The sequence below is a fragment of the Bactrocera oleae genome, chromosome 3 (genome assembly GCF_042242935.1).
Source record: "Bactrocera oleae isolate idBacOlea1 chromosome 3, idBacOlea1, whole genome shotgun sequence".
In the NCBI taxonomy this organism is placed as follows: Eukaryota; Metazoa; Arthropoda; class Insecta; order Diptera; family Tephritidae; genus Bactrocera; species Bactrocera oleae.
In genome coordinates, this window is record NC_091537.1 from 66,678,041 (window position 1) to 67,083,068 (window position 405,028).

At 33.3% G+C, this 405,028-nt stretch overlaps 5 protein-coding genes and 2 long non-coding RNA genes across 17 annotated transcripts; 4 read left to right on the forward strand and 3 right to left on the reverse strand.

Moving 5' to 3' along the window:
• The first annotated feature begins 13,548 nt into the window (after nucleotides 1–13,548).
• Nucleotides 13,549–27,031, forward strand: obst-E (obstructor-E). 2 transcript variants are annotated; one of them, XM_014230797.3, is made up of 2 exons: nucleotides 13,549–13,803; nucleotides 26,204–27,031. In XM_014230797.3, exons 1-2 carry the CDS (start codon nucleotides 13,749–13,751, stop codon nucleotides 26,872–26,874), a joined length of 726 nt encoding a protein of 241 aa, XP_014086272.1. In that variant the 5' UTR covers nucleotides 13,549–13,748; the 3' UTR covers nucleotides 26,875–27,031. The 2 variants fall into 2 exon arrangements, with proteins under 2 accessions (XP_014086272.1, XP_014086271.1); XM_014230796.3 differs by lacking the exon at nucleotides 26,204–27,031 and adding an exon at nucleotides 24,407–25,246 and having other exon boundaries at nucleotides 13,552–13,803.
• A 7,242-nt stretch (nucleotides 27,032–34,273) lies between these two features.
• Nucleotides 34,274–304,487, reverse strand: LOC106614858 (beta-1,4-glucuronyltransferase 1). 7 transcript variants are annotated; one of them, XM_036371024.2, is made up of 11 exons: nucleotides 304,129–304,487; nucleotides 298,853–299,534; nucleotides 269,620–269,663; nucleotides 187,634–187,687; nucleotides 96,428–96,547; nucleotides 54,169–54,234; nucleotides 40,867–41,178; nucleotides 40,322–40,794; nucleotides 39,830–40,258; nucleotides 39,460–39,769; nucleotides 34,274–39,170 (listed from the first exon to the last, which is right to left on the reverse strand). In XM_036371024.2, the coding sequence occupies exons 7-11, from the start codon at nucleotides 41,053–41,055 to the stop codon at nucleotides 38,973–38,975; spliced, it is 1,599 nt and encodes a 532-aa protein (XP_036226917.2). In that variant the 5' UTR covers nucleotides 41,056–41,178; nucleotides 54,169–54,234; nucleotides 96,428–96,547; nucleotides 187,634–187,687; nucleotides 269,620–269,663; nucleotides 298,853–299,534; nucleotides 304,129–304,487; the 3' UTR covers nucleotides 34,274–38,972. The 7 variants fall into 7 exon arrangements, with proteins under 7 accessions (XP_036226917.2, XP_036226916.2, XP_036226919.2 ...); XM_036371023.2 differs by lacking the exon at nucleotides 96,428–96,547; XM_036371026.2 differs by lacking the exons at nucleotides 96,428–96,547; nucleotides 187,634–187,687.
• On the reverse strand, nucleotides 41,329–42,919 carry PolD3 (DNA polymerase delta subunit 3). The gene has a single exon (XM_014230785.3). The coding sequence runs from the start codon at nucleotides 42,801–42,803 to the stop codon at nucleotides 41,409–41,411; it is 1,395 nt and encodes a 464-aa protein (XP_014086260.1). The 5' UTR covers nucleotides 42,804–42,919; the 3' UTR covers nucleotides 41,329–41,408.
• Nucleotides 44,813–47,949, forward strand: LOC138856274 (uncharacterized). The gene is made up of 3 exons (XR_011395439.1): nucleotides 44,813–45,511; nucleotides 45,585–47,161; nucleotides 47,307–47,949. It is a non-coding gene; the product is annotated as an uncharacterized lncRNA (long non-coding RNA).
• A 13,020-nt stretch (nucleotides 304,488–317,507) lies between the features above and the next one.
• Nucleotides 317,508–390,162, reverse strand: Hr39 (Nuclear hormone receptor FTZ-F1 beta). 4 transcript variants are annotated; one of them, XM_070106762.1, is made up of 8 exons: nucleotides 388,264–390,162; nucleotides 356,335–356,391; nucleotides 323,943–326,130; nucleotides 322,394–322,699; nucleotides 322,158–322,328; nucleotides 321,975–322,077; nucleotides 318,337–318,491; nucleotides 317,508–318,235 (listed from the first exon to the last, which is right to left on the reverse strand). In XM_070106762.1, exons 3-8 carry the CDS (start codon nucleotides 325,917–325,919, stop codon nucleotides 318,152–318,154), a joined length of 2,796 nt encoding a protein of 931 aa, XP_069962863.1. In that variant the 5' UTR covers nucleotides 325,920–326,130; nucleotides 356,335–356,391; nucleotides 388,264–390,162; the 3' UTR covers nucleotides 317,508–318,151. The 4 variants fall into 4 exon arrangements, with proteins under 4 accessions (XP_069962863.1, XP_014086261.2, XP_036226914.2 ...); XM_014230786.3 differs by lacking the exon at nucleotides 356,335–356,391 and having other exon boundaries at nucleotides 322,179–322,328; XM_036371021.2 differs by lacking the exon at nucleotides 356,335–356,391.
• LOC118682382 (uncharacterized) lies at nucleotides 380,607–382,342 on the forward strand. Its single transcript, XR_004978173.2, has 3 exons — nucleotides 380,607–380,911; nucleotides 380,969–381,543; nucleotides 381,607–382,342. It is a non-coding gene; the product is annotated as an uncharacterized lncRNA (long non-coding RNA).
• Nucleotides 390,163–390,774: 612 nt separating the features above from the next.
• On the forward strand, nucleotides 390,775–402,164 carry Rab9 (RAS oncogene family member Rab9). The gene is made up of 3 exons (XM_014230781.3): nucleotides 390,775–391,375; nucleotides 400,505–400,699; nucleotides 400,775–402,164. Exons 1-3 carry the CDS (start codon nucleotides 391,184–391,186, stop codon nucleotides 401,186–401,188), a joined length of 801 nt encoding a protein of 266 aa, XP_014086256.1. The 5' UTR covers nucleotides 390,775–391,183; the 3' UTR covers nucleotides 401,189–402,164.
• The last annotated feature ends 2,864 nt before the right edge of the window (nucleotides 402,165–405,028 follow it).

Consider the following 405,028-nt stretch of genomic DNA (forward strand, 5'->3'; position numbering starts at 1 on the left):
TCCTACCAGCTCAACTTGATGTCTAAAAGTGTGAGCTCCGAGGTAGGGAGCTCTCTAGACCTCTTGAGATCCACTTTAGGTCAAGGATCTTGCCACAGCGCAGGAACTATTTTAACAAAGTGCTACCAAAAATTTTTGACAAAAACCACTTCGGCAGAGTGCGAATGCCTGTTCAATGGTTTTATACTATTCAATGCTTTAAAAGCATACATATATTCTTTACTGAACTTTTCGTTTACCTTTCTCCCTCTAATTCTTTGACGAAATTATAAAGAACATTCATTGTTTTGATCGTACTTAAATTAATATGATCGAGAATGAACACGAACTCATTGCTAACGAAGGTGCCGAAATGCTCTCGCGACTTTGTAAATAAATAAATATTGTACACACAGGAGCGCCATCTTTTATATAGATATGGAAATAATTAATAATTTTGAAGAAGAAAAAACCTGTCGTTTATGTTTGACATGTTTTTTAATTTGGCTCCTTACAATTTTGTTGGACTATTTTTTGAATACAATGTCAATGAAGAATTTTTATTAACCACAGGTCTTTTTTCTGCGTCTTCCATCACTTTTTCGAGCATCTTAGGCTATAGTATTAAATTCACCACAATGGTTGTCCTTAATCTTGTTATTAATCCACGAGTTTCTGACATATACAAATAACCTCACAATAATAAATAAGGGAGAGCCAAATTAAGAGATCTGGATATCCAGTCAATGTTAAATCTTTTTGACATCGCACATCTAAGGATTATTTGGCCATATTCCAAATGGGGAAGACTATATTTGTCGAACATATTCATAATAATAATTACACTCTAGAAGAAAAAAATTAAAATCCACGTTAAAATTGTGCAAAGTGGTTCCACTGGAGTCAGAAACTTAAGTTCAACTATGATAGTTTAATGTACATCTGATTAGTTTAAACGGACCAGTCCGAGTAAATTCGATGCGCACTCTTCTATTAGTTCGTATGAGCATTGAAATCTTCATCTTTCGCAAGTAAAACTCTGATACATCCATTTAAGTTAATTAAACTTGGCACATAACTCCTTCAACCCTAAAAATATGCAAACAAAAACCTTCGAATCAAGTCTAGGAGTACATTTTTGGAACGTCCATATATTAAATCAGAACCAAACACATTTATAAGTGCAGCTATATGAGATAAAAATTTATAAATGCGAGAAACGAAACGAAAAAAGAAAAAAAATTAAACAAAAATTTTGGATAGCTATAAATGGCCAAAAAATCTAGAGATATAAGCAAAAATATTGCACGTAAACAATTTTTGGCTTGGGAAAAAATGCGCGGAGGGCAAAAGGTGGTGAGAAGCTACACTTTTTTATGTACTAAGAAATAAGTAGTCTATGCTACGCCTAAGTATTAAGACAATTAAAATTTAGACACACACGATTTTTGGCTTTTAAGGACTAAATTTATACAAAACAAAAACAAAATTACAAAAAACACACAGCAAAAGCTTTAAAGCTTTTCTAAACTTACACATACACACTAAGTATGGTTTATGATACTACTTACTAGAAAGTTAGAGATTGAATGCATAAGTTTCGGTAACAAAATTCAAAATTTTATTAAAATTAAAAATGATTTTGGAACAAATTTTTGGCTATAAAATTTAAAGGTAAACACAAAACAAACAAAAGTGAGCAATAGTGATAAATAATAGAGAAAGCAAGCAGCAACTTCTTGCGAATGGGCCAAATAGCGAAAACAAAAACAATGTAACTAAGAAGAGGAGTAATTGCGAAAGTGAGTGCAAACCGAAATTTGCCGATTAGTAGAAGAAAGTAGAGAGAAACACACACACAAGATAGGAGACAGTACAAGGCGATAGAGAGTGGCAGCTGAATGTGCGTGGGCGAGTAAAACGCAAATGTTGTTGTAATAATAATAATAATACTAAAATAATTAGCACAATAATGTATTGATTCATTTGGTTTCATTCATTTTATTACAATTATGAAACAAATGAGGAAACAAGCAATGAAAACCGTTGAAATGAGTAAAAGATCATGTATTTAAAGACTGAAACTCTGTTAAACAACACTTTTTTTTGTAATATTGTACCAAAGAATGAAGCACAAACGTAATCGCTATTGAAGAATTAGTATGAAAATAAAGAAGAAACAACAAAAACAATAAAAGTGTGTGCAAAGAACGCACTTAACAGCGATTTTGTTGAAAACCTAGATTTTTATTTTAATTTTTTAAATTAATAGTTGAATTTTTATAGCGAAATAACAATGTTTAACTGGTTTTCTGCACTTAAAAAAATTATTTTAATTTGAGAAAAATATTTTTTTTGCAAGCAAAGTCAATAGTAATTTCTGGCTTTACTGAACGATTAAACACAAAAGAAGCAAATAGCAGGAGCAAAAGAAAGTTATAAATTTTTTTTTTTAAATAAAGAGTTTAAAATATTTTTTTTTGTTTTGAAATAATATGTTAAAAATATTTTTTTAATGAAAAAGTATGAAACAAATATTTTCTAATAAAAAAATAAATTTTATATTTCTAATAATTTTTTTCAATATTTTGAGTTTTTAGATTTAAAAAACAGCTTATTTTTTTATATATAATATATTTCTTTTTATAATTTTTTTGAAGATTTTTTATTTGAATTGTTTTATTTATTTATTTGATTTCTTTGTAATAAATTTTATTTAAATTTTTAAAATAAAAAAAATTTAAATTAATTGGTTGTTTGAAAAAAAAAATTTTTTTGATAATTAAAAAAGAAATATAAAACACATTTTTAATAATATAAAATAAAATAATTATTTTTATCAGAAAAATTCCGTTTTATTTTTTTTTTATTGAAACAAAAAAGTTGTTATATATTTTTAATTATTAATTTTACCTATATTTCGAAGTCAACTTTTGTTTATTGAAAAAATATAAAATAACTTTGTTTAATAAAAAAAATATCACACATTTTTCTTTTGAGTTATGTAAAATAAAATATTTATTTTTACAAAAACTCTGTGTTATGTATTTTTATTGAAGAAAAATATTAAGCTTTTTATTTGAAAACAAAAAAAATATTTACTTCTATTTTATAACTTTATAATCTTTTTTAATATATTTAATATAATTTTTTTATGCTTGTCTTATTTATAATAAAAAAATATAAAATTTATTTGTTTAGAATAAAAAAATATATATATGTTTTTAAATAATATAATATAAAATAATTTGTATTTTTTTTTCTAAACAAAAATGTGTATATGTTTTTATACAAGAAAAAGATTTATACTGTTTAACTGAAAAAAAAAACATTGTTCTAATAAATTTCACAATTGTTCACATTATCGACTGAATAAAGACGCATTTGGGTGTTAAATTACGTTTGTTACGTTTTGTAAATTCTCTTAAAATATCTTGATGTTTTCCATAAACTCGATAATTATGACATGTTTTGTTTTATTCTTATGTAATCGTAACAATAATATAAATGATTTTCTTAACTTACATTTCAAATGTGTCATCAAAAATCATCTTGCTTTGTTTCCTATAACAAAACCGATAAAATTGGTTTCCGTGACACCCATAACTGATACAATTTCTGTTTCGAACGTCAAACTGGAACAAATTTAATTAAATTAATTAAAATTTTAAAAAATATATAAGAATTTTTATATATTTTTTTTTTATGTTTTTACTTGAAACTGCAACCACAAATAAGAGATAATTATTTAAAAACCAAATATGAGAAACAAACAATTTTAGCAAAAATGTGTAGATGTTAAACGAAAATGAAGTCGCCTTAGGAAATTACAAGATAAACAAAAAATTGAAGAAGATGAAGCATTAAAAGGTTTTAGAAACTAAAATTGGATTTTCAAAAACGGGAAAATTGCAAAACATAAAAAAATTGTGTAAAAAACTGAAAAAAGTGTCCAAACAAGCGAAAACAAAATATATTTGAAAGCAAACGATTCTTTTGAAACAAAAACAACAGCCATACAACCAGAACCCCCAGAAAATAGTGCAAACATACAAAATTTAAAACAAATACAGCAATATTTAAATTGAAAATTTTTTAAAACACAACCATAACAACAACAATGCTACTGAAAATGCAATAAAAACGAATGAAACAAAACTGCAAACTCTAAACAAAAACCACAACAAGAACAGAATAATAAAATATAAACATAATTTAATTTTTATAGCCAAAAAATTATTAAGTTTAAATTACTAATAAATTTAATTGTAAGTTATTAAAGCTAAGTTGCGCGCCAGCGAAATAATTTCGTGCGCATTTTTCACTTGAAAAGAAAATATTTATTCATGAAAACTATATATTTTTCTATATTGAAATATAAGGTAGAAAAAAAAATGATTCGAAAAAGTTATTGGCAACGATTGGCTATGATATATGGTGTTATTTCATTTACAAACTAACGAATTCGAGCTTAAAACTAATTAATTTCTTGCTACAAGCGAAAAAACAGCGCGTCGAAAGCGAAAAAGAAATTGAGTAAAACAAAAACAACAAAATTAAAATGAAAGAGCTAGAAATTTGCGTATATATAATAGTATAAAATAATAATAAAATTAAAAAAGAAAAAATGGGCATTGCACATGCAAGCATTTGCTATATGTAAATAGTTAAAAATGCACACCCACACACATGCATGCACACATAAGCATACAAAAATGCACATAAATATTTAAGAAGTGCAAAGAAAAGTGTTAGGCTAATAGGTGATTTCTTTTATGATCGCTTGAAAGCAGTCAAAGTCTACCTACAACTACACACTCCCGCGTGAATCCCTGCGAAACACGAAAACACACACACATACACATGCACACACTCAACCAAAACTCAAAACTTAGTATATTTAATCCTCTTTTCCCATACCCATATCAATTGCAATATATATGTATGTGTGGGTAATAAGATAATGTTGCAAGGCAGCACAGCAGTAGCAGCAAAAACAACAAATGAAGTACACAATTATAACGTAATTAAAAAAATATAAAAAACAAAGCGAACGTAAAATAAAAGTAAAATGCAGTATAATGCATGACCGAGCAGAATTATTGAATGCAAATGATGATGATGATTGTAAAATTAATTAATATTAAATAATTATTCGATAAAATTATGAATAATAAATTATGATATTAAAAACACACACACACGAAGCGAATGTGTCTTTTCATTCTTAAGTACTTAGAGGACTTCAGATTTCATTTTGATGTTAAAAAACAACACCATCTTCAATATTTCTCAAATACATTTCATTTGAAACCAAAATTAAATTTTTGAAAAGATGCCAAGCTTTTTCAAAAAGAATACAGCTGGTGCTATTCATATTGTTACGCTTTTCTTAACTTATTGGTTTTTTATTTACAATTATATTAAACTAGAAGACCCCGGCCACCGCTTGCTGTAGCTAAGGTATAATTAAATTATATTGAGTAAGCAGTTTAATTTAGTAAAATGTTATTATTAAAACTAATTTCAGCATTTTTTTCTGTCCATATAGCTGGATTACCGAGCCAGTTATGATTTAAATACTTATTTTGTGCGACTGGGAAAATACGGCAATTAATTAATTTTGTCCCTGTACAATAGTGCTGAAATTGGCTGAAAGTTTAGGGCATTTCGTATTTGGTTGCTTAGTATATGAAATCTAACTTCTATTCTGAAATCTAACTCATAGTATACATATTTTATTATTATTAAATACTTACATTAAAATGAAGTCATCACTGGTATTATTAATATTACCGTCAAAGTCGGTACATTTATTTGTAACGAGTAATTTTCAACAATTACTAAATTAGTGCGATAGAATTTGATAAGAGAACGTTACGCGCATTTTTTAAAATATGCAAAATTAAATGTATTTTTTCAAGCTTTCTGAGACATTTTCTTAATATTTTTTACCGTAAGAACCTTCTACAGAGTATTAGAAAACTAAAAAAAAACAGCCAAATTGGTCTAGCCGTTCTCAAGTTATGGCGTGACAACGGGAAACGGATTTCATTTTTATATATATAGATTAAAATAAAATAATCGAGGAGGTGGCAAACCTTCTCAAAAATATTTTTAAATGTAAGCTTTCTTAAACTTCTTTAGTGTATATCAACATATCGCTATATTACTAGTTTTATTAACAATTTTATTTGTTTTAAATTTTTGAAAAGATGGCAATCTTTTTCAAAAACATATACAGCTGTGAAATTCTTGAAACTTTGCTATCCATATTGTCACGCTTTTCTTAATTTATTGGTTTTTTATTTAAAATTTTATTGAATTAAATATAAGAGGAGATGGCCATCTTTCCTGATAAATATCTCCAAGTTTAAGCTTACTTAAACCTCTTTACTTTGATACCCATATTGCAATAATCAGTTTTCCTTAACAATTTCATTTAGTTGAAATGTTTGAGGTGATGACAACCTTTGTTGTATAAATTCATGTTGTTAATATTTTGCTACCAATTTTATTGAATCGAAATAGTAGAGAGGGAGGCAACCCTTTTAAAATGTTGATACATTTTTTGTAACAATAAGTTTTCTCAACAACTTTACTTAGTTGACATTTTTGCAGAAGTGACAACCCTGCTCAAATATGTTCAACCCTTCTTTAAACTGATTGAGTTAGATATCTATATTGTAGTGGATTAAATTATTATAGGTAGGGCAACCCTTCTCGAAAATTTCAAAGCAACTATTCTGCAAAACAATATTAAATATTTATTTATTGTTCTAATTATGCAATTGTATATCCATATATTTGTGCTTTTTAACATGCAATTTTCAAGTAATTAGCAACATTACATAACATTGAAGAATTAAAAAAACTATACATGTAGTATTTACATAGGGCATTTGCTTTACCCTTCTTTGAGAAGGTATCACTTCGCAGAGTCTGGGACATGAAGTCGGAAAGCATATGCTTCAGAATTTAATTCTAATCTAATCCAATTTACTTCTCTGTAACACAACTGCGACGCTTAACTTCATTTATGATAACAGAGGTACTACTACAAGTATATTGAAATCATATGAGACGTGTGTCTGCGAAGTTTCTTCACAATGTGTGTAATTGTAATTCAAAGATCCTAGCACCGCTCAGCTGATAGTTAAGTTAATATAAAAAATCTCAAAAGAGGCAAGATTCGTAAAAGGTTGTATTGCTGGTAAAACTCGAGTCGATTTGTTTTTTTGTATCCGACTCTGTGATGTTCAACTTTAAAGTCAATGTTTTCGTAATTTAGGCCGTTGAGCGCATTTTGTTGCCCCTATTTTATTCCACTAGTATAAAGAAACGAGTTCCGAATTTGTAAAACCAGTATGCGTAAATCAGGCAATAAATTAAATATATAAGATATAAATGTAATACTCCCAATCACATACTGCAAAATTCTCAAGTTTTTGTCCGTATATTTGGGCTACCCCATCTCAATATAATAGTTTTTCTTTGAGGCCTAATGAAGCTAATTCTAAGCACTTAATCGAAAGCCCATCCCCTCGCTCTAGCGCTAGTTATTTCAAAATTGTTAAAAATATCTAAGATAACTTAAAATTTCATATTGTTTAATGTTTATTGACAAAATCCTCTTTTAATATTCAATTGCCATAGAGGACACACTGTTTATACCGACTATTAAAACATTTCGATACCATCTGTGTTTTTTTCTTTAAAATTAGTGCTGGCTACCTGCAACCTTACATAGAGTAATGTCTTAAGTTGAGAATAGACCTGGAGGCCAAACTCGAAAAAAACGGAGTATGTGGAAGCTATTCGAAGCCCCATTCATGCATTGTTGTCATTGTTTTCGTGGTTTGTGACATATATATAATGGATAATAATGGATTTCTTTTTACTTGACTTTGTAGGTATACACGTGCATATTTACCGTTAGATCGAAGTACAAATCATATTGATTCAATACTTCTCAACTTGACTATTAAAACATATTGCTACAACTTATTCTATATGCTTTCATCCTAAGGTATCAATGTATTGCTTCATAGAAGTGATATTGTAAATTTTCATTTAGCAAAAATTCGAAATAAAAATACATGCCTATTTAAAAAAAAAATATTTTAATATACCTGAATAAAGTGAATCATTCAATTAGCATATCGCTAATTTATTGACATACATATCTTATTCTATGAAATGATAATGTATACATTTCAAAAATATCTATGAAACATTTTGAAAAATTATCATAAAGACAAAATGCAGCACATTATTCACTAAATAAAGTGATAAGATATATGTATTAGTAGAAGTACCAGTTGTTATACCCTGAACAGGGTATTTTAAGTTTGCCACGTAGTTTGTAACACCCAGAAGGAAACGTCGGAGACCCTATAAAATATATATATAAATGATCAGCATGACGAGCTGAGTTGGTTTATCAATGTCCGTCTGTCTGTCCGTCTGTCTGTATATATACAAACTAGTCCCTCAGTTTTTAAGCTATCGATCTGAAATTTTGCTCCTGTCCTTTTCTCACTAAGAAGCTACTCCTTTATCGGCTATAGCTGCCTTCATAGAAAACTCTTTCATTTGAAGAGGTATATTCATGAAATTAGGCACGAGTTATTGTTTAAGCCAACAATGTATTCTCAGAAGAAATTGTTCAGATCAGATCACTATATATATCATATAGCTGTCATACCAATTGAACGATCGGAATCAAGTTCTTGTAAGGAACCTTTGTATTTGTGAAGGGTATTATAGCTTCGGTGCAACCGAAGTTAACGTTTTTTCTTGTTTTTAAGTGACATTTAATGAAATAACAAATCCAGTTAATTTGTTATTCAAATATTGTCGCAGACGCAAATGCTGGAAATCTTGTTCGCGCTGAGGTGTCTGTCAGTGACAGCCCATGAGCAAGCACGTCTTACCGGTTCACAAGATCTGCAGATTAGTGTTTTTTTTATTTATTCAGTAAATTATTTGATGATGGCTCTAAACTTCTTGATGTTGTGAACTTAATTTAAGAAACAACAGTATGTTGCCGCCACAATTTTCCGCGAAATAATGCTTACGCATAATAACATTAAATGGATTCATATGTGTCGCGTTGTATGCTGGGGTTCGTTAACAGCAGCGCTGCTATTGGAAGCTGAAGTTGTTGTTGTTGGCTGGCGTTGGACAGGTTAAGTCTTCAGTATAATGCAGCTTACTGAGCGTCGCGTGCGCATTTCAATGGCTGACCTTGACACCTTAATGCTGCTGCAGAAACATGCATATTTTGGTTAGCAAACGACCAAAGTGAAGAGGATAAATAATACATTAGCATACAAAATAAATCAAACTTTTTGATAAAAAATTTTTTTTTTGTATTAAATTAAAAACTAGTTTGTCCAAGTCTATGTTCAAGTAATCAATAATTCCCACATCAAATTCACCCTCTACTGTCGAAGCACAAAAACTATATTAAAAGAATGAAGGAAGTGATAATTTTGGTAACTCAACAATATGATGCTGCTACTACTCAGCATGCAAAATTTTATAATATATCAAAATTTATATGTATAAAATTAGACGGCTCTAATGACTTGAAGTATTTTTGATAAGAGAAAATTGTCCACTTATTTGGTACCATATTAACTTTTACCAGGACTCAGGCAAGCTGAGTATATAAAAGGATGCAAACAGAGACACGCTGAATTCCCTCGTTCTTCAACTACTGTGTCGCAGAGTCTACTCCTGATGTCTTTTTATCTGCTCACATACCGAGATGGATCTGTGGACGGGACGCATTCACAGGAGAAGAGACGCAAAAATTTTAATTATTTTGGTCAGATGGGTTGAAACTCAGAGGGAAGGTTGAAGGGGTTTAAAAAAGAAACTTTCCGTCAAGATTTGTTTAAGGCTACCGGATCACTACAGACATATTCCTGCGAAGTGCAGCCTTTTTCAGGGAGGTGAGCATTCACTCCGACAGCAGAGCGGTAATGCAAACTTTGAGCTCGCTAATTATGCGCTGAAAGTTAGTCAAGGAGTATCTGTTTTCACTATTATTAGTATCGAGTTTTTATACTCTCGCAACCTGTTGCTACAGAGTATAATAGTTTTGTTCACCTAACGGTTGTTTGTATCACCTAAAACTAATTGAGTTAAATATTGGGTTAAATATATATAAATGATCAGGATATAGAGACGAGTTGAAATCCGGGTGACTGTCTGTCCGTCCGTCCGTCCGTCCGTGTAAGCTCTAACTTGAGTAAAAATTGAGATATCTTTATGAAACTTGGTAGACATGTTTCTTGGAACCGTGAGACGGTTGGTATTGCAGATGGGCGTAATCGGACCTCTGCCACGCCCACAAAACGCCATTAATCAAAAACAAATAAATTGCCATAACTAAGCTCCGCAATAAGATACAAGACTGTTATTTGGTACACAGGATCACATTAGGGAGGGGCATCCTCAGTTAAAATTGTTTTTTAAAGTGGGCGTGGTCACGCCCCTAATAGGTTTAATGTGCATATCTCCTAAACCGGTAATACTATAATAACAAAATTCACTGGAAGCAAATATTTTTAGCACTTCTATTGACGGTGTGAAAACAGTTGAAATCGGGTGGCAACTCCGCCCACTCCCCATATAATGGTACTGTTAAAAACTACTAAAAGCGCGATAAATCAAGCACTAAACACTCCAGAGACATTAAATTTTACCTCTGGGATGGTATGAGATGACTTTATAGGAACCGCGTTCAAAATTAAACAGTGGGCGTGGCACATCCCACTTTTAGGTGAAAACCAATATCTTGAGATCTGCTCAACCGATTTCAACCAAATTCGGTACATAGCATTATTCTCATATCTCTATGTTATAGTGCGAAAATGGGCGAAATCAAACTACAACCACGCCTATTTCCTATATAACACCATTTTCAATTCCATCTGATTCTTTAACTTTCTACTATGCATATCAAGCAACAATGACTATATAGGGGTAAAACTTTGCGTGAATAATACGTTTAAAGTATGCAACCTTGTGACCAAAAATTGTCTAAATGGAACCAAAACTGTTCAAGCCCCTAAGTACTAAATATGTGGACCCCAGTGCCTATAGTTGACCTTCTACCGAGAATATCAGTCAATCCACAAAGAAATCTCAAACGAGTATACCATTTGACTTTGCGAGAGTATAAAATATTCGGTTACATCCGAACTTAGCCCTTCCTTACTTGATTTATTATCAGACTCGTTTGGGTGCTTAAACATAGCGGAATCGCTGAAAAGTCGATAAACTTGCAAGAGGGACACACTAGGATAACTTTCATCAGATTAAAAACGATCAGAGTCTCCGTTCTCCTCTTGCGTTCTAACGCTGAACTTATGAGCCTCGCGTGAGCTCAGCAGGATATCGTATAAATTCCTACTGTAATTTGTTCTATAGACATTCAAGCGGTTAAGTTAAAAATCTTAACGGACGCAAATCGTCAAAATTGAATGAAAGAATCTCACCAGCTTTTGCGAGACAGGTTGGATTATCTCGGCAGTCACATTTGTGGCGAACCAGGAGAGCTAGCCGAAACTGATATTAGCCGACTCAACAAATTTGTGCCAGGCTCAAAGCGATTTGTACATTTAGGAAATTTATGTACCGCAAGAGACGACTGACTAAATGGGCTCTTGTTGCCAGTATATGACAGAAACGACCTTTTAACCTAATCTAACATTACTGATTAGAATTATATTATATATGCCAAACTGGTTCGTATATATCCAGTATATGGTTAACCAAAGAATGAAATTACTCGGTATACAAGTATGAGGCCTTGATAAAGAAAGGAACTGGTTTTGTTAATTTTGGTGGCGATTGGAATGATGCCAAGAAAAGTATATTTTAATTAGGAAAAGTCAATCAGAGGCTTAAAACTCAATATAAATATAATATAATAGTATATAGGGTAAATCGAAAGGTTTTGACCAATTTCATTAATATTTGGTTTTAAACTACATTACACTCGGTAAACGTACCTACTAAATGCCAAGAAAGTAACTCATATACCTACTGATAGTAATATGCGGTATATAGTCAACAAGAAAGTCAAAACACATTGTCGGTATATTTCGTATATTGCTACAAGGAGAAGGAGGGATCAGACTTCTTCCAGTTTTTGGCTCCATATTCTGAACGATAATTATGGTTTTCGATTTAAAAGATAAGTTAAGCGGAAAAACGTATGTATATTCAACTTAGCCCAGCATAAATCTGTTTCAAATGTTTGTGAAAGAAAGTTGCCACTATTTAGGGGTTCCATTTTGATTAAGTTTTGTCAGGATTAATGATTAGATAAGTTATTATCAATATATAATTATGCTAAACTATGTATTCTACTCTGAAGAAATAAGAAAAAGATACAAGGAAAATTACGGCTTCAAAATGGTGTTCTATGATAATTGCCGTCGTCATTTTTTCTCGGAGCAAGTTCGCAGGATGAATGTCACTGAAGTGCAAAAGCTGCACTTGTTACTCGCCCCGTTAGCTTTTTCATGCCAAATATTTTATGCACAATATGACCCACGCGGTTTGTTTAGATGTCTCTTGTATCAGCTCTCACACTTACCGTTAATCGACGGTCTGAAAGAGCCGTCCATAATATACTACACTATAGTTAATTTCTTTAGCGGTAGTAGCGTCATCTTGCAGAGAGGCTAAGTACTTTTCAAACCTTCGTACGTCTCTGGTGTTATTCTTTAAAGAGTTCCTTAATTTTATGAATTGTATGGAATATATATGGAAGTAGCCGTAACAATTAACCGATGTCTAAGGATTTGACGTTACTAGATTGAAAACATTTTTTGGCTCACTATTTATAAAGATATCATTATAAAAAACATTTTTATTCATATAAACTTTTGCCTTTTGAACAGACTTGTAAAAAAGACGATTGACTTCCAACTTGGTTCAACAATCGCATAATTTCGCATGTTTTGGTATAGCATATATAATGCTTAGATAATTTTTTTACAAACAACCCTTATTTGAACGTAAATTAAATATAAACCCTGAGCAACACGTGGTGAGAGTATAAAAATTTTCATTAAAAAAGCACACTTTGTAAACTTAATAAAAATCTTAAAGTGCGCTGAAAAAATCGCTAAAGAAGATATGCGTTAAAGCTATGTATATTTTCTCCCTTCAGTCAGTTTTGCTTTCATCGCTGTCGACGTTATTGTAAGCTTTAAAGCACAAGCGCTGCTCGGCGCTCTGCAGCATCCATAACTCACCCACTAAATTACAAGCTGCTGTTAAGCTTACGTACGCACATACACAGCACTGTACAGACAAATTTATATATATGTTGGTATCTACATATGTATGTATTTTTCGTACCGGTCGGTCACATCTTTTTGTCAACTTAACAGGTCCAAAACCCAAAGCATGGCTATTAAATTTTTCGCAAACTGGATACTGTTGTTTTTGTTGCTTTTCTTGAGTTGTCTTTTGTCACAACAGCAAAATTTAATAACAACTGTGTCAAGTGACTGACTTCAGCTAGAAGCTCCTCGTACTTACTACATACCTTTTAGGCGGAGCTTCTATCCGTCGCAGCTCGTCACCTCAACATTCAGTCTTAAACGAAAGCTTACACGTTGTAGTGCGTTTTTTTGCAAAGCACGCTTTGGTGAAAAATAAAACTTATTAAAAAATTTTAAAGGACTTTTCTCAAAGGATACTCCTTATAAACTATAATAAATAAAAAATTAGTGAAAATGATTAAGATTTTATTGAGTGCAACATTGTGTGTGACCATGTTTGGCTCATTGGGTTAGTATATAATCATAGTCAATCATAATTTAATAAAAAAAGATCTTAGTTTTTAGTTGTAAATTAATAATATATTTGGTTTCAGTTTCTAATAACAAGTGTTCAAAAGACTTAAGACACAAACTTCCTCGCGTGTATTTTTGAGATAAATTAAAAAATTAACAGATATTTAAACAATGAAATCAAGACATATTTTAAGAAATAAATACATAAAAATATTTAAATATGGTAGAAAAAAATTTTAGGAGAAATTTACAAAAATAAAGACTATAATATAGATAGATAAATATTTTCTTATCAAAGTTTTTTTGTTATTTGAAAAAATTCTATGAATATTTTAGTAAATATAATTGAAATTATCAAATAATTGTGAAGAAATTACTTAAAGCTCAACTGATGCTAAATTTTTCAGTGCCACGTCTAAATATATTACTCTGAAAGATCCAGGTACTATTGTTATGCCTTAAAGGGTTAGATGGAGTTCCTCGAGCAAAAAACGGCATATTTTCAATAATTTTGTTTCATATAAAAAATAAAAATTTTAGTCAAACTTTTTATTATTCCAAGGATACATATTTTACTCAGATTTTATGAAATTTTAAAGAGCAAATATTCAAAACTCGGCCATTACGACATCATTTCCGTCAGTACGGAAAAAGGAGGTGCAGCAAAACTTCTTAATAAAGAATATAAACTTCGTATTGGACGAAAAGGAAAATTGTATTTCTGACAGCCGTGTTTACAAAAAAATACAAATTTTGGGGTAAATATCGCGACATTTCTTTTTTTTTAAATAGTTGTAATTGAATAAAAAAATCATTGCTACAAGACCTTGTAAATTATAACTCGAAGAGCTGTGTAAAATTACATTACATCGGTGGAGTAGTTCGCAGGAAATTGACAACCGACTTTGAAAACTCAGTTACGAGAAAAACGGGCTTAAAGTTTTAAGTGACTATACATATAGCTGCCCTCATGTGTGCAACTTTTCAAGGCTTTAACTCCTAAACCATTACTCGGATCAACTTAATCATTTAGGACGATATTCTAGAGATAATATAGAATTCAATAAGATAATAAAAAAAAATTTTTGATGCCGTGTAACCCATGTAACCCTTACATTATCTTATTGATAAAGATTAAAAAATAAGAAAAACCGTTAACTTCGGTTGCACCGAAGCTATAATACCTTTCACAAATACAAAGGTCTCTACAAGAACTTGATTTCGATCTAATTTCTTTAAGATACCTCGTCAAATAAAAAAGTTTTCCATGCAAGCACTTGATTCCGATTGTTCAGTTGGTATGGCAGCTTTATGCTATAGTGGTCCGATATCGCCCGTTCCGACAAATAAGCAGCTAAATGGCTAATTCATACATCATTTATGTATATATTCTATAGGGTTTCCGACGTTTCCTTTTTTGGTATTAAAAACTTCGTGGCAGCCTTTATATACCCTGTTCAGGGTATAAAAACGAAAATAAGCTAAAAAAACTTAAGATCATTATATCGGATCAGATATTCTTTTTTAAAATATGCCTAAATTGTAAGCTTGCTGGATAATTTCCTTATTTTCTCAGTTTATCTGTTGCTATGTCAGAAACCACCGTAATATCTTGAACGTAACTTTTCTAATTATAGAATCCACATGCACGCAAGCTACACAATTTTTTTATAAATTCATTTCTTCACATTAATTGCCAAATTACTTCAAAATAGAACAAATACCGGAATTTCGCCATTTGAAAACACCCAGAAATATTTCACATCGCCTGATTGGCATATTAATTGCAAATAATTGAAGCAGCTGGAATAACAGGTAAAAGTGATACTATATCTATAAGCAGGTGTATTATGTTCGCGGAATATGTGTAATTAATGCAAACCCTAAGCAGTACAGATAGAGATATCGCTTATAATCAGCCCAATTTTATATTCAATTGTAGGGAATAACTTTTTTTTAAAAGAATTTTGCATTTGAATTTGTGTAAGAGTTGTGGCAATATTTTCTTGGATGTTTGTTTATTTATGCTCATTGTTTGGTAGGCATTTCAAGTACACCTATATATACATAAGTATGTACAATATATACTTAACTTATAGTGCTGATCATTTTTTTTGGCTGTAATTTATTACAATTTTCAATCACGTTGCACACAAACAAATACAAGGCGTTGGCTAACATTGATTGAGGTGATTGAGCGGCATTTGAAATTCAATATGTACTTATGTATGTATGTAAGAAAGTATATGTACACATATGTAGGGAGTGAATATATGTACAGTTGTTTATATGAAGCTTCCATTAACTTAAAAAATGGCATAACTGAATTTAAAAATTGTATCTTCTATTATTTAGTTTACATTTAATTTGAGTAACTGCTTGCTCATAACATTTACGATATTTAGATCATAAAATTAAAATTTTTGTTAGCAATTTTTGAGATTCTCAGACTTAAAAAGATTTTGGTGGATGCTTAAACATGTATATCTTAAAGTTTTTATAATAATATTTCAAACAAATTTTTGATATAAATAATTATTTCCACTTGCAGCAAAAAAAATTTTTTTGTTAAATTTTTAAGAGGCAATTAATTTAATAAATAAATAAAAATAATAACCATTCACAGAATTTAATGTATCCTAAAAATTAATAACGCATTTTGAAAATGTTTGGATTCGCTTTCGAGGATGACCTCAGAAAAATGTGTTTGGCGATAAGGAATATTTTTCTGCTTAAAGTTATCTTAGATCGAAAACCGAAAAAAAATATTAATACTATAGATGTATTCAATTAATAATCGAAATTTTGGTTTTTGACAAAAAAGGCGAATTTTGTGAAATATAATATTTCTACTTCATAGTGGCCAAAAAAGGGTTTCGAAAAAATAAATTTAAATTTTTCAAATACGCTCATATATCCGAAACTATTTGACAGTACAACTTCGCATTTTTAGAGAAGAATCTCAAATATATTTACAATCGAAATATGCAAATTCGATTTTTTTGAAATTTACATGTGGATATAATCTTGAAACCTAGAACTACTATTACTTATACTCGTAAGACTAAAGTCGGTAAATTTTTACAACGAAACGATTTATTTATGGCATATAGAAATTTTTCAAAAAATAATGAAAACAAGCTTTTAATTAAAAAACATTATTTTCTCCACTCCTTAGCTAGGATTCAAGTTTACCAGAGCAAATTAAAGCCTTAGGGTTTTTATTGAGATATTTTAACTTTTTTGTATTTAAAATAGCCTTATTTTAGCTGAATTATACATATAGTTCAACTTATTTCTCATTTTTTTCTTGAAAAATGTAGGTTTTCCGGGCTCTCTCCATATAACTCATAACTCTATATTATCCAGTCTTGAATGCTAGAAATATTTTTAGGGCTCAAATATTGACGTTATTTTTACTTTTTGCGATAAATCTATGTTGAAACTCATGAACTAATAATAAATTTTCATCTGTGGTCGCCTCGCCTCTTTCAAAAATGCTGATGGTTTAATTTATACAGGCCGTTAAAAATTTTCCATTGAATATTTTTTAATAATGCTAAATTTTTGCACAATTTTTTCCTGCTGTAGTAAGACCTGCGTCATTCGAATAATCTTTTTAAGCCCAAATATGTACTTTACAATATCAAATGTTTGATAGACCTAAATACAATGAATGTAATGTAAAAGATGTACTGTAAATAATAGTCAACCAGAGGCTATATATTATATCACCCACTTCGAAACCCAACAAACCAACTGAGACTTTGTTGGGTGCACTGTGATGAGAATTTATGTAATGCATCTATTGTGAATGGTGAATATTTCCAAAGTGCGTTAAAAATTTGTTCAAAAAATATTTTTTACCATACCAAATATTCGATGAAAATTGTTACGCGATTTCTACTATTTTTGGAGCATGTATCACTCGAATAAGTTTTGTGAAATATAAAATGCATTTTGAAATATAAATGCATGATTTGATATTTTTACTCAGTTAAATGTTCACAGACAGTATATTTTGTTTCCTAGACTTACTTCCAGTGAAAAAGATTAACGCATAAGTACACCTTTTAGAGAAACAATTCCTTCCGGCTTTTCCTTTCTGTCAAGCAAATCAAAATATCTTCAAATTAGTACACGAATACTTACTTCATAAAAGCACAAACATAACGATGGTCCCCCAATTGATTACTAGAAGACTAAACTTTTATCAACATTTCAGTCTCCATTATTAGTATCGTACTGCTCTTGAGAATAATTAATATCTAAACATCTTTTGTTTGCACAAATGAATATTATCACTTCCCAGTTATGCCATTTATAAGGTTAACTTGTTATACAAATACTACACAAATTCGATTCGAGAATAAATATTCTCGTATAATTACTTTAACAAACATTAGACCTCACATTGTCATCTACCAGCAATCAGCAGTTAGGCGTGCCGAACCGGCTACCTAATTGAAATATGTGGCATCTCAACCGACAATATTGATTTGCCATAAATAACTAATTATCTATAGGTTATCTTCTGGCATTCACACATTTATCACCAACTCATCTCGCTTCTAATTTGCTAAATTGCGAATTTCCGAGCTATCAGATGCGTTAGAAACAGGAAAAAAGTAAAAAGCGCTAACTGTTATTGCAATGCAAAAAATTGTTGTTGTTGGTTTTTTGCAAACAAGTTCGTTGCTTAATTCTTTGCATTTGTCTTCAACAAGATTTGTTGTCTGTATATATTTGAAGGTGATGGATTTTATATAAATAAAAATAGTTTTATTAATAAATATATAACAATGCAGCCAGTCGCTAGAGGCTGCTGGTGGCTTAAGTTAATGCTTAATGTATTTGTTTTATAGGTGTGTTTGTTTACTTGTTTGCCGCATCTACATTTTTGTGGTTATCTTTCGTTGTTTCACAAGGTCGCTGTTGTAGTAGCTTAGTAAGTGACGCTGTGATGACGTACAGTGGTACAAGAGTGGTTAAAAAGCGTAGGAGAAAAATTTCATTATTATAAATTGTATGTTCTTCCTTTTTTTCTGATAAAATAAATATACTTGGAAAAAAATCTTGAACAATTTGTCTAGAAGGAATATGTAATCCAAATCATAAGAAACATAATTTTTGGAATCAATTCATAAAAATCAGTTATAAAATTACATATAATTGTATTAAAAACTAAATTTATTTTTGCTGAAATTTATCAAATACATCACCCCTCCAATAATTGGAAACACTCACCAAATTTAATATTAGTCCTGCCATAAGTTCTCTTACAAGTTCAGAACGTTATAAAAATTAAACCATAACACATTTTTTAACAAAATTTATTTTAATAAGTAAGACATATAGTAAATGAGCGATATACAAAATTGTATCCAACATTGTCGCTTTTTGCTTTCGCATAAGCCCTCAAACGATTTGGCCATTGATCAACAGCAGCACGCACGGTTTCTATTGGTATTGACGACATCTGCTGCTATGAAACCAGGAATACACCATTTAAGTCCCTACTACGTGGTTTTTACCTTGTGTGCTGGAGTAAAATCTGGAATGCAAGATCCAATGCTCTCCATCGAAAAGAGTATTGGTTAACTGCCTTACCACGCATTTTAAAAGAAGCTGCTGGTACACTTTTCCCCAGTTTTAATCCCTTTTTCACATCAGTGAAGAGGTGTTACGCCTTTACAAGAACCTTACCACCAAACCATTACAGCAGCTGTATGGTGACCACGTTGAACACTCAGAATAATATTTTTGGTGTCTTTGAAATTTTTTGCGTAGGGTTTGTCGTTTTTTTTATTGAAATCTTCTTCAACAGTAAACATTTTTTCATTTGTAAAAAGGATACTTTCATGGCCGTTGACCGCGTGCGACTGAAGAACCCGCTTGCATCCGTTGAGCCTAATTATATATATTATATATTAAGGATTTTAAAAAACATTATTAATACTAATATTATTTTAGGCTGAATAATTTTATCTTAGCAGTCTACTTAGATATATTATTTCTACTGTAACACAATATTTCAAAATTGTTCTAAGCCTATCTTCAATTTTTAACTTTCTAAACTCCATTATTTTGCACTACATAAGCTTAATATATTATATTACGAAATTCGTTATCAAATCTACATTCTATATTTTATGAAATTCATATGTCCACATCACTGTGTGCTACCTTAAAGTTTTTGAACCCCATATGTATGGTATGGTGTATGGTATGTACACATTTATGCTAATAGCAGTTACATAATTCAGCCACGCTTAAGCATTCCACAGTTGACAGCATCATCGCTGCTCCGCCCTCTTTACCTTCGATTGTTGCTCATCTGCAGTTTATTTATTTATTTTGAATATCAATTTTATTGCTTGGCTTCAGCTTTTAATGACTTCGCTTGCTTATATGCGCAAATATGTACAAAAGTGGGTTTATATGTATGCGTGAATGTATGTTACGTATGCATATACCTATTTATATATTTATTAACATGCTTGCTTGCGAATAGTTATCACTCTGTCTAGATGTCTGCTGTTGAAACTCGTTTGGTCTTAAACACTTTTACTTTCAACGCAGCGAAGAATGCTGCTGAACTTTTTGATTTTTGTTGTTGTTTATTATTTGGATTTATTTTTTTGACTTTTTGTTCTTTTGAAAACATGTATTGATTTTACCGCTATTTCGAGGAGTACTGGTTCTGCGATTATACATTATAATGAGTGGTCTATTAGTCATACGTTTTGTTAACGATCAACAAGTAGTTTGTATAAGACCTGTTAATACCTAGTTAAAATTATATAACTGCTATCTTTGTGTAATACAAACAAGTTTTGTTTTACTAATTATTAAAAGCTTATATGACAAATTACTCTCAAGAAACAAATATTAAATTGAAAAACTTAAGGCTTAAGATAATTTATGATTAAATTGAAGAAGAATGTTTACATCAAGGAAAGAACCACAACACAATTACGCATGCGTCAATGAACATTGTAGCGCCAGGTTGCAACGCAAGTTTGAATCCTGACTATCTAATGCTTTATGAAACGAGAAACGAAGTCAGCTGGTATTTAAATGTGATATATAGAGAACGTTTTTTCACCAAATAGCTGAGCATTCTTTTAGCACTTGCTTGCAAACAAAAATCAACACTTACGTAATATAATAAAACAAACCCCGGCCGTCCAAGTAATGAAAATATTTAAGAACTGATGACAGATTTTAAAATTTTTGTGTTTTTTTTTATTTAAAAAAATCAAACACAAAAATTGTAAAATCATTTTAACAGAATTTTTAAAAAAACTAGCACCAAAAATATTTTAATCAAAAAAATTTTCATAATTAAACACCATTTTTTTGCAATAAATCTTCTTTACTTACCTTACTTGTCTTTCTCAATTTATTTATTAAAAGTTCAAAATTTTATTGAGCGCACTGTGTTCACTCATAGCAAAGCATCAAAAATAAATTACACAAAAACAACTAACACTGTCAATTTTCTGAGGGTGTGTATGCGCATACACTTGTTTGCCCACATATTTATTCTGTTATCTATCTGCGTGCATAATAGTATTCACATTTATGAATGCAAACTTCAAAACGTTATTTTGACTAAACAAAGTGCGGGCAATTAGGTCAAAATATTACCGGTACTTTGTTGAGCACTTTGTAGTCAAAATAATATATAATATGATTTAAGAAAAGCGCTTTGATATTATCAACCGAATCGTAATAAACTGCAAAAATAAAAAACAAGATTATTAACTTCAGCTGCACTGAAGTTATCATACTAAAAATATATATATCTTGATTTTTATCGGCCAGTTTGTATGACAGCTTTATGCTATAGTGGTCCGATATCGAGCAGATTCTTGAAAGAGTAGTTCGCGTATAAACAAACAGACGAACATGAGTAAATCCACTCAGCTCGTTACGATGGTCATTTACCATATATATACATATATGTCCTTTAGGGTCTTCAACGTTTCTTTCAGGGTTTTGTAAACTTCGTGAGACATTTTATATACCTTGATTAGAGCATAACAAAATAATCTCTCTTTCGTATGTTTTCCTGAAAATCCCTCATTTCTTACCTAATAATATGAATACCTTATATCAGAAGGTGTCAAAATCATTTATATGCCAAACAAATGTTAATCGAGCTTCCTTACTGTGCTCTCAGCATAAAAAAAGATGTTTCAGTGAAAACAATAACAATGCCTTCCAGTAGTTAGGAAATATTGCCATTTCGTACCATTTTACTTTCAGCCGATATCATAATCACTTCAATCTTAATTAAAGTTATTTTAAACAGCAGTAAAAAAAAAACATTACCTGGAGTCGGTTTGTGCGAATCAAGATAGTCCCTATTCTTGACGACCCCTTCTAGACGATTTTCGTTACCGTTCTGGGGTTAATTCGATCGATATTATATATATATTATAGCTGTCTGATTTTCTTTATTTTCCTTGTCACTGTGTATGTATTGTATTAGAGGTCAGTTCTGCATAATTACGTGCTTTTAGCTTTTTAATTAAAGGCAGAATGACAGAAAATAATAATCTGAAAAATCGGTTGCATAGGAGATATGTGATATAGTTGGCCAATTCCGACAAACGATAAATAGAATATAAAAATGCACCTATGTATTAAAACTCATTCGGATATCTCAAAAACTGACGAAGAAATTTTTCTTATCATTGAAAAATAAACTTCCCCTTAAAAATCCCTGGCTAGAAACCGGTTTTAATCCCATAGTATCTTATAGATAACAATAGTTATTATATATATTTCAAGTTTCGAATCCAAATGCTAAATTATTTGCTGAACTTCTTGACTTATTTCGTGGTGCTCACTTCTAACTACTGAACTTCGAATATATTTTTAAAAATATAAATTTTCAATAAATTTTTAAATACAAGGTGCAATTCAAAAGTTTCAGGACTTTTATTAAAAACGAATATTATTATTTTTTTTTTTTTTGAAAAATCTATTGGTCGCCTTCAAAATAATCTCCTTCCGCCTGAATACAACGTTTTGCACGTTCAAGAAGGTTATCGAATGACTTTTTTAGGTCATTTGTCGGTATAGCGTTGAGGATGGCGATCGTCGCCTTTTGGATGGCATCAAAGTCAGCATAGCGGTTTCCTTTCATCGGCAAATGCATTTTTCCGAAAAAGTAGAAGTCGCACGGTGCCATATCAGGTGAATACGGGAAGTGGTTGATTGTTAAAATGTGATTTTTGGTCAAATAATCGGCCACAAGCGTCGATCGATGAGACGGCACATTATCGTGCAACTAACGCCAACTTCCATCTTCGCGATATTCGGGCCGAACACGTCGAATACGGCGCACCAAACGCTTCAAAACTCCAAGGTGGAATACCGCATTAACGTTTTGACCGGGTAGAACAAAATCTTTGTGGACAATACCCTTGGAATCATAAAAACAAATCAGCATTGTCTTCACTTTTGACTTCTCCAGGCGCGATTTTTTGGGTTTCGACTCATTTCTCATTTATGTCCTCACGACCACTTTGAAAACGTTTAAACCACTCGTGAATACGGCTACGGGATAGACAATCATCACCATAAACTTGTTTCATCATTTGATGAGTTTTGGTAAAAGTTTTACCAAGTTGAAAACCAAACTTAATGTTGGCTCCTTGTTCGATGCTCATTTTCCGACCGACACTACAAATGTAATGTCATATGTAGCGCGATATCTCAGCTGTTATACAAGTCAGCTGTTATATAAATTTTATACGACAACACTTAAGAATACACAATTGAGGGATAACAATTTCAGACAGGCGCCACTAGAAGCCGCGTTGTTTAAAAAGTCCTGGAACTTTTGAAAAGTACCTTGTATATAGGCTCCCTGTATAGTATTTTCTTTATCATTATACAATTAGAAGTAATTTTAATTTGTATATAGTACTTCAAGGACTTTGCCGAAATTTGGAAAAATATTTCAGACTGTTAGACTATAAAGTGAGAGTCTTATTTTCTATTTATCTCTCAGATTTTGAGATATCGATCTCCTCAAGAAGCTGCTCATATGTCGGAAGCATCAATTTCGGAGCTCTATAGCATATAGCTGCCAAACAAACTGAACCTTCATAATCAAGTTCTTGTATGGAAAACTTTTTTAATTGACGAGATGTCTTCATAAAATTTAGCATGAATTATTTATTGTCCAAAGCATCGGTATGATCTCTGAAGATCCGACCGATATAGCATATAGTTGTAATACTGCTGACCTATCAAAATCAAGTCTTATGTGGAAACTTTTTATTTATGAAGGTTGAAGCTATTGTATTTATAAACCTGAAATATTATGAATTTAACTCATATGTATACAAGTATATTACGTTTTTATTTATAAATATTCAGGATTTTATGCGAAAACTTTATTTTTAGTTCATCATTCATTTTAAAAGTTTTGGTGTGCGAAAAAAATATTTAAAAAATGTTAAGTCTTCATCATTCTACTTCCCTTCATTCTCCACCCTGTCTAGGTAAGCAAATTCAATAAAAATTTTGTATTAATATCGACCTTTTTATGCTCTTCTCTCTCTCTCACTTTGCAGCTTACGCTCAATGTCAACAACCGAACGGCACACAAGTCGTCTCAGGCTCTTGTGACGCTTATATCGAATGCAAGAATGGTATCGCTGAGGAGAAACTCTGTCCCGACGGTCTGCTGTACAATGAAAAATCTTCCGGTTACCCCTGTGGCTATCCCATCGATGTAGAATGCTCACAAGGCCAAGCTCGTATACAGCCTGCTCAACCAACCGACGACTGTCCACATCAATTTGGGTACTATAGCATGGGTGATGCACGAAATTGTGGTAAATTCAAGAACTGCGCTTCCGGTCGTGGTTTCGTTTTCGACTGTCCCGACGGTTTGGCTTGGAACAAGGAAACCTATAAATGTGATTGGCCCGATCAAGTGCCCGACTGTGATGCCGAAGCTTTCTTGGGCTTCAAGTGTCCACCACCAAACCCATCGCCCAGAGGTCAATTCATTGGCGAACCCGAACAAGAATATGAATTCTATCCATCGAGCGAGAACTGCCAAGTATATTTCATTTGTATCGAGGGTCGTCCCCGTCGCATTGCTTGTGACGAAGCAAGCGCTTTCAATCCGGAAACACAAACTTGTGATGACATCGACAATGTGCCTTCTTGCAGCCCAGATATTAAACAGCGCGGTCAGGAGATTAAGAATGCGCGTCTTTCAGCTCAGTCGGCGGCATCAGCAAAGAGACGAATCTAAAGAGAAATACTGAGAAAATTCTTATTTTATTACTATTTTTTTCTCATTATTTGTAATACTCTAGTCCCTAGTGAAAAATGCGTTGAATCAGTTTGGCTATATTTGTGTGTATATTTTTTGAATAAAATCGAATCGGAAAAAAAATTAAGTATTTAATTTTCATGAGTTTACATGGAGTACGAGTGCATGAAGATAAGATCGTTCTACAGAAATAAGTTCTCTCTAAAGTATCTATATTTAAACCTAACCTTCTAGTATAAGTAAGAAGCTTTACGATTTATAGAGAAATTCTGCATTCGATCTTATAAGCCTGTAGGATATCTGAGCACCCAAGTGTTTAAGCCTTGATCCGGAAAACGCGGGACAATCAAGAAGGAAGTGTTGAGATGATTTCATCTCATCTTCTTCCATACAGCTTCTTCAGCTGGCATTCGGTAGGATTCTCAACATTACAGCGTGGACGAGGATAGGGCAATGGCCTGTTAGGACCCCCACAACTAGGGAGAGGAAAAGAGCTCACTGGATCTCTTCTAATCGATTTTTGGCCAATGCTGACTAAGCTCCGGCAAAGCCCAGCTATCTAGTAGTGGAACACACGAGAAGAGTAGTGCACTGATCTGTTCCCATTCTACTGATAGCGGCGCTAGGGTGCCTTTTCTTTCCAGCTCATCAGCTTTGCAGTAACTGCTGTGGCCTGGCCATATTAGTCTAATCACAAGGTAACTCAATGCCATTAATAACGAGGTTGGGCATTCCTTAGCCTTGAACGCACGGTGAGATCGCCGCCCTGCTATCAGAGTGAGACCTTTTTAGATATCTCAAAAGTGTTTCAAAACCCTAAATTAGGTTAGGATTTCCACCAATCTCAAACGTTATCTCTGCTTACAACTAATTCCGATCCTATGTACCCTGAGTCGGTTGAAACCAAAAAAGAAAAAGCGCTGAAGCTTAAGCTCATAAGTCATTTTTAGACGGTACTTCTGAAAATATGTTAATATATATATATTTTTTTTTTTTAAGTTATTCAAAATACCTTTGTATAAAAAATCCATTCATGTAACGAACCCAATTTACCTAACCGCACTTCTTTTCCTTTAAAATATAGCTCACTCTGCCGCCCGCTCATGCCCCGAACCGAACGGTCGCTTCGCCGATGATACACAATGTGACGCCTATCTGGAATGCAAAGACGGCGTTGGTGAGGAGAAACTCTGTCCTGATGGTCTGCTCTTCAATCAACGCGGCAAAACAACTGGCGACTGCACCTACTTACCATTCACAACGTGTAAAGATCGTTTACGCCTGCAGCCAGCTAACGGTACCGCTGAATGTGAACGCCAATTCGGCTTCTATTCATCCGGTGATCCAAAGAATTGCGGTGTCTACAAGAATTGTGCGCATGGCGAGGCAACACTGACAAAATGCCCCGAAGGTTTGGCATTTAATGTGGAGTCGTATCAGTGTGACTGGCCCGATCTAGTTGCCGAATGTAATGCTGAAGCTTTCCTCGACTTCACATGCCCACCACCAGAGACAGTCGATGGTGTAGAGAAGGAAGTCGACACCAGTCCCGAGGGTGAGCTACGCTATTTCCGTCATCCCAAGACATGCAAGAAATATTTCGTTTGTGTCAATGGTCATCCACGTCTATACAATTGTGGTAAATATTTGGCTTTCAATGTGGAAACGAAATTGTGCGACTTCTACACCCATGTGCCGGAGTGCTATGCGCTTTTGAAGGAGAAGAAATTGGCAGCTGCCGCCAAGCAGTTTTAAAGTGTGGCAACTATATGCTTTGTGGTTGTATAAAAAGCCAAGTTTTGCCCTTTTTTTTATTTCAACTTGAAATAGCTTTAAAGGTTACTTACAACATGTATTTTATATCTAACAAATGATAAATTAAATAATTAAATATTGTAAATAAACACGTAAATATTTATCGACATTTATTTATTGTTTTGTGGCTTCAAACGTTTTTGAGGGTTATCGCACCAAAGAAGGTAGAAGTTCACTTACGTTCTCTGGGTGGGCGCCCAGCTCAGAGCGTAAGTAAGAAATAATGACGCCTAAAAGTATGCAACGGAATGCAAGTGAGATTGGCGGGTAGCTGCGTAGTGGAAGCGGTGCCGCCTAAAAGTAGTTATATAGAAATGCAATATTTAATTAAGAATGCACTGCTGCGGTGCATATTGTGTGGCATAGATACCATGAAATAAAATCAATTTTCATACTTTTTTTTATTTTGTTTTCCTTCATTTTTGTATCATTTATTTATTTAATATTAATTATTAATATTTTTTCGCTTTAAGTCAATTGCATACGGTTCGCTAAATTGTTAGATTTTATAGTTTACTTGATTTCTAAATTGTGTGTATGTTTGTTGTAAGTATATCGCTCACATACGGTAATTAAATTATTTGTTTATTCAATTCATACAGCATACAATTGCAATTATCATTTAAAAGTCACTAAACTTAAATAATAAATTGGCAGAAATACATTACTTTTTACAGTTAAAATAAACTAAGAAGAAATATTTTATATTATAATTGGCATTTAAAAAGAAACTATGTATATATGTACTATATACTTATGTTTACGTATGGAAGTAGTTAGGTAAATAGTTGTTGTTGTTATGTATTAATGCTAACTAAATGTCGTACATATATAAATAGTTGTTATAACAACGCTATAACTTGGTGTATGTGAAGTTACTAATTTAAATTGCTGAAAATTATATATACATACATACATACATGTTCACATATATTGTTGTTGTTATTGTTTTTTTGAAATAGTTTTAGCGCGAATACTTTGAATGCAGCTTCTTTTAGTTTTTCAGCACTAAAAAACTCTTATACAACTTGCCATTCTAGTTTTAAGCGTAACAATATAATTTTGTTTCCTTTACAAGTACACAACGCATTTGAAAATGTAAGGTGAATAGTGAAATTAATAGCTTTTACACATAATAATACAAATTTTAAGATTAAAAATCAAAAAAAATTGTTTATAAAACAAAAAAGTTTTTAGAAAAAATTATAGGTTAAAAAAATATGGTATTATGTAATTATGCACTAAAATAATAATTAATATGTATTTATTATATTTTCTTTCATTTAGTTGTTTTTTTTTAACTTTATTTATTTTAATATTATTTCATTTTTTCATGTTTATTTTTGTATTATTTTATGATTTAAAAAATGTATATTCTTCGAAAAGCTCGAACCTTTTTAATTTTTAACACGCTTTTATTAGCTTGGGTTGTATGTATGTAATGAAATCTTAGAGCTCAATTTTGACCGGTTTCCAGAAGTCTGATCAAGTTGAAACTTTGCAGACTGTCAAGGACCGATGACAATGCATGTGATTCCCATTACTTTAAAGGTGGGCGTAACCTCGCACCTAAATGGTTTAATGGTTCCAAACCGCTAAAACTTACTCAACCAAATTTGATGAGAAGAAGTCCGTTTAGCCCTTTTTCATACGCTGTGAAAATGTTATGTTAAAATACACAAAAAGTGCGACAACTGACGAAATAAATGCGCCATAAGCAAACAAGATGGTAGGGAAGAGCTTTGTAGGAAGAAGTTTAAAAATTCCTTTAAAGCGTGTTTTTTTAGTTTTTTAAACTATAATTTGTTTATTTTACATTTTTCGCTCAAATTATTAAAAATGCAATATTCTTCATAAATAGTAAATTATTTAAATATTTTAGAATTTTTTATTATTTTCTAAATCTCAGGCAATGAAAAGTTTTCCAATTTTTTTTAACTCTCGGGCTCTGCAAAATGTGAAATTTATAGAAATTACCCGAATAATATTTATTTATACATACAGGCCAATATGCATATGGTAAATGCAAGGCTGATGACGCACTATCAGATAGTGATAGAGAACGGCTACGATTTAATCATCATAAGCAAACAATACAAAAAAAAAAGAGGTAAGAGGAGATAGCAGCTCATCCGCCGCTATATGGCTACCCCCAGGAAGCAAAGTCGACGTTATACGTAAAGGGGACAGCAACGGTTTCGTCTAGGGCAAATGTGACCTTTTCACAATAATTAGGTGCTACTTGACGCCAAGAGATAGGAGAAATGAATTCCAAGAAAAGCTCAACAACATTGAAAATATAGCTAGGTCTATGGATCATAGAGTGAGGTATATCAAACACGCTGCGCGGCTTGATCTAATAGTGCTCAATACAGGAAGCGCTACCACGTTTGGAAAACCGGAATGCGAGGAAACCCCACCAGACATCACCCTATCATCATAACGCATAACAGGTTTGAAAAAGAAATGCAGAAAAAATTATCAAGAAATTTAAAAATGTTAAAAAAAAACTTACAATAAAAGAAAGACTATTTTTTTAAGTTAAAGTTAATTTGAACTCGTATATAAAATAAAAAGAAAATACGAAAAAATATAATCAAAAATAGAAGAAAATATTGAAATTAAAAAATTATGTTGAAATTAAAAAAAATTAAGCATAAAAATAGCATAGTTTTATAAATTATAGTTAATTTAAAATATTAGAATTTCATAAGCTTTGTTTCCATTGTTATGTATAAGTTTCGGAGTTGAAGAAAATTTTATAACGAACTGTATATTCAAATTAGCAGCAATTAAAAACTTTTTTTTTTTTGTTAAATGTTATTTGTTAATTTTTTTGGAAAATATTTTTTATCATTTTTATTCATTTATTTTTTTATGTGTATTCACTTTTTGATTTATTTATTTATTTATTTTATTTATTATCATTATTAATTTATTTTATAATTTATTTATAACTTATACTTATTATTTATTTATTTTTTTTTCTAACATAAATTTATTTATATTTATCTCTCAAATGAAGTTAGTTAGTTAGTTTTACAATGTTAGGCATTTTATTTAAATTAAATAACTATTGAAATAAAAAAAGAAAAAAATTTAAAAAAACACCAAAAAATTAAAAATGGCCAAAAACAAAACTAATTGGCATAGAAAAATTATTGAGCAGCAGGTTAAAGAATTATTTTTTTTCGTATATTTGAGTATTTTTTTTAAAAACAGCTTAATACATTTTCCGCAATATGAATTCCTCAAAATCAGCTGGTAATTTCTTTAAAAAATTCATATTTTTCAATATAATTTTATTCTGCACGCATCTAGTCTATAAATGAGGCCGTCTGAACATCTACCCGTCACTTCAATTCCACATTATATGTTTTCATTTTAATTTATTTTTGTTCAGTTTATACATTTGTGTATATTCAATTTGAATGCTATTATATAATTCCTCGAATAATTTGAAATTTCCATTCCTCTAAGGCACTTTAATCAATTACAATTTTTGCTTCGATTTGACTGCATTTAAAATGTGTTTTATATGTCGCAATTCAGGCATTGAATTTTTAAAATTTCTATGCCAGCATTTAAAAGGTGCTTTTTTTATGCATTTCGTCTTATTTTTAAATTTGTTTTACTTTACTTAAATAAAATATTTAAATTTTTTAATTTAAAATAGTCATTTCAATATGCACTATTTTATAAATTTTCCACCCATTTACGCTTGGCACCAGCCACTTTTTTGCAATTAAATTATTTTTAGTTTTCTTTTAGTACTTTTACATGCATACAAATTTGTATTTATATTATGTTGATTATGTATTGTTCGCCTATTGGTTGTAATACACTCCTGAGGTGTACAACTTTTGTTCAAATTTTATGTAATTTTTTAATTTTTAGCTATGGAAGCAGCTCAACTGCCTTTTCTAAAGTCTATTTGTATTTATTATTAATATTATTAATTTTTATTTTTTTCTATTTTCTATTATAAAATTTGTTTTCACTAGCAAATAACTATCAAACTTTTTCTTATAACAATCGACAGCATTTTAATTGAAACAAAATGTTTTATCTTTAAAAACAGGGACTTTTTTGGGTCTACGCATTATTTTTCCAATATGTATTACGTTTTGCACTATTTATTTTGTTTATTTTTTTCAGATGTGAACATTAAATAGTTTTCCTTTTTTAGGAATTCCTGCTGTTTCTGTATACAGTTTTTGATGCAAAATATTTTGGTTTTTGACTCATTAATTATAATTTAGAGGTTTTCGTTTTTTAAATTTTTTTTGGTTTTTGTCTTTTTCATTGAATTATGTTTATTTATTATTTATTTCTATCTTTTTTAATTTTATTATATCTTAGGTTGTATGTTGCTATTTTTTAAAAATATTTTTAGATTATTTAATTCATTCTATTTTTTTATATATTATTTTTATTTATATTAAATTTTTCGATACACAAAATATTTTATTTGAATATTTCAATTTTAGAATATTTACTTCGAAGTCCGTTTCTTTATTTATTACTTTATTTTAAATTTTTCTTGTTTTTACTTTTAATTTTACTTTTTTAAATTTTTTAAGACTTTTTTTATTTAACATTATTGCGGTTAATTTTTATTTTCATTTAAGAGTATATTCATTTTATGAGACCATTTATTAGCATTTTAATTTTTATAATTTTTTTTATTTCTTAATTTTGTTTTCAAGCATAAATTTATTTACTTCTATTTCGCAAACTATTTACGTTTTATTTTTAGATTTTATTTAATTTTGTTGTATTATATTAATTTTAATTTAATTTAAAATTAAATAATTTAATGGTTTTAATATATTTATATTTTTTTAATTTTTTAATGTTTTCTTTTTTATTATAGAGAAGCTTTTTTGGTTTTATTTAATTTTTCATTTAGTTATCATATAAATACTTTCATTCAAACTAAAAACTTTTTATATATTAATTTTTGGATTATTTTCTCTGATATCAATAACAAAATTTTACTCATAATGTTTAATTGTTTATTTTTATTTATAGAATTTTTTTGTTTCTTTTTTTCATAGTAGCACTTTTTTAATTATTCGTAAATTTTCATTATTATTATTTCTTTTTTATTATAATTTGTATTGTATTATATTGTTTCAAATATTTATAACTTTTAGTTATTTTATTTATTTAAATTTAAAAAAATATTTTTTTCATTACTTTAAAAAAAAAAAAATTTCTGATCGTAGCTTATTTAATTATTTATATTTTTTTATTATTTTAATAAATTGTCATTGGATTTTGTTTATTGAAAAAAAAATATATATATAGGTACTTCTTTAATTTTTACTGAATTTATTCTTGTGCGTTACTTGTTTTCTATTTATAGAATTTTTTGGCTTCATTAAATTTTTCTTATACTTTTTTAAACTCTCGCAACATGATGCACAGAGTATAATAGTTTTGTTCACCCAACGGTTGTTTGTATCACCTTAAACAAATTAAGATAGACATGGACTTATGAATATGTATATAAATGATCAGGATGAAGAGACGAGTTAAAATCCGGGTGATTGTCTGTCCATCCGTCCGTCCGTCTGTGCAAGCTGTTACTTGAGTAAATATTGAGATATCTTGATGAAACTTGGTACATATATTTCTAGGCACCCAAGAAGGAGATGAGAGTAATCAGACCACTGCCACGCCCATAAAACGCCATTAAACGAAAACCTATGAAGTGTCATAACTCAGCACTAAATTAAGATACAAAACTATAATTTGATACAGGGGATCACATTACTGAGAGGCACATGTGGGCTTAATATTTTTTTAAGTGGTCGTGGCCTCGCCCTCTTAATAGTCAAATGTACAAATCTTTTAATTTACTGAAGCTAAGTTTGGTTAACTGTCTGAGAAGAAGTAATTTTAGCATTTCTCCATACACTGTGAAAATGAGTAAAATCAGATAACCAGGACCAACTAGACTTACTAAAAGTGCGATAACTTACTAATTAAATGAGCCAGAAGCATTACATTTCACAACAAAGAAAGATTTTATGGTAGCTGGTGTAAAAATTGCACAACGAGCATGGCACCGCCCACTTTTAATCAAATGTGGTGTGTGAGGTTACCCAATTAATACTATTGTACACTATGGAAATGGGCGAAATCGGTTGACAACCACGCTTGCTTTCTATATAAAAAAATTTTAAATTCTTACTGATTTTCTCATATAGTGTATCTTTGAGTCTGTGAATGTAAATAATAAATGCAATACTTCCGCTTTTAATTAAAATACGAAAATCCCGTGTATCACTTTACTTTGCGAGAGTGAAAATGGTTCGGTTGCATCCGAGCATAGACTTTCCTTACTTGTTAAGTATATTAATTTTTTTTAATTGAATTAAAAAATATTTTAAATTTATTTAATTAAATTCTTTTAATTTGATTAATTTATGTATTTTTCAAATTTAATTATATTTTATTTTTAGTTTTCTGCAATTTTTTATTTATTTATTTCCATATTTAGTCTGTAATTATTTATTTTGTTTACTACATTTGGTTTCATATTAGTTCATAAACAAATATTTAATAATTTTTATCTCTTTAATTACATAATATTGTTATATTCTGTCTTCGTTATATCCATTTTTTGTTAGTATTAATTTTTTATATATTTTATGGTATTTTTTTTATTTATTTTGATTTTTACATTTAAACATATTTATTTATTTTTACAGTTTTGTTCTTCATAATATTTTTCAATTTTAACAAAAATTTTTGTTTGTGTAATTATGTTTTTCCAACTTATATTTTACTTTTCTTAACATTTTATTTTTATTTATTTTATGTTCTTTTCACTTAATTTTTTCTTTTATTACTTTATTTGATTATTTTATTTATTTATAAATTAACATATATAAATTTTTATATTATATAATACAATACTTTTTTATTTTACAACATTATTGCTTTTGTTATCATAGTTTTTTCAATTTATATATTTGTTGTGTTATCTTCATTTATTTTATATATTTTTTCCTTCTTTTTTTTTGTTTAACTATTTATTATTATCTTCATACATTTTTTACTAAAGTAAATATTTTACTTTTTTCATATTTTTCATTTCAATACTTTTTTACCATTTATTTATTTTTGTTATCATAATTTTTTATATGTATACATTTTTTGTTTTAACTTTTTATCTGTACTTATTTCATATATTTTTCATTTACAATTTGTTTTCTTTATTATTTTTATATCATATTATTTTATAATTTTTTTCATATTCCTTATATCAACATATTTTTGGTATCATATTTTTTCGTTTTTGTTTTAAGATTATTATCTTTATTTATTTTTATATCGTTTATACTTAAATTTTTTTATTATTTTTATTTAATTTATTTTTGTTTATATACGAGGTGTGTTCAAAGGAATAGGTGAATTTTTTGAAAGTACTTATTTATTTATAAATATCTATCCCCTTCAAAGTAATCCCCTCGGATATAATACACCCATGCCGACGTTTTTTCCAATCCTCGACGCACTTCTGAAATGCGCTTTTAGGTATGGGCATCAGCTCTTTTCTTCGATTCTGACTTGATCTCATCAATTGTGGCAAAACGATTTCCGTTCATTGATTTCTTTAGTTTTCGGAATAAGAAAAAGTCGAACGGAGGAGTAATGACCCGATTGCGAAAACCCGGATCCTTGTTGACGTCATTCAACAACTCCTGAGCGATACTAATGCGACATTGCTTTTGCTCAAAATTTAGCAATTTCGAAACAAACTTCGCTGCCACACGTTTCTTGCCCAAAACTGAATGCTAAACTTCATCAACATCTTCTCCATTTTTTTGCAAAATTTTATACATATTTCTTTATCCATTTCTTTCAAAATTCAAAAATCAAAAAACACAAAAGCTGACTAACCTTTTCTGTTGTCAAAAACAAACTACTAATCGAAAAAGGCTTCTAATGCAAGCACATGATAAACATATGTGTCCCATTATAACAAAAACAAACTATCCATAATATAATGTACATAGCCCGCGAAAAATCTAAATTCACCTTTTCCTTTGAACATACCTCGTATTTATGTAGATTTATTTTATTAATATTTTTACTATAGTATTTTGTTATATTTTTTATATTTAATTGATTAAGTTATTTTTCATGTATCAACATTTTTAATTTCAGCTTAATTTATTTTTTTTTTTTTGTTTTTTATATTTCAGAATTTTTAATTATAAGTAATTTATTGATTTTTTTTTTCAGTGTCAAACTTAGTACTTTTAGTAATATTTATTAATGAATTTAATATATGTATGTAATAATGTACATATATTTCACAGAATAGTAAACTCATGTCTTATTGATGGCAGGAAGTTGGCGATTTGTTACGGAAGCGAGAACTTAAATAAGAAACTATAAACCTTCAGTTTTGTATAGGAAAAAGTAGACTATAAACTTACTTATGAAACATAGGTATAGTTAAGAAAATATAGGATATGTTGTTTAAGCAATGGAAATGTTATTCAAATGTACTTCCACAATTGTAACTTAAAAAAATTTTGATTTTTTCCCAAAAATTTCTTAATAAATTTAAGTCAACAAAATTTGGTAAAAAAATTGTGATTTTTTTCAAAAATTTTTGGCTAGGTTTAATTTTTTAAAAATAGTAAAATCGCAAAATTTTAATTTTTAAATTTTGTTTTTAATATCCAAATTTTAATGCATAATTAATAATTACTAATATTAAATATACTTTCAATTGCATAGCTTCTAAATTCTTTTTTCTTTAAAAAAATGGATATATTATATCGATTAATTTTTATTCAGCAAATATTATAAAATACCATGGCTTTCTGGCGACACACACACACTAAGTGTGCACTGGTCTCAAATATCTGTAGTTTTCCCTATTTGTTGTAGCGTAGTTTATAGTTGAAGAAGTCTTTTACGCTACTGAAATATTAAATACTTTATTTTTAATAATTTTTATCATAAAAATGCATTTTTTTTCAATAGCAAACTAAATACTCAAAGTGGTTTCTCTTAAGTATATACATGCCGTAGTATTGTTAGTGCGTTAATAATACATACATAAGTAGTTTTTTATTTTTGTTTTTACAGCAAATTTAATTTTTTTGAAGGAGTTTTTAATTGGCATTTTTTTAAATATTTTTTTTTTTTGTATTAGTTTTAAATTATGATATATTTCACTGTTGCTATTGTTGTGTTTTTAATCAACTTGTCTTCTATGCCTACTTAACTAGTCTGCGAGCTAGTTTTATGTGCATTACTTATACAAATACTTAAATTACTCACTTTGTATTGAAGTGTTACAAATTTATATTATTATTATTTTTATTTTTTTTATCAGTATTGCAGTTTTGCTTCATATAACTTAGTGACTATGCGTTTGCAAAAAAAGTTTGAATGTATTTGTAATTATTTTCTTTACTTTGTATTGTTTTTATGCACTTTTTAATTACTAAAGTTCAAATATCACGGTTCTTACGCTTACAAAAGGCTATTATACTAATTTATTACATTTTTCACATTTACCCACGTAGTAAAATGCTTGAAATAAAAGTTGAAAACTAAAATTTACATTTGAATAAAATTATTATGTAACTGTGGCATAAAAATTGGGTGTAGTGTCAATGTTTGTGTCAGTAGAGAAAAATAAAATTACAAAATGACGAATTTATATATTAATTGGCAGACATTTGTTGCAGTTAGTGAAGAGTTTATGATGGAAATTAAGTGGAAGTCTGTTTAACGCATTTTGTTTTTTTAAATTTTGACTTTTGAAAAATTCTAAAAAATTCAAATATTCTTTTACCGAAATTTATTAATTACTTAGTGCATTTTCTAATGACTGGTATTAAAACTGCTATATTATAGCAAGCGATTATACCGTTATCTTTGATTTGGATTCAAGTGGCTGAATTTTATTTGGTGGAAACAAACAAAAGTTTTTAGTGTGATGGAACAAACAAAAAACCGGTGTAAAAATTGGTATAATTTAGCAAGTTGTTATACCACTTTAAAATGATAGCAGTTGGCTTCGTTTCGTCAAAAGAAAACAGAGAGTGGCGAATAGAACAAGCAAATGTTATAAACAGCATAAGCAGGCACAAGCAAGTTGGGTTAGAATAACTTAAGGTTATTTACCACGTATTTTTTCTAATGACTGCCGACTTTAATTTCCCAGAAACTAATATATTATAGCAAGCTGTTCTACCGAGTCGAGTCTAAGTAACCGGACCGGGCCCGGATTTTTATCTGGCCAAGGACTGTCAATTCGGCGCCATTCCTCGAAATTACCTTAGAAATGTTTTCTGCCGCTACAACAACAACAAACTGTAATATTAATGTGGATTCAGCAGGCTGCGTTTGCCAAACAAATTTGATAGTGGCGAAACGGACGAACGAGTTCGCTACGTTTTGGCAAAAAAATTTGAGAGCAGTGAATCGAAAACAAAACTGGCTTAATTCTGCGATATCAGTTTACTGCGTTTTGCCAAAAAAATTTCAAATGGTGAAACGAACAAAAACTGGTATAAAAATTGTAAATGGCATAAGCAAACAGGGCTAGAAAATTGTAGGTTATTCCACGCTTCTTTGCGGTTACGACAACTCCCTTTGTATTAAATTCAACTGTGTAATTTTTAATTCTTTTGCATTCATTTTTTTTTTTTTGCTCACAAATGAATTCAAATCAAACGAATTAAACAAAATTGCGAAACGAAGACGGATGATATAGCATTTTAGCACTTTTAAGTGGTTTTAATTAATACAAATTATTTTTATTTTCTGTTTGGAACAAAAGCGTATAGAATTTCCCTTTAAGTGGCTGAATAAAAAATTTAAACAAAAAGTTTTAGAAATATTTTTAAAAATAGTTTGCTTATAATTGCTAGATGAACTACAAAGAAATAGCCATTTAAAACACAAAAGTATTAGTAAAGGAATTAAAATGGACTAAAAGCAAATTTATTAAATCAACTATTTAATTATTTACCTTATTTTATTTAACACAAAAACAAAGTAGAGAAATTTTTGCGAAAATACAAAAGTATATATGTACATACGAAAAGTTATGTAAACGCGTGTGGTACTTTGTATACACTTTAAGTGTTTAACAAATTTCATTTTTGGCGCTTAAAAGTATGCTTCAAATTATTTTGTGTGTGACTATTACGCGTTTCAAATTTCAACGCGTATTTTTTTTGCTGTATATATTCGTTAAACTTACTACTAATTAATTAACAATACAAAAATATCTAAGTTTTTCACTAATCTTATTGTTTTAACGCATTTTTGTTTTTTTTATCTTCAAATCACTTATTACAAATTTCCAAAACACATTTTGAATATATGTAAGGCGTTTTTTTTCAAAGAAAACAATTTTTCTACCTTTCACATTTTACAATATTTGGTTCAATTTGTAAACAAAAAAAAAATTCGAACTTTCATGTTTTATAATTTTTTTTCAATTGACTCACAAAAAAATATATTTCGAACTTTCCCATTATACACAATTTTATTTTAATTTACTCACAAAAAACAAATTTCGAACTTTCACATTTTACAATATTTTTTTTTTTTATAATAATATCATTCGTTTATAGTATACTTTTAATTTTGTGACAATTTTTAATTAATACCTACATTTACGTTACAAAAATATTTTTGAGATTATTCTTTGCATATTTAAACAAAAAAATAAAAATGAAATTAAAATCAAAATAAACTACTAAAAAATCATTTACAGTGCGTGTTGGCTCAAATCGACGATATTAGTTAGTATTTACTAAACATAATTGCAACTATGCATTGCTGGCAAATAATTTATTATATCAATATACATATATATTTTACATACATATATACTTCTTTCAACAGCATATCGTTAATGTTTCGCTGTAGCTGTGCGCTACGTCTTAAAAAAGTAGTATTTTGAATTGTAGTAGTAGTCTTTTAATTCCATGCTTATTATAGCTTAAAAAAGTTTTTCAACTTTTTTGCCAATTTATTAGTTACTATACAACGCAGCCTTGACGTACACCATACATTATCTTCAATTCCGGATAGATGATTTTACGTATAAGTTGATTCGTCTTGCCCGCCAACATAGCGCGACGATTATCTTTTTGCAGCACTTTAATGCCCGGTTTGTGCACGAGGAAAGCATTGTCGAGTATGTGGAACTCGTAGTCTAAAACGCAGAGCGCATAACCCTGTAAAAAAATAGAAAATTAAATTAAGTTAAATTTTTTTTAATTATGTGTTTATCTATTTTTTTTAATTTTTGTTTTATTTTTTAAATTTTTTTTTTATGTTTGTTTTATTTTATTTTTTTTTAATATTTTTTTCCATTTTTTATAATTTAAAATTTTGTTTGTTTCAAGTTTTTTTTAAATACTTTTGAATTATTTTTCAATTTCTTAAATTTATTTTTTTTAAATTACTAAAAAAAAACTAATTAAAATTTTTTTTATTGACTACATTTGCTACACTCAAACTCACCTGCGTCATTTTATCACTTTTGCCCTCCCAGCTCAATCGCTCGTCATAGTGCGGATCGGCATGTGTGCCAATATAGATAGGCTCCCAATGCCTGAAATAGCCCGTACGCTTGCCAATGTGGAAAACGCTCAGCTCATCGGTTTCATTGGCGGCCATCCACTCCTTAGACTGTGGCACGCCGTGACAACTGGCGCACACGCGCTTATGGAAGGGTATCGCTTTGCCGGTGCGTAAATATTCTTGCAACTCCGTTTTGTCGCGTGGCACAGTTGCATTGGCTTCCACTTCGAAGATGGAGAGCGGAAATACCCTAAAAACAATGCAAATTATAGAAATAAAGTACTATGGTAAAATATTTAGTTGCTTGTACCTCGGCGCTTTGCGTTGCAGATACGCGTCGTTGCGCGCAATCATCTCGAGGAATTTCCTTACCAACCCGGGATTTGGATACAATTCAATATCTGAGGCTAATATGAAATGTGTTAAGGCAGCATCGCGCGCTATATTACGACCCACATTCACCGGATATAATAATTTTTTTTGTGACTTATATAAATGGCCGGAACTGACATTGAAATAGGGTGGCGGCAGCGTGCAATTGTAGGGCGTTTTCAGCACTTCCGATTGCTTCGCCACCTGTTTAGGTATGTGTTTCGTGCTAAAGTAAAGATGGAATGTGGTAAATGTGCGCACCAATGGACTTTCCGGTAGGCATTCACGCAGGTACTTAATGGCGTCAATGGTCGGTTGGTAATCAGTGCCCGGTGTGTGCATCGCAATGCTAACGGGAGCATTCCAACTACATAAAAAAAATGAAAATAATGATTGATTGCAATACAAGTCACATTTAAGTTGTACTCACCGCTCCAGTAGCGGTATGAGATTATCTAAAAATGTGTAATCCGCATGCGTTGTATAAGTGATCGATTCGGAGCACTTGAGCGGACCATGATCGGCGCGAACGTAATTCTTGAGTACCCAGAAATCGCCACGTTGCAAGACCTCTGGCTTGAAGTCGCGATTATAGCAATTTAAGAGTGTTTCTAGCCGTATTTCTGGATCTTTTTCTTCAGCGACAGCCGGTTCGCCATCGTTTACAGAATTATTTGTGTATACAGCGGCTTCGCCTACGTTAGCAACACCACCAATATTCCCCGCCACAACGCTACCGCCTTGATTTTGAGTGGGCGCTGCTGCTGCTGCGTCAACAGCTGTAGCAGGCGCCGCCGCCGCAGCACTACCGGAATCGTTGGGTGATAGTGGTGGTAGTGATAGATCGTTTGATGCAGGTGGCGGTGGCGGGGGCGGTTGTATTTTGTCACCTATCAATTGTGCCTACAATTATATTAAATTTATACATTTCTGCATATCTACATACATCTATTAGGCTTTATATGAGTTACTTACGCTATTCGCTGTATCCACACCGTGTTCCTGTATGAAGAAAGTGTTGCTGCCATTAAAACCGGTGCCATTGCCAATCATAACATGACTGCATATGTAGAGTATGACCAGGATGTTGATCAATATACTGCAACGTAGCAGCCAATTGCGGCGTGTGAACATTTTTTGACCTAAAGGCTCGAAGCGCACCATTTTTGTGTGTGTTTAGTGCGGCAGTGGAGGACTAGTAGTTACGCGTTTCGTGTAGGAAGGCAGCAAGAGTGTACAGCTTGCCAGCATATATGTAATATAAAGTATTGCTATAAGAAAGTACACCTGTAAAATTTAAAATATACTATGTTAACACTTTTAAATTAATATTAAACAGCTAATATTTATGGGGTGAAATTATCGATTGCCGATAGACAAACAAGTTTGTGTTCTTCGTTTCATATTTTGGCACGGAATAATTATATAAAAAATAAATTTCATTTTGTAACAATATTTTATTCAATAGAGATAAAATTCTTATATATTAAATTTCATAATTCTGAGATTTTCAACAACTACTTCTTTTTAAAGAAATTCATGATGTTGCCCTGCTTCGTCTTGGCGGGTGGTGTTGGCTTAGATTTGCTTTCCTTCGGGCTTGTCTTCTTTGGTGTTCTTTGGCGTGCAGCTGCAGCTGATGGTTTCGCATGAGTTTTAGACTTAATTGTAATGACAAAACCATCCTCATCCAAGTATGTTTCTGATTTTGGCGGTGTAGCAGCTATCTCAGTCACTTCTTCTACATCGATTTTGCCTTGCTTTGGCTGTGGTTGCCCTTCTTCTGCCACTTCATTCTCTTCATCTTCATCCGAGTCTTCGATGCGCAAACGTTTTCGACTGCTTGTAGCTGATTCTGCCTTTTCGGCTTCTATCACTTTGCGTCGCAACTTATTGATCTCTTCTTCTTCGTCAGAGGATTCTACGTGCACCTCAACTGGTGCCTCTTCGTCCACTCGAATTTTACTGTCCTCCTTCTGCTCATCCTCATCTTTTTCGTCGAATAGTTGTGCTGAAGTATTGGCTTTTTCTGCTTCTTTTTTGATTTTTTCCTTGGCATCAGTTTGCTTTTTAAAGAAGTCATTCAATTTCTTGGGCGACTTTTGACGAATGACACCAGTAGCGGCTTTACCCGTATTTTCTGCAGTATTTTTACCTTTGGGCGCAAAAAAGTTACTAATACCTTTTTTACCACTAATTTCCGCGGCTGCTTTTTTGTCTTTTGGCGAAACTTCTTTCTGTTCGTATGTTTTCTGTGGTGACTTCTTGATAGCATCCAATTCGTTTTTTGTTTTATCTTGGGGTGATGTTTTAGCTGTTGCCGCTGCTTTAGTTTCAGATGTGCTCTCACCTTGTTTTTTAACATTTATGGAAGTGCTACTATCTGTAATGTTTCTTGGTTTATTTTTGGCAAAAGCGCTCGCAATTCCTTTCGGCTGTTTAAGATCTGCTTTACTTTCCACTCTAACGGGTGCGTTAATAGCCACCTTTGCAGCATTGCCATTCATTTGTTTAGGGACACTCATACGCATTTGTAAATCCTCTATTTTAATAGCGCACCATGTTACCGGTTTTAACTCGTCAGCAGGCGCTTTCGCGCCACCGGCTATCTCAACGGAGTAAAGTGCAGACTCGGCATCTTTAAATTTACTTAACCATTCATTTAGCTTTGCTTCACCTTTCACGATAGTAAATATCTCTTTATTGACTTCTTCCTTTTCAAGGCCATGGACAACAAACCGCTTTTCGTATTTGATACCTTTCTCCTCTTGTTGCTTTAAATATTTTGTCAGCGTACAGCTAATTTCAACAATTGGCATGTGATACTCATTTATTAAATCCGTTAGCAACACGCGTTTGTCGAAATTTATTACACAATCAGCTAGCGCTTCATCCAATTTAGAAGCACACATAATTTCGCTTTTGTTTATGAATATTTTCTTAAATTTTCGTTGATTTTCCTTCAGTAAAATTACAAACACGCATAACCGTATGAAATATAAGCAACACTCGTTCACAATGAATTTCACAATTACGCAGCTGTCAAATTGAATGTGTATTTTGCCACGTGTGGATTGCGTCAGCAAGATATGCAATGTGAATGCGGCGGTGTGGAATGTAATAATAATATTGCTTTTTTTTAAGTTGTTCAAATGTATTTAAGAGAGATATATTAATGATATAACAAGATTTTCACCTTTATGAATTATAATAAAAATATAGATACTTATATGCCAGATACTAATAAAGACTGATGGTGGTTTGATACTTTTGGTTGTTTAAATTCACATTTTATTCCACATATGCATATGTACATATATTGTTATGTATTAACAACGTTTTGTAAATTTTTGTAATTTTTCACGAATATTTTCAAAAAAATACAATAATAAAAATTAAGACCCGATAATATATTTATGAAATAGCACACCTATAAAAAAATTTAATTAAAAAAGTCTGAAATTATAGTTTTAAATATATAAAAAGTGTTTAAGAGACTGATACCATTTTTGTATTAAAAAAAACGGCTTTTATGCAGTACTTAAATTCCTACTAATTTTTTGTGTGAAAATATTATCGTGACTAAAAAATGTCTTGGGTGAAGAATATTTAGTTAAAAGTTATATTTACTTAATATCACGACTATTATTGCTATAATTGTGACTAAAAAAATTATTTTTTCATATATACATATACATAAATAAATAAATAAAAATTTTGAATTCCTCATAATCTGTTTTTCAAATAAAATTTTTTAAAAATATCGATATATATTTTAAACAAAATTTAAGTATTTGGCCAAATAAAGTTTTTTTCTTTAAAATGACAAAAACACTTTTCAACACGGTTGCAAATAATGCAATAAAAATACAATTTAATTAACATTTAAGTTAAGTTTTTGTTTAAATTTGCATTCCTGAAAATCTTAAAAAAAATAATTTACAAATTTCTACCCTAAACAACGGATTGGAAATTAAAAAATAAATTTCGGTCATAAATTTAAATGAAAATTTAATTAACAATACCGAATTGAAAGAAATTTAAATCCCCAGTTTATAACAAATATTACTTAAATTTTTTTCTACTTCTAAATACCGAATTGTTAAATTAAAATTGAATTTTTAATCTAAAAATCGAATTAAGCAGTAAAAATTTTAGCCTAAATACCAGATTGGAAAAAAAAAAAATGTCAATCCCAAGTTTATAAAATAAAAATTGAGTTTATGAATTTTAAATTTCATATTTCACACTTTCGTACTTCGTGTTCTACCATTTTGGTAATTTTTGTAAAAGGAAAACTTACAAAAAAATCTCAACAAAGTTTAACACTTTTTGTATATCTTTTATTTTTTATTTTTATTATTTCTTACTTAAATTTTTTAATTTTAAAATATTTTAACAGTTTTTATTTCTGATTTTTGGATCAAAAATTAAATTTCCAATTTCTAATTATGATCTAGGGATTAAAAATTACATTTTAATTTAGAGTTGATTTTTTTTATTTTTTCTCAATTTTTTTAGAAAAACAAGTTTTAAAAGTTTTATTAAAAAACTACATTTTTAATTAAATACTAAATTTTAAATTTAATTAAGTTTTAAATTTTTAATAAAATTTTACTTTAAAAAAAATTTTAAATGTTTTAAATTTTTTTAATTTTAATTAAATTCTAAATCTGTAATAAAATATTCAAATTTTATAAAACTTTAAATTTTTCAATCAAAAATATTATTCAATTATTAATTAATTTTTTTTTTTATAAAATTCGCAACCCCGCTTTTCAGCCTGCCTGTTAAATAATCCTAGATTTACGGTAATTGAAATTATTAACACATATTAATTTTTGTTTAATTTTTATTTGAAATATCATATCAAAAGTTTTCCCTTCTTACCCAAAAAGTCCATACCACAGAAAAGTACAAATACCGCATAACCTCAATTGGCAAATTGACTTTGCAGTTCCCGCTTTCGGCGATAATCATTGACATGTAAATATGTATGAAAGATTGAATTAAACAGATAATTACAATTCTCTCCAGAGCAAATTGATTTGCACACATAAATATAACCGCAGTATGTATGTGTGTGTTAATTTTTCGCGATTATTTCCAGGTAAACAAAGGGTGATTATATACCACATGTGTACATATGTATAAATAGCAGAACCAAAACCAAGAGGTAGAAATCAAAGAAAGTGTAAAACATGCAAAACACAAGTGGAAAGAATTCGGAAGATTTGAAACCGGCTACAAGAATCAGCAAGCAAATAAAGTTTCCAACAAAGAGCAATGGCATCAATTAGTCATATTTAAGCAGAAAAAACCAGCGCTGATTGCAGAGGTCACTAAAATAAAGAAATAAAAAAAATTAAACTGAAAAAATTTTGTTTAACAAAAATATATATATGTAGCTCTTCAACAGCATCTCATCACTTGCAAAAATCTAAAAAAAAAATCAAGAAAATAATATTTAACCCAAAAAGGTAAATTATACTGCGTATTCTTGAAAAATGCAAATAAACAAAAAGTGCAAATAAACACTTAAAACGCTGGCCGATTACAAGTAATTTGAATGCGTCACGGACAGTGACTCCCGTAAACTTAATTTTAACGAATAATAAAGGTACACACATACATTTAACCGTTTATATTATATTATATTCGCAAATGGCTCAATTTATTTGCCCTTTTTTCAGGGTCTTGTTTTCAGTTACAAAGTGTGAGGAGTTTAAAAAAACACGAATTTACAATTAAATTCATTGAGTTCGATGGCTTATTCGTTTTATTTATCGAGTTATCGATAATCTCGTTTGTCGGAACCGCCGATATTGGACTACTACAGCATGTAGCTGCCATACAAACTGATAGATCAAAATCAAGTTCTTGTATGAAAAAAATTTTTTTCTCGAAATTTGACATGGATTATTGTCCAAGACAAGGGTACAAGCTGCGAAGAACTACATCGGTCTATCTAATGCGTCCATTAATTACATAGTTGCTAAGGATTTCGTCCACTGAGAATGATAACTAGCCCTATTTGAGAAGACATCAGTCTAGAAATGCAATCGATTTCACGTAGTGTTTCGAAATGTCGACAGTAAACCTCCAAATGTCTTTCGGATAAGCTGATGAGGAGTAAAATCTATTAAAGGAACAACAACGGTATAACATAATGTTTAAAAAATACCTATTTAATCACCAAATAACACCAGCAACGTTGGAAAGCTTGTATCGTTTCTATGAGAGGATGCTTTCTTATCGTAGTTGGACCTAACCATCGAATTCACCTAAATATTTGGGCAGGCGAAAGTATTGTACAAAAAGGGGGCCACGAAAGCTCACAATCGATAGCAAAATTGCCTGATTTGCGCCATGAATTGCTTTTGCATCAACCGTATTCTCCGGATCTGGCACCAGTAACTTTTTTCAGTTCTTGGACCTCAAGCGAATACTTACTGGATAGATCATGTGAAAGTAATCATCAAGACTGTGGCTTATTTTAAAGCGAAATAAAAAGTGGATAACTAAATTATAAGTTGTACGAAGAAGTCGACAATATCGTTAAAATATCGATTATGCAAAACATTGTTTCGATTGCCCGGGAACTAAGCACTGCACAGAAACTGTTTGGATTCGTTAAGTACGAATAACCGAAAAAACCTCATAGTCCCACATGCGAATCGCAACAAAATCAATCCATTTCTTATGCGAATGGTTATTGATGATAAAAAGGGAGACATTTACGATAAATTCAAGTGTCGTGTTTGAATCGCTGTGAGTAGGAGCAAAAGGTGGTCAAGCCCAGATAAACGGTCAGGAAGGTTTTGATACATGGTTAGTGGAATTTGCGGCCAAATTCTTAATTCGGACTTGTACGGTCAACAAGTGGACCGTCTTAAGGAAGCAATCGCCTAAAAATGGAAAGCCAATATGAGAGGAATTGTGTTTCATCAAGACAACGCTAGTCCACACACATCGATAGTGACTCGCGAGACGCTCCGGGAGCTTGGCTGTTAGGTTCTTATACATCCACCTTATATCTGAACCTATCATCAAGTGATTACTACCTGTTCCTGTCCATTTGCCAAAGAGTGATTTGCTGGTGAAAAATTCGCCTCTAGAGAAGCTTGTGAAAATCGTTTGTTTCTAATTTTTTTTCAATAGAGAAGAGGGTTTCTACCATTCTTGGCATTATGAAATTCCACTCAAAATGGCAACAAGCTATCGAATAAAACGGTGAATATTTGATCTAAATCGGATCATTTTAACTATGGTATGTTAAACAAAGCCTTCAGTTTAATACAAACAAAAAAAAATGAAATTCTATTACTAAACTCTATATAATCGAAAATTTGGAACATACCTATATAACGAGTATCCAAGTAGAGATACTTTTTTCAATAGCCTTTTTTTGACAGATTACGGGTGTGTCGTGTCAAGCTGTAATATTATTTGGCATTTCTTAATGAAAAAACTTACGCCTGAACAACGTTTACAAATTGTTCAACTTTATTACGAAAATTCACATTCTGTAAAGAATGTGTTTCTCTCAATGGATTTATTGAGAAAACACTTCGGTGAGCAGATAATTTCACGTTTTGGGCAGGTCGATTGGCCACCAAGATCGTGTGATATCATATCGTTAGACTTTTTCCTGTGGGGATATGTAAAGTCCAGAGTCTATGTGCAATCCCGCTTCGATTTAGGCATTGTAGCAAAATATCACGCGTGTCATTCGCCAGTTACCAGTCGAAATGCTGGAACGAGTCATCGAAAATTGGACTCCACAGATGGACCATCTGAGCCGTAGAGGCGGCCAAAATTTGAAAGAGATAATCTTCAAAAAAATTTCTTTCGAATAATAATAAACATTCCTCATTAAATTTGAATTTTCTGTGTTTTTTAAATAACGAAAATATACGGAAAACCACTGCAGAGATTTCCATCTCCACCAGCACTTAGCAACTAAGTGCCAATTTTGCACAAAATGTTTGTAAGACCATATGCTTCAAATATCCCATATCCACTCATTTATGTATATATATACTCGCAATATATGCACGTTACTTTAATTTTTCTTTATTTCCAAAGTGCAAGTAGCAAAATAATTGGCACCCTACTTGTCTTTTACGAGTCTGCAAAAATGAAAAAGAAGCAACGAAGACAGCTTTTAATGTTCATTCAAGTTGTTGATCATACTGGTAAGCAAGGCACTTTAGTACTCTGAATTCCAAAATATTTTTAGTTTTATTATTCGTTTTATGTCAGCAAAGAAGAGTCACATGCCAGCAAACACATAGAGCTCATATAGAAGTATAGATACACAGCTGGTTTTTATTAAATTTACATAGTTCATAAGCAAAATATGCTCAACATATGTTTCTATATTGTGTGAGTAAAGTTTAAACCGAATTATAGAATTATGGGTTGTGACTGCAAACATAGTACGCTTCTTAAGAAAAAAAAGAATGTGGTGACTTTAAAATGTTATTACAACAAAACACTGGGAATCCTTAAATATTGTTCGACAAATTCTAAGGGGCTAATTCGTAATGGGAAATGTCGGGATAGTTAGTTTTTGATAAATAAGGGTCAGCCAAAATATTTAACGTCATTTCGACTTTTCTCAATTCCAAAAAAAAATAATAAAAAACGTTAACTTCTATTGCACCGAAGCTTTAGCACACAGGATATATATAATATATAGTAAATTGATTACATATTAATGGTTTATTTTGTTCGTTTCTTTAATCCGCCACTAGGCTACAAAACATATGCCTTTTAATAGAAATTTGTATTATACAAACGACCTAAACAGTCTTACATTAGACCTAAACAGTCTTAGTAGAAAATATAATCTAACGGCCACACATTTTAAGAATCTCGAACTATTAATTAATAAAAAGCACTCTTAGGCACGAACCTTTATGAATTTTTTGCATTCACATGACACATAACTCAATCTATAAAAACATTATATGTAAAGATTTCCCAGCTTTTAACGATTTAAGAATTTTCTTCGATTATTTTTTTACCGTTGTTTTTTTTAAGTATTGTCGCTTAGAAGTATAGCTACAATTTAATGGATTTATGATCTTCTTAATATAAAAATCCAGCTAAGCGTCCATTAATTGTCGATGCTGATGCGGTTAAACTGATTTTACCGTGCTTACAAATTAACCAATTAATTTAAGTAATTTAAGTTGATATTGAAAACAACTTCTATATCAAACACCAGAAATTTAATTAGAAAAATTATCGCAAAACGTTACTCAGCAGTAAAGAGAGTGAGAAAAACCAATGAAATCCTGTTGGACCTGGTGAAACACATACTAACTTATATAATATAAGATGTAAGTATGTTTGTGTGTATTATAACTTGAAAATTGCCAACGATATAAACATTGAATTAGCAACGCACATTCTTTTAATTATTTTTGATCTTCGCTAAAGAGTACGAGCATTACAAAACAACTAGACTATGATACCATAAAGTTGTGCAAAGTTGCAAGAAGCAACAGCAACAACTGATGGTAAATGGTAAGCGCTTCAACTAATTGACAAAAAAAAAAGAGAAGCACAAACCATTGGCTAAATGAAACTAGGGTGGGAGAAATCGTAGCACCACTTTAATGCAAATTTAATTTTAATTTTAAAAGTTTTAATTGCAACTGACAAGCTGGTGCATACAGTTCACCAGTGAGTAATCGACAGACCATGGCGGCGACTGATGAATAAAGAGTTCCAGGGATGAACGGCAGAAACTTCGGTTGTGGTATGGAAAGTTTGAGAGGCAGTTTGTTCCAAAAGTCGCCTACATATTTGTACCTGGTAACCAGCCAACGCTTTGCAACCAACGGAATACTATTCGCTAGTTTTTTCCTTATCACGAAAGATCTTTTATAAAAATCTTTGTCATGATTTTAATCGTTTGTATGGCAGCTGTACGCTATAGTGGTTCGTTCTGAACAATTTGTTCGGAAACTGTGGCGTTGCTTTTGCAATAAGAATCCAATCCGAATTTCGTGAAGATATCTCGTCTAATAAAAAAAGGACTTTAATTTAATCGTTCAGTTTGCATGGCAGCTATATAGAAAAGGACGTGTATAAAGTTTCAAATCGATATCTCAAAAACTGAAGGACTGGTTCGCGTATATAGAAAACTGGTACAGTTGACTTTCACAAGATTCTCTTGAGGAAAATTTTTCGCCAGCAAAATCATTCGCTATATATAACATATAAACCGATAGTTTTCACTTGGTGCCAAGTCCAGCCTTTAAGGTGGATGCATAAGAAGCTCCCAACCAAGCTTTCGGAGCTTTTAGCGAATCACTATCGATTTGATGAAAAACAGTTCTTATTCTATTTACCAAGCTGGCCCTTTCTAGGAGATTACTTTCATCATACGGTCTAATTGTTGTCAGTACAGATCTGTATTAAGTGTTTGACCGTAGGCAAGCGCTCACACCAGATGATTTAGGAAAAGCTTCCCGATCGTTAATCTTGGCTTGGTCGAAGTTTGCGCAGTGATTCGAACAGTTTTGTTGTGATTCAGACGTGATTCGCAGCTGAAAATTCGGTCTATGAGGATTTATGAATTATATTGTAGTATTCTTCGATTCGCCATTCCTGGTAATTTGATTTGAGTTCTGCTCTCTAAACATTTTCTCTGTCTAAATATTCTCGAATCTTAAAGGAACTCATCAAAATAATTTTTGATACAAGTTTTATTTCTACCTATATATAGTTTAAATTCTTGAACGCTACATTAAAAAGCAGACTACCAAAATAGCACCATCTTTATTGCGGTTAGTCTTCTCATATGGAAATATCAGTTTTTCAGCCTTCTGCCCGCTTTATTAGTAATTAATATATTGATCCATTCATTTATCTCACGTCTTCCTACCTCATCAGGCCAGGACCTAATCTCCTACATATGAATACAAATATAGCAAAAAGTGACATCCTCATCTTGAAAGACAATTTGAGTTCTTCTTTAAATTGGCAAATAATTGTTATTCCTTCCTTAAATATGCCAGAGGAAGACAGTCAATGAAATGTGAACTATCCACAAAAACCCAAAAATCATAAATTTAATTTCTAAGCTTTAAAACTATCCTGCCAAAATATCTTATATACCTTACAATTTACTTCAATGTAAGACATATGAGTTGTTCAAATAATGAAGCTTTCGTCGAAAGTAACACACAAATAAGCAGCACAAGCGGTTTGACCGCAACGCTATAAAAAATTATGAATGATGATGAATATTCGTCTTCGCTTTTTTGCCTGCAGTTTATTATAACTTTTTTTCATATCTAAAAGCCAGAGCGTGAGAGAAAGGAGGCATGCTGCAAGGGAAGCAAAAAACAGATTCGTGCCACATACAGAATTCAAGCTGCTTGTGGTGGTCATACGGCTTTAGAAGTGTGAAAGAAGTAGGACCACTGAAAATTACTAAACCGCAATGAAAACTTGAAAATGCAGGAAATTGGCTGGTGGTTGTTGGTTGGCGATTGTTGGGGCGATGAAGGGGTGGCTGGAAAGTTTAGTTGAGTGAGTTTGTAAAAAAAAACAATTTTAATACTTCCTAAGGGAGGCCTGTGCAGATGATATCTTAAATGAAAATAAATTGAGTGTTGCTGACGCAGAGCGTGAAATGCGTTATCGTCGTTAAATAAATTTGTATGTTAATTAGGGTTGTATTTTAAAATACCATAGCACGAAGCAAGATTCTGAGTGCAGTCGAGCGCTTTACAAGAAAGATTTTAAATGAAATTTGGTATATTCAATTTGTTGAGGTAATTTTTAACACTCAAAAATTAAACTGTTAACCTCTCAGCTCTTGATGTGTAGAACGAAATAATTACTAATTATCTTGCATAGGATGCTTTTGTGGAGGCCAAACATTGAGGAGAGAATGAGGAGGATATTGGTTAGCTACTACTGCTGCAGAGGATCAATTGAAAAGAGGTGGGGTTTCTTCACCAAAGGGGTGTTCTAGCTCAATGAAACAGTGGATAAACCAATAATGTTGTATGGGGTTGTTGCTGGTAGAGAGCGGACAAACCACACCCGAGCTGTCCTCATTTTCACCTGTGGTTCACTAAGGACAACACTAACAATGGCACTCAATGTCATTCTTATTAAACAAAGACATTCTGAAATCCTGTGATTTGTGGGTGAGGCAACGCCGCTCGAGAATAGGTGCAGTGCGCTTTTTCACGGGTGAATCGAAGCTTTGGGAAAGGTGGGAGGTGAAGTCTTCTCCAACAACTCTAGCTTCAAGCTTCCAGATAGTGCAGCTTCCTTCAGAGAGGTGTGCAATGCACACTGTGTTTTCACTCCGATAGCAGAGTGGCTTTACTGGCCATGAACTCGCTGACAGGGCGCTCAAGACTAGTAAATGAATATTTGACCTCTGTCTGTCAGTAGCATCAAGCTACTTCGTTATTCAACTTGTTTAGTGCCTAGTCACAGTGGAATCGTTGGAAAATGCAAATCGGATGAGCTCACTAAAGAGGGCGCTCTTAGCCCAATTTCATCAGATTGAGATTCGGTAGGCACATTCCCTACATTATTAACCGTTTGGCAGATGGAGGTTGAAACCGCTGGGTGGACATATCTTCGGCGATCCTGGCGTAGTGGCTGGGATTGATATGAACCGCCTTAACAAATTAATTGTGGGTTTAAAACGCTTCAAAACGTTTGCGATCTATAACTCTATATCTAGGAATTTTGGCAATCACAAAAGACCAGTGTGCCCAGCTGTCCAAGCACGATCCTAGGTTATCTTCGGTACGAGGATCAGTCCTATGACCTACCTAATTATACTTTGCAAGATCTACGGTAGAGCTTTCGGTGTGGACTATAATTTAAACACTTAGTATTTCTCAGAAAAAACTATATACGAGCATTATAGTCACTGTGATATGCAAAATCACATGATCCCTTAAGGAAATATTATCTAAGCTGAAGTATAACATCAGTTATAGTAACCTAGGCATTTTACTTAAAAGGGTACTGAAATGTCGAACACTTTAGACCATCCTTGAAGTGAGAACGAAGTAGTACAAATTAGATCTAAAGGCGTTAAAAACGTCCTTTTAAGCCCATTAGCAAGGAAATTTTTAAATCTTAACTAAATGCAATGGAGAGGGGCAAAATAGCTTTCCAATTTACTTGAGTATCACATGTCTCCAGGCACCCATGTTGCTAAACTTTAAATAGATGCCGTCCGAAGAGCTGTATGAACGCGGGTATTCATTTAGGGTTTCATTAACTTCCTTCTTTTTAATGCAGTCATGGCAGTTACATCACTAGTAGTATAAATCGTTTAAATTTGAGATACTTGAGAGAACTTATTAAAACCACTTATGCAAGCTAGCTTCTAACTCGCGCATTCTTATACCCTGAACAGAGTATATTAAGTTTGTCACGAAGATTGTAACACCTAAATGGAAACGTCAGAGATTCTATAAAATATATACATACATATACAAATGATCAGCATGACGAGCTAAATCGATTTAGCTATGTGCATCTGTCTGTCCGTCTCTATATAAGTAAACTAGTCACTAAGTTCTTGAGCTAACGACCTAAAATTTGACACACCTCCTTTCCTCACCAAAAAGCTGCACATTTGTCGGAACCGCCGATATCTGATTACTGTAGCATATAGCTGCTACAAAAACTGAACGCTCAAAATTAATTTCCTGTATCGAACACTTTTTTATTTGACAGGGTATCTTCACGAAACTCAGCATGTGTTAAAATCTCCAAAGAAATTGTCCACACTGACCGATCAATATGAGAAAAAAAAATCTTTTTATAAACTTTTATACTATTAAAAAGCACCTGTCGGGTCAAAATAGAGTATTTGGAAAAAATCTAGGCAAAACCTATGCTGTTGCAAAGTTCGATCAAAAGTTTATAGCAAAAATATCGAACTTTATTGCATTACAGCCATAATTTGAAACTATTAGTTCTAAATAAAAAGAGCTAAAAGTTCATAAGCTACTATTACACACATAAACATACATATACGGTTGTTGTATGTAGTAAGGAATGTCAATAATATGGAAGCCGCTAAAATCAGTCGCAGACGTTACTTAGCTAAAGTCTTTTTTGATTTTAAAGACACTACCAGCAAATCACTAGAAACGCGGTTTTGAACAAATGTGATTTAGTACTGAACACATAACGATCGAAAATTCCCCGTTTTCACTTTTGTTCGACACAATAAACAGTAACAATTACCTTAAATTAAATAACACTTACCTCATATAACTTGTACTTTGCGTTCATTCATGACCAGCTTTCATGTGTTGTAATTGTAAAAGCTTGCTGAAATAAAAAAATTAAAATTTTATAATACCGTAAGTCAATAAAAATTACTAATATTGGATAAATTGATGATTGCATAGAAAAGTTGAAATTGAAATCAGTTTTCTTCTTCTGTTGAATCAATAAGAATGACAATTGACGCATATTAAAAAGCAAAAACAACATTATTGTACATTATAATAATAATAAGCGCAGAAAAGTGTAATCAGATAAATATATAAAGAAATCACACATACACACATGTGCACTTAAGTGCTTTTTCGCGCGCTTTCATGGTTATGAAGACTTCCCGACTTATGATTATTGTGTATGCCAGCGAGTACTTGTGTGAGTACTTGAGGCATGGGATTGTCCCACTTTTTGTAGTGGGCAACCGCAAAGAAACGAAAGACGTACACACAAGGCGAAAACAGAAACAAAAAAGTAAAAAATCATGAAAAAAATATATAAAAACATAAAATACTCCTACAAGCACATATGTTAATAGGAAATAGCTCAGCGCTAAGGGAGATCTGGTCGCCTTTTAAGTCTATAAGTAGGAGAAGCCGAGAAAAGTATGGTGAAAAGTGGATAAAAAAAATAGTTTTGGCACTAACCATTAATAATGCTATAGCATTACCTTTGTGCTGCCAAACCGTTGTTGTTATGATAAGTGTTATGAGAGGCTTAGGAGGGAGTAAAAGTAAAATAAAAATCAAAAATAAATAAAAATAGGTGGAATAATAAATAACAGCGAATATTAATAATCATCTGTGTTGAAGAGCAGACACGTTTTAGATGGCTCACGTGTGCAAAATCTTATTAAAGTGTAAAATTATGCGGTTATGTATGGGCTATGTATGTAATGTGATAGCAATTAAAAAAAAAACATACATACATTAAACGTATTATTCACGCAAAGTTTTACCCCGATATAATCATTGTGGCTTGATATGCATAGTGGAAAGTGAAAGAATCAGATGGAATTGAAAATGGTGTTATATAAGAAATAGGCGTGGTTGTAGTCCGATTTAGCCCATTTTCGCAATATAACATAGAAATATGAAAAGAACGTTATGCACCGAATTTGGTTGAAATCGGTTAAGCAGATCCCAATATATGGGGTTTCACCTAAAAGTGGGCTGTGCCACGCCCACTGTCTAATTTTGAACGTACCAAAATACCATCCCAGAAATAAAATTTAATGTCTCTGGCGTGTTTAGTGCTTGATTTATCGCGCTTTTAGTAGTTTTTAACAGTACCGTTATATGAGGAGTGGGCGGAGTTGCCACCCGATCACTCATTTTCACACCGTAGATAGGGGGGCTAAAAACATTTGTTCTCAGTGAATTTTGTTATTATAGCTTTAGCGGTTTAGGAGATATGCACATTAAACCTATTAGAGGCGGGACCACGCCCACTTTAAAAAAAATTGTTAACTGCAGATGCCCCTCCCTAATGTGATCCTGTGCACCAAATAACAGTCTTGTATCTTATTGCGGAGCTTAGTTATGGCAATTTATTTGTTTTTGATTAATGGCGTTTTGTGGGCGTGGCAGTGGTCCGATTACGCCCATCTGCAATACCAACCGTCTCACGGTACCAAGAAACATGTCTACCAAGTTTCATAAAGATATCTCAATTTTTACTCAAGTTAGAGCTTGCACGGACGGACAGACAGTCACCCGGATTTCAACTCGTCTCTTCACCCTGATCATTTATATATATATAACCCTATATCTAACTCGATTAGTTTTAGGTGATACAAACAACCGTTAGGTGAACAAAACTATTATACTCTGTAGCAACAGGTTGCGCGAGTATAAAAATAATGTAATAAAATAAAATCTGGCAAGGTTCAAAAGCGTCATATAATATAAAAATTAAAAATATAAAATAGTAACAAATAAAATACGGCATGGCTAAATAACAAAAAACAGCAGCAATAAAAAAATTTCGTCAAACATTTATGAAAACATTTAAAAAATACATATAAATTAAAATCCGTCAAGGTTCAGAACTGACTAAATTAAAAAAACTAAAAACGTTACCACATTATATAACAAAAAATAAATAAAACATAAGAATCTTCGAAAAACATTAATCTCTCTCTATCAACAATATAACTTCTGCTTGCACTTTTACATTTTTTTGTTAAATTTAAAACTTTTAAGCTGTTGTAATTTTATAAAAAATAAAATAAAAAGCTTGCCTCAAAAATTTAAATACCCAATTCTAAATAATATATATACATATATATGAATGTATGTTTAATTATGTACATACATACAATAGCCGTTTTGAAAGAAAAATAATTGCACGTATTCCAATGTTCCATGACAACTGTTAACCCGATATAGTTTTATAGACAAATTTGGCGACTTATGTTCATTTAATTAAAATATTTAAAATAAATGAAATCTAAAGAATAATTTATGTGCTTTCAATAAAAAGAAAATTAAACAAATTTAATGAAAATTAATTATAAATTTTAAAAACGATATTTTGAGGAGCAAATGCATTTAAATTTTTTGAAAATAATTAATGAATGAACGTACTCGAGTGTGGCTACTACAGTAACTAAACGAAGTGTTTCAGGTTTAAAATACAAATCAGGTTTGAAATACAAGTTAAAGCTCAAGTTTTAACGGGGTTGCACTTTTTTTATAAAATTTCTAAATATTTAATTACTACCAGATATTTTAATTAAAACAACTGACTGAAGATTAAACAAAAATTTAATTACTAAAATACCTAATTTCTAAATAATAAAAAAAAATTATTAATTCACGATTAGCCGTTTTTTTTACAAGAATAAGCCCGTTTTGAAATGCAGGAAGTTTTTGTAAGTTTTGTTGGTAGTGAACTAATAAAACTAATTTTTATTTAAAATACGAAAGAGAGTGAGAGATTGATAAAGTGAGATCGAAAGAGAGATACAAGGATACTAATGCTCTGAATTTTAAAAGACAACGGCATCTAATGTTTGCTGGCTTCTTCGTTCATTAATTTATTGGTGCTCTTGAACTGAACGAGCTTTCAAAGCTCTCTTTTATACGATATCGTAAGCCAGTGTACGAGCAGAAAAAGTTAGTCCAAATAAGTGCACTAAAGCGTCATGATAACTCTTATAAGCATTAGAAAGAACACAATTAGGCGAAACTATGTCGATTACTTTAGATTTGAAGGTAGTTATTAAACCGTTTACATACCAAATTATAATCACAGATTAGTTCAATTAATTTTAATTTCAAACAAGGAAGATAATACCGGAAATTCAATTATTTTATCGATACTTGTATTATAAATATTATCAGATATATATATCAATATTGTTAAACTCCGATTCCGGTTTTTGTAGAAGAAACGTTAAAGTTGACTTAGTTATCTGCAGTATAGCTAGAAGTTAGCTTTATCATTTTTCACTTTTAATTAAATATTTTATTGGTTAAGATTTCTAATTCATAGATTTGTTAGCAAATTGCACGACTATCACTGAGTGAAATTCGCTTGAGAGATAAACATTTTAATTGAGCATGTAATTCTAAAATTTTGAAGCTTATTTGCACTACCCTTTAAACTTCACTTGCTCGCATTGCGTTGCGATTGAAACCGTGAAAAAGTTAATAAATTTCATATCTATCTATACGTAGTTGGATTATACACTGTCGTTATAACATAGTCGATGCGTAAGTGTTTACCTAATAATCAAAGACAAGAATAACAATAAATGACTAATCAACGGACAGTCGCGGGTGGGAATTAAATAAACAAAAAATTAAGCAGCAATTGTTGTCCGTCATTGAATTATTTTGTGTCTACAGTTGATTATAAGCACATACGCAATTATAAAAAAAAAACACAAGCAGTGACAATAGAAAAATAGGAAAACAATAATAAAAAACTTTAAAAATAAACAAAAGACACTTATTAAGTTTTGTTTTTGATCATTGTAGATTCGCAATTAAGTATAGGTGTATTTATAAGTGTGTCTATATACATATATAGGTAAGTAAATATATATATATAAATAAACCGCATTATATATCTCAATATTTATATATCTCATTCACTATTTTTGTTTGCAAATTATTTTGAAGTGCGCGACTTTAATCTTCAACGTGTGTGATTAAATTGCGCAGAAAAACGTGAATACCTTTTCTGAAACTCTAATGAAATACTTATGGAATCTACCAATTACCTTACTAATCTACCTTATGGAATCTACCACTTGCACACCAATTTAACATAAGCCGGAACTTAGTTCGGCTGTAGGGTCCGATGTAGCTATTTAGCCGCTCCGGGCAAATATTATTTTCGCCGCCCTTTACATACACAAAGCTATATAAGTCATGAGATAGTTTTGTTGGGGATGCTAAGTATACAAGTACCTACATAAAATACGTGATGTTGTTGGGATTATGCCTACCTATAATATTCACGTCAGTCTTTTGGGCCTTCTGAAGAAGTATACTATACGAAAGTTGATGAGTGTTTTTATGTTAGTAAGTATACATGTATGTCTTTATAAGGAATTTCACAGAAATTGATTTATTTTTTTATCGACATATTTATGTACCTTTAAACTTTATCATCATCATCAACCTATTGCGACTCACTGCTCCGTAAAAGAGGCCCTTTTCCCTTGTGCTATTTTTCCCTGTTTCGGGCTAATGCTGCCTATGTATCATGTTGTCCTCTTTAACAAAGGAACAATAAACAATATTTATCAAAATCGTTTCAGAAGGTAAAAAGATTAGGACCAAGCTGTTTAATGGTTAATTATGGCCAATCGGTTCTTATAATTTAAGTTAAGGTTCATACGTATAAAAAAACACAACAAAAGATTTGTTTTATAATTTAATACTGATAAAAAACAATTATGTTACTACAAAACAAATTAGTTATTTTTTAAAATAATGAAACCAAAATTAAATAGTTTTTTAGAGAATATTTAATCCTACCTCGTAATTATAGTAATTTTCTTCGCCCTTTTTGTTCTGCAAAATCTTTAATAACATCAGATAAATTTATACTGTCGCAAACCTTGTGCTCTATTGAAATCATAGCCCATCCAGATAATCTATTTTGTGTCATGGTGGATCGCAGATAATTTTTTATTATTATTAATTTAGAACAGCCTCTTTCATGACTTACAACTGTTACTGGTAAAGTTAAAAGGACTCTGAGCGCAATACTGATATTTGGACCAAATCTTAAATCTGTTACAAATTTAAAACATCTTGAGGAGATAAATTACTATTTAACAACATGCAAAGGACTGACAACTTCTCACAAAGTTTTAATGCATTTATATCGCTTGAGTTCTCATAAGTTAAAATAGCCTCGAGATTCTTACAATGTTTCAACAATTCATCTTTTGGGAGTTCTCTTAAGGCATATATAATATGTTATACAAAAAAGCAAAATGTTTACTGTGCTCAGAAATCTGGGAAAATCTTAATATAATAACATAAGTAAATTTTGCCGTCCCTTATTTTTTGCCGCTCTAGGCGAAAGTAAATGCGAAACCAACAACAAAGTAAACTCAATATTAGAAATTATATGAAGTGTCTATCTGATTATACTTGTACCAGTTGCTTATACGATTCGCTACACCCCAATTTCTGGCAGATCAAAGACTACTGCACACTCGCAAATTATACAAGTATACATGTAATAATTATTAGATATTTTTTAGACATTTTTTAAGATGTTTATGGAATACTCTTAGGCTCCTGCTAATACTGCTTTGAATTATTACAAAAGTGGCTATAATCGAACGCCCACGCCTACAATCCATTGTCTATCGCAACTCTTAATAAAGTTCATACCTAATTATTAAATATTATATCTAATTACTTATTGTGAAATTTCGATATTTTATACTTACATATATAAATAGTCTATATCTTAACAATTACATACTAAATTTTTAAATGAATACTTCAAATATTTTTTGAGTTACAACCTGTAAAGTGTAGCCGTTCCAATCTAAGAATCAGTTGGATTGCGTGCAATCAGTATTTTTTTATTTTCTTAAATTAAATATCTTAGAAATACTCTCCCAAAATTTAAAGTGAATTCAATAAATACTTTTCGAGTTATTCAATAATTAGCAAAGCGTTCTCGAGCGCTCTGAAACGTTCGTGTAAAACTTGAAATGCGTTCTTCTCATAACTGTTGTTTTTTGAATTGGTGACCAGCGCAGCTCGAAAACCACTTGGTAGATTTTAATGAAATTTATAAAGCCTTTTGAAAATATGACAAACTAGTGCCTGATCGAAAGATTTTGTTTTATTAATATCAAAGTTTTTAACGAAAGATTTTTTTTGTTGAATTACAACTATTTAAAAATCAAAAAAGTCGAGAAATTTTCACAAAAACTTGCATTTTTTTGTAAAAACGTTAGCCAAAAATACAATTTTCACTTTTTTTCCTTCGCCCAATAACTAGTTTATGGTCTTAATTAAAACATTTTTTTTACTTCTGATAATCCTGTAAAAAGATCTGCTGTCAACGCAGAGGCACCTTTTTTCCAAGGGACTGCCGGAAATGACGTTGTAATGGCCGAGTTTTGAATATTTTCCTTTAAAAAATCTTTGTAAAATATGTATCTTTGGTACAATGAAACGTTTGAATAAATAAAATATTTTATATGGTAAAAAAATTGGAGCTTTGGAGTTTGGAACCGGATCAACACAAACAGCGATTACATTTAAAATCATAAATTTTTTTTTTAATTTCTCTCAAATTTCTGTTCTGCCTTATTTAATGATTGTACTTTTATAAATTGAAATAATCTATTGGCTAAAAAAAATTATCTAATATTATCAATATACCCTAAACAGGGTATATTAAATTTGTCACGATGTTTGTAACACCGAAAAGGGGTTAAATTCCTAAAAAGTATATCTAAATATTTTAAAAATTATATATATATATATATATATAAGATCAACGTGACGAGTTGAGTCGATTTAGCCATGGGCGTCTGTTCGTCCGTCCGTCTATATACATATATGCGAACTAGTCCCTCAGTTTTTGAGATATCGATCTGAAATTTTGCACCCGTCCTTTTCTCATCAAGAAGCTGCTCATTTGTCGGAACGGTCACTATAGATATAGCTACCACACAAACTGAACGATCGGAATAAAGTGCTTGATTTGGCACGGGTTATTGGCTAAGACATCTGTGCAATCTCCAAAGAAATTGTTCAGATCGAGTGATTATAGCATATAGCTGCCATACAAACTGACCGATCAAAATCAAGCTCTGGAAAGGAATTTTTTGTATTTTTGAAGGGTATTAAAGCAACCGAAGTTAACGCTTTTTTTTGGTTTATTATAATTAAGTTGTGATGATTCAGATATGATATTTTTATTACAACTAATCTAATAAGAAATTAGGGTTCTGAATTTGACGAATAGATAGTAGCGAGAACACTGATATCGAATTGTTATATCTTGTAGCTCATGCAACAGATTTTTCAAAAATGAGGTTTTGCCTCCTCTAGTTAAAGAGTTAAGATTCTGAAATTTTATGAACATTTTCTTTTTAATGCATACTTAGCATCTGCTAAAAATAAATTATTTCGATGGATTATTATTATAGCTGTTATACAACCCATTGTTCAAAAAGGATATTTTGTGTTACAACTTCTCTAACTAAGCAGATAAGGTTCTGAATTTTTGTGAAATACTTACTTTTGATGAACAGATAGCAACTAGTGAAAACCATCAATATCGATTGATTTTGTCTTAAAGCTTCCATACAATCGATTGTTCAAGAACGATATTTTGTAGTAAAACTTTTCTAAATAAGAACATAAAATTATGGAACTTTGTGAATAGTTTACTTTTAATGCATACTTAGTATCCACTGAAAATCAGTTATATCGAATGATTATATCTTATAGCTGTCATACAAACAATTTTTAAAATATGAGTTTTTGATATACTTTTACTATTTATGATCAAAAAATATTATACTTGTATATATTAATAATCGGATGACTAAAGCATCCGCTGCTGATTATTCAGATATGGCTATATATGTTGCAATCTAACTAATCTACCTAGCGTTTACTATGTTTATAAACTTATCATTACCCAAAAATAAAGTTATTACTATTAGAATCGAAATTGATTTCATTGTGCTTTAAATTTGACATAGAAGCACTGCACTGAACAAAAATGTATGAGTAAGTTCACTGAACTGCTCAAAAAATACGTAACTACTTTCAAGCTTAATAACAATTACACGACACGATACAACACAAATGAATATGCTTTTTAAATGCAATTTGCATTATCGTTTTTATTGGTTTACTTTTTACCAACGCATTACAAGAATACAAAGATAAGTACAACTACAAATAATCTACTTGAAAAAACGCAGATATTTACCTAGAAATGTAACATTCTAGTAATGTGTTTATATGTGTATGTATGTGTTTGTGTATTGTAGTAATTCCAAATTTTAACTGTTAAACGTGAGGAACACATTAAAAACATACATATGTATATTACACTAGTTACAAATCTACAATACATAGATACAAAGTACATTATGCTAGTATATATGTACGTGAGGCGTCTCATTAAAAAGTAATTAAATACTCATAGAAGCAACGAATACTTCTCTGAGTAGAGTTATGCAGTTCGCAAAGTAGCGATAAGCAACCGCAGACAGACAGATTGACAGACATACTAAGCGCGTACATAACAGGCCTGACAATGTCGGTGCGAGACACACTTACGGCATAACCACTCATACCTAGACAAACACACATATATGAGTACAAAAGCGAGTATTTGCAATCAACAGCTGCTAACGTGTTGAAAGTCACTTAGAAATTGCTACAATGTACATATGTATCTATGTATGGCTACGCAGGTTTGTAGTAAACTAGTTTGGGAATGTCAGGAGGCACGTGTGGCGCCCTAGGTCACTTACCGATGACGGCGGTGGCAGAGCAAAGCTAAAAATAGATCAGAACTGTAGGTATGAATTAAAAATAATTGTGGTCGGCGATAAAATACCATTGATGATGATATATAGATATGAGTATGTACATATGTATAATTATAAGAAAATTACGGTAAAACTGGTGAGAAGTCAGGAAAGTTTGCTAGATATCTAGAAGACAATGAAGAATTAAAACACTCACTGGAAACAGTTCATACTCTATCTCATCAAATTTGACCGGACTGGTCCAAACTTTTTTTTTGCTCGTGTGAAGTTTGACCTCACACGCGTAGGTATGCCTGGACTCAAATTTGAAAATCGAGTTTGCTTGAAACTTTGTGTTTCTAATGAAACCATGGCTACGGAATTATTGAAAATGTTACAGAAGAGCTTTGGGCAGTCTACTTCATGACAAACACAAATATTTGAGTGGAACAAAGTATTCAGTGAATGTCGTGAAGTCATCGAAAGCTTGCCTCATACGAGTCGTCCATCCACTTATGTTAATAACAATATGCTAATATGGAAAAACTAAAAGAAAGAGTGCATGAAAATCAGCGTGTTGGCATCAGAGAGCTAGCAGAGAACCTCAATATCTCTTATAAATCGATTAAACACATTTTGGTTATTGTTTTGGGTGAGAAGCCTTTCAATGCCAGGCTCGTTCAAAAGACCTTCATATTTGGAAAAACGACCATAAAACTGGCGATGAAGCATGGGTTGATGAATATAACTTCAAAAATGTGCTCAAATCTAAAAAAACTGAAATTAGCTGAAGGCATTGAAGGCCATCCCAGCCCAAGCTTCTAACAAGTATATGGAAAATTGGATTAAGCGTTGACATGCTTGTATTGGCTCAGGAGCCTAGTTTGAAAGCGATAATATAAACTGACCGATCCTCTTGACGTGGTAGTTGCATTATAAAATTATATATTTTTTTTAACTTCCCGCTAAGAAAATTGAAAATTTTCTAAAAATCGGGAAGTTATTGGTTTTACCCCATTTTGCAAAAATCAAGTTCTCAACAGATCTCGGCGTTCTGAGGTTCGAGGAAGCTTTCCCGAACATTTCTACGATGATGTCCGTATGTATGCATGTATGTATGGAAGTATGTGTGTGTGTGTGGATGTATGTAAACCTCTTATAACTTTTAAACGGCTCAACCGATTTGAATAAACTAAACGGCATTACAAAGGGTTTCATTGCACTTGAATTTCGTTGGACCCAATCGGGCCAGTAGATTTCGAGAAATCTCAAAAATAAAAATTTTGAAAAATCGTTTTTTTTCGAATTTTTTCCAAACGACTTGGCCGATCGACACCAAAAACTAATCTTGAGAAAACACATCCGCAAACCGGGTCAAAATCAGGTGATTTACTTGCGAGATATCGAAAACGAAAGAAATTTGGGAAATAGTGTTATATTAAACTCCCATTAAACACAAGCAGTGAAAAATTTGAACGTTAACGTATGAAATTAGCGGGAAGTTGCAGGGTTGGCCCTTGAGGCCAACCGTTTTCCACATTTTTTTTATTCAAACACATGTTTAATGTAGCCTAATTCACTGAAAATTGCGACATAAAATAGGTGAGCAACACAATTTTATTCAAAAAGAATGGAAATGATAAAAGAGCAAACAAAGTAATATTATGAATGATTAAAAGAATCAATCACTGTCTGGTTCGATTATTTGAAAATCAGTTGATGAAGTGGACGGTGTTTCCGGAATTGTTGAAGACGTCTTTGGTCTGACATATTTCTCTTGTTAACTGATTTTTCGAAGAAGCTCAGGATGCGATTTTAAGTGAGTGAAAAATTCCAAACAAGAAAATTTCAAATTATTCTTCACAAATAAAATCGACGCGCCAAAATCTTCTACAAAATTCAATACATTCAAACCGAATGTACAATGTACCTTCTGACCAGAAAGTTTTCGGAAATTGTAAATAAAACGAAACATTTTTAGTATTCACCAATAATTAGCGATACACATATGCCACCTCTATTTCCAATCTCAATCGAGTCGAAACGGGTCCCACGGAGTGGTCGCTTGAGTTTTGGACACAAAAATAAGTCGCATTGAGCCAAATCCGATGAATACGGTGGTTGTTCGATGGTATTGAACGAGTTTTTGGTCTTAAAATCGTTTTCAACTACAGATTGGTGCGATTCTCATGACCAAATTATCGGTCAAAATCAAACGAGCTGCTTCAAGGCCAATATTTAGCTTACGTGCTATCCCTCTAACACTCGCATGCCGATTTTCGAGTACGATTTCCTTCACTTGTTTGATGTTATCGTCAGTGGTAGACGTCGAGAGATGACCGGAACGAGACTTTGTACCAGTCGAAGACTTGGGTCTTCGATATAGGTTCACCATAAGCATTTTATTACATTCGCCACGATTTCGGTTTTCCGGAATTTGGTTCCAAACACAAAATTTGATGAAAATTCTTTGTTCAATATTTTTTTCCATTGTAAAAATCGCGAAACTCTACTGAGGTCGACTGATTTCAACTGCTGCTGCAAACAAACTAGTTGACAGATCGCGCTCATTTTTGGCATAGTAATTAAAGGCTGTGCTACCAACTTAACAAAAAAACAAGTGCTGAAAAATATTCAGTGCGGGCAGTTTAAATGACAGCTTCCGGAAACTTTCTGGTCATAGAACATACAGGGTGGGCCATCTACATTGTTGTATTTTGTTCCAATTATTCAGAAAATTTTTATTTTCTTTCATTTTTAAGCCCGGGACGGCCGGGACGCTTAACTCGAAATCCGGGACTGGCCCGACCAAACCGGGACGTATGGTTAGCTAATTCTAGACTGACCCTTAAAGAATGAGTGGTCCAATGCGTATACGTAATTTTAATTATTTGTAGAATACGAATATAAGCTATTAAACTGTTCACTCCCTGAAGAGTGGCATATCTTCCTTTAAGTCAAAACTTCCAGAAGGTTGCAGCTGTCACTGCTTAAGTTGCAAATATTTAAAAAATAATAATGTTATTACCTTCTTAAATACTATCAACTTCCAACTCCCAATTTGTGGGTTAAAAATTCAAAGTACAATAGATAATAATAGAGACCTTCAAATGAACATAATTATTTCTGTTAATTTGCATGACTGAGGAAGCGCTGAGCCATAAGCTAATAGCTCGTTAATTTTAGTTTCAAATCTAAAAATAAAAGTAAAATAGCATAAAATAGATAAAAGTATAAAAAAGTAGACAGCAGAAAGCAATATATATATACTTAAACATATATGTATATTATATCTAAGAGCATATAAATAACAGCTAAATTTATGTTCGGTATGTATGTTATGTAAACTGCAAACGTTTGCATGGACAACCCATTTGGCCTCTTAGTGGTCTTGCGACATTTTCAGTGCCACTTTTGGCCTCACGGTCAATGCGAAAATCAGCAAATTACTGCGGTCAATGCGGCCATGCAATAAGTTCATTTTGATAATTGCATTGTGGGAGAGAGCGCACATAAAGTATACGCAATGTATATATAGCAATTATTAATATATGTATATGTATATTAGGGTGGAGGGATGTAAAATGTTTTTTTTTCAAAAATTTTCTTTTCTTTATAATCTACAAATTTTACCCTTAGGTTAAGCAAAAAAAAAAATTTTTTCGTTTCATCCTAATGTATATGTGTATATTAGGGATTTCGTTAATACGCAAGTTGCTTTTATGGCCTAAACAGGGTTGCCACGAAGTTTGTAACACCCAGTGAGTGATGTCGGAGACCCTATAAAATATGTGTACACCATATATAAACATATATGGTAAATGATCAGCGTGACAAGCTGAGTCGATTACTTTTTCCCTCAGTTTATCGGACATCGTTTAAAATTTTGCACACGCCCATTTCTCCCAAATTAGCTGCTCATTAACGGAACAGCCGATATCGGACCACTGTAGCATATAGCTGCCATACAAACTGAACGATCAAAGATAAGTTCTTGCATGAAAAATCGTTATTTGTGAAGGGTATTCTGGCAAAACCTGAAACTTCAGGGCGTGTTTCCAAAAAAAAAAAGAACGTGTGGCACTCGGGGACTGCCCCGGTAAAGCTATTGCATAGCATTTATTATCAACTTATGCAATTATAATTATTTATTTATTTTTTATGCAGTATTATTTAAGTTACACTTTTTTTTCTTTTATTGAATAAATGAGAAATTAATATTTTTTAAAATATTTTTATTAAGTAATAAGTGGAAGTTTATTACCATTGATACTCCGATTGAAATACCTAATTTCAATTATATTGTTCAAGTCAAACATGATACTGTTCCAAAAGGTTGGGTAGCTATTTACCAAAATAATAATAATGTTACTAATATTATGAATCCGAATATTGAATAATTTATTTTTTGGTAATTAAATTTTTATTAAATTCTACAATATATTTTTATTTGCCATAAACAAATCTTAAATATTATTATTTTTGAATCACCCTGCTCTGTCTCTTGAATTGATTTGTTCCGCTTGAGATATGCGAAAATACGTTTATAGTGTGCAAACATTTTTTACATAGTTTGTGATCATGTTAGATTTATTTCCGTTGCGGAATTTCTTGATTCTGTCGCCGCGCTTAAAGCGAGAAAAAACTATGCAATAGCTTAAAAAGCTTGGAAAATAACGGACACCCTAATATATGTATACATACATAGGTGCTTCTATCCTAAAAGCATTTGTTTGGCATTAGCACTTAAAGCCTAGGAACTTTGCTGAGCTTTTCAACACGTTGCTTAATTTTCTACTTCCACTCTCGTTGGGTGGCTTTCAGGCATAGAAAGAAACATACTTTCCAACATACATAAATGCATTTATATAAAATTATATATACACTCAATTTGCATGCTGGCAAATTTCTAGCTGGCATTTGCTTTCTTGCTTGTCTCTGTCGTGACCTTTACACTCTCGCTCTTTCATTTTGACAGTTAATTTGTTTTATTGACATTTTTCTCATAACTTGTCTTGCCTTTACTTCTTGCCTACTTATTATTTACTTTCACAATTCTGAATGCAAAATATATTTTATGGTCTTTGACAGTGTCGAATTGTGCGCTTGAGTTGTGTTGTGCAAATTTGTATGTATGTAACATAAGTATGTATTCCCATTACGATGAGTATTGCGGCAAACCGTTGACCGGCACAGGGGAATGTTAATTATTCAAAAGCAATTATAAGAGTGAGTATGAGCAGACAGCGCTGAGTGAACGAAGAAAGGCATATTTTTAGGTTACTCAAGACAAATACGAGCATTTGTTTGAATATTTGAATTGGCATAGAAATAAAAATTTACATTTCTAATAAAAAGGAAAATTAGAAGATTATAATTTTATGACAAATCAGAAAAGGAAAGAATATGAACTTTATTTGAAAGTTTTATCGATTTTTGTGGGACCAAAATTAAATGTAAAATATGTAATTAAAACAAAAATTTACAAAAAAAACTGTATAATAAAAATAAAAATGTTAAAAAACGTTTAGTATAGAAAAACCAAAATAATAAAAAAAAAGAATTATTAATTTTTCTTCTGAATCGCCTACGCAGCTTTTTCAAATCAAAAATTCGCTTGGAGACTTGTTTTAAAATTTTGCTGTCAACAACTAATCTATAATCTATAACCTAGAATCTATAATCTGTAATATATAATTTATAATTTATAATCCATAATCTATAATCTATAATCTATAATTCATAATCTATAATCTATGATCTATAATCTATGATCTATAATCTATAATCTATAATCCATAATCTATAATCTATAATCTATAATTTATAATCTATAATCTATAATCTGTAATCTATAATCTATAACAAGAATTTAGAACCTATAATATAGCATTAGTAATCTATGATCTAGAATATAGGTTTAGAATCTAGAAGCCTAGAATCTAGAAGCCTAGAATCTATAATATGGAAATTAGATCTTAGGATGTATAATGAGAAATTCAAAAGACAATCTATGAGCATGATTCTAAATACTTCTTTTGAAAGCTTCAATTATCTTAGTGGTCCTTGAGTATCTACATTTAAGGTTATATTATCCCTTTAATAATATTTCCCTTTAAAAATCGTATGAGAACAAGCCGATTGATAATTTTAATCAAGCCTTTTCGCTGGCCTCAATTAAATGTTAAGCAACAAATGAACGAATCTTCTAAGACAGAACTGGAGTTGTGAAGGAGTACCTAGTGTCAGGTTTCCAGATATACCTATATCCCAATAAGATTAAGCTACCGGCTCCTTTTAGATAACCTAAGGTAACCTTTGTAGGAAAGAGTTGCGCTTATTGTTTATAGTACATACATACCAACTAATAATAAACAATAAGCGCAACTCTTTCCTACAAACTTTAATTCACTTAATCCATTAAAAAATTTAAACCTATCTCACCCGCTGTTGATTCATTATTTAACTTTTTCCTTACTCTTTTGAGAAAAACAGCTTGAATGCAGCCCACTCACATATCCTAAAACTTCCAGCACCTGTTCCACTCACGCGTCAGCACAAATCATGCAGCTCTTAATTACGCCGCGGCTTACAAGTGTCCACTGGCAAAAGTTTAAATTAATCGTATTTTAATTTGAATTTAATTGGGTTTCATTTCCGCTCCGAATCGACTTTTTACCACTTCATTATGCTGCATTTTGTGTTTATGATGGTATAACATTCTGCCTCCCAACTCTACTCTCATAGACAGCGTGGAACCGTCGTGTTAAAAGGCGCACGTTTGTGGCTTTTAAATTTTATGCTCACCCATTTTGGTTTTTCTCACTTCGTATTGCCAGTGCGTCCACCATTTTATTTATGCGCTTGAAATACGCTATTGTTTTGGACTTCTATTGCATTGAAGGATTATTGTGCGTAATTATAAGCCAATTGAAAGTGCTGTTGTTGGTTCAACTCAAGGGTTTATAAGTATTAGAAGTGGCGCGTAGGTTTCGGCTTAAAATTTTTGCGAACTTGGCTCAAAACAATGATGGTTTATGTGCTTTAATGAATTTTATTCTTGAATCGGAGGCGAAAACCTTTTCATTAATCTTCTATTATTTATTTTGGATAAGTTGGTTTACTTCCGTGTAGTTGTATTTATTTATTTTCACGTAGCAATTTGCGTCCCTTAATATTAATGCTGCGAAAGATATTTTGGGTTATATCTTTTATTGAATCTTACTTGTTCGTAGAGAAAATCAGTATACAAGCTCGGGCTTTCAAAAATCACCACAGCTCTTGATTATAGTCGACTAGTAAAGATAAAACAGATTTTAAATTATTTTGATCTGCCTTTTGGCTCTCTAGAGATATCTTAAACCTTTTATCTGATTTAAAAAAAAAAAGTTATAATTCTTTCAAGCAATCTAGAATGCCACTCTAGAATCCTTCCCTTCCATTAAAGTACTTACTGTTTAGTGGTACAACTACTTAGATATCAGAATTAATGCTCGTACAAATATTTCTCAATAGGATAGTAGTTGCTACTGCGGTAGCAGCAAATGTACTGCTTCGAAAGGCAGGTGTGTATTCACTCCGATAGCAGAGCCGCAAGGCCTTCAGCACGCTGACAGTGTCAAAGCTAGTAATTAGCAATAGAATCAAGCTATTTCGATATTGGATGTGTTTGAATGAGCCGCTTGCGTTATAGCATTGGATCTACAGACCGCATCACGATAGTCATACCTTCTACGAACCAGGTAAATTGGCTGAAATTGATATTAGTTGCTTGAACAAATTTGTGGCAGGTTCAATTCGCTTTATCTTCGACGATCTTTATGATCCATACTTAGAATATCAGAAGTTAGTTGTAGTAGTGGGATCAATCGTGAATTCACTAATATCGTCCTGGTTACCTTAATTAACCTAAAGTATACCATATACTTATATACTCGACATATATATGTTACATATCTGAAATTACTACGAGCCGAAAAACATTGGAATAATATTAATATAAGTATTCTCATCTGGTTTCCAATCTCCAGGAGAAACTCACCTACCGGCTCTGTCCATGGATGTTATGTGCCATCGTTGGTGGTGCATGTAGTGCACCACTGATGTCAATGAAAGCCGTTCGTTTAACACATTATAGCTATGTACTTAATGGGCGCCCTCCACCAAACAAATATACTATCAAATATTATAGGCATAAACATGGTTTCGTAAAGCCAAAGGACTACATTTGATTAGAGACTTCACCGCTTCCCAATAGCTCCTTTAAAGTAATATAAGGCAGTCGATGCCTTCCTCTCCTCTTCGCCACGACAGCTCTGTCCTAAAAAAGGCTATATACATAGTATGAGAGTAAGTATAGTTTCCTTAGCTCTAATTACCGCCTCAGAATGCACATTGTTGAAGGCTCCCTCAATATCGAGGAAATTGTCCACCGTATATTCTTTCTGCATAAAAACTACCTACAGCCATGAAACCAACCTGTCTTTACAGTAGACATGTTGAGCCTCTAATTTTTGATTTATCGATATTTTGCCTCTGATTAGCAGGGTCGTATATCACGAACATACGAGTATAAAGAATTGTTAATTATTAACGAGTTTGAGTGTCAAAACTGTATAACTACAATCTTTATTGATAGAGAGTTGATTTTAGTGCTCTTTTGGTATTTTAGCAAGTTATCTCTGACATTTGCAGAAAACGATGTTTTTAGCTTTTTGAAGACTAGATGAAATTTTCTTCTTCTAGTAAAAATTCATTGCATTAAGATTTTTATTGCAAATTATTACCAATTTCGATGTTATTATATTGCTGAGCCAACTTCTTCAGAAGATCTTCAATATCTGCATTATTCAACTTCAGCCACTGCAGTCACTAGTAACACAAGCGTTGTAAAATTCAATTAGTTTGTGATAAAGAACAAGCGTTTTCTTGACATTTCGCAACAAAGCCATTAACACTTACCATTGCCATTATTTTCAGGCAACTGAAATGTCCTAAGGTGCAATCGAGTCAAACACTTGCAAAATAACTACATTTTCAGCTGTCAGTTATGCTAAACAAAACACTTCAATAAGCTACATAATTTGAGCAACGCTTCTAATATCAATTTCAACAGCCGCAACAACAGCTATAATAGTAACAACAAGAACAGCACAACAAACACAATGGCTAATGATGACCAATAAACGGGGAAAATTTGCACAAAGTGAAGGAACGCCATCAATGTGGCAACTATATAGCCATAGCCAAGTTGCAAACCCATGAAAACGCTCTGACGATTTCAAGTGACTGGAAGTCATTAACTTTCGTTGTTGTTGTTGGTGTTATTATTGCTGTTGTCGCTGATGCTGACTGACCATTAACATCAGAAAGCAGAAGCAACAGCACCAAACAAAGACGGAAAAGCAATATAAAGTGGAGAAAACAACAACAACAAAAAAGCAACAGTAACAAGAAAAAATGTTAACTTCAGTTGCACCGAAGCTATAATACCCTTAACAACTACAAAATATTCTATACAAGCAATTATTTTCGCCCGTTCAGTTCGTATGGCAGCTATATGTTATGGTGATCCGAGCTGAACGATTTCTTTCGAGATTGCACTTTTATTTTAGACAATACCGTTTGCTAAATTTCGGGAAGATATCTCATCAAGTGAAAAAGTTTTCTATAAAAGCATCTGATTCCGATCGTTCAGTTCGTATAGCAGCTATATACTATTGTGATCCGATATCGAGGGTTCCGACAAATGAGCAGCCTCTACGGGTAATAGGTTGTGAGCAAAATTTCAGATCGATATCTCAAAAACTGAGAGACTAGTTCGCGTATATACAGATTGAAGGACAGACATACGGACATGGCTAAATCGACTGAGCTCGTCATCCTGATCATTTATGTATATATTTTATGGGAAGATCCTTTCCTGCTGGGTGTTATAAACTTTGTGGAATACTTAAGATACCCTGTTCAGGGTATAGAAAGCGGAGAGACAACGATAACGAGAGTAACTCTGCAGTAGATATCAGCAGCAATTTTTGAAAATACAACTTCGACTTGCAAGTTGCAGTCAATTTTCTAGATTTTTATGATGCCACAAACATCAAATTTGTAGAATAAGAGAATAAAACTATGCACGGGAGTTGTTGGCTGTGTTGACGGTTGACGGATTGAATAATGTTGCTGATAGCAGCTGCGACGATTTGATGCTTATGATGGGTATGGAAATGGAAATGGAGCTGAAGATGTTGAAATAGAAAGATGATGGCTGTAATTGAGTAGACTGGGCAAAAAAGAAAAAAATACAACAAAGAAAAAGGAAAACAACAAAAAGTAGAAGCGCTGAGAAAACCGCGAGCTGGGAATGTGGTTTGCTGGCAAGAAATGAAGGGACTCGGTACGGATAATGTGAGTTCGTTGTTATTGTTGCATGTGGCATGTTTGGCGACTACAATTGACTTGCATGACCATAAAAATTATACCATAATGCTTTATACCGAAAACCGTTTTAAAAGCTAGCGGAACCAGTGGAGGAGAGCGTGGCTAAGTGGTTGATTGTAACTTATTGAATCCACTGTGCACGCATAAAAAGTTATAGGAAGATTCAGCGAAGCGTTTAAAAAAGAATTAAAATAATTTTTTTACCTATACGAGGGTCACTGTTGATGTTTTGGAGCTAAAGATAAAACACAGTTAAGTGTTAGTAAGATATAGCTAAAGAAGCTACAGCAACTTCTTGAGAAAAAAAAGACGTGTGCAAAATTTCAGATCGATATCTTAAAACTTGAAAGACTAGTTCACGTATTTACATACATGTAGACGGGTATGGCTAAATCAACTCGGCTCATCACGCTGATCATCTGGATTTTACAAACTTAGTGCCAAACTTAATATACCCTGCTCAGGATATAATGACGTTTAAGTGAAGTATTCTCTCGAATAATTTCGAATAGAAACCGGTTTAGTAGTAGTTTTGGAGTTATTGACAGAAAACTTGACAAAATTGCTTTATGATCCCTGTTATTGGCGTCTCCATTATTTAGGATCTGGATATAGTAGAACTTTTAGAGACTAAGAACATTATATGACACACCTGCCGGTAGTAAAACAAATTTATAGAGGATCATGGATCGGTCTAAAATCCATTATCATAACATATGAGTTCTACGTAGCCACAATATAATCGAATTTATACCCTACGAAAAACTATCACATTTTTAGCGCTCCGTAGTACGTAATGGGAATGACATCTTTTGAAAATATTAAGGAAAAAGGAAAAGTGATATATTTAAGGTTATAAGCAGTAAAAATACAGATGTTGAATTGAATTAATAATGGTTTCATCAGGATCTAATACTACCGAATATATATTATAATCGACTATATACTATGTATTGTAGTCTATACTTTAATTGTAGTATAAGAATAAGCTTTGAGTTTGACTTTTCTTAGCGTTATTGAAGTGGATACCCCTCACTACTTCCTACTCAGTTAACTCACTCAAGATTAAATCTCCAAACTCTTTAGCGATTTTCTTCCCAGCTTATCCAAAAAACGTTCGGGTGTCGTTATAAATCAGTTACAGAAATCGTACTTTTAAAAAGTTTCCTGATCGCTTCCTTTCCTCAACCTTGATTTATTCCTGTACTTAGGTTGATATAACCTTTTTTTGTATGTTCGTGTAGATTTCAAACTCCATATATCAATTAGTATGTGTTCAACAGTTGTTTATTTACGATGCGAAAGTTTCTTTTGGCGATTTTTACCAAAGAAAAAAAATTAACAACGAGTTTGCTTGAAATGTTGTGCTTCCAGTGGAATTACGGCTACGGAATCGTTGAAAATGTTGCAGGAGACACGACGAAGACACATTGAAATTTATAAAGAAACAGTGCTTAAAAAATCGTGGACTTGGCTTCATATAGATAGCGGAAGACGCCAACATCTCGTTTGGATCCCATCCCAGCTGAGGCTTATAATAAAGGTATAGCAAGTTGGATTAAACGTTGTCATGCTTGTATTAACCCAGTTTGAAGGCGATAGCAAAGATTTGTATTAAAACATGTAAAATTTTTGTTTACTTTTGTCAGTCCGGGGCAAATGATCAGAGTGTAGTCTAGATTGCCATGGACCTAAGTGCACATAAATCAACACTTGCAGTTTGTGTCTCTATGGGAGGCGGCTTGAATTTTAGTTAACCCACCTTATTCCAATTTACCTCGATCTACACTAAAACTATTTTCATCTAATCCTACATAACTTCGCAACAACAAAGCAAAGCTAACCTATGTTAGTAAGATATTTTCAAATTTGGTTTCAAAAATATCAGATTTGGAAATGAAAATGTCCACCAAACAACCAATCTTTAATCAGGATTACTAAAACTCCATAATCTATTCTAACCCTCGTATCAGGGAAACACAATCGTTTATACTTGTATGTAAATAAAATGCTCTCAATTGCCTACAATAAGAACAACTAGGCAGCGATTGTAGTAGATTTTTCAAATTAAAATTTCGCTAGAAACAAACAAATATAAATAGGCGAAATGAACTCGAAGTCGTAACACTAGTACTTCTTAGTGGCGAAATTGCTGAGAAGAAAGCAATGAACTGTGCATAAATATGTAGGAATGTATGCAGCAGTAGGAAGTTCTATAACGGCACTTGCAAATACTTATTATGTTTAATTAGACGAAAAGCAATTTTATAGGCAGATAAAGCTGATTTTTACTATCTTTTATGATTTTACGCTGCAGCTGCAATATCTTTTACGACTATCGCATTCGATACCGGTGCCGGCGGTGAGTTCGGCTGAAATGCAACGCTGCATAGCAGTTAAATTAATAGCTACTATTGATGCGGATGGAAATGGTGATTTTTATAGCGAGCACGAGTTCATTAAGAATTCCTAGGAAATATGTACAAAAATCTGCAAGATGAAATAGTTGAGTAAAACAGAAGAAGAGCTAAAAAAAATGTGAGAATTTATTGCGAAAGGAGTACCTAGAGTCGAATGCTGAAGGAGAGGTTGGGTTAATAAAAATAAGTGGCGCAGTACATATGGTAGGCAGATATTTAACATAAAAGAAGTATTAAATTTTTCAACTTATATGTAGCCAAAAAAAAATATATATACCAAATTTATAGGTTCTAATGAACATACAAAAGATTTAACATATAAAAGATTTTAAATATATGATTTTTTTACAAAATTGAAAAAACTAGATTTGAAGGATATTTTAGGGTCTTCAATATGTTTAGTAATTTTATACTCAGCGGCTCAAAGGTTATGGTATTTTTAATGAAAAAGTTTTTTATGCGTTAATTTAACGAGAAACTTGGAACGCTAACCGATACCTTTTAAAATGAAGTTTTAAATCCAGTCATGCCATGAGATGTGTTTTTTTTTTCTGTATACGAGTATACACCCTAATGTGGGTTGAATTTTTGGAATTTTGTTAACTTTGCATTTTTCAAAAAAATCGAAAATGGTCATCGGTGGGTGGCTGCATCTGGTCAAAAAAATATATCATAGAGTTTAAAACCATAAATGATATTTTTTTTGAAATATAAAACATAAACTTTTGAAAACTTTACGTTTATAAAAGTCAAAACACTGTCACAATTTGAATTTCTCTTCATCTGCTCAATATATTAATTATGTAAAAAATGAAGTTTTCTTAAAACGATTTATATTGTATTTAGAGTGGGTGGACTCAGAGTCAACTTTTGCCAAACTGAAGCTCAATATTTTAGTAGACACACGTTCTGTGAACCTAGATAAGGGATATTAGTCGCCTTTGAAAAATTTGGTGCGAGAATCATTAGAAAACAAAAATATACCAAAATGTTTTAGAGTCCTGCTGAATACTGTGTTTGTTGCAAACATCTTTCACTTGCCTCTAAGTTCAAAACTAGTTTTTACTGTCCAAATATTTTTTTGAACTTCGCTATCGGCGTTACGAACAGAGTACATCAGTTGACTGTTAGAAAAATTATATGATCTTTTTCATCTACTTTGCCTCGGGATTTTCAATAGAACAATTTTATTTAATTTAACTCTATTTTAACTTCTAAGATCTCTATCCGATTACCCAAACGATTTTGAATGTCTCTTTCACTTCCTCACCTGGTTAGCTCTTACCAAGCCTGCGTGTAAAAATAAAGATTATAATTTATTTACCCATTCATACAGCTTGACAAGAAGAATATCTCTGCTCTTATCGATTTGTCCGTGATTTAAGTAAGATTAAGTCTAAAAGTCTTTCATCCAATCAGGACGAGTATTTTGATATCTTCTTGCGCTCTAGCGCTGGACCAAATGACCTCCAGTGAACAGGGCCGCCGAGGGAAAAATCGGGCCCAGGGGTAAAAAAAAGTGTGGGCAACATTTCTACAGGAAGGATTCTAATACTTTATACATTTTATTAACTATCTTCCCACTCTCCACTACTTCAATGATTTTGAAGAATAAATCAAATACGACGTAATGTTTTCTGCTCTCATCATATTTGTATTAAACTTGCTTTCTTGTTGGTGTAGGGTTGGTAAAATTTGTTTTGTAAGGTTTTGAAAATCAATAATGTATAAATCAGACACAGACTTTCAGTCAAAAAAATTCTTTCATGTTGTATGGGAATATATGAATATAGTGATAGCAAAACTTGGCAGTTAAAAAGAAAACAAAAGCATCTTATTCAAACATTTATTTATCGATTTAATTAATGAAAAAACGTTTCTGTTCTATTGACTATTCCTCCAATCTTCAATTATTTAGAACTTAGAAATGACATTTGGCGGCAGCGAAAGCATCGATAAAAGTCCGGAAATCCAATTTCCTGGCTATTTCTATCTCTAAGTACAGTGTGTTAGTCTTGCAACCCTACCCTGTGACGAGCATGATCGATAAAATTTTTTCATCCTTGCCAAAGCACTAAACGAACGTTCACCACTTGAAACCGAAAGGGGTAAGGTTTAAAATATTCTTAAAGTGATACAAATGTTTGGAAAAAGTCTTCCTAATTTTCGAGCAATGATGGCATTCAATAAGTTACATGGAGTAAGACGTGTTTCAAAATTTGCATCGTAAAGGTTTCTGAAGTGAATAGCTTCATTGGGCAAGTTATCCGATACATCAACGGATTACTTTTTTGTAGAAATGTTTAAAGCAGCGTTGAGTTCATCTTCTTTCATATAATGGAACTGCCATAGAAGTGAGAACGATTCGTTTATGTCACTCACTGCGGCGAATATTCTATTCATTCCACAGATAACGCGGTCAACTAAGAAGTAGGAAGTGTTTCTCTTGAATTCAATTTCTTCTTTACAGCAATTTTCATCCATTTCTTCATATAGGTCGTTTCTATGTTTTTTTTCTTGCTGATGGTAACATTGTTGTTGCTCTAATTTCCAAAAAACTATTTCAATATTTCTAACCTCAGCGTTGATATTGGCATTAATCTCATGATGAATTAAGTTTTTTCATTGATTGATTGCAGAATTTTAAGCCTTATGGAGATCATTAAAACTCACTCAAATTCCCATCCCCCTCTCGTCCGGCCTGCCAATGAGCTGCACTAGCGGTGGTCAACGACCACAACTGTGTGGCTGCGGGTGAAACACATTTTAAGGAGTATCATAAAATGGTTACAGCTGTACAAGTGACATCCATTGCTACCTTTCGCACTTTAGGGTCAACCGTCAGTAATATTAGAATAGAATATTCTTAATTCCTCCTTTTTTATTACATATTTGAAAATATCTTCAATTCGCGGCGCTTTTCAGCGGGCTTTCCATTCCCAGAAAACATTTGCAACTACAGTAAATAAATTTGTATATACTATATATGTACATAAATGGTAAAAGTTATTTCATGTGGCTTATGCAGTACACATTTTGCATGATAACTAAACTGACCCAATTAACTTAATTAAATTATAGTGAAAAAATTTTGCAACAGGGTAGTAACAATATTGTTGTTGCTGTATACATATATATTATATATACCACATACTCTACTGTATATAGGTATAAAATATTTATAATGGGTGCTATAATAGAGACCAGAATTGTTAATTCGACCAGCATCGTACTACTTATAGGCAAGTATATATAATATTATATTTAATATAAGATATTGTATGTTGAAATGATTTTTCGATTAAAATTAGTACTCGTATCTCTGAAGTCATTTTACCAGAATAAATCCCCTTCAATTCCATCCTTGTGATATATTTAATATTCATTCCTGTATTTTCCTATACATACTTATATTATGTCTCAATCTTGTTAGTGGAAAAAAACCGGGCAAAGTATTCCTGTCGTCAAAAAGTAGTAAGTATACTCAAGCCTTTATTCGAAAATCTTTACTGATAATTTTAGAGTTGCAGACAATTTCGTTTATTTAACATCCATTAATATATACAATAACAATATTTCATTCAGACTTTTTGATCTGACAACCAGGTGCTACGATGGGCTGACTTTACTTTGTGATATGTGTGTCCGCTTTAAGTGGAAAATAGTACCAATAAATGAGACCAAATGAGAATTTTAAAATCCTGTCAGAGCTGGATCTCCGTTGTTTTCCTGCCTTCTAGCACTAGACCTATGGATCTCGTGTAAGCTTAGTAGGCGTTGGTCGAAGACCAGCTTAGCAAGGCTCATCTTGTCGCAGTCGTAAGAGTTTTTATTGAACACTGTCCAATAAGCATCCAGTCGGTAAGGTAGAAACATCGAAGTACTTTCTCCTCTATTATCCAGCTTTAGAAAGACCAACATATAGTTGAAACATATTGGCAGTCAAATTTTCGTCGAAGCAGGATAGATAGCCAAAACTAATATTAGCTGCCTCAACAAATTTATGGTAGGCTCAAAGTGATTTGTCGCATAATTAATATTCAGTTTTAGGTATCACAACGGATCGACGTTTTAAGATGCCCAAGTGAGATCCCTGTTGGCGCCCGTAACAGGATCGGTTTTTAACCTAACTTAACCTAATCGTTTAGAATTACTATCGGCTTCGTTCAGCTTCCACTCTGAAGTGTTCGCATGATTTCATATGAAATTATATGCTCTTAATTGTAGGGCTTATTTCTGGCATTTCCCTCTGACTTCGGCTTGGCTTTCATCATTTCCTCTTATAACGAGCTACGTACTAAATAATTAGGAGCGCTCTCTAGTAGGTTACATATGTTATGATACCTATGTGTAAGCGAAACTAAAATTAGTGAGAGATTAGAGAGTATAAAATTATGGCTCATTTGAAAACGAGAAAAATGTTTTCACTCTAATATTGTACCCACAACTTTTTAGTAACTCATTTATATGCACATACATATGTATGTGTATATTGTATACCAAAGTACATGCTGTCTGTCGCTGAGTGGCTGCATTTTACGCAGTTTTATCTACTTAACTTCAAAGTTTATATCAAATAAATTCACAAAAAGTGAAAATAAACAAGTAAGGAAGTTCTAAGTTCGGGTGTAACCGAACATTTTATACTCTGACACAAAAAAATACTTTTATCGAGAGTTTCACTTATTTGTTTTATCATATACATTTTAGTATTATATCTTACACATTGACCGATATTTTCGGTAAAAGGTCAACTATAGGCACTGGGGTCCACATATTCAGTACCAAGGGGCTTTAACAGTTTTGGTTCAATTTAGATAATTTTTGGTCACAAGATGGCATACTTTAAACGTATTATTCACGCAAAGTTTTACGCCGAAATAATTATTGTTGCTTGATTTGCATACTGGAAAGTGAAAAAATCAGATGGAATTTAAAATGGTGTTATATGGGAAATAGGCGTGTTTGTAGTCCGATTTGGCCCATTTCCGCACTATAACATAGAAATATGAGAAGAATGTTATGTATCGAAGTTGGTTCAAATCGGTTAAGCAGATCCCAAGATATGGGTTTTCACCTAAAAGTGGGCGGTGCCACGCCCACTGTCTAACTTTGAACGTGGTTCCTATAAAGTCATCTGATACCATCCCAGAGATAACATTTATTGTCTCTGACGTGTTTAGTGCTTGATTTATCGCGCTTTTAGTAGTTTTTAACAGTACCGTTATATGCGGAGGGGGCGGAGTATTCAGCCGATTTTCACACGGTCGATAGAGGTTTTCAAAACATTTGTCCTCAGTGAATGTTGTTACTAAAGCTTCAGCGGTTTAGGTATATACCCTTCTCTAATGTGATCCTGTGTACCAAATAACAGTTTTGTGGGCGTTTCAATAGTCCGATTACGCCCAACTGTAATACCAACCGTCTTACGGTACCAAGAAACATCTGTACCAAGTTTAATAAAGATATATCAATTTTTACTCACAGACAGTCACCCGGATTTCAACGCGTCTCCTCATCCTGATCATTTATATATATGTAACCCTATATCTAACTCGATTAGTTTTAGGTGATTCAAACAACTGTGAACTGGTGAACAAAACTATTACACTCTGTAGCAACAGGTTGCGAGAGTATAAAAAGAAATACTTATAAATTTGACATGAATGTCTGTCTGCGATGTCTGGCGTGTTGGTGCGGCTTTTCACGCTCCAAATGCGGCATACACTCGCTCGTACACTCACGAATATGTGGTACAATCGTGTGTTAGTATATATATGTGTGTGTATGTATGTATGTTATCGTTTCAGAAAGTGCGAACAGTTTTCTTTAATTAATTATATTATTTAATATAGTTATTGTTCGGAATACCACTAAAGTTAGTAATCTACTGAAGACACTTTCACAAAAAAAATATAATAAATGTAAACAAGAATAATAAACCTTAACTTCGGCTGTACCGCAGCTATAATATCCCTTACAGGTGCAGTTCTTATAGCTTAAAAGCGTATACAAAAAAATGTATCTTGATTTTGATCAGTCAGTTTGTATGGCAGCTTTACCATCAAAGTTTTTATTGTTTCTTACTCCCGTATTAGGTAACACAATTATTGAATAATTGTTCGTCTAATGCCCTAACTACTATATCAGCGATATATTGTATTGCATATAGCCACTGAGCTCAGTATACATTTTACATTTTTGTGGAACACTTTTTTAAAGTATTTGATTACATTGCTAAAAAATTAGGTTCAAGGTTATCTATCAGCTACTATCCTCGCGCTAGTAGCCATACATAATAGAAGTGTTACTATGGTAAATTGCAAAACTGGCATATCTGCAGATCTGAAAATTCTCAGAGAGATAATTTTTCCCATTCAAAAATTAAGAATACTTGTAACTGGCAACTTGGCGATATGCTACTACTTTATTAACTATACGTAGCCTTAAAAAAACATCAAACGAGCCATGGTATGAAATCAGAAACTTCTTTGATGGGCGTTGGGGATAAGTATTTCAATTAAAAAGTAAAATTTAAGTTTGGAATTTTCTCGAGAGAAAATATACCAAAACTCCAATTTTTATGCCTCCTGAACGCTCTTAATTACATCATAGCGCAAACGTACATTTATTGAAATAAAATGAATTAATTTAGCATTTTAACAAATTTACCCCGCATTATCTAAATTACAGCCGAAATTCAATGTTTGTTTTTTGTAATTTGCCTGCGTTTAAATTGAAATTTATTAGGCCGCTCTCGCGTTACCACATACACTTTGGAGCTTAATTGTGCGGAAAATTTGGCGCGTGTATGGTTTTTTGGGCTTTAGGCTTTGTATATTTCCCCCTGCGGTTTTTTAGTATTCCTTATTCCACTTTTCAGTTTAGGGTTTTTATTGCTATTGTTTGCTGACACTTGAAAGCCATTGCCCACCCAACTTTGCATGCATTCATTAAAGAGGTTGTTATTTTATAGGTAGGATTTTAAATAAATAATGTGAGGTTAAATTTTGATTTATTATTTAATGTTTACAAACCTACACTGAAATATTTATATATTTCCTTGTTGGAGAATTAGCAAAAGTTAATTCTGAAGTTCGAAATGTGCATCGGAGACTAAGTTAACAAGATAAAAAGTGTTCTTTGTAAAATCATTAACAGCGATAACAATCTGGAGGTCTAAGATCTGATATCAAACTACTGAGGGTAGTAAATTGAAAAATAGTTCCTTCAAAATTGAAAAAAGAAATAAAATGATATGACTTCTTCGTCAAGCTAATCCTAAAATATGGTGTTATAACATAAGGAGAACCTGCGTGAAGTTCCATATAAAAAATCTTGGCAAATCTTTAGGTCTTTCGGTGATGGATTTGACAAAAAGTCAGTTTTTATACTGGGTTAATAGTCTCCTTAGTTTTTGAGAACTCTCAGAGAAAAAAAATAAAATATTGATAAGAAGAAAGTAAAGTTAAGAAAATTAGTAGTTCTATTTTGGGAGCTCTCAGAGATAAAAAATAGTAATAAAAAAGGTTAAAACAACTAATTAAATTTGACTCTGACTGGTCCATTTAGAATCTTTTTTATGTTCGTGTAAAGTTTGATCTCCATACGTCGATTTTCGCCATATAAAAAATTTACCAATGATTTTGATTGAAATTTTGTGTTTCCAATTTAATCACGGCAACAGAATGGTTGAAAATGTTGCAGAAGTATTTTGAGGGGTTTACTATATCAAGAACACAAGTAAGAGTGACACTATGCGTTCAGTGAAGTTTGGGAAGTCATCGAAAAATTGCTACGGAGAGACAGCAGAGGATCTCAACAACTCTTATAAATCTTTCTGGAATTTTACTAAGCTGTGTATGATTTACTTGTAATATCATGTCACATGGAAAAGAAGGAGGTTAATATGCAATTTCTCATCTCTGGAAATTAATATAAATTATCGCAGCTAAAACTCATACCTCGACTTAGGTTAGGTTAGGTTAGGTTAGCGGGTCGATCCTAAGAAGGATCACACTTGGACAGCTTAAACGCCGGTCCGTTGTGGTACCCAAAACTCCTATGAGCCGGATCAATAGACCCTTACATGTCGACAAAGCGCTTTGTGCCTATGACAAACTTGTTGAGATGGCCAATATCTGTTTCGGCCAGATCTTCTGGACCGCCAAAAGTATGATTGCCGAGATGTTTCAATCTCAACCTAGCAAAAGCCGGACAATGGAGGAGAAAGTGCCGGGATGTTTCCACTTCACACTCCTCTATACAGCTTTGAAAACTGCCATCGGGTAGTATTCTAAGCCGCACCGCATGAGTTCCCATTGGACAGTGCCCAGTGAGAACTCCTACCATGGCGGCGAGGTGAACTTTGTTCAAGGCGAGAAGATCCCCCGACCTCCTGCGCTCCACTCTCGGCCAGAAGGATCGCGCAGTCGCGCAGGAGCTGGTCGCCGACCAGCGTCTGCTGAGCTCCTGCGAGGTCCATTGGTCCAGAGCGAGAATGCAAGACGTTAGTGGAGAACCAACTCGATCCCATTCCGATGTGAGCGGGGCAAGGGTACCCCCCCTGGCCAGCTCATCGGCCTTGCAATTCCCAGCGATTCCGCTGTGACCAGGCACCCAAACGAGCCTGATATTGAAGTAGCCTGATGCTAATTACACTCCTTGACTAGCTTTGAATGCACGGTTCGCGCACTCAGGGCTTGTATTGCCGCTCTGCTGTCGGAGTGAATGCTCACCTCTCTAAACGAAGCTCCACTACGTAACAGTACTTCTACCGCCACTTCGATCGCGGCCACTTCCGCCTGAAAAACGCTACAGTGGTCCGGTAGCCTGAAGCAAAGATTGACGGAGAGCTCTTTACAGAAAACCCCCCCTCCTACCTCGACTTAATTATTGCCATAATAATTTTCTATTTGAATTGTAATGAAAATTTCATCAAAAGAAAAACTCAAAAATAATTAGCTGCACAGAAATGTGGAGCACTTCTGTCCGTCTAAGTGATTGTAGTCTTCATCAGTGGTAAATTGAAAATATAAAATGTCCTCAGTGTCCTTGCAACAACAAATTTCGCGCATAACTGTACTCACAGATTAAGAAGTTATGCACATTAATTATCAGCAAGCAGAGTGTACTTGCTAAATATTAAAAAATTTTAACGAAATATAACAATAGCGTTGTTACAATAACAAATAAAAACATCAACGAGAAATAAAAATTACTAAACTAATCAAAATGAGAAAAAAGTTAAATTCAGCTACTCCGAAGCTAAAATATCCTTTGCAGGCGTATTTTGCAGCATAAAAGGGTATAAAATATTTCGGAGATTATTGCGTTGGCTTGGAAAATAATCCATGCCGAATTTCGTAAAGATATCTTGTCAAATAAAGGACTAAACGTTAACCGGTCATTTTGTATGGCAGCTATATGCTTTATTCATTCGATCTGAACAGTTTATTCGGAGACTGTACCATTGTCTTGGAAAATAACTTATGCCAAATTTCGTGAAGATATTTTTATACCCTGAACAGGGTATATTAAGTTTGCCCCGAAGTTTGTAACACCCAGAAAGAAACGTCGGAGACCCTATAAATATATATATAAATGATCAGCATTATGAGCTGAGTTGATTTAGCCATGTCCGTCCGTCTGTATATATACAAACTAGTCCCTCAGTTTTTGAGATATCGTCGGAACGACCGATATCGGACCACTATAGCTATACAAACTGAACAATCGAAATCAAGTGTTTGTATGGAAAACTCTTTCATTTGACGAGGTATCTTCACTAAATTTGGTACGTATCATTATTTAAGGCATTAACCCAATCACCGAAGAAATTGTATAGATCGGATGACTATGACATATAGCTGCCATATTAACTGAACGATATCTTCACGAAATTAGACACAAGTTCTTGCTTAAGGCAACAAATTATTCTCCGCAGAAATTGGTCAGATCAGATCCTTATATCATATAGCTGCCATACAAATTCAACGTTCGGAATCAAGTTCATGTAAGGGGCCTTTGTATTTGTGAAGGGTATTATAGCTTCGGTGCAACCGAAGTTAACGCTTTTTCTTGTTTTAAATAAAAAAGTTTCTATATAAGAACTTAATTTTGATCGATCAGTTTGTATGACAGCTATGGATGTATATGCGAACTAAACAATAAGTTCGGATATTATAGCGTTGTCTTGTCTAATAATGTCGTTAAATTTCGTGAATATTTCTTCTCAAATTAAAAAGTGGTCCATACAATTTTATTTTGATGGATCAGTTTGTATGGCACCTAAATTCTACAATGGTTCGATATTGGCAAATTCGACAAAAAGGCAGCTTTTTGAAAAGAAAAGAACGAGTGCAAAATTTCAGAGCCATATCTCACATACTGATGGACTAATTTGTGTATATACTTGTATATACAGACAGACGGGCAGACGTACTCCTACATAGTATGCTTTATAGCATATCCATGATTCCTTCCAGGTATATTAAACTTCGTGGCAAACTTAATATATCTTGTTCAGCGTATAATCAGACAGCCCGCAATAACAATAGCAACATAGGTATAACATTATAAATAACTGCAACGAATAAGCAATAAAAATAGTAGCTGCAACGAGAGTCAACGGAAATTAAACAAATAAGATAAAAAGCAGCAAAATAATAAAACAACAAAGAAAAAGCAAAATAGTAAATAAACTAAAAAAACATAAGCCCTAAAGCAGGTTGAAAAGCTAAAATTACTATGGAAGCGATGTTGATGGGCTTGTCATGACTTGTATTTTCGCAGTTATACAACGACAGACATGCGGCTACCGAAAATGTTGCACAACAATTGAAGGACGAATGACAGACAATATAGGAAGAAGACACAAAAACAAAAAAGAAAGGAAAAAAGCTTACAGTTTGACAAAAAAGTGCTGAAAGCGAGGAAATAAAAAGAGCACAACTGCATAGATGCTTGCCGCAAGACAAGTGAAGCAGACAAGCCACACACAACAAAAAAAAAAAAAAAAACACTTGCAAGCCAGACTATCCGCTTGAATGCGGCTCAGCTGCTTCGAGTTGCATTTCGGCCAACGCCAATGAGAGGAGATGAGAAGAGCAAATAAAAAACAACTTGAATAGAGAAATACTCATAACAATCTTAAACGCTAAAAACAAGCAGCTTAGCGGCGAGTTGCTTATTTATATACAGTATGTACAATAAGCATGTGCCTTAATATATAGTACAATATATAATATATATAGAAGTATTAAAGCCGTTTTCATAAGCATACGCTGCTGTAATAACACTGGCAACACTATGAATCTCACTATCAGCAGTGCTGAGAATATCATCAGCAATCACACTAGTAGTGACTCTGCATGCTGCTGCAGACAATTTTCTTAAATTCCGCAGTGCGCTTGATTGTTGCTTGCCGACGTATTCTTAGCTTTTTAGCTGATAGGATTTGCGCTGCTCCAAGAATGCTTGATTTTCTTGGCATAACTGTGGATCAGTTGTTGTTTTTTATGCTCAATATATATGGTGCAAAACCAATCGGAAGTTTGAAATTCGAATATTAGCTATATGGGAGCTTGGCGAAATCTTGACCCCATTTTACTCATTTTTGACACAGCGACATATTATTAGCAGAAAATATGTAATCACAATTCCTGCAAGTTATCTCACATCTTGAACAATATTTTCGATCAAAAAGTCAACCAAAGGCACGGAGACCTACATTTTGGATAACTGGGGGTTTGCAGAGTTATGTTTCTTAACTTGAGAATTCATACTTTAAAGGCAGTATTTTTGCAACGTTTTATTTTGTTATATTCAATGGTGCGTGATTTATAGGCGGTGCCCATTATCAAATTTTTGAGAGTTATATATTTTTAGTAGTTTTTAACAGAACCGTTTCACCATAACCCGGGTGGGCGTGGTTTTTATCCGATTTTCTCCATTTTCACACTGTGTGACAAGGTGCCGATGGAAATGTGTTGAGCAATTTTGGTTCATATCGCTTTAGTAGTTTGTGACACATGTGCATTACACATTATTTTGCTCTTCCATACTCTGATCCTCTGCAAGAAATTTGCAACATGATTTGTGATTTAGTTATGGCACTTAAACATTTTCTAATTAACGGCATTTTGTGGGCATGGTAAAAGGTCTGATTTCGCCCGTTTGAAATATCATAGATGTACAGATAGATATTCGGAATACAACTCGTCTCGACCCATCGATTAGTTTTAAAATACATATTTACATAAAAAGATGCCTTAAAATTTAAACTGAAAATTCTAAATTCAAAATTTACAAATTAGCAAACTTATAAAGCGGGTTTTTAAACATGTGGTTTTCAATAATAAATCAAACGCATTTAATTTAATATTATAGCCAAGAATTTAAGCTTTATTATAAAATTGTTGAATACTGTAGCTTTGATTCTAATAATATATAAATCTTAATTACCTACCGACCAAAAAATGTGCCACCTTAAATACAATGAGAATGTGGAGGTATGCAGTAATCGAAAGTCATTTGCAGATAAAAGCCAAAATGATTCGAGGAAATGTTCATTAATTTGAAAACGTTTTCAGAAGAGAATTAAGATGTAAAATGGAGCTCGAATAACAAGCAAAGGCAACTCATTAAAATACAGATATTTCTTTTTCAGAGCGAAAAGTCAAAGATGGGATATGCAAAAGAAGCGACCTCCACACCACACACTTACTCACACACACCCACCTTTCAAGCAATTACAGTAAAATTTTCAACAGAAGACCGACAGCGTTGACATTTCTCAATTTCACTTACTGGAAAGTGTTTGTGGCAAAGCAAGAGTATACCAAAAAAAAAATAAAGAAAAAAACTGTAACGGTATATGTGTATGAAAAAAGAATGGAAATATTTGCGCTGCGTTGAAGCCATCACTGTCTGCGCTGCGTAATGTCATGCGACACTCGGAATTGTTGTGATAGAACAAAACACCAACGAAAATATAAATGGCGAATAAATTTATCGAGTGAATTCGACTGACAGCGAGGCGTAAATAGCTTTACGATCACGCGAGGGATGTGGGAGAGTGCAGCCTGACATTACAGCTACAGTTATATGTGTGCGATAGTTGTTGCACAGACGCCATTAATATTTTGGGAGTACACAGTTATCAATATTTCACATCTGTCAATATGATATTCATACAAACAAGTGTGAAAGGATATTCGAAAATTTTAGTATATTTATGTTGATTATATGGGTGTAAAGAAAATATTATCAGTTATTTTGGTGGAATGACACACCTTTCGATGGTAAATCGTGTTTTATTGTTGGTGTTATATTCTTGATGTTGAGTATTTTATTGGATCTCATTGCAGTACCTGTAACGTAATTAATCATTTATATAAATGAAATGTACATATAACTTATCAATTAAAATTCATAACTCATATAAGTTATAATTCATAGTTCAAAAATCATAATACATAATTTAAAGTCCATAACTCATAATTCATAAATCAAAATTCATCATTCTTTATTTGTAATACATAATTCATAAATCAAAATTCATCATTTATAATTTATACATCATCCATATATATCATAATACATAATTCATAATTCACAATTCATAATTTATAATTTATAATTCATAATTCATAACTGACAATTCGTAATTTATAATTTATCATTCGTAATTCATAATTCATAATTCATAATTTTTAATTCATAATGTTCAATTTGGAATTTATAACTCAGATTTCTTAATTCATTTTAATTCGGAATTAAATATGTAATTGCTAGTCCAACATGCAAGGCATTCTGATTTTTGAAAATTTATATTTGAATCCCAAAAACGGAATTAATAAGTTTATTTAAAAATTCATAATTCATAGATCATGATTTACACTTCGAACTTCATAAATCTCAATTAGGAAGTTGAAATTTATAACTTATAATTCTTAGAATATAATAAAAATTTTATAAGTCAAAATATTTAATACATTGTTCAAAATTTATAATCCAAAAGTCATTACTCACAATTCATAACTCATATTTTATATTACTAATTCATTATTGAGCAAGTTGAGCTAATTCGTAATCAGATCTGCGAATTTTCTAATTTAAACATCTGCAATTAAAAAGTAGATTCTCAATTTTAATTCCAATTTTGGAGTTAAAATTAAATTTTAAAATTCACGCAAAATAAAGTTTAAAAATTTTAAATTTAATTTCAAGTCCAAGATGCTTGGGATTCTGATTTCTGAAAATTTATCTTTTAATCCCAAAATGAAATCAAAATTGAGATACATTTTTAAATTTAAAAATATATGTAAGTGACAATAAATTATTGAATGAAAATTGTTTTATTTTTCAATCGGTATTCGGGATTACAAATTTTAAAATTTGTTTTAGTTAAGATTTGCGAGAAAATCTTTATAATTGATTAATTCAAAATTTATTACAAATTTTTTTGTGAAGCATTATTTGCGACCTTTCACTTATTGTAAAAATTAAAAGTTTTAAGGGGCGATTCGGACTTAAAAGTACTTTTGAAGAAAATACTTTGTAATTAAGGCCTAGGCATAATACAATTATGAAAAACTTTTTAAGTATTTATGTCTAACTATGTAGAAGCTGGCCCAAAAATGGGACCTTCTTAGGTACATCATGTAGCACCTAAAATTTACTCAACAAACAATTCGCCATAAAACATATCTACAACGTTGAGGTCATTACTGCTTTCGTACAAATTGACTTAACCACAAACAAATAAAGAGCGGATGAAACTATAAACATAGATATGTATATGTAACTATGCGTGTGTGTGTGTGGCATAACAAATTGTTAACAATTTATGTTTGTTGTTATATTTAATTGTGGTTTGGCAGGAGTACGACAGCTGTGGTCAAATGAAAAAGGAAGTAGTACTTATATACATATAGGCATATAGGGAAACATAGCTAGATATATAAACAGTAAAGTATATGCTGTCATAATATATTATAATATACATATCTTTCTGTATATATTTTATGTTTGCTTGAGTCTGTGTTGCATTTAAATAAATTATATATGCTTGTGTTCAAGCGCCCGCACATGTTACAACGGTTAAATGATGCAAAAAAGTCAAATGTGTTAATTCAGCTGTAAACTACGACACCGAGCGCTCGCAATGCGTGTGTGTGAATTTAGTTATGGACGTGATATGTGTGTTTTGGTTGCGTATACGCCTGACTGAGTGCTTCATTGCAGCAAGTAACTTGGTGATCTTAGCGTTTGTGGATAAACATGCAGCGTCAGCATTTTAGAAAATAAATTTTTTTTTTACTTATATATACATATATTTAGGTTTAATAATATTTGCTGTCTGCCAAGTTTCATCACCATATATGGTGGTTACACAGACTGTTCTATGTTATCTTAAGAGCAAAACTGTTATATTTACGCCGCAACTCGCAACAAATAGAGTTAAGATAGATAAAGTATTAATATAACTTAATAAAGAAAATATTTTATATACTAGAATCAACAGAAAAACAAAAATATAGTTGCCAAATTTCTGGAACAACCAAAACTATTAAAATATATTATATATATAAATATAAATACATTAAATCGTATTAAAATAACTTCTTAAAAAAATACTTTTTGTACTAAGAACAATAAAGTTGCCATATTTCTGGAATAATTTTTAGTCGAGCAATACTGTTATAAAAATTATATACATAATTATATGTATCGACATTAAAGTAATAAAAAAACTTGCTAAAGAAAATATTATATTAGGTCAAGTAAAAGGTTCGTTAGGTTTTTTATTGATTTTTCAAAAGATGATAACTTTGTGTACATTTGTCCGATTTAAGTCGCCGTTTTGTTTGCAAGCTTGTTGCCAACTTTATTATATCCCTCTTGTAGAAGGCTGCGTCCCTATTGGCAAAAAATTCGGAGAGCCAATTTTCACAGGCCTCTCTTGAGGCCAACTTCTCACCATTAAGCGCGTTCGCCATGGAAAGGAAAAGATGGTAATCATTTGCTGCCAGGTCCGGACTATAAGGTGGGTGCATCGGGACCTCCCATCCGAGCTACTGAGTCTATCAAACGAAAAAGTGCGAATAAACACGTTTTCAGCGCCGTATAGTATGACATGATGCAAAACGTAACACTAGTACTATGGACAATAACGCCATCTCTTAGATAAAAACGGAACGAGCTTTTTACTTTTGAAAAACCAAAGTTGCCATCTTTTAAGTATACAAAAAAAAATTATTTTTGATGGTAAACCAAAATGATGTTATAAGTATAATAATAATTAAATGTATTTTTAATAGTTGACCTATGAATTTATATTGTAAAATTTCTAAAACTAGGGTTGGCAGCAGAAATTAAACAATCTAATATTAATAATAAATAGAACAAATAGAGGAAAGTGGAAAATTTTAAAGGTCAGAAAAGTTTCAAAAATGTTTATGATTAAATAAAAATTATGTTTATAAGATTAAGTAATTAAAATATATATTACAAATGTAAATAAAATATTTCTTCAGACTAGAACAAACTAAAAAGAATGATAAGAATGCTATATACAAAAATTATTTTAAAATTTTTAGTTCCTATTAATATTAATATAATATAAATATTTTTAAAGCCGAATACCGGATCGAAAATAAAAAATAATTTTGGTCCGAAGTTTAAAATTAAAGTAAGCCAAAATCACAAAATTCGCATTAATAATAATAATAATTGCATAGCTTCTATCGCGGGCTTTGAGCGTGGGGACTGAATCAAGAAATTCCGTAACGGAAATAAACCTAACACGATCACATAGTATGCGCAAAATGTTTGCATACTTGTAGGCGTATTTTCGCATGTCTCAAGCGTAACAAATCAATTAAAGTGCAGGTGATTAAAAATAATAATATTTAAATACAACTTTTTTAATGCCAAATAAAAATATAGAATTTAATAAAAATTTAATTAATAAAAAATAAATTATTCAATATTCGGAGGCATAATATGATAAAATTAATTATTACATTATTATTATTATTTAATAAATATATTACATTATTATTATTTTGGTAAATAGCTAGCCCACCTTTTGGAATAGCATCTTATTTGATTTTAACAATACAATTTGATATTAGGTATTTCAATTATTATCAATGGTAATCAATTTACACTTTTCTGGCTGGCGATTTCAACATCAACTTCGCTGATAAAATATCAGAGCAGTTGACAACTTTTCTTCGAAAAAATTGAATTTGAGAATGTATAATGATCCACAAGAATCCACAACAAAATATGTGACCACCATTGTCGCGGTATTTTTCAGATATTTAGACGATATCAAGTCTCAAGCTTATGTTTCTTATTTCAGTTACCATAAACATATAGTTTCAATGATAAAAATTCCTGAATAACCTACATGTATTGTAAGATAATAAAAATATTTTAAACAATATTAACTTCTCATTTATTCAATAAAAGAAAAAAATTGTTTTCTTATCGATCACCACGCTCAAAAAGCGTAACTTGAATTAATATAAGATGATAATATACCATGATAATATTTAAGTTTAATAAATTTTTTCAAAAATGCTTTCAAAGAAGTAGTAATTAAGAACAATTGTGATATAATTAAGTAAGGAAAGAATAAGTTCGTGCATAACCGAACATTTTATACTAATGCATCTTGCAAGGATTAAAGCCGGAGAAAAACCCTCAGTTGTTGGCAATATTAAAAAATGTAGCGAAAGGGTTCAACTTCAATATTCAACAAAATCGTAATGGATTATAATCAAATCATATTATAATATTAACTTATTTTGGTAATAGACTTCCCCTATATTTTATTTCGCATCAGCTAAAATTATATTATATTATATTAAAAACATCTTTAAATGAGATACATGTCAGGTCAACTCAACCGAAGAGGCCAAATTTACTAAATATTAATTGAGTTGATATGGAAAACGTCAACCATAAGATCAGAATTGATTAAACTAAGGATATGAAGTTCAGAAACATTCTATTCTAATTAAGCGCTAAACCACATAGTTTTTAAGAAAACTGACCGGTTTAATGTCAGGGGGAAAGGCGGAAATCATTATATGTGGTATATTGTTGACAGAGAAAGGGACGGGCTATTTGAATTAATATGGACATTGCTCAAGCATACTTGAGAACATATTTTCAACCAATTTTTTATACTCTCGCAACTTGTTGCTACAGAGTATAATAGTTTTGTTCACCTAACGGTTGTTTGTACCACCTAAAACTAATCGAGTTAGATATAGGGTTATATATATAATATATAAATTATCAGTATGAAGAGACGAGTTGAAATACGGGTGACTGTCTGTCCGTCCGTCCATCTGTCCGACCGTCTGTGTGTAATCGGACCACTGCCACGCCCACAAAACGCTATTAATCGAAAACAAATAAATTGCCATAACTAAGCTCCGCAATAAGATACAAGACTGTTATTTGGTATACAGAATCACAATAGGGAGGGGCATCTGCAGTTTAAATTTTTTAAAGTGAGCGTGGCCGCCCCCTAATAAGTTTAATGTGCATATCTCCTATACCACTCAAGCATGAATAATACGTTTAAAGTATGCCACCTTGTGACCAAAAATTATCTAAATTGAACCAAAACTGTTCAAGCCCTGGTACTTAATATATATTAAGTTAAGTTTGCCACGAAGTAAACGTCGGAGGCCCTATAAAATATATACGTAAATGATCAGCAGGATGAGCTGAGTTGATTTACCCATGTCCGTCTGTCTGTATATATACGAAAAAGTCCATCAGTTTTTAAGCTATCGATCTGAAATTTTGCACTTGTCCTTTCCTCACTAAGAAACTGCTCATTTGTGGGAACGGCGGATACCGGACCACTATAGCATATAGCTGCCATACGAACTGAACAATTGGAATCAAGTACTTGTATGGGAAACCTTTAGATTTTTATTGAGATAACCACATATTGGCGGATATATGCGGTATAAGGCATTAGGAAGTTCAGAAATCTCCACATAATTGATACCAAGGGGCTTGAACAGTCTTGGTTCGATTTAAAGAATTTTTAGTCGTAAGTTGGCACACTTCAAAGGCACTATTTGTGCTAAGTTTTATCTCTTTAGATTAATTGGTTCTTTACTTGTATATTGGAATGTAAAAATATATAGAATTTCATATTTTATTATAAGGGAAGTAGACGTGGTTGTAGTCTGATTTCCTCCATTTTCGCACTGTAATATAGAAAAATTAGAAGAATGTACGAAATTTGGTTGAAGTCGGTGTAGCAAGTCCCGAGATATGTCATTTCACCTAAAATTGTGCAGTGTCACGCACAGCGTCCAATTTTGAGACCTCCTCCTATAAAGCTTCCTAGTAACATTTTGGTTTTAAAAATTTTCAAACCGCAAGTGCCCTTCTCTAATGTGATTCATTGTGCCAAATTCGATTTCTGTATTTTAATTTACTGCTTAGTTATGGCACTTTATATAACAATACGTTTTCGACTATTGGCGTTTTGTGGGCGTGGCAGTGGTCCGTTTACGCCCATCTACGACCTCGTCCTTATCCGACATATGGAGTACCTACTATCAGTTTATATAACTGCCTATATTATTTTTTATTTAACAATTTTTGCAAACTTAGAAATTTCTAAGAGTACTTACGTTTAATATAGTACATTTAGTATCGCTTACCTGCAAAGAAAAAATAAAAAAACTTTATAAAATGTGTCTAAAATATAACAATATCAAAAATTTATTAAAAATTAATAAATAATATTGTATTGTAATATGTAAAAGTCTACCTAAACCAATGATACTTTCCTAGTTCTTTTCGCCACTTCTCTGCTGACTACTTTTGTGGCTATACGCTCTTCATCTAAAATATTCTTTTAATGTTTAAAATGCAACAACAAAGTTCCGAGTTGAATTAAATACAAAAACGTATGTGGGTAACTGTGGTGGTATAAATCGTTTGTAATTCTTCTTCTATTTGATATTGCTAATTTATTTAATTTATATGAGTTGATCGCTTAGTAGTTGATACAAAAACTAATAAATATGCGAAAAATATTAAAAATATTTTCAACCAAAAAAAGGAAAAAAAACCTCATATATATATAAAGTTACGGTATCAAATATATATTTTTTTATAAAATATAGTATATTCTAAAACAATTATATAATTATATAATATTATACGCTAAATTCAAGATATTTTATTTAATACTACCCTAGAAGATGGTTGCCAACATTTCGAATATATCAAGTATTTTAAAGCAATTTTTAATTATCATAATTTTCCAAATATTTCCCTTTTTTTTCTTTCCAAATTTCTAAGCAGAAACTACATAATTTTTTATTAAATATAAAAAAAGACTGACTTGGTTTCTTTTTATTCTGAAGTAAATAGTTTGTAACTGGTTCACCGTTCGTGCTATAACTGATAGTAATTGTACCGTAAGCCAATCGCATCAAAGAAGCAATCTCTGCGTTCAATAATACTAAGCAATGATGAAAGCAAACGATACTTTATATTTACTACAGTATACAATATAATTTTGAGCTACTATAGTATACGCAGATATAAATTGAAATGAGTAATACTCGTTACAAACTTTCATAACAAGTGATTAAGTGCTATGTACATGCCTCACACGAACTTGATGTTTCGCATTCTGTTCTGCTTATGTTGCTTGCGCAAAGTCGTCATTGTTTTTGGCAGCGTATTGCAGTACCACATATCCCTTTGCTTAGGTTGCTGTTAAATTTCAATAATTATATTTTTAATTAAAAAAAAATCAACGGCAAAGTCGAATATCCATGACACCAAGGTAATGTATTTGGTTAGATCAGAAGGAATGTGCTGTATTATGAACTTCTAAAACTGGGTGGGGAACACTACCGACAACAACTCATCTAATTGAAGCGAACGATTGCCGGAAAATGCACTGATTTTTTGACTAGACAGTGGCAATAATTTTTGTTCATGAAAACGGTCGATCGCATATTCCAAGATCGGTTCAAAACTATTTGGAAAACAGCGGACGGGGAGGTTTGTTTCACCCGCCTGAAACGTCAGACCTTGCCCCTTTTGACTACCATCTTGTTCGGTTGGAAGCATGTCCCCACTGGAATACGGTTTACATCACAGCAGGGTATCAAAAGTTGGCTTGGCTCATTCTTGGTTACTAAGCTGGCGAAGCCACAAATGTTATAGCTTCAAATGGTCTAATCTAAATAATACTATTGTACACGTTTATCTTAGGTAAACGTTAAAAAAAAAATCGCACGAGTATAGTTATAGATACCACATTAAAATCCGATTGAAAAATTACTCACCCTCCCTCTATATATGGTAAGTATTATACAATTCGTAAGAAATTTTCTGATAGTGGGTTTTTGCCAACATAGCGTTGAGGAGCACGTGTAAATTGATAACAAAGCGAAGACTGATTAAAAAAGTTGGAAAGCTCTTTATGAATAATCAAATGAATAAGAAAAGTACTTCTATTAAGAAGGAGTACTTCGCTCAAGAGTACACAAGTTAGGTTAGATTAGTTCGTAGGCTTGATCAAAAATCGGTGAATCTCACTTGGACAAATATTCGTCCTTTGTGTTACTCATAAACTTCTTAAAGTGGATCAACAGAACTTCACAGATCGACGAAGCTAGACGATAAGTTAAAAATTTAAAATTTTCTCGTTTATAAAACTGACATATTTGCACTTATGATACTTTCACTTAAAACAAATATTTATTAGAAGTTTTCTCATATGTGGATACAATATTTATTTACTTTTATATGCGAAAATATTATACGGAATATTTTTTAAATAAGTATATCTTAAATAAGAATATTGTACATATTCCAAATGATATTTATAGACCTTCTATGAACTTGCACTCTTTTAAAGGCACTGTTTTAAAATTTCTTACATATCAATAAAACATATTTTATTACATAAAGAGCACACATTTTTTTGAGTTAATTATTAATATATTATATTGACAAATAATTGTGTATTATATAGTTTTTATTATAAGTTGATTTTATTTTATTACGAATATTAGTACGAACAGTTAACCACAACTTCCGCGCTCACACTGCAAACTGAGGATCAGCGCTGCTGAGTTGATTAGTCACTCAGAAATCTGTTGAATAATCGGAAGTTGAGGTAGACTAGCGCGTAGTAAGATAAGACACATACATATGTTTAGTGCGATAGTGATAAGGTAAGAAGCTCGATAAATTATCATACTAAATGTTGTGTTGGACAATCAAAAAAGTTGAATACTCAAGAGGCAAAAAAACCAGAAACAAGAAAAAACGTTAAATTCGTTTGCACCGAAGCTTTAATATCCTTCACAAAATATTGAAGTGAAGATATCTCGTCAAATGAAAAATGTTTCCATAAATGCATTTTATTCCGATCTCTCAGTTTGTATAGCAGCTATATGCTTTAGTGAAATCGACCTTTGCCTTAGAAAATAACCCATGCCAAATTTCTTTAAGATAACTTGCTAAATGGAAAAGCTTTCCATACAAACACTTTTTTCCGATCGTTCAGCTATATGCTATAGTGATCCGATGTTGTATACAAACATACAGATGGACCTAGCTAAATCTACTCAGCTCGTTACGAAACTGAAGATCATTTATATATATATATATAAATACATGCACATTACAGTTTCCTTCTTGCTGTTAGAAACTTCATGGCAAACTTAACAGGGTATTCTGGGTATAAAAAATTATAATATAGTATCTCATAGACTTGCACTACATATATAACTTAACCATAAATATTTGATATTTTTGAATGTTTTTCGTGTTTATCTCCATTTTTAACTCTAAAAATTACTGTCAATAAATACAAAAAAAACACGACAAGGTATGAATTTGAGTATATCGCCTTATGGTATAGCATAGCGATTACAATTCAGACAAGATATGATTGATTGTTTGCTTTGTATGAGGTCTAGATAAGAATTAGAAATATCAACATCAACAAAATTTAAAATAAAGCTGACGATACTTCCGAAACATCGATATTGTAAAATAGCTGAAGAGAGCTGGATAAGAAATATGTGTGCAAAAGTTTCTTTGTATCGCAAACATTTTGGAGAGAGAAGAAATAAACATGCAACTGGTATAAATAGCTTGGCATAATCAAATATCACTCTAAATTAAATAAATTAAATAGTCTTGTTATTAAAGGAAAATTGAATAGAGCTAGATGGGAAATATATGTACACAAGCTGTCTTTGTTTTACCAAAACCTTGGATGAAACGAACAGACAATTGGTATAAATAGCATACACTCACACATTAAATATATCAAATTAGTATCGATATATACCTTATGAGATCTTTTCCAAACATTATTTGATAAAAGATGAACAGTAATCACGCCCAATTACAATTACATATAAATCACACAGGAATTTCTTTTCCATATCACCCTGAATAGGGAATGGCGGGACGACAGGGTTAGAACAGACGGCGTCAAATGTTAAAAATCTATATATCAAAAATGTTTTATTAAAAATTTATACCCATGAAAGAACCAATGTTGTGATGTGGAGCAAGTTTATTTCAAAAAATGCCTCTGAAGATGATATTTGTATTGATTGATGGTCGAGAATGTTTCTGTTCGATTCTGTTCTGAGCGCAATTAAATCCTTATAAAAGAAAATGAGTGAGCGCAAAAAAAAATGTTGGATCTTCAAAATCTCGTTTGAACCCAACCATACCGTGTCATAAAATAAAAAATTAAAATGAAATCTCACTGATTCTTCGAATACGTTTCTGAGTACAACCAACACTTGGAATATCATAAAACCAAGATGGTTGGTAGTCGTAGAAGGTTGGAAAGCTCTGCCAAGTCTTATCAAATTGCCTAACAAAAATAATAAATAAGTTGAAATTAATAGCATTTAAATGCAATCCAACAGCGGAGTAATCAGCTGTCTACACATTATATAATATATAACTAACAATCTTTCACTGATTAAAAATGCTTGGCTAAATGTGTGGATTCAGCTGTAAGCTATGACTCGGAGACCATTGATGTATGTGAGTATGTACGTGACATCTGAGATTTGGTTGCGTATACGCCCCGGCTGTATGAGTTGATGGAGAAAACAACTTCCTGATCTTAGCGCTTGTAAGTATGTAGGGCAGAGTAAGCTTTTTAAAAAGAAATTTTCTTTTCCACCAAGTAAAAATGCTTAAATTAGATAGTTTACTTATTTCGGTTTCTTAGCATATATTTAAGCGCTATGTTTGGGTAAAACCGAAAACCTTGAGTGCTATAAGGAAATTCGGTAATTATTTTGAATTATACGCATTTAATTTACTTTATATACTTTTACTGTCACGTCTAATTCAAGTCAATGAAGAAATTGTTTGCTGTCACACCATTTCTGACAGTCGGAAAATGATTGAGAACTGATGGAGTGCATAAGAAAGCTATTAATGTCCAAATTACAGCTTACATATATGTAAGAATTACTAAAAGCTAATATGTCATAAAATTATTTTATTACTTTGATTGATGGCAGACTTTTTGTTACATATGCTTCCTCAAACTAAATTATGTTAAATATATTAGCTGTGATAACTGTAGTTAAAGTAATTGTCTGGATTTTTTAAAAAACAAGAACAGGTGGAGGTGTCCTTGACTGCTTAGTTCTGCAATCTTCCACTAACAAAATAAATTCAACCAAATTCAAGATATTTTTGATACCATACTTTAAGCATGCTTTATATTATTTTGGAAAATTAAATGTTAGAATTATTTTATCCTGTTTTATTCATGAAATTTGTTTTAATTGAGTAAATAAGCTGTACTGAAGTGAACTATATTAATACATGGCCTATATTTAGGAACTTTACTACATAAGTAAAACACTTTAATTGCATCGAACTAGCGCACCAACCCATGATTACATTTTGTACCACCAAAACTTGTAATTTCACTTGCAATTTCTCTCAAAAATAACTCATGCGCACTTATCGATTAATCGTTATATAAATGTATATATTGATGCCTACATTTAGGCAAAAACTATAAAAACCATATTTATCGAGGACACAAATATAATTTATACTAAAATATGTTTTTGGAATTAACTACGTAACATGCATGTATGGTTAAGTTAGGGCAAAATTTAGAAAAAAAGAACACTTTTGAGTGAAAAATTTTCGCCAAAATTAAAAAACAATTAAATATTTAAGTCTTTCTAAAAAGTTTCAGCTACGGCAAATTATCGACTCGCCCTAAGTTACAATACAAAATATCAGAACATTAAAAGACATGGTTGAGTTCAGTAGGAACTAGCGCTATATCGTATACATCAAATGAATGTATCACGTTCTATTTATAAAAGGAATAGCTACTATAACAGAATGTTCAGTATGTTGAGATAAAAAAGCGACAACTTGTCACGGAAATTTTTATTAAAGATTGAAATAATATGTATTAGAACACCGTTTCCGTATTTTGCCTTGATAAGGTAAATTAGGCTCTATTTGTTTTCTGGTGGCTTATTGACTGCTTGTAGAAGAGCGAGTTTTACTAAGTTTATCCGAATTCTTACCAGATTTAAAATTCGGTATTATACTCTATACTTCTCTAAATCTTTTTAACCTATTGTTACAATATATTAAAATTCTGTATTTATTAGCATTTCAGAAACTTAATTGTCTCATAATACATTGTAAACATCTCCTTGCTTTACTCAGTTAACAATTTCAGAAACTTAATTGTCTCAAAATGACTTCAGATAGCTCCGTAATTTACTTAATTCACAATTTTAGAATCGTAAATCATCATGCATTTTACATAGCTCCTTAATTTATTCAATTAACAAGAAACTTTAATCATCAAAATGTATTTCAGACAGGTCTTTATTTTACTGAATTAATAATTTTTGAAACTTAGTTGTCTCAAAATGCATTTCGGATAGCTCCTAAATTTACTCAATTAACAATTTTAACTTTTATTTATTAAAACTAATTGAGTAAACAATGGCTTATAGCCCTTAATTCCAAATAAATTTAATATAAAAAAGCGTAAGTTAATTGTTTCAGTTAATCAGCTGATCCTTCCTATTGCTGAAAAGAGTAACGGAAAATGAAGAGTATTCGTTTATGAAAATATTTTCCAGAGAGCTGTGGGTTCAAAAATTGCCTCGAGCATAAGAAGAGCTTTATAATTCTTTAACAACGGTCTACTAATGATAATTAAACATTTTCTGTTATACTTAGACAAAAGTTGAGTCTTTCAGCCGATTGAAATGGCTTAAGACTTATTGGACTAACTATGGTATTTGTCGGTTAACATCAAAACGAGAGTCAGAAATAAAATAAGAAAATAGTGAATAGCAAATACGGAAAGTGTGACCAACATTGATTCAGGAATTTTTAAAAGCATTAGTCCAAGAAACTCTTAAGACCGGGGACTGACAATTGGCACACACCCACTTGAGATTTGTCTGATAAGTTGACATTGAGAGAAAAGGAGGATGCCTCCGCACTATATCAGGTAGTTAAGGATATTTCGAAACTACTACAACTACTGTATTGACAGGTTTAGAGCTATCAAGAAACCATTAGTCCTTCAAAAGTGAAGTTTTAACTGTTTTTTTGCCATATTTCAATAGCTCTCACTAGATTAAGAAAACAGTAGAAACACGTAAAGTATATTTTAGCTAGAAATACCATTTAAAGGCACTAAATAACACCACTATACGCCTCGACCTACACTGTCCACTAACTGCAATTACCACAACTCCGCAAATAAATACTAACTTACAAAATTAAGTCAAACACGAAAAATGGAGTATATATGTATTTGTGTGCAAGTAAATTGTAGTTAATTTGTCGTTATCGTGACTAACGTAATTAGTTTCTGCTCGGACTGATAGCTGACCATTATGTTAGGCCATTTCATGTTGCCGCTACGCCACTGCTAAACAGACAGTTATACGAGCGCCAGTGTCCATTACCAGAAGAAGCTTTGCTCACTTTACAAGCGTCCAGAGTAAATGACAGACATGCAAATGACAGCCGACACAGGCGACTTAAAAAGTCAGGTCAGGTTTATATAAGTTGTATTCATAGATTTCTCTTTTTGCCCTAGTTTATTTTGGGCCTGTGGTTGGTATGTACGTCTCGGAACAATATTAAATTGTTAATCCACTAAGTAGTACTAAATTATAATGTTACTTGATGGCACTCAAATTGTTAACGCAGTTCAGAAGTGATGCGAATAGGAACTGCTTTGGTTGGTGATGATTATGGATATATAGAATTATGATTTAACTGAGGCGTAAGGATTTAGTATACCATAGACAAAATATAGATAATGTATGATGATTATGTATAAATAGTTGGTTTGTAATGATTTTGAGCAATTAATCTTAGGTCTGTATATCTAAAAGCCCCTATCCAATATTCAAGTTTAAGATACAAAAATTTGCTTTGGGAAAGCTCGAAGAGCTCAAAAGCAGTGAAAAAAGCGAAATTTGAACGTTAACGTATGAAATTAGCGGGAAGTTGCAGGGATGGCCCTTAAGGCCAACCGTTTTCCACATTTCTTAATATGGCTTCAGTGGTATAGGAGATATGCACATTAAACCTATTAGGGGGTGGGACCAAGCCCACTTTAAAAAAAAAATTAAACTGCAGATGCCCCTCCCTAATGTGATCCCGTGTACCAAATAACAGTCTTGTATCTTATTGCGGAGTTTAGTTATGGAAATTTATTTGTTTTTGACTAATGGCGTTTTGTGGGCGTGGCAGTGGTCCGATTGCGCCCATCTGCAACACCAACCGTCTTACGGTATCAAGAAACATGTGTACCAAGTTTCATAAAGATATCTTAATTTTTACTCAAGTTACAGTTTGCACAGACGGACAGACGGATTTCAACTCGTCTCTTCTTCCTGATCATTTATATATATATATAACCCTATATCTAAGTCGATTAGTTTTAGGTGATACAAACAACCGTTAGGTGAACAAAACTATTATACTCTGTAGCAACAGGTTGCGAGAGTATAAAAAGTAAGAAAGGCTTAGTTCGGATGCAACCGAACATTTTATACTCTCGCATATTCAAATGGTATACTCGTTTGAGATTTCTTTATATATTTTAATAATTAGAGCGTTCGTTCTTGTGTTTTGTTGTATACGCTTATAATTTATTTTATATAGAATGAATTACAACTGTTTTGAGGAGAATGAAAAGAAATCGTTTTTGGACAATGAATAACAATTTTCGTTTATTATATCGATATTATTATACATGTTTAGCTAAAATATAATAAATATTAACAACTTTAAAAATTATATTATTATATTAATTTGTATGTAATATTTACAATATCAAACATAAATTTCTACAGAGATTCTTATACATATATCCAAATTATATTTCTTTTCCCTTATACTTATTTAATTTCTATCATATATTTATACAATAATGTCTTATATAATAACAAATTATACATATAATTTAAATTTTCTCAATTAGATTATTTACATATTTTTCTTAAAGTTGTCTTAAAAACTACTGTCAAAATTGCTATACCATTTCTTAGTATATATTTGGAAAAAAAAATGAAGAACTATTGCAATAAGTCTGAAAACTTTAGTTGGAAATAGAGACACAAATACTGTTGTGATAGCTGTGTACTGTTTTAAAAGTAATTGCATTAACATGGGAAGGATCCATGTTTGAAAATGCCCAATCAATTTGTGTACCGGCAGGTGTAGTTGAATTTTCTACACCAAGCAGGGAACTAAAGTTTTTTTCTTGGAACATATTTCCTATTTTATTCCCTGTAGACATTAAACAAATGTTGAAATCTCCAACAATTAGCACATTTTTATTGCATAACTCAGAAGTAAGGACAATTGAATGTCTGACAGAGAAAGCTGAATTTCTGTATAGAACTAGAATATTAATACTGAAAAATTTAAACAAAACCGCTTCTAAAACTTTGCGGCCTGAATAAATTTTCTTTACAGCCTTTGGTTTTATAGATCCAGGACACAGTGACATCCCTGGGAACTGCGTAGCAGATGAACTAGCCAGAACAGGCACCACCCTACAACTAGATCCTGGTAAGGTGGACATAAATATGCCTCTGGCTATGTGTAGATACCTAATCGACAAACATGTCATTAATATAGCCGAGTGTCAGTGGAATCAATCCCTGACCTGCTCAACCAGCAGGCAAACGTGGCAAGAATGGAATATGAACCGCACATGACGACTGTTAAAATTCAAGAGGAATGATATAAGAACTCTCGTAGGAGTACTAACAGGCCACTGTCTAATAGGCAGACATGCAAGTAGACTTGGCGCGCCATATAACGACTATTGTAGAAGCTGTCAGGAAGTAGAAGAGGAGGAGACCATTAAACATCTTCTATGCGATTGCGCAGCACTATATAGGAAAAGAATCGCAACCATCGGTCGTGGGTTTCTTGACGACGTCTCGGAGGTTGCACAGATAAAACTTGTCTCACTGATGAAGTTCATCAGAAGTACGGGGTGGTTCAGAGAGGAGCCAATAGAGTGAGGGGATCACAGTCCCAGTGGTATCACAATGGGCCTCCTAAAGGCCTAAGTGTGTCGAATGACAGCCACTTTACCTACCTACCTACCTACCTTGGTTCTATAGAGCTAGCAATACTATGCTTTGCATACATAATATTATAATGCCCCGTTTATTTCTGTTGCTTGCTTCCGTGCTATCTATCCTCAGCTCGTTAATTGGAATAAATCCTGGTATATCAAAATTTTGTGGGTCGAGTATGAACTACAACTTTATTATATGTGACACCCTGACTTTTATGAATAGTTATTCCTTCAGCCGGAATTGTCAATTAAAATTTATTCATTTCTTTTATATTGAAAAGATTTTAAAACATTTTCAATTGGTGTCCAAAAACTTTCTAGAGGATGAAGCTTTTTTGATCGTGCCATCAAACCAACAGAAGGGAAAAATTTAATCCACAGAATTGTTGGAAAGGAACATTGGAAATCAATATGCATAAGTTGTCCAGCTGACCCATTAACCAAGCCATCACACCTGTTTATATTCATTGTAATCATATATTTAGCGGATGTTTTTAGTGTCAATTCATAGGGCAGTCCTAGCTTCTGTTGGGATTCGACTGAGCTTAAGGGCATTGAAATTATTTGTCTCTTCATTGGACCAAAACAAATGTATGGCATCATCGGAAACTTCTTCGAAATTAATTAGTTTCGAGTTCATTGAGTGATATGTCCTCATTTGTCATAGTACCAGATGCCATATGATTTAATGCAATTGCAAAGACCTGATCCTCCCATTGACTCATTATTTCTGTTAATTTAAAGTATTTAAATAACTCCCACAAAGGGGAAATATTTCAAGTGCTGTATGCATCATTGGAATTAGGAGGGAATATCCACCTATCGATAAGTCTGGAATACAATGAATTGACTGTGTCATTGCTAAGTGAATGTAGGATCATTCCAACTATTCCGAATGCTGCTTTACCCGTAGGTGCGCAAAGAAGAACTTCTAAGGAACTTGGATTGGACCCAGGTGTAGAATTGTAACGATAGTTAAGAGATTGATTTAGTGGAGATATCAAATGATTTTTTCCTACACCTGCATCGCCGCCAATGAACTCATAAATAGGCGATTTGTTTTTAGCTGTTGCGTCAAATGTGTCAAATAGGTTCTTTGCTTAGTATTTAGACTTTGAACTAAGGAAAATAATTTCTCAACTGGAATTAAAGGGGGTAGTTTAATAAGTCTAATATTGTAATCAGATTCAGTGCCATTATCTGTTGAATTTTCACCATGCAAGTCCAGCAAATCTATATTGGAAGTGCCAACACTCTGCACTCATTTTCCACTATAGGTAGTTCATTTTGAGCACCTTCCTCTAAGTCTATTTCAGTATAAAAACTTTCTAGAACATTTTCAAGTTCTCTTTACTCAAAAACATCATATTTTCTTTGATTTTCCTCAATTAGAATACGATGTGTTATGCAAGTCTGCTCATTATCGTTTACAATGAGATCTTGCTGTTCATTCCGCAATGAACAGTAAATTATTACCATTTCGCGGAAATACTCAACTCTGGCCAAATCTGGGTTAAACCTTCTCTACCGAATAATACAAGGTTTGGTTCGTTTCTTAACAAAACCGCTACCGTCTTTAAGAGGCATGACATCCCCGGTTTCTGGTAAATTATCGTCTTTCCTCTCTTCTTCTTCATAATCACTGTCTTGTGCTCTTCTACTAGATTTAACATATTAATACATAGATGCAAAATCAGCTAAGCAAAGAGTTTCTAAATGATCGGATCTTTGAACATAACAGTCTAAAATACCGGCTACTAATATTTCAGTCGAACCTGAAGGAAGGTTCTGAAGTTCTGCTCTAGGTTTCACAATTCAAACACGTTCCTCAAGTCGAGAGGTATTTATAAATATTTCTGCATTACTTGCTTCCGAAAGATGGAGCCCAATGCAGCAATATACTGCTTTTTGTGCAGATATTTCTGTGCCTGATATAAATTTGTGACCTATATGTTTAAGTTTTTGCTTAACAGTATAATTTCCAGCATTTACCTCTGATATAGCTTTATTTAAGAGCCTAGAAATTCCCCTGTTAGACTTGTTAATATAGTTAATTATATATGAATTATATATATTATATTTATTGGATATCCATATTTGCTCTATGGAGTTCCAAAATCAGAAGATTATAAGCGTTTATAAAACGATCCTGTAATTTTCTTTTTACAAAAATTTTGGGTTTTGTTAAACTTGACCTAAGGGCTAACAAATAGTCATCAAAAGACATATTTATTCTACTATCAGTCAGGAAATGTTCAAAATCTCTTAAATTAGAAATGTCTTCTGTAGTCATATTTGAATTTAAAAGGTTTTGAATTTTGAAAAAGTTTTCCTTGTGTCTTTCTGAGGTTTGACTTGTTTCGGTAAGAAGTGACAGTATTTGCGTAGAAGGCATTGGTGGATATGGTATACCATAACGACAGAACTGTTGTCCTCTTATTTCCCTAGTACAAGACCGACTGTGGTTATGCTTTTGATAACCCAAATAATTAGTTACAGTTTACAGTTCATCTCATGACCTTCATATTAAAATGTGTCGCAAAACTGAAATAATAGATAATAGATTAACCGATGGGGTCGCAGTTTATCTATTACCACATAAAAAGGATCTTTAGCCCTTTTGATACTACACTACTAATATTTACCTCACACGATTTTTTCTAGAAAGATATTTTTGCTCTATACAAAGTGGACTTGTCCAGCACTCTAAGAAACTTTTTTACATTGTTGTCTGGTATATTTTGTTATAACTTCAACATGATAGCTGAGAAATTATACCTATTCACTGATTATTACCAAATGTTAGAAGAAATATATGTATATAGAAATCTATATCTATCTTGATTAGTTTTAGGTGATGCCCACAACCGTTTAGTGAACAGAACTATACTCTGTTGCAACATGTTGCGAAAGTATAAATATGCTGCGAAAAAATCCAACTTTCATTATTGGATTATTATTTGGTATCTTATTAACTTATGTTATTTATCATAGATTTATTTAGTGTCAATACTATTTTTTTCTCCGAAATGTTAACTTGAATAAAAAGCAGCTATTTAACTCAAACATGGTATATGTGATATAAACTGAACCAAAGGGGTTAGATTTAATATGTGGGGTATATGAGGTTGCTGTTGTACGAAAGGAGCGGAAATCAGTATACTACGGTTATAAGGATTAAACAAAGGTCTACACCAATTTCATTCATATGCCGCGATAAACCACATTATTTTTAAGAAAAACGGTCCATTTAATTTCATTAAATTATAAAATTAACGATATAAATTATACCATAAGTAGTACATGTATGCTGGGGGAATTCGTGGATCGATTTCACACATTTTCGGCATTAAACTGTTGTACTTCTAATATTTTACGTTTATATAAAGCCAAACGGAAGTTTGAATTTTTTACATAAAGTATGTTGGAGCTAGGGTCAATATATACCCGATGATGGGTACTAGGGCGGAACCAAGAATTTTATACCCTTGTAATTCGCAAAAATCAAAGGCCAGGAAATTCCTTCAGGTGCGGCCAAGTTGAGAAAGAATTAAACATCCATTATTAAATGAAATCGTGATTAAATTACAATCAAATTTGGTATCTTCTTGGCTTATATTAAAGGCCATAAACTTAGTCTCAGTTTTATTGCTATATTTTAGTTTGCGTCAGCGAAAATTATATTAAAAAAAAACAAAAAACATCTTGAAGTGAGATATACATAAGTATGAATGGGATATTAACTCGACCAAAGTGTGAGGTTTAGATCAAGGTATATACTATTTTTATTCTAACTCAGCGTCAAACTATAAATTAAAATATCACATTTTGATCAACCGGAACGGTTTAAAGTCAAGAGGAAAGACGGAAATCATATACTTGTATATATTGGGGATAGAGAAAGATATTAATTTTTACATTGCTCAGCTATACTCGAGCATAGAGAACATATTTTGAAGCAATTTTGTATATAAACAAGTAAGGAAGGGCTAAGTTCGGTTGTAACCGAACATTTTATACTCTCGCAAAGTCAAATGGTATACTCGTGTGAGATTTCTTTTTATTCAAGCAAAGTGTTACCCCGATACAATCATTGTTGCTTGATATAAATAGTGGAAAGTGAAAGAATCAGATGGAATTTAAAATGGTGTTATATGGGAAATAGGCGTGGTTGTAATCCGATTTCGCTCATTTTCACACTATAGCATAGAAATATAAGAAGAATATTATATACCGAATTTGTTTGAAATCGATTAAGCAGGTCCTAAGATATGTGTTTCCACCTAAATGTGGGGGCTGCCACGCCCATTGTCTAATTTCGAACGCAGTTCTTATAAAGTCAGCTCATACGATCCCTGTGTTAAAATTTAATGACTCTGGCGTGTTTAGTGCTTGATTTATCGCGCTTGTAGTAGTTTTTAACAGTACCGTTATATGGGGAGTGGGCGCGGCTGTCACCCGATCACTCATTTTCACATCGTAGATAGAGGTGCTAAAAATATTTGTTCTCAGTGAATTTTGTTATTGTAGCTTTAGCAGTTTAGGAGATATGCACATTAAACCTATTAGGGGCGGAACCACGCCAACTTTAAAAAAAGTTTTAAACGCAGATGCCCCTCCCTAATGCCATCCTGTGTGCCAAATACCAGCCTTGTATCTTATTGTGGAGCTAGTTATGACAATTTATTTGTTTTTGATTAATGGCGTTTTATGGGCGTGGCAGTGGTCCGAATTCGCCCATCTGCAATAACAACCGTCTTACGGTACCAAAAAACATGTGTATCAAGTTTCATAAAGATATCTCAATTTTTACTCAAGTTAGAGCTTGCACGGACGGACGGACGGACAGATAGACAGTCACCCGGATTTCAACTCGTCTCTTCATTCTGATCATATAACCCTATATCTAACTCAATTAGATTTAGGTGATACAAACAACCGTTAGTTGAACAAAACTATTAACTCTGTAGCAACATGTTGCGAGAGTATAAAAAGCATTAATTTCTGTATTCATGTTATTTGATTTAATTCACTTTCGCTTTAATGCCCTGAAAGTTTGTATTCCCCAAAAACCAAACTATATGCAATAGCTTTGCTCAATAAAATCCCGTAATGAAGCAAATAAAGCAAAGAAAATGTCGCTGGATAGTAAAGGGAAAAAATGAAATTTCCAAAAATACAGTATAGACTTCGTCGAATAACAAATCGGTAATCACCGCTTCTTAAAACCAAGGAGAAGATTTATGTCGTGATATTAAATAAATGAGTTAATTAATTCTCATATACTAATACTTTAAAACGCGAATATGAAAGCAGCTAGGTACTCGTGGTCTAACTTCGTAAGTGTAATAAAGGGGAGTTAGTAACATAATGAGGACCGACTAGTCGTCATTAAGTACCGAACTGGTATAGGTCCAAGCTATACCTATAACGTCAAAGTGCACTTAGAAATCCCAGCTATCTAATATACCATTTATTTCCCACTATAGGAAGCTACTTCCACCGTAAAACGGTTTCACGGACAATAATTATAACAGACTAGGTTCAAATATAAAAACACTTGAAAAACATGGCACTTTCCTCTCATAATTTTGACTCACTCTACAAAAATGTCAGTAATTTAATAAAACAAGTTAACAACAACAATTAATATGCAAAATTATCAGCCCAACAATATTCCAAATTTTACGACGTTTAAGACTTGGGCGACGCAAAACAAATAATAGTAAACGAAAAATACCCAAATGAGAATAATAACTCATTGTATTGTTATTGTTGTAGACTGCAATGAGCACGTCGCGACGCCAGGCAAGGCGTGAAGCGCCAAGCACAGGTTCGAGCGAAACTACTTACAAGTATGCATGAATTTGTGTCCCATGGTGACCGAACCCACATATGAAAATCGATTGTTTTTGACCTCAAATAGCAGAATTCGGCGCAAGTGAATGAGCAAAACTCAGAAAAGGAAAAGTAAAATAAAACCAAAAAAAAACCGTCTCGTTAAGCCACTGACGCCATTTAGGCACTACTAGGGCACTGCGGCGGACTGGCATACGCTGGTACTGTTTCAAACACGCAAGCAACGAAAGTGTAAAGCTAAAAGCAAAAACAAAACTCATTGTGATGTATGGAATATGAAAAGGTGCTTAAATGCAAAAACGCTAAACGTCGTAACCACAATGCAATAAAAATGCAGACGTCAAAACAAATGTCGAACGAATGAAAAACAGCTAATAAAAAATAAAAACACAACAACAAAGAAATGGGTGAAAAAAATTTCAGGAAAAAGTAACCAACTACGACATACAAAGCCAAGTGGTGGACAGGTGAGAAAGGCAACGAAAAAGTGTGTGGAAAAGCGAATTTGAGAAAATTCGATAGAACACTTTTAGGTGTATGAGTACGTTTTTTGTACATAATTTTTATATACTTTATTTCCATGTATATTGAAATATGTATCTACATATAAAATATATGTACTGTTTATACAAACATATACGCATTCACTGGTAAGCAAACAATAAGTAATTACATAATTTCACCCTACACAAGGTTTATTAAATTTGCCACGAAGTTTGTAACACGCGGAAAATAAGTTCGGAGACTTATAAAGTATATACATAAACGATAACGTGTCTGTATATATGCGAACTAGTTTCTCAGGTTTTGAGATATCGATCTGAAACTTCGCACACATCTTTTTATTTTCAAGAAGCTGCCGATATCAAGCCACTATAGCATATAGCCGCCATACAAACTGAAAAGTTTTATCATTTTACAATATATCTTCACGAAATTTGTCACAGATTATAGTTCAGGGTAACTCTATATAAAAACCAAGTCCTTGTATATATAGCTTTTTTATTTCACAAGATATCGGTATTCGAATTTTGTCAAGAAATATTTCTCAAGGCTGCGCTACAATCTTCGAAGAAATTGTTCAGATCGGACCACTATAGCATATAGCTGCCATACAAACTGACCGATCAAAATGAAGTCCTTGTATTGAAAACTTTTTATTTGATAAATTATCCTCACGAAAGTCGGCACAGATAATTGCCCACAGAAACGTTACAATATCCAAATAAATTGTTCAGATCGGAATACTATGGCATATAGCTTTCATACAAACTGACCAATCAAACTCAAGATAAGGCTCTCTTCATTCACTTTTATGCAATAAGAAATCTACCTGTGTAGGGTGGTTTAACCGAAGTTCACTTTTCTCTTGTTTTTATAATTTTCAGGTAGGTAGCCAGGTGGCTTGTTAATAACAGCGTGACGCGCGACTGAGCATATTAAAATCATTATAATCGATTGTGTGGCATAAGTGAATAATATAATATAAAATGCGTTGCGTAGCTGGTAAATGGCAGGACAAAATTATACACAGTCGTAATTTATAAGTATTTGTGACTACGTCGTATGCCATATTTGAGCGGGTTTTCTTTTATTTTTAGCTATGCAAATGCATTATTTACTGACATTTAAGCTGGCCTTTCCGCTAATAATAGCAGCAGCATAGCTTACAGGTGCATATTTACAATAATAAAAACTCTTTAGTGTGGTAGATAAAATGTTGAATTTTCAGTGAATTTTTGAAGAGCAGAGCTTTCGTCTACTTTTTTGAAAGCTTTCGGTGTCAAATAATTGCGATTTCCAAAAATATAGTGTAGTGATGATTTTATGATTTTGTGAAAGCTCTAAAGCTCTGTGAGCATCTGCTTTCGCTAATTTTCGAAAATAGCTGAGTTTCCGTCTACTTCTCTGAAAGCTTACGATATGAAATACTTTTAATTTCTAAAAATATATTGATCGAAAGCTTTGTTAGTAAGAGCTTTCACTTACTTTTAAGTATAAAATTTTGTGTAAACTTGAAAGCTGTATGATCAAGTCTTGTCATGAGCTTTAATCGTTGGAGTTTGGAAATTTTTTGTTAAAGCCAATCTAAAAATATTAATCCAAAGCTCTTGTAGAAAACGCAGTGCCTTGGGAAGCTTTTAGGCTTAAAATAAGCGTCCATTTTCAACGAAGCATAAATTAATGAAAGCTGAAAATAGTTTTCAACTATTTGTGTGAAAGCTCTTGGTTTCAAATAATTGTGATTTCCAAAAATATAGCGCAATAATCGACTTAAGAATTTTGTGAAAGCTCAAAAGCTCTGTCTGGAAGAGCTTTCAAGAAGTTAAACTATGAAATCGAAAGCTTTGTTAGCAAGTGCTGCTATAAGCTTGGATGATACGAATTTGGCCTCTTTTTGTGAAAGCTAATAAAACCATATTAATATGAAGCTCTTGCAGAAAATAATCAGTGGTTTAAAAAGCTTTTAAGCTCAGAAATTTGTTTAATTTTTTTACAAAGCATAAATAAGTATTGCTTAAAGAAGCTTTTCGGCTTTATTTATTTCTTATACATAGTAAATAAAGGTGTTTAAAGTATTAATATTACAAGCATTCGCAAAAGCCATAAAAATTAAACTAAGTTCTATACTTAAGGAGCCCTGGGGCTACTTTTAAAATATATACATAGTTAGACTCGATTTTTTGAAATATAGCAGCAATAAAGTTGAATAGCATGTTTCGTAACTTTTGTGAAAGCTCTTTGGTGTTGTAAGCTTTTATGAGCATTATTATTTTCATAGAGTTAATTTTTAGACAGAAATTAGTTTTAAGGATGATGTAATCAAACTTAAGATTCCTTAAAAATTACTTTTTTCTTATACTAGTTTTGGAATGAAAATATTATTGATAAAATTGACACTAATATACTCTCTTTTTTTTATTTAGTACCCATAAATCTATTGTGAAAGCTCCTGTAAGTCATTTTCAAACATACATATATACATTAAAACATATGAGATTCAAGCAAACTTTCATCAAAATTTCACAACTGTTCTTTTAGCTGTTTAGTAAAATAGTTCTGTTATTTTGAAAAGCTTTACCTTAAGCTTTAACATGTCCATTATTAAAATGAATAGTAAATGGCGAAGCTGATCAAAAAGTTGATGTATCAATTAAAGCACAAAATGTTGAACATACTTATATGTATATTCACTGTGAAAGCTTACATATGTATTGCAAACTCTTGTAAAGGAATCATATTACAAATGTACAAAAGCAGCTGTTGCTGAAAATACCATACATTTTCCTATATGATACAACCACCACATAGTATTGCTCAAATATGAATATATATATATATATATATTTCGTAAATTGTAAGCTTATCAAAATATATTGTGGTGCAAATGAAAAATGTCATATTTTATTAAAAGTAAATCACAATTGACATTTGTTTTCCATAAGTTGTACATATTGTATATTCATTTACTACCGTCATTTAATTTAAAAATAACGAAAGTTTTTACAACATTTATGTAAACATAAACAAAGGCGGATGAGCGCCATGAATATAGAGTTTGTTCCTTATAAACAGTAATTTGTATATGACATTTTAATGGCTGCATTCAACAATCAACATAAAAACCCAATCTTATCATACTTGTGGAGTATTTTAGTATATGATAATACCGTTTCATTACTGTGGTGGGTTGAGCTCATATACATACATAATGGTTTAAGAGGTGTCTACTGTCACGCATGTGTTGCCATATAACGGCATGTTAATTTCTTTATATAGTGATAAACATCACAGTAATGTGAGAGCTTTTATCCGTTATGTATGCTTTCATGAATTTCGATTTATTTATATAAATAGTATTATTTTATGGTGCATTGTATGAACTGTTCCCTATTTTTTTTAGCCGGTGAATATTTTATGTGACTTAGGTATTTTATGAAGATGAAGGTAAGAAGATTTACTGTAAATAAGTGGAATCTCTTTATTTAAAGAGTTAAAGAGAATTTCATAAACTCAGATATTGTAAGCAATCAAGTGCAGTCAAACTTGAGTAAATGAAGGTAAAACAATAATAGTGCCTCACGTTACGTAAATTTGACAATAGATAGTAACACTCAAATAAGAAGCCTTATTTCGAATATTTGCGTATTGGAAAAGCCGTGGGTCAAATATTCAAGCATATGAAGTCTTAAAAAGCTCACAAAAATTTTTTAAAAGTTCGCAAAGCTTAAGTTTCTTCTTGTTCAAGCACATGCCCTCAAAACCTTAAATCGTTTAAAAAGCTCTCATAGTTTAAAGAATAGTCTCTGGAGAACACGTTACGAAAATTTTTGGTTAGATAGTAAAATTTAAATTAGAACCTCTCTTTCAGTATTTGCAAATTGCAAAAGCGATAATTCAAGTGTTCAAGCATATGCTCTCAAAAAACTTATAAAGTTCACGAAAATTTAAAAAATCTCACAAAAAGTTTTAAAAGCTCTGAAAACTTAACTTTCTCCTTCAGTCGCTCTGGGCATTCTAGTACTAAATTAATTAGGAGTGCCCTATCAGGAGACAACATTGATAGATAACCTACTAGAAAATGTATAAATAAACAATGTGATAGATGTGAAGATAAATAAAGAGCCCAAGAATAATAAAAGGAGGTTTTCTTATTTAAAAGTTATTTTTTAAATTACAAGAAGTAAAAGAAGGTTTTACTGGGTCCATCATTAATTATCACCTGGTATTTTCTTTTTTTTACTTCCTGTCTGCTGAAAATTTGTTTAAATAAATCTACCAAGAGACAAATACTCTAACTGAGTAATGCAAATATGAAAATTTCAAGTTCCACACAAACGACTAAACTTAAATGATTGCCTGAGGCTTTAATAATTAGATGTCTGGGGTGGTGTAATAGTAATCAAAGCTAGTAGCAATAGGCTGATCAAAAAATAATTTTCAAAAATTCAACATAAATATTATATTTAATTACAACTAAGTCTCTCACCCATTCAGCGAAACTGAAATTATTGTCTGATTCTTCAATGGTTAGTTATCTTAAATCCGCTTTTTAGGGTGATGTTCGATCATCAGACATTTTGAAGTGGCATTTTAGGCGCCCGAAGAAACATTTTTTCTCAATAATTTCAACATTTTTTTAACCAATATTCACAGCTACGACTATACTGAACTATGAGTTTAAGTCGCCGATAGTTTACCGTATTTCACAACAAAATAGAACGAAGTAATAGAAAAAAGATAATCCGAAATATTCGCTTTTAAGACATAGTACTAGGCATATATATAGTTTTATTTATAAACTTACTTGTATACAGTATTTAGGGATAGATATATTGCTTTCAAAATTTACCTGCAAAGAGAAAAATATAAAGAGGATTTTAAAAATGTAATGAAAATATATAAACAACAAGCAAGATAAATGATATATACTACAGTCGGGTCTATCCCGACCAAAGATTGTCAACTAGGTAATTCTGCCGCTACAACAACAACAACATATATATTTAAAAAACTTTAAGGTTTGTAAATTTACGAGAAACCATTAAAATCCAATTAATATTTTGAACAATTTATTTATTGTTCTAGAATATATAACATTATTCGTACAATAGGTTAGAAAAAGTAAAAAACAATTTTAATTTTAAAATTTTAAATAAATAATAAATAGTGAGACAGTAAAATCAAATATACAATTATTCGCGCAGGCAAAAGGCTCTGAGAATTAATATAAAAGAAGTACATCCTCTCCACAAACCCTGCTTATTAAGATAACCACACAAATTTATGTACGCAATTTAAACACAACTCATCAAATCAACGGTATAACTAAATCAGTTTAGGTGCCTTACACGACATTGTGTCGCCAGCAAGGTGCAGAGCCAACAACCAACAGGCCTAGAGCAAGGGGCACAAAAGGGACGGGATTAATTTTTCCTCACTTGGGTTATTCATAAAATTCCAGGGTAAGTAAACAGTCAAGCATTGTGTACAGCTGTGCAATTAAGCACAGATGTGGCGAATAAAGACCAAGAGGGGAGGTACACAAAGGAAATATGCCTAAAAGCAGGCTGCAGAAAATTACGGACATACTTATGGCTAGCAATAGAAATTGAAGAAAGCAAGGATATTGAAGCGATGAATAACAAAAACAACATATGTTAACAAAACATGTTGAATCACACTGTTCTTGGGATTATAATTTAAACTTGTGAACTAACAGCAACAACAACAATAGTTATATATCATATATCATAGCTCATTCGCATTATTTCTTAACGTTTGTTTGTTGGTGCTTTTAATGTGTGCAACTATTGTTCGTTAACATAATCAGGCTGTAGTTAAGGTGATCTTTATTGTTTTAGTTAATCGTTTTTGCGGGTTACTGCTCTTGCAACCATATTAAAGCTACGCCTTAAGCGAGCACCTCTTAAAGTATAATAAATATAAAGAATAAATGGCGCTTAAAGTACAGACACCGAGACAATACACACATACAAATACATATGCAAAACTATAAAAACTATCTACATAATCTGTGTGCCTATAAGTATGTTTGATGTGAAAGAAATTTCTTATCAGAATGAAAAAGCTGAATTGGATGGACGTAGGCAAGAAATTGGCATGACTTATGCTTAAGGATAATGAGAACGTGTTCGTGGTATGACGGCGATTTCATGGGTTCATATCATTTTGCACCCATTAAAATAATCTGCAAATAGCACCAGCCAGAGGATGACGTCATGGCATAGCAGAGAAACGATAATAAGAGCCGGAATATACGGAATGATTGCCTTGAGCTTTTCTAGCACCTTTCTAGCTGCAAACTTTGCCGTAAGAAGTTAAAGGGTTACACCGATTTGTCAATATCAAAAAATAGATTTTTTAGATCGGAATTTTTAAGTTGAACATGCAAATAGTTTCGGGGACATAAGCATATTTATAAAAATAATTATTTTTTCTGTTAATTTATTGTAATCGGCTCCTAAAACTTTAAATGCGTTTTTCACGAAAGGCTTTCAGAGTCGGTGCAGAAAATTTGTATGAAAGAGCTGAACATCAACTTTAAATTTTCACACGACCTTCTTAGATACATTTGTCACGTAACGATCAATGGAATCTGATTTTTATACCCCGAACAGGGTATATTAAGTTTGCCACGAAGTTTATAACACCAAGAAGGAAACGTCGGAGACTAAATTTGGCATAGATTATTATTTAAGGCAATAGTGTAATCTCCGAAGAAATTGTACAGATCGGATGACTATAACATATAGCTGATATATTAACTGAACGATCGGAGTAAAGTGCCTGCATGGAAATTTTTATTTTACGAAGCATCTTTACGAAATTAGATCGGAATCAAGTTATTGTAAGGAAACTTTTGTATCTGTGAAGGGTATTATAGCTTCGGTGCAACCGAAGTTAACGTTTTTTCTTGTTTCTAATAATTTCGATTTTTCAAGAAACTTGGAAGTGAAAATTTTCTGTTTGTTAAAAATTATAATTTTGAGTGGCCTTTTAATCAATTCCCGTATTTTTCTAAAGTAATACAAAAGTTTTTTGGTTTTTGAATTTGAGATAATTTTAACCACAAAAATTATACCCACCGCCAGTCAAAATTTTACGGTGGTCTTTTTGGAGATCGGCTACAGGGTGACGGAAATTCAATATTTTTAAAATGAATTGCTTTAATAATCATTGGTACATTAAATTATGTATATGTTTATTTATTTTTTTATGCAATAAAATGTCTATTCAAAAAAAGAAGTTAACCCTTTATGAAAAGTACTGTCATTCCATCTTTTGATCATAGTAGTATAAACAGCTTTACAAGCAATATAAACTTGCAAGAACAAAAACCCAATGGTTTAGGAGTTCGTCAAATGTTACACTTCGAGTGCCAACGATTGCAAGAAGAGACAAGGTCAATGGAACGATAAGTCCGCAGATACGAGTTGTTGTTGATGATGGTGAAGTTGTGGAGAAAGCTGAAGACAGGTTCATTCCGAATACGAATTTAAATGATATATTTATGAAAAATCTTTTAAAATTTTTAGATCTATATATTAAATATCAACGTATCGTATCATACCATAAATAAATATCAAGTTGCTCCACGTTCCCTCTATCATTTAAGCAATCATAGCGCTACAACGGCATTGATGTCATCCATGATTTTTATACCCTGAACAGGGTATAATAGGTTTCTACGAAGTTTGTATCATCCAGAAGAAATCGCCGGGGACCCTATAAAGTATATATATAAATGATCACCGCGACTAGCTGAGTTGATTTTAGATGGATTATTGGCAGCCCTACAATTTATGAATAATTTACCACTATAGCATATAGCTACCATACAAACTGACCGATCAAAATCAAGATAAAGATCCGTTTATACCCTTTTATACTAAAAAAACGTACCTGTGAAGGGTATTTTAGTTTCGGTGCAGCCGAAGTTAAAGCCATTTCTTGTTTTCACTACTTACCTTTCTTAAAAAAAAATTCAGCTGAAATCTCTATTAAAACTTTTAAAAGGAAATATATAAAAACTTCTTAAGAAATATAACGTCAACTGCTGACGATTTACAGTGATTCGAAAAGACATATGTATATAACATATGTACATATATATTATATATTATTTTTACAAGCTTTATAAAGGGTGATCAATTTCGAGGTTCCCTACTTTAAAAAAAAATACACACAGAAAATTCACATTTTATGGGGAATGCTTATTATCATTCGAAAGAAAATTTTTTGGCATTTAGTTTTTAAAGATTTTCTCTTTCAATTGTTGGCCGCAGCTACGTCTCAGATGGTCCATCCGTTGAGTTTAATTTTCGTTGACTCGTCCGAGCAATCCGACTGGTAACTGGCGAATGACAAGGGTGATGTTTTGCTCCAAAGCCTGAATCGAAGCGGGGTTACTACATAGACTTTAGACTTTATCCTCACAGAAAAAAAGTCTAACGTTGTGATATCACACGATCTTGGTGGCTAATCGACCGGCCGAAAACGTGAAATTATCTTCTCACTGAAGTGTACTTGGATGACTCGTTATTTCTTAGCAGCAGTTACATATTATATGTACTCATGAGATAATGGTCTGTATGACCTTAATATGATGATTCCGATACTTTTATTGGTTTGGAACTTTACTTGAAGATTCTTAGAATTTTGAGAGATTAAGGTAAGGCTAAAGGTAAAAATCAGAGATGGCGTTCTTGCGAAGTAGATTAGAAAATATAATCTCCAATGTTTAGGAATAACATAAATGGTAACTGTGATAAGTTTGTTTGTTTTTTTCGTGTTGTTTTATTTTTATACTCTCGCAACCTGTTGCTACAGAGTATAATAGTTTTGTTCACCTAACGGTTGTTTGTATCACCTAAAACTAATCGAGTTAGATATAGGGTTATATATATATAAATGATCAGTATGAAGAGACGAGTTGAAATCCGGGTGACTGTCTGTCCGTCCGTCCGTCTGTCCGTCTGTCCGTCCGTGCAAGCTGTAACTTCAGTAAAAATTGAGATATCTTTATGAAACTTGGTAGACATGTTTCTTGGTACCGTGAGAAGGTTGGTACTGCAGATGGGAGTAATCGGACTACTGCCACGCCCACAAAACGCCAATAATCAAAAGCAAATAAATTGCCATAACTAAGCTCCGCATTAAGATACAAGACTGTTATTTATAAAAATTTGCTAACAGTGGGCGTAGTCCCGCCTCTAATAGGTTTAATGTGCATATCTCTTAAACCGCTAATGCTATAATAACAAAATTCACTGGAAGCAAATGTTTTTAGAATCTCTACCTACAGTGTGAAAATAGTTGAAATCAGGTGGCAACTCCGCCCACTCCCTATATAACGGTACTGTTAAAAACTACTAAAAGCGCGATAAATCAAGCACTAAACACGCCAGAGACACTAAATTTTATCTCTGGGATGGTATGAGATGTCTTTATAGGAACCGCGTTCAAAATTAGACAGTGGGCGTGGCATAGCCCACTTTTAGGTAAAAACCCATATTTTGGCATCTGCTTAACCGATTTCAACCAAATTCGGTGCATAACGTTCTTTTCATATTTCTATGTTATATTTCCCATATAACACCATTTCCAATTCCATCTGATTCTTTCACTTTAAACTATGCATATTCGGTTACATCCGAACTTAGCCCTTCCTTACTTGTTTTTATTAACTTTGTTTTTGATTACTTACTTAACAAGTATAAAACATAATAAGAATATAAATAAGTATTTAAATAAGTATTTATAGTCTCAAACTAGACAGAAAAATACTAGTTTACGTTTAGAATTTACGCACTGAAAATATAATATATTATTCCGAAAGAGTACATATGCTTACCAGTCATAAACAGATTCAAGCTCGTAAGCTTCCTTTTTAAATTCCAACTACTTAATATACAAATATAATAAATAATAATACGAGTTAGTAAAATTTACATAACTGTAATAACATTTACCTTCATTTCTCAGGTTTTGAAGCTAAACTAGTTCTGCTGGGCAATATTAAAACTAGTTTCCTCTCAACTAATATGAGTCCAGTAGTATGGCAAACATTTCATGTGGTATTATTCTGAATATATTATTTTTTAGGTGCTAAGCTTTACTAAAAGGTTGTAAACTTAACACGCCATAGTCGATATAAAAGGCCATCGGTTTGTCGGCAAATTAGTTCACAGCTACCATACTTCCAAGTACTATAGAATAAGTAGATCAGTATATATTCGTTAACATAAATTTAAAGTTTCTTGCGCTACTAATTTGACAAATTAACAGTGTGGGTGATGGTATTTATCGTTAGTTCAAGTTTTCCACAGCTAAAGGTGTCACTGAAGTACTTCAAAGTTAATACTAATCGTTTCTGATAATATAACAAGGCTGTGTCTATGCATTCGAAAATATGATTATTATCTTTAAAAATGCTATTTAGCACAAGGTTAGAAATATTTTGAAGAAATAAGATAGAACGTTTTTCAATACGTAATTAGACTACTTATTATTACTTTTCAAAAGTGACAAAGCCCGAACTATTAACTCGTCAAGAGGTTGTTAGGAAGATAAAGCACTAATAACTATGTTGGAAGGCTTTGTAATTTAATAATTAATGACTTAAAGACTCTTTTCGGTGGTTTTGAAAAATAGCCTCCCTCAAAATGACTACAGCTAGTATTGGCTGATAGTCAAATTAGAGGAATATCTAGTCTGTTAAAATGATCGTGATATTTATTATAAATATTTGGGAATCAATACTAAGTATTTTTGTTATCCGATAAACCGTTTGAATCTCATTATGTTTCCTATACCTCAATATAATCTTTTCAAAAATTCTAATGAAGCCCAGTTTGACCTCTAACATTTCAAAACAACACCAAAATTGTGAGGTAAAAATAAATTTGGTTAATTAAAAATGCGGTTGTCATCAGCTACTAGGAGTTCGAAAATTCTTAATTGAAAAAGATTGCATAAACGTTACATTTGAAAATATATGTATTTATGTTTGTTTGTTGTAAAATTTTTCGTACATTCTTTTCTGCCCAGCAGTTTCTCTTTTGTCAGAACCGCCGATATCGGATCGCTATAGCATATACCTGTCATATAAACTGAACTATGAAAAACTTTTTTATTTGAAAAGATATCTTCACGAAATTTCGCATGCATTATTTTGCCACTATAGTATATAGCTAACATACAACCTGATCGATAAGAAATGCGCCTGTGAAATGTATTATAGCTTCCGTGCAGCAGAAATTAACTTTTTTTTGCATTCTTGAAGTTTATAAATAAATTTTGTGAAGCGCTGTGCCTTTTGGAATGATTCTTTGGCAATATCATAGTCCTGACACCATTTCATATTGTGTAGATTCAAATTTATCTATCCTTACTTTGATTTTCACTGTCCGATATGCGTCACTATCCTCTTTATAACCTTCTGAAATACTTAAATGCGATATGTTCTATTCTCTTGACTCTTGTATAGAATTTTCCATTTGAAAACTATAAAAATATATTGTCAATAAAGATTTTATCAAACATTATTCCATCATCTGTACACTGTCAAATTTTAACTACACTAATAATAATTTGCTGATAACCACATAATTTAGAATTTCAAAAAATAAAGATGTAAGTTATTTTCCTAACTAATTACTATATTATTGTAGCAACAAATCATATCTACACAACCTAATTGACCCCACGCGTAATATTCAAAAACACATTTACTAAAAGAGAGACCAAAGTCATGAACCAAATGAAATTAAATTTTGTGAGGACCTTGACCTTAGCGCTAATCGACAGTAAATCGCAAATTAAATATGAAAAAGTATAATATATATAAACTATATATGTATATATACACGCTCAAAATTATATGGAAATGAGGATTTTTACATAATGCGAACGTGGACTGGTTATGGGTAAGTGTGGTCGAAAACAAGCAGTAGAAGTGGATAATAAAGACATGCGAGTGTACATAAATATGTATGTAAGGTATATGAGAAAATTAAGTAACAATAAAAAACAAAATAAAAAATGTATAAAAGGAAAATGCAATAAAAATAACATGTGAAGCAACTATTAAGCAAAAAAAAAAAATTCTATACAGAGATCTCCACTACAAAGCGCTCTTTTTCTTAACAAGAAGCCTCCTGCCTCCAGCCGGCAGTCACTTGTAGTACAAATAAATCAAAATGAAAGCAGCAAAATAAACCCACCCAAAACGAGTAAGTCAAAGAACACACCATTACCCATATAGATACACACACGCACACACAAATCAAAACACTTCAATCACTTTGCGATTTCTCAAAGAAGCAGACGTCCAAAAGGCGAAGCACGAATCTAAACAAATCACGAAAGTGAATAGCTTTGAAAGAGTGCTTTAAAAGGCGAGCCCTGAAGGGTCTCTAAAAGAGATACACACTACATGAGAACCAAAAAAAAAAAAAATACTAATGAAAAGAAGCACGAGTTTTTGCAAACATTTCACAAAGCTTTCGGTTCAACGAATTCTTTATGAAATTTGTTACCCATTAGACGGCAAACTTAAAAAAAAACTTTATTTCTTTTTTACTACAGAGAGGTGGACAGCTTCTGGCAATCGAATTGGCAGCTGTTGCTGAGTCACTGCTAGTGGCGGTTAAGTGTGAATATTAGGGTGTGTCAAAAAGTTGTATAGACAAGAACAGATAGTAATTACTTAGTGTTGTCCTGTCTTTATTATTCTTATATTTAGTATTATTGAGGACCCCCTTTCTAAAGGAAACTCTGCCTGTAAACTTTAACATAAATAGTTGCCAGGCATTCCTTACCTTATTTGATCAAAATGTCATCGAAGTTAGTAATTTTCTGACACCTTCATAGACAAGCAAGCTAATTACTTCTTTAGCTGAGATAAATTTGTGAGAGAGTCGACCAAACTTTTATTTAAGAGTTCTAACTTGGCTGGAAATAGTATTTTGAAACCTCAATATTGCTGGATTTTGAGGCTGGTGGTAGCAAAGTTCAACTCCAATCAAATTATAACTTAGCTTTGAGAGATCTATATAACATAGCCCACCTTATTCGATATAAATGTCACAAATGCTAAAGATTTCTCTGAAGCTTGGCTGTCAGGAAAGCTTCTTTTGAACTTTAACTGGGTTAATTTCAAGAGATTTATCTTTTCTTTAAGACCTTCTAGTTGACCTCAAAGACGTTATAGCGGTGATGTGACCATACTATAACCGGAATAAAAGCGTTTGTTGAGATATCGATACGAAATCTTACACACGTCCTTTTTTCTCCATATGTTGGAATTGCCGATGTCGGACCACTATTGAACACAGCTGGCATACAAAGAGACCGATCCAAATGAAGTTTGTGTATCGAAAACTTTGTTATTTTCCGAAATATTTTCACGAAATTTTGCACATATTATTTTCATCAGCAGCACTAAAATTTCCTAACAAATTGCTCAGATCGGACCGCTAAAGGATATAGCTACTTTACAAACAGGCCAATATAAATCAGGTTTTTGCATGGTAAACTTCTTTATTGAACAAAATATGTTTACAAAAATTGGCATAGACTATTGTCCGAGGCAATTCTTCAATAATTTAACAAATCGGTTCAGATCAGACCACGATAGCATATACCTGTCTTACTATAGCTTATATCTGTCATACAAACTGAACGATCAAAATCAACATAAATATTTTGTATATCCTTTTATGCTACAAGAAAAGCATCTGTGAGGGGTATTTTAGCTTTGGTGTAGGCGAAGTCTATGTTCTTTCTAGTCTTTTTCCACATTGTGGTGCACCCTAATGTAATCAAATTAATTTTGCGCAGGAAATAAATTTTAACTGCTAATCACTTTTCTATGTTTATTTAATCATTTTCATAGCTTTTGTTTTTAAAATAAATTTTTTTTTTAAAAAACATAATCTTAGCTTGCTTCTGGCTTCTTCGATTTTTCACATTTGACGGTGTTTCTGTGCTGCTACTCAACACTTTGTACAATTATCATGCAAATTAGTCAATTAAATCTTCAATGTCATAGATAACTTTACGGCGATGCTCGTTTTTGTTTGCTTACATTGTGGTTATTGTTGTTGTTGGCACTATGAAGCTTACATTCGTTTACGGTTTTGAAGTGCGTAAATAACAATGCAGCTGTTGTGCTGTCATTCTACGAATAAGCTATTTGTGGGTAATAAAATGCTCATTATATTTATTTGTCTAATTTTGCGCTAAACTTTATGGCTTCAATGAATTTGCTTTGACTATGCAAAGATGTTTATACCGGCAGGTATTTTATGGCAGACGTCTATTGCCTTTGAAGAAACTCACATTAAACAAAAATAAGTAAATAAATGTGAAAATGACATTAATCGTATAGCAGGTAGGTATTATCAGCAGAAAATTGTTAATATATGGCTTTGACCTCAAAAAATTAGATTCTTTACATTTATAAAATGAAAGTGTATCCCAATTGATTAATACTTTCACTATACTGACGTCAGTGCGTCGCTGACGTTGTTGACATATACCGTGGATGCTCTATCAAATTAGGTAGATAATTGATTATGTGTTTCTCATACTTCTTCCGTGTACACGATTATTATTTCACTCAAAATTTTCAATATTATTATTAATATCAATCTCTCTTTAAAGCTCCGTCATTGAGAAAAAACTTCTTAAGACTTTTGGCTAAGCCAAAAGGATAACTCTTTATGAGAAGATTTTTTATGAATACGCTCGATAACAGAGAAACATCTATCTTACGTTAGTCGGAAACTGGTACCAAATTGTAGGTACACCCGACCTCTAATAACTACACTATCGTAATGGTCGCCTATAATTAGCTCTAAACTTTGCTACAAATCGGATGATCGCAATTAATTATTATCGAATATCGTTATTATACATACAGATTTTCTTTCAAATGTAACGAAATTTTAATATATCGTCGGATTAGTTTGAAACCATGGTGATTGTCATCTATAATTGACTCTAGATCTTTATACAAAATCGATAAACGAAAGCAATTATCGAATGACAACAATTCGATAATCTAAAACAACTATCGCGTACCGATAAATTTTTCGTTTTCGTAGATGAATAAAATATTCGATATACGATCGATTCTGGGCACAATGCTCTATAACTGATAAATAAACAGTTAAATCTAGAATAGTGATTTCGATCAAGTCGGGACTTCAAAAAAAGAAGAAAAAATCGATATGAATACGCTTAAATTGAAAAAAATGCTTTATATATTCTCAACGGAGTATTTTAAATTTCAGCACCTCATTTATGTCATTGAGCTTGAAATAAATCGGTATTTCCTCACATTCAGACATTCCTACGTTATAAATATAGGTAATTTTCAACAAATTGGAATTTTTTTTTACATATTTTAGATTAATCGGTAATTCTAAAAAAAATTTCAAGAAATAAATCGACATTTTCACACATTTATCGTATTTTTTCCCAAAATATGCACTCTTTTTAATAAATGGGAAATTTTTCATTACTTATTTTCGACTAATCACTAATTCCAAATATATATCGATATTTCGAAATCGACTTTATAGTACACACAAATCCATTAAATTATCTATATATAGATAACGTGGCATTTTGGAAACATTCGAATGTTAATTCCTAAAAATATAGATTTTTCGATAAATTTATATATTATATTTATTTCTGTATATCCAACTATTGTCTAAATCTTAACATTGTCTAAACGTCCTATAAAAATCTTATCGTTTTAAAGAAACTAGTACTTTTTCTTTTTGCGTGCATATATATTTTTATATTCTCTTAAAACAGCAATTTATCGTTTTGTATTTACTCCAACCGATTGCTAATTATTATTTTTTAAGGTTTTTATTTGGCTCCCATTTGAGTCGCTCTGTAATAACTTATTCGCTTATCACGCTTCTTTTGGTTACGCCTGCCAAACGTTGACTTTGAATTGTACTCATCCCAGGTTAGGTGATTATGATTACTTTAAAGCGATTCTACACAAGTGGGTATTAATTATAGGCTTCGATTGTCAAACAATGAGTGATTGTTCTTTTTAAAAATTCAAAATATTTATTGTATACAATAATCTTAGTGAAAATATTAATAATAGACGTGCGTTCATTATGGAGATAAGATAAATATATATATATATACGGATATATATATCTAAATTTATATATAATTTTATTTTCAGATAGCTAAGAACTACTAATCAATTTTCCAATTTTGTATATTTTAATTATAATCCCTAGTTTTTTTTGGCAATAAAACAAAATTAATATGACAGCTTTTTGTTAGTATCGTATGAAAGAAAAGATTTTTGAGGGTTTCCGTTTGTAATCAATATTTATTTAGCGGAAACTTTTTAAACCATGAATTAAAAAGAAGTCTTAGAGAATAGTGTGATGTAACACAGTTGGGTCATGCTCGCATTAAATATAGCGCCATCTTGGTGAAAAATAAAACTGTTACAAAGGTGATAAAGTTGCCACATGTTTTAAATGTGTAAGTCATAATTTTGATGAAACAATGAAACGCTACAAAATAGAAGGATTTTCGAAAGCTTGAAATTGAAAATGCACGAATTATGGTAGTTAAAGACAAAAACTAAAATAGATTTTAAAACTTAAAGTTAGTTTCATCCTAATTAGTATAATACTTTCAACCGGAGTTGCCAATATGTAAACATTTATGTTTTATGAAGTAACTGAGTTAAAGTTAATGACTAACGAAAGAACATATTAATATAATACTATGAAAAAGTATCGCAATCAATTAAATATTGAAATGTCAATTAATAAATATTGTTTCATAAATAACCTAGAAGTAATTAAAACATTTTTAAATGGAAAATATTTCAAATAGTGCTGCCATGATCTCTTAATTACATTTTTCTATGATTTTAATATATATCATGTAGACATAATTTGAGAATACTGAACCCAGTATAAAACTTGAAAGTGCCTTAAATAAATAATGTTTTTGATAGCTTGTAGCTGATTTTTATACCCTTAACAGGGTATATTAAGTTTGCCACGATGTTTGTAACACCCATAAGGAAATGTCAGAGATCATATAAAGTGTATGCCGGTGTACTGATATAAAGTGAGCGTTAAGACACAAATACGTTCGTAGGGTACATTTGTTGTGAACGAATCTTAATTTTTTTGCTGGCATGACATCTGTCAAACATATACAGTCATTGAACAAACAACATCATATTGTGTTGACAATGTCAAATTTTGTACCGGAAAGTGATGACTGATGGAAACCATTAATTTTTTGTTTCCATTTGAAGAAAAGTGCTGCAGAGTCGCATTGAATGCTTGTCGAGGAATATCGTAATCATGGCCTATCAAAGATGGTTTCAACGGTTCACAAATAATGATTGAACGTGGAAGACCACCAAAAAGTTTAAAGACGCCGAACTGCAAGCAATATTGGATGAAGATAATCTTTTAAGTCAAAAACAAATAGCAGCCATGTTAAATGTTGCACAACAAACAATTTCAGACCGTCTGAAAGCTATGGGAAAGATTAAAAAGTGTGAAAAATGGGTTTCACATGAATTGAATGAAAGATAAATGAAAAACCGAAAAAACACTTGTGAAATTTTGATTCAAAGACACGAAAGAAAATCAGTTTTGCATCGAATTGTAACTGGCGTTGAAAAATAATTTTTTTTGGGAATCCTGAAGGGAGAAAATCATGGGACAACCATCAACATCGACCGCAAAAACAGATCGATTCAGTAAGAACGCAATGCTCTGTGTTTGGTGAGATCAGAAGGGTGTGGTATATCATGAACTTCTGCTATTAATCGCTACAGACAACATATGATCAACTTGAACATGCATTGATCGAAAAACGACCAGAATGCGCCAGAAGACACGGCAAAGTAATTTTGTTACACGGCAATGCACCTCCACACAAGGCAAAATCGGTTCAGAATACAATGAAAGTATTTGGCTGGAAGCTGCTACCCGCCGTATTCACCAGACTTCACCCTTCCGCTTATCATTTGTTTTCATCGACGGGCCACGCATTGGCTAAGCAGCACCTCGATTCCTACCCAGAAGTCGAACATTGGGTGTCTGATTGGTTTGCTTTAAAAGACGAACATTTTTATTGACATGTTATCCACAAATTGCAAGAAAAGTGGTCAAAAATGTGTAAAAAGCACTGGTCAATACTTTGAATAATTCTTTTTTACTTTCCCATTCAAAATTGGTATCGCATTTTCACAAACGCTCTTTTCTTAGAGGCACACAGTACATAAATGATCAGCGGGACGAGCTAAGTCGATTTAGCCATGTCCGTACGTCTGTCCGTCTGTATATATACGAACCAGTCAGTTTTTGAGGTATCGATTTGACATTTTTCACGACTTTTTCTCACTCAGAAGCTGCTCATTTCCTCACTATAGCTGCCATACAAACTGAACAATCAGAATAAAGTGCTTGTATTTAAAGCTTTTTTAATTGACGAGGTATTTTCTAATAGACTAATTTACAATTCATACTTTACATACCAAGTTATTTATACCTTTCATACATTACAACAAAAATTAGACGGCCTACCATTAATTGACTCATAGCATACAAAATCAGCCGTTGGAGAGTCTGCTAGCATTCACACACAAAGCAAATGAAGTAATTTTCAAACAACTAATTTATACAGCAACAAATTATGTGCATATGTATTGCTGTATGTATGTATGTAGGTATGTGGTCGTATAGCGTGCGTGCTGTTCACTAGCTTGTCAGCCGCTGCTTGTTTAACTACCCACCGGTTTCACCGGCCACTGTCCGTCCGTCCGTCCGGCTGACTTGACTTATACGTGTCTATTGATCTGTAAACGCTCTCGTTCACACAAATCTGTAGTAGTTTTCGTCTGAATTTCATTCGCTTTATTTATTTGTCTGGCTGGCTGGCTGTCAGTGTGGTGACTGCCACTTCGACTGTTCTGCATGTACACACTCGTTTATTCAAATACGAAGCGCTTTCTTAAACATTTCCCCCTCCCCAATGGATATACAAGTACGGTTTGGGATTTTTGTTTGTTTATTCTAATGCAAAAAGTCCGTGTTATCGCCTGCCTCTGTGTATGTATGTATGTATGTAAGTACCTGTTTCCTTTTCACACATTCCACTTTGCGCTCGCATTCGTTAAACAAATACAACAATTTAAAGAAAATTAAAGCAAAAGTGTGGCCCACAAACCAGTCATCAAAGTCAAAGGTGATTGCCCGCTTTTTGTACGCCAAATATACTCGTACATATGTATGTTGATCTTAAATGATCTTTAAAAAAGCTGCTGGGGAGTATTTCGCCGGGAGTGAAATGAAAACAAGTTGCATTAGATACAAAGAATACAAAGCAAAGAAGAACAAATGAATACAAGTGCGCAATTTGTTTCGATTAGCCGGCCATGTGTTCCCTAATAAGATGGCTTTATGTGAGCATAGTAAATCTGCAATAAGCCTCGCACATATGTAGTTTATGGATTCTTTTATCGGTCAGAGCAAAGCTTTTTTAGCAACGCTACTCGCTCTGCCAATACGCCGATAGTTTTTGTAATTTGCAAAGACTTGGCATACGTTTTTATGGTTGGTCGATTGAAAAGGGAGCACTTGGATCTATCTATGGCAGTTTAGAGGAAGTGTGTTCGTGGCTGCCCCCGAGTGGGCCAACTCTTCTGCCTTTTCATTTGCTTCTATTTCAGTATGACTGGTTACCCAGGTGATCTTTTTATAGTTATAGAATGTATTCGACCCCGTGAATCAGTAGTTCTTTCAAACGTTTCTCCAGAACTCTTTAACTGCAATCAATAGATTGTGATTAATATCCTACGCAGTTCAAGAGCTTAAACGATTGCCATGCATCTTAAAAGATTTTCAAAACCTACTCTACAAGGTGCAATTCAAAATTTGCAGGACTTTTATTAAAAAACGAATATTATTTGTTTTTTTTTTGAAAAATTTATTGGTCGCCTTCAAAATAGTCTTCTTCCGCCTGAATACAAGGTTTTGCACGTTCCAGAAGGTTATCGAATGACTTTTTTAGATCATTTGTCGGTATAGCGTTGAGGATGGCGGTCGTCGCCTTTTGGATGGCATCAACGTCAGCATAGCGGTTTCCTTTCATGGCTAAATGTAGTTTTCCGAAAGGGTACCATATCAGGTGAATCGGGGAGTGGTTGATTGTTAAAATTTGATTTTTGGTCAAATAATTGGCCACATGCGTCGATCGATGAGACAGCGCATTATGGTGCAACAAACGCCAACTTCCATCTTCGCGATATTCGGGCCGAATACGTGCTACCAAACGCTTCAAAACTCCAAGGTAGAATACCGCATTAACGTTTTGGCCGGGTGGGACAGCATTGCCTTCACTTTAGACTTCTCCAGGCGCGATTTTTTGGGTTTCGACTCATTTCTCATTTATGACCTCACGACCACTTTGAAAACGTTTAAACCACTCGTGAATACGGCTACGGGATAGACAATCATCGCCATAAACTTGTTTCATCATTTGATGAGTTTTGGTAAAAGTTTTACGAAGTTGAAAACAAAACTTAATGTTGGCTCTTGGTTCGATGCTCATTTTCGGACCGACACTACAAATGTAATGTCACATGTAGCGCGATATCTCAGCTGTTATACAAGTCAGCTGTTATATAAATTTTATACGACAACACTGAAGAATACAAAATTGAGGGATAACAATTTCAGACAGATGGCGCCCCTAGAAGCCGCGTTGTTTAAAAAGTCCTGTACCTTGTACAACCTTTCAATAGGCACGTGGAATGAATTAACGAATCCTACAATGTTTCTATTTTCACACTCAACTTTTTGAGCGGATCTTAGTTTTTGCTAAGAAAAAAATATGAATTTTTGCGGCATTACTACTTGCTGGTAGAAGCACTAGAAAATTATTGATTGGAAAATTATTCCGATTCTGAAATATGGATCTAGATAAGGCAAAGAGTTTCAGTAGTACTCTCTAGAGTAGATAGGAAGTAAGACCAGAGATGTACCATAATGCTGATAAATTATAAGTTCTGCGAAAAGGATGAACATATGAATACTCAAAAAATATAATTAAGTATAAATGGATGCAAATGCTCCACCCGGAAATGTTTTCTATGTAGTTCCGATCGGTGGTGGCAGACTTTAATGAATTTCTGGAGTAATGATGAAATTTAGATGCATTTCGTATTACCTGAAGTCAACAACAGCCGGTTACCGGAATTGACTAGACGATCTAACCATTTTTGGATCGGTAAATGGTAAGAGGTACTAAATGGGGTATTCTTGTCTAAAATGTGCAAAAATCGAAACATGTATTCAAAATTATCTCCCTAAAAGGATTTTTTCAAATTTTAAATATTTTCAAAGTTATCTGTCTAAGTTAGATTTTTCTGATGAGCATAAGAGTATAAATCGTCTACTTTAAGGACGCATGACTCTATGGAAATGATTTTTTTTTATGAATATATTTTGTGTACTCTTGAAATATATAGAAACAAATTATAAAAATATCAAAGATCAAAAATCCCCCAAAATTCGGGCCTCTAGATTAAAAAACCCATTAACGCTTAATGCAAGAGTCGCCTTGGAGCTCTCATTCTTCAATAGTAGGTTATGGCGTCAAGAAAGAAAAAATACATAACATTGAAGAAATAAATACACATACACATAAAAATTATTCTGACCCTACAAATAAAGCGGTAAATCAAAAATTTCCCATAACAATAATAATAATAAAATGCACAAATAAGGCATTTAATTGCGTCACAGTTCGCCAATCAAATTGCACTCGATGCATATCTGCAAAGCAATTTTTCACCAAAAATGTAACAAGGAAATTACAATGCAATAATTGGCACAATGCCAAAAGCGTACGAAATTGATTTTGGCAGTGTCATCATGCCAGCGCTGAAACATTTTGCCTGCGACATGGAAGTCATTGTGGAAGCAGGCAGCAACCAAAAATGTGAAACTGGCTGATGAGCAGTGAGTTAGAGAATTGCAATGAATTGGAGGAACAGGAGTTCTTACCAATGCTTAGTCGACCAGAAAGCAGCCTAGAAATGGGTATGCAAGGCAAGGCAAGGCAAGTCCAGGCAGCTCTAGTCAAGTTCAGCGAAACCAAGCTCTCCGGGTACGTTGACGAAGTTTCTTCTAATCACAAAACAGTAAAAAGGCGTTACGCTGCCACGCCATAGAAGCGACGCCAGCGAAGGTGGTGAACATGGCCAACTAGATAGCTCGCCTTTTTTGGCTTTTTGATGCGTGGAATGCGAGATGAGGCAGCGTAACAGCCATAGCTACAGCTGGAAAGAGTTAGAGAGAGCGTGTAGCACGCGGGGTCGCGTATGCAATGGACAGCGTCTAAGAAGCGGAAAAGAATTTGATATGCCAAATGTGCGCAAGCGCAACGAGCCAAACTAACTGTGGAGGCTGCAGAAAGCGAGCGCTGCGTGGCACGTTAGTAAACAAGTCTTGAAGGGGAGCACGTGATGGCCATACAGATGCTGCTGATGAAGCTGCTGATGATGTCGTGGCAACAAACACATAGTAGAACTGTAGAACTAAGTACGTTGATACTTTTGTATTTGGCCAAAAGATGAATGTGCACAATTCGTAGATAAATGCATGCGTTCTGTAACTGATAGCGTCAAGAAACAGGAAATAGTGTTGATATTTTTAGAATTGAATGCATTAACAGAAAATGAGCCGTCCTCACACACACACACACACTTACAGAGGTTGGAAGCGGTTTTTCACTTTGTAAACGAGTGTCCGCGCATCTATTTTTAGCGCCACAAAGCTAATGCTCGGTTGCAGCACGCTTGCGGTCATTTGAGCGGTTCGCCTGCAGCTCGTTGATATTTATTTATTTATGGTTTTTGTATGACCCCTAATAGTTGTAAAACCATGAAAACTACTGCTGGTGTAAATTGAAAAAATTATCAAGTACAAATGGAGTGGTGGTGTGTGGCACATTAAAATGCAGTCGGTGTGCGTAGAGCTGATGGCAAACAAGCAAGCATATACGGGTGTATTACGCTTCCAACTATATGAATAGACTATAGACTAAAAGTTACCAGTATTTTCAGACTGAATACGCACTGGTTCAAAAAGGAACAAATTCGTACCATTTTTATACATTTTTGATTATTCTTAAGATTCTTCAATGTTTAGACCAAAACACAAAAATGTAATCAACTATAATGCCAATCAAATTACAATAAACAGAAAATGTAATCAATTACAATTCTGATAAAATTATATGTATACAAAAAACATTAAGCAGCAAATGTAATAAATTACAATTGCAATCAATTACAAAACAATTGTTTCGACTATTTTGTTTGACCTTAATCTACGAGTGAAAATCAAAAACTAATTCCACTGGCTAACTACAAAATGTATTACAATATATTGGTCTCTGTTTATTGAAAACATAAAAATTTGGACTAGTTGTCACATTCGTGTCATAATTTGTCAATAAAAAATGCAAGTACCTATTATAAAATTAAATGCTGCGGTTCCATTATTATGTATGGCTTACTTATCTCAAATTTAATGAGTTTTGTAATCAAAATATCAAACATTATGGTAAATTATTTTTAGATCAAACTTGTCAGTTATATTCCTTATAAGTTCAGAGCCCAAATTGTCAACTTGATGTAATTTTGATTCTGTTTTCCTCCTAAGAGCCACAGTCAGGCTCGCGCTTCAGACTTGCTCTAAAATACATAGTTAACAACTAGTTCATTTTAACTTCATGATTACTATACATTGTCTATGAGTATTTTTATAAACACATTACACTCGTGTATAATATATTATATGGAATCCTCAGCTGCCTTATGTTATATCTCTTATTTAATTTAATTTAATATTTGTATGACCAAAAGCTAAAAAAAGGTACCACCCACTTGATATTCTATCGGATTTATGAAATATCACACTTAAAAAAATTCAAGCAAGCGAAGATAAAATTAGTGAATTCCTTGAAACTTTAGCGCTACGGTAAGAAGTGTTCCTTTAAAGCCGACAACAAAGCTAAGAAGTTTGTGTAAACATCATAGTGTATATCCTTCAATATGCTACCGCTCTTCATTCTCCATTTAGGATCAGTTGTAGTTTTATTGTGACCAAATGTTGCTAATGTACCTACTATATACGGTATATGTAATACGTATACATATGTATGGTACTACGTAAGTTCCAAAAACACAATAACAAATAAAAAATTGCTTATTCAGCGCCTAGTGGCACGTAGTACGTAGACTGAAACGGCCCAGCATGTGGCAATAAGGCGACGACAACAGCGACTTCACAACTTTGACGACGACTGTCAAGGTGGCGCCAATTGTATGAGTGCATGCGTGCTATGCCATCAACTGTGGTGGTGTTGTAGCCTGTTTGTGGCACGTTGTACAGTGATTTAGAGTAAAATAAAATTTAGAATTTTTAAATGAAAAAGTGGCATTTAAATCTTATTGGATGTGAGCGCAACGAAGGTTCTCCCAGCTGAAGTACCATAATTGTGCGATGCAAAGTAGTAGATTATAATACTTTAGAAGAGATAGTCCCAGGCCATAATGAACGAGCTAAGATTTGAAGGTTGCCGTTGTTTTTAAATTAAAGGTAAAAGGTGCTACTTTGCAACTCTCACGTGTAACCGATGCCTAAGCATGAGACGATTGATATTTGGTATTCGCAAATTAAAAGTTTATCTCGTTCTATATCAAGATCTTGTGGACTTTTTTCATTCCTTTTTCTGTGTACCTTTATCTGTAAATAACATATTAGAGCTCCTAGTCTTCAGTGACCTAGTTTCAAATCTCAATACCGAACGTTGAATCTTCATCAATTTTCTTATGTAACCTTGGAAAAATATATTTGATGAACACAGCTGGAATAACTGTCGGATAAAAGCTCGCGACAGTCGCTTCAAGTACCCAATTAATACTCGACTATAGAGGTGATATCAGATCTAGAGAACACTTTTATATAATGTATTTAAAAAATTAAAGCTACAATAAAAAAACTTTGAAACAAGTAAAAAAAAAGTTTGAAAATTAAATTTAACCTCCTCTGGAAGAAGGTTTTGACTTTCAGTTATTTCATTCGTAAGGTCTTCAACTCTTTCCTTTTCTGTGCATACTAAGTTCGTTCGTTCTAAGAAATTACATATTTTCTGAAGTTAACGGTACTTGAACAAAAGTTTTAAAGAGTGCAAACTGCTGCTTTTGCGACAAGGAGCCGGAAACTCCGGAGCACCTGATTCTAGATTCTATATATCCGAATTGGGATCACAACAACTCAATTGCGTTCAGCAGGATCCTGCAAATCATCAGAGTGCTGGAACTTGTGAGTTCGTTTAAAATATGGGAGGTCGCTATAGGCCTTAGGTCGCAGTGCAAACCCCAACTTATTTCTATTATATTCTAAAGTTATAAGGACTGGCTTAAGGACTCTTAGAAGGGAAATGCCATCTTGATGTCTAAAAATAAATTGAAATGGAAGATTATTTAGGGGCTTTTTATATGGAATAAATTACGAGATTGAAGGGATTCAACCCGCAGAAATAAAATTTTAAGCTAAAAAGTGTTCGAAATGTGCTTGTCTTGTAGAATATTATTTAACATACTGAAAACTCTTGAGACATTCGAATAAGCTATTTCGAAGATCCGAGAGTAAGTAAACTTTTGAATGGCTCAAAAAGACTGGGTACTTTAGAAAATACCTGAATATTCTTTCTTGGTTGTTTACGGTTGGTAAAAGCGGGCCTGTAGATATTGCGTGGAGCAGTTGCTTTAGGTAATGGTAAGGTGGTACTTGCCGGAAGGTCCGTATTTTCATACCTAGAAATAAAGCAAGTTTTAAAAGGGCTCTACAAGGTTAGGTAATTCAAAAATATTCAAGAAGATGGAAGGCAGGGAAAGTTTCGCTATACACTTGAAGTAGAGCCTTCGAAGCAGATATTGTGTGGAGCAGTTAGTTGAGTTAAAGTTGTAGTAAGTTTGTACTTGTCGGTAGGTGTGTATTTTCAAACCTAGGCAATTAAACAAGTTTTAAAATTTATATATAATACAAGGCTTAATACTTCAAAAACATTTCAGAAAAGACGCTATTAAATTTATTTACTGGAAGCATATAATCCTTGTTGCGCCGATAGGGTTGTGATGTCAACGTTTACTATCCCAAAGTCCCCCTTTGGGCAAGTCTAAACTTTCCACAGCTGTATTTCACTTCTCGGTCGAAGTCTTAACATACACCTACTTTAGATGATTAAAAATATATTTTACTTCCTATCGATCTTTAAACACTATGCTTACCGCCTTGCAACGACAAACAGCCACTAACTGGTTGTGGCTAGAACCAACAAATGAGAAAAAAATGCGCTGAAATAATAAAAACTAGGAATAATGCGTATTGCGAGCACGTCTTGCAGCCGCTGTTGCACAGCCTGTGATTTGCTATTTTAAAAAGTTTTACAATTTTTTTGTTGCGTTTTTTCGCAAGACTTTTGCAGTGAGTGCGCATAGTAAATAGTGTCGGTGCATAGCGCTGTAGAGTGACGTTGTCGTCGCCGAAAGCTGTTCTGCATGCTTAATGTTGATGGATTCCTGTTGTTGTTATTGATGTTTTATTTTTTTATTTTTTTACGACACGTAGTAAGTATGGCACATGTGTGCTTTAAGCGCTATGTATTTGTTGTTGTTTGCCATTATTTGCTGTTTATTAAAGTAGACTTAAACGTAGAGCAGGCCAACTTTGAAGAGTCTAAGAGTTGCTACAGAGTATAATAGTTTTGTTCACCTAACGGTTGTTTGTATCACCTAAAACTAATCGAGTTAGATATAGGGTTATATATATATAAATGATCAGGATGAAGAGACGAGTTGAAATCCGGGTGACTGTCTGTCCGTCCGTCCGTCTGTCCGTCCGTCTGTCCGTCCGTCCGTGCAAGCTCTAACTTGAGTAAAAATTGAGATATCTTTATGAAACTTGGTAGACATGTTTCATGGTACCGTGAGACGGTTGGTATTGCAGATGGGCGTAATCGGACCACTGCCACGCCCACAAAACGCCATTAATCAAAAACAAATAACTTGCCATAACTAAGCTCCGCAATAAGATACAAGACTGTTATTTGGTACACAGGATCACATTAGGGAGGGGCATCTGCAGTTAAAAATTTTTTTAAAAAAGTGGGCGTGGTCCCGCCTCTAATAGGTTTAATGTGCATATCTCCTAAACCGCTAATGCTATAATAACAAAATTCACTGGAAGCAAATATTTTTAGCACTTCTATTGACGGTGTGAAAATAGTTGAAATCGGGTGGCAACTCCGCCCACTCCCCATATAACGGTACTGTTAAAAACTACTAAAAGCGCGATAAATCAAGCACTAAACACGCCAGAGTCATTAAATTTTATCTCTGGGATGGTATGAGATGACTTTATAGGAACCGCGTTCAAAATTAGACAGTGGGCGTGGCACAGCCCACTTTTAGGTGAAAACCCATATCTTGAGATCTGCTTAACCGATTTCAACCAAATTCGGTGCATAACGTTCTTTTCATGTTTCTATGTCACAGTTCAAAAATGGGCGAAATCGGACTACAACCACGCCTACTTTCCATATAACACCATTTTAAATTCCATCTGATTATTTCACTTTCCACTATGCAAATCAGGCAACAATGACTGTATCGGGATAAAACTTTGCGTGAATAATGCGATTAAAGTATGCCACCTTGTGGCCAAAAATTGTCTAAATCGAACCAAAACTGTTTAAGCCCCTAAGTACTAAATATGTGGACCCCAGTGCCTATAGTTGACCTTCTACCGAAAATATCAGCCAATCCACAAAGAAATCTCAAACGAGTATACTATTTGACTTTGCGAGAGTATAAAATGTTCGGTTACATCCGAACTTAGCCCTTCCTTACTTGTTATTTTGAATTTTCTTTATTTTTATTGTTGTGCTTTTGTTAGCCACTTGTGGCATAAGCAATTAAGCAACCGCAAATACTGCCACCAGCAAGCAAATTAAAGCACACATTTAGATATAGCATATATGTATACATATTAGGGTGGGTAAAAAAAATATTTATTTTTGAGATATCGGTTTGAAATTTTCCATTTCTTCCCTAACAAGCTGCTCATTTGTCGGAACTGTCGATATCTGATCAGTATTTGTATATGCTATACTGAGTTTCCATACAAAGAGAACGATAAGTATCAAGTCCTTGTATGAAAAACTGTGATAAGATATCTTGTATTCGCAGAAATTGTTCCGATCAGATCACTTTAGCATATAGCTGCCATACAAATTGAATGATCGGAATCAAGTTCTTGTAGAGAGCCTTTGTATTTGTGAAGGGTATAATAGCTTCGGTGCAACCGAAGTTAACGTTTTTTCTGGTTTTAAACAGAGATCGGATACTGAGATATAAATTTCTCTTTTTAATAATAATGGAAAAAAATAGAAAACTGTGTGTATAGAAAAGTGGATGTCCTTTCCATTAATATTAACAGCTTATACTTAGCTAGATTTTTTGAGGTATCTATTAAACAATATATAACAATAAAAAGAGAAAAAAATAGACGATTTTTTGCACACAAAAATATTTATGTGTTTATATAGTCATATAAATATGTTTAATATATACGTATGTGTAATTGCACTTTTCTCGCCTCATGACCGCGGTACATTGCCACCAATCAGTAGTTGATATTGGCGCTGAAACATTAGCACCGCTCGAGTGGCGCTTTGTTGCCAGTCACTTGACGCTGTGCGCTTTATGCTGCGCGTTGCTAACGAGAGCTGATGTGCGTGCAGATAGATTGAAACTAAGCGATTATCAGATAGTTACCTTCTACATACGTACATATGTATCAATGTATCGTTGGCAATCTCTATATGAGCGTTTTTCAACTTGGCAAGACCACGAAAAGTGAGTAAAGGTAACTTAATGGCCACGGTAAGGAACGAAAAATGTAAAAAATTAGGTTTTTTGTAAATATTAACTAAAAACTTTTAATTTATGTGAAACGAAATTATGATTAAATTACCAAAAAAAAAGTCATCACCAGTTGTATATGGAGGCTGGATTAATTCCGATTTTAGCTATTTTCAGTACTAAACTATAGAATATCCGAAATTATACGTTCTCTTAATTTGAATAAGATATTTCATATATTGGCCGGTGTATACGGTATAAAGCTAGCCAGCAGTTAAAAAAAATTGTATATTGGGCATATGGGGCCTAGGGGTAGTATTGACTCGATTTTATAAATTTTTGGCATTACGTCATATATATTATTACCATAAAAATATGGTCTATAAGTTTCATTAAGATAACTCTCATATTAGCCGACATATATATATTTTATAAATATGATGTATATATCTCACGGAGTGAAATATATTATATTCGGCTGGCTTAAGTAATCTATATTTAGCATTACACATATAACTATGCATTAGAAAGATAAGTTTCATACTAAAAATCCTTTTCAGACAGTTTTGTTATTGTTTGACTCAATATTGTTTGAGGACGCATCAAAGAGTGACACCAGCAAAGAGATAATACGCCATATTTTACGGTTATCCTTCAATAAAGAGGAAACAAAGGCCAGAGGCAGAATATGTAAACAGTGTTTATGGTCCTGATACTGTGGAAGTCAATCAAGCGCAATTTGCAATTTGTCGATTTCGGATTTGGAAGCCCATTTTTCGATAGAATCAGTAAAATAATGAAAATTAACACATTCGACCCTGACGTAAGCATTGTTTCGATTGCACAGGACCAGCTAAAAATTGCACAAAAAACGTAGCTAGGATTAAAGATCAGTACGGCTTTGCTATGCCTTTATTGCTGTCAACAATTGGACCGTATAAAGGAAGTAATCGCCGAAAAGCAACCAGTTTTAGCTAAAAACAGAGAAATTGTGTTCCATAGAACAACGTCAGGTCATCAACATTAATAGTGACTCTCCAGAAGCTCCGGCAACTTGATTGGAAGGCTCTTATGCATACACCATATAGTCAGGTTCTGGCACCAAGCGATTACTACCTGTTCCTGTCTATGATGAATGATTTTGCTGATGAAAAATTCGCCTCAAGAGAATCTTGTGAAAATCGACTGTCCCAGTGTTGTGCCAATACGGACGAGGGTTTCTATGATTTTATATTTTCACTGCTTATCTGTTGTTGGTAACACTTGTAGTTATCCTACTTCTTTGACAAAATTACTATAATTAGGTATGAAAATCAAACGCAGGTACCTAAGGCATGCATTCAAACTCTCTTAGAAAGAGAAAAATTGTTCAAAGGCGATAAGATGTTTCAGGCGATTAACCGGACGCTTCCTTCATTTCAGTGATTTTAATAGGTGCTTAATGCGAAATAAACTTTTATAGTTAGTAAAATTGTTTACGCACGCACATATATACGCTTAATACATACACATATATATAGTTATGTATATCTAACATTTTCTTTAGTGGTTTAAATTAGAGTTCATAACGCCAAACATAAAAATATTAATATAATCTATAATCGTGCTTTAATAACACAGAGGTCAGAGTAAACAAGTGATCAGAAGCTCAAACGATCCTGCAAAATAAATAATGTACTTTTATGGAATTTAATATTACTTTACGTGAAAAGTGACTGGCATACAGGTAATGGGCTAGCCAAAATTTTTATTTTTGACAAAATGGCGGGTTTCCAAAACACAGTCGGCTTTTGTAAAAAATTTAGGCTTAAAAAATCGAAGTTGTTATAAAAAATCTGAAAATTTTCAAGTCGATCAGTCCAGCCGTTTCAAGAAATTTTCCTCACCGCCTCTGAAAACCGCGTTTCGATGAAAACGGGTTTTTATCTGAAAACACGACAAGATAATATAGCCTTAAATAGAAGTAGATAGATAAATACACAGATAGAGAGATAGCAAAGTAGATTGAAAGTGATAGATAAAATTCGTATAAAGCTAGATGGATAGGTGAACAGCAATACAAAGGTTACCAATAAGCATAAGAGTAAACAGTCTATTTGGCATTAATGCAGTAAAAAGATATCAGAAGATCAATGGCTCTCCGTTCTTTAATAGAGAAAACCTTAAGCAATGTTGAATACATTTTAATAATTTATAAAGAGTAACTACCAACTTTTAAACCTTGACACGGAAAATTCAATAAAGCTATATACCGCCGGCAAAATTTTATTTTACAGAAGTTACTAAAAAAGCGCTCTATGTAATTAAACAAAAAAATAAAATAGCAAGATTAATAATAAAAAAGTAATCATTTAACACCTTTGTATACATTTTTATTACATGAAAAACATCTTCAGGTATAAAAATTGAGAAAAAGCGCGTGCGCATGCTCCCTTGCAAAAACTACAAATCATTGATATTCACAGAAATAATTTGGAGAGGTGTAAACGACCTCATTTTCTCACATTCTGGCCTATCCAAATTTTTTATGATGGTGTGTAATCATCAAGTTCAGAAAAAAGTGCCTCGTAGTTATGTTTAATAAGAAAAAAACTAATATGGTTGTTTTTGCTAATGATTTCTATGAATATTGGCAGTTATATAATTTACCTTGAAAATAATAAAAATTAAGAAAGGACAGACTTGTCAGGTGATTAACGAAACGAGTAATATCAATATAGCAAAGTATGTGAAAAAGACTCGCATACATACAAAAGTAGACGTTAAGTATAAGTGCAGACAGCGCATGTGTGGAAGAGTCAAACAAATTTGCCATGACAAATCGAAGGTTTTGGTTCGACATTTAAAAAAAAAATGTATAAAAAACCGAAAATGAAAACAAAAGCAAAAAATAACAAACAAACACAAAATATTTACAACACAAATTAAGTTATTTAAAATTTGCTACGGAAATTGTGCTAATGTTAATATTAAAGTGCTAATTTAAAATTTTTCATTTACTGACTTAATTCTTTGGGGAGAATTTAGTGATTTTTTTTTCAAATTTTCTAATAATTTATCTGTCAAATTTGAAGCTTTAGAATATAGATTGGTAGTACTGTTTTGGTCAATATAATATTAAGGTATTTGACATACCTTCTTTTCAAACAACCGGCTTAAAAATACTTATTATCACATTTAACCTATTGCGATTGTGTACTCCAAGGTATTGATCGATATTTAATTTTATTATCTATTTAAAATCAATGTTAAACTTTATGAAACTCATATTTCGGGATCTCGATTTTTCTAATGGAGATACCTATAAGTTTCGGGATATAAACATTCTATAAGTCAAGGTCTAAAATAGAAAACTTATTGATTTATACAAAAATAAAAATTAAAAGCCCCTAAACCTTAAATAATGAGCACGTTTAACTACATTATTTTAATTAAATTTATTAATTGAATCATTCGATTTTTTTAAATTTAATCAAACCCAAGAGTTCTGGATCCAAAATATCGAAATCGGGATCCCGATATGTTTTAAGATACAAAGGTTATATATTTTTTTTTTCTAACAAATTTTATAAGCAAAATATGTATAAACAGTATATATACTAGTATATATATAAATATGTTAAAAATTCATAAACATTAAATAATGAGCACTGTTATGGTAAACAAATTTCTATACTAAATCGTTTTTTAGTTTAATTATTTATTTTTTTAAAAGCTATATTATACTCTTTGAAACTCGAGATTTTGTGATCCCGATTTTTGAAACCTGATTTTTCATCAACTTTTAGTTTTATTATGGGAAGGTTCTAAATAAGTGAAATATTTTTACAAGACAATAAATATACATATTTTAACCCTTTAGCGGTAACACCTCTCTTAGTTGGCTAAGCACTTATATTTCCTTCGGCAACTGATGATGATAGCGATATCGTAATGCTAATGGCCGAAGAAGCATTAGTTATTTCATTACTATCCAATATGTGGGAATCACGTATCTTCATATAATATAATATATACATACATATTTACATTTACTAAACAGCATCTAACGCCAGTTTAATTAAAAAGAAAAAAAAACTTTTATCTCGTTAGTTTTGTTTACTGTTCATGTACCTCAAGCAATCAATTAAAATTCTTCGATTTGTCATTATTATTGGCGCTTCAGGTAAAGTAATTAATTAAAAATGTTCAATTGAAGTTATATACCCGTATAAAATCAACGTAGCAACACTTCAAGCTGTAAAGCTGTAATTTTTTTGCTGTGAACTATTGTGTTGAATTTTGCAAAATTCTTAAACTTTAATTGATTTTTTAGTGATTTAATTCAATATTTAGTGATTTAACTCTGAGTTGAAAGCTAAGTATTAAATGTTCTTAAGTTTTGTGCATTATTAGAAAGTTTAAATTTTCGAATTTTTGGTGCCGAGTCAGCATTTTGTTTCATTTTGCTTATTTTATTCTATTTTCTCTCTTTATTTATCTCATTTACTTCTTTATTCACAGCTGTGTTGCGTGTAGCTTTTTATTTGTTCCAGTGCATCTAAATTTTGGTTTCGAACTTTGATAAAAAAAAAAAATTGCTATTATTTTTGCGTTTGTTCTTAATTGAATTTATTATTATTAATATTTTATTAACACACTAATTTATTCTACATCCATTAAATTTTATTTTACTTACTCTTTTATTTGATCTTCATACTTGTTGTTTATTATGTCTTGTAACTGTAATTGTAACATTAAAGGCGAGTCAGATCGCTATGTTTCACGCTCTCTTTGTGATGGGCTTGCCTATATTGAATGTGCTGGACTGACAGGTAGAATCTTAGATTCTATTATCGACTGTAAGGAATTGTGTTGGTCCTATTTAAATTGTAGATCTATTGAAATCGATCAATTTAAAATTTATAGGGAGACACGCAATGGCTTTAACGAAATCGGTCGAGATATTGTAACCCTCACTGAAAAATTTAGGCACTACGAAAAATTGTTCAAATCTTTTAAGTGCCTGAATGATTCTCATGAACCCTCCAAACCTGCTCTTAAGCGTAAACGTCCATCCGATGAAGTAACACTTAGTTCTTCTGTACAGAAAAGAATGTCTCCTCCCAATGACCTAATAAATCTCTCTTCTTCTTGCCCTCAAAGTGATAAGCCGTCAACTTCCAAAGAGATCAATTCCCCAAAAGCTCTATCTAATAGTAATAAGTGTCTCACAATTCCAGAGGCTCCCCCTAATCACTTAATTACATCTATTAAAAATTTGGTAGTTATTCCACCTAAAAAGTCTATATTTATTTCTAGACTTGCCAAAGATACCTTACATTTCGTCACGTTTAAAAATTGATGATACCAATATCCGCAAATTTAACTTCAATTATGATAGAAGTATATCATCGTTTAAAATAGACGTATCTCTTGAAACATTCAAAAAGATCTTAGATAGTTCATTCTGGCCACCTGGGCCTTTTGTACGCGAATTTAAGCTTAAACTTAGCAGTCAAACTGAGGAAAACATTGCTAAATTACCAAAAGCAACCACCGATATAAAAAACCGAGTGGTAAAAATTCGCTAAGCATTTATTATCAAAATGTTAGAGGTCTGAATACAAAATTAACCGACTTGTATTTAAACAGTTCCAATTTTAATTTCCATATAATTGGATTTACAGAAACATGGTTAAAATGTTATGTGATGATGTTGTATACACAGACTTTAGCAAAGATTTCGATAAAGTAAACCTCTCGATTCTCATACATAAACTTGATCTGCTGGGCTTTCAGCCAAGACTTATTCAATGGGTAGCTTCCTATCTTTATAATAGAACACAACGAGTGATATTTGAGGATACACCTTTAGATACAATTAATGTTTCTTCAGGTGTTCCGCAAGGTAGTCATCTTGGCCCGATTCTGTTCTTGTTGTTTATTAACGATATCTCTTCAGTAATAGAATTCTCAAAAATTTTATTATACGCTGACGACGTAAAGCTTTTTAAATCATACACTTCAACTGAGGAAAGGTGTCAGACCTAAACAATATGGTTGCATGGTGTGATAGAAATGATTTGCCATTGAATCTTTAAATTTTTAACTATGTTGATTTGGGAGTTAATATGGGCCCCAAGCTTAATTGTTGTCTTCATATTGACACCATGGTCTTGAAAGCAAAACCTGTCCTCAGTTTTGTTAAACGTTGGTCTAAAAAATTTAGAGATCCGTATATTACTAAAGTACTTTATACAACTTTGGTATAGGTCTAATATTGGAATATGGCTCTGTTGTATGGAACCCTAACTACCAAATCCATTCTGAAAAGTTAGAGTCTGTTCAAAATCAACTTTTACTTTTCGCCTTAGCGCATTTCCGATGGGATGCTAGGGTAAGTCTACCTCCATACACTAGTCGTTTAAAACTTATTAATCTACCTACACTTTCTAGTCGTAGGGAAATGCTTGGCATAATATTCTTAGTGAAAATCTTGAATGAAACAGTTTGCAGTTCTTTTCTCCTGTCTGAAATTAAATTTAATATCCCGATTCGCTTTTCGAGGCAGTTTAGACCTTTACTCTTAAAATCTTGTAGATCTTGAACTAAACGAGCCATTCCGCCGTATATGTCATGCCTTTAATTCTCATTCCAGCACATTTGACTTATCTGACTCACTTTTCAAAATTAAAAAGACTTTATTGTTTTCTTTTAATGAATGAAAATGTAACAATTTATTGTATTGTAACTATAAATTTAAGCTATTCAAATTTTTGTTTCTGTAGCTGAGCAGTTTTAAATCTCAACACTTAAAAAACTCTCTTGCCTTTTCTGACTCGGCTAATTCCTCACGTATGCGGATTGCGCCCCTCGCTTGGTTGGCAGAGAGGAGGGTAATCGTTGGGTGATTATTATTATTATATATACATAGAGATGAAAATATTTACTAAGCACTTCTGATATTACGACGAACAAAACGATAAAATTTAGTACTGGATGTGGATATTTGTACACTCATAGCATGCTCATAGAATTGAAAATAAATATGACTACAATAAAATAATGGTAAAAAAAGTTATAATATTTAGAAAAAATTATATAGATAAGAAAGGCAATGCCTTAAAGTCAAATTTAGCTGCAACGAGAAAAAACGTTAACTTCGGTTGCACCGAAGCAATAATACCCTTACCAAATACAAAAGGTTCCTTAGAAGAACTTGATTCCGATCGTTCAGCTTGTATAACAGCAATATGCCAATCGATCTGAACAATTATTTCGGAGATTCCATTAATACCATAGATAATAATCCGTTCCAAATTTCGTGAAGATATCTCGTCAAATGAAAAAGTTTTCCAGTTGTATGGTAGCTATATGCTATCGTGTTCCGATCTGAATAATTTCTTCAAAGATTACATTATTGCCTTTGACAATAACCCATGCCCAATTTTGTGAAGATACCTTGTCAAATTAAAGAATTTTTCATGCAAACACCTTATGCCGATCGTTCAGTTAATATGCCAGCTATATGATATAGTTATCCGATCTGTACAATTTCTTCGGAGATTGCTTTATTGCCTTAAATAAGGTTCCATGCAAAATTTCGTGAAGAATATTGATTGATATCTATTCAAATGAGAAAGTTTTCCATACAATAACTTTATTCCGATTGTTCAGTTTGTATGGCAGCTCTCAATATTCTTTGAGAGAAACGGGTCATAGACGAAAAACCTTGAATTCGAATTTAGCTATAAAAAGGAGTCTCAACTTTAGTTATTTATGTATATTACAGCATTATAGCTTCTAAATGATCATACAAATCGGTTAGTGTTTCGCCATAAACTGGAGATTATTCGCCGCTTTTAGTTTTTAGTTTTAAAAATCACCCACAAACACGGAGTTCGCAAAGAATTTCTTACAACTTGAATTCGATGTCACTTCTTTTTGTTGTTTATGTAGATGCAATACTGTTTTATAACAAAGCTTGGGCCGGAAAGTTCAAAAATTCAAAGAAGAGTTACACTCCTCGATGTACACTCGGCAGTTGTTCCCAGGCGAAAACCTTAAACTCTGGAGCACCTAACGATAAAAAAAACGAGGCATAGTCATAAACATAGTTTATAAATATCGTATCTGGAGGCAACCTAAAGAAATTTAGTATATACCTATATTACCTTCGGTCCCTAACTACAGTCAATAACCATGTGTTATAAAAAAAAACACAAAATCAGGAACAAAATAAAAAAAGTTACAGAATAGTAAAGGTTATATTACCCTTAGACCATGGTTTATCCTTAAAGCATTTAATTTCTATTTTCAAAAATAAATTAATGTTTTAAATTAATCAACGAAGGATCTTTTCTTAAAGCACAGGTTCAGATATTTAAGTGAGTATTCTAGTCTAGAAATTTGAAAAAATTTAAACTTTGTTTCCATATTTCGAACGTTTGTCTTCTAGTCTGTCTTCTAGTTGTTTTCATAATTTTAGCCGTTTAGTGTATTTATAACTTAGTCAGTTTAGTCTAGTAACAAAAATTAAAAATTTAAATTCTAAAATTTTTTTTAAAAGTTCGAGAAATTTTAAAAGCTATGAAAATTTTATGAAAAAAGTTTTTATTTTTATTTTTTTTGGTTCATACGAAAATGATATTTGTAAAGATCAAGAATCCGTCATTGTATTATTTTTCAGGTGAAAACAAGGGTAGAAATCCTATCGACGAGGATGCGACGTTTCCCCTTCTACTTCAATGACTCAAAAAAAAATTTTTTTTGTTTGTTTTAATATATAATATTTAGTGTACTCTTAAAGTATGAACAAATAAATTATAAAAAAAATCAGTGCTAAAAGTATCAATTGCTATTTATTACAAACTGTCCAAAACTGCTCGATATTCGGCCTCTAGTATGGTAAAAAACTTTCCAAATTGGTTAAAACTACATTAAAATATAACCATTTACTATGTAAATTTAAGTTGTTTTGCCAATTTGCTGTAGATATTAGTATATATTCAACTTTATGTGCTTGCTGTAAGTCTGTACGTGCGGAAATACGGTATACTACAAACTCCATATAATTTTCATAATTTATCCACCAAACCTTTTTCATTAAAAAAATAAAACCAAAACTTATTTATTTTGTGATCTACTTTATTTTCTTAGCTTTTTCTTATTCCTTTCGAAATATTTTACTTCTCTTTTTTGTGTACACGCACAATTTATGGCGCTGCGTGTGCGCCCAAGCATTTCACGATGGCCATGAAGTATTCACAAGAATATGGTCATTTCATGTGTAAAATCATTGGGGCTGCTAAGATAGAGTAGCCAAGCGGCAAATAACTGGAAGTTAGGGTATATGAAACCATATATTGTAAAATATATATTAGACATATGCGAAGAAAAAATAAGTAAATGAATGGAGTTAGTACTTTGCAGGAAAACGTAAACGTAGCGCCAAATTTTGTACCAACTTGTGGTGAGTCAAAAATAATTTGTGTCCACGGACCATTTGAGGTGTCTTCTCTCACTTGTTGTGACTGTGGTGTGGCACCTCAAAAGTTAAAACGATGAAAGACATGGGTGCAATGAAAGAAGAACAGGCGACATTCTTCTCAAAAATAGTTATGTTCTTACGTTAGATGGCGCTGTGTGTCGCTTATTTATCTATAAACAGTAGTTTTTATACCATGAACAGGATATATGTTATTATGAACAAATCAAAATCAAATTGTTGTATAAAAACATTTTTAATTTAACAAGATATCTTCACAAAATTTGGCATGAAATATTACCAAAGGTAAAGCTAGAATCTCCAAACAAAATCAAGTCCCCTTATGGAAAACTTTTTTACTTGATGAGATTCCTTCACGAAATTTGAGGTGATTATTCTCCAAGGCAACGGTACAATCTCCGGTTTGAGCGGAACACTATAGCATATAGCTGCCATGCAAACTACCGATCAAAATAAAGTTCTTGTATGGAAAAATGTGTTATTTGACGAAGTTATCTTCACGAAATTAGCAAGGTTTATTGCCTAAGGCAACGATCTGACCTCCGTAAAGTTTGTAAACATTTTCTTGGTCCACATTTGAGCTATGATCATAAAAATAAGAATCAACTGTCAGACATTTCTATTTTATTAATTGCATGAGCTAATTTTTTGCATTTTTCTCATTTTACTGAAACATTTTTTTAACTTCGTAAATGTTCGGAATTTAAGAAAATGGTTTCAGAAGTGAATAATTTAAATTTTAAAGAAATTCTCAAAGATAAATTCACCAATTGCTCAATTGAAAATCGAAGCTCCAATGGTGCTTAATATGCTAGCACCAACATAATTTCCTACAGGGTTTGTAAGCATCTCTGTAATACCATTAGTATTAAATATGTTCATTGTTATAGAAATTCAGCGCAAATTAGGAATGCCTCCAACGTCCAAATCAAGTGGCATGCTGCATTTTTTAGCACTAATAGAGGCATTAACAGGATACAAATGAAATAAATTAATGGCTTATACTTACTTCGGCACTTAAGAGTATGTGTTATCTGCCAGCGCGCAACTAGTTGCTCGAATTCGACTAAACTTGCAATTAAATTCATTATGTTGTGGCGCAAATTTGTGTTATTTGCTCAGCAATTGTAAATATTTCGAGATGCTATCAGGCAGGTGCGTGCGTAAGTATGTAATATAATAGTGTCAGTACACTAATTTGTTGACTCATATGTATGTGTGTGTGTACATATGTACGTATGCATGTTTACAATTCATTGCTAGTTTATTTGCTCACTGCTCGCTGTTGTCACTTCTTATGAATATGCATATTAAATATTGATTTGCGGCAAATGATAAAAGTTGTGTTTACAAGTTGCCGCGTTAGCTAAACAATTTATGCTAAAAATACGATATTTTGTAAGTATTTGCATAAATGTATGCTTGTTTTTTCTAAGTTTTGATATCTAATCAAAAGCTATTTAATTATTATAAATAAAAATAATTTGGAGGCCGCATTTTTTGTCAAATTTAAAATATTTCATATTTTAACAAATTTAATGTAATAAAAAATAAATACATTTTATATAAAAATTAAAGAGCTGGCATAACTATTTAAAAATTTAACTTTGCAACTGTAAATTCATCGAATTTCTTTCTATTTGATACCCATTTTGTAATATTAACGGTTTAATAATTAATTTGAAATAAATAAAAAATATGGCAACCACTAAGAAAATTTTAACTGTAGTTTTACTAAAATCACTTAAGTTTGATAATAAAATTATATTGTTTCCCTGTTTTTGTAAAACAAAACTTTTCAAACCGATGGTAACCTTTATTAAAAGTACCCACGACAAAAACCTTATTAAAGTATAAGTGATGCCTTTGTTGTAACTTTTTATTCATTTAATAATTTCATGGGAAAGAAATTAAACATTTATTTTTCATTTTAATTATACAAATCAAACACTCAATTGGCAACGCCGCTCAATTTTTTTCAGTTTTCAAGATTTTTAAATTTTTTTTTTTGAAAGCCATATTGCATAACTGTCTGTCATATTTTATTGAATATTGGATTGAAATAAAATTTGAAAGAGGTGGTATCCCTTCCCAAAAATAATATGATATTATGAAGTGTTGTTGAAGAATGTTACAGCTTTTAACTGTATTGTTGTGGTTCGATACTAATATTGCATAATTGTATAGTCTATCATATTTTACTAAATAAAATAAAATTTAAAAAATGTAGGAACCCTTTCGAAAAAATCAAAACTGTAAACTATCTTAAACTTCTTCATTTTTATTTTTGGCCTATTGACCTTTATAATTTTAAATGGAAAGAAATTAAAGTTTAAAAAAAATTAATTCATTTATTTTATTAATTAATAAAGACAAATTAATCTTAATTCAGAAAAAACAGCTGTTTTCAGAAAAATTCGTAAACCATATTGCGACGTTTTTATCCTATATATTTTTTTAAATTACAAGTTTTTAAGAGTTGGCGACTCTTCATAAAAATATAATATATCCACTGAATTTTTTTTTAATCAACTTACTTTTATACACATATTTTGATATTTAATTTGTTTTATAATTTTAATTGAAAAAAACGTGAATTGAACATTTTTTTCTTGATCATCTTTTTAAACATTTTATTAAAGAAGATTTTCAAACAAGTGATAACCCTAAACCTAAGCATATATTGTTTTTGTTGCTTTTAATTTGGTCAAGTTTATTTAAATACTGATTTTAATAGTTGGCGATCCTTTTTAAAAATATTTTCGACAGAAATCTTTTTTATATATGCTTACAAGTATTTGGATGTTTATTGTAAAATTTCATTATTTTAAATTGATTTCAACTTAATTTAATTTCACAAAATAAACAGTTGGCCTAAAAATTTTAAAAGCTGTCCGAAGAGGCTTACAGTTTGATGCCCATATTAATGAAATATTAAAATATTGATTCAGCAAAAGTGACGAAATATTGTTGCGGTACACATTATCTTTGCAGTCGTTCAATTTTACTACGGTACTTTAAAAACTTTAGCTTCGACAATTCAAACAAAAAGCTTAATTAATCGGCATGCCATCAACAGTAATTCATCATCAGCTCACACAATTTTTTGTTGTCTGACCTTCTTTAAACACACAGGTGTGCGCAGAGCATATCTATTGGAGGTTTTAAAAATAATTTTTTAGAAAAATACATATACGATACGTGTACAGCTAGATTTTACCCAAATCACTGTTTATTTAACGTGCGCGAGCATAAATTATCTAATATTTGTTTATGTTCATTTGCTTTGATCTTCTAATATCTACATACATATGTAGGGTTGTATAAGTATATACACATGATTTATATATGTCTACATATATGTACAGATTCGCACTGCGTAAATAAGCTTACTTACTATTTTTATGCATCGGTTATTTAGAAAAGCGAAGTAATGTGTACAAATGAGTTGTTTATTTATTTGCAGAAACATTAAGCGCGTTATTGGAATTTTCAATTTGCTGCCAATTTTTATACTCCCGCAACATGTTGCTACAGAGTATAATAGTTTTGTTCACCGCACGGTGGTTTGTATCACGTTAAACTAATCGAGTTAGATATAGGGTTATATATATTTTATATAAATGATCAGGATGAAGAGACGAGTTGAAATCCGAGTAACCGCCTATCCGTCCGTCCGTCTGTGCAAGCTGTAACCTGAGTAAAAATTAAGATATCTTTATGAAACTGAAACACGTTCGTACACGTTCAGAAGAAACACGTTTTTTTTATAAATTATTTTGAAGAAGTATTTTACTTATTAAACGTATAAAAAAATGTATATTTGCATAATTGAATGTTCTTTAATAATCGGCGATTCATTTTGAAAAAATTTCGATTCCCTTGTTTCCTCTTTTACAGACAGATTTTCGGACATGGCTAAAACAACTCAGCTCATCATGTTGATCATTTATGTGTCTTAAAAAATCTTATTTGTTATCAAAAATCTTATTCGTGTGAAAATTTCAAATCGCTCGGTTAAGTATTTCGAAGAAATTTTGCTCACCGACTCTAAAACCAGCGTTTCGAGAAAAATGCGTTCAAAGTTTCGGGAGCCGGTTACACTAAGTTTTAAAAATGTTACAAATACTCTTATACTTGTATCTCCGAAACTATTTGACGGAACAACTTCAAAGTTTCGAGAATATTTTGAAATATATTCGGTATACAAGTATGTACATATAAGTAAAAAAACGGTCTTTTGAAATTCACAAGTGGGTATAACATCTTAAGTGATATAACCTTATTACTATTCTGCCTCTGTTCTCTGTGATTATGCCAATTTCTTGCATTTATACCAGTTTTTGCTTTAATACCAATTTTTTATTCGATTTTCCACTTTTTTTTATTGACAATAGGGTACAAATACTTCTAAACAGTATATATGGTATATTTTTTTTCTAGTATAAATCTTTACTATTTCTGGAATAATAAAGAAATTTAATGTTAATTGGCCAAAAATTTGCTAACTTTTTTATAAATGTGTTATATACTGCATACTTCCTCAGATCATTGAACGAATTTCTATCTATAAATCGCTGATGAATCGCAACAAAATCGATCCAGTTCTAAAGTGGAGGGATATTGCAGATGAAAAGTTGATCACTTATGACAACGTCAAGCAAATCGAATCGAGATGAGCCGTTGTAACCGAGCTTGATTGAAAGATTCCTTTACATGCACCTTATAACCCGAATCTGGCTCCAAGTGCCTGTTCCTGTCTATGACAAATGAGTTTGCTGTGGAACCAAACTTACCTTGCCCAAAAAAGTATCCAGATTTATTCTGATGGCTTATAGGTCACTGAAACTTACCTGTGAAAGTGAAAAGAAAACAATATAAGTATATAATATATTATTGATAATTATTTATATAATATATTATAATTTTTTTTTTATAAATTTTAAAATTATTTTAAATACATTTTATAAGTAGATAAATATATGCTCGTTTAAAAATAAGTGGACAGATTAAGCACACACAAATGACGTTTTACAACGAGTTTTATTGCTAAAAGTACCGACTTGTACACACACACCAAAAAAAGCAAAGCATAAATGAAATCTGTCAACTTTGTTAAAATGCTCTCTAAGCGCACAATTTTCATCACATCTCAGCGTCTAAGCTACAAAGCTTCAAGCAGACGGCACACTTGAATGCATTGCAATGCCACTGTCACTACCAATGTCGCCTTGATGCAAAGCACACAGTACACATCACGTAGAGAAACACACACTGACGCACTTAACATATTATATATTACATATAACATATATAAAAAATAATATATAATATATATCTTGGAAAACTTTTTATGGCGCACACTAACTTAGTGCAACGACAACAAATGCGTGTTGCAAGTGCAACGAAAATAGTAAATGCAACAAACAGGAATGGGCATAGACCACATATGATTACAAAATTACACGGTTGTCACAGTTAGAAGAAGAGAAGAGGGGGAGAGAACTAAAGCTGCTCATGATCTGTAGGGGAAAACTAAAATTAACTACCTGGGATATAGTAGTTGTAGATTAAAGAATATTTCGAAAAGCAATAAGATAGTTAATTTGACAATAGTATTGAAAGCAAAAGGCTTATAGTCATACAAGTTGAAAAAGTTATAAGTACTTGTTTCCCAAAGAGACCACGCTACAATGCTAGGGCTTTAATAGGCTGCTGCGAAGAGTAAGATAGGTTAGGAAAACCTAAGAGGTTTGAAAGGATATATTCTGAAAATTCGGCTGTAAAGCAATAACAGATCTTAGGAAAACCAGAATATCAACTGAACAACTCAACTTAGATATATTTCTAGCAGCATCAACTTGATAATACCTTATTACCAAAATATTTTTTGTTTAAGATTGAGTCATATATATTTATCATATATCATATCTATATATATAAATATATATATATGTATATACTTGTACATATCATCTTATATGACAGATGGTATATTCATTCATATTCGGATCTTCGAAAAAAAAAATGTTTCTATTTTGAAAATATTGACCCCACTTTTCTGTTTTTTAAACGAAAATATTTAATATTAATATTGTACAAGTAAGGATGGGCTAAGTTCGGGTGTAATCGAACATTTTATACTCTTGCAACTTTCATCTCAAGACATTATTTGTGTAAGGTTTTATCTGAATATATTCATTGGTGCTTGATTTGTGTACTGGAACGCTATATAGGAAGTAGGCGTCGTTGTAGTCCGATCCCGCTCATTTTCATAATGTGACATATGATCGTCAGGATTATGTTATATGCCGAATTTGGTTACAACTGGCTCTTGAAACATACTGATAGGACATAGGATATCGTTGCCGGTCCGTATAGTCCTACATCAAGGAATGCTATGTCGAAGAATGATGATTAGACAGTTGTTTCGAGTTTCCTTCCTTAAGCCTTAGGGGTGGTAATTAGTTTTTGAAGATGAAGTGATTTCGATGTCTGTGTAAAATCTTTTAAGAGATGATTTTATGATTAAGACAAGGAATGATAGAGGTGAGATATACAGAAGAACTGATGTAGAATTCTCGGGATGCGAACCTGCATACATATATGTAAGTATATATTGAACAGATAGAGTACGATAAGGAATTATATCCACTTGTGAATTTAAACAAATCGATTTTTTTTCGATCGATTTTTTGGTCACTATTTTATTAACAATCAAAATTTTGACTAAGTCTTTTTTTCTGAAAATAACCCTTCAAGTGCATTGATCTTGAAATATAAACTTCTACCAAGAAAGAGGATCGCTTTCCACAGAATACCTCTTAGAAAGAAGTAAATTTTAGCAAAGCCTTTTAAATCATCACTTCAATCTAACTAACCTACAATGGACCAGGAAAACTTCCAAGGCTTAATCTACTACGTATTTATATATACGAAGTTTTGAACTAAATAATTGTATCGGTTATACTGTTAATTTTGCAAGAAATACACGGCAAAGGTGTGAGTAAGTAAGCAAGTAAATATGTGAGCTGAAGGCAGACAACCAACTCGTCTAAAGCAAAACAAGGGTGAGCGAGCGCAAGAAGCAAAAGGCGGGTCAGTAGGCAAGGCAACGCCATACAACAACAAGCGGCGCACTCAACGCGCTTGTGGTGCAACACTGCAAGCAGACAACATTTGCTATGCGATATTTTGCCAAAAGATACAATTACAAGGCAGCAAACGGTCTTCAGACGCATGTGTATGTGTGTAATTAAATGCGAGGAGACAGTTACAAAACTGGAAACTGACAGATGTTTATGTTTAGCAGTTAGTATATGAGTGTGTGCATTTAATGACTTTCTTAGTATGTGTGTGTATGTGTGTTGCATGAATGAGCCGACTGTATGAATGACGGAAGATGGAGCGGTGAAATGAATGAAGTAACAGTAAATTGTTGCTATTTATGTGCACCATATGTCAGTTTAGGTAAATTTCTAGAGCAATTACGTACACATACATACGTACGGACTATATATGGCAGAAAAGTATTTATTACTCGCTCGAGGGCGTGTAGTTGTCGGCAGAAGCTGCAGAGCAAGCTCTCCAAATTGAGCGTCGACACGCAGAAACTAGCGTAATATTTAAAGAAATGTGGCAGCATATAAATAACAAGAACAATAACAAGAGTAACAATAATAAAATCAAAACAAAACTAACAACACCAACAAGAACAAGAAATATAACAATAACAACAACAATAATAATATCAACAACAAAAACATTGAATAATATAATATAACAAAAACAACAACAATTCCAAGAAATCAAAGACAAAATTATATAGCAATGCCAATGGCAACCGAGAGCTGCCAGCACTGTGACAAACAACAACAGAAAAAATTTGCGGTTGCAAAGTGTAGTCGTGCAATAACAAACAACAAGAGAACAACAACAATAGCCGCAGCAACAATGCCTTGTAACTAGCTGACAATACATTGTGGTGAGGCAAGTGTTCATAAAATACATACAACAAATACCGTTAGACCAAATCATGGCTTGTAAAGCAGGTTGCTGTGAGCGTGTGTGTAGGGGTAAGCAAATGCTTGGACGATACAAATAAGGCGGTCGGTGGAAGAATATACACGCTTCGCTGGCAGATAAACTTGTTTAAAAATAAATTACATGTTACTTATACGACATGTCGTACCCAAGCGAGTAGTAAGTAGTTGAGGTTGTTACATTCTTGTTAATTGTGGATGACATATTCTGATTGTAGAAATAAATTTAGAATGATAAAATATTTATGGGCTTAAAACGTTATATTTGCCGGTTTTTTTATAAGAACCAAAGAAATTGTTTTTGATCTACATCTAATTGTATTAATTCAATTATATATTGAAGCATATAACTAGAGCAAATTATTATCCATGACTTCTAATTAACAACAAAACATTAAAATAAATGTTGTCTAGAAATTACATTTTATATATTTTCGTTAGCTGGCAACTCTACCCAAAAATGTATAAAAAACTAAGATTTTTTGCAAAAATTAAAAATTTTTATTTTTAGGCATAGTTGCCAACTCTACTACAAAACATCTATTAAGTAAACTGAAAATTCCCAGATCGTATTCTGAAAAGTTTACTTAAAGGTTTTGCTTAACAATTTTTTCATATTTCATGTATTTTTAGTTTTACTTCTGGTGATAGTTAGCAACTCTATTCTGTAATAAGTGTAAATAAAAAATCTAAACTAAATATTTCCAGAAAATTTTGCCGAAAGTCGTTCGTAAGGCACTCACTTTTCAAAGTTACTAATTCTAGCATTTCGTTAGTTGGCAACTGTACATCAAAATATATCTAAATAAAATAATCGCAGATCACTTTTTGAAGTTTTTTCTTAAAGGATTTTGTCTGGCGCTCATTTAAGAATATTTCTAGTTTTCCTTCTAGCAGTAGTTAGTAACTCTATTTAATAATATATGTAAATTTCAGATTTCCATTATATTTCTTGGAGAACAGAAACGTAACAGTTATACGGTCAGGAACTCTCCCAAACTCTTTTTTAAAATCACATATATGTTAAAGTTTTTAATTTCACTTTTCCGATTTCCAGAATACATTTGGAGGAGCATACATTTTTTACATATTTGGCTTTACATTTTTACGATAGTTGGCAACACAATTATGTTCCCAGTTTATTTTCTGAAATGCTGGCTCAACGTTTTTTGCCTGGTACTCATTTCATAATATCTTTAGTTTAATTAATAATGGTAGTTGGCCACTCTATTCAAATATATGTCTAAATTTCAGATTTTTCGTATACTTTTTGAAGGAATTTCTTAAACGCATACAATAGTAATCGATTTTTTAAATATCCGAAATATAAAAAGCTAAGTTAAAGGCTTCCAAAAAATGCATCCAAAAGCTTTAGTAAATCACAAAGATTTCCCGAATATTTTCTGCAAGTGGTAATAAGAAAACTTCAAACAATAAAAGAAAAATTTATTTTACTTTTTGACTGCAATTTTGACTTTCTGTAACTTCTATAACATCCTTAGATATTATACAACTTCATAGATCATAATTGTCTCTAACTGAATCGCTATGGCTGAAATCCTGTCTGGTATCAACAGATTGGGGCATTTTTTTTTAATTTTAAAGGTCCAAGCGCCTCTATTCTGCTTCTCTTAGACTTTTTTCAATATCTGTGTGTTAAGATCTCGTGGCTGATAATTTGTGAAGTTTAAAGTTACACTAATAAAATGATGTAGGATGCCGGCAGAACACTACTAAACTCCAATCGAAAAATAAGTTTTGATCTTATGACTTTTATGTAAACTTCTCAAACCTACTGTTAATTAGTTTCGCCAATAATAATTCTTAGCTACACTATTGATGTTCGAACTTTAAAGTCCCATAAAGAAATCCTACTGTTTGTTCTTTGGTAAAGAGCTTCGGTTCCTGTTGTTATATACCAATATCTCCATTTAGTGCATTGCCGATTGTTCGACTCATGACACTATCACTATAGTCACTATCCACGACGTTAGAGCAACATTATCATTCATCCCTATATGCTTTTAAAAATCATCAGATATGGCTTTTATATACATAGTTTTCGAGGTTATGTTTCGGACGATTACCGTTCTTCATCTTAAGTTGTCTCATGCAACTCACACGAATCGGCTATAATTATGGTATAAATGTTATGATTGACATTTCTTATTAAAGTCCTAGGTAAATTGAAAGCAGTGTTATAATATTATCAATCCTTAAGGGGTTATATGCACTTGCAAGTCAGAAAATCCGCGATTTTTGTAATATTTTTTAAAAGACATTTGATTTAATAAATAAACCAAAAAAATGTACATTTATAGAATTTTAATAATACTAACCCGCGATTCATTTCGAAAAATTTACGATTCCCTTGACCCTGTAGCCGATTTCCAGTAGCAGCTTCGAAGAAAGGTGTTCAGAAAGTGAGGTGAGATTTCTGCTTAGTATTATCTCAAATTCAAAAACCAAAACAATTTAGTGTTACCAATGATGAATACAGGTAATGATTGAAGGATAAGTGCAAAGTAGTTTTTTGTGAAAATATATGTACTTCAGCATGGCTTACAAAATCGAAAATGTTATCAAAAATCTTATTTTTTCGACCATTACCAGACAAATATATCTAGAAAGGGCGTATCATAATTTCAAATCGACCGGCCTAGCTGCTTCGGAGTCACTCCGAAAAACTCGAGAACACTCTTTTAAAGTTTTGGAAGCCGATTATTCTAATACAATTCCAAATTTTCGAAGAATATTAATTAATGTATGTGCATTAAATTGTTTGAAATTCACAAGTAGAAGTAACAAAACCAAGAACAACAACAGATAAGTTTAAAAAGTGTGAAGTGAGAAAACTAAAGAATATAAACACCAAGTCGACGATGTAAGTCCAGTAAATAAAAACTAAAACTAAATTATAGGCATAGGCTAATTTATGACTCCACTATATATTAGTACATATTTACATATGTACAGCTAGCTTACAACATGAGCGTCCACACAGAGTGCTGCCGCAAATAAGGAAATGGCCATGCAACTTTGCCAAACAAACATTTTACGCATATTTAATGTACCACCAACAACAACAGAAATAATAACAATAACCATTAAGGAAGTTCTAAGTTCGGGTGGAACCGAACATTTTAAAACTCTCGCAATTTGCAAAGATCTAAGCCCGGGAAATTACTTAAGGTGTTGGCAAAATTTTATATTAAAATAATCCAATTCATCCCATTTTTGACACAAAAACAAACTATTTTCGAGAGTTTCCTAAACAAATGAAATTTATTATGAAATTTCAACACATATTCAGTACCCAAGAGCTTGAACGATTTAGACAGATTTTGGTCACAGGGTGGCATACTTTAAACGTATTATTCACGCAAAGTTATACCCCGATACAATCATTGTTGCTGCTTTGCATAGTGGAAAGTGAAAGAATCAGATGGAATTTAAAATGGTTTTATATGCGAAATAGGCGTGGTTGTAATCCGATTTCGCCCGTTTTCGCACTATAACATAGAAATATGAGAAATCGGTTAAGCGCTGCACTGCCTAATTTTCAACGCGGTTCTTATTAAGTCATCTCATACTATCCCAGATATAAAATTTCATGTCTCTGGCGTGTTTAGTGCTTTTAGTAGTTTTTAACGCATTAAACCTATTATGGGAGGGACCGCGCCCACTTAAAAAAAAATGCCTCTCCCTAATGTGATACTGTATACCAAATAACAGTCTTGTATCTTATTGCGGAGCTTAGTTATGGCAAGTTATTTGTTTTTGATTAATGGCGTTTTGTGGGCGTGGCAGTGGTCCGATTACGCCCATCTGCAATACCAACCGTTTTACGGTACCAAGATATATGTGTAATAAGTGTCATTAAGATATCCAATTTTTACTGAGGTTACAGCTTGCACAGATGGACGGACGGACAGACAGTCACCCGGATATCAACTCGTCTCTTTATCCTGATCATTTATATACTTGTACATATAACCCTATATCTAACTAATTAGTTTTAGGTGAAACAAACAACCGTTTGGTGAACAAAACTATTATACTCTGTAGCAACATGTTGCGAGATTATAACAACCATAGCAATAAAAAACAATAACAACCAAGCAAACATGTCAAGAATACCAATATGTGCAGCAGCAATACAAATAACGACCGCCAAGTATTCCATGTATTTTCTAATTACAATTGCACGATGTTGCCACTGCCGCACACAGTTGCTACAGTTCTTTTGTGTGTAAGCAAACAACACTTCCTGCTGCACTTACCAACTATATTTGCACTATTTCAACTGCAAAATAAGAAACTTCGTTTAAATTGTTTTGTTTTTGCTTCCATTTTCCTTATTTTCTTTTATTTATTGACTCATTATTTGTCACACAAGTGTTGCAACAAAAACTCAAATGGCGAAACTTTATTTTAGATAATTATTTGTTGTTTTTATTGTATTTACAAGTATAATATCAGATTAACTATCATTTAAATTACAGTTGAGTCTTCTATGTCGTGCGAATACTATCAGTTAGAGGCACGAAACTGGAGCACGGTTCGGGCTTATGACATTAGAACCTTCAATATTTAAGGTCCGATTTGTATATTTCGAACAAGGTATACAAGTATTAAGTTTGTCATGATGTTTGTAACAGCCGGAAATTTTATAAATTATATATACAAATGATCAAGGAGACAAGCGAGTCGATTTAGCCAAATTCGTCAATCTATACCTCTGTATTTAAGCAAACAAGTCCGTGAGTTTTTGAGATATCAATCGCAAATTTCGCGCTTGTCTCTTCCTCCTCAAGAAGCGGCTCATTTGTCGGAATAGCTGATATTGAACCACTACAGGATATAGCTGCCATAAAAACGATCCAATTCAAGTCCTTGTACGGAAAACTTTTTTATTTGACAAGATATCTTCACGGAATTTGGTATGGATTATTGTCCAAAGCAGCGCTACAACAGAGTTTTATTAAATTGTCGGTAAAATCATTTGTGTCAGTTCGTACGAACTTTGGAAGACATTTAAAATGCGAACAACACGATTTGCAAGGCATTAGTCTCCAGTTGGTGATTAGCTCAACAGTTAGGACAAAAAATTACTTATTTGCTGACTTCGACATTAAGTCAACTTTGGAGTATACTGAGTACATATCCATTTAGAAAGGAGGAACCTAATATAATGATCCTGAGTTTCATATATAACAACTTTTCTGTACTATTTCGTTGATATATAAAACAGAACCGATGATCTCATTCTTCTCTGGTGAGACAGACTTCGAGGCATTTAATCTCTCACAAATTAAAAGAAAAAATCCCACCTTCACTACAATATCTCATAGGAGGTTTAGTGTTTTGTCGCCAACCATCGAAGATTAGAAAAACTTTTTGCGAAGTGTCCTTAAATAAATTAACACTATTCAACAAATCTGGAGGAAAAATTTGCGACTGATATGCTAAGAGGTCTGTGGGGGCATTTGAGGTGTCCTGATTACGAATCTGAGTTCAAAAATTTTCTATCACGTACAGCTCTTTTTGTCATTTTAGTATATGGTGGTAGGTTGACCCCTAAACCCCGTGACGACAACACAAAAAATCCTACGTGTTAGGAAATTTTTACTATCATCTTCATTCTTCAGTTTTAATTTATTATAAAAAATGATTCCTTCGATGGTTTTAAGGCGATCATTCCAGCCGTTTCGGAAAACTTTTCCCAATTGACTTTAAAAACAACATTTCGAGAAAAACGTGTCTAAAGTTTTGGGAGCTGAGCTGGGCTTTCATAAAATTTAGCCTTAAATAATCAGATTCAAATTAATCTTATATGTATGGTATATAGTAAAGATAAAAGTTTAAATCGTTAAAATCACTTTAATATCGAATTTTCGTCCTTGTCACGCACGCCATCTTGAAACCTGTAGAACCGGAACCGGATGCGTTTGATGATGCGACAACAACTATACGCTACAATGTAACATAATTCAACATTGTTCAAACACATTGTTTTATTTTCATATATTTTTTGCAATGTTTGCGCTTATTCCCATTGTTTATTTGCTATGGTCTACATTTTTAAAACGAGCTTTTTGATTATTTTATTTGCGCTGTGTACAAAAAGAACGCAAGAAATGTATTAAAAAAATAGTTGAACTGTTAATACACATACTTATGTAATAGTAATATAGCTTTATCTATGTACAGGTTGGTTGAAAAGTTGGTTGGTCTCACCAAGAAATAGCTCTACTAGCTCCAATTTTTATACCCTGAACAGGGTATATTAATTTTGCCACGAAGTTTGTAACACCCAGAAGGAAACGTCGGAGACCATATAAAGTATATATATAAATGATCACCGTGACGAGCTGAGTTGATTTAGCCATGTCCGTCTGTCTGTCCGTCCGTCTGTCCGTCTGCATATACGCGAACTAGTCCCTCAGTTTTTGAGATATTGATCTGAAATTTTGCACCTATCCTCTTCTAACAAAGAAACTGTTCATTTGTCGCAACGGCCGATATCGGACCACTATAGCATATAGCTGCCATACAAACTGAACAATCGGAATGAAGTGCTTGTATGGAAAACTCTTTCATTGACGAGCTATCTTCACGAAATTTGGCGTGTATTATTATTTAACGCAATAATCTAATCTCCGAAGAAATTGTATAGATCGGACGACTATAGCATATAGCTACCATTTTAACTGAACGATCGGAGTAAAGTGCTTGCATGGAAATTTTTTTTATTTGACGAGGTATCTTCACGAAATTAGGCACGAGTTATTGCTTAAGGCAACAAATTATTCTCCACAGAAATTGGTCAGATAGAATCACTATATCATATAGGTGCCATACAAATTGAACGTTCGGAATCAAGTTCTTGTAAGGGAAACTCTTTCATTTGACGAGGTATCTTCACGAAATTTGGCATGAATTATTATTTGAGGCAACAATGTAATCTCCGAAGCAACTATTCAGATCGGATGACTATAGCATATAGCTGCCATACAAAGTGAACAATCGGAATGAAGTGCTTGTAAGAGGCCTTTGTATTTGTGAAGGGTATTATAGCTTCGGCGCAACCGTCTTGTTTTTACTCAAGTTGGTAAATCTGTCGAGAGAACACATGCAAAGTTTCAAGTCATTCTGTTAAATTAAGTATCGCGCAGTGATTAGATTCTTTGTTTTAAGAGGTTTAAAGGCAAAGGAAATTTATAAATAATTGTTAGAAGTGTATAAGGAGTTCTTACCTTCAAAACGAACGGTTGAATTTTGAGCTGGTGAATTTAAACGTCCCTCAAAACGAACCGTTGAATTTTGAGCTGAAGACGATCCACGCGAAGGACGACAAAAAACCGCAACCACACAAGAAATCATTGAGCAAGTTTATAATATTGTTAGTCAAGATTTAAGTTAGACTAAGCGTGAAATTGCTTATGCTATACGCATCTCAGAAGAACGAGTACTTAATATTTTACATGTAGGATAACATATGAAAAAGCTGTTGGGAAAGTTGGAGCTGCTCACGTTAACAATTCAACAAAAACTGAATCGAAAAAAAATTTCTCAGCATAATTTGGAGCGTTTTAAGCAGAATAAAACCGATTTCTTGAGTCATTTTATAACTATAAGACTTGGATCTACCAATACGACCCTAAAATGAAACAATAACGTTTATAGTGGACTGAAGCTGGTTGATCAGTTCCAAAGCAGGACCTGGTTTGCAGCACAAAAAAATAAAATTTGATCAAGACAACGCATTGCTCACAAAGGTGTTTTAACAATAACAAAATTCAACGAAATAAAGTACGAATTGCTTGAGCATCTACCGTATTCACCAGATTTGGCTCCCAGCGACCACTACCTCTTCAGAAACCTGAAACAATTCCTTCGTGGAAAGCGTTTTTCGTCGAATGAAGAAGCTATTACAGCCGTAGACGGGTATTTCGCAGAGCTTCCGGAAAGTCATTATAAGGATGGTATATAATTATTGGAAGATCATTAAAATAAGTGTATTGTAGTTAAGGCAGATTATATTGAATAAAAAATATATTTCGTAACAAAAATAGTATTTTTACATTTCAAGCCCAGAAACTTTTCAACCAACCTGTATGTATATAAGTATATGGATATAGTATATCTTGAGGCATGTCGATGTCATATAATTTTATAATTTTCTTTTTGCACACAGTTGTAACAAATATTGTACAATCATGCTGGGATAGTATTTGTTTCTGCTAAAAAATCTTGGAGTCTATTGTAGACTAATATTTATTTATTAACACACATAAATGTATTAGGGTGCGCAAAAGAAACTAGCCTATCGAATGTATGGGTTAAATCGACCGATATACAAATAAAAAATATTCCTGCATGGCAGGCTTTTAAGCTTAAGGTGTAAGTAGGTGTCGGTGGGAACTCCATGTTTCTCAATTAAGTAACAAGAAAAAAATTGTTTTTATTAAAAATATCATAATATTTGAACCGTTTAAGATAACATTTTTTACATCGCAAATTCTTGTGGAGTTTAAAATTTCCTAAAATCTACCTTTGGTTTCACCCTCGCATACATAGAAGCATATCTACTCACAGTATATCCTGTTTTGCGGCAATACAGTTACAATAAATTTTTGTAATTGGATTTCGCAATTTAATTTATCTCGACTGTTGTGTAAAGTATTGATGTTACTCATTGCTTATATCCAGTCATTGTGTTAGTGGTAAAATGGACTTCTATGTACATATGGTCTTTACAGCTTTAATTTTTGGGAATTTTTTTGGGCTGCGAATATTGAGCTGCATATGACGAATTCAGTGATTATATATTATTTAATATAAATTATTACCTTTATTTATTGGTAGACCGCATCTTTTGGGTATTATAATCTGTTAAGTTACGGTTTTTCGATATTATGTTGGATTATCTTATGTTAAGTTAGGTTTATGTTATGTTATATTATTTTTAATTAACTTATGTTATGTTATGGTTTTGCTCTGCGCTTCATCGAAACAGTTAATATTTATAATTGGTGATGTTTTATTGTGATTTCTGTTATAGAATTTGTGTTAATTTTACATGAACCCTTTGTGCATACTGCCGGAGCAGGGTGAATTCGCGATATCGGTCACCCTTTGGAGATTTCCAATCTTGACATTTTGATCCAACTCTTAATTCAGGTGGGAGGTTTCCCGCGATAATTATAAGCACAAAGTAGAAGCTTAAGATGACCTACCGTCCTTTGATGACTAAACACATAGTAGTAGTAGACGTTCTCGAAGTCTGTGGATGATACCGTTGACTTACGGGGATCTCCTTTACTGCCATGTATATGATATGAGCTTACCTACAGATGTGTGGGTTAGTTATGCATTAAAGCATTTGTGGTATGCTTATTTAATAGCGCCTCAAGACCCGACATGTCGCTAGAGGGACCATATGCACTCAGGATTTTTGAAGAATTCAGTGCAACCCAATAACTTTTATAAGATTCTCTCCCTCTATCCGCTCAAAACTGTCCAGGACTGCTTATTGGTCATTCGCAGACAACCTTTATTGCTAAATACCTTTCACTATCCGCAACCTGTAATCCGGGAGGTCTTGTGGAGGAAGACTATTTTAATTATGTAAAATTTACATATTTCTACCGTACACATTTACATGTTTTATTTATGCGAGAACTTGTCTATATGGTTCCACACTGTTGATATATTTACTTATGTTAGCAGAATTGCATTCTTTCAACGATCAAAGTGTAATGAATATTACTGTAGGAAAGAGTATTCAAGAGTTCAAAATCTACAGACTAGAACATTCTTAACTTTTTAGTAATAATTATATAAACTAATAATAATAATTATATAACTAATCGCCATATACAAACAGTTTTTCGGTTAATATGGACAATTAACTCAGTCAGCATTATTTTTTTATGGATCCAGTTTTCAACAATTATATCTTCAAAGTTTGGATCGTTTTCAGATGAGTAAAAACACGTCAAGTGGACTCCCCATTTTCCACTTGATCATCGAATTTGAATGTGAGTATTTTTTCATAAAGTAGTCACCATGATAAGTAATCCCCGGACCAGTTTTTTTTAATTTGAATTTTAACAACAATTTTTTTTTATTGAAAATTTTTACTACTTTTAGTGAAAAATTTAGTAATTAGAAAACTATTGGTGATTTTTAATGAAATTTTCAGTAGTTATAGTTCAATACCTGTACTTTAGAAAATATGTATGAATTTAAATAATTTTTTTTTTTCATATTGTTAATTAACTTTTTATTAATAAATGAAAAATCTTATGACTTCTCCCTCAAAAAATTAAAAATTCTTTTCAGTATTTCGCAATAAACATTGAAGTAACGAAGTCCGCAAAAAAATTTGACTGATCGTGATTAGATTAAGCAAAAAAAAACTTTTATTACGGGCGGTCAGCGCTGCCAGTTTAGCGCGCTGCCGCGCGTATATACTGCGTTTACATGGGGACTCTTTTGCATGTTTCATTTGTATGTTGGGATGATGGTCTCACATTTTGCTTGCAATGAGTTTCCATGAATGTGGTAGAACAATATGCATAATACCCGCTTAATGGTTTCAAAGAAATACTTAAGACGGGAATTCCCTAATCCATCAGAATGTATTGAATACCCGCTACTAATATTTCAAGGCCAAATTTATAACTGGAATCTCCTATTCTTTAAGTATTAAAAATCCATGTTTTTACCCCATATATTTTTTATTCATTAAAAAACATCCTTGAATTAATTACAATTCTTGTTTTAAATAAAATAATAGTCGAACTAAATCATATGAGGTTTAAAGAAATAAATATAAAAGCATTTTAATATTATATGTGTCTATGTGAACAAAAAAGGAATATCTTGAGCCATTCGTTATTTCGTTGATAATTACTCATGACCCTCGTTAAGAAATGCTGCAATTCATTTAACAAAAAAAAATCATAAAAAGTCATTAAAAACTAACATTTTATTAACAAAAAACCGCGCTCATGATTTGAAAGATTTTATTGGGAGTTATATGTGCAATTCATGTGAACGGACTATTTATTCAGGCCGAAAGCCTGAAATTCTTGGTGAGTTATGAAATTATTTAAGAAACGAAGACAAAAGAAGTTTTCTTAATGATTTAAGACAAAAAAGGCCTGAATTATTGAGACATGATGTTCTTGCACGATCTCAAGCGCCATATTTTACTGACAAGAAAGAATCTGTTGAGGATGGAGAATTTATCGTTTGCCTTGATTTTTCTGAAAATTATACTTTTACTGTTTTAAATGCCATCCTATCTCATCATTGGAATACCAGTCAGGCTACAATTCACCCTTACGTTGTGTACTACAGAGAAAATGAAATATACTTGTATAGAGTACGTTGTAATTTCGGAAAAAGTTAGACACGACGCGAGCTGAGTTCACCCTTTTAATTTTAAATTGATAAAATTTCTAAAAAATAAGTTTGGAGCGGAAAAAATAAAAAAAAATTTCCCATTTTTCGGACGGAGCTGCTTCTCAGTACAAATATAAGTATAATTTTGTAAATTTAATTAATCATAAAAAAATTTCAACGTGTACGTGGAATGGAATCCTTTTGCTACTTCTGACGGGAAAGAAGCATGTGATGGTTTGGCAGGAAGTTTTAAAAGCAGGGTTTTCGTGCGAGTCTTTAACGGAAAAGCGAAAAGCACATAACCAATGCAACTTCATTGTTTCAATGGGGTAAGAATGCATTTAAAAAAATTAATTTTGGTTTTTACTCTCAAGAAGATCATGCCTTCCATGAGAAGAAGTTTAAACTACGTTATGACCGATGTGTACATATATATTATATATATTACAGAGCTCTTAATCACTCGAGTGAAAAGTTTTCGTCAAAGACATTAAAATCTTTACTAATAAAGTTAAAAAAAAGAAATAAAGCAATACGTATAAGTTATAAGAATTAATTAAAAAATTATTTAACTTCTTTGTTTTTTATTAATGAAAAAATATTTAATTTATTATCTTTCATTTGTTGAAATAAAGTTAATCATAAAATAACGATATTTTTAATTAAAATATGAAGTATTATTACTTATTTATAATTACTAAGTAACTCTAAAGATAAGTCACCGGCAGCGCTGACCGCCCGTCGTAAAAAATATTTTTTGTTTAATCTAACCGCGATCGGTTAAATTTTTTTGCGGATTGGGGAAGTCATTAAAATTTTCATTTGTTAACTTAAAAGATAATTAACAATATGAAAAAAATAATAATTTAAATTCACATTTTCTCAAAGCACAAGAACTGAAATATAACTTCTAAAAATTTCATTAAAAAATCACCAATAGTTTTCTAAATAGTAGTAAAAATTTGCACTTAAAAAAAATTGTTGTTAAAATTAAAATTTAAAAAAAACTGAGCGGGGGATTATTTGTTCATGGTGACTACTTTATGAAAAAATACTCACGTTCAAATTCGATGATCAAGTGGCAAATGGTGGGTCTACTTGATGTGTTTTTACTCAGATGCTAGAAACTCTACAAGGCATCTTAGTTTCCCGAGTTAAAAATTTCTTCTGAAAAATATAACCTCAAAGTTTGAGCCGATTTGGATACTCAGAAATGTATCTTAGGGCGATATGGATACATGGAGTTTAAATGTAGAATATTTTGTTCAAAGGTGCTACAAAGCTTTGTCTAGGTAATATAGGGCGAGAATCTGTTCTTTATTGTCAAATATTATGTTTAAAAGACTCGCCACGAACAGATATTCTTTGAGATCAAAAGTGATCAAAGGATTTAACAGACCTCCATAGGTTTATGAGTTGTTTCAGTATTACCGTCTGCTATGAGGAGATTATATGCTTTTAATGTACAATCTAGAACCAACTCTGGCTAAATTCAGTCCATTTCCAAAAAGGTCTTAGTAATAGACGAACAGTGTGACCTTCTCTGCCTTAATTAGAAGCAGGATTTCATTCGTGGTAGAAAATTTTAACTGGTGAAGAAAAATTTAAAGGCTTTCTTTTAGACAGCCCCAATTTCTCAGAAAAGCAATTTTTCATAAATTTATTATTATTTTTTCCAAGAACTACAGTGTAGAAATAGCGATTAAATTTATTTTCGCTTAAATTGTATTCTATTTCACTGAACACTTTATTTAAACCATTGTTTGTTTGCTTTTTATTTTTAATTTTTCAACTTATTTATCGTTCACTCTGAAACTTTAGAAGCGAAAAATTGTTATACTTGTATATACCATGTATTTTTAAGGTTATCTCTTCTTCATCTTTATTCCACGGTGTAAACTTCGCTAATTTGCATGAACGTGACATAAACAGAAATATCATATAATATTTTTGTTTCTTTCTATAATATCTAAGTACGGATGTTTGCAGAGTATTTGCCTGAAGGTAAACAGAATCATAAAACGTGCGAAAACTTCAGAATTTAGTAATAAATGCGCAAAAGGTGTGAAAACTGAGCAAAACAATAAACGGAAAGAAAAATTTTTGTTTACAAACAAACAAAATTCTAATTGCATTAGGGAAATGGTAAAGTAAAGTTTCCGGAAAGAAAGAAAATTTCGCGCCAAGAGGATGGTAGAGAAGACAGTAAGCGAAATTAATATTTTATGCGGAAAATTTCCATAAATACAATTATGTTGTTAGCTGTTAATTAGGGTAGGTAGGCAGGTAACATTGGTGTTACAGGCTAAAGCAAGCATTAACATTTATAAATCTCCTGGTACAAAAACCCACCTGTTCTTAAAATCATATTATACTCAATAAACACGATTTTTAACCATAGTGGTTTCGAGACAAGGTTGCTTATCTACATTTGTTTGTTCTAAACTCTCACAATCTGACACAGTATGCTTATCTAAAGATATCTCCATAAGAAGACCGTAATTCTCGCTTTTGAAGTTCTCAATAAGCATACAAATAAATGTTGGGGTCGGTCTGGCCGCTTATGGGCGATTGTTTCCTTCATGAGGACTAATTATTGATAGTAGTAGTTCGAGTTAAGAATTTTGCCGTAGGGGAGCAGCTTATAGTAATTAATTCCCTCCCAACCCCACCAAACAAATAACAAATTCTTCCTGACCGTCAATCCTGGCTAGAACATGGACGTTTTCGGTAGTTGTCTTAAGTGACCCCCTTTTCATCACTAGTAACCATCTGCTTCAGATATGATAAATTTTTTTACAATTCAACAGCCATTCGCCGCAGGAAATTTGGTCCGTGAGATTTTTTTTACGTCAACTCGTGTTATATCGAGTTTTTTTTGTATCCCGCACTATTTAAATGGTTTCAACCGGCTTCTGATAAGACTGGAGGATTTCCACGATTTTATAAATATTTTTGATGCGGATAATTAAAAATATTTATTTATGATTGCGGAATATTTTTTTTCGACAAATTAGGCAAAGGTCCTCAGGTCTATGGAACGGTAATGTCTAGTCCTTTAAATTAATTCGTAGACATGGCTAATTTATATAGTGGTCGACGACACACTCCAGTACGACTGCAATATCGTTTTGGCCTAGATCTTCTGAACTACTTGCTCTTAGCGAAATTCATCTTGCTGCAATAGTGTGGTTCTAACTGGACATTGTCTAATAGGCCATTATCCAGCGTTAGTAAGACTGAGGATGAAGTATCTCGGCAGAACCAGGAGACATAGAATTAACTGACGGATTGAAAGCATCTATGATCTATTATGTAAGAGTTTTTAGGTAACACAACGGACCGCCATTCTAAGCTGTCCAAGTGAGATTTCTGTTACGATCGACCTCTTAACCTATTCTAAACCTAATAAAAAAAAACATATATCGAAGTTTTTTTTTTACAAATATCCAATCTGAAAATATTTTCAGCTCAAAAGACTCTGTCCAACTTTCCGCAACCTTTAGGCAATTGGGCTTCGCAGCTTAAATCACATTTTAGTTTTAAACTGTTACTTTCTTCAGCCATGGAAACCACGTTGAAGACATGCTTTTCAATCTAAAATAATGCAGACAATTAAGTTTGTTCGATTTTGTAACCTTTTTCTCATACAAAGTGATTTACTATTTTCACTGTGGATTCCAAAAGCTGTGGCATTTCATAAGAAGCAAAAAAAAAGTTATCAAAATCCGGTAATAGTTTAAAATTTCGCCTCGCACTGGATTAGAACTCGCTGTTACGTTGCTAGGCAACATTAGTCTACAAACATAATCTTTAAATCAAAAAATACAGCATAGCAATGAGATATCTACACATTTTCTCATATAGCATTTATCGGTAGAATTTTGTTGTGCTTTTCACATGTATATTTTTTTGTCAAAGTGGAGAATAGAAACTACAGTTTCTGCAAAAAACAGTTTTAGCAAAACTAAAGTCAACAATATACCATACTTCAAAAGCTTTTGTACGTTTTCTTAATTTTTTTTGTTGAACAAATAAAATTTAGTTTTTAGATTTTAAAATAGAGTTTCTAAACCCTAATAATAATTGAAAGAATAATATTTACTAATCCTTATTAATCTATTTAATACATCTTTTATTAAGGTCGTTTTGCCTATTTTTGATAGAGAAAGAAACAACGTTCAAATTAGCTTTAAAAATATGATTTTTTTTGTGCTTTTTTAGTGTCCACTTATGTAATTTTTGTTATAAATTAATTATATAACTATATTTTAATTATTTTTATTTTATTTGCCATAGTTTTACATATTTCATTAGTTTTCTTACACCTTTCAATTTTATCATTTGTTATTGTTACCTTAGAGTCTCTTCTCACTAATCGCGCAGACACTTTGATGGATTGCTGCTAACTCCATTTGGATAACCTAATACACTAATTAATTACTTTCATTTGTTATTGCAAAGTTTGCAGATCGTTAAAATTGGAAAAGTTTATTTCAAAGTGAGCGGCAAAAAGTTTGCTCAATACTCTAGGAAAAATTTCTTTCTGTGGTAGTCGACTTTGTGTTAGCTTGTTGAACATTCCACATAAGTTAAAGAAAAGTTAAGAGCCTTTAACTGAGGTGTCCTGGTGTGGGAATATTTGTAACTAGCAATTTGTGGGTGCTAGAAATTAGGCTACAAAAGTGTGAAAAAAATGGCTAAAGAGACTAAAGGATATGTAAAAAAATGTCGGCTTCAGATAATTAATGAAGAGCTCCTATTTCTCTTAGCTGTTTGATGAAATTAATCTTTAAAACCCTTTTCTTGTAAGCGAGCGTCAAATAAGTACTCTTTAAACAACAAAATTTAAAATAAGAATAATAGTGCAGCTATTTTCTTCTTATAGAGCGTTGTTGGTTGAAAATAAGCGAATTCCAAATGAATAATACAACCAGTAAAATCTAAGGAATCGAAGGAATTTTCAAATTAATTTTGTCACTTAATGACAAAATCTAATATGAAGCATACAAATCCATCATCCATCTAGCATCATTACAACAACACGTCCACACTTCTTTGCGAGTGTGGCTTTTTCGAGCGCCTTCCACCAGACAACTACTCCGTAAAATATTATTGGCTTCATGAAAAACCAATAGTGCTGGTTCGATCTCCTATTTGGTTGTAGGGTCAGTGCTTTTGTTACGATTAGGCTAAAACCTTCTTCGATGTCTACGAAAGTAACTATATAAGATCAGAGGGCCTAAGTGCAGATACTAAACATTATAGCCCTCGTAAAGTTTGATTTTTATTAAAAAGAGATCTTATTGAAGGTAAAAATAGAGCTATTATTTTAAGTGTGAATTTTAATCTTAGCTTTCAATCTCGTAACGCTAGTTGCAATGCATGCCAAGTGGATTCTGCAAACCAACAAGTCCTCTATTTGAAATGTGGCTAGGGTCAGTACATCAATAAGGTTACCATTAATCCCCCCGCAAAACGACGATGTGTCGAGGACACAACAGATTTTATCCGGCCAAGAACTATCAATTCGACAACATTCCTCAAAATTATTGGTGAAATGTTTATACCGGATGTGGAAATTCCGAGTTTAAGCGTATAGTGAGGTACATTCATTGATATTTATTAAATCAATAATTATCCACATATTATGCACCGTGCATAACCGTTGTAACGTCACATTGACGCAAAGTGAAATCTCCTTGAAATATGCAACAGTTAAGTGTAAAAAAATGTATGAATAAAGCAAAGCTTAAAGAAAACACGCTGAGCGGTAAATGCGCTCACACATGGAGGAGGTCAATTCACAGCGTTGCAACTGTGAATGCAACAACTTATTTTGTATTTGTAAATTTTTTGTTTTTTTATTTCCATTTTTATACCCTGAACAGGGTATATTAAGTATCCCACGAAGATTGTAGTACCCAGAAGGACACGTCGGAGACCCTATAAAATATATATATATCTGATCAGCATGATAAGCTGAGTTGATTTAACCATGTCCGTCTGTCTGTCCGTATATATGCAAACTAGTCCCTCAGTTTTTAAGCTATCGATCTGAAATTTTCACCTGTCCTTTTCTCACTAAGAAGCTGTACATTTGTCAGAATGGTCGATATCGTCGGACCACCATAACATATAGCTGCCATACAAACTGAACAATCGGAATCAAGTAATCTCCAAAGAAATTGTTGAGGTATCTACAAAATTAGGCATGGATTATTGTCTGAGGCAAATTTGAAGGCAGTGTTCAGATCAGATTACTATATCATATAACTGAGATACAAATTGAACAATCGGAATAAAGTCCTTTGTATTTGTGAAGGGCATTACAGCTTCGGTGCAACCGAAGTTAACGTTTTTTTTTTTGTTTTTTTTTGTAATTTATAAATATGTACACATGTATATTTTTTATTTATTTTATGTTTTGTATAGGTTTTTATTATTCTTGCCACAACACATTATAAACGTATGTTTGCCTCATGTGCAGACGGGTGTCTGGGTGACTTTCTTTTTGTTACTATTGTTGCGAAAATGAGAATTTAATTTCTTTATTGAAAAAATGGTTGGGGGTGACAAGTACCTATATTTATATATGTAAGTACATACACACACATATAATATGAAACGGAAATATCAGCGAAAACTTGCCGCTGTAACGGTGATTCTTCGCGGTCATGTGGCACTTTTAAATATTATAACTTCACGCTGCTATTACAATGGCAATTTCCAGCAGCTCAGCTTTCAGCACAATCACATATAATCACACACATATATGTACATGTATGTATATCTGTATAGAAGAAATACGCGTATTTGCGCCCGCCATAAAAGCACTAGGAATAGCAGTGATAATAATAGGTATATGCAACATAAAAAGCAGTATAAAATTGCTCGACAATTACGGTATTTCAGTGCAAGGAACACAAACATACATATGTATCAGCTCGCTTTTACTAAAGCTTAAGCGTTGACCAGCAGACGAGCATCGCTCAAGCTGTGCTGCTGTGACTACATATTACCGTTGTTTCCATTTGAGCGCTTCGTTGCATACGCGTCGCATGCATCGCTGTCCACCAACGCCCTTCTGGCAACACCTTACGCTACGGGCATTTGTTGTCATTGTGATTTTTTACTGTAAAATTCATTTATTTTATTCGCTTCGAAAAATGCAACCCCCGGGGTTTATAAATACAGCATAGGTGCGGTGAGGCATTTGGAAGGCAGAACAATGCAAATATTAGGGTGATGCTAAAATTTAAAAATATTTATTTAAAGGATTTGAAAAAAAATCATGTACTGTAACATATTTGTGTTGAGGAAGTTGGAAAGCAGAAATTTGCAAATATTAGAATGGTTCTAAAACTGGGATTTGGACAGATTTCACTAAATTGTAACCATTTTTCTTTTACATACAAATATTATATATAATGTTAAAATATTTTGAGATTGTTTGGAAATGGTTAGGGTGTGTCAAAAAGTGTACAAGTTGGGATTTCAGCACAGAGGTGAAAGATTAATATAATTTTTAACATTCCTAATACACAAAACTTATATAAACATATGCGAAGACAAGCACATACAAATTTTAGTGGCGATTTTGGCAGTTAATGCCATAATAAAGTGGGCCACTATTTTTCCTACTTTACACCTCTCCATTCGGGAGAAAGATTTTTGATATGCTATATTTTTTAACGTTATTTCTGATTTGTAGAGGTAAATTGCCAATATTGTGAGAATAAGATTTTAAATTAATTTTCATTTTTAAGTTCCACCCTAATGTTGTTCTTAAATAACTTATATATGTACATATCTATATATGCGTGTGTAATGATTTTTATGCTGTGCTTTTAGCGAGCATAAAAATAATACATATGATAGCGAAGAACTAACAAAACAACAACAATAAGGATAATAGCTACAACAACAGTCGAAAGCATCATAAAAATTTGCAATGACTCAGAGAAAAATAACAAAAACACATTTTGCAAAAAACACAACAAAATGAAAAATTGCAACAGCAACAATTGACTGAGTTTATTTATAACGCAATGTTGCTCGTATATGTATGCACAACAACAACAAATGAAATTTAAAAACAATAGCACATGGCAGACCACTTGGTTGCACAATGATGCTGCTGATCGCCCTTGCTGTGCACCCTTGTAGTGGATGTTGTTGCTATTTGCAGTTGCAGGTTCAACACACATGCCCGCGGATTTACAGCCGTGTTCGAAATATTGGTAGTATTTAAAAACAAGTACGGAAGGGCTAAGTTCGGATGTAACCGAACATTTTATACTCTCGCAAAGTCAAATGGTAAACTCGTTTTAGATTTCTTTGTAGATCTTGTCGCCTTGATTTCACCCATTTTCACACTGTACTTAGAAGTGCTAAAAACATTTGCTTCCAGTGAATTTTGTTATTATAGCTTTAGCAGTTTAGGAGATATGTACATTAAACCTATTAGGGGCGGGCCCACGCCCACTTAAAAAAAACAAAATTATATATTATATATACATATATATTATAGTTACAGACATTTATTTGTTTTTGATTAATGGCGTTTTGTGGGCGTGGCAGTGGTCCGATTACGCCCATCTGCAATACCAACCGTCTTACGATATCAGGAAACATGTGTACCAAGTTTCATGAAGATATCTCAATTTTTACTCAAGTTACAGCTTGCACGGACGGACGGACGGACAGACAGTCACCCGGATTTCAACTCCTCTCTTCATCCTGATCATTTATATAAATATATAACTCTATATCTAACTCGATTAGTTTTAGGTGATACAAACAACCGTTAGATGAACAAAACTATTATACTCTGTAGCAACAAGTTGCGAGAGTATATAAATTTTGGTGTTTCGGTTTCCTAGCAAATTCTTGTAAGAAGCTTAAGCCTGTGCGCCTTGAAGTCCTTTGTAATTCGACGCTACCAATTATAAAGGTTAATCGTTAAGTGTTCTAAAGAATATTCAAAAGTTAGTAGTTGCTTTAGTCGACACATACCAAAAGGGACCCTTTACTTCTGAGGTGTATTCACTGTAGCACATATGAATCTATAACAAGATGAACGAGAGGATGTTCCGGTGCAGTTCATACCTAATTGACCAAGCCAAGGATTAGTATTTTGATCTGCGAATTAAATCAGCTCATCAAATATGACTCAGTTAGACTCGACTGACCAAATTTCACTAGTTCTGTTAAAGTGCGCGCGCAAACCGAATCGACAAACAATTTTTTTTTTCTCGAAGTTTTAACTAATAATGTTATAATGGTAATCCGCTCAGATTTAATCAGATTTGATGCAATTTCAACATCTTTTTTTAGTCAGATGACTCACGGTTTATGTGGAATGTTCTAACTTATAAGGCGGCTAGAACTGCCTTATGAGATAAAATATCATTTTAACTCGATGATTGAAGGCAAGAATGTAACGAATTTTGGCTCGGCGAATTCCTACATTATTTTAGATCCGATCAAGTAAATTTTTTAACAATTAGGTCTTTGGGTAATTAATTGAAACGTGGGTCTTTAGGTTTAGAATGTTTTTTAACAAAAATCGTCGTCCTTTATCAAGATATTGACGGAAAGAATGTTTTCGCAATGTGTTTTGAGAGGGAATGATGTACTATGAACTGCTCCCCTACGACCAAACTCTTACTTCGGACCTGTATTGTCAATTTTTGAACTACATAAAGGAAGCAATCGCCCAGAAGCGAACGGATTTGACTAATAGGAGAAAACTCGTGTTTCATCAGGATAACGTCAGTCCACAACATCGACAGTAACTCGCTAGAAGCTCTAGAAACTTGGTTCTTAGGTTCTTAAGTGTCTACGTTATATTTATTTCGAACTTGGAACCAAGTGATTACTACATGTTCCTGTCTATGGCGAATTATTTTGCTGATGAAAAATTCGCTTCAAGCCAAGCTGATGAAAGTTGACTACCACAGTTCTTTGCCAATAAGGACTTGAAATTACCTTCTAAATGGCAACAAGTTACCGAACAAAGTGTATATCTTACCCAAATTTGATCATTTTAACTATGCAAAATGGAATATTTAATTTAATGCGAAAATTATAGATTTCTTTTTACTAAATCATGTAATAGAAATTTCTAGGATGTCGTAGAAATTAAAATCTTCGATCAAGTGGAACTTTATCCAAATCTGCTTAAATTACGTGTTGTATAATATTTGGTCACGATATCGTTACTGCAATATTTCTCAGTTATTATTAATCGAAAATAAATTTTTTATAATAATTTTTAACACAACTGTACATTTAATAGCATTATTATGCATGCCCAGTAAGAAACTTAATTCAAATTTCAAAAGATTATTTGGAGGCTAAAATTTACGACTTCTTTTTGGTTTTTTGTTATTTAAATTTTTCTCGAAAAGAAAAATGTATGAAATATAATTATAGTATTGTATATTAAAAATTGTATACTAAAAAATAAAAATAATACTAAAGTAAAATACCAACAGAAAATTGAAATAATAAACGTTGAATTTTTTAGCAAAAACGGTTGCTGTAGGTTTTTGGGGTTTCTTCAGAATATTCTTCTCATCGCTTCATCGCTTTTGCTACAAAATTTAAGCGACCAAAAGTTTTTCTTAGTTTCGAGGTTAGGCAAAGCACGCATTTTGCAACTCATTCAATTTGCTGCAGGCTACATGCAAAGCGTAAATGCCGCCATTACACCGCAGCAATTCATTGCTGTGATATCTCAAAGTGTAGAAAAATGCATGCACCATTAAAATTACAACGCACTGAGCTTTAAAATTATATTATATATTTAAATAATGTGCGCTAAATTTTTATAATAAAACTGAGATTTATAGACTGCGTGTATTGTTTTTAAATTGTGTGTTTGTGCTTTGTGAATCATCTGAATTCGAATTTCGCAATTTAGTGTCCGAAAACTGTTTTTCAAAATACAGATAGTGTGCATATCATATAAGTATTATATAAAGTAGCTTAATATTATAGTCCATGGATATTTCTGGTCCATTTTGTTTAACTGGTGAGAAAATCTCAACAATTTTTTGGGTCTTAATAATCTTTTCAGCGCTGAGGAGATAATGCTACATCAAAAGGAAGCAAAAAGAGAAGAAACGGGTATTCCTGGTCTTATTTTTTTAGTACCAAAGGAAAAAGACCCATGACAAATTACTTTTAAAAATGAGAATACAGTTTTTTTTTAATGATTTTCAAAACTTATGCCTTAAAGTAAATAATGTATAGTTATTTATAGAAAATGTAAGGCTTAAAACTATGAGGTTACCAAAATGTTTTTCGACACGATCCATTAATGAAAAAAAAAATTTCCATGCGTAATTGAGACAAGATACCGGAGGTCTGCAAAGCAAATTCTTGCTCGATTCGCTACTCTGCAACACTTAGCGACTTGAAGAGACTAAGATATTGAATTCGCTTACTAACCATTAAGCTATCTCAAAGCGTAAGCAACAGATATTTGATCGGCTTCTGATTGCATTCTCTAGCAAGTGTCTATTTCACTTACGAATCGACTTCCGCTATGGTAATCTCTTCCAAGGTTACTTAAGCGGCTAGGATGATAGTGTGCAAAAAACTTATAATCCTAAAACCAAGAGTAAAGACAGCATTTTATATAATATATATGTACTCGTATATTATTTATCACCTACTTTTCTGTCGTTTTTGTAAGACTTGAACGTTTACAACATCATTACAAGTACTGCAATGGATTTATGACCTCTGAGAAACTATATAAGATAGAAGTCCTAAAGAAGTAAAAACAACCCAAAAACTGTGGGTCATATTTCAATTTCACAGGTCAACAGAAGTGTTTCGGAAAGTCTATCTAATTTATCACAAACATAAATATGGGAGTGGCACAAAGCATTCAGTGAAGGTCGTGAAGTAATCGAAAATGGCGTTTCTAAAATGAGCCTGAAAACATGTCAAAATCGGTAAAAATCAAGTTGATACTCAACGTTTACTTTTATTCGTTCCGCAGGGTCAAACGGTCACTCAAGACTACTACTTGGCCAACTTGAGGCGTCTACGTGAAGCAATTTGTCATATACGCCCGGATTTGTGGACAGAAAATTCATTAATTTTCCAAATTTGGCTGTCTGTGACTTTTCTCTGGAAAATTCGATTCGGGGAACGCGCCATGAGTGCATTGAAACCATTAATGCTCGTAATCATTCGTTGAAGGTCATCCCAGCCGAGGCTTATAAGCGTATGGAAAATTGGATTTGGATTGGTAAGCTTTTATTCGATCAGGAGCCTATTTTGAAGGCGATAATAAAGATTTTGTATTAAAATACGTGAAAATGTTATTTTTGTTTGATCTCAGTAAGGGTCAAAATTTTTCAAGAAACGTTATGTGAACTTTCCAATACTATCTTCGGAGTTTAAAATCGGTATACTTAGAATAGAACTCTTACCTAAGAAAATCTTATATTCTTACCTTTTCTTGATCATTATTTGTACATATAATATGTAAAATCCCTCATAGTTTCGTTCTCTTTCAACTCCACCGTTAACTGAGCATAACTTTCAAAAAGCAATGCCAACAAACGCAATGTTCCCTAGCAAAATTAGAACACCTAAGGGTCAGTCAACTGCAATGCGCACCTACTTACATACTTATGCAGATACTTAAGTAACTAAGCACGTAGAGTGATTTTAAAAGTCATTGTCAATGCAGGTATGAATTGTTATATATTCATATGTATCCATGTATGTACATAAAGCAAAAGTGAAAGAAGGTGATTGCAGTAAAAGGGAAATTAAATGGTGTTAAGGGCAAAACAAGAAAATATGCCACAACTAAGTCCCAGTGGAATGGAAAGAAAAGCTGAAAAAGTTAACTAAGTAAATATATAATAGTAGAAACATATATGTATGGTATATGTATTTATACATATACATATGGGGAATAGTGGTGTTAAAAGTAAGCCAATAGAGCAAAATGTGATGAGCAGTTTATGAGTGATGGCGCTGAGTGCAAGACCCGCACAGCTGATGTGTAGTTAAGCTAACTATTAAAATAACGGTACTATTTCTTTAATGAGAACTTTACTTTGCTAGAATGAGAAATAGAGGGAGAGAATGAGAGTGAGACGTGAGAACGAGAGTTAAAAATAGGGAGGAAGCGGGAAGGAGAGAAATAATGAATTTTTCTGTGTAGCGGGTGACCACTGCTGACCAAACAAAAACCAAATATCTTTAATAATATGACTGGTCAGTGGTGTCAGCAACAGCAACAGCAGTCTTGTATAGCCTAACAGCGTGACAAATGCTAATTAAGGTTGATGAATTGCCAACAGCACATATGTTGGTGTGATTAAACGACGCAGTAGGACAGTGGGGGTGGTAGTGGTGGGGAGAGTGCAAAAATATGCGTTTTGTGACATATCCGAATGGTCAGGGATTGATGACTTGTGACTGAAAGCATATGTGAGAATTCTTTTTATGGATTTGTTGTTGTTGTTGTCCGAACATATGTGCAAATTCTGCCATTTCACGTCACACTTTTTACACCCGCTGACCCTAATGACAATTAAAGTGTAAGCGTATATAAAATACTCGCATGTATACAAATAACATAGATATGTTTTATATATATATATAATGAATATATACCCACTTACTCATACATACATATATGTGGCAGAGAACAATAAGTCACCAATAGTACACCATGCTCGCTTAAATGGCGTTAATGAGTATTAACTGCACCTGCTGGCTGAAAGTTAGCCAGGAATTATGGCTACCTTAAATAAAGTGCTAATTTTGTGTCAGCAAAGCGTTAATAAAATCAATGGAATCAAAATAATAAGATACAATGTATGATAGTTATTTCAAAATCGAATGGCAAGTCAATGACCTAGTTATTAGCTATGGTCCACGGATTTAAATGAATGGAGCATGAGCTGACAAAAATATTTTGCGTAATTTTAAATTCGCAATAGTTTTACAGTTAATGATAGAGTAGCCAGATTTGTCTTTTAAATCCTTAGTTTTTCGTATTTTAGTAGTTTATAAACAGCAAACTGTAATATTTAAAGATATCTTGAAATAAAAACAAGAAAAACCGTTAACTTCGGTTGCAGCAATGCTATAAAACCCTTCATTCCTTATAGCATAAAAGGTTCGATCTGAACAATACGTTCGGAGATTGGAGTATTGCCCTGACTAATAATCCTTAAGGATTTCGTGCAGGTATCAGATCAGGACAAACTTCGTGGCGAACTGAATAAAGGGTATACACATATTCATATCACAATAGTCAATCAATTTATGACGTTGCTTCCAGAAAGAGTCGTACTGAACTAAACTTTTCCACATAGCGGCCTTCTGATATAATAACGAACTTAACGCATTCTGAAAAAATTCCGTATTACCTGCCGGTTCATGTAGGTTACCATAAAAGATCAGGCGTACACTTATAAATAGTAATAGCAGTGATTAGATTGAACAAGTTATATCACAGAAAAAGAGAGAGAATATTTTGATACTCAAAGTATTAAGGTGTTGGGTTAATGTAGTCAACTCTAAAAATCCTAACTTAGACAATTTATTCGAAGAGTAAAGAAAAAGGCACCGAATTTTCCTCTTGAACATGTATTTGAGAGCATAAAATTTTTTATAGAAATTTTGATACAAAATAGTGGCTCTACATACAATTCACTAGATAGTATTGCTGTAAGGCCACAGTAAAAACTTTAAGTGGATATGTGCGAAGTTTTTGAGTACCTTCGTCGTTCGATTTGAAAAATGCATTTTCAAAAAAAACACGTTCAAAGTTTTACACGCTGAAGTTGCCTGATCCGAACAATTCCGTATCACAGCAGAGTGAAGAGGGAAATATATTTATGTTAAAATATCCAGTTACTTATATTTAGGAACCCTGAATTGTAGTTTAAGTTAAAAAAATAAATATAATAAGTGTTTCAAAAAACTTAGACTGGTCTAACTTCTTTAAAATATCGATGTGATGTAAACTTTATTGGCTAAAATTCACATCAGTATTACGTCTTGGTAATTTGAGCTAAAAATAGTATCATAGGAGATTATGGGCACAGAGTATTTTAAATGAGCCATCACAAGAATGTCAACAATTTTCTAAAAGTAGGAAAAACCGGCTCTCCCAGTTTTATACCAACATACAATTTTGAAACCCAAGATGCGAATTAAGATAAGATCAGTGGTTAAAAACAACTCTCTATTCTCTATCAAAGACATTGTTCGAAAAATTATCAGTGGATAGTCTAGACCTTACCAATAGCACATGAAAATTACTAAACCTCTAAGATGACCGGGAAAGCGGAGTGGCATTGTGGTTATTTATGAGTTTAGAATCTCCATAAAACTCAACAGAGCTGTGAATCAAGATCAGTTGAGTCTACTAAACGAACAGACCGGATGATTACACGATCAAGAACTGTCAACATGGCAGCATTTAACAAAATAATTAAGGTATAATAGCATTCTATCAACAATGCCTCTTAGTCTTAAGTTTAAATTTTAAATCTATTACCAGAAATATAGTTGAGAAAGAAGAAGTCAAAAAATTACTCAAAATAAAGCGAAGAAGCGGAACCAATACGATTTTACTGCTTCCCTTGCTCTCCTATTCGAAAGGTCTCACAATTTTTTACCTAAAATCCAGTTGATATAGTAGTGTTCTTGATTAGATTCCCTTGAAGCTTGTCACTTAAACTAAGGACAAGAAACGAATTCTAAATATAAACTAAAGTAAGAAAAAATCCATTAATATTCCAATAAATGGCTCTCGCATTGTATAATTAGTGTATATGGCGTTAGAAATATAATATAAAATTTCGTTATTTCGTATTGTTTGTTTTCGCCGTTTTCGTTCCAGTAATTTGTATGTAAAAGATGCAGCACGCTTCTGAAAGCACAAACAACTGTTTGGAATCATTGAAATAAGGCTGAATGCAAAAAAAAAACTCGATATAAGGGTGCCACACGAGCTGACGCAAAAAACCTCATAGACTGAATTTCCCTCTGCGGAACGCTACTAAATCGCAACAAAGTCGATCTTATTCTGAATCGTTACTGGCAATGAAAAGTGAGTCACTGACAACAACGTCAAGTGCAAACGGTCGTGGATGAATTGCTGGCGCAAACGCTGGTCAAACCAGGATTGACGGTCAGGAAGGTTTGGCTATGTCTTTAGTAGGATTGGAGGAAATCTCTACTATGAGCTGATCCGCTACGGCCAAACTCTTAGCTCAGATCTGTACTGCCCACAATTGGATCATCTAAGAGAAGCAATCGGCAAAAAGCGGCCAGCTTTGGCCAATAAGAGAGAACTACGCTGGGCCACTCATATCGTTAGTGACTCACCTGAGCTTAGTTGGGAGGCACCTTACAGTCCGAACTTGTCACCTAGTCTACTAATCATCTTTAAAATAACAACAAGTTATCGGACAAAATGGTGCATATTTTACAAAAATTGGATGAATCGAATTATGCTAAATAAAACCTTCGATTTGATGCAAACATTTATTTTTACTAGATCTTATACAAGTATATGTATAAGTAAGATAGATAGCACGCCACATTTTTTATAAGTAGAAAGTGGGAAAAGCTTTAATTGTTGTTAGACTTATATGAGTAATTTGGACAAAATTTATATAAATACAATAATATACTCATAAGTCTGGTAAGCATTGTTTAAACCTATGGCGACAAACACTTCAACACTGTTTTCGCTACGTATTCACTTTAATTGTACAATATTCAATCTAACGAACTCAGAGCAGAAGTGGCTAAACGAGATAAAGACTGATCGCTTACTTAACTCATTGAAATTCAACTCGAGAGCATACAAACAAAGAAAGAACCACACAACTCACATTAGCGCATTAATAAATGAATCACACTTTTCGCATTTTCCCAAAGAGACTAAAGCAGCATCGCCGATTGTTAATGAAGCTAATTTGACTTCGAGTTCGGCGGCTTTATGCTTCATTTGTTTTAAACAAAGGCAAATCATACAGAAGTAACAACAGTGGTGTTGTTGTTGTTGTTGCTATTGTGTGCAAGTGAGGAAGGAAGCAGACATGCGAAAAGTGGCAAAGTTGCTCGAGCTTACGCACAGCAAATATTTATACGCATATGAGCACGCAGAGTTGTACACAAACAGCTTTATACACAAACACATGCACGCGGAGAACAGAAGAAATAAACATAAATAGTTGATGGGCATAAATGTGAATGTGTTTGTGATGACTTCGTGCGTTTTTTTTATGCATGCACCATTTGCGAGCGATTGTTCCCTTTGAGCACGTCAATGAGGCATGCAACCACACGCAGCGATTGAATGGAAGCCCATGTATATATATTTGTATGTATGAAGTTCAGTAACCTCATATTGCAACTGTTTGATTCTGGAAAGTAATTGCACAATATATGGAAAGTAGAATTTAGAGGCAAAGAACTATGCCTCAATGACGGTAGTGTTCTGGAGGTGCGGAGAAGAAGTTTTGGTTTGATATTATTTATTATTATGAAACCAGTAACATTTTGTAACTCACCTTAATTTCACTATTAGATAGTTTGCTCTAGGCTCCAATGTATTTGTAGATTAACTGAAAGAAAGAAGATTTTAAGAAATATTTAGACCATTTTAGTTTAATGAAACAAAAAAAGTTTTAAAATTTTTAGGCTAGACTACTTTTTTTCCGTGGAACAACAAATCAGATCAGGAAAGAAACTCCTATATGGTATATATAATTATTGGAAATATATTCCAAGTTCGGTCTAAATCTGTGAGTTGATTGGTTAATCGAAAAAGGAGGTCGAAGGAACGCTTGACGGCAGACCGCCACATTTTTGAATTCGCTTGATCCCGTAGCCAATCTATTAGAGCTGAAAATGATTTCTTGCGGAGAGGAAGATTTTTCTGGACACATTGCGTGCAAAGTTTAGCAACTCGTTAATTTCGAGAAATGGTCCATTCAAATGGCCGCCAAGATCATGCGATTTAACGCCTACAGATTATTTTCTCTGGCAGTATGTTAAATCAAAGACTTACGCCAATCACCCAGCAACGCTCGAGGAGCTCGAAGACGAATTGACGTAAACGGGTGGAGATATGCAAACGGAGCCGTGGTGGCTATTAGGCCGGCATTTTTGTTCAAATCATAAATGGCAAAAAATTATCTGCATAAAAAAAACAAACAGAATCTATTGTAAAAAAATTTAAGTGTTTTATTTCATTTTAACATCACGTCGTTCTTGTTGGTAGACCTTTTATATCTAAGAAAGTCGTGTAAAAAATTCAAGTCGATTGGTCTAGCCGTTTCGGAGAATTTTACCCTCAGAATTTGATAACATCATTTAGAGAAACCCCCTTTCAAAATTTTGGGAGCCGATTACACTATATTGAAAACTTCTTACAAATATTCTTACATCGTCAAAACTATTTGCCGGAAGAACTTCAAAGAATATATTCGGAGAATACTCTCAAATATATGTAAACTGGAAATATGTATAACCCTTTAAGCATGAGGCATTAGTGTGAAATTGAAAAAATAAATCGATTGTTCTTATTTCGATAGGTTATACCTTTAAATATTTCATACTAATCGATATCTTAAATAGTTTTTGAGTTGACGCCTTCTTAAGTGTAGTCGCTCAGTTCAGTATTTAGAGTTTATAGTTTTTTGATTTTTCGGCAGACAAAAAACGTTCCAAATTTTGGGTAAAATTCTACTTTTTTTTAAATCACAGAATCACTGCAGCAGCAATGGAGGTGCTTTATTTTTTTGCGCCGTCAAAATTGCGTGAAACTTTCAAAAGTTTTACTGTGTATTCTTAAAATATTTATATTTATCCTTCAACATTTAGCTGCCCAGAATTGTTAGATTGGAACATTGAAAGATGTCGTCTCAATAGATTGGTTTCACTATTCTCCACTTTGCTGACCTGTGATATGTTATATTATATATGTTCAACCATATTACTCAATACTCTTTTTCTTAAATGTAAAAACCCTTGGTATGTTTACCACTTACATTAACCCAAAAAATGTGTACTACACAAACAACTCGGAATCTTCAAGATGTGAAGTGTTCCTCTTATTTATTTATTTCCCAATTAAATATACAGTTGAACTACATATTAAACCCTTTAGAGACAAAAACAATTGCTAATGCCGACTAACTTTTTGAGTGAGAGTTCATATTAAAGCTTATAGGGAGCTTACCTCCTCCAATCATATCCCTATTGAATTTCGAACCATCTAGGACGAAGCTTGTATATCGCTCCTTCTGCTCTCAATCAATAGGTGTTTACATGGGAAGGTTGTGATCGGTATAAGCAGAAATGGAGTCGAAGTTAAGAATTTTTGGTTCTCCAAATACCCATATCTTTGGATCTAGCGACCTTCGAAGTAATTAAAGTATCAAGTATATCAATAAGTATCAAAAAAGCAACTATTAGGTTAAGTTTTGTTGTTAGCTAAACTGAACGATCCTTATGCCAGAAGTCACTATAGTCAAAAAGTAGACATACAATTCAACTAAATAAATAATCGATTAAGAAGCTCTGTTTTACAAGGTGCAATTCAAAAGTTTCAGGACTTTTATTAAAAAACGAATATTATTTGTTTTTTTTTTTGAAAAATGTATAGGTCGCCTTCAAAATAGTCTCTTTCCGCCTGAATACAACGTTTTGCACGTTCAAGAAGGTTATCGAATGACTTTTTTAGGTCAGTTGTCGGTATAGCGTTGAGGATGGCGGTCGTCGCCTTTTGGATGGCATCAACGTCAGCATAGTGGTTTCCTTTCATGGCCAAATGTAGTTTTTCGAACAAGTAAAAATCGCAGGGTGCCATATCAGCCGAATAGGGTGAATGGTTGATGATATGAATGCGATTTTTGGTCAAACCTTTCTGAGGCCCAAATTTTCTGTCAAAATACGATAAATCGACGCTGCGGATATTGATAATTCCAATTCCATATATTTGAGCGATGATTTCGGCTCTTTTTTTTAATAAATTCACCCACAATTTCCGTGTTTTTTCGTTCACAACATCTTTTGGCCGGCCCGAACGTTCGTCGTCTTCCAAGCCCTCCCGTCCCTCTTGAAAACGTTTAAACCACTCGTAAATACGGCTACGGGATAGACAATCATCACCATAAACTTGTTTCATCATTTGATGAGTTGTGGTAAAAGTTTTACCAAGTTTAAAACAAAACTTAATGTTGGCTCTTCGTTCGATGCTCATTTTCCGACCGACAATACAAATGTAATGTCACATGTAGCGCGATATCTCAGCTGTTATACAAGTCAGCTGCTATATAAATTTTATACGACAACACTGAAGAATACACAATTGAGGTATAACAATTTCAGACAGGCGCTACTAGAAGCCGCGTTGTTTAAAAAGTCCTGGAACTTTTGAATTGTACCTTGTATTTTAAAATAATTGTGTTAAAAAAGAAACTTATTCTTGAATGCCAAATTGAGGGTACAGAAGACGACAAAGGCTTCCTGTTTAATCCTTTCTTGTATAAGAAGGTCAGTAAATGTATACCCGTTACTATAATAAATTTCGCTATTATCTGTCGTCATTGAACCAGGTATCGAGAAGTCGACTCCAATTCTATAAAAAGAAAAACTAAAAATTAATAATAATCTCAAATTGCTTTCCGCCAAATATAATGAAAAACGTGTTTTTAATACGAGAACACCTTCAAAGGAAATCGCTCTTATGCTCTAATAAACATACATAGTAAACAGGAAAAGTGCTCTCCAACCAAGAACTTGAAATGGCACTCGAACAGCTCAAGTGTCGAATAATTTCCGGAACAAGCTATTCACAAGAATTTTACGCGGCACTTAAATTTTGCATTTCTTGATAACTTTTGCATTGTTCTAAGGGAAAAGTTTGCTTTAATTTTTTTTTGTCTTTTGGTTTTTTTGTTCGGAATTATTTTCACTATTCAAAAGCACTTGTGAGCGATAACAAGCAAACGCATTTTGCAAAAGTGTTAAAAGTTTGAAATTTTTGTTGAAGTTAACTGGAAATTAGAGGGAATAGAAAAGTGCTTACGCACATGGTGACGTAGATGTATGAGTATATGTCCAGATATTAATATTTACCATACATAGATATATATTATATATAAATAGGGTGGTTTTGCATATAAAAGTGATGCTGCGGAAAATTTATGCTGATCCGTCAATTTTTTCGACAGCTATATGCTCTAGTGATCCGATCTGAAAATATGTTCAGAGATTTTAGTGTTGACTTCAGCTATAATCTACATATATTAAATTTCGTAAAGATATCTTGTCCAATAAAAAAGTTTTCCTTAGAAGGACTTGATTTTGATCGGTCAGATTGTATGATAGCTATATCCTATAATAGTCCGATATCAGCGGTTTCGAGAAATGACCTTCTTGGAGAGAAAATTATGTGTGCAAAATTTGAGATTGATAACTCAAAAAGTGAGGGACTAGTTCTTGTATATACACACAGGCGGACACAGACAATCAACTCAGCTCGTCATGCTGATAATTTAACATATATATACTTGTATATACTTGTATATATATATACTTTATAGAGTATCCGATGCTTCCTTAAGGGTGTTACAAACTTTATTTAGGTTCAAACTATTAAGGATGTAGTGATGGAGGAATATTTATTAAGTCGTATAATCGTTGATAAGATAGCCTGTCGAACTGTGAATGGATTTTAGATAATGTAACGTTGTACTGTCAAAACATTTTTAACATCCATTTATGCAGAATATATTATCCTCATGGTTCCCAGACAAACTACTAAATTGTAAAAATTAATCGAAAGAATCGATCCAAGGCAAGATTCCATTTTTAAAATTTTTCACTTTCGGACAATTTTTGAAACATCTAGTACCTCCATGTTTCTTGATGTCACAAAATTTTTTTTCGGTGTCTGGCAAACCGAACAAGCAGCTGGTATAAATGAAATAGACTAGCATAACAAATATATTATAATAACCAGAATGGTGACATAATAATGAGCGTTATAATATTTGAATTTAATGAATGTATTGAAGATAACTTCCTTATTCCTATCATTAACAATATGAGTTCAAATATAGCGAGCAAATCGGTGAATCGAAACAGCTTATATATATTGCAACAGTGGGTACAGCTGTAACATTTTAATCAGGTCTTTACTTCTCTAGTAAAATTTCAGCTTTGGCATACTATGGTCAGAAGACTCACCTTAGACATACTAATTTTTAAAACTGTCACACAATAGGGGTTCCAAGATATATGTAGAAGAAAAAATTATTTCAGACGAAGAAATTATGATCAAAGCTCTTCCAAAGCTCGAAGAAAGTGCGTCGAATAAATGTGTTAGGAACTTTAGCGTAAAAAGTTGAAAACGAATGAGTTGGAAAATAGGAAATCGAAAATTAAAGTGACAAATTGTCAGTCTTGGAAGAATCAAAATGAAAATATGCAAACGAAAACGGTATAAGAGATGAAAATGGCATAATAGAGCAGTGGCTTTTACATATAAAATATTATTTTTCCGGGGAAAAAATATAAAGTAGTATATTTTACTCTAGCTCGATATTTTGAAAACTTTATCGTTTCTTCAATCTGGTTAAGAGCTATAAAAATGAACTGTGTCTCAATTATGATGGTTCTGGTAGGAAGCTAGTTTCATCGGCTCAGAGTTCACAGTTCCGAATTCCCCTATGTGAAGAGACCCCGCCCTTTTATTAACGGTGGAGCATCCTTTAGGAGGACTCCCGTTTGTTTTCTTCCATCTCATAAGCATGGAAAAAGACCAGTACCAATAAATCGTATTGAGACCATTACAAATCTGTTTAGCCGTTTTATTTCTATTCCCTCTAGCTCGCCGGGATGTCTAAAAGTGTAAGGTCCTACAACTAGAGAAAGAAAACCTTGCTGGCGTTCAAGCAAGAACAAATGGTTGCCTAGCGCTGACCAAGCTCCGTAAAGCTCAGCTAGCCAGTAGTAAAACGCACATTTAGAGAGCGGAAATCTGTCTACAGTCCAATAAAACTAACTAATCCTTGCTTGTTCACATTGGCAAATAAAGTAATAACTTTCAAGGAAATAACCCGAACACGAAAAAAAAATCTAATCAGTTTAATTCAGTGAAAATAAAATTAAAAGAGAAAGATAAGTGCATCCTTTGCTTCGTGGGATTAAAATTAGTTTGAGCGGTACACTTCACCGTAACTTTTATTATGGAAAAAAAATCTTCAACATTTAAGCGAATTGCAGATTCGGCTCAAATAACTGATATGCAGACACAGAATTATTAAATTATCAGTTAATACTCTTGAATTATTAAAAACAATTAAAAGTTTTGAGAGTGAACAGTAAGAAGAAATAAAATTATTGTGGGGAAGAAGAGAGTGAGTTATGTACGTGTGCAGGGAAGTAAAAAAATGGGTATGTTGCTTGATAAATATATGTTATTTATGTATTTTTACGGAATGTGTGACTCACAAAAGGAAATATGAAAAGTTATATATATATATTGATTTTTAAGAAAGAACTGCCAGTTATAATTTTAATAACAGAGGGTCAAATATATCGGGAGTTATAATTTTAATAATGTAGAGAGGGTCAAATATTGTATATCGGGAAGGATTTACATGTACCAACTATTCGATATATCAATAAAGAAATTAATTAGGTGAGAGAAAATCAAAACAATTTCTACATTCTGTGATCGATTTTTTCCAAGTGAGACCATACTATAGGTAGTATACGCAACAGAGGGGCGTAAACGATCCTAACAGAGACACCGCTAAAAACTCAGTGGGAATAAAAGATAGAATTATATTACAAAATACAATACAGATGTATGTATGTGCATTGTCGATTTTATCACTAAGTCAAACACTCCAGTTGAAACTCTCACACTCGCCTTTATTGCGTTTCAAAACACTCAAATACCTATAAATGGGTGAGCGGAAAGCACTAGAGTTTTGTGAGTAAGACGTTCATTTTGAGTTATCTCATCAGCTAGCTCTATGGTATTATTGTTTGTTTAAAGATATTAGTGCAACGAGTCCTCTGATCTATACATCTATAGTTTGAAGGTTAGATCTAACTAGAAAACATATAGATTTAACGATACGAACTTTTCAGTTATCTGATATTTTAACGGAGAAAAAATAACTGTGCGAAAAAAGTTACCTGTAAGATAAGCGTGGTTATGGAGCGATTTCGCCTATTTTCGTTACAAGTTTTTCTTTTTTAATTTGAATACCTCCCATCCGAACTTATGTATGTCCGAGGTGCGTGGATTTGGGTATTTCCCAAAACTATTTGGAAACCGTTTAGCGCTGCTAAAAAAGCTGCGTTGGTTCTTGAATTAGTCATTGTAGTATTAAGTCCGATGCTGGGATACAAAGTAGGTGCGGTTGTGGTTCAAATTTGCCCATGATCTACTAGTGTTCGAAATAAGAAAGCTATTTGTGAAATTGAATGAAGATTGTAAGTGATTTTGCTGTATAAAATTAAAAATTTTCTCAAGGACTTAGGCACACTGCCATATATATAGTATATAATATATAATTACGATATACTCTCCACACAGCGTCCTTCCGTGACCAAAATATATGGGATTCGGTATATATAAAACACTAATATTACAATGGGATATATTCAGCCTCTAGCAATCACCACAGCAATCAATAAGAAGTAAACAAACGAAAAGTGTGTGCATGCCAAAGCGCAGCAAAGCAACGAATTCTACACAAAGCAAAGCGAACTAGTTCAGCGAAACTTATAATACTTGTAAGAGATAAGACAAACTGTGTGGCATACTCATGACAGCCAGTAGCGGCTGGAGCAACAAACATACTTTAATATGGAGGAACGAAAAGCCAAGGAGATAAACTCGACAGAAGGAAATACGTGCTGGACCTGCGGACTCATACAATTGCATGTGTGTGTGTATTTAGAGAATTTCGTAATGCTGGCGAAAATTCGCGTACTAATAGCGTATGCCTGCGGCTAAAATGCACTTTCCACTTTTAACTAATGCAATATCAATTCTTATGGGGAGCGCAAAGTTAGAAGAAAGTGTTTTGCGGAAATTCATTTCAAAGATTCTGCAATTATTTGTGTGGAGTAACAATGATATAAACCAAAGAAATGTGATACTTTTTTAGATAAACAGTGAACTAAACTGAAAACTACAGGCTTTCTAGGTCCATTGGATGTATGCTCATTTCATGGAAAGGTTCCACTTTTTTGCTGTAAAAAGTTCTGATAACTTAAAATCTGTATTATTTCATACCACTTTGTTCGTTTTCTGCCAGTTGTTTGTTCGATTCATAACTCTCTAAGCACCTTCCGAGCGAAGGCCCCATTTGTTTCGTGAAATTGTAGAATATTCTTCTTTTGTGCTCCCTATTTCTCACTTTCTTTTCTTGCTTTTCTCCATTTTCATTCTCTATCTGTAAAAATGTAGACGAACTTTGGTCTTAATAATCGTTTTATATAAGTTGAATTGATTTACAAATTTGTAGAATTATCGCAGGCATGTTTAAAATTTCAAACACTCATTTAAAGAATAATTCCGCTGCAGAATTTCAAAACATCGATTTTCATATTAAATGCACATAGGTATATATATATATTTGAGAACAGTGAGCGTAGTTGTAGTTTTAAGTTATGTAGTGCAATTGACACCCAAAACTTTAAACGCTGTTTTCAGAGTTGGTGGAGAAAATTTCTTCGAAACGACTGGACCGATCGACTTGAAATTTTCACATGACTTTCTGACAATTATATTTTTCAAATAATAATCGAAGGAATAAGATTTTTGTTAACAATTTGGATCTTTAAGCCACTCTAAAGTTATTCACGAAAAAGTTAGAAGCCGCCATTTTGTCAAAAATCAAAATGTTGACTAGTCCTTCGACATAACCTATAATCATTTATTTCAATAAAAAATTTTTTTGGTTTTTGGATTTGAAAGCATTTTAAGCAGAAAAATTTCCCTCACCTTGTTTCGGAGGTGTTCCTAGATATTAGCCACAGCATCAAAGGAATCCAAAACTTTTCAAAATGAGTCGCCGATTATTAAAGTACATAAACTTCTGTAAATGTATATTTATTAATTTATTAAATTAAAAAAAAAATGCCTCTTCAAAGAAATTCACAAAGCGTTTCTTCTTACTTGCAAGTGGATATAACTCCGCAATTAGTGATTCTATAATGTAGAAATCTACATAAAAAGTTTGTGATTTCGCATTTTGCAAGAATTTAAAATTCTCAAAATAAATTAATTGTTATTAGTTGAATTACATTTTTTCTTTGTTAGGAACTAATACCCATAAAAATATTTTTAAAAGTTCTCTATTATCCGCACAAACACACAAGTATACATATGTTCATGGGATCCTAAAAATGATAACTATGTAAGTATGATGTTAAGAAGCCTTAAAGCCACACTTTCATTTACAATATAAAAAAAACATATTGCGTACAAATATATACATACAAGTATATGCACACAAACGAAAAAGGATATTTTCGTTTAACTTAATAGCGGCTATAAATTAAAGCTAACCAACATTTGTACCTACTTACGTAAATATTTTCGAAAACAGCAGTAAAGCGTGAGTGAACGAATGCAACGGTAAATGGTCTAAACACCAACACATTTGCATACATAAATTTTGGGTTTCTAAGAAAAGTTCAGCAATGAAAGAGCAATACTATTGCTAAACAATATTGTTTGGAATATACATATATATACATGTGTATAGATATATACTCATATCGTTATATAGATGAATAATACACATAAATTTATGTACTTATGTGTGTATATATAAAAGGAAGTAAGGGACATTTTCTCGGGAAAATTTTGCCAGTAAATCAAAATCATATAAATTGTGAGTGAGCTAGTTGCATATTCATATGTATTTTATATATTGTACTACATAAATTCTCGAGAATTTGTTTTCAATTCAATTGATTTGATTCGCTTTAGATATGCGAAAATAGGCCTTAAAGTGTGCAAATTTGCGCATACTTTGTGATCGTGTTAGGTTTATTTCCGTTACGGAATTTCTTGATTCACGTGCAAAGTCCACGATAGAAGGTATGCAGTTGCTTAAAAATTAAAAAAGAAATCGTTTTCATTACATCACATCAGATCGAATCGCAATAGATCACTTCACAAAAGATCACATGAGGTGACACTTGTTAAATCTTCGCATTTAATACATGATATGAAAATAATAAATCATGTACATAAAAATTAATTGCAACTTGCAATGACATTGCCGAAGATCTCATCATATCGAATTTTATTTACCGAAATCGTTTTCAAATCACGTCACTTCTAACTCTATATCGCAGTAGTTAGTATTAACTCTTAGATTATGTAATATCTTATGAAAACACATCACATCGCCACAATTGGAACGAAATCACAACAGAAATTCTCGCATTTTATTGCATGGCTTACATGGCTTTAAAATCGTTGAAACAATCATTTTATATCAAACAGCTTTAAACTTTATCCAATCAGCACTAAATTAACGTCGTTAATTAAAATTTATAACACAAAAAATTAAAGATCACATTTTACCATACATTAAGAGATCTTACATCAGTTTTCAATCATATCAACTAAAGATACTCCAAAAATCACATACTGCATTTCACATCACTTCTCTTCTTTATATCATGCAAATCATATGTCATTGAATTATCAAAATGATATAATGTAAGTATGCTATTCCCATTAATCCCACTTATGTAAGTGTTAAATCAGATAAGATCTCATCCTCTTAAGCTATCACAAAATCATATAACCAGATCTTTATATCACCTTAAGCACTTTGTTTGACAACCATAAGAATAATTCGTTTAACTTCAACTGATAGCTCAAAAAGTCATTTTATGTCTAATATCAACACATCGCTTTTTTAATCCTTAGAACATGAGACCACATGATATCTCATAATGATGAAGTCACGAAAGGTTATCTTGAGTTATATAGTACACTTTAAACCTAATTATCTGCTGAAAACATCACAAAATTACACAAACAAACTCACACAGTATTACCTAAAGAATAACATACCATATCTCCAAAAATCACGTGATGTCACAAAACGCAACAGTTTATTAACGAAACTAATACTTAGCTTATGAATTTTGAATGATCTCATTTACGAACAGTTTTATCATTTACATAATTTATATAACATAACATCACATAATCAATAATTACACTAAAAACTTCAAGCTTTTAAACTTCACTCAGCTGAAATTATATGAATTAATTTCTCAATTATAGTGAATTGACATCATATTTCTACACATCACATCATACGTATCACTTCATTGCACATCATAACGAATCTAATACATTATTCTATTACAAAAGAAAGCATCACATGACTTCAAATTACATCATATAATAAAACTACATCTTTATACATGTGAAAATACTTCAGTTTGAGTTTATGATGAGTTGCCTGAAAATCTATGCATAATTTTTTCAAATTCAACTAGATCATATGACTTTACATCTCATTGCACAATAACGCTACACAGCTTTGAGTAAAAGACATTTCATCGCTTGGTGAAATACATATAATGTACATATTATGAGTATAAGAATTAAGTTTATAAACATTTTAACAAGTCCCGATTAATGCTTCTTTACATCGCATTAATATGTAAATATCTGAGAACGTTAAACAACAAAACAACTGTTTAATGGAAATGAACAATAAAAATAAAAATCTAATTAATCCACAATCATTTTAATTAAACAGTAAATATAAACATACATATTCAAACCCTTTCACCTGAAGGCCATTTAAATTTACCTCGTAGCGATTTAATGAGCAACAAAGAGTATAACACGCACATATGTACATTCATCCTTTTACACACTAACTGACTGAATACTGACATATATAAATGTGTCATACCCACTTTCCATCCCACTCGATAAATTTTTATTGCATTTTCGTAAATTAAATTGGGAACCCAGTTTGTTGTTCTTTAATATATTCATTAAAATCTGCTCATAGAAATACGCACGAGCTGGCACGCATATAGGTACGTAAATTGAGCTAATTACACACACACTCATCAAACACACCAACACGTTTCAATGCTGTCACTTTCAACGCTTTGACTGTTGCGCTAAAAAGCGCTTTGTGTTGACATGATTAGTTGTTTTTCTATTATTTTTGGATGTTAAGGTTAAAATTAAATTTATACTAAACAAAAATATCACTAAATGAGCGCATGAAAAGTGTTGCACATCTCAAGGCGCCGCATTTTTTTCTATTTCCTAAGCTGATCTTTTCCTTTCTTCGTTGATACATTTGGTCTGAGAAGATTGCTAATGAAATTTCTTGAAAACATCTTGCCTCTCTATCACGACACCGCAAGTTGATTTTATTCCTAATTTGAAATAACAATTTAGTACAAAGTAAATTTGAAAATATTTCAAAAGTATCACAATTTTAAAAAAGATTATCAAAAATATATTAAAAAAAATAAAAGAAAATAAAAAACTACAACAAATTAAAAAATTGCAGAGTTGCCACCTCCCAAAATATTGTAACTCAATAAAACTTATAAGATACACAAATTATTAGAATGTGGACGTAGAATTATAATATTAAAAAATGTAAAGTGTGATATGTGAAAGGAGTTACCACCTGCTTAATTAATTCATTGAAATTTATTAAATAATAATAAATATTGCAATGCGGCCAAAAAATTATATTATTTAAATCAAATTGTGAAAAGAGTTGGCACCTGCCTAAAAATGTTAGTTCATTAAAATTTATACGAAATAAAAATTATTATAATGCGATCATAACATAATTAATAAAACAAGTAAGAGAAGGCTAAGTTCGGATGTAACCGAACATTTTATACTCTCGCAAAGTCAAATGGTATTCATATGTATTAATGTGATATTAACGCGACCTAAGTGGCTAAATTTTATATTATAAGCTTATGTGGAAAACGTCCACCAGAGGATCGGAATCCATTATATGAAGGTTTGAGGTTTAAACCAAGGTACATACTAATTACATTCTAATTAGCGTCAAACCAAATAACTTTTAAGAAAAATTATCCTCATAATTTCATTAAAATATCACATTTTGATCAACCGGAACGGTGTAAAGTCAGCTGGAGAGACGGAAATCATATATACAAGTATATTGGGGATAGAGAAAGATATTAATTTTGACATTTATCTGCTGTACTCGAGAACATATTCTGAAGCAATTTTATACAATACATAAAAAAAATATTAATACTCACTGGCTGACATATTCGGCATAAAACTAGTTAAAATAACGAAAAGCATTATAAGTAGTATATGGAAGTTGAGGGTAGTATCAACTGATTTTATCAATTTTAGCCAATACCACATACTACTAACATGCCACAGACTAATAAGATGCTCCCACTGTTTCATTAAGGTACCTCACATACCATCACCAATCATATGGAGTAAAGTCAGACGAATGTTCGAAAATCCTGATATTAGTTGCATAGGGGCTAGGTAAAATTTTCACCCGATTTGATCCATTTTTTGCACAAAGATACCTTGTTATGAGTAAAACACATCTCTCATTTTAATTGACATAACTATCATATTGGCCGATATATGCGGTATAAAGTCACCCGGAAGTTCAAAAATCTTTATATTAGATATGTGAGGGCTATAGAAAGTATTAATCCGGCGTCCACATATTCAGTACCTAGTGGCTTGAACAGTTTTGGTTCGATTTAGACAGATTTTAGTCACAAGATGGCACGCTTTAAACGTATTATTCACGCAAAGTTTTACTCCGATACAATCATTGTTGCTTGATTTTCATAGCGGAAAGATAAAGAATCAAATGGAAATAAAATGGTGTTATATGGGAAATAGGCGTGGTTGTAATCCGATTTCGCCCATTTTCGCACTATAACATAGAAATATGAGAAAAATGTTATGTTATGGTTAAGCAGATCCCAAAATATGGGTTTTCACCAATAAGTGTGCGGTGCCACGCCCACTATCTAGTTTTGAACGCGGTTCTTACAAAGTCATAAAATTTTGACAACACCTGAAGAAATTTCCCGGATTTTTATCCTTGCAAGTTGCAAGAGTATAAAATGTATGGTTACACCTTAGACACAACTTAGAACTTCCTTTCTAGTTTTTGTATAATTTAATACGAACACCTACGAATTTACATAGATTATAAAATTATAAAAAAGCCATATGACCTCAAAGACCCTCCAAGTCGCTTGAGAAAAAAAATTATATAATAATTCATGTAAGATTATTTAAATAAAACTTATAATAAAATTATAATTTTACGTAGTTGCTACATTACGTCAAACATTTTTATTGACAAAAAACTAAAAAGTTAATATTTGCAATCCTATAATGTTAATAATTTTAATTGTAATTTAAAATCAATGGTTTAAATGAGTTTAAACAGGTAATAATTTTAAAACAAAGGCAAATCGACAATAAAGCGAATAAAATTTAATTGCATTTTAAAATCAAGTCATTTTATATGTTCAAATACGGTTGCCACCTTTATTAATGTTTTCAATAATTTTTAATATAAAATGGAATAAAGGTATAGCATCTAAAATATCTCTAGGAGGTTGCCACCTGATTTTAAATTAACTAAAAATCAATTTTGATTTGTTATTCGTTATATATGTATGTTAATATGTACATAAACAAAAAACATAAAAACAAAAATTTAATATTTCCAGATCAAACTTATTTTGCATTTTAAAATCGGGGCTTATTATACGTTCAAGCAGGATTGCCACCTTAATTAATTTTCTAGATAATTTGAAACAAAAAATAAATCGGTGTGAAAAATATTTAAGAAAGTTATAGCACCTAACATATTTCAAGGAGGTTACCACCTGATTTGAAATAAACTAAAAAATTTATTATAATATTTTTTAATTACGTAAATATTTAATTGTAATATATTGTATATGAAAATAGAAAACTCCAGCGCAGTTTTCAAATTTCTAATAAATTATTTAAAAAACGTCGATACTGATACCCTGTAATGTAATATTAAGTGATAGGCATCTCTATACATTTTCCATACATATTAAAAAATGCCATATTTATATATAATATATATCGCAAACAAACCACAAAAGAGTCATAATTCAAAGAATTTCAAAATCAATTTTATTCAATATATCAATTCGTAATACCCTTATCTACCTACCCAAAAAATTTTATTGTCATCACTATCTTACATAACTGGAACATCACTAGGTCTACTTTTCTGTTAAAGGACGTACTTTAAATCGCTTGTGCAGTATCAACTAAATAGTACTATTTGAAGTTGTGTCGCTATTGCTGAAACAAATCGTAAATTTTTTGCTATATGTTATTCTTCGAAGTTGTGTATCTATCTGAAAGAAGTGAGTTTAATTATCTATCACTTTCAACGAAATAAGTGTGATTATCGATGGCTTTACTCAAAAATGTATTTGACATTCTCTGTTGAACTGGAAAATCAATCATATTTGAGTAAGATACTCTTAAAGAAGATATTATACATTATGAAGCATGATTTGACTGTAAAATTTTAATAAATAATTTTTACAGGAACTGTTTTTTTTTTGCTCCTCCTGAACATTTGTCATTTTTCGAGTTGTAAATCTCTTGTAGTTGGTGTGCATACATATTTATCTAAAGCGTTCCTACTATTATTTACCTACAAGCAGTACCTTCATTCACCTATATTCTCACCCTATTAAAATACCCTAGCAATACCTACACATACGTATAACTCAAATGATATAATCTTTAAGTCAATTTATATGTATATATTATTCTTTTCTTGCACCTTATCCCACCAATTCAACACTTTATTTGATGTTGTGAGCTCAATTGCATATATATGCATAATATAATATAATTTATGTATTAAAATTTATTGTATCTATCAAAAGTATGCCAACCATATTCGATGATTTACTCACTTTCCATAACCGACAAGCTATTCCCCCAAATACATTATTGCGGATATAAGCACTTACACCGCTAAAGGCGCGGCAAGGTACAAGTGTAGTGGCGTGTCATAAACGGTGCTGCCAGAAGTATGTGTTGGCACAGAACTGTGCCTATGCTAAGGCGTTGTGCATAACTTAAGAAAGAGATAAAGGTGTTTTTCTATATAGAGGAATAAATTTATTGTACGAAAATAGAACTCTTCCGCAAAGCTAAATGACTGACTGAAAACAAATAAAATAAATTGTTTGACAAAAAGAAATAATATATACCTAGGTAAATATTACTGGATACACGCAAACTAGTCCCTTAGTTTTTGGGATATAGACCGGAAACTTTTCATACATTCTTCCCACCCCAAGAAGCTGCTGATTTGTCGGAACTGCCAACATGAGACCACTAAAGCATATAGGTGCCATGTAAACTAACCGCTAAAAATCAAGCTTTTATATGGAAAACTTTTTATTTGCCAAGATATCCTAACGAAATTTGGCACCGATTATTTACCAAGCTAACGTTACAATCTCCGAATATTTATTCTGATCGCGTCATTATAGCATATAGTTGCCATACAAACTAAACAATTAAAATCAATACTGATATCTTTTTATACCCTTTTATGACATAAGAAATGCAGTTTTGAAAGATATTATAGCTTCGGTGCAGCAAAGTTATTGTAATATTATTCCTTCCTTTTGAAAAAATTTTAAATTTTAATTTATATTATAATTTTTAACGTTTAAATTTTTATTACTTTCTGATTTGTAAAAAATTCCTGTTTTAGAATTTTTTAAATTTAATTTTATGAAAACTATTTGTATAAGTGTTCTTCTTCTATTTGAATTTGATTTTTTTAATTTTTTAGTGTATAAAATATTCATATTTGTTTGGTAAAAGCAAACATATTTTATGTTATTGTATATATATCTTTTCTTGTTTTTAATTCGATTATGATCTGAGAAAATATCCTCAGAAATTTTTAAATTTATTTGAAATAAAAAAAAAATTATTTCATATATAAAGAATTATTTTTTAAAAAAATATCTTTAGAAAATTGATTACAAATTTAAAACAATTAAACATTTTTTCATTGATGTACAATGAACCATTTTGTAAAAGATTTTCTACAGAAATTTTGCATTATTTAAAGAAGGAATTTTGTACTCAAATATATTTTCCTTAAAATCTGACCTACATACATATATTATAATAAATTTTTTTTAGGGAAATAGATAAGGCACTATTAACAACAAAACTAGAAATTTGATAAATATTTTTTATTGAAATCTTTTTAAATTATTCGGTTAGAATATATGTTCTAAAATTTTAAAATTTATTTGAATATAAAATTTGTTATAAAACGAATTACTTTGTAAAAATTTTTCTTCAGAAATTTGATTCTAATTTTAAATAATTTTGCATTTATTAAAAAGTATATATATTTTTTTAATCATTTTTGTACTCAAATAATGAAAATTGTTTGAAAGGCAACCCTTTTATACAACTGGATTAAATGTATAGCATTTTTCTTCTCCAATTGAAAATTATTTATTATTCCACCTCTATTAATACCCCCAAATTTTTCAGTATTTTCTAATAAACGGGTACAAACCATCAAATTTCCACCATTTTGCCTGCTGAAAATTACTACCGTTCTCACTTTACTTACATAATAAAATATCACTCCTTTAGGTGCCATGAATTGTATATTAAACACCATAACAACACTTTGCTTGGCACATTACTCGATCACCAGAAACAAGCAATATATGTACACTAAAAAATGCAAATTTATTATTTCGAAAAAAGTACAGCAGAACAAATTGTCTGCTTGTGGCTAAGAAGCAGAATTCTTGCAATGACTCTTTTCGAGCACTTTTAAATTTGTCAACAGTGTGTAAATTTGGTGTATACACTCTCTTGGTAGTAAAGCATACGAAATGTGCTTTTGATATACTTACATACTAATACACATACAAAAAATATGTACCTTTATAGTTCATTTATAGTCTTCCGCATACGTATAAACTGTTAAACTTTCATTTTCTGTGAAATTTATTGCCCGCACTTGTGCGCCATTGTTGATATTAATAATTTTACGCATTTTCACTGGAGCATATATTTCTTCTTCTATGTACCATTCATATGTATGAATGTGTTGTGTTTGATGCTATATAATTTGTTGTTATTTTTGTTGTTCTTTATATTCAGTCCACTATTAGCAAGTGCTTAACTTGACTCAACTGTTGCGCATTTTTCGCTGGAAAAATATTTTTACGCAGTGCGGTGGTATGCCATGGCGTATGAATAACGTGTAAATGCGAAAATACTCCAAGGTAAATTAAAAATGTGAGGAGAAGTATTATGTTAGTGTTTGTATTTTGCTACAAAATCATATACAGTTTAGGGTTGCGAATTTCTGAATCAAAAAATGTTAGATTAAATATTCGAACATTTTTTTAAAATTTAAAAATAGAAATTTAATTTTCAATCCGTAAATCAGAATTAAAAATTTATAAATCATTATAATTAATTAATTAAAAATTTGGAGTAATAAAATTAAAAATTATTTGTTAAAAAACAAAGATTTACATATTTCTAAGCGAATAACTATAATAAAAATAAACAAAACAAAAAGTCCTCAGCTATGTTAAAATTTAACAAAAATATAGGTTTTCTTTCAAAAGGTAACTAAAAAAAGGTTACTAAATAAACACAAAGTATGCGAGCGCAAATAATTTAAAATTCAAAACCGACTTTTTTAGAATTTTTATTAATAAACTTTGAGTAAGCATTTTTTCTATTTAATCCGATTTTTGAAATTAAAAATTTATTTTAAATTTTTCGATCCGGTATTTGGAATTAAAAATTGAACAATTATTTTCAGAGAAGATTTTTGGGATTTAATGAAATGAAATACATTAAATTTTGAAATGAAGTCCTTATTGTTTTTCCAATAAAATTATATAATATTCAACACATCAACTTATTCATATCTCCACATATCCTTGTATCTCTACCTATATATTCCGACCTATTTTTCTCCATATCCTATAAAATAACTATCTCCTTCTACTTTTGTCTCATATTTCTGGCCGTCCATATCAACTACTGGAATTTCAATTTGGCACTTTTTTCTCGTCAATTGCAATTATTATCAATATTTCCGAATCAATATATGTTTAGTACTTTAAATTACCATCAGTATCTTAACTACCTTTACTAATTACTGGGAATTAACAATAATTATTACCATTACCATTTTCTAATATTTTTAATTACCCTCAGTGCTCTTACTATCAACAATAATTACTGATTACAGTAATGATAATCAAAACTCAATTACTATTAAAATTTACTCAGCTAAAAAAATCTTATTACAATTTCCATTATTAGTTTTCAAAAATATTCTTATATATATATTTTCTTTTCCATCCACCTTACATTTTCCTAATCAAATGCTAAAACAATTTTTATTACAATTTCGAAAGCATTTTCATTATAATTTATTAGAACTCTAAATTACCAGTATTATTTTAAAACCAATTACAATGACAATACCATTGGAATTCTTATCAATACTTCTGCTAGGTTTACCATTTCCTCACAAAAAAATAGTTATTGCCTTTCTATCTTCCCAATTATTTGAATTACTATTTTGATTACAATTCGGTTTCAAAATTATCATCGCCCTTACCAATTTATCGCTTTTACTAATCATTATGTATATACTAAGTGCTCATTGAAAATCGTAACCCTACTATAATAAAAATAGTAACCAGTACAATGAATAGTTTTACATTAATTTGAATTAAGTCTGTCATTCTTCTTCACAAATTAAAATTATTATTAAAATATTTTATTCATTTTAACTATTATTACCAAAAAATTTCGCATTAAATTACAACACTTTTAATAATTCTGTAAACACCAGTACAATTACATTACACTATAAATTTTAAATAATATTACTTCTGTTATTATAGTAATCATTGCAACTATGAGTACAATTACAAATATCATTATTACATTCATTACTTTCACCATTTCACAAAAGTTATATAACTGCTACCAAAATTAACATTATCATTACAACATTTTAAATAGTGCTGTAATTACCGATACAATTACCATTACCATTTACATTACATCATAACATTTTAATTATTATTATTAATTGCGTTATTATTGTAATGATTACAAGTATCAGTATCATTACAATAAGCAATACTAAGTTTCTTATTTTTACTACAAATTTATAATTATGCCTAAAATAATTACTGTCTTTACTTGCTTCAGTAATATTGCTGCTTCAACCATAACATTAACTTCAATATAATTTGAATCATACTGCTTTAACCTTTTTACATTTATATTGTTCCACTTTCAACAATTCGCTATTATTTTAGCTCACAATTTCCTTTCGAAAATGTTTAATTTCTATCGAATTTTTTGCCGTCTTTGGTACTTTTCAGCGCTATTTGAAATTACTTATATAATTTCGGTTGTTGTTCATGACTATAATATAATCATTACCATTTGCATTCCAATATTCGATACTTTTACCATTACTTTGATATTATATAATGTTTGCGTCATTTCCTAAATGAAATTATCGTTACTTTTCACACTTTCACTACCATTATCTTAGCATTCAACGAAACACTACGAAATTTCAAATAATATATTTACCTTATTATTGTAATCATTACATTTACAATTTCAGTACAAGTACCTCTATAAATAACACTACAAATAACAATACAATATTTATAACTTTTACCACTACTTCGATATTATATAATTGCTGCAATATTTAACCATTGCCTTAACATTCAACAATACCCTACAAAATTTTAATTAATATATTACCCTTATTATTGTAATCATACATTTACAATATCAGTACAAGGACGATTACAAATAACACTTACCCTTTCTTTGATATTATATAATTGCTGCAATATTAAGTCTAGTTTAATGTTTTAAAACCATTACATTTCCCACAACAATTTCAATTATTCTAACCTTCACTATTTTCCAATTTGGCCTACATATAAGAATTCGTTTTCTTTAATTCTTTCGAAAACAGTCGTTTGCTGCCGAATTTCTCAAATTAACTTTAGCTTTTATTTGCACATATTTCGCAGAACTTTGGTTTCGCAGTAAATACATATTTGCATTTCCCCGAAATTACACAATACTTATGTAAATAATACTACCTAGTTTTTTTTTGTATTTTCGACCAACAACTTGCAATTCTCCCTTGTGTATCATCAATACTTCATATTTTCTCGAGCCCTTTGGGCGCAATTCACCATAAATGCTGTAACTACCCAACTTTTCGCCAACTAACTGGTAACTGGTAATTGCAGCCATATAATCAAAGTAAAAGGAAAGTGATGGCAACTATTCTCATTTTCGACGCTTGCAACATCTTACTAATTAGTATGAAATGCCGAGCATCTTATGCATCAACGCTTCCGTCCAACCTGACCTACTTATATAGGCAACGGGTTTGTTAGACGAAGAGTACTCACTTACTAGTAAGACGTTACTTAAGATATTAATGTGAAATAGATATTGATGTTGATTATTTTCTACAGTTAGGTATGCATACATACTCTTCATTAGCTATTGTTGGCTTATTTTAGCCATCAGCTAATGACGATTTTGTGCAATGCTTAGAAATGTATTTATATTTACTTTTTAGTACGTCCTAGCAATGACGACATAATTTTGTTGTCATCACTTTGGTGTAATAAGTTATGACAGCATGAATGCCTTAATTCCCAGTAATCGCGGTATAGATATATGGCAGCCATGCAAACGCACTTTTGGGAGATAAATATGTAGGTACTGACCTCAGTACATGTCAGCACACACATACACGTGCATATATATTTCTATATATATACAAGGTGCGTTCCAAAGTAAACAGGACTTTTAAAAAACAAGACAGAACAAAAGGTTTTATCGGCAAAATCAATTAATTTTATTCAAAATAGTCTCCTTCTGCTTTAATACAGCTTTTTGCACGGTCCAAAACCATATCGAACGAGTGTTTTGGCTCGTTGCCCGGTAGTGCCGTCAGTATGCCGGTGCAAGCCTTTTGAATGGCCTCCACGTCTGCATAACGCTTTCCTTTTTCAGCTCATTTCTCATTTATGTCCTCACGACCATTTTGAAAACGTTGAAACCACTCGAGCACTCTGCTACGGGATAGGCAATCATCGCCATAAACTTGTTTCATCAATTGAAACGGTTCGGTAAAAGTTTTACCAATTTTAAAACAAAATTTAATGTTGGCTCTTTGTTCGAAGCTCATTTTCGCACCGATGACAAAAACATACTGGCACTTAAAACACAATAACTTCACTTCCAATAGATGAAATGTCATGAAATTTTTACTGGAAGTCGATAAATGATAGCAGATTCTAACGCACTAGTCGTTTACTTTGTTACTTTTGTTCTGTTTACGTTGGAACGCACCTTGTATATATATGTTATACATATTTATATATTTACATACATATATATAATGTAAATACATGCATATTCGCTTCTAAATTCAATAAATTAACTTGTTTCACACACAACACCAACAAAGACAACATCGTTGCAATTAATACAAATTTTACATTTGGGAATTACCACATTTTGGTTGACATTACGACTTTCAATTAATTTCTTGCCGTCGGCTATGGATTTTTGGCTGCCACTGTTCGACTTGCATGTTCATTATTCGCTAACTAGATACTATAGGTGAAATATTTGCGGATATTTAACATGTACATATTTGATGTGTTATAATTGTTGATGCCTTTGGATAAAGATAAGCAAATTTTTAAAATGTGTTTGCCATTTTTTAATTAAAATAATGTTTCACCAATTTCCAATTATTCAGCAGAACAAGGTTTTTTGTTAGTAATATGCAAACGCAAATATGTTATATAACGTTTTTTGGTTTTATGTATGACTAGTCATTGCATTGAAATTTTATTATTTTTAGAAGGAAAGTTGCAAGAAAACTACTATTTTATAAAAAATTCAAAAGTGAAGATTAATGACGAGTAAGAGTTTAAAACAGTATTAAAATAAATTTAAGCAAAAAAAAAAGTTAACTCCGTCTGCACCAAAGCTATAATACCCTTCACTGGTACATTTTTTAGCATAAAAGGTATAAAAAGATTTTTATTTTTATTTATATCGGTAAAATTGTACGGCAGCTATATGCTATAGTTCTCCGATCTAGACAATTTCTTCGGAGATTGTACCGTTATCTTGGACAATAACATATGCCAAATTTCGTGAAGATATTTCGTCAAACACGAAAGTTTTTCATACAAGGGATTGAGTTTGATCGTTCAGTTTGTATAATAGCTATATGTTATAGGGTTCGAGCTAAACAATTTCTTCGGAGATTATAGCGCAGCTTCACGTTATACTGTGTGTCGAATTTCATGAATATGCCTTGTCAAATAAAAATTTTTTGATACAAGAACGTGAGTTTGATCTTATCTAATAAAAAAGTGGGAAGACGACTTAAAGTTTCAAAAACATAGTCGAAAATGCGTTCCGTAAACAAGCACCCTGCCACTCTCTCTCAAGCACTTCGTCCTACTCATACCTCAATCGAAAGTATACGAGCAGAGAAAGACTGCCAAGGTTGCATTCGTTGAGCTGATAATCCAAGTAAGTTAAAGCGTGAGATCCTAGAGTGCACACGCTCGTAGTTATTTAGGTATCAAAATTCTCTGAGTCTAAAAGCAGCTTTCACTGCCATAAATCTTTCATTACCATGATTGATGTACTTCGTAGGCACCGCAGGAAAATTCCAAAGAACATTATAGGCGTAACTTTAAAGAGCCAGAGAACTACTTTTGGTGAGAGATCCTATTTTTTACCAAAAGCTCCCCTAATACTGTATTTTTACGAGAACTTTCTGTATAGGGTGAGCCTCAGATACTTTACTTTCTTCGCAGACAGGTAATACGTTCTTCCCATCGATTGGAGGGCGCAAAAACAGTTCACTCTTACTAGGGTTAATGGTTTGTTTACGATGCTGAGATACACTTGCTCATAAACAGTATCTAGAATTTCCTCAACCACGAAAGCTACGTCGTCTGCATAGTCATAACTTAGCAGCCAGCTCCCTCAAGCTTTTTAGTAGATCGTTGATAACCATGACCTAGAGAAGTGGTGATAGAACTCCCTCTTTGTGGAGTGCGCCCCTACTTACATTCCGGTCCATTCAACCACGATCATTTTATCGCAGAGAAGACTGAAAATCAGATGCTTAACGTTCGATTTAACCGCAAACCAGTTCAGAGCTCTAGAGACTGCTTCTGGCTCTAGCCGAGTAACAATCAGTGTCTAATGACCTGCCTTTACTATTGGCATGCTGAACCCTTGAAAGTTGATTCTTTACAATACTATCCCTTATTTGCAAGGCAATCAATCTGACTAACGTTTTCAATAGGAATGAGAAGAAACTGATGATTCTGGAATGATCGCTAACCACGTCGCTAAAATACGTCCCAATCTAATGCAGCTCGCATAGGTGGGTACCAACCAATTGCACGAAAGCTAAACAGCCCGCTAGATACTGGCATCCGATTCAGGTTCTTGAAAGGTTTGAAAAAGGTAAGTCGAAGACTGTAAAATATTTTTTTTGAACAAGCCACTGAAAAGAAAATGTCGACATTTTAAAATTACCGAAATATAAACGCAAAATGTCTACTAAAGTGGGTCCCAAATCAGACAAGTTGCACTTAAATATATTTTTCATGCACAAAAAAATGCTGTCTAATATTTGCAAAAGAAGTTTATACGCTTTCACTCACTGCCTTGCAATCTTCTCGCTACAACAACTTTTCGCCTGCAATAAAGTGAAAGGGCATTAGAATAATAAAAACACACCGCACACATTCTCCTGTAAGGGAAAAAAGCGGATGCTAGTTTTGGTACTTGACTGCAGTAAATTTTACGCTTCGGTGCCAAGTTTGCTTTTCTATTTTAGCCAAAAAATACATTCCAAATTTTATTTATGCCAATTTTGTAGGATCTATGTATGTACATATATGTGTAATCATACTTGCATGTATATATGTATTATTATACAGTTGACAACTGCCAGCAGTAGTAGATATAACTGAAATAGAAACTCATTCTTGGTTTTAGTTGCGTTCGAATTATTCATATGTAAGTGCAAAAAGCAGTAAGTACACTCATGTGAAATATATGAACGTTAGAAGCGATGAGTTGAGTGATTGGGAGATATGTTGGAAAGTAAAGGGTTATACTTTAAAATTCGTTAAGAAGTTAACTTTCCTCTGCCTCCTTAACAATGAGATGAGCGAGCGTGAAGTTATATAGCAGTCCCTTCAAAAAGTAGGGCTTTGAGTATATAAGGTAGGTTCAAACGTGCTTACTTGACAAACATTTGTTTATACCAGAAGTTAAGAAAGTAGTTAATTAAATTTTCTTCTTATTCTGTTTCACTTGCAGATTCTGGTTTAAGCACTATTAAAGCTGGGGATACACCATCCATTTGGAAAATTTTACCTTATTTTAATACAACATAATTCAGTTGTCCTTACTATATAGTTCGGTTATCTTCTGAACATGCAGAAAGAGTAAAAAGTTGTACAACATAATTCAGTTGTCCTTACTATATAGTTCGGTTATCTTCTGAACATGCAGAAAGAGTAAAAAGTTGTACGGAACTATCCTTTAATGAGAGTCGTGGAACCAACTAGCTTCCAAGGTCGGCTTTATGTACACATTTTTAATTTAGAACCGATTTTTAGCGGTGGTAGCCTCTGAAAAAAATCTCTCGAGTTGACAGCCGTTGAACACCTAAAAATTCAGATCCATTCAGGTTTTGTTATCATTGGAGAACGTCAACTGAGTTCCCGTGGCGTTAAGTTATTTGTTAACGGTTGATCTCGCATATCAGCAACAATTTTTAAAATACACGCTTCGAAGTCAGAGAATCTTTTGAACTCTATAGATGTAAGAAAAAAATTGTATAAAAAAAAATTAATTTCAATAACGAAATGAAAAAATTTAATAAATTCTGCTAAATATAATATTTTCACCGATGAGTAGCGGATCACTCAAGAAAAAGTTAGTTTCCAACTCCCGCTTTCCGTTCGAATTTCAACATTCTCAGATTTTCAACTCGTTTTTGAAAAAATTCTACCACAAATCCGCGTTTCGTTTAAATGAACGACATTTAAAAAATTTTGTAATTGTAATCTCGACGACATTCCTCCCGGAATTCTAAATTCAAAAAGTAACGACTTTACAAGAAGCAAATGTTGAGTAATGTTTTAAGGGATTATTAAAGTGTAGGAATTTGAAAAAATTAATAATAATTTTTTTTTCATATTTCGATAGTTTTGATATTCAAAAAACTCTCTAAAAGGATCTTTCAAAATTTAAAATAATTTTTTTTAGATATAGTAGTTACACTGCCGTAACAACTATACCGAGTTGATGACGATACTTTAAATGCGTTTTTCTCGAAACTACTAAAACTTTTCTCTTCGATAAGGTATCTTGACAAAATTTGACATACATTTTTTTCCAAAGCATACAAACTGACCGATCAAAATCAAGAAAAAAATCTTTTTATACCATTTTCTGTTATACTTGTAAGAAATGCAACTGTGAAATATATTATAGCTTCGGCTCAACCGAAGTTAATGTTTCTTCTTGTTTCTATACAGTACATACCGGATATATTGTACTTGAAGTACCAAAAAAATTTTTTTTTGAAGCACTAAATTCAAAAGTATTCAATATACTAAATTTATTACCGAGAGCCTTTCTGCACAAATACTTTTTTTTTTGCCACATGACCATGCCTATACACATATTGCTTACCTTAACTACACAAATCTTATGTATTATGCAAATTTTAATTAAGCACCCATTTTGCTTGCACATGCTACGTTAAAATGAGCAAATCCAAGCACAATGACGATACTACGCTTTTTTCCTACTAGTCCACACATTAATATATTTCCGCAAAGTATGCAGTATGAGCAATACACTAGTGAGACAAGCATATAGATACGTACACCGACACATATACACATATAAGTGCTTATATACATACGCACATATAAGGACTGGCGTGCCATTTTAAAGCAAACGCTGCATTTTAGATCTGACCACGTAGCTAGAAATATGTACTTGACAAGCAGGCAGGCAGGGTTGGCAACTCTGGGGAATCGTTTAAACAAAATTCAATTAAAAGGCTTGTTTTGAATTTTTCAAATATTTATGTGGCTTCGTAACATGTGCAGATAATACATAACCATATATTTTTAAACGTATGTAAGTATATATCCATTGCACAGTTTATATTAGGACACACACAAACATTCTTTATTTTGTGGATTTATTGGAACTCCCTTGTGTAGCATATTGTAAAAACATTTAACTTTCGGAGTCTGAGCCCAGTGTCCTCTGTTTTCCTCACATCTATACATATAAATTCATTTACCTTGCGTTACATTTGGGGTTTTGTGCGCATCGGCCGCTGGTCAATGAATTAGCAAAGCCCAGCTGTTTGCTTACTAATGCATTGTCTTGAATTTGAAATTGAATTTGAATTTAATTTTTGGTTTTTTTTTTGAGATTTTCTGTTGTAGAAACGGAAATGCAGAGCATTAGAAATCGCATAGGGTATGTCGACAGGGCGTATGAGTAATATATTCTTATATGGACATACGAGTATGTAGGCATATTTGTTAAAGCACATGTATGGGATTATTATATAAGTACATAATTGATGTTGAAGAAAGGAATAATGAGTTACTTCAAAATCGTAGTAGATAATGTAATACCTTTGACATTCCGATCCGATAAGTCTACAGATCAAAAAAATATGAGCACTGTAAGATTTTAAGAATTAAGGGTATATTCTAGTAAAAAATTTGAAAAAAAAATCGGTTTTTAATATTTCGATAGTTAAGATATTCCGAAATATCTTTCTACAGAATTTTTCAAAAGTCAAATTATTTTTAAAGTTACATTCGTTTTAGTGCCGTGGCAACTAGACCGACTTTAGCGGACGACGAAACTTTGAAGGTGATTTTCTTGAAAATATCTAGAACATGAGAACCAGTCGAATTGCTTGAAAGTGACATTAATATTCTTTAAAAAATTTTTTTTTTTTTAGCCGACTTGTTATGAAAAGAAAAGTTTTACCCCGATATAATCATTGTTGCTTGACATGCATAGTGGAAAGTGAAGAATCAGATGTAATTGAAAATGGTGTTATATGGGAAATAGGCGTGGTTGTAGTCCGATTTCGCTCATTTTCGCACTATAATATAGAAATATAAAAGGAACGCTATGAACCGAATTGGGTTGAAGCAGATCCCAAGATATGGGTTTTCACCTAAAAGTGGGCGCTGCCACGCCCACTGTCTAATTTGAACGCGGTTCCTATAAAGTCATCTTATACCATCCCAGAGATAAAATTTATTGTCTCTGGCGTGTTTAGTGCTTGGTTCATCGCGATTTTAGTATTTTTTAACAGTACCGTTATATGCAGAATGGGCGGGCTTGTCACCCGATTTCACCCGTTTTCCCACCGTCAATAGAAGTGCTAAAAACATTTGCTTCCAGTGAATATTGTTATTATAGCTTTAGCGGTTTAGGAGATATGCACATTAAACCTATTAGGGGCGGGACCACGCCCACTTAGAAAAGAAAATTTAACTGCAGATGCCCCTCCCTAATGTGATCCTGTATACCAAATAACAGCTTTGTATCTTATTGCGGAGCTTAGTTATGGCATTTTATTTTTTTTTGAATAATGGCGTTTTGTGGGCGTGGCAGAGGTCCGATTACGCCCATCTGCAATACGAACCGTCTCACGATACCAAGAAACATGTTTACCAAGTTTCATAAAGATATCTCAATTGTTACTCAAGTTAGAGCTTGCACGAACGGACGGACGGACGGACAGACAGTCACCCGGATTTCAACTCGTCTCTTCATCCTGATCATTTATATATATATAACCCTATATCTAACTCGATTAGTTTTAGGTGATACAAACAACCGTTAGGTGAACAAAACTATTATACTCTATAGCAAAAGGGTGCGAGAGTATAAAAATAGCTCTAAGTAAACCATATCACCTCGCCTAATGCTCTGTAAAATAGTAATATAAAGATATACTTTAACATAATTGTATCATTTACTAGTAGCATTTACTATCGAAAAAGTAGACAAGGAGCAATTATATACCAGTGGACAATGGTTCCAACAGCATTTTATTGAAGTAAAAAAATAAAAAGCAAACGTATATATTTTTTCGACTTATCGTTAAATTTGTTAATATTATTATTGTGTAATTATTGACGATTAATTATCGATAAAATAAAATATCGATAAATAAAAAATATTATTTCCTAGAATCCTATCGAAATTAACAAAGTTTTGAAAAAATTAATAGTCATTTAATTTAGAAGATTTAACAAACGGAAAAAAAAATTAAGGCATTTAGACCCAAAGAGGACCGCAGCGCCCAAGGCGGAGATTTGGTGCATACTTTAACAATTACAAATGAATGCACGCTAGCTCTCCAAAGCAATTTGCAGCTTACACCTTTTGCTCCTTTATTTACTACAAATACAAATGAATATACTAAATATATTGTACATATGTATATATAGGTATGTACATACAAATCTAGAGCAAAGTTATCAACGTGGCAAGGCCACAAAATGGCAGCCAATGACACAACGTGTTATTTGTTGCTGTAACGCTTTCCTGCCTAAACGTGTCAACTGCGCACCACTCACAGACACACACACACAAGTACACGAAGAGGAGATGCCTTTCCATGATCAGAGTCATGTGCATATGCAAAAACCCCCGAGCATTTTCAAGCACTCACACATGAAAACAATTCTTTTGCATTTGTAAAGTGTTATTTGGGGCTGGTTTAACTGGAATTTATTGTATCGGCGGCAGGTAAGCGGTAAAACGTTTTGTCGTGAGTGTCTTTATGTTTGTGTAAGAAGGTTTATAAAGCCTGTGTGTATACAGGAAAGGAAATATTTGAATTGGTATAGCGGAAGACAACTTGTAATTGTGTAGAGTTTGGCGGAAATGACAATATATTTTATAGATTATTATTATATAACTGAAAATTTGTTTGGATGAACTTTTAAATATCGCATTAGAGGAGACACTTTTGTATTCAGCAATAAATGTTTTTAAATTTCTTTCATTTTTAAGTGAACGTTCGAAATTAAAAACACAAAATATAAAAAATTTATAAAACATTAAACTTTTAAATATATTGTATATAAAAAAAATCGATGTACGTATATCGAATGAAACAACAAAAAAATTAGTACCCAAAATCAATACTTTTTCTATAATCATTATCGATAATTCGTCAATTTACACTAATGGACGACTTTTATCGATGAAGTTAATATTACAGGAAAACTTCACAGGCCGAAAGTGATATTTAGTCAATAATCAAGTTTGACAATTTATCGATTCAATAAATTATCGATAAAATCTATATTGAAAAAATTGGAAGTCGAAAATTATACCTAATTTATAATCGACATCAATAAAATATACAAATCATTTAGCTTATCTGCTTGCACTAACTAGAGTTTCTAAAAAAAGTTTATCTTTCTGTATAACAGCTTTGACTCAATATTATTTTGATATTAAATATTTTTAAATAAACAGGCGGTAACACCGTTTTGGAAATTTCTTGACAATCTACTAGTTTATCTGTTTGCATATGTCAAAATATCTTTTCACTGAAAATAATTTTGATACTCTTTTTTTGCCAATTTATACATATATATAGGTGGCAACACCGTTTTGGAAAATTCCCACCTAATAAGATTTTTGTACCACTCATTCAAAAGTAAACATAAAATTCAAATTAAAACGTTGTTTTCTTTTTAGTTACTTGCAAAAAAAATTATCGAATTTTTCCAGCATCTAAAGTAAAGAAATATGTACTTAATCCATCACTTAAACAGCAAGCTGGCGTATTTCGCAATTATTTATGCACAGCTGTGGCCAATTGGAATTTCGCTGAGAGTCAGCCATATACTTTATGGCAACAATTGCGTTGCAGCTGTCGATCAATGTCGACGGTTGGATGCCAATCCCCACACACAAGCGTTCACTCTTGCAACTTTGCTTGTACACACATTGACAAACAAAAATAATTTTACTTTCACGTGAGGCACACTTTTAGGCGCATAAAGAAACAATCAACAACAATATACTTGCTATGTGCTGTCGCTACATTAAAAATGGTCGAAAAAGTATTAAATGCAAGAGCAGAAACAACAACAATAGTGTTTTTGCAATTCACAAGTTGTTTGCTAGTAATTGCTTTTATTAATAATAAAAAACGGCCCAAAGCACCCAAACAATTTCGCTAGATTACCACGCTGCAGCGATACACCGTTACATTACAACTTTGTCCTTGACAGATTTTTTTAATTAAAATCTACTGTTATTCTTAGCCTCTTGCCATAGAAAAATTGCTCGGTGAGCAGGTGTCCAACAAAAAGCAACAACAACGCACTAACTGAGTGCGAGCCATTTTCAACGCTTTGTTTTTGTAAATCATTTTTCATTGGCCTTTTGTGTATTCATTATTTAACGCCTTGCTTCCGTTTACTTTAAAAGCCATTCGCTTAATTTCCTGCAATTTCATAATAAATCTCTCGTCTTTTGGCAATGTATGTGCGCTAATTAAAATGAGATTGATGAAAAGTTGATGAGAAGCGAGTAGTGGTGATAGCAAATGAGCGGTAACCACTAGTGTGAAAGACTGGTGAAGGCTGTCGTACCATATTTCGAGTTACTGGCCCAGGGCAGCTCACTCTGAGGATTTTGAAAATAAGTTAGTGGGCAGTTTCGCATCATTGCAATTGTTTTCCATCCATGAAGAACCGAGACAGAGACGTGGGTATGAGGATACTAACAACGTTCAGATTCGATTCATACTTTCATACATATATTTTTGGATCTCAATATATCCATACTTAATACACGTATTTTGGCTGTTAAAGTTTAATACTTCTTGAAGCTCTCTGATGTAGACGTAAATTACTATCACTGTAGGGGGCGTCTAAAGCCTTATGATAGGACCTTCTCAGTTAATTCAGCGATACGAAAACTCCAAAATGCCTTAAACACTAAGGAAAAAAGGGGTTTCTTGTCACAATTAACTTAATAGTAAGTCAATTGAGCTCTTCATTAAGCCGTTACATCCACTTTCAAGTGAGAGTTTTTTTTGAAAAAGCATTTTATTTAATAAATACAAAGATAATGTAATTTTACAGAATTTAATGTGCTAGTAATTTATATATCTAATATTGGTGTGGCATTATACTGAAAACAGTATATTGGGGCTTGAAATTTTTCTTTTAAAAATATTTCTCTTGATTTAAAAAGTTCATGACTCACGCTGGTAGGAAAGCAAATCGATCTTTTCTTCTTATTGTAAGAGGGACACTGAATTTTTAATTTAAATTCAACCTAAAATAATAAGAGCATATTTATATATTAGATAATAATAAAATTTTTTTTGTTTTTATGTTTTTTCAAATGGAAAGAGGAACCTAAACAATTTAAGATGATTTCGATGTGCTGATGTCTTCTGCCTTTACAAATGCGAAATACGTTCGGCATTCCCTAATTACCAGTTGAAAAGAGATAATTGCAAGAAAAAAAGCATTGTTTTGAAATTTGTTAGAATAGAAACTCAAGCATGACCTGATTAGCGATCATCTAAACACTACATTGGCCGATTGTTAGAACTGTCATATATGATATGTACATAGTAAGGATCAATTTCACATATTTTCGGCATTAAACTATAGTATATCCAATATTATACGTTCAGTAAATTTTGCTAAGGTATCATACTTATTTGCCGATATATGCGACATAAAGTCATGGGGGCACATCAGAAAAGGATTATTTTCGAATTGCTATAATATATCTTATATTATAGATTGACCGATATTTTCGATAAAATGTTCGCTGTAGGAACTGGGGTCAACTTATTCGGCATCTGGAAGCTTGAATAGTTGTAGTGCGATTTGAACAATTTTTGATAGTAAGGTGGGGTACCTTAAAGGCGAATAGTGCTGCAAAGTTTAATCTCGATATATTCATTGTTGCTATAATTCTGTTATATGGGAAGTAGGCATGGTTTTAGTCCGATTTCGCCCAATTTTTTACTAAAACATGGCAATGTCAAAATGATATTACGTGCCAAATTTGGTCAATATCGGTTGAGTATGTCCTGAGATATGAAATTTCACCGTCCAATTTCGACCCCGGTTCCTATAAAGTCATTTTGTATCATCTTAGGTGTTAATTTTAATGTCTTTTTTTAACAGAACAGTTATATGACGAGTGGGCGGGGTTATAACCCGATTGCATTCATTTTTATAGTGACGGTATGGGTGTTTAAATGTTTTGTCCGGAGTGAGTTTGATTGTTATGACTTAAGTGGTTTAGGAGATAAATACATTAAATCTCTTGGAGGGCAGGGCCACGCCCATTTTATCAAAATTTTTAGCACACAGATGCCTTTTACTGCTGTGATTATCTGTGTCAAAATACAGTCTTATATCCTAAATAAGTGCTTAGTTATGGAACTTTATAGATTTTCGTTTACTTGCGTCTACGAACTTGTCTTCACTTTTTTGCCATGGAATACGTGTATCAAGTTTCACTAGGATATCTGAAATTTCACTCGAGTTACAGCTTGCACAGACAGACGGGCGGACGAACAAACAAAAGTAACATGACAGCTTGACACGACTCGCACGAGATCTGTCAAAAAGAGGCTATTGAAAAAAGTACCTCTACTTGGATCATCCGTAATAACCCTAGATCTACAACTATATCGATTAGTTTTATGTGATACAAACAACCGTTAAGTGAACAAAACTATTATACTTTGTATGTATCATTATAATACAATTTTACTTACTCTATATTAGTGCAATTTCATTTTGATTAACATCTCTTACCTAAAAAGAAACAAAATAAAATTTTAATAAAATTTCTTCCAAAATATAACGATAGCATTAGTTTATTAAAAATAAATAAATAATTGTCAGTAATAAATAGGCAGGCCACAGGAATTTGAATTTATCAAAAGTAAAGAGAGCAAACTAAAACCTTAACTAAACCAATCACATTTGTCATGTTAGTTTTGCCACTACTCTGTTCGCTGTTTTTCTAGCTATACTCTCTTCAGTAAAGATTTACTTTAAACATTTAAAAATCAACAACAAATAAAGTAATTGAATTGAATTATAAAAAGTATTTGGGTAACTCACAGAAGTGGTATAACCGTTTGTTCTCCTTTTATTTCCTTTTGCCAGTTTAACATATTAGAATTATACCACCTATTTGTTCGTTTCACCACTACATAAGTTTAGATGAATTTTTATTACTAAGATGGACATAAAATGTATATTACTTAAGCTGTTACTTACTAATGAACGAAATTTATGCAGTGTTGCATTTAGAAAAAATATTCATTTAAATTTATGAAAAGTTTGAGTAATGCAACATACTAGGCATAAATATGTATAAAAACATAAATTTTTTATTCACTCAGCCAGCTTTTTCCTACAGGTACGTCATCGCGCATATATTGCGGCACTCTGTCATTGTTGCAGCTTGAAATTGTTGCATTAATTCGAAGCTATTGTAATTATTGAACATTGCATATTAATAGTAAGCGTTGCCAAAGGCGACGATGACGAGGACGCTTTGACTAAAAACACATTAACCGACTCACATACACACATTCACACATACATACATGTGCATACATTAGAGCATAAGCTTCAACAACGAACTGCTAGCTGATGAAGACGTCGCTAAAAATTGGTTCAGGCCAAGCGCTACAACCTTGTTGCTCATTTCATGCTCATCCGCTGCATCGTTTTCCTTTCGCTTTTTTCCAACGCCGCTGCCGTGTTGTTGCTACCACTGTTGTTGTGGTTTTTGTTGCTGCTTTTGTTGTTGTGGCTATTGCTGCCGCTAATGCGTAAAATGTGGCTAATGATGTTAATGTGATATTGTTGTGGAGGCAAGCAACACAACATTGTTGTTGCAGTTGTTGTTGTTGTTGCTACCATCTGCCAAAAGGCATCAGTTTCACTTGTTATTGGTTTTATTTTTGCAAATTGCCTGTAATGCCGCTGCTGTCGGTTTGTTGTGGTGACTGGCGATTGCATAACGAAGCATCGCATCGCAGCAACAACTCGGCGGCAATAATGTCTAATCATGTGTGTCGTGTCGCAGTTGCAACATAAAGCGTTTAATGCGACTTATGCTCAGTGCCTCCAGATATTGCAATGTGTTGACAATGACTTTGCAACAAACCACAAACCGAACGGTTTTAATATTAACTTATATAATGATTTTAGTTTTAGCTTTTTTAAGGGACTGTTATAACATGTTATAATATGCCTTATGCTTGAGCATAAAAGAGCTGATGGAATTTTATGAATTCTAATTAATATATTTTTAATCTGAGGTAAAAATATTAACCACAAAAATGCTCTCTTTACAAAATTTGCTAGCTTTTAGGGAGTGAGGTTTTGTGTAGTTTGGAATAAATATCTTTGTGGTTTTGACCTATCTTTTGCACTTTTGACCAGCTATTTCATTTGTAAACAATTTAAAACCGTCAAAGAGCATAATTTAATCCCTTGTAAGTCCCCTTATAGATCCACGAATGATCGATTTCTTAAGTAAGTTTCGGAAAAATTAAGATCAGTTTGTTCTTTTCAAAAACAAGATTGAGCGCACTGCTTATATGATAAACCAGAACGGAATCCTGGATATCCCTTATAAATACAAAAGATTCCATACAAGAACTTGACTAGCTTGCGTCTTTGCCATTTACCTTTTTCCCATAGGGGTTTTAGTGTACCGGAACTCGAGATAAACCGTTTTTTACTCATAGAAATTCAAACATCCCCTCTTCCCGACCTCAGATCTCCAGTAAATAATTTTTCCTTTCGTTTTTGGTATATTATTTTGCCTTTTCCAATGATGTTTATTCTACTTTATTTTTTTTTTTTGGTTTCAAAAATTATAGACCTAGCTTTATTATATAAACCAATTTTGAAATATTCTACAAAATGAGAACGAACCACGATGGCCAGTGCGACGAAGTTAAAAATTTGCACTTTGATTTCTGAAAATTACCACTTATTAGCGGACTGTAGGACGAGTGGATAAGTAATTATCACAGTTCACAACCTTCGCATATGATAGTCAGGTTACGAAATATTTATCTTTGAGGAATATATTTCGAAGTAAATTCGCTCCATATCATTTGTAGATTGTTTTTTCGATTTCATTACTAAGTGAAACCATGTGAAGGGTTAACGTTCCTGCACGAAATGTTCAAAACACGTTAAAGAATTACAAGCAAGCATTTTATTGCGTGAACGAAGTTGTAAACACTTTTGAATTAAAAATCTGCGTATAAAGTGGAAAATTCAAGGTGGACAGAACCTCAAAACCTACAACTATATCCGCTGCCCTTTTTCAAACTTCTTAACCTTTATGTTAGTAACCAACTTTACCGACGTCTTTTAGCAACCGAGTACCGGGTAACCCACGATCTGAGTATTAAAAATTTTGTTTATTTTATTAAAAGAAATGTTTTCTAAAAAATTTTTTTCTTCAAAAATTAATAGTCAGTGACAATTTAAAGAAAAATAACAACGTAGAACAGTGAATGACATCTGAAACCTATTTGGGATACCCCAAGTAGTCGGCCGGCTTTTATTGTTCGGAGCCGAGCAGATGCCGTTCGAAAGAGAAATAAAAACTCAAGGTTATTTCTTTGTTTTCTATCGCGCACTAGATTCGAGCATTTTTTAGTATGTAACAGATTTTTGGTGGGATCAGAAGTCTTTCATTTGGTGTTCTCTTGACAGTGAAAAATAAAGCTATGGAACAATTATCGAGAGCTGACTATACTCGGTAAGTAAACGTTACTTATATTTAACATTTGCAAATATTTTAATTACAATTTTGTGTAATATAATTATATTTATTTACGACGTATATCACATACTATTTAATTTATTAGGTTAAGTGCAACGGAAAGGAATGAGTACTTGAGGTAACTACTTGGAGAATACGACAGTAATTCGAGGAGGGTTTCTGATAGCGATGACGAAGACTGGATTCCAGCAAATAGAGCTAGACATCAAAATCAACAAGGTAATTCAGTGCGTGATGAACCAGAAGAATTTTTACCTACGAAATGGTTGAAATAATCTTCCGTCACACTAATAAAAAAACTGAAACAATTTTCCAAGAATACAATGCTAACCATTCAAACTCACAGCATCAATGGAAGCCCGTTACGATACCCGAAATTTATTCGTTCTTCGGTGTCTTAACTTGACGATTGATGAATAGCTTTATCCATACAAAACCGGAAGGAAAAAAGTAACAGGATCTTGTCATGTCTGCAATGCTTTGCTAATAAGAAGACGGCGAAAGACACGTAAGGCCTGTGCCAATTGTCACCAACCTGTGTGTGACGAGCACTCAGTTAATCGTGTACAATGTGTTTAATGTCATTAATTATAAAAAAAGTGTAATATTTATCTATTTTTATACTCTCGCAACCTGTTGCTACAGAGTATAATAGTTTTGTTCACCTAACGGTTGTTTGTATCACCTAAAATTAATCGAGTTAGATATAGGGTTATATATATATAAATGATCAGGATGAAGAGACGAGTTGAAATCCGGGTGACTGTCTGTCCGTCCGTCCGTCTGTCCGTCCGTCCGTCCGTGCAAGCTCTAACTTGAGTAAAAATTGAGATATCTTTATGAAACTTGGTAGACATGTTTCATGGTACCGTGAGACGGTTGGTATTGCAGATGGGCGTAATCGGACCACTGCCACGCCCACAAAACGCCATTAATCAAAAACAAATAACTTGCCATAACTAAGCTCCGCAATAAGATACAAGACTGTTATTTGGTACACAGGATCACATTAGGGAGGGGCATCTGCAGTTAAAATTTTTTTTTAAAAAGTGGGCGTGGTCCCGCCTCTAATAGGTTTAATGTGCATATCTCCTAAACCGCTAATGCTATAATAACAAAATTCACTGGAAGCAAATGTTTTTAGCACTTCTATTGACGGTGTGAAAATAGTTGAAATCGGGTGGCAACTCCGCCCACTCCCCATATAACGGTACTGTTAAAAACTACTAAAAGCGCGATAAATCAAGCACTAAACACGCCAGAGACATTAAATTTTATCTCTGAGATGGTATAAATTGACTTTATAGGAACCGCGTTCAAAATTAGTCAGTGGGCGTGGCACAGCCCAATTCCATCTGATTCTTTCACTTTCCACTATGCAAATCAGGTAACAATGATTATATCGGGGTAAAACTTTGCGTGAATAATGCAATTAAAGTATGCCACCTTGCGGCCAAAAATTGTCTAAATCGAACCAAAACTGATCAAACCCCTAAGTACTAAATATGTGGACCCCAGTGCCTATAGTTGACCTTCTACCGAAAATATCAGTCAATCCACAAAGAAATCTCAAACGAGTATACCATTTGACTTTGCGAGAGTATAAAATGTTCGGTTACATCCGAACTTAGCCCTTCCTTACTTGTTTTCCTATGCTTTCCTTTGTGGGTACCCGGGTACGCGGTTGCTAATAGGGATGGCTAGAGGTTAAGCTTATTTAAAAAAAAAAATAAAAAATAAATAAAAATAAGAATAAAAGGAAAGAAATATTTACCTGTGCATGGATGAGAAACATGAAGGCATGTAACAATCCCTTCTCCTCAGAGAAGTAAGAAAGTCTTGAATAATAATCGTTTTTGAATACTTGGAAATATCGAATAGTTATGCTAAGATACATATATAAGGCATATGATAAGAGAATCTTCAATTTATATTAACACCCACGAAGTTGTTATAACATATTAACACCTACGGCCAGCGATCTTAAAACCTTGTATACCTGGGGTCAGACATAGAAACGAACATATTATACACTATATGCGTGATAAGTGTCCAAAGGAAAATTGAATACCTAGAAAATATATGAGACTTTCCTTTCCTTAAGCTCAAAAATTTGAGATTAGACAAGACGAAGAGAGCAAAGATCTTAATAACATTCATATCTTAGCCGATGTAGGAAAATTTCAAAGCTGATACAATAGTAAAAAGCTTGAAAGTCGTTCAGAACTCAACAACTACAAATTTGTATTTCATTACATAGCTTTTAGCTGGAAAGCGCTTCCAATTTCTTACATTTAATCAGGTACCAGTAAAGACAGAAAGTTGGATCCACCCCTAAGTTTGAGATGGCTCGGATTGGTGACGCCAGTGGGCGATTAATATTAATTGTCAAAGACATTTCAACGCTTTAGAAGTTGTTTGAAATAATAAATATCATAGAAGAAGTTTTCTGAGTTTATAATAATAATAAAAATATTAGATAATATAAGAAACGTAAATTTTTTCCTCTCGCATTTTTTCCACAAGGCCCAAAGCTAAATTCTAAAGTCGCAAGTCTATGCGGACAATCCCGCGTTTCATTCCAGTCAAAATGCTCGAATAAGTCATCGAAAATTGGATTCAACGGATGGATCATCTGAGACGTAGCTGCGGCCAACATTTAAATGAGATAATATTCAAAAAATAAATGCCAAAGAATGTTTTTTCGAATGATAATAAGCATTAACCATAAAATTTGAATTAAAAAACATTTTCCATGCAAGTACTTAACTCCGATCGTTCAGTTAAAATGGCAGCTAGATGCTATAGTCATCTGATTTATAAAATTATTTCGAAAATAGGATAATTGCCTTAAATAATAATACATACCAAATTTCGTGAAGATATATCGTCAGATGAAATAGTTTTTCATACAAGCACTTGATTCCGATTGTTTAGTTTGTATGGCAGCTATATGCCATAGTGGTCCGATATCGTTCCGACAAATGAGCGGCTTCTTGGTAAGAAAAGGACAGGTGCAAAATTCCAGATCGATAGCTTGACAACTGAGGGACTAGTTTGTATATATACAGACAGACGGACATCATAAATCAACTCAGTTCATCATGCTGATCATTTATGTATATATTTATAGGGTCTCCGACGTTTCGTTCTGGGTGTTACAAACTTCGTGGCAAACTTAATATACTCTGTTCAGGGGGGAACCTCGGAATGGATCACCCTATATATAAGTACATAGTAATAATTTTAAAGCTCAGGCAATTTAAAGCTCTTACAACTACTTCACTCTTCTCGAAAACTAGATAGTATATTCATATATATATTGCGATGAGCGAAAAATTGTTCCACGATTGAGCATTTTTTACGCGGTTTATTAAAAAAATTCTATATATGTATGAAAAAAACTTCTTCAACGAGATCTTTATGCTATCAACGTGGTGCTTCTTAATGAAATCATAAAGCTTTATAGAAACAGTCAGCACACGAAGATGGCCACCTAAATAGTTTATTAAATTAGAGCGCGTAAAACTAACACGTGGCACGTGGAATACTGCCATACAAACTGAACTATCAAAATCAAGTCTTTGTATGGAAAACTTTTTCATTTGATAAGATATCTTTACGAAATTCGGCATGGATATATACAAACTGACCGATGAAAATAGATTTCGTGTAATACACCTTTGGTATAACCGAAGTTGATGTTACTTCTTATTCTCATTTAAAAAATTACAGTCATAAAAACAAACAAGGGGTTTTAAAGTTCATATAAAATATCTTTAGATTTCTTAAACGTTGGTTTTGTTTTTTAGTTAGTTATAGTTTTTTATATTTTTAAGTATCAAAATATTATAACTATTTTTATTACGATAATTTTTTCTCACAAATATTTCATTTAAAAATAAGTTTTCTCTATCTGTTTTACTTAAAGTCTCTCTTTACTTTTTGACAACTTAATCCACTACCGCGCTAACGGGTTTGATAGCTAGGAAGTCCAAAACCGAACTAACAAAAAACACATGTATATTTTTCTAAAAACATTATTATAAAAGAATTTTCACTATAGGTATACTTGTCAATATTTGCAAAGTAGCTAGACTCTTATTTCACAAATACAAATACTGTGTTGAAAGTGATAACTATATAGATAACACACGGTCTGCTGTGTATTTGAATTAGTTTATCTTAATACTCGTGGATAAACAATGTTGAAGGTAAAGGGTTTAGAATTTCATCAAAAGCAAAAACATGTTTTTCATATCTGCAATTAACAGCAGAGAATAGCTGATTAAGTTTTATGGATGCCATAAAACTATAAAATAATAATAGGGCATCAGATTTGTTGGTAAGTAGGTAAGACCGCAGCCTCTTTGGGCTTAATTAGTGCTGGATGCGTTATTTTGATACACTATCGTAAACCCTTTATACGTTGATATCACGATCCATTGTTGTGTTCAAACTATTTGGTGCCCTCAATTAAAACTCTTATTTCCGTTATGCTTTTGGAAGATAGACATTCAAGGTTTGGTATCTGTATGAGTTCAATGTCTGCTTTGTAATAGAACAGTGCACTCCCTGAGGAAGTGTAGAGCCGTTTCCTTATTTTTGTATCAGCCCGTAGTTGTTAAATAGAACACAGACCTTCTCTATGCCTAGTCCTTCCTGTTGAAAGGTGCTAATTGAGTTTTGTAGACGAAAATATAGAGAGATATTAGGATCCTCGGAGTACACCCTCGCACCTACACCGCAGTCTATTTTGAACCCGTTGGTATAAATTGAGACAGTATAATCCTCCCTTATTAAACCTCTTCTCCCTTCACGACTAGAGGGTATTCTCACTTGGAAGTAATGGAGGAGTCGTAAGAGTTACAATTAAAATTCATTACCATAAAACGATCTGAACAATAAGCAAGTCTCTAATAGCCATTTAAGGGATTATGATACATTTTAAAAATAACCGCTTTTCTTGTTAGCGAGTGGCAAACAAACACACAAAAGAACTAAAAAAAATTAAGTCGTTCTTAATTATTGCACATTATTTCTTTATTAAAACCATTGTTTCAGCAATCGTTATTATTATTTTACGCGTTACTATTTATTTTAGCATATAAACCATGTCGCATTTGTTGACTTGCCTATACAAAAACAGTTGCCATTATAACGCAACTCTTGTACAAATATTGACTTCATTTCATATATTTGACTTTATTATACAGTGTCATTGAGTCGATGAAACAAAACAAAGTACAACAAGTAAGGAAAGGCTAAGATCAGGTATAAGCGAACATTTTATGGTATACTCTCGCACTTTGCGACTATCAAAGACAATGAAATATTTACGTGAATAATCGCATGTATTATTTCGGATCTGTGGTAATTCAAGAACTATAGTATAGCCAGTATTTTACATTCACTTATTTTTGCTTAGATATCTTACAATATTGACCAACACATACAGTAAAGGGCCAATTCGAAGATCGAAATCCTTTTAATAGATTTATGGGGGATAAGGGTAGTTTTGACCTGATTTTCATACTAGTACCAGAAATAGATCCACTCCCAGATTCACTAAAGAACCCACATATTGACCAAAAAATATGTTATATTGTATAAAGTCAACCGGAAGTTCTAAAATCTTTACATTATGTATGTGGTGGCTGGGGAGGTATTGACCCGATTTTACCCATTTTTGATTAATATCAGGGAAGAATTTTCTCTGAATTTTGAATCACCAACAATGAGACTTAATGCCAGTTTACACATAGCACCCGTGGACATTGCGGGCCGGTGCATTGCTGCGAAGTGCCCTCAAAGGCTCAGGGGATGAAGGAGACCGAACAAGGACATGTCGTAATTCTCTTTTCCTTTAACTGCATTCCTGAAAACTAGGATCACTGGATAGGGAGGTGTCGCTGAAGAAGAGGCGCAGTGAGCTTTTTCACGGATGGGTCGAAGCTAGAGGGGAGGGTTGGAGGGGTAGTTTTCTGTAAGGAGCTCTAGGTCTATCTTAGCTTCAGGCTGCCGGACCACTATAGTGTTTTTCAGGTATAAATGGCTGCTATTTAGCTCCCTATTAGAATCGACCTTACCCAACCTAACGTAAGGTATTTGCCGTTAATTTCGATTTTTTAAGTCAATCTGAAGTGAAAATTTGTTTACACAAAAACGGCATTTTTGGGAAGCCGCCAAGCTCTTCGATCAATACCCGTATTGTAATAATTATACCCTGAACAAGGTATATTAATTTTGCCACGAAGTTTGTAACACCCAGAAGGAAACGTCGGAGACCATATAAAGTATATATAAATGATCACCGTGACGAGCTGAGTTGATTTAGCCATGTCCGTCTGTCTGTCCGTCCGTCTGTATATACGCGAACTAGTCCCTCAGTTTTTGAGACATTGATCTGAAATTTTGCACCTGTCCCTTTCTAGCAAAGAAGCAGCTCATTTGTCGGAACGGATATCGGACCACTATAGCATATAGCTGTCATACAAACTGAACAATCGAAATCAAGTGTTTGTAAGGAAAACTCTTTCATTTGACGAATCCTCGAAGGAATTGTATAGATCGGATGACTATGCCATACAAACTGAACAATCGAAATCAAGTGTTTGTAAGGAAAACTCTTTCATTTGACAATCCTCGAAGGAATTGTATAGATCGGATGACTATAGCATATAGCTGCCATACAAACTGAACAATCGGAATCAAGTGCTTGTATAGAAAACTCTTTCATTTCACGAGGTATCTTCACGAAATTTGGCATGTATTATTATTTGAGGCATTAATCTAATCTCAGAAGAAATTGTATAGATCGAACGACTATAGCTTATAGCTGCCATATTAACTGAACGATCGGAGTAAAGAGCTTGCAACAAGGCAACAAATTATTCTCCACAGAAATTGGTCAGATCAGATCATCAAAAAAATCTGAAATTGTTCAAAATCGCTGATTATTTGAGAAAATCAAGTTCTGCAAAGGTACATTTGATGTAATTATTTAAAAAATGTCTCTCCAAAAAAATTAAAAAAAACAGTGTTTTTTGTGGTTATAACCCCTTAAATTTGCCGTTGGCTCAACTGCCGAGTAATAGCCCGTAAATCGCTTAAGGGTGATGAAAAATCAGTAAATGCTTCAATTTTTGTTTATTTAAAGGTATAGTTAGTAATTCTCAACCATATTTTTTGTAATTTTTATATAAATGAAACAGTTTCGGATAACAAGAAGCTTCATACTGACCGGAGCATAAACTCGATATGCTTCTTATACTTAAACATATTACATAACAACCATCACAATTCGATTAACCATTTTGAGCTCTTCATTAACGGTAAAGTAAACATGCTGGTATGCGCTTACCGTAAGCCATGAAATTTGGTATGCTTATGCTTATAGACAATTACTCACATATATTTGTACCTACTGAAGTAGTGGGAGCTTACTAAGCACGTGGGTATGTGTGGATATATGTAGAAACGACTGCATCACCACAATTAGTATGACAAAATGGTATGGTGGTACGTGTTGCTACCTTGACCTCCAAGACTGTTTGCATAGTCGGTACTTCAATGTGCGCACTTACACACATACACACACGTACATGTAACGGCGAGTAGAGTAGCTATTATGCAACTGAAATGCATGTGCTACGTGCATTAACTGTAATAAAAACAGAAACGAAAGTTAACATAGAAACCAAAAACCGAAAACCCGACACCGAAAAAAGGGAAATTGAAATTATCTTCAACACGAAGCCACTCGTGTGCACTCGCATTAACGAAAACGAAAGCGTGCGACGACAAAGAAATGCCAGCAGAACAGGGGAAAACTTAGATAATCGATAAAAACAAAATCTGGATGAGAAAAAGATAAAAAAATAAACAACAACTAAAAATAAATAAAGATAAAAAGTAAATTACGGCACAGTATAATGTACACATGACGACTGGCGATAACTAAAGATAAAACTTTATTTGAGTTTCTTGTTTTCGAAAATATGTCGGTAAATACCGATGTAAATATTGATCCAAGGCAGTTTACGAATAACACAAATCATAATTAATTCGAGTGATACACGGTAAAATGATATAATTTTAGAGGAGCTGCGTCGGTGCCAAGAAGATAAGGTGCGGTTCCTACTTTTGGCCTCGAGTCCACTTTGTCTCCACATAAACTTATACCTTAGAGAGCAAGAATAAGATCCGAGTTTTGGACCTGTAACATCGGAAAGTAACTCCAACTAGAGTGCTTAAACTTTGATTAGACTCGCAAGACCATCAGATAATACGATGGATACGCTAAATGACCTGCGGCCTTTAGGGCCTTTTTAAACTCCTACTTATCTGACCTTTGCTCGACACGGACATAGCCTGGACTATTAGATGGATTCATGGTATTTTGTCACCTGCGTATGCAGGGGGGATACCCTGGCTAATTGGCTAATGCCAAGGCCGCCTCCATCCCGTTAAAATCATGGCAGGTTTCGGACTTCGTTCCCCTACTGTAATCATTAAGTTGGTATGGTTGTTGTTTGTTGAGATGACTCCCTCTTTGCGCTGGTCGGCTCTAAACGCATTGCCTCATAAAGGCAACAGCAATGAGTACAAACAAAAACAGAGTGTGCGAACCGTGCAATCAAAACTAGTCCAGGAATGTCTGTCTTCAATAGAAATAGCATCACGCTATTTCAATATCAGTCTCGTTTCGGTGCCTGGTCACAGCGGAATCGCTGGCAAACTGCAAAGCCGATGAGATCGCCAGGGGGGCACCCTTGATCTGCTCACGTCGGAATGAGATCGAGTTGGATCTCCACTAACGTCTTGCGTTCTGGCTCTGGGCCAATGGACCTCGCATGCACTAAGCAGACGCTGGTCGACTACCAACTCCTGTGCGACTGCAAGATTCTTTAGGTCGAAAGTAAATCGCAGGAGGCAGGGGGAGTTTCTCGCCTTGAACAAAGTTCATGTCGCCACTATGGTAGGAGTTCTCACTGGGTACTGTCCAATGGAAACTCATACGGTACGGTTTAGAATACTACCCGATGCTAGTTGTCAAAGTTGCATGGAAGAGAGTGAGGCGGAAACATCCCGACACTTTCTCCTCCACTGTCCGGCTTTTGCTAGGCTGAAACTGAAACCTTTCGGCAACCATACTTTCGGCGGACCAGAAGACTTGGCCGAAACGGATATTGGCCGTCTCAACAAGTTTGTTATAGACACAAAGCGTCCGGCATTTAAGCTGTCCAAGTGTGATCCTTCTTAGGATCGACCTTTTAACCTAACCTAACCTAAACCTTCTAGGCGACTGCTCCCTTCATACGGTAAAATATTTGACAGCATATCGCAGCCTCACATCGATTCGAGCACAACCGCTTTCGCTTGACACTGTCGTAAGTTAGCCATATTTCAACAGTAATAACCATCCACTTCAGAAATGGGTCGATTTTTTTGCGGTTCAGCAGGTTTTGTTGAGTTCAATCGTATGGCTCCAATATGTCCAGCTAATTTCTGTATCCAACCTGATTTGAATGGTTCCAAATGGTTTTTGTCCAATGTTTAGCTCCTCGGTAATTGAAGTTAGTGCTTGTATGACGGCTGGACTAGTTTATCAGACCTTATTTTATCGATACATTCAACAAATGGCCTTCCAGAGCGTGGTGCATCTTTGACATCAAAACTACCCTAACGGTACTGATAAAAGTTCAAGATCACTGTTCACATTTTCAGCCGCTAACTTTGTATTTTCTCTCTGCTAGTGTCCATCTCTGACGAGTGCTCGAACAATACTGGGAAGTTTTTAATACGAAATATTATTCTATTAACGCCAAATAGTTGGCGTATCCCGACCGCACTAATGCCACGCGAGATACAGTCGACTATAGCGGTATATTGGAAAAATTATGGACTTTTCTTTACTTGACTCTATATATCTCTCATTTCTGAAGTAGATGTGCAACAGACGAATTGGTTGAAGGTATATAAAATTTCTGTAAAAGCGCCTATAGGAAGACATTGCGAACGAACCCGGTTAGAATTCTGTATAAACTAAAACTAGACGGATTTTGGGAAACAAAAATTATGTGGCTGAAATGTATGAGATAAAGACGAACTATCAATTCAAAAACGTTTAAACCAGAAGAGCGGAAATAGTTCTTATTAACTAAATATAAAAATCTGATGAATGATTATGAATATCTAGAACCATAAAGAACATATAATAATTCACTGAGTAGACCAGATAAATTTCTCTATCAATGAGGAAAATCCACAAATTCTGACAACAATAAAGGAAATGAAAGAGTGGATACTATCAAAGAAAGTGACAACGGAAGTGTTTGAAGAAAAGTTTCTGCAGCTGTATCCATAATTGTCAGATAGAAGAGCTGTATAAAGTAAAACATACTGAACTGGCGAGATCTTTTGATGCGATAGCAACTGAATTCTCAATCGGTTCTACAAGCCTCATTAATTGCCAGAACAAACCTTTTCGAGACAGTAAAACTATAAAAAAAAGTCAAAATTCTGCCAGCAAAGACATTTTATATAAGCAAACCCACGAATCAACGAGCCATAGCCATTCACTCACTCCACTCGACCGAAATATATTATAAATCTTATATACACTTCATCAGCTTTGCCGCATTGGAACAAACCTGCAGTGCACAGGTGTGTCAAAGCTGACTAAGACAATGGAATTAATAGCCAAAAAAGGAGGTTAGCTTGGCAGCCAAAAATTCCGTTGTGCACACATGCGTCCGTATGCCCAAGTAAAGGTCACAAAAAACACTCACTTTCAATGCGCATATTACTGTTATTTTAGGTCAGAGGAAATAAATTAATATTTTCTCTTTTGGTCACAAAACTTACTTGCAGTTGTAATTGATGTTGGACGCATGTGGCATGTTGCATGTTGTACGTAGAATGTAGAATGTAGGTATGAATTTTGTATAACTAAGAGTATATATTTATAAACAGTTACAGACGTTGTAGGCACGACGCAGTAATGAGAAAGTACAAGCGGTCGTAACGAATATTACGGCAAAAGGAAATGAGAAAATAACATATTCCCATACAAACCATAACTGGTGATGGACTAGTTTTTCCCAAAATAGTTCAAAAATAATTTAATTGTAATATAATGACTGGAACTGTCGGCACCCCTTGCGGACTGTATTTCTAACCTTAAAGTCACTTGTATCACAAAGTTCCAAATATCTATTGACTAATTATAGAAATCAAGTCGAAGGAGAAAAAGATTCTCAAAACCCACAAGTGTGGCAGTTACTATTTTTCTTATTGATGGACTTGCTGCTATGAAAAATGGAGAAATATACGAATTTAACTTCGAGAAATTCAACAGAAAGTTTGAAATTACCGATCAAGAGAAAGAGTGCTAATGGAAGTTCATAACAAGAAAAAATCTTCGGTCGCGCCGATGGTATAATACTCTTCACAAATACAAAAGATTGCATTTTGATCGTTGATTGTATTATATATGCCAAGTAGTCCTTCTGAATAATTTCTTTGGAAATTACACCGTTGCTTTGGACAATAATCCACGCCAAATTTCGTGAATATACCTCTTCAAGTAAGAAAGTGTCCCAAACAAGAACTTTGTTCAAATTGTTCAGTTTGTATGGCAGCTATATACTTTCTTGGTCCGACTTAAGCAATTTATTCGGAGATTGTACTATTGCTTTAGGCTATAAACTGTGCCAAATTGCGTGAAGATATTTTTTCAAATAAATAAGTTTCCCATACAACGACTTAATTCCGATCGTTCGGTTTGTATGTCAGTTATATGCTATAGTGGTCCCATATCGGCAGTTCCGACAAATGAGAAGCTTCTTGGGGAAGGGGGCAAAATTTCAGTTCGCCTACGTCGCTTCCTTCTGGGTGTTATGAACTTTGTGGGATACTTAATAACCCTGTTCAAGGAATAAAAATACTATTAAGATGCAGAAGACGTAGAATGTGCACAATAGTAGAGGCGGAACCTGGCACCTAGGTAACCAGATATCTTAGTTAAGGTAACCTCAGCTAGAACAGAACTATTTTCTTTCAAACAAAAGACTACAGCAGCAACAACGAAGGATTATTTTAATTTGTGTGGAATAAAAAGCGAAGATTCCATACCCAGTTGATCTTTTGAGAGCGGCAGTGCTCTTCGTCTGTTGGGCATCTAATCTTCTCAGCGAGCTGAGTCGAACTGTAACAATACAGGGAAAGATAGCAAGTAGAATCATCGTAGAATTCCTCTTCGGCAGTAACAGTTCTTGTCATGAAATGCAAGCCTAGAAAGATAGGTATAAGCAGTGCCGAAATGTCAGTTCACATTAAATGAGTGTACACCAAATCATTGCCATAACCCCAACAGAATACAAAACGACCTTTCTTTTTTAGTGACCGTCGTTCGCAGTGTTGGTTCTACCAAATTATATATATCGACGTTTCCAAAATTCTTTTACAACTGTCCATCGATTTCCTCTAAGGTCTGACTTTTGAAAAGCTGTAGGGTAAGAATATTGAGTGAACTACTTAGGTAAATTGAAACGATCTACATGATTCCAAATAAACCACTTGTGACTTGTTCACACATTTGCATATTCGTTGATCTCAGTTATCTATTCAACTTGAATAGGAATCCATTTCCAAGTCGTGTAAAAGTGTGTCAAATTAACGCGGTCAAACTGAACCTGAACGTGAGCCTTCAATGAGCCACTTAATTAAACTTGTCGGTGGTGAAAAACCTAACACGCACACACTCCTGCACTTTCTCTCCTAATAGTCCTTCAGTTTTAATTTTTCTAGAAAAATGCCAACAGGCATCACTCAAATTCATGCAACTCAATCACCGAGATAAGGATGTTATTGCAGCCTGCCACTTTTACACTTGCCGCATGCAACTTGACCAAGTAGTTGAATACGATTTAGGTCACGAATGTAAGGAGTAAAAGGTGTGTTTGGTTACGGAACAACTGTTTGTAAAGGGTGGTTCATAGAGGGTGTTCTCTTAAACTCACATTTATCGAAAGCGATTTTTTTAAACGACAGTTTTATTTGACTTATCCGGAGCAGCCTCGACGATTTCGATTTGGCTCTTTGAATTAACGATCTGACACTATTAGACATAGATTTTGAGTTTCTGTGTAGGATCGATGTTATGTGAACATCGCAGGAGTTTAGCAAGGTCAAAGTGTTGATAATATCGTGGTCGTCACGACTTGAGCTTCAGATTCGGGCTAGATCGCAGAAAGTTCGGTGAGCTATTTGCCTTCAGAAACATGCGTTCAGAGTTTGCCTTTCCCTAGTAGTGGGAATTCTAAGCGCTTACTCTCCAATGGACATGAGATTGTAAATCAGAGTTCTATGAAGAAATACTATACAGTCAGTGTCCAAACAGGATTCATGAGAAACCTTGTAAAAATCTTCTCGTATGCCAATATTCAAAGTTGTTTGAAAAGGACCGGATGAAGGTAAACAAATTTTAGGAAGCTTTTCCTGGACTGTTCCGCTTCTGTGAGACCAAGGTTGAAGCACCTTGGATCACATATGTTTTGCCATCTAGGCGAAACAATCGAAGTCGAAATAAATTCTATTATCAGGTTTGTTACGGACTCAAAGCGGACTTCAGTATTTTTTGGCACCCCAGAAGACTTTTCTATATCTCTTCAAGTAATGGAGTCAGGGTACTTTGTCGATACATGCGGCTTTAAGTTTATTATCAAGACTTATTTATAGTCCCCCGAGCTTGATTCTCGCCTCGGCGATTAGTCATAATACCCTAACTAAGCTAACCACCCTGTATGTTAATTGGAAGAGTAAACCAATTTTATCATCTAAACACGGCGCTTAGAATGTCCGTAGCAAAACAATCAATGATAACAATTGCAGGTGGGCGAAAAAAAGAAGCAGAATGTGGACATTTCTCTCTACGGAAATATAAGAGCCGGCATGACAATGCGCTTGACAGCAAACTGAAAGAAAATCATCCAGCTAGTCGCTGCGGTAGCGATAGCGGAATAACTTGACAATTGCCAATACCGCACTGAGGCACAAACACACTCACATGCACTTTTATATACGCACACTATTATACTAAGTAAATATGGCAGTATTAGTGGCTAGGCGCACAGACCCATTGTTTTCATTGGAATGCATCGACTATAAGGGTGTTGCAAGTATAGTTGCAATTGCAACGTTGACTGCCAACCGAGCTATTTAATGGTTGTCCATGAAATAGTGATTATAAGCACTCGACATACTTCCGGGCTGCCAAAGAGGCGTACTTCCTCTAGGCTATAGGCGTGTATATGTATGTGTGTGTGTATTTAACGAAATACAATACATTTGTATGTGTGCGTGTGTACCGTGTAAATGTCGTGTCGTGTCGTTTCGTGCCATGTCGTGAGATGGACAATGTTGTGCTGTCCCCAACGCCATTGAAATTTCGTCACCTTGCTCGTACTGCCACGAATTGTTGTCACTACTGCTGCGTTGGTTGTTGCTGCCGCTGCTCTATTGTTGTTCATACTGCGCTTGTTATTGTTGCTTTTGTTGTTTACTTGCTGTCACTTAACATTTGTCTTCCGTGTGGGGTGGAGCTGCGCACTCAGTCCATCCGGCTGATTTGTATGCATGCCACACCGGCCAATCGACATGACTGCAACAACAGCAACAATAATCACATAGTGGTAGCAATCGCCAATATGAAACCAGGTCAAGTGTGATTGATGCACTTGCCCACAGCTATAAATGTTTGCTGCCACTTATATTCATACATATCTACTATTATATTTGTGTTTGTAAGCGGCCAAACATTTACAAAGACAACACTTATCGTCAGCCGCAGAAAATGTTGTTGTTAAGCGGAATTTATTCACCGGTTCTGGTCAGTTGTACGGTGGTATTGCTTTGTTTTGCGACGTAGGACTACGATGATTTACGCTATAAATTTAATTTACTTTCCTTCAGAAAAAAAAGTAGGTATAAACGACCAAACTCAAAGCAGCTCTGTTTGTGTATAAAAGAAATTTCCAGAAAACTCCATTAGTCATTGAAAGACTGCCTAATACTTATATCACACCTTACTTGTTGAACAACATCAATACTTCCACCCAAAATAAGGCCCAGTTCGAGGTGTCTACGCAAAGCAATTCGTCGTAAACGGCCGGATTTGTGGACAGAAAATTCAGGGATTTCCACCACGATAATCCACCGTCACATTCTAGTATGATTGTGACTTACTTTGTGGCGAAACACGAAACGACAGTAATCGCACAACCACTGTATCCACCAGATTTAGCTCCGCCATAAGTCCATTGAAGCCATTAATAGTCATTCGGTAAAGGCATTATGATTTATTGAATTCAAATTCGTAAAACTATTTATTTTATTTTTTATCAGACGGGTCCGGTCAAATTTAATCAGATGGTATATTAGTGTTGTTTAATTGAGTATCAACTGCCCTCTCCATATATATCGCTCCCCCCGGAAAACTAATGGCACGCACTAATATACCACCATATACATCACATCTGGAAACAAATCTGAGAACACTCACAGGATCTCACCACAAACGGCGACACCGCCACATTCACCATTTGAGAACACCACGTACGATGACATCCGACCTCACAAACTATACCAAATAAATTGGATCATCATTCGCTAAAACACATTCGTTTCGGCAACGGGCTTGAGCGCCACAATATAATATTCGTTTTGCTTTTTTAATTACGACAGTTCCTGCGCGCTACCGCATCAATTCGATACAATTTATTAAATATCAGAATGTTATGTTATCTATTTTATTTCGTTAATGTGCTGGTAGTTTTTTTGTAATTTTTTCAAAGTTTATAAAATCCTGGGAACTGCTTTCCAAAAATTCCCTACCCCTCAAGCTTTCTTACAATATTAAAATCACTAACCATCCTGCTAATGCTTTGCCTGGAACTTTGACAACAATATAGAATGTTATTATACTTATTAGTTAGTTATTATTACTTATTCCCACTAACCTGATAATCCATTACTTACGAGAAATCATGTGATGATGCCCTCATCTCAAATAAGAATCGTGTCGTCACATACCAGACATCCCTCAAATTTTAAGACGCAGTTTAAATGATTGTAAATTATTCCTAAAACAGTTCGCAGGTAAGCATAGATCATTCGAAATGCTCTCGGTAGGTGTGAGCTAACTGTAGGCCCCTTTTCCCATTTCCCCCACTACTAAAATTACAACCCTTTATTAATGCGAATTCTTCGGCGTTTTGGTTCATGATGAAGTCTAGTTAGATCTAACGTATAGATGTGCTATGAGCCCGAATATGCAAACACTCTTTTGACTTCATCACTCTATCTTTCGAAGTTACCGAAGCCATATGGTCTAAAATAGTGTTTGATTGTGCATCAAGTAAAGTCAGATATTTTTCCGATTTTCTTATGTTCCTGCATACAATACTGGGGATTATGTTGTAGTTATTGTGAACAATATGATTAATTTGGCCAGGACTATATTCTTTAAATGGATTTGTGAGGCCAAATTGCTAATTTTAAAACGATGTCTCAAAAACTTAATTTTATGAAATTAGATAAATTTATTTCAATAATCTCTCGAGTTTATATTCCACGATTTACATCAACCAACGACTTTATTTAACCACATCGGTTTCAAAAGATCAAAATTTTTGCATTGGCGTTCGGTCAACACATCATCTCCGTACACATTACATAACTTTCGCACTGCTTGAATTGCATTTTTACCCTTTTCATAGTTAAACAGTAAAATATGCCGAAATACTGTTTTCGATCTTTCATCTTCGATAGGGCACTAGACAAAAACTATTCCAAAAAATGTATGAAAATTATTTACAAACAAGCCTTAATATATCAGCTGTTCTAATATGGGTATTACGGTAAAGCGGTTAAGTCTGAAATTGGCTGCGAAAAAATTCAATAAGATCAGCTGTTTTTTTGGGTGTTAAAATTTGCTGTTTCCTCTTCGTTTCGAGAACAATTAAGGAATGGAACGTTATCTCAAAAAGCTTTCGAGAGGGTGTCCTGCTAACCTTTACACGAGGACACTCTTACTATAAATAAAGTTTAGCACAAAATAATAGTTAATGATTGACCCTTGCTTTCAAATTAAGACTCATTATTTTCTCCAACTGACTTAAATCTACTGACTTTTAATTTTAGGGAAAAGTTAAATGTGCCTGCAAAATGTATCGAAATTAATTATTTTGTTTTACTGTTCAATTATCCAACAAATAGAAAGAGCAAATCACAAAATTAATACAATTACCGGCGCTCAACAGTTTTTGCCAAGCATATGCAAGCATTATGCGAAGCAAAAACATAACAAAATTAAAACAACAAAACAAAAAAAATGTAATCATTTCGAGATGAGTGTCACTTCGACAGCATAAAAGGACGCGTACAAATGACTTAGCATCACGCTGCAATTACTAAGTAAGTTAGTTAGTTATGCTGAAAAGCTTAATACTTGGTTTGGTCTCATTATCACACATCGGCCGGAGCGTCAGCATACGATTAGGTGTGAGTACAGTTATCAGTATTACCATTATCATCATCATCATCAGCATTATTATGAAAATGTGTGTGTGCCTCTCTATTAAAAGAAATCATTGTTTGGCCGTTCGACCATCTAATGGCTTCAGCAAATGAGCGACGAAAAGTTCATAAGGTGTTAAACATTTCGGACAGTTTGCATTAGGAACTTTTATTTGGCCTTTATTGCATGCCGCTGCTAATGTGGAGGAAAAAATTTACACAAAATAGGTAGACAAGCTTATAGGTACATAGTATTATTAAGTGGCATTACAGCGGAGTGCAAACTGATAACATAAAAATTAGAGAAGTTACAAGAGATCGGTGAATTTCTTACGTCTGGAAAAGAAACCGGAAAGTCCGGTTTCTAATGAAAATTTCTCGTGATCTTAAACTCTGTTCACTTCAAATTACAGTCTATCCAAATATGCAATATTTTGTAAAAAAAAAGCACTAAGAAAGCTCTATTTATACTCTCTCTATATAAGCTCTACGAATTGCAGATTGAGCCGATTTTATGAAGTTCGTTTAGCTTTTTCCGCTCAAAAAGGCTGTCGCAGCCTTAAAATATTATAATCAATATCAACGACGGATGGATAGAGACTATGCTCACAATAGGCTCATTAATGTCTTCCAGATTTGGCTGAAGTGTCCTAGGATACTTAGGTATTAGGGCTCCCAGGAGTGTATTTTTTACCATCGAATGAAGTACTACTAAGATCTAGTCACTATCTATCTACAAGGTACCGACCTCTTGGTAATTTTTATACTCTCGCAACCTGTTGCTACAGAGTATAATAGTTTTGTTCACCCAACGGTTGTTTGTATCACCTAAAATTAATCGAGTTAGATATAGGGTTATATATATATAAATGATCAGGATGAAGAGACGAGTTGAAATCCGGGTGACTGTCTGTCCGTCCGTCCGTCTGTCCGTCCGTCTGTCCGTCTGTCCGTCCGTCCGTGCAAGCTCTAACTTGAGTAAAAATTGAGATATCTTTATGAAACTTGGTAGACATGTTTCATGGTACCGTGAGACGGTTGGTATTGCAGATGGGCGTAATCGGACCACTGCCACGCCCACAAAACGCCATTAATCAAAAACAAATAACTTGCCATAACTAAGCTCCGCAATAAGATACAAGACTGTTATTTGGTACACAGGATCACATTAGGGAGGGGCATCTGCAGTTAAAATTTTTTTTTTTAAAGTGGGCGTGGTCCCGCCTCTAATAGGTTTAATGTGCATATCTCCTAAACCGCTAATGCTATAATAACAAAATTCACTGGAAGCAAATGTTTTTAGCACTTCTATTGACGGTGTGAAAATAGTTGAAATCGGGTGGCAACTCCGCCCACTCCCCATATAATGGTACTGTTAAAAACTACTAAAAGCGCGATAAATCAAGCACTAAACACGCCAGAGACATTAAATTTTATCTCTGAGATGGTATAAGATGACTTTATAGGAACCGCGTTCAAAATTAGACAGTGGGCGTGGCACAGCCCACTTTTAGGTGAAAACCCATATCTTGAGATCTGCTTAACCGATTTCAACCAAATTCGGTGCATAACGTTCTTTTCATGTTTCTATGTCATAGTGCGAAAATGGGCGAAATCGGATTACAACCACGCCTATTTTCCATATGACACCATTTTAAATACCACTTGATTCTTTCACTTTCCACTATGCAAATCAAGCAACAATGATTATATCGGCGTAAAACTTTGCGTGAATAATACGTTTAAAGTATGCCACCTTGTGACCAAAAATTTTCTAAATCGAACCAAAACTGTTCAAGCCCCTAAGTACTAAATATGTGGACCCCAGTGCCTATAGTTGACCTTCTACCGAAAATATCAGTCAATCCACAAAGAAATCTCAAACGAGTATACCATTTGACTTTGCGAGAGTATAAAATGTTCGGTTACATCCGAACTTAGCCCTTCCTTACTTGTTTAAAATTATATTTAACAATTTTCCGAGAAAATATAAGTCCCACGACATTCCACGAAATGTGTATCACTTAGAACTTCTAAGAGTGTTAAGTCTCTCAATTCTCCAAAGGAAGTTTTAAATTAAAAAGGTCTGGAAAACCTATTCTCCCACTTTATATTGAAATTATTATATTAATGGCTCGGCATTATCCAGATTAACATCACTAACTTATAAGAATGACTAGGAAGTGAGATTGGAACTGTATTCCTAAAATGGAGACTTCTGGCATTCATAGCGAACGATAGTGAAAATCAAAAGCTTTCTGTTTTAATCCAACTATTATTGCATAAATCTTCTCTGCCTTATCAAATCGTTCTCATGATACTAAACGAGGAAGAAATGATAACGAAAACGGAATCGTCGGTTAGCCAATTCACTTCGCTTTGTCAATCTTTAATATGTAACAAGAATGTTGGGGTATATTATGCTCATTAACCATTAGGGTTCAGTATTTTTTTGGATTCTAGTTTGAAAAGTGTATGTGGGTGGGTAAATATGTCAAACCAGAAAGTAATCAGCACGAAAAAAATGTTAACATAAGTAAAACTAAACTGACTTATTTGATTATGGGTAGAATACTTTCGTTCGAAGCGAAGACTAATACGAATTATAATATATTTTGGAGAACATTGAAGGCATTTTGTAATACAAATACCAAATAAAAAGAAAGGACACACTAAATATTTTTTCTCTAAGAAAATACAATGCATTGCTTTTGAGAATCTTAGTTCTCAGAATATTGTACGGTACTTCAGGCTGAGCTAAACCCTACTTAAGAAAAGGTGGACCTAAATTTCAATGCGGCAATTAGATTTCCAGTAATAGAAGCTGCGGCAACTTTGATCCCGTATACTAAGATAACTCCAAAAAATATGTTTGCAATCTTATTAATAGAGTATCGAGGAACTGATATGCGTTAGTTAAATGTAAAGTTGGGTAGATTGAAGAACATACTACTATCCCAAGATCAGTGATTAAATTATAAGATGTAAAATGGAGAAGTTTCTCTGAACATAGATCTATAGGCGGAAGCAATAAAAACCTCTGAAGTTATTATAAATATTATCAGGTACATGCAGTAAACGAAAGAGGAGGATGAGGAGGGAGATCGGGAACAATTCATCCCGAGTCAACAGTTCTTAGGGCGGCCTGATGCTTTGCATACATTTTTTACAGATTTCTTTCTTCAACAGTTGATGGAACAGAGTGCCCGCATCCATAATCCTGCACAGGTCTCGGTTCTACAGTCTCTACGGCCTTGAATGTATGCCTTCATACCACCTAGAACCTACTCTGTTTGGAGTCTTTCGGGAATAGTAAGTAAAATCAGCTCAGTCCCAAACTGATACTTTCAATCCCAAAAAATCTAGTCAGGTGGAGGAGGAATCTAGGCTGTTAGATGAAAGCATAAGAGGTGAGCTCGACTAATGATTCCGTTTCTCACAAAGCTTTAGCTGCCTTTGAATGGTTCGATAACTTCTAGAAATAGTGAATACGACTGGATATCTAGAGAATAACCCTTCGAAACTCTATATTTCTGTATCTGTTACGACATCGAAAAGGTCCAGTTCGATGTCTTATGCGGAAGCATGGATTACGTTTGGATCTGCGCGATTGTTTCAAATAGTAATTCAGAGTTTTCCTTAAAATCCGGCTCAGATCATTTACTGTTTTTATTATTCTACTAAAAAATCTGTAAAGTTCTCTTCACCAAAAATCTGTTGAGGTCGAAAGCACAGTTGTCCCAAAACCACTGGAAGTTTTGCAGTTGTACATTTACAGCTATTAAAATTTCATTTCAACCTTATACAGTTAAAATATACTTAAAAACTTTTATAATTACACACTTAGAATCTGCATAAAGAATGAAGCCCAGCATTTAGATCCACGTCAATAATATTGCTAAGGCATTGGCACATAATTAAAATCGCTTTTATGGCCACTTTATGAATAAAAGGAAGATTTAATTGAACCACAGGCAGACAATTTAGCCAGACGACTGTAGCTGAGAGTTAGAGGTGCAGAGCGTGAGAGAGAGAGAGTGAGTGGTAGCGATAGAAAGGAAGAGCAGCTGCAAACTCTTGAGACGCGCACATCCACCACAAGTGTCTACCACACACCGCCTGACCTTCAATAAAATTCATTTCATTAGAGGTTGTTGTTGCGGAATAAGCAACTACCTGAGAAGGGTCGCTTTTGGGGACTCCATATACAGCTTTATGACATAATCACATCTAAATGGTCCAAACAAATTCCTGCTATTGATATGAAAGTAAAGTTTTGCCTTTTAATTCCACTTAATGCGACGTCAGCGCCAAACCCTACGATGCACTTGCTATGGGTGGGCCGTGCTGGAGCACCAAGCTTTCACAAAGCCAATCAAGCAGCCAGGCTGGACAGGCTGGACTCAGAAGTGAGCAAACAAGGCACGGCTGGCAAAATTTTGCTAAAATATTTATTTGTCGAAGAGTAAAAAAATATTTTTGCTTGCGCAGACAGTGGTGGACCTGGAAGAGGAAGACACTTATAATAGCAATGAATATAAGTCAGCTTTTGCTGGAATGTTGGCATAATTTGGGGAAGAGCGGAGGTGAGCGTTCTTGTGTTTGTCTATACAACGGTGAAATATATGAGGTTTGGGCCCAGAATTTTAACCGCATACCCGAACATGTTTGTAACTAATGATATTTGACTACACAACGACATTGTTGACTTTTGTTTCCTACTAATTTTATTATGGCTGCCCGAATAAGGGGTTCACCGTTGAAGTAACAAACGGATGTACATACGCTAACATATCCACATTAGGGCGGCACTTGATCTTACCAAATCTTACAAAGAGGTTTCTTTATTTTTAAAACTACACAGAGTTGTCACGAATACAATAAATGCCGATTCGGAATATTCAAGGTGTATCGCACAGGCGTAAAATGTAACCTAACATCCAAGTCATTTCCGGTAACGTAGCCAGGCTGTGCTGGATATTGGAATTGGAAAAAATTAAATTACGCTATGAAGACCCATAAATTAATATATATATTGTAAGGTTTATTAAAAAGAGATCCATTATTTTTGCAATAAGTCAAAGCTTAGACAGAATGATCCGATTCACGGCAAAAATGCCCTTCTTCATTCGATAACTTGTTGCAAGTTTTAAGGTTATTTCATAATGCAATTCCTGCAAAAAGCCAAGGATGAATAAGAACCACCCATTACAGCTCCGGGAGCTTCTGGCGGGTCACTATCGATATGTGTGGCCGCTTCTGGGCGAGTGCTTACTTAGTACGGTCCAATTGTTGACAGTATAGTTCCGAATTATTCCGGCCTTAGAGGATTCTCTGTCACCCAACACATAGCAAAACTTTCCTGGCCGTAAATCCTGACTTCGCCACCGTATGTACCGGCTCATTCATAATCGACCATGCGATGATTAATTTCTTTTGCGTTAACTCGTGTGGCACCCATAGATCGAGCTTCTTTTTGTATTTCCTCTTATTTAAACAGTTTAGCACATTACTTACATCATTGTCGGACTCGGACGATTTCCATTACTTTATACATTCTTCCAATTGGTCTTCCAGATCGTGGTACGTCTGTGATATCAAAAATGCCGGAACGAAATCGACGAAACTAAAATTGTGTATAATTTACCCTTACAGTATCAGGTCTGTAAACACTTCTCACATTTGCAGCCGCCTGGTTTACGTTTGCGCTTCTGCCGAAGGAAAACTCCAAAATATGGCGTATTTTCTATTTGGTGGTGTCCATCTTTGACGAAATTTTATTTTACTAACGCTGTATATCGTAACCCAATCGGACTTATACGACGTGAAATATATATTACTAAGGACATCTATTGGAAAACTAATCGATTTCTTTTTACTAGACCTCATATCTCCTCTAACAAAACAGCTTTGGCCGTGTTCATTCAAAACTACAATTTTTATTTTCTAAATCAATATTTTTCCTCAATTTTTCATCCAGTATTTATGAACCACCCGAAAGTACGTAGATATGCCCGGAGCATACGAGTATAGTACCACCACAGGATGTGCATAGATAATATAATAGGAGTAGTCTAAAGCAACCTTTAGGACTTCACTACCACCACTACTTTGCATTACCATTAATAGACATATGCATTTAAAATAGCAAATGCAAAATAGCCAATAGCACTGCCAAACCCCTTCTGCTTGGCCGATTGCAGACGGCCAAAGCACTCAGCTTCCACATTATGTGGCAATGAATGCAGCCACAGGCAGGCCATTAAAGTGGGTAATAAAATGAAGCAGAATGCAACAACAAACTGGCAGACATAAAATGAAAATGGAATCATGCAAAGCAGTTGAAAGACCCAGAAAGAGTGTGTAGGTTGCGAGAAGATGCAAGTGGAGTTGTGGAGAGAGACTCAATGCAGTGGCAGTATTTTTGAGTTTGTAAACAAGCAGAGTTGTTGATGCTAGATGCGGAGTTGGCCACATGCCAACGGTGGAGTTTAGACAATGGCGGAGAGTTGGAATGTGATGAAAGTGAAGCAGTCCAAAGTAAGGCTGTTTTCGGAAAAGCAAGGGTGAAATTAATTTTTCCTGGCATTGTTTAAAAATTCATACTAATATAAAACGTAATTTTACATTTAAAGCTTTTGAAGAATATGACTCCAAAATTTAATTATCATAATGCGCGAATATTTTGGGACACCTTGAACTTTTGGGGCAATCGCATATTTATTGAAAAACATATAGAACTCCAGAAATTAACATTTTTTGTATTCGATGGGTGTTTATAACTATTTGAAGTTTGTTTGTGAATATAAATTAAAATAGGATTAAAAATTAAACCATAAAAAATGCAACATTTAGTAATTTTTGGATAAACGAATAAGTATCCAAAAGTAAAAAAATTAAGTGATTTTCGGTTGTTCAGGACTAATTGTAAACGATTATACAAATTATTATTGAAAGTGTATTAGTTTATACAATTTTAAAATACAGTAATAATAAATTAGGGACAATTAAAAAGAAAATAAATTTTTGGGACATTAAAGTTTATACAAAAAAATTATTTAGGACAACCGTAAGTACACTTAAAAAAATCATCAAATATTTTAAAAGTAATTTTGAGACATCTAGAATTTTTGGGACAATCAAATGCATAAATGTATGCACATATGTGTATGATCAAATCATTTTTGGGACATAATAAAATTTTGAGACTTTTAAATTCATATGAAAGTACTGGATTTCAATATATGTACAATGTAATAAAAAATGTATTTTAAAATTATTTTTGGGTCATAGTAAATAAATGTTTGGGACAACCGTAAGCACACTTAAAGTAATGCTCATAAATTTAAATTTCTGAGTATTACTAACTTGAAATTTTAATATTTCAATACATTAGTGAAAAATTAAGATCTTTGAAATCAAAATATTTGTTGGTATTGAAGAAAGTTTTCAGATACAATATTTCAAAAATTATCATTAAAATAACGTGTTAATTAACTTTGAGAACTTTTATGTCTTCTGTTGTAGAAAACACTTATTTTTCTCCATTTAGTAGATACTTTTTTGTTTTCAGGTATTTTTTAAAATATTTATCAAACATTTCTTGCTTTAAAATTTCTATATGGAGTCCCAAATCGCATCAAAAACAAACTATGGTAATGCAATTATATTCTCGCAACTCTATCTAACTACTCGAAAGTGCCCTCAATGTATGCCATCTCTTACCCAAAAATGGTCGAAATCGGACCATACATTTTTATGTCCCAAAAAGCAGCAAATATGTGGATCTTAGGGCCTAGGGCTGACTTTATACTGAAAATATCGCTTGCTACGTGGAATATATTAATGAAATTCAGAGATTAAATTTTTCTGATACTAATATTGCCCTGTGTCAAAAATGGGTAAAATTGGGTCAATACTACCCACAGGTCGGATATACCTTATATAAAAATTTTCGTTGTAAGGCAGATATATTTAGGTAAGAGTTGCCATAAATAAAATTAAAAAAATACTGCACTTATTTTAAATACACTATTCAAATCTGCATCATAGTAAATTATTAAATAAATATCACAGACTTCCCAACTCCGTTTTTTTTATTAAAAAAAAAACAAGCAAAAACGTTAACTTTTGCTGCACCGAAACTAGAATATCCTTTACAAAAGGTTTCATATAAGAACTTGATTCGGATCGTTCAATTTGTATGGCAGCTACATGATATAGTGATCTGAACAATTTCTTCAAAGATTACATTGTTGCTTAGACAATAAAAAATGCCCAATTTTGGGAAGGTACCTTCTCAAATTAAAGAGTTTTTCATGCAAACACCTTATTCCGATCGTTCAGTTAATATGGCAGCTATATGATATAGTTATTCAATCTATATAATTTCTTCGGAGATTGTTTTATTGCCTTCAATAATAATCCATGCCGAATTTTGGTAAGATCCTTCGTCAAATGGTAGAGTTTTCCATACAAGCACTTGCTTCCGATCGTTCAGTTTATTTGGCAGCTATATGCTATGGTGGTCCGATATCGACCATTCCGACAAATGCGCAGCTTCTTAGTGAGTGAGTCAGGTGCAAAATTTCAGAGTGATAGCTTCAAAACTGTGGGACTAGTTCGCGTATATATAGGAAGACAGACGGACAGACAGATGGAAATGGCTAAATCGACTCAGCTCGTCATGCTGATCGTTTATATAGCTATATATATATTTTATAGGGTCTCCCACAATTCCTTTGAATGTCAGAAACAGCATGGCAAACTTAATATAAACTAAAATCAGGGTATAAAAAACCATGTATCCGCGAATAGCTTTTTACATTTTTATTGTATTTAAAGCTTCTCTTATTTCTAATGGAAGCTACTAGGAAAAAGAGATATAAATGAAGAAAAAAAGCAAACACAAAATATTTAAGTTCTGTTCTAAAAAGGATTAATAAGTAAAAAAAGATAGAACACAAAACAATATCAAAGAAATAAGAAAGACAAGTTTCGCTATGACACGAACCGTAGATCACAGGAAATAATAAATACAACCGCAGAAACATTTATTCATCCACATATAAACACAAAGAAATAAATTTCGCAGTCTTTAGTCGCGCACAACCTCTACGTTTCGTAGAATCGGCAAGCTATCAACCGCGTATATCTCTGTTTAATTTTACATCTTTGCAATATTTTTATTCTGGCATCTGCAATTTATGCCACCAATAAATTTGAAGTGAGTGTATATAAAAACAATATCAACCTGGTGTGGAAATTTTTTTATACAGCAGAATACCTGGGTTAAATGCAGATAAAAGTAGTTCCACTCAAATATATATGTATGTAAGTAATACCGTAGCTATCGCGTTTATGATACTCTTTGCTATTTTATTGGCCCCCAAAGTAGGTCTTGTTCAAACGGTTATAAAAGTTCGGGTTTTTTTTAGATTTTGATTGATACATTTTTATAACGCTCTTCTTAATGAAGATAATTTATGATTGATAGAATATAATATAAGGTATGTATGTATATATTTCTTACCCTGCATGGTATAAACAGCATATTTAGATTTTTTCCCCCTTTCCAAAACTTTCAAAAATACTCCCTTGAGGTAGATTTTTAAGGAAACTGTATACCTTACAAGAATCCAAAAAAATGTATTCTGAACTTTTGTTATGGCATTAATGAAAACATTTACTTACGTGTTACTTAAATAGAAAGTTTTGAATGTTCACCTAAACCTTTTAAAATATACCCAAAAACCTGCCTTGTTTTTAAAAAATCTGTGGCATATTCTCTGAAAAGCTTTTATAAATAGATAGTTTCTTCACTTTTCTGGTGATTTCCTATGTTTAAAAGGGAGAGAAATATAAGTTCGAAGAATAGTATTAATTTTTTCTGTTATGAGCTCTTATTTTCATGGAGGACAAAATTTTAATTTGTTGTTTAATATTTCAATTCAAATATACATATGTACATATTGTATAATTTCAATCAATTCAGTACATAGTTAAACGCTCCAAAGCTTTTTCCATTGAAGTGTTATTGAAATGAACATAAAATCAATCAAAATCAAATCACAACAATTAATTGTTCAATTAAATTTTATTTGCAGAAGATTACATTCAATAAAGATGGGTTTTCTATTTAGGTCTGTCTAGCCAATAATTTAAACAGTTATTTCGCAAAGTAATTAGATTTTAATCGTCGCTTTTATTTATGTTGTTGCGACTGATAATAAGTCATTAAGACTAAATACGTTGTAGATAATGATGAAATTCAAGAAACGGTAATCAATCATTCTACTCAATCATTTAATTGAAATAGGTCGAAGTAGTAATAAACTGAAGTTTTTGGCATTAATAAATTTCTTTAATTTATTATTGTAAAAAATTTTTTTTATTTTTAACACTAAAATTGATAACTTTTATTATTTAAATATTCAAATATTTAGTAAATATTCAAATTCAGGCAATTACCTAGTGTGTGTGTGATGTCGAAGGTGGCTTAAGCAGAAGCACGATAGCGCTTTAAGGGCTTGGTGATTTTTTTCGCATCCTATACTATAGTCTGGCAATGCTGGGATATTGTGCATTGTGTTCCAAAATGTCAATCAAGCGGTGATTGGGTTGGGAATAAGCGTAACAATCAATTGATTGGCTCTTCTTGGTAGCATTTAAATGGCAAATGGCATAAACGTATTTATACAATAAATTGAATGTGCTTTGGGTTGAAAGTAATTACAGAAATAGGTGATGGGAATTAATTTAAGTAAAGAAAATGATTTGAGAAAGGTTGCCATATTTAAAAAAATTGTTAAAACTGTTCCAAAAAATTTAATATATATTTTAATACATATGCTTGCATAATATCAATATTAGAAATTCAATAATTTTCTTTTTTAATAATATTTCCATATGAATTTAAATTTAATATACATACATATATAATAAATCTAAACATTTGCTTAAAAGTATTTTATTTATGGCATAATATGAATAAGGTTGCCATATTTTGAAAACTGGCAACAAGTAGATTTAACGAAATATTGTATGTAAATATATAATATTAATATATATCACCACCTGTCTGGTAAAAAATTAAGAAAAGTATCGGTAAATAAGTGCTATAAATAATATAAAAACAAGAAAAGACGTCAATTTTGGCTGTATCGAAGCTAAAATATCTTTCGCATAACAATTTTATATATATTGTATATATATTAATAATTCATTATAACCACAAATTTAAATAAAACTGAGTTACTCTTATTTACTTGGAGATACAAAATCCCTGATGTTACTCTCCACTAGTTCGGAAGCTCTATTTCTTAACCAGTGGATAAGGTGAAGTACTTTGAGCTTATCCTTAACATTGCGGAGAGAGTGAAAGGCATTGGTCGCCTTATAATGTTGCAGAGGAGCTATTAAGAAATGGCAAAAGTGGTGTTCTCGTTCTATGAAACCGTAGCTAAGTCAATAATGTTTTTGGAGTCGTTGTCTGGTAGAGGGCGTTCGGAAAAACTACACCAGCTAAGCAGCTGGAGCGTGTTCAAAGAGCGGCCCTCATCCGCATTTGTGGTGCACTAAAAACAACACAAACAATGGTACTCAATGACACGTTGCACCTTAGACTTAGTGGTACATAGGTGCTTTGCGGCGAATGCTGCTATTAGACTTAGGAAAGCTGGGTATATTAGGGGCCCTGGGTAAGGAAATATTGCAATTCACTACTACTTCAATTGCATTCCTTAAAATCTAGACCACTGCATTGCGGATCGCGCCGTAGGAGGTAATCCGAACTACTCGCACTTAGTAAAGTCAATCTCGCCGCAATTGTAGAAGTTCTGACTAGATACTGTCCAATAGGTACACAAGCGGTGCGATTATGGAGGAAGGCAAGGTGGAATTATCTTATCACTTTCTCCTGTATTGCCCGGCTTTTGACAGATTGAGATTGAAATATCTCGGTAGACACACCTTTGGAAAACTTAGCAAAGAGGCTGGAATTGATATTAACCACCTAAGTAAATATGTGGTGAGCTTAAAAGGCTTCGTCAATCTGTGAGATGATGCGATTTTGCTTCAACACTACTACCAAACCTAAGGCAAAGAACATAAACTATAAACAGAACCCCTATAAAGTATATATGTACACAAATGATCAGGGAGACGAGCTGAGTATTTTTAACCATTTTGTATAAACGCGAATAAGTTCTTAGTTTTTGAAAACTGAAATTTACACAAGTCCTTTTCTCTCCAAGAAGCGGGTCATTTGAGAGATCCGACGATATCGGGCTACAGAGCATACGAGTATAGCTGCCATACGAGCTAACCAATTAAAATTAAGTTCTGATATGGAAACTTCTTTAAGGGTTTTTTACCTTCGGTGCATATTAAGTTAACATTGTTTCTTGTTTCACTTCACTTTTTTTTCAACAACTTTTAAGCATTATACAGCCATTAGAAGAAATTATTAAATTTTATGAGTCATTACTTTTGTACTTATTTAATAATAGAAAATTATCCTATTATCCCTTTACTTTATTTTTTATAATTCTGTTGATATACTACTCGTGAGTTATATACATATTTCATAAAATTGATATTGTACTTCGCACGGTCTTGTTTTTAAAGCTCATACGTCCTTTGGTTGAAATTTTTTTAAAACTGCTGTTTAAAGCTGCATTCTTAAATAAAAGTTACTTAAACTAGCATTTCCAAAATTTTTACTTTATATTTTTATGTTTATTTTCAGTTCAAAACGGTATTTTACATACAAAACAAGGTGTTCCGACAAGCTAACCAACTGGTCTGCCACTCAGTCATATATGTATACACTTCTCAAAATCGTCCAAGCGAAGTGCTCCATGCAACGCTTATCCCATTCTTTTCACTCTTACTTTCGCGCGTCTAAGCCAAGTGTTGCACGGTGGCCTCGACGCGTCAAATGCTAACACACAGCATCCTTTGCTTGCACACCGCCAAGCCTGCTAAAATCTGAATTGTAATTTTTCTACCAACAGCGAACACTTGGTGTCCTCTTTATTGTTGCTATTGTACTTATCTAGTTGTTGGCAGCTTGACGGCCTCGTGTAGCCTTGCAGCAATGGCATGGTCTGGCAACGATTGTATGAATGAAAAAAAATATATTTGGAAAGAAAACAGCAAAATAACGCTGTAATACAAAAAATAGGAATATTAAAGGCGAACTTAGCGTATGTTTAGGCGCTGCACACAAATTGCTGCTGTTTCACTGCAGTGCAGGTAGGTCTCTGCTGCGCTCATCACTCCCTCCTTATTGCAGTAACTTCTTTTCGCACACATATACTTGTATGTATGTGTTTGCGATTCACTCACTCTTGCCGCACCCGCACAGCACCGTTTCGCCTTAAAGATTTAGTTTTCTGAAAGTCAACAAAGAAAATAACTTTTGACATTCTTTGTTGTTCGTCGTGACTGGTGGCGGATCCTTCGTATGTGTGTGTGCCGCTCGCATGTTGGCAAACTTACGCTGTTGTGCTCAGCATTGTTGTCAACAATTTCTGTTTTGAAGTATATGCATTGTAGGTAGCATACTTGCAGGCGCCAAGCGCCGTAAGCTATATTTATAACTCTCAAAACACGATTTTCAGACAGATTTTGCCATTTTCCGTTGGTTTTTTTTTCAATGTAAATTTTTTATTTGTTTTTTGGTAGCAAGCGCCAAAGGTCAAGGTTTTATCGGAAAATGCTATAAATTAAATATCTTAAAATGCTAAATAGTATAAGAGTAAATTAAATAACAACATATATCGGGAAAATGGTAAATTGGATCATGCCTCATATGGACACACACACTCGTTTTGAAGCAATTTTCTTTTAGAAAACAGCACTAACAGTGCAAAAAGACAAACAAAAGCAATTATTTCATTTATTAAAAAATTTTAAAGAACATTGTTCATTAAAAAATACAATGCTATTTCACTTCGTGTTTTTATATACTAAACAGGGTATATTAAGCTTGCCAAGAAGTTTGCAACACCTAGAAGGAAATGTCGGAGCCTAGAGAGTATATATGTATATATAAATGATCAGGTGACGAACAGAGTCGGTTTAGCCATGCCCCTCTGTAAATACACAAACTAGTCCCTCAGTCTTTGAGATATCGATCTGAAATTTTCACATTTCCTTTTCTTCCGAATGAGCTTCTAATTTGTTGGAACTGCCAATATCAGACCCCTACAGTCACAGAAACTAACCGATCAAAAAATGTTCTTGTATAGGAAATTTTTTCATTTGACAAGATATCTTCACGAAATTTGTCACAATTTATTATCCAAGGGAACGTATTGTTCAGATCAGATCACTATAGCATATAGTTGTCACGTCTTTGTATGGGAAACGGTATTAAAAAATTACGTCCATTGGATATATGCCAAAAAATATTGTAAAGCTTTCAAAGAGCAAATGATTTTGCAAAATACGTATCAAAACTATATAAATAGATCGATTAGACGTATGAATAAAAATATCACAAATTCATATTTAATTATTATAAAAAATTTTAATCATACAAAATAGAATTACAATGAAGCGCTCACTAGCATTATGTATAAAAGTGCTTACCTTTCTTACCAATGACTCTTATTATTACCACATACAGTATATTACCATAACGAAAATGCATGCTCAACCAACCACATTTCGCAACCGCACAAGCATTTGTGCAAATTATAATATTCTTCTTCTCTTACTGTGTGCTTTGTTCATTGTTCTATTGTTTTATTGAAATTCAAACGCCCTCTGTGAACAAGATAATTAAAGTCTTCATAAAAATTTCTCAAGAAAGCGCCAAGTCGCATTTTTTTTTGCATTTCTGCATTTCTTATTTGAACTTAGCCTCCTTCTCGAGCGGCTGCTCTATTGTTTGGGGACCAAATTAATGGCATTCGAGGTTCAAGCGGGCAAGGCAAGTCAAGCGCACAGCGAAGGTGCTCCTACCGTCTAACAAATACACACATACAGCCATATATACATATATATGTAAATAGAATAACGTTATGCATTTTTTACTTGCCTGTGTGTATGAGTTTTTCTTTGCCCTTCTGTGTATGGTTGTGTGTGTGTGTGTTTGTAAGCACAAATGCATGCTTGTAAAAGCATGACAGCGCTGGAAAGGCATAACAGCATGGAAGCGTATCACTAAAGGCAGAAGAATAGAACTAACGGCATAGTCAAATACAAATGCGCACAGAAAGCAAAAAAAAAAAGGAAAAAACAGAAAAAAGTGGCATCTACAAATGAAACAGCTTGAGTTTTAAGAGAAAATTAAAAAGAAACAAAACGTAAGGCATCCTTTAACTTGGCTCTGCATGCAGCAGCTGCATTATGGAACCACACGTATGCAAGAAATTTATGTATACTGGTACATCCTTTCGTATTATTTAAGGCCCGCTGCCAGCAGTAATATATGTAGATATGTATTTACATATACATAAGTATTATATATGCATGGTGTTTTATGTTTGTCGCCTTACTTGAGTTGTGCTTGTGTCTTCTCCACTGAAACCTTGACCGATTTACCAATAACAACAAACATTAACATGTGCAGATTCACTTTCAATTGCCTGGTAAGCGCTTTCTATCTCTCATTGCATCTTACTTTTCTGTGTCTGTTTTAATATTCCTTCCTTTGATTATATAATTTCAATAATAAAATATTGCATTACAGCAGAAAAAGTGGAATCTTAATGCTATCGGTGCATCCTACAGTATGGTATATGAACAAAGAATGTAAGGAATAATAATTCAATCGGAATAAATTTCGATGAATTACTTATAAAAATAAAAAACCTAAACTGCGGCTGCACCGAACCTAAAATATTCCTTACGAATACAAAAGATTCCTCACAAAAATTTTGATTTTAATGGGTCAGTTTGTATGGCAGCTATATGCTATAGTGAACCGAACTGAACAATATGTTCGGAGATTTTAGAGTTGTCTTGAATAATAATCTATGGCAAACTTCGTGAAGATATCTCGTTAAATAAAAATGTTTTATATACAAGAACTTTATTTAGATTAAACAGTTTGTACGGCAGCTATATGCTATAGTGAACCGATCTGAACAATTTCGTCGATGATTGTACCGTTGTCTTGGAAACTAATGCATGCAAAAGTTTGTGAAGATATATCTTCAAATAAAAAAGTTTTTTATACAAGAACTTGATTCTGATCGTTTATATTTTAGATACAATATTTATTAATACTAGTACTGGATTCGCAAAACAAGAGCCGGGGCGCTACTATTAGAGATGGAGAAGGGACAGACCCCAAAAGCCAACTTCTGTGAGACACTCAAGCATACCCTTCAAAAATAAGAATCCGCTACTGTGGCCGATCTTAAACCAAAGGCTGCTATAGAGATGAGAGACCTCGATTCACTTACAACAAAAAACGAAGTCGCAGAAGCTGTATAAGAAACGGTACAGGAACACATCGAAGACTAGACGATAAATATACGCACCTAACATAAGCGCGCAGGTAAGGGCGTATATAACGCTTTATCAGGATAAAGCTGACACACTGCTGCCAAAGATACGCATTAAAATTGGCTGGGTTAACTGCAGGCTGCGACTTAAAGAAAACACCAAAAGGTGTTACCGCTGCTTTGGACCAGGGCACTTGACCTGGGACTGCAAAGGACCCGACAGCAGAGGGCAAGGTACTTGCATAAAATGCGGCCAACCAGGTCACAAATTAAAAGAGTGCACAAAACCCCCTCATGCTGCCTCTGCGAAGAGTCCAAACATGAAAAAGTTGACCATATCCAGGGCTCAGCAAAATGTACGGTATATAGGAATTATCAGAATAAATGAATATTCTACAGGACAAACAGACAAACACCAAACAGTACAGGAAAAATACTGGAACCCAAAAATGGAACGTCTCGAAACTAAACACTACGAAGCTAATCTCCGCAATAGACGACCATAACCCATCTAGCAGCTCCCCCAAAATTGCAAGAAAAGTTGTCGAGCACACAATGCTTAATATAATAAGAGCCTGTCACAAATCGATACCCAAGGCTTCCCACAGCAAACATAAAGCAGCAGTTTACGGGTGGAGGAGCCGCATCCCGAGAAGTCGAGCAATATCAAGCGGCGAAAAAGGAGCTGAAGCACGCTATCGGTGATAGCAAAAAAAATGGGAGGAACCATGCGAGGACGTTAAGAAAAACCCTTGGAGACTTGGGTACAAAATAGTAATGAAGAAACTCAGAGTTTGAGCAAAACCACCTGACTTAACCGCTTAAGAGCTGCAACTGACTTAACCGCTACCAAAATGGATCACATCATAAGCGCTCTCTTCCCCACACACGAAAATAGGATTAGTGATCCAGAACAGACAACAAGACTTCCACGTATCCCCCAGTTCACCCTCGAAGAGCTGCAACTGGCCACTGGCAAGCTCAAAATTAATAAATCACGGGATCCCAGCAGAAATCCTTAAAAAAATCGCTGTAAAGGGACCGGCAGTACGTCTGAATATGTACAACGCCTGTCTTGAAGAAAAGGTGATCCCAACTTACCATCGGCATACCCTCCACTATGTATGCTCGTTACAGTGGGAAAGCTTTATGAAAGGCTGCTTAAACCCAGACTCGAAGTGGCCATCAACGAAGCTGGAGGACTCTCCCCAAAACAACACGGCTTTAGATCCGGCAGGTCAACTTTAGGAGCTATAGACGCCACAAATACAAAAGAATAGTTTTTCTGGCGACTCTAGACGTCCGAAATTCCTTCAACAGGGCTAGACGGGCGGACATGATCGACGCTCTCGAAAATAGTTTTAGAATCCCCAACTACCTCGCTGTAGTGCGGAGCTACCTCAGCAATAGAAACCTGCTGTACCAAACTATAGAGAGATCGCGACAAATAGCGGTTACGTCAGGAGCTGCACAAGGATCCATTTTAGGCCCAGACTTGTGGAACATCAGCTACGCCGCCATAGTAAAATAAAAAATAGCTACGCCGCCATAGTAATTGGCTACGCGGACGACATCGCAGCAGTAATTACAGCCCGAGACACAGAAGATGCGCGAAGGAAGCTAAACCAGGTCATGTAACGGACGCAAGCATGGTTTGACTCACACAATCTCCAGCTCGCTTCGGAGAAAACAGAGCTACTACTGCTAACAAATAAACACATACCTCTAGAAATAGGTATGCAAACGACTACGGATACCCTAAGGACACAAAAAGCGGTGAACTACCTAGGCGTAAGACTGGACCCCAGATTAACTTTCGGGGTACAAATCCAGCACGCCGCAGGAAAGGCAGCGAAAATCACCTCCCAACTCAGCAGACTAATGGCCAACGTAGGGGGGTCCAGCCAAGAAAAGAGAAGGCTCCTAATGTCGACGACCATCAGCGTCCTATTATACGGAGCAGAGATTTGGGCAGATGTGTTAAAAAAGGAAAACCGGCGTAAGGTATTGGCAAGAGTATACCGCACCGCTACCCTCAGAGTTGCATCAGCTTACCGAACAGTGGCAGGTGATGCAATATTAGTTATAAGCGGTAATGCCCCAATTGACCTTCTGGCATACGAATGGAAAAATCTGTGGGAGCTAAAAAAAATGTCTGAATACAATAAGAGCGCATTAGAACAAATAAAGAAAGATACTTTATCAGCATAGCAACGAAGATGGGAGAACGAGAGCCGCGGCAGATGGACGGCCAGACTTATAAGAGACCTACACTTATGGACAAGTCGTAAATTCAGAATGGGGAAAGTCGAAGTGCCGTCACGCCTATACAAAGATGAGACTGCAGACGACGCTGAACACACATTTTTTAAATGTGAGCGAAGGCAAAGAGAACGCACCGCCGTAGAAGACCTGGTCGGTCCAATCAACGCGAACAACTTAATCATCGTCATGGTGGAGAGCGAAGTTAACTGGGGTATTATCCAAAAATTCGCAGCAACTTTGCTACGCAGCAACAAACGGGATACGCACGTTCGCAGATGTAAATCTCTCAATGAGGGAAATGGAACGCCACCCTGAAGTAATGCAGACGCGGTTCCAGGGTGGGCGACGGTTCCTTAGAAGGGGGGTTTTTATGACCTGCAAGTGGCACATACCGTTGCGGTGACGAGAGCACTGATGATACGGAAGGCATTTTCCACCCCCTCACCCGCAAAAAAAACAAAAACAGTTCTGGATATAATTCCATTAAACTGGCCTCCACTTCTTTTGCAGGAACGAGTTCGATGAACAAAATTTTCGAGTTCTTTTTCCACTAAATCAAGTCGAATGTCCTGAATAGTACGTTAAATAGTGACTTCTAAACCTCGAAGGGAGTCTGGTTTATTGCTTAAGCCACAGGACTTCAAATAACCCCACAAGAAGTAGTCTAATACTGATTAAATCACAACTTCTTGGAGGCCATTAAATGTCACAATTTCTTCAAATTATCGAATCTCCAAACTATTCTCGCATGTGCTGTGTGGCACGTATCCCCGTCTTACTGGAACCAGATGTTGTCAAGATCAACTTCTTCCAATTGGTTTTTCTTCGCACCAGAATCGACAGTTTTGTTTATTTACCGCACCTAGAGATAAAGAGATGCCCAACTCATCTCTCACTGGAAATCAGATCGCAATTGCTAAACGTCAAAACCTCTCGAACGCAGACCACTGTCAAAGTTCAGGAGGTCCGACGTTCAGCAATTGGAAAAAGAGGGACGGCCAGATTAAAATCCTACAGAAAAATATGTGAACAGAGAGATTTGTTGCTGATGTTAAAGATCACTAATAAAAATTGGAAAACAATGAAAATGAAAGAAAACGCGAAATTGAAACGTCTATAATGAACTTTTTTGTGATGCCATGCTTAGTAGTACTAATTTTCAATTGAAAATTATACAAAAACATTTATTAATTGAGAGCTAATACATTTATTCTTTTGATTAAGTATTGAAAGCTCAAAATAGTTTATGCATATATTTAAGGGATACATGTATAATAATATTTAATCTTAATAAATGTTGGGTATTTAATTTAAATAACCACTGCCTGTTAAACGTTTAACGCAACCTTTTTCCGAACTCCCATTAGAAGTTCCTTTCAAAAAAATATTTTACATCAAACAAATTACAGAGTGCTTGGAACCGAAAAAGGTTAGCTAACCTCAAATTTTGTGGAAGAAACAAATTTTTTGTTAAAGATAATCGCAATAAACCGTTTTTAACCCATAAAAATTCAATCAACCCCTCCTTTTCCCGTCCACAGATTATTATTTAATTATTTTTTCTTTCATTTCGGTCTTTTATCTTTCTTTTCCAATAGAAGACATGCAATATCGGAACCAATTACAACACTCTTTGTTGAAGAATACATAATTCTCTCAACCTTTTATAGATTCAGTGCAAAGAAATGCATAAGGCAAGCTTTCATAGACTACAGTATAAGCTGCTTTATCATCCAGCATATTTTCCATATTTAACGTACGGTACAACGTTATGATCTTTACCTCATTTATCTAAATTTCTGGAAGTAGCAGTTGAGGAATTGGTCTAAGTGACTTGAATTAAATATTATTTAGAAAACGCAAAAAAATCTGCGGAAATATTAGCGATTTCGTCTAGAGGAAAACAAAGAATATCATAATTGTGAATCAAAAAATGTGAAAACTCAGCGTCAAAACAAATTTTTTCATAAAACAATTAAGTTTACCTTGGATCTACCACGAACTTATGTAGATCTAGATAAACAGAGATTAAATAAAACTAAGCGATTTTGAATAGTGTGCTTATAGGCAGAATAACGAACTTATCTCAACTGCAATAACTACTAAAGCCAAAAATGTTCGAAAAACTATCTTTTGAAAAATTATTTTGTTTGCTTCCTTTCAATCAGCTAAATGCAATTGTTTTAATTTATCTTTGCATTTCATTTTCATCTATGATTTCCACAATAATGCACACATATTTATTACAAATATTGTTTCCCTTTTTAACTGCAGTAAAATACTGCCGTTGACCGATGCAAAAATTCTGTATGCTGTTGTGGTTTGCTAAAGAGAAATAAATATATATTTTTTACATTAAAAAACAATAATAGCAAAAACCTAACGCCACAATAGCATTTTTAGATTTCACTCAAAGCAGCAGACGCGCCAATGGGCAAACAACAACAAGCAAAGCAAACCACAAAAAATTGCAGACACATAAATCATAAAATATTGAAACTGATAAGTATAGAGGTTAGAGGAGTGAAGGCTTATGTATTTTTTTTTATCGAAATGCAGTGATTTGTGGGAAAAGCCTGTGGAAAAAATATCCATCGTTAGATGTGCTTGTATGTGAGTTTTGAAATATTCCGCAATTGCAGCCATCACTCGGATTGAAACTTCGTTAGTTTGTGCAGGTCTTTAATATTTTATATGCATTTATATAATATATACATACGTATATACATGTTTTTTTCTGGTGCCGGTGAACACCTAATATTTTGTGCGTTCAAGCGTTTCAATGTTATTTTTATGATGAAATTTTAGAATTTTTATAGCATAATATTTTTATAGCTAAAGTGGGAAAAAATATTGTGAAATTGATAATAAAATAGGAAATCTGTCAAAGTGAACCAGAAAGAGTTACTAAATCACCCGTCGCTTAGAACAACCTCTCCAAAAAGGAGAAACCTACGAGTTTAGTTATGCTTCCAAAGGACTGATATATTTTGTGATTTCTACTTAAAAACTACTTTCTATATTTCAAAACGTTTTTATAATTTTTGAGTTTTTCCAAACCTAAATTGAACCCATAATTTGACCAACAGTCATATATAGATATACTTGTATATCATACAGAAAAAATACCTAAAAAGATCCGAAAAATAATCATTCTCTATTCTGATTACCATTATTTCAGTTCCAGTCTGCTTATTTCATTAGTACTTCCAAATGACCCTTTGAGACATACCGATGTTACATAAAAATGCCCTAACATAACCTATAACTGGACAGCACAATAGTCAACCACAACAGCCGAGCAAATTTCCGAAGCTTAGATATATGTCGTCCCGAAAAATGCTTAGAAAAACTGAAATATTTTCATCGTCAATTCTGATTACCGTTACTTCACATTATATGGGGGAAAGAACAGAATCGGTCTGTTCTTTCCTTCCCAATTGATTATTTCTTAAAAAGGACTCTTAAAAATATCCCATAATTATATAACATTATCACAGATCTAACCCATAATGCAACCTTTAACTGGATGACATACGCACAACTAATATTATAATAGTCAAACAAAGCAGTCCACAAAATTCCCCAAGCATATATATATGTCATCCCAAAAAATTGCTAGAAAAACCGAAAAATTTTCATCGTCGAATCTGATTATTTCAGATTATAAGAGTAAATGGACAGAATCGGTCAATTCCAATATGGCTGTTTCATTAATTCTTTCATGGAACCTTTTGGTCTGACCTGATCTAACATAACGTAACCTCTAACTGGATGACATATCCACAACCAACAGTAAAATAGTTAAGAACAACGGTTGAGCAACTTTATCAAAAAAGTATTTTCTATATAGAAAAAAGTTCCAAGAAAACCGAAACCTATTCATCTATTAATACTGACTACCGATACTTCAGGGTTTTTGGACAGAATCGGTCTGTTCCAGTATGTTTATTTCATTATTTCTTCCAAAAGACCCCTACCGTTATGTATACTGTAGTTCTATAAAATGTCAATGATCTAACTTAACCTATAATCAAATGACATAAAAAATCTTTATTAAAAGATATAATATAAAATAACCCAAAATATATGCTCACTCAACCTAATCTAATCTCAACTAAAATAAGGGGAATACTCCAGGTTCAAATATTTAGTACGGGTTATTATTTTTTAAAACCTTATACTAAATCAAAACCATCAATAAATATCCGAAACCAATCCTAGACCAAGAAATGAATAACCATATATAACTAAAAAAGATGAACCGATTTAGTTTATTTTAAACACAATAAATCTACAACATTTTCAACTCAAATCATGAAAGTAATTCCACTCAACTCATAGAAGTTCAATAAATTTCATGATATCTGAAAGAATAAGTCTAACTTATGAACTTGTATTTTACTTTTAACTTAAAACTACGGAAATATATTTAGTTATCGAAAATCATGCAATATTATATTTCTTTAGCGAGCTATAGTAACTGTCAAATAACTTCAAAGTGGAATGTTTCGATTCCACAGGCTAACTTCGCAAAACGGAGAAACTACTTTTTTACTCATAGCTCAAGATCTCGAAAAAAAAGGTTTGGTCCAAGTCCAATAAAAAAAATAATTCTTGCCGTATACTGTAATCCTACTATATATTTAGCAAAATTTATAATAAAAAGTAGCCAATAATTTTCTGCCAAAAAAATAGTATTTAAAATTATAGAAAACACCTAAATCATTGAGGTTCTAATACAAAAAATTTTAACTCCAAAACAAGCACTGAAAGTTTTGTTGAGTAATCCACGTCAGTGTCGTAATGAGCTGTCAGTTTTGTCAGTCAATGTCTAAGTATATTTATTTCATAATATTTATATCTTGCGCGTCAAAACTGCGGATATTTACCTGTATATATCTACAATATACTTTAATGTATGTATAAATATATACAAGTACAGTGTGTCCATTGTTTTTGTGCTAAAAAGTAATTTTTTTCCGTTGCCATATTTCCCAATTACTGCAAATGCCTGGACAGCCACGAACAATTACTTTATTTTTTATATTTATACTCCCGCAACATGTTGCTAGAGAGTATAATAGTTTTGTTCACCAAACGGCTGTTTATCTCACCTTAAACTAATCGAGTTAGATAGGGTTATATACATATAAATGATCAGGTTGAAGAGACGAGTTGAAATCCGGGTGACTGTCTGTCTTTCCAGCTGACTTTACACCGTTCCGGTTGATCAAAATGTGATATTTTAATGAAATTTAGTGGGTAAGTTTTCTTAAAAGTTATGTGGTTTGACGATAAATTAGAATGTAATTAGTATGTACCTTGGCTTAAACCTCTAACCTTTATATATAATATAATGGATTCCGATTCTCTGGTTGACGTTTTCCACATAAGCTTATAACATAAAATTTAACCACTTTGGTCGCGTTAATATCACATTAATACATATGAATACCATTTGACTTTACGAGAATATAAAATGTTTGGTTACATCCGAACTTAGCCCCTCCCTAATTGTTTATATTATTTGTATTATTTTTTTTTTTTGTTATTTCAAATTTGTGCTTTTGTATTTGCTTTGCTAAATAAGAAAATTCATTGCACATCATTCACTTTAATTACTTTTGTGGAAAATTATGGCACATTTAAATGTCTTAAAAATGATTTAGCAGTTTTTCATTGTAAAGCTTTACAAGCCTTTGCTCAGAGAAATAATATATGTATCTGTATACACGATAATTATATAATTTAGAAAACGTTAAAACAGAAAATATATCAACATAATTATAATTTATGTTAAAGATTAAATAAAAAACTGTATGTGATTTTAGTTTTAAAAGACTTTTTCAAGAATTACTAGATAAAATATAGATTTATTAATGTTCTTGAAACATTCTGTCAATGTACATAATCAAGAATAAAAAGAAAAACAATCTGTATATAAGCTTGTCTATTAAGACTTTCAATATTTATTAAACTTACAAAAACAACATTTTATTTTTTTTTACAACTTAAATAGTTATGAGACAAAAATGACAGCCTGCTACTAGAATTCCGCAAAGCCCCAAAAGCAGAACATAACATCAAAAATAGTTGTGTGAATATCCCAAATGGTGATTTGACACGGATTTTATCCGAGTGAAATCTAATATTTCGATGATCTAACCCTATATGGTTCGGTAAGTAGTAAGTACAATAGTAAACCCCAAAACCTCGTTATTCAAATCATCAAAATGATTACTATAAATTGTTTACTTGTATTGTTGCCTCGACTTGTCAAAGTTCTTTTCCATTATTAGTCAAAATCCTATGTTATATACTTGAAGAAATATTATTTAGGCATTAATTAAATTTAAAATAAAGAGCTTGTTTACGTTGGATTCGTTTTTGGGGTAAAAACCACGACTTCAGAGGCGTTTGCAAAAAAAAAACAACTTGGGAAATAATGGACACCGTAATATATATTATATGTATGTATAGATATATAAATCTATTAGACGCTGGAGTGGGTGTGAGATCAAAACAAGAAAAAACGTTAACTTTGGTTGTACCGAATCAAGAACCCTCTTTACAAATGAAGAAGTTTCCATACAAGAACGTTCATTTTGTATGACAGCTATATAAACTTTATTTTGACCGTTCAGTTTGTATGGCAGCTAAACGCTTTAGTGGTCCGATATCGGCGTTTCCGACAGATGAGCAGAACATTTTTTTATACCATGAACAGGGTATATTAATTTTGCCATAACGTTTGTAACATCCCGATGGAGACTTTATAAATTACAAAAGATCAACGTGGCGAGATGAGTCGATTTAGCCATGTCCGTTTGTCTGTCTGTATATCCCCAAAGTAGTCAGTTTTTGAAATATCGATCTGAAATTTTACACTCGGCTTGTTTTCCCTAAGAAACTGCTCATTGGGCGGAACCGTCAATATCGGGCTACAATATGATATGACTTTCATACAGACTGATCGATCAAAATCAAGTTTTTGTATAAAAAACTTTTTTGTTTGACAATATATTTTTACGAAATTTGGCACAGATTATTTTCCAATGCAGGGCTAAAATCACGGACCATATTGTTAAATCGGAAGACTATAGCATATAGCTGCCATACAAACTGATCGACCAAAGTGAAGGTCTCATATAGAAAACTTTTTTATTTGACCAGATATCTTCACGAGCTATAGATGTATTCACGATGTAGATATTAATTAATATGATCCATTGTTCAACTTGTATACAAGATTTTGCATACATTTAGTTTTTATACTCTCGCAACCTGTTGCTACAGAGTATAATAGTTTTGTTCACCTAACGGTTGTTTGTATCACCTAAAATTAATCGAGTTAGATATAGGGTTATATATATATAAATGATCAGGATGAAGAGACGAGTTGAAATCCGGGTGACTGTCTGTCCGTCCGTCCGTCTGTCCGTCCGTCCGTCTGTCCGTCCGTCCGTCTGTCCGTCTGTCCGTCCGTCCGTCCGTGCAAGCTCTAACTTGAGTAAAAATTGAGATATCTTTATGAAACTTGGTAGACATGTTTCATGGTACCGTGAGACGGTTGGTATTGCAGATGGGCGTAATCGGACCACAGCCACGCCCACAAAACGCCATTAATCAAAAACAAATAACTTGCCATAACTAAGCTCCGCAATAAGATACAAGACTGTTATTTGGTACACAGGATCACATTAGGGAGAGGCATCTGCAGTTAAAATTTTTTTTAAAAAGTGGGCGTGGTCCCGCCTCTAATAGGTTTAATGTGCATATCTCCTAAACCGCTAATGCTATAATAACAAAATTCACTGGAAGCAAATGTTTTTAGCACTTCTATTGACGGTGTGAAAATAGTTGAAATCGGGTGGCAACTCCGCCCACTCCCCATATAACGGTACTGTTAAAAACTACTAAAAGCGCGATAAATCAAGCACTAAACACGCCAGAGACATTAAATTTTATCTCTGAGATTGTATAAGATGACTTTATAGGAACCGCGTTCAAAATTAGACAGTGGGCGTGGCACAGCCCACTTTTAGGTGAAAACCCATATCTTGAGATCTGCTTAACCGATTTCAACCAAATTCGGTACATAACGTTCTTTTCATGTTTCTATGTCATAGTGCGAAAATGGGCGAAATCGGACTACAACCACGCTTACTTCCCATGTAACACCATTTTCAATTCCATCTGATTCTTTCACATTCCACTATGCAAATCAGGTAAAAATGATTATATCGGGGTAAAACTTTGCGTGAATAATGCAATTAAAGTATGCCACCTTGCGGCCAAAAATTGTCTAAATCGAACCAAAACTATTCAAACCCCTAAGTACTAAATATGTGGACCCCAGTGCCTATAGTTGACCTTCTACCGAAAATATCAGTCAATCCACAAAGAAATCTCAAACGAGTATACCATTTGACCTTGCGAGAGTATAAAATGTTCGGTTACATCCGAACTTAGCCCTTCCTTACTTGTTATGTTATAATTTTTCCAAATGTAAAAGTTCAAAACTAAAATCCATTTATTAAATACAGTCTACCTATTTATAAATAAATGTATTCGACTATGATTTTGAGTTAATTTAAGAATATTTCTAGTATATTGACGTTTATTTTTTCATTACTACAAAATATCGAGACTGGCAACCCTGCGTTGCAAGAGAGCAATCAGGTACTCATTTCTACGTGAAAAATCCAATTTTCGCGGATATCCTACCGTACGGTCTGTTGAAGCGGACGGTAGAAACGGTGGTGACTGTTCATTTACATTGCGTTCTCATAAGATAGGTCGTATCAGCTGATTCGGTCAACGGTTTTGCGACGGTGAAAGCATAATAGTTTACTATTTATTTCTAATTATCAGACAGATATATGCATATCACGCTTCCGATTGCTTGATAAAGTATTTAGTTTCATAGATTTTGTAGGAAATTAAATGCTGACTGAACAAAATCAAGGTAAAAGTCTTCATGAAAGATTTCATTGCCGTATTAAGTAACTTTAATTCGACTGAACATTTTTTTTCTCGCAACTAATTTAATTTCATCGAATTTCATTTATAATACATAATAACATACCTTTATGCAAATTCGAAGAAATTTTCGTTCACAAGCGTTGAAATCTGCAATAAATAATTTTAAATATAAGTTCTAGTTGTTTTTGTGTTGAAAAACCTTTCATATAATAATTTGTATGATGAAATATAATCACCGGATATATAATAAAATAAATTAGTTAATATGTTTGTTTGTGTATATGTGTATTTCAACATCAATTGTTGTCTTTAAAATTACCATTGAAGCTTTCACAATGACGACTTAGGCAAATAATTTATTGAATGCATAGAGCTAATAGCAATACAAGCACGGATACTAACAAACATATGTACTTACGTACATATCTCAGGCAACAAAAAAAAGAATTGTAAATCAACGATTAAATGAGGACGTTTGTTATTGCATATTTACTGCGCTAATATCTTTTTATGAATGAAAATGTTGCTTGAATGTATGTGTGTAAAATGCACTGTATGCAATTCACATGACAATAAAAACAGAAATTATAAATAAATTACAATGGCACAATCAAACAAAGGCACTTATCGTCAGCTACACACACACACACATGCATATATTACTTGTCAATATGAGTATGTATGAGTGTTTGTGTCTAGTTTTAACGCTAATCTAAGCGTTTTGCTGGAAATGGATGTAATTCATCCATTCAAACTTCGAGAGAACCATAAAATTATGCATATATACATACAATCATGTAAATATGTAATAAACATACAAATACATATGTAAACATTAATATAATATATAAATATATGCATACATACATATATATATAATGATATTATTATTCTTGTCTTTTTATCAAACAATCGATTTATAAGTAATTTGTCATTATTTGTTTACACAATTAATGATTGCTTATAAAAGTGGGCTAACGGCATTGTTATGCAAAATAATTCGACCAAATGGTGACACGCAATTTATTAACAGAATGACATTTATCGGAAGGTTCTGCAGATATAGTGATTAATGACTGTCAGAGGAACAATTTTATCATTTCACTGGGGTTAAGTTTACAGAGAAAATATATGTATATAAATCGATATCTACATATACATACGTACATATATACATATATAACAAATAAATCGTTAACTTCGGCTACAACGAAGTTATAATACCCTTCACAGGTGTAGTTTTTAAACATAAAAGGGTGTACATAAATCTTTATCTTGATTTTGATCGATCAGTTTGTATGCCGGGTAAAAGCTATAGTGGTCCGATCTGAACAAAATGTTCGGAGATTGCAGCGAAGGCTCTGGTAATATGCCAAATTTCGTAAATATATTTCGTCATTGATCGTTCAGTTTGCATGGCAGCTACATGATATAGTGGGCCGATATCGGATTAAAATGTAAAATTCCAATCGTAAATATCGGATTGATAAATACAAAAAATATCATCCCAACTTTACAGTTAAAAATTAAAATATTTGGCCAGCAACCCGCAAAAGTAGTTGGCAACCCTACATTGTATTTATTTTATTAAATACAATAATAAAACATAAGAATCGTTTTTTATATTCGAAGTATTTCATTTTTTACAAAACAATAAATTTTTGGCAACCTGATTACGAAAAAGTAGTATGTATTCCAACTGTTGTAACATCTGAAAGTTTTCGAAAATTATGTTTTCTAGCAGCCCTCACTATATGGTAGATAGAGAATGTCAAAGCTCCGGTCGTATACAGATACTTTCATAAAATTTCAACAAATATTTAAATAGTTTTACGGACCTTATATTCTCGGAAAAAATCTAAACTTATAATTATGAGCCTGTAAGACTCAGATTGAACCTGAAGGTATAAATACAACAGTGCTCAAAGATTTCATATCATTTTAAAGTATAGATCTTTTAATGTACTTTCTTACCCTTTTTCTCAATCAAACAGAAACTTACAGTTATATTAGATATTCCTGGGAAGTCCGACTACAATATTAATGTTTGGAATCTATTGTGATTCTAAAGTTCCAGAATTTCAGACAGTAATTACAAAACTCTATTATGAATACGTAAATATAAAGAAGAAACGATCAAAGTGGTTGACGACTACCGAATAATACTTTAATTAATAAGATCGTAGAATAGATAGTTAAGGATGCATAAAATACCCTAAGAATACCTAATACTTCTTTACGTACATTAGGGTACATTAAGTTTGCCACCAAGTTTGTAACATCCAAAAGGAAACGATCAGCGTGACGAGCTGAGGCGATTTAGCCATGTTCGTCTGTCTGTCTGTATATGCGCGAAATATCTCCTCAGTTTTTGAAATACACTATAGCATATAGCAATCATACAGCTCAATTAAAATCACATAATTGCCTGAACAAGTTCTTTTTTTGACAAGATATCTTTACGAAATTTGGCATAGATTACTATCAAAGGAAGCCCTATATTCTTCGGAGAGTCTATGGTTCTGGTCGATTCACTATAGCATAAAGCTGCCATACAAATTGCCCGATCAAAATGTCTTATTCAACGAGATTTATTTTCACGAATGAGTTATTGTCCTAAGCAGCGACACCGTTCAAAATTAAGACAACGATCTATTTTATTATTTTATGCTATAAGAAATGCACACGACAAAAACTCACCTACAAGGTCCGCCACTGCAGAGAAATGGAAATAATTACGAATAGATTTCGTATTAGAGGTTGAAGAAACATAACACAGTGGTATCAAATTGAATTAATGATTATAAAGGCTGTAAGGCAACTGCAGATACCAGCTTCTAGTTCTTTTATTTCTACGTCGATCGAATTTTCTGAATTGAGTTATTCACAAGACTTTGTACCGTACTAAGTAAGAGAATACGGTACTAGGAGTTCGTTTTACATGCAATCCATCAAAACTTAAAATTTCTCAATATATTATGAAAGATGAGTTATTTACTACAAGGAACTGAGGGAAAACATTTTTTTTTTTAAACTTCTTTAAAATTATGCTCTATTACAATACGTAAATTTTTTATAAAAAAAAAAATTTTTAAATAAATGTTTACTCTCTTCTATTGACCACTTTGTGCTAAGTATATTTATACAAGATAAGTACGCAAATCTAACTGCAGTCTCCATAATTCATGCCACAAAACAGCATAACTCAAATATTTACAAACTACTAAAAGCAAATATATAAGGTAAATATGTGTCTACAAGTAACTGCTGCAACAGATTCTTAAGAAACTCAAGCATACAACCTACGCTTTTCTCACATTTCTTTGGGCTAAAATGGGTAACCTAAATAATTCAACATTCAACCACGGCTAAGCAAATTTGCAAATAATGGAGGAATCTCAAACAATGCCAACCCAACATCCTATACAAGTGGATAAATGCATATGTATTAAGGTGGGCTAAAAATATATTTTTCAGTTTTTTCCTTAAATACCGTAGAAGTTCTAGAAAAGTTTGAGCTCTTAATATTAATATTTACTAGTGGCACATTGTGATTTTTGATTTCCCATAGCACAGAAATATTTTCATATTTTCTTTGAATGTTTGATACATTATTATATAATCGAAACTATTCTTGTATGAAATTTAACGATCTACGAAAAAGGTTTAATTTGATTTTTTGCTAAGTTGGCTAGTTCAAAAGTTATTCGAGGTCAAAGTCCAATCTTAAATCGTAAAAAAGAATTTCTATAATTCTTTAAATTTTGTCACAAAATATTGTGACTTTATCAGTATTTTCTTCGAATGATATTTTCACGGTATTCAAGGAAAAAAAATTAAATTTTTTTCTTTTTGTTCTGGCTCACTCTAATATGTATGTATGTCGATATGTATGTGGAAGCAACAACAAGTACCGGTAACTGAATAAAGCCGCTTTCAGATCAAGAGTTAGACAATAGCGTACCTAGAGACGAAGTTGGTGAAGAATTAGAATACAAATTAGTAGCGCTGTTATGAGAATGCCACTAACACCCGCTAGAGGAGATGTAAAAGAGTAAAGCGAAGCGAAGTGGGGAGGAAGCGAACGGGAAACTCATTGAAAATTCCATAAACGTAATTAGAACATGTAAATGTTGCAAAAAAAATCCCGGCATATTTGAATGGCTGACTGGCAGACGGATGGCTTGAGGAATGCAGAGCAGATGTGTGTATGTATTTGTGTGTGTGTGTGGTGTGTTTGCATACAAATATCACCAAAGAAATGATTGCTTAATGGCTTCGTTTGGCTCATGACTTTGCTGACGACGATTCTATGAATGAATTATTCGCCACTCTTTGAATACTTTGCCGCTTTTGCCTGCTACATTTGCTGTTGTTGTTATTGCTGTCGTGGTTTTTATCCAGTTGAAGCAGCAGCTTGTGGTACAAGTAGCACATAGAGCACTTGCGTTTCCATAGAAACATAGCGAAGAATTCGATAGTTTGCTACTGTGTGATATATGTGAGTATATACATATATATGTGTGTATGTCTGCATGTCTTTATGTATGTACGTCTTTATGTATGTACGTATGTATGAGTATGTCTCTAAGTACACTCTTGACCAACCATACTCTCCTTAGCATTTGTCATTCGTAAGCGCCGACGCTGCTTCCAGACGGGCAAACTTACATTTTTATTTCTTGTAACTCTCCAGTTACTTACATGTATACATAAACATACCACATATACATAATACATGTATTCAAACATACATATACCATATATTAAGGCAGCTCGATAAGTCGATGAAGTTTTACGAATGAGAAGTGTATTTTTGCATTCGAATCGCGATAAAGATAGAATTACAAATGTCAGGAAAAGAGTCTTTTAATACACACAAGTGAATATTTGACCATAACTGGCTTTATATAAAATTCATCATACATTAAACAACAACTTTCCGGTTTTTTAGAGAGAAAGTTCCGACTTTGGTGGCAACGACTACTTTTACTCACAAACACAACCAGAAACAAGAAAAAACGTTAACTTCGGTTGCACCGAAGCTATAATACCCTTCACAAAATACAAATGCTCCTTACAAGAACTTATTCCGATCGTTCAATTTGTATGGCAGCTATATGTATAATGATCTGATCTGAACAATTTCTACGGAGAATACATTGTTGCCTCAAACAATAACTCGTGCCTAATTTCGTGAAAATACCTCGTCAAATAAAAAGTTTTCTATGCAAGCACTTTACTCCGATAGTTCAGTTTGTATGGCAGCTATATGCTATAGTCATCCGATATCGGCCGTTCCGACAAATGAGCAGCTTCTTAGTGAAAAAGGGACAGGTGCAAAATTTTAGATCGATAGCTTAAAAACTGAGGGACTAGTTTATGTATATACAGACAGACGGACATGGCTTAATCAACTCAGCTCATCATTGGGTCTCCGAGGTTTCCTTCCGGGTGCTACAAACTTCACGGTAATTTTAATAGACCCTTTTCAGGGTATAAAAATGTTAACTTCGTCTGTACCAAAGCTACAATAGCATTTCTTATAACAAGGAAGCGTGTAAAAACATTTTTATTTTGATCGGTCAGTTTATATGGCAGCTATAAGCAATAGCAGTCCAATGGGAACAATTTGTTTGAAGATTGTACCGTTCACTTAGACACTAATAGGTATGCCAAACTTCGTGAGGATATCTTATGAAATAATAAATTTTCCATACAAGAACTTGAAGATTCGATTAGTTTGTACGGCATCCAATATCGGCGGTTCCGATCAATGAGCAAACTCTTGGAGAGAAAAAGACATATGAAAAATTTATATCGATATCTCAAAAACTGAGGGGCTAGTCTTAATATACGTGAATTCATAAAGAAGGGCAGACAGACAGTCGGCCATGGCCAAATCGACTCAACTCGTCAAGGCGATTTATATATGTATATACTTTAAAAAATCCCGAGGTTTCCTTGTGACATAATGTCTAAAAACACTTAAAATCAAAACATACAAATCTTCTAATACACCGTAGTGAATTTCCAAGCTTTACAGACCTCTTATCAAATTTATAGCTTATTGAGGGGTGGGTTAGGACTTTAACAATGGTTTGTTATGTAACTATTCTCGACTCTCACGAGAACGAATTTCCTTTTTCATTTTTTCCCGTGGTAGGTGCTCTTAAAAGACAAAACAAAAAAACCTTCGAAGATCTTCTAATCGATCAATCAAGGCTTTTTTACATAGGTTTAAGGACTTATAACTACAGATAAAGCACTAAGAGAAGCTTTTTCATTACTGACAATGTGGCACAAAAACCATCGGAAAAGTTTACTAAATAAGAATCCAGTAAGAAAGCAGTAGTTTCATTAGGATCAGACTCTCTTATATTGTAGAGTATTCAACCTGGTTTCAGCGGATGATATCAGGATACAGCCTCGACATTTCGAAAATCCCTAAAATAAGCAATCTCTTAAAATACTAAAAGAGGTGGAACTAGTAAATAATAAACCTTCTTGGTATTGCTAATAATAATATAGGTAAGCTTTACAAAGCAGCAACGACTGAGTACCTCTAGATTTAGTTAAAATTAATCTACCGTGGCGATTCTCTTCATTTAGCAAGACGAAGTGGCACTAATACCTATATCGGTCCTCAACCCTTTGAAATATTGCCATAAAATTCGTACTCGATTCAGACTTGGACGAGCTCCGACAGTTCAGTTTCGTGCATGGATATTATTGACAATTTCTAACGGAAAAACCTACTTTCGACGTAATTTTTATACTCTCGCAACCTGTTGCTACAGAGTATAATAGTTTTGTTCACCTAACGGTTGTTTGTATCACCTAAAACTAATCGAGTTAGATATAGGGTTATGTATATATAAATGATCAGGATGAAGAGACGAGTTGAAATCCGGGTGACGTCTGTCCGTCCGTCCGTCCGCCTGTGCAAGCTGCAACTTGAGTAAAAATTGAGATATATTTATGGAACTTGGTGGATATGTTTTTTGGTACCGGGAGACGGTTGGTATTGCAGATGGGCGTAATCGGACCACTGCTACGCCCACAAAACGCCATTAATCAAAAACAAATAACTTGCCATAACTAAGCTCCGCAATAAGATACAAGACTGTTATTTGGTACACAGGATCACATTAGGAAGGGGCATCTGCAGTTAAAACTTTTTTTTAAAAAGTAGGCGTGGTCCCGCCTCTAATAGGTTTAATGTGCATATCTCCTAAACCGCTAATGCTATAACAACGAAATTCACTAGAAGCAAATTCTTTCAGCACTTCTATTGACGGTGTGAAAATAGTTGAAATCGGGTGGCAACTCCGCCCACTCCCCATATAACGGTACTGTTAAAAACTACTAAAAGCGCGATAAATCAAGCACTAAACACGCCAGAGACATTAAATTTTATCTCTGAGATGGTATAAGATGACTTTATAGGAACCGCGTTCAAAATTAGACAGTGGGCGTGGTACAGCCCACTTTTAGGTGAAAACCCATATCTTGAGATCTGCTCAACCGATTTCAACCAAATTCGGTGCATAACGTTCTTTTCATGTTTCTATGTCATAGTGCAAAAATGGGCGAAATCGGACTACAACTACGCTTACTTCCGATGTAACACCATTTTCAATTCCATCTGATTCTTTCACTTTCCACTATGCAAATCAGGTAACAATGATTATATCGGGGTAAAACTTTGCGTGAATAATGCAATTAAAGTATGCCACCTTGCGGCCAAAAATTGTCTAAATCGAACCAAAACTGTTCAAACCCCTAAGTACTAAATATGTGGACCCCAGTGCCTATAGTTGACCTTCTACCGAAAATATCAGTCAATCCACAAAGAAATCTCAAACGAGTATACCATTTGACTTTGCGAGAGTATAAAATGTTCGGTTACATCCGAACTTAGCCCTTCCTTACTTGTTGTTTGTTGTTTTACGGACATTATCAAACTTCCCTTGTAATTTTGACGCACCTTGAAATGAATTTGTGTACCTAAATTGTTTAAATGCATATATGCGGTGATATTGGTGTGTTATATGCATTATTCAAGGTGTACTCGTATCTTTCGTATGTGCAAATATCTAATCGAATATCGCTCATACAAAATAAGTTGGCATGAAGTTGTTGCAGTGAGGCATATGTAAATACCTCATATACCTATGGGGAATCACGAGATCTGCCGCGGCGTTGGAAGTAGGGCAGTTGGGTAAATTTATTTATTGGTTGAGTTAGTAAGTAGTCTGTTAGAAGATAAGTAAATATTTGCATATGACTATGTAGCTGCATTTCTACAAACAGCTGTGGCAGTTGAAACTATTTACGGGCTTACTTAATAATCCAACTGCAGTGTTTACACTTTATAAGATGCGATTCTATTTACCTACTCTATGGATTTTGATGTTGTTCCTCGAGGTCCCTTCCGGGACCCTTCCGGGTTCATATTGGTCTTTTGTTCTTGTGAATAGTTGAGTTTTGAACCTAGATAGTAGTTTCGTACTACAAAAACATTCAACTATGGTGAATATGACTGTATGAATTCATTAGCTGTAAATAGAACAGCAAGCCAACAAAGAATAATCTGAGATCGTGAACGTCGATTTTTAAACCGAATCGGTTTGGACTTGCAAGCCGGTAATGTCTGGTTAAGTTTTGACCACCTGTCCTACATACTACCGAGCTTTGTTATGGTGAAAGTCCAACAACGATTGTTGTTAGTTGCAAAGACACTATTTCGACGGTAATCTTTCTGACATGGATTGTATCTGGCCAAGGGCTGTTATTTCGGCGGTCTAGCCCTGTTTGGATCAGTACGTTTTATGATTTTGTCATCATTGGAGCAATACCTTCCAGTACAGCTGCTCCCTATTCTCTTGATTCGTGCTGGTACTAAGCCACTGCGTTTGCACCAAAGCTTTATCAAACCTTCACTGAACCACACATTATGTGGTCCCATGATGTCAAAGCAGAACTACAACACTAGCCTCTACCATTGTGCAAATTACACCTAGTTCGCGCACTGCGCGCCACACTAGTCGAGTGGCCAACAAAGGACCCCTATGGTCCCAAAGATGTCAACTAGGCAGCATGACTGCCAGTCTAATTAATCCCCCCAACCATCATCCCGTTTCAACCATTGTGGGAGAACCACACGGCAACTCCTGGTTCCTCGCACAGCCTGTCCCATGAATCAGACAGCCATACGTCGGAACATCACATCAGTCATGTGCAATTTCTTCACTGGCTGGTGTCATTTCCCGACGTGTTAAAGCCTACGCATCACGCGTTGTAATAAATTATATTAGGTCAAGTAAAAAGTTCGTTCGGTTTTATCTAAGAGATTGCGTTATTGTCCATAGCACTAGTGTTACGTGTCGCATCATGTCACATAATATTATACGGCGCTGAAAACGAGTTAATTCGCGCTAAAAGTTTGTCTTTGATAGTTTTTCAATTGATTGACTCAGTACGTTGTGAGCGCTCGTCAAAGATGGACACCAGCAAAGAGAAAATTCGCTATATTTTACAATTTTTCTTCGATCAAGGCGAAAAAGCAGCTAAAGCGTAGTTTATGGGCCCGATACTGTAAACGAACGTGTAGCACAAAAGTGGTTTGCTAGGTTCCGTTCCGGTAATTTCGAAGTCAAAGATGAACCACGCGTCGGGAGGCCTGTCATCGGAAATTGCGATAATGGATATGGAAAAGCCATTAATCCTAATTTCTAGAACTCAGTCTAAACCCTAACCTAGTCGGCAACATACTTAATAAGCTATTTAAATCATCTCAGTCAGTCTAAATGATATCTAAACACAGCAAGAGTCAGTGACAACTCTTCAAAGCTTTCTAATATTTCTTAAATTGCCTGAAAAGCACATTAAGAGTTGCCAGCTTTATTATTCTTTAAAAAATAACCAACCTCTACTACTTAATATACAAGTCACAAATAGTATTTGTAGTATTGGCAAAAGAAATTCATGCAACAAATGAACAATAAATCATACTGAAGCGAAGAAAATACCAAAAGAATTGTCATTATTGAACGCAAAGCAAAGCGCAGAAAAGCGAAAAAAATGCCGTTAAAAAGTGTCATCGCAAGTGTCAAATAGCTGGGATTGCTAAGGAAACACGTTCAACTGCCAATTTGTCATTGTGTCAAGAATTAACATTTTCTTTACAACCGTCATGATTTGCATGAGCATTTTTGCATATTTTTTATTTTGCATTTTTTATGTTACGCTTGAGTTTCGGGTAAATTATGTCCGTAGTTCTCATAAAGTTCATGCATTTTAACCTTAAAGTGTGGCATTCATTTCCGTTTCTCTTTCGCTATGCTTACTCTCTATATATAGATATTTTTCGTTATTTTCACTTTCGCATATTTAAAGCACTCTTTCTGTGCAAATTGCTGCAAAGCAATAATAAGTTGGTTTACATATTTATATGTATTTGAGGTTAGGTTTCCCTTTGAGCTAACCCTTACTTATAATTCAATCAAGTTAAATGGTAGTTGCATAGAAAATTATAAATATTTTAAGCCCTATTAACTATATACCCTTATCATTTTTGAGATTATGAAAGTTTTTCGGTATTTTATTTGTACTTAAATATTTTAAAAACGCATTAAATGTAAACTTTTTCAAACTACCCTTTAAATGCAATACTGCTAGTCATTAGTTATGAGTTTGTGACATTCTAACAGGGATCCTAACAGGGATCTCATTTGGATAGCTTAGAACGCCCGTCCGTTTTGGTACCTAAAACTCCTATATAATAGAGCATAAGACCCTTTGAGTCTATCACAAATTTGTTGACCTCACCCTCCTCCAAACAACTTTGATAACCAGCGTACGCGAGGAATTGTTGACAAATTTTGATGAATAGAAGAATAAATGGTATTCCTAAATCATAAAATCTAGTAAAACTAACTTCTTTATTTTTGCATTAATTTGAAGGTTTTATTAAGCTTAGTAAGAGGGATCCGATTTAGGTCAAATATGCACTGTTTGTTCGATAACTTACTGCCATTTTTAAGATAACTTCATAATGCCACTCTCATAGAAACCTTCACCAGCAAAATCATTGGTCTTTAACAGTTAGTAAGAATTGGTGTCTGGTCCCGATCATAAGGTGGATGCTTAAGAACATTCCAACCTAGCTTCCGGATCTTCTTCGGTCTTCCGGTCTGGGCGATCTAATTGTTGACAGCACAAGTATAATTAAGAGTTTGGCCGTAGGAAGCAAGTCATAGTATTGTAGATGATTTCCTACCGCTGGTTATCCAAAAGCGCCGGGAGATCATTGTCTATAACCCCTATTAGATGACCATACCGCTTAAAAAGTCAGAATGTCGTAGAACGTAAAAGCAATGTAAGATTCTGTAAATGATCAGTAAAGAGACACATATTGAAAGTTTTAAGCGATCACGATGCAAGACTTTGATTCTGATTTGATTACTCATTTAATATCGTTGTCTGGATGATCACGAGCATACATCGAGTTAAATAAAATACAATACATCAACCATCTCATTTAGAAATAAACGAGGTCTAATATAAATGATAACTATTAATAAAGGTTTAACCAGAAAATCGTCATACTTAACTTTACAGCAACTGAGTAATACGGTAGTTTTTTCATATTCCGACAAGACCATTACCACAACTGATAAGTCTTCTCATCAGGTAGACTAAACTAAAATCTTAACCAATACCAATTTCACTTCTGCAGGAACAAATAATCTTTGTAAACTATTTCCTGAAGGAAATCTTTAACCATTTTTGTGACTACAAAACAAGATCGAAAGCAATTACCAAAAACCATCTATTAAATCTTACTTGCAAACCCAAAGTGCACAGTTAACTGTTAAGAAGTAGTTGTTATCAAAAATCTAAAAATTAATTTAGCGTGACATTAACATGGCGCATGTTTCACAAGATGTCACTCGACTCCGACGTCTTATCTTAAAAGTGATGTGATGTTAAAACTTGATTGAAATATGACCGCTGTTTAGTAATTTTATTTGCACTCATTGTATGATTCATGTGAACAAACGCACGCTCGTGAATGGAAACAATATTTGCTGCAGTAGAAATGTGCGGTAGTCTTCCATCTGCGAATAATTGCGGTAAAACATGACGCCAATTAGCGCGTGAATGCGCAAAACCTTTCAAGACATACGTACATACATATGTACACAAGGGATGTGGTAGTAAAATATTTGTAAATATAATACAGTAGACACAGAGAAGGTAAGATAAGATACGAGAAATTAAAATTGCAAAATATTACAACAACGTATAATTACAGAATATAACCAAAAACATTTAAATCAGTCGAAATTTTGAAACTTGGGATGGGTTTATTATCATTATATGTCGATGAACCCATAAAATATACCCCTAAATAATCAGCGTGACGAGCTGAGTCGATTTAGCCATGTTCGTCTGTCTATCTGTCTGTATATACGGGAACTAAGGGCTTAAATGTCCTTACTACTCAAGGCGACAGCGTTACAACTAAAAGACGACGCAAGACAAGATCATTAAGAAATCAAGATCATTCCGTTCACTACTTTATCCTGATAGTCCCCAGGCAAGGTCGATCTTCAGAATACAAACGCAGAATAAGCTAAAAAGCTAGACAGCGTTGTTAACCTGCGACTTAGATTTTAAGGTCGATGATGTTTTATATACAGACATAATCATTACAGTCTGAATGTGGCAAACGCAGTCTTTGTAGTTCCCAAACTAGTAGCTGTCCTCATACGATCATAAGGGAGAAACTAACACTAAGCGAGGAACTGATTGGATTATAATGCCAACTTCTCTAAACACAGGAGCACAGTAGTACGAAGATACGAAAGGCGATATACATACACCCTATGTATTAAAAAATAATATAATCACACTGATATTGCTGATAAATGATCGAAGAAACCTTGACAAAACTTCAAAAGTATACTAAAAACCTCTTTCACCATGAAGACGTTTCACTGTTAAAAATGCGTTTCAACCTGCAAGTTTTTGTGCAATTAGATATGCAAAAGCTGAGATCGTACCCACAAGACCAATGAATAGACGAACTTCTTCTATACTTCCAACTCCGGGATACCAATTATGGTTAAAAGAAAGTCTACAAATATAAGAATTTCTAGCAATACAACTATCAATTTAAAATCCCACGACATTCCTGATTTGAGTTTAGTTTGAAAACCTAGAACCCAAATTTCCCCGATAATAATATACATCAGCTGCTGTGCTAAGTAATTTTCATTACCTAACCCAGTGTCCCTAAAGTGGGAGATTGCTCAGTTCTTTCAGTACATTTGGGAAATAAGATTCTTTAACGGGTTATAAGGTTTTAAGGAGGTAGTTCCTTTGACTTCGTATTAAAATTGCAAGACGTCTACAGTTTGATCTGCGTACACTTTTATTATTATCTTTAAGGTGAAAACCTGAGATGCTCTTAAAACTATCAATAAGTATTTGTTTTAAGTTAGAGCTTCAAAGCATACCACCGTCTATTGAACAGGGACAAATTCCAGCTTGAAATATATGCCAAAACTATATAATTTTTATAGAATAAGGAATGAAATGGGGTTATTGTGGATATCTCGTTTGATCTCTTATTCGTTTGGGCATTTGTCCAGATATCAAGGTTTCTGAAGATTTACTTAAAATTCGAATAAAACAATGCAACCTAATCGGGATTTTGAAACAGTTTTTAGATTTGATGTATAGCTAATATGGAAATTTATTTATGCGGATATCGAAATATTATACTCATTTCTTGCTCCTCCCGGAAGAAATTAACAAATTATTCAAAATAAAATCATCCCTGCGTTAATGGAATCCTCCAAAGTACTCTGAAATAAACTAATTCTTTATATACACCCACACAAGTATAATAAATAATAAAGTTAATTAAAAAGAGTCACTTGCTCTCTATCAAATTAAATTAACCTAATTACATTACTAAATGTAATACATTTGTGCAGCTACAACTACTACTAATACTAATTACAACCATAAATTCAAACTATTTTCGACAGTTAATCACATTAGGGTGCATCAAAAAACAGTTAATCTTTTCAACTTTTACACTCTCAATTTTTTTTATTTGATGTTCTCTCTCTCTCTTTTTTTTCAGTTTCTCATACACTTAACACGGACTTTTTTTATAGCCTGAACAGCGTATATTCAGTTTGCCACGAAGTTTGTAACACCTACATAGGGCCTCCTACGTGATCAACTTGACGAGCGGAGTCGATTTAGCCATGATCGATAAAAATGAAGTCTTTGTATGCAAAACTTTTTTTATTTACACGAAATTTTGCATGAATTATTGTCCAGAGCAGCGCTAAAACATGTTATACAAATTGGATCACTATAACATATAGTTGTCATGCAAACTGATCGATAAAAATAAAGTCCTTGTATGCAACATTATTTTATTTACTGAGATATCTTCACGAAATTTTGCCTCAATTATTGTCCAAAACAACGCTAAAATATCCGATCATATTGTTTAGATCGAACCACTTTAGCATATAGCTGTCGTACAAACTGACCGATCAAAATCAAGTTCTTATATGGACACTGAGATATCTGCACAAAATTTGACATGTTTTACTGTCGAAAACAATGCTACAATCACCCAACATATTGTTCGGATCGGACTACTTATTGAAAAAACTAAAATCAAAATAGCGACCGCTTAGAGTTGAGCAATAAGGCTAATTTTCGGTGCTAAATTTTTAAGCACCCTAGTGCACATACTTATGTAAAGGCCAAAATCGAACGGAAATTCAATTCAATTATCATAATGATACTAACTAATAAATGCATTGCTGCATACTCACAATAATTATTGACGGTCGCTAATTGATGCAGTATTTCTAATTAGAATATTGATAGCAACACATAACAACAAATAATAAATTTTAAGCGTAATTTTCCGCTTTATGAGAAAGAAAATATGCACAACAAAAGCATACGCCCACATAGAAAATTACTTTTTCCAAGTGCTTGCCAACATTTATGGAACGTAAATAAAGTGGAGTACTACGCATATCGAAACTCAATTTAATTGAAAGACACTAAATTTAATTCAAAATAAACAAATTGTCACTTTTTTGAAGTACACGACCTTTAAAGTGCATTATAATCAAACAATGAAGAAAACAAATTAATACTAGAGGTAAAAAATATATTATAAGCGATAAGTTACGACTATTAGGGTATACAAATTGGTATCGTTAATTACTTTAGCAGCAATTGAGTCATTAGATTGCGATTGCATTTTATCGTAAAGATGATAACCGACGCATAATATGCGTAACTATATTCATAAATAACTAAGTGGTTTTTTGCATATCAAAAAAAAATACTATATAAGTTGTTTTACAATTTTTATGGCATATGACATTTATACGAATTTTAATATTTTGCTAGTTAACCGCGATTTTCGATGGAAAAAATATATATAGGTTTTCCACTGCTGTAGTGATTACAGCCTTCACTGTGGATGAACCCTAAAATAAATTCTCTATTAGAAGTTATTTTCCGTTGTTATTGTTAAGAACTAAAAACGGAACATGCAGAAAACCTTAGTAGTAATCGTATTGTTTTTATCCCAGTAATCACTTAAGCCAATTTGAAAATTGTACAATAGTTTTGAAAAAAAATGCGATTAAAGATAAACTGATGGAACTGATTGAACTGTGCGCTTACGTTTTAGAAGGCTGTAAATCAAAACCTCTTTGAAAGAGATATCGATTTAAAATTTTAGTACGTTAGTTTTAAAGGTATAATGTATCGAAATATCAAAAAAACAAAAGAACTTTTCAGGCAGTTTGGTGATTGCTTGACTTAGTATTGTTTGAGCATACGTCAAAGCTGACGGTTTGGAAGATGGGTAATGTGTAAGGGTGTGAATAGTGTTAAGATCCGGAAATTTCTGCAGCGGATTGTTTCGGGTGATGAAAAGTAGGTCAATAACAACGCCAAGCAAAAATGGCGTAAACGGTGGCCAAGCTAGGATTGACGATCAGGAAGATTTTTCTGGGATTGGCAAGGAATCATCAACTATAAGCTGCTCCTCTACCTCCAAACTCTTAATTCGAACTATACGAAAGAAATTAGGATCTATCAGACCATACATATCGATAGTGACTCGCTAGAATCTCCGGGAGCTTGGTTGAAAGGATCATACAAAATCGAGACATAACTCTTTAAATCCAACACTCACAACTACACTACAAGTCTTATTTTACTGACCAAGGGAGAATATTTAATATTACAAAATAATGAAATTCTTAAGTCATACTAGTTTGAAAAAAAAAACATTAAATTGTCTACCTCTGGAGAAATAAACTCGGATGTTTCAAATAGAATACCGAGCAAAACTGCCGTCAAAAAGTTTTTAGAATGATATTCTAACTTTTAAATAATTTCAATTTGACGACACCTCCCTTAGAGTCTCACGCTCAACGCGGAAAACTTTTTCTTCCCTGTTCAGATGGTTTCATATCTCCTTGTAATGAAATAGACCGCTTTAAGGTAAAAAGCATTCGGTGAGAAGAGATATTGCATTTTTGTCTAATCTCCGCTTTCATTTCAACATGTAGTAAAACTACCACAACTGCGAATCGGTAAAACACGATGGTTCCGAAATGAGAGTTTGATGAAGATTTTTACACTTTCTTTCTCTCTCTTTTGCAAATGTTGCAAGATATTATTTCTAAATTAAAAATTGGCACAGTACCAAGCCTCTTTAGTTAAAGCAAAGATCACCTCAGTTTAAGAACTGGAATGCCAATAAACAAGGCACAATTAATTAACGAATCAGATCTTAATTGGAATATTAAACAAGTTATTCGCAAGAAAATTATGTGTTATGGACTACCTCTACATATATGGCTAGTGCTTTTGTGAGAAGAAGTAATAATTTACTTACTAAAAGACCATAACAACAATACCAACTCAAAAATGTTTAGTGTACACCGAGTTCAGATAAGTTATATTTGGATATTTAGTTATAATTTTTCATAATGTAAAATTTCAAAACTAAAATCCATTTATTAATTTTTAACGGTTATTAACAAGTAAGGAAGGGCTAAGTTCGGATGTAACCGAACATTTTATACTCTCGCAAAGTCAAATGGTATACTCGTTTTAGATTTCTTTGTGGATTGACCGATATTTTCGGTAAAAAATCAACTATAGGCACTGGGGTCCACATATTCATTACCTAGGGGCTTTAACAGTTTTGGTTCAATTTCGATCATTTTTGGTCACAAGGTGGCATACTTTAAACTATTATTCACGAAAAGTTTTACGCCGATATAATCATTGCTGCTTGATTTGCATACTGGAAAGTGAAAATATCAGATGGAATTCAAAATGATGTTATATGGGAAATATGCGTGGTTGTAATCCGATTTCACCCATTTTCGTACTATAACATAAAAATATGAGAAGAATATTATGTATCGAATTTTGTTGAAATCGGTTAAGCAGATCCCAAGATATGGGTTTTCACCTAAAAGTGGGCGGTGACATGCCCACTATCTAATTTTGAACGTGGTTCCTATAAAGTCATCTCATACCATCTCAGAGATAAAATTTAATGTCTCTGGCGTGTTTAGTGCTTGATTTATCGCGCTTTTAGTAGTTTTTAACAGTACCGTTATATGGGGAGTGGGCGGGGTTGTCACCTGCTTTCTCCCATTTTCACTCCGTCGATAGAGATGCTAAAAAAATTTGTTCTCAGAGAATTTTGTTATTATAGCATCAATGGTATAGGAGATATGCACATTAAACTTATTAGAGGGCGGGACCACGCCCACTTTAAAAAAATTTTAACTGCAGATGCCCTCCCTAATGTGATCCTGTATACTAAATAAGAGTCTTGTATCTTGTTGTGGAGCTTAGTTATGCAATTTATTTGTTTTTGATTAATGGTGTTTTGTGGGCGTGGCAGTGGTCCGATTACGCCCATATGCAATAACAACCATCTTACGGTACCTAGAAACATGTGTACCAAGTTTCATAAAGATATCTCAGTTTTTACTCAAGTTACAGCTTGCACGGACGGACGGACGGACAGACAGTCACCCGGATTTCTACTCGTCTCTTCATTATGATCATTTATATATAGATTACTCTATATCTAACTCGGTTAGTTTTAGGTGATACAAACAACCGTTAAATGAACAAAACTATTATACTCTGTAGCAACAAGTTGCGAGAGTATAAAAATAGTCTACCTATTCATAAATAAATGTATTCGACTGTGATTTTGAGTTAATTTAAGAATATTTCAAATATATTCGAGTTTATTTCTTCATTACTACAAAATATCGAGATGGCAACCCTGCGTTACAAGAGAGCAGCCCACTCGTTTATACGGGAAAAATCCAATTTTCGCGGATATCCTACCGTAAGGTTTGTAGAAACGGACGATAGAAGCGGTGGTGGGTGTGCATTTACATTTCGCTCTTATAAGATAGGTCGTATCAGCTGATTCAGTCTGGCTGTTTCCAACATAAAGCTTACTCACCAATCGGAAATAAATTAGCAATATCTCAACAAACGCCAAAAGATACAGGCGAAATCATTTGGAGCACATGTGTTGTATAGGTTACGCCAAGTAACCGCATAAACATTTCTAAATTAATCTGCTCGCATAGATATACATACATACATATGTATACTGTAAATATATGTATGAACATACATATGTGCTTGATTGTATTGTTTTACAAATTAACATGTGTGTTCTGCAAATGCGTGTGTCTATGCAAACCATACTTACTGTAAAATTCAGCCGGCCGGAAATGTGACAAACATATATAGCTATATGTATATATGTTTGCCAGAAGTGAGAATTGAGAGCTGAATACATATATATGTATGCATAAACACATGGATTTATCGGCTATATGGCTTACAATAATACTTCGAAAATACTAAGGACAGCTGTTGAGTATAGCAAAAGATAATTGGTATATTATTCTGGATCATTTCTGATAATTTTAATTTTCTACTTCCTTCCTATTTCTTCAATATACAAGACACTTTCGAGCTCTCAAATCAAGGCTATAACCCTGCATAGTTAAATCCTTCTAAAATAAAGCAAAGTATCCACCAAACCCAAAATCGCAGACAGTGCCATATATAAGTATCTAGGACAAAAGTTGTTACTTAAGATTGTAATACCACTAACTCAAGAATCTACCAACATCTTGCGCAATACTACTTTGTAAACAATACCTGCTGGACTTTCTCCATGTGGATAAATATTTTATGGTTCCTTAGCAATATATTCCAATGTATATCAGAAACTTCTTTTGAACCAGCATAGTGTTGTTGATAACATATTATCAATATTTCTTATTTAGCATCTATCTATCCAAAAATTGACATATTTAAGACCAAGAGTTACGCTTCAGTTTCGTAAGATTTTATTCTAGGAACTGGAATCATTTGTTTGAAAGCTAACGTATCGATATGAAGTTTTCCAGATTTAAACTTGAATTTTTGATATTTTAATTTTAGAGAGAGTTAGGAGAAGATCTCAACACCTGTTATGGATCGACTCAACATATTTTGGTTAATGCTTTGGATATAAAGCGTGTCAATGCTAAACTCGTACCAAAAAACCTGAATCTTTTTACTAAAACGACGTCGAGGTCGCAAAAGAGATGCTTGACAACATTTATCAAACGCATCATACTGATGACGTCGTCACTGTTCAACAATCTACAGAATGACGCTCCAAAAATGAGCTAAAATCGAAAAACCAAAATTCGCTGGAGGCACTAAAGGCCATACCGACCAGGACTTATAATAAATATATGGAAAGTTGGATTAGGCATTGGCTCAGGCGCCCATATCGAAAGCCATAATAAGGATTTTTATTAAAATAAGTGAAAATTGTATTTTTTGTCACTCCGGGTCAAATTTGATCAGAAGGTAATTAAGAAGGAAGTTTTACGAACAACGCTCGATCTTCCGTAGACATCTTGTATTGAATCACACTTATCTAGAGGAAAATATGGATTTAATTCACGATACTTAACCCTTAATTTCTTCAAATTTTCTATATGTTCATATAAGTAATATCCGTCATATGTAAATGTAAATGCTGTTTTTTAGAGATTGGAGATATAAAAAAAAATTTAGGAATATTTACGGAATTTTAAAAGGATTGTATGAGCACTAAGACACAATTTAGGGTATTAAAAATTGAGTGACTGTGACAGATAGATACTATTTAAATCTAAATACCCGCCATCGACACAGTATCTGCTGGTGGAAACAGAGTGGATCCAAAAAATGTGAACAAATACTTCAATTGCATAACTACTAAAGTTGCTGGCAAAAACAACTGTCCGCTTCGATTCGTAAAGAGCAGTATAAACTGTGCACGTGTGTAAAATAAACTTTGTGATATATCTACAATATCTTGTATTTCCCTTATTAAATGTTGCATAAACAGTTATTGCAAACGCCCACGCAATAGCCAGTAACGAACAAAACAACAACAACTGTGCAAGCACATATTACATACGAAAAGACTAGTGGAAGATACTCATTATAAAAGGCAGCGTTGCCATAACAACAACAAACAAGGTAATCGAGGGGTAAATTTGTGAACCGTTATGTGGAATATGATGTAACGCAACGAAAGGGTAACACGCTAAAAGGTGTGAGAAATGTTAAATGAGAACGCATGTGGGTGGTTGTGAGGGTGCATGTGTGTGTGTGTACAGAATGTTTATTCGAATCGAAAGCACGTGAGCACGCATGAAAAAGGACATTTTATCAAGTGGCAGGCGTTTGACAGTTGAAATGGCTTGCCAAATTGCTAGGGTAATTCACACGTCTATTAGGGGTGTTCAAAATTATACATTATTTCTTATAAGAAATAGCAAATTACTTATGTGAAATATGTAACTAATACGATATGGTAAGGGCACAATAGACCATAGGTCGCGGTGCATACCTCTACTAAAATCTAACACAATATGGTATATTATATATGGTAGGGTGAGCCAAAGAAACTAATATAGAATTTTTGGGTGAAAACTAACGTATATACAGTTAAAAGTATTTTCCTCCAAAGAAGGCTTTTTTAGCTGATTTTCAAAAGGTGTCGCTGAGCTTTAAACGTTTCCCATACTAATAATACGTAAAAAATCTGTTGTGGTAAAAAACACCAAACTTTTGAACCAGTTAGGATACAATTTTTTACATAGAGTAGAGCATAAAATTTCGTAAAAAAATTATCTCAGGGGTTTTTTCATTCAGTTTAACAATCGGTTAATTTAAAAGCTTTGAAAAGTGGGAAAAGCCCAATTATAATCAAAACTGTTCATATTTTACAAAAAACCTAGATTCAAGTAAAATAAAACACCAACATCTTACACAATAAAGCTAAAAGTAGCTTCTATTAGCTACAGGGATATTTTTTTCTCTGTTCATTTTAACTAATTTATGAGTTAGGTAATTTTTGGCTCACCCTAATATAGAAGCAATACTATTTATATCATTTATATATACTACTATATACTAAGCCGAGAAGATATGAATGATTGAAGTTATTATCCTTTACTCTGGTCAAAACTTCCCGCACTAAGTGCTTCCATCTATATAACTATATCATCTTTAAGGGCTACAAAAGCTTCAACCTAATTAACTTACTCTTACAGAAACCCAACTAATCCTGTAGAAAAAGCTAAACCTGTTCTGAAGGAATGAAGAAATTTGAAAAGAGGGCTTAGGCGATACCGAACTGCCTTAGAATATTGGTGATGACTCATGCAGTATGCTCCATTACTCTACCTTGTTGGAAGTAACATATATACATACATATGCTCCAAGACCTATTTAATTCAAAAGAGCAAGGAAGAAGTCTCTTCGTTTAGTTCGTGTGCCTAATTATTTTTGAGTACTTTTTGATCATTTTTGGAATTAACGGCAGATTTTTGGTCTCTCAGTATTGTATTGATTCAAATAATCACAGAGATGGAAATGGAATTTGGTGCTTTTGTTGATATTGGATATTGAAATTTTTTTTTTGTACTGTCAGAGTTTTGGAGTAGTATGGAGAATAACTTACACGATCAATACACAAAAACTTTTTTTTGCACTCTGTAAGGGAAAATCTTCAAGTCTGTTAAAAAATTTGTTGAAAAAAATAATTTCTAACTTCCAATAGAATCCAGAATTCAGTAATCAGACTTCGTATCATCCTATATGGGAACCTTTTCAGTCGAGTTACTAAGCGTCTCTTCTTATCCTATAGATTTCGCAGAACTTAAAATTTATAAGCTTCCAAACTAACGCAAAACTAAAACCGAATTCCGCCGCTAAAAATCAAATTACACCAAACTCCTCGCAAATTTTTAAACAGAAAAAAATCGGTATTTCCACCCTCGTTTACGGCTCTGGTTGGAAGTGTCAAACATATCGTATATTTCTAAAAAAAAAAAGAGTTAAGAGAGAGAGAGAGAGAGAGAAAATGTTTATATTCACATCGATACAACTTTAAGGTTTTTGTTTTTAATTTATGATTTCTTTAACTAGTAGGTTTTACATTATATGCCACGAGGTTCCGTCAACTATAAACCAACTTGGATTTTTTGGAACTCTTAAATCAGCGATTGGATCTCAGGGACTCAGACTCTTAATATATAAAAATAAATATTTAAAATGTAAAGCCCATAATATTTTCGTAGTCCTTATATTTCGTTAATTTTCGTTTAAATTTGTAATTCTCAGCTAGTTTACAGTGTAAAACACCATTAAAACAAGTATTTCAAAAAGCTTAACTTTTCAACTAAAAATATGTTTAACATATTTTGAAAACCAAATACTTTATACGAAAAGTATATTTTTAATGAACACTTTTCGCTACAAAATTGTTTTCACATATTTATTATATTGACCCCTTTGAAACTCAATCAAAAAAATTTTGGGAAGAAATTACTATTTTGCAATATTCAATGGATACTAAAAGATAATCAAATTATTTTGTAATTATATAACTTGAATACTTATAATATCAGATAACCTTAAAACACAAATAAAACAAGTAAGGAAGAGCTAAGTTCGGATGTAACCGAACATTTATACTCTCGCAAAGTCAAACGGTATACTCGTTTGAGATCTTTATACATTTTGCTTGATTTGCATAGTGGAAAGTGAAAGAATCAGTATTTTAAATTAAAAATTTTTAAATTTAAAATGGTGTTATATGGGAAAAAGGCGTGGTTGTAATCTGACTTCGCACATTTTCGCACTATAGCATAGAAATATGAGAAGAATATTATGTACCGAAATTGGTTGAAATCGGTTGAGCAGATCCCAATTTTCCCATTTTCACACTGTCAATAGCTGTGCTAAAAAATTGGTTCTGAGTGAATGTTGTTATTATAGCTTTAGCGGTTTAGGAGATATGCATATTAAACCTATTGGGGGGCGAGACCACGCTCACTTTAAAAAAAAAATTTAACTACAGATGCCCCTCCAATATACCAACAGTCTTGTATCTTATTGTGCAGCTTAGTTGTGGCAATTTATTTGTTTTTGATTAACGGCTATTTGTGGGCGTGGTAATGGTCCGATTACGCCCATATGCAGTACAATTCGTCTTATCATATATATCTCAATTTTTACTCAAGTTACTATATCTAACTCGATTAGTTTAAGGTGATACAAACCACCGTGCGGTGAACAAAACTATTCTATATACTCTGTAGCAACATGTTGCGAGAGTACAAAAAGAGAAAAATGCTCAGCCTTACGACACTACAATGTAGATAGGTACAAATGAGAGAGCGAAGCAGATGCAAATACGTTTGAATAGACTTATAGCTTAAATATACTTCAGAACTAGTTTTAAATAACTGAAATCTATTAATTGATAAAGTAAATTAAATATTACAATTTGAAATATTTAAGAATTATTCAATCGCTTAGAGCCGAAGTCCATTGAAATTTCCAATATTTATACCCTAAACTCCCTCAATTTTTAAGATATTGATCTGAAATTATACACACTTGTTTCATTTTTCAGAACCGCCGATATCGGACTACTATAGCCATACAAACTGACCGTTCCAACTCAAGCCCATGTATAGAAAACTTTTTTATTTGACAAAGTTTCGTCACGAAATTCGGTATACTTGTAGATTATTTGCTAGAGCATTACAATAATCTCCGAAAATATTGTTCAGATCGGACTACCATAACATAAAGTTGCCATGGAAACTGGCCGATCAAATCAAGATCTTTTATTCCCTTTTATGTTAGAAGAATTGCAAGGATGTTATAGCTTAGGTGCAGGCGAAGTTAACGTATTTTCTTTATAACGCTCTGATGTTTCCTCAAAACATTGTTAATGCTCTTGTTACTAATTTGCTGCTATACAAAATAGCCAAAGAGATTTTCGTATTTATTTAATATGTTATCAGGAATTTGGAAGGTGGTTAAAATTGCTGCAATACAAAGTTGATAAGCACAATTTTTAATATTATTTCCTTAATTGCGCACCATTTGGGTGTTGTCTGATAATATCTTGGCGCATTTTTATCTACTGTGATTTGCGACATGCTAGTCAATGACTTCCAGTTGCTGCGCTTATCTGAGCGTGAATATATTTTTATATAAGATCTTCTGTATTTCAAGGTAACGGTTATTGTTTGCACAAAGGGGTAGTAATTAAATTTAAAAAAATCTTGCTTCACATGTTAGTGATTTTATCTGCAAATTTAATCAGCGTTTGTCATAACATCTCATTCCGTTTAATTAAATTTACAAATAAAATAACACGTATCGCATTTTTCGTTTTAGGTATTTACAGTAGCACACGAGCGAAATTTATCTAAGAATTCTTTGCGCCCATCAAATAGAAAATATTCACCCTTGATTATGGTAAAAATATATATGCATATAGATAATATTGTATTTTTATTTATAACGGTATGTATGTCAGTTGAGCTACTGATTGCGCCGTTTAACAACGCAGGCACGTGATCTAGTGCTAAACGAACTTCCGGACCAACATTTGATTCACTATGCATACTCACCTTTCCATTGAAATTAATATCAAGCATAGGCAAACGTGATGTTGTGAACTTAAATTTATATGGAAATATTTCATTGCTGACTTTTTTACACATTTTTGTAAAAGAAAAATTATCAATTTTTTAGAGAATATATTTCAGTTTTATTTCAAGAAAAATGCAAAGCAAACGAACGAATTAATAAAGTATATACATTAAGACCAGAAAGTTTCCGGAAATTGTAAATAAAACGAAAAATTTTTAATCTTCATCAATATTTATTTTTTCGCCTTCAAATATGCTCGTTCTGAAGCGATACACATATGCCACCTCTTTTTCCAATCATCGAAACATGCCTTGTCCGGGTCCGGGTCGAATTTTCTTTTACGGCCTCAATCGAGTCGAAACGGATTCCACGGAGTGGTAACTTGAATATGGTGGTTGATCGAATATATTGAACGAGTTTTTGGTCTTAAAATCGTTTATTATATTATGTTCATTGATATTCGCGGTTTGGTTCATCATGAATTCGTTCCAACGGGACAGACGGTCAATAAAGAGTATTATTTCACCGTTTTGAGGCGTTTGCGCGAAAACATCCACCGTAAACGGCCGGAATTGTGGGCCAACAATTTCCGGAAATTTTCTGGTCTAAATGTATTTTTGTACATAATATATTTTTTTCATAGGTACATGCTACTGTACGTACAAGTAAAAGTGATTGTAAGCTTTCTAAGATGTATAGTATTTTTGAGAGGATAGATTGTGACAATAGAATCATCTGCATACATAAATAAAAGTAATTCTAAGCGAAAAAAGACGACTCAAGAGTGTATAGGGTCTTTTTGGGCATGTAGAACTTTTTTTAAGAATAGCTGTCAAAGTAAAGTAAAAAAAGAACAAGAAAAAAAGTTAACTGTGGCTGCACCGAAGCTTTTATACCCTTCACGTATAAAAAAAGTTCCTAACAAGAATTTCATTTTGATCGATCAGTTTGTATGGCAGATATATGCCATAGTGGTCCGTGGAGATCGTAGCGTCCATGTTGAATTTTGTGAAGATATCTTTTTAAATGAAACAATGCTCCACATAAGGACTTGATTATGATCGATCAGTTTGTAAGGCAGCTATATGCTATGGTGGTCCGATAATGGCGGTTCCGACAAGTAAGAAGTTTCGTGGGGAAAAAAGACATGCAAAATTTCAGGTCGATATCTTACAAACTGGAAGTTTAGTTCATTTAAGTTATAAAAGTTCGCGTATATACATACAGACGGACAGAGAGACGGAAATACGAATATACCTTATCGGCTCAAGTCGTCACTCTAAACATTTTTATATACATGGTACAGGTCTCAGGTACATTCTTTCCAGGGTCTTTGCGCGACGGCTGACAAATAGGAAACCATAATTAGACCAATAAGGAGAAATTCATAAGCGACAGTCGCAATAACATACCCTTTCATATTCTCTCCAAGTCCAAAGGAATTATTATTATATGAATTGGTACGACTAAAATTTGTTTCATTCATTTATCAACTTTTTAGTTATATTTAAAACGAATTCTACTTGCCAAAACGTCACCCTTTATATAAGCATTAACTTGCTCTCGTATCTGTACATACACGCATAAATAACTACATATAGTACACATCCAGAACGGATGTTCTCAAGTATGTTTATGGTATTCTTGTTATCAGCAAAAAGTGCCGAGAAAAGCCAAAGTCAGACTTAGAAAACCTCATTTCGCGTTCAAGTGATAAAAGTAGCACTTGTGCTTAGTGAATAAATAGAGTATGAGTTTTGATAATATTATATTATAGATATACAAATACATATAATATATAATATAATACAGAGGATATAATATATATGTATTTCATATAAATATAATATATAAACTGCTTTCTCATCGTTATTCAACTTGTAAAGGTCGCTCAAGCTTCATATTTATATAATAATTACCAAAAATATATATAGAAACCATTGATTTCAAAAAAAAAATATGATGAAGCTAAGAGGTGGTACCAACCAGCATTTCTAATATCAAGGCTACCATGTACTTAAATCATATGCAAGGAAATTCCAATATCCAGTAATAATCGAGGTGAGCATCAATGCTTTGCTTCTTAACTTGCTCAGAGGCACATAGCTAACACATCATCTTCGTTCGTCCTCCTTCTCGAGTTGCAAGCATAGTTCTCTATAGTTTAATTTAAGGCAACATAATATTACAGTTTTGAGAGTATAAAGTAGAGTGTAGAGTATAGTATAGAGTTTTAGTACAGAAATTTTTGGCCTAACCCAATCATTTCACTCTAATTTTCGTAAATTGGACGTTATCTATTCTGGAGTTCACGATTAGAGATCTGAATGATAAAAATTGTTGCAATAATGTTAAACGAACTCAGATTACAGTTGCTTCGAAGTTTACCGCTCCTTGTAACTTTCCATAACTACTGCTCTAGTTTGAAAACTCAAGCATTCAAGACTTTTATGCTTACAATAATTAAAGTTCGACGTACTTGAGACAAATTCTAGAAGTGGTTTCTTCATCGAAACAATCAAATACATATACATTTCAAGGTAAAACTGCACACTGTTGGGGCAATTTGACCTCGAGATCACATGACTAAGTTCAAAATCTATAAACAAACTCATATTTGCAACTAAAATGCACCAATAAAGCTTTGGAAATACAATACATATCTAGAAAGTAGCTATAAAGTCATTCAGACATCAAATATTAAACGAATTGATGAAAGAATACTCTTGTGAGTAATTCTTAGCGTATATCATCACCAAAGTCTATTGGCCGCGGTGTAAAAATTTCCACAAAGCATTGTTTGATAACTTGAATACAAATTGAGATGTCTTGATGAAACTTGGTCCACATACCCCCTGGAACCCAAGAAGGGTTCGTATTGCAAATGTGCGTAATCAGATATTTGCCACGCCTATAAAATTCCATTAATCGAAAACCTATAAAATGAAATAACTAAGATCTACAATAAGCTAACAAATTGTATTAGCGCACGCATCTATGATTGAAAGTTTAATGTAAATATCTCTTAAGCCATTAAAGCTATAATAACCAAATTCAAATTATAACCCCGCCCACTCCACATATAACGGATTTGTTTAAAAAAAAAATTGGTAATTAAATGCGCCAGAGACATAAAAATTTACACCCGAGATGGTACAAAAAGGCTTTATAGGAAGTTATGTTTTGCTCCGCTAATCAAGAAATATTAAGGACATTGTTTGTATAAAATTAGTTCGAGAGGTCTTGCACTCTCATGACGAATCTTCAAGCTGGGAGTACTTTGCAGTTCTATTAAATAATTGGGCCACGGGACGATAGATGTTGCTTATGATGGAAGCGACTGAAATCTTAATGACAGTACATGAAATGACTGGTCTAAAAGATGCAATGCAAAACGATCCAAATAGGGTTAGCGGGATAAAATCCAGGTTAATTCTGGTATCGGAGTTTCAGTTGTTATGGGAACTGTACAATCTTTTCCGTATGTAAAAAAGTTTGAGAGAGTATGAGTTGAATAATAAGCTTAAATGAAAGCACGAATTTTTACAAAAAAAAATGCTAATAGTCAATTCAAAAATTCTGACGTTATAAGGAACCAGTGTACTAAAAAGAGCCTGAGTTAAGGAGACGTTCACGACCTACGGATAACCATTTTTAAAAATCTCATTGCTCACAGAGCATTAGTGAAAGCTTGAGCGTTTACGAAAATAAGTTTAGAGAGGTTTAATGTACTTAAAGAGTTGTCGTTAAGGAGACACTCACGCTTTGCGCGCGCTTTCCATTAATGAAAAATTGTTCAATTTAGGAGAGAATTAAGTGAGTAATGAGTTTTAGGGAAATATTGAGCTTTAGTGAAAGCTCGAGCTTATACGAAAGATCTGAGCTTTTATCAACAAAAAATTTCTGATAAGCTTGGTTGGAAATGCAAATCTTTGAAAATGGTAAAAAGTGAAAAAGTCATGGTACGTTGGAACCCACTGGAAAAAGAAGATAAAATAACAAAAATGAAGAAAGAATAAATTACGAGCGATCTGGATGATAAGCCCTTTTGGTAAAAATATCTACAAATATCGATAAAAATTTAAATAAATTTAAATTACCATAAAGTTCAAAAAGTTTTTCGGTTTTTATTTGTCGTCTCTAATGTATGAGAAATGATAATAATATTTATATTTATAAGAAATTATCAATATTTCACTTACATAAAAATGCAACTCCAACCTATCCAACAGTAAGAAAAATTCCAACCAAATCGTTGGCAAGCAAAACAAGGCGCTGGATTAAAATTGTTAGCCTTTCGGTTGTTAATAAATTTTTAAAATAATTTCGATTTAATATTTTTGCACACTTTTCTTGCAATTATGGAATTAATTAATCACTTTTACAATACACAGTGTTGCCAATTATAAAAAAAAATTGATTTTAGTATTTTTTTTGTAGGTCTCTCTGCTGCGCGTGTCATTGATTCAGTCAAAATATTTTTTAACTTTATATTTACATATATGTAAATCTGAAATGACAACGTGTTGCTTTGTAAAACATGGGTATGTTTGTGGTTGTATGTAAATATGTGTGTCAACACCACATAGCTACTGATTTTCTTTAGCGCACAAAATAAAGCACGACAACACCAAAAAAAAAACACTTTACATGTAAATATGTATGAACTTTTATGTGCACTTTATGTAAAAATATACATATGTATGTACATATGTGTTGCGTAGACTTTTACAAGCTGGGTTCGCGGTCACTTATTTGTTTGTTGTTTATTCTTGCTTTTTTCGCTTCTTATAAATATTACAGGGCACATGCATTCATTTTTGTCCTCTCCCTCTCTCTCTCTTTGTCGATTTATTATTTACATTTGTTGTACTTGTAAAAGGCCTGTAATGAAATTCGAAGTGTTATGTAAGTATTTCTGTATGAGCTTGTTGAATTAAATGTTTTGTTGTTTTCGTTGCTGTTGTTGCAAAGATAGTTAAAAAATTGGAAATTTTGTGGTTTAAATTTTTTTACTACCTTTTATTAATTAAAAATTTTGTTTTTCCTTCTACTCGAAAGCGTACTAGAGAAATGCAACTCTGGTTTTCAGTGGCATCGCAAAATAAAGTATTATTTGTAAAAAATTAGTTAATCGTGACTCAGCAGCCACTAGGTTAGGTTAGGTCGAAAAGCCGACCCTGTTACAATCGACAACAAAAATCTCACTTGAACAGCTTGGAATGTCTATCCGTTGTGATATCTAAAATCCTCAAAATCCTTTGAGCATAATATATTATCAGTTTGGGACTACATACTAACTAGGAATGAATATGACTCTTAAAATAATTAAAGAACTCGGAAGAAAATCGGAAGAAAAAGAAGTATTTGAGTAGGTTAGGTTAGGTAAGATGGTTGATCCCTCAACATAGCGGGTGATCACACTTAGACTGTTATGTACAATGCTTTGTGAAACCAAACAAAAAAACTACTACAAAAACACAACCACTTCGAAACAAAGTATGTACGAGAGCAGATTTCATCGGCTTATATCTTTTCGAAGAACTCATTTAAGCCAAAAAGCCGATAAATTTTCTACTAGAGTCTAGACAGATCAGGGGTATTTCAAAGATAAACTTGATTTTGATCGGTCAATTTGTGGTTTGATTTGCACAATTTGTTTGAAAATTGTAGCGCTGTCTTGGACCATAATCTATGCCAAATTTCGTGAAGATGTCTTGATGTCTTTCATGATACATTGCTAATTTTAACACTGATAGGGCGATCTCTTTTGATATTTGGACAGGCACTCATAAAAATAGTAGCAATAACATAGAGATAATACCAGATTTATGATATTTTATTTGCCACCCGATGAGTACATTCTACTACTTAATAGAACTAAAAAAAAAATAAATCTAAAAGTTACCAACTTGCAAAACAAAGAAACAAAAGTTTGGGGATTAGACCATGATCAGGATGACGAGACGAGTTGAAAATGAAGCGATAACCAAAATAAAAATTTAAATAACTTGATGAAAATTGGTGCACGTATTCCTTGGCTCCGTAAGAGGGTTGAAAACGCAAATGGGCGGAATCATACCATTATCCCGCCCACAAAATATCAGTAATCGAAAACCTATATAATGCTATAACTAAGCCACACATTATTAAGGTATGCCATCTCCCGACAAAAATTTTCTAAATGGGACCATAACTTTTCAAGCTCCCAAATACCGAATGTGGAAGCTAGTACCTACATATGTCTGACTTTTTAGTAGTATTGAAATTTTGAGAGCATCTTTTTTTTGTAAATAATGTGCCTTAAATTTCAAAATTGGATATAATCGGATCAAAAGTTCCCTAACTTCCATATCCGTAATAACAGGTCAATATGGGAATTATCTTAAAGAAACTCAGAGTGCTTCTTGTCCTGGTAACAGTAGGTTGTGATGTCAAAAATGGATAAAATCGGAGAAATAGGTTCAATAAGCCAAAATATTGGCCAACTCAATCACTTTGTTGTGTTTTGACTGTAGTAAAAGATCTTAAATAGTACCAGATTACGAAACTTACAATTACTACAATCATTTCAAAATATATTTATTATTTTCAATTTTCGACATTTATTAGGGTTATTTCCAATTGGACTTTTAGTTGTTTTTAATTTCATTTTAATTTTGTATCAAAACACACTTTCTGAGCCCGGCACAATTTATGCTCCAAACACACCAAATTGATGAAACCAATTTGCAACGCTTTATGCAAAAATATTTCCTAATTGTCAAACAGTAGCAAATGCGTTAAATTACCATCACGAATATTTATTGCTTGCGTCAATACAAATACATTTATTTATATTTAAAAAAAAATGCACGAATTTTTGCCACTTGCCAGATTTGTTGTTCTTGGATTTCTAAAAAACAAACTCCGCACAATAGCCGAAATTCAAGCGAAGGCTGCTTTGATCAAACGAACAACGTGAAAATAAACAAATGCCGCTGTGAGTTAACTGACTATCTGTTGTTATTATTGTTGCTTGATTTTACTGTCACTGAATTTACTGCAACTTGTTCTCTTGCGACGCTTGCGAATGCATTTATAATAGTTACATACAAAAGTTGCTTGAACAGTGAATATTAATGGTGTTAACAGTGAATGGTAATGCTCTTAACAGTAACAAGTTCCGCTAGAAAATAGCATTAACAGCGGAATGTTTAAATTCTTACAAGAGAGTACAACCAGAGAATGTTAATTATTCATTAATTATTGTTAAATATTCATTAACATTCTCTGATTGAGTGGCGAGTACACGGCATGTGTAATGCAATTTGTATTTGCATTTCTTATTAGAAAGCCACTAAATGCAGCTAATTGGACATAAACAATTTTACAGCGCTCAAAAATATTAAGCAGAAATCGCATATTCGGCGCACTTTATATATTTTAAGTATGTAAATAAATTCTCCTTTTAGATGCACAAAAGCGAACACAACTGCACGTGTATGTATACACATGTGTAAAAATATATATTTTGTTTATATTGCTGCAAAACGCCGCATGCATATGATTTTGGGACTCACAATTTCTTGCAAAAAATGTGCAAATTTTGTGCAGAGAGCGCGAGCGTGGCTGTTATGTTAACTGTTAAAAATTTCTCTCGCTGGTGCACAATTGTCAGACCTTAAAGCCGAATGCTAAAGTCTTGTGCGCTGTCAAGTTTAGTCTTCTTTACTCTTTCTTTTGTTGCACGATATTTTTTATTTAGTTAAACATTTCATTGTTGTTAACATTAATTTAAATTTATTTTAATCTATTTTTATTGACTAGGAATTTAGTAAACTTTTTTTTTTTTTTGTAATTAATTACCCTTTGCAAACACCAATATATGTACAAACCACTTCGGATTGTGTGTCACTAAATAAATAAATTGCAAACTGGTTTCCTAATTGAAAAGCATATGTTATGCCGAATTCATGTGATACGATAAATTTGCGCATTCTTTTGTCTTAGATTTATATCATAGCGAAATCAAGAATTGTCTGTGTTGTCTATTCAGCTTTGATTTACGTATATACGCGAACTAATCCCTCAGTTTTCGAGATATCAATTTGAAATTTCGCATACGAAAGAAGCTACTCATTTGTCATTTGTCGGCATCTCCGATATCGGACTACTATAGCATATATGTAGCCCCATGCAAACAGAACGATCAAAATCAATATAAAAATATTTTTTATGCTATAAGAAATAAACCAGTTCAGCCGAAATTATGACTTCTTCTTATTTTCCTTTAAATTTAAATTTAATTTTAAAATATATTTGAATGATCAAACAATCATTATTTATAAATATCCAAATTTTGTCATTTCTTAATCGTTTTTATAATATCTATCACGCATCCTCACATTTGGACCCATAATTTCATTGAAGAATTTTTTTATTAGAAATAAGAAACCATTATAAAATAGTTAAACAGTATGAATAACGCGCCAGTAACTGAGTAATTTTAACATGATCTTAAAGAGATCAAAATCGGTGGATTTTATAATTTCGTAACTCACTCGCTATTACTTTAACATTATTTGTTTATGCATAAATCGCATACATACATACATACTAATATTATTTTATTTATTTATTACTTTTTATATGTATTTAAGTGAAACTTTTTATGAGCCGCCAACATTTTTTTAAATTTATTTATTATATTTCATTTTATTTTTTTTTTAACGGAAACTTTTTTTTTTTGAGAAATTTCATTTTTCCTTCACATATGCGAAATTTGATTTGGTCTAACAAAAGTGTTATAATAATAAAATAAATAAAAATATAATCGAATTAAAAAATGTGTGAGTTAAAAAAAATTAATAAAAATAGCGTAGAAGAATTCATTAAATTGTGTTTGTAGAGCACACACACCGCTAGTGGAACAATCGTCTCGTCCACAAACTGCAAAATATGTGCGAAAACATCAATATTTTGCACGGAAGCACACAACTTTTTCTCGGCCATTCGCCAATTCTTTTATGTGTTTTGTTTCTTTTCCTTTCAACTTTCTGCTGCCGCTGCTGTTGCACTACAGCTGCGATGGCACTCACGCAAACAGCTGATTTAAATTTATTATACTATTTTTGCCCTGCCGCACCTACTTGCTGTTGTTTTTGCAGAAACAACAAATGACCACAAAAAACACAATATTATTTTGCTTGCTTGCTTGTGCGAGTGGGGAGCGAGCGCTTGTGACAGGCCAACGACAAGACAGTGAGGCAACAGCGAATCTAGCTGCAGCTACGTCGACAATGGCGCTGGCACTACTTCCTTGACACAAAATTACACAGCATCAACGAATTGCAAGCGATTTGCACATACAATTTATATAGACCTTCTGTGCACTTTCATAATTTTGCAACAACAATACAATCACACTAGATCCTTGCAACAATAGCAACAATAAAAAAGAAGTAATTGCACAAAAGGCACACAAATAATAAACAACCTGATTTCGGCCTATAAATCTATGCCGCCTTGTTATTGTAGCTTTTACACATGTACATATGTACGTGTTTTGTCTTCACCCACTCGCTCGTTGTGTGACTTGATTTTTTGTTGCGTGTTTTAGCTTTTTAATTTCGATCAATTTCTAAGTGATTAATGTGTACACACTTAATATTCACTACACTTTTTTAATTACATTCAATTCTCTTTACTTTTTGTTATAAACTATATCTATATGAAAAACATTAAACTTTTACTACACAGCGACACGTTTTGTTGTTGCATGACCCAATACGCAACGGGAAACACTCGCAACCGAATGACCACTATCGTTGAAAATCCGTTTAAAACTGAATTCCAAGCAAATTCGGACGCAACATATTAATATAAGTCACGCTGCTCTGAGCGCTCCACCATGTAAGTACGTTTATCCAATGTTATATGTATATCTAGTTAACATAAACGCCTGCATGTACGCGTTTGTGTGTATATTGGATAAACAACGAATGAATGGAGAAACAAACAAATTCTCACAACACTTTGCTGCATGGCATTCGCTGCTCAGCACGCAACACTTGTGAGCGAAATGTTTTACAGCATGTGGCGCTGTCAAGTGACTGCATTGTGGCGGCTGTTATTGAGCGCCAAACGCCAATTGGTCGCACTTCCTCTCTCTCACACATGCTCGCTAGCCCCACTATATTTGTTTACCAATTATTTCGTGCTTTGTTGGTACTTTTTGTTAGAGAGAGATAAGTAGTGATATGTTTTGTTAGCAACTGTCAGCTGAAGTTTAGCGGTGTGCTAATGCAACGCTAGTAAAAAGTGACAGTTGAGAGTGGTGGCGAATTTTAGGCCCCAGTGTAGCTTTGAATTATGTTTAGATCTGAATAAATAACAAAAATTAAATTACTTGAATAAAAATTATTACAAATAAAAATAAACTAATAATTAAAATAAAATAATGTGGTTGTAAAAAATTAAATATATGTGTACAAGTAAATTAATTGAAATGTAATAAACTTAGACTAACTAAATTAAAGTGAAGTATAAAAAAATCAAATGAAATCAAATAGAAAAAAAACAAAAAAAATTAAAATAAATTATTAATATTAAATTACAAAATAAATCAAATTTAAAATTAAACTATAAAATATTAAAAAAGCATAATAAAAGAACAAATAAAATGACGGAAAATTAAAGAAAACAACAATATAAATAAATTAAATTAAAAATAAACAAAATTTAAAAAAATATATAATATTTCTTTCTTTAATTATTTCCAATTGGATTTCGACATGACGTATTAATGCTTTTTATGCGCTTCTGCACATTCTGGACCTTCTCCAGCCTCGTACACCAAGTTTCGTCACTGCTTCTTCTACTTGTTTATGCCATACAGAAGCTCGGGTACTAAAAGCGACTTGTAAAGTAACTGCCTACTGAGCTTGTGATAATCTTAACTTGTTCTTGACTGCTTCGAAAATGTAATTAACAGCTACTAGCTAATTCTCCTTTACATTCTTTCTGGTAAGGTTTAGTTATGTCGTAAGTCTAACTATCACTCCAAATGTGAACGCTTTATAAATCGACAAAGCGCTTTGAACCTACCACAATCCACCGAGATGTTTCAACTGCAGTCTGGCAAAAATAGGAAGAGTCTAAATGATTCCACTTCACCCTCTTCCATACAACTTTGGCAATGTACGTCCGACAAGATATGTAACACATGGAGTGAGTGAGCCTATTGGACAGTGTCCAGTCAGAATTGATTCAAGGCCTAAGCACAAGAGGACAGCGGAGTATCGACTCGTTGCCAATAAGATGAAATTTGGGTAAATGTACGCTCTCTACCAATCTCGTCGGCTTTGCGGTTTCCAGCGATTCCCCTGTGACCCTGCATCCAAACAAGTCGGATAACAAATTAGGTTCATGCTATTAATAAAGTTATCTAACGCCTGTTATCCCTTTTGTCCTGACAAGTCTTGAGCGAACTGTCAGCCCTACCTTCTGGTAGCCAGAATATTTTCCATCTTGACATCGTTAACCGAAAGGCTACTTTCGGAACATTCCTTCTCGATAGCCACAAAAACTTTGACAATGCGGACTACACACAATCTCTTATCGCGGTGCCTTTTAATCTATGAAGAGATGGCGGATGCCAATTTTTTATTCCCAGGTTTCCAGGATTTGACGCAGTGGGAATATCTGGTGAATAGTAGAACGACCAGGACACAGTATACTGTTTCTCTCCGCCGGCCTTTAACGGTTTCACAGGGAGACCATTTGTGTCTGCTGCTTTGTTATAATTAAGTTGGTGTATAGCGGCGTGAACTACATCATGGTTAGGTAAGTTAATACCATAGTCCTCGATTCTGAACTCTAGATTCATCTCCACATACGTTGTATTCGTCATCATCGCCAAACAACAAGTTAAAAAAGTGGTACTTCCATATCTTCAATGCCCTTCCTTTTCAGCCCTGTGTATATATTTTCAGATCACCGTGTTCGCCTCTACAGGCCGAAGCTTCGGACTTAAAACCCTAAGTCAGACGCTTAAATTTCTGGTAGAATTTCCGAACATCATTTCTCCCTCTCTCACGTAGCTGCTGACTGGTAAGATCCTATTAACTCCTGAGCAAACAGCCTACTAACAGCGTCGTAATTTTATATTGTTAATATAAGGGTTTCATAACACTAGTGTGAAATTTCATAAGACATGTTCTATACCTCGGCGTAATCCTAGAGAGTAGAGCAGAAATATAACATAATGGAAAGTTGGTATATATGAAACAATCCTAATCTTATATAATATTAATTTAATATTCATTTTAATCACAAAGAAAACGAAGGAATCGAGCTATCTCATAAAATCCAAGTAAGTGTGAACTACACACAATGCTCTAGCAGGCTAAATTTATACATATCCAGACTCAAAACTGATATACCAAACAAAAAAGATTTGAAAACCAACCATACACCATCTGATCTAATGTGACTCAGACTGACAACAAAAAAAAAACCAATTACACGTATATTAATACAAACTGTTTTCAAAACAGCCTTTTTTGTACCAATACAAGCGTTGTAAATGCTTAATCGATTATGTAAAAATCACTTGTTATAAGCCTCGGTTAGAATGCCCTTCAGTGCCTTCAAAAAACTTTGGTATTTTCGGTTTCGACTCATTTTAGGAGCGCCATTCGCTAGATTGTTGAATAATTTCCAGGTCATATTTATATACCCACGTCTCTTAACCCATAATGATGCATTTAATGGATGTAGAGTCTTCAGCTACATTGTCAAGCATCACTTTTGCGAACTCTACTCGATTCGTTTTTGCAAAAGATTCAGAGCCTAGCATTGACACGCATCATACCGAAAACATTGACTAAAATGTGTTAATCCATATTTGATGTTGAAATCCTTTGCTATATCTCTGACGCCAACATGACAAATTTCGAGCATTGTTTCTTTAACTTTTTCTATGTTATCGTCATTAACAGAGATGGATGGAAGAATGCTTTGTGCTACTCAAATACTTGTGTTCGTGATAAAGTATACTCCTCAAAACACTTCTCTGATGTACTCTTGGTCTTCATATTGTCAAAGCTTTTGAAAATTCGACCACTTAGAGACGAGACATGATCTAGACACAAGACACAAGAAAATATATCAATGTATATACCATATTTATTTATGTATATACACCGTGAACCAAAAAGAAACTTCCACAGCAAGATGATTTGTCTTTGAAGTAACATATATCCAAAACTATTAAAGCGTTTTAGTTACATCAAAAAGTGAGAAAAAGGCAGTAGTCCCACTTAAAATGAGTTTAGCTAGTGGCGGAGCCAAATTGTTTTTAATATTGCCTTGTATTTCTTTTCCTTTTGCTTCCATTGCCGCACACACCACAAAATGCAGCCTCGACCATGCTTGAGAATGTCTTACGCCATACAAATCGACGACCATCAGATCCAAATTAATTATCAAAATTGGTTATTGCTGTGGATATACTCTTTGGAATATAGTATACGTTTCGTAGTATTTCTCTTCGATAATTGTGGCTTATTTCGTGGTGTGTACGCTCTAAAATCAGGCGAAAGCAAGAAGTTCCGAACAGTTTGAGGGAACAGTTTTAAAATATTTTGGGGTGTTTCTTGATACTCCGATCAACTTTACTTTCAGTTTGGGGGGTGAAAATTTTTTTGGTCGTTCCACTAAAATCAAGTCCTCCACACTCCACTAGTATTTTTGAATTTAGCAATAATGTACTGAACAATAGTTTTTATTTTGTAATGGTGCCTATTTCGCGAGTACTTTTGTTCTCTTGCCAATATTTGTCTACTAGAGTCTGTAAATCTTGAGATCATTTTCTATTTACAATTTTTTGGCCAAAACTACAACCGCACAAATGAACTGGCAGACAAAAATAACAGTACCTACTTGGTAACTGCATTTAAAGTGTTGACAACGTAAGTGTACAAGTTTTTTTTTTGCAGCTAAAAGGTGAGATACTTGTATTTTAATTTTTTGCAATGGTTAAAATGAAAATGATTTATTGTTAAAATTTTTATTCAAATACGAAAAAAATATACTCATATTGTTACTCTTGGTTGCAGTTTAAAAGCTGAAATAGTTTATAAGGAAAGTCCCTTCAAAATCAAAACATTTCTCTGTACAAGTTTTTTTGGTTTACTGTATGTATCTTCTCTTCATGTGAGTTCTCTGTTTATCATCTAACATCTTGGTATATTTCTGTTATATAAGCCCGCTTTCTGTACGTTTTGCTAGTCGAGCAATTTTTGAAAGTTGCCAAAATAACAACAAACCTCAAAACTTTAGAGTGAAACACTTTTTTTATTCAATTGTATTAAAGTATAAAATTTGTATTTTATTAAATTTTATTTTATGATTTTATTTTTTTAGTTTATACAATATATAAGTTAAACACACAGACCATACATATTTTGAGAATAAATTATACTGCAATATAGCTATATACAAATTTATGTCTACATATTTTGTCTATATTATATCTACAAAGGTGAGCTACAAACTAACAGACATATTTACATACATTGATACCAGGTATACCCATTCAACTAGTACATTTTGTAAACTTTTCTTGTACTTTTGTAAATAGATCGCAAAATATATAATTGTATACATATATGTATGTATGTACATATATTAATGTAATATAATATATATGTACATATGTATATATTATGTGTTTCTTTTAAAATTGTTTGGAAGAGGCAAAAATACTTCTCAAAATAAAGTTGTCGGTCCTGATGATATATGATGGTATAAAAACCGGAACGAATATATATTTATATATAGTAATTGTGGCGATGTTTTTGGCAATCCAGCTAGTTAGTAATATACTTACGAATACAAATACTACTTACATTTTGTTTTTTTGAAATTTATGCAAATTTTTCTTTAAAGTTAAGCTCTTATTTGCTATTATTAGAATTTATTTATACTAATTTCTTTCATATTCGCTTTTTTCAAAACTTTCTATTTTCTATAGTTTTCTTTACTTCTCTTATTTTTATTCTTAGTTCTGAAGTGAAAAGGCACATTTTTTTTTATTTTTTTCCACTAGTCTCTAACACATTACAGCACATCCACTAAAGCTGAAGGAACCAAATACACTGAATCAATTTACTAAGCAATGTACTGTAAGTCTACTATTTACATATATATCTGGTACAGTACTAGTCCATGCTTAAACTAGATATTACTTTGACTAATATACTAGTATTATAATTCGCCCCTTTGCCCTGTTTTTTTAACCAACGACTTGTTTTACTATTAAAAATCGATAATCCATCCGATTTATTTGTATGGTAATGGAGAGTTTTAGGTTTAGGTTTAGGAGAGTTTAATTCAAAAGTTCCTCTAAGACTTAATGCATTTATGCAAAACTCTTTCCCTATCTACTTGTACATTAATACTTTTTCCGATTACTTCACTTTTCGTAGATGATTTGAATCCACGACCCAACAATTTACCATTCATTGGAGAGCCTCTTGGCTACGACGTTCATTCAACTTCTTTTTCTGTCACGTGTTTCAGAAAAACTTGAGCGGGAAACATTCATCTATTGATTCAAGACTCGTTTCTGTTAAACCCATTTGCGATGAATGTTAAAAAATCAGAGACCACTATTGGCCATTTCATGGAATGAGCTCGAAATATTTGGTAATCTAAAACGAATGACCTCCGAGTTCATAATAGTTTTGCCGTTTAAATAATGAGGGAAGTTTAAGATGGCTTCAAAACAAGTTCCACCGAAAGCGGTCTAATTAACCGGAATTAACGCGTTTTATATTCAGTCAAGTATTGCCATTGTGGCAGTCAATCCCTATTCAAAAGTAATTTCCGTTAAAACAATTTTCGTCAGATCTTAAAAACTCAAAGTCAACTGCAGACAATTTCAAAGAGCTCAAAGTATTTGGTAATCTGAGAACAAGCTACGAGATAGTTCATTATAGTTTTACCAATCATACAATGCTTTTCAATTGCTGAATGCTTTATTTCGTAGACCTTTGGGAAAATGTTGTGCTTCGCTCTTAGGATTTATGGGATAATACTCGGTCAATCACTGCCATTGTGGCAATCAATCCTGATTCAGAACTCACTTCCGTAAGTGCAATTTTCGATAGCTTAAAAAATCAAAGAGAAGTTTCAAGGGAGTATTCTGAAAACGAATGACTTCAGAGATTTTCGTTCATAATAGTTTTACCAATCAGACAATGATGTACAAGTAAATCTGCTTAAATGCTTTATTTTAAAGACCTTTTAAAAAAATTGTGATTCAGACTTAGAATTTATGAGACGAAAGCTTAAGACGCTTAAGTTCGCCCGACAACCGGGTCTGCTTAACCGGAACGGACGTGGATTAATACTCGGTCAAGAATTACCTTTTTAATTTGAAAAATACTTTCGAATACGAATACCATTGATATTCATATAATTTTCAGTCGGATCTACTTAACCGGAGCGGACGCGAATTTGTGTTTGGTGAATGTTTATTAACATTAGCTATAGGATTTGGTATTACCCCAAATTATTTTTAGAATGCTTCCAGGCTTTATAACATCTGCAGACGATTAGTACAGCTAAATAGAAGCTGAAAAGATTTCAGATGGCTTAATACCTCTATATCAAAATGTATGGGAGAGAATTGTGGAAAGGAGGGAGTTAATATCATTGATGTTCTGAACAAATACACCTACACACAGCGGGTGCTCAAGGAACGAAGAAACCAAGATTTTTGCAGCGCCGCAAAATAAATATAGCTACAATGAGTAAACAATTTAACTAAGTGGATTGAGATAAGAAAAATCAAAAACAAACTTCGGATCCATCTAATATTATTAATAGTTTATCAAATATATTTATACAATCTTTCCTCCGTTGAAAATACCAGCAAAATACCATCACATTTAACTAAAATAGTTCTAAATATTATATTTTAAAGCAGTTATTAAAAAACCCTGTTATTTGGGATGGCAAAAAAGAAAAACTATTTGAATTGATCTGAGACCTGGAGTAACAATTGAAAAAGTCGTGGTCTGAATTTTGTTCTGAGCAAATCTTTCGAAATCGTATTGTTTTTTACCGAAATTTTTTTTTCGCTCGAAAAAAGTAAAAAGTTCAGGTAATATTGCTAGTAGCAATATTTTGGCTTTCCAAACCAGTATGACACACAAAATTTGGAACGGAGTGATAATTAGTTTTTTTCTCTTTCGGAAAGTACAAAAATTAAATTATAAATAAACCTATTTTTATTTGTTTTCTGTTTTTGTGAATATATTTTAGATATTTTTTTTTATTTTATAAACTTAAATAAAAAAATTAATAAAATAAGTAAAATCATAAATTAAAATGTGCATATATAAAATAATATATCCAATTCTAAAAGAACAACCCTCTTTTATCTAGAAAATTATATAAAATATATATTTAAAATAAAGAAAACACTTCAAATTAATTTAAAAAAATATTGCATTGACATCATTTATTCAGATATTATTATATTTAAATTAATTAATAAAAATTATAATAACTTTAAAAAAAAAATTATTTCACTATTCAATGAATATTTATTGTAACAATGCGCAACATTGTAAGTTAATTGCTTTTTATTCACTATGTAAAAATTAACACTAAATAAAGTAAATTTTTTTTAATGATTAATTCATTTTAAAAATGTATATTCATGTATACAAAGTATATACATATATATGGAAATAAATTTATGTATGTAAATAATAGTTTTCAACGCTCCACTTTTCACACGCTTTTTCACTAACTAACAGGCGCTCACTACATATTTCCTTATGGAAATACTTTAACTTATTTGAAATAAAAAATTAAATTAATTAAACAATATTTGAATTAATCTTAAATACTTTAATTAACAGCATTAAATAGTATTGTTGTGTGCTTATAATGATAAATTAAAAATATATTTTTTTTAAATAAAAATTATCAAATTTTATAAACATTATTACGTGATAATAAAAATTATAATTTGTTATTTTAAATAATTTTTGCTTATATATATAAGACTTAAGGCAACAAAATACTTGCGTATACAAATTTAATAAACTCAATTGAAAATTTAAAATGTTATTGATAATTTTTCATATTTTTTTAAAATATTTTATTAAAAAAAAGTATTTAAAATAATATATAGTTTTTTAGTTTTATTTTTTATTGAAAATTTTAAATTATAAAAAATAATTAAATTAAAGATTAAAAATCAGTAGGCTAAAATAATTTAGAATATTAAAAATTTGATATTTTTTATTAAAATTCATTTTTAGTTTTTTAATTAAATACATTTTTTTAATTAAATTAATTCTTTAATATTAATAATAATCAAATATATCAAGTTTTAAATTTTTATAATTATTTTAGTTTATTGATTAAAAGCATGTTTTTTTTCATAAACTTAAATTTTTTAATAAAAAAATATATTATTTTAATAAATTTATATAAAAAAAATTTAAGTTTTTAATTTTTATAATTAATTTAATATACTGATTACAAATATTGTTTTTTGTTTATAAATTATTAGTTTAATATATGTAAAAAAGATTATTTAATTGAAAAAATGAATTTTTATATTATAAAAATATTATGATTTCTGGCTTATTTTTTTTAATTTAAAATTAAATTTTAATTGTTCTTTTAACGTCGCCTGGTTTAATTGTTATTCAAATTTTTTAAAGGACTTAAAAGATTAAAATTCAAAAATAATTGAATGGAAATATAGAAAATCTACTTTTAATACAAATTTAAAAATCAAAAAAAAAATGTATAAGTCTATAGAAAACTAATTAGGTTAAAAAATTTAACAGAAATCCAAAAAAAATAAAAATATTTTTATTTTAAGTTAATAATATTCTCCGTTCTAGCCAGTAGAACTTTTGTAATTTTAAATGGTTTTCCGAGAATCAAATTAGGTGGGATATTTCGCTGTAAACAAATGTGTGGCGACTTTTTGTGGTATATTTATGTATACACATACAAATAGTTTTAAATCCTGTTACAGGATCTATTCTATATATAATAAATTATATTCTAAGCAAATTCACATACTGTTAATAAAACAGTTGGCGTAAAAAATTTAATATAACTTAAATAACTAAAAATAAATTAAAGGGAAAATCTTGAATACGATGTGCGCCTGCAACCGTTATACAACTATAATAAATTATATCTATGTATGCACTTACATTCTTTAATTTTTAAAGCACTAAAATTGCAACACATTTCTCTAAGGCAATGAGAAAAAAAATTAAAAATGGAGTTATAGAACAGAAATATTTGATTCAAAAAATCACTGGTTCTGGTAGTGTTTTTATTCCTTTTATTTAAGTTAAAAAAATTGGAAAATTATTATTATGTAATTCTCAAAATTTTCTAATATTTTCACACGTTACTATTTTTTAAATTAAAAATTATATATTTTAATTAAAGAAAGCAAAACAAAGTAGATACCAAAACTTAAAAAAATTTAAAAACTTCAAATATTAAAAATTTATTTTTATTAAAATTTAACAAAAAAATAATGTGTTAATTATGTTCTGACGATAAAATCAAAAACATAATAAACTTAATGTCAGGAAAAAATATTTTGTTTGTTATAAGTCGCTTAAAAATTTTAAAAACTTAATAGAAAAAATAGCTATGTATATATAATATTAAAAATGAAATTGTTTAAAATTCGAAAAATATATATTATTGTATAATTTCAGAAAAAGATACCAAACATCAGAAAGCTTTTCAAATTTGATAACGCACTCATTGAGAGGAACCAGCTCTCATAAAAAATTCCCAAAAACAAAGTCAAAACAAAAAAATTTAATATATAAATTATTGTTGTATAGAACAAGAAATGTACCGAAACTTCGATAAACGTTTAGATCAACACAAAACTAGCTGCCCCAGCCCATTTCACATTTTTTTGTTGAAAATGCCTTCAACTTTTTTTGAAATTTAAAAGCTAATAATTTTTGTTTTGATTACATTTTTTTCTGCAAGCAGCATACAAACATTCATTTAATCAATTTATATACATTTTATATTTTATATGACATCAAACTATTATTTTTAATTTTTTTTATGTATTTCTAGAGTTTTATATTTTGCTTTTGTGCGTTTTTGCATATTTAGTCTTTTGTACTAAATAAGGATTCTTGAATTTCAAAAATTATAACTTTTTTCCCTTTTTTAAGTTTGAGGTGAAAATTATTCGCTTTTGAATTTCAATTTGAATGTTAATGCTAAATTTTTTTATAACTATTTTATAAAAATAAATTTAGTATAAATTGAGCTGGAAAGAATAAGAAAATAATTTTAAATCAAAATTATAAAATAGTGTTGTGGTTCAGAGACACACTACTTCAAAAGCATATTTTTACATGCATACTTTTAGGTTGATTTGAACGATTTTGAAAAGAAAAAAAACAATAGTACACAATTATCGGTCAAATACGGTTCATATCTTTTAAAAATGGTTTTTATTATTATTAATAAAAAAAAATGTATTTAGTATTATAAAAAGTAAAAAAAATTTTTGGTCTTTCTAATTAGAAAAAAAATCAATTTTTGCATAAAAAGAATTTTAACGTCAAGAAATTTATTTTTATTTTATTATTATATTATAGTATTATAAAAATACTAAATAAAAATCGGTATTAATTCGACCAGAAGTGTAGAGCTAAACATATGTGAAACTTTTTTTGGGTAGAAAATAGAGTAGCATTTAAATGTATGTGCCTGGGAGTGATACAACAATACAAAACAGTTATCATTTCTCTCAATCATTTCAGGAGACATATATTGTAATTTAAGATGGCGGACCTCGATTTATATTCAACCGTGGCAATAAAAATATCATTTGTTTCAATTGAGACAGTTTTCAGAAAATGCTGTTGTTATTAGTCTCGAATTACGTTTTTGCTATTGTTTCAGCAGCACAAAATATTCCCAGATACGGTTTCGGATACGTTTACTCAGCTTGTTAAGAAACGAAATGCTTTTAATTGCAGTGTTATTCTGATGTGAAATTAAGACATTGAACATCTTTTAATTCAATTATAAATAAAAAGGTTATTTGACAATAAATCTCACTAGGAGTTAAAACAAACAAACAAAAAAAAAAAAAAAAATTATAAACATAAATATAACAAATTATAAAAAAAAAATTAAAACGAATTATGAAAACAAATTAAAAACCAAACTTGTTACAATTTTTTTTTTTAAATTACAAACCAAAATTAAAACCTTAAAAACAAACAAACAATTGCTTCAAATTAAAAACTATTCAACTATTTTATACCAAATTTTTAATTTCTATATTAAAAATATTATAAACATAAAAATAAAAATCCTATAAAAATTATAAACGAAAATTATATGGAGTATTTTTTAATAAAAATATAAGATATAATGACAACAATTTTAAAGAAGCAAATAGTAACTAAAATATATAAGAAATTATAACACAATTTTTTATTTCTGTATTAAATTCTTTTTATATAAAACGATGCTTCCATTGAATTTGAAATCTTGAAAATATTTAATTTTTATACAAAAAATATTAAATAAAAAATATATTAAACATTTTTATTAAAAAAACACACATTACAAAATAATTTTAATATGGTTCTATTTAAAAAAAAAAGTTTTTAATAATAAAATATTTTATATATTTGAGAAAAATTATAGATAAAATTTTTTTTTTCTGAAAAATGAAGTTTTGAATTAATAGGTATTTTAGCATAAAGAAATCCCTCGTGGTCTTCTGGGAAACAAAAAGTTGTTTTTTTGTCAACATATGTACATATGTACATACATTCATACATATGTACATACGTACAACAAATATTTCATTAAAAAATTTAATATTTTAATAAAAAAATACACATTAAGAAATATTTGTAGAGGTTCCAAATTAAAAAAAAACAACATCTTTAGATTAAAAAGTATTTTAATTTTTTGCTTGAATTGGAAATATTTCTTTCATCAATGTTTCATAAAAAAAAATTAAAAACAGAAATGGAAAATATATTAAATTTATAGCAAAATTAATTTTAATCAAAAAATAATAATTCATATTAATTTTAATTGAATAATTTTTTATTTAATATTTTTATACACCTTAAAATATTTTAGGCTTTTCTAATTAAAAAAAAAAAACAATTTTAACGTAGAGGAATATCTCATCCTCTCCTTAAATTATAATAGTAAAAATTTTATTTTTTCATAAAAAATTACAGCAACGACAAAAATTTGACGTATTTCGTGGTTTTTTTTAATTGCTATAATTTTTATTAAATATATAATTTTGTTAAATTAATGTAATTGAAAAAATATTTTATATAATTATAAATTAATAAAAATTAAAAGAAAAACACAAAATACGTTAATTAAACAATTGTTTTAAAAATTATTTGAATTAATTAAAAATTAAAACAAAATTAATTTAATTACAAATTAAAAAAAGGAAAAAGTTTTTTGTTTTTAATTCCTTCAAAAGCGAATAATTTTTATGCCATGCACATACGAAAATACATGCATATATAGAAAATGCTTTTCTTACATTTTTTTATTTATGCATTTTCCTTTGCATATACAACCTTAAGCACTACACACAAAGTTTTCTTTTATAAATTTGGCAAATACTTTACTGTTACTATGGTCCACAATTTTAAATACACATAAGCGTTAGACTTTCAAAGTCATATGGAACGCAGTGGTTCTTAAAGGAAAGGTCTACATACACAATTTCATACGCAATTTTCACACTCTCATTTTCTATAGCAATAAACAGAGAAAATACTATACTTCATTTTTATATGTTGCATTTTTCTATCAGTTTCATTAACGTTTCTCATTTAGGCACATGTTTTTCATATTCAAGTTTCTTTTTTTTCATTTAAGTTGATTCAATTACATACTAACTTATGTATTATGCTATACTCTAGTCTAATTACTTAATTTAATGCACGTAAAATACATAAAATAGGGTTTTTTTATGGGCATAGTAAAAAAATACTAAAATGTTAGATACTATTAAATTTAAAACTGCACAATCGATTACTAAATTACTCTTATGCGTAGTATAATTACTAAAATATTTTAGTTTACGCTCTGTTTGCCATTCTTCGATATCTAACATTCACTAATTTAATGGTTTTTCTTTTAAAATTTTTATTTATTTTAAGCTGTCTTCGTTCTATATTCGGCTGTCGCGAATATTTTGTTGTTTGATACGCTTGCGGAAACTTGGTGGCACATTTCCGAAAAAAACTAACAGCAAAACATGGTCGCGCCGCCATTCTAAGCACAACCAATAGCTTTCGAAGCGGCTAAATCCATTGCACTTTGCCACTTGAGCAGCTGGCAATTTGTATGTGTTGATACCCTTGCTGCATTTTCGGGTTGTTGTTGTTGTTTCTCTTACTGCACGTACTATGCAACCACATTTGTCAATGCTCTCCACGCAATAATTCCATAAGCAAATTGAAATCACCGCCGTCCCGTGATTTAATGGTGAGCATTTCCTTGCCAAGCTGCAGTTTTGTGGAGAGAAGAGAGCGTAGTAATTTTGGTAATTAAACTTTGCTTATGTACATATAAACTTTATTTGATTATATGGTATATTTTTGTTTACCTGGCAGGTCTTTTGTAGATCTGGTATGCGCAGCAGCAACTCGCCGAATTTCGACGGCGTATCTGGGTAGTGCGCAAGCGTGTAGGCCTGTAAGGCCTGCAGCGCCTTCTCCTGGCATTCGCGCACCTTGACGGGCTCATGCAATTCACTGGTGTCTGTGGGAGTAGAAAATGTTGTTGGAAATTATTTCGAAAATATGAAAGTAAAATATAAAAACTAAGTTTAGAAACAAAATATCGAACAAATAATAAAATATAGTATAAAAAACATGTTTATAAATTTATTATATATATACAGTCAAACCTATAGAGAATAATTCTCGGGTCCCGAACTTTGACCTCTCAAAAACGTCTATGAGTAAGAAACAAAAACCTCCATAAGTGACAGTCGTTTTTCCCACTCTGAGAAACTTCTATAAGCGAGAAAAAATAATGCTCCCTTGAACTCTCTCTTAACCAGGTTTGACTGTATGAAATGTATAAAAAATATTTTTATGAGGATAATATATTAGAAAATAAGACAAAAAAAAGTACGTGTGGCACTCGGGGACTGCCGCGGTAAAGATATTGCAAATGATTTTGTGTCAACTTACGCAATTAGCGTGGTAACCGATAAAAAAAAACACATTGTTTCTCTTATTGAATAAATGAGAAGTTAATATTGTTTACAACGGAACAAACGACAACCAGTACATGAAAAATTCTGGAACCGGTAAATGGAACGTCTCGAAACTAAACACTACGAAACTAATCTCCACAATAGACGACCATAACCCATCTAGCAGCTCCCCCAAAATTGCAAGAAAAGTTGTCGAGCACACAATGCTTAATATAATAAGAGCCTGTCACAAATCGATGCCGAGCCGGCGCGAGGACGCCACCTGACTTAACCGCTTAAGAGCTGCAACTGGCCACTGGCCAGTACCTAATTGGCTACCCGGATGACATCGCAGCAGTAATTACAGCCCGAGATACAGAAGATGCGCGAAGGAAGCTAAACCAGGTCATGTAACGGACGCAAGCATGGTTTGACTCACACAATCTCCAGCTCGCTTCGGAGAAAACAGAGCTACTACTGCTAACAAATAAGCACATACCTCTAGAAATAAGTATGCAAACGACTACGGATACCCTAAGGACACAAAAAGCGGTAAACTACCTAGGCGTAAGACTGGACCCCAGGTTAACTTTCGGGGTACAAATCCAGCACGCCGCAGGAAAGGCAGCGAAAATCACCTCCCAACTCAGCAGACTAATGGCCAACGTAGGGGGGTGCAGCCAAGAAAAGAGAAGGCTCCTAATGTCCACGACCATCAGCGTCCTATTATACGGAGCAGAGATTTGGGCAGATGTGTTAAAAAAGGAAAACCGGCGTAAGGTATTGGCAAGAGTATACCCCACCGCTACCCTCAGAGTTGCATCAGCTTACCGAACAGTGGCAGGTGATGCAATATTAGTTATAAGCGGTAATGCCCCAATTGACCTTCTGGCATACGAATGTAAAAATCTGTGGGAGCTAAAAAAAATGTCTGAATACAATAAGAGCGCATTAGAACAAATAAAGAAATATACTTTATCAGCATAGCAACGAAGATGGGAGAACGAGAGTCGCGGCAGATGGACGGCCAGACTTATAAGAGACCTACACTTATGGACAAGTCATAAATTCGGAGAAGTCGACTTCTACATAACACAGCTACTATCCGGTCATGGATACTTCAAAAAGTACTTCTACAGAATGGGGAAAGTCGAAGTGCCGTCACGCCTATACAAAGATGAGACTGCAGACGACGCTGAACACACATTTTTTAAATGTGAGCGAAGGCAAAGAGAACGCACCGCCGTAGAAGACGTGGTCGGTCCAATAAACGCGTACAACTTAATCATCGTCATGGTGGAGAGCGAAGTTAACTGGGGTATTATCCAAAAATTCGCAGCAACTTTGCTATGGAGCACAAGACGGGATATGGACACAGGTACGCAGATGTAAATCTCTCAATGAGGAAAATGTAACGCCACCCTGAAGTAATGGGCGGCATTTTCCACCCCCTCACCCGCACAAAAAAAAAAATATTAAAAAAAATAACAAAAAAAAAATCAAAAAAAAATAACAAAAAAAAAATCAAAAAAAAATAACAAAAAAAAAATCAAAAAAAACTTGTATTATTCAATTCAAACAAGATACTGTTCTAAAAGTTGGAATAGCTATTTACCAAAATAATAGTAATGTACTAATATTATGACTCCGAATATTGAATAATTTATTTTAATTAAATTCGATATTTTTATTTGCCATAAATTTTTTTTATCTTAATTATTATTATTTTTGAATCGCCCTGCTCTATCTCTTCAATTGATTTGTTCCGCTTGAGATATGCGAAAATACGCCTTAAAGTATGCAAACATTTTGCGCATACTTTGTGATCATGTTAGGTTCCGTTCCGGAATTTTTTGATTCGGTCGCCGCGCTCAGAGCCCGCGATAAAAGCTATGCAATAGCTTAAAAATATATAAATTCTCAGTTAACGCTTAGATAAAAGAAAACTAACAAGATAGATGCTGATGTTCTTTTTGGAAGGGAAAAGTGTCAACCCCACAAACCCGAAAACACAGAAAAAGTGACAAAAATGGCAACATAGTTCTTGTCGATTTAAAATATTTTGCAATTCTAAAATATTTTTTCATGGCTCGCAAAATCTGCGTCAATATATATGCATGCATGATATCGTTCCGTTCCGACTAATTAGCAGCTTCTTAGGGAACAAAGGACAGTTGCTAAAATTCAGATCGATAGCTTAAAAACTCAGGGGCTAGTTCGTATATATATAGACAGACAGACGTACGGACGGACTGACGAACATGGTTAAATCAACTCAGCTCATCACGCTGTTCATTTATGTATATATTTAATAGGGTCTCCGACGTTTTCTTCTGGGTGTTACAAACTTCTTGGCAAACTTAAAATACCCCGTTCAGGGTATAAATATTAAAAAACAAAGAAATTAATTAAACAAAAAAAAAAAACAGAAAATCGTTAACTTCGGTTGTACCGAAGATGGAATACCCTTCATGAGTAAAGAAGTTTCCATACAATCACGTGATTCCGATCGTTCATTTTGTATTGAAGCTAAATGCTATAGCGATCAGATCTGAACAATTTCTTCGGAGATTGCACCATTGTCCTAAACAACAACCCATGAAGATATCTCCTCAAATTAAAAAGCTTTTCGTACAAGCACTAAATTCCGATGGTTTAGTTTATATGGCAGCTATATCCTTTAGTGTTCCGAAATCGGTGCTTCCAACAAATGAGCAGCTTCTTGGGGAAAAAATGACGTGTGCAAAATCGATATCACAAAAACTGAGCTACTAGTTCGCGTATACCATATACAGACAGACAGACGGACATGGCCAAATCGACTCAGCTCGTCATACAGATCATTTATATGTATTCTATAGGTTCTCCGACATTTCCTTCTGGGTGTTACAAACTTCGTGGCAAACTTAATATACTTTGTTCAAGGTATAAAATAAGAAAATGAAACTAACTTATCTTTTATAAAATTAATAAATCTACAAAAAGTTAAAACAAATTTAAAAAAAAAATCCGAAAATGAATAAAATTTCAAAAACAATTACCCGACTGTAGCAGCACAATCACTTTCATGGCAACATATTCATAGCGATCGACGCGCAAACGTCTCAAATTTTCTGTCATGTTCAACATACGTTCAATGCAGGCCTATTTATGCGAAAAAAAAAATAAGAGAAAAAATTAGAAATTGCACAAGCCGCTTCTCACTCAAACTGTATTTTTCTGACATTTCTTTGCTTGCTGCTCACCTGTAAGCCACTTGATTTCGCCTGCGCCAAGCTAATCTTCTTGCCTTGTGACATTTTGATTTCGCCGGGCGTATCGATCGAACGATAGCAGCACGAGAAGAGCAACAACTCACACCACGAATTGATGAGCAGACAGATTTGATCGTCGATCTGCGTAATGAAAGAGAGAGTACATTATAGAAACATCCTTTAATATGTATTGAGTTTGCACCTACCGAAATATGCTTGAAGAGTGGCAAGCTCTTGCACCATTTTACGATCTTATACAGCCGATGATCGGCCACATTGCACAGGTGTGCAATCAGATCGGGATTGGTGTTTTCGCCATTGCCAAAACCTGCGCTGGCCAATAGTGGGTTTGTCATTTGTGGATTACCGGTTGCAGTACTGCCAACGGACGCTGTTGATGATGAAGACGAAGATGCATTGGAAGAAGATGAAGACGATGTTGAGATCGGTTGATTAAGACGTGCCAATTCCGCTTCATTATATTGCCACAAATGCTCAACATCCATGATTTCCTGGAAAAAGGAAATTTTTTTATTTAGTTTAAACTTATTTTCTAAATTTTCTTTATTTTAATTTAGTTTGAATTTGATTACTTGTTTTTGAACATTTTAAGTGATGATTATTTAATTTAGCTTAATTAACTTATAGTATAAATTTTGTATTGATTAATATCATAGTTACTGACTTAAGAACCTTTAATTTCGCTTCAATTAAAAAACATGTATTCAATTTTGAAAATATTTTCTCAATTTTACGAAAAATCACATAATGATGAAAAGGTATTTCTACTACATTAGAAAAAAGTATCCTTAATTTAGTCTAATTTAACATTAAATAAAAATTGCACTTTGATTTAATCAAAATTATTGGATCTATTGAAAAGACGCTACCTGTGTTATTACTGTTAATGATATTTTTTTAGGAATATAATATAATTTAAGAATATTAAACTAATTAAGCTAATTAAAGAGAAAGAGTTTGTAAACAACTATAGCGACTAGAAAGTCTAAAACAGAAGTTAGTTTTGTGCCTAAGACCAAATAGATTGCTCATACCTTACCATACTTTGGCAAACATGTATGTTTCAAAACGACCAAGAAGATATTTTAAAGACCGAAAGCTAAAACTGGCTCAAAATGATATTTCTGTAGACGACAGTCAAGATATGGGGATCTTATCCTACACAGTTCTGTACCCATTAAACCCTTGCTAAAGGATTTTCGTAGACCGTTACATAAGTTCTTCGATTGTAATCTCAAACATTTTATTTACTATTTTCGATAAGATTTTTCTCTATATTTGCTAGTTACCACCAACATAGAAAATATCGACTTATTTTCTCAGTGTAAGCATTCCTTAAATAACTTATGACTTAAGCTGAGCACACTGAACCTAACCCACATCTCGTGTGTGGTACCTGATTAACATAAACAGTTCCAACTTGCTTAAGATTTGGCTTTTGGTCGACAATCAGTGAATTGCAAAATATACACTTTCGAACAGTCGCGTCTCATTTGCTTATCAACAGTCTGTGAACCATTTCCGACTTGTTTCTTTGGAGAAATAGATGTGAGGCAAGGACGATACGGAACTAAAAGACTTGAACTTGCGATTCAAGCGTTGTCCTACTTCTTTTCGGCTCAGGCCATGTGATACAGCAGAAAATCTAAAGAGTTTTCCACTACTATAAGTACAGTTATTTTGCTTAATTCTAATTTAAAACAGCCCATTTCATTCTTAAATTATCAAATTCACCTGCAACAGCGTTGGAATGTTTGTTGTACGCGCTGAGGCGCTACTTTCGTCGCATTGCTCCGACTTGATTATGGATTGTGCAACGCCGAGACCCGCTGACAGCCCGTTCAACGTATGATGTTGCTGTTGTGCGCACATTGAATGAGCCATTTGCGCACCCAATCGCCCATGCTGTTGTTGTTGCTGATTAGCAGCAGCCGCTGCAGCTGCTGCAACCGCCGCCGCCACACCCTGCTGCTCCGGACTCATTAACGGACTCAGCATCGAGTTGGGCAGTGTATATGAGCACTGGTATGTGGAACGTCCGCCACGCGTACGATCCTCACGTATTGCCTCGAGCTTCATGCCCTTCTGCAGGCATTTCTCAAAACGACAGGCGGGACATTTTTTACGCGTCGAAATACTAACTGGACACGGACCGCCACGTACACACACATAGTTTTTTCGATTCTGTACGGTACGCTTAAAGAAGCCCTTACAAGATTCGCACGAGAAAATACCATAATGGAAGCCGGAGATTTTATCGCCACAAATCGGACACGGCGAGTTGATGAGCTGCTGACGTGAAATACCAGCCGGTGAAGCTGGCAAACCTTCCAGACCGATATTCAGTGGTGAAACCTTTGTGTCCATGCTAAGATTTTGCGCTTCTGCACTGCAGTTACCGCCGGCATTACCGTTACCAGTCACACCACCGGCAGCGCTATCCGATACCGAGATGGGCCGATAGATCACCGAATGATGCAACGAACCATTGAAGTTGCCATAGAGTGCTGGCGCCGGTGGCGCATGTCTACCCTGTATGGGTGAATGTGTCGGGCTGAACTCTGAGCTGTAGGAGTAGCAAGAGCTATGCGATGCATCGCTATTGTTGCGACTGAGCGAAGGTGTGTAGGGCGCATGACGTGAGGTCAACGGTGACTGCGACGGTGAGCTGTGCGTATAGACAGAATGTATGGCAGAATCGGGGCTGGGATTGGCAGGCAGGGGCAATGTAGCAGACTTGTTGCGTGTCAAAAGCGGCGAATTAACATTAGCTCCAGTAGGCATTAAACCTGCAGCAGCAGCAGCATCGGGTTCATACTTCAAATTGATGGGATCACTTTGTGTGGGCGCCAGCTTTGTATGTGTGGCGGAATAAAGACTACCCGCGCTACTGCTGCTGCCTAAACCGCTGCGCAGTGTGGAACCCAGACCAGCTAATGCGCCACCATGCACTTCAACGGAAACCTGTTCCATTTGCTCGGGCTTCAGGGGATGCGTAGGCGTTGGCGCCAATGTGTGTCCTGGCGTTGTTGTGGTCGCCTCCTTCTTAATCACCGCCACACCTATGCTTGTTGCGTTGAAATTGTGTGTCGCCACGCCACTGTTACTCAAAGAGTTCTCCGTCTCCATGAGTTCCGTTTCAGTCGTCTCCGTTTCAGAGAGTTCACCCTCCCATGACATGGGTCGCGGCCCATTCTTATTGTGATTTCCATTGGCGTTACCGTTGCCGCCAATACTGACCACACCCCCCGTGCTCATTGTGCCACTGCTGCTGTCGGCATTGTTGTGCGCTCGTCGCGTCACTTTTAAATTTTCAATATTCGTCAACTCAGCTTCAGAATCAGAATCTTCTGCCTTCGTCACTGGTATGCGTATACCCAAGCCACCGCTGCTAGCACCGTTATAATAGCTAGCAGCGCCCGTTGTGGCGATGACAGGCACTATATTGTTGCCGTTGGGCATTAGTGTTGCCACAACACCCTCATCCATTTCGCATTTGATATTTGTAACGGAGATATTGTTGCGCGTTGTTGTTGTTGTGGTGGTTGTAGTTGTGCCATTCGTACTGTGTACGTTACTGCCATTCGTAGCAAGTTGTGCATGGTTATGCATATTCACGGGCAGCTGGAATGCACTCCCGGCCAGCGTTGAGCCAAATGCCGCCAATGTGGGATTGGCGCCAGCGGCGCTCTCTGCCTTAGTGGAGGACATTATTACTTATAATTAAAAATTGTGCGTTGTCTTTTACTTTTTGTGGAAAAATAAGTCGAGCTTATGCGCTAATCCGTTATTTTTGATTTTATAGACAGTTATTTGACTATGCTTTTTTATAAAATTCTTTCTTGTTTCAAGGTGTGCTCGTGCAATTTGTAGAAGTTCGATAGATGTCGTTGATGTAGTCCCATGTTGAATAAATATTCCCCTGGAAAAGAAAATTTTAATTATTAAAAATATAAACCGTTATTTTGTTTGTAAGAAATAGTTATGTTTAAGATACTAGAGCAAACTTGTGAGATCTTGTGTTAAAGACTCAATCACGAGACAGTAAAACTTTCATTCGTAGAGCTGAAATAATACGAAAGTCGGTCGTAGAGGTATCGGTCACTAGGCAGGAATTTTAGTACGATTTTTTGTGTTTATTACTTTCAAAGTTTCTCATAACGAGTCGTTTCAGTCGTTCGGAGGCCGCATATATATTAAAGGTCTTAACTTCTCTTATAGCAACAGGATCACTGCCATGTACGTTCAATTCTTCAGTTGTGAAATCGTATCTACTATTCCTGAGAGAGACCATCTTATTTTTTTAACAGCCATGCCAAAAAAAGACGATCTTTGATTATGTAATTTATGAAATTGCATCTAATAGAATGTTAAGACCCTTCTGTCTAAGGCTGCCATCAGAACCAGCGCATAGAATAAGAAAGTAGGTCCAGGATACTAAATCAATATCTGCCTTCATAATGTTTGCTGACCCTAGCTCATTATACCCGTATATTATACATGCTGTATCGTTAAAAATTTGGTGTTTACATTTCACAACAAATTTATGTGCAATGTTGCAACCTTAAAGCTTGGCATAATATAGGTGTTGCCAGAAATTAGCATCGCAAGAAATACTTTGAAAGATTTTTTAAACAGTAGATAAAAAACATAAAATATTAGTTTTTTCTTAAAGTATTATATTCATTAACTTATGCAGGATTATTTTGACCGTTAACAATTTAAATAAGGTCTCAAAGACCGTACGTTCTATAAAATTCCATATAAAGTATACGATTTTCGTAAAATCTTCTCCTCCTTAATTTTCCTTTTTATTAGTTTTAGCAAGTTGAACTGTGTTTTTAGCTTTGAAAGCAAAATCAATATTAAGAGGGCTTTCAAACGCAAGTCAGGCTTAGGTTAGATTGAATAACTGATCGTCAAAATGGGAATTGCACTTGGACCACTAAATATAGTCCTTTGTAAAACCAGAAAATAGAAATCTTGAAATCAGATCTTCAGCCTTGATGTCAATAAAAAGCTGCTTATCTTGCCACGGCACAAGAACATTGTAAACTTCCTTCATGGGAGTCGTCCATCCATACACCTCTGTTAGGGACGATAAAATCGAAACAATTAAAGAAACCGTGATTGAAAAGCGTCGTGTTGGCATCAGGGAGATTATAAAGGATCTGAACATCTCTTATGGATCGACTGAACACATTTTGGTTAATGTCAATGCTAGATTCGTACCAAAAAACCTGAACAAGTATGTACATATATGAAAATTCGGATTACGCGTTGGCAAGCTGGTATTGACTCACGAATCTATTTTGGATGAGGTTGTATTGAAATGCGTGAAAATGTAGTTTGTCTCAGTCCGGGTCAAATTTGATATGATATATTATAATATTTATCAGTTGGTATAATATGATATTAAGAAAACTTATTTCAGGGTAGTTGGTCAGGTTATAAAATCGCCCTTCTGGCTTACACATGGTTTTGAATGAATATAACATCATTCAAATGGCCTCCACTTCTTTTGCAGGAAACCCAACTCGATTAACCCAATTTTCGATTACATTTTCCACTAAATCAAGTCGTTTGTCATGAATATCACGTTCAATATTGACTTTTGAAGCTTGAAGAAAGTCTGGTTTATTGCTAAATATTTGTACCAATGACTTCAAATAACCCTACAAGAAGTAGTTTAATGGAGTTAAATCACCACTTCTTAGAGGCCACTGTCAAATTTTCTTCAAAGTAACGAATCTCCAACCTTTTCTCGCAATAATTCGGTTACAGATGTTGTCAAGACTTCTACCAATAACGGTACGATTGCGTATCATCGATCTATACCGCTCTCCATTGACAATAACGGTATCACCAGCTTCATTTTAAAACAAGTCCAAACTATCAATTTAGGAGAATGTAATTGTTGTTCATGAATAATTTGTGGATTTTCTTCGCATCAGAATCTACAGTTTTGTTTATTCACCGACCATAAAATGGCAAAGGCGCACGAAGAACGATTATTTTGATAATTAAATTTAATAATTTGTTAACGTTGTTCTTGCGTATATCTTTCCATTATGAAATTGTGAACAGTACAGAATACAATGGAAAACAAATCATGATATATTAAAAATGGCCGAAACGACACTTAGATCTCATATCATCCCTATTGGAAAACCCGATATTATATGGAACGAAAAATACAGAAACTCCCTGTAGTTGGTCCGAAAAATTAAGAATGTAAAGATATTGGTTGGAAATCTAGAATCACATTGTTTTGTGGATACAAATATAAAAATTTCAAGAGTTCACAATATTATTTCTTTGCCTAAGATATCTTTATAATCGCAGACTCTACGCTCAAGTACCACATGTGTACATGAATATATACATATATTTTCTGGATTCCAAGAAATATAATTAAAAAGTAAACGAGTATTGACACTTCTGCGACGCTTTCACCACTTCGGTGGAGTTTTGACAAAAATTTCTCCAAACAAGACAGCGATAAGGTAAAAACAAAAACAAACAGCTAAATAGAGATTTGCGTTATGAATATTAGATTTGCTTAAAAAAGCGTTTTTTATGATTTTTCTTTATGTTTCTTCAAAGCTCGTCGCACATTGTTTTCAAAAGAAAGGTGGTTGGATGGCTGGGCGTCTGCTATCACGGCGGAGTCATCGCGCGGCTGAAATAAACGCGTTAAAAACACGCGTTGCGTTCGCACACTTTGCAATCAGAGCAAATATTGTTTTAAAAAAAATAACTAATGTTGGCAACAACAACAACAACAACACAAAGGTTGGTGAATAAATGACAAGCTGAAACTATTAAAAACTTGATGATTCTACAACATGGCACCAGAACCATAGCAATAACAACAACAGCAATAAGAAGAAGAAGAATATACTACAATAAGGCGATAAGAGCGTTGGCAACACAGCCGCAGAAGCAGTACCGAGCAGTTGAAAAAGTGTCAACGACCCAAAAGCAATATTTATAAGAGAACAGCAACAACAAAAATTACAATAACAACAAAAACAACTCTAACAAATTTAAAAAACGCATCAAATGGAAGCCAGCCACAGAACTGTGTACGTTCAGCCTGCGCTTCGTATATAAGCAATTTACAAATAAACAGGTGGAAGTGGTAAGATCAAAAACATACATACGTACATACAAAAGAAAACACATACGAAATGTGGCACAAGCAGGCCAAAAAAATTTTGTTTCAAATAAATTTAAGGTACATTAACCTTCAAAAACGCCAAGAAAGCGAACTACAACAAACGCATGAAGAAAGAAGAAGAAGAGAAGCAATATGCGAAGAAATGGATGGACATTGGATAAAGCAATAACCACGCGACAGTTGTTGGTTAAATAGTGGTGTGCTTAAAGAGTTCGTAAAAGATATTAATAAAGACAACTAATAAACCTTTTTTTAAAGGAGAAAGAATAAACAAGAATAAATAGAGCCCTCCTTCCGGAGAGTATAAAATTATTAAAAAACAATAAAAAAAAAGTTATCTACCATACCCTTCAAAGGTGCATTTCTTATAGTATAAAAGGGTAAAAAAAATTTTGATTTTGATTTTGATAGGCCAGTTTGTCTGACAGCTATTTGCTATAGTGATCCGATCTGAAAAAATTATTCGGAGATTGTTGCACTGTCTGGAACAATAATCCATGCCAAATTTCGGTAAGATAATTTATCAAATAAAAAGTTTCCATATAAGAACTTGATTTTGGTCCATTATTTTGTATAGGAGATATATGCTATAGCGATCCAATCTGAACAATTTGTTCGGAAATTGAAGCATTGCTTTGGGACAATAATCCATGCCGAATTTCGTGAAGATTCCTGGTAAAATCAAAAAGTTTTTCATACAAGGACTTGATTTTGTTCAATCAGTTTGCATGGCAGCTAATACAGTCAACCCTCTTATAACGCGGTACTCTCAGAACGCGGTTTCCATATTTGATGAATTGCTTCTTTGGGAGAAAAGGACATATGCAAATTATCAGATCATAATTATATTTTAGGAAACGTAAGTCTTAGGAAAAAAGTATTCAAACATTTTCATAGTAAATTTTATGATTTTAAATTTTTGATGTGTCGCTGAAAATCGCGAAAAAAGTGAAAAAAAATGTTACCTTTGCTCTCGAATAAACTCTTTTTCACATACCGAAACAATGAGAAGTTTTAGTATTTTATTTTTAATCATGTTTCATTTACATTCACTCACTTTCTACTGGTTGTAAGTTTATGTAGCTTGAATGTCTAGATCGACCACAACAAAAAACAAAAACAATATTGAGAAAATTTTAAAAAATGTATGGAATATGTATATCAAAACGCTCAAAAAAATTTCAAAATACTACTTTAAAAAATGTTAAAATACTAGAAAAAAATATACAAAAAATATATAAATTCTCTTTTAAGTAGACAATTGAATAAGTGCTGCAGATTAAAATCATAATAACCAACCAACGCTAATAGAAAAGCAAAATGATAAGGGTAAACAAAAAGCATAACAGAACAAATAAACACCAATAATTATGACTAAATAGTAAACTGTTGTCAAAAACTACAGCGAGCAGCTACAATAAGCAAATTAAGTCAACGAAACCAACACGACAACCAAAGAGTACACCAAACCACTGTCAGCTCACATAAATTCAACAAATTTGTTTCACACACAAAGCTGAAAAAAGTCAAATGCATGGTTATATGCATGCAGATTAAAGTTCTGTCACTTGTATGGTAAAAAATAACTCATGGTTGGTTAGATGCGCGCTCAATGGATAATTTGGCAGACACATAACGTTGTTGATAACCACATAATGTCAACGAATTGATATTAGCGTGGTGAAAAACTAGTCTAATTTCTAATAATTATATGTGTAAAAAGTAATACATTTTTGACTCTTAAACAGAAAAAAATTTATTTAAACAAAATTACTTAATGAAAAAAATAAGAAAATAAAAAAAGAAGTGATAAATAAAACATATATACAAAAGACAAAAAATAATAACATTAAAAAGTGATTCAAAACAAATATAAAAAAGACAATAAAAAATAATTTAAAAAAATATTATAAACAATAAAATTCAAAAATTTTTCTTAACCCTTTTGAAAAAAATTTTAACTAAAAAAATATTAAATAAAAATAATAGCAAAAAATATTTCAAATATCTTTCTTAATCCATTACATTAGAATACAAAAATATTTCATTAATTTTGTTTAATCTCTTACACCAGAATATTTCAGTTTTTTATTAATATTAAATACGTAAACAAATTTAAAAATAGAAAAAAAATAATAATTCCAAATTTCTTATCAATCAATTTTTTCATTAATATTATATTATATATTAATAATAATTCAAAATTTTTTCTCAAGCCCTCAAATCAGAATGTTTAAATTTTTCATTAATATTAAATTAATAAAAAATAATCCAAAAATTTTTTCTTAACTCAATATTAAAGAAATCAAAATAAATAAAAAAAATTATAATTCAAAAATTTTTCTCAGTCCCATATACCAGAATATTTTTATACTCCCGCAACATGTTGCTACAGAGTATAATAGTTTTGTTCACCGCACGTTGTTTAAATTTTTCATTAATATTAAATAAATTTAAAAAAATAATTCGAAAATTTTTCTTAACTCAATATTAAATAAATAAAAAAAAACATAAAAAAAATAATAATTGAAAACTGTTTCTCAATCCCTTATACCAGAATATTTAAATTTTTTGATTAATTCTTCCTATTTTAATCAAAGTTTTTTTAAAAATATTTATATTATTCATTTTAAATGAAACAATAGTTAAAATACTCCAAAAACGAACAAATTTCCACCAGTTTGCAGACCAATCCAAAAATTAAACAAGTAAGGAAGGGCTAAGTTCGGATGTAACCAACCATTTTATACTCTCGCAAAGTCAAATGGTATACTCGTTTAAGATTTCTTTGTGGATTGACTGATATTTTCGGTAGAAGGTCAACTATAGGCACTGGAGTCCACATATTTAATACCTATGGGCTTGAACAGTTTTGGTTCGATTTAGACAATTTTTGGTCACAAGGTGGCATACTTTTTACGCATTACAATAATTGTAGCTTGATTTGCATAGTGGAAAGTGAAAGAATCAGATGGAATTGAAAATGGTGTTATATGGGAAATAGGCGTGGTTGCAGTCCGATTTTTCGATTTTCGCACTATAACATAGAAATATGAAATGAACGTTATGCACCGAATTTAATTGAAATCGGTAGAGCAGATCAAAAGATATGGGTTTTCACCTAAAAGTGGGCGGTGCCACGCCCACTGACTAATTTTGAACGCGGTTCCTATAAAGTCATCTCCTACCATCCCAGAGATAAAATTTAATGTCTCTGGCGTGTTTAGTGATTGATTTATCGCGCTTTTCGTAGTTTTTAACAGTACCGTTATATGGGGAGTGGGCGGAGTTGCCACCCGATTTCAACTATCTCAATATTTACTCAAGTTAGAGCTTGCACGGATGGACGGACGGACAGACAGACAGTCCCCCGGATTTCAACTCGTCTCTTCATCCTGATCATTTATATATAATATATATAACCCTATATCTAACTCGATTAGTTTTAGGTGATACAAACAACCGTTAGGTGAACAAAACTATTATACTCTGTAGCAACAGGTTGCGAGAGTATAAAAATACTCATTTTTGAATCGTCACCCTAATGAGTTAATTATAGAGCTTAACAACACTACATACAAAAATTAGCTTATTATCCATATTTGTATGTATACACAAAATATATGACAAATTGACAGTTCAGCTGATCAGTACTTGACAGTTAAGCGACGAGTAAAATATATTATTATTTCCCCGATTCTGGGTTTTGTGTGCCAAAAAAAATCAACTTTATGTTAAATAATACGTATGTATAAAAGTGAAGTACCAAGCACCATACATACATGTAGGTATGCGAGTTGTTTGTCAGGCATTAGTGACTAAATGTAAATTGATGATTTTTCTCTTCATCATTGGAAAATGCCCATTCGTTCTTTCGATGCTTTCTGAATGGTCGACAAGATGCAAACATACTCACATTAATTTGTATGCACATATTTACATAGAACAAAGACCGTTTGCCAATTCACAATATAAATAAATCATTTTCGTAGTTGGCAGGTGGCAAGTAAAATTAAAATAGATATATTGGCTGTTGGTGACCAAATATGTTATTCGAGAAAAATATTTCAAAATTAAAGCATACCTATAACAATGAAGAAGTTAAAGGATTTTACTTTTAAGGAAATATTTGACCACGAACAGCGTTATTTATGTTAAATTCATTAGCAGGACTAGGCAAGTCGTAAAAAGGATAGGGTTTGGGAAAAAATTCCGCATCAATCAGCTGAGAATTTCAATAGGGGACACATTGCACGCAGGACATTCCATATATTTGATATTGAAAAAGATCTTTGTAAAAAAAAGTCACTATTCAAATATAAACTAGCAGTCACTTTAAACGTTTATCTCGTGAACAATACACTCCTTTGAATATCATCACTCGCGAAGTCAATAAACGTTGAATAAGAAAAATACAAACAACCACAGCAAACGCCACCGCATATTGGTGCAACAACCTTGGACTACAAAACACAACAGAGAGACACAATAAAAAATTTAAACAACAAAAAAAACAATAAAACATAAAGCTGCTGCAATTACAAGAGAATGATGGCAGAAAACAATGAAAATATTTGATGGGCAAAAGTACCATAAAAATTCTTGCAGCCGAGGCCAAGAACGACAAAGAAAAGAGCAACACAAAAAAAAGTGAAGAAGATGAAAGGGCGGTTGTACGGTCAGTGGATGCGCAGGCAGCTCCATTGGTGCAAACGAAACGATGTAATTTTAGCGCTGCCACAGCTATACAAATGCTAAACGCTGCAATAATAAAAGAGTAACTACAAATTAAGTTTTGGTCAGAGCAATCAGTACAATAAGAAAAAACGTCGAAACTGAAGCTATAATAAATACCCTTTACAGTTGCATTTTTATAGTATAAAAAGGTTTTTTGATGATTTATCATCATTATAAGCTATAGTGATCCGATCTGAATAATTTGTTTAGAAATTGCAGAAATAGTTTATGCCAAATTTCTTAAAGATATCTTGGCAAATAAAAAACTTTTCCGTACATGGACTTCATTTTGATCGATCAGTTCTTAGCTATAGTGTTCAGAGTAAGTGCCGTTTCAGACAGGGACTCAAAAGAGTCGCATTTTTTTCAAATTTTCTTTTGGTGTCGCTCTGGGCATTCACACGGTCAAAAAGAGTCCAGCAACTCGAGTCTAGTTTTTCTGCATTCCTTTTCACAAAATTTTCGTAAATATTTGTGCGGTTCGACTGCGCAACACCGCGCAACACTGCGTGCTGCGTATTTCATTTGTATGTTGAGATGATAGTCACACATTTTGCTTGCAATGAATTACCATGAATATGGTAGAACAATATGCATAGTACAAGTACCTACCCGCTAAATAGTTTCAAAAAAATACTAAAGACGGGAATTCCCTAATCCACAAGAATGTATTGAATATCCGCAACTAATATTTTCAAGGCCAAATTTATAATAGGAATTTCCTAATCTTTAAGTATTAAAAACTCATAATTTCTTTACTCCGTATTAAAAATTCATAATTTCTTTACTCCATAATCTATATCTTAATTTTCTCCTTATTTACAATTTGTCATAATATTTCTATTATTCTATGCATACGTATTTGCATATTACATACAAAAATAGATAACAGAACTCAAATTTGCGATCGAATTCATTTGAAACCGAGCGCTCTTGCAACCATTCAAAGGATTTGAAAGTGAAAAGGAATGCTGAAAAGGGTAGCAGCGAGCTGTTACGAACAAGAACACAAAGCGTGCCACCCGAACACGAGTGGCACGGTCCCTTCGTCTTTCCTCGTCGTCCCCTCACCCACAATAAACTGGTATGAGACTCTTTTGCGTCCCTGTCTGAAACGGCACTAAGAATATATTCGCGAGTATGATATATTATGATTGCAGATTGCGAATTTGCAGCAGCATCAACGTCCGCAACGGCAAGGCCAAGCCGGAAAAATGAGCAATGTACATATAATCATTTTTATCAGCAACAAGACCTACAACGCAACCGAGTACAAAGCATCAGCAGAGCAGTCTAGTAGCAACAATGCTTTTTATATGCATATAAAGTAAAATAAAAACAATAAGAACAAAAGAGCTGGCAAAAAAAATAAAAGCATAACAAACGGCAAATCAAGAGTCGAGTCTACAGTCAACAGCCGATGCCAAATAGAAGCAGAGCAGTGTAGCCTCAGCCCAAGCAGTGCAGTCAGCGTTGTACAGACTCAATGCAGTCAGCGTCAGTGCAGTTAAAGCAAGCAGCACAGCAAACGAGTAGCGGGAAGACGACCTTAAACTACAAAGCAGAGATGAGAGCACAATAGAAACGTATTTAAATGACTGCTGTGCGGTGTGTAGGTTAAAAAGAAATTCATAAAGGGTATGAGCACAGCGCAAATGACGACGCACGCAGTGCTGCCAGCAGCATACTCATTGAAGCGCACAAATACTTGTACACAAAGAACAGCAGCGTTCGTACAAAAGGACGACCTTCAAGTAATGTTGAATTTTGTACGCAAACGACCTTGCATACACGATAGCAACAACAACGACGACAACAACAGCAACAGCAGCTAACAGGCATATAATGAAACAGCAGACGAGCAAGAGATAGCAAGTAACACCATAATGCTGAAGTCAAAAAGGGAAATGAAAGAATAGAAAAGAAAATAATAAACGCGAGAGACGTTTCGTATAGAACTAGATGAAAAGGCAGACGAGAGAGCGTAAGAACACAATGACAGGCAAAGATACGAAAGATAACAACGAAAAGAGAGAGAAACAAACAAAATGCCACGGAAAGGAGGTGAAGCAGAAAACGCTGAGACCGTACGACGAAAAGGTCGTCACGTCGTAGTAGGAAACATTTCATTTTATTTTGCTTCTTTGAAGAAATTGGGGGATGTTAGAATGCCGAGGACTGGTCGCCGTGGAGTATTTCCAGCATGTGTAGTATACAAGCTACTATAAACTGGCTTACATTTCGTATATATTACATATGTATACATATATGCAAATCGTGTATGTAATATGTGAATGAGTGCGGAAATAAATGTAAAGGTTGTTGCGCCTTTATAACGAATGCACAAGAAAGAGGCAAATAGCGTAAATAAAAAAATTTTTTTGTTTTTGCTCTTGTTCATGAAAAGTGTGTGAGGAGGTGTGTGACACTGCAGTGAAGATGTGCCGATATGTAGTGTAGAGGCAGCAAGATAAGCTTCAAAAAAGCAGCATTTACGCAGTACTTTGTTGTTGGTATTTACTATGTTTATTTGTATGTATTGAGTCGTTGTGCCAGCCACTCAGCAATGGCTAGCGATAACGGCCAAGGTGAATTTATGAAATACATAAAAGCCGGGCAGAAAAAATGGGCTTGGTAAGAAGAGTGTGGGAAAGCAATTGCGTAGAAAAATATAGAAAATCTGCATAACGTGGCGGTGTCGAAAAGTTTATTTCGGAACAAATGGGAATTAATTTCTGGTAACACCTTTTTATTGCTGTTTTTTAGGGATACAAGAGCAAATGTTCAATATTTAATATTAAAATGAAATTAAAACAAGAGAAGAAACTTCAACAAAGCTTTAATACCCTTCACAGAAATACCTTATTAAGTTAAAAAGACTTTCCATATAAGGACTTAATTTTGACCTCCCAGTTTGTATATCAGCTACAAATCAATACTTCGGATACCGAAAAGAGGGTTTGGATAGTGCAGCGGCACTATACTTAGCAGTCCATCATTTCCGGCCAAAGGGAAATCAGACGGGTTTTGGCGGCACTCCCCTGAGTAGATGGACCATTCTGAGGTTGATAAACATGTTTGACGAATCTGGAAGTATTGCAAGGAGACTGTACCATCGAGATCCGTATGTTCGTGTTTAAGAAATAATCGCGGCTGTTGCATCGTCAGTTCAGGCAAATCCAAGAGTTTCGACTCGTAACTTGAAGTTAGCAGACGGTCATTACAACGGATAATTCATGATGACTTAAACCTGTTTCCGTACAAAGTTCAAATAACAAGCCGGCTTAACCCTCTAGATTTGCCTATTTGCCTAGAATTTTGCCAAAAAATGATTCCAATGGCCGAAGAAGACAATAACGTGATAAATTGCCTATTTATGTCTGACGAGGCCCATGTCGATCTAAACGGAAATGTAAACAAGGAAAATTGCCGTATATGAGTGAATCAAATCCTGAAATAATCCACGAGACGAAACTCATAACGAGACACTATGTGGTGTGCAGTTTCATCAAGGTGTATTGTCGGGCCATACTTTTTTGAATAAAACGATGTAACAGTAACTGTCAACGGGCACCCCCAAGGTCACCTGACCTGACAGCACTAGCCATTTTTATGGGGTTATGTCAAGCAAAAGGTGTACAAAACAAAATCCAGAAATCTTACTGAATTAAAGAAGATATTTCGTAAAATAAAAAGAGGTTTCCATACAAGAACTTCAATTGGATCGGTCAGTTTGTATGGCTGTTACATATATGCCATAGGGATCCGATCTGAACAATTTGTTAGGGGATTGGAGCGCTGCCTTGGGCAATAATCCATGCCAAATTTAGTAAAGATACATTATCATATAAAAAGGGGACGAATTAAATTTAGCCTGTGGTGATCATACTGTAAGAAGAAGGTAACGAGAACATATGTAATTTATATGTGCACAAGTAAGATTCCTTTAATAAAGAACAATCGCGTAGCACTATGTCTTAAATTTGCAAACTTGAACATGTGGACCTGGCCAATAGAAATATGAAGGAACATATTATGCTTTGGACTAATGAATATTCTTTTTTATGGATGGAAATGATTTTGAAAGTTGGCGAGACGTTCTCTAACACAGAATATGAGCCACGATTCACCACAAAAACTTTTAAGCGTGGTGGGTCAAATATAATGGTATACGGGTGTATCTCTTACAGAGGCGTTGGTTCGATCCATCGAATTGAAGGGATCATGGATCAGCACACATAAGTAAATACATTGCAAATTTTTTCGTACCCTTTGCAGAAGATGACATGCCACAAAAACGGATATTCCAGAAACACAAGTAGACTAGCACGGCAATGGTTTCGGATCAACGGAGCTGAGGCTATGGACTGGCCAGCTCAATCTCCTGAGCTCATCCTATGACATAAAAAAAAACTAAGTCTTATTTTTGGGTGTAGTATGTAAGCGTGCCAAACTATATCTACGAACTGGTGGGAAACTCTTGTGCACTCTATGATATGATACCGCTATTATTAAAATAAAGATCTTGCTACAAAGTACTAAGTATAGACTGCTTTCAGTTCATTCATTACTATTAAACTTTAAGAATTTGTCAAGAACAAAAAGAAGAACATAGAACTAAATTTAAAGTTCCATTTCTGCACGAATAAAAGTTAAAGTAACTACAAAATCTTTTTAAAATTATAATGAATAATTTTTTCTAAAATATGTGTTTAAAAATATTTTTGTGGCTGACTCCAATTGAGTTTATATTTACGTAGGTAGGGGCAAAAAATTTCACTTTAAATATTTTCTTTAACATCGAACTTAGTCTAAAATGTATGAGTATATGTGCAGTTAACTCAACTCGTTTTTTTTTAAATTGTATATCTCAGAAACGGTGGCTCTAAGGAAAAAAGTATTCAGATATATTTTATAGATAATTTTATGCTCGACAATTTTGGGCTAAAGTAATTTTTATACGACTAATCGTTTCCTTGAAAATCAAGATTTTTTTTTAACTTTTGACTCAAGTATTTGTGCTCAACACATTGGAACGATGAGGACTTTTAGTATATTATTTTTCAATCATATTTTGAACATATTTACTAAATTTTAGCTTGTTTTTAATTTATGTAATCTTAATTGTCTATTTTGACCAGATTAATGATTGATTTTAAGAAAATACGCTTTTCAGCCAGTGTTTTTTAGCCACTTATATAATATTATAAATAAAAATTAATGAACATTACAAACAAACTTTAACTTCTCAGCTTTAAATGTTTTTTATATAAATACGTACACATATTTTTTGCAATAGACATATGAAAAAAAGTAAATATGCAAGTAAGAACGAAAGAACAAATAAAGATAAGAGCGAACACCTTGGGAAGGTCGAAGGAAACAATAAGCGTATGAAGGCTTTGAAGTCTAAGTTGCTGGAGGAAGATATGAAAAAATCTAAAACCACTGATACACATACAGGCAAACGTTTTCGTCTGTAAAAAACAAATTATAAAATATAAAAGGCTTTGAAGTCCAGAGCAGCAGAAGGAATCAAGACTGTACATACATAAACCAGATAAAAATAAACTTCACCAAAGAAGTTGATAAGCAATAAAAAATACTTCCAAATTGAAGGAAGGTGGGTGTGCAAATTCATGACGGTGGTAAGTAAATAATAAATGTGCAAATTTACAGTATAGTATTAAACCAAAAAGCAATAAAAGAGCATATTGGTAGTTAGCATTAAAAAGGGGTGGCCTTCGAAGAAATGTTGAGCATTGAAATTTTGATTTACGTTTTTTAATGGTAATATCTGAGAAAAATTAAAAAAACTATGTTAGGGCTGTGTGCCACTATGAACCTGATGGAGTTTGGGATGATTGACCAGCTTAATCAACCGGAAATTCCCCCATAAGAGTACACTAAGATAATAATCCGAATAATCTTAAAAGTCATTGTTGACTTCTATTGGTAGAAGTATAAAGCAGACACATTAATCGTTCCCATGACAGTGCGATATTTATACGACCATGCATTGTCAACTCGGCAGCATTCTTCCAATTTGGAGAATCCTCGGAGATGTTTTCTGGCGCTACCACAACAACAATAAGCCTTTCTATGCAGAAGGTAATGTGAATAGGAGGATGGAATAATAAACACAAGGTGGTAGTGCAATCATCTAATAAGCCAAAATGGGTCCATTTATCCCAAAAATATACACAGATATAAATATATAGCGATAAAGCTGATATGTCAGCTGATACCTTACACAAACCGTGTACTGCAAGTTGGGTTATGAGTATTATTAATCCTGTTTCATTCCAGCTTTCAGACGATTGGATGTCTTAAGTTAAGTAATGTCTTAAGTTGCATGTGTTAATTTCATATGGATATAGAAAATTACGAAACCCTTGGTGAATTCCAACGAATTCCATACTAAAGTTGGAAATCATTACCTGGGACAATAATCAGTGCAAATACCCTAAAGATATCTCGACAAATAAAATAGTTTTTCATACAGGAACTCCATTTTTCTCTATCAGTTTGTATGGCAGCTACATATACAAGTATGTAATAGTTTTCCGATGTGAGCAAGTAGTTCGGAGGGTGTACCGTTATCTTATGCAATAATACAGGCCGAATTTTGTAAAGATAACTCGACAAATAAATTTCCATACAAGTACATGATTTTGATCGTTTAATAGAATCGAAAATGTTCGTCGCGCAAGAAATTTTACACAAAAATCACGAGTGAGCGACGTCCCACTTAATCTCAACCCAAACAACTGCTGTTTGCTTAGCGCACCACCGCCCTTAATAAATGTAACCCCCACTAATGGGTGACTAACTGAAAAGTAAAATTCGTAAAATTGTTGTTGCGTGTGCCTTCGCCTTGTTTAGCTGCAAAGACGTTTTCGCTGTTTACACGCTCGCACATGTCAATGTCATGGGTGTTATTGACATCGATTTCCGAAAGCGTTCATTCTTACAAACTTAAATATGAGTATACATTATTACAAAAAAAAAAAAAAAAAAAAAAAAAAACTGCAAACTAAAGCAGTATTGTCGCCCATGTGTCGGCAATTGCAGGCATCTAAGTATTCCTGCGCGCATGAACTTGGTGACTTCTTTACAGGCGCCCCGCTGGTGCACGCGTGTGTAAGTGGTGAGTGCGCGCTAGCTTTTGTTGGTGTTGGTGGTGGGGAGGTGGTACATGTACATACACAATATACGCACACCCACTCAACAAAAGCACGCATTCATTCCAATCGATTCACTTTGCTGTAGTAACCTTCCCTCAACGCACTCCGGCCACCCACAACAACAACAACAATTCAATATACTTAGTAGTTATGTTTATTATTGTTGTTGTTTTTGTTTAACATTCTTTTGTTGTATGAAGTAATTTGCTAACGCGCAAACTCACACTTTTACGCTTCATCCCCCGGCAAATTATGCAAATAACGGTGAAACTGCCCCTCCAAGGTCTGAGGCTAGTCAGTCGTTTGTCAAAGCTCTCCAGTTGCTTTGTTTTCTAGCTGAATATAATTTACTCGTATGTATAATGGAGTCATTATGTTACACATTGTTGTTGTTATTATTATTTATGATTGTGAATATTTTTTTCTTACATACTCGTTTTTCTTGCGTTCGCTTACAAAGAGTTGACGGAATGTGAAGGTTAACCCCTTTTTGCAACGCTGTTCTTTACGCCCACTTCACCACGATTGCGTGCTATGAGGTGAAGAGGGTGGAGTGGGTGGTTGGTAAGCAAAATCAATAAATGCTCATTGAGTCTTATAGATTTGGGAAGTTATGAAAAATTTGCAAAGAGTGGCGTAAAAAATTATAATAAAAAATTCTTTTGAAATAATTTAATATTATCCAAAACTTAAAAATTATCATAATTTATAATTTAAGTATTTATTTAATATTATTTTTTCAAAAATTTATTAAATTACTTTAGTTTTATTTATATTTAATTTTTATTTGTTAAATTATTATTTTCATTAATTTTTTATTATTGTTTAAATAACAAAATAAATGATTTTAAGTAAATGCGAAAGAAGTTGTATTTTTTGTAAGCAAGTGTCAAAATGACACCAAGGATGTCTCAATATGCACAAGAAGACCCTTTGTGAACGAAGCGATACCATTTTTGTAAGCTCCTATTCATTTCTAGAATTTTGAGTAAAGTTAGCTAGCTACCGTTATTACTCTCCGCCGTTACCTTCTAAATTATGTGAAGAAATATGGTTTGAAATTTCAAACGATCAGTGCAGTAATTTTGAAGTTTATTGAAAAAAAATAGTTTCGGAGATAAAGCCTTGAAAAGTTGGGCGTTCGAGGTCAGCTAGATATTATATATTGTCACTTAAAACTTTAAACGTGTGTTTCTCGAAACTATGTTTTCAAAGCCGTTTGTCAAAATTTCTCACGGACTACTTAAACGATTTTAATGAAATTTTAGACTGGTCTTCGAGATATAATTAACACATTCTTGAACGAAGGACCTAACCAAGGTATGTTAAGTTTGCCACGAAGTTTGTAACACCCAGAAGGAAACCTCGCAGACCCTATAAAATATACACATAAATGATCTGCATGATGAGCAGAGTTGATTTAGCTATGTCCGTCTGTCTGTATACACGCGAACTAGTCTCTCAGTTTTTGAGACATCGATCTTAAATTTAGCATATGACCGTTTCTCTCAAAGAAGCTGCTCATTTGTCGGAATGGCCGATATCGGACCACTATAGGATATAGCTGCCATATATACTGAACAATCGGAATCAAGTTATTGTATGTTAAACATTTTTATTTGACGTAATATCTTCACGAAATTTGGCATGAGTTATTTTCTCAGGCAACAATGTTATCTCCGAAGAAGTTGTTTAGATCGTATCACTATAGCATATAGCTGCCATAAAAACTGAACGTTCGGAATCACGAAATTTGGCATGTATTATTATTTAAGACAATTATCTAATCTCCGAAGAAATTGTATAGATCAGATGACTGTAGCATATAGCTGCCATATTAACTGAACGATCGGAGTAAAGTGCTTGCATGGCAATGTTTTTATTTTACGAGGTATCTTCACGAAATTATGCACAAGGCAACAAATTATTCTCCGGAGAAATTGGTAAGACCAGATCACTATATCATATAGGTGCCATACAAATTGAACGATCGGAAGCTAGATCGGGATCTAGCTCTTGTAAGAAACCTTTGAATTTGTGAAGAGTATTATAGCTTTAACGTTAACGTTGTTTCTTTGTTTTTTAGGGTTGCCAGCTAATTACAAAATATATTCCAAATGTATGTGTACTGTATAAAAACATGGAAAAATAAACAAAAAATAATAGGTATGTGTAAATATTAAACATTCAGCTAATAAATTCAGAATTTACAAATGCTATATCAAAAATCGACAGACAATGACTAATGTCGAAATTCTTCATCTACCTTTCTTGTGTCCCAGACACTGCTATTGTTGTGACCAAGTACAGATAGTATGTTAATTATGCAGACGACTAATAAATGCATGTAGTAGAGACCACGCCTTATTGGTATGCTAAAAAGGGGCTTGTCCGCATATTACAAGTACAACAAAGCGCAAAATTAGCACTGCACCTTTGTCCTCGAATTTAATCAAGTAATGCATATTTGTTTTTGTATTTAATCAGCGAAATGTCAAGCATATGACAATTGAAACGAAAATATAAACACGATATAGATACATATATGTACATCTATATACTAGGTATGTTAATATTAAAAAAAAATATATTTTTTAACTAAAATTTTAAGCGCAACGCAAATTGCAGCAGCCTTTGTGTGAAGCCCACGTACCGCGAAAAGCGGTCGACAGACGGCGGTCGTGGCGCATAAATTGAAGGATAGCAGCAACAAGTTTGCATTGCGGTGGAGTGACGCGAAGACGAAAGAGGGGTAGGTGTTGCAATCGGCCCGTGGTGGTGGCGGTTTTGCGGCGGCGTATTGTGTATGCACAAGTGTATAATTTATGTAAGTAAAAAATACGTTGCTGCTGTTGTTGTTGCCGTTTACTCTTATTGACAGCTGCAATAACTAGAACCACAACTTATTGGTCGCGTTGAAAATTTTGCTTTTGTTTTAGGTTTCTTTTTTCGGCGGTTTCTTATTTTATTTGATTTTAATTCTTAGCCTCATTTTCATTATGCTGTGTTGAAACCTGAAATGAGATATATGTACATAAATATACACACTATTCATGTGTTGGCGCGCATACTTCAGCGCGCAATGAAGTCAATTAAAAGTCGGGTCGGTATTCAAAAGTAGTTTGTTGTTGAGTGCTTATCGAATCGCCAAAAGACTCTTTTGTGGTGAGACATTGAAACGCGCTAAATTTAGCACAAACATATTACTTTTCAAGATAATGAATATTTATGGAGTCGCAACGATATGTGCCCACATATGCAATTTAAGCATTAACTTACATATAGATTACATATACATGCATTTAGGCAGATTGTAATATTTTGAGACTGAAAGGTGTATGGTAAGTAAACCTGGTTTTGTTAAAATAAGCATTAATCAAAAGAAAGAAGTAAAATAAAAATATGATTAAGAACACTAAACAGACACTTTGACTTATTTATTTTAAATCAGCCCTGAGGTTCACGATAGTTAGGTTAGGTTAGATGACGCATCCCTCACGATGGTGGGACTTAGATTGCTAAGTACATCCCTTAGTGAAGCCAAATTAAAACTCCTGTAATTGGATATTAACACTCGACAAAGTGGCTTGAACCTATCACAAATCTATTGAGGTGCTTTATTTCCATTTTCTATTTCACGTGGATGTGTAAAAGTATGAGATCAAACTTGTTTTAGCGTTAATTTGGCAAAGGCGGGACATTCGAGAAGGAAGTGTTGAGATTATTATATATCATCCTCTGCCAAGCGGATTATGCTACTGCCTTCCCACAAAAATGTCGATCATACCGCATGAATCCTGATCGGACAGGGTTCATTTAGAACTCCTACAACCGTTGAAAGGTGAATATGTTGAGAGCGAAAAGCCCACTAGACCTGCTTTGAGCCAAAAGCCCTGGCGACTTCTAGTAGTTGACTAACGCTTGCTGAGCTGGTTTGAGACCTAACCATCCAGTAGTCAAGCAAAAGAAGCCAACGGAGCTCCTACCCGTTTCCGTTCTTCAGCTAGTGAGACTGAAATTCTTGACCTAGCATGCTTATCAGCATTGCAGTTTCCTGCAATACCAGCCAACCAGGCGCTCAAACTAAGTCGAACCATGCATTAACTCGATGCCAGAGATAAGGAGTCCAGACATCCCTTCATTAGTCCTGAGCATACAGTTGAGTTGAAGGCTAATATCGGTGCCCTACTATGGGCGTGGGTAGCCCCCTCTCTGAAGGAGGCTGCGCTCCGGAGCAGTAGATCTAGTGCTATCATTATGTCACCTACTTCCGCTTGGTAGATGCTGCAGTGATCTCGTAGCCTAAAACTAGAGTTGATTGGTAGTTCCCAACAGTGTAATTCTTCACCAAGATTCTCTGCAAGCTTTGACCATCCGGAAAACGCTTACCGTCCCTCTCCTCCAGCGAGCGGGAGGATGGAATGTGAGGTGAGAGAAGACAGTCAGCGTAAGGAACGGAGACCTGGTAATCCAAGTAATGTGTAATGAAATTACAGTGTACGAGGATTCCAAAGTCCAGACTTGCAGTCATCTAAATACCCAGCTTACAGGGAAAAATACAAACACGTGGCAGCCTTCTTTGAACAAAATTTCCACTTTAAGTTATAACAAACCCGTTAATTTTGTTATTATAATAATCCGCTAACTTATGCATTTTATTGAATAAAATTTTCAATCAGGTGGCAACTTTCTAAAAAATTACTTTTAATTATACGACTTCGCAAACCACTTTACGCGTCTATAAAAATATCTCCAGTAGACACTTTTAATAGTTTAGTTTATTAACACACCATTTGTGTTTTTATTTTTAAAAAATCCAAACAGGTGGCAACACCTTTTTTAAACCACCCGAGTTCCGAAGCGAGGTTAGGTTAGGTTAGGAGGCCGATCCCAAAAAGGATCCCTCTTGGACAGCTTAAGACGCCGGTCCGTTGTGATACCTACAAAACTCCTATAATCTGGATCAAAAGACCCTTACAAGTCGACGAAACGCTTTGTGCATACAACAAACTTGTTAAGACGGCCAATATCCATTTCGGCTAAGTATTCAGGTGAGCAAAAAGAGTGATTGCCGAGATATTTCAATCTCAGCCTAGCGAAAACCGGACATTGGATGAGAAAGTGCCGGGATGATTCCACCTCGCCCTCCTCCATGCAATTTTGGCAACTAGCATCGAGTAGTGCTCTAAGCCGTACCGCATGAGTACCCATTGGACAGTCTCCAGTGAGAACTCCTACCTCCTGCGCTCTACTCTTGGCCAGAAGGATCTCGCGGTCGCACAGGAGTTGGTCGTCGACCAGCGTCTGCTGAGTGCACGCGAGGTCCATTGATCCAAAGCTAGAACGCAAGACGATAACGGAGATCCAACTCGATCCCATTCCGATGTGAGCGGGGCAAGGGTGCCCCCTTGGCTAGCTCATCGGCTTTGCAGTTTCCAGCGATTCCGCTGGGATCAGGCACCCAAACGAGTCTGATGTTGAAATAGCCAGAAGCTATCTCTAGTGAGGACAGATACTCCTTGACTAGCTTTGATTGCACGGTTCGCGCGCTCAAAGCTAGTATTGCCGCCCTACTATCGGAGTGGATGCTCACTTCTACGAACGAGGCTGCACTACGCAGCAGTACTTCTACCGCCGCCTTGATAGCAGCCACTTCCGCCTGAAAAACACTACAGTGATCCGGTAGCCTGAAGCTAAGACTGACGGAGAGCTCCTTGCAGAAAACCCCCCCTCCAACCTTCCCTCCTAGCCTCGATCCATCCGTGAAAAAGCTCACCGCGCCTGTTCTCCAGCGGTGTGTCCCAGATCCCCCATCCCCATCCATGTGTCCCTCGTTGGAATATGAGCGGAGAAGGAGCCGCCTCGAGCGGCCTCTGTGACGCAGTGATACAAGTTTTTAGGAATGCCGCAGAAGGAGAAGAGAGTTTCGGCGTGTTCTTTCTGGGTTCCCTTCATAAGCCCAGCTTCCCTGAAAATTGAGAACACTTCGCAGCAATGCACCTACCGGCAATGTCCACAGGTGCTATGTTTAAAATAGCATTAAGAGCTATTGTAGGTGTGGTCCGCAGTGCACTGGAGATTCCAAAGAGCGCCGCTCTTTGTACCCGCTCAAGTTTTTTAGCCAGTGTGGCTTCTATTCGCCCAGCTAGATACCACGTTCAGGTACCCCTCGGTGAGCTCGTAGACGGTATTCACGAATTTTCCCTTAACCATAAGAACCACATCATCAGCATAGGCTGTCACCCGACAGCAAATAACTCAAAAAAAATAAAATAAAATAAATACTCCAATTGACTCAAACTTTATTAGAGGGTGATAATAATAGATAGAAAATGATACAATAGACCCTAGGTCGTGGTGCATACCTCATTTTATTTATATCGCTTTCTATTTACTGCGATTGTGACGATCGATCGATCGATGTTTAAGTAAGTAAACTTCATAAGCAAAACCAGATGTACATAATTATTTCTGGAATAAATAAATCACTTTACATACATATGTACACGCCGTATGTCAGCTGCAAATGACATACACATCATCAGCGCACTGCCGTTCATCGAGTAATTTATGACCTTAAACAAAATAAAGTCGCCCCACAGCAGGGGCAACAAAGAAAAGAAGACGACCTTGTGCGTCCTTGTGCACATTGCGGCGATGGGACTTTAGCACGCGGTGCGTAGTGATTGGGCACAAAATATAATTCCATACATACACACTTACGTATGTACATACATAACAATTATGCGTATGCGTGTGTACGATTTTTTTGTTAAAAATGTGTCGATTTAGAGCAGTGAAGAAAAAAATGGAAACCTGCTTTTGATTTTTTAAGTTTCCATGAACAAAACATTCAAGTTTACTTAATGATATCATTTATTTACTTTTTCGATTGAGTATTGACGCCGTGTTGAATTTAACGACAAATAACGAATGTGGAAAAAAAACCAAAATAAATATTGTATGGTGAATGTCATAAATGGATATGAATGAAATGACGCTTACAGGCGTGTGAGCAGAAGGAAAACCTTATGAATAAAATCACAATATATTAAATTTTAATATAAATTAAAAAATCAAACAGAAAATTAAAATATTACAAAAATAAACAACAAACATTTTTTTAATGTTACAAAGATTCAAAAAAAAACAAATTCAAAAAAAAATTTATATTAAAAAACAAAACAAATTAAAGAAAAATATTAAATAGATAAAAATTCACAACCTAAAACTAAACTTTTGATAAAGCAAAGAACTTAAAACTAAAAACTAAATTAAAAACAAAACTACACAAAAAAATTTAAATAAGTAAAAATTAATTAATAATAAAAATTACACAAATTGTTGTTTAATGACATATGACGGATGTAAAAACATATTGCCAAAGTAAATATTGACTGGTGAATGTCTTAAATGAGTACAAACAATATGACGCTTACAGGAGTGTAAAGAGACGACAAACTATATGCATGAAATAAAAATAAAAATTTTAGCCTAAAAAAATTAAAAGAAAGTACAAAAGGAATTATAACAAGTAAGGAAAGACTAAGTTCGGAGTAACCGAACATTTTATACTCTCGCAAAGTTAAATGGTATACTCGTTTGAGATTTCTTTGTGGATTGACTGATATTTTCGGTAGAAGGTCAACTATAGGCACTGGGGTCCACATATTCAGTACCTAGGGGCTTTAACATTTTTGGTTCGATTTTGACAATTTTTGTTCACAAGGTGGCATACTTTAAACGTATTATTCACGCAAAGTTTTACCCCGATATAATCATTGTTGCTTGAACGTACCACTCCCCTCTTTCGGGGTTCACGACTCCAGGCTGCTGATAAGGTGAAGTACCTAGGGCTTCTCCTTGATAGAAAGCTTTATTGGATGCCAAACATCGAGGAGAGAGTTAAAAAGGCATCGGTAGCCTTATATTACTGCAGGGGAGCTATAGGGAAAAGGTGGGGAGTTTTACCAAAAGTGGTGTTCTAGCTCTACGAAACCGTAGTCAAGCCAATATTGTTCTATGGTGTGTTCGTCTGGTGGTGGGCGCTCGAAAGGGCTACACTGGCTAAAATACTTGAGCGGGTTACAAAAGCGGCGCTCATCGGAATCTCTGGTGCACTACAGACCACACCAACGATAGCTCTTAATGCTATTTAAAACATAGCACTTGTGAACATTGCCGGCAGGTGCATTGCTGCGAAGTGTGCTCCAAGGCTCAGGAAAGCTGGGCTTATGAAGGGAACCCAAAAAGAACACGCCGAAAGTCTCTTCTCCTTCTGCTGCATTCCTAAAAACTTGGATCACTGCGTCACAGAGGCCGCTCGAGGCGGCTTTTTCTCTGCTCATATTCCGACAATGCGGATGTGTTTTTTAGGCGGAAGTGGCTGCTATCAAGGTGGCGGTAGAAGTACTTCTACAAAGTGCAGCTTCGTTTAGAGAAGTGAGTATTCACTCGGACAGCGACAATACTAGCTCTAAGCGATGAGCTCGCCATGCACCCTTATCCCGCTCACATCGGAATGAGATCGAGTTGGATCTCCATTAACGTCTTGCGTTCTAGCTCTGAACCAATGGACCTCACGTGCACTCAGAAGACGTTGGTCGACGACCGACTCCTGTGCGACCGCGAGATCCTTCTGACCGAGAGTGGATCGCAGAAGGTCGGGGAAACTTCTTGCCTTAAGCAAAGTTCATCGCGCCGCTATGGTAGGAGTTCGCACTGTCCAATTGACACTCATGCGGTACGGCTTACAATACTACCCGAGGAGGGTGCGGTGGAAACATCACGGTACTTTTTCTTCCACTGTCCAGTTTTTGCTAGGCTGAGACCGGCTGACCAGAAGACTTAGCCGAAACGAATATGGTTTTTTATAGGCATATAGCACTTTGTCGACATGAAAGGGTCTTTTGATCCAGCTTATAGGAGTTTTTAGGTACCACAACGAACCGGCGCTGAAGCTGTCTAAGTATGATCCTTCTTAGGATCGACCTCCTAACCTAACTTAACAACCGTTAGGTGAACAAAACTATTATACTCTGTAGCAACATGTAGCGAGAGTACGATTTGCACAATTTGGAGATTGCTTTGGACAATAATCCATGCCAAATTTCGTAGAGATTTTTTCAAATAGAAAAGTTTTCTATACAAGGACTGGATTTTGAGCGATCAGTTTGTATGGCAGCCATATGCTATAGTGGTCCGATCTGAACAATTTCTTCGGAGATTATAACTTGGCCTTGGGCAATAATCAGTGGCAAATTTCGTGAAGACATCTTCTCAAATAAAACAGGTTAATTTTGATCGGTCAGTGTGTATGGTAGTTATATTCCATAACGCTCTGATATCGACGATTCCGCTAAATCATCAGGTTATTGTGAAGAAAAGGACGTGGGCAAAATTTCAGATCGATATCTCAAAAACCGAGGGACGAACAGACCGGCATAATTAAATAAACCTAGCTTGTCATTTATATATATACTTTATAGGGTCTCCGACGTTTCTCTCTGGGTATTACAAACTTCATGGCAAACTTGATTTGCCCTGTTCATGGTACAAAAAATTAATAAAAATTAGACAACCTAAAAATAAATTTTTGGAGATATTAAACGAAATTGACAACCTTTTTTTAAATTCGTTACCGTAAAATTCCATATTAAAAATTATTATTTTTTCATATACATTAGATTTTATTTTTGTCACTTTAAAACTTTTAGTTGCTGTCATTTGTCAAATGTCGATTATCATACAGATGAAATGAAAATATGTCAATCAGAAAATCTAACGACAAGTGCAAACACGTGTCTCCGAAATTCCAAGAGAATTTAATAATTCAATAAAAAAAAAAAAACCTGACAAACTGAGGTTGCTAGTCATGTCATGCCCAATAGGCATTCATGTGGTAAGGTTACAAGTGTTGTCAGAGGCAAATTGTTAAATTCGTATATAAGAAGGTGAAGTGGAAACATGCAAGAACTATCTTCTTCATTGCCCAGCTTTTGCAAGACTGAGGTTGAAACATATGGACAGTCATACTTTCGGCGAACCAGGAGAGATAGCTGAAACTGATATTAGCCACCACAATGAATTTGTGTTAGGCTTAAAGCGCTTTGTCAATTTATGAAGGTCTTTATGATAAATACATAGGAATTTTAAGTATCACATCGGTTAAGATCCTTTTTGACGTTTATAACAGAATCGACCTTTTAACCTAACATAACCTATCCTGACTTTTGAGCTAGGAAGCTTTTGCGTTGACTGTTTTTTTGATTTCACAGCTATTTTTTCTATCATTAATTGAGAGATCCAATTGCTTCACTTTATTGTCGATATTTATTAGTAATTATATCTATATATATAAAAATGAAACCTGTTTCCCGTTGTCACGCCATAACTTGAGAACGGCTAGACCGATTTGGCTGTTTTTTTTCGTAGTTTTCTAATACTCTGTAGAAGGTTCTTACAGAAAAAAATATTAAGAAAATGTCTCAGAATGATTGAAAAAATACATTTAATTTTGCATATTTTAAAAAACGCGCGTAACGAATGTCATCGTCATTCACAGCTATAGACTATATTGAAAGAGCATCCTTTGTTCGGAAATGGGGTTACTTAATTAAATTCTATCGCACTAACTAAAAGACTAAGAAGTTTGTTGTTTGCTAATAAGTGTTTGTTAATTACGGTAAGTTCACTGCTTAATATCGATTTTTGGTAACTTTTGATGACTACACAATATTAATTAATTATGAACTTAGTAAAGTCCTTCCCAGTTATGGCGAGACCAGGGAAATAGGCATACATTTTTATATAAAATTATATTATATACATTTTTATATAAATTAAATAGGTACTAATACCTAAGGTAGGACAACTGTCAGCTATACAAAATAAAGTAGTGCATCAAAGCTACGCTATGACGGTACGAAGTTCGCCGGGTCAGCTAGTTTTTATATAAAAATGGTACCTCAATTTTTCAATCTTCTTATTAGAACTATTTTTTTAAACATCGCGTTGTAAAACTATAATTGGGTTACGCTAATTGCATTAGAAAGATAAGATTTCGTGTGTACTAAAAAAAAAACAACTCAGACAGGTTTGTGATTGTTTGCGCACGCTTCAAAGATGGACGCCAGCAAAGAGAAAATACGCCATGTTTTACAGTTTTTCTTCGATAAAGACGAAAAAGCAAGTCTGAAATTGTGAATAGTGATTAAGGTCCTGATAGACCAATTTTTGAAATTATCGATAAAAGTATGGAAACCGTCGAGTCCGACTGTACAAAGGACCGTTTGGAATGACTTAAATAAGGTTGGATACAAAAGAAGTTGGGTGCCATACGAGTTAACACAAAAAAATGTTTACCGAATCTGCGAATCGCTGCTGAATCACAATAAAATCGATAAATTTCTAAGCGATAGCCAGCAAGCTGTAGCCCGGAGGGACAGTCAACAAGGTTTTTCCATGTATTTGGTAGGATTGGCAAGAAATAATTTACGGCAAATTCTAAATTCCGTCCTGTATTGTCAACAATTGGACCGATTGAAGGAAACAATCGCCAAGTAGCGGCCAGCTTTGGCCAATAGGAGAGGAATTGTGTTCCATCAGGACAACGCTAGGCCACACACATCGATAGTGACTCGCCAGAAGCTCTGGAAGCTTGATTGAGAGGTAGTAATCACTAGGTGCCAGGTGTAGAATATATGGTGGATGCATAATCTTATAGTGCGGACCTGGCACCAACTGATTACTAACTATTGTGGCCAGTTATTTCGGCTAATATTCATGAACGTTAACTTTGTCTGTCATGCTACTTTTACGATGTTATTCGACAACTGGAAGGACCTTTAAGGTTTCAGTTTTTCTAGACTTTCAGAGGTTTCTTTGAGCGGTAGTGATATTCTATCACTTCAGCTTGAAAAACCTTCACTATCTTGAATGTTTCACATTTTTAACTTTTTATCGAAAAGTTTACAGTGTTTTTCATACTATGATTACCAACCAGCTGGTACCTCATTATGTCGTACTTTTTAACAGTAATTCTATTCAAACATTCTATATAAAATACTAGAATAACACTTGGGAAATATGCGAACAATTGCTCTAAACCTCATTTCAATTACAATGGAAGAAAACTGGTTGGTGTAGGTCACTTTACAACATAACATACATAGCAACAACAATTTGCATGATACCAATCAGGTGTTTAAAATCGACATACCATTTGTGGCAACACCCACGATTTTGACCTAAGCCAATAGGCAACAGCGGCACAGTCAATAAACCACGATTATTGCACCGCTAATTTTAAACGCAATTTTACTACAAGAATTTACAAACATTTCGAAAAGTTCAACTGACCCTAATGGTATGTAGCAGATATAACAGAAAATAAATAATAAAAAAACGCCCAAAGAATTCCATTCAAATGATTTAATAACTCTAAACTATTTAAATATGCAACAAGTGCGAGCAATCGACTCGTACAAAAAGTGTTAGGGTGCGGCCGGCTAGCGCTATAAGCGAGAATTAGACGGCGTGGATGGTGCAAAGAAATATAAAACAATAGAAATGCATGACGGTAAGCCACAAGATAGCAGAGACGTATATGGACAAGGTTTTTGTGGGGGATGAGGACTGTGAAGCAAGTAACTGAATATTTGGTTAGAACTTTTGAACAGTTTTATGCATATTCTTTGACTCCATATAAAATCAGAAGCGATTATTTCGATTACCAGATAAGTCTGCTTGTCTATGTGTAGTACAATGTCATCGAAAGTGAAGATAAACAGTCTAATAAAGTTGTTGAAAAGCTGTTTCAAAAAAAGAATCAAGCCTTCCAAAGTTTTTTTGCAAGACGTTGTAAGTTCTATAACAGTCGATTCTATACAACCTAATTCTATACAACAAAGCCAGATTTGTATGGATTAAATTTTGTTATGCCAGCAAATTTGTGTTTATTAGCATGATAATAGCACCATTTATATTCGCCAGTAAGTAAAAAGTATTTTGGGTTCGACAATCTCCTGAGAATAACAATGGTTTTGGTACGAATATTTGTTTTAAACTCGCCTAGCATTGCTAGCCTGCACTTTGCTTTTCATTATTATTTGGGAATCCGGCTGTAAAGCTAAGGTCGCATGTTTTTTGACATCAAACCTTCATGGAACTTTTGTTGGAACCACTAATTCTTTGGACATTTTTCACCTACATCTCTTAATGACAATAACCTCGAAAATCTAAATAAACATCAGAGAGATAGCGGATCTCAAAATTGTTTATGGATCGACTAAACACATTTTGGTTAATGTTTTAGGTATCAATGCTAGACTCGTAGTTACCAAAAGACCTGAGCCTTTTGTAAACACGACGACATGAAGAGGTCGTAAAAGAAATACTTGGCAACGCTGCCGAGACAATTTGTTAACAAGTTAAGCGTTTGAAAGCTTATAATGACATAGGAACAAAATTTGAGGGCTGATAAAAGTTTTTATTAATATACGTAAAAATATTGTCTTTTTTGGTGGTCAAATTTGATCAAACAGTATATTAGGGATATAACCAAGGTATAGATCAGGAGTTCTCACGCTATAGCTCACTTGGCTTCCAACAACATCTAGTGGCTCCGTTTGACTTCGAAAATATCTTTTACAACAAACACAGCATTTTTAAGAACAACATGCTAAATGAACTCATTTAATTAACATATCATATACGCGTATATTGACTGATATATGGTATACGGTGCAAAGCCAGCCGGAAGTTTGAAAGCCTTATATTATAATATTATGGAATAAAAGGGTGTAAGCTATTTTTGACTTGTCAAAAACTTGATTTCGATCGGTCAGTTTGTATGGCGACTATATGCTATAGTTGTCTGATATCGGTGATTCCCACAAATGAGCAGCTTTTAGGGGAGAAAAACGAATGGTCAAAATTTCAAAACAGTATCTCAAAAACTTACGGTTACAGAGAGATTGATAAAAAATAATATTTTAAGTACTGTTACTGTTTTAAACCCGTATCACGTAAGCTTCAGCGATATCAAGCGCAGAAAATATGTAGCAGTAATAAAACAGATTGTTAAAGCGCACCTATGTATGTACCGATAATTTCCTGTTGCATTAACATAAAAAAAAATTATAATATTTACAAAAGCAATAACACTTCGATAGCAGTTAGAACTGGTAAAACCGTGTTACGACTGCAATTACTAGAACCAAAGCGAAAAACGCAGAGACCAATAAGACGAATGTCAAAAAACTAAGTTTATAGAAGAAAGGCTTGAAATAACAACAACAAAAACAACATGAACAACCATACAGTTAACAGCCTACACGCACTGCGCGAGCTCAACGGGCGACAAATACCTGCAAACGCAATGACAGAAGTCAATGTAAGTATATGAATATACGCACGCACACACACACATTACCATATCATATGTGGACTGCAACAGCACCTGTTTGTGCGCAGCAGCTAAGTCTTCAACTGTAACAAGGAAGTCTTTACAACTGCGCAAGCGCATTAGAATGTAAGTGGCGGCCGCTGCTGAGTAAGAACATTTGCGCAGCACAAGCGCAGCAGGGGCGGGCAGTGCCTCCACAAATACATACTTCGTGTACGTGCAATAGGTGTCCGGAAAATCCAGTTATTGTTTGCCGTAAGGTGTCAATAATCTGATGTTGCGATAAATGCATGCTAACTGAAGTGTAGTTGTTATTGTTGTTCTTCGGTGACATGGCTGGCAAGTTGTTGGGCGACATAGAAAAGCACTAAATTGAAGATATTAAATTTCTGCAATTTATAATTGCCACAAAAGTTACACGCAGCGGCAAAGCAACCACAAAAATACAGGTTGCCAATTAGTGGCAATTGAAAATTGAGACAAGTTCCGGCATGCGATCCATAGTAAAAATACTAATGCATAAATTATGCGTTCTTATTTATTGTAGTTGCAGCAGCCGATCCGAACTCCGCTCAGTAGCGGTGTTCTTAACCACACGAGGATTTGACTCACCCCAATAGCGGCAATTTTGTTTGTTGGCGAAGCCATTTAGCCAAAAATAGTCCTCATCTGAAAAGATGATTTTTTCATTAACGTTTTTTCATCGTTTTTTTCGAGAACGTGAATTTGCATAATAATCTTGGATTGCTATTTTGCTAATAATTTAGAATTAAGGCTATAAAAGAGCCTCAAACCCCTGAGGAATTGGAGTGTTTTAATTCTTACTGCCAAGGATCAAGTAAGGCAAAATAATCAACTTCACGAGACTTTTATTTGATCGGGTTTCGCAGAATTTTTTAAATTTTAAATCGGGTATACTGAACCTTTACTCTAGTTGTCTCCTTTGGGTTACCAACAACACTTCTTATGATAATGCTTTTTATTTGGATTGCATTCGGAATCTGAACAAAAAAATATATAATAACTTTGTTTATACCACGATCTAAACTGTAAAACTGAATCGTATTCCGAATATATAATTCCATTAAGTTTTTATTATGGTCGCTTAAAAAAAAATAGCGTAGCCAAAACTTGCTTAACGAATGGGCTAATACCTCCGGCACATAATAAAACATTAGAAACAATTGAGCAAATTAAATATGAACCCTGGAATGAATGGACATAATATGGACTCTAACAAAAAATTATTACTCATTGTGTTCAGTAAACAAGCTATGAGATTTGGCCAAAGGGGGGATCTTACAGACCATATAATCAAAACAACAATCAATATATTCAGTGACAAGTAACTTGGCAGTTTTTAATGACAGTTTACTGCCAGATTATACCTTTTGATCAAATTTGCCCGGACTGACAAAAAAAACTAAAATTTTAGCACAAATCTTTATTAGCGCCTTTCAAATTGGCTCCTGAGCCAAGAATAACAATTATCAATCCAATTTTCCAGACACTTGTAATAAATCTCGGCTGGGATGGCCTTCAGTGCCTTCAGTAAAAAAGAGCTGAGTTTCTATGAGCTGTGTGAAGTATAACTGCGGTTATGTTTCACATGTAATATAATATTTATATATATCTTTATTCAGTGCTGTGCTATGTATGTGAAATCTTCTATTGGAGTAAAAGTTGGTTGGAGGCAAGAGTCTCAAATACACAATTCGTAATTTACAAAAAAGTTTAGATAGCCAAAACTAGAAAGCTTTCCGAAAGGATCTGAATTTTTTGAGTTCACGACATTCAACATTGATTAAGATTTCATTTGTGAGCTGAATACCATGCCACACATCTACAGTATCATAATGGTATTCGGCGTAGCTACAGCAAGTTCAAGTCCCAAATCTCAAAATCAAATTCTTGTATGGAGAACTTTTTAATTTGACAAATATTCTTCACGAAATTAACGGTTTTTCTTGTTTTGTGCTTTGTTAATATGATAACCCGGTTCAGTGTTTTACTGTTCTGTAAATATTGAAGTAGCAAATAGACAAGATCGATGCGGAAAGCAGACCTGATAAGATTTTTAAGCTCAACTGACATGCTGTACAATGTTTAAACCATCCCCATAACAGTAGAAACTTTATATGCGACTGGAACTGATTGGAATTTTTATAAATTTTCCCCAAGACTATTAACCCTGTAGGGCTAAACCTCGAGAAGGAATTCAACCCGGAAATATCTTACAAAAAAACACAACAGGTGTTCTAAAAAGGCAAATAATATCTGGATCTTCATACCAGATGGAGAAAGAATGTGATATAAAAGAAAGTTCAGGAAGTCAATATTGAGAAGAATTATCACTGTTTTTGGTTGTGAAATTCGCAGCATCCCATTGTGTAATCACGAAGCATCAAATTACAGCACGCAACGCGGATTAAAACCGTGACAATCTTATATTTATGTAAACTCTTTGGAATAAGCGCGTAAAAGCGAACGCTGACAATTGTAACGGTACAATGATGACAAAACAAGAAATGGTGCAGCGTAAAAAAATTTACTTTTAAAATCAAAAATAATAACAGAAGCAGAACGCTGTTGCGGAATACCAGAAGTGAAATGTAAGCGGAGCCAAACCAGAAACTATAACTCAGAAGCAATCTGAAACGGAGCAAACGGAGCAGCCATAATTACAACAAAAATGTTTAAGAGAACACAAAGAGGTAGAAATAATAATAACTATACCAATAACAACAACAATAATAGTTAATGAAAAAACAAGAACAACAAATAAAGAACATTAACTTGTCATACGTTGCAATGGAGGTTAAGCGGCGACTGTCAAGGAAAGATGACAACTGCAATGCAGAAAGAAAACAAGAAATATATATACAACTATATGTTATAATGTTCTGATTGTCCATGCCAAATTTCGTGAAGATATCTTGTCAAATAAAACAGTTTTCCATACAAGGACTTGATTTTGATCGGTCAGTTTATATGACAGCTATATGCTGTAGTTGTCCGACATCGGCGGTTCCGACAAATTAGCAACTACTTGGGGAGAAAATAGAGTTGCAAAATTTCAGATCGATATCTCTGGACATAGCTAAAGTGAGTCATCTTTTTTTTTTATAGAGTCTCCGATATTTCCTTCTGGGTGTTACAAACTTCATGACAAAATTAATATACTCTTTTCGGTATATAAATATGACGGGGAGGAGGGGGGCTGCCGCTAAATCGGGGTGGGATGCTGAAAGACTTTGAAAGCGTGTACTGCAGGCTAACCAAAAAAACAACTAAACCAACAGCTGTTGTTAAGCAATGCAAAAACAAAAGCAAAAACAATAAAAGCTGATAACAACAGCAATAACAACCCAACCAATAAACCGGTTTTCGAATAAAGTTGACGCAGTATTATTAGTTGTTTTTGTTGTTATTATTATTTTATTGCAGCTGCACGCACCTGTTGAGCAATGCAATGCGACATGATGTTGCATGCAGCATAAGCGCACTAGAGAATTGACAGCAACAGGCAGCAGTTTAGAGGGAAAGAAGGTGCCAAGGAAGACCAAGAAGTTGAAATGTTGCCCAGCACGTATGCGTGTGTATGTGTGCGTATAATGGCAGCGCGATAAAATGCCAACATCAAGAAAAATGCAGTAATCTAAACGAAATGGCAGTGACAGCCGCAAACATAACGACGTAAAGGTAAACGATAATCGCACAAGAAAAACAAAAATAAAATTAATAACAACAACCACCAGAGTTTGCAGCAAATATGGAAAATTCTATTGCAACTGGTTTGGCGCACAAATGGCCACACGACGCTTTTGCAATGCGCCAACAACAATTATACACACACACATATGGAATATTGGTGGCACTGCAAACAGCGCGCTTTACTTGTTGCCACATGCAGCTAGCAAATAAAAGTTACTCGCACGTTTGTGGCACTTTGGTAACATTCACATAACACTTCCTTCATTCCCACACACTCACACACATACATACGCACGTGTGCACTCAACTCGCCAGCGAGCGTGGCAACGTAATGTAGGGTGGTGCTGCCGGCACACGGACGCAGTTCACGCATGCGCAGCATACAAATTTATGGCACACAAGCAGCAATAAGCAACTGTTGCCGCACAACCGTACACCAGCTCAACGCCTTTGGAACTCCCAGTCTGAAAATATAGCCACTGACTATATTGCAGTAAGGTGCAATATACTAGCAGCCGGTTTTTTAAAACGTATATTAAAAAATAAAGTTGCACGCGACTAAATTGTCACGTATTTTAACGACATATAAATCTTCAACATGCCAAAGCTTTGTGTTATATGGGAAGTAGGCATGGCCGTGGCCCATTTTCACACCATAACTTGGGATAATGTTACGCACCGAATTTCATTGAAATTGGTTGAGCATGTTCTGAGATATGGAATTTTACTTACCATAAAGGTGGGCGAAACCACGCCCGTTGTCCAATTTTGATACCGACTTCTATGAAGCCGTTTCACAACACCTTGGGTGCAAAATTTAATGTTTCTGATGCATTTACTTAGTTATTGCACTTTTAGTAGTTTTCAACATAACCATTATATGCTGAGTGGGCGTTGTTTTTATTCGATTTCACCTATTTTCACACTGTCGGAGGGGATACCAAAAATATTTGTACTGAACGAATTTGATCTATTTAACAGTAGCGGTGGGGGAAATATGAATACTAAACCTTATTAAGGGGCGGGGCTACGCTCACTTATTCAAAAATTTTCACAACATTGCTGCCCCTACCTAATACGATTCGTTGTACTAGGTAAAATTATTTAACCAAAAATGTTCGAAAAAACCTTTGAACAGAATACAATCATTAAGGTTCATAAAAAGACTAAAACTTTGAGAAAAACCAAAATATTTTTCCAATAATTTATGAAAATTCATTTTTGTACATTTTTTTGACTTTTTAATTATTTTTAAAACTCCCACTCCTGCTAGTAAGTTTCTAGAAATATTACATAAATATTATAATTAATATAATGTGAAGACACAAACTAAATTAAATGCAATTTTTATGCACACAACTATATCAGACTATGGACTATGGTGTCCGCTCAGCTGTGCAACATATCTATCCGCCTTTACCAGTTGACTGTCTCGCATACAAATACATTGTAGGAAGATGTGTTTTTTTTAATATTTATTTCAACAACTTTGCGCCCACTTTTCTAATTCCTCTTCAACGGCCAACTCAACTCACACCTTCGGTTTAAACGCCTTACGCCCGACATGGGTGTCACACATTTCATTTCTAACTCCACTTCGTCGTATGTCTCCCCCCCTTTCGATATGTTTGTTGCAGGGTTTTCGACCCATTCGTAAAGTCACTTCGCTCAGGTGATTAATCAAAGGAAATACATATGTATTCACAAGTTGTTATTGTTACTTTGCTACGCTAATTCAGTTCGCCTGTTGCATATTGCTTTTGGAATGCGGTAAAACACGCTCTTGCCATGGACGGCTAAATTTATTTTGCACTTACAAAGTGAAGAATAGAGAGCTGCAAAGATTTTTTAATCAATAAATAATTATTTCAAGCAACCAAAATAATAGATTTTCGGCTAATTATACCCTGACCCTGTTCAGATATAAAGTTTGGCAGGAAGTTTATAACATCCAGAAGGAAACACCAGAGGCCCTATAAAATACATATGTAAATGATCAGCATGATGAGCTGAGTCGATTTAGCTGTGTCAGTCTGTCTGTCCATCTATCTGTATATACACGAACTAGTCCCTCAGTTTTTGAGATATCGATCTAAAATTTTGCACACGTCTTTGCCTCCCCAAGAAGCTGCTCATTGTCGGAATCGATCTGATAACGGTCTGAAATTTTGTACACGTCCTGTTCTTCCTAAGAAGTTGCTCATTAGTCGGAATATCGGACCACTACAGTATTTAACTGCCATAATAACTGAACGTTCGGAATCAAGTTGTTGTAGTGAACATTTGTGTACTTGTGAAGTTAACGTTTTTTCTTGTTTTTGCATAAAAACGAAGTGGTAAGACTCTTTCGGTTTTTATACGTTTCAAATTATTTCTGTCAAATATATTCAAAATCATCAAAAATATAATTAAGCCTTTCCATATTAATCCTTATAAATTATCACATATAAACATATTGCGACTGATCGTTATGATGTGCAGACCTGTGTTGGAAAAAAGATATCATTTCCAAAATTGTACGGTTTATATTTGAATTTGGTCCCTAATATATTGCCAATACTAGCTCAATACTTAACATACCCACAATTACTGAATAAGACGAAATTTATCAGAATATCTTGGATCTACTACAATTTACAGTTTTAGCAGAATGTTTTAGGATCATAGTTAAGGTGATATATATAGTTTTCTATTTAAAATTCCTTCGAGCCTATCTTTGTAAATTTGAATGTGATTCTCACATAGTTCTGAACTTTATTTGCTTTCCTAAGATATATCTAACCCGGTCGGCCATTTCTATCACGAATATATATACGAAAAAGTTCTCACGATGAGAGTAAACTAACGTGTGCACTCACCTCTTAGTATTATAATATTTAATATAGAATATGTTTGGGTGTAAGCTATGAGTTTTACCTGCAATGAAAAAAATTTTATATGAATATTAGTAAAATAGTTTTATAAAAAAAGAAAAAGGGATCAAAATATAAATAACATGGAAAAACATAGCAATAACCAGGAACAACAAAAATGTTAGGTGTAATTTCTTATATGAAATAAGAATAGTTGTAGAGTTAAGAAAAATCTGTTGAAAAATAACCGTGTGGAAGTAAAAAAAAATCCAACTATTCACATCTCAATTTCTAAGGTGGTGGTAGTATACATACTTTACTTGTAGAACATATAGTAGCAACTCACATTTTGTAGATGAGTCGAAGACGATGATGCACGAATGGCAAAACAATACACTAAACTTCATTCCGGAGCAAGAGAGAGAGAGAGAAAGTGGTCAACCCTTAATCTTTTCATAAAACTAACAAAATTACTGTTTTTAAAAAATCTGTCTCGAAGTATTGGTGACAACTTGGAAATTTTACATTTAAATAACTTTTTTTTAGAAATTTTTGTTTAAAATAGTTTACTATAAAAATGATATTAGCATTCATGATTCAATGATATAAGATCTGTATAAGATCAATTTTGTGAATAGAAAAATTAAATCTTTAAACTCAACAAAATGCCGCTATCAATATTTCTTATTGTTTTAGATGGAAGACGAATCGGAAACTATGAGTTCTCTGGCAGTTCGGTAACAAATTGTTATAAAGCTTTTAGGAAATTATCTTTTCTCAAGATCTTGTTTTTGGTTTTTTAAAAGGTCCAATCCATTATTTTTCATCGCTATGGAAATCTATATCTCTATCTATATGGTGTTAGATAGACCAGACTTCCTATTTTTGAAAGTTTTGTGATTGCTTGACTCAATATTGATGGAAATCAGCAAAGAGGTAAGCCATATTTACACACTGAACTGGGTATAATAAGTTTCACACGATGTTTGTAACACCCAGAAAGAAACGTCAGAGGCGATTTAGCCATGTCCGTATGTCTGTCTGTATATACCCGAACTAACCCTTCAGTTTCTTAGATATCGATCTGAAATTTTGCGCACGTTCTTTTCTTCCCAAGAATCTGCCAATTTGTCGGAACCGTCGATATCGGACCACTATAGCATATACATATGTAGCTGCCATACAAACTGAATGGTTGGAATCAAGTCCTTGAATAAAAACCTTTTTTTCACGAAAGTCGGCAAGAGTTATTTTCTAAGGCTGAACAAGGCAATGTCCGAAGAAATTGTTCAGATCGGATAAATATAGCAAACTGAATAGTCTTTTGCATTTGTGAAGGGTATTCCAGCTTCAGTGAAACCACCGAAGTTAACATTTTTTCTTGCTTATAGTATTTCTTAGATAAAGGCGAAACAGCCAGCTAAAAATGTGATAAGTGTGAATGGTCCTAATACTGTAACAGCCAATCATGTCCAATTTTGGTTTCGCCGATTCCATCCCGGTAATTTTGAAGTTAAGATTGCGCCATGCTCTGAAAGGACAGTTGTTGATAAAATATCAGAAAAAGGTCCGACTCATTTGTAAGCTTTGTTTCGATTGCCCAGGGGCTATCGATTGAACTAGAAAACATTTTGAACCATTTAAATAAGGGTAAGAATTAAACTTTCCAAAAGGAAATTCGATTTCTAAAGCTGGTTACTGGTGATGAGAAGTGGGTCACTTACAACAACGACAAACGACGGCCAAGCCAGAATTGGCGGGCTGGCAGGTTAGTGCGAATCTGTATTATCAACAATAAGAACGTCTGAAGTAAATCACCGAGCGATTTCTACCTGTTCCTGTTTATTTCGATTAAAATTCTCTACCAAATTGCAACAAGTTATCGTATAAAACGGTATATATTTAAACTAAAACGATCAATCTAACTATGCTAAAGCAAAACAAAATCAATTTAATGCAAAAATAATGTATTTCTTTTTACTAGAACTTAATTATTTTTAAGTTAAAAATTCTAATTCTATTCTTCTAATTAGTTTTGAATTGAAACACCCTGTGTGGGCATATATCGTATGTCGTAAGTAATATGTAAGCAAAACCCATAAAAGCGTTGCAACAATTGCCTCTTAAGGTCATTCACTTGCATGGAAATACAAATTTACAACGCAAAAAAAAGAAACAAATAAGATTATAATTACATTCGACGGCAACAAAGAAAACTGCAACCAAAATTTTTGAGTGTTTGTTAAGCGAAAAACCTTCATAACTTTTCCCTCCCATTGACCTCGTCAGAATGCAAAATAAAACGGCGCCGTTACAACTTGACGTGTTGGCATAAAAGCAAATGCAAATATCATATGTAAGAATGTATATGTATATATACAATATTTATGTAGGTGCGTGTGTGTGTTTGTTCGATGTGAGGGTATGCATGTAGCGACAACACTGATTTTCTGTTTGTTTTCCTGAATACGATATTTGCATGCAATCCCAAGCGGCAACCGACGCTGGTGTAATTGTAGCGCATGTTTACATGTCAGCTAGTGTTGCTGTTGTTGTTATTATTATTATTATTTTTTGCATATTTACCTTTTTCTCCGCTTATTATAACACAACAGTAACATAAATGCACAAATGCATCAATGCAAATGAGCGGTCACAGTTGGACGCCCGCTACACTACGCAGCGGCAGAGGCAGCGACAGCGTTGGTGTAATACTGAAAATTATTATGCTGATGTATATATGCATTGCAAACATGTGCACGTATTAGCGAGTAAGAAAAATCATTAAAGCGACCAGCGACCACCAGCAGTTGCTAGTACAGCGCCGCAGCAACAAGTTGCTGCACATAATATGCCACTTGCCGCATGCTGCGCCTGCCGCTGCTCGTGTTATTGTGGTTAGCAGGCAGGCAGTTGGTGGCACACACAATAGTAATAAGCGCATGCGCTCATGCAAAGCAGGTTGGTGCAAGCAGCGGTGTGTGATTACTTTAAGAATATTTGTATATACACATACATACATATACATATGCTAATATATATATTTATATTAGGGTGTTCTTAATTTCTCAAGTTAATGTTTATACCCTGTACAAGGTTTATTAAGTTTGCCGCGAAGTTGGAGACGCTATAAAAGACTTATATAAATGATCAGCGTGTTGAGTTGAGTCGCTTTAGCTATGCCCATCTGTTCGTCTGTACTTACTCAAACTAGTCTCTCAGTTTTTGAATTTTTGCACACGTTTTTTTCTCCCCAAGAAGTTGCTCATTTGTCGGATATTTCCCGATATCGGACCACTATAGGCCATAGCTGCCATACAAACTCTACGATCAAAATTTAGTTCTTGTCTTCACGAATTTTGGCATGCATTATTGTCCAAAGCAACGCTATAATATCCGAAGAAATTTTCTAGATCGGACTACTATATGTAGCTGTACTTATTTAATGCAAAATATCAAAAAGTGTTATATACATACATGGGAAAAATAAAATGATTTCGGCACGGTTTAAATTTAAAATATTGTACATAATTTGCTCCAAGTTGGATAATTTTTTTTACGGCAACCACTGAAACTTCAGAGGGCGTTTGCACAAAAAAACAACATGGGAAACAATGGACACCCTAATGTATATATATACGAGTATATATTTGCGTGCCTGTAAACATATTTGTCTTGCCTTGACTGCATCGGCACACCAAAAGGCAATCCGCAATGCGCGCCGCACACAACGGAATGCGTATAAAATTGCCCAACAATGCAAAATATTAGAATAAATACAAATAATGTGAAGAAAAGCAGACATACAAAGTTTATTAAATAAAAACAGCTGCAAAACTATAGAAAAAAATTAATAAAATTAATAAAATAATATTCCTACAACGAAAAGCGCAAGAACATGAAACATAACTGCAACAGAGGCTGACGCATAGCACTGTTGGCAAGCAAATGCACACATCCAAACATATAGATACACACACATACATATATTCATGACAGTTGGCAAGACCGAGTTGACTGACTGCACGACTGCTTTTTTGGACGGTTTGTTGGTTAGATGGCTGGTGCCTTAGTTGGTCGTTTGCAACATTACAAGTATATTGAAAGAAATGCAGTGACTGTACAAATAGTAGCACCTGCATTATACTAGCTAAACTAGAGAACTAGACATTAAGTATCATATAAAACGTCAATAAAAATAAATCCATTATTTTTGCATTAAATAGAAGGTTTTATTTAGCATAGTTAAAACTATCCGATTAAGGTCAAATATGCAGCGTTTTGTTGGATAACTTTTTAAGGTAAAATCATAATGCCACTATTATAGAAGCCCTCTGCACTATCGGCAAAAAATCACAGGGACAGTCAATTTTCAAATGCTTCTCTTGACATAGACAGAAACAGTTAGTAATCACTTGGTGCTGGATCCGAACTATAAGGTGGATGCAAAAAACCCTTCCAACCAACCAAGCTCCCAGAGCTTCTGGTAAACCACCATTGACGTGTGCCGCCTGGCGTGGATGGAAAATAATTATTTTCCTATTGGCCGAAACTGGCCAAATTCTGTAATTGCTTCCCTCAGAAGGTCCAATTGTTGACAGTACAAGTCGAAATTAAGAATTTAGGCGTAAGGGAGTAGCCCATAATGAACGAACCCCAAGCCCAATGCCAATCCCACTAAATACACAGCAAAACCTTGCGCACCGTCAACCCTGCCTTGGTTCTCATTTGGACCGGCTCACCGCCACAACTACGACTGTTTTCGCTTGAAGTGGTCGTAAGTGACTCACTTTTCATAACCAACAACCATCCGCTTCGGAAATAGTTCGATTTTATTGTGATTCAGCAACAATTCGCAGATGGAAATTCGGTTCATGAGGTTTTTTTCCGTTCGTTTCGTGTGGCATCCATAAATCGAGTTTCTTTTTGTATCCAGTCTTACTTATATTCAAATGGTTTTAAACGGGTTTTTGTGTAATGTTTAGCAACTGGGCATTCGGAACAGTGCGTATAACAGGACGGCCGGACTCGACGATTCTCGGTTTAAAAAATTACTAATGGGGATGGATCCGCCCATGAAACCTCATATCTAACAAGCTACTCGAACGATTTCCAATAAATTTCTTATTCTTATTAGCACAATTTGCAAATCGAGAAAATGGAATATGGAAACTATTCAACATCTTTGATATTAAAATATGATAGCTAAGAAAGAAATACAAGTATTGGAAAACAACTTAGTAGAACTTGTGCTCTTAACAAAAAGCAACTCATTTATAGAGATAGTCGGTATCGGTTCATATCTTCTTTAAATGAAAGACTGCTCATTTGTAGGAACCACCGCTACCGGACGACTATAGCTGCCATTCAAATTGATCCGTCAAAATCAAGTTCTTGTATGGAAAACTTTTGGCTATTGTCCAAGGCAACATAACAATATCCGCAGAAATTTTTCTGATCGGACTACTATAGCATATAGCTTATAGCATATAAAATAAGATCTTAAATGAAAAAATTTTTTAGTTGAGAAGATATCCACACGAAATTCGAAAAGAATGATTGACCAAGGCAACGCTACAATCTTCAACGAAATTGATCACCACTGTAGCATATATAGCTAGCTGCCTCTTAAACTGACCGAACAAAATCAAGACTAATTGTTTCGACTTGAAAATTGCCTGTATCAAATAACATAGCTAGAAAGAAAAATTTCATTATTGGCATCTCTTTTAGTAAAAATACGATTTCTTTGCGCAGCACTGTACATATTGAAATTTTTAAGCATTTGCAGGCATATGTGCGATCTCACCAATTGCCTCGCACCTCACAACAATTCTCGTTTGTAAGTTGCTGTTCGTTCAAATTGCATTTTTTTTGTTGAAACAACAAACAGGTTAAGGTATGTGGCCATTGCAGCGCGTTAACAACAATAACAGGAACAACGAAATTACATACTGAAAGCAACCAGTTGCAGCGACAGCGGCGACGATGGCAACAATTTTCTTGTTGTCATTCTTCTGCGGGAACTGTGTGGTTGTCTTTGGGTGGCTTTGGCTAACAACAAGCAACAAATATTGGTTACAAACGCTTAAGTTGCGTTATTATACATTCTTACATACGAACACAAGGCAATATTTCAATATGTTATTATTGCGAAACATACGCGGCCAGCAGCGGTAGTTACATTTAATTAACTTTAAGTCAAGCATTAAATGAGTTGAATGAAAAATAATGGCGAATATTGCATTTATGTGGCAATAAATCAGGTCGAAGTGACCCACTTCATTCAAATGCTTGAATAATGCTTGAAAACGGACTCTGTATTAACCGGATATCGTAAATGTAGACAGTTGTTGGGGTGTTCAGATACGATGAAAAATAGGAGGATAGTAAAAAAAATTTTTCAAAGAAAAATCATTAAAAAAAAGCATTGGAGTAACAAATAAAAAAATGATTTTTTAAATCGAAAGTAGAAATGATAAGGGATAAAACAGCAAATTTATAATTTTAACTGAAATAATATAATTAAAAGTAATTACATGTAAGATAACAAAAAACACATTAATTTTTTTTTGTCAAAAACATAATTTTTATAATTTTATTTACTAACTTCGGATAAATTTGTTGAAACATTCTAAGCTTTCACGTTTAATTTTTTATCCGATTTTTGGGATTATTAATCCACAGATAGTCCGATTTTGAGGGTTAAAAAACTATTTTTAACTTTTCAATCCGGTATAAGGGATTAGGAATTTGAAGATTCGGGTTTAGAAACAAAAAATTTTATTCAATTGTTTTTATTTGCAACTCTGGATACGGATCTATGGGCTGAAAACCATTTTGGATTTTGTTATGACAGATGTAAGCATACACCAATTTTTGGTTCTATCAGATACGAGAGAGACTTGAACCTTTAATTTACATCAGACTTTGATCAAAGCAAGATTATTTAACTCTAGGATCACATGTATTCTTTTCGGAAGCACAATTAAGTTGGAGTTCATCGAAGTTCATTTGCTCATACACACATATGTGTACAGTCGGTTCTTTGAAGTGCTATTTAATATTGTCGCTTAATTATATTTAAGAAATCGACTATTTGAATATATGAATATGTATGTGTATATTAAGTATATATTTTATTAAGACCCACAAGAAAATGTCAGAGACCCAATAAAGTGTATATGCATATAAGTGATCAGCGTGACGAGTTGAATTGATTACACATATTCCTCTGTATGTCAATACACACGCGAACTAGTCCCTCAGTTTTTGAGATATCGATCTGAAATTTTGCACACAACCTTTTCTCCCAAGATGCTGCTCATTTGTCGAAACCGACAATATCTGACCACTATATCATATAGCTGCCATATAAACTGAGCAGTGACTGTGCGTTTTTATTTGAGAAGCATGGATGTCCTAGACAGTGCTACAATCGTGGATTGTATTGTTCAGGTTGGGCCATTGGAGCATATAGTTGCTATACTAACCGATAAAAATCCATATTATTACATACTTTTATGTAATTAGAAAAGCACCTGTGAAGGGTATTATAGGTGCAGCCGAATACATTTTTGCGTGTTTTAGAATATTTCTCAAATTGAATATACAGAATTTAACTCTCTAAAAGTAAATTAGAAACCTTTTTCTTCTCGAAACTTTGTTACGAACCTTCATAGTGGGTCTTGTGACAATCCATTTCTAATGAGGCTTAAGACTTTGACGCTTTGCAATTGAAGGAATACGACTGCACATGAACCATAAAAAATGTGAGAAAAGGTTCAGCAAATCAGCTTTCATGGTTCCTGAAAACGAGGATCGGTCAATGGTATTAATCTCTTTAAACATTTAATTAAGTAGCTATTAACTTAATAATCAATTCGCATGTGCTCACAATATGCATACATTTCTTCTAAGTAAGGCTAACACCCGAGGAACACGCGTTTTACATTTGTCTGCATGTTTGTGCACGGGCAGCTTCGATTACACGACAAAGACACTACACTAAAGACTGAGTGCAATAAACCGCAAGGGCATGCATATAGAGTCCACAAGCCGACAAAGACGCACGTCATGCGGCTTATCAGTGTAAAAAGCATATGCCTATGTAAATATAAGCATGTATAATGCGCTACTTTGTATGTTTTTTTACAAAAAATAGCAACAAAAACCACAATTATAGCAACGACAACGGAGACGGCGACAACAAACACATGGGCGAAATAATGTCAATGCCATCCATTAGCGCTAGCGCAAAATTACAACGCGCACACTAGCAAGCGAGCGAATTCGCAAAGCTACACATATACTCTCAGGAAAGCAGCTGACAACAGCAACGGCTGCCAGTCATTGCTCGATTCATTATTCACACACACACATGGAACTCTTATAATTCTCAAGTGACTTTTCGATTAAGACGCTTCCTCAAAAAAGCATTCACCAAAAATGTCGCGTTAACGCTTCCACACCAACAGAAAAAAAACAGGAAAAACGCTAACTTCGGATACACCAAAGCTATAACACCTTTCACATGTGCATTCCTTATAGCAGACAAGGGTATAAAAAGGGTTTTATTTGATTTTGTTCGGTCAATTTGTATGACAACTATATGCTATAGTGGACTGATCTAAACAATTTGTTCGGAGATTGTAGCGATGCATTGGAAAATAATCAATATCTAATTTCGTGACGATATCTTGTCAAATAAAAAAGTCTTCCATACAAGATCGGTGAGTTTGAATGGCAGCTATCCACTATAGTAGTCCGATCTGAACAATTTCTTCGGAGATTGTAGCATTGCGTTAGCAATAATCTATGCCATACTTTATGAAGATATTGTGCCAAACAAAAAAAAGTTTCTGTACAACCACTTGATTTGGATCGGTTATTTTGTACGGCAGCTACATACATATGTGTTATAGTGGTAAATATATGCTAAATTTCGTGAGGATATGTTGTCAAATAAAAAAAGTTTTCCATGCAAGGACTGGATTTTGATCGATCAGTTTGTATGGCAGCTATATGCTATAGTGGTTCGATATCGGCGATTCCGACAAATGAACAGCTTCTTGGGGAGAAAAGAACATATGCAAAATTTCATTTTCATTGCTTGCAGTCAATACTTGATGTTTCTATTTATTTTGCGACACGTGTGTGGTTATCGTATTGAAATAATATATCAGTATGTATATAGTCGCCGTATGACTCGTGTAAGTGACACGCACACTACACACACAGCACTTCCATTGTAGTGTGTGTTTGCGTTATTTTTCGGGCAAGGTCATCAGCGAGACAAAGTCAACGGCCGCAAATAACCTCTTCTAGGTTTGCCTATTACAACTATTGTTGGTTAGGTGGTTTTCTTTATGCATACTCCTCTTTCTTTATTTCTCATCTTTTGTTTGTCCATGCATGCATATGTATATACATATTATGCTTTGTTTGCTCTTTCTATATTTAGTTGGACTCGACGAACAAGTTTTTTGCCTTTCAACACTGCATGTTGTGGGGATTTGGTCGATTTCTTCTAGCCGTATTAAAATTGATGCGGCAAATTGCTCTGTTGCTCTCTTACCACACGTACACCTTTTTCTCTGACTCAGTTAGTCTTGTTCGATTTTCACCAGTTTTTTTCTCCTCATTTCTTTTATTTACTTTTGTATATCGATCAATTAGATAGCCGATCGAATATTGCTGTTTACTAATTTGTTCACCTTAGTTAGCTTACTTCCTACTATGTATAACTTTATCGTTCTCTTTGCTTTTAAAAAGTTAAATCGCTGATTTCTACTCGATTACGACTAGCCGAGTGGAACTCTATTCTTATATTATTTGTATTCGACTTAAACTCCAAGTATTTCATACTTCGTTTTATACCGTTATGTTTCGTGTCCCATATATTTTGTATTTAGCGATCTCCTTTATATATTACATTTTTTGCTTGTAATACTTTTTATACCCTGTTGTTTGTAACACCCAAAAGGAATCGTCGGAGACCCTACAAAGTATATATACTTGTATAAGTGATCAACGAGAAGTGCTGAGTTGATTTCACCATGTCCGTCTGTCTGTCCGTCTCCATATACGCGAACTAGTCTCTCAGTTTTTGAATTATCGACCTGAAATTCAGCAAAGTCCTCACCAAAATGTTGCGTATTTGTCGGAATCACCAATATCGGATAACTATATAACAATGCAACCCAAGTCCTTATATGGAAAACGTCTTTATTTGACAAGATATCTTCACGAAATTTGACAGAGATTAATATCTCCGAAAAAATGTATGAGATCGAACAACAATAGCATATAGCTGCCATTTAAACTGATCGTTCAAAATCAAGAAAAACATATTTTTATACCCTTTTATGCACCTGAAAAGGGTATTATAGCTTCGGATCAGCCGAAGTTACCGTTTTTTCTCAATTTCTTATACCGATGTTGCTTTAATTTTTACAGTTTAAAAGGTTCCTAAAAATCCTCTCCGGCAAATATAGACTTCAAATATTATTTTAAGAGAGAACATCGTTCCAATAGAACAAGATTATTTGATGATTTTAATTAGATCTCAACTAATTTAAGGGGATATGTCCATGTGTGAATTTCAAATATTTGTAAGAATTTTTTATATTAATAATAATTCTTTTAAAAAGTTTAAACGTGTTTTTCTCGAAACGATGTTTTCACAGTCGGTGAGAAAAATCTCTCTAAAACGGCTGAATGGCCTTCATTTTTTACACAACATTTTTAGATATTTTGTCAAGTAATGATCAAAGGAATAAGATTTTGACAATAATTTCCACTCTTTAAAAAACAAAAATACTTGTTTTTGGAATCTCCCACAAATTTCATTCACACATCGATAGTGAATCGCCAGTACCTCCAGGAGCTTGATTGAGAGGTTCTTATGCATCCACCTTATAGCCCGGACCGGACAGAAAGTAATTCATACCGGTTCCTGTCTAAGGCGAATAAATTTTCTGGATAAGGATGAGGGTTTCTGTGAAAGTTGTATTATGAAATTACATTCAATATGGCAACAAGTTATCCACGAAACGGTGTACTTGTATATATGCCTAAACCCTTCAATTTAGTGCAAAAGTAATGGATCTCTTTTTACTGTATCTTATATTTAACACTTCGTACAATTTAATGATTTATAATTTATGCTCGATTTTGAGCATTGTGAGATCATTACATTTTCCTTATTTACTTATTGTTATTGATTTTTCGAAATAATGTATTCTTATCGAAAAGTCACTAAATATTTGTATTTCAGTATATTTCACTTTTCAGACACTAATTTTTCCGCGTATAAATTACATTATTTTCAGAAATTAAAAAAAAAATTATTTTAATGAACTTGAACTATTGAATTTTTATGTATATGTCAAAGGATTTCTTTGTCACGAGTGCGAAAATAATTTTTTGACGCTGCAAATTAGTTATTTAAATTCATAATTATGTAGTTACATACAAATTAGGATGAGCCAAAACTAACTTATTGAATTCGTGGTTTAAAATCAACTAAGGTATATACAAAGTTAAAAAAAAAAAAATTTTTTTAATAAAAAAATTCGTACGTTTAAAATTATTATTATTCAAAATCTTGAAATAAATTTAAGGTGAAAAAATTATAATATCCATTTTTAGTGTTTTTTGATTAGTAATATTTATATTTATAAAAAAATTTAGATTCTAGTAAAATAAAATTGTTAAAAAATATCGTTTAGAATATAGATTTGTCAAAAAAATTTTATTATTTTTCTGTTCTTCATTTTCTGCCCAATATTTAAAAAGTTCGGTCATAACTCCAGTAGCTCAAAAAATTCTAACGATCTTTTTGTGATAAATCACGGTTATGTTTTGAACAAATCGTGTCAAGTTATGCTTTCGTTAATGTACTTTTTTATGAATACAATTTTTGTACGTATAATTTATTTGGGAAACTTTGAATGCTGACCGACACCTTTTAAAATTACCTAAAAATTCTACCTGCAGTGATATTTTTTCACTGTAAATATGGTATACATTTTCTCTCATAAATTCGACATTAGTGTTTTTTGTCTCACTCTAATAAGCATTTATGTACAATATATAAATTATAACACAAATAAAAATTATAACGAAAGAATTAGTTTAAGCACTTCAAACAAATCAATGGAAGTCTATAAATTAATATAAGCAAATTAAAATAAAGAAGTTGGTTAAAAAAAAAATTCGAATAATATAATATATGTATAAAAATAAATATGAACCGCAATAAGAATTATTTTAGCGCCTGATGCTGCAAATTCAACAAAAATTATGCAATTTCTTTTGACGCGAAAAATGAGAACAAATAATAAATACGAAATCTAAACAAAAATGCTTCAAAGCAAATGAAGTCAATTATACTATGTATGCAGTCACTGTGTGAGTGTGCGCATGTGTGTGGGTGTGCCTGTGCCGCGACTTTGTAAACAAAATGTGGCGTCTGACGTTAATATGAGCGCGGCGTTAATGTGTAAGCGCGTGTATTTTAGACGACGAAACGACCTTGATCGTGGGCGTCGAATGTGCACATACATAACTATATATGTATATGTCAATACATGCATATGTTTATAATGCGTGATAATGGCGCTAAAGTACAGCCAACAGTTAGTGATTAGCCGTTTGCTATTTATATAAATACATATATTTATATATATGTACATAAACAAATATATGTATCTATCTGGTAACGACAAATAAATAACACAACAACAAAAAGCTGATGAGTCATTTAAACATATTTACACTGCTTGTATTCGACAAACAAAACGATGTGCGTGAAACAGCTGAGTGGCGTTATAGTAAAAATTGTATAGATACATATACATAGGTAATCATTACGGTATTTTAAACTGATAAGCGTCAGAGTTGAATGACAAAATTTTATCGCTTCCAATTTCTCAGGGTTGCAAAATGTTTATACATATTTGGTTACGTACATATATATGTATATAGGTAATAAATTTTTGTATAATAATTAACTATGTATTTTATGTTCAAAGTATTAACGCTCTATAAAAGTGCCCATTGCGGCCAATTATGAAGTCTGTGTAAATATTAAGCGAAATAGTTTTGTACTTTGAACATAAAATATACAATTAATTATATTAAAAAACTGAGAAATTGGAAACCATAAAGTTTTGCGGTATTTCCAACAAAATTTCAAGATGGGACCGAAAAAGAAAATAGTTCAACAAATAAAAGCACCCTACTGTACATAGAAGAATTCTAATGATGTGTTCATATTTCGCTTGATTTTCATAATTGTTATTTTTAATGAAGGAGTTATTATATATTTATACAATACTTTAAATTAATACAAAAATCTTTTCTTTTCAATTGTTGAAAATGGCGGCTGTACACTAACTTCTTTCGGGAAGGCTGCAATAAGACGTCTCAATCTGCTGCCATTGCAGCTTCGGTTTATCATAAAAGGAAAAGCCAAATTTTAAAAATATGTGAAAAAAATTTTGTTCCCTAAAATATAACACTTGAAAAAACAATTAATATTTTATCGAATTTTTCACCTGTTTTGGTTTTGATGAAATTACTTTTCAAACAAAATTTTGAATCAAAATTTTTAATTTTTTATGTTGGTTCATATGGCAAATAATATTATAAAGAAGAAATGTGCAAAATTTAGAAACATATGATCAATAAGTTTTTGGGTTATCGTGGCGTTCTAAAAATATGGTTTTGAGAAAAACGCGTTTAAAGTTGTAATACTATATGAAAATAGTAATAGAAGTGCTACGGTTAATGCGCTATTATATGAGAAATACTTAAAATCACATTATAAAATTTTGAATCCCCTTAATCCCGTAGCCGATTTCCAGGCGGGCCTCAATATAAAGGTGTTTTGCGATAAGTAAGATTTTCCTGCTTAAAATTATCTCAAATCCAAAAACCAGTAAAATGTATTATTGCAATAGAAGAACACAGGTAATGATTTAAGGACTAGTAAAATTTAATTTTAGACAAAATGGAGGTTTCCGAAAAAGAGTAGTTTCTTGTGAAAAAAGAGAATAGCGAATAGAGTAAGGGGACCTTAGTCCCGGTGGTATCACAATGGGCCTCTTAAAGACCTAGGTGTGTCGAAAGGCAGCCACACTACCAACCTACCTACCTTGTGAAAAATGTTTACTTTAGAGTGGCTTAAAAAATCGAAACTATTATCAAAATCTTATTACTTCTATCATTACTTGGCAAATACATGTAAGAAGGTCGTGTGAAAAATTCAAGCCGATCGGTCCAGCTGTTTCGGAGACATTTTCCCCACCGACTCTGATAACAGTGTTTCGAGAAAAACGCATTTATTGTTTCGCGAGCCGATTACACTATGTTAAAATATTCTTATACTCGCATAAATTTTAAGGTTATGTGAAAAAACTATTAGCACGGAAGTTGTAGATCTTTCTATTACCTACAACCTTGTTTTGCTGGAAAAAACTACTTTCAACCCTTAAAACCACCCTTTTCTCTTTCCGACCTCAAAACACTTTACAGCAAATCAATATAGAAATTTGTTAATAATTTATTTATATACATATGTAAATATATTTTCCATTCCGAATTCCGTTATCACAACGACATGAATATATTTGTTAATACTATATTGGTATGGTATAAACGTGAAAAATTATCAAGAAAAGATATAAATATCGGGTTATTTTTAACATTATATACATATGTACTTATATTATGTATCATGGATAAATTTCCGGTAGACAATTTTTGTTACCATTCAAGGAATTTTTTGTTAAAAGTATATCAAATATCTTGTCACAAAAATATTATGAATAAATATATTATACATTATAATATTGCTAATTCCCCAAACTTTTTACTTATTTCCAATGACACATACGATTTCATTTATATATTATATATAGAATTTATTGAAATGTTTAGTGTTTTTGTTGTGCTTTGTCATCGCTGCTTGCTGGTTCGCTGTTCTTTTCAAGGTCATTAGCGGGTGGCTTTGTTTATTTTTTTTCACTTATTTGCCTTTTATCAACGATTGTTTGTGGTTTATTAGCTAAAATTCAGGGAAAAGAATGAATGTATTTATATATGGAAATAGTGTTCTTAACGGTTAGGCAAGTCAAGGTCAACGGCAGGATGGGCTCACAGCGATTAGCAAATGGAATGTTTTCGTGTTTGTAAGCAAGTAGATAGAAGAGTTTATGTATTGTACTTAATTAGAATAAAAGATTAAAGAGGGGTTACGTCGTATACAGTCTGCAAGAACTGATCTACGACACTTAAGTGGCTAGATCCATTTGTCAACTTAAAAAAATCAATTTTATTTTAGGATATACATATGTATATGAATGTTCATATATTATATTTAAGAATATTTTCCGAAAATTTTAAGTTAACCCGGCAAATAGTTTTGAAGATGTGAGCGTATTCGTAAGAATTATTTAACTTAATGTAATCGACTTCCAAAAATTTCTTCGATTTGTTCTTTCGGCTGGACCGATAGCTTTGAAAATTTCACACACCATATATAAGTATTTGTCAGATAATGATCGGAGAAATAAGATTTTTGATAATAATTCCGACTTTTTAAAGCGAAGTGTAATTTATTCGCATAGAACGGTTTTTTTTGGGAAACCGCCGTTTTGTCAAAAATCAAAGTTCTGATTAGCCACTCGATCATTAACTGTATTCATCTGTAAAAATAATAATATTTGTTTGGTTTTTGAACGAATGACCTTTATAAAAGTACATTTAATTTTGTACATATGTATACACTATATTTATTCAAATATTAAATGAAATGTCTCTTCAAATATATTCACAAAAACGCGTTTTTTTCTGACTTGCAAGTGGATAAAACTCTTTAAATTGGGTTTATGATGAGGTGGTAAACAACAGTTTTCATAATCTAGAGAAAATTCTGTGTCAAAGTAGAATACTGGCAGGTTTAAGTTATATATAATCGCTGCTTGCTGGATAAAAAATGCAATTCGACATAAATCCTAGTAAAGACCTATTCACACTTCTTTCGGTAGTTTCAAAAGTATCTCAAAGCAAAGCAATGGAGAGAGTAATTAGGCATTACTTTTAAAATTTGAATTTTGAAAATTAAAATTTTACAGTATAGAATAAGGCACATTTGGATTTATCTGAAATATGCGCGGATGCATAAGTAGCAGTGGTTGCTGAGCAGTTCCAAGAATAGATGGGTCTTAAAAGTGAGTAAAATCTTTTTAAATAGAAATTTGCTTGTAAAAAGTTTTTGGATAGACGAAAACAGATGAAATGGAAAGAAAAGAAAATAATGGACTGACAAGTTTTTACTGCTTTAAGAAAAAAAAATTTATTCAAAATTTCATTAATTATATATATATAATATTTTCATTCAAAGGCGGTACGCCGATTTTAGCCGCACTCCAATTTTTCATAGCATTTAGTAATAAAAGGCATACTTGCTTCAAAATAAGACCTAGTATCGGCGATAACCTCTTCATTGTTGATGAATGCTTTCCAGCGAACATTTGATGAGGACAAGAAAAATTGGATCGGCCGAAATCTGGGGAATACCATGGAGTTGGAAGTAATTTGAAGCGAAATCGATTTTTTGATTTTAACTTCGATATCACCTTCAACAACTGGAAGGTAAAAACATTTGAAAATACCGAAGGATCTATCCAGCTAGCATTTATTGCAATAAGCGCTCAAAATTCTTTATGCAGCTGATGTTGATATCATTGATGCTTTTGAAGCTTATAAAGTTTACCAAGATGATATGTATATAGGTGTTACAGAGAACGGCATCGACTAGTCTCGTTTGGATAGTTCCATTCAAAACTTTTTTTTAAGCTTTTTTAGGAGTAAATTCGCGAAGTTAGGTTACTAAGATTATACTATAGTTCAGATCAATCTTCAGTTTTCTAGCAGAGAAGTTCGACTCAAAGAGAAATGCAAGCTTTATATAATGTCATATGACAAATTAAGCTTTTTGGAATTATATCAAAGTCGTCCAAAGTAACAACAGATACAAACATAACCTTAAAACATCTGCAACAACCAGAACGGTGTTTTATTATGTTTTTGTATAATGAGTCATCAAAAGGAAGTCAACGTAGGTATATTTAAAAATAAGGTAAATCTTTTTGAAATGTGATTTTTTATTACATTTTGCAAAAAAGTACGCTCTGCGCGCAGTTCTTGCTCCAATAATTCAATACAAGAGAGCAAAACAAAGCTTACTCAAGCCAACAACTTGCTAGCGGTAATACAAACTACAACAACCACAACAGCAATAAGCGACGAGTATGGCTTTTTGAATTGACAAAAAAACTTACATATGATAACAACAACCATAAACGACAAAACAATAACAGCAACATAAACATAAACAACAGCAACAACAACATAAACAATAACCAAAATATAACAACAACAACAAATTAGTGGAACAATACAGCTGTACAAAAAGCGAATTTTTGCTTTGCAACAACGCAGTCTGTTTTGGCCGACAGTTGCTTTAGTGTTTCAGTAACACTAGCCAACATAAGTACATGCATGGATTTTCATTTGTTTGTCGCGTGAGCTTGTTACGTTTGTGTTGCAGCAACACGTTCCGGCTCGTGTGCGCGTCGGTTGTTGTGACGCAGCATGTTGGCAAGCAATTTTCAACGGCACGACAGCCCCAGCGTAACAACAACAAAAAACAAAGTGTAATACAACAATGAAGTAAAAAACAAGATAAAACGATAACAATAATACCCTTCATAAATAAAAGTTTTGTCATACAGGAACTCGATTTTGACCAATAAGTTTGTATGGCAGCTATATGCTATTGTGGTCCGATCTAAAAAAAATTGTTCGGAGATTGTACCGCTGCCTTGGACAATAATCCATGCCAAATTAAGTAAAGATATCCCGTCAAAAAGTTTTCCTTACAAGGACTTGATTTTTATTTTTCATTTTATATGGCAGTCATATGCAATAGTGATCCGATATTGATGGTGCCGACAAATATGCAGCTTCTTGGGGAGACAAGGACAAGTGCAAAATTTCAGATTGATATCTCAAAAACTAAGGGTATCGCGTATGTATAGAGAGACAGACGGACATGGCTAAATCGACTTAGCTCGTTACGAATCTGATGATCATTTATATAATTTTTTTAGGTTTTCCGCATTTCCTTTTGGGTGTTACAAAGCTTGTAGCAAAATTAATATACCCTGTTCAGGGTATAAAACAAATACAAAGGCTGTCAAAGGAAAATTGCTAAAATAGAACGAAATCATTGTCGAGCGGACGCAGCAAACACGTTTAGACAAAACAGCAGAAAAAGCAAACCGCTAAGGTGACTAACAAACAGAGTCACCAACAAACCACCAAACAAGCAACACGCGGCGGCTGAAAACCGCGACGCCTGCGCGTCGGTTAAGCGCGAGAAATAGAGACGAAAAGAGGCTAACAATACCACCGCAATGGAAGCAGGGTCTCTTAAGGCACGACAGCAACGCAAAGATGGGTGCAAAAGCGGGTGTCAGACGGCGTGTACATAAAATTGTGGGCAAATGCGCGACAATCTGTAACGAAGACAATAACGACGACAGCAACAAGTAAGTACAAACACAAAAAAATGAGTAACAACAATAACAATAATGGAGAAAAATCAGAACAGCGTAAAAGTACAAAAGAAGGCAATGAGACCACAATGATGAAGCTGATGATCAAGATGAGGAGTGTGACGAGTAATCTACTCATGACAATTGCGATGATCATGATGCTGATGATGACGATGGTCGCAGCGCAGCAGCGTTTCAAGCACAACAACTGCAGGCAATTTTCAAGTGATTAGTCATCAACGCCGCAACTTTCTACGAGACAACGCCAACAAGAAGGCAAACAAACAAAACAAAAAAAAACAAGTAAACAAGTCCAACAAGACTCCGCCGAGGCATACAAACACACCTCAATGCCTGAAAAGCACTAACAATTGGAAAATAAAAGCATTAAAAAAAACGCAGATCCAAGAAAAATACGCGATGAGACTTTCGTAGCGACCTGCGGCACCGACCAATCAAAAGGTAAGCGCACAAACAGAAAGTGGCAACCAAAGTAGCACTGAAGCTCCCAAGTGCAAGAAGTGAGGTTTCAAGAAAACCTGCCGGATGGGCAAATACAGGCCGGCGTGTAGACGTGTCGACGAACGAAAGAACGAACGTTGTTAAGAAGGCTAGTCAAGTTGTAGGTATGTAGTAAGTATATATCGAGGTAAAACACATATACATATGTTGACTTGCACCTCGTTTAGGCCGGACCTGACGCTTGGCTGGCTATAGCATCATGGTCACATAGTGAGACGAGATGGTTTCGCTTCATCAATAACCGAGCAGTAAAATATTGAACTAAATAAATATAAGAGCAGTCAGTAAATAGAAAAAAGGAAAATATCAAATTCGTGGAATATAAATAGAAGACGAGTCGCAGCGCCGCGTCAGTATTTAGCAATGGAGGCAGAGCAAACAATTACGGTTTCGTTGTGGCTGAACGGACTTTATTTTCATGAAGGCTATCGGTCTACAATAAGATTTATAGAGTCATTAAATAGAGTCGGTCAGAAGAGAATCCAAGAATCCCATAAATAAAACTAAATTATGATTTTTCTCATGGAAATATGTTTGGAAGGAAGGTCCGCAATATTCGTAGAATGTAAGGGATGAGACGTCCAAAGTTTATTTGCAAACCTGGGAACTAAGTTGTTCCAAGTTAGATTTGTGGTTAAAAAAATTTTATATTACTTGTATATTACTGGTCAATTCTGGTAACCTAGACCTTGCTGACGTGGGAATTGATTTGTAGTGCTATACTCCTAATTGATATTACTTTAAATTTAGGAGTTCCTTAAGTGCTGCAAGGATGGTAAATCGCTTTAGATAGGCTTTTTGTATATGCAAGTCCACTAATCCGCTTAACTTCTAAGTGACCTGGATGTAGTAAAGTGTAGTTAGGACATAAAATCTCTCTCTGGAGGAGCGGTATATGGAATAGAAAATAAAGGTAAAAGGCAAAATCTTTTTTCTTTTCTGAATCTTTTCTCAAGTCTCTTCTAACTTCAATAGAAGCATACTGATTTGACGCCGGCTTAGTTTCCGTTCTGTCAAGAGATAGATCTCTTTGGTCAAAATTCTTGTTTTTGTAGTGAGAGACAAAGATGAGAGAACATAGCGAAGCATCCCTCCTTAATAGAGTAAAAGTTTAATCATTTCATTATACTGACCCGAGTGCTTTTAAAATTTCTGAACAGCAAGATGTTTTACCTTCACTATCAACCAAATTTTTCACGAAATGCACAAAAGTCGTTAAGCGGTGAACTGATTTCTGCCTCAAAACCATGTCAAGATCCTTGAGTAGCTTTTAACAACTTGGCTTGTTTCTAATCCATTGCAAGTAAGGTCTTCAAACAATGTATTATCGAAGTGAATAAGTAAGCAGTCTTTTAAGAACCATCGTTACCAACTTAGAAGACACATGGTTGAAATTGAATCGTACCACCATACATGTATTAACAATTATCAAATGTGTGGTATTACAAGTAGATCATAAACTTTTCAGAAATCTCCATAAACCACTACAGTAATGGTAGTATCAATACCCATCTAACTATAAGAGAATTTATTCTTTTTAGATCAGATCATACATCGAGAGGTCTAGATCGACCAGTACCGGCAGAAAGAATGCGTCAAAATAAACTAGTTTGAGACATGTACCTACCTAAAAGGGATCAGACCCGATCAGAACATAAGCACCATTCGATCAATATGCGAACTTGAACTTTGAAACCCACATATGTATATCTTCTTATAGTTAAAATCAACCAGAACCAGCTGAAGGAATTCACTATAATAAATCTAACTCAAGCTAATGGCATAAAATTGCCTAAAAGTGTAATATTTAATTAAAATAAATTATTAAATATATAATATAAATTTATAACCCACACATTTCTTTATTTAGTTTGAAGTCCGTCAGTTAAATATGTAAAGTGCCTTCTTTCTTTGCACCTAACACTACTTGCCGACGAACTTGAGCTCGCCACGAGAATAACAACTTGCCTATATGAGTTTTCTGCGTATCCGTCTATATCACCAACTCCATTTAAATTCCAAAAAAGATGCTTTCCATCGCTTCCATCTGTCCTTTCTATGCCACATTCTAGGTAATGTCTTCCTTTTTGCTTTTATTTCTGCCAACGCTCACGCTGACTGTATCTAATACTCAATATTAGCGAGTAGCTGCAAAAAGCTTCTTACAAAGTCGTTTTATTGAAGAAGCCAAGGCTTCTATGGCTACGGCCATTAGACAGCTCACCAAACTCTCTATTGCTACTTTTGATTTTGTTTTCGCCATTTGTGTTGTTTGCATTACTTCCTGATGTTATTGTCTTGCTGGCCGACTAGGCTGAAATTTCCATTCTTTGCGCGAAATCTTTTTCATTAGTACCAAGCTTCAACATTGACGTCGTCGCGTTCTTTACGTCTCATGTCAAGTATTTATTAATTTGCTTTCAAAGCACAGAAAGCACATGATTTCTCTCATATATTTGCTTTAGCCTCTTCTGCTTCGGCTGATTCTTCGTCGGCAATTTTTTAACCTTCAGCAGGCAGATTTTTATTACTATTGCCACGATTAAGTCGTTATACCACCGATCGCTTGGTCGTTGGCGCGTTTTATTTGCTGTTCTTATTGTGTTATTTTTCAATCAACCTCAATTCTTGGTGCTGTGTTAATTTGATTAGATTCTTCATGTTGCTTCTTGACTTGAGTTTATTTGGAGTTAAGTCGCTAGTTTTTTTTTTTTTTTGCGTAAATAAAATCGCGTTGTTGCTATGTGAAAAAAAATCGGTTTTAATTTGTTAAGTCAAAGAGTATCTGCTCGTAACACAACGGGGTTGCTCATTGTGACTCAACTCTATTGTGGTTAAGAAATTGATACATACATTTACGGACGGACTACGGCGCGGCTCCGATACATACATATAACCGGCATATTTAGGAATTGTCACAATATTATATAGTACTGGATCAGATTGCTACCTACCCCTACTTGAACCTTATATATACAACTACATGCAAAAATAACCTACTCTGCTGGCTTTAAGTGGTGGACTTAGGTCTAACATGGATAAAACGGCCGAGCCTTGATAAAACAGTCGAATCTGGATAAAAGGTCACTGGATTGCTTGTTACATGGTCCCGATATAAGGGCGGCACTCACCATTGAACAGTATGTGAAAAAATGTTGGAACAACACCACATTGTAGATACACAACTTCATGAATCTTGGGTAAGAAACGACATCGGATAAAACATACTCTTACAACAGTCTTGAGAAATAGCTGATGGTTTTTCGAGTATGAAAAGGGAATATAAAAGTTGTAGGATAGTATTATCGGCATGAAGAGCTAATAAGAGTTGTACCATTTACGAAAACATTTCGACCCTTAACTAATGTTCTACAGAATTAACAACAAAGCATTGTAGCCGACAATTGTTAATGAATGACGATAGATTTTTGTCCTTTTAGCCAAGTAAGGCCCTAAAAGAAAATCACTATGGTATTTTTCCGAGAGATGGCTTCAGAAATGTTTATCTCGCGTTGTGTCTGCGCGATCGGATTAGAGTATATGGCATTAGAAAGATAAGATTTTGTAGTACAAGAACGTCTCATACAGTTTTGTGATTGATTAATTCAGTACTGTTTGACCCCGCGTCAAATATGGGCACCCAGAGTGAGAGAATACGCTATATTTTAGAATTTTTTCTTCGATAAACATGATAACGCTAGCCAGGCGGCTGAAAGATGCACCATTCCCTGGAAGGCCAATTGTCGATAATCGAAATCAAAAATAATCCTACTGTCGATTGCCCAGGAGCTAAATATTACGCAAAACAACGTAAGGAACCATTTTAATCAGGCTGGATACAAAAAGAAACTCAATGTATGGGTTCTACAAAAGATTTCTCAACTAAACCTCAAGAACTGCTGAATCGCAACAAAATCGATCCATTTCTGAAGCTGATGGTGACTGGTGATGAAAAGTATGTCACATACGACAACCGAAGCGAAAACGGTCGTGGTCAGATTGTGGTGATGTGAATATAGTAAAGTGTATATATGTATATTTAATGTTCAGCATGACGAGCTGAGTCGATTTAGCCGTCTGTCTGTATAAACGAGAATTAGTCCTAGAACTAGTGTCTAGTGTATACGTCTTTTTCTCGCCAATAATCTGTTATTAAGATCGGATCACTATAGCATACAGCTATCATACAAACTGATCTGATCTGAACTGACCGCTATAGCATGGTAGCCGTATGCTATACAAACTGATCGATCAAAATTCAATTTTTAAATTAAATTTTTTGTACACACATATTTGTGAAGAGTGCAACCGAAGTAACATTTTTTTCTTGTTTTTACTAAAATTGTAACTTTGTACAAGACTTGGCAGAAATGCATTAGGTGAGATATTTAACGATGTGCTGTTTTGCTGATAATAAAATGAAATTTCATTTGACAAAGCATGACTCAAACAACCAACGGCTGCGGTTAACAGATACCGGAAATTACTGCATAAATTTCACAAAACACTAAACGAAAATAAGTTGAAAATTAAAATCAAAACAAAAGTGAACAGAGTGGACTGAGGGTGTAAAAGCGTTTTTGATGTTCAGAAAAATATAAAATTAAATTTAAAATAAAAAAAATTAAATAAAACTAAAGATGTAAAAATAAAAATAATAATATAAATATAAAAAAAATGTATTGGTCGGTTTAAGATTTCTTTTTGCATTAGTATATTTCTGTCTGTACATATGCATTTATCCCCTATTGAAATTTATTGTTTTTTTTTTTGTTTGCTTTAAGAAATAATAATAAAAACTGTGACCCAAATCTGCAGAGCAAGGTGGCGAAGCGGTTAACGCCATTGAAACACCACGACCGCACGAGGAGTGGAGTTGTCGCGTGTATTTATTTTTTTTTGTTTTTGTTTTCGCTGTCATTTCACCGCTACTTTATACACCTATTTTGTTTAATTTCATTTTGCTTTGTGCTTTTTTTGCTTTTGTTTTGGTGTTTTCTTCTGCCGCTGCAATTTTATTCGGTTTCTGCGGTAAAGTTTTTATGTGCGATGCGCTTGCTTGCGCTTTACCTACTTGTGCTTTTTATGTATTTGATTTTTTTTTCTTTTGTTGTTTTTTTTCATACACCTTTTGTTACCCTTCATTTATTTAACAATGTTTAACGCTGAACTCTTGCAAATTGAGGTTTATGAGTTTTAAGCTGTTGAATCGTAATGTTGTTGTTGTTGCTTCTTTTTTTTTGTTAGGATTTTATCTTTACAGCCACTATTGAAGGTTAAAGTGCGACAGTTAATTGGTAGACAACGATCACCGTTAAGTATTTAATGTGCCGCTGAAGAAATGCTTAAAAGTCTGTGGTGAAAACCTGCAAATTCGAATTAAATACGTGCATATGAAAGTGTGTAAATACATAGTATGCACATACATAAAACATATCGAGCTACGGTGAGGAAATCGCTTTCGAGGTGATATTGCTTGGTTAGGCTATTTATTTCATATTGATTTTTGGTAACCGAGAGCTAAATTTAGCTAGTTAAATATGTATGTATGTACATTTGTACAATTGAGAGGCGTGTTTGCTTTAAAAATGCTGCTGAAAATGCCATAACCGATCACACTGAGCGCCAAAGGCCGCTATCTCAAAGCATTTTTGGATCTAAAAATGTAAGACTTGGACCTTTATGACCTGGTATGGCCATACACGATATAAGTTTGGTTTCTTCCAATTAAATTTTGTGTTTTGTGATCTCTCATCAATAATTCAATATTTGTTACCCATTAGGGCTAAATCGCTCTCATCAAGCTTAACAATCTAAGGATTGCCCCCGATACCAAAATAATATTTTTGTAACATCAGAAAGTAGAGTGAAAGCAGATATTTTAATTGAAAAGTAGGGTATTTTTCCGATATAAAGTCAAAAAAACATGAAAAATCACAAAAAAAAGAAATTAGGTTTATTTAATACCTTTTAACATATGTTAGTTTAATTTTTAATTTCGTAAAAGAAATAAATTGTATGTAAAAAATAAAAATAAATATCTAAAAACTATCTATTTGAGTTTTTCACATAAATTTTGAGGTTAGGCCTTGCCTTTCATTTTTTATACTCTCTTCCTTAGCTAATGAGTTTCATCGTAATTTTTTTTTTTCGTTTCAAAATTTATTTAACCGGTCTATAACCTTATTTAGCATTCCAATTTTGAATTCAAAAAAAAATTACAAGTTCTGGAATAATAAATTTTTAATACAAATCCAAGCTCCTCTTCAAACCAGATTTTTATGCACTTAATAAATATTTTCAGTTGTAACTATATAAATACGTACATACATATGTATAATAGAGCCCTTGCAAGAATGAAGCACACTTCACGGTGCGCTTAGCAACCTTCAAAACTTCGCCATGCAAAATAAAATAAAAACAAAACACGAACACTCAACCGTGACTTCATTACAGTTAGCCCGAATATTAAAAATTTACACAAAAACTTTAATTAACGCTACAATTTTACTATGCAAACCGAAAAAAAAATAGAACACAAATTGGTACATACACAGTCAGTTCCATTGGCTGATTTAAATTTCAACAACCAACAGGATTTCAAGAGTTTTTCTCTCACTCCCCACCATACGTAACCTGTGCCAGAAAACCCGTGGCAACGTTGCAACAGCGTTGCACCTTTAATGCTTTTTATTGTTGTCATTACAGTTGTTGTATGCAGGCATTGCATGTTGCTTGCATGCTTCAACCGTTCACACACACATATACCTTAACAATGCATGTGTGCGTGTTTTCGTATTTTTTTTTGTAGCTGTGTTGCTTACCTTTATAGAGTTTATTGACATTTGCATTGCTTTGCTTTACATTTTTCCAATCGTCCAACGCTTTGCTACGTATTTCTCTGCTTTACATACGCTACAACGCTGCAGCTCTCGTTCGCTCTCTACAACTGCGTACACTGGACGCTAGTATTGTTTCGTACACACACACTCTCTCTCGCTCTCTCACTTGCGATTGCACATACGTGGGTTCGCTGCTGCTGCTGCGACGTTTTGCGCTGCCTACTGCGCCGCTTACGTACACTTGTGTGCGTTAAATTGTTTGTAATTACAACTTGGTTTAATTATTTTCGTTATAAAAATTTCATTACTTATTTTATGGAAATATTACTGCACATTAAATAGTAATAAATTACTAATTTTTATACTAATTCACTAAATATGTAAATACTTGCTTGTGCGTCTGCCGTGCGAATACTGTCCTTATTTCTTATTGGAACCACTCACTCACTCTCCGCTAAAACACACACATGTATGCAACGTTACTTTCCACTTTTCAATACACACTATAGCGCACTCCCTTGTACACATGCTCGACCAACTAAAGTAGCACTGATTTGCCTTTGCTACTATAGCACTTCGTTATTGTTGTTGTCGTTGTTGTTTTCGAACAAAACTTGGCGCTTGGCGGATGACACTTGATTTTTTGTTTACACTGCATTGAGAGGACACAATGAAATATGAAATAAAGAACGACCAACAATAACAACAACAACTATACATTTGTAAACGATTGTTGGACACATGAACGTATCGGTCGCTCTGGTTCTTCACTTCTTTACTTTCCACTGTTCTTAATACTTGTTTCTTTGTTTAGATTTGTTCGCCTGCGCAGTACGGGAAGGGGAAGAGATGTATGTATAAAGCAATAAAAGCAGAATATTTTAAATAACCTTCAACTACTTTTTTATTCTTGCTTTTTCGCCGCACGTTGACTGCTTGCTGCTAGCGCAATTCTTGTTTCTTTGCTTTTTTGCTTCACTACAGCACTGCGCGTAGATTTCACCATACTACCACCTAACAACACCTATTCAGGACATTTTTTTTGGGTTCTGCTCGGATTGTGTGTTTTCTTATTGTTGTTGTGCTGTGAGAGCAGAATTTCGTCTTAGCTCTTTCCTGAGAAAATATTTAATTGCACACTGATCTATCAAATTCGCAATAAATAGTTAAAAATTCCATTAGTTATCTTTTTTACGCTCTATATACCAGCATATTAACTTTAATTCTGCCAAAGGCTTATTGGTTATTTATCACCATGTCGTAGTTTTTTTTAACAAAAATGTATAATTAGATATTTCACTTATTAGCACACCTGAAATTGCTTGCACATACATATGTACGCACTTATGAACCTTTTTTTTGCAAGATTTTTTTATTTTTTATTTTTTAGTGAGAAGTAGCACACACGCTTTTTTTTATTTTAGCGAAGTATATTTAACAAACAATAACTTCAGCTGGTGCAACACAGTCAACGTCAACTGCAATTGCATACGCTGCTTGCTTGTACACCGCTATGTACCAACCACCGACTGCTGCTGCACAGCCAACGTAAATCTCGTAATAATTCACTAATTTTTGTTTTTATTTTACATTTTACAATTGCAACAAAGCGCGCACATTTTCATTCAATTATAAACTTGTAAATCCGTACACAAGTTTATTTTCTGCTACTTGCGAATTCATACAAAATGCATTTAATTTATTATTACAACGTAGGGGTGTAATAAAAAGAAGCAATTACTCAAAGGAGTACTGTAATTTTCACAACTTGCACGCAATAAATTATTTGCTTTCCTGATGTGTAAAAAAATCCACTTGCAGAAAACACCACCAACGCAAAACACAATAAACCAACTAACAACCTATTTCAGCTGTCACAAAAACAACACTGACAACACTGAACGCTAAGCTAAATTAAATACCAACAGCACAGTGTTGTATGCGGCAGGTAGTTTTCTACAATTCGCTATGTGGATGCCATTCGCTGGCCACAGGTGGCGTATGTGCAGGAATAGTTATTGATATTTACAAGATGAATGTATATATTTATATATGTCATATTTAATGAAGAACAATTTAATAATGACTTTTGGTTTTGCTGAGATATACTGACAGAGAATGTTAATGAATTCATTTACGTTCTCTGGTATAAACATACACAATTTAGCAATGACATGAACCAACGGTTATTGCTAATTGGGGAACCTAAGTCCACAGTACAAATGATAAGGGCTGCCAACCTTTTTGTTGTAATAAAGTACAAACTGTAAGGAAAGAGTTGAATTCATCGTAGAACCTTGTTAGATAATAAAATATGCATGCAAAAAAATGAATATTGGCTTACTCATGTATTGTTTTCGCAAATGCTGATGGGCAATTACATATTTATTGCAAACTCATCGTATAAAAGCCAATAAACTTTAGCGACTTTGCAACCCTATGCGAACAGCTGGCCATTATTTCTCCAATAGGACCAAGTGGAGATCTTTGTGTTTAACAGAAATTCTACAGCTGGTTTATTTGCTAACTGGTGCTGGAACACACAGGCGGAAATAGTCATTTAAATTAATTTATATATAAATTTGTGTAATTATATTAAATAATAGTAAGTTCAAAAGTAGTGCAAATGCTAGAATAAAAATAAAATAAAGTATAAAGGCAAATAATAAATACAACAAAGTAATTAGTGTACGTTCAGTGCGTCGTAGGCTGTCGTGAGCAGTGAGGTGAAACATCACCAACAACAAATTAGATATAATTGGAAACTACTTGTTCGTTAGTGCATTTATGTAAAGTATTACAACAAAATAAAAAAAAAAATCCGACAACCAGTGGTAACTACACATAACCAGTGATTTAACGTAATCGTTGTAATAACAGATAATATTACAAAGCTATCACAATGACGAATATGCGTCCACCAAACAAAACCATACTCCTAAAAGTTGTTATACTGGGCGATGGTGGCGTAGGCAAATCCTGTCTGATGAATCGCTTTGTCTCGAATCGTTACGACGAAAACAACTTTCACACAATTGGCGTTGAGTTCATGAATAAAAACATCGATGTGGATGGCGAGAAATATACATTACAGGTAAGTGGAGCAAATAACATACAATGCATGAAGGATTTCAAACGAATTGTGAAAAAAGCTTGATTAGGAACTAAGAAACTAGAACGAATATGATTTTTTTTTTCTTTTTATTTATTCATATTTATGTGTGAGTTATTAAATGAACACAAAGCGCATTGAACAGGAATTCCTATGGCATTGAGCGACAAATCAAAGTCAAAGGCCTATCTAAGCCGCTACTTTTTGAAATGTATACCCGAGTATGTATTTATGGATGAATGAGTATAAGTAGCTTCTATCAACTAATGGGATGGGGGGTCGTCAAAAAAAAGATATGAATGAGTGTTTAAAGCGCTATACTGCTAACTTTTGCTAAGTCAAAATTACTGTTTCTGTTTTACGTTATGATATAAGTATGTACGTTAATATGATTGTGTATCGTATGTGTATATTAATAAACCCATTTGCAAAAAGCATTGTAAACAAAGATCTATCTTTGTTTATACAATTTAAATTTAAGATAAAATTGTAAATAGAAGATACATACTTATGTTAACAACCACCGTGATAATTACACAAATTTTCAAGTGTTACAACAGTATATTCTGATTTCTGCGATTTACAGTTATGAAGCTCAATTATCTGCACTTTTGAATTATATGTTGCTCTCAACTCTTCAATGCATTTTGTTTTTCACATTTTTTTGTTACAAACTAATGTTAATGTTTTGCGTTGAGAAAATCTCAATTGACCGCTATCTGTTAGTCACGTGGTGTAATCTTGAATACTGATATAATTCACAATAAATATATTTGGTTTAATTTTACTTAATGGATTTTCCTTAATTACTTAAGAAGCCAATTTGTATACAACCGCACCAAAAAAATTAATACGCATACTCTCATGTGGGGGCATTATTATTACTTGTATTATACCCTGAACAGGGACGAACTGAGTCGATTTAGCCATGTCCGATTGTCTGTATATACTCGAACTAGTGCCTCAGTTTTGGAGATATCGATTTGCACACGTCCTTCTCTCTCCAAGAAGCTGCTCATTTGTCTGAACCGTCGATATCGGGCCACAATATCATAAAGCTGCCATAAAACTGAACGAACAAAATCAAGTTCTTGAATGAAAAACTTTTTTATTAGATAAGAAATCTTCAGGTAATTTGGAATAGATTATTCTCCCAGGCAGCGCTCCAAATCCAAAGTTACCGATCAAAATCAAAAGAAATATCTCTTTATACCCTTTTATGCTTTAAGAAATGCACATGTGAGGGGTATTATAGCTTAAAGCCAACTTTTTTCTTGTAATACTCTTGCAACATGTTGCTACAGAGTATAATGGTTTTGTTCACATAACGGTTGTTTGTATCACCTAAAAATAACCGAGATAGATATGGAGTTATAAATAACCGAGATAGATATGGAGATAGATATGGAGTATAATATATATAAATGATCAGGATGAAAAGACCAGTTGAAATCCGAGTGACTGTCTGTCCGTTTATCCGTCTGTGCAAATGATAATTTGAGTAAAATATAATATATCTTAATGAAACTTGGTACACGTGTTCCTTAGCAAAAAAGTGAGAACGATTAGATAGGCGCGTCCCGTCGCATCCTCTCCCCATATAAAGTTCTGTTAAAAACTACTAAAACGCGATAAAACAAAAACTAAATGCGCTAGGGACATTAAATTTTATACCTAGGATGATGCAAGATGGTTTTAAAGAAGCCAATCTCAAATTAAGGCAATAGGCTTGGCACCACCTACATTTAGGTCAAAACCCTTGTCTGAAGACCTACTCGACCGATTTCAACCGAATTCGGCAGGTAATATTATCCTCACCTTCCTACATTACAGTGCGAAAATGGGCTAAATCGGATAAAACCCACGCCTACTTTCCATATAACAGAATTTGAAATTACATCTGATTCTTTCACTTCGGAAAAAATCTTTTCTTGATAATATTATGCTTGTATGTCAAAAATGAATTGAATCCGATCAATACTTCCTTTAGCACCAATATAACATACCTAATAGAAAAATTTCGAACTCCTATCTTAATAAAATTGAGTGAGCGTCGTTTTCTAATAATGGTGAATCTTTGCGGGTAAAAACTCGGAGTAGCCCTCATATAACTAATATCAGGATTTTTAAACATACGGTTGACTTTACTCATTACATATTGGTGATGGTAAGTGAGGTATTTTAATGAAACTCAGACAGCATCTTTTTCTGCTTAATAATATGTCCCAAAGACAAAAATAAATAACATCAGGTCAATACTACCCCTATCTCCCACATATGTATATACGTAATACGTAACCCAATTTGCAAGAGTATAAAATGTTCGGTTACATCCGAACTTAGCTCTTCCTAACTTGTTTTCATATATTTTTGTTTTATTTTTCCTTATCTGTTACAATATTTGACCTTAAAAAATTATCGATAAGGGTATGACGTCGCTAATGTAAATTATAACCCATTTTATGAATGCGCACCTTGTAGGTCCACATTTTTTTTTATGTAGGATATATTATGGTATGTATGTATTTATGAGTAAATTAATGCTACTGTCGCCGGTTTGCGTCTCTTTCCTTTGAACTGAGATTTTCGCTTGTTGCTTCTGATAGCCTTAGCGCATTAAGCATATTGACCCAAAGATGTGAAAATATTATATTTTTGATATTAAATATGGACCTAGGTCTTCGTAACGTGAATAAGTTAAAGGATTTATGCATATGTACCATATAAATATGTCTAATTTTTTACCTTCTACCAAGATTTCCTTTACATATGTTAAAAAAGAAAGTTTGCACGTGACAATGTGAGTGAAAATATGACTTTACGTAAACTATACTTTACATTTTCTCGTTATATACATGCCACATCTATGCTCAATGATTGACTGAGCTTCTGTTCCTATTGTTGTTATAGTTGTTGAATTAAGACAATAGTATAAAATATTTTCCAACAGTTTTGTTGTTGCTGCTTAGATGATAGCCTTTGAACGATCATAATCTGGCACCGTTCCGGTTACGCTAATCCGATTGTGTTGTAAATGGAGATTCTCCTTCTATTTGTGATGTGAGCGTTAACGTTTCGACTGCCTTTTCAGATTAAAAGACGACTCGGAGGTTTGACATTGCATATCAAGTGATGATCGATGTTAGAAAAAAACTATTTTCTATAATTTTATATCACACAATCAAAACAATCGGGCGCCTATAATGTGCTTGTATGAAATTTTTTTAATTTTTACAGCCGGAACAATGTGTATTAAGTATGCCGCGAAGTTTGTAACACCAACTAGAAAACGTCGATGACCCTATAAATCATATACATATATGTCTAAATGGTCTGCGTGACGAGTTGAGTCGATTTAGTCCGTCTGTATGTACGCGAACTATACCCTCAGTTTTTGAGATATCGATTTCAAATTTTGCCCACGTTCTTCTCTCCCTAATAAGATGCTCATTGGTCGGAAATGCCGATATCGGAGCATTTTGGAATATAGCTATCCTACAAACTGATCGTTCAAAATTAATTGTTAGCATAGAAAACTATTTTCTTTAACGAGATATCTTCACGAAATTTGGCATGGATAACTGTTGTTGTTGTTGTAACGGTTATCTAGTCCCCGCTTGGATGATAAGTAATAGTTTGGTTGTAGTCGAGGTCATCTAACGGGAGGCCCAAGAAACAAGCTGTTTCGACGGGGTCGGACCATAGGGAAAAGGGTGTTAGATGAGTTGGGTTTGTTGGGCATGCAAAGAGCTGATTAATATCATGCGGAGCCTCATTGCACGCAGGACATATGTTTGGGGTGTCGGGGTCTATTTTGGATAGGTAGGAGTTTAACCTGCTACAATATCAAGAACGAAATTACGCGAGGGTGACTCTGGTTTCGCGAGGCAACTCGGGCTCTACGTCTACTTCTGTTTTCTTAGAAAACACCCCAGCAGAAACTGCTTGGAGAGGAGCCCGTTATGTTCCTTAACCAAAAGCATAAGGGCCTCACTGTGCAGGTGTTCTATTGGGGATATCAAGAGGCATCCCGTGATGGTCCGGAGTGCAGTGTTCTGACAAGTCTGAAGCTTCTTCGTGTGCGTTGCACTACATCCAGGCGACCATATTGGTGATGCATGGTTAGGACCGGTCGACCGATTGCCTTGGATGTTACCAACAACGTTTCTTTGTCTTTTCCCCAAAAGCTGCTGGCAAGCGATTTGAGAATTTTGTTGCGGCTCTGTACTTTGGCAATTATCGCGGTCGTATGAAGAGTTAAGGAGCACAAACTGTCCAATGTAACGCCTAAAATTTTAGGGTTATTGACTGTCGGAATTTTTGTGCCATCGACTGAAATGTTCAGATCCAGTCCGTACTCATCCAGTTTGTGAAAATGGTCGATGTGGATTTAGTGGGGGAGAGTGTCAGACTCCTTGCAGAGAAAAAGCGAGAAAGGTCGGAGAGGTAGCTGGTTACTTTTGAGCGCATGCCATCGATTCCATTGCCCGACGTTAGTATCGTGCAGTCATCAGCGTACGAGGTCACGGAAATTCTCGCTGGTGGTTGGGGGAGTTTCGGAATGTAGAAATTAAACAGTAGTGGGTAGTATTTAAAGAGTGGACATCGACAAGTTGAGGACCTTGGTAGGGTACTCCCGTCGAGCCTAGATGTTTTAGCATCAGTATGCTTATTCCTCCAGGACCAAGGATTACGACGATTTGGCCTTTTTGATGACACTCTGAACCCCCCCATCGGTGAAAGTAAGTGGTGCGCAGTCTTTTGGCATTTTGCGCAGCCGTCGGGTAATACATCGTTTGGCCTTGTCGGTCGAAGGGTGCAGTGTAAACTGCCAGCTAAAATAGCTCGCGCACTTCTTCGGGTCCGAGGTCGTCATGTCTCCTCGGACTAGACAAGACCTTGACAGTAGAGTCCAAAGCTACGTCATCGTTGGCGAGCGTCAATTCCGGCTGGAAGAATCGCAGAACTCCGCCCTAATTTCCCAGCCCAAGCTACTGTAATAGCAAACGAGCGCGATAACTTACGCCATGCCGATCCCTGTGATCCCCGGATAAGGGATCTCAATTTGGAGATTCGGCAAATGGTAAATCAACATAAACGGACAAAATGGATAGAGCACCTGAAGTCCTGCAATCTCTCTACCGGTGTAAGCACGGATAACTGTCTAAGACAATGGTCTAATCTCCATACAAATTTTTCAAATTGCACCACTATAGCTTTTAAGAACAAGAATAATCAAGATACAGATCTTATGGGTTTTACAAGTACTTTGCAGTAAATCTATACCAAAATTTGTCTACAAGTATTTGTAGATTATAAGAATTTGCAAACTCGTCAGTCAATAGCTGCAGCTATTAATTTGCAATAAAATTGACACTCAATTGTCGCATTGGTTGTTAATTGCTATTACGTTTTGCATTCCCTGGGAAATTTAATAGTTGTATGTACATATGTGCAACAAAACCAACCAAACAACGAGAATAATGCTCAACACATTAGTTCGTCGGACCGTTACCGTTTATGTCTTAAATGCTTAATTATTCACGATATACAATCAACAAATGTCGACGATCTGGCTTACATTACCGGCATCAAATTCTATACAATACATATACAAATTTATATTGTATATAGTACAAATGCACATTGCTTATATATAGTTATGTAAATCGAAAAGTTACATTTCGTTTTTACCGGCATGTTTCGTTTTTATTTACACACAAATGTTGCCATGCCTTTGCAATTTTGATAAAAAAAAATTATTTCTTAATTACTATGAATGATTTTATTGTTGAATGTGCACATTCTTACAAAATTGCATACCTAATTATCGAATCATGATTCTCTTATAATAAATATAATTATTCCACTATGTTTATTAAGCTTTTTTGTTGTTTATAACCAGAGCTGATGTAACTAATACATATATATTGTAAATAAACTATCACTAATAACTATAAGAAATATTAAAAATAACAAGAAAAAATGTTAACTTCGGTTGCACCGAGACTATAATACCCTTCACAGAACTTGTTTCCGATCGTTCAATTTGTAAGGCAGCTTTATGATATAGTGATCTGATCTGAACAATTTATTTGGCGATTCCATTATTGCCTTAAATAATAATCCATGCCAAATTTCGTGAAGATACCTCGTCAAATGAAAAAGTTTTCCATACAAGTACTTGATTCCCATTGTTCCTTTTTATGCCAGCTATATGCTATAGTGGTCTTATATCGGCCATTCCGACAAACGAGCAGTTTCTTAGTGAGAAATTAAAATATATAGCTTAAAAACTGAGGGACTAGTTCTCGTATATACAGACGGACGGACAGACGGGTATAGCGTAATTAACTCAGCTCATCATGCTGGTCATTTATGTATATATTTTATAAGGTCTCTGATGTTTCCTTCTGGGTGTTACAAATTTCGTGGCAAACTTAAAATACCCTGTTCAGGGTATAAAAATAGAGGATACCCACGAGGGATATATGTATGTACTAGAGCTATTGGTATTCGACTATTCGACCAACCGAATTAACCGGATAGGGCTTTATGCGTATAATAATATTCGGTTTCACTATCCGGATAGACGTAAGTTGTCAACTATTCGATTAACCGCCCATTTTCGACTATTCGGTTAACCGTTCGTTGTCGACTATTCGAATAGTAAGCGTTCATTCGAAAAAACAAAAAAAAAAAAAACAAGAAGGCAAAAATCAAAGGCTGCTTGGATTTCAAACAATTTTCATTTATTCAAATACTCGCAGCAAAGTAACTATTCGAATAGTCGCAATCGTACGACTGTTCGAATAATACTAGCTATCCGGATATTCGAATAATTTTAGGAGCCCTAGTATGCATATACACATTATAACTTTCTTAAATGTAGTTAGGCATGCATAAATATGTATGTATAGATGTGTACACAATTGTATAAGCAATTTCCTATTACAATAGTTTTCCGTAGAAAGGCCATGCCTTATGTAAATCCGTCGGTTATTTTATCGTTGCAATAGTATAGTTGTTGTTACTCTAATATTAGCTAATAAATGCTGTATGCGTGTATGAAACATAAAATCACTCGGGAGATGAGTCATATAAAGAAACCCAAGAAAATGCCCCTTAGAGCTCAGTTTTCTCGTTATTTAAGGCTGATCTCTTTATTGTAGATTATGGTTTCTGAGCCAACATATGTTTAGCTTCTTGTACAAACTGTCGGTTCTGCAACATGAAGCCGGAAAAACCGGAGCTCCTCTTTCTAATTTGCGTAACGATATACAGACGCAGGAATAAGGCCCTTGGATCTATATATCCGAATAGAGCCTGGTTGGCTTTGTAAGGCTTAAGGTAGTAGTCTGGTAACTTGCATTTTTTTAATGCTTTTTTGAGAATATTTTATTTGGAAAAAATAAAATTCAATCAGTTTCAAAAAAAATTATTTTTGTCCTTTTTTTTTGGGAATTTGTGGTTGAGGACATCTGAAATAGAAAAATCAAAAAGATTATTGTTCTGTGAGCTTGTCATTCTGGTTCGAACTAGGATTAAACAATTTCGTTGAAAAATAAAAAAATGGTTGACTTCGAAAAAAAGGTTAGCGAAAAAAGAAAGATCCTAGCTCCATAGCGAGAGCTACTGCTGAGTAAAATAACATATTCAATTTTAGCCCGATCGGTTGGATATAAAATTTTTACCGTAAGAGCCTTGTTTCGAGAAAAACGCGTTTAAAGTTTCAACAACAGATTAAATATTATATATAATATATTAAACTCAGTGCGTACTACTACAAGACGCTCACGTATAGGTGCTATAACTTAGTCAATATTTCTATTTTCGTTCAAAAATAGTGTAGTGTATTTCTAATATATAGTATTTTCGAAAAGTAGATTTTTCCAAACCAAGTTACCAGATTACTGCCTTAAAATCATGAGAAACTATCGAAAATGGCTTTTTATTTTTATACGCCTTTATGAGTAACGTATTAGGTGAGCTTTCGTTTAGGTCCACGATTTATGCATACTTACTTTTTTCTTGGTAACGCTCCCCACCACCCAATGAAGAAACTTTCAAATGACACTTTCCGTAAGATCACTATTTGGATTGTTGTGACTTCTTAATACTATTAGGTTGTGGTGGCAGAAAAAATCCTACAATAATTCCGAAGAATGCTGCCGAGTTGGCATTCTATAGCCGGAATGTCACTGGTAACTAGAATTTGTCTCTGGTGAGGTTAATATTCCTGGTAATCTCTTATCAGTGTATGCAGGAGCGGTAATAGTAACTTGCACCCTCTGTTGCAGAAGTTCTGGTAAGATGCCTTTTGACCCCATGGACATATATTTTGAGAAGGAAGCCAGTACCCAATTGATACTTTTTGCAGTGAATAAATGCCTTACAACTGCCCAATTCGAGCGATCTGTATTTAGTCGTTTCGAACTGTCTATGGGAAATGCACAAGCAGGAGTGTCTGTGCTCTTTATTCTGCGCTGATCGGTCTTTCCTCTGGCCAGAGCCTTGTGTAGCCTGCCTGCCTCTGGTGTTGATCAAACGTTGTCACAGTCAAACTGTTTTGTTGGCGGACTTTATTTCTTTGTTATAAGTTGTTGGGTGAAACTTATATTTCTCGCAGTTAGCAGTATGCTTGGCTTTATAGGGTCTCCGATGTTTTCTTTTGGGTGGTAAAAATTTCTTGACAAACTGGGGACAGGGTATTGTTCAAGATATAATTAAAAATAATGCTATGTGAACAGAATTTTATTTATTACTGATATCTTTGCCAAATTTTATTTCCCAGTTAGCTACAATTAAGAGGTTAATTAGAAATTTCTTATGAATTAATTAATTGGTTATCGCTTTTGTGTAAATATTCACTTAAGTCTAAATATATATTTGCGTGTGTGCATGAAAAAAAAGCAACGTGACACAATGATTTCACTATAATTTTTCTTTATTAAGTTTAAGGAGCACATTCAATTGAACCTAACAATCAACTTACAATTTCATTTTGCAAATTACAAGAAAACCTCATCTGGATCATTTTAAAGGAAAACCCACACGAATTGATTTTACGATTCTCAAAACACACAATTTAATAAAAAATATTTCTTCAAGATATGGGACACTGCTGGCCAGGAGCGTTTTCGCGCGCTACGCACACCTTTCTATCGTGGCTCAGATGTGTGTATGCTGTGCTATGCCGTCGATGATCGCGACAGTTTTCGCGGACTGAAGCAATGGCGTGGTGAGTTTATTAACTATGCCGACGTTAAGGCGGACAAATTTCCATTTATTGTTGTTGGCAATAAGGTAAGTACCTAAATCACATACATTCATGCATTGGGCGTTAATAAATGTTCTCGCTTGTGAAAATACAACAAACAGCTCGACATGGCCGCAAAGTATCGTCAGGTGAACTACGAAGAGGTGGAACAATGGTGCCAGGACAATGGCATAACCAGTCTAATTGAGACGTCCTCGAAAGCAGCCAGCAATGTCACAGACGCATTCGTATTGGCCGTACGCCAGTGGAAGCATATGGAGCGCGTTGCTGAAATCGAGTTGCGCCAACAGAGCGATACTATCGATCTAACACGTAGCATACGTTTGGCGCAGAACCGTTTCTGTTGCATTGGTGGCGGCGGCGGCAGTGGTGGCAGTACCACATCGGCCGAAGCTGAATTGGAGGATGAGTCGATGCGTAGCGACCGCAGTGGCAGTCGTCCGTCGCCGCTACGTTTCATCAAGCAGTCCAAAGCGGCTGCCAGGCAATCGCAAGCAACGAATTTTCAGCTTTAAATTTTAGTTTGTGGCATGTGTGTTTGTGGAACGCGCTCATTATTTTTTGTTTCTCCTTTTTGCTTTAATTTTGTAGAAGTAAATATTATATAGGAGCGTGTTGTGCAAATTCATTTGATTCGAAACCCAAGTAAAAGCAAGTAAGACGTATAACAATGTATCTGATAGACTACACCAAGCGTTAAGCATTTGTCGTCTGTTGATCGCGTGCGATTCGAAAAACGTTGTTTAACTTCATATGTAATTCTAAAAACTAAAACGCAAAAAGTAAACTAAATGTTAGTCATAAGCTAAATAAGGTTGGAAATTAATGTAAAAATGCTCAAATTGTTTATTTAACAATTTATAATTACTTAAAGCAGATTACTCATACAACGTGGTGTACACCTGTGAAATTATTGCATTAACAACATATTTTTAAGCTATATCAGCTATAATCCAGAAAAATTTATACATTTTGGTTTAATAGAGATATTTTGCATTGCAGCAACCGCGTTGAGTATTAACTAGATATATTATAAAATATATAATTTAGATATAATTTTAATAACTAAAATTTGCATTAACTAAAATTTTGTTTTGTGGTAATTAAGTAATGCGTAAGGGAAAAAATAATAAAATTCTTACGTACAGTTTTGCGAAGTTTTAATTTAAAAAAATTTTGAATAAAAAATTTAAAATTTAATTTTTAATCCCCAAATCAGAAATAAAAATTTAAAATTTATACGAAATAAAAGTTTGGAAATTCATTTATAGCCAAAATCGGAATTAAAATTTGGATATATAATTTGAATCCGAAAATCAGAATTAAAAACTTGAAATATATTTTTTTAATATATACGAAAATCAGAATTAAAAACTGGAAATTTATTTTTTGGTAAATCGGAAATTCGAAATTAAAAATTGGATACATCATTTTTAATCCCAAAATCGGATATATCATTTTTTATCCCAATGTCGGAATAAAAAATTGGATATTTAATTCTCAATCCCAAAATTGGAAATGAATTTTGTATTTCCGAAAATCAGAATTATAAATTATAAATTTATTTTTTCTTTAATTTGAAAATTGGTATTGAAAGTTCAATAGTTCAGTTTTAATCCAAAAATCAGATTTCAAAATTTGTGAAGTTTCAATTTAAAAATTGAAGCAACAATAAAAAAAACTTATTTTTCAAATCAAACGTGGAATAAAAAAGAAACTTTTTCTAACTGAAAAGCTATAATTCAAAGTAATTGAACAAAAAGACAAAAAGTGCAAAAATATGTTGAAATTTTATTAAAAATAAACTTTGCTTTTACAAAGATAATAATATTTTAAGACATTTCACATAAAATTGAATCAATTAGTTTTGGACAGTATTCCTGAAATTCTTGACATTCACTTTTTTTTTAATTTTTTGGGTATTTAGGATTGAAATATAAAGTTTCAATTTCATTTCCAATTTTTAGGTTATAAAATTGCTTATAATTTAAATTTTTTTAAATAAATGGTTTAAAAAAATTAGTTTTAATTTAAATATTAAAAAATATATATTTAAACAATTTTCATTTATAATCAGATTTTGTGATAAACATTTTATTTATCATTTTTCAGTTGGTATTTAGGATTAGAAATTTTAAAATTATATTCATTTAAGATTTTCGGGATTTAAAAAAAAATTAAACTGCAACGTTAGTTAATTATATTTTTTAAAGAATTTTTGAAATCCTGTTTACCAAATGATTAAAGTGCGTTTTTTTTGCAAGATAAAATTTAAATTAGTATTAAGACGGAGCTTGCCTTTATATGAAATATAAATAATAATAATTTTTGCGTGTTTTAGTTATTAAATATATTTACATAATATATATTTATAATTAAACTTAATTAAATTTTCAAATGATCTAAGGTTGAAACTCGCCCGTTACTTGAGTATTCCATTGAGTGTTATATTAAAAGGCCGCTTTGGAGACGGTTTATTTTAACTATGTACCTATACATTTTTTTAGAAGAGCAGTATATATGTATATTTAAATTTCATTGATTTTACTGTAATTTTTTGTTATTTTCTAAACTAACTTAACATAACCTCAATATTACTTTTGTCTTTTAAACCTAATGTAACCTTAATATTAGTTTTTGCTTTTTAACTTGACATAACCTCAATATTGATTTGCCTTTACGAAACTTCAAACGCTGACATTCCTTACATATTATCTATTTAATATATAGTAACTGCTTACATAAACTTTTTTTTTCTAATTTAAGTATTTACGCACACATTCAATTTACCAAAGCTTAAAATTCAATTTTTATATACCAAATATTAGTTCTTAAGTTTAGCACAAAAAATTAAACATACTTTGTTTTAAATGTCTCAAAAAATTAAAAAAAAAACGAAAATAATAATATAAAGCAAATTTTTAGTCTTCATTAATATTTTTTTAATTACATAAATAAAGATCATGTGATTTATAAAATTTTAATCTTAAAATTAAAAAAAAATATATATATATATATATTTTAATCTTTTAATTTAAAAAAAAAAAAACAATTCACTCTTGTAGTTAATAAAAATTGCAAGTGTTTAAAAAAATTATATTTGAGAAATATTGCTATCAATAAAAATATGTTTTGATAAATATCTAATTGTGTCTTTCAAAGACTTATTTTTATTAAAAAATTAGAAGAAATAAGAAGAATTTATAATAACACGTATGTTTCTGTGCATTTTAATAGGTTTCTAAGAAATGTGTACTATTTTCAACTCGAAAAAAGTTTCTAAATGACAAAAATTTAGTAATTTAAAGAAACGCTTTTATGAATTAATTTCGCTCAAAAATATTAAATATCGATGGCAGATTAAAATATTTTCAAAAATCCTTGTATAAGAAAGCGCAAGAAGCAGTTGAGTTCGTTGAACTTTTTGATTCAAAATCGTAGTCAAAAACAGTTTGATCTACATAACCTAAAATAAATATAATTAATATTATATTCTTGACTCTCACAACAAAACTATCAAAAATTGCTGGAAACTTTTTGAGCTATTATAACACCAAAAGAAACAGCCAAAGTAATCTGGGTTACATAACCTAAAAAAAAAATGTATTCGCTTCTTAATTCTCACAACAGATACATTCATTTCTTAAAACTTGCTGAACAGTTGTGAGCTATTACAGCACCAAATTTTTTTTTAACATCAAAAAAAATAATATTAAATTTTAATTTAAATATTTCCATTGAAAAGTTACGTTAAATTAAGCATTCATAAGAGCTCTTAACAATTGAAAGTGACCTGAATAGTGCTCGAGAACATTGGAAAGTGATTTATTTATATATATTTTTTTTTTTGGAAAAAAAACTTACAACTATGAAAAAATTAAATGTATACTTGTTTCTTTTTAAAATTTAACAATTAAATTTATCAGTCAACTTCATAATTTATATTTCTATTTCGAATAAATATCTAAAACCAATTGTGCCTTGCTGCAACTTAAGTTTAAAACTTAATTATTGAAGTATTTACAACAATCATTTGAAAAATATTATAAACTTTCAAGTTCATAAAATACTTTTATCACTTTCACCGGATATATTTCGTGAAAAATATATATTTTTTACAAAGGCATGCATATTAAATATGGAAAGCGTTGCAATTATTTACACCACTACTTTAGTAACTATTTCTAAGCAATTATTTATATCGTAATGTTTCGATTTTGATTTGTAAATCAAGGCGTGCTGCTTTTAATTGATTAAATTAAGTAACTACATAAGTATATATGTATGCATGTACAAAATTGTAAAATCAATAAAACACTAAGATGAATGTAAAAATAATACATACTCATTACTCT

Excerpts from the sequence above, each read along its gene's own strand:
- obst-E (XM_014230796.3), top strand. The coding sequence starts at position 13,749 with ATGATTAAGATTTTATTGAGTGCAACATTGTGTGTGACCATGTTTGGC. Across the intron at positions 13,804-24,406 it reads GACCATGTTTGGCTCATTGG|CTTACGCTCAATGTCAACAA; the intron begins GTTAGTATATAA and ends CTCACTTTGCAG.
- LOC106614858 (XM_036371026.2), bottom strand. The coding sequence starts at position 41,055 with ATGGTGCGCTTCGAGCCTTTAGGTCAAAAAATGTTCACACGCCGCAAT. Across the intron at positions 39,770-39,829 it reads CTGCAACGCAAAGCGCCGAG|GGTATTTCCGCTCTCCATCT; the intron begins GTACAAGCAACT and ends CATTGTTTTTAG. Across the intron at positions 39,171-39,459 it reads AAAGTGATAAAATGACGCAG|GGTTATGCGCTCTGCGTTTT; the intron begins GTGAGTTTGAGT and ends ATTTTTTTACAG.
- PolD3 (XM_014230785.3), bottom strand. The coding sequence starts at position 42,803 with ATGTGTGCTTCTAAATTGGATGAAGCGCTAGCTGATTGTGTAATAAAT.
- Hr39 (XM_036371021.2), bottom strand. The coding sequence starts at position 325,919 with ATGTCCTCCACTAAGGCAGAGAGCGCCGCTGGCGCCAATCCCACATTG. Across the intron at positions 322,078-322,157 it reads TGAGCAGCAAGCAAAGAAAT|GCCTGCATTGAACGTATGTT; the intron begins GTCAGAAAAATA and ends TCGCATAAATAG. Across the intron at positions 318,236-318,336 it reads ATCTACAAAAGACCTGCCAG|CTTGGCAAGGAAATGCTCAC; the intron begins GTAAACAAAAAT and ends ACAAAACTGCAG.
- Rab9 (XM_014230781.3), top strand. The coding sequence starts at position 391,184 with ATGACGAATATGCGTCCACCAAACAAAACCATACTCCTAAAAGTTGTT. Across the intron at positions 391,376-400,504 it reads GCGAGAAATATACATTACAG|ATATGGGACACTGCTGGCCA; the intron begins GTAAGTGGAGCA and ends TATTTCTTCAAG. Across the intron at positions 400,700-400,774 it reads TTATTGTTGTTGGCAATAAG|CTCGACATGGCCGCAAAGTA; the intron begins GTAAGTACCTAA and ends TACAACAAACAG.